Source organism: Schistocerca gregaria, chromosome 1 (genome assembly GCF_023897955.1).
Source record: "Schistocerca gregaria isolate iqSchGreg1 chromosome 1, iqSchGreg1.2, whole genome shotgun sequence".
NCBI classification, from domain to species: Eukaryota; Metazoa; Arthropoda; class Insecta; order Orthoptera; family Acrididae; genus Schistocerca; species Schistocerca gregaria.
The window spans coordinates 1,044,663,972-1,045,211,171 of record NC_064920.1 but is presented as its reverse complement, the minus strand read 5'-3'; the positions used below and the strand labels follow the sequence as shown (position 1 = coordinate 1,045,211,171).

At 41.8% G+C, this 547,200-nt stretch overlaps 3 protein-coding genes and 1 long non-coding RNA gene across 13 annotated transcripts; 2 read left to right on the top strand and 2 right to left on the bottom strand.

Moving 5' to 3' along the window:
- Nucleotides 1-27,737: 27,737 nt before the first annotated feature.
- On the top strand, nucleotides 27,738-136,204 carry LOC126280766 (uncharacterized). Of its 8 annotated transcripts, none has more exons than XM_049979795.1 (13): nucleotides 27,738-27,827; nucleotides 29,606-29,984; nucleotides 45,373-45,575; nucleotides 64,943-65,166; nucleotides 71,226-71,379; nucleotides 83,574-83,609; nucleotides 83,693-83,857; nucleotides 84,032-84,238; nucleotides 99,387-99,506; nucleotides 99,593-99,718; nucleotides 128,925-129,035; nucleotides 129,112-129,310; nucleotides 134,072-136,204. In XM_049979795.1, the coding sequence occupies exons 1-13, from the start codon at nucleotides 27,809-27,811 to the stop codon at nucleotides 135,501-135,503; spliced, it is 3,375 nt and encodes a 1,124-aa protein (XP_049835752.1). In that variant the 5' UTR covers nucleotides 27,738-27,808; the 3' UTR covers nucleotides 135,504-136,204. The 8 variants fall into 8 exon arrangements, with proteins under 8 accessions (XP_049835752.1, XP_049835751.1, XP_049835753.1 ...); XM_049979794.1 differs by having other exon boundaries at nucleotides 29,603-29,984; XM_049979796.1 differs by having other exon boundaries at nucleotides 27,744-27,827; nucleotides 29,603-29,984; nucleotides 129,130-129,310.
- A 12,985-nt stretch (nucleotides 136,205-149,189) lies between these two features.
- On the bottom strand, nucleotides 149,190-149,669 carry LOC126286497 (uncharacterized). The gene has a single exon (XM_049984884.1). The coding sequence runs from the start codon at nucleotides 149,667-149,669 to the stop codon at nucleotides 149,190-149,192; it is 480 nt and encodes a 159-aa protein (XP_049840841.1).
- A 24,327-nt stretch (nucleotides 149,670-173,996) lies between these two features.
- Nucleotides 173,997-175,093, top strand: LOC126280905 (uncharacterized). Its single transcript, XR_007551220.1, has 3 exons — nucleotides 173,997-174,472; nucleotides 174,625-174,735; nucleotides 174,909-175,093. It is a non-coding gene; the product is annotated as an uncharacterized LOC126280905 (long non-coding RNA).
- Nucleotides 175,094-215,311: 40,218 nt separating this feature from the next.
- On the bottom strand, nucleotides 215,312-541,833 carry LOC126280853 (uncharacterized). 3 transcript variants are annotated; one of them, XM_049979799.1, is made up of 5 exons: nucleotides 541,555-541,833; nucleotides 260,699-260,835; nucleotides 256,260-256,512; nucleotides 236,980-237,268; nucleotides 215,312-219,723 (listed from the first exon to the last, which is right to left on the bottom strand). In XM_049979799.1, exons 1-5 carry the CDS (start codon nucleotides 541,566-541,568, stop codon nucleotides 218,485-218,487), a joined length of 1,932 nt encoding a protein of 643 aa, XP_049835756.1. In that variant the 5' UTR covers nucleotides 541,569-541,833; the 3' UTR covers nucleotides 215,312-218,484. The 3 variants fall into 3 exon arrangements, with proteins under 3 accessions (XP_049835756.1, XP_049835755.1, XP_049835758.1); XM_049979798.1 differs by lacking the exon at nucleotides 541,555-541,833 and adding an exon at nucleotides 343,980-344,544 and having other exon boundaries at nucleotides 217,962-219,723; XM_049979801.1 differs by lacking the exon at nucleotides 541,555-541,833 and adding an exon at nucleotides 300,659-300,768 and having other exon boundaries at nucleotides 217,962-219,723.
- Nucleotides 541,834-547,200: the final 5,367 nt, after the last annotated feature.

Genomic DNA, 547,200 nt, shown 5'->3' with positions numbered 1-547,200 from the left:
CCTGCCCCGCCGCTGTCTGTGGACTAACAGAGACCGCCAATAGTTGCAGAGGGCCGTAATGTGTAATAGGCAGACGTCTATCCAGACCATCACACAGGAATTCCAAAAGTGCATCATGATCCACTGCAAGAGCTTGACAGTTAGGCGAGAGGTGAGGAAAATAGATTTCATGGTTGAGCGGCTGCTCACTACACCGGTAAATGCCAAATGACATCTTTCTTGGTGTAAGGACCATAAACAATGGATGACTGAACAGTGGAAAAACATTGTGTGGAGTGACGAATCACTGTACACAACGTGGCAATCTGATGGCAGGGTGTGGATATGGCAAATGCCTGGTAAACATCATCTGCCACGCTGTGTAGTGCCAACAGTAAAATTTGGAGTCAGTGGTGTTATGATGTAGTCATGTTTTTTATGGAGGGGGCTTGCACCCCTTGTTGTTTTGCATGGCAGTATCACAGCACAGGCCTACATGGATGTTTTACGCACCCTGTTCCGACTGTTGAAGAGCAGTTAGGGATGGCGATTGCATCTTTCGATACGATCGCGCACCTGTTCATAATGCATGGCCTGTGGTGGAGGGTTTACACAACAATAATATCCCTGTAATGGACTGGCCCGCACAGAGTTCTGACCTGAATCGCACACAATACCTTTGGGATGTTTTGGAACACTTCGTGCCAGGCTTCACTGACTGACACTGATGCCTCTCCTTAGTGCAGCACTCCTTGAAGAATGGGCTGCCATACCACAAGAAACCTTCCAGCACCTGATTGAACGCATGCCTGCGACAGTGGAAGCTGTCATCAAGGCTAAGGTGGGCCAACACCATATTGAATTCCAGTATTAACATTAGAGGGCGCCACGAACTTGTAAGTTATTTGCAGCCAGGTGTCCAGATACTTTTGATCACATAGTGTACTGGTATATCACCATGTAATCTTACCTCCCCACATATCATCATTAAATTTTTAGTCTCTTCATTAGTTTCAAAAGCTTCGAGAGGCATAAGATATTTTGTATATCTTCATTTTCTCATTGTTTGCTGCAGTTCATCTAGGAGTAGATTCTTGAGGCTGAAATTTTTAAAATTTTTGTGTTACAATTGGCATAATAACTGATGAAGATTTTCCTATCTTACTCTTGAATTTTATTTATTTACTTTTTTGACACTTTTTTTCAGTATCACATCATCTTTTTAATTTCCACTTCTATAACACCATAAATTACACTGTTATTGCCAATCATAGAAATACGTCCGATTCCATCAGAGGCATGCCCACTGCCATAACAATGTTCCAAAGAGTTAACAAACTTTCTTGACAAAATAAGAATCTTAAAAAAGTTATATCATTATTTTATAAATGACTCAGAAATAAATATAATAAAAATTGCCAGATTGTGCAAATGAATTTTAAGTCCCTCACATATTTCGCAATTTCAGATATTTCTAAGAAAAGAGTAATTTTAAATGGTCTATTGATCGTGACCGGGCCAAATATCTCATGAAATAAGTGTCAAATGAAAAAACTACAAAGAACAAAACTTGTCTATCTTGAAGGAGGAAACCAGATGGCGCTATGGTAGGCCCGCTAGATGGCGCTGCCAAAGGTCAAACGGATATCAACTGCATTTTTTAAAAATAAGAACCCCCATATTTTATTACATGTTTGTGTAGTACATAAAGAAATATGAATGTTTTAGTTGGACCACTTTGTTCGCTTTGTGATAGATGGCGCTGTAATAGTCACAAACATATGACACAATTTTAGACAAACAGTTGGTAACAGCTAGGTTTTTTAAATTAAAATACAGAATGAAGGTATGTTTGACCATTTTATTTCGGTTGTTCCAATGTGATAATGTACCTTTGTGAACTTATCATTTCTTATAATGTATGCTGTTACAGCGTGGTTGCCTGTAAATATCACATTAATGCAATAAATGTTCAAAATGATGTCCGTCAACCTCAATGCATTTGGCAATACATGTAATGACATTCCTCTCAACAGCAAGAAGTTTGCCTTCCGTAATGTTCGCACATGCATTGACAATGTGCTGATGCATGTTGTCAGACGTTGTCAGTGGATCATGGTAGCAAATATCCTTCAACTTTCCCCATAGAAAGGAATCCGGGGACGTCAGATCTGGTGAACATGTGGGCCATGGTATGGTGCTTCGATGACCAATCCACCTGACATGAAATATGCTATTCAATACAGCTTCAACCGCAGGCGAGCTATGTGCTTCCATCATGCTGGAAGTACATTGCCATTCTGTCATGCAGTGAAATATCTTGTAGTAACATCGGTAGAACATTAAGTAGGAAATCAGCATACATTGCACCATTTAGATTGCCATCAATAAAATGGGGGCCAATTATCCTTCCTCCCATTATGCCGCACCATACATTACCCTGCCAAGGTCGCTGATGTTCCATTTGTCACAGCCATCATGGCTTTCCGTTGCCCAATAGTGCATATTATGCCGGTTTACGTTACCACTTTTGGTGAATGACACTTCGTCACTAAATAGAATACTTGCAAAAAATCTGTCGTCATTCCTTAATTTCTCTTGTGCCCAGTGGCAGAACTGTATACGACATTCAGAGTCATTGCCATGCAATTCCTGGTGCATAGAAATATGGTATGAATGCAATCGATGTTGTAGCATTCTCAACCCCGACGTTTTTGAGATTCAGCGACGCTTTTGAGATTCTCGATTCTCGTGCAATTTGTCTGCTACTGATGTGTGGATTAGCCATGACAGCAGCTAAAACTCATACTTGGGCATCATCATTTGTTGCAGGTCATGGTTCACATTTCACATGTGACTGAACACTTTCTGTTTCCTTAACTAGCGTAACTATCCAGCGAATGGTCCGGACACTTGGATGATGTCATCCAGCATACCGAGCAGCATACATAGCACACGCTGTTGGGCATTTTGATCACAATAGCCATACATCAACACAATATCGACCTTTTCCGTAATTGGTAAATGGTCCATTTTAACACATTTTAAACATTCATATTTCTTTATGTACTACATGAATATGTAATAAGAAATGGGGGTTGCTATTTTTAAAAAATGCAGTTGACATCCGTCTGACCTATGGCAGTGTGATGTAGCTAGCCAGCCATAGTGCCATCTGGTTTCGCCCTTCAAGCTAGATGAATTTCGTTCTTTGTAGTTTTTTCGTTTGATGCTGGACCACCCTGTGTATAGAGGTAGTACACATTGATTGTAATAAATTAATTTCTTTTTATATATTTTAGCCTGAAATATAATGCATCGTAAACAAAATAATATAAAATGCTTTTAGTTAAACAGCTGAGATAATGTTCACCTATACAACATTCAAAAATATTCCTGGTATTGGTTGAAAAAAATATCCCCCCCCCCCTCACAAAATTTGGAAACAGTGTGTTTACAGTATTTTGTGATAGACTATAAGGTTTTTCCAAATGGTATACAAAATGATGCCAAAAGATAGATAATAGATGTATAGATGAATCTGATGCATTAAATATTGCAGAACACATAAGAAAAATATCTACTGTACAAATCATAATCTATACATACAATATCAGGACATGGCATTCAGATTTTCAGATCTGTGGAACGTAATGTCACAAGACAATTCATACAAGGTCAAAACTACAGCATTGCAACACTAAACTATAGAAATAAATACAAATACAAGGTAAATTACTAGAATTACTAATTGTAAATTTACATACATAATATTAAGTCTTCAAAAGAGAAGAGAGAAATTTCAGAGCCTAAGTGTACGATGAGTGAGCTGACTTGAAAAACCCACGACGACGGGTACAGACCAGAAGAATATACTCAATCATGAGTAGAAATATAGAACAAAATCAGCCACATAAACCAGTGTATTTAAGGATATCTTGACTCATGAAAGAACAAAACAATTAAAAAAATATTAGGGCCTAAGTTTATGATGTGGGAACAGACCCATGAATCCAAACCACACCAGGTACAAACCAGCAAAGATTGGTTTGACACAACAAAATGGAGGAGGAGGAGATTAGTGTTTAACGTCCCGTCGACAACGAGGTCATTAGAGACGGAGTGCAAGCTTGGGTGAGGGAAGGATGGGGAATGAAATCGGCCGTGCCCTTTCAAAGGAACCATCCCGGCATTTGCCTGAAGCAATTTAGGGAAATCACGGAAAACCTAAATCAGGATGGCCAGAGACGGGATTGAACCTTCGTCCTCCCGAATGCAAGGCCAGTGTGCTACACAACAAAATGAATAAAGCTGATAATCATATCAATAAGTCCACACGATGACGAGGGTTACCCAAAACAGAGTTAAGCACAAATCTGTCCATATCTCAAGCTCCAATCAGATACAATACTGCAATACTCAGGATAAACCATAGTTAGCTTTAAATAATGACATAATCGAGTAGCTCGAGGACCAATATCAGTGTATGAAAGCAGATGTGTATACATCTTGTTATATTTTTCACACTATTCGCTAATTGTCCATACAAACTAACCTACATAAGTAAAAGCCTAAGAGATTCATTTACACTTGATAAAAAAATACATACTGATTTGAAGTTACATAATGTATTGGAAGTTAATCCCCGTACTTGAAAAAACATGCATTTATGCAGAAAAACACTGTCTTTAGAAGTCTTGGCTAACAATTCACAAATATCAGTCACAGCGTTGATTTAGTTGACAGATGCTTGAGTACATTACCCGGCACCTACGATCTCTTGTAAGTTGACTGGTCCAGCAGGGTACAACCATACAGCAGTATGGGGAGTGGATCTGCCCACATCTTTCAGTTTCCTCCTTAAAGTTCTCATCACAAGCTTCAGTGAATACGTAATTTCTTGTCTAGCATTTACATCAAATCCTGAAACATTGTTATGTATTCTGAATATGCTTTTCAATACCTTCTTCAAATCACACAAGATATGCTCTTCCTATCCATTTTTCAAAGTCAGATGCGATTAAAAAGTGTTCACTTATGAAACATTAATAAACAGAGTTAAATGCAATGAAAAATAATGAGCTAACGAGGTCATGGTGTTAATAGGTCACATTGGCCACACAAATTACAATCTTTGGAACATTAACTTCTCTGATGAGCTGCCATGTTTATTTCAGTCTGCCTTTGTAGTTCATGCAGTGTTCACGTGTATCAGTCTTTATGGTAATAATAGAGGGAAACATTCCACGTGGGGAAAAATATATGTAAAAAACAAAGATGCTGTAACTTACCAAGCGAGAAAGCGCTGGTAGATAGACACAATAAAAAACACACAAGCACACACAGAAAATTTCAAGCTTTCACAACCCAAAGTTGCTTTATCAGGAAAGAGGGAAAGACGAAAGGATGTGGGTTTTAAGGATAAGGAGTCATTCCAATCCTGGGAGAGGATATATAAAGAAACTTCCACATGGGAAAAATATATTAGAAACAAAGATTCCAAGACTTACCAAGCGGGAAAGCGGGAAAGTAATTCTGTGTGTGTGTTTGTGTGTTTTGTTCATGTGCCTGTCTGCCGGCACTTTCCCGCTTGGTAAGTCTTGGAATCTTTAATATATATATATATATATATATATATATATATATATATATATATATATATATATATATTTCCAAGACTTACCAAGCGGGAAAGCGCCGGCAGACAGGCACAATGAACAAAACACACAAACACACACACAGAATTACTAGCTTTCGCAACCGATGGTTGCTTCTTCAGGAAGGAGAGGGAAGGACGAAAGGATGTGGGTTTTAAGGGAGAGGGTAAGGAGTCATTCCAATCCTGGGAGCGGAAAGACTTCCCTTAGGGGAAAAAAAAAGGACAGGTGTACACACACATATCCATCCGCACATACACAGACACAAGCAGACATATTTAAAGGCCTTTAAATATGTCTGCTTGTGTCTGTGTATGTGCGGATGGATATCTGTGTGTGTGTGTGTGTGTGTGTGTGTGTGTGTGTGTGTGTGTGTGTGTGTGTGTGTGTGTGCGTGTGTGCGTGTGTGCGTGTGTGCGTGTGTGCGTGTGTGTGTGTGTGTGTGGGTGTGGGTGTGTGTGTGTGTGTGTGTGTGTGTGTGTGTGTGTGTACACTTGTCCTTTTTTTTTCCCCTAAGGAAAGTCTTTCCGCTCCCGGCATTGGAATGACTCCTTACCCTCTCCCTTAAAACCCACATCCTTTCGTCTTTCCCTCTCCTTCCTGAAGAAGCAACCATCGGTTGCGAAAGCTAGTAATTCTGTGTGTGTGTTTGTGTGTTTTGTTCATTGTGCCTGTCTGCCGGCGCTTTCCCGCTTGGTAAGTCTTGGAATCTTTGTTTTTAATATATTTTTCCCATGTGGAAGTTTCTTTCTATATATATATATATGTTGTTGTTGTTGTTGTCTTCAGTCCTGAGACTGGTTTGATGCAGCTCTCCATGCTACTCTATCCTGTGCAAGCTGCTTCATCTCCCAGTACCTACTGCAACCTACATCCTTCTGAATCTGCTTAGTGTACTCATCTCTCGGTCTCCCTCTACGATTTTTACCCTCCACGCTGCCCTCCAATGCTAAATTTGTGATCCCTTGATGCCTCAAAACATGTCCTACCAACCGATCCCTTCTTCTAGTCAAGTTGTGCCACAAACTTCTCTTCTCCCCAATCCTATTCAACACCTCCTCATTAGTTACGTGATCTATCCACCTTATCTTCAGTATTCTTCTGTAGCACCACATTTCGAAAGCTTCTATTCTCTTCTTGTCCAAACTAGTTATCGTCCATGTTTCACTTCCATACATGGCTACACTCCAAACAAATACTTTCAGAAACGACTTCCTGATACATATATATATATATATATATATATATATATATATATATATATATATATATATATGTGTGTGTGTGTGTGTGTGTGTGTGTAAGGTAAGTCTTTCCGCTTCTGGGATTGGAATGACTCCTTACTCTCTCCCTTAAAACCCACATCCTTTCGTCTTTCCCTCACCGTCCCTCTTTCCTGATGAATCAACTTCTAGTTGCGAAAGCTTGAAATTTGTGTGTGTGTTTGTGTGTTTTTTTATTGTGTCTATCTATCAGCACTTTCTCGTTTGGTAAGTTACAGCATCTTTGTTTGTTATATAGAGCCTTTATGGTGAAATATATGTGTATATAGAAAACTTGAGAATGTATAATACGATACGTATCCAGAATCCCATACTGGTGACCCCGGACAAAAAGTTTTACGTCTTCCGCACCGGTCATATAGAATCAACAGGTTTCGCATCTGACATCATGGCTACATCACCGAACATTATTTACGAAGATTTGGAGGCCCAGCTCTTATGACCAGTCCAACACAACCCTCCGCCGTCAGTTATTTCGCAGATAATGGACAATGATCTACGATCTTCGACAAGGATAACATCTACTTTAGTAACTCCACAACGAACGAATGTTACGTAGTTACCTCAAACAATGGACTCAGGCTTTGTTTCGCCAGATTACCTACAACAACAAGTGAAAAGTGAAGTGGACAATCTACTAAATAGCGTGACGATCGATCACTCGTACGAAGTTCAAAGGGACTGAAATTTGCATACATGCTTTGATCCTCTACTCGCCACAACGTCGGTTACAGTAGTGCTGTGTGCAACGCCGCCATTTGTGCAAAACACACATGCTGTCATCTATTACCAAGCTACACAGCCCTGCCTTCCTCACAGATCACTAGCAGACATTTTTATGGATCCAGTTCACCAGAACAAACCACAGGATCAGCGGCCCAGTTTCGCGACCACATGGGTACGAGTGCACCCAACAGAGCCTCTTCACCCAGCAACATTGCTCGCTCCTTCCACAGTACCGTCTCCGACTGCCATGCCAGCCTTCCATGTCATTTCCGAATTGGACAATGTCAGTGCTATTACTGCAATTTCTGGTCCAGTTTATGGGCCCTTATTACGCGCGCCACTTGCCTGTTCGCTGCCACAGTACCGACCGTGCCTACCATGTCGTGTTTTTGGGTGTCTTCAAAGACAGTACAACCAGCCATTGTTCCAAACATCTACATCTACATCTACATCTACATTTACACTCCGCAAGCCACCCAACGGTGTGTGGTGGAGGGCACTTTACGTGCCACTGTCATTACCTCCCTTTTCTGTTCCAGTCACGTATGGTTCGCGGGAAGAACGACTGTCTGAAAGCCTCCTTGCACGCTCGAATCTCTCTAATTTTACATTCGTGATCTCCTTGGGAGGTATAACTAGGGGGAAGCAATATATTCGATACCCCATCCAGAAACGCACCCTCTTGAAACCTGGACAACAAGCTACACCGCGATGCAGAGGGCCTCTCCTGCAGAGTCTGCCACTTGAGTTTGCTAAACATCTCCATAACGCTATCATGGTTACCAAATAACCCTGTGACGAAACGCGCCGCTCTTCTTTGGATCTTCTCTATCTCCTCTGTCAAACTGATCTGGTACGGATCCCACACTGACGAGCAATACTCAAGTATAGATCGAACTAGTGTTTTGTAAGCCACCTCCTTTGTTGATGGACTACATTTTCTAAGGACTCTCCCAATGAATCTCAACCTGGCATCCGCCTTACCAACAATTAATTGTATATGATCATTCCACTTCAAATCATTCCGCACGCATACTCCCACATATTTTACAGAAGTAACTGCTACCAGTGTTTGTTCCGCTATCATATAATCATTCAATAAAGGATCCTACTTTCTATGTATTCGCAATGCATTACATTTGTCTGTGTTGAGGGTCAGTTGCCACTCCCTGCACCAAGTGCCTATCTGCTGCAGATCTTCCTGCATTTCGCTACAATTTTCTAATGCTGCAACTTCTCTGTATACTACAGCATCATCCGCGAAAAGCTGTATGGAACTTCTGACACTATCTACTAGGTCAGTTATATATACACTCCTGGAAATTGAAATAAGAACACCGTGAATTCATTGTCCCAGGAAGGGGAAACTTTATTGACACATTCCTGGGGTCAGATACATCACATGATCACATTGACAGAACCGCAGGCACATAGACACAGGCAACAGAGCATCCACAATGTCGGCACTATTACAGTGTATATCCACCTTTCGCAGCACTGCAGGCTGCTATTCTCCCATGGAGACGATCGTAGAGATGCTGGATGTAGTCCTGTGGAACGGCTTGCCATGTCATTTCCACCTGGCGCCTCAGTCGGAGCAGCGTTCGTGCTGGATGTGCAGACCGCGTGAGACGACGCTTCATCCAGTCCCAAACATGCTCAATGGGGGACAGATCCGGAGATCTTGCTGGCCAGGGTAGTTGACTTACACCTTCTAGAGCACGTTGGGTGGCACGGGATACATGCGGACGTGCATTGTCCTGTTGGAACAGCAAGTTCCCTTGCCGGTCTAGGAATGGTAGAACGATGGGTTCGATGACGGTTTGGATGTACCGTGCACTATTCAGTGTCCCCTCGACGATCACCAGAGGTGTACGGCCAGTGTAGGAGATCGCTCCCCACACCATGATGCCGGGTGTTGGCCCTGTGTGTCTCGGTCGTATGCAGTCCTGATTGTGGTGCTCACCTGCACGGCGCCAAACATGCATACGACCATCATTGGCACCAAGGCAGAAGCCACTCTCATTGCTGAAGACGACACGTCTCCATTCGTCCCTCCATTCACACCTGTCGCGACACAACTGGAGGCGGGCTGCACGATGTTGGGGCGTGAGCGGAAGACGGCCTAACGGTGTGCTGGACCGTAGCCCAGCTTCATGGAGACGGTTGCGAATGGTCCTCGCCGATACCCCAGGAGCAACAGTGTCCCTAATTTGCTGGGAAGTGGCGGTGCGGTCCCCTATGGCACTGCGTATGATCCTACGGTCTTGGCGTGCATCCGTGCGTCGCTGTGGTCCGGTCCCAGGTCGACGGGCACATGCACCTTCCGCCGACCACTGGCGACAACATCGATATACTGTGGAGACCTCACGCCCCACGTGTTGAGCAATTCAGCGGTACGTCCACCCGGCCTCCCGCATGCCCACTATACGGCCTCGCTCAAAGTCCGTCAACTGCACATACGGTTCACGTCCACGCTGTCACGGCATGCTACCAGTGTTAAAGACTGCGATGGAACTCCGTATGCCACGGCAAACTGGCTGACATTGACGGCGGCGGTGCACAAATGCTGCGCAGCTAGCGCCATTCGACGGCCAACACCGCGGTTCCTGGTGTGTCCGCTGTGCCGTGCGTGTGATCATTGCATGTACAGCCCTCTCGCAGTGTCCGGAGCAAGTATGGTGGGTCTGACACACCGGTGTCAATGTGTTCTTTTTTCCATTTCCAGGAGTGTATTTTGAAAAGCAATTGTCCCATAACACTCCCCTGTGGCACGCCAGAGGTTACTTTAACGTCTGTAGACGTCTCTCCATTGATAACAACATGCTGTGTTCTGTTTCCTAAAAACTCTTCAATCCAGCCACACAGCTGGTCTGATATTCCGTAGGCTCTTCCTTTGTTTATCAGGCGACAGTGCGGAACTGTATTGAACGCCTTCCGGAAGTCAAGGAAAATGGCATCTACCTGGGAGCCTGTATCTAATATTTTCTGAGTCTCATGAACAAATAAAGTGAGTTGGGTCTCACACGATCGCTGTTTCCGGAATCCATGTTGATTCCTACAGAGTAGATTCTGGGTTCCCAAAAACGACTCGAGCCAAAAACATGTTCTAAAATTCTACAACAGATCGACATCAGAGATATAGGTCTATAGTTTTGCGCATCTGCTCGACGACCCTTCTTGAAGACTGGGACTACCTGTGCTCTTTTCCAATCATTTGGAACCTTCCGTTCCTCTAGAGACTTGCGGTACATGGCTGTTAGAAGGGGGGCAATTTCTTTCGTGTACTCTGTGTAGAATCGAATTGGTATCCCCTCAGGTCCAGTGGACTTTCCTCTGTGGAGTGATTCCAGTTGCTTTTCTATTCCTTGGACACTTATTTCGATGTCAGCCATTTTTTCGTTTGTGTGAGGATTTAGAGAAGGAACTGCAGTGCGGTCTTCCTCTGTGAAACAGCTTTGGAAAAAGGAGTTTAGTATTTCAGCTTTATGCGTGTCATCCTCTGTTTCAATGCCATCATCATCCCGGAGTGTCTGGATATGCTGTTTCGAACCACTTACTGATTTAATGTAAGACCAGAACTTCCTAGGATTTTCTGTCAAGTCGGTTCATAGAATTTACTTTCGAATTCACTGAACACTTCACGCATAGCCCTCCTTACGCTAACTTTGACATCGTTTAGGTTCTGTTTGTCTGAGAGGTTTTGGCTGCGTTTAAACTTGGAGTGAAGCTATCTTTGCTTTCGCAGTAGTTTCCTAACTTTGTTGTTGAACCACGGTGGGTTTTTCCCGTCCCTCACAGTTTTACTCAGCACGTACCTGTCTAAAACGCATTTTACGATTGCCTTAAACTTTTTCCATAAACACTCAACATTGTCAGTGTCGGAACAGAAATTTTCGTTTTGATCTGTTAGGTAGTCTGAAATCTGCCTTCTATTACTCTTGCTAAACAGATAAACGTTCCTCCCTTTTTTTATATTCCTATTAACTTCAATATTCAGGGATGCTGCAACGGCCTTTAGATCACTGATTCCCTGTTCTGCTCTTACAGAGTGGAAAAGTTCGGGTATGTTTGTTATCAGCAGGTCCAAGATGTTATCTCCACGAGTCGGTTCTCTGTTTAATTGCTCGAGGTAATTTTCGGATAGTGCAGTCAGTATAACGTCACTCGATGCTCTGTTCTTACCACACGTGTGTGCTAGTTACATTTCCGCTCCAGTGATGCCAGAGCCCAGCATAAACTCCTGTGCAGCAGGACCGCAGGCCTTCCAAGACACGCCAAAGCCACCTTCGTCTCCACCTCCAGCAGGCCACCTACCCAAGCTGCCTCCCTTATATGAGGACAATCCAGTTTTGTGGTTTGCACCGGTGGAGCACCTCTTTGAGCTGCATCAAGTGACTGATGACAACTGCAAGTTCCTATGTTTGGTCACACACCTTCACGACCACTCGGATTTAATTTGTGATCTCCTACTTTTGCCTCCGCCACCACCGAAGTACAAGTTCGCCAAGAAAACTGACATGCCTGCTCGCCACAGGAATTGATAATTAAGATTCTGTACGAGGAGCACCTGGGGGACCGCACTCCATCAAAACTTTGGCGCCGCCTCAGGTTACTCATGAGTGAACACATGATGCCAGACATAACTCTGTGGGCAGTATGGTCTGCCAAGTTACCTACCGACCTATAGGTACACCTACTGCCACACTCTTTCAAGTCTATCAGTTCTCACATAGGCGTCGCAGACCACCTGTATGCGTTCCTGCACCAGAAACACCCAGCTCATCCCCCATTGCTGTGTGACACTGTACCTCCTGTTTACTGGCCGTCTGCAGGCAGGGGCAGGGCCCGTTCCGCCTCCACGCCTTCTATGCCTCCAGTCAGTACTTGTTTGGTCTCTCCTCTTTCCGAGTACTCAAGACTCACCCATGCTTCATACATCCCAGTTTACATCCAACAACAAGTCAACGAGGACAAGCCTCCCCCGGTATCACAGTCACCACCACCGCTACATCTGGCTCATCCGAACTGTTGGTACCACAAGAGTTTTGTTGCTGAGGCTAAGAAGTGCAGATTACCTTGCCAACACCCAAACACTGAACACAGGAACTAAGTGACGCCAAGTCCTACAGGGAACTTAACAGTCGCTAAGGCATTTGGAGGCAGGCATTCTACAGCCATCAGACAGCAATTGGTCTTCACCAAGTCACCTCGTCACCAAACACGACAGTTCTTTTCGAATGTTTGGTGATTGCAGACGTTTAAATGCTCGCACTGCACAGTCTTCAGTTTGATTGTCTGCAAACATGCTTATCACCAGATTCCCATAGTGACCGAAGACATTCCAAAGACTGTGATCATCACACCGCTCGGTTTGTTCCAGTACAACTTCATGCCATTCAGTTTAAAGAATACGGCACAAACATGGCAACGTTTCGTTGACACAATATTACGACAATTCGAGTTCTGCTTCACATACCTGCATGACATACTCATTTTCAGCAAATCGAATGAAGACCACGAAGATCATTTATCCCAGGTCCTCCAGACTTTGGCATCCAACAGTGTCGAGGTCAACAAAGAAAAATTCCAATTGTGTCAGTCTTCTGTGACATTTCTGGGTTACACTGTCTCCGCAGCCACCCCAGCTACCTACAAAGAAGTCAGACATTTGCTAGGTACTATAAATTACTAACCCGTCATCTACCTTCTTCCACCGCTGTGCAGGCCCCGCTGATGGACTCGCTCACAAGCAATAAAAACTTAGGGCATTAAACCAGTCCGTTGAGCTGAACCCATGCTAGAGGCTTTCAGGGCTCTTAAAACACCTTTAGCTTACGCATTTGTATTTGCCCACCCGACCAATCTGCCCATTTGTTCATCACTACGGACGCCAGCGATGCCGCGGTCGGGGCAGTATTACAACAGAGTAAAGGCAACACAGTTTCACCACTTCATTTCTTCTCCAAAAAACTGTCTACAGTACAGAAGAAATATTTCGCTTTTGATAGAGAGCTTCTGGCAGTGTACGACTGTCAAATATTTCCACACTGACATCGAGGGCCATCCTTTCTTCATTCTTACTGATCACAAACTGCTGGTGACGCCTTCTGCAACCCACCTGGATCCTACTGCCCCCACCCCCCTCCCCATCCCCCACCCCCTCCCGGCACTTCTGCCACTTTGACCTGGTCTCTCAATTTATTACAGACGTACGCTACATCAAAGGTACGGAGAACATCCCCACTGATTTCCTCTCGAGGATAAATGCCGTTTCAAGTATCGTCGATCAATCCTACCTTGGTACTCAACAGGCTTCGGATGAGGACACTCAAGGTTTGCTCATGGACCCCAAGTCTTTGCTCATGTTTACCAAGGCTAAGTTCCCTGGCATTTTGGACAAAGTTGGTGTGACTCTTCTAGAGGCATTTTGTGGCCTTTGCTCCTGCCCACACTGCACCGACAGGTTTTCAACGCCTTACATAGTCCCGCCCACCCCATCATCCAAGCCACCACTTGTCTCGTCACTGAGCTTTTTGTGTGGAAAGATGTGAAATGGAACTGTCAAACATGGGCACAGAGCTCCATTTCCTGTCAACAAAACAAAATAGGACGTCACACCTCTCCACCACTCAGCAAGTTTAACATCCCTAAGGGACATTTCAATCATGTACATATCAACCTTATCGATCCCCTGCCTCCGTCGGAGGGCCACAGGTATATCTTGTCCACAAGAGACCGAATATCTCGTTGGGTGGAAGCCGTCTACCCAACATCACAGCAGAAACTGCGGCCAAAGGATTCGTTTCTTCTTGGATCACAAGGTTCAGCTGTCTGTCCACCATCACAACCGACCAGGGTCGACAGTTCGAATCTGCACTTTTTACAAATTCTCTGTAATCTTTGTGGTATTAAAAAGAACCATACAAAAGCCTACCGCCCAAAAAACAGACGTTTAGTGGATCGATGGCACCGCACCCTTAAAACTGCACTCAGGTGCCACGACTGACTCTGGTCCGAGGCACTTCCTTGGGTGTTGCTAGGCCTATGTTCTACATTTAAACCAGATTTACATGGGACGATTTCTGAATTCGTTTTCGGCGAAAACCCGGTTTTACCTGGGGAACTAATTCTCCCCCAAGATCCCGGGGATTCCCTCTTCTTCCCAGACTTTATCGGAAGGATGTGTGCACACTTTACAAACACCCGGCTACACCCACCTGTCAGCCATTCCCCACCTGACACTTATGTGCTGACTGCACTCAGCTCTTGCTCACACGTCGTGCTCAGGGACGACTCTGTCAGAGAACCCTTACAACCCCCTTACCTCGGCCCCTTCGAAGTATTCCAGAGGGGCGACAAAACGTTCGCACTTTGGCTCACGCAGGCTGTCGTGGAGAGGGAAGAACTATACTGACATGAGGTCTGCAACATAACAAGGAATGAGAATTCAGAAAGCGGACATAATTAGTTTAATACTTAACTTTAATCTATTAATGATGAACGTCGCTCTTAACGGTACATGAGTCACAATATTATCTGTTCAGAATACATTCTTGAAGATAGTACTTATAGTACCTGAATATGGCTCCTTGCTAGGTCATAGCAAAGGACGTAGCTGAAGGCTGTGCTAAACTGTCGTCTCTGCAAATGAGAGCGTATGTAGACAGTGAACCATCGCTAGCAATGTTGGCTGTACAACTGGGGCGAGTGCTAGGGAGTCTCTCTAGACTAGACCTGCTGTGTGGCGGCCCTCGGTCTGCACTCACTGGTAGTGGCGACATGCGGGTCTGACGTATACTAATGGACTGTGGCCAATTTAAAGGCTACCACCTAGCAAGTGTGGTGTCTGGAGGTGATACCACATTCCTCCCCCGCAAATTGGTATACGGTTGTGGTATAAGGCCTCCGCCCGCCGTGGGGAGGACCCCATGTTGATGTATGCGACGAGGTGGGGAGCTTAACAACAGGCGAGGCTGTACACCCACACCGTGCCATTCGGAATGCAGGGAGCGAGGAAACGCCTGAAAACCTACTCCAGGGTGCACACCAACATGCGGTGTATGCGCCCGTAGAGAGACAGGAGGGGCTGAAGGGTTGACCTCCATCAGGCCGGGGCACCCGATGGCGAAGACAATATATTGTCCGGAGTGGGCAAGAGTGCTATGTCGGAGAACAATTGGTCGGCGGTGTGTGACACAGGGGGGGTGCCCGGCGGCTGTAGCGATGCGTCCACTGTGGGTGTTGCCGGTGGGAGAACAGGCGGCGGCACGTCGCCATGGGACAAAGTGGAAGGCAGCGTCACTAACACCTGGGGCTGAGGCGAGCCAGTAGATGGGTCCCCGGGGAGCTGACTGAAATTCTGCAGACATGAATTGTGGGCCTTTGTCGGAAACTATAGTCTGTGGAAGACCTTCAATGCAAAAGATAGAAGATAATGCTTGGATGGTGGCAGATGATGTCATGGAAGACAGCCGGACAACAAAAGGAAAATTACTGAATGAATCTATCACAACCAACCATCGAGCATTCCAGAATGGACCAGCAAAATCGTTGTGTAAGCGTTGCCAAGGGAAAGTGGCTTTTGGTCATGCAAAGAATTTCCGCGGTGGTGCTGATTGTTGTTCGGCACATATTTGTAATCGTGGCATCAATTCCAAACCAAGTACAGTGCTGACGAGCAAGTTGATTCGTTCTCACTATACCCCAATGTCCTTAGTGGAGAAGCTTTATGACAGAGGACTGTAACGAATGTGGGACCACGACCCTGGACTGATAATTATCAGAACGCAACAGCAAAAAAACCACATTGAACAAAAAGTCTCTCCTTGTGAGCAAAAAAATCGGCAAACCAACGGGTCTCTGATCCGTGACTTTGACAAGAGCCATTGCGTATCAACAAAACGCAGAACGGTAACAAGGACAGGGTCGGAAGTTGTGGCTATAGCTACACGACGAAAATCAATCGGAAACGATTCAAGCACATCATCAGTTTCTGAATCAATGAACATACAAGCAAGTTTGGAGGAATCGAATGCCGTGTCCTCATCAACAGGCAAACGGGACAACGCATCGGCGTTTCCATGCTTAGCAGTGGACTGTTACAAGATATCGTAGTGGTACTGCGAGAGGAAAATAGACCAGCAATTGAATTTCTGAACAGTACGTGGAGGTAAAGGCTTGTGCGGATGAAAAGCGATGTCAAAGGTTCGTGGTCTGTGATTATGGTAAAGTGATGACCCAACAAGAAGTCATGAAACTTATGTAACACCAAATACGAGAGCCAGTGCTTCTTTCTCGATCTCTGAATAATGTCTTTCCGCAGACGAGAGCAATTTGGACGCAAAGGCAATAGGGCGATCATGCGAGCCATCTTTGTGCACAAGCACAGCACCGATCCCAAAATGCGATGCATCCACCATCAACAAAAGGGGCTTCTGGGGATCGAATGGCATCTGTAAGTATGGGAAAGCAATACCAATTTCAACTGGCGAAAGACGCGTTCGCATTCCATTGTCCAGATTAGCGGAACACCTTTCCTTTACGGCCTAAGCGATGAAGCAGAGCTGAAATGGAAGAGGCATGCGGTGCATATCTATGATAATAGTTGATTTTTCCCAGCATACTCTGTAGCTGCTTCAAACTCTGCAACGAAGGCAAGTCTTGTATGGCACGGAGGTGCGTGGGACTGGGATGTATGCCTTGGGCATTGAGTACATGTCCCAGGTATGGCAAGTCACTAGCAAAAAACACACATTTGTCCTTCCATAAGCTAAGGCCATTTTGTCGCAAGACCTGAAATAATGTTCTGAGACTGGCTAAATGTGCTTCTTCTGTCTTTCCGGAGATCACAATATTGTCCAGATAGTTTGCTGCAGTAGGAACCATTGCACAAACAGTTTGTAGATATTGCTGAAACAATGCTGGGCTGCATGCACACCCAAATGGCAGTCATTTGAATTGATACAAACCAAGATGTGTGTTAACCACCAAAGCTCACTGAGATTCTTCGTCCACCAGTATTTGCAAGTATACATCTGCTAGGTCCAACTTCGAAAAATACGTGCCTGGGCACAGTTTGTCAAAAATATCTTCCGGGCGGAGTAAAGGAAAAGTTGCAATCACTAGTTGTGGATTCACTGTTGTCTTGAAGTCCACGCAAAGTCTCAATTTTCCTGAAGGTTTTGGCAAAATTACTAAGGGTGATGCCCAGAGAGAAGCCTGCACATGTTCAATTACACCTTGTGATTCCAAATTGTGTAATGTTTATGCGACCTCATCACGCATTGCGTGGAGAACATTGCGCTCGCTGAAAAATTTCGGTTGCGTGTTTACATTCAGTTCCAAATGTGCTTTATAGTTCTTAGCGCAACCGATGTCAGCAAATTCTTCACATAGACGAGAAACACTGTCTGAAGGCACAGTCTGATTTACTGATGGGACCTGATTTACTATAGACAAGTTAAACAACTGAAATTAATCGAAATCAAACAAGTTCACTGCAGAAAAAGAATGAATGATGTAAAATGACACAAGTTTTGTTAGTCCTTTGTATGTTGCAAGATGGCTGCACTGTCCTAACACAGGGATCTCTTGACCTGAATAGCTAGTTAACTTAACATTTGCGGCACGCAACAGAAGTGTGCCCAGCAGTTTGTAAGTGTCTTGATTGATCAGTAAAACTGCAGCTCTGGTATCGAGCTGGAATGGTATCACTTTGCCGTTAATGTCCAAGTCTACAAGAAGTTTATTGTCCTGCTGACGACAAGAGCAACTGTCTCGTGCAACATGAACTGACACTGGTACAAAATCACTCGCAACTTGACTGGAGTTCCGGCGATGTCAACGCTCACTATTTGCGGGATGAACACAGTCACTGTTAGAGAGAGTGGCACTGGGAGGAGTGGAATGGACGACATGAATTTCCATGGGCGAAGTTTCACGAGCCTGAGTATCCTTGGTTCGATTCCGATTCTGGCGTGAAGCAAAGGGCCTGGAATGGTTTTGAGTTTCTGATCCGAGCTTTTTCTGGCAAACACTCTGAACATGTCCTTTTTTACTACAGTAAAAGCAAATAGCTTGGCGTGACGGGCAATTCTCACACGAATGTTTAGTAGCACACCGCGGGCATGATTTGAGCACTGCATTTGCTTGCCGGTGCAGCAGACGTGGCTGAGACCATGGCGGCAGCGGTGCGGCTGGATGCAAGGGCTGTTTACTGCTCCGTGCAGCTCATCCAGCGGGCCGGTTAACCTGACACATGACTGATGAAGTTTCAAATGATTCCTGAACAAACTCAAGTGTGTCCTGCCGATCCAATATGTCCATCACTTGTTCCCTTATACGAACATCAAAAACGTATTGTGCAATTGCGTCACATACCATATTATCTGAATATGGGAGTCCACATTGTCACTCAAAAGCACAATCTCTAGTAAGGCCTTGCAAGGTTGCAACCCACTCCCGATTAGTCTGACCTGCCGTACTTTTTGTATGAAAGAAGGTATACCATTTTGCAACTACATTGACTGATTGTTTGAAATATGCATCTAATGCAGACAAATTTTCTTTGTAGGACAGAGTTACTATGTCACATCGGGGAAATAATTTGACTATCACATGGTAGGTTTGCACACCGACAGATGACAAAAGAAAAGGCTGCCGCTCATTACCTTGAATTCTGTAGGCGGCAAGATGGAATCCAAATTGGCGTGACCACTCTGTCCAGATTTCCAGTTCAGCACTAAAAGACCTGAAGGTCGGTGTAACTGCGTGTTGTGGCAACGTTAGCGGTGGAGCAGCAGCTGCTGCATCGTTTTGCATTGCCTGTTGACCCCGGACAAACTATCCAAGGGCATCCAGTAATGCGTGCGTCTGCTGATTCTGTAAGCGATAAAATTCGAACAGTACATCTGGAGATTGTAGCAAAGCCATTACACAACAAAATCAGGGTAGTCACAACGACATATGTCAGTATAGTTAAGAACACCATTTTTACTCCTCATCGCCAATTTTGTGTTAGCAGAAGAGCCAACACTGTGTTACGAGTGGAGGCCAAAATGCACACATTTGTGCTCACGTAGGGTGGCATGAAGAGGGAAGAACTACACTGATGTGAGGTCTGGAACATGACAAGGAATGAGAATTCAGAAAGCGGACATAATTAGTTTGATACTTAACTTTAATCCATTAATGATGAATGTTACTCTTGACGGTACATGAGTAACAATATTGTCTGTTCAGAATACATTCTTGAAGATAGTACTTATAGTACCTGAATATGGCGCCTTGCTAGGTCGTAGCAAATGACGTAGCTGAAGGTAATGCTAAACTGTCATCTCTGCAAATGAGAGCATATGTAGACAGTGAACCATCACTAGCAAAGTTGGCTGTACAACTGGGGTGAGTGCTAGGGAGTTTCTCTAGACTAGACCTGCTGTGTGGCGGCGCTCAGTCTGCAATCACTGATAGTGGCGACATGCAGGTCTGACATATACTAATGGACCATGGCCGATTTAAAGGCTACCACCTAGCAAGTGTGGTGTCTGGCAGTGACACCGCAGACATCATGATAAAAGATCACCCACAAACCGTTTCTCTACACAGGCTCAAGCCTGCCTTTGTAGACTCCGACACTCCTCTGCCGTCCCAGTCAGACTGCCTGAGAACATGTTCTTTTGACGAACCTGCTAACGAGTCCCTTCAACCTGCGGTTGGGTTTTCTCTATCCAATGATTCACCACCGCAGGTTGCGGGATCCTCAGACATGTCATCATCATCCCCATTCACAGGTTTTAAAGACATTTCTGGTACTAGAGATGCAAATGTCCCGTCCTTTGTTTTGCACTGCAACATACCACCTGACTGCATCGATGACGTGTCAATTATAATGTTAGATAATCGTGTGCTTGTACTGCTCACCGATAGCACAGACCTGACCCTCACCAATGAACTCAGTGTCAAGATAGTGCACAGCTTGTCCCTCCCACAAGAGTGTGACCTGTCATGTGTTCAAGCTTTCATTTCTTTGGACAGCTCAGTATGCATTCGGAGAAGGCACGCTCACACGCCACCTCCTCTCCCATACTGCTACTCTCGAGTTGGCCACAGCATCATCCCCCCCCCTCCCCCCTCCCCCCTGCTGGGGGGTAACGCAGATAGGCACAATCTGCCTATCTGCGACTAAGTGTTTCCACTGTATGGTGAGTAGCAACTTTCCTTTTCATAATATTGTTAATTTAATGTAAGGGCATCCAAAATCTGAATCATCATCTCTGTTATTACACACTTCATGTAAAAGATCACTTACAGTTTCATTAAATGCTACATCCACACTGTTTTTACAGGGTTTTATCAACTTTACTGGTGTCATGGCATTACTTTGGTTACTCATGTTGTCAGGTAAAGATTGGACACACTGAAAGGGGTTCCATTGCTCAACTAACATCACTTATTACAGATGGAACTTAAACTATATTACTATCAAAATTACACTTCCTGTTTAGAACTTCTTTCACTTCATTCTGCCAATTTGGATACCATTTTTGACTAACCATAGCTAAATTATTCCAGAATGCACATTTATCTATATTGTCATCAATCTGATCCCAACAAAGTACAAAAAGTTTTCACCTTTATTCTCTAGGCTTACTAATAACTCACCTTTACTGTTTGAATCATTACTCTGCATGAAATTAATGAAAAATTGCTTTGACTGGTGTGGTATTCCATGATGCTTACTTACATCATCACATACATCACTTACTTTATTTCTATTCACAAATAACTCTGAAAAGTCGTCATTCTTAAACTCCACAAATATGTGATACTCATCATTATCATCATCACCATCATACTATTCCAAAATTACTTCATCAACATCATTGACAACACAAGTCCCATTGCCATCAAAATCACACACCTCATCTACATTCATTTGCCGTAAGCTACCAGTCTCAGACTTACCAACCTCAGTTATTTCACAGCTCTCATTCACATCTACATAAAAAATACCAGCTAATACAGATCCAAAATAGTCATCACATGTTTTCCATACATCAATAACACTGTTTTCTGACCAAGAGAAAAAATCATTAGTACACACTACATCAAAATTCTTGTTACTCTCACATTATCCCAAAATTTTTGATCAAAACTAAATCAGAATCTGATATTCCTTCTGTTTAACTTCAGATACCTGTGCTACATTATCAATACTGTTATTATTGTCTAATTGTAGGTATAAATTGGGGGGGGGGGGTGTGGAGAGAGGGAGGTCCTGTACTTGTTGTGTTTCCTTGCCCCAAAACTGTGGATCTCAATTGAGGCGGACTGCTGTTTCCCGAGTAGTTACCTCTGTGCTTATTTCTCCTATTAAATTGCCCATGGTTATCCCCATTATTCCTATTCTGGTGATGTTCAAAATTTCTGTCTCTATTACCATTTTGACCCTGATAAAAGTTACCACTATCTCTGTTTCTGTACTTATTACCATTGCAATCTATATCATGGTACATGCTTCTTTCTACTAGTGTATCCAGCCTGTCAACATATCATAAAAAGTGTTCAACACAATTGTCAGGTCCGTATACTAAATCCCACTGCACTCTTTCTGGTAATCTCCTTTTGAGTGTATCAGTCAATGTCATTTCATCAAATAGTTTGTCAAGGTGTATTAATTTCTTAAGTTGATTCTTACAAAACTCTTTCAGAATACCATCCCTATTCCTATAATTAGAACCATTCAAAAATTCACTTTTAATTTTCCCCTGTTCAGCTTCGAACCAAAATTTATTTAAAAGCTTTTTGCGAAACTTTGATATGCCTCCCAGTACCTTGAATTTAGATTTACCCAAGACAGAGCTTCGTCTTCAAGACATCTTTTAACAAATTTAATTTTTTGATTGTCACTCATGTCTTACACAAAACTATCTCTACAGTGGTGCATCCACTGGATGTAAATTGTCTGATTGAAAACTTTTAATTGGAGTGTTGGACACCATGCAGTACCATTGTTAGAATACAGATTGTGAATTCAATTTTCCTGAACTTCTGAAAATTTTTGATCTAAAACATTTATATTAGTTTGCATACTAGTTTCAACATTAAAATTTTTTGAGCTAATCTACTGAAGTTTTGTTCCATTTTTTCCTCTATGGCCTTCTGTTGAACTCTGACATCCCAAACATTCTTCGTTTGTTGTGCAGAATGGGCAACTAACTCACTTTCCAAAACAATAAATTTATTTTCTAAGACATCAACTTTTCCATTCACACTTTTTAATCCCTATGACAACCCATTTTTTGCACTGAAATTTGCTATTGTTATCTGTCTTCATTTCCTCTAATTTTGCCAAAAGCAACTGCAAAATATCAGTTTTCACTGTTTCTTTGCTGTCTACACTTTCACTTGGTTGAAACACGTCTTGGCTGGGTCCTATAGCTTTCACTTCATCACTACTACCCTCATCTCTATTAGTTTTCCTTATCAATCACACATGTCCATAAAAAAAAGTATCACAAATAGTTTGTACATATCTTTTTTTTATGTCCCATGTCGTAGCCGTAAAGTCCTCTTTCAATTGATCTGGTCCACCATTGTCATTACGACTTTGTTGAGCAGTTCTCAGGTCTTATTTCTTCACGTGATCGAGACTTCATCTGTAAATAAACTTAAAATGACACAAATCACTGTCCTTCCTTTCCTTCCTTTTCTGCAACAGACAAAACTTGATTGTCAGTCAACTGATCCCAGATGACACCCACAATTGTAATCTTACCCTTTCACAAACCACCATTAAATTTCCAGTCTCTTCATTAGTTCCAAAAGCTTTGAGAGGCGTAGGATACACAAAATACTTTTTTTACCTGTCTTCATTTTCTTGTTGTTGGGTGCAGTTTGTCTAGGGGTAGATTCATGAGGCCGAATTTTTTTTAACTTTGTGGGTTCCAGTTCACATAATAACTGATAAGGATTTGCCTGTCTTACTCTTGAATTTTATCTTTTTGTCACATTTTTTCAATATCAGACTGTCTTTAAAATCTTGATTTCTATAACACCACAAATTACATTTTTATTGCAAATCATAAAAATGCGTCTGATTCTGATGTACTCACAATATTCAAAGGAAACAAACAAAACAGTTTACAAAATTTCTTGACAAAAGAAGAATGTTCACAAAGTTATATCATTATTTTATAAATGAGTCCAGAAATAAATTTAATAAATATCATCAGATTGTGTCAATTAATAATACAAATTTTAAGCCTGCCAGATATTTCGTAATTTCAAATATTTCTAAAACAAGAGTACTTTTAATTGTATATACAGAGATAGTACATATCAATTGTAATAAATTACTTTCTTTTCATATATTTATATATAAAAATTTATATATTTTATATAATGCTTCGGAAACAAAATCATATGAAATTCTCTTAGTTAAACAGCTGAGATAATATCCACCTGTACAAGATTCAAACAGAGGAGGGTCCCGTTACAACCACTTTCCAGCAATTATGATTGATGAAGTCTGGCACAGAGATGAAGTAGCACAGAACAGCGTGTCCATACCTATCTAAAAGCTCATTCAAACTCAATGCTCAGCTGGTGGAATTTACAATGGCTGCCAGAGTTGACATTCCCTGTGTACTAAGTTTTGCACCACATATACTGCCAAATCAACTACAAATTTAATCAAATTTTCTTCTTGCCAATTTGTTAATGCAAAATAAGGATTTCCTTTTATTTGGTGTCCTTCCTAGTGTTGCATTTTAATGGCTAGCAGTGTAGTGAGGGGCCCACATCTGTTCAGGAGCAGTTCAAGAACATTTTTGCACACAAGCAACTTAGCATTTGGCACACTTCCCTCTTTTTTCTTGTTCACTTTCATTCATGTTAGTTTTCACTACAAATTTTAATACACTTTGCACACAAACCTTGTACCTGGGCACCCCTCTCAGCTTGGCACCACACATGGCCTCCACTATTTGTGATACATCCTGTACAGAAATCTCACAATTGTGGTGCTCAGGTTCTCCTCTGAACTTGGTGCCCCAAATGGTTGGATGCATCACTGTGGCCTTAATCTGGCCTTGCATCTATGTCCTGAAAACCAGTTGGATTTAAAAATAAGTTGTCAACTCCTGTTAAACTAAGTCCTTCTGTTCCTGTTGGAAGATCAAACCAAAGCTGAACACAGAAAGGCTAAAATTCTGCCAGGATCAGACATAAAATGAAAATGATGAGAATTTGCTTTCACATGTACCTCTTACCCTTTCAGAAATTTTAAAACCAACAACTGTGTAGTAATTACCAAATTCAAACTTTTGCCATTATTATGTTTCTCTGATCACTGCAGCTTCACTTTACAACATTTTAAATGAAATGAAGTGTGACGAGGGCCTCCTGTCGGGTAGACCGCTCGCAAGTCTTTCGATCTGACGCCACTTTGTTGACTTGCGCGTCGAAGGGGATGAAATGATGATGATTAGGACAACACAACACCCAGTCCCTGAGCAGAGAAAATCTCTGACCCAGCCGGGAATCGAACCCGGGACCTAAGGACTGGCAGTCTGTGGCACTGACCACTCAGCTACTGGGGGCAAACAACATTTTAAATAGTAAATCATAATTATAATGAATTAGTGTTCTCTTAGTTAATTTGCTTCAAATAACTTCTAATGTTTTTATGTAATGATGAACTACTATTACATAAGTGAGTACAGATACTGGGTCTGAGCAATCACTAACCTTTTACTAAGCTAACAGCTTTAAGCATCATCATTTATTGCATTCATGGGATTTTAAGGCCTCCAGCAGAAAAGAAGAGGAAAAAATGCACTACAAAAATAAAAGAAAAAACTACACACTATGAAAAATTATAAATGAACACATTAGAAAAAGCACAATAAAAATGGAAGTCAATCAGTCACAACAGAGGAGATATCTACTGCAGTCCATTGTTCCCAGTCTCTTCTTTTATCTTCCACTGCTGTCAGCATCACTAATTCAAGGCTTAATACTATTCAATCCTGCCATCATGTCCTTGGACATCCCCTTGTCCTTTTCCAGCAGGCTGAGAATGGAGAACTCAGTCAGGGAGGAGTCCATCAGCTTGAAAGTTGCAGCCTCTTCTTCCCTAATATTCAATTAATGTTTGGCTTTTACAATCCTATGTGTGAATCAGCAACTTGTTCCATGTCTCCAATACACATAATTTTTTCTTCATTTCCATACTACATTTGCATACCAAACGCTCATTATTCATTTGTATCTGATAGAGATTGATTTACAAAGCTTCCATGTGATTATGTGCTGATTACATCAGTGGTTAGGGCGTAGTGCATGTTTTCTTGTTATATTTTCTTCTGCTCATAAGTGCATTTACTTTTTGGTCTTGGAAATTTCCTTTCATCACACCAGGCTCTAGCTCAGTAGTTGGCCCACTGGTTTGGGGGAGACCTTAGGTAATAGTGTTAATGAAGCTGCGAGGAAACAGTGATTACCTGAACACTAGGCCATCCCCTAACACTGGACTCACAGGTAACTGGAGGAGCCTCACCTTAATCTCTCTTGTACAGTGTCATTACAACTGGAGGCTAACTTTCAGTTTGTGGTCGGCATTGTGAATAGAGAAACGAGACACAGGTAGTCCAAGCTCTGAGGAATCCACACATTACGAACACCTTCCATTGTGTTTGTACACTTAAGACACTGTCCACAGAAGCCTAACATTTTGACATCTGGAATTCATTGCTTCTAAAAGTTGTAGAGACAATGCCATGTTTAAGCCTGTTGAAATTCTGAGAGTTTGCCAACAAATAAGCCTTCCCGAGATGAGATGTTTACTTTATGTCCACTCTCTGAATTCTCAATGTGGATTGGTGAATACATTTTAACTGCAATATAGCTTAATGCAATAAGCTGGAATTTTCTGCATTATTCATTCTTTAATGTTTCTAAATGTAGTGCAACATATAAAATTTCCATGTGAATCTTACAACCTTGTTTTGAGTACAAAGAAGAGTTCTTTTTCTGGTGCCAAAGCTTCTAATCTCCAGAAAAAACAATACTGAAACATTTGGCTTACTAATCAGTTCTTTATATATTGTTACATTATTTGAATTTAGGTTTTGAAAACCACAACAGGACACATTTTTTATCACACATAAAAAAGCTTTATTCAAACAGTACATAGTGACATTCATCTCCTAACAGTAACCACTGTATTACATAATTAGTAAATAGCCTACATAGTAATAGATTGTGAGCAATTAATGAGAATTTAAAAGAAGATCTGTCAGTTGCTTTGCTGTGTACATAAGATACTAATCTGCATTGTTTTTGTGTAAGTTTAAAATAATGTTCATCACTGATAAGTAATATAAACCTCTTATTAATGATAGTAGCTAATGTAATCTGCAGGCAAGTTATTACAGCTGCATCTTTGTGATGACTCATTTCATAGCCTTCAATTATAGTGGTACTTAAAGAACATAACATGTGAATAAATGATTCTGTTCTTTTACTTCATTTTAGTTGTTGTCATACTTTTTGATGTTCTGATTTATTAGTCCTATTTGTCCTTTCTTTGTAGAAAAGCAGTTTTGAACCACATCTCAATGAATGAGTAGATGTATAAGTTCGAGTACTGAGCCTAACGGGGTGAGAACACATTACTATGAGGCATATTATGGTTTGACTTAACAATAGCATAAAACAATCAGTGTTTATTTAATAAATATTAAGTGACACTGCTGCAGTGTGAACAAAGAGTGTGCAGGTAAATATGTTAAATCACACACACAAATAAATCTTTAATTTTTAAGTATTCCTCTTGTTTCAGCATTTTGCACATCAGCTGGAAATCTTTTATTTAATTCAAAGAGCTCTGGTGATTTGTTCAGGTGCTTAACTTCTCACGTGATTAATGTCATTACTCAGGCAAGAATACTTCTCACATATATTTTTGCATGCATCACAGCATTTCAAGGATTCACCAGTGTCAAAAAGCTGCAGGAAGCCCTATGACTGTGTTACATGATGAGTTATGTGTGGCAAATAGGATATTCTTAGCTGTGACCATAGGTGGGGGCAAGGAACTTCACAGGTTTCACAGCTGTTGTGGACTTGCAGGTGGCTGCACTCCATACTGAACTGGGTATGGAGTGCAGCATATCAGGTAAAATGATGTACAACAAATTATCAAATGGTAGTGCAAGTTATATGAATAATGCATCTGTACCTCTGTGACACCTTTGACGATACATAATTCAAATTGAGAAAAGTTTAGAACTCTGCATTTGTGAATAGAATGTGTTATTTCATAGGGAATTTTTGTGGATGTTTAGTGTGTCCACATAAATTATTACAGAAGTAACTATGCTGCCATATTAGTCTCACTGTTTGGTTTCCCTAATTATGTTTGGCAACCAGCTGTTTTTAATACAATTATGCAACACAATCGAGCATTTGTTTTCTTATTATAATTGTGTCTGTTACATTTGAAAATAAAATTGTGTCTAATATTTGAAGTAGCTTCTGGTAGCACTAATTTATTATGTAAATTGTAATGCTACATCACGTTAAACTGCATCTGCATTGAGAACCTATAGGGACTGCAATTGATATATGTAATATTTAGAAGTATAACAACAATATGAAAAGCATACATTACTATTCATTACATGAATCTTGTTTTCAGTTTGCCTGTCTGCCACGCAATGTGTGACCAGTGTGACCAGTAGCAGTTTATCCTTTTCATATTGTTGTTATTCAATCCCAGATTTTCCATTGTTTGATTTTGATATTAAAAAATATATAGCTATTTTTGTACTACATAATATACACATCAAAAGATGCTGCATTCAGAAGTCTGTTGCTATTAATTATATTAAGTAAGTTTATCCAGGGTTGTACAGTTCACTTATTTACTTTACTGAGGATGGTGAAGTCTTTGCAAAAATTACAATTTTTTTCTGTGGAGAAACTGCTATTGCTTACTATGAATATATATCCTGTAAGTATACATTCTTACACATAGTTATAAATATCTCAATTACTTGAAGAGTCACCAGCAGAGTGTTCACATGCATGTATTATAGGAAGGAAACTCATTAGTATCTCTCTTTCATTACCGCATTAATTTAGACAGCACTGAATGTTAACTTCAATGTTTCAAAAATCTTCTTAATTTTATTTTCTATAAATTGTTAATATAAAAGAGACCAGAGTTGTTGATAAACTCTGTAATTAACATTCTCTCATTGTGATTTCAGGGTTGCATTTGAAAATACGTCTTTTAGTGAAGCTCTTTTCAGTTTCATACTATTTTGGCAAAATAATTAGGCAATTCTTTTCAGCTGACTGTGTTGAAATCATGCTACTGTAAAACGAGTAGTGTTGGGACCTTAGGTAGTGGGAGAAAAAAAAAACCTCCAATTTCTAACACCTGGAATTAATTTGCATTTTTTAAAATTTATACATAGTTTGCATTTTGTATGCTCTTTATTATGTAAAGGCAGTATGTCTAGGGGTATCATGGTTGTAGTTGATAAAACCCTTCTGTTTCTGGAGCATTTTGGCAGAATACTGTGCATGAATAGTGGTCCATTGCCATCCAAAATTGGATGAATTTTGATAGCCATTTTTCAGTACAAGTAGTCTGTTAAGTTGTTTGTTTTCAATAAGTGAGAATACATGTATGTATGGGGCAATCAGAATTGTGATCCATTTTCCAAAATCAATTTCCTTGAATAGGATTTCTCTAAATTTCAAAATAAAAATGTTCGCCAATATGCTCAAAAATGTAATGTTGCAGGTAATCCTTCCCTCCCTTTATTTTACCCTTATTACTTATGCTATCAAAACTAGGTCTCTTTAATATTTGTAGATGTGTTAGCAATACAAGCCACTTTAAGACTGAAACTAACAAATTTCATAATTTTATAATTTCAGCAGGACTCACATTTCAGACGCTGCTGTCATTATTGTTGCTGCTTAGTGTGGACGGTACAGATGAAAGTGTCTCACCCACAGCTTCTTTCAGCACTATTCGTCAGGATGATATTTGTGCCAACTACAATGGACGCCGCCTATATCTTGAGTTGGGTGAACGAGGTATCTTGACAGCTCAGAATGTCTCTTCATCACTAGTGAATAATGGAAGGCCTTCCTACACCGGCAGTACTGCTGGAACTGTACCTGGATATCGGAACACTAGCTCACATGAACAGTGCCGGCTTGAACTGATCACTTGCCCATCATGTGTAGTCAGCATCACTTTTCGACAACTGGGCCTGCCCCACAGTTGTGGTGGAGCCAATCTTGTTATCGACAGGTACTCATACTTGAACAGCCAAAAATTATTTGTATTATACCTAGTTCACTCCTATAGTTAGAAAACAGAAATCAGCTGTGTACACACCTGTAGATAGTGTGCCTCCATGGCAACTGGGCCTGCTCCACAGTCTAGATCTACATCTACTCTGGGATTGAGATGTAAGTATTTGGCAGAAGGTACATAAAACTACTTCCAGACTATTTCTTGACTGTTCCACTTTTGAATAGCGTGTGAAAAAAAAAAGAATGCCTAATGCTCTCAATGTGAGCTCTGATTTCTCTTATTTTATTATAATTATCATTTCTCTGTATGTAGGTTAGAGTCAAAAAAATATAATGGCAATCAGAGTAGAAAGTTGGTGGCTGAAATTTTGTGGGAAAAAAAAGACTTCTGTTTTAATGATTGCCACCCTAACTCGCTTATCATATCCATGACACGTTTCTGCTCTATTTCACAATAACACAAAATAATCTTCCCTTCGAGAACTTCTTACATGTCCTCCATTAATACTCCAGAAAACTAAATAACAGCAATGTCTGTAAACAATCTAAGAAGCTACTTGGGCTGAAACTATGTTATTTGTAGTGTATGTAGTTTACTGTTATAGCTAGAAAACAAAAGTCAGCTGTGTAGATGCCAGCATGTAAAGTGCCCCCAATGCAAAACAGTAGAACCTACCTACTTAATAGATGAAGATTTAAGTTGGGCATAGAATGGCTCTGATGTTATTTGATGCCACAATTTTAATACTGCCATGTAAGCTGTTAGAAAGGGGAATGCGATACCTGAAGATGATCTTAAGTTTGAAACTGATTGTGGATAAAAAATTATTTGGCAGCAGTTCTTGGTGAATGAAATTCAACTTTCTTCAAAAACATGGATAACCTATTACAAAAGTGAAGCAAAACATCAGTTAATGCAGTGGTGCCACTAAACCTCACTAAAGCTGAAAAAATTTCCTGGATTTTAGGCCATCATGTAGAGTCACTGTTTTCCTGATTTGAAAAATTTCTTTTATTTACGTTTGCAGCTAGATGCTATTCCTGCCATTACAGTCATCAGCTGACATAAACAAGGGAATTTATGTGTGTCATATATCTGTGAACTGGATAAACTTTGTTCTGCCTTTTATCATTTTTAAACTGTTTGCGTGGAGACTAAAAACCACACACAGGCTGGCTGTTTGTTAGTCCGCTGGATGGATTCAATCCAAGCCAGACTCACCTCAGCATCTCAAAAGCTAGTGAGCTGCCCATTAAGCTAAATGAGCAAGTAAACCATTCTGCTTCCTCAAGTTGAAAAATGATGGGACGATAAGGACAATAACATGTTTGAGTTCATGGAATGTGTGTCAATAGTTATAGCTATCACGTACTACAAAATAATCACCAAGATCAATTACAATCTAAAATCAATGCCGAAGGAAACTGTCATCTGGGATAGTCTCCTCCAGATAACACACTGCTGACTATACCAAGTACAAGATTCAACACATCTGTTGGGACCTTTTTGACCTCCCACCCTACAGTCCCAGCCTTGCACAAGGTGACTGTAACCTCTCCTTGTCTTAGGAACAATTGCATTGTGAGCAGCAGTTTGAAGATGAAGAGAAACTGCTATTGTCAACTGGTTCATTTACCAGGCAGACAACTTCTATGCAGAGGGCTGAAGACACTAGTGAAACATTACAGAATTATGAAAAGGATAGTTGCTACTCACCATATAGTGGAGACACTGTGTTGCAGATAGGCTAAAAAAAGACTATCAGGAAATTAACTTTTGGTCAACAAGGCCTTCATCAGAGATAGAACATATACACACAGTGTGGCCTCAGCAGCCAGAGACTGTGGTCATATGAGCAACAGTTGTGTTTGCTTGTGTGTGTTGTGTATACTTATCTCCAATGAAGGCCTTGTTTCCTGAAAGCTCATTTTCTGACAGTCTTTTTGTTGTACCTATCTGCGACTCAGCACCTCTACTATATGGTGAGTAGCAACTATCCTTTTCTTAATACATTCCATCCTGGATTTTCCATTATTGAAATGCTACAAAAAGCACTGAGAAGTGATCATATGTAATGTTAAGAGGGTCTGTAGAAAACAAAGAAACTCCTCCCATGAGTTTAATCTGTTCCCTGTTCAAGTTCAGTGATACAGAATATCTCTTGAAACTGGCTTCGGCATCATTAGCTTGCCACATTTTTGTTTTTGGATCAGAGTTCAGTATTCTACTCTCCAATCCTCTGACAAGGCCTTTGAATTCTGTGCTGTATAATCTTAAACAAAGTCTTTGGAGGGGCATCCTGAAGTTTTGGTACCCATTTTGACACCTTTATGGTCTTGTAGATCTCGTCCACTGTCTTGACCAGCAGCTTCGCTTCTTCTTATAGATATCTTGGGCGCCATTTCCTTAAGCTAATCCACTGTTCCTATTCCCTCACAGCCAAAGATAAGAACACCTTTGTCCGGATAGACCCTCCTGAATTTGGGTTCTGGACTAGTGCCCTCCCCAATCTTTTCAAAGGATTGACATTGACCAGAAGGTGTCCCTGTTGAATAACAGCCATCCTGAAAACCACAATTGCAGTAGTATAGGTCTGTTTCCCTATTTCCTCCCTTGGCTTTTTCCGGATCCATTTATCCTGAGAAGTGGGACTATTAGACTTATCTCTTGTTCTCTTGTTCCTGTCTTACAAGATCTGGTTATCCACTTCACACTGAGATGTCTCAGTTTCACGACCTTATTGTTCCCTCCTTTTACATTTAGGAAGACATTCTTTACCTTCTTTTTCTTTTTGTTCCTTGAGAAGTTTCATCCTCTGAGCCCCAGACAAAAATTTGACCTTGACCTGATCCAACTTCTCAGTAATTAAATTACAGTGATTCAAAAGAAAAACATGTTCTAAGTGCTGCACATTACTCTTGAAAAAGAAAAAAAACTTGTGCACCCGAACGCATTTCACCTCAATTACTTGGCATCTTCAGTGGGTCTCATATTAGCATCTAATTCATCATTTCTAAGCCAAACAGCTTTCTCTCTGGTTCAAACTGGTTGAAAGTTTACACTTTCTCTTTTTGTCACTGTTTTCAATATACCGGTATAGCAATTTAACTACCATTTTTATGTAATTGTTTCCCCTCCTTGGACTGGTCTGTTGCCCAATGCAATGGTGGAAACAAGTTCCATCAATTCCACCCCCAATACGTGTTTCATATCTCATCAAGTCTCTCAGTTTTTGTTTATTTTCCACATTCTCCATTTTGGTTCCCTGAGAAATAGGGATCTATTCGGTTGATACTATGGAACCTTAGGCAGTGCAAGGGTAATTACTCAGTGTGGTTACCCACTATCCGTGAGGCTCTGTTAACAACACATCTTCCCACACCGCTTTGCGCAGATAACATCACAGCTTGGGATGGATATCTGGGAAATTAAGAAAGGACTATGGAACTGAATATGAGAGAGTTGGGACATTGTGGGATAGTTTTCATTTAGCCAATCTGCTGAGGCCTGTCCAGTATGAGAAACTCTGTCAGTAGCTGTGCTACAGCCAGCATAACCCACAGCTTCGTGCAGACAGAGGAATTTTTCTGCTTGCATGTAAGGACTTCAACAAGGCAGTGTCTCATGACGAGGATTGGCAGCCTTGATCACAGTTTGATCTATTTGAACAGATAAGTAGTTTGCACTCTACTACCATCATCAGATCTGTAAGGAGAAAATTAAAGTAAGGGTATCTCAGAACCAGTGAAATGTGAACATGATGAATCTATTAAATATACATGGAAAATATTTGGTGCGACGGTCGGTAAAGAATCAAACTGTCTGTGCATGCTTTACACCTACCTTCACTGTATAGAAGAGCCTGAAAACTATTTGTATGGTCAGCCAGAAAGTGATGAAGAACATACTGACCATAATTTCCAGTCTGTCTGTGCTTGATTTATACCTACTTTCACCATGTACAAGAAACTGAAAACTATTTCTGCAGTCAGCCAGAAAGTGATAAAGAACATACTGACCATAATTTCCAGTCTGCAAGTCCACATCACTCATTGTATGCACTGAAAGAAAATGTTCCTACTTGCTATTTACTCACCCGGATCAGGAATAAAGACTATAAATCAAAGTTTCAAGTTTTGACTGATTGAAATGAGATGTGTTCAAAAAGTAAGGTGACTTTATATATTCATCAATATTAATGTTGTACCCTTCAAAGTAATGCCCCTCAGATACAATACACATGTGCCAATGCTTCTTCCAATCCTCAAAGCACTCCTCATAAGCCCTTTTTGGTACAGCCTTGAGTACTTCCAGTGATGCAGTTTTTATTTCCTCAGTCATTGAAAATCTTTATACTTTCATTGGTCTCTTCAGTTTTTGGAACAGGAAAAAGTCACAGGTTGCCAAATCCGGTAAATATGGTGGCTGGGACATGGTGTGTTGTGTTGTTTTTGGTCAAAAAATCACTCACAAGCAACAATGAAGAAGCAGGTGCATTGATGTGATGCAAAAGCCATGAATTGCTTTTCCACAATTCTGGACTTTTTAGCGTGCTGCTTCTCACAAACAGCTCATACTGCCAAGGTAATACTCTATTGGTTGTAAGACCTTGAGACAAAAATTCATGATGCACTATGCCACGGTAATTGAAATGAAAACAGTGATCAAAACTTTGACATTTGATCTAACTTTGCATGCTTTTTATGGTGTTAGCTCTCCAGGATGCTTCTATTAGGATGACTGGGCTTTGGTTTCTACCATAAACCCATGTTTTGTTACCAGTTATGACCCTTTTGAGCAAACCAGGACAATCATTGACATGATTCAAGAGCTCCTGAGTAGTGCTCATGCGACGGTTCTTCTGATCAGAACTGAGAAGTTTTGGAACAAACTTCACTGACACCTGTCTTATGCCCAAAACATCCGAAAAAATTGTACAACATAAGGCGACCAATACACCAACATCCTCAGCAACTTCTCTTACAGTAATTTGATGATTTTCCAAAACATTTTTCTTTACAGCTTCGACAATATCATCTGTTGTTGATGTGCTGGGGCATCCAGAGTGAGATTCATCATTAGCATCTTCTCAGCCATGTTGGAAGAGCATGTATCACTTGTAAAGATTTTTATTTCGCATGTTTTAGAGCACTTGATTCCATTTTTCAAACAAAATTTGATGCAAATTCTTTGCTCCAATTTTTATAATAATCAAAAATCGCCAGACACACTAAAACACATCTAACCTTTCTATCTGTCAAAAACAAATGAAGTATGCTGTGCACTTGAAACTGAACATTTGTTCAGGACATGTGTACCAACATTAAAAAAATATATAATTCAATAATCGAAGGTACATTGCCCGCACAATTTGAAAAGTCATCTTACTTTCTGAACAGCCCTCGTATACTCAGTAAAAGCTCAAATGCACAAAATATAATAAAATTCCTAATGATAATAATAATAATAATAATAATAATGTCTCTATTGAAACAGTACTATTAACAGTTCAGAGGTGACCTCTAAGGGAAGTTACAGGTAAAATGGTCTATTGCCTTGACTTCTAACCACCGAAAGTTAATTGCTTGCCTTAAAAGCAGAAATTAATCTTGTCACTTGTCATGCAATTTTTTCAACATTACAGCAGCACACAAACAGCTATTGCCATGAAATCTAAGTGATCCAGAATGGTGTACAGACCTCATGAGCTCACTTCCTACTTTTACCGAAAATGCTTTTGGTAGGTGCCTAGCTCTGGTATCATCCAAAGCACAGCACATGCAGGTGTTTGACTGACATGGTCAAATTGATATCTTGGTGCAAAGTGTCTCTCTTCACTGCCTCTCTGGCCATATTTATATACGGGTGCAGCCAAAGGGAACATCTGCTGTCAACTTCGTTGGGTACAGGTAGCAGCACCTAAACAGTCCCTTTCTTGGGCACATATTAATTAATCACCATGTTATTCATTAGTTTACAATCTTCTTAGTTTGTATATAAATAGAGTTAAGTTTGCTTTAGTCAGTGAAAAAGTTTTATTGCAATTGCATTTAATTTTAGAATGGAACTGACAGTAGAACATGAGATCTAAACTGCCCTTTTATGATTCCTTGTAATGATTGTTATTTACAATAAAGTCTTTAAACTAGGCACAGCTGTATTATTTGATTAATGTAATCAAGTGCTGTAATTAGAACTTTATATTATTAATTCAAATAATACTTAATCACCATGAACAAGAACATTTCTGTTCCAAATTTAGTTTTTAGCAAATAAACTGAAAACTATTAGAGGTAGCTTATTGGTGTCACAGATACAAACTGAGGCTACAAACAAAATTTCATGTTTCTCAGTCCAATGTTTAGCATCTTCAATTTTTCGAAAAATGATTTTGACCAAAATATTGCTCTGTTCTAGTTGAGACTTGTAACTTTTGATTGTGACATACATTTGTACATTCTCAACAGTTTCTCACCTTCTAGCATCATTATTTAATGTCACTTATTTTTTTCTTAAAATAATATATTTAGCAAAACATGTTCATTTGGTCATTCTGAGACTTCACAATCTCAATATTAATATACTGAAAAAGTTTGGAAAAGCTGTTTTAAGTTTTAATTTACCTCTTAGATTATGGTGCCATCTTTTGTATGCTAAGCACAGGCACTTTATGATGACATGACACTAGCAGTAGTATGTACTATTAGCACACATCATCATAACACGCCTGTTCTTACCGTACAAAAGATATCTTACTTACTCTTTATCTACTTACTCTTTATTGGAGCTGTTTAGTTATTGGTAGACCCACAGGAAATAAAATTATTGACTTGTTTGTTCCATTGCTCAGAACAGACTAACCCTTTGGACGACTTAAAGTGGTGAAGTATGTGTGCAAACTCCCACTTCTTTAACGATACGACTTACTTGAGATTGTCAGCCGACTTTCCTTGCTGGTTAGCTTGCTGGTGCAACCTCCTTTTCTCTTCTTCTCCCAAGTATATTTGGTAGGAACAGGAATTTCTCAAAACTCTTTCTACTAATAAAAAAAAATAAGCAGACATACGCAGTTTCTTTTGCTTCACTTAACGATGTATATTCAAACATCAAAACTTTTACAAATCTCATTCTCCAGATAAATAAACACTGTCAAGTAAGTCTCTTCACTTATCCAAAGGTTAGAAACAAAGTTCAAATTCGCAAAAGAGAAAGTTGGCTTAAAACCCAAGTCCATTCTCATCCTGAATCTGAACACATGTCTTATCCTTTCCAAGTCTAAGACGAGCATTAATTAAGAATATTTCAACCGTTGTTCTTTTTTTTTCACTACAATAGTCAAAACTATAAAACAACATGGAATAACACAGAAGTTCCTTGAGTCTGCCGTGTTCTTTCATTAAACTTCCATGGCACCACCAGAAAACACCTGTTGGTGCTGTTCGACCACCATGTCTACAGTCTTCTTACTACACACTTTGGACCTGCACACACAGACAGGCAACGCACAGTAGATAGGCTCTCTCATGCTTAAAATACTGTGTGTTCGAGATGGTCGAAGGCCAAGTGGTTCTAGAATTTACACGGAAATTCTTGAAACACCACAATATGGTTTCTTGTCTCAGGATGAATATGCTAGAGAAGATAACAGCATTGTTTGAAAAATATCTTGAAGTCTTCAGAACAGTTTAGTATATAAGTATAATTAGAAATTACTTTCCATGTGCAAAGCAAAATGAGTTGGTAGTCACGGAAATGTGGAAAGCATAAACTTGAGTTGTGCTCCAGTTAAAATGTAATTTATCTAAATATCTGATACACAAAAAGAATATCACGCTCTGCAGTGTACTTCATAGATCTTTTGTGCTGCTACTACTAGTACAATCTGCACATTCTATGAACTCATAAACGTATGGTGTGGGATGAACCTGCAATTGGCATACAAGAGCTGGCATTTGGTAAACTCTAGGTTTGTGGATATTTGTTATGGTGATAACAGCATGAAACACAGCATTAGAAAACACAGTCAAACCTGTATTTTTTTTAACAATAATAGTAAGTAGCAAGACAGTAAGAATGAAAAATGGGAGGCGTAGTGTACAGATTCTGCAAGAAGGAAACATTTCCCCATACACCAAATGACATATCAGACTGTAAGCTGCTTCATTCACAGGTTGAAGGAGGGCAACTTGAGATACATAATGAGCAAAGAACTCTGGTGTTCACCTTAATCTTGATGACTGGTCACCATTCACCTTAAGGATGAGGTCAAAGGTTCTGAGTAGAACACATGAAATTGAGTTAGATGGATGGAAGTGAATTATATGGGTAGAAGACATTTTGTCTTGCAGAAATGATAAAAATTAAACAGGGCTTTATTTGCTGATTTGTAAAGAAGAGTAGATTAATCTTCTTTATCCATTAAGGGTAAGATCATTAAAGAGGGAGCATAAACTTAGGTTGGACATAAATGGGATCAAAAATTGACCACAGGTGTTTTTCTTCTTTGTGTGTGTGTGTGTGTGTGTGTGTGTGTGTGTGTGTGTAAGGAAAAGTTGGCCAGTGTCACCCCCCCCCCCTCCCCCTCCCCACCCAAAATGTAAATACAATGGCATTCATCTTAATAAATTCAGGGAAACAATTAAAAATCTAAATGTGGATGACCAGATGAGAATTTGAACCCTGCACCATCTGAATGGGAGTCAAGTTTTATTTATTTGTCTAGCTCAATCCTGATGAAACCTATTTAATTATCATTATTCTGATGGATTATGTCTGGTGTCTTAAGTTTAGTCAATGTCTGTGAGTAATTCATGTTTTGTATAATGTTACACTTGTTGTTGGTGGTGATGGTGGTGGTGGTGGTGGTGGTTGTGGTGATGGTGATACTGGTGGTGAAGGCATGCTAAAGTGCACTTACGGTGTTGTTGGCTCTTCCACTCATGCTGTTGTTGGCAATTCATTCCCATTGGTCAAAGCCAACTGGATGATAGTGGATGGTAGTCAATGAGAAACACTGAATCTAATGTCCTCTTTTTGTAGAAAATACAATTTTTCCTTTTTTTTTTTTTTTTTTTTTTTTTTTTTTTGAATATGGGGAGCACAAGATTGACGATTATTGATGCAGCTATAATCAACTATATGGTTGGTTACTGGTTTTTGTATTTACTTTCTTGTATAGTATGTTTCTCAGAATATCCAGGATTTCTTGGGATATTGTTTTGCATTCCAGTGTTATATTGTGGTTGTGAGTTGGCGAAGACAATAAATGTGACTGGAGGAAAATTAGCTGTGGCGATGGACTGATCTGTAGCATAGCTCAGGGTATAGCTTGGGGGCCTCTTGTCCAACCTGCGGTGTTACCCTCACAGCTTACAGGATCGCTGGCTTTTCTTAAGGGGTTTTTGAGATAAAAGTGCTTCAGTAGATCTTCAGTCCGATTCTCAATACAGACACAGGGGAATGGAGGATCAGACACAACCAAGTGTCTAAGGAACTATACCAACAGCCCAACATAGCAGGAACTGTTAAAGCCAAACAAATGCAGTGGGCCAGCCATGGGCCCTGATGGAAGATCACAGATGGCCTCAAAAGCTCCTGAATCTCACACCTACGGGAAAGAGACCCCCAGGGAGACCCAAGAAGCGTTGGACGAATGGCCTCCATGAAGATTTCAACCAAGCTTCAATAGATGTGGATGGATGGCGGATAGCAGCAATGGACAGAATATGAAGAAGTAGAAGAAGAGGTTGTAAGTTGATAAAGTTAACAAATGTATATGTAACAAAACTGGTTGCAGTGACATAGTGATCTGCAGCATGGCATGAGGTGTAGGTTAAATTGAAATGTTATAGTTTGGTTGTGAGTTGCCAAAGTCAATGAATGGGACTTGATGAAAGCTGGCTGTGGTGACACATGCTCTGTAGCACAGCTCAGTGACCATATCGAAAACTTTGTGGGGTACTTTCAGAACATCCCAGTTTCCAAGACCGAGCTTAGGCAGGAACATAAAGTCCAGTTCAAATTTTATGTAAAATTCTGCTTTATTTGACAGCATTCAGCATGATATATTCTGCTATGCCATCACATAGTTCCATACACTCGACTTCATGATGATATTTATTGAATGATAATTTTCCATTGGGTTACCATCTTGTATAATCATCCTATTTATGATTTGTCATGTTCACTTCCTATCATTCAACACACAAACAGTTACCAACAGCAGCACCCAACAAGAGGAGCACTTTTACCTGTACACAAGGTAAAAGAAGTGGTGAAACCCAATGCCAGCATGTAGCTTATCACTCTCAATTAGCTCCAAGGGTTTCCAACAAATATAATATCCCCATCCAATGGATGTATGACCATCAACAGCATCACATTGTGCAGAGGCGTGGAATTTAACTCAGGTTAACCCTTTGTATGACTTCCCTAAATCACTTAAGCAAATTCTAAGGTGGTTCCTTTGAAAGGATACAGCTTTAATGGCCTCATTGTCAATGGGATGTTAAACTCTAATCTTCCTTTCTTCAAACTAGGATACTGGTTCAAGATCTGCTGATCAGAAGCATTACACCATCACCTCTCCTCCCCTTTGAGGCCAAATGTTGGAAATCAAAAATTCTGCCAGTCAGAAGTAGACCCAGCTACCACTGTTGAGTACCACAACAATTATATGTTATGGAGGTGGATGAAAGAGGATAAAAAAAAGCACTTGATACTTAATCATACATAGTGCCTCGCCAAACAGTTGAAGCACTGAGTAATTAATAGGCACAAAAAAACACTGAAAACAATGTTAAGTTTTCAGAAAATGTTCTCATTCAATGCCAACAAATACAAAATACACATACACACGTGTGCCTACATTGTCCTGGTCATAGTTGTGCAACACAGTCCAGAAGCTTAGCAACATTTTCAGTCTTGTTTATGTGAATATTTTTGGTTGTTACTTTTCCTCCTCATATTCCACCAAGGAATTTCAATTGAAATTTCAAGCAGTATTCCTATATTGTGTGTCTATATTTTAAGCAGTTTATTTATAAGGAGAAACAAACATGTAAGAAGGAAAGAATTAAAGAGAGGCTAAGATGTACTGATGCTAAAGGAAGGGAAAAGTTGTACCTCAGCCAGAATCCTAAGAGAAACAATGACAACCATTGTGATGATGTTCACTACTGATATCAGTGTTTCAAATTCATTGTTCTAGGATGATATTAAATGGTGTAATGAAGAGTTGGAGAAGTGAAAATGAGAAAAAGTATGAAAGTAATTAGTTATCTGAAAGAAAAGCACTGTTCAGTTTAGAATGGTAAATGAATAAGTACGTACGTCCAGCAAAGGAGAATCCTGGATGGAATGTAACAATATTATGAGAAGGAAAGAAGCACTCACCATATAGCGGAGATGCTAAGCCGCAGATAGACACAACAAAAAGACTCTTATAATTAAAGCTTTCGGCCATTTAGGCTTTTGTCAGCAATAGAAACACACACACACACACACACACACACACACACACACACACACACATACATACATACGCACACACACATGACTGCAGTCTCAAGCAACTGAAACCACACTGTAACCAGCAGCAGCAGTGCATAATGGGAGTGACGACTGGGTGGAGGTAAGGAGGAGGCTGGGGCAGGGAGGAAGAGGTATAGTATGGTTGGGGTGGTGGGCAGTGAAGTGCTGCAGGTTAGACGGAGGGGAGGGTAGAGGTGGGGAGGGGATGGGGGAGTAGAGGAAAAGGAGAGAAACAAAAAGAATGGGTGTGATGGTGGAATGACAGCTGTGTAATGCTCATATGGGAACAGGGAAGGGGCTGGATAGGTGAGGACAGTGACTAATGAAAGTTGAGGCCAGGAGGGTTACAGAAACGTAGGATATATTGTAGGGAAAGTTCCCACCTGTGGACTTTAGTAAATCTGGTATTGGTGGGAAGGATCCATATGGCACAGGCTGTGAAGCAGTCATTGAAATGAAGGATATTATGTTTGGCAGCATGTTCAGCAACAGGATGGTCCACTTGTTTCTTGGCCATAGTTTGTCAGTGGCCATTCATGCAGACAACAGCTTGTTGGTCATCATGCCTACATAGAATGCAGCACAGTGGTTGCAGCTTAGCTTGTAGACCACATGACTGGCTTCACAGGTAGCCCTGCCTTTGATGGGATAGATGATGTTAGTGACTGGACTGGAGTAGGAGGTGGAGGGAGGATGTATGGGATGGGTCTTGCATCTATGTCTATTACAGGGGTATGAGCCATAAGGTAAGGGATTGGGTGCAGGGGTTGTATAATGATGGATGAGTATATTGTGTAGGTTCGGTGGATGGCGGAATACCACTGTGGGAGGGGAGGGAAGGATGGTGGGAAGGACATTTCTCATTTCATGGCACAACAAGAGGTAATTGAAACCTTGTACTGAGTTACAAGGGTAATACTCCTCTGTGCCCAGATGATGGGACTTTGGGAGGTGGTAGGCAGCTGGAAAGGTAAGGCACAGAAGATTTGTTTTTCTACAAGGTTGGGAGGATAATACGGTCAGTGATGGCTTCAGTGAGAGCCTCAGTATATTTTGAGAGGGACTGCTTGTCACTGCAGATGCGATAACTACGGGGGGTAGACTGTATGGGAGGGACTTCTTGGTATGGAACAGCTGGCAGCTGTCAAAGTGGAGATATTGCTGGTAGTTAGTGGATTTTATATGGACCGAGGTACTGATGTAGCCATCTTTGAGCTGGAGGTCAACATCTAGGAAGGTGGCTTGTTGGGTTGAGTAGGAGCGGGTGAAGCAAATGGGGGAGACATTGTTGAGGTTCTGGAGGAATTGGATAGGGTGTCCTCACCTTCTATTCAGATAGCAAAGATGTCACCTGTTGAGTTGAGTAGCCACCAATACCTACTCCAGTGGTCACTAACACCACCTGTCTTATCAACAGCTAGGCTACCTATGAGACCAGCTTTCTGTCCGCATGAATGACTACTGACAAGCTGTGACCAAGAAGCAAGTGGATCACCTTGTTGCTGAACATGCTGCCAAACATGACATCCATCATTTCAATGACTGCTTCACAGCCTGCAACATATGGATCATTCCCAACAACACCAGCTTTTCTGAACTACACAGATGGGAACTTTCCCTGCTATATCCTACATTCCCGTAACCTTTCTGGCCTCAACCTTCTTTAGTCACTGTTCTCACCCATGCAGCCCCTTCCCTGTTTCCATTCCAGCACTACACGACCATCATTCCACCACCACACCCAGTCTTTTTTGTTTCTCTCCTTTTCTGCTACTACCCCCCCCCCCCCCCCCCCTCTACCGCTCCCCTGCCCTCCGCTAACCTGCAGCACTTCACTGTCTGCCACCCCCACCGTACTATATCTCCCCCTCCCCACCCCAGCCTCCTCCTTACCCCCACCCACTCACCACTCTCACCATGCACTGGTGCTACTACTTGTAGTGTGGTTTCAGTTGCCTGAGGCTGCACTCATGTGTGTGAGTTGTGTTTGCGTGAGTCAAAAGCTTTAATTGTGAGAGTCTTTTTGTTGTGCCTATCTGCGACTCAGTGTCTCTGCTATATAGTGAGTAGCAACTTTCCTTCTCATAATAAGAAAGTAAATATATGACATAAAGAAGATGTAAAATGAACAATACACTGCCAGACACTGGCAATACCTCTACTGCAACACCTGGCGTGGTCTGACAAGGAACCAAAAAGAATATGAAATATCACACCAAAGGATTGTATTCTTCAGCATTAAAATGGCTTGGCATTATTATCATAAGGAAGGGAAAATTTTCAGGTTAACATGAAGGAAATTTCTGAAAACAACTACTATCTACAAAAGTTTCTGAGGAGGTTGCAATATTACCAAGAGTACTGTCAAATTACAGGGGACATTTCACACCATAATTTTTATTTATTGTAAGATGAATAGTTTTATATTTGTGGAAACAATATTTTATGGCTATACAAGTTGAGTATTTCCTTGGCTTATGCGGTAAAATGCTCCAGGGAAGTATGATAGGACTGCTGTTGTTCTTTATATACATAAATGATTATATCTAAAAACAAAGATGATGTAACTTAACAAACGAAAGCGTTCGCATGTTGATAGACACATAAACAAACACAAACACACACACAAAATTCAAGCTTTCACAACCAACGGTTGCTTCATCAGGAAAGAGGAAAGGAGAGGGAAAGACGAAAGGATGTGGGTTTTAAGGGAGAGGGTAAGAAGCCATTCGAATCCCGGTAGCGGAAAGACTTACCTTAAGGGGAAAAAGGACAGGTATACACTCGCACACACATACACACATATCCATCCGCAGGTAGTTTCACTTTGTATTCACCTTCTCCTTTTTACCGTAATCTACCATACAATTTTATCCCGCCTATATATAACGCTACATAAATGATTAGGCAGACAAGGTAAGCAGCAGTCTGCAGATGTTTACTGATGATGCCATGGTGTATGGTAAGATGTCAAAGTTGAGTGACTGTAGCAAGATACAAGACGAGTTAGAAAAAATTTCCAGTTGGTGTGATGAATGGCAGCTAGCCATGAATGTGGAAAAATGTGAGTTGATGTGGATGAGTAGGAAGAACGAACCTATAATATTCAGATACAGTATTTCTAGTGTTCAGCTTGACACAGTCAAGTTGTTTAAATTTCTGGGGGTAACATTGCAAAGTGATATGAGGTGTAATGAGCATGTGAAAACTGTGGTACGGAAGGCAAATAGTTGACTTCAGTTTATTGGGAGACTTTTAGGAAACATTGGTTCACCTGTAAAGGAAACCATATATAGCACACTGATGTGACCTATTCTGGAGTACTGCTTGTGTGCTTGGATTTGTACCAGGTCATATTGAAGGAAGACGTCAAAGCAATTCAGAGAAGGGATGCTAGATTTGTTACCAGTGGATTTGAACAAAACGTAAGTGTTATGGAATACTTTGGGAACTCAGATGGGAATCTCTGGAGGGAAGGCAGAATTCATTTCAGGAAACATATTGAGAAAATTTAGAGAACCAGCATTTGAAGCTGACTGCCAAACGATTCTGTTGCTGCCAACATATATTGTGCATAAGGACAACAAAGATAAGATATGAGAAATTAGGGCTCATACGGAGGCGTACAGGCAGTTGTTTTTAGATGTAGATGTAAACTTTGTCAGATTCTACTGATGTCTGTTCTAGTTCTGCTTTTTATTTAGAGCATTATTCTAAAATTTGTCATAAAAGTAAAGTTATGCTGCTGGTAAATTTAATCATTTAGTTATGATAATGTGTTCCAGAATATTACATCTGCCAGCTACAGTTTGAAAATTTTGATCTATAAATGTATGTGCCATTTTTCCAGTCCATGCCGGTGCGATTATGTGTGGGTGTCAGAGCCACCATATGAAGATGTGTCAGGTGTACCGTTCTGTGGAGTTCATCCCTCACTGCCAGCAGAAGGGCCCAATGCTGTTACTTACAAATCCCACACACGAACTTTAACACTTGTGTTACTGTACAGCGAAGTGCATACCAATGCATTTGTCTTGGAATATTCTGCAGAACGTAAGTTGAGACTGATTTTCAAAGAGCTTTCTTATTAGATGCTTCTATTCCACACAACTACTCTGTATAGATTTTTTTTATTTTCTTAAAATCATTACAAGCTAGTTTACTTAATGTGTTTTTGTTACATTTTTGTGATTTTCCCTTTCCATTTTCACAACAGTATGTGAAACATGACTCTGGCTACTGAACTGTTGTAGTTATATTTTCATTCTCATCCTGAACTTTTTTTCTTGCCAAGAAACATTTTAAGTTGCAAAAGGGATTTATATAGACTAATTTCTATACTGCTATGAAAATTATTGTGCTACAGACAATTTAATGATTTTAATTTAAACCAACAGTTTCTGTGAGATCTTTATTATCACATAATCTTTCTAATACAATCAAAAATTGTGACATAGGTGACTTGCCAGTTCTAACACTTTAGTTAGCTATAACAACCTAAAATAATCAATTCTTTCCTTCTCATCCCATCTGGTAAGTCTCCCCTGACCTGGGGTCTTGGGTGACTTTTCTGAACTGTACCCTTTTTTCCCTAAACATCTCCAGTCCTTTTCCTCCACTCCTCTTCCTTGCCCTTCAACTCTTCTGCCAGAAGAAGAAGCCACTGGCTCCAAAAGCTTGTAAAAGTTAAATCCTTTCATGGCCCCCTGCTGCCACTTGGTCAGTAGATTTTTTGTCTATTTATTTAAGTTACTTTGGTTACTTAGCTACACTGTCACAGACTAATAAAAATTAATCTAAAGTTATGATACAAATACTGTTACTTCTTCAGGCAGGTACTTTTTACATGGTTATCATTCAAAAAAGAAAAACAGTCTATGGTTATGATACGTATGGTGTTACTTCTTGATCCATATACTACTTTAAAAGGTGAACATTCAAGAAATCAGTCCCTACCACCCCTTTAGTGAGTGTCCCAGGTTACATGGTGGGCAATAGGTGGTAGGCTGTTGGAGATAAAAGACATTTTCATTAGGTTTTCATAAAATTCTGGCATAAATTATTTGGTAAGTAATTATTATTATATGCTTTAACTTGCTGCAATTCCACAGTATAAATTTTATAAAGTAAAGTTCCTCCTCTACCTTACAAATCACCATTACTGTTAAACTGGTTAGCAGTTACAAGATGTTACTACTAACAGATGCCCGAAAGTGGGCAGTAGGTAAAGAAAGTTGGCTACTAGTGATGTACAATGACAGGCAAAAAGACTGCTGGCCTAAATAACTTAAGAGTCCAAGAACAGAGCACTATGCATGCCCAATCTCAGTAGTGCCAGTGTTCACAACTTTAGAAATCTGCAGAGCTTCAGCTTGGTGTTTACATAATCAAATAGAGGCAATATAATAGTTAGGATACAGTATATCTTGAGATTCATTGCAGTTTAACTCATTTTATAATTTCTTTTGAATATCATTATTTGAGCACATAGAAACAGATGAAATAAGAACCCCACATTGGTAGCATTACTACTACAATGAGCATTTCACTTGTGTTTCAGTGGCTGAGTGGGTAGGCTGACAGCTTCCAAACATGCAGGATGAGCATTCAAATCTAACAGGAGTCAAAAATAGACACCCCCCCCCCCCCCCCCACACACACACACAAACACAACTCACACACACATGACTGCAGTCTCTGGTAACTGAGACCACACTGCCAATATTATTTATTTATTTATTTTTTAGACCTGTGCAAGTAATATTTATTTCTAGGTTCCACATTCTTTCAGCAGATTTCATTTTATAATAGTCTAATCTTTAAACAAACAGACCAATTGTCATAATAAAAATAATTAAAATTGATGTATTTATTTGTAATTACTTTGACTGCTGCCTGATGTCTCCATAGTTTTCAGCTAAGAGAAAGGTACTCATATGAGCTCATTGTCATACATCATAGGTCTGCTTCAAAATGACTGATGTGACTGTTCATGAATGAATAATTGCTCCCTTTGAAAATGGTATTAGTGCACCTGAAGCAGGATGTCATCATGGTGTTGATGTTTCCACAGCAAGGAGATGGATTAGTTGATTTAGAGATAATGGTGAAGCAGCACGATGTCCAACATCTGGAAGATCACAAGTCTCTATATGGAGACAACATAAGGAATTGGTCATGGCAGTCTATAATGCTCCTTTGTCACTTATCGGAGAAATCACATTTCTGAGGTTTGCCAAGAACTGTTCTCAGAAGATTAAAGGACCATGGAATCAGGTCCCATCATGCTCTTATCAAAGAACCATTGCCTGATGAACAAGCCATGTATAGATTAACAATTATGAGTTCCTTGGAAGATGTCAATTGGAAGAAAACCATTTTCTCCACTGAGTGTGCAATTGAGTCCACGATCAGTGGTCCTGGTCTTGTTTACTACACAGATGGGCAATGATATCAAGCATGCTTCATGGCCACCTTTGACAGAAGTGGACACATAAGTGTGAAATGATGAGGCTAGACGTCTTACATGGGTGCAGGAATTTTAGAACACATCCAAGGCCAATGATGAAGTCTTCTCAGGCTATTAACTGAGTCCAGGCATCATTCAGCAGCAGTGTTTCAATAATCCTACTGCCATCTTCAGGTGAAATGTGGGGTTCATATCCTGTTCAGTTCTTTGTAGCCACTGGACCACAGGCTCCTCTGCCTCATCTGCATTGGCAGGCCAATCACACGCCTCTGGAAGGGGTGCCGCAGCATGTGGTGAGGTGGAGTCACAGCCTGTGGTGGTGGGGGCTCCCTGTGTCTGATGGGTGCAGGAGTCTCATCCTGCTGAAGTCTGTCCATTCCATCTGTTGCCTTCACTGATTTTGCATCAGAGTGTTTTTGTCATATTTTTGGTATCACTGCATCCCGTGCAGTGCTAAGTTGTAAATCACTATCTCAGTTGACAAGGTTATCATGGACTCATGTCTCTACAGCCTCTTTAAAGATTTAATCCCAGAACCTGTTCATCCTGCACAGCAGCTTTGTTTGTTTAAAATCAAACCTATGGTTTTTCTTGAGCCCGTATTCTGCCATTCACCCGGCAGCACACATAGAACCCCACCACCCCCACCCTCACGCTGGCTGGGTGCCTCTGGAAGGGGTGTCATGGCCCTTTGTGGAGGGTGGGGGGTGGTTCCTATGTGGTGGCAGGTGTGGGCATACCTTCCTGGTGAGGCACGTCCATTCCGTCCGCTGTTCCACCAGTTTAATATCAGAATGTTCTTGTCATATTTTTGTTATCACTGCCACCCATGCGGTGCTAAGTTGGAAACTGCTATCTCAGTTGACATTGTTATCATGGACTTGTATCTCCACAGCCTCTTTAAAGATTGAATCCATGATAACCTTGTCAACTGAGATAGTGCTTTCCAACTTAGCACTGCATGGGTTGCAGCAATAACAAAAATATGACAAGAACATCCTGATGCAAAACTGGTAAAGGCAGTGGACAGAATGGACATGCGTCACCACAATGTGACACCCACACTTGTGACCACACAGAGAACCCCCACCACCATTGGCTGTGACTGCCCCATAATGTCCCATGACATCCCTTCCAGAAACGCATGATTGGCACTGCCTACACAGACAAGGCAGAAGAGCCTACGATTCATTGCCTATAAAGAACCAGACAGGACATGAATGCAACACATTGCTGAAGATGACAAGTAGGAACCTGTTGAAACATTGCCCCAGAATGACACCTTGACTTGGGTGATAACCTAAGAAGTATTCATCATTGAGATTTGCTAAGAAAGTCTAAATTCACAGATATCCAAGGCGAGCTCAATTCAGCATGCTATTGACATAATGAATAGGAAAATAGGAATGCGGGTAAGCTACTACAAACAGCATAGTGAACGCATTATTGTGGCCGAGATAAATACGAAGCCCACACCTACTACAGTAGTACAAGTTTATATGCCAACTAGCTCTGCAGATGACGAAGAAATTTAAGAAATGTATGATGAAATAAAAGAAATTATTCAGATAGTGAAGGGTGACGAAAATTTAATAGTCATGGGTGATTGGAATTCGGTAGTAAGAAAAGGGAGAGAAGGAAACGTAGTAGGTGAATATGGATTGGGGGAGAGAAATGAAAGAGGAAGCCGCCTGGTAGAATTTTGCACAGAGCACAACTTAATCATAGCTAACACTTGGTTTAAGAATCATGAAAGAAGGAAAATTAAAGAGACCTTTGGAGATAAGAGAGCCACTTGTAGGAACATCAAGAGCTCAGATGGAAACCCAGTTCTAAGCAAAGAAGGGAAAGCAGAAAGGTGGAAGGAGTATATAGAGGGTCTATACAAGGGTGATGTACTTGAGGACAATATTATGGAAATGGAGGAGGATGTTGGTGAGGATGAGATGGGAGATCCGATACTTCGTGAAGAGTTTGACAGAGCACTGAAAGACCTGAGTCGAAACAAGGCCCCCGGAGTAGACAACATTCCATTGGAACTACTGATGGCCTTGGGAGAGCCAGTCCTGATAAAACTCTACCATCTGGTGAGCAAGATGTATGAAACAGGCGAAATACCCTCAGACTTCAAGATGAACATAATAATTCCAATCCCAAAGAAAGCAGGTGTTGACAGATGTGAAAATTACCGAACAATCAGTTTAATAAGCCACAGCTGCAAAATACTAACACGAATTCTTTATAGATGAATGGAAAAACTAGTAGAAACCAACCTCGGGGAAGATCAGTTTGGATTCCATAGAATTACTGGAACACGTGAGGCAATACTGACCTTACGACTTATCTTAGAAGAAAGATTAAGGAAAGGCAAACCTACATTTCTAGCATTTGTAGACTTAGAGAAAGCTTTTGACAATGTTGACTGGAATATGCTCTTTCAAATTCTAAAGCTGGCAGGGGTAAAATACAGGGAGTGAAAGGCTATTTACAATTTGTACAGAAACCAGATGGCAGTTATAAGAGTCGAGGGGCATGAAAGGGAAGCAGTTGTTGGGAAGGGAGTAAGACAGGGTTGTAGCCTATCTCCAATGTTATTCAATCTGTACATTGAGCAAGCAGCAAAGGAAACAAAAGAAAAATTTGGAGTAGGTATTAAAATCCAGGGAGAAGAAATAAAAACTTTGTGGTTCGCCGATGACATTGTAATTCTGTCAGAGACAGCAAAGGACTTTGAAGAGCAGTTGAATGGAATGGACAGTGTCTTGAAAGGAGGGTATAAGATAAACACCAATAGAAGCAAAACGAGTATAATGGACTGTAGTCGAATTAAATCTGGTGATGCTGAGGGAATTACATTAGGATATGAGTCACTTAAAGTAGTAAAGGAGTTTTGCTCTTTGGGGAGCAAAATAACTGATGATGGTCAAAGTAGAGAGGATATAAAATGTGGACTGGCAATGGCAAGGAAAGCGTTTCTGAAGAAGAGAAATTTGTTAACATCGAGTATAGATTTAAGTGTCAGGAAGCCATTTCTGAAAGTATTTGTATGGAGTGTAGCCATGTATGGAAGTGAAACATGGACAATAAATAGTTTGGACAAGAAGAGAATAGAAGCTTTCAAAATGTGGTGCTACAGAAGAATGCTGAAGATTAGATCGGTAAATCACATAACTAACGAGGAGGTATTGAATAGGACTGGGGAGAAGAAAAGTTTGTGGCACAACTTGACGAGAAGAAGGGATCGGTTGGTAGGACATGTTCTGAGGCATCAAGGGATCACCAATTTAGTATTAGAGGGCAGCATGGAGGGTAAAAATCGTAGAGGGAGAGCAAGAGATGAATACACTAAGCAGATTCAGAAGGATGTAGGTTGCAGTAGGTAATGGGAGATGAAGAAGCTTGCACATAATAGAGTGGCATGGAGAGCTGCATCAAACCAGTCTCATGACTGAAGACCACAACAACAACAACAACATTGACATTTCCTTGAAAATGTGAACATCACTGGAGCTTGCCTTTGGTACGCCAAAGGATGTTTCACTTACCAACAAGATAAACATACATCACACACTAGCATTAGGATTCAGAGCTGGTGTCAAAAGAGGTAGAATATTATTCAGTGCCTCCTGTGACCTCCAAAGTAACTTGGTCTCAATCCCACATAGCACGTATGGGCTCAACTTAAGAAGACTCTGTGGGACAATTGGTCAGACCCTCCTCCGGAAACGGTGAATGCACTATTGCATTTTGGTTCATACTTCATGGGAGAGAATTGTCATGGATGGGGCTTTTTCCATAAACTTGTCAATTCTATGCCTCAAACAATCCAAGCTGTTCTTGAGGCCAATGACATGTGGATAAAATACTGAAGCTATATGTACCCTACTCTTCATTTTATTTCATTTCCTTTTTCTCTAAAGGTGTACATAATTATTAGGCCAACAATTTTAATTTTAATAGACTAGACTGCTATAAAATGGAATCTTTTGAAAGAATGTGGAACCTAGAAAAGCCTACAACTGCACTGTTTGTAGTACCTGCACAGGTCTAAATAAAGAAAAAATGACAGATGACTCCAGTTAGATTTTAACGCTCATCCTTTATGTTCATAAACTGTCAGCCTACCCACGCAGCCATTGAAACAGATGTGAAATGCTCTCCACAGTAATTCTACTGACATGGAGTTCTTATATTTCAACTGTTTCTACATGCCTGAATAACTATTTTTTAACAAAATGATATGATGAGTTAAATTGCAATGAATCTCAATGTATAATGTATCCTAAGTACTATATTGCTTCTCTTTGATGATGTAAACTTCAGGCTAAAGGTCCACATACTGCTAGAGTTGTGAACATTGGCACTTCTGAGCTTGGGCATGTGCAGTGCTCTGTTCTCAGACTCTAAATTTTTTGGGCTGCTTAATCTTTGTGCCTCTCATTGTACACTACAGTAGCAGTTACTTTTCAGATATTTTTCCAGATCTCCTTCAGTATTTTTTTGATGTTGGTATCACTTCCTCTTCCAGACTTTATTCTTAAATTTCATGCCCATATAATGTGGAGTTTAGCCTCATATTGATGCAAGAAGCAGTTGTCCTCAAAAACTTGTGGGTTCCTCTTTGTGAAAATAATAGCGTCATATGGAATGGGCATTAAATTAGGTTTTCAAATAAAGATTTGCAGTGTTGTTATAGTTTGACTTCCACAATGGCTCAGATGACATTTATGTAGTCTAAAAGCTTGGAGTAGTGTAGTTTTCTGAGACCCACATAAAATTTTAGTATACCTAATGAATGATACAAAGTATGCAAAATGCACAGTTTTTGTACAGTTGAATCGTTGATTATATAAGACGTGCATGACTTTAACGATACTGTTCAGTCGACTTAGTATGCTGACCACATGATTACTCCACAACATATTTTTATTTATTAGTACATCAAGGAATTTAACACAGTTTGCACTGTACACATTTTGTCTGTATAGTGTATTTCACACATACATTGCACAGACTGTTTTGTGGTGAAAGGAAAAATTTCTATTTTTTTTCTTTTTTTTTTTTACAAATTATTATTTTTGACCCATGTCTCTGCCTCCCTAAGTGTCTGTTAATTAAGCAGAGTAACTCCACATTGATTTTAAAGCATCATCTGCTTTGTGAATGGTATTAGACTGCACCTGATGTGGCTTATCATTGATATTGAGCCTTGTGGGACACCTAATTGAGTGTGTTTCCAGCTAAAGAGGAATTAATTGCCACTGTTATGAACAAGTACTCTTTGTTTTCTGGTAGCTAACTTTGAAGACACCCAACTCAGGGAATTCCCTTGAAAGCTATAGCTTATTAGCTTCCAGAGAAGCAGGTCATGATTTAAGCTATCATAAGCTTTGGTGAGATCTCAAAAGATTTCTGACACACATATTCTGCTATAAAGACATCTTCCAACTCTTGTGACCATTTCATTTATTGTGTGGCCTGTGCTGAAGCCTATTCCAAAACAATATCAATTGTGTAAAACAATGCTATGGGATAGCTTATAATTTTCTGTCTGATCGTATATATCACTTTCAAATATTTTTGAGAAAATTGGCAACATGAGACATATCTGTAGTTCCCCATTTCATATTGTTTGCCATTTTTATGAACAATCCAAAACTCATTGGGCTGGAATAAATCCCTCATCAAAAGATTGGTTGATTATGAGGGAGAGTGGATGTGCAATACTGTGGCATACTGCTTTTATTATTCCAGTCGTAGCCTCATCCCAACCCGTTGAGTTTAAATTTTTCAGGGACATTAGAGTTTTCACCAATTTTATTACAGTTTGCATAGTAGGCTTTATATATGGCACTAGGACCTGTAATAGCTCTACATTTATCATTAGTTTAGACAACTTAAAGAATTTAATTTTATTCACCAGGTTCTGTGGGACCTAGTGAACTAAGGTTCATGGAGTAGGTCACTACACAATTCACAGAAATCTTATAAGGAAGTTCAAAAACAAAAAGAATACTGTAAAAACTTTAAAAACTTGCACAAATACATATAAAAATATATTACAATGCAAGACTTCAGCTTATTGCAAGGAACACCTTTAAAGAATAAAAGAAGTTTGAGTTTAAGACTCAAATTTTTAATTCTGCTGAAAGCCTACTGAATATGAGGCCTGCAGAATAGTTCTCTCCTTACTGTTCAAATTCAAGAATCAGTAATTTTATGGGCTAAAAATATTCTTTCAGAAACTGACTAATTGTATGAGTCTGCATCTTCATGTTTCTTTTCAGGTTTGTAGTTTAGGAGTGATAACTATATTTTCTATTTTACCCATACAATATCAAGCATCACTTTAAAAAATTCCTCACTAAAATTGTTTTCCTTGTAAATCCAAACAATAGCTTTTCACAGAATGCTAAGCTGGTCACACAAATCATGGATCTGGACTACAATACAGTGGATAAATATGATGAACAGCTAAAGAACCAGATTGATAGAGAAAAAGTAAGACTTAAAAGTCACTAGAATTGAAGCCATAACTTCTAAGTGATCTATGGCAGGATGTCTACATTCATGATAACAATATTATAAGTGTATGGTCAATTTATCAAGCTATCAAAATAATAGGAGATCCTTCTAATAATTTTGATAGCTTGTTAAATTAACCATAAATACCGCGACTGCACCTGGGCTCTTCAGTAGTTGTGTACTCACCTGGTGATGGCCGGACGTCTCTGGGCCGAAATATCGTGGCAGAATGTCAACGGGATCCGGCTGCATACCCGGAAATTATTAGAAGAACAAATACTCCGGGAAAATTTCAGAAGTCACAATAGGAGATCCCTCTACCTGGATGCAGGATAACCCCATAATGTGTGCCAATATCAGAAGCAATGCTTGTAGGTAAACAAGAGATTCAAATGGACACAAAAGTCATAAGAACATGGGGAACATTCACAGTAGAAGTTACCAAGCCTGAAGAACAAGATGGAGTAAGATTCAATAGATACGATGTTTTTAATCAATTAATTAAAAATGGTGTAGTAACCAAGTATTACACAAAAGCAATCCAAATAACACAAATCTGGCTCTCTTCATAAACCTGTGAACAATGACGGAAATAAGCCTCTTGTGACTCCACACACAACAAGACAAAATAATCATAAAGAAGATGCAACATTAGCAATTTACAGAACAACTGATGTGAGCAGTACAAACTTAAAAAACATGGTGAGGGTGACCCAGTGCACTCCATGCTCATATAGGCACGAGTCACGGGTAGACGGCAGGGCAGAGACTGTGCCATGTGCACACTCGAGGGCCTCTAGTGACTGGCCATGCTGATACATTTGGCTGTTGATTTAAGTACACATGCATGGCAGCACTACACTCAGTGCACTCATACTCATACATACTAGTAGTAGGATACAGCACTGCAGTACACGTCCCCACTCATGCAAAGAGGGTGTCCAGGTGACAGAGGAGACATCAGCAGCCCAATGAGAGACACATCCATCAGATATGACAACCAGTGCCAATGGCGGGTGTGTGACAGTGTGCTGGGCGGGCACCAGAGGATAGTGCTGGAATACACAGAGATGTGGTCATGCCCAAGGACAGTGGTCCTGCTCGGCACTTGAAAACAGCACCAAGGAGCAGGGTGCCATTACCATCTCTGCATTATCGTCAGCAGGCAGTTCCCAGTGTGTAGGTGGTGGTGGTGGTTAGTGTTTAACATCCCGTCGACAACGAGGTCATTAGAGACGGAGCGAAAGCTCAGGTTGGGGAAGGAAATCGGCCGTGCCCTTTCAAAGGAACCATCCCGGCATTTGCCTGAAACGATTTAGGGAAATCACGGAAAACCTAAATCAGGATGGCTGGAGACGGGAGTGAACCATCATCCTCCCGAACGCAAGTCGAGTGTGCTAACCACTGCGCCACCTCGCTCGGTCCCAGTGTGTAGGAGATGACACTGTACACACCAGCAATGATGGCTGAGATGATGATGGAGAGGGGCTGGTGGAGTTGGCCCGACTGGAACAACAGGCTGCAGCAACAGACCCAAGGCTGGAGATGAACGAATGCCTAGCACCAGGAAGCTGGAACTCCTGGGTGCCACACATGGAGGAGGCAGCCAATGGGACAGGCACCTGCAAACTGGTAGCTTCTGGTGGTGAGCAAGGGTGCAACTGATAAACATGATGTGTTGATGTGTGTAATAAATCATCCTCCTCTAATATTATCTTTTTTTATAGAGATAAAAAATACCATGTAAGCTATTGGTTCTTGCATAGGTTAAAACTATCTCAGCTTTTCATTAAAAGATTTCATATGATTTTATACACGCTATATTATATTTCAGGCTAAAATGTATCAAAAGGAAACTAATGTGTTACAATCAATATTTACTAACAGTTAAGATTACTCTTCTATTAAGAATAAATGAAATGACAAAATTTCTGGCATACTTAAAATTAATATTATTAATTGTGCAATCAAATGCTATTTATTAAACTTGTTTCTGGATTTATTTCTGAAATAATGATATAATTTTGTAAAGATACATCTTTTGCTTTATAAACTCTTTGGAATAATGTGAATACTGCAGAATGTAAGGAGTGGGGGGCATACCTCTGATAGAAACACATGTATTTTGCTTAACTTGTCAACAACAATGTGATTATTGGTTTTTTGAACATGGAAATTGTAAAGTCAGTGTGATTTAGAAGAATGGGATAAAAAGATGTTCATAGCAATAGGTAACTCTTCAACAGTTATTTTGTCTTCAAAGACCTGTTCTTGTTGTTGTTGTGGTCTTCAGTCTGGTTTGATGCAGTTCTCCATGCTACTCTATCCTGTACAAGCTTCTTCATCTCCCAGTACCTACTGCAACCTACATCCTTCTGAATCTGCTTAGAGTATTCATCTCTTGGTCTCCCTCTACAATTCTTACTCTCCACACTGCCCTCCAATACTAAATTGGTGATCCCTTGATGCCTCAGAACATATCCTACCAACCGATCCCCTCTCCTAGTCAAGTTGTGCCACAAATTTCTCTTCTCTCCAATTCTATTCAATACCTCTTCATTAGTTATGTGATCTACCCATCTAATCTTCAGCATTCTTCTGTAGCACCACATTTTGAAGGCTTCTATTCTTTTCTTGTCTAAACTATTTATCATTCATGTTTCACCTCCATACATGGCTACACTCCATACAAATACACTCCTGGAAATTGAAATAAGAACACCGTGAATTCATTGTCCCAGGAAGGGGAAACTTTATTGACACATTCCTGGGGTCAGATACATCACATGATCACACTGACAGAACCACAGGCACAAACACACAGGCAACAGAGCATGCACAATGTCGGCACTAGTACAGTGTATATCCACCTTCCGCAGCAATGCAGGCTGCTATTCTCCCATGGAGACGATCGTAGAGATGCTGGATGTTGTCCTGTGGAACGGCTTGCCATGCCATTTCCACCTGGCGCCTCAGTTGGACCAGCGTTCGTGCTGGACGTGCAGACCGCGTGAGACGATGCTTCATCCAGTCCCAAACATGCTCACTGGGGGCAGATACGGAGATCTTGCTGGCCAGGGTAGTTGACTTACACCTTCTAGAGCACGTTGGGTGGCACGGGATACATGCGGACATGCATTGTCCTGTTGGAACAGCACGTTCCCTTGCCAGTCTAGGAATGGTAGAACGATGGGTTCGATGACGGTTTGGATGTACCGTGCACTATTCAGTGTCCCCTCGACGATCACCAGAGGTGTACGGCCAGTGTAGGAGATCGCTCCCCACACCATGATGCCGGGTGTTGGCCCTGTGTGCCTCGGTCGTATGCAGTCCTGATTGTGGCGCTCACCTGCACGGCGCCAAACACGCATACGACCATCATTGGCACCAAGGCAGAAGCGACTCTCATCGCTGAAGACGACACGTCTCCATTCGTCCCTCCATTCACGCCTGTCGCGACACCACTGGAGGCGGGCTGCACGATGTTGGGGCGTGAGCGGAAGACAGCCTAACGGTGTGCGGGACCGTAGCCCAGCTTCATGGAGACGGTTGCGAATGGTCCTCGCCGATACCCCAGGAGCAACAGTGTCCCTAATTTGCTGGGAAGTGGCGGTGCGGTCCCCTACGGAACTGCGTAGGATCCTACGGTCTTGGCGTGCATCCGTGTGTCGCTGCGGTCCGGTCCCAGGTCGACGGGCACGTGCACCTTCCGCCGACCACTGGCGACAACATCTATGTACTGTGGAGACCTCACGCCCCACGTGTTGAGCAATTCGGCGGTACGTCCACCCGGCCTCCTGCATGCCCACTATAGGCCCTTGCTCAAAGTCCGTCAACTGCACATAAGGTTCACGTCCACGCTGTTCCGGCATGCTACCAGTGTTAGAGACTGCGATGGAGCTCCGTATGCCACGGCAAACTGGCTGACACTGACGGCGGCGGTGCACAAATGCTGCGCAGCTAGCGCCATTCGACGGCCAACACCGCGGTTCCTGGTGTGTCCGCTGTGCCGTGCGTGTGATCATTGCTTGTACAGCCCTCTCGCAGTGTCCGGAGCAAGTATGGAGGGCCTGACACACCGGTGTCAATGTGTTCTTTTTTCCATTTCCAGGAGTGTACATTTAGAAAAGACTTCCTGACATTTAAATCTATACTCAATGTTAACAAATTTCTCTTATTCAGAAACACTTTCCTTGCCATTTCCAGTCTACATTTTATATCCTCTCTACTTTGACCATCATCAGTTATTTTGCTCCCCAAATAGCAAAGCTCATTTACTACTTTAAGTGTTTCATTTCCTAATCTAATTCCCTCAGCATCACCTGATTTAATTCAACTACACTCAATTATCCTCATTTTCCTTTTTTTGAAGTTCATCTTATATCCTCCTTTCACGACACCGTCCATTCCGTTCAACTGCTCTTCTAGGTCCTTTGCTGTCTCTGACAGAATTACATTGTCATCAGTGAACCTCAAAGTTTTTATTTCTTCAGCATGGATTTTAATTCCTACTTTGAATTTTTCTTTTGTTTCCTTTACTGCTTGTTCAATATACAGATTGAATAACATCGGGGGTAGGCTACAACCCTGTCTCACTCCCTTCCAAATCACTGTTTCCCTTTCATGCCCCTTGACTCTTACAACTGTCATCTGGTTTCTATACAAATTGTATATAGCCTTTTTCTCCCTGTATTTTACCCCTGCCACCTTCAGAATTTGAATGAGAATATTCCAGTCAACATTGTCAAAAGCTTTCTCTAAGTCTACAAATACTAGAAACATACGATTGCCTTTCCTTAATCTATCTTCCAAGATAAGTCGTAGGGTTGGTATTGCCTCACGTGTTCCAACATTTCTATGGAATCCAAACAGATCTACCATGAGGTTGGCTTCTATCAGTTTTCCCATTTGTCTGTAAAGAATTTGTGTTAGTATTTTGCAGCCGACTTATTAAACTGATAATTCAGTAATTTTCACATCTGTCAATATCTGCTTTTGTTGGGTTTGGAATTATTATATTCTTCTTGACGTCTGAGGGTACTTCACCTGTCTCATTAAGGACCCAAGAAATCGAAATTTTCAGCTGCAAGAAAGTACTCCTGGACAAGACTCTGAGCCATCGACAACAACAATAAGATAATTAAGATAAGTACAAAGTTCTTCATTTGTAATCTTACTCCTCTCATAATTCTCAAAAGTGTGCAAAGAATCAGAACTTTAATGGTGATGTGTGGGAGAGTAAGATTACATGAGCTACCAGTCTGTCAGTCATATGGACATCACAAAGACAGTGTCCCTGGTGGTGGACAACAGTGGCCAGTATCCACTTCAGCCAGGGACCAAACGCTCATGCCCACACTGATGATTCCATCATCAAGCTGCCAGATGAACCTGACTGCAGCATGTGGAGCACAGGCTTCAGAAGATAGAGGCTGCTGGCAATGAAGCAACTCAGCTGGGCTCTCTTCCCCCTTAGGCTTGAAGTGACAGGTGCTCAGAAAATAGAGAATGGAGCCATATGGCAAAGAATCCACAACAGACTTTTTCATTTGGGACTTGAATATACATGCTAGTCATTCCACCTCATCATATGATTGAGAGTGGAATGTCAGAGTCTTAAAATGATGAAGGCCATAACAGGAACCAAACAATTGATAGGTGTGAGAAAGAAACTCGAGCCCATTATCGGAAACTAAGGTACAAGAAAAAACCTTCAAAAGCATGGGAATTGTGATCTCAGATGATGTCGACAAGCACCAGAGAATGTAAAGAAACTGGGAAAATGCATCCACAAGAAGAGCCAATAGGAATTCAAGAAAGGACCCACAAAGTCTACATGAATTCATTCTCATGGTTGGTGTGGAATGGGCCAGGGGGACAGAGACACCCTGGGAGCTGCTTGTTGTCAGCACATTGCTCACAAGCTGTGACAAAACAAACAATTTTACCATCAATCCCCAGCCAAAAGACACGTCTCCTAGCTAACAGCTTAGTGCACGAATCTCCCCAATGGCCCTGATGGAGAAGGCATAGCAGCTCCATAATGTGGCAGAAATGATTACTTTGGGAGAGAGGACTTCCCTGGACAACAGCAAAACACTGTCAAAAACAGAGAGGTGATGCCGTAAGGAAAAATAGCTCACAGGGGGTCTGAAACTCAACCCAGCAGTTTATCTGGCCAGACCTGTTTAACAAACCAAACCACCTGGCAGAAAACTGAAGTGGCAGCAATGGCAGCTGCTATTCACAAGCTCATAATTGGAAAACCCTTAACTGTGGTCTGTATTTCCTTATCAAGATGAAAGCAAAGGAAGTCTTCTGATCAAAGTTGCGTTCAAGACTCACAGGAAGGTGGGACAAGGCGTCTACATTAGCATGTTCAGACATAAGTCAAAAATGGATTTTGTAATTGTAGCAAGACAAGAACAGCACCAGTATTGTAGGTGGTTTGTTGACTTGTCAGGCAGGGAACTGTGAGGGTTAAACAAGGAAGCCAAGGGTTTATGGTCAGTAATAAAGTGAAACTTAGGACCTTACAAAAAAACGTGAAATTCCTGAACAGCATACACTATGGCAAGAGCCTCTTTTTTCCACCTGAGAGTAACACTGCTGGACCGGAGTGAGACATGGCTATTCTGAGCCATCAGAATATTGATACACTAAGAATGTGCTAAGGCCATACTGTGAGATATCAGTCACTAAAAATAATTGGTGGTCTGGAGAGAACGTAGCTAAATGAGGGGCTGTGAGTAGTTTGAATTTCAACATTTGAAAAGCATGTTCATCATCTGGGCTCCAGCAAAAATGTACTTTCTAGGATAAATAGGCAGGCAGTGGGTGGGCCAGGAATTTATGGTAGTTGGCTATCTTCCCTAGGAAGGCTTGAAACTCCTTTGTGGGTGAGGATCGAGGCATAGATGTAACAGTAGAGATGTGGTCTAGCAGAGGGTGAACCCCATCCCATGAAACCTGAAACCCCAAATAGACAATAGAAGGTTGGAAAAAAACTGAGATTTCATTATGTTACACTATTAGCCTGCAGACTGTAAGACATAAAACAGGGTGCAAATTTCTCAAGTGATTGGCCAAGGACGAGCCTGTGACAGCAATATCATCCAGATAATTAATGCACCATGGAACATTTATAGTCAATTGCTCTAAGCCACAAGAAAAGGAAGGTGGAAATATTGACAGAGACTAAAAGGAGTATTAAAAACCAGAACTCACTTAGACTCCTTGTCCACAGGAATCTGCTGATATGCTTCAGACAAATCAATTTTAGAAAAGTACTGGCCACCCAATATTTTTTCCAACAGTTCCTCCTGGCATGGGAGAGGATATGTATCCATGAAAGACTTCTTGTTGATAGTAGTACTGAAGTCACCACAAAGGCAAAGTTTCCCGAACGATTTCTGAACTACAGCCAGCAGAGTCGACCATTCACTAGCCATAACCGGTTGCACCACCCCTAGAGATTGAAGTCTGTCCAATTCTGCTTTCACTTGATCTTTCAGGGTGATAGGGATAGGACACACATGACAAAAACAAAGCTGAGCCATGGATTTCAAAGAAATATGAGCAGAAAAATTCATAGCACACCCTATACCTTCCAAAAAATAGTCTGGAAACTCCTCACATAGTATTTCAAATTAAGAATACAGTTTGTGACCTGATCAGACACGATTTGAACTGTGTTGGTGATAGAAAACTCAAATGCCTAAAATGCATCCATCCCAAACAAGTTCCCAACACCATCCTCAGCAACCACCAAACATGTAATGGAACAAACCACTGACTTGTAAGAAGTAGGAAAATTGTCCCAACAGCACAATGTTCTTTTTTTATACTGGATCACCTTCTGTGTTACTGGTGTCAACAGTGGTGAGCCTAAACTCACATAGGTTTCATAGGTTTGAGAATTTAATAACATTACTGCAGCACTTATGTCGACCTGTAGCCAGAGCACTTGGTGAAAAACTCTTAACTCGATAAACAATTTGGGAGAATTCAGAAGCATTGTAGTCACACAATTTATGTCCATGTCCATATCCTGTGGAATCTTTGGTGAACAGCACACAGAGATGATCTGGCCTTTCTTCTGGCAAGCATTACAAGTAGCCCAGTGCTTAGTGTGCATCAAATACTTGTGCTGGACAAAGCAGAAAGGACAAGACGGAAACAGAGAATGCTGACACTGGCACTGTGGTAGTCACAGCTGCTTGGGCTAGCCCTCTTCTGTTTGGTGCTGTGCCTGCATGTTTACCGCCGCGACTGCTGCTTCCTTATGCAAGCTATCTGTCATCCTAGGGGGCAAATCTTGTGACAATACTGCCATATTGCCTATGCTTCAATTATTTGGTCACTGGCTGCCAAGAAACATCAAAAGATTGTGCTATTTGCAAAACTTCAGCCAATGGAAGGGTTTTTATAGAGTAAAGCCTTCTGTCATGCTTCCTTGTCTGGAGATAAACAGATAATTGCATTGCACATCATATAGTCTGCATAGGAGTCACTATGGGCATCAGCAATGAACTGCCACTTATGGCTAAGGCTGTGAAGTTTGGCTGCCTAGGTCCTGTATAACTGGTTTGGTTTCTTGTGGTATTGGTAGAATTCAGCTCGCATTGCTATGACATACCTTCATTTGGAGTGGTACTTGGACAATAAACTGCATATGTGATCAGAAGTAAGAGCTTTCAGTTCTTGTAAAACTGATACACCTTAGGAGGAATCCATGAGAGGAATAAGGTTTTGCACAAATTTGAGTCTGTCATACCCAAAGCCAAAGAAAAATGCTGTCTTTTTCATAAGCTTCCCAATCCTCATCTGAATAATCATGTGGAGGGAAAGTGGGTGGTTAGACTAGTGGAACTGTACCCTGTCAGTTAATGGAAATTTACAAAGTGGTCACTGCCGAAGTAAGCTGTTCAGTCAGGGCCAGCAGCAAGGTGTCCATAATGACTAAACCTGATAAAACCACATGTAAAGACTGCACATGCAGAAACTGTTCTGAACTCATTGCCAGTCATGTAGCAAACAAGTAATGCATGAAACTGATCCAAGTAACACAAATGTGGCTTTATTCAAAAGCCTCTGAACAATAATGGAAATAAGCTTCTTGTGACTCCATGTGTAATAAGACAAAATAATCATATGGAAGGTACAAACATAAGTGATACACAGAACAACTGATGTGAGTGGCACAAACTAAAAGAACATAGTGAGGTTGAGTCAGCACTGCTACAGGAGTATATAGGCACGAGTCACCAGTAGACGGCACTACAGAGATGGTAGCATGTGCATGCTTCCTACAGGCAGCCTCTAGTGACCATCCCATGCTGATACAGTTGTTAGTTGATTTAAGTACATATGTGTGGAGGCACTATACTCAGTGCACGTTGTTTGTTGATTTAAGCACATATGTGTGGAGGCACTATACTCAGCGCACTCACACACACTCGTAGCAGGCTGCAGCAAATGAGATTTAAAGGATATTCCTAGTTGTAACAGTTGATATTCAAAATTGTAATTGGCGGTGACAGTGATTGTTCCAGTTGACCCAGAATGAAGTAACTGGCTTGCCAAACAAAAAAAGATGACAATGAGTATGGACATTAAAAATGTGTAGCTTCTTTGTTATATGTGAACCCATTGCCATAATCATTCTTCAAAAAGACACAGCAATAACTGCACATTGGTCTGTACAAATTAATTTGCAATGTGAAAGTAAAATGATTCATTCCACATCATTACAATCTATTGTGCAAAATGATCTGTGGAACATGTAACTAACTAACTCATTTGTTCATTCATTCTTTCTTTCTTTCACTAGAATATATTTTCTAAATATTTTTGAAAGAACCTGGGAGAAGTGGCCAAAGGCAAGTTGAGATATGATCTTGTTGCAAACATGCCTGCTCAGAAGGTGAACCAACCAGCATTTTTTGAGGTATTCCTAATCAAGACTCTCTAGAGTGAATCAACACCTGGCATAGGTGACTTCTCTTGGGAAAAAAAAAAACCAGCAGCGAGCAGCAATTTATTTCCTAAAGTTTCTGTGATTGTCTATTAATCATTTCTGACCAAGATTCTATTGAAACATATCATAAATCTTTGCTAAGCGGTTTGAGAGGTTGTATCTGTATGTATGACTTGTCAAATTGGTCTTTAAGAAGGTATAAAGATAAAGTTTGAGCAAAAACAGCTAAATGCTCCATTTCAACTTCCACAAACACAGATTCATGTATGGCAGAATTGCCTGAGTATTTGAATTGTATTGTATTTCACAATGGGTAACAGCAGGCATGACCATTACTTGAGTTTTCTTAATTCTTGTATCCAGTAGACACATTACCACTATTATTGAAACAAAACAAATATTTCATCTTCTGGTTTTCTGAAATATGTACTTTGTCTTTTACTTCAGGTAACAAGAAAATAATGACAGGATCTCCAGGGGCTGGTGCCATACCACCATCTGCGGGAAATTTTACTCATGGAGGAGTCCTAAAATCTCCATTTTTCCCAGCACCTTACCCTCGGGACTTAGGTGCAGAATATGTTATTGCTTGCCAACCTGAACTCTCAGTCAGCTGCCGTGTGCGTGTGTTGTTTAGGGATTTCCAGCTGGCTCCAACGTCTGTGATGGAGGTTAGTAATCTAGCTCCAGACCTTCAAAACCTTTTCTATTTAATCTCAAAATATATTTTATATGGTACTCTTGTGGGAGAGAATGATGCATTATTGTACTGCTTACATCCAAAAATCTCTCTGAAATATGAAATAAATTATCGTCATGGACAAATAAATAATCCAATGTGAAATGAAGTATACAAATATATGATTTATTCTTTTTTAAATGTAAAGGAATAAATTAAATCACTATTCTGTGGAAGGAAGATAGTTGATTTCCACGTCTTGACTCCACTGGCCTAAAGCACTGAGTGACTTATCTGTCTAATACACGATTGACCCCATTTCCCACAACCATTTCTTCATTGCAAAATGCAAACTTTCACTGCTGGGAAGGTTAAAAAGTACCTAAATTCTTCTGGTTGTTGTGCTATGGTGTTCTTGGATCTGTCAGATACCACAGTGTTTAATACTGACTGCAGAGGTGAAGGCATGATGTTATGTGAGTGTGGTTGACCGTTGGTGGTTGTTGGCATTGCTATCCTTGGCCCATTGTGGAAGACTAGTGCATTTCTTAGAACTGAAGCCAGATACTGTTGTCCTTGTTGCCTTATTCTTTATGATTAAAGTTATTCATGCTTCACAATTTCCACTGCCTCTCTACACACTCTGTCACAATAACTGCTTCTGGGTGCCAAGAATTGCGTCTTTGCACATAAAATGTTATGTTTTCCTGGTTGCAAAGCATGTTCTGTTACAAGTAATTTATCCATTTCCCGTCTCTGACAATTTCCTTGTGCTCCTCTACTCTGTTTTTCAATCATTCTCTTTATGATACCCACACACAGCTGTCCACAACTGCATGGTATTTTGTGCACTCCTGCTTTCTTCAGAGGTCGATGGATATCCTTTGTTCAGCTTTAGATATTCAGATATTCACATATCTTCTTTGTGGGTTTATTTTTAATGGCAATGTTCCATTTCTCTAAGAGCTTCTCTATGCTGTAAGTGATGTCCTCAATGAACAGTAAGAAGACTTTAAATTTAGGAGATGCTTCAAGTCCACTGCTGCCTCTTTGTGACCACCATAGGGCCCATCTTATGTGGATAAATACTTATTCTTCGATCGAGTGAACTTGATGTATTCCTCTCCTCTCCAAACAACTCTGGTTTGCAGATGTTTCTAGCCTTATCTGCTAATGTCTCCACAAGCCCAAACTTCTGCTGTGGGTGGGGATTCAAGTTTTGGTGCAAAAATAGTATGTGTGTAGTTTTTAATATATGATGTCCCAGGTGATCCTCTTCCTTACTGTAAGCAAACACTTAGAAAAATACTGTCTATTAGCCATATCTTTTTTTAGAATTCAAAAAATACTACATTCACCTGTCTGCCTTAATGCCTTGCAGGATCTCATATGAAAAAAAAACACATTAGCTTGGTTTTCTGTAAACTACATTTTTGGCATCTGTGGTGGCATGAAGAAGCTCAGTCTGTCCGAGATACCTCATTATGATCGAGCTCAGAACATTTGTGGATCATTTCTGCTACCACTTTAGCACGACACGTACTTTCTTCCAACAACTAGGCAAGGTGTTCAAGGAATACATGTGACATCATGGCTGAAAGAGGGCCTTACTCAGTCACAAATTTGGTACAAAATCTGAGAGGGATTTTAATGGCCCCTGAAGATTTGTTAGATTTTTATAATTTCAGCTGTTTCTCAACACCACTGACGTTAGTATTGCTAATGCACAAAAGGAAACTACATATCACACTTTGTCCAAAAGGCAAACAAAGTACCAGTTATTTATAATTAAAGTGCAGTAGTCACGGAGGTCCAGTGTGTCTTGTCATTATCATATGATGGTGAAATTTGGTAGACATGCTGTTGCATTAAAGCGGAACCAATTAACACTGAAAAACAATTTAGTTCCATTTTGGCCACATTTTGGCGTTGCACACTGTTTGTATGACATCCACTCTGTCATTTGACAAGCCATAACATGAATGAACAGTATGGCTATCGAGAAAAGAGTGGATGCTATTATTGAAAGAGTTTTACATGATAGCAATTAGATAATGATAATGATAATAATAATAATAATAAATAGTATGGTTTGTTTGTCCAAAATAACTTTTACAGTTGCCAACATAGTCTGTTGATAAACATATGAACAATAATAAGAGACTAGAAATAAAGGTACATCACACACAACAACATTAAAAACCATTGATAGGGTGCAAACATTTATCAATTAATGGTTGCTTTAATTTTATCTTAAATATGTTTCCATTTAACAATTTTATTTTATCTGGCAGTCTGTTATAAAAATGCCTTCCCACAGAAAATGGACTAAGATCTGTTGCTCTTTTATAGCTAAATTTTATGTGGTAATCATCTCTTTTTTAGTATTATAATGATAGAGTGCTGCATTGAGAGAGCATCATCAACTGAAAGGTCTAAGGAGAGGCCTGATGTCAGCAAAAGATTTAAAGGGGATGGTAATGAAATTCGAAAATATGGTTAAGCTTGGTGTGACTCTTGGAAGAGGAAGGCAGCCTGTCCCAACGGAAGTTACTGACAATGTTGCTGTTGCTGTAACTGACCATGCAATAAATGCCCCAGGTAGGATTGTGCATCCCGTGGTCAACAGTTAGACAGTTTGGTGGTCTATTTTACACTGTGCCCATACAAGATCCAGGCCATGCAGCAACTGACACCTCGTGACCCGTAGCAATGTTCAGAATTTGATCTTCGATTTCTGGCATGGATCGAAGTTGATGACATGTAGCTGGGCAATATTCTATGGAATGAGGAGGCACATTTTACACTACAGGGCATAATGAATTCACAGAACAGCCAAATCTAAGGTACTGTTAAATCACATTTTGTGCCAAAGAGCCACTGCAATCACCATATGTGACTGTGATGTGGATTCGTAATCATCTTTATTCTTGGTCCATTCGTCTTTGAAGAGAACACACCTGAAGTGTCTGTCAGGTGTACTGTGATGTCTACATGTTATTGAAATCTCCATGTACATAATGTCTTTCCTGCTTTGGAAGAGTGCAACTGCCTGTAAACCACTGTTTTCAAGCAAGATGGGGCAACACCTCATGTTGCTCACCCAGTGAAAGATCTGCTTAATGCAACCTTCCATGAATGTGTTATATCCAGACGTTTCTCAGATACATTGCCTGCAAGATCACCTGATCCGAATCCATGTGACTTTTGACTCTGGGGATATCTAAAAGAATGCATTTACCAGGAACACATTCAGTCTCTACCTGTTCTGAAGGCAAGTACACAGGAACATGGTGTCCAGGTTCCACTGGACCTGTTGCAAGCAACTGTTGATCACATTGTTTTAGTGATGTAGCACCTCCTCAATACCTCTGGTGCTCATATTGAACAAATTGTGCAATTGGTGCTTAATAATAAAAATCAACATTATGCCTGTCTCACTTTTTTGTTCTTTTCTGCCCAGGTTCCATTTCAAATCCATCACACACAGAAGGATTTCTCTATGGCTCTCTTGCATTCACAGTGAAATATTTGCAACTGGTGAAGTGTGGCCAAAATTGGAACAAATTTTTCCCAGTGTACATCAGTTCTACATTAATGCATTAGACTATCTACCAAGATTCACTAACATACAATAATTACATCCCATCCTGGACCTCTGTGATTAGCTCCACTTTAATTATAATCACTCAGTATTTTATCTACAGAACATTTAAATTCAATTGCCAGGATACTGGGACAGGATGTGTATCCAAAGTAAATACAGAAGGTTTACTGTTGTAACATAATATGCAAGACAGTTAATACCTACATTTCACTGGACATACACCATTTAATTTTCAAAGTTGCAATGGCAGCGTTATAGTGTGATAGGTTGCAATACATAGACTTCAGATAAAGTATGTACCCCAGTTTTTTAAAAATATGTTGTTGCACTTCCTGCATCATCTGCTGAAAGACCAGCATTACTACATATATACAGAAGAGTGTGCAGATGTGTCTAATCAAAAGCATCCAGCTAGCACACTTACAAGAAAAACACACACTAAGTGCCACAGTGTGAATTACTCTCATGAAATGGCTTTTTAGTTCACTTATCGGTAAATAGCTAACATGCTGGTCTACCAAAATCTTTCCAGTTGCAAGGGTATCATTTACATAATCAGTTAATTTAGAATAAATTTCACATCCCTAAACAGGATCCAGTGTCCTAATAAACTTCAACAGAGAAACATTTAATCTAAATGGAACAACAGAATATTGATAACAGTTACTACCATATAAAAAAGCAGTACATCTCCTTGAGTCAGGAGCCAGGGGTATCTGAGGAAAATCTGAAATTAAATCTAAACTGGTCATATACATCACACATTGAGATTTATGTAAAAGTTCTTCTACATTTTCTGGATGACCATTCTCTGTTCTTAAAATAGTATTTAAATGTCTAGAGTTGAGTCTCCAAAAGCTAAATATTCAGAAAGTATGAATTTTAGTGCACCTGGAAGTCCTCATAAAGCATTCTTATATGTTCTGTGCTTATGTATATTTTTAAGCTACTTATTTTCACTGCACTATGATGACAAATCCTGAGATGATCCCTGGATGAATAAATAAATAAAATACACTGTTAGTTTGAGATAGAAACAAAGAATTACAATGCAAATTACCTCCTTATGATTACTTGAAAATCTTGAAGATATGTTTCCTATTAAATGAAGTAACAGAGTTCTACATCTGTCTGCTATAAACAATTTTGCTCATGGGTGAAAATGTAAATAATTTTCACCAGAAGCACTAGCTTAAGTTTCCAGATGCAATCTGTTACTCGTATAAGATTTTATATAATTTAATAAATTGTGAGTCATCATCAGAGGTTTTGAACTATCTTTATTAATGTTCTTGTTTGAGCAACCAATTTTTTGCATAATTGTCAGAAACTATTATATACAGGCTATCCCTCCAAAGAGTCACCAGTCACCAGGCACATTTTACATGGTGTTTTGGAAGATTTTTGTAATTATGTTTTTGTAATGTGTAGCCAGAATCAGCCCAAACAATACTGCTTATTACATATTTCATGTGATGTCCAGCATTGATGGATAGCATTTGTCTGATTCCCATTATGGACAATATTATTTTTAAAGTAGAATTTTATGTGTCCAGTCAATAGAGTAGTCTTGAATTAATCTAGTGTGATGCTTGTTTTATTGAGATATATTAATGGCACATTAAAACTTGAAGACTAACAAATAGTCCAGCAGCAATAAAAGTGCTAGAAGTTAGTGCGGGTCAGGGTCACCCTGTGTTGTATAATATTGTCACCTCCAGACTAGTGAAATCACATTTTGAAGACTTGCAACACAAGCTTGCTGGCCTTTTCTTTCCAAAACTGAGAAAAATCTCAGATGAAACAGTATATGTGGTTCTTATGTTTTCAGATATTTGGGCATGCATGTGTTTCAGTGTTCTAGAAAGATGTCAACGCTTCATTACTTATGTGATACCAATAAAGTACCCTAATAACCTGAACAGCATCCATGGACAATAAACTATTGCCCATGGAAACTTTGAATGCCATGAACTGGTTACTGTTTATGTCCTCAATAATAAATCAGTGTATCCATTTGATGATTCCTTATTACAAATGAATAAATCATATATATACTATTTCCTTTTTATTTTAAGTTGTTTAAAAGTACTGAATGCTTTTTGTGCAATTTTTATAAGTGATCTTTTCCTGTTTGACACACACCATTAAAAGATTTTACAATTATACTTTTTATAATGTCAGGCTAAGACTCCTATGATACACATGGTTCTGTGCTTAATTGTAAAGATTTTTATTGCATTTATTGCCATGTTTTCTGGATCTAAGGCGAAGCTACATCATTGCAACTGATGAATGATAGAGATTTTGCGCTCCACAGTCAATTTACTTTCAACATATTCTTACTCATTGTTCAAAGAAATATGTGAATGGAGTACTCAATTACATTTTTGTCAAATTGTGGTTTATCCTCCTGTATAAATTTACCTGTTCATAATTTCTAGTTTTATGACTGGAATGGACAAAGAATAGATGTGAGCAGTGGAGCTTTGTTCCGTCCACCTGTCATACTTAGTACTGGACCTTCCTTATTAATTCGATTCTACGCAAATGGGGGAACTAGTTTGGGATACAAAGCAGTTTATTCCTTTGTTACTGGTAAGATGATTTCAGATATCTTTATATATTTATGTAGACTAGACCAGTTATTACACATCTAAAATGTGATCTGAGGGTTGAAAATCTATGTGAATGGCATACAAATACAAAATTTTGATGCTATATGTTGTTGTTGTCGTCTTGTCTGGTCTGATACAGTTCTCCACATTAGTCCACCTAGCATAAGTCTCTTCATCCCTGCATATCTTCAACTTTACACCTTTGAATCAGTTTACTATATTAAAGCCTGTGTGTCCTCCTACAATTCTCCAACCCTCCCCTCCCCCTCCCTCTGCCCCCCCCCCCCCCCCCCCCAGGAACACACGCACGCCCCTACCAGCACACACACGCACGCTCGCACGCACGCATGCACGCACGCACACACACACACACACACACACACACACACACACACACACACACACACACACACACAGAGGTGGTCACGTATGCATGAGGTGTGAGGTGTTCTTGCTTTGTGTGTGTGTGTGTGTGTGTGTGTGTGTGTGTGTGTGTCCTTTTGTTCTTTACTGATGAAGGTTATATGTGAGTATCTTTTGATTGTGCCAGTCTGCAACTTGACATGACTTCTTTACAGTACGTAGCCATTTGTCTTTTCCTACACTGCTTACATTTAACCAGGTTGTACCATCTCTTAATTACTTATCTTACATACCCACATAATCTTCAGTATTTTCTCTACCTCCACATTCCAAATTTCAAAAGCATTTGTTCTCTTCTTTTTTCTTCTCCTGTCATCTGTGCTGTTTATTTTCCATGTTTCACTTCCATATAAGACTACATTCCAGATAAATACTTTTAGAGAAGACTTCTTAACACTATTTATATTCTGTGTTAACATATTTCCTTTTTTGAGAAAAGATTTATCTGCTATTTCCAGTCGCTTTTTTCATCATATTTACTTCTCTGATTGTCATGTGTTTTATTGCTGAACCAGTAAAACTTGTTAGTTACTTAGTAAAACTTGTTAGTTACTTTCAGCATCTCAGTTACTAATCTAAATCTCTCTTCACACTATCCACCCTGTTCCACTGATCTTCTAAGTCCTTTGGTGCTGTTTTCTTTCTCAAATTTCTCCTAGTCTCCATTAAAGCTTGCTCTATGTTACACAAAAGTAGGATAGGCTACAATTGTGTGTCACTCTCTTTTCAATTACTGCCTTCCTTTCACATCCTTCGGCTCTTATAATTGCAGCCTGGTTTCTCTACAAATTGTATATAAGCTTTTGCTTCCTGCATTTCAATCCTGATAACTTCAGATCTTCACAGAGAATACAGCATAATAAATGTCTCAGACAGAAGTTAACAACATAACTTATGTTACACCGATTGGTGTTTCACATACAGAAGAGACATGAAGTTGCAGACAGGTACAATTAAAAGAAACTTACATAAAGCTTTCAGCCACAGTGCTCTTCAGCAAAAGAGAAACACACACCATTGATACACACAAGCAAGCAAACCTCATGCACACATGACCACCAACTCCAGCATATTCAGGTCAGAATGCAACTATCATGTGGGATGCAAGCAGCAATCTGGTAATCTGAAGGGGGCAGCGAAGGGGAAGGGATAGTAGTGTACAGGTAGAGAGAGAGAGAGAGAGAGAGAGAGAGAGAGAGAGAGAGAGAGAGAGACGAATGCTGTCTGGTGCAGTGTGCAGTAAATATTCCAGAATTTGAATCAAGAACAGCCGCCAACATGAGTAATTTAGAAGTAAATATCCTCAGAGTAGTGAAGCAACTTAAATCACTTAATAAAAGCTAGTGTTCCTCTCCAGACTGTATACCAAGTAGGTTGCTAACAGAGTATACTGACGCAATAGCTCCACACTTAAAAATCATATATATCCACTTGCCGTGTGAAAGATCCATACCCAGAGGCTGGAAAGTCGCACAGGTCACACCAATATTCAAGAAAGGTAGTAGGAGTAATCTACTAAATTACAGGCCCATATCATTAATGTCGATATGCAGCAAGTGTTGAGTGCTATTGACAAGGGGTTTCAAATTGATTCTGTATTTCTAGATTTCCAGAGGGCTGTACCAAACTAACAGCTTGTAGTGAAATTGCGTGCTTATGAAATATCATCTCAGTTATGTGACTGGATTTGTGATTTCCTGTCAGTGAGATCAGAATTGATAGAAACTCATTGAGTAAAACAGAATTGATTTCTGTCATTCTCCAAGGTAGTGTTATAGGCCCTCTGCTGTTGCTTATCTATATAACTGATTTAGGAGACAATCAAGCAGCTGTCTTAGGTTGTTTGCAGATGACTCTGTCATTTATCATCAAGTAAAGTCATAAGAAGATCAGAATAAATTGTAAAATGATTTAGAAAAGATATCTGTTTGGTGTGAAAATTGGCAACCAACACTAAATGATGAAAAGTGTGAGGTCATCCACATGAGTCCTAAAAGGAATCTGTAAAACTTTGAATACACACTAAATTAGTCAGATCTAAAGGCCATAAATTCAACTAAAAACCTAGGAATTACAATTACAAACAACTTTAATTGAAAAGAACACACAGAAAATGTTGTTGTGAAGACAAGCCAAAGATTGTGTTTTAATAGAAAACTTAGAAAATCTAACAGAGCTACAGAGACTGCCTACACTATGCTTGTCCGTCCTCTTTTCAAATACTGCTGCAAGTCTGAAATCCTTACCAGATAGGACTAATGGAATACATTGAGAAAGTTCAAAGAACAGCAGCATGTTTTATATTATTGTGAAATAGGGGAGAGAGTATCACTGACATGATACAGGGTTTGGGATGGACCTCATTAAAACAAAGACATTTTTCATTGCGGTAGAATCTTCTCAAGAAATTTCAATCACCAACTTTTCTTCTCTGAGTGTGAAAATATTTTGTTGATGCTGACCTACTTAGGAAGAAATGATCATCATAATAATATAATGGAAATTAGAGCTTGCATGGAAAGATACAGATGTTTGTTTCCCCATGCGCTGTCCGAGTGTGAAGGTGGTTTGATGATCCACCTGCCAGCCACTTAAGTGTGACTTGCAGAGTAGCCACGTAGATGTAGATGTAGATGAATGCCAACAGCTGCAGCATCAGGAGGTTGTGGGACAGGGAGGTGGAGAAAAAAGGAGCAAGAAAGGAGATGAGCAGAGAAAGATGGGTTGGTGCATCGGCAGGGGGTGGCCAATAAACAGAGTGGGAGACAAGAATGGATAGGAGATGATAGGACAGAGGGAGTGGAAACTGCTGGGTGGAGGGTACGGGTAAAGTATGTTACCGTACGTTGAGGATGGGATAATTACACGAGTGGAGAATGCGCTGCAAGTATAACTCCTACCTGCGCAGTTCAGAAAAGCTGGTGGTGGAGGGAAGCATCCAGATGGCTCAGGTAGTGGAGAAGCCATTGAAATCAAGTGTGCTATGTTAAGCTGTGTTTGTGCCACAAGTGGTCTACTGTGTTTTGGCCACAGTTTGGTAGTGGCCATTCATAATTGTGGAGAGCTGATTGGTAATCATACCAATATAAAAAGCTGTGCAATGATTGCAGCAGAGCTGGTAAATGACATGGCTGCTTTCACAGGTGGCCCAACCCCTGATGGATAGGATAAACCTGTGACAGGACTGGAATAGGACGTGTTGGGTGTGTGTGGATTGGGCACGTGTTGCACCTGGGTCTTCCACAGGGATATGATTCTTGTGCCACTCATATCCCGTGGAAGACCCGGGTGCAATGCCTACCCAATCCACCAATGCAGAACTTCCTATTCCAGTCCTGTCACAGGTTTGTCCTACCCCATCATGGGCTAGGCCACCTGTGAAAACGGCCACATCATTTACGAGCTCTACTGCAGCCATCGCACAACTTTTTGTGTTAGTGTGACTACCAATCAGATGTCCACCAGGATGAACAGCCACTGCCAAACTGTGGCCAACAACAAAGTAGACCCCCCCCCCCCCCCCCCCCCTGTGGTTCAACATGCAGCTTAACATAACATACTTGATTTCAATGGCTGCTTCACTACCCAAGTCATTTGGATCCTTGCCTCCATACCACATTTTCTGAACTGTGCAGATGGGAGCTATCCTTACAATACATTCTCTGCTTCCCAATTATCCCATCCTCAACCTACAGTAACATACTGTCCCCACACCCTCCACCCAAAAGTTTCCAACCCCCTGTCCTATCATCTCCTCCCCAGTTTTATTTCCCAGCCTGTTTATTTGCTGCCCTCTGCCATTGAATCTGACTGTCTTTCCTTTCTACTCCTTTTCTTCCCACAACCTAATGATGGTGCACCTGTTGGCATTCTAGTCCCTACACACTCCACCAGACAGCATTTGAATCTCTCCCAATCCATACACTACTATCCCTTTTTCTTCCTTGGCCCATCCAGACTGCACCTTGCATCTCACATGATAGTTGCATTCTGGTCCAAGATGCTTGAGCTGGTGGTCATGTGTGTGTGACATGTTCTTGCTTGTGTGTGTGATTGTTTTTTGCTTCTCTTATGCTTATGAAGGCTATGGCTAAAAGCTTTATCTAAGCACATTTTAATTGTGCCTGCCTGCAACTTAATGTGTCTTCTTTACACTAAGTAGCAATCTGTCTTTTCATACATCATTCATATTCCTAACTGGAGTTTCCACAGTTTAACTTATATTAGAAATATGTTCAATCACAAAATGGAGCAATTTACTGTAGTTATAATTTTTATAACTGGAAAATACCTACACCAAAATGGATGGATAACAAAATGATGAAAACGGAAAATCAGTACCAAAATTTCATATCCTTGCTTCAGCAAATGCCTGGAGATGACTTTAGTGCCTGATATCTAACTATGAGTGAGTATCATACACATTATTTACAAAGTATATCCAGCAAACAAAAGTTAACTGCTATTTTCTGATCCAGGTGATCTGTGTGTGTTGGGAGAAAAACAACTGCCTTAAAATTGATCCAATGCTGCTACTCTTACACTATTCAGATGATGTTTTGATCTAATACCTCAAACAAATCATTTATGTAACTTTATGCAGAACTGAAAGATGCTTTCCTTCTCATCCCATATGGTCAGTCTTCCCTGACCTGCAGTTCTGGGTGACTTTTCTGAAATCTACCCTTTTCCTATATCTCCAGTCCTTTTCCTTCACCCTTCTTCCTTCCCTTTCAATCCTTCTGCTGAAGAAGGAGCCACTGGCTCTGAAAACTTTGCAGATTACAATGATCTTTTATGTGTGTGTTCTGCCACTGCTTGGTGAGTACATATTTTTATCTATTCAATTAAACAACATTCTAGAAAGAGTTTATCAAAGTTGTGGGATAACTCAAAAAGCAACAGGCTAGAATCATGTTACTTATGTTTGAGTGAAAACTGATTCAGGTTGCACTGATGATGTATGGCGTTTGATAGTATCCTTGATAGAAATGTCCACATACAGAATGACAAGTTGACTACTATCAGAGGGGTACTGAAGCTATTTACCAACAATTTCAAAAAATATTTATCACCTCATGTATACGTTATTTATTTGTGTATTAAATATATTATCCTTGTATTTCAATAAAGCATTCTTACAAATCATTCACATACACCATTTAAAGTGTCCAAATATGTTGTTTGTGTTGTGGATGACATGTGCTGTCCGTACGAGTGAGTATTGGAGGATTCACAGTCCAATGCTCTGCATGTATCCTAATGTAGACCACACATTACAAAATACCTTTAGCTTGTATGCATACATGAATTGCTTGTCTGAGATGTTTAAATTTAGATAAAACTCCTTGTGGGGATTAAATTTAAGTTCAAACTATCATCAAAAGGGTTATAAACTTAAAATTAAATCTAGTATTTCATGCTGCCAGTGTATTTGCATCAGGATGTTATTTTGCATCTTTAAGCAAACACAATGAACAGGTTTGATTCATTTATACTTTTGAATGTAAAGAAAACCGTCCCCAGAAGAAAAAAAACTACTAACAAATAAATACTGAACAAATTCTAACTTAACAAACAGTAGAATACATAGCCAAAAAGGTAATACAAATCTAATTTGGTAGTGTCATAGTGTCCAATGTCTTACACAAAATGTGAACGCAAGAAGCAATAAAAAAAAAATGCAATTCATCTAGAAAACAAGATGGAACAAGTTAGTGTCTTCAAGGATTAGGGGAATAATTATTGAGGAGATGATTTGATTTAATTATTTTGATAATGGGATGATTTGACTTAATTATTTTGATAATGGGAAGAACTTTCCATCCACCTCTGCCTTTGACAATATTCCTCACTTCTGATCAGGTCTTGCCAACTCTCCTTGCTTTCCCTTCTACCATCCATATCAGTGTACCTTTGAGCCTGCCTTTTTTCCTTATCCCTTCTGGATTGAATTCTAATGCATTTATTTTGATTGCTCAGTCTAGCCACATCAGTGTATGTCCCGTCATCTCCACTATCAGGTATATGATCTCCTGTACGTATCTGATTTGTTTTTATCAGTAGGTCCTCATTACTAATTTTTTCTGGCCAACAGATATATATGAAGTGCCATAGAAGCTGTATAATTGTGATACTATATTCTTGTCTACTTTCCAGCTTTTACTGGCATGTGGCATAGCCTCAACATTTATACAAATTTTTCTTTTGCCTGTGATAATTCTGTTTTGCCATATTGGATACATCTGCGTGAAGGCAACATGTGCCTTCTTTGTCCAGTTCTTCATGTCTCCTCCAGTCCAGCTCTGCCATCTTCCATACACCATCACCCAGGAACATGAATAATTTGACAGTTTCCATCTGCAACTACACCACCAATAGGCATATGTCTATGTTCCCAGAAGTTATTGTCATCTCTGTGTTTCACCTGTACTTATCTTAAGCCCAGCAATATTTGATTCTTTTTAAGAGAGTTTAACTTATCATTCATATCTGTCTGTCTTTGAGCTGATAAAACAAGGTCTAAATTCTCCATACATTCATGGATTCCTCTTTTACTGCCTGCTGTGACTTCTAATAAACTAGTCAAGCATCAGAAGGAAAAGTGTTGGTGGCAAAACACATCCCTGCCTGACTCCAGTTATTAATGAATGCCAGGTATATGGCTGCATAAAATTATTTACTTTGCTCTAAGATGATCCTTAGAGTATTAATAGATCAACAAAACTTACAATGTAGTCCTTAACTGTATTGCACTCGGTCCCACATATCTCAAAGTCTCATATACTCAAAATTTTATAACTTGAAGCATAATAACATGACACACACTTACTAAAATGATAATCTATTACATATTATTTATGTTAAACTGAACAAATGACTTTATACCATTTTCAGAAATACTTGCACGAAAATGATCCTGAATTAATTTTAAGTACATTTCCTTTACTGCTATGGTACAAATTACCATTGCTTTGTAAACATACAGTTTTCTTTTTCTTTTTTCACAACAATTATAATAAATTTCACATTTCATCATATTTTGGCTTACCTCTCTCTTTTACATCAATATTTGCTGAATGAAATTTATTTTTTCTCAGGATTTCATCATTATTGCACACAAAACAAAACAACATTTTTTCCCAAAATTTCTACTGACAAATCTTTTGCTTCCATCCTCTTATATGATGCTCCATCTACATCTATACTCTGATAACCACTGTGAGGTGCATGGCAGTGTGTACATCCCACTGACCAGTCATTAATGTATTTTCCTGTTGCCTTCATGTATGGAGTGTGGAAAGAATGATTGCTAAAATGCTTCTGTTCATGCAGAAAATTATTCTAATCTTATCCTCGGGATCTCCATATGAGAAATACATAGGGTATAGTAGTATATTCCTAGAGTCATCATTTAAAGCCAATTCTTGAAACTTTTAATAGATTTTTTTTCCCGTATAGTTTACGTCTGTCTTCAAGATCTGCCAGTTCAGTTTCATCATTATCTCTGTGACACTTTCCAGCATATCAAACAAACCTGTGACCATTCATGCTGCCCCTATCTGTATACGTTCAATATTCTCCATTGGTCCTATTTGGTACGGTTCCCACGCACTTGAGCAACATTCCAGAACTGACTAAGTGAGTGATATGTAAGCAATCTCCTTCATAAACTGTTTGCTCTTCCCCAGAATTCTACCAATAAACTGAAGTCTACTATCTGCTTCACTCACAACTGAGCCTATGTGATCATTCCATTTCATAGCCCTGCAGAGCGTTACACACAGTTATTTTTATGAGTTGTCCAGTTGCAACAGTGTCTCATTGGTATTGTAGTCATAGGATACTACATTTCTTTTTCTTTTTGTGAAGTGCACAATTTTACATTTCTGAACATTTAAAGCAAGCTGCCAATCTTTGCACCACTTTGAAATCTTACCAAGGTCTGACTGAATATTTGCTCAGCTTCTTTCAGATAGTACATCATTATAGACACCTGCATCATCTGCAAAAATCCTGATGTTACTATTAAATTGTCTGCAAGGTCATTAATATACAAAATGAACAGCAAGGGTCCCACACATTTCCTTGGGGCACACCTGCAGTTATTTCTATATATGACGATGACTCTCCATCCAAGATAACAGGCTATTTCCTCTGTTCCAGAAAGTCCTTAGTCCAGTCACGAATTTCACTTGATACCCCATATGATCATACTTTTTACAATAAGCATAAATGAGGTATTGAGTCAAATCCTTTTCGAAAATCAAGAAATACTGCGTCTACCTGATTGCCTTGAACCACAGCTTTCAGTATGTCATGTGAGAAAAGTGCGAGTTGGGTTTCACGAGATTGCTGTATACAGCATCCATGCTTGTTGGCATTGAGGAGGTCATCCTGTTCAAGATACCTCATTATGTTTGAGCTCAGAATATGTTCTAAGATTATACAACAAATCCATATCAGGCATATTGGATGGTAGTTTTGTGGATCACTTTTCTGCCCTTCTTGCAGACAGGTGTGACTCTGCTTTTCTCCAAGAACTGGACTCGGTTTTATTGAGGTATCTGTGATAGACTATAGTTAGAAGAGTGGATAACTCAGCCACTAATTCAGTATAGAATCTGACAGGCATTCCACTGGGCCCTGGAGCTTTGTTCAGTTTTAATGATTTTAGTTGTTTCTCAATGCCACTGATGCTAATACTTATTTCATTTATTTTGTCTGTGGTACAAGGATTAAACTGGGGCAACTATCCTGGGTTTTCCATTGTAAAGGAACACTTGAAAATGGAGTTAAGCATTCAGCTTTTGCTTTGCTGCCTTCAGTTTCAGTTCCTGTCTCATTTACTAAAGACTGGATACTAACTTTGGTGCCACTAACAGCCTTTTCAAAAGACCAGAATTTCTTTGGATTCTGTGAAAGATCATTTGACATTATTCTGCTATGGTAGTCACTGAAGGCATCACACAATGCCCTCTTGGCAGTCAAACACATTTCGTTACAGTGATTGTATACCATGGAGGTTCCCTCCCATTATGAACTGTTCTTCTGGATACATGTCTATCCAGTGCATGGTCAACTATTCTTTTAAACTTTAGCAATAGTTCCTGTACATGCTCGTGCCCTGTGCTGGAAGTTTGAAGATCCTCATTGAGTTATGACACCACTGATTTTTTTATCTAGTTTACTGAACATATGTATATTTCTGCTTGTTCTAGTTGTCATTTGTGCTTTGGTAGTCATTGTTGCCACAACCATGTCATGATCACTGATACCAGTTTCGATGTGGATATCCTCAAAGAGGTCAGATCTGCTCTTTGCCCTTGGATCCAATACATTTCTATCATGAGTGGGGTTCCTAACCATCTGTTATAGGTAGTTTTCAGAGAAGCCATTTAGTAATGTTTCAGAGGATGTCTTATCATGCCCACCTCTAACAAAACTGCAATTTACTGAATTAATCATTGTGCATTATCATACAAAGTTCTAACCTAAAAGCACACAGAAAATTTGATTAGTAGAATATTACATGTTTATGTACACTTGCAGATAGTAGAAGTTTATTAACTTCTCCTCCTCATACTATGAATACAATAATCAGAGAATGGAGTGATTCCAAAAAGCAAGAATGAAATCATGCAGTTCTGGGATACACTACATGCCAACTGGTGTGCTCAGTAAAGAGTAGTGTACCCCCTCCCAATCTGAGGATTCCCAATGAATCAGACACCTGCTCCACCATCAAGCCTTTGGAAAATGGATGAAATTTCACATGTACCTTTTAAAACATTTGCTATATTGGTGCAAAATACTACTCCTGTACATTCAACCCTGAGAAAACACAAATTTGCTGAGCATCACAGCTACATTAGTAACAACTTTTTGTGCATTTACATTAAATATTACTTTTTACAAACTGTTTACTTTATTGTCTATAAAAATTCTTTCCGTCCCCATCACACTACTTACTGCATTGTCTACTTCTAGTAACCTTAGTGTGGCTACTTTTGGCAACTGAATTACAGCATTCTTTGCTATAACAACTTTTGCCTTTTCAGCAAGCACATTTTTCATTACCACCTTATTTACATTAGCATTAACTTTCTCAACCGTCTCACTTACTAACTGTATGATGTCTGTTTCAACATTGCTTACTAATGGTACACAGTCTGCTCAACATCAGTTACACTATTTTGAATTAATGGCAGATTACCTTCATTACTATTTACAATGATATTCCCACCTTCATTCACAATCTGGCATTCATTCACAGTGTCACCTATTTTGCCAAGAACATCATTCATTACTTGAACACACTGCCTCAGCATCATCAAAGACGTCAACATTTGTAGCAACAACTTTTTGCATAACAAAACCACTCATACTAGTATCAGGGTTATTCATAGTTTCACCCAAATCCCTACACTGTTAGTCAGTCTCATTTGCTTCCACTTCAATTATTGGTAACTCATTTACATTACTGCTAATTGTCAAAATTCCCTATACCTTTTCCTTATTAAGCTCAGCAGCTTTTCTGGCCATTTCATTCACTATCAGCAAACATTCTTTTTACATTTCATTATCTACCTTAGTCACAACTAACTGCTCCTCATTTACATCACCACTAACCTCCAATGACACACATGCTCCTTTGAAATTACCTTCCTGCTCAATATCATTTATTTTACCAGCAGTTTCATTCATTATCTGCATTGTTCACACCTCATTTACATCATTGATAGTTATTAATGATTCATATTCTTTTTTACCATAAAATTCATTCACACTATCGTCCATTATATTAATAGATTCATTCCAAAACCACTCATATTCCACATAACACTCCTCCCACACATAATTTGCTTCATCCATGCCATCCTTCTTTCATATCTTCTTAGTCATGTGAAAAGATAAAAGGAATATGTACAGATGAAGAAGAGAAGGAGAAGTGAGTGCAAACTCTGAGTCATGGTGTATGGCAATTGTAGGAAACAAGTTGGAATTAATAAATCTGCACCATTTGGCTTTTGACAATATTTCTTATTCATGATTTATATTATAATGTTTAAATAATGACAAATTATAAGAAAAGGGAAAGAAGTTACCCACCTCAGAATCAAGCTTGTAGAATGACTCATGAATGCATTTAAGCTTGTGGGTGCAGTATGAGTCATTCAGAATCAAGTGTTCTTTTCTGCACTGCCATGGGAAAATAGAATACAAAACATGGAGAAAAATTTAGATTGAGGACAGAATCTTACTGTGTAGTTTGATTAATGTTAAAGTTGTTAACATAATCTTTCTTTGAAACAAAATATATAATTATACTTTTGAATTCATAGAAAGTATCTTCCCATACCCTCTCCCACCCAATACACTCATATAATGACTTACAGAACACAATCATAAATATGGATGTAAATTATGAAACTATGGCACTGCATAAAAAATTTTACACAATTGTAATTTGAGGCAATGTTACACATTTGGTGATTAATGCAACAGTACTCAGGTAAAAAGCAACAGGGTTTGCCTATATTCAGTTCTCAGATTGTCAGAAACCAATCTTTTCACTGTTTACTCCAAATTCTTGAATGCTAAGTTTAGATCAAATTTGTGCACTGTAACAACTTCATCAGTTATGTAGATGGTAGTTTTGAAAATAATACTAAGAGTAAAATAATATTAACATTTCTCTTCTAAGACACTGCTTAAAAATTCTTATAACAATAATTTTTGTTATTGCAGGTAACATTCCTGAGAAAGCAATTAAACCAGTTACAGGTAAAATTCAGTTTTTTGTAATATTAGAAAGTGTTCTCACAACAATAAAATGTAAAATACTGTAGTTGATAAATTATTTTCAGATTGTGGAGGTACGGTAGAAAACTTTGGTGGAGCTATAACTATGATGAACATGGTAACAAATGGAGTTAAAATGTATGACTGTGTGTGGCTGATAAGACCCCCAAAAAACTATCTACATCTCAAAACGCATCTGTATTTGAAAGTAGCAACATTTATGGACATGGGTGAGTGACTGCATATTACATCAGTTTTCAGTTTTTAACATTCCTCTTAATTTGTTTTAGATCAAATTATTGACAATTATAAATTTAGAAATTCCACATAGATTTCAAGTGTGTATTGTGTGATTATACTAACTTATTACATCAAGACCACTAAGAAATTTGTCTTATTGGTAGCCGGAAACACTGAACTTGAAATCCTACGTGGTGTTACATCTGAACAACCAGTACTAGAAACTCTGCGCCATCCAGTGACACAGTTGCAGCCACCACGCTACAGAGAGCATGTAGTTCCTGTTGATGTTGGTTTTTACGTGTCACTTCGTGGATCATTTGGTCCTACATCTCGCCTTGCTATTGTTTATGCAGCATTCAGTTACATGGGTAAGCTATAAGAAAAAGTCAATTAGTTTCTTTAAAAATATTAGTATTGTTATGTAAGTGCCTTATCCTTCTATCTCTGTCTATATAAATTAAAGTCTCCTGCTATGGTTTCTGTCTGTATGTTTGGGCTTATCTCAGGAACTACTTTTGGAATTTTTGTACGGTTTTCAGTAATAGAGAGAGATGGAATTATGTTTATAATTTCTAAATATTCATGCAAATTGGCTGAACTATGATGAATTAAAGTCCCTTGCCACTGTGGAAATGATGGCATAGCCACCTAATGGTGAATGATGGATCTCATTGGAAATATCAGTACAGTTTATAAATTAAAGTCCACATCGCAATTTCTTTCTGTACATGTGGGATAATCTCAGGTACTACTGCAGAGATTTCAATACAGCTTTCACTAATAGATAGACTGATTCACTAGGAAGGTTTCTGGGTACATGAAACAGGTTTAAGGCATCCCGACTGCAACTCCAAGCTGGAGCATGCTACTGCTGACTTCAACAGCAAGCTGCAATGCAGGATATATGAGATGTTACGCTGATAAGAACAGATTTTTTAGGACAAAGTTAGTGTTTCGTGGGTCTGAAGAGAAATCTGAGAAAAGCTCAAACAGAAGATGTAGCTCATCCAGGAAAGCTCATCCAGGAAAGCTGCTGAAGTTGGACCACCAGTAAGTCAGCGCAGTGGCTCACAGCTCCCATCATTGGTATGAGCTGTCACTCCAAATGCCAATTAAGTATGTAATAGATGACATTGTTGCCCCTTCAGAACTTTCCTGGTGTGTGCTGTTTAAATAATTTTAGTTATTTGAAAGGGTTGTTTCAGTTACTTAACACTTTTTTCTACATGCAATTAAGGAAAGGCAACCATTCACAAAGAGCTGACTGATTTGTGGCACATATAAACATACAAAAGAATACAGTATTCACAATTGCTTTCAAGCTCTTCCTCTTGCTACAGATTATTGAGAGCAGTTGCCTGAGTAGATCGAGGTGGGATGGGATAGAGAAGGATGCACAATGCAGGGAAGGGGGATCATGGGATAATGTGAGGCAGGTCTCTCAGTGGATGACTCAGCAGCTGCTCAACAAGACAAAAGGAGTTCAGAGGTAGGACATATAATAGATGGAGAGAGGGGGGAGAACAAGGTGGAGATGAATGGGAGGACAGGGAGAGAAAGTGGAAAGGAAGAAGGGTGAGGGTTGGGGGGGGGGGGGGGGGGAGATGAGAGAAAGAGAGAGAGAGAGAGAGAAAATGCCTGCATGGGAAAGGGGGGTGGGTTATTGTTAGGAGATGGCAGCAGTACACCATCTAAGTAGTAAAGAGTGAAGAGAGGAGGGAAAAGGTAAGGTGAGGTGGTGGGAAACAGATTAGTGAAGGTTTAGGCCAGGAGGATTGCCAGAGTACAGGATATGCCATAGAGACAAATTCAATCTGTGTAATGCATAGAAACTTTTGCTTAAAGGGATTATCTGAATGGTTTGTGTAATGAAGCAGCTGTTGAAGCCATTTGTGTTGTGGTGTACGGAAGTTTACAATTTGCCACAGTTTGGCAGTGGCCATTTATATGAGTAGACACTTTGTTACTTATCATCCCACATAGAATTCTGCACAGTAATATATAATGTGGCTGCTTTCAAGTGTGACCCTGCCTTTTACAGGATAGGAAACACCTGTGACTGGACTGCAGTAGGAGGTGGTGAGTTGGTGCATGGGATAGGTCTTGCTCCTGGATCGACCAAAAGGCAATGGTCCATGGGGTGCAGGATTGGGAGCAGGATTGGAACAGGTATGACAAGGTTATTTTGTAGGTTGAGTGGGTGGTGAAACACTACTTTGGGTGTTGTCAGAGGAAGAGATGGCATGGGAGATCTGTTTATGGATTAGCTGGATGTGATTCTGTTTGTCAGTAAAGGCCCTGGTAAGGTTGTTGGAACATTTTGACAGCTCCTGCTTTCCACTGCAGATTCAGGGTGGGTCCTCAAATTTGGGAAAAAAAAACAATGCCTGGGAATCCCAGGTGTGAGGGAAAGATGTTGTCAGGAATCGCATGATAAATTAATGGTGAGTGGAGAGGGTGGGGATAAGCAGCAGTTTAAACACTGTTTTTAAACATTGATAATTTATATGGAATAATATTCATATAATTAACACAGTTTGAAATTTTAAAAATTATGACTTATAAAACTCGTTGTTGTTGTTGTTGTCTTCAGTCCTGAGACTGGTTTGATGCAGCTCTCCATGCTACTCTATCCTGTGCAAGCTGCTTCATCTCCCAGTACCTACTGCAACCTACATTCTCAGAAATCTGCTTGGTGTATTCATCTCTTGGTCTCCCTCTACGATTTTTACCCTCCATGCCGCCCTCCAATGCTAAATTTGTGATCCCTTGATGCCTCAAAACATGTCCTACCAACCGATCCCTTCTTCTAGTCAAGTTGTGCCACAAACTTCTCTTCTCCCCAATCCTATTCAATACCTCCTCATTAGTTACGTGATCTATCCACCTTATCTTCAGTATTCTTCTGTAGCACCACATTTTGAAAGCTTCTATTCTCTTCTTGTCCAAACTAGTTATCGTCCATGTTTCACTTCCATACATGGCTACACTCCAAACAAATACTTTCAGAAAGGACTTCCTGATACATAAATCTATATTCGATGTTAACAAATTTCTCTTCTTCAGAAACGCTTTCCTTGCCATTGCCAGTCTACATTTTATATCCTCTCTACTTCGACCATCATCAGTTATTTTACTTCCTAAATAGCAAAACTCCTTTACTACTTTAAGTGTCTCATTTCCTAATCTAATTCCCTCAGCATCACCCGATTTAATTTGACTACATTCCATTATCCTCGTTTTGCTTTTGTTAATGTTCATCTTATATCCTCCTTTCAAGACACTGTCCATTCCGTTCAACTGCTCTTCCAAGTCCTTTGCTGTCTCTGACAGAATTACAATGTCATCGGCGAACCTCAAAGTTTTTACTTCGTCTCCATGAATTTTAATACCTACTCCAAATTTTTCTTTTGTTTCCTTTACTGCTTGCTCAATATACAGATTGAATAACATCGGGGAGAGGCTACAACCCTGTCTCACTCCTTTCCCAACCACTGCTTCCCTTTCATGCCCCTCGACTCTTATTACTGCCATCTGGTTTCTGTACAAATTATAAATAGCCTTTCACTCCCTGTATTTTACCCCTGCCACCTTTAGAATTTGAAAAAGAGTATTCCAGTCAACATTGTCAAAAGCTTTCTCTAAGTCTACAAATGCTAGAAACGTAGGTTTGCCTTTTCTTAATCTTTCTTCTAAGATAAGTCGTAAGGTCAGTATTGCCTCACGTGTTCCAACATTTCTACGGAATCCAAACTGATCTTCCCCGAGGCCTGCATCTACCAGTTTTTCCATTCGTCTGTAAAGAATTCGCGTTAGTATTTTGCAGCCGTGGCTTATTAAACTGATAGTTCGGTAATTTTCACATCTGTCAGCACCTGCTTTCTTTGGGATTGGAATTATTATATTCTTCTTGAAGTCTGAGGGTATTTCGCCTGTCTCATACATCTTGCTCACCAGCTGGTAGAGTTTTGTCATTACTGGCTCTCCCAAGGCCGTCAGTAGTTCTAATGGAATGTTGTCTACTCCGGGGGCCTTGTTTCGACTCAGGTCTTTCAGTGCTCTGTCAAACTCTTCACGCAGTATCGTATCTCCCATTTCGTCTTCATCTACATCCTCTTCTATTTCCATAATATTGTCCTCAAGTACATCGCCCTTGTATAAACCTTCTATATACTCATCCACCTTTCTGCCTTCCCTTCTTTGCTTAGAACTGGGCTGCCATCTGAGCTCTTGATATTCATACACGTGGTTCTCTTCTCTTCAAAGGTCTCTTTAATTTTCCTGTAGGCAGTATCTATCTTACCCCTAGTGAGATAAGCTTCTACATCCTTACATTTGTCCTCTAGCCATCCCTGTTTAGCCATTTTGCACTTCCTGTCGATCTCATTTTTGAGACGTTTGTATTCCTTTTTGCCTGCTTCATTTACTGCATTTTTATATTTTCTCCTTTCATCAATTAAATTCAATATTTCTTCTGTTACCCAAGGATTTCTAGCAGCCCTCGTCTTTGTACCTACTTTATCCTCTGCTGCCTTCACTACTACATCCCTCAGAGCTACCCATTCTTCTTCTACTGTATTTCTTTCCCCTATTCCTGTCAATTGTTCCCTTATGCTCTCTCTGAAACTCTGTACAACCTCTGGTTCTTTCAGTTTATCCAGGTCCCATCTCCTTAATTTCCCACATTTTTGCAGTTTCTTCAGTTTTAATCTACAGGTCATAACCAATAGATTGTGGTCAGAGTCCACATCTGCCCCTGGAAATGTCTTACAACTTAAAACCTGGTTCCTAAATCTCTGTCTTACCATTATATAATCTATCTGATACCTTTTAGTATCTCCAGGGTTCTTCCACGTATACAACCTTCTTTCGTGATTCTTAAACCAAGTGTTAGCTATGATTAAGTTGTGCTCTGTGCAAAATTCTACTAGGCGGCTTCCTCTTTCATTTCTTACCCCCAATCCATATTCACCTACTATGTTTCCTTCTCTCCCTTTTCCTACACTCGAATTCCAGTCACCCATTACTATTAAATTTTCGTCTCCCTTCACTATCTGAATAATTTCTTTTATTTCATCGTACATTTCTTCAATTTCTTCATCATCTGCAGAGCTAGTTGGCATATAAACTTGTACTACTGTAGTAGGTGTGGGCTTCGTATCTATCTTGGCCACAATAATGCGTTCACTATGCTGTTTGTAGTAGCTTACCCGCATTCCTATTTTCCTATTCATTATTAAACCTACTCCTGCATTACCCCTATTTGATTTTGTGTTTATAACCCTGTAGTCACCTGACCAGAAGTCTTGTTCCTCCTGCCACCGAACTTCACTAATTCCCACTATATCTAACTTTAACCTATCCATTTCCCTTTTTAAATTTTCTAACCTACCTGCCCGATTAAGGGATCTGACATTCCACGCTCCGATCCGTAGAACGCCAGTTTTCTTTCTCCTGATAACGACATCCTCCTGAGTAGTCCCCGCCCGGAGATCCGAATGGGGGACTATTTTACCTCCGGAATATTTTACCCAAGAGGATGCCATCATCATTTAATCATACAGTAAAGCTGCATGTCCTCGGGAAAAATTACGGCTGTAGTTTCCCCTTGCTTTCAGCCATTCGCAGTACCAGCACAGCAAAGCCGTTTTGGTTAATGTTGCAAGGCCAGATCAGTCAATCATCCAGACTGTTGCCCCTGCAACTACTGAAAAGGCTGCTGCCCCTCTTCAGGAACCACACGTTTGTCTGGCCTCTCAACAGATACCCCTCCGTTGTGGTTGCACCTACGGTACGGCCATCTGTATCGCTGAGGCACGCAAGCCTCCCCACCAACGGCAAGGTCCATGGTTCATGGGGGCAGGTTATAAAACTCAATAAAATTAAATTCCAGTGTTAGGTAAAAAAAGGATTTCCAAAGATGTCATGAAATTCCTGCTTTTTCCAGGTAAAATGTGATTGCCTGATAATTCCAGGTTTTCCAGAAGAATCACTACCTATGGCATCCACAAATAAAGAGGCTGTAAGGATGAGACTTTTTGACATGGAACAATTGACAATTGTCATAGTGGAGGTAATGTTGGGGTTGGCATCAATATGAACAGACATATTTATGAAGCCATGCGAATAGTAGAGATTGACTTCTAGGAAGATGGCTTGTTGGGTGGAGAAAGAACAGGTGAAGCAGATTTGGGAGTAGGTTTTGAGGTTATGGAGGAAAGATAGTGCTCCATGACCAGAAGGACATGGGCTTAGAGTATGTTGGTGTATAAGGATGTTAAATGTATATGTTGTGTGATTGGGGCCTCCTGTTGGGTAGACCATTTTCTGGGTGCAAGTCTTTTGATTTGACACCACTTCGGTGACTTGCATGTCGATTGGGATGAAATGATGATGATGAGGGCAACACAACACCATTCACTGAGCGGAGAAAATCTCCGACCCAGCTGGGAATCAAACCCGGGCCCTTAGGATTGACAATCTGTCATGCTGACCTCTCAGCTACTGGAGGTGGACATAAGGATGTTGCTTCCACAATTACCTTTCTTCTAACTTCCAACATAGCTCTCTATATAGTACCCACAATTTATTTCCATCATAAAACTTTAAGCATAAAGTTTCACCTTATTTTCAATCCTTTTAACAAGTTTTTGCTCATGTTTCCAGTCACTGCTTTTGTCTCCTGACCATCTGAATCTGTGCTCATTCTACCTCCACCAATTCAAAAAACTCTGCTTTGATCTAGCAAAACTTCGATCATACAATCTCTTTTTGAAATCTTGTCTGGTGCTTGATATCCAACTGAAGGGGCTTTCATTAAAATTGGCATCTCAGGCTGTCATCCACCCTACTGCAAGAACCTTCACATTTTCCAATACCATCAGTCCCTCACCCACAACAGTCTGTTCCTTCATAATCATCCAATCCAAGCTTAAACCATATTAGATAGTTTCTATTTGTTTCACATCTTTCCACTCTGTTACCACAAATTCCTGAATACTAGCACTGCAACAGAAACTCTCCCCATTCACCAGTTGCAACAGCATCCCTGGCACCATTTGAAAAAGCTGTCCCACCTACTCTTGTCCTATGCTCACATGCAGTTACCCAGAGCCAAAAAGAGTCTCCCACTCTGATTCAAGTCCTCTCCGATCATTGCCTCATGGCTCATAATTATGCCTTGCTGCCTTATTCCACCTTCCACATCCCCTCCATGAAATACACTGCCTACTGTCACTTAATATACATACTGTAACACTGTTGTCAACCTTTCTGGCAAAGCTATGACCCTTACAGGAGCGTCAGTTCTTTCTAAAGCCCTCAGCTTCAGCCCTAAACCTAAATCCAACCATGCTGGACTTGTAGAAGACCTTCTTTCCTTTATTCATTCTCTACAGTGAAAACATATCTTCACCACACCACCCATGGACAACTGTTGGTGAAAACCACACAGAACCTTGTTTGAAACAGTTCCAATCTCCCTCCAACTTTGATCCTCCTGCCCTTCTGCCCAGTCATCCCCTGGCAGTCTTTCAGAAATTTGTCACTTCTAACCTGGTCACACTGTACTTTCCTACATTCCTCCTCAGTGAGTCCAGTGTCACTCCTATGGAACATACAACAATCCATAACATGAAACCCAATCCTGAACTTATCACATTTCCTGCAGTCAAAAACTCCACAACAGTGGCTATGGGTCTTAGTAACTGTGTGGCTAAGGGTCTCTTGGCAACTTCCTGACACCACTACATACAAACCTTACAACCATGATCCCATCTCAGGAGTCCAGCAGGACCTTTAGTAGCTCCTCATGGACTTAAGTCTATCCCAAAACCTGACACCTGAATCCATCACCTTTCTCACACCAGCTACCCACCTGCGCCACACTCCTTCCTTTTATCTGCTTCCCAAACTCCACAAAGCCAACTCCACCTTGTCTCCTAATTGATCATTCCATCGTGACTGGGTACAATGCTCCCACAGAACAAAGCTCTGCTTCTATTGACCAGCACCTCCTAAATATAATCCAAAACATCCAATCTGACATTCGAGACACTGCTCACATCCTTCACTGCCTTCCCACAGTCCCTGTCCTGTTACCTCCAGACTCCTTGTTGGTCACTGGGGATCCCATATCCTTATATATGAACATTTCCCATGCCCATGGCCTTGCAGCCATGGAATAGTACCTTATACTATGTCCTTTGAAACTAAACCCACCACCTCATTCCTAATCCTCCTAATCGACCACACCCTAACCCACAATTACACTGTATCAACTATCTGAACATCAGTCAATCCAATGATTGATTACCCAAACTGTTACTCTCTTATGAGTGTTGCCCTTCCTGTACCAATGCTGTCCTGCTGAGAATAGTAATCCTTCGTGCTATATAATGATCACTTATGTCAACTTTGCAATGTAAGGAACACTTGCAATATAAAGTGCTTAGATGTCAACATGTTGTCCTTTCTTTGAGAGATAAATGTGACATTAATAAAATGTTACATGAAGGTGAATCTCTGATCAAGTAATCTAATGAGTACAAGCTTGGTAAGTTGCCAATTGTGGATACAAAAAAACAAAAGAAGTGTCACAAATTTTTAACCTAAGTTTATTTTACTGAAGGATCAACAAGTTATAAAACTATGAAGCTTTCCATGATCATCGATCTAGGAGATGTTGTTTACAGGTGGTTTACACAAAAAAGATCCAAAATTGTTAAGGCTTTCATAGCCACTTGTTGAAAAACTCCCAGTTGGCTTCTATCTTGGGTTCTTCGGCCTACGTTCGTCTGATGACTTTTCTGTCATTTTACCAACACAAGTGACTAGCATTGTCAAAGTTTCACCCTCCATTGCTGATGGTGGACTGGAGCCAAGGTCACTGCCACAGACTATTTGTAACTGGTGCACCAATGTCCAAGGGCTTCTCCACAGTCATTTCCAGTACGGTTCTCAGGCTACCTGCAATGGTCAATCACAGCAGTACAGGAAGCCAGAATCCATTTAGCTTGAGGCTTCCTTCTTTCTTGTTGAAGCTTTTCTCATGTTTGTGAATTTCTATAGCTTATCTGAACATGCAGGTGTGATAGTTCTTCTCTACAGCCAGAACTTACGTGTTGGCAAATTTCACTACATGGTCGGTCTCATGCAGTGCGCACTCTGCCACAGCCTATTTCTCCGTCTGGCCCAACCTGCAATGTCACTTATGTTCTGTTATCTGGGTGTTGATTGATTGTCCAGTCATACCAACATAAACCTTCTGGCATGTGCATGGTATACTGTATATTCCCGACATTGCAAGTGGGTCCCTTTTCTCCTTTACCAATCTGAGGCACTCTTTGATCTTACTTGTCAGTTTGTAAATAGTGTTTATGCTGTATTTGTGGACTATACAACTGTTTCTGTCTGTCACTCTGGGAATGTATGGTACAAAGGCCATACCCGACATTTCTTTTTCTGATTTCTCACTACACAAAGTGTTTAGCTCTGTAATACTTCTAATATGATTGGATTAGTACTGATTGCTCCTCAGAACACTTTATAAGTGTTGTATTTCATGTCTGAGGTGCTGTGACTCACATATTTGTTTTCCTCATGTTACAAGTGTATTAATCATGCCTCTTTTCTGGCTCAGGGGGTGATTTGATAGTTTGTGCAAGTGTTGGTCCACGAGTGTCGGGTTTTGATGCACGCTGTGCCCCAAGATTTCACCATCCCTTGTGACCAGGATTTGTAGAAATGGTAGTTTTTTGTCCTTTTTCACTTCCATGGTAAATTTTGCATTGGCATGGAGACTGTTTCCCACTGCCTCATCTTACCTTTTCCCTTCCCTCTTCTGTTCACAACACCATTCCTTCCCCACCCAGACTATGTAATGCATTCTCCTACCATTCAACCCCCCCCCCCCCCCAAATCCACCCAGATATGCACGCACATTCTCTCTCTCTCTCTCTCTCTCTCTCTCTCTCTCTCTCTCTCTCTCTCTCTCTCTCTCCCCCCTCCTGCCACCCTCACACTCCACCCTCTGAACTCCTTTTGTCTTCTTGTGCAGCCACTGAATGATCTGTTGAAATACCTGCCTCACAATACCCTTCTATCCTCTTCTTGCCTTGCACTTTTCTCCCTACCCCTCGTGATCTCCATCTACTCTAGGAACTGCTCTCAGTAATCAATAATCAACAGTCATTCTTGTCATAGACTTGGGTGTGTGCATTTTTGTGTCAGTTTGTGTGTCAATGTGTGTACTTTTGCTATAGAAATGGTAAGAGCTTGAAATCTCATATGAATATTGTGTTCTATTGTGTGTGTCTATGGCCACACATCAGTCAGCTCTAAGTAAGTATTTTTGTTTCCTGTTTTGTACCTAGCATTCCATTCAGGAATTCCATTATTATAATTATTTAATATTTTTCTCTAAATTTTACTCATAACTCTATCCAGTGACTGGTAAACAAGACTACTGCCACACCAGACAAGTAGTCTGGCCATAGATATTTATTGATACCCATGTGATGCTGGGGCAGGTCACTAGTAATAACTAAGGAGGAAATATTAGTATACAGGAGGAGACATCTCCTCTGATGAAGTAAACAGGTACAAATGTGAAGCTATAATGTTCCAGATTCTTTTGTTTGTCTTTTTACTGCTCATTATTTCTCTGTATGGTGAGTGATGGTTTTTTCTCATACTACTGGTTGCATTCAAACAATGATTTTCCATTAGCACTGTTTAAATAAATTCTAATCTCTGACATTCATCATGAGAGGGTGAAGCATTATATGAAAAGAACAGTTATTACCACAGATACAACAAAAATATATCAGAAATTTAGGTATCATATATTATGACAAAATTGTCATGGAAAGGAGAAAAAGATTCTTCCCATGGAATTACATTCAGTAGATGGGTATATGAAAAGTATCCATTGGACAGTAATCCATGCTACTAGACAGTAAATACACTTTTCCCAGGAAATGTGGAGACACAGAATAAAATGAAACATTTTGTTTTAAATGTTAACTGGAAATCCTAGGAAACACATATGTCCAATATGGAAAATTAAGTTTCTATTCAGCAAAATGAAATGAATTCAGAAATGGAATTTTTAATCAATGAAATGACAGAGCACCAGGTGTGACATCATGCTACAGTGAAATGGATTGAATCCGAGAATCACACATGGTCACTTAATAAAGCCACACATATCATAACACTCACAGAATATTTGTGACTTAGTAACATGAAGAAATGCTGAAAGTGATCATTGATGTACACTTAGTACACACATCAACTTTTTATTTTGTAGTTCATGACACAGAAAATAAAACTGGCAATGGGGTGTTTGTATATATTCATTTGCAATGTGTCTAGATCACCAAATCAAGAAAACAAATATTTGTCTAATGACAGAGTTGTCTGTTTCCTACTGTAGGTTTTTCACACCACTCCTCAGCAACATAAATATATCATGAAACGTTCCCTTGGTCAGATGCAGGCTTGAACCTGTCGTAGCACACCATCAATGAAATCATCGAGCTGGCCCTGGTCCAAATTGACCCCCCCCCCCCCCCTCTTCAAAGCTGATTCTGTGTAAGTCACCACAAAATACATGATCATTGCTGACATCCAAAAACTGCTCATTTAAATCAATCCCACACATGTTCAATGGGGTTCATGTCTGAGGATCTGATATGTCACTCCATTCTGGCAACCCTAGCATGCTGAAGGAACATGTTCATGAGACCAGCACAATGATCGCATGTGTTATCATCCATTAAGATGAAATCATCACAAAAATGTCAGTGATATGGTCCCACTATTCACTGCAGATCTTGTCCCTGTAATGAACTGCTGTGAGATTGCCTGTAACAACTACAATAGATGTACAGTGGTTCCATGTAATGCCACCCGAGAATATCACTTTGCCACCATCTTGTTGCACATGTGGGACACATTCTGATATTACTAGATTGTCTCCAAACAAATTGTCTGTGATCCATGTTTCATCCCTAAACAACACCCAATACCAATACTGGGGTGCCCACTTTTCATGATTTCTTGCTCATATGAAACAGAGTCCATGGTGTTGTGTTGTATGACTTGGGTGCTCACCATGATAATCAGGAATGGAGATCTCATCATGCAATCATCTCATAACAGTTTTATGTAATACATGACATCCCTTAGCCTCATTGAATGCCAGATTTAATTATGGATTACACAGCCCACACTTCCTTAGACTCAGAAATCATAGATATCAATCATCCTGTTCACTTGTTGGAGGTCGGAGGCCTGTGTGGTGTAAGATCTCAATGCTACCAATCAATTGTAACTGTTTCCATGTATACAATACATCACTCTGACTCTGTTCCACAAGTCAAGCACCTTCCCTAGTAGACAAGGCTTCTGCACATAACACAATGGTGGGCATACTCAATCACTGGTCGCAACTGTCCTTCATGCCATGATGAATGTTCGCTCTACCAGTCCACAGACATCTGTGATGCTTCTCTACTTGTGCTTTACTTTCTATTGCAGTGCTGCAGTCCGTTTGGGTGTGACGTTCTACCCACACTTAGTGCTCATGGTAACTGTGTGTATGTTTACAAATGATGTCAGGGGTGTCCTTCCAATCAGTACAGGAACAGTCACAATAGCAACACACCTATATGATATATCAGGATGTTGAAAAACTTTTGCTCGTATGTATCAATATTAATTCATCACATTAGGTAAATGAATTTCTTTAAATCGAGAAGTCCAGTTCAACAGTGAGATATCATTGTTATTAACACAGAATTTTAGGGGCAGCCAAATAACCAAATTAAAATAAATTACCTTCTATAGACAGATTCTACTTACCATAAAGAAATAGTTCTGGAAACAAGTTGAGTACCACTGTTGTCAATTATTTGCCCTTCTGAAAATCTATCTGTGTATCATAAAAGAGGTTATTTCCTTCAAAGTAACTTAATAGCTGATCTTTCATTATGGATTCCATCAGCTTAACTAGCATTGCTGTTATAGATATGAGCATTTAGCTTGACAATCCATGAAAATTACCTTTGTGGTAAATTGGTACTGTGCATGCTATTTTCAGGAAGTTTATAAATTCTCCAGCTTGGAAGCATTTACTTATTACTACTGTTAGTGGTTCAGCAACCTCAGTTTCACATATTACAGTTTTTGATGTCATACAGGACGTGCCATAAGTATCAGGGCTTCCTGAGTGTTTGTAGGTTTTCACTATTTTTCTTTGGTCTTTTGGATACACTCTTTCACATACACTCTCTTCCACATTATCATGCTGAATTTATTTCCAAATTTCACAGCAAGGAGGCTGCAAGGGGATGCTTCTAACATCTGTCCTATATCACATATCACATTTATGTGACTTGCCCTATTCTGTGATTATAAATGAAGAAATAGGAACAGTATAAATAGATGTGAGTACTATTCCATCAGAACCCAAGGATTTATCCTAGGAGGGATACTGTCTCACCAGTAATGAAGATTAATTCTGAAATAAAAGATCAACAATAAAGACTTTTTTCAACATATATTTCCATTTAACAACATCTTATATTTTTGTGAAGTAGCTGTGGCAGCACAAAAGACTAATCTAAAAAATACACAATCTATCCTACAGCAAAGGTGATTGATTTTATATTCACATAGCTACTATTGCCAACTGTTAACAGACACATGAATTGACTAGCATGGTATTTCGACTATCTTTCATTTTATATTTAGCACCACAGGCTGCTCATAATAACTGAAACTTTAAAATACAGTATGTTTTGAACTTCAGTTATGAAAGGAGCAATGTACAAAAATCAGGCTTTGTTTTAAATTGGGTAAAACTGCCACAAGCACTTTTGAAATGATACACACTGATTTTTTTTAAAGTGGTAGGCAAGGTTTTGTGACTGGAGAGAAACCTTTGAAGATAGTCCACATGTAGGAGCCTTGGTAACAGTTTGAGCCAAGGAAAATGTTCAAAAAGTGGCAGGAATTCTTTGAAATAATCATTGTGCATCTAAGAGGTTACTTGAGCTGGTCACGGGAAATCCTAAAACAACTTTGCATTGCATTCTAACCAAACATTTGGGCAAAGAGAAGACCTGTTGTCACTTTGTGCCCCGCTCACTCTGAGGATCCTATGAAACATGACATTTTAAATAAGAGTGACTTACAAGTGCCAAAATTTGGAAAGGAAACATCCAGAATCTTTGAGACTGCAAAAAGTGTGCATATGGAAAAGCTGTGCCTAGACACCACTCACTATTTACTTTGATTAAAAAAGAATTATCCATAATAAATTTGTTCCAGAAGGTCAAATTGGGGCTGTACATTACTACTGGGGTGTTTTAAATCGTTTATGGGTGAGGATTGTTTGGGTTTTATCTGAAAACCAGAATCAAGCAACAAGGTGTTTGTTGCACAATGCACCAGTGCACAAAAACAAGATCGTAGATGATTTCTTGGTTCAAAAATGTACCACAATACTTGAACACCCTCCTAATTTGCTTCTGTGCAGCTTCTGCTTAATCTGAAAACTGCTGTGGAAGTAAAGCATTTTGACGCAATTTCTGATATCTGGAAGGCTAAGACTGTGGCACAAAGTATCAGAACTGTTCCCAACAATTTTTCTAATGCTTCCAGTTGTGTATTAACTAACAGGGAGCCTATTTTGAACAGAAATTCATATGTAAACTAAAAATTAAAAAAGCAGTCACTTGTCCTCCAGGATGGACTATGTATTTAGAATATAAGGCAAATTTTAAATTACAGTGATTCAAACAATATGTGTTGTAGTGTGATTCACAAATGATGGTGGTTTATGCAGATCAAGGCATAGATGAGCATTGCATTGTTGCTGGAGCAAAGCAACTGTTGCAGAACACATATATTCGTGCTTTATGCTTGCAAAATAAAAATTCACTAAATAAATCACTACAGTCAAGTTTAATGCTCGCATTGGCTTTGAGAGAATGTGTGGCGTAGGTGTGCAAACAAGCCAAGTGGATTGTCATGGTTAATTTAAGGGGTGGCTAGACACCCTTTCTGTTACTACCTCATACCCTTGGGACAGAATATGTGTGCCCCAAGCATTTGCATGCAGCATTACCCATTAGAAAGTATGGGAACATTTTCTAAATGTTTGCAAATCATGTAAATGAGGTGGGACTTTGGTACCAGCCCAATATTCATCTAGTCAGATATGGGAAACCACTTACAAACACAAGCCCTCATCGCTAATCTGCTCTGCAGATTCGATCCCAGGCTGGTGCATCTGCTTGAATCCTGGAAGTGACATACTAACACATGTGGCGATCGAGGCAGATATTTTGGCAATGCATTCTGATCAAAAATATTAGTAAAAAGATTTTCACCTGCCTAAATGAAAATTAGCTGCCTTTATTTACTATAAAGATGTTACACTATGGCTTAGTTTCAGTTATAAATTACAAAAGTATATTTGAGTGTAATAATATTTTTTCTGCTCAGATTGTTTCAGTGGTTCTGATACACTTTGTCAGAATCACCGGTGTATACCTTCACAGTTATACTGTGATGGTTTTGACCACTGTGGTGACAACAGTGATGAACCTGCAACCTGTTATCAAGGTATTTAAGTAATGCTTGCAAATATAATACGCTTCATTTGTTTTCATAATTTTTAAAACTGAATTTCTCATTGTTAAACTTTCCAGATTGGAAGACAGAACCTCATCAGGATCGTCATTGGTATTCTCATACACCAAATTATTACTTTCCAAAAATTGAACGGTATCCCGACTTAAAAACAGCTACTCTTGTGTTTGTTGTCAGTAGTCTTGGTGAGTTTCTTTCAGTTTACTGTTTAGTCATACCCTCATTTCTCTATTAACTGAATAATAACTAAATTTCTCTTAAATAAATATTTTCAAATGTTATTGTAATTCTATCTTTATTTGTACAAATTTTCTGCCAAAATATCCAAATATTATGTACATTATCTTCTTGGTGGTTTGTGGATGTGACATATAGTCAATGTGAATCGCTTGTCAATCGCTGGGAGAGTAAACGACAGGCATGGCATCTTGGGAGCACAAAATGGCTCTCCTTCTGCTACCACCCCACACACACACTCCCTCCTTCCCATTTTTTTCCATTGTTATTATTATTATTATTATTTTAGCCTTGTTATGCCATGCTCTGCTATGGAATTTGACTGAACTTTTTCCCTGAAATACTTGTTTTCTTCTCTTCCCAAAATTTCTTCAGCTTCTCACTATAGTTTTTTTTATGTTCTTCTGTCCATGTTTCCTTAGATTTAACACTTAATTTAGCTTTAAAATTGTGCTTATCAGGTAAAGTTATGTAGCTCTGCCCTGCAGAATTTTGTTTGTAATGCTTATTTCCTGAAGATCGCTTTCAGTTTCAAGTATCCAAATGTATTCAAATGGCTCTGAGCACTATGGGACTTAACATCTGTGGTCATCAGTCCCCTAGAACTTAGAACTACTTAAACCTAACTAACCAAAGGACATCACACACATCCATGCCCGAGGCAGGATTCAAACCTGCGACCGTAGCAGTCGCGCGGTTCCGGTCTGAGCGCCTAGAACCGCTAGACCACTGCGGCCGGCAAGTATCTAATTGTTTTTAACATTCACTGAGGGGGCAGGTTAGAGTATCCTTTTGGTCAGTCTGTTATTATTCATTCTGAAAATGTGGTCATAAAATTACAGTATTCTTTTCCTGAGAATTTCCAAGATTTTTTCAAAATTATGATATAACTTCTGTCTCTTCCAGATTCACTCAACACAACCAGATTAAAAAATTTTCCTTAGTATGTTTCTTTCTTCTTTTCCCAAATCTTCTAGTTAATAATTACAGTCTGTGATGCATATAATGCTTCAGGTTTGACTACTTTTATGTAATGTTTTAATTTTGCATTATGAGATATTGATTTTTTATTGTACGAGGGGCTTTCAGTACGTAATGCAACACTTTTTTTTCTCGGCCAGTTTCAGTTGAAAAAATATGGAATTTGTTATGGGGCACCGTGGAATATTCCAGCATAAGTTCCTATAGTTTCATGAATTTCCGATAGGTGGCAGCACTGTATGTAGCCTTCAAAATTAGTATCTGTAACAGAGGTGCATTCCAAGTGAAGGAGCTGTTATTGAGTTTCTTGTGGTGGAAAACAAAGCACTCTGCACATGCCGGAAGCAGTACATGGATGATGGGGAGATTATTGATGCAGCAAGAAACTGGATCTGACATTGACCAGTAGAGTGATAGCATGTCGGTATACAAACTCACCCAGTAAGGTAGCATAAGGCCATTGCAGTGAATGGAGATTACATTTGAAAATATGGTTTTGTAGCCAATAGTGTGGGGAATAATATGTTGTATTTGAATCCTGAATAAAATGAACCTGCTTTCAGAAAAAGCTGTTACACTCCTTACTGAATGCCCTTTATGTCTGTTGATAATCCTATAAGCTCTTTGTGCTTTAATGATTCTGCCTTCATTTGCTTGATACTTGAGATATTTTGCCAGCAGCAGCAGTGGCAGAACAACTGAGGCAAAACTTGGAGAATATTCTGCATACATTTCCTGGTCAGATTATAATTTTAGGTGGAGATTTTGAATTACCAGACTGGGAGACTCAAGTGATTAGGACATTATAGTTAGAGACAGAGATTCATGTGAAATTGTTCTTAGTGCTTTATTCCAAAATTACCTTGAGCACTTAATCAGAGAACCAACTCATGAAGACCTGCTGATGATACACAGATCCTAAATTTTTTACTTAGTTAGCACAGAACAGGGAATCAGTGATCATAAGGCCATTATCACATCATTGAATATGGCTGTAAATAGGATTACAAAGGAAGGCAGGAAAATCCTTCTGCTTAGCAGGAGAGATAAGAAACAAATTTCAGATTACCTGAGTAGTCAATATGAAAATTTCATCTCCAGCACTAATGATGTTGAGTATCAATAGACAAAGTTCAAGAGCAGTGTACAATATGCTTCATACAGGAAAGTGCCAAGCAAAATTCTGACGGATGGAAAAGGCTTGACATGGTTCAATAGACATGTTAGAAAACTGCTACAAAAGCAAAGAGTGCTTCACTGCTAATTTATACATAGCCAAGGCCTTTTAGGCAAACAAAAATTAAACAAAGCCAAAATTAGCATAAAGAGAGCCATGTGTGAAGCGATCAACAAATTTGAAAGTAAAATTTTGTCTACTGACTTGTCCGAAAATCCTAAGTAGTTCTGGTCTCTTGTTAAATCAGTAAACTGATTGAATCCCTCACCAAAATACTAAATGACTTTTCTCAAAGCTGTTTCACAGAGGAAGATCACACTATAGTGTCTCTTTCAAATCATTGTATGAATGACAAAGAGGCTGACATCAAAATAAGTGACCATCGGACAGAAAAGCAACTGAAATTTTTCAACAAAGGGAAGGCCACTGGACATGACATGATCCCAATACACTTCCACATAGTGTATGCAAAAGAAATTTCCCATTTTCTAACATCAGTGTACTTGTAGGGCTTTGGAGGAGAGAAGTGTTCCTGATGATATGACAAAAAGAACAGGTCATTCCCATTTTCATGAAGTGTCATCGAATAGATGTACAAAACTATAGACCTATACCTGCGACATCAGTCAGGTGTACAATTTGGAACAGGTATTATGCTCACATTTCTGGAGGCCAAAAATCTCCTCTTCTGGAACCAACATTGATTCTGAAAACAACAATTGTGTGAAAACCAGCTCGTTCTGTTCACCCATGGGACCCAGGAAGCAGTAAATACAGGCACCCAGGCAGATGCTGTATTTCTTGACCTCCGGACGGCATTCAATACAGTTCCACACTGCTTGGTAAAGAACAGAATACAAGTGTATGGAAAATCAGATCAATTGTGCGATTGGATTGAAGAGTTTCTTGCAAACAGAACACAGTCTTAAATTCCTGGGATTACAACTTGATAATAAATTCAGTTGGGAGGAGCACACCACAGAACTGCAGAAACGCCTTAACAAATCTGTATTTGCAATTCGAGTGTTAGCAGACATAGGTGACATAAAAGTGAAAAAGCTTGCATACTTTGCCTACTTTCACTCCATAATGTCATATGGTATAATATTTTGGGGTAACTCTTCAAGTCAAACAAAAGTTTTCAGAGTCCAAAAGCGTGTAATACGTATTATTTGTGGAGTAAACTCACGGACATCTTGTAGAAACCTCTTCAAAGAACTGGATATACTAACTACAGCCTCTCAGTATATTTACTCCTTAATGAAATTTGTCCTAAATAATATATCTCTGTTTCCAACAAACAGCTCAGTTCATACGTACAATACCAGGAACAAAAATGACCTGGACAAGGATTTAAAAGCACTTACTTTAGTTCAAAAAGGGGTCCACTACTCAGGAACACTCATCTTCAATAATTTGCCAGCAAACATAAAAAATTTAGTTACAAATAGAGATCAGTTTAAAAGGAGCCTGAAAGACATACTAGTGGTCACCTCCTTCTACTCCATTGACGAATTTTTTAATAGTAACAAATGATATGTTGTATATATTTATACTATTAGTATTGTTATTTCAGCTTACAAATAAAAATAAAAAATGGTGACATGTTCCACGTCCACGAGGATCTCCTCAACACGGATCTATGGAACAAAAAACTAATCTAATCTAATCCAATATGCCATTCTGAATCAAAGAATACAAAGAAGGCTTCAGTTGTAATAGTAACTTCAGGCATGCCCCAGCAGAGATTTATAGAACCATTACTTTTCACAATACATATAAATGACCTAGAAGATATTGTTGGTAGTTCCATGAGGCTTTTTGTGGATGATGCTGCTGATACAAAGAAGCACTAGAAAATTGAAGCAAAATGTGGAAAGACCTGCAGAGGATCAAAAATAAATTTAATATATTTTAAAACACTGTCAGAAAGACATTTCATTATATGATTACACAATTGCAGAAGTCATTGAAAACAATTACTTACTTAAAATATTTATGAGTAAGCATATAGGTCAATTTGAAGTGGAATGACCACAAAAAAATAATTGCAAGAAAGGCAGATGGTAGACTGAGATTCACTGAAAGAATTCTTAGGAAATGTAGTCTCTATCGACAACAGAAGTAGCTTATGAAACATTCATTCGATCAATAACTGAATACTGTTTGTCTGTATGGGATCATTACCAGATAGAACCAATAAGAGGAAATGGTGAAGACCCAAAGAAGAGCAGCATGTTTGGTTACATATTCATTTAGTAAGCATAAAAGCATCAGAGAGATGATCATCCAACTCCAGTGGCAGACACTGTAGGAGAGGCATTCTGACTCATGTTGTTGTTTATTGTTAATGTTCTGAGAGAATATTTTCCTAGAAGATCAACAAATATATTGCTTCCTCCTGCATCTATTTCTCAAAAAGACCATAAAGCTAAAATTAGAGAGATCTGAGTCTAGACAGAGGCTTACCATAATCATTCTTCTCACAAACTATTTATGACTGGAACAGGAAGGGAGAAATGTCAGTGGTACATAAAGTACCCTCTGCCACACACCACAATGCGGCTTGCAGATTATTGATGTAGATACTGTGTAAACACGGGTTGTCCATTTTTTTATTTATTTTTTTTTCCGTAAGAAGTTTTTAGTCCACTTTTAGCTGCTACTCCATGGAAGTTTGCAATGCAGTTTATAGCTTCTTCTCCATTGTTTGAAAAGATTGCTGTATCAGCTGCTTAAGCCAAACATCATAAGTGAATTTTAGTTTCAAATAGTAAAATGTCATGTTACTAGGGCCTCCCGTCAGGTAGGCTGCTCGCCAGGTGCAAGTCTTTCGATTTGACGCCACTTGGGTGACTTGCGCACCCATGGGAATGAAATGATGATGATTACGACAACACAACACCCAGTCCCTGAGTGGGAAAAATCTATTCAGGTTTCCTTGTTTTCTATTCACTTTAAACTCTTCCATTGTACAAAACAGTTTAATCTATCTGTTGAATCATATGCCTAATTTGAAGTCTACAAAGCTGATCAACATTCATTTGCCTTACAAATTTGTAAGACAGTCACAAGACTTAGAATTTATTACATACAGGATCTACCTTTTCTAAAACCCTGCTTGATATTCACCAATTAAATGTTCGTTTGAGCCTCAAGTTTCTTAAGTACGATTTTCTAAAGAATTCTGTAAGTAACTGGTAGTAATGAAATCCCTCTGTATTTATTTATATCTGCTTTTTTGTTTAATGGGTGGATAATGGCATACTACCATTCTTTAGGGATGGTTTTCTCCAGCCAAATATCTATGAGAACCTTGTGAATTTTCTGTGTAATGCTTTTACTATGTATTTCCCACATTTCCGGTACTATCCCATCTTCCACAGGAGTTTTATTGATTATAAGTTCATATATTTTGTTGTCAACTTCTTTTAAGGGGTTCTGATTCTGTGTTTGGTTTAGATTTCTCAAATGTGAACTTGACATGAGAACTCATGATTTAAAAGATATTTAACACACACTGTATTGGGGAGAGGGGGGTGGGGTGGGGTGGAGACTTTGTGGTCACCATTTGGAAATATTGTAATCTAGTTGGTTATTTCATATTTTGAAATTTTGAAAAACAAGTATTTGTTGTTTTAAATGACTTCTTTTACCAAATTCCATAAGTGTTTGAAATTTTTCAGTTAAACATAACTCAAAAATTTAAGTCTCAGTAGTAAATGTCACTTTCTCCAATGAATGTCATATTCAATATTTTCAGTCTCAGGACCTTACCTATACATCAGTTTCTCTTTATGTTCTTTGTTATTGCTGTGAGTATGCCACAAGATATTTTCAGGCTATGGACCCTATTTACACATCAGTATCTCTTTTAGAAAATATAGTTTTAATATAAGTCAACAAATTCTTTTTTCATATTTTTTTTATCATGGGCATAAAGTAAGCACTCCCCCCCCCCCTCCCCCCTTGGTCATGCACATTTTGGAAAATGTATTGTTATCATTGTGGTTAAAGTAGTTTGCTATGAGTTTACAACTATCTTAATTTCCAGAGTCCCGTTTGGTCATCAACAAACAGGGACTGAGTTGACATTGCTTTTCTAAAAATTCTGTAGCAATTCCACATATTACTTTTCTTGAACTGTTGTTCAATTTCAGCTAATCTGGTTTTATCATAACAGCATTTTAGAGATCAAATGATGTGTGGAATCAGTTTCTAGAGTGCAGTGATTTCATACCATTTTTGTGGCACTGTATGGGACTTAGTATTATTATTATTCAAAATTGACTTCATGTACTTTCTCTCCTACTTTCCCATTTTATAGTTTGCAAATAATCAAAAGTATTGTGGTATCACTTAAACTTAGTAATAGTAATTGCTTTATGGGTAAACGAAAAAGCCACGGAATTGGTAGTAATTCAAGGAGATTGAAGATGACACATTAGCACTAAAATATTTTGAATGACACAGAAAAAATAACAGTCATTCTCCACCATGTACTGTCACACAGTGTATTGAGTAATGATATATCATCCTCCACAAATGAAGAACAAGGATTCTTCTTTTTTAAATTCTATTTTTCCATGTGCAGGAAGAAGTAATAGGAAGAATTGGATACAGCATTAATCTGAATCTGTACCTGAGTGATTCAAAAAATTTTCTCTTTGCAAGTGAGACAAGTATTGTCGTCAACAAAAATAATCATTTTTTGAAAACATAATTGGATAGATAAAAATATCTACTCACCAAGAAGGGACATGAGGAAACCCATATAAGAGTTAAAGAAATGTGTAAGATTTCAGAGTAAGTGGCTCCTCCTCCTGGCAGAAGGGTTGAAGGGGAAGGGAAGGGGATGAAGGAAAGGGACAATTCTATTTCCTAAATCTCATCAGTCCTTTTGCTTCACCTTCAACACTTCTGCCAGAAGAAGGAGCCACTGGCTCTGAAAGCTTGCACATTTCTATAACCTTCACTTGTGTTTCTTCTTTCTAATTCTTGATGATTAGATTCTTTTTTTATCCAAGTATATTACAAGTGTTATTGTGAAAGACACGGAGTGTACTGTAAATGATCTAGCTAATTGAATAGTCATTGACATTAGCAAGCAGCATTAAGAGAATAGAATAATGCTTAACCACAACAAAACACAATGAGCACAGTTTCCGATACAGGATTCTTGTGAAAGTCAAATTTTATTCTCCCAAAACAACCAAACAGTCGTGAAGCCAACCATTTTAAATTCTTAGGACTGAGGATGGGTGGAAAGTTTTCTTATAAGTATCTCATTCAAGATTTTATGCTCATACTGAATGCTACTACCTTTACAGTAAGGGTAATGTCCACCATCTCTGAATCTGAAATGCAAAAGCATTGTTGCTTTACTTCCTTTCACTCTATTATCTCCAATGATATCTCATTCTGGATCAGCTCTATGCACTCATCAAGATTAATCTTAGCCCAGAAAAGGGCAATCAGACAGGTATGTGGTATCAGTTCATGAAGTTAATTTTAGTTGTTGTTCAAGTGTCTCAGAATCTAACTGTGTAATATACTCCATCATAGGATTTCTTGTCAATAGTATTGACTCTTTCAGAAGAAACTGGAATATGCAGTCACTGAACACTAGATGGAAAAGCAATTTGCACTTGGATAACATTTTCCTTAGCGCTGTACAGAAAGGTATACACTATTCAGCAGCTTTAATTTTCATCAGTCTTCCAGCAAAACTGAAAAAAATGGTGATAAGCCTCAAGCTTTCAAATCTAGGTTGAAAGGTTTCCTATGGCATACTCGTATTCTGTAAAGTAGTTTTCCTCACAGTAGTTGAGAAATTTTCTCTGTATGTGTTGTATATTTGTATACTCTCTATTTGTATACTCTCTCATGATTTTTCATGTTTTGTTAATTCTTTTTTTAATTATAATCAGAATTTTGTAAACTAGGAGTATGTACTGAATCTTTCTGTGACCAGGTAGCCTGAACTGAATGGTTCTGTCGAACCTGATAAATTAAATAAATAACTCATCATATGAAAATTGAGAACTAAAATGTGAATACCTGCAATTTCTTGAGATTTCCTGGCACATCATTTTGCAGCTTCCTTTTTTTGCTTAATTACACCAACATCTAATTTTCACATTACTGCACTATTTGTCTTAGTGACAACAAACAAACAAAAATACTATATTTGACCTGTAGACACCAAATAAAATTCCATTTCAGTGCCCTTGTAAATTCTTATTCTGTGGCTCCTTTTTACAAAGAGGGCATAATTAGTCTGAATTGCACATGTTGTATTGTACTGAAACCATATTCTTGCCTTTCATTGGTCCTCTTTGTCCAATAAACACATCCCACAAGAGTAAGAAAATTCTTTCAGCTTGCTTCTGTCACCACCTTCTACCTCTTGGAGTGTTTTAATCTTTTCATTAATTGCCTTATAATTTTACCTTCTTGCTTTCCATTATGCAACTCTGTTCACTGTCCTTGCCAACCTGATTAATTGGATATTTCACAGCCATTTCAACAAAATTGTCATCCACTTTACTTTGGTTCTATCAACTTTTTTTAAGCTACTGTAAACCATAACATGATGAATATCTTGTCCTTCTAGCATCTACATCATTTCTTCTTTGAAATACTATGTGGGCTCAGTAGCCTTCATTCCTAAAATCATCTTAGTACATAAACCTGAGTTCTTGTCTTTCTACTGTAACATTACATGCTAATATCACTTCTGAAAACCTCTTTTTCTTCATTGGCAGTGCAGGTAGACTATAATTTCTTTTTATTATTTTATATCCTGATCGACTATCATTTACTAATACATCATTTGAGGGCAGATTATACTTACGGTTTTTCCTTAAATCTGTCTCTCTCTCTCTCTCTCTCTCTCTCTCTCTCTCTCTCTCTCTCTCTCTGTCTCTCTCTCTCTGCATCCCTCATTTTTATACAAATCATCTTTTGTTCTTTCTTTCTGTATGTCTCCTGATGTTTTGCTCTTTTCAGATCAGGTTAGGCCTCTGATCTAGCCAAATCTACCATCTAACCCCAGTGAATTATTGCCTCAGTGTCTTCCTTTGTTGTGTGGAGCCGGTCGGGGTGGCCGAGCGGTTCTAGGCGCTACAGTCTGGAACCGTGCGAGCACTACGGTCGCAGGTTCGAATCCTGCCTCGGGCATGGATGTGTGTGGTGTCCTTAGGTTAGTTAGGTTTAAGTAGTTCTAAGTTCTAGGGGACTGATGACCTCAGAAGTTAAGTCCCATAGTGCTCAGAGCCATTTGAACCATTTATCTATTTATTTATTTATTGAGCCCTTTGATCATATGTAGTACAGTGTACAGGATGATATTGGACTTATTACTAATTTCAAAATGATAGATATTTAAATAATCATTTTTCAACATGCTACCAATTTCAATAGTTGTAGTTCTTACAATGATACAATGTTACAAATTATAGTAGCTTTAGTTCTTAACAGTTATTCTGGTCCAAGTATTCCTTTACTGAGTAGAAATAGTGGTACTGTAGATATTCTCTGATAGATCTTTCAAAAGCACTAATATTTTGTAAGCATTTTATACTATTTGATAGTCTATTATAGAGTTTAATACCCAGATAGCATGTACCTTTCTGATACAAACTGGTACTGGCTGGGGGTACATGCAAGTTATATTTTATTATAGTATTATAATCATGTATATCTTTGTTTTTTAAAGTATTATCAGCATTACCAATCACATACTTTTTTACGTACATTAGTGTATCAACAATAAACATACATGGTAGAGGTAGTATATTCAGTGCTTTAAATATTGGTTTGCAGGACTGTCGAGCACCACTCCCTGTCATAATCCTAATGGCTCTTTTTTGTATTCTGAAAGTTCTTTGAGCTGCTGGGGAATTTCCCCAGTATATGAGTCAATACTTGAGATGGGCACTGAAGTACGCATAATAGGCACACAATAGTGCCTGTTCATTTATGCATCGTTTGAGAACCCTAAGAACATAACAGCCCGTGCTCAGCTTGGCATTAATTTGTTCTATGTGTTTGTCCCATTTTAAGTCTCTTTGTATCCAGATGCCAAGAAATTTTGTAGCCTCATCATATGCAATAGGGTGTTGATTGATTTTTATTTCTGGATTTATCAATGTGGTGTTTTGGTGGTTATGAAATTTAAGGCTACTGTTTTATTGTAGTTTATTATCAACAGTTTTTCTACTGTCCAATTACTTAGATGTTTTTAAACTGTGTTTACTTCTTCTTATATATCTTCATTTTTTGCTGCTTTTACCATATTGTTTTGTTGTCAGCAAACAGTATTACTTTGTTGGAATCAATATGTATATCCAAATCATTGATATATAACAAGAAAAGTAGGGGTCCCATTACCGACCCTTGTGGTACCCCATAAGTGATTGGGCTTTCTGATGATACATATTCTGTGATTATTCATGCTTTATCATCTATGTGTCTGATGGATACTTTTTGTTTACGGTCACTGAGAAATGAACGAATCCAATCATTTACCAACCCCCTAATTCCATAGTGCTCTAGCTTCTTCAATAGGGTTTTGTGGTTTACCATATCAAAGGCTTTGGTTAGGTCCAAAAATATATCTGATGTTTGTTGTTTTTCATCTATTGTTTTTGATACAGTAGATATGCATTCATAGATTGCTGTCTTGGTTGATTTCATGCTTCTAAAGCCATGTTGAGTATTAGATAGCACACTATTTTTGTTTATAAACTTTAACAACTTACTACACATAATTTTTTCTATTACTTTTGAGAAATAGGATGTTAATGTAATGGGACGATAGTTTATTACTTCATCTTTGTCACCAGCTTTGAAAATAGGGATGACTTTTGATGTTTTTAGTTGATCTGGAAAGATGCCTGACTCTAGGGAACAGTTGCATAAGTGAGTAAGGGGGTCAGTTATATCTTGGATACAGAGTATTAGGATTCTGTTCGGTATACCATCAATTCCTGCTGAGTATGTTGTCTTTAGTTCTTTGACAGCCTTCAATGTCTCCTCCCTGCTTACTTGGTACACAAACATTGAAAATTTATCACAGTTGCACTTGTTTACCACTTGATGCTGAGTTGAACTAAAAATTAGTTTTTATTAAATTTTCAGCTATCCCAGTGAAGTATTTGTTGAATATGTTTGCTGTTTCTGTAGGCTGTAAAATCTTTTTATTGTTGTGTATCAAGACAATGTTTCCTCAGTTCTCTTATTTTTGCCACTTTCTTTTTTAATGATGGCCCACATAGCTTTCACTTTATTTGTAGAATTATTTATGTAGTAATCATTGTACAATCTTCTTGTCTGTTTAATGACCTTTTGTAAGATTTTAGTGTATGTTTTGTAGTGAGTATGCATTTCCTCAGTGGCATTATTATCTTTGCAGATTCTGTGGAGCTCCCTTTTTTTCTGGCAAGAAGTTCTGATTCCCTTAGTAATCCAACCCTTTCCTCTTGTCTTCTCTTATATTTACCATTTTTTGAGGGAAGGCTGTATCAAAATGCTTTACCATTTTTTCTAGAAAAATATTGAATTTCGAATTCAGATTTTTCTTTTCATAGACATCTGACCAGTCTTCAGTATGCAATAGTGAGTTAAAGAGGTCAATGCTTTTCTGCCTGTACATCCTTCTCTTGACCTTTAGTAAGTTATTCTTAACAGGTCTTCCTTCCTTTGTGGTGGAAAGTATTTGAGCTTTGTGGTCACTGTATCCTATGTTAAACACTTTTACTGACCACTCCAATTTCTCTTTATCAATCAGGATTTGATCTAAACCTGTCTGACTGGTTGGTGTTATTCTCATTGCAACTTTAACTGTGGCTGTAAGGTTATGTGTTTTAATGAGATTGCCAAGGGCAGTTTTCTGTTTACATTTACTAAGAAAATCTATGTTAAAGTCACCACATACTACAACATCACACCTTGTTTTATGCAGCTTATTTAAGAAAATTTCCATTTTTTTCTAAAAATACCTCAAACTTTCCCGTTGGAGAGCAGTACACTGTAGCTATTATCAAACCTAATTTTGGAATTTTTATCACTGTCATCTCAAAGTCTTTTTCACAACTTAGGGAGGTGACATTATCTATTTTGGTAAACTCTATATTATCTTTTACATATATGGCTACACCTCCATAGTAACTACTAGGTCTACAATAGTACTCAGCCAGAGTGAAATTGTGTAGGCAGACAGATTTAATTAAGTTCTCGTCAAGCCAGTGGTCTGAAAGACACATTATGGAAATATCCTCTAGTTCATGCATTAATAAAATATTTAGTCCTTCTACTTTATTGCTTAGGGACTGAACATTTTGGTGAAAGATCTTTATTATAGAATTTGTGGGAAAATCTACAGTACCACCTACCTTCACTTTAAATGTTTCTTGTTTGTGCAATTTGTAGCTACTGCTTTTGGCAGTAAAAAATCATGCAGATGAGGAGGCTGCCTGATGTTTCTTCTAGTTGGGCGAGATGAGGCTTCCCTAGTGATCCATTTCTCCAAGGTACTCTGACCTGCAATCTTTTTGTGCTTCTTATCACTCTTGTTTACAAGACGGCAGATTTCTTCAGCCAAGAACTGTTTACTATAGAAATTCAAATGTAGGCCGTGACTGGTATGCATGTCTCTGTTTAATGTATGTTTTTATTGTGTGGAATCCACTGTTTAAATCTGCATTCTTTCTTCATTATAGCCACCCTTCCATACACTTCTCTTTGTGGACTGATGCCTAATTGGTTAAGGTACACAACTGGTCCAAAATGAGCTTTATATCTTCTAGCTTGCCCCTGTGTACAGTTATTTTTCTGGATTAGTATGTGGAAATTCTGTTAGTACTATTGACAGCAAATCCACTGCTCAGAGTAGAATGTCATGGTAAAAATACATTTAACAGAACTGTTGAAATGAATTGCAGTAGCTTTCAGACCACTTGTAAAAACTTTCAGCCCAGTAATTGGTGGCTTGTTTGCTACCTGATCAATGATGTTTCAGAAGTATTTTAATAAATTCTCCATTTTGAAGATTTTGTGCCTGCTCCCATTTATGAGAAGTTTAATGCTTCGCTTTGTGGGCTGCTAAGAGTATCTCTAATGTTTCTCCATTTATCTCATTGTTCTGAAGAACATCTTCAACTATTTTACAAACTACACAGAATGTAAATTTTCTAATTTTGAAAACTTTGAAATTTGCACATATTCAGATTGTGTTCATCCCTGCCCCATCTTGTTTATCTTTTATACCCATAACATACAACAAACATTTGCTTGGCTCTTAACTTCTTGCTCCAGAATAACAGCTTGATATCACATTTGATTATACACTTACGAAAAAAATTCAGCACTAAAGAATAATTAATGTACAGTAATGAAATTTTAAGTATACATTTATCTAGGTAACGCATTTAAGTGATGAACATTGAAAGATCACAGGTTTATGTAAACTTGAGGTAAGTCATTGCAAATGTGAAATACTGATACATTAATAACTGGTATAACCACCAGAATGTTGAATGCAAGCATGCAGACATACATCTGTTGTGTTGTACTGGTGTTGGATGTGAGTTTATGGGATTAAAGCTATTTGTGGATGACACTATAGAGTTGTCATCTGATGATGTCCAATATGTGCTTGATCGGAGAGAAATCTGGAGATTGAGCAGGCCAAGGTAACATGCCGAAACTCTGTTGAGCATGTTAGGCTACAGCAGCAGTATGTGTCTGAGTGATATCCTGTTGGGAAACACCCCTGGAATGCTGCTCATGAATGGCAGCACAACAGGTTGAATCATCAGATTGATGTAAAATTTTGCAGTCAGGATGCGGTGGGATAACCATGAGAGTACTCATGCCGCCATATGAAATCGCATCTCCGACCATAATTCCAAGTGTAGGTACAGTGTGTCTAACACACAGACAGTTTCTCAACTGGCCTCCTCCCAACCAACACACAAGACATCACTGGCACTAAGGCAGAACCAGCTTTCATCAAAAAACACAGCAGACCTCTACACTGCCCTCCCCATTGGATTCCAGTGAACTCACAGGTGGCAGTAGTTTGGGGTCAATGGAATGCATGCTACTTGCATCCAGCTAAGAGCTGTCCTTGAAGTATCTAATTTGTATCGGTTTGTTCTGTCACCATGGTGCCAACTGCTGCCCAGATTGCTGCTACAGATGCAGTATGATGCACAAGAGCTGTATGCCTATCTTCCCTCTCAGTTGTGCCACTTGGCTGGCCTGAGCCTGGTAGTTTTGCAACCGTACATTCTTGTGACCACCATTCTATTTTTTTTTTTCATTGTGCCTATCTACATCTACATCTACATCCATACTCTGCAGGCCACCTGACAGTGTGTGGTGGAGTGTGCCTTGAGTACCTCTATTGGTTCTCCCTTCTATTCCAGTCTCGTATTGTTCGTGGAAAGAAGGATTGTCGGTATGCCTCAGTGTGGGCTCTAATCTCTCTGATTTTATCCTCATGGTCTCTTCATCAGTTATACATAGGAGGGAGCAATATACGGCTTGACTCCTCGGTGAAAGTATGTTCTCGGAACTTCAACAAAAGCCCGTACCAAGCTACTGAGCGTCTTTCCTGCAGAGTCTTCCACTGGAGTTTATCAATCATCTCCGTAATGCTTTCGCGATTACTAAATGATCCTGTAATGAAGTGCACTGCTCTCCGTTGGATCTTCTCTACCTCTTCTATCAACCCTATCTGGTACGGATCCCATACTGCTGAGCAGTATTCAAGCAGTGGGTGAAAAAGTGTACTGTAACCTACTTCCTTTGTTTTCGGACTGCTTTTCCTTAGGATTCTTTCAATGAATCTCAGTCTGGCATCTGCTTTACCAACGATCAACTTTATATGATCATTCCATTTTAAATCACTCCTAATGCGTACTCCCAGATAATTTATGGAATTAACTGCTTCCAGTTGCTGACCTGCTATATTGTAGCTAAATGATAAGGGATCTTTCTTTCTATCTATTCACAGCACATTACACTTGTCTACATTGAGATTCAATTGCCATTTCCTACACCATGCGTCAGTTCGCCGCAGATCCTCCTGCATTTCAGTACAATTTTCCGTTGTTACAACCTCTCGATATACCACAGCATCATCCGCAAAAAGCCTCAGTGAACTTCCAATGTCATCCACAAGGTCATTTATGTGTATTGTGAATAGCAACAGTCCTATGACACTCCCCCGTGGCACACCTGAAATCACTCTTACTTCAGAAGACTTCTCTCCATTGAGAATGACATGCTGCGTTCTGTAATCTAGGAACTCTTCAATCCAATCACACAATTGGTCTGATAGTCCATATTCTCTTACTTTGTTCATTAAACAACTGTGGGGAACTGTATCGAATGCCTTGCAGAAGTCAAGAAACACGACATCTACCTGGGAACCTGTGTCTATGGCCCTCTGACTCTCGTGGACGAATAGCACGAGCTGCGTTTTTGAAACCCATGCTGATTCCTACAGAGTAGATTTCTAGTCTCCAGAAAAGTCATTATACTCAAACATAATACGTGTTCCAAAATTCTACAACTGATAGATGTTAGAGATATAGGTCTATAGTTTTGAACATCTGTTCGACGTCCCTTCTTCAAAATGGGGATGATCTGTGCCCTTCTCCAATCCTTTGGAATGCTACACTCTTCTAGAGACCTACGGTACACTGCTGCAAGAAGGGGGGCAAGTTCCTTCGTGTACTCTGTGTATAATCGAACTGGTATCCCATCAGATCCAGCGGCCTTTCCTCTTTTGAGCAATTTTTATTGTTCCTCTATCCCTCTGTCGTTTAGATTAGATTAGATTAGATTAGTTTTCGTTCCATAGATCTGTGTTGAGGAGATCCTCATGGATGTGGAACATGTCACCTTTTTTTCATTTTTTATTTTTATTTTTTTAAGCTGAAATAACAATACTAATAGTATAAATATATACAACACATCATTTGTTTCTATTAAAAAATTCGTCAATGGAGTAGAAGGAGTTGGCCACTAGTAAGTCTTTCAGGCTCCTGTTAAACTGATCTCTATTTGTAACTAAATTTTTTATGTTTGCTAGCAAATTATTGAAGATGAGTGTTCCTGAGTAGTGGACCCCTTTTTGAACTAAAGTAAGTGCTTTTAAGTCCTTGTGCAGATCATTTTTGTTCCCGGTATTGTATGTATGAACTGAGCTGTTTGTTGGAAAAAGAGATATATTATTTAGGACAAATTTCATTAAGGAGTAAATATACTGAGAGGTCATCTATTTCGATATCTACCATTTTGTCATCTGTGTGACAATCTAGAGAAGGAACTACAGTGCAGTCTTCCTCTGTGAAACAGCTTTGGAATAAGACATTCCTATGTTTGATGTACAATGGAAGTAGTACCTAAATATTTTCAGTTCATCTTGTATTTTTATGATGTTAGTGGCTTACACTCTCCTAGCTTTTTTGATAAACTTATCACCTTTATGACCTTCATTGCTGTAATGGATTCATGATCATTTACCTTTAATGACACTCTCAAAAAGAACTGGTCAGGAGATATAAAATACAGCTGTGATCTGTGGTGCATGCTTTGTGGTGTAAGTGTTAGCATTACTGGCTGGCATGTTCTGCAAGTTGCCTGTTCAAAGCCAAGCACCAGCAATTAATTATTATTTTCTATCATTTCTCGAAGGTTCTTGAAATATTTTATGTTTTTATAGTCTGGAATATTCCATGTCTGTATAAATCATGTGCAGTGGCAACCTTCCTGCCAATTCTTTCTGCAGTATTGCAGCAGGAACATTCAGCTTCTCATAGCTATATTACAAAACCTTGTTCAAACTCATTGAAGTGTTGATAATGGCATCTTTGTCACCTTAAAGGCATTCTTGACTAACATTAACCACCATGTCCAATCTCAAAGGTAACTAATGTTCACGACTGTTACAGCATGCATTTAAAGCAATCTTAATTTACATCCTCATAATGGTACTACTACCAACTTTTTTTTTATGTTGCGCAACTTCTTATGTGGTGTTGTGTGGTTTTTTTCCATCCACCATTGAAGATTTTGGCAGTTTCAATCCCCTATAGCTGATTGTGCTCTGGACACTAGCTCAATTCTACAGCTACAGCTATACAATGCAACCACTGAAGGGTGTGGCAGTGGATACTTCACATTGTATAGTTTTACTTTCAGGTCATTTCCTTTCCCTCTGCCATCATTTAGCTCTTACTGTCTGGGTACCAACAAGACATGGTTTACAACAAAATATTTAATTCTAAAAGTGATCTGGTCTCAACTATGTTGATTGTGTTTTGTTCTGATTAACACATTTTTTTGTCTGTACTAAGGAAATTAAGGAGACCAGCATTAGCCAAAACTGTGTTACCGGTGGTTGCTTTAACAAAAGGAAAATTCACTTGAGCAAACTGTAAGTTTACAAGAAGATGAAATTCCAAGTACTGCTCACAGATCAATACAAGAACAGAAAAAAAACTTGGTTATTATTCATTAACATCATGGTAATATCAAAAAAGAATTAACTGAAGGGCTGGTTCATATGTAGCAGTGCTGTTGAAGGCACAAAACTGACTTACTGAGTGATTTATGGTGAACTCGTATTTTTTAAAATGTTTTCTGTAAGTGAAATACTAGTACTCGTGAAACTCACATGAAACAAACAAAGTGGTTTTACTTTTAATTTGCAAACAAACATTTCACTGTATAATTTACTATTGCTGTACTTTGGTTGTTCATTTTGGATTTAGTATGCCTCTGTTCAGTGTCATACCAAAAGCTGTACTCACAACTGAGTAATGTTGAACAAATTCAGAAGCAGCATGATTCCAGTCCCAATCCCTACACCTGTTCAAATATTCTGCAAGATACTATGCGCAAATGAGCAAACTGTTCAAGTGCATTGCAGAGGGTACTTCCTGCCCTATTTCTGTAGGCCCTATTTCAGTAAAGAGCGGGAAAACTGACTGACTGTGCTCTCTAATATGTCTTATATTTTTCTCATTGTGCCTATGTCTGATGTACAATGGCAACAGGACCTAAATATTATCAGCAGATTTTTTTAATTTTTTATTTTTGATAAAATTCTCACTTAATGTACTGGATTCATGGCCATTTATCTTTAATGGCACTCTCAAAAAGATCTATTGTTGTTATGGTCTTCAGTCCTGAGACTGGTTTGATGCAGCTCTCCATGCTACTCTTTCCTGTGTTAGCTTCTATATCTCCCAGTATCTACTGCAGCCTACATCCTTCTGAATCTGCTTAGTGTATTCATCTCTTGATCTCCCTCTATGATTTTTACCCTACATGCTGCCCTCCAGTACTAAATCGGTGTTACCTTGATGCCTCAGAACATGTCCTACCAACCGACCCCCTCTTCTAGTCAAGTTGTGCCACAAACTCCTCTTCTCCCCACTCCTATTCAGTACCTCCTCATTAATTATGTGATATACCCATCTAATCTTCAGCATTCTTCTGTAGCATCACATTTCGAAAGCTTCTATTTTCATCTTGTCTAAACTATCTATCGTCCATGTTTCACTTCCATACATGGCTACACTCCATACAAATACTTTCAGAAACAAGTTCCTGACACTTAAATCAATACTCGATGTTAACAAATTTCTCTTCTTCAGGAATGCTTTCCTTGCCATTGCCAGTCTACATTTTATACCCTCTCTACTTCGACCATCATCAGTTATTTTGCTCCCCAAATAGCAAAACTCGTTCACTACTTTAAGTGTCTCATTTCCTAATCTAATTCCCTCAGCATCACCCGACTTAATTCAACTACATTCCATTATCCGCGTTTTGCTTTTGTTGATGTTCATCTTATATCCTCCTTTCAAGACACTGTCCATTCCATTCAACTGCTCTTCCAAGTCCTTTGCTGTCGCTGACAGAATTACAATGTCTTCAGCGAACCTCAAAGTCTTTATTTCTTCTCCATGTATTTTAATACCTACTCCGAATTTTTCTTTTGTACAAATGATAAATAGCCTTTCGATCCCTGTATTTTACCCCTGCCACCTTTAGGATCTGAAAGAGAGTATCCCATTCAACATTGTCAAAAGTTTTCTCTAAATCTACAAATGCTAGAAACGTAGGTTTGCCTTTCCTTAATCTTTCTTCTAATATAAGTCATAGGGTCAGTATTGCCTCACGTGTTCCAACATTTCTACGGAATCCAAACTGATCTTCCCCGTAGTCGTCTTCTACCAGTTTTTCCATTAGTTTGTAAAGAATTCGCATTAGTATTTTGTAGCTGTGACTTATTAAATTGATAATTAGGTAATTTTCACATCTGTCAACACCTGCTTTATTTGGGTTTGGAATTATTATATTCTTCTTGAAGTCTGAGGGAATTTCGCCTGTCTCATACATCTTGCTTACCAGATGGTAGAGTTTTGTCAGGAATGGCTCCCCCAAGGCCATCAGTAGTTCCAATGGAATGTTTTCTATTCCTGGGGCCTTGTTTCGACTCTGGTCTTTCAGTGCTCTGTCAAACTCTTCATGCAGTATCATATCTCCCATTTCATCTTCATCTACATCCTCTTCCATTTCCATTATATTGTCCTCAAGTAGATCACCCTTGTATAGACCTTCTATATACTCCTTCCACCAAGATCTGGTCAGGAGATATAAAATACAGCTGTGAGCTGTGGTGCAGGCATTGTGGGGTAAGGGTTCGCATTGTTGGCTGGCATGCTCTGCAAGTTATCTGTTCAAAGCCAAGCACCAGCAATTATTTGTTATTTAGCACCTATCATTCCTGGAAGGTTCTTGAAATATTTTATGTTTGTATATTCTGAAATATTCAATGTCTGCACAAATACTGGCATTCTGGAACATTCAAAGCTGGTATAAGTACCTGCACTCTCTGCCCAGGAAGTAAGTTCTGTTCTGGTTGTACATTGGTGTTAGTAGTAATAAAAATACTTTCATTTCTAAGCATTGTACTTCACTGATGATCCTGCTTTCATATTTGGACTTGAGTGTGGTTACCATATGATACTGTTTGGTGGAGATGTCATGTATTTCAAAACACCTATACCATTGTGGCTTAAATTAGGCAACATAAAGCAGTTGTCTTCACAGACAGGAACCAGTATACAAGCAATGCATCATTCATAAATCTGTATATTCAGGAGATAGATGCAGTCCAAAACAGCAGTACGTCAAATATACATCAGGCATCCATCTGTATTTTCCAGAGACATTGGTCAGGATCTGTTTCCTTGATATGCTGACCCCACTCGATGTATTCTTCTGTCATTATAACATACTTCACCATGTTGTCAGCTTCTGTCATGTTAGGATTCACAATGTGTGTGACAGTCAAGGAGAACTTTGGGATACTAGCTGTCATGAGCAGCCACAACTCATCTGTAAAGTTATGTGAGTGGGGACAGCCAAACCAGTCCAGGAGGGTAGAATGTGTCACTGATGAAGAATTGTGCTCCACTATCACTACAGACAATGCAGTGCAGGAAGTTACTAATGGACTGCCAATACGATCTGGCCTCATTGAGGAACAACGCCAGTGAATGATAGCCATTCTGGGTCAATTTTTGTATACTTTCAAATCTGGAATGGAGGGAAGACAGAACAAGCAGCCCATGGTAAAACATCATATCAAAACTGTGGATTATGCACCAACAAACCAGCACTCAAATAGCATGTCACTGGTTGAAGGATGGATAATCTGAGTTAAAGTGGAGAAGATGCTGCAGGATGAAATCAGGGAACCTTCAGAGAGTCCTTAGTCCTCTCCTGTGGTTCTTGTGAAGAAGATCAATGGCACATGGTGTTTCTGCATTGACTACTGATGACTGAACAAAGTCATGAAGAAAGATGTCTAACCATGGCTGCAAATTGGTGACATCCTAGAATGCCTGAAAGGAGCAAGTATTTCTCAGCTATGGACATTTAGTTGGGCTACTGGCAGATTGAAGTTGATGAGGCTCACTCAGAAGAGACTGCCGTCATAACTCCTGATGGGCTCAGAGTTCAAAGCTATGCTGTTTGGACTATTCAGAACTTCAGCCACCTTTCAATATATGATGGACAACTTGCATTGACACCTTAGATGGATGACATGTCTTTGCTATCTGGATGGTATTGCCATTTTTTTGAAGACATCTGAAGGACATCTAAGCTACCTGACAACCGTGTTCAGACTGCAGGTCTCCACATGAGTCAGAAAAACTGACTTTCCGTCACCCAAGAAATAAAAATCCTGGGGCATATAGTGAATTGTGATTGAGTCTCTCCGAATCCAGAGAAAATGAGAGCTGTCACAGATTTTCATACTGCTCAGCCCATTCATGATGTGAGAAGTTTCCCTGGAATGTCGTCGTACTATGGACTATTCATAAATTACTTCTGTACCAAAGCATGTCTCTTGCAAGGAATACTGCAGGTAGATGCCAAAGTTTCCTGAAAAACGCACAATAAAGATCTCTACTTGTCGTTAAGGAAGTACTTGCATCTTCTCCAGTTAAAATGCTGAGACAGAACTTCACACTGACACTGATGGTATTTGGATATGGGAAGTTCCAGTACCAATACAGGAAGATGTTGAAGTGGTGACAGCTTATGCTTCCAGAGTACTTCCCCAGGACCAAGACCAACTACTCTGCAACTGAGAAAGAGTACCTTGCAGTTGTCTGGGCTATCATTAAATTCCAGCAGTTAAAAAATCACCATTCTCTATACTAGCTTATGAGCCTGAAGAATCTGTTATGTTGACTGATAAGATAAGCATTGAGGCTTCAGAAGCACAATGATGTCACAGTGTTCTACAAAAGTGGACGCAAACACATGAATGCTGACTGACTTTCAAGGAATGATTTGCAGAACACAGTGACAGGGGTGAAATCCCAGTCATCAGTGCATTAAAAGACATTTCTGCTGAACAGAGGGAAGTTCCATTACTGCTGACAACCACTGAAACCTTGAAAACAAGAGGAGGAACCAACAAAAGGAGAATTCTAATTAATAAATGGTGCCTTTTATTAGAGGAACTATGAACTGATGGGGCGGAAATGGTCGCTCATTGTCCCAGAATACCTATGGGCAAGTATCCTGAATTGTTTCCATGACACTCCAACATTTAATCGTGTGGGATTTGTGAAGACTCCAGGTATCAGTGGCCAGCTTGTTATCAATTTGTTACACACCATGTAACCCACTGTAAGGAACGCCAATGTTGGAAGCACATGCCACAGTTACCTCTGAGGCATATGGTACCAATCCCACAGGTAGCAGAGCCATTCCACTAAACTGGAGACAGCTTCTTTGGGAGATTTCCAACATCAGCAAATGAAAATTGTGGGTGTACTATGCTGTCACCAAAGCTGTGCCAGCTGCTGAAGCTCCATATATTGAAAAGTTCCTTGTAGAAAACATTATTCCAAAGCACAGAGAACTCTGTGTGATGATCTCTGTTCATGGAAAAGCTTTCCATTTGAGACTGTTCCCAGAGGTAAATTCACATTGTGAAATCACTCACAGAGTGGAAAGTGCCTGTGATCCACAGATGAATGACCTCACAGAACACATTGCGAAGACGTTGGCAGATATGCTCTTGATGTATGTTGATGTCAAATGGAGAGATTGGGATACAGTACTGCCCATCGTGACATTTGCTTACAACATACTGATGCAAGACACTATAGGCTTTACACCGTTCTGTCTGCTCCATGGTCATAAGGCAGAATTAACAATGGATACTCTGTTCCCATTTCAACCAGGCCAATACTTAATGCTGGCTATGTGAAACATCTCATTGCCAGGATCAGGGAAGCAAGATAGCTGATGCACTTATGGACCCTGGTGGCCCAGCAAGGAGACTGGGAATGCTATAATGTAAAGTACCAGTCAGTGACATGCAGCCTGGGAAACTTGATATGGACTTTTATGTGACTATCAGAAAAGTTACTGAAGTGCTACTTTGGGCTACATAATATCCTTTGTCACCTGTTGGGCATCACTGGGATATACTGGGATGAGGTGGGGGTGCAGGGTGGGGTGAGGGATGGAGAGAGGTGGGAGACAAGGAGGTGATTGGAAGGGAAGCGTTTAACAGCTCATGGGAGAATGGGAAGCCGTCTGTGGGCTAGCTAGGGGTGCAGGTAGAGGGTGCAGATAGCAGACAGCTGGGCATGTGATTTCATAGACTAGTCTCACCCCACTGCAACCCACACCCCCATCTCACTCCAACGCACTCACCGTGGACCAGGAAAGAGCTGGCAGTCAACTGAGCACAATGCAGGGCTGTCTCAGGCATAAGCTAGCAAAGCTCTGTACCTATTGTTTCTGCATCTATTGACAATGCAGCGCTCCTGCCTTTAGGTGAGTCCTCTCTTTTATTCATAAATTATTCATATTTCTCAACCTGAACTTCCCATGCATTAACATAGGAAGTTGAAGATTTTGACCCTTCACCAAGAAGACAAAAGCTGAGAAGTATCATTCATTTCCATATGAAGCCCTACTGCAGTCCAGAGGTGCATATTGATGATCGGAGTTTCAAGGACACTAAAGATTCATTTGGCGATTGTGAAGCTTCAATAGGAGGGGCTATCTTCAATACTCAGTATAGCAAAGAAGATGTAACAAAACAAGCAGAAAAAAGGGATATTTCAGTTCCGCCGTACACAGGACCATTAACAGAATCTACAACCAGGGTACTGTAGTTGGCTTCAATGAGCATTTCTGAAACAGTGGATCACTTTTCTCCAGGAGAAGGCGCAACATCAAAACCTGGGGTGCATGCTGTGTGGTGTAGGTCTTGGCACTGCTGGCTGACATGCTGTGAGTCACCAGTTCACATCCTACCTCCAGAAATTATTTGTTATGTAGCATTATCATTTCTAGAAGGTTCTTGAAATAACTTTTGTTTATAATGTTTATATATTCTGTAATTTTCTGTATTTGTATAAACACCAGTATTTTCAAATATTTGATATCTGTGCAAATAACTGTACTCTCCAATATTACTCTCTCATATGTGCTGCTGGACTGGCCATTTGAGGCAGTTGTCTGAGAACACATTCATTATTATTTCACATGTCTGTTTACCAACATTACTAGTAATGTATGAGGGTGAGTCAAATGAAAACCTTAATTTTTAAAAAAAAAATATTATTAATTGTGCAGAAGTGGTACAAAACTGTACCACTTTTCAACATAATCTCCCCCATGTTCAATGCATGTCCTCCAGTGCTTACAAAGTGCATAAATTCCTTTAGAAAAAAAATCTTTTGGTAGTCCATGCAACCACTCATGCACCAAGTGGCATACCTCTTCATCAGGACGGAACTTCTTTCCTCCCAATGCGTCTTTGAGTGGTTCAAACATATGGAAATCACTTGGTGATGAGGAATGGCACCATTCCTTGCTCGCTCTCTTCATTTCCGTTTGGTGGACGTGAACCCAGGTTTTGTCCCTAGTAACGATTCTTGCAAGGAAGACATCACCTTCTCGTTCAAAGCACCGAAGAAGTTCTTCACAAGTATCAACACGTCATTCCCTCATTTCAGGAGTCAGCTGCCATGGCATCCATCTTGCAAACACTTTGTGAAACTGGAGCACATCATGCACAATGTGGTATGCTGACCCATGACTAATCTGTAATCACCTCGTTCAAAGCACTGAAGAAGTTCTTCACAAGCATCAACATGTCGTTCTCTCATTTCAGGAGTCAGCTGCCGTGGCACCCATCTTGCAAACACTTTGTGAAACTGGAGCACATCATGCATAATGTGGTATGCTGACCCATGACTAATATGTAAACGTGCTGTAATGTCATTCAGTGTCACTCGGTGGTTTTCCTTCACTATGGCTTCAATTGCTGCAATGTTCTGTGGAGTCACAACTCATTGTGCCTGACTTGGGCAAGGAGCATCTTCCACTGAAGTCACACCATTTGTGAACTTTCTACTCCATTCGTAGACTTACTGCTGTGACAAACATGCATCACGAACATGAACTTTCATTCATCGATGAATTTCAATAGGGTTCACTCCTTCCCTATGCAAAAATCAAATAACAGAATGTTGTTCTTTCCTGGTGTAAGTCACAAGTGGGGCAGCCAACTTTATACTGGTACTGTGACAATATCTGTGCATCTTCACTATGCTGCCACCTACACCTACACGCCATTCTGCACGCTGCTTGTAGCATGCTTACCAACTTCCAGGATAGCAGTGCGAAATTTCGATTAGTTATTACAAATTTAAGGTTTTCATTTGACTCACCCTCATATATGTAGCTTTCCAGTTGGTACTAGGCAAATTAAACTCATGGTCTACATGTACCATATGCTTGGTGTATTTTGGTGCTATTGATTTTAGGCATTTTTGAATGAATATGTGATCAATGCACCTAAATCTGGCATATGCCAGAAATATCAAATTCACTAGATGTGCTTGATGCCGTAAACACTCCACCTTAATGGGAATCTAATAATCATCTTAACATTAAATGATCTATGTGTTGATATTTCTTTGCTTTCTACTTCAGGCTATATCCAGCTATAAGTAGTCAGTGTTACGTGATTGTGATTGTTTTCTTAGAAAGAGGCAAGTTCTGGAACTTTATCACAAACATTGTGATAGTTAACAACTACTGTTTTAGTATTTTGAATATTCATATTTGATATCCAGAAAGATTTAATAACTGGTTTCTGAAGCGACATTTTTTGTCCATGAATTTGCTGTTTGCCATAAGCTAGTAGTAGTAGTAGTAGTAGTAGTAGTAGTAGTAGTAGTAATAGTAGTAATGTAATAACACTGTTCTGCTATACTATTTGCTAACAATAAGTAATTTCACTGTATTGTTCATAAATAAAAAGTAAGTCCTTGACTTATTTCTGCATCCCAGACAACCCTCACTGCAGGACTCATGGAATAAATTTAATGTACTGTAATAGTCAGAACAATGCTCCAAGGCAACAGCTTTGCTATGTTTCCACAAGTGAGGCTAGCTGTCATCACAATTTCTGCCAATCTGTGGAAATAACTGAGGATGTACTTAGATCCTGCATAGCTGTTGTCATTTGTGGCCCCCTGAGTAACAATCTTCTCCCATGATGGTGTTTCCCTCTTATAAGTCGTTATCCACTTCTTGTTCAAGCTGCCTACAACTAAAAGCCACATATTTTCCCTCTGTGGGTGCCTGGATTTTGACTGTAAAGGCTGCTTCTCAAGCAAAAGAGGCAATGTCTACAACCTTGTCTGATTGTCAGTAGGAGACATAGCTTCACACCCATTCATTCAATGTTTCGCATTTGTCTTTTGACCATTTGTCATATTAGAAGTTTCATACAAGGTAACTCCAGACTTTGGACAGCCCACCAACCACAATCAGTTGAGTGTATAGTACAAGATTTAGTGTGGATTATATCAGCAAAAGAGCATTCATATACTCCAAGCGATATTTTCAACAACAGGGGACTGGCCTTCCACCTTTTGACGCATAAGGTGAATAATGATGTAAATGCTTTGATGCCGTTGTAGTCATGCCACGAAATAAAAATGTTTTCATATTTTCTGACAGCACTTGCCACAGGTCTTCATGATATAACCACACGTTTCATGCACTGGCTGTATCTGCAACAGTAGTTAGCCATGAGTTCTTTCATTTAGTAGTGCCAGTGCATTTCTTTGTAAACGATATCCCATGTACAGCTAAATTACGCAATCCAGTCATATTAATGTGACTACTGCCTATGTTCAAAATCAGTGCACAATAACAGTTCCAGAGAGCAGGTGGCAGCACCAGCAGTACAAGGCATATATACTGATCAGCCAGAATATTATGAACACTGACCTGCTATTGATATAAACCTATCCAGGCAATAGCAGCATCACCTGGCAAGGAATGACTTTTAGTCAGACACATGCACAATGCACGTAGTTTCAGTGAGCAAGCTGTCCATGTGTAGAATGGAGAAGGTGCATGACCTATCTAGTTTGAACGAGGGCAGATTGTGATGGCCTGGAGGCTCAGCACAAGCATTTTAGAAACTGCACAACTTGGGTGTTCGAGGAGTGTTGTGGTGACTGTCATCAATACATGGCAAAACTGATGTGAAACCCTGTCCAGATTTTGTAAGGTTGGGTGGCCACCATTCATTACAGATGTCAGACAGACAGGTAAAACAGGACAGGGAGCAAATTGTGGCAGAACTAACATGAGACTTTAATGCTGGGCAGAGTACAAGTGTGTCTGAGCAAACAGTGAACCGAACACTCCTAACAATGGGCCACCGCAGCTAATACCAAGACATCGGCAACTAGGACTGAAATTGGCACATCATCATTGACAGAGCATTGCATGGTCTGATGAATCCTGATACCTTCTTCATCATGCCAACGAGAGATTGCACATCCTTAGTTTTCCAGGAGAACAGCTCCTTGACACCACTACTGCAGAAAGGAGACACATTAGCAGCAGTTCCATTATGTTCAAAGGAACATTCATGTGGGTGTTCATGTGTCCAGTGGAGCTCATGCAAAGCACCATGGTTGCAGACCATGTACACCCCTTCATGGTGACCATGTTTTCTGTCAGAAATGACATTTTCAGCAAGATAATGTGCCAATTTTTTTTTTACAAGACCAGGAGTGTGGTGAAGTGGTTTGAGGAACACAGTGTCAAGCTCCTATTGACATGCTGCCCCTCCCCCCTCCCAACTCACCAGATCTGAACCCAATTAAACACATGTGGGATGTGATTGAATGTGGCGTCAGAGCTCATTGCCCTTCTCCCCAGAATTTGTGGGCATTAGATGAGTTGCATGTGGAGATGTGGTACCAACTCCCTCCAGCACCTGCCAAGACTCATTGCTTCTGTGCCATGACAAGTCACCATGTTTGTTATCTTATCTTTGCTAAAGATGGACATACCGGCTATTAGGTAGGTAGTCATAATGTTCTGGCTGATCAGTGTAAAGTATGTGGCATCAACCAAAAGGACAATGCAACATGTCGGACAGATCACAGTTTCTGTGCATGGTTCAAACAGCACCAGAATGAGTTTTCGATTATAATAGTACACCTTGAAGCATCAGATGACTGAAAGTCATGGCCACCAAACTCCCTGGATTTAAAGCCAGTCTAGTATCTGTGGCACCACCACGATCAGGCTGTTCACACCATGGATCCTCAACTGTGACATCTAGCACAGTTGGCCAGTGGGGTTGATTTATACCATCTTGAGCATCTGTTGACTTTTGAAACAATTTATCTATACATTGTTAATGAGATGTGAAGCAATACTTGGTATGGCTAATAGCAATAAAATATGAGAGAGGAGGATGATGTTTCTTACTTGGTCTTGTATAACAGACATGAATTACTCTTAAATTTTTTGACTTTAAAAACTCAGATTCATCTTTGTATGTGTGGAGAAGAGAAACTGGCTTGTTATGCATGCAAAGTTACAGTTGCAATCATTCTTGCACATTAGATTTCTCTCAGCATCCCAATCATCACATCTGATGTATCTGATGTCACCATTCTGAAGTTTATAGCTTCATCTTGAGTATTCCATGAAATTCAAAATGACAATGGTTATCATTTAACTTTAAAAATATAAATGTTGTAACCTGCATTACTATTCTTCATATGTAATGAGTAATTCCATATTGAAGATTGTAAAAAACATGCAAAGGAAAAAGAAATTTAGAAGATGACTTCCAATATGTCATACACTTGAGGAAGATAAAGGCCTTGCACACAATAAGCAGAGAATATTAACCAGTTTTCATTCATCAGTCCTTTTTTTCCTCCTTCATCAAGGGTGGTAAAAGAACTTCATGTATATTTTTTGTCTCTACTCAATCCCCCCATAGCTGAAAATGAGGTAATTGCTTTCAGAAGCAATAAAGGAGGTGGCATTTTACATTGCTTAGGAATCTATTTTCTTTCTCTGTTTATTTTCAGGTTTAATTCTGTTAATTGCTGCTTTAATAATTTTACTATATCGAATGGGAGCAAGAGCACGTCAACAAAGAGAACTACAAAATCATTTGCAAACTATCAGTGAACTTCTCGGTATGTACACCCTTCATACATAAATGTTTATTCCTCAATTATTTTCTTTATGATCGTTCATTACCCAGCTTAGTAGATCATGAATTTAATGCAGATGGTGCACGTGTTGAGGAGATTGTGCCAGATGATCCACCAGTTTATGAAGCTCCTCCAGATTATGATGATGTTATAAAGGTCTTCCCAGAATTAACACGTAGTCAGCGCCATAAAAGGAAACGTGAGTCTCACCAGCAGGATTCCAGCCCTCACAGCAGATCAACAAGTGGTGAAGCATCGTAAGTATCAAATGTTCTCTCAAGATCAATCTCTGAAAAATAAGAATCATAGTTTCATAAAAAATTGCATAATTAGTGTTAAGTTAATTAACTGCTCACAGTTCTTCAAATGAGAGGAATTGTTGCCTTTAATAACATCATATGACCATGCATATACTATGAGGGTAATCCCAAAAGCAATGTATCCAAAGCCCTGGGCCACAGGGAAATTGCTTGCGTGGCTGTTGGACACGCTATTTTTCTGCTTGCTCCCTCCACTGTCTACAGAAACCACCGCACATCTGCTGGAGCTTTCAATCTTAGCTTGGCAGCCAGTTGTAATGGAGCTCCAATTAGCCACTGCCAACAGGTGTGTTTGCACAGTTATTCAGTTTTTGAGTGTGAAAGGTGTTAAACTAATCAACACTCATTGACAGTTGACAGAAGTGTATGGAGAGTTGTGTATGGATATCAAAAATGTTTGCAAGTGGTGCAGATAATTTTCAGGTGATTGTACTGAAATTCAGGATGAGGAAAAAGCTGGGAGATTGCCAGCTCTCAAAGAGACAATCACAAAAGTAGAGAAAATAATGCCTCAAGATCGGCAGATCACTCTCAATGAGCTCTGAAATGTTGCTGATGCTTCTCAAAGCACCATTCACTGGACTTTGACTGAAGTGTTGAAATTTTGGAAGGTGTGTGCAAGATGGGTCCCAAGAATGCTGACAGAAGACCACAAATGGCAATACTTTAAAACTTCCCACAAATGTCATCAAAGTTACGCAGATGAAGAGAAAAACCTTTTGGATCCACTACTCACAGGTGATAAAATATGGGCTTACCACTTCACACCTGAGACCTAACAACAATCTTGTGACTGGTTCTAGATGAAATACCTGGCATCTGTGAACACTCTCACAAACAACAGAGGAGAAACCAAAGACACCATAGAAAACCACACAAAATGGCACAAAACTGGTTTTCAAATTTTATATAAAGAAGGAAATCTACTGCAAAACTGCCACAGGATAATCTTGTCATAGTAATAACCCACAGCAAAACCATGCCTGCAAGGCCTTCTCTTAAGATACTTAGGAGACATTATTGAACCATCTGGTAACTCCCAAAACCAGCATGTTCAAATAGAATCACTACGCCAAACAATCCATATGCATCAAGGCACTATCCACACAGACAAGCTACTAGGAGCACCACATGCAGTGAATTTTACCAAAACGAAAATTCACTTAAGATCTGTGGTGTCAGTTCGTGAACTTCATCTATGCCGTTGTTCAGGTAATTTGGAATTCTTACTCAGCCAGGCCACTATATACACTTCATCATGAGAATCATTGTTGACAGTATGGTTGAATTAAAAATAAACTGTAACATTCATTCAATAATCACTTCATTTGCTCATGGATAAAACTTCCTTAAGCACTGCGCAGAAAAGAGTGCATTATTCAGCAGGCTTAATTTTCAATAGGCTTCCAGCAGAGCTGAAGAAAAGTGAGTGATAAATCTCAAGTCTTTAAAATAGGTTGAAAGTTTCCTTCTGACACACTCCTTGTAGTCTGTACGTTATTTGCTTGCAGTAGTTGAGAACTTCTATGTGTAAGATGTCTTTTTTTTTTTGAATACTCTCCCACAATTTTGAATGGTTTATTAATTATTTAGTTTCTTCTTTCTATAAATTTTCTAATCATAATTCTCTGAACTATGTACTGACTCACCCTATGACCAAGTAGTATTGGCTCACACGGTCCCACACAAACTGATAAATGGGACTATGCAAGTGAGATAGAACTGCTGACAAAGCCACCCTTCAGGAGGCAAAATTCTTAATACTAATGATAGACATATAAAGAGCAAGAAACTATCCTAATTTTTGGAACTATTAGTTCCTTCCTCAGGGAGACACAGTTGATAGTTTGGGGAAGGTTAAAAAGGAATGGCAAGTCAGTCAGACTCCAGATGAAAGGGACCGCACCTGTAATGGGGACAAGAGAAGGTGAAGGTGAAGTGGAAGGCAACAGATAAACTGAAACTAAATAAATACAGAAAATGAAAGGGAAAAATCTTCATAAGCATTTTCAAGCCAATAAATAAAGAAGGAATTTGGGTGAACAGACCAACATCAGAAATATGCAAATATACACATCAGAAATATGCAAATATACACAAAAATTGTGGACAAGTTAAGATTCTCAAAGTCATCCAGTCAGGCAGAGGAAACGCAAAGTGAACAAAGAAAGTTGAAATTGATCTCAGACAACTAGACACACGAACAGATGACATGAGTGATCAGGTAAAATTCAGGAATACCATCCACAGACACAAATGTGAACCATAACATAAGACAAAAGAAGACATCCTAAGTGGTCTGAAAACAAAAGGAAACAACACAGTGAACACATCAACAGAAATTCTGAATATGTAAAGAAATCATTATAAATGAATTCATGTTAATTTTCTTTAGCAGGGTATGGTCAATAGTAATAGTAATAGCAATACCAATAATAATAATAATAATAATAATAATAATGGTTTAAGAAAGAACCACTACAATTTTTTTTGGAAAAGGTGTAGGGGCACTAACAAATAATCAGAATGACTCCATCACATAACACTTAAAAATCTGCATCATCTTCAAAATATGTCCTGTAGGCTTAATACACTTATCCCAAGTTTTAGTCAATGATGAAGCACCCTATGTTTTGGTCATTGATGAAACAATTTTTAAGTGAAGCCACCTAACACCTTCAGAAATTTTCTCTCTCCTCTTCTATGCCCCCAAAACACTTGTCCTTTAGGTAGCTTTTCATTCTAAGCAACAGGAAAAAGTGTGTTTCTGGTTAATTGTGATTTATTGTGAGAAAATGAATGTGGATTTGTTGTATATATTGGGTCTCATGTAGTTTGCTTCCTTCTTTTATGGTGATTAAACAGTCTTCCATTGTCTTGACTATTATTTGGTTTCTGGTCAGAGTGATCATTTCCGCTACTGGTTTCCCTAATAGAAGAGTAAATAATCATCTTATTTGTACCATATTAGTTATATAAATTGAGATACAATGTATTATTGTAACTTTATGTATATAGACTGAAGCGGTTAGTGAAAATTTGTACCAGAGCTGGGAATTGAACCCGGGTCTCCTGCTTACTAAGCAGGTGTGTTAGCCACTAAGCCACCTCGACACAGTATAATCCCCCTTGACACAGAGGTTCACAAAACTGCACGGATTATCCTGGCATGCCTTTCTCATCAATCCAAATTCTCACTAACACCCCCATCTACTTTATATTCCCCCTTACACATGAATAGAACTGCTAAGGCTCTCCATGTCCTGGAATAGCACCTCAGCATCACATGTAAATGTGGGTTCCAGCTTGAAACCCAGGTGCAAGTACTTATACAAATGAAATGACGCAATTTCAGGGACTTTATTGGTCTCATATGGATATGATTTTATGTATATAGACTGAAGGATCAAGGAGGGAGGCATGCTGGGGTAATGCATGCAGTTGTGTGAACTATTTTGCTGAGGTGGGTTAGTGGCTAACATACCTGCCTAGTAAGCAGGAGACCCAGGTTCAATTCCTGACCTTGGTAGAAATTTTCACTCACCACTTCAGTCTATATAAATAAAATTATATCGGTATGAGACCAGTAAAGTGTCTGAAATTGTGTCATTTTGTTATTGTAATTGTTTCCATTAAGTATGGTTATGACATTAGTTGTACATGTCCATAATCCATAACAAATCTTTTATTTCTCTACAAAGAATAAATAAATGACAAAAAATAAAATCTCTGTAACTAAGTGTTATACTGACTAGATTGAACATTTGTCAAGTGATCCATAAGATATATATATATTTAGCCACTATGACACTTTTTGCCTTTCAGTTTTACGTTGTAACAAATCCACTATGATATGCAATAGGATAAAGAGACAGAGAAGGAAAGAAGTTTTATGTAATAAGTCTTTGTGAGACCAGACTTTCATGTAGTTTAAATTCATATCAAAGATAATACGTTTTACACTCCTACAAATCTGGCAGTACCTGAAAAAAGAGACATGTTCACCACACATATCACAGTGGCAAGAAGTATTTCCTTAGAAATGAAGGACAAGGTCATTAGAGATGGATAAATAATGAGGCAAATGGAAGGAAGAATGGAAGAGCACAATTCACTTACTGAGATAGTATTTTTTTATTTATTTATTAGTAAAATTAGTTATAGACACTTTGCACTAGCCAGGTTGAAACACTTGTCAGTGCATCCTCACATCTATCCTTCTTTAGTGGCAAACAAATAACATATGATCATTGCAGAGAGACATTATTCACAGGAGCAATATTGGGCATAAACTGTGGCATTTCATCCATACATTAATTCCTAGAAGTTGTTTTATCTCCTTCAGCTGATACTTTCATTTGCCAAAGGATTTTATACATCTCAAGTAACAAACTACAGCATCACACATTTCCTAAAATTTTATAGCAACCAAAATGAATTAAAAATCATATTACTTACAAATGTAACTGGGAAAGTGCTTAACTACAACACTGATTTAATATACATTATGTATTATGTGAATTAAGTTAGTTTTGTAACAGTTATCTGATGTTTAGGTCACACTGCTCCAGTCAAGACGAGCTATTTTCCATTGCTTATGTTGTTCTACTTTTATGAATTTTGATCATCAGTATATTTTAATAGATTAGAGACACAGATGTCCTGCATTAATTTCAGTTTTAATGCCTCGACTTTTAGGGCAGATGCAAGACCTGGCCGAGATCTTCATCCAGGAATAACGTACACCACTACCTCTGAAATATCACAGCAGAGATATATTACTGGCTCTGCACCTGGTCTACTGTTGGTCCCAAGTGACAGTCAGTTCCATTTAGTGACACCAGCAATAACAAGTCGTAGTTGCCAGACTACTCCAATACCTGATTCACCTCCACCATCTTATGTTGCTACAATCAGTGCAGAAAGAAGCAGATGTAATGAGGTACCAAATGGAAATTTATTACTGACCTCCTATAATGTTCCTCAGCTTCCACCTCCTATCACTCCTGAAATAACTGCAGGAGAAGGAACATCCTCTGGGGTTAATAAAAGACGAAAGAGGACAAGAGAATCCTGGATGCTATTTAAAGATGAAGGAAGTACCAGTGCTAACTCATCAGATATAGAATGTAATAGCCATCAGTATCGTAATGAATCTACAGATGGTAGCAGTACTCACAGTACGCCATATTTCCATCAGCAGTCACCTTCAAGCCTTGAGCTAGTACAGCAGTACTCACAGTCATCATCAGATGAATCTGATGACAATACATATCAGACTACCAACGGTGACTCATTACAGATTCCTAGATCCAACATTCTAACAATAAGGCAGCCTTTAACAGAGACTTCATCAAGTTCCCAAGGACACTCAACAGAAACAGGTTTAATAATACAAAAATTCCAACAGTATGGGCACCTGAGAACTAACAGTGCAGATCACAATTCAAATCCATATATCCAGCAAATATCAGCAACCAGTTCACTTCCAGGAAGAGAATTTGAGTCGTGCCAGTCACTGTCTGCTGTTGGTGGTCAGTGGGTTGCTCAAAACTTGCAGACAGGTGAGCAAAGATCTCTTCCACAGAGTCTCAGTGGTCATTATTTCTTCGACAAGATTGTTGTCACAGAAAGAGATCCTCACATTATACTACGTAATCAATATGATCAGCAATTCAAATCTCGAGCAAAGAGTAAGTCAGAACGTATTAATAGACAAGTATCCACACAGCACTACCTAAAACCTAAAGGAAAGGGACAGGAACGAGATCCTCATGCTGAAAAGAATCTCTGCTCCTGTGAAGGAGCATGTGGATGTTACATTGTAGATAGCATGTTGCAAAAAAGGACACACAACATGAATGGCCATGTACGGAGCTTGTCAGCAGAATTTCCTCGAATTGGAAATGAAGAAGCTACATTATCATCATCAACAACAGGAGCAGCAGCAGCAACAACATCAGAAGCAAATAAAGCAACACCAAATGGCTTAGAGGAAAAGAATATCAATGGAACAGAACTTCTGAGGGACTCTGATATGGTCACAAGCATTAGAAACTGCAGCTCACCAGAGGCCCAAGATTTCTTTTCAAACACTCTCATCATTGGTGGAAAACCTGACGTACTTTAGGTACGCAACAAATCATCTTTTAGAATCATGTTATGTTAATGCTCACAGTAACAAATTTGTTTGTTAATAGCGGATAACATATGGTTTTTAAAACATATTTGATGTCTTGCTTTTGTTGTTAACTATTACCTTCAAAGAGAATGTGACCACAGGTAGCCATGTGCTCTTGCTACACAAAAAATATTGTGGCTATAGTTCTTTGATGAATATATAAAATACATGGGCCTAATGTTTTCATGTGTCATACAATTAAATAAGAAACTATTGTCATTCTTAACTTAAAAGGATATATGTTCCTGTATGATTTTCCTGTATATTAACTGTGTCATTATTAGTGCACTTAAGAAATAAACTGATAGTTGTTGACAGTTCCTTTGAAATCAATTGCTGCAAGTGCTGAGACTATAGCATTTCATTTTAGTAAAGTAAGATGTGATTTTATTATTTCAATAATTACAGAGCTACTTAAAGATTAAAGATGATTCATGTATAGAAAAAAAATATCGTGATTTTAAACATTATCTCACAGTCTCATACAATAATAGCAAGCTGTAATGTACTACCATGCTTACTACTACTGCATTACTCTACAGCAGCCATTTCTTAATACTGTTTCTTTCTCTTGAAGTGACAGATACGATATTGTTATAAAAGTTAATTTTGGTGATACTTGAATAAAATTTATTCTGTCCTTTGCATTACACCTGAAGAAATTATTCTTAATTGTTAATATTAGTCAGCTGTCAAGGTTATTTTTTATGCATTTGTTTAAGAACGGCAAACCAGGTTGAGATCAAGTCAAGAAGAATTTTCTGCACAGTCAGCTTTTATTGATTACCTTCTCTTATTACTTGACAACAACTGATATTTTAAACTCTAATTTCTAGGGTACACTGCAACCGGATTTTTCAGAAATAAAAAAGTTAGGGAATAGCACTGACATGACACTACCTAGGAAAATTAAGTCTGACGTATTGAACAGTGATAGCATTCTATTTTTTTATTTAAACTGCTACGTCTTTCATAAAAAAGGTAAATAATGAAATAATATAGGATGTTGCAGTGATCTTTCTTGTTGGTAAAGAGAAGAAAACTGCAACATTTCAGTGGCTCAAAGTGATTGGAGTTTCTACGAACATGCATACAATGGAGAGTTTGTTTCTTATTATTGCAATTTTTATAAGCTATAATGTTCATTTCTGCACTTTTGTATTAAATTGCCTGTTTTGAAAACACATGTTATTTATTTTATATTTAATCACATAACAAACATTTCGTGCTGATTTCTTGTTAATTAATCCATGATAACTGCTTATAATTTACCACTATAAATTTCCTTCGACATTAGTTTCTTAGTCCCAAGCAAAATATTTAATGTTCTATCCTGGACTGATTAAACCATTTCTGTTGATGTCTTACTTTTTCTTGGTTGTTTTTAGAAATAGATGATAATCGTTTTTTAGCACTCAGAAAAGTTAACACACTTGAAAGAATAAAAATCAAACAATTATTTTTATAAGTATCAGGGCTGAGGTAGGCCTGAGTCAGAATTATACTTGAAATGGCTACTTAACAACTAATGGAAATCTGTGCCAGAGTGGGAATTGAATATTTATTTCCTGTTTTTTTGCAAGCTGTTGTCATAACCACGAGGCTACATGAGCATACCTCCAGGCCTGACTCAAATGTTTATTGTCACTGATGTTTCCACCTATGATTTACAAACAGTACAACCAGATATTGTCTCAGAGTGTATTTGAGAATAGAACTACAATATACTCACTACATTGAGAGGGCTGACAGCATTTCTGACAGGTTTTCTTTGATATCATTTATGTCATCTTCAAGTTTTCATCCCATTGATCTATTCATTTCATTTGAGTAAATCTAATACAACTTTTTTTCCTCATAATTAACATAGCTATCACCTGTGTCGATAATTTTTGTATAAAATATGTGTCTCATAATCAATATAGCTATCAACTGTGGCAATAATTTGTGTCTAAGTTACGTGAAATTACATCATGACTTGGACTATTTTGCTTCAATCCATTCATCTGCAGTTTATTTAGCAGACTGGGAGGAAAGATTATAAAAGAGAAACTTCAAAGAATGATGGATATTGAATGTGGAAGTTGGAAATTTGAGGTGTAAAACTGGAATAATATAAGATGAACTCACCTCCCAGCGAAGGTCCTGGATAGTTACTTTCATCATTCTAGTAGCCCATAGGAGTGAAAGTATTGCAATAGCTCTTGGTACCAAACTCTTGATTGTTCCTATTCAAGTAAGGGCACAAGAAATCTAGCCAGTAGCAATAAATTACAGGAATTCTATATATACTCCTAGAAAGCAGTTCACAGTACATGGCACCTTCCATATTTCAGGAAAAACAGATAACCTTCTGTGGATTGATGAATTTTTGGAAGGGAATTAGCATTTTTGTTAAGTGTCAATGATTACTTTCTTTTTTGATAATTATATAAAGGCAAAAAGTTTTGAACATGGAATAAGGAGGAGAAGGCAACATGCACAAATGAAGGGTCAGTAGACAAGGGCACCCATGCAATACTTTCTACGGTGGCACCTAGAGCAGGGGGTAAGGAGTATTTTTAATATTCTGGAAGCTTAATGGCGACTTGTAAACAGCTATTAAAAAGTTACAGTTCCACCCCTATTAAAATCCTGTATAATACTAACTTTTAAATCATTGTCTTGTAAGAAAAATACCCAAGTACACTATTTTTTTCCTTTCCCTAAGAGTTGGGTGGGGGGGGGGGGGAGAGGGCTGGAGGGGGGGGTGTGTGCAGTACCCCTTGCCTTCATGTATGGGTACCCTTGCCAGTGGAACAAAGTGCTAGCTGCCAAGAGCAGAGTTTTGGGTTACTGCATGTTATACATTTGGCTCTACTATTGTGGACTGTCTTCATCAAAAAGTCCCTGGAAACGTTTTGACAGCAAATACACTCCTGGAAATGGAAAAAAGAACACATTGACACCGGTGTGTCAGACCCACCATACTTGCTCCGGACACTGCGAGAGGGCTGTACAAGCAATGATCACAGGAATGTGTCAATAAAGTTTCCCCTTGCTGGGACAATGAATTCACCGTGTTCTTATTTCAATTTCCAGGAGTGTAGAAAGCTTCACAGTGTAGGCATGTCAGTTGGTAAATCACGTGGGTGCTTTCACACATGGCTCTACCTTTGATTGTGTACACCTTCTGGATTACAGGATTGGAATAGGTGGTGGTGGGAGGGTGCATGGGACAGGTTTTAAAATGGGGGCAGTTACAAAGGTATGAGCCAGAGGGTATGAAGGTGGTTTGCGGATTTCATAGGGATGAACTAAGAGGTTACGAAGGTTAGGTGGACGGCGGAAAGACACTCTTGGTGGAGTGGGGAGGATTTCGTGAAGGATGGATCTCATTTCAGGGCAGGATTTGAGGAAGTCGTATCCCTGCTGGAGAGCCACATTCAGAGTCTGATCCAGGCCTGGAAAGTATCCTGTCACAAGTGGGGCACTTTTGGGGTTCTTCTGTGGGAGGTTCTGGGTTTGAGGGAATGAGGAAGTGGCTCTGGTTATTTGTTCTGTACCAGGTCAGAAGGGTAGTTGTGGGATGCGAAAGCTGTTTTCAGGTTGTTGGTGTAATGGTTCAGGGATTCTGGCCTGGAGCAGATTCGTTTTCCACGAAGACCTAGACTGTAGGGAAGGGGCCGTTTGATGTGGAATTGGTGGCAGCTGTCATAATGGAGGTACTGTTGCTTGTTGGTGGGTTTGATGTGGACGGACGTGTGAAGCTGGCCATTGGACAGATGGAGGTCAATGTCAAGGAAAGTGGCATGGGATTTGGAGTAGGACCAGGTGAATCTGATGGAACCAAAGGAGTTGAGGTTGGAGAGGAAATTCTGGAGTTCTTCTTCACTGTGAGACCAGATCATGAAGATGTCATCAATAAATCTGTACCAAACTTTGGGTTGGCAGGCCTGGGTAACCAAGAAGGCTTCCTCTAAGTGACCCATGAATAGGTTGGCATACAAGGTGGCTATCCTGGTATCCATGGCTGTTCCCTTTAATTGTTGATATGTCTGGCCTTCAAAAGTGAAGTAGTTGTGGGTCACGATGAAGATGGCTAAGGTAACCATACGAGACTGGAACAGGAAAGAGAGGTAATGACAGTGGCACGTAAAGTGCCCTCCGCCACACACCATTGGGTGGCTTGTGGAGTATAAATGTAGATGTAGATGTAGGAAAGAGTTTTTAGGTAGGGTAGCAGGTGATCAGCGTGAAAGGATGTGCTCCATTGCAGCGAGTCCCTGGACGTGCAGAATATTTGTGTATAAGGAAGTGGCATCAATGGTTACAAGTATGGTTTCCGGGGGTAACAGATTGGGTATTGTCACAATCTTTGATTGTATAAGGCATGTTATGTGATAATAAAAATTGAATTGAATTAAATTGAAAAAAGTACACAAATAAATTATAGAATGGAAACCTGACAGCAGAACCAACTCAAAATTATTAGCCACTTACTAATAATTAGTCATTTACTAATGACTCACTTGCTACACTTACTCTGGTGGCGGACGAGTAATTTGTAACTCTCACAAAAAAAAAAAAATGTAATAAAAGATACTAAACTGCAATATTTTAAACTTATTTATGCAAAGAATAGTTTATTAAGCGCAAAATAAAGCAGAAAATTAATAAAAACAAAATGGCCACACAGGGCCGGTTACCCAAGTACACTATGGCAGGCAATGCTTAAATGTTAAGGCAAGAACAATGGTAACCCCCAAACCTATTTATTATAGAATGTTTCATTGTTACAACATAAAATGAACAAGTGAGTGTACAACCTTACAATCATTCACTGATATATATTACGAGGGTCAGTCAAAAAGTAATGCCTCCTATTTTTTTTTTCTACGTTTAATTGTCAGGAAATTTAAATGCAATTACATAGGTTGAAAACCACAACATTGAGGATCATTTTGTCATTTTTCAATGTAATCTCCGCCCATCTCTACAGTTTTGGTTCATCTTTGAACAAGGGCATGTATCCCAGCACGGTAAAAATCACAGCTCTGCTTCCTAAGCCATTGACGCACGGATGTTTTGACGGCCTCCTCATCTTCAAAATGAAACCCACGATGAGCTTCTTTTAGTGGCCCGAACAGATGGAAGTCTGATGGTGCCAGGTTCAGGGCTGTATGGAGGATGAGGCAAAACTTCCCATCCAATTTTGACAATCTCGTCAGAGGTGTGACGACTGGTGTGTGGTCTTGCATTGTCATGCAAAAGAAGAACATCTGCCATTGATTTTGTTGGGCGAACTCGCTGAAGACGTGCTTTAAGTTTTTTGAGGGTTGTGACGTATTGAACAGAATTTATTGTGCATCCCTGCTCCAAAAAATCAACCAGAATCACACCCTCTGTATCCCAGAAAACTGTTGCCATAACTTTCCCTGCCGATCGCACAGTTTTGAATTTTTTCTTCCTCGGCGAGCTTGTGTGACGCCACTCCATTGACTGCCTCTTTGATTCGGGTTCAAAAAAATGCACCCATGTTTCGTCCCTGGTCACAATTTTTTTCAGAAACTCATCTCCCTCCAAACGGAAGCGCTGCAAGTGTTGGGAGGCTATTGTTTTCCTTGCCTCTTTATTCTGATCGGTTAACATTCTTGGAACCCACCGTGCACAAACTTTTGAGTACCCCAATTGTTTAATAATCGTGATCACACTGCCTTTACTAAGAGAAATAATGCGACACACTTCATCTGCAGTCACCCGACGGTCACCACGAATGATGTCATCAACTTGCTGAATGTTGTGTGGAGTCACTGCACTCACCGGCCTGCCGCTCCGCTTTTCGTCAGTCAACGGTGTTTGCCCTTCAGCTTCCTTACAACGACGAACCCATCGTCTAACAGTGCTGACATCCACTGTCACAACACCATACACCTTATTCAGTCTTTCATGAATGCGTATGGGCGTTTCACCTTCTGCATTCAAGAATTCAATCACACAACGCTGTCTCAAACGAACATCGATGTCGGCCATCTTACAAACTTCTGCTGTGCTGCCACCTGTTGACACAGAAAGTTACTACTGCAGTGGATTGCAGAAGAAGGTTTGAGGAATGGCGCCAAATTCAAATTTTTCACTTAACTTAATTTTTTTAAGTAGAAAAAAAATGGGAGGCATTACTTTTTGACCGACCCTCGTACATTAAATTTGTATATATTTCGTTTACTCAGTCTTTCACGATGGCTAGCTTCAATAAAATCTTCTCGGTTTACAAGCTGTGTCATTTTGAATAAAACTCTTGAGCTTTTGACAGCTATTTCCACCACTGTCATCAGGGGTTGAATTCACTGACTGTCAGGACTGGCAAGGTGTTCTGCTTATATAGATTTAATGGCAGCATCTGGCACCTTCCAGAGGTGTCTGGAGTTGCACATGCATGGAAGGCAAGTTGCGCATAGCATTTCTTAGAAGATAATACATATCAGATGCTTGGTTGCAATGCGACGCAGACTATCATCAGAAAGACTGGGAAGTTAATAAGAGAGTTTAGTATGGCAGAATAACTGATGAAGAAATGAATGCCATGTGAGCCACCAGACCTTCCAGGGTTTGGATTGCTTAAGATCCACAAGGAAAATGTTCCTCTGAGGCATATACTTAGTGCAGTCAGTTCACACGTCTACATATTGGCAATACATCTGGCTATGTTATTAGTGTCCTAACTGGGACACTCCAAACATTACATTGTTAACTTGCAGTCATTCATTGAGCCTCTCAAGAAAATAAAGGTGTGCCAAAATGTCATAATGGTTAGTCTGGAGAGAGTGTTGTGTCACTGTTTACAAGAGTGCTGGCACAGGATACAACAGATCTTTTGGCCCACCAATTTCCACCTGAGATCATCAAGTTGGTCCGCCATGCCTTAATGACAATGTACTTTATGCACCATAATGAATATTACATGATGATGAAAGGCATAGCCATGGGATCCCCACTGAACTCTATGATGTTGTGACCATCTTGCTTCCTACAGTAAGTTGATGACACCTTCTTGATATAAACTCATGGTGACAATCCAGTGCAGCAGTTTGGTGGCCACATGAACGGTGTCCATCCCAACATTAAATTTACTGTTGAATCAGATAGGGGCAGCAAGTTTCTGCTTCTGGATGTTTCAGTTGAAAGGAAGGCAAGAGACTGGCTTGATCATACAGTGTACAAGAAATCTACATACACTGATCAGTACTTAAATGCCAACAGTTTTCACCACCCGGTACACAAGAAATGTGTTAGCAGAGTGTGCAAAGATTATTTCTGACGACAACCATATGGAGTCTGAATTTCAGCATTTGAAGTGTTTTTTCAGAGAAAATGGTCACAACAAGAGAGAAATTGCTAAGCTTTCAAATTCCACCAATGAAAGATGCCTCTTCAAGACCCTGGAGTGTGTGGTGTCCCCTGTGAATGTGGTGGTAGGCCTATTTACCTAGGGCAAACCAACCATTCACATTGTTGTTGAACATTGTGCATAGCATTCATGACACACAAAAAAAGGAGGACTTGACAAGTCAGCCATGGCTGAACATTGCCTAGAAAAAGGGCATAAAATGTAATTTGAACAGAATAAACAGCGATCATTTTAACACAGACCAAGGTTACACATTTAGTAGGACATGGTGGCGGACTTTGGACATTGAGCAGAAGCAAAGACGTAGGTTTGACACTTGGGACGTGGGAGCCGCAGTTTCGAGCATGGCGCTAACTGCTCGCACCATGTGACGTCACACGGTCCTGCAGTGGGATGGAGTCACTAGGAGCTGCCCAACTTGCCTTCCCTGTGTGAGGCTTTGCTCGGTCCTTTGGGGAAGTCAGTATTACAGACTCAGAACAATTTCCCCTATATCACATCTAAAATCCCCTTAATCGAGCCAAAATCACCAGAATAGTTTATCAAACTAATGACTATATTATCAAATTTCTATTTTTTAAAGGGGGTGGGGGGAGTGTTCAGAACAATGTAAATAATTTGTAACACTTTACAAAGAGCACTTGTAAACTACAATTCATTCAGAAAATGCCACAATCTGCCTAAGTGTTTAAATCATTACAAAAAGCCTACAGTTGCATGAAGTTCATGCAAGTAATTTTACAGTGTTTACGAGCTTCTCTCTATTGCATTTTAGATGAACTCCATCTAGAATAAACAAAATTCCACTTGCAAATTTTGAAGTTTCCAGTATTTAATGAAGGTAATATTTCCATGAGAATTATGGAATTTAACGCTTTTGAGTAGGACATCGCTCACTCTGACAAGATGGAATTATACCTATGATAATAGTCAAACTATATTAACATATATATGCAAATCCTCCCCCCCCTCCACCCCCCATGAACCATATGAACCATGGACCTTGCTGTTGGGGGGGAGGCTTGTGTGCCTCAGCGATTCAAATAGCCGTACCATAGGTGCAACCACAATGAAGGGGTATCTGTTGAGAGACCAGACAAACATGTGGTTCTTGAAGAGGGGCAGCAGCCTTTTCAGTAGTTGCAGGGGCAACAGTCTGGATGATTGACTGATCTGGCCTTGTAACACTAACCAAAATGGCCTTACTGTGCTGGTACTGCGAATGACTGAAAGCAAGGGGAAACTAAGTCATAATTTTTCCCAAGGGCATGCAGCTTTACTGGATGGTTAAATGATGGTGGCTTCCTCTTGGGTAAAATATTCCAGAGGTAAAATAGTCCCCCATTCAGATCTCCGGGTGGGGACTACTCAAGAGGACATTGTTATCAGGAGAAAGAAAACTGGTGTTCTACGGATCGGAGCACGGAATGTCAGATCCCTTAATCGGGCAGGTAGGTTAGAAAATTTAAAAGGGGAAATGGATATTCAGAAGGATGTAGGTTGCTGTAGGTACTGGGAGATGAAGAAGCTTGCACACTATAGAGTAGCATGTAGAGCTGCATCAAACCAGTCTCAGGACAGAAGACCACATCAACAACATGCAAATTCTATCTCACTGGTTCTCTGAGCAGCAAGGAACTGACTGGCAAACGTCACAAGAGAACTAACTGCACAGTAGCATTTTTTCTGACAGATCTGAGGTATTTTGAGTATCACTGGTCACTGTTCCAAGAGTGAACATCAAATTCGGATCTTTCATTATTCATTCAATTATGATCTTAATGATATTTTAAACTACCTGTACTTACAAAGCATTTTCTCTTTATGCAGTTTGCAAAGTAGTTACAGTCTCCAGAAGTCTCCCAAGTTCTACGAGAACTTCTTCCGGGTGTCCCACATAAAACCGGCATGCCCTATGTACCAGTTAATCATCTATAGTCAAATTGCTGGTGAAGTGGTAACACTGTCTCGAAAACTGGCCATACTGCATGTTACTCCAGAGTAGAGTGTAGCTGTGTGATCACGCATCAGTTGTGAGAATCTCATGTTGTTGAGCTGTTACAAAAATGGGGCAGTTTGTATTAGAACAGCAAATTGATATTATGGAGTGTTATGTAAAGACAGGTTCCATCAAGGAATGTAAAGAAATGTTTCAAGTGAAGTATCCTGTTAGGAAACTGCCCACAACCAGTAGGATTTGTTCAGAAAGTGCAGAGGAATAGGTAACTGACAGAGAGAGCCCCTCAAACTGTACACAGAATTCGCATGGATATCACAAGAAGTCCCCTCAAGTTAAGGAGGTTATCATAGCAGGTAGGTGTACCTCATACACCAAGTTATCGTTAATTAAAAGATATGAAATTAAAAGCCTATTGTGTGAGTGTGGTGCAAGAGTTGAAATTTGAGGACTAGGAAAAACAAGAGTACATTATTGTAACTGGCTGTTAACATCAATTGCTAACGGTTACTTGGTCTCCTGGCTTTACTTCAAATCAGATGACGCCTATGTAAACCACAGAATTGCAGATATTGGTTGCAGGACAACCCATATATTCTGCATGAAGAACGTCTCCACACAGACAAGATACATGCCTGGTGCCCGTTGTCCAGCATGTGCATTATTGGCCCCATATTTTTCAATTACACCTTAAACAGTGACAGATATCTATACACCTATGAATCTTTCTATGCCCCATTAATAGATGCAGAGAAGCTGTATGCAGTATCTCAATACGATGGAGCAATCACTCACACATCCAACCAAAGTCTGGCCCATGTCTTCAACTTATTCCCTGAAGACAGACTCCTAGGTGCCCAGATGTAACATTGTGCAATTTTTTTCTATGGGCATATTAAAAAGCAAAGCGTATGCTGACAATCCTCCTATCTTAAATGCAACACTATTAGAGAAATTAATACATCACGCCTGCAAAATTACGGCGTGTTGCTGGTAAAGTCATTACACAAAGTCAGCTATGCCTGGATACCTATAGCCACCGTACCCAGAATCTCTTATAAACAGGTAACTACATGTTTTTTAACGTTACTATTTTCCACTCTTTTTTAGTTAGTTCATTGTTACTTGAACCTCAGGCGTGAGGTGTATGGTTTTATGTTGTACACACTGTACTACTTCTTTGTATGATTAAGTTTGTTTGTGGTCGCACATAGATATGTTGAACTTCAAAATTTTGGAGGATGGTTCAAAACGGGCACAACATATGTTTTCCCTTTTTAAACAATATCTGATTGTCAGAAAAGCATAGCCTATACTAAATCTGTAGAGAGCCTATTCCTGAGCTGATTTTTTTATGCAAGAAAATACTGAAAATGCACCTTCAACTATGGCATTTGACGCGGGGAGTGTTAGTAACCAAAATGCAGAATTATCAATATTTCGCATCAGGACATTACCAGCTGCATCTGTGTCTTACAAAACCTATGTCGTGAAAACTACAACGTCTGAAACGTTTGCACACCATTTATTTGCAAGTTTGTTCCATTCTGAAACGATGTCATATATTTTATCAGTTATCTCTCTAGTTGTAAAGCTGGAGACAAGTGGAGGAATATCTAAGCTCTGCTGGGAAGTTGCAGCACAAGGAAAATATTTTCTGACAATTGATTTTAAAATTTTGTGCAATATTTTAGTAGAAACTTCTTGCATCTCTCATAGACATCAAAATGTTCTTCTGGCTGAAGAACTTGTGACTGTGATTTGTAACCCAATTACGAGTCTGAAGTATACATTAGGTGATTTTCAAACTGAAAATTTAAGAGTTCGTCATCCTTTAGGTGGGAACAACAAACTTTCTGAGTAGACATCTGAAGATCAGGAAGACATTGAGAGAGGACAAGTTGCTCTCGCACCTATTTTTCACATATGGAAAATTATTGAAGATTTTATTACAACCTGATAGGGCCGGCACAAACCCAAGTGCCGCCCCGTGCGAGCTGCTAAATTTTATTTAAACTAATCTGTAGGAAGTGTCAGCAATCACTCGCAATTTTTGTTTTTGCTTTTCAGATCTACATAGGTTTGAGCCACTGAGTGGCCAGTCTCAAAGCTTTTAATATGTGCTTACATCTAAACAGTCATGTTGCCAGTTACGTTCAGCATGGCGATATAGATGGAAACATAACTGTAAGCATTGAGAATAGCCACACTGTGCCCGAAATCTATGTAGATCTGGAAAATAAAAACAAAAATTGCGACTGATTGGTGACATTCTCTGCATATTTGTACAAAACAGTCGCTGGGCACCTAAGTTATCCTAAGGACAAACACACACTCCCATGCCCGAGGGAGGACTCGAACCTCCGTCAGGACCAACCGCACAGTCCATGACTGCAGCGCCTTAGACTGCTTTTTTTTTTAAAAAAAAATTGATCTCATTTTGCTCTGTATTGTTCGTTTTTTATTACAGAAGGTAGCTAAACCCTCTCATCGGACATGCTGAGCTACCGTTCCGGCGGCCGCTCGGTTAACCAATTAGCGACGGAATTAATTTTTTCGTGTTTTTTAAAAAAAATTGCATTATTATGTCTGTAAAGGGCATAAATTACACAACAGAGCTGTTTTGAGGAAAGTCATTACTGCCGTTAGCTAGATATTTAATGCTGCCATATGGCAACACTAGGTGCTTTCACTACCTAAATTTAAATGGATTACAACTTCAACGAAAATAAGTAGCTTATTGAAATTTCTTATTACATATGCAAGTTTTGTGCAAATTTATTAATCAGTCTTTGTCATACAATGGATACCTTATAACACAGTACAATTAATAATAAAAAATCAAACCTTGAACTCAGAATTATTTTACATCTATGAACACATTGTTCTCACAATAGATTTACAGTCCCTGTGTGCACACCTTTTCTTCTTCTTTCCTTCTATGTGCTGGATGAGGTGATCAGTCTTATCAAACCTAATTGAATCTGATATGCAGCTGTCGGAACATGCCCTTGATGCAGATGGTCTCCCAGCTCCTTTTGGTAAAGCTTGGTGTCTTTGCAAGTACACTGTTGCTACTTCTCTCTTGAAATCAAGCTGAGAAATGGTTTGGTTTCTTGCTTTATTATACAAAATCCTATTGTTTTGTATGGCAACATCTAACATCCATGTAAAGAGACACCAGTACAATTTCTTGCTTCTTATTGCCATGTGATAGCATGCTAGATTCTGTCAGTACCTCCCACATATGTATTATATTTGGCTAGCAGTTTTGGTCTGGGAATCATTATATTTCGCTTTTTTACTTGCAAGAATCTCTTGACTTGGCGAACTTCTTGTGCACCACATGGAGAAGAGACCATTGTGACAACTGAGTTGTCCAGCCACCCCACATACACAGACTTCATCTGTGTCTACATTCGGATCTGGGGGCTCAACAAACATATCATCTTCAATATCGTCATTATAAAGAATCTCCAGCGCCTCAGCAAGCGAGAAACCTCTTCTAAAACAAAAAAGAGAAAATTCGTCCTTTTACTGAGTGCAAGCGCCTAGCGTTGCCATATGGCAACACCGACGTTCAAACGGCCTAATTGAACGCAATTTATTTCCCAGCAAGCAGTAACGTCCAAAGAATACATATATATGAGTATTTAAAGCACAGCCATACTAAGAAAGCAAATTATATATCGTAAGTTACTGGGTAAAACATACTTATTCGAACTTATACTCCGTTTTTCTTCGTCATTCAGCAAACAACGAGTTCCAACACTGCTTACGCCGAAGAATTTAAATGTATTCTTAAAACTATTGCATTGTAGTGATCTTTACAGTCTTGCAGAACGGAATCCATTGCTGCCAACACTCTCGCTTCGTTGATGTCGTGGAATCAACGATTTTTAAAAAGTGTGACAAACGTTACCATATGGCAACGCACGGCGGTAATGGGTTAATCCCGCGCGGCATGAACTTACAGTTAACGTAAATAAACATTTTTCAGTGGTTGTGAACAAAAAATGTTTTCAACGGAAAACAAATTATATTTGCAATTTAACGATAATTTGGTTTAAACAATAATATTTACAATAACTATTTAATGTTGAACAAAATAAGAAACAACACAGTAAATAACCAAGACACTGATCATAATATAAAATTTAAAAAAAAAAACCTAGACAAATCGAACCTTCCTGTCTTTTGCTTGTGCAAACTCTTTCACATGCTCTGTGTAATTTAAGTCCTCTGCAAGATCGTGCTCAATCGATATTGTTGCAAGATCATTCAAACGAGTTTAGCTCGTCGTTGATCGGAGGTATGTCTTTATCAATTTCAGTTTTAAGAAACTTCTCTCTCCACTCGCAACTGCCACTGGGAGTGTTAGGAGAATTCTCAGAGCAATGTTATCATTAGGGCAAAAACTATGTCTTCCTATAAACTTCAGAGTCTCTTTTGGACCTATCCCAGGTTTCAGCAATGTTGAAAGCACTTTTAGTTCTTCCCTCAACTCCAGAGCATCAATGTCGCTTGACTCATTATCTTGCAAAATCGCTGCGAGGTTTCTACACTTTGTGTCCAGGCTGTCAGGAGGTGCATTCTTCAGCTCGCCGATGTCATAGAGAAAATCAAAATAATCACAAAGAGATTTCAGTTGATTGAATCTCTCATCCAAAGATGTGGTTACTGTATCTAAAACATAATAGTAGAATTCAGTCTTGTAACGTTTTTTTGGGTCATCTATTGTCTCATCCCTTCCTTCATAGGTAAAATGCATTGGCTTCTTACTTCGTCGGGAAACACTTATCCGTGTAACGTTAGGTCTTCTAGCTCTAATTCTGTAGCGAATTCTTTGGAATCCATCAAGAAAGACACAAACTTTTCTTCTGTTCTGAAGGTCTCAAAATATGCTTTCGTTTTTTCAAGCATTTCCATGGTCCCAGAAACATTTATGTCAATGGTCTGGTGGCTCTTACTGACTACACTGATGTGAAGCAGAATGTCGTACCAGATTCCCAGAGAATTGAGAAAGGTGTTATTTTTTATTTGATTCGAAGGTGACGTTGCTTCGTGAGCGGTCATTCCAGCGAATTCTTATGATATCTGAACCAGTGCATCATAAACGCCTCCAATTTGAAACCTCAGGGGAGTAAATGCATCGATGCGACTTTCGCACCTAGTATCGCTCAGTGGCTTCAGTGACAAGTTAGGCAGATACTTCTTCAAGACATCCCAACGTCGAACGGAGGACGAGAAAAACGAATACAAGCTTTCCACTGTCGAAAACATGGAAACAGCATATTTAGAAGAGATGGCGGCATCGTTTACAGCTACATGCTCGCTTGTTCATATCTCAAATTCTTTTCTGGAGATCAGACTTCTTTCCTTTCATGTTTGCTACATTGTTGTATCCTTGCCCTCTCATATTACACAATAGGATTTTTTTATCTTCCAAGAACTTGAGTACAACCATCGTCAAAGTGGAGCTTGAAGAATCGGGCACTGGAAGAAATCCCAGGAAATGCTCCCGAATTCGGACATTGTATACCCCGTGGAGTCTTGTCTTCTGGACGAAACGTACCACAACTGTCATCTGCTCAACTTTTGAAATATCTGGTGTGCAGTCCAGAATTATACTGCAATACTTTGCAGATTTCATCATTAATAAAATGATAGATTGTTGTTGGTTATAGATGATCCAATAAGATGAATTATTTCGTTCTGTGTTTCTTTTCCAAGATAATGATGACCCTTGTTCTCACCTTACTTAGTTTTGTACAGGTGCTCCATCATCACAGTGTCGAACTTTCAGAATTATTCAACGAGTTTCAAGAAGTTTCCGTTGTCAGGCTGAAAGAGTGTGTCTGTACTTCCTCTCAAAGGCAGACATTGCCGACCCAGGAAATGAATTATTGCTATTAAACGCTCAAGAACATTTTTCCCATGTTCGCTTTCAGTATTCATAAGCCCTTGATGATGGGCGTCAACAGTTAGTGACTTTTTCATTCCCTCGGAAAACACGATCCACTTTTTATATGAATTCAAATGCTCCGTAGACTTCCTGTGACTTTCGAGATACAAAGCAAGGTGCCGCCAGTCGCTTATACCGTTCTTTGCAATTTTTACTGTAGAAGACGAAAAAAGTTTGCAACAAAAGCAGAACACAGCTTCTTCTAAATTCTTCAAAGAATAGCTGCAGTGCACAGGGCTGAAACACCGGTGTCCGCGTTTTTAGGACATTCTTCAGCTTCCTTAATGCACTCGGGAGGACCTCGCATGTCCAAATTTGTTATGTGTCTTCCAGTTTAGGCTCGCCTTCAATCCCTTCTTCGGTGGTGAGTACCTCGGCTGATGTTCCTCCGGTATTTTCGGAATCTGGTCGCGTAATTTCAGTTCTGCCTGATGTTTCAATCCCAGAGCTTTTGTCGCAAAGCTGGTCTTGAGTCCAGACAAGGTCTGTTGAACATGTGGATGGCCCACCGTCAGCATTGCTACGGTATGCGGTGGTCGCAGTACTGTGTTCGTCAACTTTCTGGTCATGTCCTGAAGATAAAGATGTAGCTGCAGTAGCTCCACTAGTTTCTGTACTTTTAGAATCTATTTTTGCACCCTCGCCGCTTCTAGGGCGTTCTCTCTTTGGCTTGAAGTATCGTTGTAGTGCATCCTTTTGCTTCTTAACGTCATCTTCCTTCAACGCTCGTCTTTTCTTAAATTCACTGCCAGACAGTCTTTTTCTACTTTCGGACATGTTTCGATCCAGCCTATAAAGAACGATTACGTGAAACTAACTGTTGATGTCAGTGTACTAACTTTATTTACAACATACTTCGCAGACAGTTTCCCGATATTCCACTGTGCATAAACAGAAAATTATATTATTTTAGGATACACTGTTCAGGAGATGAAGTCATAAGAATTGAGCCGCATACAATTGAATTTCAGGACGAATTTCATTACAGACGCATGTGAAACGGTGTGAGAGTGGGGCGGAAGACAATGGAGAGATGAAGAATAAGGAGATGGAGTAACATAATAATGCAATAAATACACATCCGGGCATCGACTGGTACTAATGCCAGTCGAAATAAATTAACTCACTGCACTGTGGTTGTTCATTTGAAAGAACTGACATCCAACATCTTTTGTAATTTCCATGTCCCACTTCTTTCGTGACTGATTGTGGAATAAGGGGTAACAAATTAGTCATCGCCATATCACTTCAGTTTTCTTCGCTTTATTTTCATTCTAGTTACTGGGATGACGCATGCTTATTTGCCGACTTGCCAATTTTTTGAAGTAACAGATCATAAGAAAAATAAATTTTCCTATTCTGCAATCTTGAAGGAGAAAAATTCTAACTTTTTGAGTAACGTGCATGTGCAATACTAAATGTATGTTATATGAATAGCACGTACTTATTACATCCCAAGTTGCAAGAAATTCGGAGGCACCAATTATGAAATGCAATAAAAGTGCTTCTGCCGGCCGTGGTGGCCTCGCGGTTCTAGGCGCGCAGTCCGGAACCGTTCGACTGCTACGGTCGCAGGTTCGAATCCTGCCTCGGGCATGGATGTGTGTGATGTCCTTAGGTTAGTTAGGTTTAAGTAGTTCTAAGTTCTAGGGGACTGATGACCACAGCAGTTGAGTCCCATAGTGCTCAGAGCCATTTGAACCATTTGAAAAGTGCTTCTGACCAATCTTGACTCCCTTGGCAAACTAACGACACGGATTCTTTAGTTTCTGCTGTAGAAAACGCAACAATACCTATTACCTGCAAAGGCGAAGTGGTGACACGACAGTGCCAGGAACTAGGTCACATGACGCGGTACAGCGAGGATATGGTTAAACTAGCGCCCAAGAAGCAAGAAGCTCACAATAAGTATGTGGCCGATGATATGGATAAATGTATTATCAGGCAGCAATTTCTACGGCATTACGAACAATAGAAAGAAATACGAACTTTGCGAAAACTGCACAACTTTTGTCAAACAGAAATGAGCTTCAAAGCTAGCAAGGAAACCCTTAGAAGCAATGTTCTGTCTATGGATTTTCGTTTTATAAGGTGTCAAAATTAACGTTTTGTTTTGTGCGGACGAGAGGGCATTGTTGCTAAAAGACCATACTTTCTCAGGTTTTCATCAGAATCAAAGCGACCAGTAGCTTACTAAGATGAAACATGGATTCACACGGGTTATAAAGTAAATAAATGTTGGCAAAGTGATAGTGTGTGGGTAGTATTGTCAAACAAAAGTGCCGGTCAGAGTTTAACTGTTGTTCATGTAGGTGGAGACAGGTGTTTCATGACTCAAAAACCAAAACGTCAGATTATCACTCAGAAACGGATAGCAAAAATTTTCAAAAATACTTCGAAGCCCAACTTATGCCAGGCTTATTAGCAATGTCTTTATCCCTTGTAATTACTCGCTACCTATTTACCCATTCAGAATACTTCTAGTCATTGTAGGCGTTAGACATGTTTGACTGTAGTAGCGTTCAACCATTTTTTTTCCCATAATGCGGGAAGAATAAAACACTCGGTAACTGCCATTAAAGGGCTTAGCAAAATGCTTCAAGCTTAACATGTAACTGCAGTATCGTACATTACATTCGAATTTCCAAATTAGATTTCGTCTTCTGCAAAATTAGTTGTGAATAAACACATGGCGCGTAACAGGCTGGCAGCGCTCCATTCATAAGAATACTTGTGTGTACACCAGACTACTTCCCCCTCTGTTCCTCCGGCGTAAACACGATGGTGCTGCCACACTGGCGAGGAAGAAAGTAGTACTCCTCCTTCCCCTTGTTCAACAGGGGTGGCTGGCAGGTAGTCAAGGCACCATGCCACAGTTCCTGAAGCCGCTCCCTCCGCAGTTTGGTTTCAAATCCCCTCTTGGGCATGAATGTTGAGTTTGCCCTAAAAAAAGGGGGGGGGGGGGTGGAAGATTTGCCGCCCCTCAGAAAGTACTGCCCCGTTCGGCTGCACATTTCGCACATACCATGCACCAGCCCTGCAACCTGACACCCCTTGTGCAAGACTCCAGAAAGTTAATGGCCGGAGTAGACATTAGTGGAACCTGGTAGGGCGCTAAAGGCATTTTTATGATTCTTAGCTGACAGAAAAGGCTTGTTAGGAGTTGAAAGCAATTGGCGGCGAGCCCATCCCTTAATATATCTTGCCAGACAGGCCTACAGCCAGACAGGGCAGCCCCTCATCGAGTCAGAGCTCCAACAGAACAATGCCACAATACCTGCTGTGGCGCAAGCAGAACCCTAACAGGGGCGACAGTCTAAAGGAATGTGTCCATCCAGTGGAGTTGTAAACCAGGCACTGTGTGCAGAGCCATGCATAATAAAAATTCACATGTTTTTGTATTCACTAATAGTGCACATAGCCAGTGAACCACTTCCCTCGGCTGCTTCAGTTGTCCTAGAAAACTCTGGCATCTGAGAAATGCTTAGAGATACTATCTTTATTACAACTCATAGCTAGGATTAACAGGCTCCAAGGCACAGGCAATTTAGATAAAAGATCTCCGAGATTGTATCTGTTTGCTTGTTGCCATGAGAAGCAACACGACTACAGAGAAAATCATCTCTTCCCCCCTCTGGGAAAACTTCAAAAGGCCAGTAATTGGCAGTTTCCTTCTTTTTTTAGAGACACAGTTTTTTTTTAATTCTTGCCCTGGTTTCACATGAGTTTCTGCTGTCATGTGGATTTAGCACCTATAGAGCCTTGTGATTGGCTCAAGATGGGGTGAAGGCAGTGTTGTTTGTGCAGTTTGCGGGAAAACGAAAAATTTTTTCTGAAGAGATGTGAAGCACTGGAGTGAGGGACTTTGGTGTGGTAAGGAACTTCTAGTCGAAGCTCTGGCATGTGTGGGACCTGTCCTGAGACTCAATTCACTTTCGACTAGTTTAGACTGGGGGGCCTGTGGTGAAGTTCTTACTGTACCAACATGTGACTTCAAATGTATCAGACTACTCGTTTGCCAAGGACACACTTATTCTTTATTGCTTTACCAGTCTTGATGTTTGGTATCCTTGTACGCTCTGTCGCATAAGTGAGCCAACTTGGTCCTTGGTACGACCAGTGAACAGATGTGTCAGACACTGAAATCTACCATGATTAGGCTCTGGTAGAGAGTAAATTGCGATCGATCTGCCTGATTGCTAGACCATGAGATTTTTGCATTTCGTTGAAGGCCACGATCGATTCACAGGTGCCACCTCAAGATCTCACCTCCTCTGCTACACACATCTCGCCAGCTGCAAGTCGAAGTATACAGGGTAACATACTGCCACACTGGCATTGTCACAGCGTACAGATCTCCATCACCACTTGCTCTCACTTGCACCTATGTAGAGAAAATTCAGTAGATTTGATCAGTCAAAGTCTGCTCAGAGTCAGATCAATTCAGCTTTCGTTATCCACATTTTTAGGGCCAGAATACTAGGCTCACTGATCACCTAGTTAAACTGTCTTTGCCAACCAGGATCCACCTAGTGGAGCATTAAATCACCTGTTAGTTGTTTAGGGTATTCAATCTATAACTTGATTAGTATAATTTATGTCTTGTTTGGGAAAATAAATGTTCTTAGTACACTAAATTTTGCAGTAGTCTCAATCAGTTAAACAGTCCAAACTAGTTACCTTTCAACATCTTCAAAATTTCCTCACCGTCAGTACTGTTATTCTGAAAACACAAATTCATTCTGTACATGAATTTTAATTGATGAACAGGATTTGTACACTGGACATCCACTCTAAATTCTATCAGACTTTTACTTTAAAACCATTGCTTTGTATTTTGAATTTAGGACAATGTAAATGGTGTGATCATCAAAAGCAATTAACTGCATAATGCAATAATATGTAGTTATAATGCATTTCTTCAAAAGTGAAAAACTTGTTAAATTATTCAGTCATGTTGCATTTATTGTCACCTTTAGCAGGAGAAAATAACAGCTTCAATCCTTCCCATTGCTTCAAAACTGTGTCAGTAGCAAAATATCTAGCTACTCAACAGGAACCAGAATGTCCTCAAATTTTATAGGAGTGTAATTATCACTCATAGTTTTATGCAGCTGTTGTTTTTGGTCTAGTCTCTTAGGACTGTAAGAAAAAAATTGCGTGTTTTATTCCAGTTGGCATAGGAAGACTGCTACAGCTTTTCTGTGCAAAGGTGAAGAGAATGATAAAGACACTTAACAACAGTTAAGTCAGGAACTATCTCTTTCAGAAAAGCACATACCGAACTGTGGACTCCTACCATTATACTCACACTATCCACTCCAGTTCCTATCAAAAATTTCACTTTAAAACCATCGCTTTGAATTTTGAATTTAGGGCATTGTAAATGGTGTGAGCATCACTAGCATTTAACTACATAATGCAACTAAATGTAATTACGTTGCATTTCTTCAACAGAGAAAGGTACCGTACCTAAGTGAAACTCGCATTCGGGAGGATGACGGTTCAATCCCGTGTCCAGCCATCCTGATTTAGGTTTTCCATGAGTTCCTTAAATCGCTCCAGGCAAATGCTGGGATGTTTCCTTTGAAAGGGCATGGCGGACTTCCTTCCCCTTCCTTCCCTAATCCGATGACACCGATGACCTTGCTATCTGGTCTCTTTCCCCAAAACAACCCAACCCAGCCCTAAGTGAAATGCAATGCTGCTTTTGAGTATTTACATCTGTGCTTTTTTCAATAACAATTAAAGAATACAGAGAATTTCCTATTTCAAAGATTAAATCCTCTTGCACTCTACCAGCAATTACATTTTTAATTATCATGATACATTTTGTGTGATATATTTTTAGACTCTGCAAAGAAGCTTCATATCTTAACATTTGCAGTATTTCTCCCAGATAATTTACACTGTTCATAGAAGAGCGTTGGGCAACAGCAACAGGCAAGATTTAATATTGTCCTTTTAACATGTTTGTTGAACAGGCTTCATTTTCGGCTTGATTTTACTATTTTTCCATTTTACGTTTTTCTTCGTGCTTTTTCCTTGTTGCATGATACAGCAACCGTTTTTATAAGCCTTTTTTTTGGAAAAGGCTCTCCTTTCTTTACCTTTTTGGGTCCCAGGCCAATCAATCCGGAAAGCAATGAGGGTGTGGGGGGAGCACCAGTTACTAATTTGTAGTGGTAGTTACCTCTTTATAGCATTCTTTAAACATATAGATAACCGTAATTAGTATTTACCTTCACTAATAAACCCTTCCATTAAAGTACTTTCTGTAAGGCTGCGTAATCATGCATTTATTCCAAAAGTTAGTTGTGGAAAAAATATTAATTTTTCATATTCTACACTAAACTGTTTTTAAAAAACCAATAGTATGAGATATTGGGCAATGGCCTTGCCCCAGTGGATACACCTGTTCCGTGAGATCACCAGTCCGCCATGCGCTGTTGCCATTTTTCAGAGTGCATTCAGCCTCGTGATGCCAATTGAGGAGCTACTCGACCGAATAGTAGATCATCAAATCGACCGGGAGACCGGTGTGCTGACCACACGCCCCTCCTATCCACATCCTCCACTGAGCATGACACGGCGGTCGGATGGTCCCGATGGGCCACTTGTGGCCTGTAGACAGAGTGGTTAATAGTATGACATATTAAGAAGTCATAGAACATAGGCTACAGAACAAGCTATATAAACAATGTCACTGCCAGTGCTGGCCTTAAAACAAAAAACACTGTATGAACAGGCCACGAAGATCCAATGGTACTGCCCAGCCGTCGTGTCATCCTCATCTCATAGACATCACTGGATGCGGAAATGGAGGGGCGTCAGCACACTGCTCTGTCGTCATTTTTCGAGACCAGTGCCGCTACCTTTCAGTCAGGTAGCTCCTCAGTTGGTCTCACAAGGGCTGAGTCAGCATCGCCTGTAGAGGAGGGGGTGCTGGCTGAGTGCAACCCACTTGCTAACAGCACTCGGCAGACCCAGACGATGAACCATCCAAGTGCTAGCCAAGCCCGACAGGACTTAGCTTCGGTTATCTGACGGGAACGGGTGTTAGTATTGCGTCAAGGTCGGCCCTTAGGCACGTGCACACTTTGCAACAGCAGAGGGTCCCGCACAAAACATTAGCAGATAATTTTAAAACTGTCACCTGTAATTTTATTATTTCAGATAAATTGAAGAAATAAAGTAAGATGTTTCTGAAATTACTTTTTATATAATGTAATTTTTCTCAACCACGACGTCCTGTGGCTGCACGAAAAGCATTATTCAACATGGTGGCGTTGTTGTCAGAGTTCCTCCAAGCCATACTCCATAGGTAGTTGTCATCTACTGCAGTAGTAACCTGTGGGCGGCCTGACAGAGGCATGTCATCGACAGTTCCTGTCTCACTGTTATATCCTCCATGTCCGAACAACATCGCTTTGGTTCACTCTGAGACGCCTGGACACTTCCCTTGTTGAGAGCCCTTCCTGGCACAATGTAACAATGGGAACGTGATCAAACCACAACATTGGTCGTATAGGCGTGGTTATACTACAGACAACACGATCCGCGTACCTCCTTCCTGGTGGAATTACTGGAACTGATTGGCTGTCAGACTCCCTCCATCTAACAGGCGCTAATCTTGCACGGTTGTTTACATCTTTAGGAGGGTTTAGTGACATCTCTGAACAGTCAAAGGTACGGTATCTGTGATACAATATCCACAGTCAGGAGTTCTGGGAACCAGGGTAAGGCAAAACTTTTTTGATGTGTGTGGATTGAACCAAAATTCGGAGATAAGAGAATAGGCAAGAAGGTGAACCAATTTATTGTGAAAGTCAGGACGTAGTTTGCGGTGCTCAACCTTCAGAGGAGAAATAAGAAATCAATTTTTTTCTGCCCTGCTCTTGACACAATGTTAAAACGTTTGAGAGAAAATCTTGGCCAACTGCCTAAGTATTACGACTGTTTTCATCCGAAAGTTTAAAATACATATGGGATGAAGAACTGAAAATGCTATGTAAAATTTTTATGAAAGAGCTAAGTGTAAACATAAATAGTGTATATTCAAAAGACATTGTTGAATCAGACATATTGACAGGGGTTCAGAGAAATAGTGCCCGAAGATGTGAAAACTCCTGTGTTAATACTGAAATACTTGAATGACACTGGAAACATATTTCTCAATATTTATATTGCCTACAGACTGGCGCCTCCGCTGAAAGGAGCTTTTGAGTTTTAAAGCAATAGCTGTCTGTGGGTCTGTTCAACTGCTGACTCAACATTATTGTACAAATAAGAAACAATGTGGCATTGACATTGATTACCTGTATAGGGATTTTTTTTTCATTCACGCCTTTTAAGAGAAATAACGCAAATTCCTTAGTGCTGTGGCAGTTTCACTGCTATCGTGCAGTCAAAGAGCGCTCTCTCCCCTTGCTTCCTAATGGAATCTCAGTACTAGTTTGCCATTTGTCTATGGAACAAGTAGAACTCTGATGGCCTGCGAATACTACATTTAGTTGGAAACGGCAGAGCTATTGTAGCAGACACTGAAGAAGACAGCTGTCTGTAGTTAATTTGTGTGTGCAAATGCATCAGCAGAAACAGAAAATCTCATTTTATTGCTGCAAGAGAGGAAAGCAAATATAAAATTTCAAGGTAGAAAAGATGCCCTCTTTAGGAATTGGAACTTTCTCAAGTCTGTAATGTATAACACAGCACCATAAGAAAATCTCATTTTATGCGCTACAAGTCAAGAAAAAAAGTATAGAATTTCAAGGTCGAAGAGATGTCCTGTTCAGGAATCGTAACTATCTCAAGTCTGTGAGGTATAACACAGCACCGCAAGCAGTCATGGAGCTACGAATTCAGCACTCCTGTTGTAGTGGCTGAACAATAGTGCAACTAACTGAAGAGATGAGGATTAACTTGTTTAAGTCTTAGTTTATTAAGAGTCAATTCTACTGGCCTTGCTTAACCAAACCAAACAATGTAGTTTTCGAACGATGTTTTGTATAGTTTTAGTTACGCCAGTCGACATTAGAAAAATGAAAGCATGAATGTGATGAAATAAATCGACTAAAGTGCGCGTCATTTACGACGGCGGCCGAGTTTATGTTCGTTCTGCGCATCTGGCATCACTAAACACTGTCAGCCAATGAACAGAGAACGATGTTACCAGAGTTCGACTGCAGTGCAGAGCACGGATGAGTGTCTTCAGTTTCAGAAACGGTCAGTCATAAATAAAGTAATTGAACAAAAGCAATGTCTTGCTAACAGACTTTCTTTTAAAGAAAGTTTGGAAAAAGCATTCTTTATACCAATTGCTTCATATTCTATTAATTAATTTGGCTTCATATTCTATTAATTAATTAAACCAAACAAGCAATAAGCCTCCTAATTCAGGAGATAGCAAGGAAGGTGTTTGTATCATTCTCACTAACCGCTTTTTTGCAATAAAGAACTGCAGTAAATGTTTCTTTACTAATGAACTTCGACGAAACGTGAGTAATTCATAGTCATACCAACAGTATTTGTATTTTGCGTGCTCTTTTTAACTCCTTTGGAATATCCGTTGAATGCCAAGTAATGCCGGCACAGAAGCTCAGCGTGTTAGGTCAGTGGGTTAGCTGCCCTCTGCAATTAATAAAAGTTGCGTTAGCATAATGGTTAAAGTGTTTGGCTGATAAGCTAAAGGGTGTGAGTTCAAACCTTTTTCTGTGCTTAACGTTTTCTTTATTTTAAAACAATATCGAAGTGTCTTACTTCATGAATTTTATTCGTTTGAACGTAATTTTTTGAAATTTCTAGTGGCAACTAAAATCGACCATACAGAAAGTATACGCTATGGACTGTTACCTCTGCAAACTCTTCAAAATTTCGTGCAATGGTTTACTACATCTAATGCTGCACAATAACTGCATTGAACATCGAAACAAAATTAAGTCATTTATGGGGGGGGGGGGGGGTATCAGTCAAGAAGATGGGTAAAAATCAATTTATGGGCCAAATAGTTTTTGTGAAATCGAAACACCATGTGTCTGCACAGGCGAGCAGTGCAGTGATGACAAAATCGCGTAGAGCGCGGAATGCGGGGAGCACGTCTCTGTAGCAGTGAAAGGGTTAATGCGGCCGTAGTGGCTTTACTTCATAAACTGCGCGCTCCCCCCCTAAACGTAAGTTCGCGAACTATACTATGGCCCTGCTTCTCTTGGCGCGTACAACTGGCAACGCAGCAATCTCTCACGTCTGGGCGGGCATGCGCGAACCGCCAAGATAAAAGGATTGAACTATAACGTAGTCAAATGTGTTTTGTAAGCAAATAAGTGTTGTAGATAGCATAAAATCTAACAAGCCTTTCTTCAAAGTGTACAACCAGCTTCCCCACTCCACTCCAAAGAGGATACCCTGAATTTACCTTGGATACCTTGGATTTAATCACATGAGGATGACATTTTAACTCGCTGAATCAAAAAGGTAGCATCCATATTCCTATTAATAACATAAAAAGATCTACTTTTCCTTCATACATTTTCACCCATGTCAGTTTTTGTTAGTAATTGTGATATGCAGTCTATACAAAGTTGCACATGCGCACACAATAGCATCCCTCTCAGCTTGTGATAATTCCTACACAGAAATCTTAAGGGGCCCCCACACACGATCAAATAATTTGTCAAACACAATGAAACTTTCACTCTGCAGTGGTGTGTGTGCGCTGGCAGATTAAAACTGTGTGCTGGACTGAGACTTGAGCTCGGGATCTTGGCCTTTCGTGGGCAAGTGGTCTACCATCTGAGCTACCCAAGCACAACTCACGACCCCCCATCACATCTTTACTTCCGCCAGTACCTTGTCTCCTATGTTCCAAACTTCACAGAAGCTCTCCGGCGAACCTTACAGAACTAGCACTCCTGGAAAAAAAAAAGGATATTGCGGAGACGTCCCGAGTTTTTGAGTCTCGATCCAGCACACAGTTTTAATCTGCCAGGAAGTTTCAATTTCTCAAACCTCACTAAGTCTACCAAATAGTTGGCCGTGTACAGTGCTGTCTGATACGTTTCTCGAACATTCAGAGTGTTTGAGAGAAATTCTGACTGACGAAAAACATGACAAGGTGGTGGACTGTTTGTGTTGATGTTTCAGTGCATCTGTTTAGTGAAGAAAAAAAACAGAGTTTTGTTACAATGTATCTCGCTGTATCGCGAGCTTCTATGATCAAGGATAAAAACAAAATATTATTCGCTATTACCAAAATGGTAGGAGTCTCCTGTCTTTCCCATTCATGAATTATGCAGGAAGAGGTTAAGATGAAAATCAATATTCTGTGTACAAGGTCCAAATGGGAGTGCAATAAAATTTAAAAAAAATCCACGAACGAAGTTGGTTATACATTCCCATGTTGTGATATTTCAATGAGTTTACATTAGCTGCTGCTGCTGGTGGTGGTGGTTAGTGTTTAACGTCCCGTCGACAACGAGGTCATTAAAGACGGAGCGCAAGCTCGGGTTAGGGTAGGATTGGGAAGGAAATCGGGCGTGCCCTTTCAAAGGAACCATCCCGGCATTTGCCTGAAACGATTTAGGGAAATCACGGAAAACCTAAATCAGGATGACCGGAGACGGGATTGAACCGTCGTCCTTCCGAATGCGAGTCCAGTGTGCTAACCACTGCGCCACCTCGCTCGGTTTTACGTTAGAGGACTAAGTAGAAGATAATAAATTTTTGCATACTTGTGTCTTCTTTCTCAGTTACGGGCGACATAACTGTAAACAGATTATTTACAGTTTCACTGTCCATTGGGAGAATGTTGATATCATGAGGTTCCTAGTGTAAAATTTCCTTTAACAGGCTTTCATGCGTATATTTCTCTCTCATTTTAAACCACTCCCTGGACCAGCGTATTGTTGTTTTCTTCTTCTTCAAGCACTGTGCCAGAGTCATTGCTTAGAAACGCTTTACCTGCATTTGTAGCCGTTTCCACTAGTGTCAAAACAAATCCAAACAATACTGCTTCGAAAGTAAGGTTAAATTGACAAACTTGCTGTATCATGTTAGAGGTTGTTTGGCAGACCTGTGTATAGATAAGGGTGAACACGAAAAATGAATCTGATCATTTATGGGGCGCCTTTACAGTTGCTGCACCGCTGGTACCCAACTCGGCTTGCTGCCCCGAGTGGCGGCATATGTTGCTTGGGACTTTGGAACTGAAGCCGGTCTGGACAGAAATACTAATTGATTAGCTATAAACCCTTTCGGATAAAATACTTCTTTCAATTTATTTCCTGGAGCACGGCAAGTTTTAACTTTTGAAATTCGCCGAAAATAGCAATTTGATAACCTTTCCCCAGTCATGGAAAAGATTTTGCGGATGCTCATGTGGAAGGATGTTTCAGTTTTATGTTTTTGTGAACACTCGTTTCAAAATGAATGTTTTTAGCACTTAACAGTATGAGATTTTAGCCTGGCAACTTGTTTTTGTAAAACAGATCAAAATTTGGAGGAACTTATATATTTGTAAAGAAGAATTTAGATTATGCATATGCCAATATTTGCACAGAGTATATTGTAGAAAGAGGTTTTGAAGTCTCAGGTATTGAGATAATGGCAGAAAATTGTATTATTTTACGTGTGTGCAGATCACTTGATAGCAATATACGCTGATAAGCTAAAACATTATGACCACTGCCAATGTGACGTTGGATGTTACCTGGTGGCGTTGCGGGCGTATAACGTGGTAACAGAAATACGTAAGCACAGAAGACATGGACGGTGGGGGTCACCCTAGCGAAGATATGGGCTGCAAATGGGGAAATCCATACAGATAAGCGACTTTCAAAAAGGGCAGATTATTATTATGCAGGGGCTGTGAACGAATATCTCGAAAACAGAGAAGCTGGTCTAATGTTCACGTGCTACTGTCATGAGCATCTACGGAAGAGCTAGGAGGACAATGAAATTACCTCTGGGTGCTAAATGGTTGGACGTCCACGACTCTTCACAGAACGTGGGGTTCGGAAGATAGTCTGCTCTGTAAAGTAGGATAGATGGTCTGTGGCATCTCTGGCGAAGTGGTACAGAGCACACCGTTCATCGTACATGGTTGAACATGAAGGTCTGCAGCAGACCGCCCCTACGTCTTCACATGTTGAACCAACAACATCATCAGTCACGACTATAAGGGGCACAGGACTATCGGGATTCGACTGTCGATCAACGGAAATGTGTCAGCTCTTCGGTTGAATCACATTTCTGCTACGTTAGGTCGATGGTCGTCTCCACAATCGCCGTCATCGAGATGAACAGCGAAACGAAATGTGCAGCACATCACAGATGAAGGCTGGTGGGAGCAGTATTATGCTATGGGAGACATTCTCCTGCGCTTGCATGGGACCTCATTTGATGTCTTCCCTAAAGGCGATGTCATTTTTTAACAGTATAACTGTCCATGTTTTAGAGCCAGAACCATGCTACAGTGGTTTGAGGAGCGATATAGTGAACTCTCGTAGAGGTCTCAGTGACTAGGTGCACCTGATGTAAATCTTATGGAACCCATCTGGGTCACTATTGGGCATCATGGGTCAAATGACTCTAAGCACTATGGGACTTAACATCTGAGGCCATCAGCCTCCTAGAGTTAGAACTACGTAAACCTAATTAACCTAAGAACATCACACACATCCATGCCAGGCCGGCTTGGGCACCATCACCGCCTAGATACGCAAATCAGGGCCTGTTATTTACGCGAATTACACGACCTACGTGTGGACATTTAATACTGCATACCTCCAGAAACCTACCAACAAACTGTGAGATCCTCGATATGTAGTCTCAGTCGGGATGTTTTCGTTCCAAAGATAGACAAACAATATATTAAGCAGATGGCCATAATGTTTTGGGTCATCAGTCTTGAGCGCTTTTTTTCCTGCTTACTAACAAAAAATTTTTATAGAGTCAATAATATTTTAAGATGGGCTTAATTTTAATTGAAGTTAGTGACTTTGGCCATGAGCTAAGTAAAGTTGTCCATTTAGCTGAGTGGCAGAGGAGTAAGTAGCACCAGCAATGCAGGATTAGAGGAGGAATGTTTTACTGTTTATCTTCCAGTAATGACAACTCAGTCATGTGTGACACATACCATTTAGCTGCTATGCTATAAATTTTGACTGGGAGGTACAATGAGCATCTTCAAATGCAGTACTTGTATTGTAGAAAGTAACATTAAATTAAATAAGGTCATTGTAATACAATACAGTGATAAAAAGAAAACTGGCAGCCGGCTGGAGTGCCCGTGCGGTTCTAGGAGCTGCAGTCTGGATGCCTCAGAAAAGGCATATAGAGCAGCTTTGTACATTCGTACTGTCTTAGATGATCACATCGTAACCCATTTAGCCTGTAGCAAGAACAGACTTGCTCCTATTAAGAACGTGACATTGCCTCGACTCGAAGTTTTAGCGGCAGTAGTTGGGACCAGACTATTGTGTTACTTTTGCCGTGCAACAGACTTCAAAATTGCCCATGCGATATTGTGGACGGATTCTACAATAACACTAAGTTGGATTCGCTGTGATCCTAACAGATGGACGACCTTCGATTGTAATCGTGTAACTGGGATACAAACACATACGACTCCCATGCAATGGAAACACTGCTCAGGACCAGACAATTCTGCTGACCACCTCTCACGTGGACTCCTTGGCTACCAAATGAATCCTCTGGGTATTTGGTGGCATGGGCCGCCTTGGCTTACACGCCTTCCTGAATGCTGGCCAAACGATACTCCAACAATGGTACGACTTCCTCCCAAAGAAAAGAGGAAGAAAACCCAGAGCCAAGTCTTGTCGATATCTACGCCAACCAGCCTTCTGAACTTATTTAAATTCAAGTCATACTGGAAACTCAATTGTATCACAGCATGGACTCTCCGTTTCCTACACAACATTCGTCAGAAGAATAAATCTTCAGGAGAACTTACAGCCACCGAATTATCAGCTGCCAAAATGTATTGGACTCAAGTGGGCCACAGAGATTCCTACCCCAGCGAATTAAATGCACTTCGGAATAACTTACCACTGCCAAAAGAGTCAAAAATCGCACATACAATCCTTTCCTAGAAGATGGACTGATACGTCTAGGAGGCCGACTGCAGTGCACTAGCCTAAATAGGGAACAAAAACATCCTGTATTCCTTGACGGTTCCCACCACTTCACACAATTGGCTATTCGAGAGACACACATCTGCCTCCATCACTTTGGTGTTCGTTATTTATTTTATTTATTTATTTACGTCCTGAATCTTTGTGGTACATATATCATACCTTAGAAGTTGGACAAAATGACATTACATTAATATACTGTTACATTGAGTGTATACATTACATTTATAAATTGTTACATTTTTATATTTCTATATTGTTACATTACAGTTTTATATTGTTTCAACCAAAATTAACTTATTTTTCAAGGTACTGTGTTACTGAGTAAAAACAGTTTTCCAAGAGATATGATGTGACAGATTTTTTAAAGCTATGGATTTTGTTTATGGCCTTCAGGTTACTTGGCAGCTTATTAAACAAATGTGAACCTGAGTGATATACACCTTTCTTGCACAGTGTGGTATAACAATGATGCCTGTGTATGTCACTATTTGCCCGTGTATGGTGTTCATGTACAGATTTATTTTGAATAAATACATTTCCATTTTTTAGCATGCTTTTTTAGGAACATCACAACTTCTAGTATATAGATACATGGTAGGGGTAGAATCCCCATTTCTTTAAAGAATGGTTTGCATGATTTTTGGCTGTTAGCATTTTTCATTATCCTCACAATCTTTTTTTGTTTCCGGAATGTGGTTATGCAATGAGGAGAATTTCCCCAGAGTATGATGCCATGTCTTAATAGGGAGTGTATGCGAGCATAATACACCACTCTAACTGTTTCAGGACTTGTGTTGTTCCATATAATCCTCGTCGCATAAGTCATTTTGGATAGTTTAGAATTTAATGAAGTGATGTGGGAATTCCATTTAAGATTGTCTTGTAAGTAGATTCCAAGAAATTTTGTTTCAGTGACACTGTTAATTCTTTATTTTTCTATGGACATGTTTGGTTTTAATAGGTTTTTATTTTTTGTGTATGGAAGTGTAACACGACTGTTTTTTGAGGGTTTATCAGTAATTTATTCCTCATAAACCACTCTGTGACATTTTCATTTGTGACTTTAGCATTTAAACTCAGAGCCATTTCATTTTCACCTTCAATTAATATCCTTGTGTCATCTGCAAACAGCACTGGTTTGGAGTGTTGAACGTGTAGGGGGAAGTCATTTACGAAAATTAGGAAGAGAAAGGGACCTAAAATTGAGCCTTGTGGTACACCGTGGGTTAATGTGGAAGGTTTCGATTGATAAGCTTGGAATTCGTTGTTTCCCATGTGTTTTACCTCTGTTATCTGAGAGCGATTTTCTAGGTAGGATTTCAGCCACTCGTGTGGCACGCCTCTTACACCATATCACTCTAACTTTCTTAGGAGAATTTCATGGTCTATTAGATCAAATGCTTTTGTTAAATCCAGGAAAATCCCCGAAACATTTTTGTGATTATCCAATGAATTTAAAATATGACTTATGAGGCTAAAAGTGGCTGTTTCAGTACTGAAATCATATTTTTTTGTTAAAGAAATCAGTTAGTTGTAGCAGAACTAGTTTTTCAATGACTTTTGAAAAACCTGATAGGAGTGACACAGGCCTATAGTTGACCATCTGCTGCCGATCGCCCTTTTTGTAAAGGGGCACAACTTTTGCAGTTTTTAACTGTTTTAAGAAAATACCACTTGATAGTGAAGAATTGCATATATCTAGCAGTGGTGTGAGTATCTGTTCAGCTGATACTTTTATAATATAGTCTGGCACATCATCGACTACGGCTGCATATTTATTTTTTAATGTCTTTATGCTGTTTAACAGTTCTTCCCTACTTATTGGTTGGAGGAACATGGATGTATTTGTTACACTATTTGCAGAAGTATCCTGTAATATTTTGTTTGATGTTTTTCCCATTTGATCCTTCGTGGTTCGTGGTTAGCGATTAATTTTGGATCAGTGATCTTGCTGCCCGCCTGTGACAATACAATGTTTTTGTGTGTTTCCACCTTTCCAGTAAGTGTCTGTACCATATTCCACATTGTCTTAGCTTTGTTTGATGTGTCCATAATAAGTTTGTCATTTTCCCTTAATTTTGCTTCCCTTATTACACGACTCAGAGTTAACTTAAATTTTTGGAAGTAGTGAACAAATTCAGGGCTGCTTTCTCTTTTTGATAGCGCAAAAAGTTCTCTTTTTCTTCTACATGATACTTTGATCCCTGATGTAATCCAAGTTTTGGGTTTTCTGGGGCCTTTACAATTTTTTCTTTTTTTTTAAATGCAATTTCGAAACAATGTTTGTAAATTTCCATGAAATTATCCAGCTTTTCATCTGTGCTGTAACTGTTGTAGATTTTATTCCACGAGTGGGTACTTAGCATATGTTTGAAGTGCTCAATATTTTGCATGCTGAATTTTCTCTTGTAGATAACACTTCCATTCCTAGACAAATCAACACTTCCGCATACGGCAAGTAGCTGTGCATTGTGGTCACTGTAGCCGGTATTAAAGTTTTCTGAGGTGTGCATGTCAGTGTTTACAAAGATCTTATCAATAAGTGTAGCACTAGTTTTTGTTACGTGTGTAGGGGAGTTTATTTTAGTGCAAAGGTTATATTCTTGAATAATATTAAGGAATTTTTCTCTTTGGTGGCTCTGTGTTAAGAGGTCAATATTAAAATCGCCACACAGAACTATAGTTTTGCAAGTATTTTTAAGTTTCCCTAGTGCAAGGTCAAGTTTTTTTAAAGAAAATATTTACATTGCTGTTGGGTGATCTGTAAACACACATTATTATAGTTTTTCCTGATGTTATTTCAATAGCTGAGGCTTCAAAGTGTTTTTCGCTTCCTAACTGATTTACACAGTCTATTATCTTATAGTCTATGTTTTCTTTTACATAAATGCAGCTTCCTCCAAGCTTTGATATTGATCTGCAAAAGTAGTTTGCCAGAGTGAAAACGGTTATGTTTGAATACTGTAAATGGTCCTTCTCTAGCCAGTGCTCACAAAAACATAAAACTGATACCTCCTTCCACTCATTCCTAAGAAGCACATTTATTTCTTCAAGTTTGTTTGGTAGGGACTGTACATTTTGGTGAACGACTTTTAAAGTGTATGTATAAGTTTGTTCTGTAACACATTCCCCTGTGGCATCCTCACCTACTCTAAAAACCGTCTACCTGTCCCTTGGTGTGTGTTTCTTCCCAGCCATTTATCTAATGTGTTTTGGCCCATTTTTGTGTTATTCGTTCTTTCCTTGGGTTTCATACTTCCTTGTGAGTCAATTTGGACCCCTTTAACATGTTCTACTTTGTTTTTTGAGCTTTCATTGCCTGTTATGAGCCAATTATCGAACGTACTGGTACGTTTTCTAATGTAATGCTTCACAAAATTATATATTTTCTCTGCTAGGTATTGTTTACCAGCATAATTTAGATGAAGTCCGTGTCTGGTGTGCATGGATTTTCCAAGAGTGCTTACATCTATTACATTTGCATGCTCAAATATTCCACAAACATCCTTTATGTCAAAGTTCAACTTAATCACTAATTGATTCACACATGACCAGGAAGGTAGGTCATGCCTCTGTGGTTGGTTAATAACTAACACATTCGTGTGGATTGTCTGCTGCAGTACACATTTAAGAGCCATTTTTATTTCGTTGGCTTGATCCCTTGCAACATCGTTCGCACCTCCAAAAATTACCACGTGGTCTGATGGTCCAAAGTTTTTACAAGAGTTTTCAATTTGTTTTGGTACTTCCGAAAAACAAGCTCCTGGTTTCACGAAACCGATGACATTGTCGCTTGGTAAAAGGCTAGACACTTTTTTCTGCAATTTGACGACCGTGACTGTCGGCGAGTATAAGGACCTGTCGATCTTTTTTGCACAGTCTCAGCTGGTCGATATTGTTTTGTTCTGTGTTGTTTATCATAGCGGTACCCGAAATGGATGTTTCTGTATATTTTTTATTGTTTGAAACAGATGGGCATTCTTGGCTGATGCTATTTATTGACATACCGATATCTGGACAGTTTTCTCTACACAACACTGACTGTTCTTTACTGCTTGAACAAAGTGAACTTTTTTTAGTTATAATATTTGCGGTCTTAGCCTGGGAAATGTAGTTTTGTGCAAGACTTACGTTCAGGTTAGGTTTTGAACTCGTTTTCCGTATGTGGACTCTGTTCTTCTGATCGTTGTTTACGTTGCGGTTGGCAGGTTGCTTGAGGTTATGGTCTTCACATGCCCCATGGATGACTTCTTTCTCTCGCAGCTCTTGCAGTTGACTTCTTAAGGCGGAGACTAACTTTTGTAGTTCGTTGATTTCACTGTTTTTTACCGTTAACATGCGGCGATAATCGACACATTGGTCACAGGGATGAATAACTCGCATGTTTGCATGTGTGACTGTTTTGCTTTTCGATTTTGACCTGGTTACGATTTCGTTGGCATTTTTAACTATCAAATAACAACGGTGGCACATTCCAGGATTATCTAAACTAACTCTTACACATTCTTCACACGGAACATTTTCGTTATCGGCATAATTTACAGAGCGAAAATTTCGCGAACCTTTTATTTCCGCCATGTTTCGCGCTGTACTATCCAAACTGCGAACCGAATTTTGGAACCTTAGAGCTCATCAGTCCATCAAAAGAATCCTACACTCACGCCTCGCATGCAAGATCTTGAATCCATGAGGGCAATAGATCGAAGCACCACTGACACCTGAACGAGTTTCGCCTGCCAAACCATTTGCTGTAACCAGAATAGACTTTACTGGCCCACTATTCATGAAAGTGGGGAAGGAAACCCACAAGTCATATATTACTCTTTTCACATATGCTACCACACGAGCTGTACACCTCGAACTCTGTACAGACTTGTCAATGGACAAGTTTCTTATGGCACTTCAGCGATTCGCCAGAAGATTCGGACTACCCTACATTATGTATACAGATAACACAAAAACATTCCACACCACGAATATGGAACTTTCCCAACTTTTGAAGGCATTAATCAGCACAAAAACTTATCAGTTCCTCGCCCACCACGGTATTACTTGGAAATTCATTGTCTCTCAGGCAGCTTGGTGGGGAAGATGGTGGGAAAGAATGGTAGGCACTATAAAGCGTTGCCTACGGAAGTTATTGGGACTCGCAAAGGTCACTGGGGAACAACTGAACACTACCTTGATGAGTATTGAAGCCGCAGTGAACTCCAGGCCTATCACACCAGGAGATGACTCTGATGCACTCACACCTTCCCATTTTCTGACGGGAGAAAAACTTACGACTATTCCGACGGGACCAGAGCCTTCAGCGAACACGAATATAACAAAGTAATTCGGACTGAGACAGCAACTCTGTGACAGTTTTTGGAACCGTTGGATTAAAGAATACCTATTGGAGCTCCAGAACCACCATGAAGTTAAACGCCCATCGGGACGAGTCATCCCCTTTCGCCCTGGCGACATCATGTTGATCCAAGAGGACGCTCGTCCGCGACATGTGGAAGAAGGCCAGGGAAGAAAAGGTACTACCAGGAAGAGACGGCAGATTAAGGACGATAATACTCCGGACACCAGAAGGTCACATCATTAGTTGTCCAGTGCAGCTGGCCGTACCTTTAGAGGTCGACCAGGTTGGGGAGGATGTCACAGAGTGATGTACTTTGGGCAAGTGAGAGACTGTTTGTTTACTCTTAGGACAGTGTATCTTTGACATGTTGTATTGTATGTTCTGTGACTATCAAATAAAGTGTTGTTAGCCTGCTATTCGCTGCTGTACTGTGATTCACGAGACGGCATAATCTTTTGGGGAAACGCATCTGCTAGAAAAGTTGTTTTATATATCAGAAGAGAGTTGTAAGAGCCATAGAAAATGCTGCATCAAGCTCATGCAAGCCCTTATTCAAGAACCTACATATCCTTCCACTACCGTGTTTGTACATTTTACCTGTATGTATAACACAAGAAGAAAGCAGGACATACTTGTTCAACATGCACGGACAACACTAAAACAGAATGGACCACTACAAACTGGAAACAGACTATACAATAAGCTACCTACAAACATTAAAACAATAAAAGACACATCAAAATTTATAACTGCTCTCCAAAATATTTATTGCAAAAACGTTATTATAATATAGATGAATATCTTGAAAGATAAAAATTTATTGCCAAATACTAAAAAACATTGAATTACTTGGGTTAAATAAAATATATGGAAGCTGAACGTTCAGTTGTGATAATATTAAGTCTAAAACAATGTAAATATTCTTGTATGATTTAAAAACGTATTGTAAATAACAATGACTTGTCGAATATCATATAGTGTACCTTGTACAACAAATGATCAAAAGGACCAATAAAAGTGTAATGTTATTTAAGTAGTGTGTAAGTCTAGGGACCAATGACCTCAGCAGTTTTGGTCCCTTAGGAATTCACACACACATTTTGAGGTTCATATTGCTGCAGAGCAGTCAATACTGTTAAAGGTATTTTTTAATTTAAGTATATTGATAATATTTTTTTGCTTAGTCGTTGAGTGCAGATATTTATGTGAAATGGAAATTTATTGGTGGCCTTGCAGATTTAGAACTAATCTTGACGCTCATTAAAATCCTTTGTAAACGTAAGTGTTCGTTATTGGCGTCATCAGTGAGTAATGACAGTTCTGCACAGTAGTACAATGTTCGGTTACAAAATTAAATACCGTACTGCTAAAACGAACATATATTCACGGCGTCTGTGACCTAACAGAACGTTGACTAACTGAAAATAAAGACAAAGCTGAACTGTTGGGAAAAACTTTACTTTCTGTTGTATTGTAAACAACATAAAAATTTAGAACTAGTGCTCTTCGGAGTGCAATACGCCATGTATACTGCAGTGACGCCAGTTGCCAATGTAAATTGCGAAACATCGCCTTCGTAGTATAACTAGCTTATTAGCATATTTGATGTTCCTGAACGATTCCTACGAGATACACATTTCCATGTCCAACATCTGTGAGTCAGTTTTTTCTTCGTTAATGTCATTATACGCTCTTCGGCTAAAAGCTGCGCATCTCCCCTACGAATAATTTTACTTTTCGAATCTAGGAAATCACGTAAGAAGCCGTTTCCAACCCAGGTGTGTGGAAACAGCGTACGTGCGATGGTCGAGGTCGGGATCTACACGTGTAAGAAATTAATGGCTGAGGAAACCAGGCTTAACATGAACGGGACAGCGAAACACGGTTTCTGAAATTCGGCTTTCGTCTTTCAGGAGATGTTCGCATTTAAACGCAGCAAGTAACTAACCAAAGAGTTCAGTTAAATGATCCACAATCATGAACTTCAGTGCTTGACTCAACTGAAAGCCCTTGCCTTCTAAAATCGTTCGAAGAGCACAGAAAATGTAATTTATATCTTTATCATCCAGCTTTCTCTTCCACAAAAGCAGTTTCTTCCTAAAGGCTGAAATTTTGTCTGGCGGTTGCAAATCGTGAGTGCATACATCATTTTCACATAGAAGCCAACAAGAGTTACTGTGATAAGTTGGAGGAATGTGCTCAGCCTCTTATCAACGCACAAATCTTGAAAACATCTCGACTTAAGTGGTAGACTCTTAATGAAGTTTACCACTTCAGCTACTGAAGAACCTCATGAAGGGCAGGGCTCCTGCTTTCTGATGCCTCTGCTTCTTGGTGAATAAAAATGTGTCCAGATACCATGAGTAGCTTCTTTAGAGATCAAAACTTACAATCATTGTAAAAAGAGATCTGTGGATGAATAAAGCTACTACTGCTACTACTACAACTTGTAGTGTTCTTTGACAAAGGCACACTTGGCAGCTCACTCACTCATCGTAATACCATGTCCAGAGCAGGTGGTAAAATGATGTCTTCCTCTATACGAGGTTTCTTTTTCTTTGCTACATGGTAGGCAACTTTGCAAGATGAAAGAAGAGACTTTGTAGTAACCATACCATGTTTAGTGAAAGTTTTCGTGTTCTGTCATTTCTTTTAGATTGTGGGGAAAAGTGTTCTCGTAGTTTGTTTATCCGACTACCATGATTTGTTTCCTAACGTCGTTCCATTTTTTTGGGAAGCATGCTATCAATAGCTTACACATGTGAATCGAATGACTCACTGTGGTCGTTCTTCCTTTAGTACTAGTGATGGGCTAAACTGCGATTTCCCGATATCAGTGATTTCTGTAAATGATACTTTTCAGTATCTGCTATTCTTAACTGTGATTTGTCGCAGTTAAGAGTCGCCGTTAAGGAACGTAGGTCGCGTATCCCTCCGCCACTGCTATTTCTGCTACTTCCGCGATTTCTGTGACTTCTGCTACTTTTGCGATTTCTGTGACTTCTGCGATTTCTGTGACTTCTGCGATTTCTGCGACTTACCACCGTATGAAAAAGTTACATGTGCCCACACAGAAAATTGCTTCTCAACAAATCTGTCATTGGCAAGTAAGTTTTACGTTTGTTCTTCCGTTGGCTTTAATTATGTATTAAAGAAACAACTGTGAAAATATTAATAGTGTAATTAATATGTAAGTAGCCATACAGTAGCGTAATAGTTCGTGTTTAGAAAATGAATTCTAACATTGTTATGTTCACAGGTACCCGAACTACATTTCAGTCACTCAGTAAATTGATAACTCAAAATATGATTGTCAACAGATCTGGAGAAATTGCCACTGCGTCTTTAGACCGTTTTCGTCAGACTAGAGGTTAGTTTCTAAGTGTTTTGATGGACTTAATTACTTCAGTGAGATCGTTCTTGCAATTGTGAAATATATCCCATTGAGTGGCTTTCATTACAGCAAATATTAGCAATCTGTCAATTATATTGCTTGTAATTAGTGACAGCACAAATTGTTTAATAAACCTTGTGATTTTGCAGACACAGTTCTGAGTCTTGATTACTGGTTGCTGTACGTATCTATCCACATCAAGGCTATTGAGAGAGACTCATGAAGATTCAAGACAGCTCTTAGAGGGTTTGCAGTTTAAAAGTGACATAATTGTGAAATAAGTGTGCAGATGAGCGATTAAACTGTGTTTTATTGAAGTTGTTATGCGATTTTAAAGGAATAATAAATGTTAAATACAGTGATTGAATAATGAAACTCTCATTTTCCACATGTTTTAGCCGTCCTATACCCGTAATTTTCCGCCACATATTTACTGGTAAACACTAGTTGAATAGTGACATGTCGCCGCCGCCGCCCCCCCCCCCCCCCCCTTCTCCACAATCTTGGTATAGAATATGCATTTTGAGGCTGTTGATATGAAAGTGGGAAGTACAGATCTTCCAGTTAAATCAGGAATAGCTTAAGTGCAGTACTTGAAAGTAACACAGGAAAAGCTTACTTATGTAGGTGGTTGTAGTGTCGGCAAAAAGTCCGTGTGTGTGAAGTTGCCATGTAGAACACCAGGGGCAAAACTTTTATCCCGAGTCTTGAACTGTGCCGGAATAAAAGTGAGACATTCATATGACTCAATAATGCTGTCTTCATTTCATTACACTTATAGAGATGTCTGAGTTGTGCTGTGTTAACATTGCAAAGTCCTGTAGACCTGTGAAGTATTAACCAAATTGTCATATTGGAAGCAGAATCACAATTGTTACGTTACTTTATATTTTCAGGAGAAAAAGGCAATGTTGCTTCTTATTAACATAATACATTCAGAGTCACAGCTGTGTTTGACCAATCATAACTGACGCTGAATGTGCATGTCTTCATATAAAGTGAAGGGCTTATTTCAATTACCTCCAGTTTTCTGTCAATAATGTTTCTGAAATTAATGATCCAAACAAACATTAATAAAGGTTCATTTCTAGCAAGAAGCTATATGCTTGAATATTTCTGGTATCTCAACTGTAGATTTTTCAGCGCTCATTTAACTTTACGACTCCGTATCTCAAAATGAACAAAAATGGACTTGTACCACTAATGAAATAAGTCCTTCATACGCACACACAGCACACCGATCTCGTGAGGCACAAGGCTCTTATAACGAAGTACGTACGTCATTCAACAGATGGCACTAGGAAAAGAATGTTAACTGCGCTTTTTACTTGCTACTTGTGACTCTTAGTTGCGATTTGTCACGGAAATCGCAGTTTGACTCGACTGACCAAGCAAATTGTCAGAATTCCGAACAGGTCGACTGGCGAACGTGTGTTATGTACCACACGGCTGCGTGCAACCCATAGACCCTTACAGTACAGAAGTATACGTTTATTAAAATTCAAGTAACTGTTGTCGTACTTCCAGCATTTTCGTCTCTCCGTATCTTTAGAACTGCACGATACATTTGAAACACTGCATTTTGTACCTACATGAAAAATTTACGATGCTGACAGAGAAGCAGTAATCACAGAAGACAAACAACGATTAAAAATATCTGCACTTGGCAAAACTTACCTTTATATTGATTGTTACTGAAGAAAAACAAATGAATGACATAATACGATTCACCTGCCATGTACCACAGTGCTGTATTAACAATACTTATTTGCCAGCTAGCTAGACATACGACTGCTAGTGCACATGTCGTTCCTCAAGTCAGAAAGCAAATAAACAATTGTTATTTGTAACCTATAGGAACCATAAACCAATGACGTTAGCTTTTAGAAGCCCGAGAAGGTTGTTCTCGCAGGCAGTTTCGCCAGCTAGAGTTCATGTGATGTGCCTCAACTCTACTCAGATCATTCATGCCCAAAATTCTATTAAAGTAGTATTTGACAGCGATCATAACCTTACCCATCCCAGCGCAAAAGCCAGTGACAGAGGAATTCGTGTGGCCCAGCATTAAAAAAGACTGTCATCAGTGGTTGAGCATGTCTATCACATGTCAGCAGTGCAAAGTCGGCACACATATGCAGAAGCCAGAGTGAGAATTTCCTGAAGCAACAGGCCATTCCTTCCATGTACACATAGATCTTGTGTGCCCCATTCCACCATCAGAAGGATACTGATATAATATATTCACGGCTATTGATAGGTACATTCTTTGGGCAGAGGCGACACCAGAAATCTCCATGGAAACAACAGCAAGAACTTTTTAAATGATGCGAGTTTCACCTTTCGGCTGTTCAACTCGTGCCACTATTGATCAAGGGCATCAATCTGAGTCTACGTTGTTGCTCAAACTGTCTAATTTGTGTTGGTTCCAACACCACCATATGACCAGCCAGCAAGCCGCAAGGAACAGGATGGCAGAGCACTGGCATAGGACGTTAACACTGGGCCTCCACACAACTTTCAAACCAAATGTTGGAGCAACAACAGCAGAAATTGATTATGAGGAGACATTACTTCTGCCATTGGAGATTTACTTACTTATTTATTTATTTATTTATTGGCACAACAACTGTCAGTTTAACCAGAGCTGTCGTGTTTATTGCGACAAGTCAAGACAGAAATCTCTAAACTATGCCCTTCACTAGCACCCTGCTGTGGAGGCCAGAAAATTTTCATTCACAAGAATCTCAATGTGTTCACATGTGACGCTAAGAAGAGATGCAGTGGACCCATTATTACAACTGCCAAGTACTCAAACAGAATTAATATTCAGTCTAAATAATGTGCAATGTGTTATCATTAATGGTATCATTGGTCATTGGAAGGATCAAACCAGCACATTCTAGACGCCAGACATTCCTTCACAATGGCAGGAAACCTGGAACTTGTAATCTTACCCTCCCAGCAATCACTATTAAAATTCTCTGTCTCTGCACAAGTTTTGAAAGCTTCATGAGGCATAAGATATAGAAAAGAAAAACTTTTTACTTGTCTTCATTTCTCTTGTTTTTGGGTGGAAGGAAACATTCTTGAGTCTGAAATTTTGATTTTTGTGTTCCTGCTGAAGTGAATAATTGACGAAATGTTTTCTGTTATATCACACTGACTTCACAATCCTCATTTCCATTAAACCATCAATTACACTTTGTAGTGACAAAAAACAGAAGAACACATGTGTTTGCATCAGAGGCATGCCCACTACTACCGTACATTCTGCGGTACTAACAACATTCCAAAGAGTTTACTAAGCAAAAGAGTCTACAAACTTTCCTGACAAAAGAAGAATCTTTATTAATTTATATCATTATTTTGTAAATGGATCCAGAAATAAATTTAATAATTCACATTAGATTGTGCAATTGGTAATTTATTAATTTTAAATGTGCCAGATATTTTGTAATTTCAAATATTTCTAAAGAAGAATAATTTTAACAGTACATACAGAGCGTAACAAATTAATTTCTTTTTACACATTTTAGTCTGAAATATAATACACTGTAGACAAAATCAAATGAAATTCTTTTAGTTAAACAACTGAAATAATGTTCACCTATACAAGAATAAATAGTGTAAATGGTATCGATTATTCCTATAAAAAATGTAATGTTAGAGAAGGGTGTCCCATTACAGCCACCGCATTAGTGGCTTCAAACCAGTCCATTAGTTGACCTTCCACAAGAATCACCGGAGACACCAGGAGGAGGACCAACAATGTAGATAACTCCCATCTGCGCAGTTCAGAAAAGCTGGTGGTGGAGGGAAGATCCAGATGGCTCAGGTAGTGAAGCAGCCACTGAAACCAAGCGTGTTATGTTCAGCTGCACGTTGTGCCGCAGGGTGGTCTACTTTGCTCTTTGACACAGTTTGGCAGTGGCTGTTCATCTTGGTGGACTGCTGGTTGGTCGTCATACCAGTATAAAAAGCTGTGCAATGATTGCAGCAGAGCTGGTAAATGACATGGCTGCTTTCACAGGTGGCCTGGCCCAGGATGGAGTAGGATAAACCTGTGACAGGACTGGAATAGGAAGTGCTGGGTGAGTGGACTGGGTAGGTTTTACAGCTGGGTCTTCCACAGGCATATGATCCTTGTGGCAAGGGGTTGGAATTGGGAGTGGTATAGGGACGTTGTTGAGGTTGGTTGCCTTTAGTTGCTTGTGCTCTAGCTCCGGATTAAAATAAAAAATAAAATAATAATAATAATAATAATAATAATAATAATAATAATAATAATAATTTCTGACATGGTCTCCTTAAATTTGTTGTGATGTTGAAACGTGATTTGCAGAGAGAATATATTCTCACCTGTCCTAACTTGTTACAAAACCAAATACATATTGTACTACAAAATAGTTGGATGAGCTCAGAACCACAAGAACCAACATGGCCATTCCGTGCATCACAAAACCAGATATTTCTATAGCCACTAAGTCAATTTGAACAGAGAAAACTGGAGCAGTAAGATGTCATTTACTTATTCATTTGTACAACCAGCATCAAGCAATTGGAGAGATTTCATGTTAGGCGACTATCTTGGCCGTGAGGTTGTAATGATAACTTAATCCTTATACCTTGGCCTAATCATGCAATAGTGTTTTTGTCATTTGATCTCTTGCTCTTCATGGCTACACTTAATGTGTATACCGAGCGAGGTAGCGCAGTGGTTAGCACACTGGACTCGCATTCGGGAGGACGATGGTTCAATCCCGTCTCCGGTCATCCTGATTTAGGTTTTCCGTGATTTCCCTAAATCGTTTCAGGCAAATGCCGGGATGGTTCCTTTGAAAGGGCACGCCCGATTTCCTTCCCAATCCTTCCCTAACCCGAGCTTGCGCTCCGTCTCTAATGACCTCGTTGTCGACGGGACGTTAAACACTAACCACCACCACCACTTAATGTGTACAGTAGCTGTGTTTGCAAGACCACCTTAACTGTTGCAAATTCAATATCAGGCATGCTAGAAAGGACACAATATGATTACTGCACAAAGCCGGGAAGAAAAGCTTTAATTCTGTGATTCTTTGAACTTCTAACATTCCACACTGCAGCTCAATACCTCTGCCTTCTCTTATTGTCAGCTGGATGCTAATCTTTCTCCAGAAACCAGCAGAAATGGACCATTCTCGTAAATTCAGTTAATAACTTAGTGGCCTTGGAATAAAAGCACCTCTATCAGTTATATAACTGTAGATGATGATTCATTCTCTACCTTTGACTCCACTATATTTGAACCATTTATATGTATACAGAAATTATGTCAGTCAGCACAGAGATATATTGTTCCTTCTTTCTCTGGCTGCATTTAGCTGAAAACTACTGTGTTACAGAATTTGGATCATGGTAGTACATTGTTTCTTAAACATTGTAGGATCTTTGACATAGTCCTGTTAATCTTACGCAGGCAACTTAGTGGTTATTATGCCAAGGTAGAAAGCTCGACAAAGACTCTTTACTAGCTAGTACATTTGACATTTAATAACACAATTGGTTCTGTTTTTGGCTGGCCCTGAGCACTATGGGACTCAACATCTGAGGTCATCAGTCCCCTACAACTTAGAACTACTTAAACCTAACTAACCTAACGACATCACACACATCCATGCCCAAGGCAAGATTCGAACCTGCTACCGTGGTGGTCGCGCGGTTCCAGACTGAAGCGCTTAAACCACTCAGCCACACTGGCCGGCAGTTCTGTTTTTGATTAGGTTTATTTTACCAGCGGTAGCTGGAGAAACCAGTGTTAGCTGAAGAAAAAAGTAATAGGAAAGTGCCAAGTGCAGATTGGGCAGTAGAGGCTTACTGAATGAAGGGTATCAACAGCATGCTTAAGAAATTGATTGAAGCAGGGCAGACAAGTGTCTAAGACATGTATGTTGGGAGGTCACCAAAGCAGTTGCTGTGAGTGGATTTGGAAGAATTATAAGAAGGGTGAGACATTTCTGGATAAGACAGATAAGTTGGTATGTTACTTTTGAGTAGTTTTCAGTATGGTTGAGCTGGCACAATGAATCTGCTTGAGGTAGCTTCTAATAATAAAGGTAGCTGTGTGCCTGTTTTTGTATTCATATAGCATATCAGTGTGTGAACAGATGTATTTATAATCCAGAATGAGATTTTCACTCTGCAGTGGAGTGTGCGCTGATATGAAACTTCCTAGCAGATTAAAACTGTGTGCCTGACTGAGACTCGAACTCAGTACCTTTGCCTTTCGCGGGCAAGTGCTCTACCATCTGAGCTACCGAAGCACGACTCACGCCCAGTACTCACAGCTTTACTTCTGCCAGTATCTCATCTCCTACCTTCCAAACTTTACAGAAGCTCTCCTGCGAAGCTTGCAGAACTAGCACTCCTGAAAGAAAGGATATAGCGGAGTCATGGCTTAGCCACAGCCTGGGGGATGTTTCCAAAATGAGATTTTCACTCTGCAGCAGAGTGTGCACTGATATGAAACTTCCTGGCAGATTAAAACTGTGTGCCCGACCGAGACTCGAACTCGGGACCTTTACCTTTCGTGGGCAAGTGCTCTACCATAATGAATATTTATAATGAATGCCATGGCTGTTATGGACATAAAAATGAATCATAACTGTTAAAGTGCTACTATTATAGTTTCTCTTATGTTTAGCTTCCATCCTTAAGTTTGAATCTTGTCATCAGTGAGGTCAATATCTAGAAATGTTGGGTGGTACATAGAAAAGGAGTGATCAAACTTATCATTTGTGTTCACTCACCATTCCATGTATCCCATTAAGAGTAGGGGGGGGGGGGGGGGGGGGGCACTAACAAAAGAAAATCACATTGTAGCAACTTTATCTGTATATTGAATTAGCAGTAAACTTTCACCTTTACTGTTTAATAGTATATCTGCTTATGCAAGTTAAGTGTGACCTTGAGAAGTAGAAGGAAAGCTTCTCATTTGAAGTTGGGGGGGGGGGGGGGTCCTACTGCTTAACCAGTTATATTAAATAACTGATGTATACAAGTATCTTTTGTTGGTAGCTTAATATTTATTTGGTGATTGCATTAGTATTTGGTTACTTAGACGTGTAACAATACAGGTCTATTGATAATACCTACTATTTATCGTACAGCCTTACAATGAGTCAGAATGAGAAAAGGAGTTGAAGGCCCCTGGACTCCAAGAACTACCTAATGAAGTGACCTGTGTAAATATTGGAATAAGAGAATGCTATCACGGTTCTCACAACCATCTCTAGGTCTGTTTGCATGCTTTCTTCTCAAAGAAGGGATAATATATTGCACATGAAACATGTTCCTATCTCATGACACTGAGATTTCATTGTTGATTTCACTCTTCTCGTAATTTGCTGTGTTCCACTTGTGTGATTTACCTTTCAATAGTACCATTCCGTTCAAACCATTCCTCTTTTCACCAAAAGAAAGTTCGTAATTTTATATTGTGTCAATGTGAAGCTGTCTGCTGTTGCCTGACAAACACCGTGTTTCTGAACCGTTAAGGTGACCCTCAATTGCTTTAAAGACACTCCTTGACATTTTTCTAATTTTTTCGTGAACTATGACTGATCAAAATTATGATCCACCTTTGCTGTAATATTATCCCCATGTTCCTCATCACCCTCTTGCATCAGACCATATGTGTTTGGAAATCTATGCTGCCTGCTGTTAGACAGTTGTTATTCATCTTCAGCAAGTGCAGTCCAATAATTTGTCAATTGACTGCAAAGCCTTTAGTTTCATATTCAACAGTCTGGTGCTCCAGTGCATGAAACCTTCCCTTTTCAGGTCCTCTGAAAGTTGGGCATGTATATTGTCATTATACAGTCTAAATATGAAATTATGTACTCCAAAATCTATTATGTAATGTGGCTATCTGTATAGGAGAATTCTTGAATATGCAGAGTGTATGTGTTTATGTCTGGGATCTCCTCCCAAACCCCCTGATTGATTTCATACAAATTTGGCACAGAAACAGCAGGCCTCAAGAGTATCAGCAATGTGGGGTTTATAACCTCCTAGCTCCAATAGGAGCAGAGATACAGTCAAACCTGTGTTCTTAGCAGCCCCTGGCATATAGGCTGCCCTGCCTGACAGCCATGTTGTGTGGAGACAGTATGGGCCAGCCAAATCACCCTGCTTCACAGGGCACCCTACATGTCAAGGGCAAGGTTTTCTGGCCGCAACATGTAGGCTGCTTTGCCTGACAGGCATGTTGTGTTGGAATAGTATCAAACTGCTTCACATGGCAGCCTGTGCATCAAGAGCAAATAATGATTTTCAAGTTGCTGATGTGCAGTCTGCCCTGTAACAGACATGCTCTGGGAACAGTATGAGCCTTCTTTATTGAAGTTTATTGCAGGTGCTATATGTGTCATTGAGCATGGCTGAGGACAGATTGAGATGGATAGAGGAGGGAATGGACAGAGCACAGGGGAGGGGGAACTGGATAGATGAAGGAAGGAGTGGGACATGCATGAAGCAGGTGAAAGGAGAGGGGGGATGAAGATGGAAAGAGAGAAGGGGAGGAGGGAATTGACAAAGAGAAGACGAGGAGGAGACAGACACATAAAGATGAGAGTATAACATTACTGCCAGCAATTATGTGAAATTCACTTTATATTCTGTATGTGATATTCAAGACTATGAACTGTTACATAAAATTATTCTAAAAACTTTATCTTTCACAGTAACATTATAACAAATCTGAGGCCTGATACTCTTTTGTTTAATCTCAAATACTTTTGCCAAAATCAAAGATGATAATAAAACTGTTACCTTTCATTTACTTTTGAAATTACAAAATAGCTGTGACTCACAGTTAGCTTGGAAATAATTTCTTTGCTATTTTATTATCAGTGAAAAGAAGTTTACTTTCATAATAATTGCACTCAGAAAAATTAGCGGACTTCCAGAGAAGCAAATGACTGCAGGCTCTAATGATTGTAACATGCAAATACACCGATAAGCCAAAGAAACTGGTACACCTGCTTAATAGCGTGTAGAGCCCCCCATGAGTGTGCAGAAGTAGTGCCACAATAGGATGTTCCAGGCAATCAACTAATGTCTGAAGTAATGCTGGAGGGAACTGACAATATGAATCCTGCAGGGCTGTCCATAAATCCACAAAAGTACGAGGGGGTGGAGATATCTTTTGAACAATACATTGCAAGGCATCCCAAATATGCTCAATAATGTTTCATGTCTGGGGAGTTAGGTGACCAGCAGAAGTGTTTGAACTCAGAAGAGTGTTCCTAGAGCCACTCTGTAGTTATTCTGAACATGTGGGGTGTCACATTGTCCTGCTGGAATTGACCAAGTCCATCGCAGTGCACAATGGAAATGAATGGATCTGGATGATCACACAGGATGCTTACGTAAATGTCACCTGTCAGAGTCATATCTTGATGTATCAGGGCTCCCGTATCACTCAAACTGCACACACCCCACACCATTACAGAGCCTCCGCCAGCTTGAACAGCCCCTTGCTGACATGCAGGGTCCATGGATTTATGAGACTGTCTCCATACCTGTACATGTTAATCAGCTCAATACAATTTGAAACAAGACTTGTCCGACCACGCAACATGCTTCCAGTCATCGACAGTCCAGTGTTGGTGCTGACGGGCCCAGGCGAGGTGTGAAGCTTTGTGTGCGCAGTCATCAAGGATATATAAGTGGGCCTTCAGCTCTGAAAGCCCATATCAATTATGTTTCATTGAACAGTTTGCACACTGACACTCGTTGATGGCCCAACATTGAAACCTACAGTGATTTGTGAAAGGAATGCACTTCTGTCATGTTGAACGATTCCCTTCAGTCATCATTGGTTCCATTCCTGCAGAGTCTTTCGCCAGCTGTAGCGATGTCAGAGATTCGATGTCTTACCAGATTCCTGATATTCACAGTATACTCATGAAATGGTCATATGGGAAAATTCCCATTTCATCGTTGCCTTGGAGATGCTGTGTCCCATCACTCATTCGCCGGCGGTAACACTATGTTCAATCTCACTTAAATCATGATAACATGCCATTGTAGCAGCATAACTGGTCTAACAACTGCACTAGGCACTTGCTGTCTTATTTAGGCAATGCCATATGCTGCCTGTTTACACATCTCAGTATTTGGATACGCATGCCTATACCAGTTTCTTTGGTGCTTCAGTGTAGTAATTACACACAAAATGGCTTTTAAAATAATGACAAACAAAATGAAACACTTCCTTATTTAATTTCCTCATTTTTTATGAATGAAATCTATTTTTCTTTTAGTCTAAATGGAGCTGGTGTCCGGAATGCTCTTCCAGGTGTAGGAAGGCAAGGGTTATTTACCTAATATGAGTATCTTAAATAAAATGCATCTCAGTCAGTATGTACCCAGTATACAATTAATAAAATACAGCTGAAGCCTCACCAGATCAATCTCCTTCACAGTTGATGGCTTCACTTCATTGATGACTTACCACGAAAGTTTGTGCCATATTTCCCTGCATATGTGAAGCTCCAGCTATCTTGGAGAATGCCAGTAATTTTGATGTTTATACAAAAACTACAACTTTGATTATAAACTGATCCTGTATTTTGACAGATTTGGGGGGAAATCTTGCCTTATAGGAAGGTATATATGAATATATTGTTTAGGGCTACTTTTGATAGATGTTTTGCCATTATATATATATATATATATATATATATATATATATATATATATATATATATATATATATATTTTGTACTGTTACATCAGTATCTAGAGTAATGATCAAACCAAAATTGTAAATTTGTAATGAAAGTGCAAAAAGTGGCAGCAATAACATTCAAATCAACAATCGTGTCCCTAAGCATAGTGGGATGTTCACATGGTGGCAGCATCATGCTGACACACCAATACCAGCTTTGAAAATCACAGCTCCACAAAAATTGCACCATGAAAGACAGCATTTCATTATTCAGTTTCTGTGTAGGAAGAGTGTGAAACCTATTGAAATTCATCATAAAATTAATCTCCATGTTTATTTATTATAGTAGAAAGTGCACAAGTAGAGTGATTGAATTTCACAAACGGTACATGGCTCATGCTTCTCACTCGGGTCAGACACCTCTCTTTGTACACTCCTGGAAATGGAAAAAAGAACACATTGACATCGGTGTGTCAGACCCACCATACTTGTTCCGGACACTGCGAGAGGGCTGTACAAGCAATGATCACACGCATGACACAGCGGACACACCAGGAACTGCGGTGTTGGCCGTCGAATGGCGCTAGCTGCGCAGCATTTGTGCACCGCCGCCGTCAGTGTCAGTCAGTTTGCCGTGGCATACGGAGCTCCATCGCAGTCTTTAACACTGGTAGCATGCCGCGACAGCGTGGACGTGAACCGTATGTGCAGTTGACGGACTTTGAGCGAGGGCGTATAGTGGGCATGCGGGAGGCCGGGTGGACGTACCGCCGAATTGCTCAACACGTGGGGCGTGAGGTCTCCACAGTACATCGATGTTGTCGCCAGTGGTCGGCGGAAGGTGCACGTGCCTGTCGAACTGGGACCGGACCGCAGCGACGCACGGATGACCGCGAAGACCGTAGGATCCTACGCAGTGCCGTAGGAGACCGCACCGCCACTTCCCAGCCAATTAGGGACACTGTTGCTCCAGGGGTATCGGTGAGGACCATTCGCAACCGTCTCCATGAAGCTGGGCTATGATCCTGCACACCGTTAGGCTGTCTTCCACTCACGCCCCAACATCGTGCAGCCCGCCTCCAGTGGTGTCGCGACAGGCGTGAATGGAGGGACGAATGGAGATGTGTCGTCTTCAGCGATGAGAGTCGCTTCTACCTTGGTGCCAGTGATGGTCGCAGGCGTGTTTGGTGCCGTGCAGGTGAGCGCCACAATCAGGACTGCATACGACCGAGGCACACAGGGCCAACACCCGCCATCATGGTGTGGGGAGCGATCTCCTACACTGGCTGTACACCTCTGGTTATCGTCGAGGGGACACTGAATAGTGCACGGTACATCCAAACCGTCATCGAACCCATCGTTCCACCATTCCTAGACCGGCGAGGGAACTTGCTGTTCCAACAGGACAATGCACGTCCGCATGTATCCTGTGCCACCCAACGTGCTCTAGAAGGTGTAAGTCAACTACCCTGGCCAGCAAGATCTCCGGATCTGTCCCCCATTGAGCATGTTTGGGACTGGATGAAGCGTCGTCTCACGCGGTCTACACGTCCAGCACGAACGCTGGTCCAACTGAGGCGCCAGGTGGAAATGGCATGGCAAGCCGATCCAAAGGACTACATCCAGCATCTCTACGATTGTCTCCATGGGAGAATAGCAGCCTGCATTGCTGCGAAAGGTGGATATACACTGTACTAATGCCGACATTGTGCACGCTCTGTTGCCTGTGTCTATGTGCCTGTGGTTCTGTCAGTGTGATCATGTGATGTATCTGACCCCAGGAATGTGTCAATAAAGTTTCCCCCTCCTGGGACAATGAATTCATGGTGTTCTTATTTCAATTTCAGGAGTGTATTAAGAAAACACTACAGTTAAAATGTCTCAAGATAGGTGGCCCACCCAGCAACTCTGTTATTGAAATGATGTGATTTGTTTGTGTGTTTGAACAATGTATTCATCAAATTTAGCAAGGGAATAGTGCCAACCTTACAAACATCATCATTGGAGTCAATAGCCAAGAAGTACCGTCTTAGTTGCTGATATCCCCTCTGGGATGGGCCCTTTAAGACCTATGTTTATGTTAAATGTGCCAACCATCACTAATATCTCATTTTAACAGCTGTAATCCACTTCATGATAAAAAATTCTCTTTCTGTAGCCCTTTGTCCCACTGGGTGTAGCATCTGCTATCTGATGCATGAGTTAGTTGAATACACCAATATCTTGCCGATACTGATTTTTTTTCCACTCTCTCTTAGATCTCAGCATGGGATTTTAAGAAGCCATTGGGGTGAAAATGGTGCAGTTCCTGAAAGAACAAAGTGACTGCTGCTCCCATGTAACATATCAGAACATGCACTTTCTTTGTGTTATAGGATGTCTTCAATATAAATGAATGTTGTTTTGTATAATTAATGTTGTAAATTAATACAATATTAATATATGTTGACAATAAAAAATTTGAATAAGTGTGATGTATCCAGAATGAGATTTTCAATCTGGAGCAGAGTGTGCGCTGATATGAAACTTCCTGGCAGATTAAAACTGTGTGCCGGACTGAGACTCGAACTCGGGACCTTTGCCTTTCGCGGGCAAGTGCACTTGCAAGTAGAGCATTTGCCCGCGGAAGGCAAAGGTCCCGAGTTTGAGTCTTGGTCTGGCACACAGTTTTCATCTGCCAGGAAGTTTCAAGTCTGATCTAGTCCTTAATGTCCTGAGTGACCCTGCTCGACTATGTAAACATTTTCTTGTAGAGAGTAAGATAGTGTATGAAAATGTAATAATGTAACAGCTTCAACTCATACAACATTATTCTCTCTACAATATTAAACCACATCTCTCTGGCCTTAAAACTTGTTCCTGGGTAGTGACATGTAAATAAATAGCATAATTTGTTACTTTCTGGTTGCTGCAAATTTTTGACTGTTATTTTACACTTGCTATCTGAGACTCTCACTTTATACTTGTTTTTAGTTGTTATAGTAAGATTTGGCTCTGTGTTTTCAAAATCTCAGTGACTAGCATGATGCGATGTAACTAATCTGATTGATGATGATCACTGCTGCAGTTTCTCAGTAACACTGACGTATAACCATCTTATTTTCTGAAATATGTTGTCTTCATAACTAGTGTGTTAAATAAAAAACACAAAATAATTGATTTAAATTTGACTTATTTGCACTTTTATTATTGTCAACACACGTTTTGGTGATGATCACCGACACTCCTGTTTATATTTCACAAAGCCCAAAGATCATGTTAGTAAATAAACTCTGTGATCCTTATCAGTGGCAACATTTTTCATAATCAGTTCCATAACAAACTCAGCAGTCATGATTCTACATGTTAGGATTGCCATAGTTCGCAACATTACCAGCTACTACAAAATTATCAATTCACTGATAATGTTACTCTTGTGAAAGGATTTTAATTTTCACCATTATCACATGTAATGAAAATGTAGCAGACTGTTTTCACTTCCTGAAACTTTTCTATTCAAAGGAAGCAGCAGGAAAACCAATGGAAATTGAATTAAGATTCTATTATTAGTAAAGTAAACTGTAATTAATTCTAAGGAAAATGGTCATCAGCAAAGCTGTACAATGTTCTTTCACTGTTCATGAAGAAATTTAACAATTGGTGTGGACTTCACTTGATACTGAAATTCTGTTATGCAAGTACGACACGAGACATCACCACACTTTAGCCACTAATGTTCCACTGGTTTGGCATGAACAGGAAAGATAGAGAATTAAAGCGTTTTTGCAATAAGTAGCTCTTGGTAACACTTACTGTGTTTTAAAGTAGAACGCTAATGGTCATTACCAATAAATGAGTACGGTACTAATGGTGGAGTGCTACTACCTTGACCATGAGGATCTTTTATCAGTTTAATTATTGGGAAATACTGTCACTGAAATGGTATTCAAATCTTTACGCTATTTGTTCTGACTACTGTTTGTTTTAGCTGGGAGCATACACTTCCTTATACTCGATAGGGCACATGTAAGACATGAGATCCCTGACTCTGTTGTAGTTTGAATAGTGGTAGCCAGTTACGTATTATAATGCGCTAATGTTATGAAATTGGAAGTTACACTTCATTAGTATGGTAGTTGTAATTTAGAAAGCAAAGCTGACTCAACAATTAGTATTGGGGGAAAGGGGGGGGGGGCAGAAACTAATCTTATCAGTAGCTCAGATCAAAGCTGGACAATTCAGTCAAAACAGAACATGAGAAATGCAAAATAGTACACACATGAAAATACAGACACTGTTGCTTACAGATCTGTTTAGTAATTATTCCTTATGCTCCTGTTTCTGAGCTAGTGAATCGTTCTGAATGATTGCAGTTTTACACTAATAATTTAAATGCTGTTTTGACATTTAAGTAAGAATGACATTTACACAAAATACTTTAGAACATTTTTTTGCAAATGTACATTAGTGAAACTTTAACTGTCCCTCATGAAAAACATATGAAGTGCTTCAGAAACAAAACTCACTGAATGGTTGAGACATCTACTCCTCCGCAAATGTTATTAAATGTTGTTATAGAAATCGGTCATTTTTCTGATTCAAAGGAACAGGATACTCTGGAATACCACAGCTCTTAGAACTGGCCCCTTTATAGATAAATGACTAAAAATAATATGAGCACTAAACATAAAGTTCAAACAACACAAACTTATTACTGAATAAGAAACCACGTGACTGGCCCATGCAATTATACAGTACTCAACTGATTATTTAAGACAAGGCTGGTGGCTGGAGATGTGCTGTGACTAATCAAAAAGATAGCTAAAGTATCCATGGCTCTTGCTGTATAACAAGATCTGAAAATTATCTTTGTAGTGTTTGATCTTCATATTAAAGAGGTAACAGATGTATACTGTGAATTTTGTTGTTGTTGTTGTTGTTGTTGTTGTTGGGGAGCAAAATAACTGATGATGGTCGAAGTAGAGAGGATATAAAATGTAGACTGGCAATGGCAAGGAAAGCGTTTCTGAAGAAGAGAAATTTGTTAACATCGAGTATAGATTTCAGTATCAGGAAGTCATTTCTGAAAGTATTTGTATGGAGTGTAGCCATGTATGGAAGTGAAACATGGACGATAAATAGTTTGGACAAGAAGATAATAGAAGCTTTCGAAATGTGGTGCTACAGAAGAATGCTGAAGATTAGATGGGTAGATCACATAACTAATGAGGAAGTATTGAATAAGATTGCGGAGAAGAGGAGTTTGTGGCACAACTTGACCAGAATAAGGGATCGGTTGGTAGGACATGTTCTGAGGCATCAAAGGAGCACCAATTTAGTATTGGAGGGCAGCATGGAGGGTAAAAATCGTAGAGGGAGACCAAGAGATGACTACACTAAGCAGATTCAGAAGGATGTAGGTTGCAGTAAGTACTGGGAGATGAAGAAGCTTGCACAGGATAGAGTAGCATGGAGAGCTGCATCAAACCAGTCTCAGGACTGAAGACAACAACAACATGTTGTTGTTGTGGTCTTCCGTCCAAAGACTGGTTTCATGCAACTTTGTATGCTACTATATCCTGTGTAAGCCTCTTCATTTTCGAATAACTATTGTAATTTACGTCCTTCTGAATCTGCTTACTGTATTCATGTCGCTACAATTTTTAATGCCCACACTTCCCCCTGGTACTAACTTGGTGATCCCTTGATATCTCACAGTGTGTCCTACCAACTGATCCCTTTTTCTATTCAGGCTGTGCCCCAAATTTCTTTTCTTCCTGATTCTGTTCAGTACCTCCACATTAGTTATGTGATCTTTCCACCTAATCTTCAGCATTCTTCTGTAGCACTACATTTCAAAGGTTTCGCTTCTCTTGCTTAAAATGTTGCTTATCCATGTTTCACTTCCATGCATGGCTACACTCCATACAAATACTTCCAGAAAAAGACTTACTAACACTTAAATCTATAATCAATATTAACATGAATGTCAGTTACTGAGCCAAAATTCTTCTGCATCCAAGGCTATATTAAAAACTTTTGCTCCTTTTCTTGCGATGTTCAGTACACAAGACCACTTTGCATATTGCCACCAACTAACTCTTCCCATAAAGGAACTTTGCAGTTCGATGAGCAAATCCATCTTTTCTATTCCCAACAAACCAGTTTTGTAGCAGAGAGACTTCCCTCCACGTTTTACATGATTACAATTCTTAGTTCCTTATGCATGAACCAGTACTACAAATAAAGTTTTAATATTTATATTCTCTGACAGAACATGACTTTTAAAATTACACACATACATTAATTATTGTAACATAAATGGTAGATGTTATGTTCACGGACTTAGAGATCACATTAAACATAAGCAGACAAAAAAGTTAATAAGTATAGGAATATTGATATTAGTGCTAAAAGTTCACAATATGAAATAAGACTTCCACTTCCTAATGGTTTACTAAGTCAGTCACTATCATATTTTTACGCTGAGATGTTACCAGGCACGGACTTTTACTCACCGATGTTAGCATGGTGAATAAATACAGCTGGCTGACTTATCGTAAGAATATCAAGTGACAACTCAAGTGACTACATGTTGTTACTGAACCGAATACTGAACTCCAACTGATGGTACTAACATCAGGCAGTTCTATATATGGAGGAGCAAGTAATTAATTTGTGAAATTATTAATTACATTCTAGTATATAATCTTCAAACTTGGTGGTAATAACATTACAAAGAATCAAGTAATAATTTGCTTTATCTATACGATATACGTCTGGAAATTTGTTAAATCATACATACCTCCTGTGGGATTTAACAAGTTTCATGTAAATTTCACAGGCTCAGAAATTTTCTAATTGCCTTAATGTCTTAACTATCACATCATTTCTGCAACCAAAAGTGTTATCTTGTTCAGAATAAAACTGAGCAACAAAATCATGTCAGTTCTTGGACTTACATGAGCTTATAGGTTTAAATAACAAAAGTATTTTCTGGCTGGTAGAAAATTTAACAACAATTAACTTCTTGATCAGTGACTTTTCAGAAATAGTTAATTGTTTGCTGAAAAGACGGAAATAATTATTAGCTCATGATATTTTTATGATCACATGGCATGTGAAAATCATAAACTACGGAGTCCTCTCAAAAGGAGATGCTTCTTGAAAGACTAGCTATAAACTTAATATAAGCATAGTCAGATAAACTACTGGATAATAATTTTCAATGAAATATCACCAAAATAAGAATTTTGATAATTTAGGTAAATACATCATGGGTAATACCTGTACATCATGAAGAAAAAATAGTTATCCCAGGACTAGAATTTGACCAAACGGATTTATTCCACATTGCTACATTTCAGAGTTACTGGAGAAAGATATCCAATTTTAATTCTGTGGATAGGAGTGATAACCACATGAGAGGTATGACCACTGTTGGTTTTTAAACGGATATTGCAGTCTGAAATTTACTGAATGACCTTGAATGAAGAACAAGAGAAAAAAATGTTAGAAGCTTTTTATAAATTCTGAAAAGAATGTCAATATGTTTTGATGTGAAAACTGCCCCACTGTGACTTAAATGTATAGACACACTAAAACTTATTTGCATTTTTTTAAGTTGAAGTTTTGGAAAAGTTGTTCTTGTCATTTCTAGTTCTTTGCACAAAATATTCTTATTTTATATATTTATATTATTACTCAACTTCCCCTTACTCTGTTTTAAAAAGTCACTGTCTTTGTAGTCTTGAATCAATTTGGAATTTCCAGTGATTAGAAGCTATTCAGATGTAGAATATTAATATATTCTACATGTTTATGTACTATGTTTAAAGTGCTAAATGTTACTTATGAGACTGGATACTTCAGTTCAAAAACCTTAATTCATGAAAAGGAAGAATTTTGAAACATTCTGGCAGATTAAAACTGTGTGACAGACTGGGACTCCAAACTGGGCCTTTGTTTTTCGGGAAGTGCTCTGCTTTTTGAGCTATCCAAGCATGACTTGTGACCAATCCTCGCAGCTTTACTTCTGCCAGTATCTCATCTCTCACCTTTCAAAACTACTATGAGGGAGTGTCACGCGTCATGCATGGATAGTTCAGTTGGTAGAGCACATGTCTGTAAAAGGAAAGTCCCAGATTCGAGTCCACGGGCCAGCATATAGTTTTAATGTGCCAGGAAGTTCCAAGTCTGCACTCACTTTGCAGTAGAGTGAAAACACATTCTGGAAAAAGGAATATTTATAATAAATAAATAAATGTTAAAGGTACAGGAAATGAAGAAATGTTTGGAACTAAATATGGATAAATTACTATGTAACTAATGCAAGACAGTTCGGAGTAAAAAAGAGCAACTACCAACAGCTGTGGCTATTTAATGCATAGTGATACATCAGTAAGACTTTCAGGGAATGTAGAAGAAGGTTCAACTTTTTTCTTTACTCTCTTTAAAGGTGTTCTGCATAAGTCTCTTTGGTTTCTGTGTAACTCCCTTTGATCACAAGGACAACATCTAACCATTTCATTTTCCCTCATGCATAGTAATTGTTTATCCCTTTTTGATGACACTGTGAGGATTTTGTTTTATGTGTAATCCATATTTAAGTTAGTTCCTCACAGTAAGTAAAGCCTCCTGGCACAAGATGCTTTGATCCCAGATGTTAGCATCCTTCGTCTCATCTCCTACTTCAATTGTCCCTGACTCTTAGTAAGGAAAACTGGATTTGCAATTTGTGAGAATGTTTTTGGGAAATAATTAAATTTTTCCACCTACTGTGTGAACTTAGTAAACTTTCGCCCTATTTTTAACATCTTAAATTCTGCTTCAGTAAGGTATCTGAGGCAGCATTTCCAATTCTGTCAAATTTTGCTTTTCTCTTCTTAGTTGGGTCTGATTAATGAGAATGCTGTATTGCTGCTGTTTGACACTTATGGTCATAAAAATCACTTAACTACTAGCTGTGTAAACTGCTACACCGTGGAGGCTGCAGGCAACAAAAGTCAAACTGCAGTGAAGCGTACTACGTGCTTGGATATGCAGATGGTTAACATTTCATCAGAACCACAGAATGTAGGTAGTAGTAATACCATCTACATTCTATATATAAAGAAAGATGGTGCCATAGGTTTCTCATTCAGAAATCAACTTTGGATGTTAGTTTTTTGTGAGAATATCATGTTACACATTGCTTAAGGAGGAGAAATGTCTACCAGCCCATTGTGGGATCGTAACCTGTGGAGACTGCAGTGCATCGTCCTGCAATATTGGTGGCTGTGTTGGTTGGTTATCCAAAGACTGTCAAGCACATATGGAATTGGTAGGTTCAGGAGGGCCACACTCAAAACTATGCAGGATCTCAGTGGCCTCACTCAACAAGTGCCCAAGAGAACAGACATTTTGTTTGCTCAGCTGCCCTGTACTTTGTCAGGAAGTGGGCTCATTCACAGCAAGACAAGTACCCACACATACAGTGGAATGACAGTTGAAGCACCATGGATTCTCAGCAGATGACCATCATTGTAACTTCCTTTGTTGTGATAGCAGGTAGAGGCACACCGACTGTGGCAAGCCCAATGGCAACATAGGACACAGGCGTGGCACTATATCATCTTTCGAGATGAGTTCCAGTCCTATGAGGCTGACTGAAATAAAAATCTTAACAGTTCCATAAAATTTTGAAGAACTGTGCAATGCAGTTGGTAGGTGGCAGCTATGTTCCTTGACGTCCTTAAGGTGGCTGACAGGTGTCAGAGTGATGCTACAGCGTAGGAGAAAGGAGCAGCATCCACATCAAGATGACCACCCTGCTGTCAACAAGCACCACAATTGAGAAGCAATCTGGGGTGCATTTTTGTGTTGCAGTGTCAAACCACCAAAATTCATCACAGAATGACAATGGAGTACAGAGATCTGTGTTTGTCATCGCAGCAAGTGTTGGCCGTCGAATGGCGCTAGCTGCGCAGCATTTGTGCACCGCCGCCGTCAGTGTCAGCCAGTTTGCCATCGCATACGGAGCTCCATCGCAGTCTTTAACACTGGTAGCATGCCGCGACAGCGTGGACGTGAACCGTATGTGCAGTTGACGGACTTTGAGCGAGGGCGTATAGTGGGCATGCGGGAGGCCGGGTGGCCGTACCGCCGAATTGCTCAACACGTGGGGCGTGAGGTCTCCACAGTACATCGATGTTGTCGCCAGTGGTCGGCGGAAGGTGCACGTGCCCGTCGACCTGGGACCGGACCGCAGCAACACACAGATGCACGCCAAGACCGTAGAATCCTACGCAGTGCCATAGGGGACCGCACTGCCACTTCCCAGCAAATTAGGAACACTGTTGCTCCTGGGGTATCAGTGAGGACCATTCGCAACCACCTCCATGAAGCTGGGCTACGGTCCCGCACACCGTTAGGCCGTCTTCCGCTCACGCCCCAACATCGTGCAGCCCGCCTCCAGTGGTGTCGCGACAGGCGTGAATGGAGCGACGAATGGAGACGTGTCGTCTTCAGCGATGAGAGTCGCTTCTACCTTGGTGCCAGTGATGGTCGTATGCGTGTTTGGTGCCGTGCAGGTGAGCGCCACAATCAGGACTGCATACGACCGAGGCACACAGGGCCAACACCCGGCATCATGGTGTGGGGAGCAATCTCCTACACTGGCTGTACACCTCTGGTGAGCGTCGAGGGGACACTGAATAGTGCACGGTACATCTAAACTGTCATCGTACCCATCATTCTACCATTCCTAGACCGGCGAGGGAACTTGCTGTTCCAACAGGACAATGCACGTCCGCATGTATCCCGTGCCACCCAACGTGCTCTAGAAGGTGTAAGTCAACTACTCCGGCCAGCAAGATCTCCGGATCTGTCCCCCATTGAGCATGCTTGGGACTGGATGAAGCGTCGTCTCACGCGGTCTACACGTCCAGCGCGAACGCTGGTCCAACTGAGGCGCCAGGTGGAAATGGCATGGCAAGCCGTTCCACAGGACTACATCCAGCATCTCTACGATCGTCTCCATGGGAGAATAGCAGCCTGCATTGTTGCGAAAGGTGGATATACACTGTACTAGTGCCGACATTGTGCATGCTCTGTTGCCTGTGTCTGTGTGCCTGTGGTTCTGTCAGTGTGATCATGTGATGTATCTGACCCCAGGAATGTTTCAATAAAGTTTCCCCTTCCTGGGACAATGAATTCATGGTGTTCTTATTTCAATTTCCAGGAGTGTATATAAATGACATTAAAAGGCCCAACAGATTATCAAACATTATGTTATTTGCAGATGATACAAGCATAATTATAAGTGATGACAGCAAATCCTTATTCACAACAGCTGAAAAGGTTCTGGAGTGTATGCAACAGTGGTTTTATGCTAATAAGTTAACACTCAATTTAAATAAAACAAATTACATACAGTATGGTAAAGTAAATGAGAAGGATGATCACCATTTATCATTGAGTGACCATGAAATAGAGAAAGTCTGGTCTACAAAAGTTTTGGGCATGTACATTGATCAGCACTTGAGCTGGAAAGACCATGTCACATACATATCCAAAAAACTCAATTCAGCATGTTTTGCACTGAGATTAATTTCTAGAGTTTGCAGTGCAGAGTGTACAAGATTAGTGTAAATGACTTATTCCAATTCTATTATATTCTATGGAATAACATTCAGGGATGCAACTAAATGTTGCTTGAGAGAGGTTTTTAAATTACAGAAAAAGGCCATTAGAATTATTACACACAGCTCCCCCCACACACACTGCAAGCCCTTTTTATGCAGCTAAACATACTAACAGTACCATCTTTGTACATATTAAAAAGCATACTGCATACAATAACACACTTGAGTAGTGTACGTGTAAATTCAGATCTTTATGACTACAATACACATATCTGTAAGAAACTGCAAGTACTAAGAACGAGAAAAACAAACTCAAAAACATGTGAGCCACTATGGAATAAAGCTTAATAAAGCTTTATAATGCTCTGCCACTCTGCATCAGGGGAACAGAAGATGAAGGAAAATTTAAGTCAGCACTATAAAGGTTTACGATAAATAAATGTTTTTGTCGCATAGAGTAATATTTTGAATCCTTAAATCACTAACTGATAGTTGCACTGTCAACATCATGTTCTCATTGTCAGTTCTATGTCTCATTTATACTCTTTTTAACTCTAAAATTATGTGTAATATGTGTTTTCCAAAATGTACTATATATGTCTGCTTGTGTCTGTGTATGTGCGGATGGATGTGTGTGTGTCTGTGTATGTGCGGATGGGTGTGTGTGTGTCTGTGTATGTGCGGATGGGTGTGTGTGTGTCTGTGTATGTGCGGATGGGTGTGTGTGTCTGTGTATGTGCGGATGGGTGTGTGTGTGTGTGTGTCTGTGTATGTGCGGATGGGTGTGTGTGTGTGTCTGTGTATGTGCGGATGGGTGTGTGCGTGCGTGCGTGCGTGAGAGTGTACACCTGTCCTTTTTTTCCTTTTTTCCCCCTAAGGTAAGTCTTTCCACTCCCGGGACTGGAATGACTCCTTACCCTCTCCCTTAAAACCCACATCCTTTCGTCTTTCCTTCTCCTTCCCTCTTTCCTGAAGAAGCAACCGTCGGTTGCGAAAGCTAGAAATTCTGTGTGTGTGTGTGTGTGTGTGTGTGTGTGTGTGTGTGTGTGTGTGTGTGTGTTTGTGTGTGTGTTTTATTTATTGTGCCTATCTAAAAGAACAACACATTTAATTATAAGTTAATTTTGTGTGTTTTATATAAATTTGTAATATTTTGCTGTGCATATTCTGGATAGTATTATGACAATTCCTGTATCATGTAAATTATGAAAAGGATGATAATAAATTAAGTGATGGATGAGAACATTGTGTTAGTTGAGGAGATAGCTTGTAAAGGAGAACAAACACATAAATCTGGACAAAATGCCCTCAAGTTTGAAGATTACTATTGTTCAGTGCAGAATATTGTTCACAGTATGTACTGTACTTCAATAAGGTGTTTGCAAGATGGGTGCCACTTCAGTTGACTACCAAATTGCAAGACTATTGTATCGATGCCTGTGAAGAATTTCTTGCATCATTTTCACATGGAAGGTGATGCATTTCTCAGAATCTGGTAAAAATTGTTACAGTTTATGAGACTTGGATCCACTAACACCAACCAGAAATGAAAAGGTCAAGCGAGGAATGGCACTACAGCTCATCGCTGAAACCCGAAAAATTCTGCACTTAACTGTCTGCTGGAAAAATCATGCTCATTCTCTTTTGGGATGCAAATGAGTAATTATGGAGCATTACATGGATAGGGGAGTGATATTAAACAGTACTTGTTATTCAGACATGCTGAAAAACAAACTTCACTGTGCGATCAGGTGTAAACAATGAGGGCTTCGGACTTAAGGAGTGTTGCTAGAGCATGACAACATCTGACTGCACACAGCCCATAAGGCACTTGAGACTATTCAGGAAATTAAATATGAGTGCCTTGTACATTCTCCTTATTCACCAGATCTCTGTTTAGTTCAATCAAAGAAGCAATAGGAGGCAGGTGTTTCAGAAGGGAAAAGAAGTGATAACAGTGGTAAATCACTGGCTACACACACTACCAAAAGAATTCTTTCTTCATGGTTTCTATGTACTTCCAAAGCGGTGGAATTCATGCATTCAATGTTAGGGAGACCACGTCAAAAAATGATGCAAGTTTTTATTCATTGTTACAATTAAAATATTATAGTAATTTTAAGGTTTGAATCTGAATCACCCCTTTATATACAGAATTCAGTAGACTTATCCACTTGTGGAGGTTCAGAGGAAAGTGAATATTGGAAGACAACACTCATCATCAACACATGGCACAATGGTATGTGGTGCTGTTATGTACACAAGACTGCCACCTCTGGTTCACATACCTGGCAATCTGGACAGCAGTCATTTCATTTCTGCCATGTTAAAGCTGGTGGCTGTGCCCAATTGGTAAGATCTCTGTGACATTAGCGTTCAATAAGATTCCGCACGACAACATGTTGTCTGTACTGTCTTGATGTAATCTGATATAAAGGGAGTTCTCTATATCTCACTTACCCATTGAAAAGATCCGTTCACCTGTTTCACCTATTCATCAACTATTCATACTGCATTGTTATATGGGCTGAAAAATGAGGGTGGAAGTTCAACACTGACTACTATAAATGATGTAGCCAACAGTCGCACAGTTGCATTTCATGGTTCTTTACTTTCACTGTTCAAAACCCTCACAATATTACACAGTTAATATGGCCAGTTCACTAGTGGTTAACTTTTTATGAGCCTCATTAATAGTTTGCAGGCACACATCAGCATACTGCTACAGTAGTTTACTGTTAAATATCTATGAGCAGTGAAAATCTAACCACACAGTTCTTGCAGACTAATATGGTACATATTGAACAGACACAGTCATTGTTTTAACACATGGCCTATTTGTGTTATGCTTATTTCACAATTAAGTTGATGCATTGTTGTTGACCTAACCAACTCAGGTTCCTCGTCTGAAAATCGGCCATGGACTGACAACCCCGGGATCGGAAGTCAAGTCTTTATATATCCTCACAATAATAGTCACTGAAACTATACGTTGTTCAATGTTTAAGTTACAGAAATTGCAATTAAAAGATAACCCATTCAATTAACTGAATACATAGAAAAATTCCTTCTTTTTAACAGTTTCTTTTACTACGAGGGTTAGGCCAAATTGTTTGTTTAAATGATGAAATTAACAGATATAGTTATACAAACAATTGGTTTGAGAAAACTGGTAATTACTTTGAAATTAATTAAGGGCAGGCTTTACTAATATGTTTTCAAATAGAGTCAAATAGATACTTTAAGGAGCATAGCGATTCTTTTTCCAGATGTGATAATTATTGCAGAATTTATATTTGTTTGTAAGTCAACAATAGAATCTAACCCATGAAACAATTACTGATTTCACCTTATAAAAAAAGATATTAACTAGGAATAGTCCAAATAAATTAGGAAATTGATGACGCGCACAAAATTAGACCTGGTTCTATATACTTTAAAATGGAGGGCCAACCTATCTCTTTTATGAAAATGCAGATTACACGCACTTATGTTAATGGCAATTAGTCAAAATGAATTTACGGAGGCAGATGGCAAAACAACAAGGGAAGGAAAAAGATCCCAGCTTGCTTCAACACTGGTTTCTGAGATACTGGTATTTCACCACTTGCCAGCCATTATGATTGATGAAGTCTGGCGTAGAGGTATACTTTCAGCAGCATGTCTGTATCTGTCTACAAGTTCATTTCAATTCGATGCTCAGCTGGTGTGGATTTACTGTGGCACCCCTTGTGTACTACGTTTTGCACCTTGTATACTCCCAAATCAAACACAAAGTTAATTGTGTATTCTTCTTGCCAATTTGTTAATGCACAATAAGGAAAATTTCTTTATTTGTTGTCCTTTCTGCAGTTTAATGGCTAGCAGTGTAGTGAGGGGCCCGCATCTCTTCAGGAGCAGTTCGAGAACATTTTTGCACATGAGCAACTTATCAATTGGCACCCCCCTTTTTTCTTGTATACTTTCATTCATATAAGTTTTTGCTACAAATTGTTATACACTTTGTACACAAACCTTGCATCTCAACTTGGCACCACACATGGCCACCACTAATTGTGATACATCCTATACAGAAATCTCGCAATTGTGGTGCCTCAGGTTCCCTTCTGAACTTGGTGCCCCAAAAGGTGGGTTGTGTCACTTTAGTCTTAAACTGGACTTGCATCTATTTACTGAAAAACAGTTGGATTTAGAAATAAGTTGTCAACTCCTGTTGCTCTATGTCCTTCCGTCCCTGCTGGGAATGTTACTGTGATGATAAAACCAAAGTTGAACACTGAAAGGCTAAAATTCTGCCAGGATCAGAGACAAATTGAAAATGGTGAGAATTTGCTTTTAAATGTATCTCTGCTCCTTTCTGAATTTTCAGAATCAAGAACTGTATAGAAATTATCAAATTTGAGCTTTCGCCATTATCTTGTTTCTCCTATTACTGCAGGTCCACTTTTCAACATTTTAAATAGTAAATCGTGATTATAATGAACTACTGTTCCTTTAGTTTATTTGTTTCAAATAACTTCTAATGTTTTTACATAACAATGAACTTATGTTATGTAAGTGAGTGCAGATACTGGGTTTGAGCAATAACCAAGCTCGTACTAAGCTAACAGCTTTCATCATCATCATCATCGTCATCATCGTCATCGTCATCGTCATCGTCATCATCGTCATCATCGTCATCGTCATCATCGTCATCGTCATCATCGTCATCGTCATCATCAACATCGTCATCATCAACATCGTCATCATCAACATCGTCATCATCAACATCGTCATCATCAACATCGTCATCATCAACATCGTCATCATCAACATCGTCATCATCAACATCGTCATCATCAACAACAACTGCATTCATGGGATTTTAAGGCTTACAGCAGAAAACAACAGTATAAAATGCACTGCAAAAAAATAAAAACTGCACAGTATAAAAAACTTATATAGGAACATATTACAAAAAGCTCAATAAAAAGGGAAGTCAGTCAGTCACAACAGGGGAGATATCTACCGCAGATGGTAGTCCATCATTGCCTGAGAATGGAGAGCTCAGTCAGGGAATAATCCATCAGCTTGAAAGTTGCGGCCAAACCACTGTAGCCTCTTCTGCCCTAATATTCAACTAATGTGTAGCTTTTACAATCGACTGTGTGAATCAGTAACCTGTTCCAGCTCTCCCACACATACAGTTTTCTTCATTTCATTGCCACATACGCATACCAAACTCTCATGTTCATTTAAATCTGATCCAGTTTGATTTATGAAGCTTCCAAGTGATTATGTGCTGATTACATGAGTGGTTATGACACAGCACATGTTTTCTTGTTATATTTTCTTCTGCTCGTAAGTGGATTTACTTTTCGGTCTTGGAAATTTCCTTTCATCATACCAGATTCTGGGGCAGTAGTTGGTCCACTTGTTTGGGGGAGACCATATGTAATAGTGTCAATGAAGCTGAGAGGGGAAAAAGTGATTACCTGAGCACTAGGCCATCCCCTAACATCCATCACTCAGGTAACTGAAGGAGCCTCACATTAATCTCTGCTGTACAGTGTCAGTATAACTAGAGTCAACTTTTAGTGTGTGGTCGGCGTAGTGAATATAGAAATGGGACACAGGTAGTCTGAGCCCTGAGGAACCCACACATTATGAACACTTTCCATTGTGTTTGTACACTTAAGGCCCTGTCCACAGAAGCCTAACATTTTGACATCTGGAATTTGTTGTTTCTAAAAGTTGTAGAGACAATGCCATGTTAAAGCACAGTTGAAATTCTGAGATCTTGCCAACAAATAAACCTTCCTGGAAGGAGATGTTTACTTTCTGTCTGCTCTCCGAATTCTCTGATTTGTAGATGGAGTTGCTGCTCAGCCTTAGTCTGACTTCAGTGAGGTTTTAGTGTTCACATGATTTGGACCTTCAAGTTTCACATCTTACCCACTGGTCACAGAATACTTCCAATGTTAGGATTTTACAGTGATGTAGGCGATGACTTCACATTGTTCAGCCACAGCTTCACTCCACACACCAGCTACACTCAGCAGCCAGTGGCAGCATAGCCCTAGTAAGACCACGAAAATCAAAAAACGTGTGGTGCACATGGGAATTCAGTAGATGTGGTGGTGAAGTCTTTATCATTTCAGATCTGTAAGTTTCAACCTGTATTTCAAATGCACTTAGTGCCTCATGCATTCTCTCACTTACTCATGATGTTGGCCTTCTCATATCATGTGCAATTTAGTAACCAAAAGCTCTCATATCTGTGAATCGGTGTTTAAATCACCAGAAATTTTGTTCTCCGGTGACAACTTTTCTGTTTACCCTTTCCATTTCATAATTCTGTTGTGTGCTCACTCATTCCTACACTCTTGTTACCATGTTAAAATTATTTTCACAGTTTGATGATTGCATCGTGTGATCATTATATGACCGGGTATGCCACCAGCCAAAATTTTTTGCAGTACCACACTAGTGGCTACCCTGTAAACAGTCTTATCTTTTGTAAGAAATCATTGCAATTTGTGACTCTCCAACTAGATTCATGTTCACTTATACTTGCCACAACTCCTCTTTGTGTTAGTAAATATTATATTTATTGGTTCAATATCTTTAATTTTGTAGTCAATAGTTTCCATTTTTCTTAACAAATTGTGTCCCCGGGTACTTCTACCATAAACGTAAGGTGAGCATCTCTGACAACCTCTGGGCTTTATTATGTGTTTCCTTAATGGGTAACAGATGAACTTTATCAAGTAGCCTAATCACATCATGGGGGTAAACGATCATTTTTGGTTGATTTGGGGTGGTAGTCTGCAATTAAATTCACATTTACTTACCCAAGGAATACTGGTAGACCGGTGTTCATGCCAGTCCCTGCACAACCGTCATTAACTGTTGAAGCTGCCACTTCTTGAAAACTGGGAGGCTCGATGCCATCCGCTATAATTTTCAACCATGCCATTTCTTGTGAGATCAGAACGTAGGACAACTTTTCACATAATTAATGACCCACCATTGCCTTTTGTAAGAATGGAAATGCATGGGAAATATTTTGTAAAAATGATTATGGTATTCAGCTTCTTTGGTGTAAGAAAAAAAATACTCAGTTGAGTGATGACCACAGTACACAGCAATTATGTTCTATATTTTAAAATTTTGTAAAACTTTTTTTATTAACTGCAGTATAGCACATTTGCTAATGTGAATTTTCTGTCAGCTTGTGGGTTTTGTTCACAAAAATTTTCGGTATTCTAGCAGCAGGGCACGAGTGCTGTGTGTGCAGCATGTCATAGGCATAGGCAGGGCTCAGTCGTGTTTAGTAAATGAGAACTATGAGTCAGACTAGGCAACTAAGAAATATGGAGACAGTTATGGCATTGATTCACATGGAATCAGATAATGTGGTGAGTGGAGTGGAAATAGTTACTGACAGGGATCTATCTCAGGTAGGCGATAGCAATAATCAAGGAAAAACCCTACTGGATTCAGTGCTTGATCAGGCAGCAGGATTTCCAGCCACAATGGATAGCCAAGGGCATTATGTTTCACAGGGAGATACACAAGGTTTGGAACTCAAACTGTTGCACTTAACTGTAGCACCCATAACAGTGACAGGAGCTTCTTCTAGTTTGAGGCGATGTTCAGTCAGATCCTGCAGTTTGTGGCTAATAAATTGTTACAAATTAGGCAGTTATAGGCTGACACGTCAGAACAAATGAAGCAGGTCATAGCTGCTAGCAAAAAACAAACTAAGATGATAATGGAACAAGTCAGGCAAGAAGTCAACATGGCCACAGAGACGATCTGGCAACAAGTAGACCAGCAAGGCAAGGAATTAAAAACAAATTACAAAGAATTTCAGAACAAAAAACAAATACAACTGAACCAGCAAGTCTAGTCTACATAAAAAAATTAAAATATATTAAAAACAAAGATTCCAAGACTTACCAAGCGGGAAAGTGCCGGTAGACAGGCACAATAAATAAAACACACACAGAATTTCTGGCTTTCGCAACAGACGGTTGCTTCTTCAGGAAAGAGGGAAGGACGAAAGGATGTGGGAAAAACTAAAAAATGCTCATCAGTTACTGAAATTGTCGAACCAGGAGCAAATGCACCAACATTTGGAACAGAAATTTGTGGAAGTAAACAAGCATCAGGAAGCACAGGGAAATAATCTACAGGATGCAGTCAAATGCATTGATGAGGTGGAACAGGCAGTACGCTCCATACCAGATGCCACTGAACAGAAAGTCAGAGAGGTACTGCAGCAGAGAGACAGGCAGCCCAGTAAAACACCTCCTGAACTGATTGCTGAAACTGTAGAAGTTCACGAGCACTTTCAATTTAAGCAAATGCAAAAAATCATGAACAGAACATGCCAGCAGTGGGAGGAGTCAGTCTCTGGGGGACTAAATAATCAGCGTCTCCAGGAGCCACAGACATCAGGTGCCAAGGCAGGCACCTGTGCGGTCATGTGCAGGGTCTCTTCAGTATCTGAAGATACACTCAGCAGTGACCACAGCAAGTCACCACCCAGAATGTGAATTTAGTGCCCCCTTAAACTGCCGCCTTGGCAGATACCTCAGGGGTGGAATGTTTCCTCAAACACGACGGGGTGTCTGCATCTGGTTGAGGGATAGTATCAGCCACATGCAGCACCTGGAACCTGTCTGTCAGATTAACTGGGAAGACCCTACATTCGGCTCCCTGTGATGTCTTTCACCACCTGCCATGCCCCAAGGCGACCTCCCACTACTGCAGATGAGGGGTCAACCTAAATGTGAGCAGTGACTGGGCTGGCCACCATTGCAAACTGATCGGTGGACTCACAAGTAGTGCTGGATGTGCATTGGATCCCCAGGGCCAGTCCACAACAGTTATGCCCATCCACTGCAGCCTCAAGCTGTGTAACCAAAGCCAACACAGCCTCAAGCTGAGAGCAAAGTGTCACTGACTCTGTTCACATCCACACACAGCAATCACAGTCCCTATCCATATTAAAGACTTTGGTAAACTACACTACAAAGAAACAAACAATTATCGACATGAACTGCAAAACTCTGCTGTAGAGACGGACAAAAAAAGCCAGGACTGTGTCTAATAAATTAGATTAACATGCAGAGTTTCAAAAACTAAACTACCAAAACACACAGGTGTGATAAATAATTCGCTCCTAGTTAGGAACTCAAAAAACATCATAAAAAAGGTTTACCTTCTGAAAAAATGAAAACAGGAAACTGAATCTATTTAAACTAAGGGTCCAGGAAAAGAATGAGTTAAATCCATTTTTTCTTTGTTATAGATTTCACCAGATTGTGAAAGTATGGAACAGACCCAATATTTCCTACTGTAGTAAGTAGGAAAAAGCAACCTCAGTCATACTGAATCTGAGATTTGAAAAAATGCAGAACAGGGAAAGAGAGGGCTCAGTTCATCTGAAACAGAGAAAGAAAAGGCTTAGTCTATTAACTGCTGGTCTTCAAATAATGATATAGGTTACAGCCCTGATAAACAGCATTATCAACACATTGTTGTAATTATGTGGATTGTTGGCACATTAATCTGTTCTGTGCAGGCCTTTGTATAGTGCACTGAAGTGTCTGAAATTTTGCAATAATACGGATGTGGAACATGAGCTATTAAGTGATGCCTTTAGTGGAAGTACAGGTGGAGGTCGGCAACTAATGAAGACAAGAAAAAAGCATAACTGCTTATTTAAGGAACACAGCAAGATTAATTCAGATTAATTCAATGTCTCATGAGGTGAGAGAAAACTTCAGTTGTAGGCTACAATGCTTTGACAACGTGCCTGAAGAGACAAGACAAAGTATTTTAAAAGAAATCAACTTAATGGAATCTGTAGATTTGCAGAATGCTTAGCTATGTTGACTCAATACTGTACTTCCCATAAAGCATAGAAGTCCTAGGAAAGATGAATGTGAAGCAAGATTTAACAATGCATCCTACAAGTGAAGAGTGCAAGGACAAATAGTGGATGTGGGGACTAATTGTAGTTTGTAGTGAGGCATTAATGGCAATGCGCAGCATATCAACAAATAAGATTCAATAGTTATTGTCTAGTCTTTGAACCACTGGGAAAGCCCTTATTAATAAGAGAGGGGAACATGGGAACAGGCCCTGGAAATTAAGTGATGAAAAAGTTAATACCTGTAAGCAGCATATTGCCTCCTTTTGGAGTAGAAATAGTCATCATGGGTTAAAACATACAAGTAAAGTGTACCTATCTGAGGAACTAGGTATGAGTAAAATGTTCAATTTATTCAGAGGGGGTCACACAATGTTTAAGCAGTTTTATGAAACATATACACACATGTTCAATACTAACTTCAATATTTCCTTTGGATATCCCCACAAAGATTCATATAGTACCTGTGACAAATATACACTCAAAGTGAAATGCCTGGAACTGAAAAAACAAAGATGCACTGAAGTATTAGAAACAAAAGATACTGAGACTGAATTGAAGAATTTGGAAACTTTATACAACAATTACAAACTACAAGACAGCACATTTTATAATAAAAAGAAAAAAGCTAAGAAGGGAAGTTTAAAGACATGGAAAACGAAGCTAGATGTATGGATTTTTGGAAAGAGTTTGCGTCTGCCTAACATTACAAGTAACATTGTGTACTATGAATGGCAATTATCTATATTTGCTTTCAACACACACTGTTTATCAAATGCACATAGTTAATTTTTCATGTACCTTGAATGTGTTACCAGAAAAGCAAGTGACGAAGTCTACTCAATGATTCATACATTTTGTTAAAAATTATCTTTGCATGGTCATGAAATATCTGAACATATTTTGTAATTCATGTTCTAGCCAAAATAAGAACCACACACTTATTCAATTTTTTCTCAATTTAGTTACAGTAAAGAAAAGATTTGATGCTTTAAGAGTAATGTTTCCAATAAGAGGACATTATTATTTGGAATGCAATAAAAACATGGGAATTATAAACAAGATAGCTCGTATAGAAGTTCCCAAAGATGGACAGAGGTGTGCCCTTGTCAGCTTGGTCAAAGACTTCACTGTTTGATGTGGTTGAAGCTAATCTGGAACATTTTGCCAATAGAATGCATTCCTGAATCCCCTGTACAGGCTGAAGAGTCCCTTTTTCTACATGTCTGCTTAAAAAACTAGTCATACACAGAACCCACCCAAGGCTTGTAAAATTCAGGGTGACTTTAATGGATCATGGGAGGCTGCTGTTCTGAAATCAGCTCATCTAGCTGAAGGATCCAATGAACTAGAGTTTGATTTACCCAAGTTTTATTATATCGGTAAGACTGTAAGATACTCTCCAAACCTTGTTGATTTTTTTAACTGTGATACAGTTTCAAATTGTAAAACGTTCTATTTCATATTTTTATACCAACTACATATCTTTCATCAGAAACATCTGGATCTGCAGGTTTTGAAAAACTTTTGTGGGGCAGAAGAACAAGAATATTATGACAGTCTTCCCGTTGCCTAAAGTTCTTATAATTAGAACAGGTAATCTTGAACTGATTTTTGAATATTTTTGATTCTGACTTTAGTACTAACGGAATAAGCAGTGCTTATTCTACCTCGAATTCATGGACTCAGCTCCTCCTTGATATTGATCTGTTGCAGAATCTTACAACATACTCTGAGCTCAAACATAATGTGATATCTTGAAGAGAATGACCACCTCAATTATAACCAGCATATAAACATTAATCATGTGAAACCCAACTAGCACTTTTCTCAGATGACATACTGAAAACTTTGGATCAAAGCAGTTAGATAGATGCTGTATTTCGTGATTTCCAAAAACCATTTGGCTCAGTACCACATTTACGCTTATTGTCAGAAGTACAATCGTATGTGGTATCAAGTGAAATTTGTGACTGGGCTGAGGACTTTTTGGTAGCGAGGATGCATCATATCATCTTGGATGGAGAGTCATCATCAGATGTAGAAGTAACTTTGGGTGTGCTCCAGGGCAATGTGTTGGGACACTCGTTGTTCATGTTGTACATTAATGGACTTGCAAACAATATTAATAATAAAATCAGTCTTTTTGCAGTTGATGCTATTATCTACAACGAAGCAGTATCTGAGAGAATCTGCATAAATGGTCAGTCGGATATTGATAAGATTGCAATGTGATGCAAAGATTGGCAGCTTGCTTTAAATGTTTAGAAATGTAAAATTATGCACTTCACAAAACCAAAAAAATGTAGTGTCCTATGACTACAGTATCAGTGAGTCACAGCTGGAATTGGCCAACTCGTACAAATACATGGGTGTTACACTATATAGGTATATGAAATGGAATGATCATATAGGTTCAGCTATGACTAAAGCAGGTGGTAGACTTTGGTTTGTTGGCAAAAAGTGGGGATGTGTAATCATCTATCTACAAGGAGATTGCTTACAAATCACTCATGTGACCAGTTCTAGAATATTGCTCTAGTGGTGGGACTCATACCAGATAGTACTAACAGTGAATATTGAACATTTACAGAGAAAGGCAGCATAAATGGACACAGGTTTGTTTAATCTGTGGGAGTGTCTTACAGATGTACTGAAGGAACTGAACTGGCAGACTCCTGAAGACAGACGTAACCTATCCCGAGCAACTCTGTTCGTAAAGTTTCAAGAAATGGCTTTAAATGAATACGCTAGGAATGTACTACAACCCCCTATGTACCATTCTCAAAGGGATTGTGATGATAAGATTAGAACAATTACTGCACACATAGAGGCATTCAAACAATCATTCTTCTCACGCTGCATGTGTGAATGGAACAAGAAGAAACCGTAATGACTGGAACAATGGGACCTCTCCTCTGCCATGCCCCACAAAATGGTTTAAAGAGTAAAGATTTGAATGTAGAATAACACATTTAATAAGAAGTTCAGCTTGCCAGGGGACCTTTCCTGAACTTTTAAAAATAACTGTACGGGTGTATGAAAAGGGTACAGCCACTTACATAAATAATTATGGACAAATCCCATTGACTTCAACACTTGGCATGTTGCTTGAAAGAGTAATTGTAGACCAAATGGAACCCTCCTTCTGTAAATACAATCTATCATACAACTCAGAGCAAGGATTCTGAAACGGACGATTTACAACAACAGCAGTAGCAATTTTTTTTCCCATGAACTGCTGAACAGACTGGATAAAGGAAACAAAGTTATTGGTACTTTTCTAAATCATTTGATCCTGTGAATCATGCAGTGCTATTATGCAAATTATAAACTTATAGTATACAACGAGTAGCACTAAAATTCTTAAGTTCTTATCTCCGAGATAGAAGACAGTGTACTACACTAAGCTCTAATAATGAAAGTAAGACATTCATACAGTAAAGGCAGCATACAGAAATCTCATCTGTGGAGTCCCACAGGGAAGTATACTTGAGCCATTCTTGTTTCTTGTATATTTTAATGACACAACACAGCCACAAAACTTAGAACTAGTGAGCTATGCTGATACACCAACTATTAGCTGGGAACATACCAAGCAGCTAGCATTCCAAAACAACAAAGGAAACTTTGAAATGATCGCATAATATTTAACAATGAATAAACTTACATTGAATAAGGACAAAACCATAGTAATGAAGTTCTTGTTAAATTATAATAATGCTCATATTCAATAACTTTCTACAGCTGACACATCTGATAAACTGAAGTATTTTGATTGATGAACATCCCTTACGAAAAGAGCATATCAGCTACATCTGTGAAAAGGTTGCCAGTAATATTTTCTTACTTAAACATTTTGCGAATATAATATCTCCCTCCTCTCCTCTCCTCTCTCCCCCCCCCCCCCCCCCCCCCAGTCCTTAAACAAGTGTACTGTGATTTAACCCATTCTCATTTGCAATATGCGATTAATGTGGGGCAACCACAGTCTACATGGATAGGTTTTCCAGACTTCAAACAAAAGCAGTTAGGATAACAGTTAATATAAGGAGGCACTAGTCCTCTGGGGACTACTTCAAAAGTTATAGTTTGTGGCCAGCGACCACTTCTACAAATGTAACTAGTCCCTCAGCATTCCGAGATTGCAGCAGCTCATGTGCATGTACTCTGGCTTCATGTTTTCTTATCAAACTACAGTAGGAATGTACTCTGGATTCTGCTGGTGGCATATTGTGATGGACACCTGAAGTAAGATGCTGTAGGCAAACAATATCTCCTAATTGGCTCATTAATGTTGTTCCCTTTTTCCACACAGTGCTGAAGAATGGGTGTTGAATTATGTTTGTGGCATTGCCTGATATTTCTGTAATTACAAATCTGAGCATATCATCTGCTGAACCCAAAGTGTGCATGTAGATCATCTTTTGAGTGTGATGAATTTAATTCAAGAACAGTTTCATGTTCTCAACTGCATATATTCATCGTATGGCAATGATTCTGCGTCTGTGACGGTTAGCTGTGTATCTCACTGTAAAGTACTCTTGAAAGTTACATTTCAGTTGTCACTCCCATTTCGTGCTTCCCTGTTATATTGTCCTGCCAGGTAAAATGAAGCTCATATCAGGCCATACCACCTGCAGTTCCTGCAAATGATACCAAGTGATTGTTAGACAATGCCTGCCATTAATGAATACAGTATGCACTATCACCACTGCACGAGACATGCTGAGAACAGTATTATGTTTATGTATGAAAGTTTGTAAATACTGAGCCCCTGTCACATTAAGGCTGTACAATCAAAGTGAGTTTATATTCTTCATGGTGCACCTAATACTCAACTTGAAATAGTCACATAGAGCTCACAATCAAAGAACAAAATAAAGAAATGAACATACTGATAGGTTTGCATATAAAAACATTAGTCATTACCTAGAAAGTATTCACTTTCATGCACACAATGTTCAAACACATTTGGTTACATACAGTTGGAAGCTAACCGTCTTAGCTACCATTTTTGTCGTATGTAAAGTTAAGTTACTGCTCTGAAACATTCTTATACCAGATATGAATTTCATCAGTTACTGGTACTAAGTTAACAAAATATGTAAGAACAGTAGATCAGTTGCTATTATAATTCACTATGTTTGTTTGTAAATTTCTGTGCATTCTACCTACACTTGTTTTAAAAAACAGTGATGTATGCTCATCTTAGCTGCATCAATACATATCAATCTCAAAATTGTAGTACCTTTTCAGATTTTATTATGTAAATCTTAACATCAGCTGTCACTGAATTTCTCTCTCTTGTTCAACAAAGGTGATTTTTGTAAATAAAAACTTTTCTGCACAGTGCCAGCAAGTAAAATGTTTTCTTGATTGGATAATTCTTTGAAATAATGCCACAATTTCAGAGACCAATATACAGTGAGCTGACAAAAGTCATGTGATAATGATCTGCACATATACAGGTTGTTACAAAAAGATATGGCCAAACTTTCAGGAAACATTCCTCACACACAAATAATGAAAAGATGTTATGAGGACATGTGTCCGGAAACACTTAATTTCCATGTTAGAGCTCATTTTAGTTTCGTCAGTATGTACTGTACTTCCTCGATACACCACCATGATTTCATACAGTATACTCTACCTGTGCTGCTAGAACATGTGCCTTTACAAGTAAGACACAACATGTGGTTCATGCACGATGGAGCTCCTGTACATTTCAGTCTAAGTGTTCGTACGCTTCCCAACAACAGATTCGGTGACCGATGGATTGGTAGAGGCGGACCAATTCCATGGCCTCCATGCTCTCCTGACCTCAACCCTCTTGACTTTCATTTATGGGGCATTTGAAAGCTCTTGTCTATGCAACCTCGGTACCAAATGTAGAGACTCTTCGCTCTCGTATTGTGGATGGCTGTGACACAATACGCCATTCTCCAGGGTTGCATCAGCGCATCAGGGATTCCATGCGATAGAGGGTGGATGCGTGTATCCTTGCTAAAGGAGGACATTTTGAACATTTCCTGTAACACAGTGTTTGAAGTCACACTGGTACATTCTGTTGCTGTGTGTTTCCATTCCATGATTTATGTGTTTTGAAAAGAAGTAATAAAATGAGCTCTAACATGGAAAGTAAGCGTTTCCGGACACATGCCCACAAAACATACTTTCTTTGTGTGTGAGGAATGTTTCCTGAAAGTTTGGTCGTACCTTTTTGTAACACCCTGTATAGATGGTGGTAGTATCATGTAAACAAGGTATAGAAGGGCAGTGCTGTAATGATAGTTGAGGCTAGACAAATGGGACATTCCATTTCAGAAATCATTAGGGAATACACGTGGCATTTGGATCGAGTTAGCAGTGCTAACAGACAAGCAACACTGCATGAAATAACTGCAGAAATCAATGTGGGATGTATGATGAAATTATCCATTAGGACAGTGGAGAGTGAAGTGAAACTGGCCATTAATGTGCTATGGCAGTAGACAACTGAAGTGAGTGCCTTTACTAATAGCATGACATAGCCTGCAGCACCCCTCCTGGGCCATGACCATATCAGTTGGATCCTAGACCAAAGGAGAACCATGGCCTGGTCAGATGAGTCCGAATTTCAATTGGTAAGAGCTGATGGTAGGGTTCAAGTGTGCTGCAGACTCCACAAAGCCATGGTTAAAAGTTGTCAACAAGGCACTGTGCAAGCTGGTGGTGGCTCTATAATCGTGAGGGCCGTGTTTCCATGCAATGGACTGGGTCCTCTGGTCCAGATGACCCAATTACCGACTGGAAATGATTATGTTCAGCTACTTGTTCGTAAACAATGGAATTTTTATGCAAGACAATGCACCACGTTAGTGGGCCACAATTGTTCGTCACTTGTTTGAAGAACATTCTGGATAGTCTGAATGAATGATTTGGCACCCAGAACATCTGACATGAGTTGTATTGAACATTATGGAGCATAATCGAGAGATCAGTTCGTAAACTAAATCCTGGACTGGAAACAATTGCAGAATTATGGATTACTATAGGGAGAGCATGGCTCAAAATTTCCGCAGGGGCCTTCCAATTTTTGGTTGGTCTATGCCACACTGAGCTGCTATATTACACCAGGCAAAAGGAGGCCCAATATGACAGTAGCAAATGTTCCATGACTTTTGTTACCTCCGTGTAAGCTTTCCATAGGTCGTATACTTGTACATGCACTGAATCAAAATCTCTGAGAATATGTTGGTTAGGATTCAGCGAGAGGTTGGCAAAAGGCACGAATATCTGGACTGACCAAGAGTCAGATGAATGCATAGTGTGTTGGCTGACCTTCAGAAGAGCCAGAAAAATAGAAAATATATGTACAGAGTCAGAATTTCATAAAGGCCAAGGCCTCTCATGAGCTTTAGTGCCGAAGAAGAAGAAGAAATACACTAATCAAAATATGATAACTGTTTCTGCTTATACATGATGATGATGAATCACAGTTTCTAACTTTTTGCTAAATAACATTCTGTAATTCCTGTATGGAATAATGGTAATATTAGGAGGATAGATTGCTACTCACCATGTGGCAGAGATGTTGAATCACAGACTGACCCTGGCAGCCAGAGACAGCAGTCGCATGTGAGAGCTACATTTATGTGAATTTGTAAGTGTATGTGTCATTTCAGAAGGCCCTCTGGCCCAAGGCTAATGTGGTTTGTAGCCTTTTGTTGTGCCTGTCTGTGACTCAACAGCTATGCTATTTGGTGAGTAGCAATGTATCTTTTTCATAATATTGTCAATCCGCAGCTTCTAATTTTTGTGTCAGTCCCCCTCAAATTTTCTCAGGCGTCTCTAAAAATGTATCGTCAGCACAATATTATCACTGTCACATGTTGGGAAAACAGGTGTTGTTGAGCTTCATCATGCCATGAATAATTGTGATATGTGGGTGGTTTCCATTGTTTTAATCCTGCTGCTGATGTCCAACACCAATGTTCATTACTCACCTGTAGTACTTCCATACTTTTGCTCCGGGGCCGCAATACCATACTGCATCTACCACCAACTCAATTCAATATTATATTATATAAAGCCAAAAACATAACTACATGAATTATTAAGTAAATTCCATCCTATAGTATAAACTGTTATTACACGCTAAAGTCTTTCACTTTCAGGCAGTATTTTTTAAACAATCCAAAGATACAACATAAGTAAAACAAGCATAATTCATTTTACTACATTGTCAACTTTTACAATAGAACAAAAATACAGTATTTCTCCTCTATCTTTATATATTTACATAATTAACAACTCTAAAACACACAAAAGTTATGTTTATTGTTTTATTTTACTTCTGTGGTCATATACATTAGCAGTCTTTAGTTTTATCATTAGTCCAGCTTCAGGAACTAACTCAGGAATGTTACAATTACACATTCAAAGTATAACACACTGCAACTCTACTCTTGTGAGTGCAGTAATCCAGTAAGTGTTAAGTGTATTATGAAGTGACTTACATTCTCATTACTTCGTGTGTGAGTCAAATAAATAGGTTAAGTCTGATGCTAGACATATGAGAAACAAATCATAAATACTCAAAGAAACATGTTTCCACAGTACACAAAATTTCTACCTTTAATGAGTTATCAAAGTGTTTAATTTATGTAGCCAAGAATATCATGTTAAATGGGGAATTACAGAGTATGTTTTTTTTTTCATAAAGTTATCTAAAAATAATAAAACTGATCCAAATGTTTTGAAAATATGATACTGCTCCCAAATATATTTTTTTCCATTAGAACTGCAAAGCTTCTTGATAATATTTTACTGAGAGAATAATGCATCTATGGACAATATGGGAGGAGCATTGTAAGTGCACTTGCTTTAAAATCTATCTCAATTAGCTTACTTATGTTTCATCATATTATTATATCATCTGTTTTTCAACATACTGCATAACAGTATTGGACCAGAACAACTAAGATATAAACTATTTTAGTGACATTCATTGTTTATTGGCTATGGACGTTCATAAATTTTAGAAAAAGGTCAACAATATATCTTCATCAACCATTTTCAAGAGGAGTTGAATGTGGGAACCTTCTTGTTTTGTATCATCACTCAAGATCAACAGAACTTTGAATGAGCAGACCCTGCACAACTTCAAATAAGAAATTTCACTTATTATACAAAGCGTTCATAAAAATAACTTAGTTTATCATAATCTGCCCCCTAAACACTGATGCATGAATTAGCTTTATTTGGTGCAGCTTTTCCCCCTGACCTCTTTCAACAAGATCATGAGGCACATTTAGCAGATCTTTCAATGAAATAATAGTAATTTACATCACTATTACATGGTTCACAGCAGTGGGGGGAGGGGGGGGCCTGAGGGGTGGGGCAAGTGGTGGGAGTAAAGGGTGTGCAGGGTCTCAACTCTGACTTATCCGCAGGGTAAGTCAAATTTATCGAAGCCATATAAGGCCAGTATGATGTAGTCTCATAGTATTATATGTTAACCTTGGCATGTGCCAAGTACAGTGACTGAAATATTGATGCAATTATGTACCATACATTCTCAATGATATGATGAAAGAATGGCTTACCATGAGAAAGAACCACTGAGGTTTGGACATACCACCCCCACCCCCATTTAAATAGTATCGCAGAGGAAAAGCACCTGAAACATGATATGCATCTCAGCATAATTACCCTTTGTCTTTTTCTAACATTAAACATATCTGTCCCACATTGTTGCCCACATACTCTCCCCAGCCAACAGAATATCCTAGCGTGTTCTGATGAGACTCCCACTCCAAACACCTTCCTCCCATATGTCTCATCTGTGAAAGAAACATACTTTTAACAATTATCCATGCAACTGTCCATTGTTCTCTATTCCAGTCCTGTCACTAGCGTATCTCAATAGATAATCCCACTACTGGAAGCAGTTCTTTTACACAGCAACTGCAATGTTATTGCTGTACTACTTTCTGTGTAAAATGACTACCCTGTTGCTGCTCAGAAGAATGTGGAAAGCTGCTCTTCTGAACAATGACTTATTTCTACACCTGCTTCATCTCTAATACTATATGCATCCTCTTGCCTTCAATGAACTGCATCTTCTCTGAAGTGTTCAGGAAACTTTTATACCAGTGTATCTTTTAGTTGCACAACACTCCTGGTCTCAATCTCTGCTCATCCCTGTAGTCACTTTCCTCTATTCCCTGTCTGTCATTATTGTTGCCCTCCACCCTTTTGTATCTTTTATCCCAGTCCTAATCCTTCATCTACCCTGTCCTCCGGCCCCCCTCCTAAACATCCACATTAGCTCCAAATACCCCTTTGTCCCCTACATTAGAATCTTTTCTATTGTCTTTTACTCTGCCCTCCTTCAGGTAACTACCACCACCTCTCTTTTCAGCTGAGAGAATGCTCTTTAGCTTTTGCCTATTGAAATTGGTGTTTGTGTGTGTGTGTGTGTGTGTGTGTGTGTGTGTGTGTGTGTGTGTGTGTGTGTGTGTGTGAAAGGGGGGGAGGAGGGGGGGGAGGAGGGGGGAGGAGGGGGAGGAGGGGGGGAGGAGGGGGGCAGAGCAGGGAGGGTTGGAGGGGGGGGGGGAATTATTATCAGCAAAATAATCCTCGAGTACAATGGCTATCTTTCTTATCTTCATCATTTATATTACTTCCTATATTTCCCTTACAGTTTGTCTTTTGGCAGCTTACAGCTGCCATACTTGGAGATTCTTCACTGAAGCAGAGTAGGGTACATTTTTAGAACTGTGGTGTACTCCGTCTAAGATCTGTACATGTGTGATAATCATACATTGCAAAGTAACAAATGAATGAAGTTTTATAATGAAGAAAAATACAAAATATTCAGTGCTCAAGAAATTGACTGTTCTGAAAATTCAGCACTCCAGACCAGCTGGCATGCTGAAAGAAAAGGGGAAACACAACAGTAACATTTCTCATTAGGTAGTCTGCAACCAGTACAATGAGCATCATCTATTTGGCCTTGGAACACATTTAACACATTTGTACTGTACTCATGCACTTGCAGGAACTATGATTTCCTGAACTCTATGAACAATCATAGACATCACTTCAGTCACCAAAAAAAATAATTAACCATACAGAAAAGGTAAGTTCATATTAACAGGATGTAATACATAGTCCTTGAAAGTATGAGAAGTACTTTTAAACACAACATAAAAAATAATACCAACTAGATAACTGCTTTCATTGCAACTACTTCAGTCACAATCTTAAAAAGCAGCCACTGAACAGTTTCTATATAAAATTTAGCTTCACAGCCATGGTAAAAGAAAAAAAAAATCATAAAAATTCTTGTCTGCAAAATAATTTATCTTACTGCCATTACAACATGACATTTCATTGTTTCAGGAACATATAGATGCTACAGAATGGAACCACATTTGAGCTACCTGGTAACTCTCATTGACGCACAAGAAATAGTCATTTCTTGGAAATTTTGTGAATCACACTTTTTTATCTAGACAGTAACAGTAAAGCTTCAGATGAGCATCTGAAATGCACCTACTTTGATTGGCATAAATATTTAGCCTGCTTATTTGTCCTGTGAGACTGAAAGATGCTGGATCTTTGTGGAAGTGTCTGACAGTTGCTTCAAACAGTCCATCACCAGGTGTAGTCTGAAACACAACTACGTAGTCCACATGATCCATTTCTGCTTTAATATCGAGATCATTGCTTTTCCCTTCAACTACTCGTTTCAACTTCAAATCAGCACAAAGTTTCACTTTTCTCTCCTTGTTTGCAGCATCTAACATAGACTGCAGCTCAGAAAGTGCATATTTTGCACAAGCCTGCATGGTAGTATCTTTGGTAGACACCGTCCTGTACTCTGTGCATGCACACCAGTGAGGCTGAATACCTGCATCCTTACATTTCCTATCATAGGGAATTTCCCTGAAGAGACTGTTACACGTTGGGCATTCGAGACTTGCATTTTTGACACTCATTTCACTGTCTGTCCTTCCTGCCCTTTCAAGTACGTCTCTCAGAGTCGCATGAACATCAAAAGGTGACGTTAGTCTGTTGCTGTTTGTGACAATATTCTTATAGGCATCAGGGTAACTACTCCTAAACCAAGGAGGTATCCAGAAATACAGGAAGGGAAGTCTGTCCTCAAACCAACCAACAACTGTTTCTCGTATCTTCCCAAAGCGCATTCCGTGATCACTGAAAAAAAGTACAAGTGTATTGTTCAGAACACCACTGTCTGTCAGCTCTTGAAGGAGGTACATGATTTTAATGTCCATAGCACTAGGGGTGTTGAGGTTATCGTGACTAAAATTGTTCACCCAAAAGAGTGCAAAATATGAGGCATTCTGAAAAACAGTTGCGAAATCTACTGCATACCTAAGAATGTGTTCTGAAACAGAAAGAGACCCGGCACATGTAGCTGACTGATCAGTAGATTTAGATTTCAGTTTCTTGTTTGTGGCAAGGAAAAAGGGTCGAAGATAGTAGTCTGTAGGTTGATGCTTGAAGCCACCTTTCTGGTAGTTGAATGTGCTAATAAATACTTCATCTTCAGCGTAAGCAGTTATGTATCCTTGTTGATGAAAATCCTTCCAGATAAGAGGGATGTCATCCATTGGTGTTTCCTTTGTCTTGCAACATACTTTCTTGACCTTTTCATAGCTCAGCCCAGTCAGAAGAGCTATCAGATTTGGAAATGTGTTGTCTCCCACCTGGAAAAGAAAAACCTCTTAATTGCACCAAATTTTCAGTCTCAATTAATCAATTAATATGCAGGGATGATACGAATTCTTATAGGCATTCATTCTTTGTTGAATACCATCAGTCTCCTTCACATGTCTCAGATACTTTCCTTTCCATTCATGTAGGGAGCACAGTAACAGAGATAATTAGCATGCACAGAGACATTTAAGTGGACTGATAAGTTGGAGGCACCAGAATATGATTTCTGAAACTTAAGGAGGCTGCCATAGGATAAAATAATGATCTGCTTTCAAGCATCTGCTAACTCCAGTTTTTTAGCATTTCCATGGTGATCTCCCCTACATCAAACCAATGACAACCCCTGCCACCCTTCTATGTACTTGTTCAATGTTACCTACCTATAAGCCCTACAAGGTAGGTGTCCCCACATTTCTGCAATTTTCTAAGATGAGACAAACCTGTCAGTGAACCCAAGTTTGGATGGTATTTAAGGAATCATCTGCATGCACTTTTACAGTGTGGTTTCACCAGATGCACACATTTATTGTCCGAGTTGACACAATGAGTACGGATTAGAAATGTACGCATATTAAACAAGTACCTACAAATTTAAAGAAAAAATGGGTTCCTTAAGGCAATGATTATGTCAACTGGAATATGGGGTGCAGGATACACAAAGTGAAGAACAAGACAACTTCCTTATTATCTTAACTGATCTCTGAGGAAGAGACGGATGTGTGTTCACAGCACTGTGCATCGTTTTTGTGCCACCCATCTCACCCAGTGTTCCTGGACACGTCTTTGAAGATTCCATGCCATTCCCAGTCAACTATAATCCCTTCTGAGAATCCTAAAAATCAATCTTCTACCACTGCCCTTATTCAAGCAGTATTTTTCTACATCACTAGCTCTCACACTCTGTATCACAGCCTTCTATAGCTTTGCAACATTTGGTAAGTATTTTAGTATCAAAAAAACTACTTTATCTAATTAGGTAACATGGCACTGAGTGTAGATTGGCAGAATACTAGGTCTGAACAAAAGTACAAAAAGAACAAGGAAAAGTGTACAATGTGTAATAGTATCATGAGTACGTGTGGTTTTTTGTGCTATATCATCATAAAAGTAATAGAAAAGAGCAACGAAGCCAGAAGAAGATTTAAAGAAAACCTCACACATGGAGCGTCCACATCGTCATACGACAAATCAAGTGAAATAATACGTTTGGACCCTTTCATCTGCGAGAGACGTTCAGAAAAAGGTGTAATGTGTGCGGTATGTACAACTGTGTTCCATTATAAATGTGTAAATACAGATCCAAAACATATGATTTGGTTCTGCTCAAAATGTCTCACAGATGATTTAGTTCACAAACTTAATGGAGAAGACTGTTCGAACGAAATTATCTCAGTGTTATTGGAGGAGATAAAGGTTTTAAAACATGACTAACAAAGGCACGCAACAGAACGCAAGTAAATCATATGATAAATTTCATTCAGATACAAGAACTTGTAACAACACCAAAAGAAGTTATAGTGTTTAAAAATACTTCCAACCACAGAGAATGAAGTCAGCAAAACAATTCAAAAAATAAAAATTAAGTAGGCTTAGCTGAAGTACCAATGTGTGTACTGAAACAATGCATGGGGATTACACAAGGCCCCTTAACAAATATAACAAATGAATCCTTCACATCAGGGACATTTCTGGAGCAGTTAAAACAGGCAAGAGTTGCACTTTTACTTAAGAAAGGTAATGCAGAAGACACAGAAAATTACCAGCCCCTTTCTCTGCTGTCAGCAGTCTCAAAAATAATAGAAGAATTTATGAAAGACAGATTAATGAATTACCCAAATAAATACAATCTTTTAAGTGAATCACAGTTTGGTTTCTGAAGTGGCAAAAATACGGAGTCACCATAGTAGAATTCACGAAAGTTGTACTTTATGCTCTTGATAAAGACGGGTGTGTCACAGACATATTTTTGGATCTTTCTAAGGTGTCTGATACATTTGACCATAAGACTCTATTAAATAAATTAGAAGCTTAGGAATAAGAGGGGTACATAATGACTGGTTTCGATCATACCTAACAGATAGGGTAGAAAGCGTAGAGATAAGACATACTTCAAATAGATCTAAACATTTACTAAAACACTTATGGAACCAAAATACATTAATGTAGGGGTTCTGCAGGGTAGCATATTAGGACCAATACTATTCCTGATATACATCAATGACTTCCCCAGTAGTGTTAACCATGGTGAAAAATTACTGTTCGCTGATGACAGCAATATTATAGTCACTGAGAAAAGAAAAGCACTCCTTGCCAAGAAAGCAAATGAAACTCAAGGAAGTTTATGATTGGTCAATAAGTAATAAAGTGACATTGAACATAAAAAAATGCCATGAATTTCAGTGTGAAGAGAAAAAATGACAATGTTAAATTAAATGTAGATGGTGCCTCTAAAGACTGTAACAGAAGCAAAATTTCTAGGAATGAATATTGATTCTCAGTTTAAGTGGTGTGAACACACAAAGGTACTTGCAAACAAAATATCATCAGCATGTTATGCCCTTAGAATCCTATCGTCAGTGTGTAACATGCAGTGTCTTTTAGTTACATATTATTCATATGTACTCAATTCTTAGCTATGGAATTCTTTTTTGGGGAACAAATGCACAAAATATGAACACAATTTTCAAACTCCAGAAAGAGCCATAAGAATAATAAACCAAAAATACTAGTCGAACTCATTGTAAAGATCTGTTCAGAACATTGGGGATTTTAACTGTTCCATGTGAATACATTTACCAGTCAAACATCAAAAGTAACATTGGTTATTACTGCTCAAACAGCTCTGTCCATGACCATGCAGCAAGACAGCAAGAGATAGACTCAACTTACATTTACCAAGAAAAAATAAACATAAAACTCAAAACAGCATTTTCTACCAAGGAATAAATCTGTACAATAAATTGCCAAAAGAGATTAAAGAAATTGCCAAAATACACTTATTTAAAAAGTACCTCTTACGCAATACATTTTATACATTGAAGGATTACTCAGCTAAAACAGAGTAGGGCGTTTGATAAAGAATGTTATACAAATAAATAATAATTATTATTATAATTATAATTATAAAATATCCAACATTCCACATAACACATTTACTTTGTTTTTTTTTTTTCCTCCTTTTTTTTCCTTTCTAGACACACTTACCCCCACTATGCACAATACTAATACCTCTTCCTCTTTCTGACTCATTATGGAGGGATGCTGACTCAGTTTTTCAGGATAGCAAATGGATGCAAAGTTGCAGTACAGAAAATGGCCCAGAGATCACGTGTGTGTGTGTGTGTGTGTGTGTGTGTTGTGTGTGTGTGTGTGTGTGTGTGTGTGTGTGTGTGTGTAGTCTTATGAAACAATGTGTGTATAATCTGTGCAGTGACTAATAGTGAGAGATGAGGGAACAACATGGCATTACATTATTTAATAAGTTATTTGTATTGTATTTTATAGCAGGAGTAAATCTAATGACTGTCTTTAACCAGAAGTCTGTAAATATATGTGTATACAAATTACTTATTTCATATTGGTCTAAATTTGTAAATACTTTGACATTTCCCATATCCTGTAAAAAGATATCTACAGATAACTAACTAACTATGAGAGAGGTGGCAAAAATGGCGTCATATACATTTTATACGAAAGAGAGCTCAATTTATGGTATGAAAAATTCATCCCGTCATAAAAACAGCCAAAAACACAATATTGGAGTGGAAATGTGATACTGGTAACAGCAGAGAGTTACCAAATACACCAATTTCTTAAAAAAAAAAAAAAAAAAAACCAATAAGACGTCCAAAGTACACTAAGTGCTGATTCTGCAAGAGAAAATGCTACTTCAAACATTCAGATACCTAAACCAGCCATTTCTGCACCCCTGAAGACTCGCAAACTATAACAACATGTACCTATGTCACAGCAAAAAATCCGTGATCACTTGATGAAACTTTATATTCTAGCCAATAGCCATGGACGTGGAATCGGCTCACATGTTAATGAGACAGCAGTTGTGAAAGCCATGAACTTTGTCAAGCCAGGAGCGCCCCTCTCAGAAATAATGAATGCTATCCATTATAAAAAAAATTATGGAGTTATCTTCAGGAGACTTAATAGCTCTGTTTATCAGCTCAAATGATATATACAGAAAAAAAAAACATCCACAGCTTGCTCAAAATTAAGGGAACAACTGCTTCATATGTCACACACAAACACTCTGTGACCATTCCCCACCGCTATGATTTGGCACATTGGTCTTGTGTAAACAAGGAGATCAGAGATGCCAACGATCTTCTTTCTGATATATGCAAGCATTTAAAAAATGTTGTTGATGATGATGATGATATTAGCAACGTTGGGCTCCGGTTTCACACGTCCCATGGCCTTCACTGGAACAGTCTAGGGAAGGAAATTGTGACACAGAAATTATTGGAAAAAAAATCAAGAGGCACCTGCAAATATCTGCAACAGAAACACCAGTATCAGTAAAATCACCAAAGCCAGTTGTAGCAAGTACAACACAAATGACAGTAGCAGCAGTACCACCACCACCAACAGCAACAGAAGAAGAAGAAGAAGAAGAAGAAGAAGAAGAAGAAGAAACAGCAATAACAACTAAACCTACATCAACAGCAGAAGAAACATCAGTAGCTGAGGAAAAACCAACATCAGTTACAGCAGCCACACCTCCAGCAGAAACAGTGTCAGTAAAAAAAAGCAAACACAGTCACTGTACGAGAAACCATGTTACTGACAGCACCAACAGCAGTAGTCACTGAACTTCCAACAACAGTAACAGCTGATCAACACTGCCTGAGGAGCAGCCAAAGGCCAAGTACAGCTGCTACACTTTGTGATGATTTTTTTATAGCACCAAATGAAGAAAGGGAAGAGATTATGACAAATCATCCTGAAAAATTGCAGATAAGTGTCAAATATCAACAACAAACCAGCACTTCACTTCACTAGGTATTGACAAAATAACAAATACTTGCAGAACTTTCAAGATAATGAGTCAAAACATTCAGTGTCTCAGAAATAAAGTGTTAGAACAACGCTGTAGAGATCTCTTGTATTTGTCTATCAGAACACTGGTGCAGGGTCAGTGAATTAAGTCTTATATTTATAGGCAATTTGAATTAGCATCTCATTATTGGTGCAGTGTTTGTAAAAATGGTGGAGTATGCATATACACTAGGGCTGGGCTGCAGTATAAAGTTAGATCTGAAACATACCATCTAAATATCGAGGAATTTTTTTAATCCTATGCAATAGAGCTAAAATCTGAGAAGAAGCATAAAAAACTAGTTGTCATATCAATATACAGGTCACCACTAGGTAACAAAAACATATTTCTTAAAAATTTGGAAGCAGTGCTAATCATCTTTCATAACAATGAAGTGAACTTATTACTATGTGGGGATTTTAACATCAACCTGTTAATTGAAAATGAAGAAAAAAAAAAGAGAGCTTTTGAGTATCCTAAACATCTTTCACATGAAACCACTATTCACGGACCCCACTAGAATAATTAGTCATCTTCGTCCCTATTACATAGTATCTTTGCAAATATCAAAAATGATGTTACTGAGGCACAAAACACAAACTTAGATCTTTCAGACCACAACACACTAGTATCATGCATACATTCTTCTGTACCTGAGGTGGTTAAATACAAGAGGGAATATAAAAGGCACTTCCACCCAGAAAAGGCTAATATTTTTATTCAATCATTAGCAAAAGAAGCCTGGGAAGATGTATACTCAAAATCATCAACTGATGAATCATTCATTCAATGAATTTTATAATACTTTCATGTCCATATTTGAGATGCGTTTTCCAAAGAAACTGACAAGAATTAATGTCATGCCAAGAAACAGCAGACAGTGGATAACACCTGCTATCAGAGTATCCAGTCAAAAGACAGAACTTCTCAATCAACTGAGAAAAGACAACCAAGATAAACACTTTGCAGAATATGTTAAGACATATAAGAAAATTTATAAGAAGGTAATTGAAACAGCCAAGACAGTGCACAATGACTAAGTAATCATAGGGACAGCAAACAAGTCGAAAGCAATATGGAATATAGTAAAAAAGGAAAAACAAAAGTGTTAAAAAGCAAGATGACATTGCATTAAAAGATGAATCGTCCTGTGTTACTCAGAAATGGTACTCTAGTAAATTACATAAATGATCATTTCACAAACACTCCAGTCAATCTGAGTAAAACTTTTGCTGGAAATAGTAGTACCACAGTTCAAAGAGAGCAAAGTGATAATTCAATATTGCTATGTCTCACAAATAAATTAGAAGTTCTTAAGATAAAAAAAAAAACACAATGAGGAATTAAATGTCCTCTGGAAATGACGAGGTACTAGGTTCAGTCATAATTAAATGTGCTAGTGTCATAGCAGAACCACTCTCACATATCATAAACATATTATTAACAGAAGGAGCATTCCCACAAAGAATAAAAATTTCAAAAATAAAACCGTTGTATAAAAAGTGTAATATATATGAAGTGGGAAACTCTAGACCAAAAGCTTTGTTATCCACATTTTCAAAAATAATAGAAACTGTCCTGAAAAATATAATTACAAATTACCTCAAAAAATTCAGTCTCTTGTATGTAAACCAACATGGTTTTTGCAAAGGCATGAGTACAGAAACAGCAATTACCCAATTCATTGAAAACATTGTAACAGGAGTTGGCAGAAATAATAGTACAGTAGGAATAAACTTTGACTTTTTGAAGGCATTCGATACTGTTGATCATGATATCTTGCTAGGCAAACTAGAAGCTATAGGTATACATAAATGTGGCATTGCCAACATCTGCAACTAGAGTTTTGGAATACATACAAAACTGGCTTGAACTGAACAGGCTAACCTTAAATATTTCAAAAACTAATGATATACATTACTGGAAAACAAAGTCTCATCATGGTGTGAACCTCAAAATTCAAAATAAACAAATTGAAACAATAGCTGCCACAAAATTCTTAGATGGGCAAATTTATGAAAATTTAGACTGGAAAGCCCATATTGTCTACCTCACTAACAAGTTAAGCTCTGCTTGCCTTGCATTACACATAATTAGTACTGTGTCTAGTAGAAAGTGTAGCAGAACTGTCTACTTTGCTTACATCCATTCTGCTATCACCTATGGCCTAACCCTTTGGGGTCATAATAAAGCAAACATGAAAACCATCTTCACCTTATAAAAATGAGCTGTTAGAATGATTTCAAACAATACAAAGCTAACACCTCCCAAACAGTTATTTCAACACCTGAATGTTCTACCCTTACTATGCCTCTATATAAAAAAAGTGTTGTTAATATAAAAATGCACATTGATAATTATAAAACCAACTCAGATCTTCATTCCTACAACACAAGGATGTGCAATGACATCCTCATAAAAAAAGAGTAAACAAGGTTTTAACACAAAAACAAATCAACATTCAGGCTACTATTTCGTACAACAAATTTCCAACTCAGCTAAAAGAAATAAAAACATTGTCTGCATTCAAGAAAGCAATGTTTAAATTCTTAGTGACCAACTGCTATTATAGTATAAATGAATATCTGCAGTAACCTTGTAAGACAATCAAAAGTAACATCTTTACAGGAGAATGAGATTTTCACTCTGCAGCAGAGTATGTGCTGATATGAAACTTCCTGGCAGGAGACTCAAACTCGGGACCGGTCTACTAACGATATGTGGATACATGGGGAGAAACTAAACTTTTGCTGTCTGTTTCTGCTCATAACTTTACACAAGTGTGAAGAGATATTTTTTTCTTTTAAAGAAAAAATACTTAATTTAGAACAGTTGAAAGGCGGAAAAAATAAGAAATATCACACAACATCGACCAAAGAAATGATAAGAACATGAAGGAGCCCTGGAGAAATGAGAACAACAAAGAAAGACCAGGAAATGAAGTAGTTACACACTTCCTGTTGGTCAAAATTAATATTTATAAGGAATTTAATATTTCATATTTACAGAATGGTAACAGACGTAAAATTTTGTCTCAAGAAGAAGAACATTACCATTTGTTCACGGTGTAACTGAAAGGCTTCAGGCAGCACATTATGTGCCAAGTAGGTGACTGTGCACCACCTTTCCAGACATGGTCCATAGCCTACATATCAGGCAATGACCAGCTGCGACTGTGGTGAAATCTGCACACTATATCATCCCCATGGGAATCTTCTGTAATTGAAGATTTAGCAAGGACTGCCAGGCAGATTTTTAGTTTGAAAACTATTCACTTCAACATGTGTAGAATAAAAGATGTCTCCGATATTATAAATATTCCTGCCAATATTATCTCTGATAAAGAGACACATGGCAAACATTAGTAACATCAGCAGGTGCACCTTGGGAACAAGAACAAAACAAAGGCTCTATGGTCACAGTGAAGGGAGTTGAGCACTGGAGTACCCAAGTAAGTAAGAATTAACCATTCTTAGTAAAAGATAGGATTAACAACAACAAGCCTCAATGATTTTTAGCTAACTTACAGTAAACAGTAAAAATAGCAAAAACCTATGGCTGCTTTTCCATAACAGTAAAGAAACACCTGGCTGAGTGTATTGTTATGCCTCTCCTAAGGAGAAGAAGAAAGATCTAACAGCTCATGTCCGAATTAGATTGCAACAGGCTCATGGGCTATCCACAATGCACTTTATGATTCCATGTACCATTGCTACCAGACATCAAGATCCAGTGACTGTCCTGCAGGTATGTAACCAATGACCTCAGGAAGGCCATATTGTTCATTATGCAGGATCTTAACACGACCACACAATGAGCAACCTATTGTCATGGCTTCCCTTGAAGCTGCAACAGAGAGAGACTAGCCAATACTCGTGCACCCAATTGCAGCCCTTGTCATACGAATGGCAACAGTCTTTTGAGATGAATCTTTGTTGTCTCTACAGCATCATGATGGGTGTTTTTGTCTGGAGGCACCAATAAGAATAAACATTACCAAATAGCATTCATTACCTTCATACACATCCAGCACTGGGAGTGATGATGTGGGGATGCAACTGTGTACACAAGACAATTGCCTCTGGTTCACATTACTTTGAGTTTAAAAAGCATGTGTTTCATTTCTGACATATCAAGGCAGGTGCTACTGCCCTATCTTTTTAAGTCTCTGTTACATTATCTTTTTAATAAGACAATCAAAGACTTTATTGTCCCCTTGCTGTCCTGACCAATAGCAGTGGACAAAAATATGGAAATATCACAAACGCAACATTATCTAACACAATGCAGGTAACCCATCAGCATTCAAGACAGCTTCCAGTCTTCCCAGAAAAGATATACACATGTCCTGCATGATTTTCAAGGGACCCTTATACCATTCTTCCTGCAAAATGGTTGCAAGTTCATGTAACAATGATGGAGGTGAATAGTACCCATGCTCCCTGCTCTGGAAAAGCGACCACAATGGCTCATTGAGACATGGTGACTGTGGTAGCCAGGAGTGTGCAACAATTTGTCCTTGTGCTCACAAAAAACAGGTTGTGATGCAAGCTGTGTGAATAGGAGGCCTGTTGACAATGAACACAGCATCAGCATTGGGGCACAAAAATTCTACCACAATATGGACCTAAGCAGCCAAAAAATCACATATTCCTTAGCAGCAATGCAACCCTGAGAGTACACATAGGGCCATGTAATGCCATGATATGACTGCACAGATCATCACTGAAACACCACCACATTTTACTCTTGACAGCAAGCAGTTTGCATTGTACGTTTAGGACGGCGTAAGTCAGACATAAACTGGTCCACAACTTGAAAACAGTGTGAACCAAGAACCATATGTCAAATGACATTTTTCCACTGCCCCACAGTCCATGTTCATGGCTTCAGCACAACATTTTCCAGTTACAGGTATTTGCGTCACTGATGCATTGTTTTGGAGTTGCAATTCCTGCAGCTTGATATGGAGTGTGTGAATTGCCCTGACCTGCATGTTTTCCACCTCTCTCTCAACCAACGAAAACAACTCTTCACAGGTTGCTGAGAGACCTATATGCCACCAGCCTCTAGCCATGATTGATGAGCTTTGGCATGGAGTTGACATGGCACAAAACAATGCAACCATACCTGTCATCCAAATTCAGCTTTAGTTTATAGCCAGCACGGTTAGAGCCATTGTCAGGGTTGGAAAGTTGGCAACTTTGTGTACTACACTCCAATAAAATGTAGGCCTAGGGTGGCTTGCCATGAAAAGCAACAAACCAGGGCACATAATATCATAGTTGTACCAATGTGCTGTGAGGGTGTCACAGATTAAAACCAAAAGGGTCCTGCTGTGAAAAGAAATTGCACCCCAGAGCATCACTCCTGGTTGTTAGATTATATGGCAAGCGACAGTCAGGTTGGTATGCCACCACTGTCCAGGTCATCATCAGACACATCTTTGTGTATCATCAGGGCTTGCTTTGAATTGGGACTCGACACTGCAACCAATTCTACAGTAGTTAATGACATTCCAGGTAAAAGACGTGTCTGGAGATTTCTGGACAGCAGTGTGTTACCAACCTAACTATCATCTGACATGTGGCCTGATAACCAAGAGTAATGGTCTAGGATGCCAGTTCTCTTCATAGCTGGATCCATTTGGTCATCATCCAATACACCTTTACAGCAGAGTAATACATCGACAATATTCTATGCCCCATTTTGTTGCGCTTCATGGCAATCCATCCTGGGCTTACATTTCCGGAAGATAATGCCAGCCCGTACATGGCAAGAGATTTTACTGCTTATCTTAGCACTTGACAAATACTACCTTGGCCAGCAATGTCACAAGATCTCTCCCCAACTGAGAAAGTTTGGGGTATTACAGGCAAGGCCCTGTGTCCAACTCAGGATTTTGAAGATCTATCGTGCCAACTGGACAGAGTTTGGCACAATATCCCTCAGGACAGTCTGGCTGTGCTGGTACTGGGAACGGCTGAAAGCAAAGGGAAACTACGGCCATAATTTTTCCCGAGGGCATGCAGCTTTACTGTATGATTAAATGATGGTGGCGGCCTCTTGGTTAAAATATTCCGAAGGTAAAATAGTCCCCCATTCAGATTTCCGGGCGGGGACTACTCAACAGAATGTTGAAATCAGGAGAAAGAAAACTGGTGTTTTACGGATCGGAGCATGGAATGTCAGATCCCTTAATGGGCAGGTAGGTTAGAAAATTTAAAAAGGGAAATGGAGAGGTTAAAGTTAGATATAGTGGGAATTAGTGAAGTCTGGTGGCAGGAGAAACAAGACTTCTGGTCAGGTGACTACAGGGTTATAAACACAAAATCAAATAGGGGTAATGCAGGAGTAGGTTTAATAATGAATAGGAAAATAGGAATGTGGGTAAGCTACTACAAACAGCATAGTGAACGCATTATTGTGGCCAAGATACACTCCTGGAAATGGAAAAAAGAACACATTGACACCGGTGTGTCAGACCCACCGTACTTGCTCCGGACACTGCGAGAGGGCTGTACAAGCAATGATCACACGCACGGCACAGCGGACACACCAGGAACCGCGGTGTTGGCCGTCGAATGGCGCTAGCTGCACAGCATTTGTGCACTGCCGCCGTCAGTGTCAGCCAGTTTGCCGTGGCATACGGAGCTCCATCGCAGTCTTTAACACTGGTAGCATGCCGCGACAGCGTGGACGTGAACCGTATGTGCAGTTGACGGCCTTTGGGCAAGGGCGTATAGTGGGTATGCGGGAGGCCGGGTGGACGTACCGCCAAAGTGCTCAACACGTGGGGTGTGAGGTCTCCACAGTACATCGATGTTGTCACCAGTGGCCGGCGGAAGGTGCACGTGCCCGTCGACCTGAGACCGGACCGCAGCGACGCACGGATGCACGCCAAGACTATAGGATCCTACGCAGTGCCGTAGGGGACCACACCGCCACTTCCCAGCAAATTAGAAACACTGTTGCTCCTGGGGTATCAGCGAGGACCATTCTCAACTGTCTCCATGAAGCTGGGCTACGGTCCCACACACCATTAGGCTGTCTTCCGCTCACGCTCCAACATCGTGCAGCCCGCCTCCAGTGGTGTCGCGACAGGCGTGAATGGAGGGACGAATGGAGACCTGTAATCTTCAGCGATGAGAGTCGCTTCTGCCCTGGTGCCAATGATGGTCGTATGCGTGTTTGGCGCCGTGCAGGTGAGCGCCACAATCAGGACTGCATACGACCGAGGCACACACGATTAACACCCAGCATCATGGTGTGGAGAGCGATCTCCTACACTGGCCGTACACCTCTGGTGATCGTCGAGGGGACACTGGATAGTGCACGGTACATCCAAACCGTCATCGAACCCATCGTTCTACCATTCCTAGACCGGCAAAGGAACTTGCTGTTCCAACAGGAAAATGCATGTCCGCATGTATCCTGTGCCACCCAACATGCTCTAGAAGGTGTAAGTCAACTACCCTGGCCAGCAAGATCTCCGGATCTGTCCCTCCACTGAGAATGTTTGGGACTGGATGAAGCGTCGTCTCATGCGGTCTGCACGTCCAGCATGAACGCTGGTCCAACTTAGGTGCCAGGTGGAAATGGCATGGCAAGCCGATCCAAAAGACTACATCCAGCATCTCTACGCCCGTCTCCATGGGAGAATAGCAGCCTGCATTGCTGCGAAAGGTGGATATACTCTGTACTAGTGCCGACATTGTGCATGCTCTGTTGCCTGTGTCTATGTGCCTGTGGTTCTGTCAGTGTGATCATGTGATGTATCTGACCCCAGGAATGTGTCAATAAAGTTTCCCCTTCCTGGGACAATGAATTCACGGTGTTCTTATTTCAATTTCCAGGAGTGTAGATACGAAGCCCACACCTGCTACAGTAGTACAAGTTTATATGCCAACAAGCTCTGCAGATGACGAAGAAAGTGAAGAAATGTATGATGAGATAAAAGAAATTATTCAGGTAGTGAAGGGAGACGAAAATTTAATAGTCATGGGTGACTGGAATTCGGTAGTAGGAAAAGGGAGACAAGGAAACGTAATAGGTGAATATGGATTGGGGCTAAGAAATGAAAGAGGAAGCCACCTGGTAGAATTTTGCACAGAGCACAACTTAATCATAGGTAACACTTGGTTCAAGAATCATAAAAGAAGGCTGTATACAAGGAAGAAGCCTGGAGATACTGACAAGTTTCAGATAGATTATATAATGGTAAGACAGAGATTTAGGAACCAGGTTTTAAATTGTAAGACATTTCCAGGGGCAGATGTGGAATCTGACCACAATCTATTGGTTATGACCTGTAGGTTAAAACTGAAGAAACTGCAAAAAGGTGGGAATTTAAGGAGATGGGACCTGGACAAACTGAAAGAACCAGAGGTTGTACAGAGTTTCAGGGAGAGCATAAGAGAACAATTGACAGGAATTGGGGAAAGAAATACACTAGAAGAAGAGTGGGTGAGGGATGAAGTAGTGAAGGCAGCAGAGGATGAAGTAGGTAAAAAGATGAGGGCTAGTAGAAATCCTTGGGTAACAGAAGAAATATTGAATTTAATTGATAAAAAGAGAAAATATAAAAATGCCGTAAATGAAGCAGGCAAAAACGAATATAAACGTCTCAAAAATGAGATTGACAGGAAGTGCAAAATGGCTAAGCAGGGATGGCTAGAGGACAAATGTAAGGATGTAGAGGCTTATCTCACTACGGTAAGATAGATACTGCCTACAGGAAAATTAAAGAGACCTTTGGTTGAAAAGAGAACCACTTGTATGAACATCAAGAGCTCTGATGGAAACCCAGTTCTAAGCAAAGAAGGGAAAGCAGAAAGGTGGAAGGAGTATATAGAGGGTCTATACAACGGCGATGTACTTGAGGACAATATTATGGAAATGGAAGAGGATGTAGATGAAGATACAATGGGAGATACGATACTGCGTGAAGAGTTTGACAGAGCACTGAAAGACCTGAGTCAAAACAAGGCCCCCGGAGTAGACAACATTCCATTGGAACTACTGACGGCCTTGGGAGAGCCAGTCCTGACAAAACTCTACCATCTGGTGAGCAAGATGTATGAGACAGGCAAAATACCCTCAGACTTCCAGAAGAATATAATAATTCCAATCCCAAAGAAAGCAGGTGTTGATAGATGTGAAAATTACCGAACTATCAGTTTAATAAGTCACAGCTGCAAAATACTAATGCGAATTCTTTACAGACGAATGGAGAAACTAGTAGAAGCCGACCTCGGGGAAGATCAGTTTGGATTCCATAGAAATGTTGGAACACGCGAGGCAATACTGACCCTATGACTTATCTTAGAAAATAGATTAAGGAAGGGCAAACCTACTTTTCTAGCATTTGTAGACTTAGAGAAAGCTTTTGACAATGTTGACTGGAATACTCTCTTTCGAATTATAAACGTGGCAGGGGTAAAATACAGGGAGCGAAAGGCTATTTACAATTTGTACAGAAACCAGATGGCAGTTATGAGAGTCGAGGGACCAGAAAGGGAAGCAGTGGTTGGGAAGGGAGTGAGACAGGGTTGTAGCCTCTCCCCGATGTTATTCAATCTGTATATTGAGCAAGCAATAAAGGAAACAAAAGAAAAGTTCGGATTAGGTATTAAAATACATGGAGAAGAAATAAAAACTTGGAGGTTCGTCGATAACATTGTAATTCTGTCAGAAACAGCAATGGACTTGGAAGAGCAGTGAAACAGAATGGACAGTGTCTTGAAAGGAAAGTATAAGATGAACATTAACAAAAGCAAAACAAGGATAATTGAATGTAGTCGAATTAAGTTGGGTGATGATGAGGGAATTAGATTAGGAAACGAGACACTTAAAGTAGTAAAGGAGTTTTGCTATTTGGGGAGCAAATTAACTGATGATGGTCGAAGTAGAGAGGATATAAAATGTAGACTGGCAATGGCAAGGAAAGCGTGTCTGAAGAAGAGAAATTTGTTAACATCGAGTATAGATTTAAGTGTCAGGAAGTCATTTCTGAAAGTATTTGTAATGGAGTGTAGCTATGTATGGAAATTAAACATGGACGATAACTAGTTTGGACAAGAAGAGAATAGGAGCTTTCGAAATGTGGTGCTACAGAAGAATGCTGAAGATTAGATGGGTAGATCACATAACTTATGAGGAAGTATCGAATAGGATTGGGGAGAAGAGAAGTTTGTGGCACAACTCGACTAGAAGAAGGGATGGGTTGGTAGCACATGTTCTGAGGCCTCAAGGGATCACCAATTTAGTATTGGAGGGCAGCGTCGAGGGTGGAAATCTTAGAGGGAGACCAAGGGATGAATACACTAAGCAGATTCAGAAGGCTGTAGGTTGCAGTAGGTACTGGGAGATGATGAAGCTTGCACAGGATAGAGTAGCATGGAGAGCTGAATCAAACCAGTCTCAGGACTGAAGACAACAACAACAACAACAACAACAACAACATCCCTCTGGAGGAACGCAAATAACTTCCTATATCAACACCAAGCTGAATAATTGCTTTCGTAAGAGCCAACGTGTTACTGACTTACTCAATTTGAGAAACTACACTACTGGCCATTAAAATTGCTACACCATGAAGAAGACGTGCTACAGACGGGAAATTTGACCAACAGAAAGAAGATGCTATGATATGCCAATGATTAGCTTTTCAGAGCATTCACATAAGGTTGGCACTGGTTGCGACACCTACAACATGCTCACATGAGAAAGTTTCCAACCATTTTCTCATACACAAACGTTGTTGTGATGCCTCCGTGTAAGTAGGAGAAATGCATACCATCACATTCTTGACTTTGATAAAGGTCAGATTGTAGCCTATCGCAATTGCGGTTTATCGTATCGCGTCATTGCTGCTCGCTTTAGTAGAGGTCCAATGGCTCTTAGCAGAATATGGAAACAGTGGGTTCAGGAGGGTGATACGGAACGCCGTGCTCGATCCCAATGGCTTCGTATCACTAGCAGTTGAGATGACAGGCATCTTATCCGCATGGCTGTAACGGATCGTGCAGCCACGTCTCCATCCCTGAGTCAACAGATGGAGACGTTTGCAAGACAACAACCATCTGCACGAACAGTTCGACGACGTTTGCAGCAGCATGGGCTATCAGCTCAGAGACCATGGCTGCTGTTACCCTTGACACTGCATCACAGACAGGAGCGCCTGCGATGGTGTACTCAACGACGAACATGGGTGCACGAATGGCAAAACGTTATTTTTTCGGATGAATCCAGGTTGTGTTTATATCATCATGATGGTCGCATCCATGTTTGGCGACATCGTGGTGAAAGCACATTGGAAGCGTGTATTCGTTATGGGGTGCCATTGGTTACACTTTTCGGTCACCTCTTGTTCGCACTGACGGCACTTTGAAGAGTGGATGTTACATTTGAGATGTGTTATGACCCGTGGCTCTACCCTTCATTCGATCCCTGCGAAACCCTACATTTCAGCAGGGTAGTGCATGTTGCAGGTCCTGTACGGGCCTTTCTGGATACAGAAAATATTCGACTGCTGCCCTGGGCAGCATATTCTCCAGATATCTAACCAACTGAAAACGTCTGGTCAATGGTGGCCGAGTAACTGGCTCGTCACAATACGCCAGTCACTACTCATTATGAACTGTATCGTGCTGAAGCTGCATGGGCAGCTGTAGCTGTACACCCCATCCAAGCTCTATTTGACTTAATGCCAAGGTGTATTGAGGCCTTTATTATGGACAGAGGTGGTTGTTCTGGGTACTGATTTCTCAAGATCTATGCATCCTAAATGCGTGAAAATGTAATCACATATCAGTTCTAGTATAATATATTTGTCCAATGAATACTAATTGATCATCTTCATTTCTTCTTTGTGTAAGAATTTTAATGGCCAGTAGTGTATTTCTCTTCTCTTGAATAAATCATCCAATTGTTCTGAAATTGTAATCATTTGTCTGCACATGTATACCATATCTACTGATTTCTTTCCCGCTCAGATAATTGAGTAATTCCTTCATGGTCTCGCCCCCCCCCCCCCTTTTCTTTGTCTTGGAGTGTACATTCTGTATCCGAAGGCACCTAAAAATTCAATCCTGTAGCCATCAGTATAATAATAAAATTATGATAGTAATAATGTTGTCAGTGCCTAATGTGACGAACCCAATCATTATTGCAGCACCGGCAGTGAGCGCACCTTGTTGTAGCCTTTGTACTCGACCCAGCCGCGGCGCTGCAGCAGCTCGACCGTGTGCGGCATGGTGCGGAAGAGGCTGAGCCGCGACATGGAGTCTATGCCGAGCAGCAGGACGCTGATGCCCGGGGCTGCCTGCTCCTGCTGCGCGTCCACGCGCCTGCGCACAGCTTCCGTCTCGGCGACCACGACGTGCGCGTTCACCATCACCTTGCCGCACTTCACCAGCAGGAACTCCTCATCAGGCAGCAACCGTGCCTCCCCATTCTCGATGGGCTTGCACTCCGAGAGGCTGCACAGAAAGGCAATCGGTCTATCATCATCTCAGCATAAAACACTTTCTCATCAGAATAATCAACTATGTGGTGCCTGCCTTCTTGTGTGGGATCTGATTTTTAGCGAGGCAGCTAGGAATCAGCATGGGTTTCGAAAAAGACTGTCGTGTGAAACCCAGCTGGCGCTATTCGTCCACGAGACTCCGAGGGCCATAGACACAGGTTCACAGGTAGATGCCGTGTTTCTTGACTTCCGCAAGGCGTTCGATACAGTTCCCCACAGTCGTTTAATGAACAAAGTAAGAGCATATGGACTATCAGACCAATTGTGTGATTGGATTGAAGAGTTCCTAGATAACAGAACGCATCATGTCATTCTCAATGGAGAGAAGTCTTGAGAAGTAAGAGTGATTTCAGGTGTGCCGTAGGGAAGTGTCGTAGGACCGTTGCTATTCACAATATATATAAATGACTTTGTGGATGACATCGGAAGTTCACTGAGGCTTTTTGCAGATGATGCGGTGGTGTATCGAGAGGTTGCAACAATGGGAAATTGTACTGAAATGCACGAGGATCTGCAGCGAATTGACGCATGGTGCATGGAATGGCAATTGAATCTCAATGTAGACAAGTGTAATGTGCTGCGAATACATAAAAAGATAGATCCCTTATCATTTAGCTACAAAATAGCAGGTCAGCAACTGGAAGCAGTTAATGCCATAAATTATCTGGGAGTACGCATTAGGAGTGATTTAAAATGGAATGATCATATAAAGTTGATCGTTGGTAAAGCAGATGCCAGACTAAGATTCATTGGACGAATCCTAAGGAAATGAAATCCGAAAACAAATGAAGTACATTACAGTACGCTTGTTCCCCCACTGCTTGAATACTGCTCAGCAGTGTGGGATCCGTACCAGATAGGGTTGCTAGAAGAGATAGAGAAGATCCAACGGAGACCAACGCGCTTCGTTTCAGGATCATTTAGTAATCGCGAAAGCGTTACGGAGATGATAGATAAACTCCAGTGGAAGACTCTTCAGGAGAGACGCTCAGTAGCTCGGTACAGGCTTTTGTTGAAGTTTCGAGAACATACCTTCACCGAAGAGTCAAGCAGTATATTGCTCCCTCCTATGTGTATCTCGCGAAAACGCCATGAGGATAAAATCAGACACATTAGAGCCCACACAGAGGCATACCGACAATCCTTTCCACGAACAATACGGGACTGGAGTAGAAGGGAGAACCGATAGAGATACTCAAGGTACCCTCCGACACACACCGTCAGGTGGCTTGCGGAGTATGGATGTAGATATTTCTCCACAGAAATCCTTAAGAAGGGGCCATAATGCCATCATCATCATCATCCATCAACGTTCCCTCCTTGATGCCCTGCCGTCCCCACTCGAGTGGAATGTTTCCACTATGGAAGACTTACTGCGGCGAGACATCGAGTCCTGTAGCCCGCATCAAGCTGCGAAACGAAATTTGTAATACTTTTCTTTTTCTTCAGTTGAGGGTAAAAATACACATGGCAGGTGACTCACTATCTCCAACTGGGCCAACATCTGGCCGAAAGAAAAAAGGGGTACTGAAAACAGCTTGTTATTCTTACGTTTTGGCTCCAAAACAGTATCCTTTTGCATCACACCGTCTAATCTAAGATTCAAGATTCATGAGTGAGCTCTTTCTACCTACCACGTTGCGCTCACCAACAGGGAATGTTAAAAGGCAGTGCGGTATGGGAAATTCTGTATTGTATTCAGGAGATACTTCTTCCCAAGTCAGCTTTAGCCAGAACACTGATATTTATTTTTGGGTATTAGTATACTCTTGCCACAGCATGGGGTAACAGTACGCATAATTACTTTTGACGGAAGCTTTTATTACTCCTCAAATAATAAATGGGTGGCACAGAAACATTTACACAATGTTACCAAGATGTCAAACTAGGTGTTGCATGTGTATTTCATACAATATTGCTGCACGTTTTTTTAGAAAATATTTGTAGTTGTTGTCTTCAGTCCTGAGATTGGTTTGATTCAGCTCTCCGCGCTACTCTATCCTGTGCAATCTTCATCACCCAGTACTTACTGCAACATACATCCTTCTGAATCTGCTTAGTGTATTCATCTCTTGGTCTCCCTCTAAGATTTTTACCCTCCACGCTGCCCTCCAATGCAAAATTGGTGATCCCTTGATGCCTTAGAACATGTCCTACCAAACGGTCCCTTCTTCTAGTCAAATTGTGCCACTAACTCCTCTTCTCCCCTATTCTATTCTATACCTTCTCATTAGTTACGTGATGTACCCACATAATCTTCAGCATTCTTCATAGCACCACATTTAGAAAGCTTCTATTCTCTTCTTGTCCAAACTATTTATCGTCCATGTTTAATTTCCATACATGGCTACACTCCATTACAAATACTTTCAGAAACGACTTCCTGACACTTAAATCTATACTCGATGTTAACAAATTTCTCTTCTTCAGAAACGCTTTCCTTGCCAATGCCAGTCTGCATTTTATATCCCCTCTACTTCGACAGTCATCAGTTATTTTGCTCCCCAAATAGCAAAACTCGTTCACTACTTTGAGTGTCTCGTTTCCTAATGTAATTCCCTCATCATCACCCAACTTAATTCGACTACATTCAATTATCCTTGTTTTGCTTTTGTTAATGTTCATCTTATACTTTCCTTTCAAGACCCTGTCCATTCTGTTGAACTGCTCTTCCAAGTCCGTTGCTGTCACTGACAGAATTACAATGTTATCGGCGAACCTCAAAGTTTTTATTTCTTCTCCATGTATTTTAATACCTACTCCGAACTTTTCTTTTGTTTCCTTTATTGTTTGCTCAATGTACAGATTGAATAACATCGGGGATAGGCTACAACTCTGTCTCACTCCCTTCCCAACCACTGCTCGTATTTTTTGCCGTGGCCTTGATCTGCACGCTGTTAGCAGTTTATGGCAGTCCTCGTGGGAAAATTGCTGCAATTGGCCAAACGCCGCCACGTGCAGAATACTTAATTCTGACTGATAATCTGTGAGAAAAGCGATGAACTCCCTCCGAAAAGATGTTGAGATAATGACTGCAGATGCATGAGAATATAAAGCATAGCCACGATAAGAGGTTCAGCCAATTCAATTAGGAAACTCAATTTTACGCTACAAAACTGTCTTCTGCCATCTTAAAATTCAGTTCAGTGCCGCTACCGGATTGCTCACTGTAGGGGCCGCTGCCTTGAAAGATCGCCCGTAGACTGTTAACTCTGCTGTCAGAGAATTGATCGTGTCACCGTTGCATGTCACTGCCAAACCCTGGCGCTACACGTTACAAAGCCGCACGGGAGAAAGTTTGTTGGAAGATATTTGTCTCAGTATTCCAGCAGCGCACTCGTCCAAAAGCCAGTATCATTTGATGAAGATGAAAAATAAATCCACACATCTGGAGACTCCGAATCCGATGCGCTATGCCGACAAAAAGTACGTTTACACATGTCCATAATGACTGATGTTCCCACTAATTACCTCTCATGCCGTGGAAAAAAGGAATTGAAAATCTGGCTCCTCAATTTCAAATAATTCAAGGTGGTTTGAATACATTAATATCGAGCGCTGTCCAAATGAAGGGACTTCACTATTGGCATTTCGTGCCTTCATTTAATAACGACACTACAGGTGAGCTCCCGGTCGAAGTTAGTGTGGTATCACTTGCCCCATGACAAGCTCTTCATATTGTGTTCAGGACACTCTGTTCAATCACGTTATTAACACCACCAGCTTTATGTGAACGCTATCTTGATTTAAACGCTAAAGTGCGTCGTTTATCACGTGACAGGCGGAGTGATTTCTCGCTTCAGGTATTTCACATGAATAGCAAGCTGTCTGCAAACATTTAGACTACTGCTGTCGTGAGTAAAGCGATGTAGAGAAGCGGATTGTCTAGGCAATCAGCATTTCTGATGTGTCGTTTGTTATCATGTGAGTATGAGGGTGGGGATGGGAGCAATACAGAGTAAAATGCCTTCTAAAGGGGAAAATAATCCACGTCGAAGGCGTGTCTGGAGAAGTCACGGATAGCGGTGGGATACCACCTTGACTGTCGCCCACACTGACCGACAACCAATAGTGATGGTCTGTGGTGCAATTTCTTCATGACCCTCCTGCTAGTCATCGGCCGTACCGTTACAGCAGTGCCGTACGTCGACGATATTCTACGCTCCGTTTTGGTGGCCCTTGATGGCATGTCATCCTGAACTTCTTGTTGTTGTGGTCTTCAGTCCTGAGACTGGTTTGATGCAGCTCTCCATGCTACCCTATCCTGTACAAGCTGCTTCATCTCCCAGTACCTACCGCTACCTACATCCTATTGAATCTGCTTAGTGTATTCATCTCTTGGTCTCCCTCTACGATTTTTACCTTCCACGCTGCCCTCCAATACTAAATTGGTGATCCCTTGATGCCCCAGAACATGTCCTACCAACTCATCCCTTCTTCAGTCAAGTTGTGCCACAAAATTCTCTTTTCTGTTCAATATCTCCTTATCAGTTATGTGATCTACCCATCTAATCTTCAGCATTCTTCTGTAGCACCACGTTTCGAAAGCTTCTATTCTCTTCTTGTCAAAATTATTTATCGTCCACGTTTCACTTCCATACATGCCTGCACTCCATACAAATACTTTTAGAAACGACTTCCTGACAAATCTATACTCTATGTTCACAAATTTCTCTTCTTCAGAAACGCTTTCCTTTCCATTGCCAGTCTACATTTTATATCTTCTCTACTTCGACCATTATCAGTTACATTTCAGAAAGATAATGCCGCCCTCACACGGCGAGAGTTTGTACTGCTTGTCTTAGCACTTGACAAACCCTACCTTGGCCAGCGAGATCGCTGGATCTTACCCAAATTGAGAAACTTAGGGGCATTACGTGCAGGGCCCTCTAATCAACTCTGAATTTTGATGTTCTACGCGCCAGTTGGACAGAAATTGGCACCGTATCTCTCATGATGACATGTAACAACTATCAATCGGTGCCAAGCCCTATAACTGCTTGCATAAGGGCCAGTGCTGGACTAACGTGTTATTGACTTGATCAATTTGGGAAACTCTCTCTTGAATAAATAATCCAAATTTTCTGAAGTTGTAATCATTTGTTTGCCTTTGCATGTACATCACCTCTACGATTTCCGTCTCTTTCGGATAGTGCCTTGGTGGCGCGTCTTTTTTGTGTTAGAGTGTATAAGCCACTGATTTTGGGGCCTAAAGTAGAGGTTTGTCGTATAGTGGGACAAATAGATGAGATTGCTGGTGAAAAACACAGCAAGCCAAAAAACTATTTTAATACCATGAACAATTTCAGCCTATCATGCCTATCTTCGGATACTTTTTAAAAGCTTTATTTTAATCGTATTATCGGTAACGCAATGAAGCGTTGAAACAAGTAGCGACAAAATAAAATCATAAGGATGGCTGTAGGTGTGTGTTTATTTTTTGTCACGATAGTAAACGGCCTTCGTCCCAGAAACCTCTTGCGAAAAGGATGGACAAACAGAAAAAAGTAAATTTGTTGATTTTAATAATACTACTTTCATCCGCCAATAGTTTTAGCTTCTTCGCGTTTGGGAATAACAAATTTGTCTTATTACAGATACATTTAACGAACTGTATCAAGAAATATTTTGTTTCAGATCTGTCTCCAATATCTGACTTGGTCGGGACAAAAAACCGACAGCATTGCTTTAAAAGTGGCTGATTCCGGAGGAAATATAGAATATACTTAATACGTAAGAGAGATGCAAGCTCCATCAAATTTTTCAGTTTCTCATGCAAATACCGTGTACAGAATGAAACTCACTCTGGAATGGAGAATGCGCTGGTATGAAACTTTCTGGTAGATTAAAATTATGTGCTGGACCGAGACTCGAACTCGGGAGCTTTGCCTTTTGCATGCACGTGTTCTACTGACTGAGCTGCACATGCACCACTTCCGACCCGTTCTCACAGCTTCACTTCCGCCAGTAGTTCGTCTCCTACCTTGCCGGGGAAGGGTCCCGAGTTCGAGTTTGGGCCGGGCACACAGTTATAATCAGCCAGGAATTTTAAACTTACATGTAGGTAAACAAAGATCCTAATCCCAGCGGTTGGTTGGTTAATTTGGGGGGAGAGGACCAAACAGCAAGGTCATTGGTCCCATTGGATTAGGGAGGGATGTGGGAGTCGGCCTTGCCCTTTCGAAGGAACCATCCCGGCATTTACCTGAAGCGATTTGTGGAAATCGAGAAAGCTTAAATAAGGCTGGCTGGACGCGGGTTTGAACCGTCGTTCTCCCGAATGCGAGTCCAGTGTGCTAACCACAGCGCCACTTCGCTCGGCACAAATTTACGAAAGAGGAAATAAATGACCGCCGAGGACAAGAAGTATCTCCTACCCGCGAAAAGCCAGACTCAAAGGGAGAAGGCATTTGCAGAATTCAACATGCAGTGTGTGGAGAGAAATGAGAAGGGCACTGATTGTAGATTTATTGCTATCGAGCGTGGGTATGACTGAGGACATTCTGCCGCTCTATTTGTACCGCATAAAAATTAAAAATAAAAAGCTAAATAACTTTTATTTGTAATAAATATTTCATGGTACTAAGCAATTCTGTTGCGGATGTATAATTCGAAAATGAGAAGTTTGAGATTTGTCGGAAAAGCCACATTATTTGAGACTAGTGCCGTTGGGGACATAAGTTGCTTTTTAATATAACTTTATGCTGTTAAATTTATTACATTTTGTAAGTTTTTGAAAATCGTGTGAACCTTTTAACAAATACTGCTTATATCAAACTAGACTAGCGCCCGCTGCTTCGCTCTGGTGGATTGTATGATCTGCATAGTTTCTTATTGTATTTATTTAATCTAATCGCAAGAAACCGCAACATCATTTAACCTTTTCACACTAATTAAGGGCATAAAAGCAAGGTCTTTTCCCAACGTACACCTGACCAAAAAGCGATTCTGGTAACCGGAGGTGTCTGACGCCTTTATTAATTTTTATGCCTTTTGAGTTCTTGTGGTGATATTTCTACAGAAACTTTCATCCATAACACATATTTCTTTATGCGTCAAACATCTATTTAACATAAGGAAATATTTTCAAAAAATTTCATCCTCTATGGGATTGAATTTCCATAATCAATTTTTTTTTATTTCTGACCAAGAAGCCAAATACCAATTTTCATAGATGTAGCTCTAAAATGCTTTAGTAGTGGCTTATAACATGACTTATTTAAAAAATTCACCCATTTTTTTTCTCCTTAGTGATTAAACTTTCAGAAATGCTGAAGCACGTGTTTGTTTACTTGTGACCGAGAAACCAAATAATAATATTTGTAGTTCTAGCTTCAAATTGCTTTTATAGTGACATTTTCAAAAAGCCTTTCATTCCGTACTTCACCCCTTTAGGGGTGGACTTTCGAAAAATTCCTTCTTAAACGATTCCTACAGTATAAGAACAAAACCCTTCTCCAAATTTCAAGTTTCTATCCTTGGTGGAAAGCGTTTCTGAAGAAGAGAAATTTGTTAACATCGAGTATAGATATAAGTGTCAGGAAGTCGTTTCTGAAAGTATTTATATGGAGTGTAGCCATGTATGGAAGTGAAACATGGACAATAAATAGTTTGGACAAGAAGAGAATAGAAGCTTTCGAAATGTGGTGCTACAGAAGAATGTTTAAGATTAGGTGGGTAGATCACATAACTAATGAGGAGGTATTGAGTAGGATTCGGGAGAAGAAAAGTTTGTGGCACAACTTGACTACAAGAAGGGATCGGTTGGTAGAACATGTCCTGAGGCATCAAGGGATCACAAATTTAGCATTGGAGGGTAGCGTGGAGGGTAAAAATCGTAGAGGGAGACGAAGGGATGAATACACTAAGCAGATTCAGAAGGATGTAGGCTGCAGTAGGTACTGGGAAATGAAGGAGCTTGCACAGGATAGATTAGCATGGAGAGCCATATCAAACCAGTCTCAGGACTGAAGCCAACAACAACAACAACATCTTTGGTGGTTTGGGCTGGACGATGATGCATGTCAGTTAGGAAATTTCCTTTTACATACAGAGATTCTTCTTCTATTTGTTGCTGTGGGCCTATCGCAGGTAAGAGATTTGATGACTCTTAACCCGAAGTTATCACCTAAAAAATATGCCAGGGCTGCTTCCAAATGGTTCACTGTTTTTACTTTAAAGGGGAAATACGACAGCGTGTGAAGGGATGCAGTTACCGTTTGAGAACACTAGCTCTTGATAAGAATTGAGGAATTATATAATTTTCCGTAGTGTGCAAAAACATTATGAATAATTTTGGCATGAAAATTACTGCAAAAACGACAAATTTTCTTTCGGTTAACTTTATCCCGAAATTTATGGAATTGAGAAGAAAGTTGCATATCCTTAATCTTATTGCATAGTTTTCTGTTGCACTGATGGCTTTCTTGAAAGGCTTGCACGAGATTTGTATGTATCGCTTTCTATAAATTGTAGAACACGTACAAACTGACATATTTAATCTGGAATGAGGCCGGATTTTTGTGCCGTCATTTAGAAATTTTCTTTTAGTCAAAATGTTGTATCAACCTTCACTGTGGCAAAAACTCGTCTTCTTCCTACTACTGAGGAACCACAATTGAGCCTTGTATCGGGCTCGTATATGTAGAGGTTTGACCTCTAATTATCTGTATCTATGATTCTAATCGAGGAAGAAGTGCGATGCCGCCCCGTAGGTCGAATGTTGAAGTACTCAGAGTGCCAGGGGCCGCCTGGCTATTAAGGAACTTGCTGGTTTCAATTTCATCCCGTGCGCCGCCAGTGAATCAACGAGGTAAGCTTATTACATTTAGAAGTATGAGAAGAAAATCTTTGAACATCATTTTCTACGTTTTAAATTTTTCTCCCCCTTGGTCAACTCTTCAAAAGATTTTGCGAAGCATTTTACACTGGTGTCACTGAAAAATTCAGATGTGTGCCACCCCAAGATAGCCTACAAAGCCGTGACTTTGCCCTTCGTTTTATGACATTAATGGAAATGGGCGACATGTTGTCAGGGAATAGTCAGTTTTTCTTATTACAGAGGGCACCTAACCCTCTGAACCGTACACGCTGAGCCACCGTGCCGGCACCACTCAGCTACCGTGGGAGGGACACCGATAATGGCTAGAAAGAAGTTGTTCTAAATGTTTTTCAGAACATCACAGAGAAAAATCAGCTTTGGAGTTTTTCAAGAAATATTACGTAATAAATACTGCGTTTGATGTTTCAGATATATTCGTGGCGTGACCGGTCGTATCGTAGATTGATAATGGGAGGTTATGTGGCCGGAGGTTCGCAACCCGTTATGGTTTACAATTTTTTGTTCGGTTTGAATACTTCCATCATTTAAATTTGAAATTTATCAAATGTGTGTTAATTAACTCAAACTTAATTCTCATTTTTAAAGAAAAATGTACGTTTTCTAGTTTCTAATTACATGCTGCACACAGAGTTCTGGTTTCATTGTAAATAAGTATTCTTACTTTACATATTATAAACAGTTTAAGATTTTTAAGTTAAGAAAACATTACACAATGTTTTTGGAAAAAATTAAAAATCAAATACTCTTTGTCTGAATATGCCCATTGTTTTATAGGACAGATGTGGTCTTAGACGAGCCAGAGTGATAAAGTCGCAGAAAAGGGGAAACAGTTTTCACGGCGTGGAGCACACTGTACAAATGATGCATTTTTACAGTTGTCACTAAAACATTACACTCTGAACGCAACAGAATTTATCTGAGGCCAAGTTAATGGATTTGTCGCGAGAAAGAACACGACATTTTAGCTCCCAAACTTACTGGAACTAATACACTAAGCTTTGTGTGACGTCAATGCCGAACGACGGCGAAACCCAAAAAGCAGGTCGTTAAAGAGTAAAAGGAAATGTCTTTTTGGTGGCTTGGGATTCTGTTGCTGATCGCCTCGTTATCAACGTAGCAGTACTGAACTGTACCGCTTTCCTCAGAGTCCCATATGAAAGAAGTTCAGAAATTACCAGACGAGTGGCTGTAATATCTTAAGTGGCTTCAATATTTAAATACATGATGAAATCCCAGCGCTGTGCTCTTACGCCGCACGCAACTCGCGCAGGAAAACTAACCTCGTCAAAGTCAGGAATTTTCGTCACTCTCGCTTTTAATTACAGTATTGTGTTAGCTAAGATCGAGAGCATTTTATGTTTTCCATCAGCTCACCTAAGAAGCGTATCGCCTGAGTTTGACCATTAAATTACATTCAAGCTATATTGTTCGCCTCTCGTCTCTTCATACGTCTTTACTACGACTGTTAACATTACTGCAGGTTACTTGGACCCGGTGGCTGGCCAATATTTCCCCAGTTAAATGCGCCGGTAAAGCTGTTACCCAGTATTGTCGCTGGGCCGATGTACGCGTAACGCACATCATAAAATGTATCCTCATTATCGCACTTGACTGTATTCGAGGCAGTTTGCTTCTACTCCACGTGAACCGAAATCCAATGAGGTTCCAGCAAACACGGAAGAATACATAGTGTAATGTTTACATGTGGTTTATTCTTACTATGAACGCAGTATAGCTAGGGAGTCTGACGATATAACGTGACAGCTGAACAGAATTTTGCACGATATCCGTGAGAAGAACACTTAAGGACTTTTATCAACCAATGTGTTAGACCAACGCATTACTGACTTCAATTTGTGAAGCCCTCTCTCTTGAATAAATTACCCAGTTTTTCTGAAATTGTAATTTGTCTTTCTGTAAATGTACACCAAATCTACTCATTTGCGCCCCCCCCCCCCCCCCCCAATAAAAAAATTGAGATGTGAGACGCTCATTCTTTTATTGTTACTCCCCATGGCCACAAATTGTGCGCGATACATTGGTATTTTTTACTATTACTTTAAAGTTGGTAGTTTATACTAAAGCTTTTCTCGGTCTAGTCCTTTCAGTCCAGCTCTCCGCTATCCCACCTTTCAGCGATAACATTGCCGTATCTAAGTAGATTAAACAAAATTGCATTCGGCCATGCCCCCCTCTATCTTGCTACAGACTGTACGTGGCGGCTGTGGCTTTGGCCACGCCTTAGGGTGCAGCAGAATTTGCAGCCGAGGAGGTGGTGAGCGGGGGTTTCGCGTCGCCGTGAACTCTCAGTCGCCACACTAACTGCTATGAAAGTCGTTATCTGACAGTTAGAAACACACTAGCGCCCCAAGCGTAGAGAAAGCCAGCCGTAAGATTAACATTTGTTTTTAATTACTTTTCTACTTATTACATTCCAAGCATCAATAAATTATGTAGAGAAATGAATGATCATGAACTAATTGTAAAAAAAGAGCCTAAGTTCATTGACTCAGTGATATAATCTACAATATGTTCTTAAAGAAATACTTTCGAATTTTGTGTATACCGGCAGCTTATTCTGTACAAACGCTAGAAAACAGAACGACAGTATTTTATGCACGAGAAGCATCTTTTTCAGCTGCTTTCTGTTTCGCCTTCTTGCACTATGATAATTTCTAAATTCTGCTTTCTATAGTACGAGTACATATAACTTATTAAATGTTTACTGAATTACATGTAAAGCAAAACATACAGAATGCTTGATTAGATGTAATAACTGCCTGGTGGACCTAATCTTGAGAGTGTAAATAGACCCATCAATAAATTAGTAAATAATGAATAGACACACAGGTAACATATCGAGAGAAGATAATAGTAAGTTGGCGCATAAGTTCGTGGCGTATTTGTTTTGCATGTTGGTATTCCAGTCGCTATGGGTATATTTACCGATAGCCATTTTTTTATTTGTAGTTCACTGTTGCTGTTTGAGCTTTCGTGTTGCCATTTTGTCATTTGGAGATAGTGAGTGGATATTTGGGAGCTAGAAAATCGAGTGCCAAGTGGAGTAATGGGAACATTTCCGAAATATTCTCGTGTCTGAGTTCAACATAAGGTGGCAGCCAGAAACGTTTCCACCGTGTATGGCGATAGTGCCATCGCAAAGAACAGGGCAAGAAAATGGTTTCCTGATTTTAACAAGTGTTTTGACAGTAGTGACTCTCCACGTTTAGGAAGACCTTCGGGGATTGATGAGGATCGTTTAAAGGTATTAATCCACAACGATCCATGTCAGGGACTCACCCCTATAGAGTATGTGGTTAGCGACCACGGGTCCCGAGCCCAGTCTGGTATTGCTTCCACTTATATCAGCCTCCTCTCTTGTCTTTCCTATCTGACCATTCTCGATCTTCTTTTTCCTTTTTTGACCCCGCTGTTATTTGGTCTAGAGTCCTAGGGCGTCTTTCATTTTCCAACCTCTACCTCTCAGGCTCGACAGTGAACAGATAACGGCGTGGAAGACAGTAGACGGCAGTCTGTAACGTCTCAATTATGGAAGGGGCGGATGAACCAGTTTTTCACTAAAAAAGTAGTCTAAATGACCTAATGCGGAGATGGAGACCACCGCTACAGTGCATTTGGCAGATACCTAAAAAAAGAAAGTAGCGTGTGTTTTCCAGAGCAGCGGCTACGAAAAGGCATCTGTTCTCCAGGTCAGGAGCGGTCCAACTTAATGCTGGCAGCAGCATCTAAAATGCTTGGTGACAGGCTTTGTGACAAGCCGGCCGTAAAACCACTGTCACATCCTTATGGAAATGATATCCAAAGAATTCGGTACCACTGTTAAGCCCGAAAGCAACGCGCGAGACAAGTATGCAAGTGTTGCCGTCTCGAGTGCGGCGGCAGCGGGTAAGCAATTGAGCCCGCACGTTCTCTCTCGCACCAACATCGGGATTATGACTGGACGGTGCAGCTAACTAGCTAAGGCACTCGAAAAAAGACGTACCGATATTTTTCAGTTCAAGAAACGAGGTGTAGTGAACAATAGTAATATAACATTGGTAGTGTTTACAAACTGATACACAACAGAACAAACATAGGAACTAACCGGCGTCGGCACTATCATATCAGCGAAATTCGGTGTTTCTGTCTCAGACGCAGCGTTACGACGATCGCCTTATGAAAACTGTGTACATTGCAGACAGACGAAAAGTTCGCTTCTTCAGTGACTATTCCCCACAAACCGGCCCAAGAGCAGAAACCAAAGATCCCTTCTGGGCACTGCTTGACGACAAGACTGCTGAAATCCCAGCAGAAGATTACCTCGCGACTCTAGAATGACGATGTTAAGGATTCCCTACGCAAGATGAAAAAATTGTAAGACAAGTTACCTGCAGACAAAACATTACCCCGTTGGAATGATTACAAACAAGCCCACACAGAGCCGAAGAAAGTCACAGGTGTCACGAAAGCAGAGAAGTATTCAGATCTCGACACGCAACTGGACTCACGTGAAGGAGAAAGTGACATTTATCGACTAGTTAAATCAAAACATCGGAAAATGGGAGACATCCAACACTTTTACGACATCAACTATGAAACGGGTGAGCTGCTGGTCGACAAGAAGAAAGCAAGGGAATGCCGTCAGAATTACTTTGAGAGAATTTCTACCGAGAAATTTCTCCATTCACCAGTACCACCCATGTTAGCTGTTTAAGAACCAGTTGAGGAAATTAACATTGCTGAAGTTGAGGCTGCTCTGAAGGAGATGAGAGAGAATTCCACTGGCCACAATGACCTCCAAGTAGAGCTTTGGTGTTCTTAACAGTGGAATGCGGCACGGATATCTTCAACCAGATCATCAAAGAAGGTAGAATGCAACAGACTGACAATCTTGAAAAAGAAATGAAGTCCTGCTGATTGTTGTAATTACCGCCCGACCAGACTGCTAAGTCACGCGATGAAAATCATTCAGCGTATTCTCGACACAAGGAAAAGCGAAACAGCTCAAATCACTACGAACCAAGCCCGTTTTGTCAAAAATTATGGCACAACTGACGCAATCTATGCTGCGTGAATGCTGTTTGAAAGATCTCTCAATATTAGTAAGTGTAACCTACTGCGTATAACAAGGCGAAAATCCCATTAATGTACGAGTACAAAATAAATGCCCAGTGTTTAAAAGCGCTAACATCCGTCAAGTATCTGGATGTGATTATTCGAAATGCTCTCAAATGGAATAATCAGATTACACAAGTAACGGGCAAGGCGAACTCTAGACTGCCGTTTATTGGTAGAACCCTGAAGCGATGCAGTCCAACAAAGGAAATTGCTTACAATAAGTTAGTTCGTCTGCATGGGACCCTTACCAGTTGGGTCTGATTCAAGAGATTGAGAAGGTCCAAAGAAGAGCAGCAAGATTCGTGGCTGATACATTTAGCCATCGCGAGAGCGTTACAAGTCTCATAGGAAGTTTGGAGTGGCACACACTTGTAGATAGACGACGCGCTAAATGGAAGGGGCTACTCACTAAATTCCGAAATCCGATCTTCGCCAAGGATGTAGAGCATATATTATTACCACCAACTTTCAAATTGCGCAATGATCACCATTCAAAGGTAAAGGAAATTAGAGCTCGTTCTGAGGCGTTCAGACAGTCTTTTTTTCCCTCGTGCGATCCGCGAGTGGAACAGAGGAAAGGGGGTGGGTGCGGGGGTGGGAGGGGGGTGGTGGAATATGACTTTGGCGCGAATTGTGCCCTCCGCCACACACCGCTTGGTGGCTAGCGGAGGGTAGATGTAGATATCAAGAAAAGAACTAGCCACTGTACCTTGCTTTTGCAGAACTCGAAAAGGCTTTTGATCAGGTACCACATGATCTACTCTGGTTAGCGCTTCGAGACCACGGCATTCCGGAGTACCTTGTCAACTGCGTACGTCTTCTGTATGTAGAACCAAGGAGGTACGTCCAAGTGGGAGCAGGAGCGTCAAATGACTTTCGCATCACAGTAGGAGTCCACCAAGGCTCTGCCTTATCACCACTGCTGTTTATTCTTGTGATGGACACTGTTACATCAGACATGCACATGCAACTACCATAACACTCCTCACTGCTGATATGTTGGCTGTAGAGAACAAGTTTGATCTCCAGCACCTAACATAAAACTCGCGCGATATTGCCTGCGGCTAAACAAAAAGAAAGCTGAGTACATGCCATCACATCCGCGAGAAGTTGGACTGTCATTCTTTGACGGAGGAGATCTACCACGAATAGAAAAAAAAAATTAAGTATCTCGGTTCTACTACTATTTCTAACGATGGCCATCTTACAGAGGTCAACGCAAGGAGGCAGGCAGCCTGGATGAAGTGGCGAACGGCAACAGGTGTCACCTGCGATCGTCGGATTAAGGCTCGTCTGAAGGGAAAGATCTACTGGACTGTCATTCGTCCGGTTGCTCTCTACGGCACTGAGTGTTGACCAGCTACAAGAGACAGAACGACAATTGAGGGTCATGGATACTACAATGCTTAGATGGACAGGTGGCATCACTCGACTGGATCACGTCTCAAATGACACCATCAGGGAATGTTGCGTGGTGCCACCAATCCAGAAGAAAATGCGAGGAAGCTTTCTGTGATGGTTTGGAAATTTGCTGCGTGCAAAGGACGATACCATTGCAAAGGCAGCATACACAGTGGAAGTCATGGGAAAGAGACCCAAGGACGACATATATAAAACCGGGCCGACACTCCGCACAACGACCTGAAGGGGGGTAAATCATAATCCAGATATGACCCGTTATCGTACAAAACGGAGAGAGCGAATCCACTCAGCGGACCCTGCCACCAGGCGGGACAAACACTGAAGAAAAAGAATAAGATCCACGTCAATGTACTCGAGTACAGGCAAATGTTATGAACTCACTATCTCTCCACCATCGTGCGACATTTACATGCAATGTTGACGGCTGAAAAATCGGGTTTACGCATATGCGTGCTCTTAACCTAAAATGGCAACAATAAGCGGATGGCCATTTGTGCATCTCTGGTTGCTCGTCACCGAATGGTTTGTGAACGACACCGACGATTCGTATCTTGTATCGTTACTGGTGACGTGAAATGGTGTCTAACATAAGGAAAAGGAAGGAATGGCTGAGCCCAAACAAAGCAACAATCCCCGTACGAAGACGTGCGCTCATCCATAAATGATAGAGTTACGCATCTGGTGGATGGACAGCAACGGTCTGCGCCCCGCATTCTGCTAGAATGACAAGGAACACTATACAGGAAGGGAAGTCATTCCGCACCCACCTTATTCACCTAATCTTGTGTCCACAGATTTTCACCTTTTCCTCTCTCTTCCTCTCCGGAAGCAAATGCATAACGAACATGGCTCAACGAGTTCTTTGCCTGAAAGTCACGTGATTTCTGCAGTCGCGCAGTTACACCAGCGTTGGTAGACTTGTGAACAGTGAAGGAGAATATATTATTCATGACAAAAGTCTCTGTTATGTGTATCTGTTGTCTGTATTAAACACACGGAAAAATTCTACCAACTTATGTACCAACCAAGTAGAGACAGACATTTAAAACGCGTAGTGAATGTGCTGCGGCGCGGTTCCTTTCGTCCCTTTACGACGAACCCGCACCTACCTGTGAACATTGTTCCAGCAGATCATCAGTAGGGAAGCCGAGCGAAACCTACTGTACTTCGACGTGAACCAGGTTGCAGTTAAAGTCACTAATTACGTTTCGGGAGAAAGTTTTCACGCGAAATGAAAGGTTGTAAATTTTGTCCTTCATATATTGTGAAACTTAGGTGAACAAGTATCACTGCCAAGCCCGTGCTAGTCTTAACCCAGTCACTCACTAGCCCTTTCACTAACGTTAGCAAGCTTATGGTATTGCATATCCCGAAAACGTAATACAAAAATACGGATTGTTTTTCACTGAGAATGCTCGCTAAATATTAAGACTGTCGGTAGCTAATGCAGTCACAGTTTTTAGCCACCGACCTGCTCAATACGCCACGCGTAATTTATGTCTTTTCTCGTCACAAAATTCACTTAAAAATTCCGAAATTTCTACAGACCCATCGGAATAATTATGCCGTCACTTTACAACACTTTTGATGTGTGAAACACTACTAGATGCGGCAACTGATCATTTCCATCGGAAGTACTACTACATACGTCCGAACTGTTTCATGGCTAGGCTCCGACTCCGCTCTAGAATACTCTGTCTGTTCTACCAGCAGAGAAAGGCGCGCGAAGAATATTGCTTTACCATTGGTCAGTTTACTGAACAGCATATTGCAAAACAACATTCTCCCGCGTCAGTCCGCGCTTTTCGTCAATAACCAATCGCAAAATAGTAAACCTAACGACTGCACTTTTTACCGCCGTAATTATCTAATATGCTGAAGTTTTGCTTATGCACAATGTTATTTACCATTTACCATTGTTATTTATCCCCGATGTTACTCAATCTGTATACTGAGCAGGCAGTAAAGGAAACAAAAGAAAAATTCGGAGTAGGTATTAAAATCCATGGGGTAGAAATAAAAACTTTGAGGTTCGCCGATGACATCGTAATTCTGTCAGAGACAGCAAAGAATCTGGAAGAGCAATTGAACGGAATGGATAGTGTCTTGAAAGGAGGATATAAGATGACCATCAACAAAAGCAAAACGAGGATAATGGAATGTAGTCGAATTAAGTCGGGTGATGCTGAGCGAATTAGATTAGGAAGTGAGACACTTAAAGTAGTAAAGGAGTTTTGCTATTTGGGGAGCAAAATAACTGATGATGGTCGAAGTAGACTGGCAATGGAAAGGAAAGCGTTTCTGAAGAAGAGAAATTTGTTAACATCGAGTATAGATTTAAGTGTCAGGAAGTCGTTTCTGAAAGTATTTGTATGGAGTGTAGCCATCCATGTAGGAAAGTGAAACGTGGACGATAAATAGTTTGGACAAGAAGAGAATGGAAGCTTTCGAAATGTGGTGCTACAGAAGAATGCTGAAGATTAGATGGGTAGATCACATAACTAATGAGGAAGTATTGAATCGGATTGGGGAGAACAGAAGTTTGTGGCACAACTTGACCAGAAGAAGGGATCGGTTGGTAGGACATGTTCTGAGGCATCAAGGGATCAGTAATTTAGTATTGGAGGGCAGCGTGGAGGGTAAAAATCGTAGAGGGAGACCAAGAGATGACTACACTAAGCAGATTCAGAAGGACGTAGGTTGCAGTAGGTACTGGTAGATGAAGAAGCTTGCACAGGATAGAGTAGCATGGAGAGCTGCATCAAACCAGTTTCAGGACTGAAGACCACAACAACACAACATTTATCCCTGAATTAACTTTCCCTTTACCATGAACTTACTTTACAAATCTATTCTACAAAAATCCCCTTTGTCCATATTCATACTTCTTCGAAATGTTCCCACACTAAATCCTACTACATAACTCGTTAAACAATTATCTTCATATTAACCTTAAACCACACTCACGCATCATTCATACTGCTAAAACACATTTATGACACTTTTCATACACAAAAAGGCATTACAACGCTTTATGAAAATACTAGAACAGTTTATTAAAAACTTGCTATTACTTTAGTGCACTCTAGTGGGCACAATCAAAACTAACTCAGTTCCCTATCCAATATTGTCCTCTATCGGCTGATACATAAACTACGTGCGCGTCCAGTCTCGCGTCACCATCTGTCACTATCCAGCTCCGAGACACATCTCCCACTTAACCGCCTCCAAGGCAGGATTGCTATACGGCGCTACGCCTCAAATGGTCATAGTAAAGACGAAGAGGCGTTGTGGGTTTGTTTTTATAATGATGGTAGAGAAGACGGGGATGGTAGCAACAAAGATGGATCTATGGTGAGCCTGGCAGCGACGAAGGAGGAGGAGACGTGGTGGTGGTGGTGGTGGTGGTGGTGGTGGTGGTGGTGGTGGTGGTGGTGGTGGTGGTGGTGGTGGTGGCGGCGGATGTGACAATGATGAAAGTGGTTGTAGGGAAAGTGTCCCCGCATTAAGTATAAAAAAGCAAGCAATTTATTTACTGTGCGGCAGTGCAGTGGCGACTGACTTGTAGAGTTCATCGGGTGTCTTGACGATGTCGAGATCGGCGGGCCTGGTGATGTTGTGGTAGCAGCAGTGCGCCACTTTGTCCTCGAGCCGGAGCACGTGCGCGCCCGTGGACAGCCGCTCGACGTAGCTGGGCGGCGGCCGGCGCGAGCACACGATGGGCCCCACCGACTTGAGCAGCCCCTTAATGGACGGGTGGCGCGCCGGCATGTCCGGGATGCGGCAGCTGGGGCTCGACACCAGGTACTCGCCACCTGCCCACAGACAACGCGGTGCCGTGAAGCACACTGAGGAACATAGGTGCCAGCTCTATGCTGTCAGTAGTGGCCTTCCGTGCAATTTCAAAATTTATCTGCTCTGAAGAGAATACTAGAACAATGTTTAAGAGCACCTCTTAATTATTGAAACCTATATAGGGTGAAAAGTATTTAAACCGACAAACTTTGGGAGGTTGTAGGGGACATCTAAACAAATATTCCCCCCCCCCCTCCCCAAATGTCATTTTTTCCTATGAGGAGTATTTAAACAGGTAGAGGATGATTTCTCTGGCAGCAAATTATTTAAACCAACAAACACTTTTCCTTTTTTTATGACCAAGAGACGACACATTAACACAACCCAATTTCTATTACAGTATATTTTGAGAAATGTCTCCATTGACATGTAAACAAAGGTTACACCGTCAAATCATGTTCTGTCTGACACGGGCAAAAACCCCAGGAGTATCCTGAATAGTTCCTGCTGCTGCTACTATCCGGGCAACCAGATCCTCTTCTGATGCAACAGGAGTTGTGTAAATAAGATTGCGCATCTCACCCACACAAAAAAGTCCAGAGAGGAGATACCTGGGGATCGAGCAGGCCACGGTACAGGACCACCTTTGCCATTCCACGTTTCTGGGAACCGTCGGTCCAGGAATCTACGCACACGATGACTGAATGTGCCGGCGCCCCGTCATATTGGAACCATATGCGTTGTCTTGTAGGGAGCGGGACCTCTTCCAGCACTTCTGGCAATGTTCCGGCGAGAAAATTGTAATAGTGCCTGCCATTTAATGGCCTAGGTAGCAAATACGGCCCGATTAAACAGTCCCCAGCAACATCGACCCACACATTAACGAAGAACCGCACTTTATGAGCGCTAGTAACTGTGGCAAGTGGGTTATTCCCACTCCACACATGCGAATTATGCATGTTGAAGACTCCATCACGCCAGAACGTTGCTTCATCGGTAAATAACACAGAAGATGGAAATGTAGGATGCATTTCACACTGTTCCAGGTACCACTGCGAAATCTGTGCTCTTGGTGGACAATCAACTGGTTCCAGGTTGTGAACAAGTTTTAAGTGAAATGGACGTAACAATTGCTCTCTAAGAATTGTTCTTACATTTGTCTGATTCGTCCCCATGTTACGTGCAATTGCACGAGTGCTGATTGAAGGATCCAGCTCCACATGCTGCATGACAGCTTCCTCAAATTGCAGCGTTCTTACCGTGCGACGGCACCCCTGTCCAGGTAATCTGCTAAATGACCCGGTCTCACGCAGACGTTGGTACACAGCAGCAAAGGTCGTATGATGCGGGATACGGCGATTAGGATATTGTTGTTGATAAACCCGCTGTGCAGCTAGTCCGTTGTGGTGCGCTACGTAGTACGTAACACGGCCTCTACCGCTTTAAATCATTCTCATAGGAAAAAATGACATTATGGAAAAATATTTGTTTTGATGTGCCCTACAACCTCCCAGAGTTTTTCGGTTTAAATACTTTTCACCCTGTATAATACTAACTGCTGTCCATTTGGCCCATATTCAGTTCAACCATTAATGTAAACACAGACGATTGTGCGAACTGTTCCAATGAGTATGGAGCATCGAAGCATTACACATCTGAAGGCTGTGGTGAGTTTTAAAGCACCCTAACTAATTTGCACAAACACGGGTTTTCTACATAGCTGGCGCAATGTGTGTGTGTGGCTTTGCGCACACAGTTTCATTCGAAGAGCAGATCTTTTGATGATATACATGGGGAGCAGATCTCATGATATACAGGACGTGCAACAGGCTCGAAAAATATGGGAACTTCTGTAAATTTTTGTTTTACCCTCCATTTCCATGAGTTTTTCAAGTACTCTCTCAGTATAACTTCCCCAGTGACTAAGCGCTAACCCAGCCTGCCTCTCAGGACAAATCCAGTTCAGTCCAGTATGAATCCAAAATCACGCCACTTATACATTTGTGTATCTAACTTATTTAAGCGATTAGCATTGCTAGATCATGGGTTTATGTGTACGTGAAATAAATCATTGCAAATGTTAAATGCTGGTACATCAACAATCGGTGTAACCACCAGAACATTTAATGCAAGCATGCAAACGTGCATGCATTGTTTTGTACAGATGCTGAATGTCTGAGGGATGTAGTTCCATGTCTGTTGCACTTAGCTGGTCAATACAGCAACAGTTAACGTTTTGTAGACAGCGATGCAGTTGTCTGATGAGGCACTGTGTGTTAAATTGCAGACAGGTCCGGTGATCGAGCAGGTCAAGGCAAGACGTCGACACTCTGTAGAGCATGTTGGGTTACAATAGCATTACACGGACGAGCGGTATCCAGCTGGAAAACGCCCCCTGGATTGCTGCTCATGAATGCCAGCACAACAGGTCCAATCACTAGATTGACGTACAAATTTGCAGTCACGGTGCGTGGAATAACCACGAAAGTGCTCCAGCTGCCATACGAAATCGCATCCCAGATCATAACTTTATATGTAGGTCCAGCGTATCTAGCAGACGGGCTAGTTGGTTGGTTGCTTGCTTGTTGGCCGCGTCCTAACCAACACGCGGCCATCACTGGTACCGAGGCAGTAGCAGCTTTGATCAGAAAACACAAAATGATCTCTCACTTGACACCACTGAAGTCTCAAATGGCGGTGGTTTGGGGTCAGTGAAATGCACGCTACAGGGCGTCTGGCTCGGATTTGTTCTTGAAGTAACCGATCTGTTTCAATTCGTTGTGTCTCAGTGGTGCCAACTGCTGTTCAGCCTGCTGCTGTAGATGCAGTACGATGCGCCAGAGCCATACTAAATGGTCACCTCTATCGGTTGTGCCACGTGGCCGTACGGAGACCGGTCTTCTTGCGACCGTAATTTCTCGCGACCACCGCTGCCAGCAATGAAGTACAGTGGTTACATTGTTGCCAACTCTTTCTGCAATACCGCACAATGAACATCCAGCTTTCGTAGTCTTGTTACACGACCTAGTTTAGACTCTGTGAGTTTTTGTTAATGGCGTCTTTGTCGCCTTAACGGCATTCTTGACTAACCAACTCACCACGTCCAATCTCAAAGGTAACTAACGCTCACGACCGTTACAAGACGTACGAAGGTCACTCCAAAAGAAATACGCACTATTTTTTTAATCCAGCGCCTGTATATCCGCACGGTAAAATTCTGGACCAACCTGTTGGAGCCACTGTTTGGCTGCGTGCACAAGGGGGGAGTCATCTTCAAACCTTTTTCCACGAAGAGAGTCTTTCAGTTTCCCAAAGAGATGATAGTCACATGGAACCAGGTCAGGACTGCAAGGCGAGTGTTTCAGTGTTGTCCATCCCAGTTTTGTGATGCCTTTCATTGTTTTTTTGACTGACATGTGGCTGTGCATTGTTGTGCAACAGAAAAACATCCTGCTTTTGCCGATGTGGTCGAACACGACTCAGTCGAGCTTGAAGTTTCTTCAATGTCGTCACATATGCATCAGAATTTATGGTGGATCCACTTGGCATGATGTCCACAAGCAAGTCGTTCAGAATCGAAAACACCGTAGCCATATCTTTTCCAGCAGAAGGTGTGGTTTTGAATTTTTTTCGTTGGGTCGATTTGCATGATGCCACTCCATTGATTGCCTCTTCGTCTCTGATGAAAAATGATGGAGCCATGTTTCATCACCTGTCACAATTTTTCCAAGAAATTCATCTCCACCATTCTCGCACTGTTCGAAAAGTTCGCTGCATACCGTTTTTCTTGTTTCTTTGTGAGCCACTGTCAACATCCTGGGAACCCACCTGCCACAGGCTTTTATTAACGCCAACACTTTCAGTATTCTGCAAATACTTTCTTTCCCTATCCCAACGTAGCGTGACAATTCGTTCACTGTGATGCGTCCAGCAGTCACCAGTTTGTTACCTCTCTGCACATTGTCTGGAGTGTGTGCGGTACGAGGCCTGCCGCTGCGAGGACAATCCTCAATATTGCCGTGCCCGCTTTTATCACGTAACCTGCTTGCCCACAGACGAACTGCACTGCGATCGACAGCAGCATCTCCATACACTTTTTTCAAACGAAAAGGGCACGGAGGAAGGCTGAAAACTCATTGGTAAGAACACTCTGGGGCTGCTCGACTTGAGATGGTTTTACTTGCAATCGCCGCTGTTAATACTCACCGGATATTTTGCGCACCTGGAAGAAGTCTGGCGGCCCCGTCTGTCCCACAGAGGCGATGTGGTAGAGCACGGTGAGGGCACCCAGCGACACCACAACCAGAGTGGCGCGCACGCTCGGCCCCATGGCCCAGCTGCACCTGCAACAACCACCAGAACACTGTTTGAGCACCAGCTCACCCGTCAACAGACTCTGGCCACTGTGTCCGCTTTTACAACCCAAAACAGATACATTTTTAGAAAATGTTGCTCGTGAACTTACCGATGAAAATAAAGCTATTGGTGTTTCGAACTGACTAACCCTGCCAATTCTAGGGCGACCTACAGTTTAATGTCGATTCCAAACTACGGTACAACTCATTTTTTCATGAATGAGATTTTCACTCTGCAGCGGAGTGTGCTCTGATATTAAACTTCCTGGCGGATTAAAACTGTGTGCCGGACCGAGACTCGAGCTCGGGACCTTTGCCTTTCGCGGGCAAGTGCTCTACCATCTTTGTTTGGAAGGTAGGAGACGAGGTACTGGCAGAAGTGATCTGTGAGGACGGGGCGTGAGTAGCTCAGACGGTAGAGCATTGCCTGCGAAAGGCAAAGGTTCCGGGTTTGAGTCTCGGTCCGGCACACAGTTTTATTCTGTCAGGAAGCTTCATTTTTTCATATTAAAAAGCATTGCCAAAGATGAAAGTAAGTTGGCCTTGAGCACTATGGGACTTAACGTCTGAGGTGATCAGTCCCCAAGAACTTAGAACTACTTAAACCGAACTAACCTAAGGACACCACATACATCCATGCCCGAAGCAGGATTCGAACCTGCGACTGTAGCTGTCGCGCTGTTCCAGACTGACGCGCCTAGAACCGTTCGGTCACAATAACTGGCTGAAAGTAAGTGTTAGCGACAGATGGAAATAGTAAGAATGATCGAGGGTCGAACCCGAGGCCTTTGGATCTGTAGGCTTACCGTGACTAGAATTAGGCAGTGATTGACAGCTGAGCAATGAAGCTGAAGATATCTGTTCGCCGCGCCGCCACGCACAAGCCCAGTATGGCTACGGTAGCGGCAGCTTGTGAAGACATAGCCATTAGTCTGAACATCATCTGGTAACAGTCAGCTGAGGTAGGAGAGCGATTGACAACTGTGCACGGAACAAGAGGCGTGATCAGAATGCTGTTATGACTGGTTGTTGCTATGGTAGCAGTCCTGTAAACAACTTACTATAATCAGTTATTCTGATGCCGGAATAAATACTATTGTTTATTTGGGCCTCCATCCTTCAAGCCCAGTCTTACGCTCTATTTGCCGGGCTTCTAAGCCATAGTTACTTTTAATAAAAACGAACCGATAGTAACATTGACAATCTTCTTCTATTTGAGACATCCCTTGTTAGTGCTCTATGCCGTAATTATTGATATGGTATTAACGAAAATAATCTTCATGAGCTGCAGGCCTTCCATTGGTTTATATGCCATAATTGCTATAAAAAAAATAAAACCGTTTTGGAAGCATCGACTTCTAACAAAGTTTGTTGTTGCTCTTTGATCTACTGGCCTAACTTTGCTGATGTTTACATTTTCTTAACTTCTTGCAGTTCATTGTTTACTTAACGTTGTGAAAGTATGTCCGAATCTAGAAAATAAAATCATTTTATTCGGTTATGGAGTGTTAGTGAATTATTAATGTGTATCTAACGGAAAAAACCTATTAACTGGCGACCACAGGAATACAAAGGATGATAGAAACCACTTAAAACAACGACTTCGAATCATGACTTCGAATAGGTCCAAATGGAAAGACAACGTTTCATTGAGAATACCTGCAAAACCACGTTAGTAACTTCCAAACACAATTTCCAAAACGCAGTGACATTAAGTTATTCCCGCAAGCGACGAGACAGACTGACGGAACGAAATCGCAGAATGGCTTATCTCAAGATTACTGCAAACTACCATCTAGCAATGTCAATCATTTAAATGTGTTATTTAGACAAATGTATTCCTAAAATTTCATTTCTCTACATTAATTATTTTTTCGGTGTTGGGATTTTTTTTCCGTCAATGTATAAAATATGCCCCCTGGATCCTGCACAGTTCACACATTTGGCAAACGCCAACTATTAGTCGGCCACAATATTATTGCACATGGGAGTAGGGTGCTTCGGTCGGCTTATCGTGAGGTTTCATCGGGATACTTTACGAGGAGACGCTGAACCACTTGGTAGTGTAATCGTATGTACACAACCGTCTTGAAATATTCGCAATGTGATGCGTTTTCCTTAGTCACCACTGTACTTGTTTGCTTTAACATCACTGCATGTTTCTGTCAACAGCTACTGGAGGCCAAGTGCTTCGGGTAATACCAGCAACAAAAAAACAGCCACGTCGACGAAGTTCACGTAATGATGGGACAGGCGGGCACTCCCGTAGTGACGTAAACAAATAACGTCAGCTCGGTTGAGACCGCTGCTATACGACATGAGCAGCAACCGAATATTAATAAGCAGCCCCGAAGTCCAAAATGTCAAATGGACACACTTCCGAAGCAGTTACTGGCATTGACAGTAAACAAGTGGACTCATGCCACGGAAAATGAAGATAGTCACTTATTTCGGCGGCAGAACCAAACGGACGAGCAAATGGCACAAGGGGGACCGTTCCGTATGCTGGTACTACAGGCACTGTGGTTGTCTACACGCGAGGTGCACGTCTACATGCTCGTTCCCAAGCTACCTCAGCTGTCTGCAGTAGGCGTAGCAGGCTGTTCCACGGAAGTGCCGAATCATAAACGAAGGAGTCAACATTAGTTCTGCAAACATAGCCAACCCCATAACCTAAATTAATCAACACACCACCCTCAATATTGGCGGCCGGACGGGGTGGCTGAGCGTTTCTAGACCCTTCGGTCTGGAAGCGCACGACCGCTAATGTCGCAGGTTCGAGTCTTGCCTCGGGCATGGATGTGTGTGATGTCTTTAGGTTGGTTAGGTTTAAGTAGATCTAAGTTATAGGGGACTGATGACCTCCGCTGTTAAGTCCCATAGTGCTCTGAGCCAGCCAATATTGGCCCAGTTACCAGTGACTAATCGACCACAGCCACACATGTAGCAAATACCATTATGTTTGGTTAGTGCGTCGCGTCGTCTGTATGTGACGGACAGGCAAGTAAACGCCGTCTTACCTACTCAGATTATCATGTACTTGTACTACCACACAGACAGAACGAAATTGCAGCAGCACGTCTCTATCTTACTGCAGCTAACAACTCGCCAGTTGCAACATATCGTGAACGTGAAGTGACAGTCGGTCTGGGCTCCAGCCGAAAGTTCAAAAGGAAGTTCATGTTAGCAAATGCTATTGATCCAATACTGGGAGATTATTTTATTAACCATTAAAGACCGGGAACAAATCTTCGTACAGCACAGATCAAGTTGAGTAGAGCTGTGGTCACAGCTAAAACCGGCAAAACAATCAGTTCACCACATAATTTCGTTGTACCAGCAGCCAAACAGGAAGTTATCGGTCGCATAAGTGAAGTGCAGCGTATCATGGTGCACACAGCTAACCAGCCTGTTAACTGCCACGGAGATTAGCACCCGACCATTTATAGGCGGCAAAAGCAAAAGTTGAGAAAATATTACAAACGGGTACCATATGCGGGTCCGACAACAAGTGGCATCACCGTTACATATGCCAAAGAAGAAAGATGGCATCTGGAGGTCCTGTGGAGATTACTGTGATTCCAATGCATGTCCCATACACGACTGTGGTATTGTAGTCGTCTTCAGTCCTGAGACTGGTTTGATGTAGCTCTCCATGCTTCTCTATCCTGTGCAAGCTGCTTCATCTCCCAGTACCTACTGCAACCTACATGCTTCTGAATCTGCTTAGTGTAGTCATCTCTTGGTCTCCCTCTACGATTTGTACCAGCCATGCTGCCCTCCAATGCTAAATTTGTGATCCCTTGATACCTCAGAACATGTCCTACCAACCGGTCCTTTCTTCTTGTCAAGTTGTGCCACAAACTCCTCGTCTCCCCAATTCTATTTAACACCTCATTAGTTATGTGATCTACCCATCTAATCTTCAGCATTCTTCTTTAGCACCACATTTCGAAAGCTTTTATTCTCTTCTTGTCCAAACTATTTATCGTCCATGTTTCACTTCCGTACATGGCTACACTCCTATAAAATTCCTTTCAGAAACGAGTTCCTCTTTTGACAATGTTACTGGAATACTCTCTTTCAAAGTCTGAAATACAGGGAGCGAAAGGCTGTTTACAATTTGTACAGAAACCAGATGGCAGTTATAAGAGTCGAGGGGCACGAAACGGAAGCAGTGGTTGGGAAGGGAGTGAGGTTTGTAGCATCTCCCCGATGTTATTCAATCCGTATATTGAGCAAGCAGTAAAGGAAACAAAAGACAACTTTGGAGTAGGTATTAAAATCCAGGGAGAAGAAATAAAAACTTTGCTGTCTCTGACAGAATTACAATGTCATCAGCAAACCTCAAAGGACATGGAAGAGCAGTTGAACGGAATGGACAGTGTCTTGAAAGGAGGGTATAAGATGAACATCAACAAAAGCAGAACGAGGATAATCGAATGTAGTCTAATTAAATTGGGTGATGCTAAGGGAATTAGATTAGGAAATGAGACACAAAGTAGTAAAGGAGTTTTGCTATTTGGGGAGCAAAAAAACTGATGATGGTCGAAGTAGAGAGGATATAAAACGTAGACTGGCAATGGCAAGGAAAGCGTTTCTGAAGAAGCGAAATTTGTTAACATCGAGTATGGATTTAAGTGTCAGGAAGTCGTTTCTGAAAGTATTCGTCTTTACACAGTAGTATAAATTTCACGAGTGTATTAGCCAGTGGTACAATTTTTAGCGTGTCTGGCTGTAAAAAGGCTTATAACAAGATTCTGGTGGCATCCCCAAGACATTAGTGATAACACTGTATTGTATTGTATTGTTTTGTATTGAACTGGGGACCTGAAAACGACGGACAGGCTAGGTCCTCGGTGTAGCCCTCAGTGATTCACAACCCCGCAACAGGCTACAGCAGTCCACTCACCGCCCCGCCGCCCCACACAGAACCCAGGGTTATTAGAGAACAGCCAGTACCAAGCATTCCATATGTCTTGTCAGGTAGTAACACGTATTTGCTGCTGTCCTAGTTAAAGTAGCTACTTCTTCCCTATTCCACCGGCATATTTGGAGTTTTTCGCAACTTACAAGCCTATGTTCTACAGTGTGTTTAAGGTTACACTTAAGACAAGTAGAGGTAGGACATAAGCTATTTTGTGAAGCTGGATGTTAGTAAGGTTTTTATAGTGAATCCCTCTACACCACATTGAGTATACGTCTGAACTGATTAGCGGACTAAGTACATTATTTCATACTTTTTACCAGATTACATGTTGAGATCTCTTCCGATTTTACAGACGTGGTCTTGTTTGTAGTTCGTTGTGTATTATTCTAATCCTGATATTCTAAATATTGGATTATTCATGTAGCTGCTCTCTACATAAACGTGTCCGAAGTATTTAAGTTTCCTCCTATTGTGGCCTATGTTAACTGGAGTTCTTCTACATAACTGTTTTTGGTTTGTTGTGTACTTAGATAGTAACATCAGAAATCCAGGTCTCACTAAGGACATACCGCGAACAAAAATGGACATTCATTTCTCTCTGATGCGTACTTCTAATTTTAAACACCTTCTTTGAAGGTCCATGTTTTTGGCAGTGCCATATGAATGAAACACATATTCGCTGTAGCACAGACAGTTCTCTATGCATGTAGCTTTGCAATTTTGCTCTTTTTCTTGAAGTTTATGACTGTAGCATAACTTTATTTTTTCCCCATGTTTGTCTCAGTTCCGTTGATAACAGATTTTTGTCCGGGTTGATATTCATGCGTTGGGATTTTAGGGTATTGACTTTTGAATTTGAAGCAGATGCATAACAAGAGTTCTCTGATCTTTTCTATGCCCTTTTATTTGGTGACCGTAGTATCTATGTCACCAGTTTATAATGATACTGCCAGATTTTCGTCGTGGAATTTTATGCCGGGTGTCTCCTGACGTACGCAAACGAGCGTGCCATTGTGTGAGCGAAGTGCAAGCGAAGCTGATGGGTATTTACGGGCATAACACATATAACCAATGACAGAGGTCCTTTAAGTGCTAAGGTTTTAACTCAGTAGAGTTATCTGTGAAAGTGATGTGTTCTAATTTAACTATCGTTGTGCAGACGGGGTTGGTCATGAGCTCGCTACGCATCCCACTAACAGCCAAATACAAACAATCAGAGGAAACATTCATTGATTGAGTACACAGTTGCTGATCCCGAAACTAGCTTCTGCGTAGTCCAGGAGACTGGCTGCACTGTCGCTAACCACTTTCTGCCGTAGAGCTGCTAGAACAGATTTCGTGATGTTTTCGGCGTGGAAAAGAAACAGCGACAACAAACATGATATTGCCGTAAAGACTTCAAGGGCGCCATAATGAAAGCAAAACTCAGCGTTTAAAGAGCTTTGTGCTCGATGTTGCATTACTTTGCCCCACTACGCGCAATTAACCTGCACTGGCACGCGCTACCCACACAGTAGCAGCGTCGCTTCGTAGAAGTAGCAAGGAAGTACGTCACAGCCAAGGCTCCTTCGTGAGCGACATACCTGTTGCAAAATGGTCCCTAGAAATCAAATGGGGTCGCACCGCACTTACCCGTTACTGTGCGCCACAAATGAGGCTTAATGAACGAAATTGGATTATTGGAATGATGGTGGCAATAACACAAAGCGTGTAAATTTAAGCTATTTGAAGTTTTACCACTGCATTTACCGTGTCGCTATACATTAAGAAATAACTATTCAGTTATTCGACGGGATTGTGCTGTAACGACTCATATTTGTTTTGATATTAACAAAGACGAAAAAACACACACCTCTTTCGACTGTAATCGGTTTGGGAACTTTTGTATCGCGTTTGTTACGCTAGAATGATATCGCGCCCCTCCAAGAACATGTAACAGTTTCTCAATCTACTAAAGGAATCAACTTCTACAAAACTTATAGTGAAACACTATAAGCTTTCTTTAGTAAGTATTGTTGCCAGTAAGTCACAGTGTATTTTTCGTGCACATTGGGGCACTTAACATTTAGCTTACAGCGACAAACTAATAATTGCCATTTTTTCTTTTGTCACTTCTGGAACCGGGGCGCGATACAAGCCTACAACCCATGGAATAGAAGATACGAGGGCGTGCTGAAAAGTAATTTTCTATTCTGTTCTCGTGCCATGCAAATTACTCCGTCGACTTTCCCGCTTCGCTGACGCAAATTGCAACCCTTTGCCGCTAGAGGGCTGCGAACTGAAGCGTGCAACATGGCGGTGTGGATCCCAACTACAAGGTGTTAGGAAATTCCAGTTACAAACTTCTAGGACCTGTAGAGGGGACTAAGTGCGTAACATTTCGAATAAGAACCCATGTCCGAAAACGTACCGTTTCCGTTCTACAGCCGTTTGAGAACATGTTTGCTAGGTACGCATGCAATAGGGTGGTCATGGTGGGGGCTGGTTACGTCGGATCGGCTGATGTCATTTGACTTCTATCATACCTCTCTGACCTGGTTAGAGCCTCAAACACGTGTATGTCGGTGTCAGAGCAACGTTACTGAGTGCACCTTTGCAGAGTACATAGACATGATCTTTCCGAATGGTGAAGCTGACGGTAATAGAAGAGTTGCTCGTCGCCTTTTCCCACGACGTCGGACTCCATCGCACACCCTTTTCTCCACAGGGTTAGGCTACGCAACGACTTCGAGAAAGGGTACATTCATCGTCAACAAACATGAGGCCGCACACTCAACATGGAACACTGTACTGCATCACGTTGAAGAGCACCCGTCAACGAAAATAGGAGCAAGTTTTCTGGCTGTTAATGAATGGAATCCAAATTATTGTAGTACGGAAATGATACGTTTACGGACGTCGGCTCCAGTTGAAAATATTATTTATTCCCTCCCTCCCTTAAGTCCTAGAAGTTTGTAACGGGAATTTCCAAACATCCTGTATGTCCGCACGTGAGAAACAGCGTCCTGCAATCGAGTTTCTAAACGTAGAAAACATGCCTCCGATTGAAATCCGTAGAAGAATGAAATATGTGTACGGTGATGCCACATCATGCACGAGCGCTGCGACATCTGCAACCATCTTTTTTTTTGTACAATGTTAATGATGTTGAATTTTAAAAGCTGTAAGAGTTTACAGATAAAATCAGAGGCATTACTTTATTACTTTTCAGCAACTGTCTTAGACTCGTAAACTTTCACAACGGAAAATGCCGTGTGGCTAGGGACTCCCGTCGGGTAGACCGCCTGGTACAAGTATCTCGAGTTGACGCCACTTCGGCAACTTGCGTGTCGATGGGGATGAAATGATTATGATTAGGACAGCACAACACCCAGTCTCTGAGCAGAGAAAATCTCCAACCCAGCCGGGAATCGAGCCCGGGCCGTTACGTATGACATTCCGTCGCGCTGACCACTCAGCTACCAGGGGGCGGACAACTTTTACAATAATGGGCATTAATGAAACATACAGTGAGGCTGTCTTACGTTCCATGAAATGATCTCTGGACTCTAGTAGCGTATGTATTGTTGAAGACTGAATTTTGGTAAGACTTAATTAGTTGCCACAAATGTTTATTTTGCCTGCAAATGGTTTACAGTGGTTCTTTGTTTCTCAAGTATTTAAGCGATTATATGGCTCTAAGCACTATGGGACTTAACATCTGAGGCCATCAGTCCCTAGACTTAGAATGATTTAAACATAACTAACCTAAGGACATCACACACAGCCATGCCCGACGCAGGATTCGAACCTGCGACCGTAGCAGCACAGCGGTTCCGAAATGAAGCGCCTAGAACCGCTCGGCCTCAGCGCCCGGCAAGCGTTTATATAGTTATTTCAATACTTTTAAGATAAATTTCGCTCGTTATAGCCATTATAAGACTAAGCTCTTCAAATTCTGGTCACTTCAGATATATTTAGATTTAGTAGTAGTAGATGATGTAACATCACTGACAATGTTGCCGGTGAACAAAAAATATTTAGTCCAATGGCGAAAGCTACACTTGCTGTTTATGTAATCGGTACAAAGACAGGCTTGATGTAGATCTCCACATTTGTCTGTCATATGCAAGTCTCTTCATCTTTCCCTAACTACTACAACGAAAATGCACTTGATCCTAGAGATGGCTGTTATAGATGAAAAGGGGAAAAAATAACAAAACCGAAAACTGTTTGTTTCAACTCCACTTTAATCAGAATGTTAAAACCATGCAAAATAAGCGGTTCCTGAAAACCGATTTTCAGTTTTTTTTATTTCTGTTATTTCCTGTAACAAACTTAGAAATACACTCCCTACGTTTTAAGACACACACATTCAAAATACTAAAATAGGAAAATAAAAATAAAACTTGGTCCGTCTATCGCTCGTTGCTTTTCTCGGAAAGTGATAACTGGCTGAATACTAAAAAATGACCAGTATTCTACTGATTCTAATTTTCTGAAACTACTCAAAATTATATTGCAAACGATCATACAATTATTTCGATATTAGGAATAGTCTGTGCTAAAAGTGTGAAAAACTGAGGTTGAACTATTTTTCGTGTTAATTTGTCCGCTTTCAAGAGCTACAAGCAGATAAAGGCGTATTATGTATACACAGGCAACAGATGAGCTACTTTCACTTATTGTAAGCAATGAATTAATTGTTAAGTTACAAGCTTTCTTCTTACATTATACAGCAATGTTTGTTGTTGCTCATTTCGTTCTTAATATTTTAAAGGAAATGGAGCATTGCACTTTACATGTTCCAATTTCGTATAATACTTCCACACCAAGGATGGTGCTATTCTATAAAACAACTGAAGGCCGCCGGGCGCTGTGGCCGAGCGGTTCTAGGTGCTTCAGTCTGGAACCGCGCGATCCCTACGGTAACAGGTTCGAATCCAGCATCTGGCATGGATATGTGTGATGCCCTTAGTTTAGTTAGGTTTAAGTAGTTCTTCTAGGGGACTGATGACCTCAGATGTTAAGTCTCATAGTGCTCAGAGCTATTTGAAACATCTGAACTGACGTCAGACTACGACAGCGTGAAACTACCTTAAAGACCAAATGGGGACCAAGTCTCACGCTCCTGTACGAAGGTTTTTAGGTTTCTGGGTGCATGGAGTATTTTTAGCATTTTGGAAGGCGAATGGCGACTTTTATGTAGCCTTAAAGTAGTTCTAGTTCCGACCCTGTTAGAAAACGGCGACTTGTAAATCTTTTCTTGAAAGAAAAACGCTTAACTACACTAGATTTTCCCTTGACCCGCCTCAAGGGGATTGCGGGGCAAGGGGGGGGGGGGGGGGGGACGTCGCTGTCACTTCCTCCTCCTCCCCCCCCCCCCCCCAAATCCCTTCCCGCACTTGCGCCCTTGCACATTGGAACAAAGACGCCACGTGCTCGTTGCTAGTTTTTGTTGACATTGTTATTAAAATAGCACTGATCGCTTTTCCCATTCTCTACAGTAACGCAATATTTCAAAGCAATGGAAATTTTACAAATAAAAATTATTAATCTTTTAAAAAGAGGTTTACTTAAAAACTAAAATTTTAGCTCTGTTGCCCTGGTCAATTGATTTCGGCTTTTTACTCGTTTATTAGGAAGAAATAAAACCCCTGTTATAATCTTGAGACCAAATAAATACCGAAAAAATACCGGTTATTCAGAGCTAAAATACCTGTATCGATTTGAACCGGCGTTTTTTTTTTCCCCATCCCTTGATACCTCGCGATGTGTTCTCTCAACCTACCCCAGATTTGTGCCTAAATCCCTCCTCAGTTCGATTCAGTACCTGTCCATTAGTTATCCGATCTACATCTCTAACCTTCAACATTCTTATACGACACCATACTTCAAAAACTACTACTCTCCTTTTGCCAATACTGTTCATTGTTCTATGCTGCAAGTGTCGAAATATACGAGTGCGTTATTTTGCGAACCAGGTGAAGTTGCAAATATTTACATTTTTTTCTTATCTGGGAGTATTTAAGTTAGGATAAAAATATTTGGTAGCAGTATTATTTACCCTTTCCTGAGCTGAAGTCAGGTTTACTGAGGAATTATTAGCTTTTCATTCTGGTACTTTACGTGTGGACGTCATTATTTCACCTAAACTATAATAGATTAATCACAACAAATTTCTTGAGAATACATTCCTACTAACGCAATGGCATGATCACCTGCTCACTACGGCCCGCGGATGCCTAAAGTCAACGGCTAAAGCGAACTCCGCTCAACAGGAGAATCGATTTGCTAAGCTAACCACCCGTCAAAACCTTTTTTCTATCTGGAGTCACACTGACTTTTTCCTTTTACTCTTGGTGTCGGCTGTCGCACTGCCCCCTGAGCCTAAAGCAATTGTATACTGCTTAGTGCCAGGGACCACAGACACACACTATTCAGTTCACGTGACCTTTGACTTCATCAAGACGCACGAAAATTCTGGGATTCAACTGCTTATCTAAGGACAGCACGTGTAGAGACAAAGCGGATAAACTACGAAAGGACTGCACCATTAAATAATTCTAATTTTTCTTCATTTTCATCTCGTTAGTTTCCTTGTACCTTATGAGTTAATGACAGAAGTTCAAAGCACTGAGTAAAATTAAGTCATATTGGGTCCTAGAACGCCATCTTTTTAACTCCCGTTTAACTAATTTGATACAGAAACTGGAAATACCTACAAGCGGTATTATCGGTACTCATGTTCCAAAAACCCGCGAATAATAACGGGATTCTTCCAAAACTCATACCTCGGGTTCTATTGGTGATAGAAAAGAAGGATTAAGTGCACTTAACAGCCCTTGTGCTAGGGACAATTCGTAAAGTCAACTGAAAGACACTGAGTGTAACTACCCTTCAATATAGAGTTATATGAATATTACACATTTCCTCCGGCTTGGGCAAATTGGGCAAATCAGTAGGTTATTTTTGCATTTGATGTGGTCTATGGCTGGCCTTAAGAGGTTGATGGAGTCAGTATTAGCTAATGGAGTATTCCTTCGACGACCCTTCCAAAAATGTTTTTTTTTTTTAAATTTTGTACCAAAATAGATCCGACGATTCCCAGACGGGTGTGCACAGTAAACAGCTGAAATGTTTAAAATACATTCCTAAGATCTCGACATCGAAAAAAAATTGGCAATTTCCTAGATATCTTGATCCGTTTCCAAGATACAGGGGTTTGAACTGATCTTACTAGTACACACAAAATCCCGTGAGAGGAGAAAACTTAGTTTAGAAAGTGACGCAGCACAGATAAGTATGCTATAAAGTGTCTCCGTTATCGTCAGAAGGGTTTTGGGAACCCCACATTGTGCTACTGAAGCACAAGAAAAAATTTTTGTATACGTAAAATCGGGTCCGGTGTGTAAAATTAGTTATTTTATTTCCAACCGAATAAACTATCGAAAATGTACTGACCAATGAGGTTCTCTTCGTATGAGTGATATGACCTACTGTGGCAGGGAAAAGAAGGAATTCGGCGGAAAAATACTCCTGTCAGAGCACAAGAAAAAAGCAGACCTGCTCCTGTTTAAAAGACAGACTGAAAAGTAGGGTAGCAGCTGTCTCATTCCACCATTCTCAGCATCTTTAGAAATTTTCCAAAAAATCTTGGCACATGAACATGCCGCACGTTTTTATCCTGAGAGTGAATGAGGCAGTGGCAGTGGGAGTGGGAAAGATTTGGAAAAGTAAAATGAACATTGGACGAAAATAGAAGTAATAAATACTGTACGATAGTAGGTATTGGTTGCGGTATAGAAAGAGTGAAGGAAGCAATGGCAGTGAGAGAGAATAAGAAGGATGCAGTGCCATGAGAACATAGTTGACTGTCGCAAAAGAAAATGCGAGAACTGTGGCTATTAGATTTTAAATTTACAAGCAGAAACTCAAGAAACTATACTATTAAAGCACACAGATATAATACAATTCGCTCCAAGTTGGGAACTCTTAAATGTCACAAAAGCGGATTACTTATCTGTTGCTGCGTCTGTCGCGGTCGGCTACTGCTGCCTGACGAACGCCAACAAGCGGTCACACTAGTTTTCAAAACACGCTAGCAAACGACTATTATCGACTAGCGCTACGGAAATCTACTGTAGACCTTGACGAAAACGCACTAACTGGTCGTAGTAATACGCAGATATTCAAAAACCTAACTACCGAAGCACTCAGGTGAAACTAATTTGCCCATGATAAGGAACTTGTAAAATGTCACAAAATCGGTTTACTTTCTGACGCAAACGAAAACGCGAAAACTGTGGTTAAATTTACACGCAGAAACTAAAGAATCTTAACCATTAAAGCACACAGTAATAAAATTCGCTCCTGGTTAGGATCTCGTAAATATCACAAAAGCGGTTTACGCATCTGTTGCTGCATCTGTTGCGGTCGGCTATTGTTGCAACTCAACCCCCGCCCCCCCCCCCCCCCACCCCCTTTACTTGCAACATCGTCTCTGCACCCAGCCCCCGTACCTCCCCAAAAGAGTGAATACTAGACACGTACTCACCTTATTCCCTTCAGCAAGGTCTGTTTACTTCGGCAGCTACTGCTTACTATGATGGCTACTCACCGAAATTCTCTCGTTTCATCATTTCCCCTTCCGTACCTAGACTTCTATGCGATTTCAAGATAGGATCCTCCCTGCTGCTTGCAGGAAATTAGTCAGTCAGTCATCTGGGATTGGCATAAACATCGCACCTCCTATACGTCGATTAATGGTTTTCGAGTTTTTCCTCGGTTTCTATTTCCCTAAGTTCGACGTAACGTACGTACCCAGGGTCAATTTGAGCCATGTGCAGGAGTGTCCCCAACTCAATCTTGGTCCGGATATTACCGAACACTGGTTTATCTCAGGCATAGTGAAAGTAGCTGTATATCAAGCAAAACTTGTTTTCAGAACAAGCTTCCTTTTTCGTCGATCGACTGCTCGCAATCGCTGAGGTTTCAGTTAAATTGGCTCGCCTACCGGCCCTTTTACATGGGACATACAACAGATACTCTGACGCTCGTTTTAGTTTAAAAGGAGTCCACGGATTCGTTTTCAGAACAATATAACAATATGGACATGGAAATGAACATTCTAAGAATTTCATCGACGCGGGTGGAGATCAAGGCATTATTCTAAACATCGGCACATTTCTTGTGTACCAAAATCTAAAAAATTGCCGAGGATTTAGGATTTCTTGTGCCCCAAAAAACATAAAATTGTTTGTATTCGAAGGATTGGTCGACATCTGCTGAACATACATTAATTCAACCACACTCAATTTTCTGATACCAAAGGTATCTGTCTTATATTATTAAAATGATTGTGTACAAGTTAGGTTAATGTTTTCACGTCACTGAATCCGGTATTTATACATTAGGAAGCAAATCTGTATCAATCATGAAAAATGCTTTTGTTCATACAGCAATTCATTTTGGTAGACACTAAAAAAATTGAAATTAAGAAACGGAATTGAGAAGCTCGTACTGGATATCAACAAAACCTATCAATTAATTAACACTTCTTAAAGTGAAGCATCAAAAGAGAAAGTTGAAAAAAAAAATCTTATTTCACTTCAATATGGCATACAAAGCTTGGTTTGCTTGCAAAAATTTGAAGTTAGTTTGAGCATACAATCATTCTTTTATGAAATGTATTCGCAAATTGCGAATACGATTATACACCACCTATACGACGTACTAGTAGCATATGAAAATTAGTGCCGGGCGGGGACTCGAACCCGGATTTCCGCTTTAAGCGAGCTATCGCCTAAACTGCTTTGGTTATCCGTGCAGAACTCACGACCAGACCCAACTTCCAGATGTGCAAGTGTCTACGTCCCTTCTTCGTCACATACAAACCGCATAATTTCCGCACAGGGAGAGACGTTATTTTTTATTGTCAGGTTGCCTTGTTTGGCATGAAATACAATAGGGCAGTGTTTTTATTTTACAGTGTCAGAAAGAACTATAGAAGTACTGTAAAATACAGACATCGTGTTACTGAGAATTATTATTATTATTATTATTATTATTATTATTATTATTATGAATTTTTCAACTGCGAGTGTAATCCAGGCCTTACATTCGTCTAGTTCAACGAGTACAAACATTTTTCTACCAGCGGACTCCTAAGACGATCTAAGTTTCGTGAAAGACCGACTTAAATGTACGCACAGTAGACATGCATAAAATTTTATTCCAAGCAAAACCCTTAACAGTTACCACCTGAAGTCACCTAGTTAAAGCTTTAAAGTTGCGCAATGTGCAGGCTTAGTTGCAGTAATAAAAACAAGTTTTCATCGTAATTACTCAACTCTTCCTTGGAGTTCAGTGAGGAGGTTGCCCCTGCTTTCCATGGCACTGAGCTTTGAAACCAGGCATCATAGAAGGTAAATAAAATCTCAACTCACTTTCAGCACAAAGTCTGTGTCTGCATTTATTTTTTAAATAAGCATGTGAAGAAAACTACTTTTCGCACAAATATGTGAATAAAAAAGGGTAATAAAGCCGTTGTGGCTTTATACGGTAACACTGGGAACTCATTTAAAATCAACCAAAACCAGTTAATGAGAAAGATCTGTAACGTTTCTGTAACGGAAATTCAGACGAAATTTCGAGAAGCTGCTCTTTTTAATTTACGATTGCTGTGTATTCTTATGTTGTTGATTCCTCGAAGGGGCTGCGTTTATTATTATTATTATTATTATTATTATTATTATTATTATTATTCCTTTCCTTTCTCAGACGTTATGTCTGGTTAAAAATGGAAAGTGTCACGGAGATTGATCAAGCGTGACTTCCTTTTAACTGTGCGGTATATGTTACATTGCATTTGGGAACTTTCGGGTAATTGAACATGTGTCAATAATTACAGATTTCTGTAGCTGTATATATACGTTTGGATGTAGCGGTATTGCGTTGATGTACTGGTGGATATTGTGTGGTATGACTCCTGTAATTGATAGCATAATTGGTATAATGTCAACGTTATCCTGATGCCACATGACCTTGACTTCCACAGCCAGTTGGATGTATTTTTCAATTTGTTCTCCTGTATATTTGTTGTATTGGGTATGCATATTCCGATTAGTTGTGTTAATTTCTTCTTTTTATTGGTGAGTATGATGTCAGGTTTATTACGTGGTGTTGTTTTATCTGTTATAATGGTTCTGTTCCAGTATAATTTGTATTAATCATTCTCCAGTACATTTTATGGTGCATACTTGTGTGTGGGAATGTGTTTTATTAGTTTATGTTGTATGGCAAGTTGTTGATGTATTATTTTTGCTACATTGTTGTGTCTTCTGGGGTATTCTGTATTTGCTAGTATTGTAGATGCGCTTGTGATGTGGTCTACTGTTTCTATTTGTTGTTTGCAAAGTCTTCATTTATCTGTTGTGATATTGGGATCTTTAATAATATGCTTGCTGTAATATCTGGTCTTTATTGTTTTTATCCTGTATTGCGATCATGAATCCTTCCGTCTCACTGTATATATTGCCTTTTCTTAGCCATGTGTTGGATGCGTTTTCATCGATGTGTGGCTGTGTTAGATGATATGGGTGCTTGCCACGTAGTGTTTTCTTTTTCCAATTTACTTTCTTCGTATCTGTTGATGTTATGTGATCTAAAGGGTTGCAGATGTGGTTATGAAATTGCAGTGGTATAGCTGAAGTATTTATATGAGTGATTGCTAGTTTCTGCTTGTTCTATAAAGAATTTTCGTAAATTGTCTACCTGTCCATAATGTAGGTTTTTATGTCGATAAATCCCCTTCCTCCTTCCTTTCTGCTTAATGTGAATTTTTCTGTTGCTGAATGTATGTGATTTAATCTATATTTGTGGCACTGTGATCGTGTAAGTGTACTGAGTGCTTCTAGTTCTGTGTTACTCCATTTCACTACAAATAAATAGGTCAATATTGGTATAGCATAAGTATTTATAGCGTTTGTCTTGTTTCTTGCTGTCAATTCTGTTTTCATATTTTTGTTAGTCTTTGTGTATATTTTTCTTTTAGTACTTCTTTAATAGTTGTATTATCTATTCCTATTTTTTGTCTGTATTCTAGGTATTTATAGGCATCTGTTTTTTTCATCGCTTCTATGCAGTCGCTGTGGTTATCCAATATGTAATAATCTTGTTTAGTGTGTTTTCAATTGACTATGTTGTTTTTCTTACATTTGTCCGTTCCAAAAGCCATATTTATATCATTGCTGAATACTTCTGTTATCTTTAGTAATTGGTTGAGTTGTTGATTTGTTGCTGCCAGTAGTTTTAGATCATCCATGTATGTATGATTTTGTGTTGGTATGTTCCAGTAATATTGTATCCATAATTTGCATTATTTAGCATGTTGGATAGTGGGTTCAGAGCAAGGCAGAACCAGAAAGGACTTAATGAGTCTCCTTGCTATATTCCACACTTAATCTTTATTGGCGTCAATGTGATACTATTTGAATTTGTTTGGATATTAAGTGTGGTTTTCCAATTTTTCATTACTATGTTTAGCAACTGTATCAATTTAGGATCTACTTTGTATATTTCCAATATTTGTAGTCACCATGAGTGGGGTACACTATCAAAAGCTTTTTGGTAATCAATGTATGCGTGGTGTAGAGACCTTTGTTTAGTTTTAGCTTAACATGTCACCTCTGCATCTATTATCAGTTGCTCTTTACATCCTCGTGCTCCTTTGCAACAGCCTTTTTGTTCTTCATTTATAATTTTGTTCTGTGTTGTATGTGTCATCATTTTCTGTGTAATGACTGAAGTTAATATTTTGTATGTTGTTGGTAGGCATGTTATGGGGCGATATTTTGCTGGGTTTGCTGTGACTGCTTGGTCTTTAGGTTTCAGATAAGTTATTCGATGTGTACGTGTATCAGGGAATGTGTATGGGCCTGCAATGTAACTGTTAAATAATTTAGTTAGATGTGGATGCGGTGACGTGAACTACTTTAGCCAGAAATTTGCTATTTTATCTTTTCCAGGGGCTTTCCAATTGTGCGTAGAATTAATTGCTCGGGTGACTTCATGTTGCAAAATTATCACTTCAGGCATTTGTGGTATCATCTTTTATGTGTCTGTTTCTGCTTGTATCCACCATGCATGCCTGTTATGTTGTACCGGGTTTGACCATATGTTGCTCCAGAAGTGTTCCATTTCTGTTATGTATGGTAGAATGTCTATTTTAATGTGTGTTATCTATTGTCTGGTAAAATTTCTTTTGGTTTGTGTTGGAATGTTTGGTTTTGTTTCCTTCTATTTTCACTTTTTTGTATCTTCTGAGTCGTTTGGCCAATGCTTGCAATTTCTGCTTCTTTTCATCTGATTGCTCTATCGCTTCTTGTTGTGAGGTTTTACCTAACCTTTTTCGTTTTTGTCTGATATTTCATTTCTTATAAACTGTGTGAGCTGTCCGATGTCTTTTCTCAGTTTTTCTATTCTGATCTGTAGCCTGTGTTGCCCTGTGGGTTTTGTGGGTTTCTTCTGTGTGTTGGTTGGTTCTGATCTCTGCCTAGTGTGTGCTCCTATATAGTCTCTTCCATAGTTGTATTTTCATTCACTTTGTTGTGTATGATTGTTTTTATTGTTGTTTCGACTTGTGGGTTACTTGGTGGTCTATGCAAGAATGGTCTAATGTCTGTATTTGTGTCTTTGTATTCTATATATGTCAGCTGAAATTTGTCTTCTATATCTAACATGTGCGTCACTTCGTGTTCTATTTGTGCTTGTTCTGGTGGCTGTCTTAAGATTTAGTTTTCCTCTGATTATTTAATTGATGTGTGTTGTTTGCTCTGGGATGTTTGAGTCCATTACTGTGTTTTCTTCTTCTTCTTCTTCTTATTTCACATTAGTTTGTTCCAGTATTTGTTGTACTTGTTGTTTGATGTTTTCTAATTCTGATTGGGGAATCCTGTTGTTTTTTATTATTACACGGATCTGATCAGCTAGTCGTTCTGTTAAAAATTTTAATTCAGGGTATCTAGTAATAAATGTTGTGTATACTTGTGATCTGTATCAAGCTGTGTTGGTTCCCAAGTTTGTTGTTTGGTAGTAACAGAACACAAATGTGTTGGTTAACTTCATCTGACCATTACATCCTCTGTCTTTGTTTTCCTTTAGAGTGGTTGCAGGAAGCGTATCCTGCAAAACACCTCTATTTGGATTTAAATCATTTTCCGTGTGGCTAGCAGTTTCGTTACCATTGTGGACGGGCATAGGTTTCAAGCGTCGTCCCCGACCATGACAGCGCTTGTCCGAGGCTTCATTAGTTCTGTCCTGAACCAACTAATCACACTAAAAGGGGGGAGGTTAGCCCTATTTGTGGTTTGTTCTTTTCGTCACCTTTTACGACTGGCAGAACATACCGGAGGCCTATTCTTTTCCCGGGCCTCTACGGGGTTTATTATTATTATTATTATTATTATTATTATTATTATTATGCCGCAGAAACTAAGGGAGCAGTAATAGACCTAACCTAGAAACCTGCCACTATGGCCAACAGTTTTGGCGAACCCCTTTTAATATTTTGGGGGATCCCCTGTGGGTTCGCGAACCACAGGATAGGAAACGACGCTTTAGGAGATACTTAGCCTTGCTCATGGTGTTTCAGCAAAGCTCAACATTGTCTCCGGAGCAGATAGTGCGCCCCTGTGTCTGATTCAAGTGGAAGGCTTCAATCAGAGCCTGCGTAGGTCCTGTGATAAGCTAGACACTGTCTTTCTAGACTTTACCATAGCTTTGACAACTGTAGGTTCCCCCTAAACGGGTGAAGTGTGCACTATACACAAAAGGCTGTTGCCCAGGTAATTAGCTGACTGAGTGTGGGGTACACACATTTCCGCCCAGTACGTGTTAAAATAGCTGTGGGAAACCTGTAAGAACCAAAGAAATGCCTCCCCCCTCACAGGAGGAAGTATCAAAATCCTAGTGGTTAACTGACGAGGCATTCAAAACAAAGTACCAAAATCTGAAGCACTCATAAATGCGCTGAAGCTGACATAATAGGCGCAGGAAACTGCTAAAAACCCGAAAGTGACAGCAATGAGATTTTTTGAGAAAATTTGAGTGTTCAAAAATGGCTCTGAGCACTACGGGACTTAACATCTGTGGTCATCAGTCCCCTAGAACTTAGAACTACTCAAACCTGACTACCCTAAGGACATCACACACATCCATGCCCGTGGCAGGATTCGAACCTGCGACCGTAGCAGTCACGCGGTTCCAGACTGAAGTGCCTAGAACAGCACAGCCACACCGGCCGGCAAATCTGATTGTATATGGAAAGGATAGGCCAATGAGAGATGGAGGTTATGTACTCTTGCAGTAGACCAGACACAGTAGACCAGACACTGAAATCCGCCGATATATAAATATAGAAACCGAAGGTGGAGCGAAAGAGAAATATCCTACTATAATTACAATCAACCACCAGACCACCTGCTATAACCGTAAACTTCAGTTCGAAAGTATGCTAAGCTCCCCAATCATAATCTCATCATCAGGGGATACTTTAGTAAGCAACTGAGAAGAGTAAGGTTTCGTTAGAGGTGGGCGTGTCAAGAAATCCTACGGAATATTACGTAATTCCTTCTCTGAAAACTACCTAGATCAGATTTTTTCGGACACCTACTCATGATAAAAATATATTGGATCTAACAACAACAAACGAAATTTTTCTTTGATGATGTCCGCATTGTAACTGGTATCAGCGATCTTGAGGCACTTGTAGCAATAGTAAATCCTCACAAAGGGCACGTGAAAGTAGAGGATGTGATTTGTATCTTCAGTAAATTAGATAAAGAACCAGTAGTGTCCTCTCACTGAGGAATTTAAAATTTTTTATTCGGGACAAGAGTGTGTACAGGACTGTGGCTTAAGCATAAAAAAATAGTTGACCAAGCATTTGATAGATACATACCTAGAACAGTTCATAAGGGGTGGGATCCTCCATGGTATACAGTCACTGCAAAGGAACTGCAGAGGAAACATTGGCTACTGCATAATAGGTAATTCGATTTTCCTCTTATTACATGCGGTGAAAAGTTGCTATTCCTTCACACGCGAACTTCCCACGCAGCCTCTCTCGTCACCCGGGTGGTCCTGTGACAGGCGAGTTCTGCTGAGCTTGAAAGGGTTAAGCCGACGGGTGTGAGGGAGTCGAGTGGATGCTTTCCAGACGTCAACATTGTCATAAGAGCGGGAGCGACACACCCAGACGGGCCTGAAGGGGCGGCTGGGCTAGAGATTCCGTTACTTCGCAGAAACTTAGTGAAACCCCTTTCTGGCGGGCTACCAGCGAGGCGTGGGAAAGACTTGTGTTCCCAGGCAGTCTTGCCGGGCAAATTCCCGCGTTTTCTGCAAAATCGTAACTGTGATTGGCTTGCCCAGGGCATAGCTCCGTGACGTAGCAAAATCGGCGCAGAAATTGGCGCCAAGTATCTCCATTGGTGGAATGGTAGTGCTTCGGCAGTAGAGTGGAATTCTCCGCCGGTTTTCGAGTTGCTGATTGGAACGTGTAACCACGGCCACTGTCGTGGGGGCTGGAATGTTCTGTGTTCGGCTTGTACAGGTGCTCTTGAGAGAGTCGGCTCTCGCCTTTCGGTCGGAGTAGGTTACAAGACTGAGTTCTCGCTGCTCTGCACAGCCTGCCTTCCGTTGGCTGTCTAATATACTTTTATTTAATTGTAACTGTTTGACGAAGTTGCTGAAGTTTCGACTTCAATGTAACTTACCGAGTACAGTTGGCAATTGAGCGTTCTGCGTACAAGCGGCCTATGTTGTCGGACTTTAGTAGTTTTGGCTAAAGTTCACTGTACCGGAGTTACTGTGTGACTTCGCTTGTTAAAATCAATCACTGTACCGTCAGTAATTGTGGGCGAGCCTCCTTCGTCTCCCTCAGAGGCGTATTTGTATTGCCAGATCGTGTTCTTGCAGTTAAGAAGACAGTTTGGTAATGTATGTCCGCAGCACCGGCAGGTAGGGATTTTCCTAGGTGATAATCAGAGCTCAGCAGAGCGCGCCTGTTCGACTTTTTCTAACTTTGTTCTGTCCTGGGTGTTCATTGTCCGAGTTCTCACTACTGTAGCAGCAATGTTGGGTTGGCTGTGTGTTTCTCTTAAGATCTGAGTTGCAAGGAATTGGCTCCACATACCACTTCGTCATAAATGTGACAATCTAGTTTAGGGACAACTTCACCTTCACACCATTTATTTGAGTATCCAATTTGAGCCAATTTGATGTATTGTAAATGTTTCATGTGTGTTGTTTATTATTTTGATATTAGTCATAATAAATCATATTATTTTGGACAGAACTTTCATTCTGTTAATCGGTAGAGCAACCCTTTCATTTCTCACTACGTTAATGAAACTTGTATTATGAAATTAAATAATTGCAGGTGCCAAACTCTTTTCTACTTCACTTGCAAGGTCGATTACAGTCAGTCCACGTTTCTTTTTAATCCATGTGCATGCAACAGCAAAAGACGGAGTTAGAATAGGGGGGGGGGGGGGGGGGGGGGGGCTTAGAGCATCATTTATATATGAAGATTATAGAAGAATTTAGTGTTAAATACACTACTAGCCCCGGCGCCTCACAAGTTATAGAACAAAGCATAGGGCTATAGATACAGAGACGCTTAATGAAAAGCGTCTGGGTGTCGAGAGGGCAATGCGTGAAACCTTCAGTGAGTTGCTTGTAGAATATTATCGAAAGATTTTTCACAAAACGCGAAGAAACTCTAATGTAAAGGCTGTTAATGTCACCAAAGTTTGTGTCCACACACTCATGGGCGAGAGAGGAACTGAAATTGAGGGTAGCAATCTCTGTTTTCAAATTTTCCTTCACAAAGGAAAACTGAGTACTACCCCAATTTAATTCTCGTGCTATTGAAAAGATGAGTGAAATAGATAGGCGTATAAACCTCAGCGGCGTTGAGAAACAGCAGAAATCGTTAAAACGGAACGAAGTTCCACTTTCTGACTGAATAGCTACAGGTATTCTACTCGAGGAGAGGGGGGAGGGGGAGGGAGGGAGGGAGGGGGAGAGAGAGAGAGAGAGAGAGAGAGAGAGAGAGAGAGAGAGAGAGAGAGAGAGAGAGTAGGGGGGGGGGCCTTTTGCGCGTAAGTCCGCAGGCATCGAAGTACGTTTGTTTCGCCAGAGCGCTCACCACCGATGTTCTTTGGCGAAACTCTGCCTTCGCGTCCCTCGGGCTCATTATTCGCGACCGCATTCTTGCTCCTGCTCGCGGCGCTAGATACCTGTGCTTTATGAACATTCCTTCAGAGGCGGAACTCGCCAGCAGCTCTCCTTTGCCGGCAGCTCGGCAAATTCTCGACGTGTTTTGAGTTTCCAGAGATGGTAGGGCTACTGTTCAGAGAACAATGCTATTTTTTGGAACACGTCAGAAGCGAATTTTTATACACACGGAGGGGGGGAAAGAAGTGGAGAGAATAAAAAAAATCTTGCACGCAAGGTGCCGCTAACGCATAGGCGGTCCTCAAGGCTTAAATTTAACAGCGTTAATTTGAACTTGTTTCCAACTCGTCTGTGACGAATTTATGCATGTCAGAGACTAAAACCTGTTACATATATTAAATATGCAATGCACACATGTTTATCTAATTTTGATAGTAATAATACTATAGCAATTTCTATACAGCGTACTAACACTGACTTCTCGTTTCACGTTTCACCACTTTTCCCCCTCCCCCTCCCTTCAGATGGCTGCAGTTCTCTGATACCACCACCACCACCACCACCACCACCACCACCTCTCTCTTAAATTTGTTGGAGTATTCTTCTTTCTGTGGAGTTCCATGGATTGTTTCGATTTCATCAATTTCAACTCCTTCGACATCCATTATTTCGTTGGCTCTAGAATTCATTACATGTCCAAGCTCTGAGATCCCGTTACGTCTCCATTTCTATATCGAAAGCGAGGAGTTTCTTCTGTTCTCTCCACTAGCATGTCCATATTGCTTTACTTTCGACGCCCAATTCCTAAGCGCTTATTTCACCTAAATTTTAGTCGTTTAATCGCCTACAATTCGGAAGAAACATTTTTTCCATTTTTTAGCGCTCTAATACAGCTTGTCTAATACCCTCTTACAGTTTCTACATACGTTGAAAATATTAAGTTTCTTATATTTTTTCACTGAGTGGGACTGCCGTTTAAGCTCACAGTCCCTACGGTTGCGCTTCGTATGTATTTATAATCTAAATGTTTTTGTCCTTCTTATGGAGCCTTATCCACTCTCAAGTACTTGTCAGATATTTTGGCCTTGATCTCATAATATACACCGAGCGAGGTGGCGCAGTGGTTAGCACACTGGACTCGCATTCGGGAGGACGACGGTTCAATCCCGTCTCCGGCCATCCTGATTTAGGTTTTCCGTGATTTCCCTAAATCGCTTCAGGCAAATGCCGGGATGGTTCCTTTGAAAGGGCACGGCCGATTTCCTTCCCAATCCTTCCCTAACCCGAGCTTGCGCTCCGTCTCTAATGACCTCGTTGTCGACGGGACGTTAAACACTAACCACCACCACCACCACCACCACCATCATAATATACATGTGGATGATTTTTATTACCTTAATGTGAAAGTGCTTGGGCCGATGGCATTTGTAATTTTCGTAGCCTGTACAGTCGCTGCAACAAATATAAGGCAATTCATTACAGGCAACTCTTTTTTACATTCACACAAACCTTGTCAACAGCCTCCAACACCCTCAGCCACGTCTACCATTAAATAAGTGATGGTCTGACGATAAAACATGGGTGGAAACTAGTATCCATAGATGCTTTCGATAGCGAAACTGTCACTACAAGACTTACATGGAAGGAAATGGCTGCCCCAGACCCGTATCTCGTTTTAATGCCGAAAAAAATGACAAACAGCAAATCGAAACAGCTTTCTTGGTCTTTTCTCAAATAACTAAAAAAAAAACTGTTCAGAGTCTGAAGAAGATCTGAAGGACCTTCCCCTTCCCTGAGCACTCCTTGTTTGTTTCCTTTGTGCTTCAATGCACAATTCAAATAAACGAATGAAGAATCGATATCTTAAGTCACCTGTGGTCTAGGGGCGCCGGCACGGTAACTCAGCCTGTTCGGTCAGAGGGTTAGCTGCCCTCTGTAATAAAAAAAAACTGAGGTAATGGATCAACGACGAATTGAAACGAGTGTCTTGTGACGTCCGCCCCGAGCAGATACAACGAACGAAAACGATCAAAATGTGATTAAAAAAGGGCTAACATCTTTTATTCATAATCAAAGCGTCTTCGATCCCGGGCTCGAATCCCGCCGCTGCTTAAATCTGGATTAATAATCAGCGCTTGCGGCCGAAGACTTCCGGCGTAAGTAGTCACCCTTATTCTGCCAATGGCCTTGTCAAAGAGGGCGGAGGAGCGGACAGAGGTTCAGGGCACTCTCTTACTCTTGGGGTGGAAAAATGCCCCTAAAGGCGGAAGAATCAGCAATGATCAACGACATGAGGATGCAGAAGGCGAGGGAGATCACTGCAGGGAAGACACGTAACGTGTATCCACAGGACATGTGGCCTGTAATTGAAAAAGTGTCATGATGCTCTCTCCACTGGCAAAAGATTCGGAATAGTCCCCCATTCAGATCTCCGGGAGGGGACTGCCAAGGGGGAGGTTACCATGAGAAAAAGACTGAATAATCAGCGGAATGATAACGTTCTAAAAGTCGGGGGCGTGGAATGTCAAACTTGAAAGTGGTAGGGAAAATAGAAAATCAGAAAATGGAATTGCAAAGGCTCAATCTAGATACAGTAGGGGTCAGTGAAGTGAAAATAAAACAAGGATTTCTGATCAACTGAGTGTAGGGTAATATCAACAACAGCAGAAAATGGTATAACAGGAGTACGATTCATTATGAATAGGAAGCTAGGGCAGGGAGTGTGCGAACAGTTCAGTGACAGAGTTGTTGTTATCAAAATCGACGCAAACCAACACAGACAACGATAGTTCAGGTATACATGCCGACGTCGCAAGCTGAAGATGAAAAGAGAGAAAGTGTATGAGGATATTGAAAGGCTAATACAGTATGTAAAGGGGGATGAAAATCTAATAGTCATGGGGGATTGAAATGCAGCTGTAGAAGGAGTAGAAGAAAAGGTTAAAAGAGAATATGGGTTTGGGACAAGGAATGAGAAAGGAGAAAGACTAATTGAGTTCTGTAATAAGTTTCAAGTAGTAATAGCGAATACGCTGTTCAAGAATCACAAGATTAGGAGGTATACTTGGGAAAGGCCCGTTGATATGGGAAGATTTCAGCTAAATTATATCATGCTCAGACAGAGATTCCGAAATCAGATACTTGGTTTTAAGGCGTATCCAGGAGCAGATATAGACTCTGACCACAACTTAGTAGTGATGAAGAGTAGGCTGAAGTTCAAGACATTAGTCAGGAAGAATCAATACGCTAAGAAGTGGGATACGGAAGTACTAAGGAATGAATTAAGACGCTTGAAGTTCTCTAAGTTATAAATACAGCAATAAGAACTAGCTCACTAAGCAGTATAGTTGAAGAGCAATGGACATCTGTAAATAGGGACATCACAGAAGTTGGGAAGGAAAACATAGGTACGAAGAAGGTAACTGCGAAGAAACCATGAGTAGCCGAAGAAATACTTCAGTTGGTTGATGAAAGGAGGAAGTTCAAAAAAAAATGTTCCGGTAAACTCATGAATGCAGTAATACAAATCGCTGAGGAATGAAATAAATAGGAAATGCAGGAAGCTAAAACGAAATTGTTGCAGGCAAACTGTGAAGACATAGAGAAAGAAATGATTGCAGGAAGGAGAGACTAAGCATACAGTTAAGTCAAAACAACCTTCGGTGACATTAAAAGCAATGGTTGTAACATTAAGAGTGTAACGGGACTTCGACTGTTAAATGCAGATGAGAGAGAGCGGATAGGCGGAAAGAATACATTGAAAGTCTCTATTAGGGAGAAGATTTGGATGATGTGATAGAAGAAGAAACAGGAGTCGATTTAGAAGAGATAGGGGATCCAGTATTAGAATTTAAGAGATCTTTGGAGGACTTAAGGTCAAATAATGCAGAATGGAGAGATAAAATTCCATGAGAATTTCTAAAATCATTGGGGGAAGTGGCAACAAAACGACTATTCAGATTGTTGTGTAGAATGCATGAGTCTGGCGACATACCATCGGACTTTCGGAAAAGCATCATCCACACAATTCCGAAGATGGCGGGAGCTGATAAGTACGAGAATTATCGCACAATCATCTTAACAGCTCCTGCATCCAAGTTGCTTATGAAAGCCGGCCGCGGTGGTTTTGCGGTTCTAGGCGCGCAGTCTGGAACCGTGTGACTGCTACGGTCGCAGGTTCGAATCCTGCCTCGGGCATGGATGTGTGTGATGTCCTTAGGTTAGTTAAGTTTAAGTAGTTCTAAGTTTTAGTGGACTGATGACCACAGCAGTTGAGTCCCATAGTGCTCAGAGCCATTTTTTTTGCTTATGAAAATAATATACAGAAAAATGGGAAAGAGAATTCAGTATGCCCTAGATGACGATCCGTTTGGCTTTAGGAAAAGTAAAGGCAATTCTGACGTTGCGGTTGATTATGGAAGCAAGACTAAAGAAAAATCAAGACATTCATATGATTTGTCGACCTCGAAAAAGCGTTCGACAATGTAAAATGGTGCAAGCTGTTCAAGATTCTGAAAAAAGTAGGGGTAAGCTATAGGGAGAGACGGGTCATATACAATGTGTACAACAACCAAGAGGGAATAATAAGAGTGGACGATCAAGAACGAAGTGCTCGTATTACGAAGGGTGTAAGACAAGGCTGTAGCCTTTCGCCCCTACTCTTCAATCTGTACATCGAGGAAGCAATGATGGAAATAAAAGAAAGGTTCAGAAGTGGAAATAAATTCAAGGTAAAAGGATACCAATGATAAGATTCGCTGATAACATTGCTATTCTGAGTGAAAGTAAAGAAGGCTTACATGATCTTGTGAACGGGATGAACTGTCTAATGAGTATATAGTATGGATTGAGAGAAAATGGAAGGAAAGGAGTAGAAATGAGAACAGCGAGAAACTTATCAGGATTGATAGTCACGAAGTAGATGAAGTTAAGTGATTCTTCTACATAGGTAGTGAAATAACCAATGACGGACTGAGCAAGGAGGACGTCAAATGCAGAGTAGCTATGGGAAAAAAGGCATTCCTGGCCAAGAGAAGTCTACTAATATCAAACATCGGCCTTAATTTGAGGGGGAAATTTCTGAGAATATACGTCTGGAGTACAGCATAGTATGGTAGTGAGACATGGACTGTGGGAAAACGGGAACAGAAGAGAATCGAAGCGTTTGAGATGTGGTGATACACACGAATGTTGAAAATTAGGTGGACTGATAAGGTAAGGAACGAGGTGGTTCTTCGCAGCATCAGAGAGGAAAGGAATACGTGGGAAAGACATAAGGAGAAGAGACAGTTAAGACGTGAGGGAATGCCTTCCATGGTACTAGAGGGAGCTGTAGAGGGCAAAAACTGAAGAGGAAGACAGAAATTGGAATACATCCTCCAAGTAACTGAGGACGTAGGTTGGAAGTGCTGCTCTGAGATGAAGAGGTTGCCACAGGAGAGGAATTCGTGGTGGGCCGCATCAAACCTGTAGGAAGACTGATGACCCCCTTCCAAATAATAAATAAATACACTATTGGCCATTAAAATTGCTACACCACGAAGATTACGTGCTACAGATGCCAAATTTAACCAAAATGAAGAAGATGCTGTGATATGCAAATGATTAGCTTTTCAGAGCATTCACACAAGGTTGGCACCGGTGGCGACACCTACAACGTGCTGACATGAGGAAAGTTTCCAACCGATTTCTCATACACAAATAGCAGTTGACCGGCGTTGCCTGGTGAAACGCCGTTGTGGTGCCTCGTGTAAGGAGGAGAAACGCATACCATCACGTTTCCGACTTTGATAAAGGTCGGATTGCAGCCTATCGTGATTGCGGTTTATCGTATCGCGACATTGCAGCTCGCGTTGGTTGAGATCCAATGATTGTCAGCGGAATATGGAATCGGTGGGTTCAGTAGGGTAATACGGAACGCCGTGCTAGATCCCAACGGCCTCGTATCACTAGCAGTCGAGATGACAGGCATCTTATTCGCATGGCTGTAATGGATCGTGCAGCCACGCCTCGATCCCTGAGTCAACAGATTGGGACGTTTGCAAGACAACAACCATCTGGGTACTGTTTTCTCAGGATCTGTGCACCCAAATTGCGTGAAAATTTAATCACATGTCAGTTCTAGTACAATATATTTGTCCAATGAATACCCGTTTATCATCTGCATTTGTTCTTGGTGTAACAATTTTAATGGTCAGTGTAAATAAAATCAGGTGAACTGTTTGCATCCACAGCATGATCAGCACCACGAAAACTTCCAGATAGAAAAAAATCATGAGTTTAATGATTGACGTCTGCTTTACCGGTGGAAATCTAAGCAGTATTTATTGCACCAGTTACCCACCGTGGCACTATACCGAGGCGACAGACGGCACGTGATTCCCCGTAATATCGTGTGTGACCAACTTTTGCCCAGCGTAGTGCAGCAACTCGACGTGTCATGGAATCAACAAGTCGTCAGTAGTTCCCTGCAGAAATACTGAACCATGCTGCCTCTATAGACGTCCGTAATTGCGAAAGTGTTGCCGGTGCAAGATTTTGTGCGCGAACTGACTTCTCTATTATGTCGCGTAAATGTTCGATGAGATCCATGTCAGGCGATCTGGTTGGCCAAGTCGTTCGCTCGAACTGTCCAGTGACATGACACTGTCGTTTGGGAACACAAAGTCCGTGAATAGCTGCAAATGGTCTCGAAGAAGCTGAACAATAACCATTTCCAGTTAATGATCGGTTCTGTCGGACCGGAGGACCACGCCCATCCATGTAAAAACAGCCCACACTATTTTCGAGCCACCACCAGCTAGCACAGTGCCTTGTTGACAATTCAGGTCCATGGCTTAGTGGGGTCTGTGCCGCACTCTAAACCTACGATCAGCTCTTACAAATTAAAACTGGGAGTCATGTCAACAGGCCACTGACTTCCAGTCGTTTAGGATCCAACCATATTGTCATGAGCCCATGTGAGACGCTGCACGCGACGTCGTGCTATTAGCAAAGTCATTCTGTCGGTCATCTGGTGCCATAATCCATTAACGCCAAATTTCCCCGCACTGTCCCAACATATATGTTCCTCGTACGTCCCACATTGACTTCTGCGGTTATTTCATGTAGTGTTGCTTGTATATTAGCACCGACATTGCCCAGAATATTTTTAGAGCCGTTAATTAGGCAGACGCCGTCTGTTGAGAATGTTTTAAGTAAATGTTACAAATGACTCAGCCCATACATCCCCAGTAGCAGAAAGCTGGTTCAACTGTTATATTTCTTTAAAGGTTGCTGGCTGCACGCTTACTAATTATCAGCTGAAAACACTTTCTTGGCAGGATGGCATTAGAAGATAATTGTGACATATCATGGGAAATAATCAATAATGCTTATTAAGAGTATGTTACGAAATTGTGCTTGGCTTTAGTACGATGCGTGACACTTTGGATTTCGTTGTAATAGGTTTAGCATGTAAATGACTTATCTTGGCAGTCTATAATATCGCCATTGTAACCTAGTAATGATGCAGACACTCTTGGTTGTCCCACTACCACTCCGTAAATAGCGACTGGTAAGTTGGAATGTAGTTTTGCAGGAACTATACTGAGCTGGCTGCAGGCAGTGAGCTGGCTGCAGCCAGTGAGCTGAGCTGAACTGTAATAGCTAGTTTGGAATGATGAAATTTCCTGGAAGACGAAAACTGTGTGCCGGACAGACTCTGAAGAAGGATCTTTGCCTTTAATCGGTAACTGCTCTACGAACTGAGTTAACGAAGCCTGCCTCATAACCCACCCTCAAAGCTTTACATCCATCAGTTCTTGATCTATTTCCAGAACTTCACAGCAGCCCTTGTAGGACTATCATCCCTGGAAGAAAGGATACTGCGGAGACATGGCTTAGCCACAGGATGACTTTTGTAAAGTTTGGAATGCAGGACATGAGATACTGTCAGGGGTAAAGCGGCGAGGACAGATCGTGTGTCATGCTTAAGTAGCTCAGATGATAGCGCAATTGGGTATGGATCCCTTTATACACAACAGTTTTAATCTGCCAGGAAGTTTAATATCAGCGCGCACACACACACACACACACACACACACACACACACACACACACACACACACACACACACACACACGGATGCGTCAGGTATCCAGCGAAAGCTCTCCTTGCAACGGTGTCTGAGCTGCTGCAAGGATTCACGGATGAGCTGAATCAACTGATCTACCGAATAAATCTGATGGGCGCTAGTAATGCACTAAGTGAGTCAAAACAGATCAGAAAACGTGAACTGTCGCGCCTGTGAATCCACTCCAGTGCAGTTGTACAACTCTCCATCATAATTTGTAAACTATTACAGAAGCGAACTTTAAAACCTGTATCCGACTAAACAGGTGAACAACCGAGGGTATTCGCTTGCCGGGATCTATCTGTATAAACAACGATAAAAGTTTGGTATACAGGGTGGTCCACTGATCGTCACCGGGCCAAATATCTCACGAAATAAGCGTCAAACGAATATACTACAAAGAACGAAACTTGTCTAGCTTGAAGGGGTGAAACCAGATGGCGCTATGGTTGGCTCGCTAGATGGCGCTGCCATAGGTCAAACGGATATCAACTGCGTTTTTTCACATAGGAACCCCTTTTTTATTACATATTCGTGTAGTACGTAGTTGGACCGCTTTTTTCGCTTTGTGACAGATGGCGCTGTAATAGTCACAAACGTATAAGTACGTGGTATCACGTAACATTCCGCCAGTGCGGACGGTATTTGCTTCGTGATACATTACCCGTGTTAAAATAGACCGTTTACCAATTGCGGAAAAGGTCGATATCGTGTTGATGTATAGATATTGTGATCAAATTGCTCAACGGACATAATGTAACTATCCGGCGAACGGTCCGGACGCTTGGATGATGTCGTCCAGGATACCGAGTAGTATACATAGCACTCGCCCGTTGGGCATTTTGATCACAATAGCCATACATCAACACGATATCTACTTTTTCCGCAATTGGTAAACGGTCCATTTTAACAAGGGTAATGTATCACGAAGCAAATGCCGCCCGCACTGGCGGAATGTTACGTGATACCACGTACTTATACGTTTGTGACTATTACAGCGCCATGGTTCACAGGGCGAAAATAGTGGTCCAACTAAAACATATTTCTTTACGTACTACACGAATATGTAATAACAAATGGGGGTTCCTATTTAAAAAACGCAGTTAATATCCGTTTGATCTATGGCAGCGCCATCTAGCGGGCCAACCATAGCGCCATCTGGTTTCCCCCTTCAAGCTAGAAAAGTTTCGTTCTTTGTAGTATTTTCGTTTGACGCTTCTTTCGTGAGATATTTGGCCTGGTCACTATCAATGGACCGCCCTGTGTACTTAAAGTGTTTTAGGAACGTACTCTAAAGTACATTTTTTCTTGTACTGCGTCAAGCTTAAAATCAAGTAGGACTTACCAAAACGCCAGGGCGGCAGTTTTTTTTCCTACCCTTGACTGTGTTCGGAGGTCAGATCGATCCAGATCCTTGAGACAGACACTAGCAACTATCCCAGATGCCTGAACAACCACTCAAAGATGAGGTGGACCGCCGCACTAAATGTCAATGAAGAAAGATTTTTTTCGCGTGACCGGTTTCGGGCCCTACTTACAACACTACCACCTCGAAGTTACTGAAGCACTTTGAAGTTTAAGTAAAGCTGCCATCAACACGAAGGGTGTTTTGTGAGCAACAGTGCTGTTCTAGGCACGGTCCTATTAAGAGATGATACGTCTTTGCCTTCCTCTGACCTTGAACTGACTGAGCCAGCCAGGTACAGGGCTACCTACAGTTTAACACCAATTCCGAACATCTACCCAACTCCGCATTTTCTCCGACTAAAAAATTGGCAGAGGTGAAAGAAAAGGTGGCAGAAATCCAAGGGCTTGACGACGGTCAAACCCCGAACCTGCGCCTTCTACAGTGAAAGAAGAATTGAGCATAGTGTCTATATTGCCTATGCTGTTAGTGTGCTAGTTGTAGAAACATTACTAATAAACCGACAAAGACAACATTAACTCTGGATGTTACCGTATCCTTTTTCGTATTCGTAGGTGACAAAGGTCACGGGACAGCGACATGTGCGCATGCAGATGGTAATATCGCGTGCACAAGGTATAAAAGGTCACCGCATTGGTGGAGCTGTCATTTGTACTAACGCGATTCACGTGAAAACGTTTACGACGTGATTATAGTCGCACTACGGGAATTAACAGACTGTGAACGCGGGATGGTAGCTGAAGCTAGACGCATGGGGCATTCCATTTTGGATATCGTTGCGAAATTCAACATTCCGACATTCAGTGTTAAGACTTCCGAGAATCCCAAATTTCATGCGTTACTTTTCACCACGGACAATACATGGTTGACGGCCTTCGCTTAACGACCGAGAGAAGCGATGTTTGCATAGAGTTGTCGATGCTAATAAACAAGCAACACTGCCTGAAATAACAACAGAAGTCAATTTGGGACGTACGGCGAATGTGTCCATTAGGAGAGTGCGGCGAAATTTGGCGCTAATGGGCTTTGGGAACAGACGAGCGACGCGAGTGCCTTTGCTAACAGCACGACATCGCCTGCAGCGCCTCACTTGGGCTAGTGACTGTAAGTTTGGACCCTAAACGACTGGAAATCCGTGGCCTGTTCACGTGAGTCCTGATTTTAGTTTGTATGAGCTGATACTAGGTTTCGAGTGCGGCACAGACCCCACGAAGCCATGGACCTGGGTTGTCGACAAGGCACTGTGCAGGCTGATGGTGGCTCGAAAATGGTGTGGGCTGTGTTTACATGGAATGGACTAGGGTCCTCTGGTGCAACTGAAGTGATCATTAACTGGAAATTGTTATGTTCGGTTACCTGGAGATCTTTTGCAGCCATTCATGGGCTTCCTGTTCCCAACAAACAATGTGCTATGTTACCGAGCCGCAACGGTTGGCGAATGGTTTGAAAAACGTTCTGCAGAATCGAGGAATGATTTTGGCCACCCAGATCACCCGACGGGAATTCCATCGAACATGTGTGGGATTTAACCGAGACGTCAGTTCGTGCACGAAACTCTTCACCGGCAACATTTTCACAGTTATTGGCGGCTGCAGAGCCGACACGGCTGAATATTTCTGCAGGGGACTTTCAGTGACTTGTTGAGACTATCTGCAACTGCATTGAAGCACTATGCCTCGTCGACGTGCGTATCGTCAACGCCGCCGCCACCGCATGCCTGTCTACAAACATACTATTAGCCTGGCAAATTAACTTGTCGGAAATGGAACTGCACAAGCTATTATATTGAATGGAGCTATATTCTTTCGAGGATGCAGGGTTAACTTTACCTTGGACGTCGCTACGGGAAATTCTGGTAGCGGTTGGTTCATACTGGCCATTGTCCGTTGTGAAAATGCATCACTACCCGGACTGGGCTCTTTCTCCGATCGAGATGTCATAGCCTACAAGACCTGGCATTGTGGTATCGACCCGGAGTAGACCTAATTATGTTTATAGTAAAATGCCGTTTACATTGTATACTCGCTCCTATATATATATATATATATATATATATATATATAGATAGTGTGTGTGTGTGTGTGTGTGTGTGTGTGTGTGTGGATGAGAAGACTTGGGTACTTGCTGAAAATGTAACTGTCATTGGTGATATTAGTCTGTACTAAAATTATTAATAAATTGTGATCGTGGACCTCTGTAACCGGGGAGCTTACATCGCGAACTGGGGCTGCACTACACCGGACAGAAGGGTGTCCGACACGATATTACGAGGTACCCCATGACTTGTCACGTCTTTGTTGTTGGTTACAATGCTATTGTACTAGAAAAGCATCTCTTAAGCCGAAAAATATGTCGTACTAAAATGAACTTTCAGTGGAAAATGAGCTATGGAATAGTGCATAATACTCCAAGTCTTTATTTAGCATCACTGAGTCAACATGACTATTTTAAAAGCATGACAACCAAAGTCGCCTCTTGTGTTGCCCGTCCCAATAAAGACATTAAACGCCATATTTACAACACAGTAAAATCAGAATAGTAGTCCACCTGAATAACGTAGGTTATTGTTTAAATCGTCCATTCCTACTCACGAGAGCAAGGTGGGCTATTTTAAAATTTCGTTCTCATGAGCCCAATATCCAAGAAAGCTGGATGTGTGGCAGTGGGCACCAGGTTGCATATGTCTGCGAGACGAATTCCAGTTCCAGCATTCGTTCCTAATCTGTGTCTTCTTTGCACACAGACGTTCAATGAAATGTAATGACATAGTTGTATCGACTTCTGGAGAACGTGAAGTAGGGAGTTGTGTGCATAAGTTGACGGGAATCTCTATTAATTGACTTGTTACGGTCACTGTGTGAATTTATTATACTCCGTAAATTACAGTGTACGTCCTGACCAAAGCACATCAGAAGCTTACTTCTGCGCAGACAGGAGTTTACGGATCCTAGCCGCAACAGATCAGTGACGTCGGTCCTTTACACACGCCAATAAAATGTATGTTCTTTTATTGGAAATATAAAGACATTAAGACACACATTAGAAACCCTTCACTGAAAACCAACGATTATCCGCAAGGAAAATTTAATCTTTTCTGCTTGCATTCTGTGAACAGTGGCGATTTACTGGCAAGGACTTCTGGTGCAACAGTTCTTGGGAAGCATGTGACGTCTTGCGCAATACGCAGGGCAGTGGAAGTAAGTGACCTTCAGTCCGAAGCTTTATTGGTAGCTCTGGCGAAACAGCGACTTAAGTTTCTAATATAAAGAGACAGGTGGAGGGATACGATAATTTATGTGGACCTTTTAAATGTTTGCCAGCACTTTTTGAGCCCGAATACGTGTAATTCACGCGCCAGATGAGATATTTAAATTGCGTCTGTAAAGTTAAAGAAAGAAAGTTAAACACTTACGGTGTTTTTTGATTTCATTGGTCTTCCATTTCTTATCAATTATGAGCAGTGTAGTGAGGTTTAGTTTCTCGTTTATCATCAGTGAGATCCCCGTGAGCTGGAATAAGAGGGGGGCAAAGGAACATTCTGTATCATACAAATCCGAAACACTTCGCAAGAATTAATCGCATCACTGTTCGGTGTTTTGCAGTTACACAAAGGAATGAACCACATTTACTAATTCCGAATGTTTTAACGATGAGGTGAAAATTTGTGTTCCTGCCTGTGGTATTTATGCTTCTCAGTAACATTCATAGGGATAGAGTGAATGAAGAAATTTTATTTGTGAGAATAAGTGGTGGGATTTTCTCTAGGCACTACAATCTGGAACCGCAGAAACGCTGCGGTCGCAGTATAGAATTCTGCCTCGGGCATGGATGTGTGTGATGACCTTAGGTTAGTTAGGTTTAAGTAGTTATAAGTTCTAGGGGACTGATGACCATAGATGTTCAGTCCCATAGTGCTCAGAGTCATTTGAACCATTTTTGATCTGAAGTCAGCCCTCTATTATTACTTGTTTCTCAAAGATTCTCCACATCTCGTTCTATTTGCAAGCAGTTGCACCACTTCTTTCTCATATACAGGGGGTTCCGAAACTATTAGTTAAAATTAATACAGGAAGTTGAGAACAGAAAAAAAAATCGATAAGGGCCATATGGTATCTGAAGTCAACTTTTAATGTTAGGGGGCATTTTGTTAGTGGTGCTGACGTAAGCTGTTGAGTCGGTGTCGCTAACTGATGGTTGGTTGCACATTTAAGATGTACCTCTGAATGTCAGACAAAGAACGTACTTCCAGCACGATGCGGCCACCTTCTGTAATCGATGGATCGGCCGAGGTGGCTCCGTGGCCTGACCACCATGGTCACTTGACCGCGCTTGTTTGGAGTTCTTCCTCTGGGGGAATATGAAGTAGCTGGTGTGTCAAACAGTTGCGGAAACAGGAGGAGAGCTCGTCGCTAGAATTGCTGTCGCTCCTGGTATCATGGCGGACATGCCAGGAATCTTCGATGGGACAACAGTCGATAGTCCGGCGATATAATTAGTGCATACAGGCCAATGGTTGCCCATTCGAGCAGTTCCTGTGAATGCCATTATTGTAATTATCATGCTAAACTACAGTCTGTGTAAATCTTCCTTAGCATCAAAAACTGCCACTAGGGACCACATGTGCCATAACTAAACATATTGGTTTCTATGTTCTCTGCTTCCTGTATTAATCCGAAAGAATAGTTTTGGAACACACAGCACATCACCGTAAATGGAGACTATTTTCCTGTATGTAACAGTAAATAGCCGTTAGATGTATGCATTGGTCTATGGGGCCTTTATGCGTTGTCATTGCGCGATTACTGTCTCTCCCCTTATCAGCTGTGTAACAAACGACGGACAAAGGAAGCGAACACAGGGAAGTTTGTGTGTCTTCTACAAACATTGCCAGCATAATTTTTGAGCAGCCGAGAAAGAGCAAAATGCAGCACTAGCAATTATGCATTACTTTTGTTTCTGTTGGCGAAATTAGCGGTCATAATAGACCCTCTGCCTTCCCAGCGGGGGCCTTTGATCACCATTTGCTGCTAGCGTGAAGCAAAACTCTCGTCCAATATAGATGCTGCAGTGAGAAAGTACGAGGAAGCCTGCAGTCGGCTCCATGCAACAGGTTATAAAGCAATTCCTAGCATCTGAGGCTGCACAACACAAATCTGCTATTTACCAATCGAATTTAACGTGAGAATATGCTGTGTATATAAACAATTTGATTGTTTACATGGTGCCATTGTACAACGACCGATGAAGAGAAAAAAAATTACGGCGAAGAGAAGGGAAAATTATTTTTTTTTTTTGAAGCACGACATATTTACGTGAGAGAGGAAATAAACAAAACAAAGTGTTTACATTCCATTACGCAAGGTCACGTTTTTGCAGCAAACACGCTACGTATTTTACCACTAGAGAAATAACAGAGTTATTTCATATCCAGGTTATCGAGGTAACAAATTAAAGCAGCAAAGCGACGAATGCCCCGAACTTGACATCAGATTAACAAAAAATTCTGGTAGTGCGATCATTCGTAAGTGCCTTTCTGAAAATTATTTCGAATACAGTATGCGTTTATAATAATAATGGAAAGGTCAAAATACGAGCCAGAGACATTTCTCAGTTCCGTGGCAGGTACTTCACAGATTATCTTCACAAACTCAGACATGGTCGGAGGGATGTTTTAGCTGCCATGACTCGCAAAAATCCATTAGCTTTGGTTTTGTCCCAAGAATTTATTTTTACTTGCAGCTTGTGTTAAATATGACAGTGCTATTAAATTCCTGACCCATGCTATAGGTGGAATGAACCAGATAAGTGTACGAAATAAGCAGCATCTTTAGCATATGAAGAAATAACCAAAGCACTGAATGAATGGGTTGGATAAAGGATAACTATAGATACTTCTGACCTAATTGCAAGCTGTCTGATCTACCTGTACACCTATACGATTACTCTGCGATTCACTATTAAGTGCCTAACATAGGGTTCATCGAACCATATTTAAGCTACTTCCCTACCGTTCCACTCTCGTACGGTGAGCGGGAGAAACGAACTCTTAACTCTTTCCGTGTGGGCTCTGATTTCTTTTACTTTATTATGCTGATCATTCCTCCCTGTATAGGTGGTAACCAACAGAATATTTGCACACTGTCAGCAGAAAGTTAGCAGGAAGTTTTATGATAAGGTCCTGTCACAGCGCAGCGAAAACTGCCTTTGTTTCCATGACTGCCAACCCAGTTCGTGTACCATATCCGTGACAGACTTACCCCTATTTCGCGATAATATAAAAGGAGCTTCCCTTCTTAGAACTTTTTCTATGTCCTCCGTCAATCCTATCCAATTCGAATCCCACAGCACAGCAATACTCCAGAAGGGGGCACGCAAACGTACTGTAAGCAGTCTCTTTAGTAGACGTGTTGACCTTTCCCATAGCTCTGCAAATAAATAGCAGTGTTTGGTTTGCTATCGCCATAACATTAAGTATGGTTCAAATTGCTCTGAGCACTATGGGACTTAACATCTATGGTCATCAGTCCCCTAGAACTTAGAACTACTTAAACCTAACTAACCTAAGGACATCACACAACACCCAATCATCACGAGGCAGAGAAAATCCCTGACCCTGCCGGGAATCGAGCCCGGGAACCCGGGCGCGGGAAGCGAGATCTCTACCGCACGACCACGAGCTGTGGACCATTAAGTATGAGTTCGTTCCCGTTCAAGTATTCGCAACTGTAATTCCGAAGTATTTAGTTGTACAATGTATAATTTTAACTTTGCACAAACGAAACACGCGTCTGTTAAAAGAAAATTGAAAAAGGAAAAATAAAAAGTTTGTGACTGGCTTTTAGTAAAACGGCGCTTAATTAAAATTTCGTAGGAAAAAAGAAATATTGCATTGTTGTTAGACAGCGCACACAAATTTCCTACCTAAGATTAACTGGTTACATTGTGAACTTTGGTACCAGAAAAAGGCCGCTAAAGCAAAGTAAAATAAAGAAACCCCTTGAGACGATGTGGAGAAGCTATGCTGTTGGTAAACCATAGAATCAAAATATTTTCGCTTTACATCAGCGGAGAGCTGCTGAGTAATAAGTGACAGAAAGCTGCTTGCAGATAAGCGCCAACTCACATTTTACGGACGGCGTTCCGGCCCTCGAGTCACCGTGGGTGACCCTAACAGCGACGGACGAGTACTCAGGGCGGTTGCTGGGCCGGTACCGTCTCCAAGCGGCGACGCGACCACCCTCAATTTACGCCTTCCGTGACGCCAATAAGATAAACGTCTGCTCGTACGCGTGACTCGTCTGAGACGGCATAGCGCGCCGACTATACTGGAACTATGGCCGCGGCGACCTCTGTCGGTGCTCACCGCTTCCTGGAAGGCAACGGCTAATTTGATTCTCTTTGCACCTGATTCCGACAAATAGGTGCGCGCTCGACACACGACATGCTCTATGCTCTGTGGTGTTCACATAGCTGCCTGCGCAGTACTGGCTTCGCCGGTAGACCAACAAAAGAAAAGGAAGAGCGTTTTTTCACGGCGCCAAACTTGTTAGCCTGAACAGTGGATTTGCAAAAACGTTCCTTTCCCTATATTTATTCTCCTACAAAAAATCTCTTATGTTCAGCTGTGTTAAGTATTAGAGCTGGCTGAAATTAACTGAGTCACCATCCTCACTATACAAGTTCCTGCTTGTGAGACCAAACTAATTTTCTAAATACGAATTATACAGAGTGAGATTTTCACTTTGCAGCGGAGTGTGCGCTGATATGAAACTTCCTGGCAGGTTAAAACTATGTGCCGGACCGAGAATTTTATTCGCTTTCGTTAGTTGCATCTGCTCTGGGCGGACGTCCTAAGACATCTGTTTAAGTTCGTTGTTGATCAGTTAACTCAGTTTTTTTTTTTTTTTTTTATTACAGAGTGCTGCAAACCCTCTGACCGAACACACTGAGCTACCGTGCCGGCATCAACTGAGCTACCCAAGCACGACTCACTCCCCGTCGTCACAGCTACAATTCCGCCAGTACCTCGTCTCGTACCTTCCAAACTTTACAGAAGCTCTCCTGGCAGAAGTAAACCTGTGAGGACGGGGCGTGAGTCGTGCTTGGGTAGCCCAGTTGGTAGAGCACTTGCCCGCGAAAGGCAAAGGTCCCGAGTTCGATTCTCGGTCCGGCACACAGTTTTAATCTGCCAGGAAGTTTCACGAATTATACAGCCGTCTGACTTCTCATTTCTCGAAGATCGAGCATCGGTTCATAAAAATCTGCGAAGTGCAGAGATATCAATTCCGGAATGCTGGCAGCAATAAATGCAATTAAAGGAACTCTATGATGAACATGGCATGGAGTAAACTTGATCTCTTGGGTTCACATATTTATCTATTGCCGTACAACATTACGGCACGCACGGGAATAAAGCGACATCAACTAATACCTGAAAATAAAAAGGAAAAGAAATGCAAATGTAAATGTAAATTAAATGAGAAGCTCATTCCAGTAGTTCCTGACCATGAACTTTCATCTACACTGACGCAAAAGACTGAAGTTACAAGGGGAGGCCACAGCGTTCCGATCACGGGTTCGCTTCTAACTCTCGCAGTCCATTAGGACAACATAATGTGCAAGTACCAAGGCGTAATCCTTAAGCACTTTCGAACAAAATCGCTAGAGAACTGGTGCTTTACGGCCCTGCGTACGAGATGGCAGCGGTCATGTTGTCAGCGTTCAAGTTTCGTAATCAGTGGATCGCTGGCTCGAGCCTGCTTATGATTTGTTTTGATATATTTTGTTCAACACTGGTCATATTATTTCATACATATTACATCTGAAAGTTGAGTGATGAAAAGACGTAAGTATTTGAATTACTTTTATTGAATTTTCACTGTTATTTGGTCTTTTGCTAATTTTAATGACGACGAATATATTTCTAACTATCGGCTAATAAACGACCACACGCACAAAATTTTCCTGAAAATTAATGTCAATCGTGGTTTCCAAAATCCGTTATACCTTCAATCGGATGAGTTACCGAGGACTGTTTCCAGAATGAAATTTTCACTCTGCAGCGGAGTGTGTGCTGGATATGGAAACTTCCTGATACCTTACAACCATGTGTCGGACCGAGACTCAAACTCGCGACTTCGAGTCTCGGTCTGGCCACGGTTTTAATCTGCCAGGAAGTTTCGTTCCAAGAACTGTTTTGCACCTAGGCACAGGATTGGAAAGCTTAAGTCTAACATAGGTAAATAAAGGTACAAATAAATTTATTCTATTACAGAATGAGTTACAATATGCCCGAATTTGCCAGTAATGTACGCTTAATCGCCGGTTGTGCTTTCGACATTACAAGTTGCAGGGTGATGTTCTCCATATAGACACGAAAAACAAACATTATTACATCGAATGAATGTAATTTTTCCGCATGCACAAACAATCTGCGGAATTTGTAAGGGAAAAGAAAGCTCGTATTTTGAAAAATCTCTCTTCCATCCGACAATTTGGACGAAAACAACGCGTAGCCCAACATTTTCGTAAATGTCAATGCCGAAACTTGGTGCTGTACGCTTGAATGTATTTTAAAATAGTATCTTTACGAGAAGCGATTTCTCGTTCGTTGTCAATCAAATATGAACGAGTCCGAATGCGCTGGATAAAGTTTATAACTTGCCTGTAGAAAGAATAGTCGCATATTTTTTTACTGATAAAAATTAGTAAACAGCGAAATAACATTGGGAAATCAATATAAGTTCAGGCAAAAACACGTGTCTTTTCATCAATTTACTTTTAAAGTGTAATACGTACGAAACAATATGACTAGTATCGAAAAAAATTAAAAATGAGCGGGACTAAATCCGGCGATCCTCCGATTAGAGAAACGCTAAACACACTACGGTCACCAACTCGTTCCCAGCGTCGCAAGGCACCGGTACATAACTGGCGTTTAAAACTTCTCTTGCGATTCGTTCGAAATCGCCTAAGCAGTACGCCTTACTACTGGCACATTATGTCGTCCTAATGGGCTATTAAAAGTGGACAAAGTCTGAAGTAAATTCGTGATCCGAACGTTCTGCGCCCCCCCCCCCCCCCTATAAGTTTCAGTGACAACCTCGTACACCTAGCTGAAACAAGTCACATTAAAAGAAAACTATGGGTCCTCCAGTCTTCTACCGAACCCGACTCCCCCTTTCCGGCCGTAAATTTACACGAAGTTCCCTTCGGCGCTTTACCTCACAGTGTCTCTTCGCTTTTCCGTCTCCCCATTTAGAACTGGCGACCTTTTCTTTCTTACCGCTTACGCACTGAATCTCCCCTTTAATGCTCCGCTTGCCATTAACACTCGGGATGCACACCAACCAAACAGCGAATGCTAGTACTCTCCCCTCCCCCTCCCCTCCCCTCCCCTCCCCTCCCCACCCATGCTTCCTTCCCCAGCACTTTTTGCCTTTTTGATCTTTTGACTGGCTGTCTCTAATGTCCATTACAAACGACCTCTTTCCCACCCTTTAAGGGGGGGGGTAGGACGTCAAACGGGCCGACTTGGAGCAGGAGAGGCACCACAGGACATTTTATTTTCTACTGTTTATACTTTCACAAATAAATTCATAAAACTTTGTCAGCATGACCAGGAAGGATTCAGTATTCACACTCATAGGCAGTGGAAGTGCAAAAACATAACAAAATGATTTTTTTTTAAGATATGACATTTCATCATTTTTTCACTTACTGTTGGCTGCATTTGTTGCTATAGGTACATTTTTCTACACAAGTAATAAGTATTCTTTGATAAATTTTGCACAGAATACAAACCCTACTCACAAACAATACTCTAGAATTTTCGATATCCATGAAAAACTGTGGTAAAAATTGAGATAATTAACTACAATTTTTTTTTCTAGACATGAAGTTTAAAACAGCTCATTCATTTTTCATAAATAGATTCTAGAGTTTAAGACACCTGTAAGTGTGGTTTGTATGCTGTGCAAAATTCATCGAACAGTCTCTCTTACTTATGAAGAAGAGTGTACCTATGATGAAATTTCACAAGTAAAAAAAAAATATTTTGTTATGTTTTTGAACTTCCGCTGCTACGAGTGTGAATCCTGAATCCTTCCTGTTAATGCTGACAAAGTTTCATGAATTTACTTGTAAAAGTATAGACAGTGGAAATTAAAATGTCCTGTGGTGACTCTCCTGCTCCAAATCGGCCCATTTGAAGTCCTACCCCCTTAAAAACTAAACCAACACTTTTTAGCTAACGGCACAGTTTTTGTGTTAAAAAACAACTTAGTTGATACAGAGCTTGTGCAATACCTGGAGCAATTAGTCAAACATTAGCATGGACAGTTTAACTTTGCGGTGTCCATCGTTACGTCGGCTCTTCAGCCTGGCCTTTAGCCCACACGATGATAGGAACAGAATAGACATTTGCCACCCGATTAAAGCCCCTGTAAATGATCCATCATTAATGGTTAGGTTAAAAGAATTACAAAAATTATATTAGATATGGTTATTATTAGATCGTGTTTATCGTTCACTGTGAGTAGGGCGAGTATTTCGTTATGGAACATCAGATCATATTAAAGAGCATGTTGTTTACGGCTGTCACCGCTTCTCGGTTCTAACCACACATCCGTTTCCATTCAGCCAGCATCCTTACTGAATGTCTCTGGGCAAAATTGACTCATAGGCACGTCCTCTCCCTCTTCTTCCTCCTTGTGGAGACCAGTTCCAAATATCCTTTGGCCACATGTCTTCTAACGTCTCTAGATTGCTGAGCTGCAGAAACTGTTTTGCTTCTATAGCGTAAATTACCTTCTTGTTAGCCATCGTGGGCCATCCTCGAAATGCCACATTCTTGAAAAGTCCAGTTGCACTGCCAGTAGCCTGTCTCTTATTCAGCTCCGAATTCCTAATGTAGCAGCACTCCCATTAATTTACTTCTACACTATTTGTTTTGCCCCTTCTGTTATATTGGATTGCCTCTCCACAGGACAGAATTTATTAGTATTGCTGTTTCCTCTTGTCATATATTGCTATTTATTTCAGATGCGTCTCTACTATTGGATAAGAAAAATACTGAAAAGTATCTAAAAAGCCTCTCACGTTTTTTTTTATATTTTTACCGTTTCAGCGACTAGATCTTCCATGTTTCGCACTCCTACTAAGAAGTTCAGTTTGCAGCATGTTAATCATCAGTCTTACTCTTCATGTTATTCCTTTAGCGTTTGCAGGTTGTCAGCGTGTTGTGAAGATCAGCGTAGCGGGAGATTTGCGTAAAATAAGTTAATATTAAAGTTTATTATTCTGTTATTTTAAATTTATACTCAGTAATGTGAACAGTTATCGTTAAGTTACGAGAATGAGGTGAAAACAGTCTTCGTTTCAGTTTGCTTGAGAGCGGAAGCTACCGTCAGTATGAGAACAGAACAATTGAGTGCTCCGGCACGGAAATTTGTTAATTTAGGGGAAGCAGTTTAATATAGAAATGTCGGTACGTCATGTGGTGGTGGTGGTGGTGGTGATGGTGGTGGTGTCCGAGTTATGAGGATTTTTTGCCGATAGTGCTTCCTTTGATCAACCAATGCAGTCCGAGACAAGCTAAATAAATCGCGTAAGGCAGATGCTGATGAAAGAGGTAGCCGTCTTACTAACTGGGACCTGTTGTTCTGTAGGAAGAAGCAATTTTTTATTAGCTGTATAGAGCGGTTTGTTTAATCCGACCCTTAATGTGGCAGGATCTATCTGATGTCCCAGGAGGAACGGTCAATATTCGGCAATGTGACAGAAACAGTCATCCGAAGAAGCAAAAAAGTCTAGTGAGACAAGCGCTATAAAACATACATTTTAAGATCTACGATCACTTTTTCATCTTAGCTGCTGTGAAACACCAAGGACTTTGCAAGCTCACAGCAAAACTAGCATTATGCAAACTGATACGATAAGCAAAGAGCTGAAATTTGTCAGCCCGTCACTGAAGATAGCTGGGACACAATGTCAGCGGTGAGGCTAATGGTTATTCTCAACACAGCAGTAAATCGCTTTACGTGATGGGACGTCATGTTTCGACACAATCACATAAATACTCCTGTTTTAACAACAATACCTGAGTATCGCTATTAAACAGGGTTGCAAACACTGGAATATTAACCTTTTAGCAATTGAGCCAGTCTTGCTTCAGAATTCATGGAGGTGTATTCCGTCTACGCAACTAAATGGAAGGATGTTTCTTTTTTGCCATACGTATTTCGCTTCTGTTATTTATGAAGCATCTTCGGTGACTTGTAATACATGTCTCTTTTGACACGAGTCAGTAGGACTGACTACAATAAAGGCTTCTTATCACCCATGGGAGTGGCCTAGGCAGCATTGGAAGAGACTTCATATTTATTTTTCGAAATAGCAAGGGGCCAGATGTAATCAATATGTCCTCTATCATCACTCCTGCTCTCAAAATGGTTCAAATGGCTCTAAGCACTATGAGACTTGATACCTGAGGTCATCAGTCCCCTAGACTTAGAACTACTTAAACCTAACGAACCTGAGGACATCACACACATCCATGCCCGAGGCAAGATTCGAACTGGCGACCATAGCAGCAGCGCGGTCCCGGACTGAAGCGCCTAGAACCGCTCACTCCTGCTCTAGTGGATGTATCAATCCCTTTGCCTGCTCAGTTTGATCCACCAAAACTGACTGATTTAGTCAGACAATTGACCCCTATTAGTTGAGAGAAACTGTTAGTCCATTTTTAACATAAAATGATGCAGGAATTTTACCAGTGCACTTTAACATCCCGATTCAAATGGTGGAATTGATCGAGATGTTGGAAGTTTCAAGCATTCACTGAAAGTTAGAATGTTTGATGAAAAACCCGGCAGGCCACAGCTCGTCCGTGATTTGAGAAGGGTCTAATGATTCGATTAAGTCTAGTCAAATCAGTCGATGTCCAACCAAAGATCAGACCGAAATTACTACTTGCTAGAGAGTTGTTCAGTGCGACATTGTGTGCTTGAGTTACTGATGTATGGAAAAATCACGCAGTTTTGAAGAAAAAGATGAGATATTACCTATTCTGTTAAAGACTGCAATGGTTCTGCTCCTAGCGAATTTTTAGACGAACGCTTGTCTTCCATTTATAATGATAAGAATGCCACATCTGAAACCAAAGTACTGCTCACAATTGATGAAGTCGCTGATATCAGTTGTGATCCTGAAACCAGTAGCGTTCCTGAGACAGAATTGTTCCCAACCTCTTTTATAAACGAGCCACCTGCGACCACTTGGAATAATGAACCTTGTGCGCCACCAATCGTTCAACAAGTGGTCCACAACACTTCAATGCCAAATCCAATACAACGGTGCGCGCAAAATTCCGTGGTCGCTAGATGCACAGTCGGTTGGGGGAGTGTAGGGAGAATGGCAGTGGTGGGGGATCGCTCAGAGCACTTGAGGGGAAATGCCGCACGCTAGAGGGGAAGTGCCTTTCTAAACTGAAGCCGAAAATGCAGTGATTTATTTTTGCCCGTTTCGTTAACCAATTTTAACTTACAGAGAAGCGTTGTGAGTGGCGAATTTTGAGTGAAACTTACACGTATATCTGATTCTTATGTCAAAATTTGCTTCTTTTGCCAAAATACAGTGGAGTTAACACTGTCCTACCTCACTAACATTTTGTGCAGACGTAACTGCTAGAGAATTCTGAAACAGTGTTTTATTAAGTGTTTGAGAAAAAAAGTAAAGTCAGTAGCTTATGAAAAAGTACATCTTCGATACAAAAGAAATGTAATGTCTTCACTCAAGTTGTTCGAAAAACCACAGCATTTCCTATTTCATCAGCTATCGATGGCCTTTAAGAATTACATCCTTTCACTGAAAAAGTCTAACTATTGGAGTAACACGGCAGATAAGGAAGTTTTACATAATAACTATATGGTAAAATTTTCTCTTCTTTTTCATGCTATCATTTTCCAAAATCTCATTTCGCTATCTGAAATCGTTTATGAAATATGAGTAATGTTATGGCTATTTCACTCTGGCCTTATCGCTAGCGCGGCGCGATCGCAAATGAGTGTGCTACATCGGATCAATTTTCTCGATGTTGGTGACAGATACTTCCACCCAAGTCTAAAGAGAAATTGAATATGTCAGCTACATTTCATACGCAACAGAATGTTATGTAATATACATCAAACGCAAAATCATAGCTATCTCTGTTTTTCACTGCACACTTTTCAGAATTTAGAGCAGTGTCTTTACTAGTCACATGAATATCACGATAACTATTACCGTTAACGAAATGATCGGCGCATCACCATGAACTGACGTACAGAGGGGTCCAAAAAATATGCCCACTGTTTAAAAGTGCATAACTGCAAACTAATTGACGGAGTTGTGTCATCTTTGGTAGCGTAATACTTTGTAGTTCCGTCAATCGCCACACAAGCGTTGTATTGCGTTGTTTTGTTTTCTCAGGTGACAGTCGCCAGATAGTGTTTTGTTCTTAGTTGCACCTAGTTACTTAAGTAGACATGGCTGGCGCAAGGCTTACATTCGATAGAAGGAAGTCAGTTTTGAAGTGGTATTTTAAGTACGAAAACATAGTGAGGTTCAACGGCAATGACGAAATGATAATCAGAGCCGCGAACACGTTTAACGATTCGTCGCATTCGAGAGAAATTTGAAGCCGAAGGCTGTGTTAAAGATGTACACAAACAACGATCTGGGCGACCAGCTAACTGCCGTCGTGTGTTACAATTCACTCGTTCACCTCGGAAGTCTGTCACACAGTGTGCCCGTGAAACTGGAGTGAGTCGCTCAAGTGTTCGGCGAATTTTGAAGACAGCAAAGTGGAAGTGCTACATCCCACGATTGCTACACGAAATGAATGAGGACGACCCAGGTCGTGGAGTGGAGTACTGTGGGTGGTTTACTAATATGGTGCGCAACGATGAAGAGTTTGCAGCGATGATTGTGTGGTATGATGAAGCACAGTTCAAACTCAATGGTACAGTAAATCGCCACAATTGCATCTACTGGGCCGCCGAAAATCCGAACGTCCATGTAGACAAATCCGTGAATTTGCCAGGAGTAAATGTGTGGTGTGGGTTGTCTCACCGGGGCTTGATTGAGCCATTTTTTCTTTGACGGTACAGTTACCGGTGAGGTGTACCTTCAGAAGCTTCAGACATTCATTTTACCTGAATGAGATTTTCACTCTGCCTGAATGAGATTTTCACTCTGCAGCGGAGTGTGCGCTGATATGAAACTTCCTGGCAGATTAAAACTGTGTGCCTGGAAACATCCCCCAGGCTGTGGCTAAGCCATGTCTCCGCTATATCTTTTCTTTCAGGAGTGCTAGTTCTGCAAGGTTCGCAGAAGAGCTTCTGTGAAGTTTGGAAGGTAGGAGACGAGATACTGGCAGAAGTAAAGCTGTGAGTACCGGGTGTGAGTCGTGCTTCGGTAGCTCAGATGGTAGAGCACTTGCCCGCGAAAGGCAAAGGTCCCGAGTTCGAGTCTCGGTCGGGCACACAGTTTTAATCTGCCAGGAAGTTTCATTCATTTTACCTGCCATCCGAGACTTGTATGGAGACGGAAGAGTTTAGTTTCAAACAAGATAGTTCCCCCCAGGCCACTACCAAAATCGTGGCAGGGCGTATCTCGACGAAAATCTCCCAGGAAGATGGATAGGCCGTAGAGGTGCTGTGGAGTATCCACCACGGCCACCAGACCTAACTCGTCTGGACTTTTACCTGTGGGAAACCTAAAGGACGTCAGTTTATCGACAAAAGCCACGCACATTGGATGAACTTCGAGAATCCATCTTACATTCATGTGCAAATATCCAACTGAACACGTTGCAAACGGTAGTTCGTGCCGCAGTTTGGCGGCATCGTTTGTGTGTGGATGTTAATGGTGACCATTTCAAACACCTACAGCGATATTTGTAAGTTGGACTTTAAGCTACACTTTCACCAAAATTAGACACCTCCGTCAATTATTTTGCAAGTTATGGACTTTTAAACAGTGGGTACATTTTTTTGGACTCCTCTGTATAAAGCTCTAAGTAAAGCAAATCTTTTTACAGAGTAGTTTCTGTAAAATCGTTTGAGAAAGATTGAACGGTGCGCGCTTCGATTCTGTAATCGCTGAACGGCCGAAAGGTGGGAAACAGGTACCGGTCTCTCCTTCGGAACAAGTGAATGAACTCGCCCAGCTCTTAGGACGGTAGTCACTGCGCACCGGGCACCGTACCCTCCGCGAGCTATAACCATGGCTGCCCCGCGTAGATGCGGTCAAAGGCACATGAAAAAGAATCATTTGTCTATATGTACCAGGGTGGAAAAAACGCTATAAAGAGTGCACTTTTAGTATGTGACCAAAAACCGCTGTGAACAACAAGAACAGGCACAGGATGTCAGATGGTCACTATCTTCAACTGTTGCTCTGCAACAGCTTCGTCAACAAAGCACTTTCAACAATCAAAAGTAGCACAACGTACACCATATTACCGGAGAGGGCGTAGGGAGGAGGATAGAGGTTCGTCGGATACGTTCTAAGAACACTAGCCAACAATGAAAATTTATCTAGGATTAAATAAACGTTTGTTAACTACAGAGGGGTCCAAAAAAATGTATCCTCTGTTCAAAAGTCCATAACTTGCAAACTAATTGACGGAGCCGTCTCATTTTTGGTGAAAGTATAGCTTAAAGTCCAACTTAAAGATATCACTGTAGGTGTTCGAAATAGTCACCATTAACATCCATACACAAACGATGCCGCCGAACTGCAGCACGAACTACTGACTGCAATGCGTCCAGTTGGATCACAGAATCATCTCTGCAAACTCTTCATCGTTGCGCACCATGTTAGTAAACCACCCACAGTACTCCATTCGACGACCTGGGTCGTCCTCGTTCATTTCGTGTAGCAATCGTGGGATGTAGCACTTCCATTTTGCTGTCTTCAAAATTCGCCGAACACTTGAGCGACTCACTCCAGTTTCACGGGCACACTGTCTCACAGACTTCTGAGGTGAACGAGTGAATTGTAACACACGACGGCAGTTAGCTGGTCACCCAGATCGTTGTTTGTGTACATCTTTAACACAGCCTTCGGCTTCAAATTTCTCTCGAATGCGACGAATCGTTAAACGTGTCCGCGGCTCTGATACTCATTTCGTCATTGCCGTTGAACTTCATTAATGTTTTCGTATTTAAAATACCAATTCAAAACTGACTTCCCTTCATCGAATGTAAGCCTTGCGCCAACGAAGTTTACTCGAGTAACTACGTGTAACTACGAACAAAACACTGACTATCTGGCGACTGTCATCTGACAAAACAAAACAACGCAATACAACGCTTTGTGTGGCGACTGCCGGAACTACAAAGTTTTACGCTACCAAAGATGACACAACTCCGTCAATTAGTTTGCCAGTTATGGACTTTTTAAACAGTGGATACATTTTTTGACCCCTCTGTATAACGACCGTGAAACTTCCTGGCAGATTAAAACTAATTCGGGACCTTTTTGCCTTTCTTCCAGGGGTGCTAGTTCTGCAAGGTTCGCAGAAGAGCTTCTGTGAAGTTTGGATCGTAGGAGACGAGGTACTGGCAGAATGAACCTGTGAGGACAGTTCGTGAGTCGTGCTTGTATAGCTGAGATGGTAGAGCACTTGACCGCGAAAGGCAAAGGTCCAGAGTTCGAGTCTCGGTCCGGCACACAGTTTTAATCTGCCAGGAAGTTTCATATTAGCGCACACTCAGCTGCAGAGTGAAAACCTCATTCTGGATATATCGACCATACTGATAACCAAAACGACAACGAGAATCTCGAATTAGCTTTCGTTTTCAAGTTGAAGGTGGTGCATTTAATTATTATATTTTATTGACATTCATTGTCAATCTCTTCCCATACAGGCTTCGAAAACCTGCTGATGGCATACAGAGTGATGAATCAGACAACAATAGATGTGTATATTTTGTCCTGTTTTTGGCCTGGGCTAGTAGCAACAAAAGGAAAGCGGAAGAGGAAATGAGCAGCGGAGCTTATTTCACTGAAGTGTAATTTGAGACTGTCAAGCTGTGTTCTGTTCGTGTGGTGGAAAAACGTGTTACTGAAGTGGTAATTAGTACATGTGATCGTTGCAATCCCTGTGATTCAATAAGTCTCGCAAATGCGCGAAGAGTGCTGACAATTTTTGATACATTTGGAGAGGCTAACTGAGATCGCAAAGGATGCCAATATCGCCATATATTATTAGAAGGTGCACAGACTGTACTTTGGCTGTGAAATCGCGGACCAGAACAAGCCCTGGACTCCTGATTTGTGTTTCATATGTTGTGTCTCGAGTCTTCATTCGTGGCTGAATCGTGAAAGACCTTACATGGACTTTGTTATACCCTTGATCCGGCGAGAACTATCGAACCATGTGAATGAGTGCTACTTTTGTATGACGGCTCCATTAACACATGCAGTTCCCGGGGGGGAAAAATTGTTCTTTGACATAACCAAACATACCGTAGGAAATGCGACCAGTGCCTCACGATGACTGACTCCATGTTCCCGTCCCACGTAAGTGTGACGGTGCAGTAGTAGGTTCACTACCGTCCTCCTCACTATCACCTTCAAAACCCAGGTCTTCAAAATACACTGTTTTTGTGAGTAACGATTGGTGCACAGAGATTAACAAAATAACATAGTGTGAGCTCAATGATCTAGTGAGAGGTCTGGAATTACCGAAAGGTAAAGTGAACTATTAGCGTCAGGCTACGACAATGGAATTGTCTTGATAAAACGGTTAAGTGTGACTGCGTTCCTTAACCGCCATATGCCATTCCTTCTTTTTTCGAAAGTGAAAAGAACTAATTTGTAGTGACTTACAGGGACTTAAGGCAGCTGTGAGCACTGACTGTTAAAATGATCAGTGGAAGTTATTGATCGATTCCTTCAAAGTAAACTTCACGTGTGTGCTACTGCGTAAAGGCAACGTTTTACCATCGATTCCGATAGGGTATGCACCTCACATGAAAGACACGCATGACAGACAAACAGATGTTATTGCGAATGAAATATGAGAATTTCAAATGACAGATTTCCGGTTATCTGAAAGTTATAGGCATATTACTTGGGCTACAGCACAGCTACAATGAATTCTGTCGGTTCCTGTGCCTCTGGGATAGCCGCGCCAAAGCACTGCATCGTAAAAAGAAAAATTGGCCTAAGCGTTCATCACTTGCACCAGGATCCCACAATGTTATGCTCTAAGCTCTTGAAAAATCCAAGACAACAACTCTCCCTGTTCCTCACATAAAACTGGGCCTAATGAGTAACTTCGTTATGGACACGTTCAAAGAGCGAGAAATCAGAGAAATTTCCACGTCTTAATGAGATGAAAATACATGGAAGAAGCCTGGAGATACTGACAGGTTTCATGTAGATTATATAATGGTAAGACAGATTTAGGAACCAGGTTTTAAATTGCAAGACATTACCAGGGGCAGATGTGGACTCTGACCACAATCTATTGGTAATGAACTGTAGATTAAAATTGAAGAAACTACGAAAAGGTGGGAATTTAAGGAGACGGGACCTGGATAAACTGACTAAACCAGAGGTTGTACAGAGTTTCAGGGAGAGCATAAGGGAACAATTGACAAGAATGGGGGAAAGAAATACAGTAGAAGAAGAATGGGTAGCTTTGAGGGATGAAGTACTGAAGGCAGCAGACGATCAAGTAGGTAAAAAGACGAGGGCCAGTAGAAATCCTTGGGTAACAGAAGAAATAATGAATTTAATTGATGAAAGGAGAAAATATGAAAATGCAGTAAATGAAGCAGGCAAAAAGGAATACAAACGTCTTAAAAATGAGATCGACAGGAAGTGCAAAATGGCTTAGAAGGGATAGGAGGGATGGCTAGAGGACAAATGTAAGGATGCAGAGGCTTATCTCACTAGGGGTAAGATAGATACTGCCTACAGGAAAATTGAAGAGACCTTTGGAGATAAGAGAACCACTTGTGTGAATATCAAGAGCTCAGCTGGGAACCCAGTTCTAAGCAAAGAAGGGAAAGCAGAAAGGTGGAAGGAGTATATAGAGGGTTTATACAAGGGCGATGTACTTGAGGACAATATTATAGAAATGGAAGAGGATGTACATGAAGATGAAATGAGAGATATGATACTGCGTGAAGAGTTTGACAGAGCAATGAAAGACCTGAGTCGAAACAAGGCCCCAGGAGTAGATAGCATTCCATTAGAACTACTGACAGCCTTGGGAGAGCCAGTCCTGACAAAACTCTACCATCTGGTGAGAAAGATGTATGAAACAGGCGAAATACCCTCAGACTTCAGGAAGAATATAATAATTTCAATTCCAAAGAAAGCAGGTGTGGACAGATCAGTTTAATAAGTCACGGCTACAAGATAACGCGAATTCTTTACAGACGGATGGAAAAAATAGTAGAAGCCGACCTCAGGGAAGATCAGTTTGGATTCCGTAGAAATGTTGGAACACGAGAGGCAATATTGACCCTACGACTTACCTTAGAAGAAAGATTAAGGAAAGGCAAACCTAAGTTTCTAGCATTTGTAAACTTAGAGAAAGCTTTTGACAATGTTGACTGGAATACTCTCTTTCAAGTTCTAAAGGTGGCAGGGGTAAAATACAGGGAGCGAAAGGCTACTTACAATTTGTACAGAAACCTGATGGCAGTTATAAGAATCTAGGGGTATGGAAGGGAAGCAGTGGCTAGGAAGGGAGTGAGACAGGGTTGTAGCCTCTCCCCGATGTTATTCAATCTGTATATTGAGCAAGCAGTAAAGAAAACAAAAAAATTCGGAGTAGGTATTAAAATCCATGGAGAAGAAATAAAAACTTTGAGGTTCGCTGATGACATTGTAATTCTGTCAGAGACAGCAAAGAATCTGGAAGAGCACTTGAACGGAATGGACAATGTCTTGAAAGGAGGATGTAAGATGAACATCGACAAAAGCAAAACGAGAATAACGGAATGTAGTCGAATTAAGTTGGGTGATGCTGAAGGAATTAGACTAGGAAATGAGAGACTTAAAGTAGTAAATGAGTTTTCCTATTTGGGGAGCAAAATAACTGATGATGGTCGAAGTAGAGAGGATATGAAATGTAGACTGGCAATGGCAAGGAAAGCGTTTCTGAAGAAGAGAAATTTGTTAACATCGAGTATAGATTTAAGTGTCAGGAAGTCATCTCTGAAAGTATTTGTATGGAGTGTAGCCATGTATGGGAGTGAAACATAGACCGTAACTAGTTTGGACAAGAAGAGAATAGAAGCTTTTGAAATGTGGTGCTACAGAAGAATGCTGAAGATTAGATGGGTATATCACATAACTAATGAGGAGGTATTGAATAGAATTGGGGAGAAGAGGAGTTTGTGGCACAACTTGATTAGAAGAAGGGAACGGTTGGTAGGACATGTTCTGAGACATCGAGGGATAACAACTTTAGCATTGGAGGGCAGCGTGGAGGGTAAAAATCGTAGAGGGAGACCAAGGGATGAATACACTAAACAGATATAGAAGGGTGTAGGTTGCAGTAGGTACTGGGAGATGAAGAAGCTTGCACAGGATAGAGTAGCATGGAGAGCTGCATCAAACCAGTCTCAGAACTGAAGACAACAACAACAACAACAACAACAACAACAACAACAACAACAACGAGGTGAAAATAAAAGAGGGTTTTTTTGGGTCCCCAGATACTGTACAAAGATGTGCATTTCAGCATCACCATGACAATCCATGAGAAGTTAGCTTGCTATGCCTTTCTTCAAGGGTCCACGATCTTTCTACGAAATAAGAGGGCAGGAAACTGTAAGGATCTTGTGGCAAATCACCTGCAATGCTACGACAGACAGGGGTGCAACTTTTAACTTTGACATTTCCTATATTACCACTCGGAATTCCTTCCTGACAACTGTTGAGCACAGAACGCTTCCACCAGCAAATTTCGGACATGGAAATGAGATAGCACGGAAAGTGGAGTACATCAATGTTAGCCAATTACTGCTGGACCCTGATCAGGAAATTACCAGCAGGAAACTGCAATCGCCAGGTAAGCGGCTGCGCGCCGTCAGTGACCTTCCTCCGAGGGATAAAACCAAGGTAAATAAATTCGTAAGCCTATTTAGGCAATAACGTAAAGTTATGACAACTTCAGAACGAGAAGTAAACTTGGATTTTCATTAACATATTAGTTATCAGCAAACTCGTAAACGAAAAGATTAGCTGTTTTTTCAGTCGCGGAAACAAAGTAAAATTTTGTTGGCTAGTGGAATATTTAATCAGACACTGGAAAAACGAGACCGAGTGAGGTGGTGCAGTGGTTAGCACACTGGACTCGCTTTCGGAGGATGACGGTTCAAACCCGCGTCCGGTCTTCCTCATTTAGGTTTTCCGTCATTTCCCTAAATCGCTTCACGCAAATGACGGGATTCTTTTTCTTTTAGTGTTCAACCCTGAGATTGGTCGGCAGCAGAGCGCCATTCCTCTCTCCTGTCTGCCTTCCTCCATTTCCACATACTTGTTACGTCCAACATCATTCACGATCTGGTGCATATATGACATCCTTGGTCGCCCCCGCCGATTCCTTCCCTCAGCAACTCCTCTGCTATTGTTCCAATGATGTTGTGTTTTAGGATGTGCCCTACAAGTTTGTCTTTTTGTTTGGATGTGCCTCCACAGAGATCTGGTCCCCTGTATTCTTCTAAGCGCCTCTTCATTTGTTACTTTGTCTCACCAAGTATCATCATCATCATCATAATCCTTCTACAGTACATCTCCAGGGCCTCTACAAGTCTTGGGATCGTTCCGCCAATTTCCTTCGCTAATCCGATGGAACCGATGACCTCGCTATTTGATCCACTCCCCCAAATCAATCATTCAAAAAACGAGCGAAGAGCAAAACTTTTAGACGAATAGGTACAAAACATTGACGAAGACGATGGATGTAGCAGACACACAGAGTTGAGTAACGAGCAAGCACGCCTGCTCTCCACTTTATGATTGCGTCTAATTGCTTCTCTTGTTGCAGAATCTTTAAGAGACCACATAACCGGTTTCGAAAGACCTCAGTTAAAGCGTGAAGTTAATGTTCCGTATTACTTCTCCCGTGACTGTGTGGCAAGGCCAACTGCCTCGCCTGGATGTATTGCATAACGCTGCATCTACAATCCCGCCGACACGTGATAACCTGTTCTCCACCCGGAAAAAAAGCAACGAGAAAACCAGCAATAAACTGATAAGTCATCTTTCTTATTCAGTAGTCAGTGAAACCTTGCATTGGCTGTAAACATCATATCCTAAGAAGCTAGCAGCCAGGGCAGATAAGTGATTTCATGGAAGTTGTAGATTCCGCTTAACGGTAATGTTCACATCAATCAGTTAAAAAAAAATGGCTCTGAGTACTATGCGAATTCTAAGGTTATCAGTCCCTTAGAACTTAGAACTACTTAAACCTAACTAACCTAAGGATATCACACACATCCATACCCGACGCAGGATTCGAACCTGCGACCGTAGTAGCTCACTCATAGGAAGCCGATAGTGGTAACTCAAAACAGGGTTACATTGATGCTTAGTACGAAGTAGCAGAAAAGAACAGCTGAATAGTGCAAGAGAAAGTAGCTTTTTTCGAAGTACGCCTTATGTCCGAAATGCATGGGTGGGTAGCTGAACGGTAAGTGCCAGGCAACAAAACATAAAGGAACCGATAGCCACCTAGCTCGTAGGTGGTCTCCTCCTCTAAACTGGTCCTTTCATTGCTAGCAATGATTTGAATAGGTTCAAATGGCTCTGAGCACTATGGGACTCAACTGCTGTGGTCATCAGTCCCCTAGAACGTACAACTACTTCAACGTAACTAACCTAAGGACACCACACACATCCATGCCCGAGGCAGGATTCGAACCTGCGACCCTAGCAGTCGCACGGTTCCGGACTGCGCGCCTAGAACCGCGAGACCACCGCGGCCGGCTGATTTGAATAGGTGAGTAATACCAACACCGCGTTTAACATAAAATTTACGACCTGTCAAACTGTGATTAAGTGCGTCAAAATGTCTGAGAAAACAAAGCATACCATCTGCAACAGGGGCGCTGAGATATTGAAACCAACCTTCGGGATGGGGACAGCTTTACTTTATTACTTTCGTATTAAATAATCCGCAAATAAGCTTAATTCTCGGTGTGAGTAGATTAGCACGTAATGGATTGCGCAACCACAGCTATCAATTCGCCATTAGCTGCTATTCCCCTTGCAACTGAAAACGCCAGAGGACTGAATTTTAAAAACTTTCAACATTTTCGTCAATTTGCGATGTGTTTTTTTTCTCCTTTTAATAGTGCTCACCAATAAACCCACACGATTCTCTGAAGAGTCGACCTCCCACGTATGAAACGCTCTAAATGTCTGATTATTTAATGTGTTAAAGTTTTGAGGTTCAGCAGGTAAGCAAGAAGCAACTTTGAACATAATTTAAAACATTTTCTAAGTCTGCTGCAAGTCGCTAAGTGCTCTCACTATAAAAAATACTCTATGGTTATAATCCGGATAATACGCACGCCGTGACTTACGCTACCTTGTGTTAAACCTTCAACATACGATCATACCGCTTAACGAGCAGCTTACGACAGAATTTTTAATTTTTACATTCGCGCAGTAATTTATATAAAATACTGAAAATTAAAATTTCCATTGGCCTTGGAAGCCGTCAAGATAAGCAATCTGCAATGGAACCTGGCGCCATGAAATGGATTCACCATTTAGGAATATACGATGCGTGTTTTTTAAGTAAGTACCGTTTTGAATTAAAAAAAAGACGTGCTAAGTTATCTCAGTAATTTTATTTCTACATGAAAGCCTGTACCTTAATCTACACACTGACGCCATTACAGTTTGATTCTTCCTTGTTTACGTTGTGTATTGAGTGTTTAAGATGCCTGCGATAATCGTGAGCCCCGCCGACTATGAAGTACGGGCTGTTATACGATTTCTTAGTGCTAAAGGCCTAAAAGCGATGGATACTCATCACGAGATCTGTGCAGTTTACGGACAAAACATTATGAGTGACGGAATGGTAAGAAAGTGGGTGAGAGCATTTAAAGGTAGCCGCATAAATGTGCATGATGAACAACTGAGTGTGCGTCCTTCGGTCGTTAATGAAAGTTTGGTGCAGGAAGTGGACAATAAGGTGAGAGAAAACAGACGCTATACGATTTCCTCCTTGCGGGATGACTTTCCTAATGTTTCTCGTAGTGTTTTGTATGGCATTGTGACCGAGCACTTGAATTACCGAAAATTGTGCGCACGTTGGGTGCCGAAAATGTTGACGGATGTGTACAAAACCAAACGTTTAGACAGTGCATTGACTTGAGCGGTACCACAACGACGGTGGTGATTTCTTAAGCCAAACTGTTACGGGCGATGAAACATGGGTGGCCTACGTCACACCAGAATCTAAGCAACAGTCCATGGAAGTTCAGCAAGGGCATCGTTTTGCTGCAAGACAATGCCCGTCCGCATGTGGCGAATCAGACCAAAGATCTCATCACGTCTTTTCTATGGCAAACTCTAGATCATCCTCCGTACAGCCCCGATCTTACGCCCAGTGACTACCATCTGTTCCTGCAGTTGAAGAAACACGTGGGCGGTCAGCGTCTTCAAGACGATGACGAAGTCGAAACAGTGGTGATGCAGTCAGGCGGCAGGTTTCTATGAGGAGGGTATTAAAAAACTGATACAACGTTATGACTAGTGCCTCTATATTGACGGAAATTATGTAGAAAATTAGATTAAGATACAGGCTTTCATGTAAAAACAAAATTATTGAGATATCTTAGCACGTCTTTTTTAAATTTCAAAACGGTACTTACCTAAAAAAAAACACGTCTCGTATAATACACTTTCCAATCAGTAACATGACACCAGTCAAAAGCCTGAATAACCACATTTCGCACGGCGGATCGCTGCGACACCTGAAGGAAGAGTGTCACTGAGGTTCTGGAAGGTACCTACAGGGACCTGGAGACTTGCCATTTCCAGGCCCGTGGCCAACAGCGCTAGGTTTCTTGGTTGAGGATCCATGGTGCGAACGACCCGATCGAAGGGGACCCACAGATTCTCAATTTGGTTTCAATTAGGGAAGTTTGGTGGTCAGGGCAGTACTTTGAATTCACCCTGGTGGTCTTCGAACCGTCCACGTACACTGCTAGCTGTGACTCGTTGCGTTGTCCTGCTGGTAGATGCCATGGTACCTACTAAAAACAAATTGATTGTGGGGGTGGACACGGCTTCCAAGGATAGATTGATACTTGCGTTGAGCCAGTGCCTTCCACAATGACAAGATCACGCAGGGAATGCCATGAAAACGTTCCCCACACCATAGTGCTCCCTCCTCCGACCTGAACCCTTACGACGATTGCCGCAGGTTGTTTGCTGTAAGTTGTTTCACGCCTGATAGAGCATGAAACGTGATTCATCTGGAAAGGCCACCTGTCGCCACTTAGTGGGTGTTCAATTGCGTCGAGATGACTGGGTGTTTGTGTTATCATAATTTCATCATCATTCCTTAAAGTGGCGAGATTGGACTTAACAAAGGTTGGGAATTTGTACGGGCGCTGACTGCCGCGCATTTGAGCGCCCCACAAACCGATCATCATCATCATCATCATCATCATCCAATTGCGGTACTGAGATGCAGATTCCAGCCTTCGTCGCCGATGAACAGCAATCAGCACTGGTGCATGAACCAGGCTTCTGCTGTGGAGGCCCATACAGAGCAACGTTCTCTGAACAGTCGTTCAGGAGACATTGTTGGTAGCCCCTTGGTTCACCTGGGTGGTCAGTTGCTCAACAACTGCACTTCTACTCTGTAGCCGTCGTTCATCGCGGTTGCCGCAGCGCCGGTTTTGGACAGCGCCATTTTCCCATGCACGGTACACTTTCACTACGACGCCACATGAACAGTTTACAAACTTAGCCATTTCGGAATAGCTTCCATCCTTGGCCCGAGAGCCAATGATCATGCCCGTCTGGACGTCAGATGAATCGCTCCGTTTCCGCATTACGACAACGACTGCACTGTTTTCTGCGTCCCCCCAAACACGCATTATATACCTTCCACTGCTAGTGCTGCCATCTGCCGTCTATATGTGTGAGAGAGAGAGTTGAAGGTATTTAAACGCCGCCAGCTTCGTGTCAGAATAGTATGAACACACCTAGTACAATTTATAATATCTAATCAGAAGTATCCGTACACATATTAGTGGATATAAATGTTCTCATACAAGAGAAGAAGACATCCATCTGGATGAACCAATGAGAATTATTACTGATACCTTGGCTACTTAGTATCAGTAACATAACGCCACCTGAATTGGGACGCCAAGAAGCAAACGATCGAGAATGGAGAAAGCTGCATTACCCCGGAGACCTAATTCCTTCAGTCTTAAATGCTCCTCATCCAGACCGCTTGATATGACGCACCCCACTGTGGCACAATAGGAAAAACAACAAGTTTGACATTAAAGAAGAGTGGTGCAGAAGATGAAACGCTGCAACAATAGAACATCGAGATGTTTAAGATCCATCTGACAGTCTACCAGGATTTGATCTGAAAAGAAGTGTGTGGACACGAATGAATAGGATAAGGACCGCCAGGTGCAACGCTCTGAGGCGCAAGTGAGGACTCAGGGGACTCTCCAGCCTCTGATTGTGGAACGCAAGAACAAACCGTTCAGCATAGTGTCAGAGAGAGCCCCCTGCGAAAGTACCCAGGACCATTCAGTGATTTTATTAATGCTTCTCCCTCTGCTACCCCGCTACCAAGTGGCTTCATTCAACAGATGTTGAACTCTGACCAAATGTGTCAGTTTTAATTAAGTCTAATTTTATAGTTTAAATGTCCTCCTTTCAGTATTATTGAATTAATAACTTTAAGAAATTGAACATATTCGCCTGATGTCCAAATTCTTCAATGTGTAATTGTAAACTGTATGTATTTCTTAATATATGCTGTTGTCGCCACACCATAAATTAAATGTGAGGTTTGTACCCTTCGCCTTTACGACGGCTTGAACTATACTGTGGACACTTCCAGTGAGATATCTGAATGTCAGTAGGGGAAATTTAGCTCACTCTTCTTCAAGATCCGAAACCAAATAATGTCGATGTTGGTCCCTGGGGTCTGAGCGAACTATACATAGTAACTCATCCCAAAGGCGTTCCACTGGCTTCACGTCATGACTCTGGGCAGGACAGTTCACTTCAGGAATGTTATTGTCCACAAATTGTTACATCATCATAGATTCATAGTTGTAACAGATTGTACAAGCATGACAGTGCAAACAGTCATCGCCTCCGAACCGGTTCTCTACTGTTCGCAGTACACAATGCTGCAAAATATGTGCATAGTCTACCGTGTTTAGCTTTTGTAGGACAATAAGGGGTTCTAACCCTAGCCTCGAAAAACACTCCCGCGTACCTCAATACCACAGTTAATGGCTGGTAACTTTCTCCACGCATTCGCCAAACCCAGCCTCTTCCATCGGAATACCACCGTGCATAGCGTGATTCGCACTCCAAATCATTCGATCCGTCATCCAATGTCCAGTGAAATGACCACTTCGGGCGTCGCTGAGCGTAGACTACAGAGACCTGTCGCTTTTGTGGAGCTATTCAATCATTGTACCCCATTCTTTTTAAATCCCTACGCAATCTGGACTTTGTAACTCATGAGTGAGTCTTCCGTTAATTTCATGCGAATTTTTAGGATCTCCCTCAGCATTGCTGGACAATCAGTATCTGTCAGTACATGATGTCTGCCAGGTTGTGTTTAAGCTGTGGTTACTCCTTCCCGTTTCCACTTCACAATCACATCAACAACGATCGACTTTGGCGGCTTTAGAACGGTTGAAATGTCCCTGGTGCATTTGTTGGTCAGGTAACATCCAATGAATTGGAAGGCACTAAGCTCTCCGGGACCCCACACTGCTGTTACGGTTTCTGTGCCGCAACAGAATACTCCCTGCATCCTTCTATACTGGCGGATTCTCATCTTGTGAAACCTAGTGGTCAATTCCGTATTACTTACGAATGTCGCGATACTTTTCATCAGGTAACTCTATTCTCCCTCTGTCAACTACATCAAGGACGGTAGGTAGACATTCTTGTCAGCAGCCGACAGCAAGCGTACCTTCTATGAAGTTGTAGCGTAACTAAGGTTGGTGACTAAACAACAGTTTAAGAGTTTTGAGTTTTATTTTGCGAGAAATTCTGCTTCGTTTCCTGCTTCCCTCTCACTTCCACGAAACTAAGTATCACCATCCCCCATCCCTACCTCAATCCAAGCTCAGATGCTGGTACGCTCTCGCCATTAGCGAACTTTACACAAGTTGTCTCTAATGGCTACTGCAAGTTCAGGTGCAATCTGACTTGTGCTACACGTCTGAAAGGTCTCTGACAAGATGAATTTATGAAACACGATGTCTGAATTAATGTTTGCTGCATCCTCATTGTCAAATTTGTCTTACTGGAAGAAATATATTCCTTTATCTGAATACAGATATAACTTACATCTGAAGTGACAACATATACATCTGTGACAGTAATTTTTTTTTAATTTTTACTCCACAGAACGTACTCTAACTAGCTATCTAATACAAAAGTTTACATTGGGTGCTTAACTGTACGGAGAAAATACATGAATGCATAACTACACACGAGGAAGTCGAAAATGTCATACGTTGTTTCACTGTAAATTTTTAACAAATGGCATCAGAAGCAAATTGTATGGAGTATTTACATAGATTTTCTCCTACATTTTATAACAACAAATGTCTTTAGTAAAATTAAAAAGAAATGCTCAGATTCGAAAACTACGTACAAACTTCATTTTGTATACAGACAGCTCAACCATCCCGGAAATCGGGGATCTCGACGAGACTGTTGCCTGCTATCGACATTGATGCTGGCAATTCCAAGACTCTCGAGAATGTTTCAGTTTTACGTCTGAATTCTGATACAATTGCCAAGGAAATATTTTTTCGTGCGATGTAATGACAAATGAAAAATGTTTCCCTTGCTTGTGCTGTGAAACCATTCTTATTGCCAAATTTTGTGATTTTAGGTGAACGTTAAGTATCCTATAGACTGGTTGATTTGTGACGATACGCAGCAGTGCTCCGTACCGATACCTCAGACGAAAAAAATCAGAACCGCAAATTCTGAGATGTGGCGCGATGGAAAAGATGTTGACACACTTGCAGCTTGATTTCAGATGGACAAACAAGATACTATTAAAGCATTTCGTGATTATGTTTTTGACAATTTGAAGAACCTCGGTGGAAATTGTGAAAACCAAGCAAAGTATCCCACAAATTAGCTTCCGATGACAAGGCAGTTCCAGTGTCTTCTAGTAAATGTGAATCATCATTACTGATGTCCAATCACGGGAGTTGAGTGGTTAACGCGACAGAATGCTAATCCTATAGGCCTCGGTTAGATTCTCGGCTGGGTCGGAGATTTTCTCCGCTCAGGGACTGGGTGTTGTTGTCCTAATCATCATCATTTCATCCCCTTCGACGCGCAAGTCGCCGAAGTGGCGTCAAATCGAAAGACTTGCACCCGGCGAACGGTCTACCCGACGGGAGGCCCTAGACACACGACATTTATTTTATCATTACCGATGACAGAGACACTCTTAACGAGAAATGTTTCTTTTCTACCTGACGAGAACAGTTTCTTTTCTACCTTTGTAGAAGCTCAATGACACGCCACTTACTCTTTTGATCCTTCAAAGTACGTGGAATCTTGGCTGCTCACTCAGCTATGGACACAAACAGCAAGGAAGGAGAGGGAGAGGGAGAGGGAGAGAGAGAGAGAGAGAGAGAGAGAGAGAGAGAGAGAGAGAGAGAGAGAGAGAGAGAGAGAGAGAAGAGGTAAGTACAACGAAATCCTTTCAAATCTTTTTTGTATCAAATCATAAAATGGTAAATAATATTTAACTTAATAGAAGTTGTTCGTGCATATGAGATTGTTATTTTTTAGCGGTACAAATGTTGTACTCGCACTTTTAAAATGATCACAGATGCGTTAAAATAACGTTTTAAGAAGTCTAAGATTCAAAACACCCCCAGAAGGTCACAGTACCGGACCATCTATTTTTACAAATCAAGCACCGCCCATGGTTATTATAAGTGATTTATGAGTATCAAAATATATGCAATAAATGGCCGTATCTTTTGATTGCATTAACTTACATGCTTCACTTTTTTTTACATCGCCACGGTATACCATAAAGTCTTCAAAAATTCCGATGTTTCACATTCAAATTTGAGACACGTTTACATCAGATAATAACTCAGAATCAGATCTACATCCGGGTAACCGTAAAAGTTGATTCTGTGTAAATTTTGAGGAAAAGAACCGCATAAACCCCACCTTTCGTTTGTTGGGACTCAGTCCGAGTCTTCCGCTACAGATTTTTTCCCTGGCTCTGAAGCTCGTGTAAGTAGTTCATGTAAGGCAAACCCAATTTAATGAGAGTTCTTATAGATGCGAATTGCTTCTGAAACACGTCAACTTCCTCATTACAGCTGATGCCAGCATAGGAATGGATTCACATCAAATGGGATTGTCTGCCTCCTCCGTATATTGCGAACACATTCCGGTATACATCCAATACATAAAAGGTTCGTTATTTTGTTCCATTATCCGTGTTGAATATTTTTCATGACACTCTGGGAGTCAGACATGTTTAATATCGCAAGAAGGGGGTTGAAGATACAAGCTTGAGCGTTTCCAAAATTGCCTCTGTCACGGCCATAAAAACTGAATCGCTTTTAAGTAGTTTGAAGGCTTCAGTGACTTGGATCTGAGGGCATAGAAGAACACATCCAGTATACTCGGTGAATTTTGGATCTATCTGTATATACATACACACAACGGATCCGTGAAATTGTTCTTGTCGAAGTTAATCACCACGGTTTAAGACATTTATCCTTCCGGGGGCGAGACGATCCATTCCTGTTTCGTAGAACGAAATCCGACATCCGCGCATGTCTTCCTTCGGGTCGCCAAATATGTGAAACACGGCTGTACAGAGGACGTTGCAATGTTTCCCAGCCAAACCGCTGAAGTATAGCCTTCGTCCAATAGGCTGTAAGTGGATGGGCATTATCAAATGGTTCAAATGGCTCTGAGCACTATGGGACTCAACTGCTGTGGTCATTAGTCCCCTAGAACTTAGATCTACTTAAACCTAACTAACCTAAGGACATCACACACATCCATGCCCGAGGCAGGATTCGAACCTGCGACCGTAGCAGTCGCACGGTTCCGGACTGCGCGCCTAGAACCACGAGACCACCGCGACCGGCTGATGGGCATTATCGTGTAACAGGATGATTTCGTACGACAGCATTCCTGGGCATTTTGACTTTAGGGTGCGTCGCAGTTTCACCAAAGTTTCTTCATAGTGCAGCGCACTGATTGTGATTCCATGCTCGAGGAACTCTACGACCAGCGGACCCCTGCAATAGAAGAAGATCGTCATGATCTTGCCGTATCTTCTGTAAACAGCTTTTGATTTCTTTGGTGGGGGAGACGTGAGATGCTTCCACCGTTGGCTTTGCCGTTTGCTCTCAGGCTGTCGGAATCATCCTGTAGCACGATAACGCCTGCTCCAACACTTCAATCGGACGAACGCTACGCTTCAGCGAACTGGCTGGGATTCACTGCAACATCCTCCGTACAGACCTGATCATTCACGGTGCGAGTTTCCCATCTTTGGCGACCAAAAACGACACACGGGGACGTCGGTTTCACTTGGACGAGGAAGTGCAATTGTGGCTGCGGTTGTGCATCCGTCAGCGGCCGAGCGCGTTCTACGAAACAGGAAATGATGGTCTCGTCTCGTCCGCCCTGGTCTCGCAGTCGGGTAAATGTCTTAACGCGTGAAGTGTGAACGTTTGAGTAGAAGCATGCCATAGTACAGTTGTGGCGACTGTTTGGTTTTCATTTCACTGCCCTTCCTATCACTGAGCATCAACCATGCTGCAATTTATATTTATACTTCTGAGCTTGTCGTATTAAAGACTAGACTCTGGCAGAATAGTGTGTCAACATATTTAAATGAACACAAATGCGAAGAACATTTTACAGTGATGACTTGTTCTCGGGTTATCAGCCGAGTGGTGGCGTCGTCTTGTTGCAACGTTTCGATGAGTTTCGTACCCATCATCTTCTGGCAAACAATTGAAGACAAATTCTCAAAATGAGTTCGTGATCACATTGTGGCACTTTATTTTACAGGTCGATCTTGATGAAACAAAAACTTTTACGCTTCACTATTAAGGGTTTCTATTGGTGCATCTTCAGATCATAAAATATTCTGATGAAGATATCAATGTCAAATTATACATGTATATAAATAGTAAGTGCTCATGCATAAGGAAAGTGATTGAGAACAGTATCTTTTTGTTACCAGAAAAGAAAGTGAAAGGCCGATTAAAAACGATGTATCCGTCCATTCCTCTGCTTCGTTCGCAGATTAAATTACGCAAGACGGGGGAACCGATTAGGCCGATTGTTATCAATTGCCATGTCACAATTACAAACTGAACCGGGAATACAACAGAAGACTGAGAGCAGCATATACTTATAAAAAGACATTCAGTGTCAGGAATATTTATGAATTTTCGAATGATATTAAGGATAAACCAATGCTAGCTGGACCTACATTGGCTTCATTTGACAATGTTAGCCTGTATATCAACGTCCCAGTAAACGAAACGTTGAACATTATAAGGAAGAACTTGCTAAGATACAAGAAGATTAGTGAAGGGCAAATAGTAGAACTCATGGAAATTTTATAAGTTGTGACGTAATTTAATTATTTTAAGTTTAACGATAAGACTTTTTATCAGAAGGACGGACTCGGAATGAGCCACAGCTTGTCGGGTACTTTAGCTGGGAAATATGTAAATGGGCTAGAAAAGTTTTTTGATCAAAATCCTGACGTCTGCGAAAAAACTGTGTATTACAGACCTTATGTAGACTACATCATACTGCTGTACAACGGTGAAGAAAATGAAATACGCGAGGTAGCAGAAGTAATAGCTGGGATGCAGGAAAAAATTAAATTCTCAGCAGAACTGGAAGAGGAAGGAAGTATAAGTTTCTTGGATCTTAGGCTAGCTAAAAGACATGGAAGGCGTAAGATTAGCTTATTTAGGAAGACCATGGCTACTGATGCGATTAGAACTGTGAAATCATGTCGCCCTAAAAAGTATAAATGGGCATACTTCAGAGCTATGATCAACGGGATGCTGAAACTACCACTCACTCCTAACGACGAAATGGAAGAATTAAATGTGATTAGACAAGTAGCCAAGGCAACCGGGTATAAGGACCGAGATCTAACGAATCTCCATAATACACTAAAGTCAATAATACGTGATAAGGAGACAATGGAACCAGAGGACAAGAAGTTTGTTGCTATGTCATACAATGGTTTATTTTCCGACACAATTACACAGTCTTTCGGAAAAATGGAAGTGAAAATTAGATTTCAAACATAAGGTACAATTGATTCTAGGCTATGCCGCGAAGTTGGCAACAGCAACAAACAACAATCATTTAGAATCTGGTGTCTATAAAACGAACTGCCAGGACTGTGACAAGTTTTATATGGGACAGACGGGAAGGAACTTGAAGACTCGCTTTATAGAGTACACGTACAACCAAAATAGGAGCGCTTTCGGTACACATTTAGATAGAGAAAAACATTCGGCAGGAAACATACGGGATAATATGAAGGTGTTGCATAGGGCGCCCAAGGGGAAATTACTAAACCTACTCGAGGAAATGGAGACTTAGGTTCACAGAAAACGGCAACCAGAATTACTGCTGCAGAAACAGAATGAGTTTGGCCTGAAGGCGTATTTTTATGTATTCAGATACCTACTATACTCCATTCTTCATAAGAATAAACATGGGGTAAAAAAGCACAAACGCGATGATTCGTCAGAAGCCGTAGCACACGTACACTGGTGTTAAGCTCTTGGAAGTAGGTCCTACCTTTGTATAAGATATATTATTACTGTTACGTTAAATGAAACTTTAAGATATTCAAATGTATTAACTGCCATCAACGTTTTTCTTAAACACACTTTAGCTATGTAGTTTTTGTTTAAAAATCGCAGTCTCTGCATTGTTGTGCTCCGATTGTGGCGATGTTAATACGCAGTGTGAAAATGGCTGAGGCTGCTTCCCGTTCCGTAGTGAAACAGGTGTGTGGAACGCGCTTAAAAAGTGCGGAGAAAGATACTGTTTTTAATGTTTTTCATAAATTTACAGAAAAAATCGGCTCTTAAGGTTTCAGAGGGACTGTATTACAAATAGCCGCAACACAAAGGCACACTGGAAGCTGACATGTAGTTGCAACACAAAGACACACAAAGTATAGCAGAATCGCTATCACAGTGGGTAAATGATTTGCTGTAGGTCGAGTTTCTCTGGTTCAGGTGTCATATCAGTCTTTTTTTCCCCCCTTCGTTCGATTTGCAGTACCTACATCTCGTACCTGTGAAAGCCCTCATTTTTCATTGAATAATGCACATCAACTTATTTCTAATTACACATTGCATGCTGAATTACCGTTTTCATTTTAAATATTAATTCTTAATTATTGGTATTTTATGAATATCTGTTACTAAACGTTGCTTAAATTGAGAAAACAATTTAATTTTTAAGGCAAAAATTAAAAGGCAATTACTCTTTACTTGGACTATGTCCATTGTTTTATACCGCCGATGTAGATAAGCGTCATAGAAACATGAAAAACAATCATTTTCACAGGCTCGAGCACACTATACAAACGCTGCATTTTTACATTTGCCATTCTACCATTACAATATGAACCCAACAGAGCTAATCGGGAGCCGAGGTATTGGGGGTTTGGCCCGACAAATGCCAAGTAGGTTAAACTGCCAGACGTACTGGAAGTAACGCACGCAGCATTTTCACGTTTCACTGCCGAACGCTGGCGGGATATAGAACGGCACGTCATAAAAGACTGGGAGAAAATGCGGCGCGGCGTTGGCTTCCTGGATTCTATTGTTAGCCGTCTAGTTATCAACGCAGCAGACGACAGTGAACAGTGACGTGTATTTGGGAATCCTGGAGGAATTACAGGTAAACTTTGCAGAAAGTCAGTTATGTTACTTTCAGCAGGATGGTGTAACATGCCACACATCAGTTGCATCATTGTTTGGTGTGCATGAGGTGTTTACAGCAGAGGGAACAATCGGCAAAGGCTTGTTGCCTCCTCGGTCATGAGACTTGTCCACTCGCGACTTTTACTTCTGGGGACTGTTACAGGGAAGAGTATACGAAACGAATCCACATACAACTGGAGAACTCGAGAGCAGGATCCAGGATGTCATCAACAGCATCACAACAAAACTGACAGAGGTGTATATGAATCTCCTCAAGCCTGCTAACATGTGTACTGAAGTGGCGGAGAATACTTTCAGCACCTAGTGTTATTACATTATATTTCATTTTATGTTCTTGTGTTGATTTTACGGGCTGGTTTTACGTGCCGCACCCTGTACAATCGGAACGTTGTCACTTCAAGCAGTTTCTAAGACTGTGGTACCTGCCTGAAGGGAAGTAAACATATGTGCCTGTGCTCAGTCTTGCTGAAGAAAAACGCTACTGCAGAGGAAAGGACAGTTTGTTGTGGAGACGGTGTGAAGGCGGAGGCGTGGAGGCCAGCTGCGACCAGCCGGAGGTGGAGGTGGAGGTCCCTCGTTTCCAGATCGATAAGCGCCGCTGCCACCGCCACCGCGGCCGCGGCCCCAGAGCTGAGGCATACGTGCCGTCGGACTGCCACACACCACGTGCAGACCGCGAACATCCTGCACAGTGCTGCGCTGTTGTTACGCAACGGATACAATGAACGCTGCAGTTCGCTGAAAGGGAGTAGCGAATGAGCTTTCCCCTCATAAAAAGTGGACGCCCTTGGCATCCTGATTCGGACGCACAGTAACTACGACCGTCACAGTTCGCGCGGTGCATGTACCACAGACAGACTGCGGAGGAACCTTTCAGCGTTATGTACTCATCTGTACTTACTATGAAGCCACCTGCCGAGATTTTCTGTCTATTACGGCTAATCTAACGAGCTGATGTAGAGATTTTTAGCCGACCGACCGACCGACCGACCGACGAAGCACGTACTAGTCGTCCGATCGTGTATTCTTAGGGATACCCCTGCAAAGTTGGGGCAGGGGGGTTGAAGGAGTAGTTCTTTACTGTTTTTATAAACATTTTTTCGACTTCCATATACACTCCTGGAAATTGAAATAAGAACACCGTGAATTCATTGTCCAGGAAGGGGAAACTTTATTGACACATTCCTGGGGTCAGATACATCACATGATCACACTGACAGAACCACAGGCACAGACACAGGCAACAGAGCATGCACAATGTCGGCACTAGTACAGTGTATATCCACCTTTCGCAGCAATGTAGGCTGCTATTCTCCCATGGAGACGATCGTAGAGATGCTGGATGTAGTCCTGTGGAACGGCTTGCCATGCCATTTCCACCTGGCGCCTCAGTTGGACCAGCGTTCGTGCTGGACGTGCAGACCGCGTGAGACGACGCTTCATCCAGTCCCAAACATGCTCAATTGGGGACAGATCCGGAGATCTTGCTGGCCAGGGTAGTTGACTTACACCTTCTAGAGCACGTTGGGTGGCACGGGATACATGGGGACGTGCATTGTCCTGTTGGAACAGCAAGTTCCCTTGCCGGTCTAGGAATGGTAGAACGTTGGGTTTGATGACGGTTTGAATGTACCGTGCACTATTCAGTGTCCCCTCGACGATCACCAGAGGTGTACGGCCAGTGTAGGAGATCGCTCCCCACACCATGATGCCGAGTGTTGGCCCTGTGTGCCTCGGTCGTATGCAGTCCTCATTGTGGCGCTCACCTGCACGGCGCCAAACACGCATACGACCATCATTGGCACCAAGGCAGAAGCGACTCTCATCGCTGAAGACGACACGTCTCCATTCGTCCCTCCATTCACCCCCGTCGCGGCACCACTGGAGGCGGGCTGCACGATGTTGGGGCGTGAGCGGAAGACGGCCTAACGGTGTGCGGGACCGTAGCCCAGCTTCATGGAGATGGTTGCGAATGGTCGTCGCCGATACCCCAGGAGCAACAGTGTCCCTAATTTGCTGGGAAGTGGCGGTGCGGTCCCCTACGGCACTGCGTAGGATCCTACGGTCTTGGCGTGCATCCGTGCGTCGCTGCGACCCGGTCCCAGGTCGACGGGGACGTGCACCTTCCGCCGACCACTGGCGACAACATCGATGTACTGTGGAGACCTCACGCCCCACGTGTTGAGCAATTCGGCGGTACGTCCACCCGGCCTCCCGCATGCCCACTATACGCCCTCGCTCAAAGTCCGTCAACTGCACATACGGTTCACGTCCACGCTGTCGCGGCATGCTACCAGTGTTAAAGACTGCGATGGAGCTCCGTATGCCACAGCAAACTGGCTGACACTGACGGCGGCGGTGCACAAATGCTGCGCAGCTAGCGCCATTCGACGGCCAACACCGCGGTTTCTGGTGTGTCCGCTGTGCTGTGCGTGTGATCATTGCTTGTACAGCCCTCTCGCAGTGTCCGGAGCAAGTATGGTGGGTCTGACACACCGGTGTCAATGTGTTCTTTTTTCCATTTCCAGGAGTGTGTATGTGAAGTTAACGGCTGCCTCTGAGCTCAGATGAAGAAGTCCTAAGCAGAGAACGGGAGGGTGGAATGAGAGTACAGTGAGGTGAGGAAAGTCGTGGATAGTGATATGCAAATATACAGGTGGCTTACACGTGAAAAGGTTTCCGATTTGGTCATGGCCACACGACGGGAATTAACAGACTCAGAATGCGAAATCGTCGTCGGAGCTAGACGAGTGGGACGTTACATTTGGGAAATAGTCATGGAATTCATTATTCCGAGCTTCACAGTGTCAGGAGTGTGCCGAGAGTACAAAGATACAGGAATTACCTCTCGCCACTTACAACGCACTGGCCGACGGTCTTCACTTAACAACCAATGGCAGCGGCATTTGCGTAGAGCTGTCAGTGCTAACAGACAAACAACACTGCGTGAAGTAACCGCAAAAGTCAATGTGCGGCGTAGCACGGGCGTATCCGTCAGTGGAGTGCGGCAAAATCTGGCGTCAATGGGCTATGGCAGCAGAAGACCGCCGAGTGTGTCTTTGGTAACAACACGACATCGCCTGCTGCATCTCTCCTGGGCTCATGACCCTGTCGGTTGGACCCGAGACGTCAGAAAAGTCCCGATTGCAGTTGGTAAGAACTAATGGTGGGGTTCGAGTGTGGTGCAGACTCCACGAAGTCATGGACCTAGGTTGTCTACAAGGCACTGTGCAAGCTGATGGTGGTTCATTGATGGTGTGCGCTGTATTTACACGTAATGGACCGGGTACTCTGGTCCAATTGGACCGATTGGTTGGTTGGTTTGTGGGATTAAACGGACCAGACTACTATGGTCACCGGTCCCTTGTTCCATAAAAACTAAAACCACCCGAAGAGAATAAAAAACGAACAGGAAAAACAGCAGACGAAACAAGACATGAAATACTCTGACAGAGACCAGACAAAACAAAACACACAGTGTGACGGTGGTTGGCCGACCGTAGAGAAAAAGAGGAAAAGCCAACCATCAAGAACACTTTAAAAACACAGTTTAAAATCAGAGGCTAAAAGCCAGAATCAACACTTCAAAAAAACACAGATTAAAGGATAAAAAACCCCTGCCCGAATAAAACACAAAACCAAGTTCACCATGGCAGAGTCATCTGATAAAAGAGCAGAGAGCGTGTCAGGCATTGCAAAAGTCTCCCGGAGCACGGTTAAAAGGGCGCACTCCGACAGAATATGGACCACCGTCAAGGACGCCCCACAACGACAAAGAGGGGGATCCTCACGACACAGTAAATAACTGTGCGTGAGTCGGGTGTGGCCAATGCGGAGCCGACAAAGGACGACTGAGTCCCTGCGGTTGGCTCGCATGGATGACCGCCACACAGTCGTCGTGTCCTTGACGGCACGGAGTTTGTCAGGGGTAATTGGACCGATTATTGAGCGGATATGTTTATGTTCGGCTACTGTGAGACTATTTGCAGTCATTCATTCATAGGCTTCATGTTCCCAACAACGCTGGAAGGCATAAGGATGACAATGCGCCATGTCAGAGGGCCCCAATTGTTTGCGATTGATTTGAACAACATTCTGCACAGTTGGAGCGAATGATTTCGCCTGTCATATCGCTCGACATGACTCCCGACCAACATTTATGGGACACAACAGAAAGGTCAGTACGTGCATCAAATCCTGTCGAAACAATGCCCCGGAAGTAGACGATATTCCGTCAGAAGCATTGACAGCCTTGGAAGAGCCAGCCGCGAAACAACTCTCCCATCTGATGTGCAAGATGTGTGAGAAAGGCGAAATACCCTCAGACTTCAAGACAAATACAATAATCGCAACTCCAAAGAAAGCAGGTGCTGACAGCCGTGAATATTACCGAACTGTCAGTTTAGTAAGTGATGGCTGCAAAATACTGACACGGATTTCTTAGAGAAGAATAATCGGGAAACTAGCAGGAGCCGTCCTCGGGGAAGATCAGTTTGGATTTGGGAGAAATCTAGTAATAAGCCAGAAATACTGACCCTACCACTTATCTGAGAAGATAGGATAAGCAAAGGCAACCTATGTTTATGGCATACGTAGACTACGAGAAGGCTTCCGAAACTGTCGACTGGAGTACTCTCTTTGAAATTCTGAAGGTGGCAGGGATAAAATACAGGGAGAGGAAGGCTATTTACAGCTTGTACATAAACCAGACAGCAACTGCAAGAGTCGAGGGACGTGGAAGACAAGTAGTGGTTGAGAAGGGTGTGAGACGGTCTCTGATGTGGGTCAGGCAAATGCCCACTAGGCAGAACATTTATAAATGAGTATTTGCCCAAAGAAGTTTTAAAGGCACAAAATCCGGGCATTTATAAAATGGTTCAAATGGCTCTGAGCACTATGGGACCTAACATCTGAGGTCATCAATCCCCTAGAAGTTAGAACTACTTAAACCTAACTATCTTAAGGACATCAAACACATCCATGCCCGAGGCAGGATTCGAACCTGCGACCGTAGCGGTCGCGCGGTTCCAGACTGTAGCGCCTAGAACCGCTCGGCCACACCGGCCGGCGGGTATTTATAAGAAAGGTACTTTTAAAAGATGTTCCTGCTAGATCTACAATGTACAGTTTACCAATTAAAATGAAGGATGGGCCTATTCTCCCGATATTAACAGCTACCAAATGTTTACACTTAAACCTATGTACATCACATCGCTTTTTCATGTAACACACTTCATCATCCGTGTCAAGTCTCTGAATATTATTGACGAATGAGTATTGATAAAAATATTACTGAATGTATTAAACAGCTAGCGTGTGTTTCTTGATAGTAAATGTGTTCTTAAATATTAAACTGTTCTCAGTGAAAAAACAAAAACAAAAATTGCTTTATTGTCAGATGTAGCGACATTAAAGGCAGACTGTATTTTTATGTTGTGCTCCTTTCTTGATCTACTTTCGTATGTATGCACTGCTGTGACGATAAAATGAGAACACTAACATAAATAAACGATTTAATAACAAACAATCGATGTCCAAAAAGATGGAATCGTTCCATTCCAATACTAGTTGATTCCAAGAGAATCGTCGTTTCTTGGAATCATGGATTAGGAATCGGCGCTTGACAATTCCTAATTAAAATCGTCGTGGATGACCTTTTCTTTGTCTAATTCCAGTAATTCTGGGAAAATATTAGTGCTATTACTGCAAATAGTAGATGAAATTTTGAGTGACTGGCTGGTAATTCCAGGTAATTCATGCAATTCTGTGGGTTGTTTAGTTAATTGGAATTGGCAACACTAGTAGGACCGTCTGGTAGCCATTTAAGTCTCTACGGTTCAGTGAGAATCAACATAATATCGTCTTTGTGTTATTTAAGTGTTACAGACAATAGGCTATTGAGCAGTTGCAAAATGGTTAATAAAAAGAATTCGTTTGGAACTTTCCCAGTTTAAAAGATAAAGGGGTATCTTGTAACTACTGTTAAGAAATACAAACTGTCACATTCCAACAGAATTGAAAATCACATCAAGAAGTGTTTCAAGTGCCCTCAGAATTTGAAAAAAGTGCTTCAGTTAGGTACAAACCTATTTCAAAGGAAGAGACCTTACAAACACTTTTTGGCTGGAGTGGAAGATTTCAACAAGTCAAGACCAGGACCAAGCTCAGCATGATAATTTGAATCAAATTTATCTAGTGACTATCTTCCATAAACCTGTTTCTTCCTCAACTAGAAAGAAATCGACCTATGTTAACCTCATGGACACTGAAAGCACTGTAAGTACAAATATTTAAAATACACAAACATTAGGTAGACTATGGTAAGGCTTTAAAAAAATAGGGCCGTTTTGTTCTCATTAGACATACTATTATACATCCAAAGGTTTTTTTGAGTATAAAATTGAGGAAACGAATTTTCTTTAAATAGATAACAATTTTTAATTAGTGTTGTAGATTAACCACTATAAATTTTATGTGAGATCCTGGCAATTAATCTTGACCTAGATATTTTTACATTTTCAGACAGTTGTAATTTTTTTAATATTCGCTTTTTTGGGGATAGTGTAAAGGCAAGATTTTTAACAAGCTGCGCAATGTTTGGTTGTGTGCTTTTTAATGTGACACGTTTATTTAGTCATAGAACTTTTTCCCTCCAGGAGATGCTAAGTCAAAGCCTCGCCAGAGCCATATTCGCAGGCGGATCTCCCTTGTCCATGGTAGAACATCCACATTAGATAGGTTTCTTGAAAGAATCAGACCTTCCTTCCAGTTCCCTTCAAGGTATCGGCTATCCTCTACTTAATTAAATGCTCAATACACAGAAATGCAGCGTCATATAAATAAGCACCTTGGGGCGGCAAGAACTCTTCATCTGCAGTGTGATGGCTGGAGCAATCCAAAAAATGAATCCTTTATTAACTTCATAGCTCCGAAGCCTGGACTTTAACTACTTTTTGTTGAATTTGTAATGACTCAAAGCAACAGTCACAATGCCGATTACCTTCTAGCTATGCTCAGGTATTTTAGACTGTCAAGCAATCGCAACTTTAATGACAAAGGCAGTAAAGGTTCTCAAAACAGTAAAACACAACCACATTTAACAACCAATGTCCGAAGAAGTATCACCTGAAAAAAATTCAGATAGGATTTCACTTAAGTTACCAGGAGAGACAAGATGCGAGAGCCTTTTTTTCTTTGTCTTTAAAGTTTGCAGTCACACAAAGTTGTCTTACAAACCTTAGATGTAAACGAAAAGGCGCATTCATACCTCCAACCTAAAATAAATAAGAGAGTTTTGGATGATGATGTTTTCTGGGTGAGGGTTGAGGGTTGAGAAAATGAGTGTGTTCATGAACCCAACTTTAGAGTTAAATGAGTCTCAGATTCACAAAATAGCCACAATGTTTCAAAGTTGGAAGTAGTTATCATCGAGAAACTATCGGTCTCTCCACTGTTATCTGCAGAAGAAAGTCAATCTTACAAGCTAGGAAGTAATTATATGTCTCTTCTGTCCACCTTGCAGATAATCATCATGATCCAGAAGAACAAGAAACCTGAAGCCGATCGAGATGCTTGATGCAATAACCTTTGTTTGTGCCACACCAAAGAACACTGGACTAAATGTTATCCACGTTGGAGAGAACGTAGCTGCTGTAGAGACAAAAATGGAATTTGGTCCAGACAATCTGCGTGTGAATGAGTGGGTCCTCACTCTCAGGAAGATAAAAATCGTAGCGTAAATCCTTTTTGTGGTGGCGAGGATTATGAGAAACTTGTGAACTAACAGAAGTGGCTGTAATAATTTTGGGCGCAACTATTACATCTGTTGCTATAGTGTGTTTCTTCAGCAGTTTTGGACAGATCCATTGTAAAAAAAGAAACAACCGCACATAATAGAAAACTGCCACACTAATCTACCTTTTCTACAACTGGAAGTTCACGAATGGAGCAGTAACACGACCTAAGCATGTTGATCCCAAGGGAAAACTCATACTGAACAGACCAAGCAAATCAAAATGGAAAGGAAGCCAGCAGTTTGTGCTGAATCATATTGAGGAGAATGTGAGGCATAACCAGAAATTCATGGTAGTTCTTTTTCAACTTATGAAGATCAAGAAACTGACTGAGAACATTTTTAATATCTTGCAGTAGTATTGTGTAAGTAAAAATATTGTTTACTGGCTAGCTACTTAATAAAAACTTTATTTAATTTAAAAAATTACTTTTAAACTAGATTGTTGTTTAAACTTCCTGGCAGATTAAAACTGTGTGCCCGACCGAGACTCGAACTCGGGACCTTTGCCTTTCGCGGGCAAGTCCTCTACCATCTGAGCTTTCTTTCAGGAGTGCTAGTTCTGCAAGGTTCGCAGGAGAGCTTCTGTAAAGTTTGGAAGGTAGGAGACGAGATACTGGCAGAAGTAAAGCTGTGAGGGACGGGCGTGAGTCGCGCTTCGGTAGCTCAGATGGTAGAGCACTTGCCCGCGAAAGCAAAGGTCCCGAGTTCGAGTCTCGGTCGGGCACACAGTTTTAATCTGCCAGGAAGTTTCATATCAGCGCACACTCCGCTGCAGAGTGAAAATCTCATTCTAGATTGTTGTTTTCTTTATCACGTACTAACCCAAGAATTGAAATCATTAAAGCTGTAAAAAGTTGTTTAAGTCCCAAGCAGCTTTTTCAACTGATTTATCCAACTGCTAAAGAAGCAGTGTTTCAAAATACCTTTTATAATACAAAATATCAGCTGAAAATTTTGTTTTTATAAGCGCCGCTTGTCGATCTTTAAAATGCGTAAATGCCATGGCCTTTATCCTTAGCATTTGTCCGAACTTATAAATGCCCAGGCATTATACACTTCTAGACAGGGTTGCAGCCTATCTCCGATACTACTGAATCTGCACACTGAGCAAGCTCTAAAGGAAACCAGATAAAATTTGCAGTAGTAATTAAATTCCCGGGAGAAAAAACAGGTTTGCCAGTGCCATTGTCATTCTGTCACAGACAGCAAAGGAGATTAGGAAACGAGACACTGAAAACAATAGATGTGTTTTGCTATTTGGGCAGCAAAATAACTGATAGTCGAAACAGACAGGATATAATGTGTAGACAGGCAACGCCAAGACAAGCGTTGCTGAAAAAGAGAAATTTAACACTGAATTTAGGTTTAAGTGTCAGGAAGTCTTCTGAAAGTCGATGTGTGGACTTTAGCCATGTATGGAAACTTAGACAAGAAGAGAATGGAAGCTTTGGAAATGAGGTGCTACAAGAGAATGGTGAATATTGGATGGGTAGATAGTGTAACTAATGAGGTGGTACTGAATAGAGCTGCGGAGAAAAGAAATTTCTGGTACATCCTGAATAGAAGAAGGGATTGGTAAGACACATACTGAGACATCGAGGGATCACCACTTTAATACTGGAGGGAAGTGCCGGTGGTAAAAATTGTGCAGGGAGACCAAGAGAGAAATACAGTAAGCGGATTCAGAAGGATGTAAGCAGCAGCAGCACGCATTCGGAGATAAAGAGGCTTGTGCGCTATAGACTAACATGGAATGCTGCATCAAACCAGTCTTTCGGACTGACGACGACGATAGCTGCCAATCCAGCAGCTATCAGCACTGAAAGCTGACTGAAGCCGGAGATAAGCTCACGAAATTTTTACTAAGAACCTCACGGTGTTCCGAAAGGGTAGACTGAACATAGCAGTGGCGTGTTTGTTGCTGTTAGAAGTAGTCTATCTTATCGCGAAACTGAAGCAAGTAGTTCGTGTTGTTATGGGCAGAGGGCATTGTTGGAAACCGGAATAAAAGAATAATTGGATCCTTTTACCGACCTTCCAATTCAGATGATACAATTGCAGAAAGGTTCAAAGAAAACTTGAGTTTAATATCAAACACGTACCCGACCCTTCAATTATAGTTGGTGGCGACATTAATTTACTTGACCTCTTGCCAAAAATAATCCTAAGCTAATAACGAGCATCAAAACGGATAAAGGGATTAGTGAACACAGGGTTGTCGTAGCGAGACTGAATACTGTAACCCCTAAACCCCCCAAAAACAAATGGAAAATATGCCTATTCAAAAAAGCAGATAAAATACACTTAACGACTTCCTGAAAGACAATTTCCACTCCTTCCACATTAACAATGTAAGTGCAGACCAGATGTGGCTTGAATTCAAAGAAATAGTATCGGCAGCAATTGAGAGGTTTATACCAAACAAATTAACCTACGACGGAGCTGATCCCCCTTGGTACATAAAACGAGTGAGAACATTGTTGCAAAAACGAAAAAACGTGCCAATTTTAAACAGACCCAAAATTCCCAAGATTAGCAATCTTTTGGACTTCAATGCGAGATGTTGTCTCGTAACCTGTCAGAAAATCCAAAGATTCTGGTCGTATGTGAAGTACGTCAGTGGCAAGACACAATCAATGCTTTGTCTCCGCAATAGCAGTGAAGATACTATCGAAAACAGTGCTGTCAAAGCAGAGTTACTAAACACAGCCTTCCGAAACGCCTTCACAAAGGAAGACGAAGTGAATACTCCAGAATTCCAATGAAGAACAGCTGCCAACATGAGTGGCGTAGAATTAGATATCCTCGGAGTAGAGAAGCAACTTAAATCACTTAAACGCAAGTCTTCTGGTCCAGACTGTATACCAATTACGTTCCTTTCAGAGTAAGCTGATGCAATAACACCATACTTAACAATCATATACAAGCGTTCGCTCGACGAAAGATCCGCATCCAAATACTAGAAAGTTGTACATGACACACCAATATTCAAGAAAGGTAGTAGGAGTAATCCACTAAATCATAGGCCCATATCATTAACGTTGATCTGCAGCAGGATTTTGGAACATATACTGTGTTCGAATATTATGAATTACCTCGATGACAATTGTCTACTGACACAGTCAACACGCATTAAGAAAACATTGTTCTTGTGAAACAACTAGCTCTTTACTCGTACGAAGTGTCGAGTGCTATCGACAAGGAGTTTCAGATTGATTCCTGAAGGCTTTTGACACTGTACTGTGTAAGTGGCTTGTAGTAAAGTGCGTGCCCATGAAATATCGTCTCAGTCGCGTGACTGGATCCGTGATTTCCTGTCAAGAGGGGTCACAGTTCGTAGTAACGGAACTTCTATTTGGTTTGATGAATGGCATTTACTACAAATGTTGAAAAATTGTAAATGACTGCAAGTGAGTACGAAAACCAATCATGGAGTTTTTTAGTACTGTATTAGTGTAGTGCTGCATGATTGTCACGTCGATTAAATATCTAAATGTAACGTTGCCAAGCGATATGAAAGGAACAAGCATGTACACTAGCGTGCAAATTAATTGTTGCCAATTCGCATTTTACAGGACTTGAAAAGCTGGACAGATAAAATTGATTACAGTGAACCAACTTCCAACTGTTGGCAGACTACTGTTGACTTGAGCGACAACTGTCATAGGACCCCTCCAGTTCAGCTGAGTTGAGTGCCTTTGTAGCAAAAGCGTTTGGTATTTCTGTTTTGACATTTCACCTACAAGGAGGGCAAGGTTGGAATCCTGCCTCGGGCATGGATGTGTGTTATGTCCTTAGGTTAGTTAGGTTTAAGTAGTTCTAAGTTCTAGGGGACTGAGGACCTCAGATCTTAAGAAGTCCCATGATGGTCAGAGCCAACTGAACCATTTTTTGAAGAGGGCAAAAATAGTTTCTCTTCGTGAACAAACATCTATGACTATAGGAGTCATTGCCTTTGTTGTTTTTGTGGGGGAAAATTAGTTTTTCAAGACGTATTAGGACGTTTAGTGATACTGCCTCATTGTCTTCAAAGAGAAGAGGTAGATGTGGACGAAAACTAAATCCACCTCTAAAATTGATAAAACTACTTAAAAATAGTAGAGTTCGTCGTCACAAGACAAGGACCTTCAGGAAATTTATTGACTACTGGGCTTGAAATTGACTCTTCCGCCAACAATCAAGAAGCCTATGCCATACCGTTGAAGACACCAAAAGCCAATAAAGAAACAGTTGCTAACACCTGCCATGAAGGAAAAAAGAAAAAAAAAACAGTTGACAAGTATTTGAACTTCATTGACTGCAAACATGTAATTTTCAGCGGTAAGTCACATGTTATTGTTCAAGGTTACAGAGTAGAGATTATTAGGTGAAGTGCCTATGAGGCAGTGAGAGCTGAGCATCTTGTGGAGACTTGTTAAATACCCTCTTAGGGATTCGTTTACTCCAGGTGGCATGGAGCACTAATCCCAATTGATGGCATGATTATTTAAACCAAATACATGGAAATCCTTAGGTGCGGGATTGTGTCATAGTTACAGATGGTGGAGAAACATTTCAACATGATCTGGCCCCCGTCACACTTACGAAGCAGTCGAGACGTTCATGGAAGAAAACAACATTAATGTGCTCCGGTGGCCTTGTAATTCATCAGATTTAAATCCCATCGAGAATTTGTGGAGTATTGTGAAAAGGCGTGGACTGTTCGACAAAAGAACGCGTGTTAGTGAATATGGTAAAAGTTTGGTTTCATGAGGACAAACTAAGAAACCTTTGCTCTAACCTCGTCGAATCTGTTCCAAAACATGTTCAGAAACTCATTAAAGCAAAAGGAAAGCATACATTACTTATGTTCAGTAAGCTACTAACTGTATTGTACATGTCACAGATAATTTGCACATTACTTTAGGTTGGTTGAAGGGAAGGAGAGTGGTCAAAATCTGTTTACTGGCAGAATCTAGGGAAGTGTAACTCCTCTATAGACAAGAAACCGTACAGAACATTTGTGCGACCATTACTGAGAACTGCTGGAGTGTTTGGAATCCCTACACCTCGAGAACTTCAACGGGTATCTCCTTGAGCGAAGGCGGCGTTCTTTTCGCGAAATAATATTCAGAAAGTTTAGAGAATGGTATTTGCGACATACTGCTGAACGATTCCACTGACAGCAACGGAAATCCTCATGCAATGACCACGAAGATAAATCAGTTAAATAGATAGTCGTTTTTCCCCATTCCATGCAGCGTATGGTACCTTTCGAAATAATGTATCTAGATGCAACGATGGTTTGGCGTAACTTTAGTTCACTGGACGACAACACAACAAAGTCCCGCCATAGCGTTAAGTATCAAGATGAGGTTGTTATATTCAGTCCATATTGCACTTACCAAGTCAAGTGACGCCGATTCATTCGTAATTACGTACTGTTCATGTTGTCCTTCCCAGCCGCGGTCGTCGCACAATGCAAAAAAAACTTCGCACATAACACAGCGAAACTGTGCGTAAACGACGTAAAGTTATGAGCCACAATTTAAAGATAAACTGATAAACAGTACTGACTGAATAAACACCGTTCACATTTTAATAGTAGGGTGACAGGATCTTTGACTAGCAACGAACGTAAACAACTTCGTGTTTACTGTTAGAAAAGATTTCAAATAGTGATTTATAGCACCTGTTATAGTTCGTGCATTTTTTTGTGGTGTAGTTCAATTCACAAGAAACACTGCAGTTTAATTTGTTTTAGCGCACAGGATACGATTCCTGTGCGGTCGAGTTAAGAGGGGGCAGCTTCGTGGCATGGCGAGCTCCTCAAACGGTTACTGCGCGGCGCTTCAGTCAGTTGTCGACAACGATACTACGAACGTGCGCAGGAATGGACGCGCTAATTAAGCTTCCACGACTGAATCGTCTCAACAAACACCGGCTGCCATAGCAAAACAGCAGTCTTCTGTTTCTGGCGGAAATGCGATCCCACCAGAAAAAGCAGTCATCATACACTTTGCTCTCGCATTTCTAGACGCAATATTTGCAGTTTTGCAAGAACTGCTGAAAACTTAGATCGATTAGTGCAAGAGGGTGGTTTGTGTTTTAGAACGATAATAACGCCACCAAGTTTTATTTTTCTAATGTATTACCATTTATCAGTAATGTTCTGATCGTTAACAAACCAGCTGAATACAGACGTATGCTCAGGCATGTCAGACATACTCCATTCAGGTCCAGGGTTCGGGAATGCTCTCATATCAAATCATTTCGTCATACTGTTCAACACATACTCGAAGATTTAAGCAAAATACCATCCATGATAGAGATTCCTTATGTAGGAAATTTTTTCAGTGTGTATATTACCATGGATGACGTACGCCATCATTGCAAAGGTGTTGGTCGTATCAAGAAATATTGCTACTGAGTATTCCGAATGATTAAAACGAATGTACTGCTCTCGTACTTGATATGGCTAAACAAATGTCCGTACCATTCTTCAGCCTCCCACACAGTCTGCAAAAGAGAAACACACATTTGATTGGCATCGCTCGTGCTTGCCCTTTTCTCAAACAATATACTGCGAACTATGGATGAATGGCAACAGGCAGATAATATATTTCTAGATTTTCGGAAAACATCTGACACGTTGCCTCACTGCAGGCAGTTAACGAAGGTACGAGTATATGGAATAAGTTGACACATACGTGAGTGGCTCGAAGGCTTCATACGTAATACAAGCCGTTACGTTGTCTTCGACGGCGAGTGTCTATCGGAGACAAGTGTATCATCAGAAGTGCCTCAGAGAAAGTGACTGTACTGCTGCTGTTATCTATATACATAGATGATTTGGCTGATGGGGTGGGCAGCAATCTGCGGTTGTTTGCTGATGTTGCAAGACAAATGTGTACGTTTTACCCAAACTTCTTCACTCATGTCGCTTCTCTTTAAGTTACAAATGGTTAACAAGCCAGGCGAAAATAAATCACTGCTTGTTTTTTTGCATTTTCAGCGGAATTCTCTTTCAAGGCAGAGGTGACAGCAGATCGTTTTGAATGGCCACCATGCAAGTGAGGGCGTGGAGGGGCTCCTCTCTCTCTCTCTCTCTCTCTCTCTCTCTCTCTCTCTCTCTCTCTCTCTCTCTCTCTCTCTCTCTCTCTCACACACACACACACACACACACACACACACACACACACACACACACAGTGCCTGCCCACAACCACCAGCACTATTGCTCTCCTGATGTGTGCCCTGCCGATTGCGCATCTACCAGCTATGTTATATGCGCGCACTCTACCAGGATTCCGTGCTTGCCTACCATGCAGCAGGCCTGGGTTCCAGATTTTCTCCTCTTGTGGACTGGATGTTGTATCAGCATCATCATCATCATTGACACGGAAGTCATCCAATGTGGCGTCATCTGAAATGAGACGCATCCGCTGGCCGAACTTCCCCGGACAGGGCCTCCTGGCCATCAATGCCACATGATCATTTCACTCCTACCAGGATGATAAGCATAGATTTGCGTTGTACTGGACGGTGGCGGCTACTGGCGTTTAGGTGCAATTCTGACCACCATGTTGTCCTGTGCATTTCCATACGATGTGATTTACCTAAACGAAATGCCATCTTTTTATTCATTGCTTCAGGGTGTCATTTTCCTGTGTAAAGTGCGTTTCACAATTCTTATTACAGGACTCTCCATCGGGACGACGACGATTCAAACCGGCGTCCGGCCATCCTGCTTTCAGTTTTCAGTTATTTTCCTAAATTGCTTCAGGCAAATGTTCGGATGGTTCCTTTGAAAGGGCAGGGCTGATTTCCTTCCTTCCCCGTCCTTCCCTAATCCGATGTGACGGACCACCTCGCTGTTGCATACTCACTCACCAACCAACCAAACCAAACCAAACCAAACCAAACCATCAATGTACGTACGTACCTACCTATTACAGGCTTCAAGGAGTTGTAGAGGAAACTTTATCTATTAAATTTTGATAAGGAAGCAATGTCCGGAAATGCCCCTTTTAGACAACAAAGTAAGTTTGTAGATCGGATCCCTTTCAGATTTACAGTTTCATAGAACGCACACAAACTGAACAGATGGCGCTATCATCAATTGCTGTTTTGCCTCCAACCAAAGTTACGTCATCTTCGAACTTATTTTACTTCCAAATTGTGCATTTCTGGACATGGTTCCCTTATCAAAACTTGATCAAACAAGTCACCTCTAGACTCGCTATAAGCCTGTGACAGGAACTGTAGAACATATTGTACATTTTCATATTATTGAAGTACTGGCTGCCTTTTGTGAAATCTAATCATGAATTGTTCAACAAAAGAGTTATGCACGACCCTCACGACCTGCATCGTTTGAGTTTCATAGATCAGAAACCTGTTCCCGTGCACCGGAAAACTGTTTATCAGGAAATCGCGTCGTACAAAAACCACTTATGTAATCGAGGAAGCCGGCCGGAGTGGCCGAGTGGTTCTAGGCGCTTCAGTCTGAAACCGCGCAACTGCTACGGTCACAGGTCCGAATCCTGCCTAGGGCATGGATGTGTGTGATGTGCTTAGGTTAGTTAGGTTTTATTAGTTCTAAGTTCTAGGGGACTGATGACCTCAGATGTTAAGTCCCATATTGCTTAGAGCTATTTGAACCATTTTTTTTTTTTTTCAATCGAGGTACCGTATGTAACCTCAGTTCTGTTCAGCAGAGTTCGCTGTGCCTACATTCGTGAACACAGCTTGTGTGTGAAGTACCAGTCTGTTAACAAGCCCCTAAACGTCGTCTTAAGCTTAGGCTGTGTGCACAGTGTCACTTTACTATAAGAAGGGTTATCAGCACAAGGTGGTTAGTATCCTCCAAACTGGCGTAGCCATCACGTCATTCGAACAGTCAAGCGCTATGGTGAAGAAAAACATTGAAGATCTGCTAACAGTAATGACCTGCGGTCAACACCACCAGTTGCCCTGGCAGCTGAGGGGTCAGCGTGACAAAATGTCATACCTAACTGCCCGGGTTCGATTCCCGGCTCGGTCGGTGATTTTCTACGCTCAGGGACTGGGTGTTGTGTTATCATCATCATCATCATCATCATCATTTCATCCCCATCGACACGCAAGTCGCCGAAGTGGCGTCAGCTCGAAAGACTTGCACCAGGCGAATGGTCTGCCCGACGGGACGCCATAGCCAGATGGGATATAGCATACCTGATTAGGAAATTGTCACCGCTCGATAGACCGTCTACTTCAGAATGCAACCGTTTCTGCACTGTCAGTCATCGACAACATAATGCAACCGTTTCTCAGTTTTTCATCTAGGCAAACATGGGGATGACCTGCAATGAACCTGGCTCAATGACATCCCTCTTTGCCAAGGATGGTACTAGTAATCTAACACCTACTGACCGTCATAGAAGGATGGGGAGGCGGCAAGATTCCAGAGAACGTATCAAACGAAGTCCCACAGGTTCAGCACTCATGTTTTGAGCCCGCATCGTGCACGGATATTACACTCTTCTCGTGGCCTTCGACGGTAATGTGAAGTCGTGACAATATTCTTCAACATAACGTACACACTACAGTTAACATTTCGTCGATAGATTCGTCTTTCGGCACGATACTGCAAGACCAAACCGCGCCCACCTTGTGTACAGTTTCCTTCACGTGGCACGAATCAACCTATTGAATCAGCAACATACGTTGTCACACGAATCGGATGCATCACGCTGTCACTTGTCCTGTGTCAAGTAGGAACCCCCACCCTAATACATCAACAACGGCTATGTGTAAGAATGGGGACTAGCGTGCGTGCGCAACGTATGAACAAGTTGTGGGAGCGTCCCAGAGAGGATCTAAGCTTGTTACAAAGCACGAGGTAGAGCAAAACGCCGTTCAAAGTTACCCCTCAGCAAATTTTGACTTCAAGTATGTGCACCTTCCAACAATCCGGATTTATTGTGCTCATTGGTTTTAATTTAACAGTTACCATATTATTTTATTTTTGGTAAGGCTGCTTCTATCACTTACGCCTACAAACATTTGCAGTTATGCAGTTGGCGGAAAACTTTTTTTTGTTTTTAGGAGGGTTTTATAAAGCAACATTACACGCGAATACGACATAGATCAGCTCTGATTTCAATAGGATATTTCAAGAAATAACGACTTTTCTTTAGCGCAGAGCACAACAATACGGCTACTTATTAAGAGAGAAGTAAAGAAAGTAATTGATTACAAGACGGTTTTTCATTATATTTTACACTAGAACATTAAAGGGGAGAAAATGTTACATTGCTACTAAACGATCGTAAGGTGTACTACTTCACATTTTATTCAAAGGCAGTCATAATTTGTACGGTACGCATTAGTTAATTGCAATTATTAGATCTCCTATGGTATGTTTTATGTAAGTACTGTATGTCCTTTTTATGCACTACTAATATCCTAAATTTTATGTGGGTTCAGTAATCTAGGCGCCAACGGCCTTGACGCAGAGTAACAGGAGTCCCCGCCAGATCACGTGAAGTTAAGTAATGTCAGGCTTGGCTCGCATTTGGATGGTTGAACACACGACTCTGCCCAGTGCTGTTTACATCTGAGGCGCGCTCGGCCCTTGTAAGATCAATTGACGAGCTGCTTGTTTGAGAAGCAGCGGCTCCAGTCACGAAAACTGACAACAGCTAGGAGAGCGGCTTGCTGACCACATGCCCCCCCCCCAAACGCGCATCCAGTGATACCTTTCGGCTGAGGATGACACGGTGGTCGGTCAGTGCCGTTGGGCCTTCCGGGGCCTGTTTGGACGAAGTTTACCAATATAAGATTAAAGAGTAGCAAAAGGACTAAAGATTTGCAGAGTATCATAATTGATGGTACAAACGCATACAGTTGAAAGTACACACGATACTAGAAGCAAAAAAAGTCGCAATAAACTTGGACTCTAAAGCGCATACCTTAAGAGCTATGATAACCTGTTCAGCAGAAGAGATTTATTTTGTTTCACAATAGCGAATATGAACTGATCAGAGCTCTTACGGTATGCTTTGAGTCCATGATTACAGCGAGCAAATCGGCGGCTACTCCCGCCGGAGGTCCGAGCCCTCCCTCTGGCGGGCGGGTGTGCGCGTGTTTTTGTCCTTAGCGTAAAGTTAGTTTAAATAGTGTGTAAGTCTAGGGACCGATGACCTCAGCAGTTTGGTCCCATAGGAATTCACACACATTTGAACATCTGTTTACTGCAATTTTTTTGCTGCTAGTACCGTGTATGCGTTTACGCCATTAATTATTACATCCAGCGTGTTCGGAGATTACAGTTACAAACTTCTAGGATCTTTAGAGGGGGGAGGGGGCGAGAACACATTTTGAATAGGAGCTCATGTCGGGGAACATACCGATTCTGTTCTAAGACAGTTTCAGTTCAAATGGGTAACGTATCCACGTCTGTTGTGGGAAAGACAGAAGTCTCCAAGCTTCTCGTCCTGGTATGCAATACGGTAGACAGGATGACGTGTACTACATCTCCTATGGACTACTACTCGTGAAATCTTACGCAAAGTTTAATTTTCGAGACGCCTGTAAAGACAGAGGAAGATCTGCTGGGATCGGTTCTGGCCGCTGCTTTAGAAATTTAAGAGACGCTTGGTGAGATGCAGAGTGTGTACCAGAACATGCTTCGTGGGTACAATGTCTGTAACAGCTTTTGTGGTCGACTCATCGAGCCGCTGTTGTAATGGACCAGTACTCTTCGTTACGTAGAGCATGCTTTCTTTTTTTTGTGAATAATATAAACATGTAAGGTTTAAGTGTTAATACAAAGAAGTGTGGTTAGGTGATAAATTAATATTTGTAATTCAATTGCGTAAGCAGAAATGGATGTATTAAATATGTTAAATAAACCCGTCGTAGAATGGAAATGGTACGTTTCCGGACACGAGTTCCTATTCAAAAGATTATGTAGTCACTCCCCTGTACACGCCCTAGAAGTTTGTAATGGGAAATCCGAATACCCTGTACAAACAAGGTGTTTCAGTTGTCCCTAACTATGGGTCTTTGTTCAGGCTTAACGGACTCAAATATCAGACGCTCGCTACATGAGACTATTTGTCTAATATAAAAAATGAACAGGACTATTTTGTAGGAAATTTGAAGTAGTTAAATTCTGTTCTGGGTCACGTTTTTGTTAGAGGTTGTAGTTTTCGAATTAGTCAAGCAAAATTTGCAAAAGTGACCTTCAAACACGTTTTCTCTAATAACTGGAAAAGCATCGACACCAGCGATAACGTATAACAGTACACAATTTAACTACATTAAATTTCGTACAGAAAAGTTCTGTTCATTTTTTCTAACAGTTTGTAGGTAGCGAGCAAGAGTATAGAAATGTCACGTGGTTTCGAAGGCGTTGTGTGTTGCATAGAAACTATCGGTAGGTGCAGCTGAATAAACAAAAGACAGTGATATATTTGAGTGATTAATGTTGCAAGCTCACAGGTTAATGTAAACGCAAGATAGCGATTAAAAATGTGAAATGCTGGTACATTAATAACCGGTGTAACCGCCAAAATGTTGAATGCAGTCATGGAAACGTGCATGTATTGTGTAGTACAGATGGCGAACGTCGTTTGTGGTATGGATTTCCACGTCTGTTGCATACAGGGATGGTTAATGCGTCCAGAATGTAATTTTCACTCTGCAGCGGAGTATGCGCTGATGCGAAACTTCCTGGCAGATTAAAACTGTGTGCCGGACCGAGACTCGAAATCTGGACCACGGAAGGCAAAGGTCCAGAGTCTCTATCCGGCACACAGCTTTAATCTGCCAGGAAGTTTCATTGTAATATAACAGTGTTGGAAAGGCTATAAGGGAAAGAATACAAGCATGAAACGAGCTTACTTTGCAAATATGCAACTTTTCAAAAATAGCCTTATTACAAGAAAAACTAAACTGCTAATATGTAATTCCCTAGTCCGCCCGGTTATCACATACGGGTCAGAGGTATGGACGTTGACAGACACGATAAAAATGCACTAAGAACCATTGAGCGGAAAATACTACGCAAAATCTATGGACCAATAAAGGAGGAAGAAGGCTGGAGAATACGCTACAATTCCGAATTAAAAGAGTTAATACAAGGCAAGGACATAGTAAAATTTGTGAAATCATAACGAATACTATGGGTAGGACACAGAGAGAATGGCAGAGAATAGAATTCCAAAGAAAATGATGAAAGGTGTGACGCATTCAGTTAGGCTAAAAGGGAGACCTAGAAGATGGATCGACAAGGTAATAATGGATATCACCAGTGTGGGAGTGCGGGGGTGGAAAAGAGCAGCAAATAACCGAGAAGTGTGGAGGACGATTGTTGAAGCAGCCAAGGCTCACTAAGGGCCGTAGCGCTACTGAAGAAGTAGTTTCATGGTTAATGCTGTTTGTCGATGACGCTGGAGTCTTCGTCCCATGACGTCCCGTATGTGCTCGATTGGAGGTTGAGCTCGTGATGTAGCAGGTCAAATAAACATGTCGACACACTGTACAGCATGATGGGTCATAACAGCAGTTTGTGGGCGAGCTTTATCTTGTAGAAAAACACTCCCTCGCACGCTGTTCATGAATGGCATCACAATAGGTCGAATCACCAGAATGACGTACTAATGTTCAGTAATAGTACGTGGCATAACAGCGCGAGTGCTCCTGCTGTTATATGAAACTCCATCCCAGATCATGACTCCAGGTATAGGTCCAGACACGCAAACAGGTATGTTGCAGGCCCCCAGCTCGCCTCCTCCTAATCAAAACATGGCCATCACGAGCACAAAGGCAGAACCAACTTTCAGCAGAAAACGCAATAGACCTCCACCCTGGTCTCCAATGAGCTCTCGCTTTACACCACTGATGTCGCAGATGGCTGGCTTGTGGTCACTGGAACGCATGTCACAGGGCGTGTGGTTCGGAGATGCCCTTGAAGTAACCGATTTATAACAGTTCGTTATGTCACTGTGGTGCCAACTGTCACTCAGACTGCTGCTGCGGGTGCAGTACGATGTGCCAGAGCCGTCCACCGAACACGATGGTTTTCACCTCTGCAGTGCCACGCGGCCGTCCGGAGGCCGTTCTGCTCGCAACCGTAGATTCTCTTGCTCACCGTTGCCAGCGGTCATGTACTGTGGCTAAATTTCTGCCAAGTCTCTGAAGTATCGCGAAAGGAACAACCAGCTTCTCGAAGCCTTTTACTCGACCTCTTTCAATCCCAAAGACGTGTTTATAATGCCGTCTTGGTCGCCGCAAAGTCATTCTTGACTAAACACCAACTTACCACGTCCAGTCTCAAAGAAAGATAACGTTCGCAACCGTTACTGTGTGTGTATTTAAAGGAACATTATTTGCATTCTTATAGAGGCGTTACTGCCGCTGTTATCCGACTGGCTCGAAATTTGGACAGACATCATCTTTCGTACGTCGCAACACGCACACCAACTTTCGTTTGAGTTGCGTAACTCCTACTTGGTGTTGTGATTTTCTTTCCGTTACTGTATATAGGAAGAACATGTGAAACTAGAAATACTAAACGTGACTACGAATACCGGATAGCAGCAACTTTCAAACGTTTCACCATAATAGAGGGTGGCGCACGAAATGTGTTACCAATTGTTTCTTTCACAATTTACGACGCACATTAGATATCCCGCTCGGATCTCTACAGCAGTACCAGCAGAGCTTGGAAAAACAAATGAGTTACGAAATGACGTGTAATTCACGATACTGCCGCTAGGATACTAGTAAGCAGCAATGGCTGACAATGGAATACTGACGACACAGCAGCGATCGGCAGTTGTGTTACTTTTTCATGAAACGAAAAACTTTGTTGTGACTCAGAGGCGTTTTCGACAACAGTTAAACACACGATGGGTCCCTTGGAAGAAGACCATCCACAGGTTGTACGATAAATTTGTACAAGAAGGAACAGTATTGGAAGCGAAGCGACATCGGTCTATGCCTGTTTGTTCGCCGGAGAATATTAAAGCGGTACGAGTTGCCGTACCGAGAAGTCCCGGGAAATCGTGTAGAAAGGCAGCAGTGCAACTGGGAACATCCAGACGCTCCGTTCAACGCATTCCTAAAAGTGACCTCCATATGTACCCATACAAGATGACCTGTGCACAGAAGCTCACTGAAGAACACAAGCAGCGGAGACTACTCCTTGCTCAGTGGGCGGAGGATAGGGAAGAAACTCTCAACAACGTTTGGTTTTCAGACGAGGGGCATTTTGATTTAGACGGTGTCGTTAACAAACAAAATGTACGCTTTTGGGCCACTGAAAACCCACAAGTGCTTCATAAACGACAACATTATGCTCCGAGGATTACCGTGTGGGCAGCAATTTCCAGTCACGGACTTATTGGACAAAATTGGCCCCCCAATAGTCCAGACCTCAATCCATGTGACTTTTTTCTTTGGGGACACCTAAATGAAAAAAATTTCCCGAAACGTCCACGTGATTTAATGGAGATCAGAAGACTTACTCTTTAAGCTTGCCGTGGAATTACGGAAGACATGTGCCGTAAGGTAATCACTAACTTCAGTGCTCGTTTGAAGGAAGTTAGGAAACGAAATGGTGGACATATTGAGCATGTGCTGATTAGAACAAATCTCCATGGACGGCTCTTCACTGTAGTGTATGTTCCTTTCAGATTGTATTGACAATGTTTATACTCAAAAACAAAATGGTAACATTTCGTGCGCCACCCTGTATCATAGGTAGGCTAATTTGGGGAGGGGGACCAAACAGCGAGGTCATCGTTCCCATCGAATTCGGGAAGGATGGAGATAGAATTCGGCCGTGCCCTTTGAACATCCCGACATTTGCCTGAAGTGATTTAGGAAAATCACGGAAAACCTGCATCAGAATGGCCGGACGCGGGTTTGAAACGTCGTCCTCCCGACTGGGAGCCAGTGTGCTGACCACTGCGCTACATTGCCCCGTCACATCATCTTAACATACCAGCCAAGTAACTTATTCATCAGTAGTTTCTTTCAACCTCGTCCCTCAAGTGTTTTCAGTTAAACAGTTGGTCCAGTTCACTGAAGGTATCTATAGAAACAGTTCTCATGCATCTAATCATATTGGAAGAACTTTATTTTGGGTAATTTTGTAACTAAGTATTGTATGGAAAGTCTGTATTTCATCAACTTTTGACTTACAGCCATAACTTAATAGCATTTATGTTTCTTTTCTTGGTTTCCTCCCAAGTTCTTCCAATTGTTCCCCCGATAGCTTGATATTTATTAACCGTCTCCTCCTCAACGCCTTTGTCGTTATTAAAACAAATATCACATTCTATATAACTGAAGTGGGATATTTATTGTAAAATTTTCCTCTCTTATTATTGTTTCAATCTGACTGGATTCCTCCTTTTGAAAGCCATTGTCTGTCTTTTTTTGCAGATGTAGTATACTGCATTTTGGCTCCATCTATATACTGCTCTTTCTAAATTATCTTCTATTTCCTGTATAATTAGGTCGTTAGCATATAACAGAGTATTTAATGGTACGCTAGTTCTATTTTAATGCCCAAGATTATTTCGTCATTCCACTTCGTAACTAGGTCGTCAATATATAAATTAAATAAAGTGGCTGATAGACTGCACACTTGTCGGACACCTTGATTTATTAAAATTTCATCTGCAATTATAACTATTTGTGCATTTACAGACTTTTTATGGTGTTAATAATTTTTTTAGAAAAACGTTTTGTTTCCATTATTTAATAGAAAAGTGATCTGTTCACTTTATCAAAGGCTTTCTCAAAATCAATAAATGCCAAATATGACGTCAACAACTGCCGATATTTCGACCTGAGAACACCCTGCCATTTTCAAGGCAAAACTGCAGCAAGTAAGCGCCGTGCAAGCGATTGTCAACCCCCTCCTTCCCCCCCCCCCCCCCCCCCCCCCCCACACACACACACATTCTATAAACTCTTGCGCCATCACAAATGAAGGATGATGTCAGAAGTTATCGATAGTGAAATTAATAAACAACACTGGAGGTAGCACAAACTCTGTCCCTCTGTTTTTTGACCTCTCTCTATTTGTAAGGTTACTTGCTAATTTAATTTCAACAGCTTCCTTATGAACAGTATCCTGTTAGCTCGAAATGCGTGTTAGAATCTCTGTGTTGTTACTCGTTATTCCATAGGATGATCGATGTCGGGGAAGACATTGAACCTCTTGATTATTTTATCTTAAGACGTACGGAAACATGTGTGACGCACTCTGACAATAATAGAATTCTGATTGAGAGCAAAAAAGAAACAGAAATACGAACAGGATGTTAACTACTTTTCCTACGAATTATAAAGAAATCAATTCGACTGAGAGTTTTAAAAAAATTCTCTAACGTCCCCTAACAACTGTTCTGCAATTCTCCTGTACGTAACAGACACGTTACCTCCACTTGCCGCTGCAAATTCGTGATCAGCAGCATGCTACAATATTTCAAAAGCGATACTGCGATCCACGCAGAGTGCAATGCATGGATTAATTGCAACAATTACTGCCACATTTTTATACATAGATACTGAATGATCAGGAGGGGTTTGGTCAAGTAACCTTAACCGATGTAACGCAAAATGAAAGAACCCAATAATATCTGTTACATTTGCGATACATTCTTTGAACAATCACAAACTTAACACAATTATTCCACAATGTGTATACTCAATAAAAACAACAACGATACGAATATTACTCTCAATGTATGTACACACAAATGTCCAGGGCGCAAGCAACCAACTACCAAGCGAAAGGGCAAATTGCCAAAAATCCTCAGTTAATACCGGAGTGTCCTCCTGCTCTACTAGCGCGATCACGGCAGGCTGCGATCTCTCAAGTCGCGCGGAATCTCTCCTCCGCACGCTGCATGCGACCACATCAGATTCCCCTCAACAACTGTTCGCTCGCTACTACACGCGATATTAATATCTCAGACTCAGTTTGTGTATGCACACAGCAGTATCATAGACGTCCAACTTTCAACATCAAGAAAGGTTGCATGTGGTTCGCAGCTGTCAGTGTGTCCTCAATTACTACCACAGGTCCCATGCAAGCTCATGAGGTGGTCTCCAATAGCATAATACTGCTTCCGCCAGCTTACGTCCGTGGCATGCTGCACGTCTCTAGCCGCTGTTCACCTAGAAGACGGCTTTTGTGGAGACGACCATTGATCTAGTGCAGCAAAAAATGTGATTCATGTGAAGAGCGGACATGTTTCCATTGATAAACGGTCTAATCCCGATGGTCCCGCGCCCACTGCAATGGAAACTGTCGATGTCGTTGGATCAACATCTGAACACTTAAGGGTGATCTGCTGCGGGGCTCCATGTTCAACAATGTATGATGAAAGGTATACTCAGAAACACTTGTGCGTGCACCAGCGTTGTTCTCTTTCGGCAGAGTTACCACAGATCACCATCTATCCTACTTTACAGAGCAGACAAGCCTCGGAAGAGTCTTTTACGTCCAACCATTTAGCGCCTAGTTGTAGTTTCAATGTCCTACCTCTTTCCGATCAAATAGGGCATTCTGTCTACCGTAAGCCTACACATATGGACGTCTACTTAAGCGTCGAGCTGCCATCACCCATCACAAATTACCGGCGTCCTCAGAACGTTCGTGCGACAGCCTCATGTTTTTATCCGATGGAGAAAGCCTTATAAACGAGTTAGACGTTCAATGATTAGTACAGCGATAAGCAAGAAGAAACGTGACTACCCGTAACATGAAGAAGATAATAAGCTCTAAAAGTCCAGGGCGCTCCTTCCGTACGTCGGCAACGTAACGTCTAAAGTAGGCAGGATCCTAAGGAAGCAACTAGTTAAAGTTATCTTTCGATCACCGGCAAAGATTAGTGCCCTTCTCTGTTCGGTAAAGGACGATCTGGGGGTGTGGCAGGCCGGGATTTACAAAATTCCTCGCCAGAGGGGCAAAGCTTACATATGAAGGGCTTATATACACTTGAATATTTCTGGTATCTCAACTGCAGATTTTACAGCGCTCATTTAACTTTAGGTCTCTCTATCTCAGAATGAACAAAAATGGACTTTTAGCACTGTTGAAATAAGCCCTTCATATATTGGACGATATACACAGCACAAGAAAGATACTTTAAACACGAGCGCCGCAATCGCCTTTCGCAGCCTTTAAGTCACCCGTAGCTGAGCATTTTATTACCACAGGACGCTCGATGGATTATTCTGTCACAAAAATCTTGATCCCGGCGAGATCCTTTTGAGATTCAATAGCCAAAGAACCTGTGGAAATACATCTAGCAGAAAATCTTATAAATCGTAACGGCGGCTTTCAATCGCACAAGGCTTGGGACTCAGTGATCTCTTTAATATCTTAAGAGAGGAAAATTTTTATTCATAACGACATCTGACGTTCGGCGCGTTCCGACAGAGGGCGGACATGTAGTTCCACCTTCAGGCACGCGCCTGTGCCCCACAGATGGAACAGTGCTTGCAGGGGGCGCGGATTTCGATAGAGGACGCTCCTGTGAAGGCCGCCAATGCGCATGCGATTCCACGCCAATTTTTTTCTATAAAGCCGAAACCGTCGACTAGCAGTTCTTTTGCTTTCCCCTCCATCGCCTTTCCACTCCTCCTTGCGTCTGTCCTGCCCCCCCCCCCCCCCCCGTCTTTTCTGTGTCCTCTCCCTCGATCGGCCCCCTCTTCCCCCCCCCCCCCTTCTTCTGTCCAGGGCGCCCCCCTCCCCCCTCCCCCAACAACTATGGTGTTTACTCTGCAGTGCAGTGTTTACCTGAGTGTTCAGTGTTGTGCGTCCCCTTTACAAGTGTTGCGAACAAACTCCATACTGTCGCTAGTTGTGGTTTTTAACTCTTGCGAACAGAAACCAGACTGTCGCCATGTTTTTTAATTGTGCCTATCTAATTACTGTGTGGTTTAATCAGCATCACCAACCCTTTGTTTTTATATTTTCACTTCCGAAACTTTTCGCCATGTTACAGTTTTAAACGGTCACCGTTTTATCGCCTGTTTTTATTGTTTTGTTATATCCTCATTATGTTTTTAACTCTTCTGTAGGCTGCAGAGCGACATATTACGCTGCTGCCAGCCCCACCACACCTACCCCTTGCTGGGGTTAATCGAATTTAATTTTTAAAAAACTAGCAGTCTCTAGTGGCGAACATTTACCTGAAGACGGCTGGACGGTTGCCAGCCGAAATATTATGGGAAGAAGTCAGAATGATTCGGCTACAATCCCGAACCCTTAGAGTTTTTTCCCCCTTGTTTGCGTAGGCATACTGTCTTTCGTGTGTGTTGAGGCCAAAGTGATAAACAATGTTACGCTGTTGCAGCGAAACATGGACGCGATGGAAATTTCAGAACGGCAATAAAAGCTCATCATTGTGTGTGCAGCAACGACAGCATCAAAGGAAAATACATATTTGAAAAGTGCAAGAGATTCCGCAATACAAGGAGCATCTCTACCTGACGTCAGCTGCCAAGTGCCAGTTGACCCGGGACTATGCGCCATGAACCATAATTAAAGGCAGTCAACTTTTCTCCTTTTTTTCTCATTTGGTACAGACATTGCATTAAATGCTTCCGTGTGCCTTAGGAAAAGTTAATGCGACAGAGCAGAGAGAGAAAAAGTTCTGTTGGCACCGGAAACAGGGCAACTGTATTACGCGGTATTAATAGACGTGCAGGCTTTTACAAAACTGAACTGAGCTCCAAACAGCAAACACATACAAAATAAAAAATACGAAATCATGATGCGATGTGATGTGATTTTTTCCTTGTAGCATTGTTGTTGCAAAGAACAAAAGTGTCATCTGTGCGCCATTTGTTTCTTTTTGTGAGTGAATAAAATGTCGTGGGTGCTACTCGTTGAGTATCGGCGCAATCACTATGTGTGAACAATGTAGGCATCGTAATTTTAAACATAAATTTATAGAAATCTGAAGTTGGAAGCAGCAAGGTATGAGGAAAAGGAAAAGAGAAGCTCTCTACCTTAACAAGGTAACCATTAAGTAAAAGGTGACAGTTTCTCCAGATGACATAGATAGTATTCAGTTCGCTGCATTACATATGATGAGATAGGGTATGAGTGAAAATTTTTAAATAACTTCCGGGAATTCAGCCAGGTAAAACTTTCAGCGACCGCCAATAGTTCGGCGGGAGAACATCCCGCTGTTTTCAAGGTGTCCTCCCGCCGAAATATCGGCGGTCGCTGAAAGTGTTACCTGGCTCAATTCCCGGAAGTTATTTGAAAGTTGTATACGCCATGAGAAACTCATGTCGCAAATGAAAATTTGTTATGAGAAAAAGATTGAAAACGCTAGCAATATAAAGAAAACAAATTCCTCTACAGAAACATCAAATTTTATCAGATATGACTGCAGGTGGCGCCATAATTGAAAACAGACGTAAATAAAAATGTTTCTTAGATTATACCTTGAGCGAAACACAATTGTTAATGAAGACACGAAGATAAGGGTTTTAATAAAAATGTCGTGTGACTAGGGTGGACCATTCGCCGGGTGCAAGTCTTTCGATTTGACGCCACTTCGACGACGAGCGCGTCGACGGGAAAGAAATAATTATGATGATTAGGACAATCCCTGAGCGGAGAACATCTCCAACCCAGCCGGGAATCGAACCCGGGCCCTTAGGATTGACATTCTGTCGCGCTGACCACTCAGCTACCTGGGGGCGGACTAGGGTTTTAATGTCCCGTCGACATCAAAGTCATTAGTGACGGAGTACAAGATCGGACTGTGTCAAGGATAGGGACGGAAGTCGGTTGTGCCCTTTCAGTGGAACCATCCCAGCATTTGCCCGGACCGATTTAGGGTAATCACGGAGAAGGTAAGTTTGGATGGCCGGAAGCAGATTTGGACGCTTATCCTCCCGAATGTCAATCAAGTGTGGTAATCACTGCGCCACCACACTATATTACCGTAGTTGCTTTTAGTTCTATTTCTGAGGTTTGGAAGAAAATCAGAACTAATCTTTTTCTGTCGGAATTCTTTACGCTTTTAAGACCGTAATATAGTCACGTCAAGAGTTGTAGAAGTAACTGTCAGATGATTAAAAATTTACTAAAGCTTCTAGAAGAACATCGCACCAAGTGAATTCATTACTGGAACATTTCTTTCCTCTATTTCATCTGCAGTAACTATTTTTTGGCAAATAGAAAACAAGCGTAAGTGATGGAAGCGAAGAACTTCACTTTGCGAGAGATTCAAATAACTATCGTTCTGCAGGGTCAACAGCATATAATTTCCATCTGCTTTTTGAAAGATTATTTTTCCATGGGAATGAGGAGCAAATGTTAGTGAGATTCCAATCTGAATAAAATGGCACTTTACAGCATCAGGAAAACGCTAATAAATCCTTGATAAAGGTACCATGACAGGGTGTATACGACCCGGGACAACAGCGGGAAAAATCCGGGATTTTTTCGGAATTCCGGGAATTTTTTATTGTTTTCGTTTTCGGTTGAATTTTTGTAATTTTGGCTAGTTGCAGGGGCAACAGTCTGGATGATTGACTGATCTGGCCTTGTAACAATAACCAAAACGGCCTTGCTGTGCTGGTACTGCGAACAGCTGAAAGCAAGGGGAAACTACGGCCGTAATTTTTCCCGAGGGCATGCAGCTTTACTGTATGATTAAATGATGATGGCGTCCTCTTGGGTAAAATATTCCGGAGGTAAAATAGTCCCCCATTCGGATATCTGGGCGGGGACTACTCAAGAGGATGTCGTTATCAGGAGAAAGAAAACTGGCGTTCTACGGATCGGAGAGTGGAATGTCAGATCCCTTAATCAGGCAGGTAGGTTAGAAAATTTAAAAAGGGAAATGGATAGGTTAAAGTTACATATAGTGGGAATTAGTGAAGTTAGGTGGCAGGAGAAACAGGACTTCTGGTCAGGTGACTACAGGATTATAAACAAAATCAAATAGGGGTAATGCAGGAGTAAGTTTAATAATGAATAGGAAAATATGAATGTGGGTAAGCTACTACAAACAGCATAGTGAACGCATTATTGTGGCCAAGATAGATACGAAGCCCACACCTGCTACAGTTGTACAAGTTTATATGCCAACTAGCTCTGCAGATGACGAAGAAAGTGAAGAAATGTATGATGAGATAAAAGAAATTATTCAGGTAGTGAAGGGAGACGAAAATTTGATAGTCATAGGTGCCTGGAATTCGACAGTAGGAAAAAGGGAGAGAAGGAAACATAGTAGGTGAATATGGATTGGGGCTAAGAAATGAAAGAGGAAGCCGTCTGGTAGAATTTTGCACAGAGCATAACTTAATCATATCTAAAACTTGGTTGAAGAATCATAAAAGAAGGTTGTATACATGGCAGAACCCTGGAGATACTAAAAGGTATCAGACATACTATATAATGATAAGACAGAGACTTAGGAACCAGGTTTTAAACTGTAAGACAATTCCAGGGGCAGATGTGGAATCTGACCACAATCTATTGGTTATGACCTGTAGATTAAAACTGAAGAAACTGCAAAAAGGTGGGAATTTAAGGAGATGGGACCTGGATAAACTGACTAAACCAGAGGTTGTACAGAGTTTCAGGGACAGTATAAGGGAACAATTGACAGGAATGGGAAGAAAGAAATACAGTAGAAGAAGAATGGGTGGCTTTCAGGGATGAAGTAGTGAAGGCAGCAGAGGATCAAGTAGGTAAAAAGACGAGGGCTGGTAGAAATCCTTGGGTAACAGAAGAAATAATGAATTTAATTGATGAAAGGAGAAAATATAAAAATGCAGTAAATGAAGCAGGCAAAAAGGAATACAAACGTCTCAAAAATGAGATCGACAGGAAGTGCAAAATGGCTAAGCAGGGATGGCTGGAGGACAAATCTAAGGATGTAGCTTATCTCACTAGGGTAAGATAGATACTGCCTACAGGAAAATTAAAGAGACCTTTGGAGAAAAGAGAACCATTTGTATAAATATTAAGAGCTCAGATGGAAATCCAGTTCTAAGCAAAGAAGGGAAAGCAGAAAGGTGGAAGGAGTATATAGAGGGTCTATACAAGGGCGATGTACTTGAGAACATTAGTATGGAAATGGAAGAGGATGTACATGAAGATGAAATGGGAGATACGATACTGCGTGAAGATTTTGACAGAGCGCTGAAAAACCCGAGTCGAAACAAGGCCCCGGGAGTAGACAACATTCCATTAGAACTACTGACGGCCTTGGGAGAGCCAGTCCTGACAAAATTCTACCATCTGGTGAGCAAGATGTATGAGACAGGCGAAAGAACCTCAGACTTCAAGAAGAATACAATAATTCCAATTCCAAAGAAAGCAGGTGTTGACAGGTGTAAAAATTACCGAACTATCAGTTTAATAAGTCACAGCTGTAAAATACTAATGCGAATTATTTACAGACGAATGGAAAAACTGGTAGAAGCCGACCTCGGGGAAGAGCAGTTTGGATTCCGTAGAAATGTTTGAACACGTGACGCAACATTGACCTTACGACTTATCTTAGAAGAAAGATTAAGAAAAGGCAAACCTACGTTTCTAGACAGCCCGGACACTGCGAGAGGGCTGTACAAGCAATGATGACACGCACGGCGCAGCGGACACACCAGGAACCGCGGTGTTGGCCGTCGAATGGCGCTAGCTGCGCAGCATTTGTGCACCGCCACCGTCAGTGTCAGCCAGTTTGCCGTGGCATACGGAGCTCCATCGCAGTCTTTAACACTGGTAGCATGCTGCGACAGCGTGGACGTGAACCGTATGTGCAGTTGACGGACTTTGAGCGAGGGCGTATAGTGGGCATGCGGGAGGCCGGGTGGACGTACCGCCGAATTGCTCGACACGTGGGGCGTGAGGTCTCCTCAGTACATCGATGTTGTCGCCAGTGGTCGGCGGAAGGTGCACGTGCCCGTCGACCTGGGACCGGACCGCAGCGACGCACGGATGCACGCCAAGACCGTAGGATCCTACGCAGTGCCGTAGGGGACCGCACCGCCACTTCCCAGCAAATTAGGGACACTGTTGCTCCTGGGGTATCGGCGAGGACTATTCGCAACCATCTCCATGAAGCTGGGCTACGGTCCCGCACACCGTTAGGCCGTCTTCCGCTCACGCCCCAACATCGTGCAGCCCGCCTCCAGTGGTGTCGCGACAGGCGTGAATGGAGTGACGAATGGAGACGTGTCAGCGATGAGAGTCGCTTCTGCCTTGGTGCCAATGATGGTCGTATGCGTGTTTAGCGCCGTGCAGGTGAGCGCCACAATCAGGACTGCATACGACCGAGGCACACAGGGCCAACACCCGGCATCATGGTGTGGGGAGCGATCTCCTACACTGGCCGTACACCTCTGGTGATCGTCGAGGGGACACTGAATAGTGCACGGTACATCCAAACCGTCATCGAACCCATCGTTCTACCATTCCTAGACCGGCAAGGGAACTTGCTGTTCCAACAGGACAATGCACGTCCGCATGTATCCCGTGCCACCCAACGTGCTCTAGAAGGTGTAAGTCAACTACCCTGGCCAGCATGATCTCCGGATCTGTCCCCCATTGAGCATGTTTGGGACTGGATGAAGCTTCGTCTCACGCGGTCTGCACGTCCAGCACGAACGCTGGTCCAACTGAGGCGCCAGGTGGAAATGGCATGGCAAGCCGTTCCACAGGACTACATCCAGCATCTCTACGATCGTCTCCATGGGAGAATAGCAGCCTGCATTGCTGCAAAAGGTGGATATACACTGTACTAATGCCGACATTGTGCATGCTCTGTTGCCTGTGTCTATGTGCCTGTGGTTCTGTCAGTGTGATCATGTGATGTATCTGACCCCAGGAATGTGTCAATAAAGTTTCCGCTTCCTGGGACAATGAATTCACGGTGTTCTTATTTCAATTTCCAGGAGTGTATTTCTATGGAGTGTAGCCATGTATGGAAGTGAAACATGGACAATAAATAATTTGGACAAGAAGAGAATAGAAGGTTTCGAAATGTGGTGCTACAGGAGAACGTTGAAGATTAGGTGGGTAGGTCACGTAACTAATGAGGAGGTACTGAGTAGGATTGGGGAGAAGAGAAGTTTGTGACGCAACTTGACTAGAAGAAGGGATCGGTTGGTAGGACATGTACTGAGGCATCAAGGGATCACAAATTTAGCATTGGAGGGCAGCGTGGAGGGTAAAAATCGTAGAGGGAGACCAAGAGATGAATACACTAAGCAGATTCAGAAGGATGTAGGTTGTAGTAGGTACTGGGAGATGAAGATGCTTGCACAGGATAGAGTGGCATGGAGAGCTGAATCAAACCAGTCTCAGGACTGAAGACAACAACGACAACAACAACGACGACAACGAAAACTACTACTACTACTACTACTACTCTACTACTACTACTACTACTACTACTACTACAACGAAACATGAGATGGTACGGTACTGGTACTCTAAGAAAATTTACGTCCCTAAAACAACACTAAAAAGCTTAATATCAGGTTGGGACCTTCTTCATTGTGAATTTGGACATACGAATATGCACTTCAAGCCGAATTATGCATTTTAGTGTGGTTTACGGAATTCCGATGCTCCTGCAGTATGGATGCCCTGTTTGTTTTATGACTTAATGTAAGCTCTCTTTTATGCTTTGTACGTACAAACATACGGGCTTCCTACGTCATCGTAGCTGAGCACGCGCATTAACGCCTGTTTTCTGGCGCTAGCTGGCAACTGCTGAAATGAACTGTCGGGTCTCGAGAAAATATTACGAATGGTGATTTGAAAAGCGTTATTTTCAAAGTAAATTTCCTTTTACGTAAAACGAATTATGTTGCGTGTGAGAATGCGCGATGAATTTCTTAAATCAAAGAGCGCTTGACTCTCTTTTTAAAATTAACACTTTGGGGGTCAGCCACTTAGAAGAACTTCAAGCCCAGAAGACCAGATATTTATATCATTGTTTTAAAATTTTACCGGCACATTTTTGTGATGTATCTTAAAGCGTAAGACGCGCAAAAAAGACCAATATTACATGAGCTTATTAATCTTCGGGACCAATATTATACGTGAAAGCGTAGCTTTTCTTGTAGCTATACTTTTACATTAATTTAAACCATTAACTTTTCCTATTAGTACGTTCGCGCTACTTAACAGTGGTGTTTCCTATTGGCTGGCTTCATCACGTGTCTTGTGTTCTGAATATCTGCCGTCATCGGCTGGCGAGATCACGTGACATCATCTATGAATTGGTTAGAAGATGTCATCGCAATCTCTGTTTCAACGCTTCGCAAACTAACGAGCTATGTTTTGTGGAATTCGAATTTATACTTTAGTAACGCCGAAATATGGAGCGGACGTGTTGCTGCACATCAAAGATCTTTCCAAAACTTTTTTCATTTTTATTAATTTTTGTAAATGCTGGCTTTCGTTTTCTGAAGCGCCGGGAAGAATAAGTATAGTGTCAATTAAAACGGAAGAAGTAAATTTTTACCCTGGGTAAATGTATTTGTAACTGGGACGTCCGGGAAAAATCTGAATTTTTTTTCTTTGTCCACGTATACACCCTTCATAAAATAAGTGGTAAATACGTTCTGTGGACTAATGCTAAATAAAAGTGTAGCTGTCATTTAAGGAATGCAGCACATTACGAGTAACTAGTCTAGGAACATAGGGGTTCTGAATTTGATTTGAGGTATGCGTGAGTGAAAGTGGGCGCTTGTACACGGATCAGCCGGAACATTATGATCACCTTCCTAACAGCCGGTATGTCCATCTTTGGCACGGATAACATTGGCGACGCCATGGAAGCAATGACACCTTGGTAGGTTGCTTAGGGGAGGTGGCACCACATGTGCACACAAAATTCATCTAATTCCCGTAAATTACGGGGAAATGGGGGGGGGGGCGATGAACTCTGATGCCACGTTCAATAACATCCGAGAAGTGTTGGATCGACATCAGATCTGGTGGGCTGGGAGGCCAGCTCGTCAAATGGAACTCGTCACTGTGTTCCTCGAATCACTCCGTCACACTCCTGGCGTTGTGACATGGGGCATTATGTTGTTGAAAAATCTCACTGCCATCTGGATACGTGATCCGTCATGAAGGGCCTTACGTGGTGTGGAACCTATATAGATACGCCTTGGCCGTCATAGTGCTTTGCTTGAGCTCCACTGGACACGTGGGTACTCACGTGTATGTTCCACAGAACATAATGGAGCACCTGCCAGCTTGTCTGTCCTGTAAAAAGCCGTGCCTCTTGAACAAGACGTATTCGCGCCCTCCAATCGACATGATAAAGATATTGGGGCTCATCAGACAATGCGACGCTCTGCCACTGTGCGAACGTCCAGATCAGACGGCGACGTGTCCGTTGTAGTTGTAGATGTAGATGTAGATATCGTGGTGTTTACATTGGCACATGTATGGGTCCTCGGTTGCGGAGGCCCATCGTTAGTAGTGTTCGGTGCGCTGAGTGTTCAGACGCACTTTTACTCTGCCCAGCATTAAAGACCGATGTTATTTCCGCCACTGTTCCCCGCCTGTGTCGTTTTACCCTCATCTGTAGTGGGGAGGGGCCGCCCAACCCCAAAACGTCTGGACGTCGTTGCAGCTTGGTTCACCCCATTTTGAAGACACTCACCGCAGCCCTCTTCGAACACCCGACAAGTCGTGCAGTTTCTAAAATGCTCAAGCCGAGCCTCCAGGCCATCACAATCTGTCCTTAGCTAAACTCAGATAGATCGCGTGCCTTCCTCACTGTACACACGGACAGGACGCTCACTGACTCTACGAGGTACATTCAAGTTCTAATGTCTCCGATTTTTTTTCTAATTAACTACTCACCCGAAATCGATGAAACTGGCGTTACTTCTCGACGTAATCGCCCTGCAGACGTACACATTTTTCACAACGCTGACGCCATGATTCCATGGCAGCGACGAAGGCTTCTTTAGGAGTCTGTTTTGACCACTGGAAAATCGCTGAGCTAATAGCAGCACGGCTGGTGAATGTGTGGACACGGAGAGTGTCTTTCATTGTTGGAAAAAGCCAAAAGTCACTATGAGCCAGGTCAGGTGAGTAGGGAGCATAAGGAATCACTTCAAAGTTCTTATCACGAAGAAACTGTTGCGTAACGTTAGCTCTATGTGCGGGTGCGTTTTCTTGGTGAAACAGCACACGCGCAGCCCTTCCCGGACGTTTTTGTTGCAGTGCAGGAAGGAATTTGTTCTTCAAAACATTTGCGTAGGATGCACCTGTTACCGTAGCGCCCTTTGGAACGCAATGGGTAAGGATTACGCCCTCGCTGTCCCAGAATGGACACCATTTTTCAGCACTGGCGGTTACCCGAAATTTTTTTGGTGGCGGTGAATCTGTGTGCTTCCATTGAGCTGACTGGCGCTTTGTTTCTGGATTGAAAAATGGCATCCACATCTCATCCATTGTCACAACCGACAAAAGAAAGCCCCATTTATGCCGTCGCTGCGCGTCAATATTGCTCGGCAACATGCTACACGGGCAGCCATGTGGTCGTCCGTCAGCATTCGTGGCACCCATCTGGATGACACTTTTCGCATTTTCAGGTCGTCATGCAGGATTGTGTGCACAGAACCCACAGAAATGCCGACTCTGGAGGCGATCTGTTCAACAGTCATTCGGCGATCCCCCAAAACAATTCTCTCCACTTTCTCGATCATGTCGTCTGGCCGGCTTGTGCAAGGCCGAGGTTATTTCAGTTTGTTGTCACACGATGTTCTGCCTTCATTAAACTGTCGCACCCACGAACGCACTTTCGACACATCCATAACGCCATCACCACATGTCTCCTTCAACTGTCGATGAATTTCAATTGGTTTCACACCACGCAAATTCAGAAAACGAATGATTGCACGCTGTTCAAGTAAGGAAAACGTCGCCATTTTAAGTATTTAAAACAGTTCTCATTCTCGCCGCTGGCGGTAAAATTCCATCTGCCGTACGGTGCTGCCATCTCTGGGACGTATTGACAATGAACGCAGCCTCATTTTAAAACAATGCACATGTTTCTATCTTTTTCCAGTCCGGAGAAAAAAAATCGGAGGCCTTAGAACTTGAATGCTGCTTGTGTGTGTGTGTGTGTGTGTGTGTGTGTGTGTGTATGTAGTTATTCCTACATTTGACGCTACTATCGCATTGACGGGTTTGTGTCTATAGTAGATCGGTGGTCATAACGTTCTGGCCTTCAGTGTAGACTTAAATGACACTACACTGACGTGACAAAAGTCATGGGATAGGGGTATGAACGTATACAGATGGCTGTAGTTTCGCATATACAACGTATAAAAGGGTAATCCATTGGCGGAGCTGCCACCTGTACTCAAGACGATTCATGTTAAAAGGTGTCCGACTTGATTAAGGCCGGATGAAGGGAATTAACAGAATCTGAACGCGGAAAATGGTAGTTAGATCTACGTGCATGGGACATTCCATTTCGGAAATGGTTAGGGAATTCGATATTCAGGTATCTATAGCATCAAGAGTGGGCAGAGAATATCAAATTTCAGTAAGTACCTCTCACCTCTCTGCAGTCCTCTCTTACGAACCAAAAGCAGCTACATTAACTTATAATTGTCAGTACTAACAGGAAAACAAAACTGCCTGAAATAACGGCAGAAATCAGTGTGGGACGTACGACGAACTTATCTTTTAGGACAGTGCGGTGAAGTCTGGCGTTAACGTGCTATTACAGCAGAAAACCGACGCGAGTGCCTTTGTTAACAGCACGACATCGCCTTCAGCGCCTTTTCTGGGTTCGTGGCTCTATAGGTTGGACCCTAGACGACTGGAAAACCGTGGCCTAGTTAGACAGGCCCCAATTTCAGACAGAGAAAACTGATGGTAGGGTTCGAATGTGGCGCAGAACCGATGAAGCCGCAGACCCAAATTGTCAATAAGACACTGTCCAAGCTGGTGGTGGCTTCACGATGATGTTGGCTGTGTTCACATGGAATGTATTGAGTCCTCTGATCCAAGTGAACCCCCATTGACTGGACATGGTTATGTCTGGCTATTGAGAGATTATTTGAGCCATTCATTAAGATCACAATGCTTGGGTGAATAGCACCAACAACCGTCCAACAGTCCTGTCTGGCAATGTGTCATTACCCCTCCTCCAGAAACTGAAGCAATCGCTTCGCGGAAGAAGATTTGAAGATGATGATTTCCTTCTGAAGGATGGTAAACAGTGGCTCAAAAGCGCCGGTATTGACTTCTACCGTGCAACAGGGCAGAAATAAGTGGACGTGATGTACATGTACAGACTAAATGATTAAAATTTCAGAATAATTCGATGACTTATTCAAGAGAAAGAACTTCACAAGCTGAGGGCTGCTCCATTTGTGGTCCTTATGTAAGCATTAATTCTGCATGGCATTTATTGATACTGTTGCTCCAAGTCGTCCTGAGAGCCTCCAACTGGTGCGTTAGATCGTCGTAGTCCCGAAATTTTTTCAGGGTCGTGCCCATAATGCTCGAAGCATTTTCAATTGGAAAGAAATCTGGAGACTTTGCTGGGTAAGGTAGCGTTTGACATGCACGACACGAACAGTAAAAACTCTCGTCGTGTGAGGGCGGGTATTATCTTGCTGAAATGTCAGCCCATGATGGCTTGCTATCAAGAGCAACAAAACGGAGCGTAGAATATTGTCAATGTACCACTGTGCTTTAAGGGTGCCGTGGTCCCAGATCATCACTCTTGTTTGTCTGGCTGTATGGCAGGCGACGATCAGTTTGGAATTCCATCGCTGTCTGGGGCATCTCCAGTCACGTCTTCGCTTGTCATCAGAGCTCAGTTCGAAGCGGACCCCATCACCGAAGACAATTCCACTCCAGTCATTGAGATCCCAGGCGGAAGACATGCCTGGAGATATCCCGCACAGCAGTTGCACACCAACCTGACTGTCGCTCGCCACATGGCCAGAAAACCAGAAGTGATGGTCCGCGATGCATATTTAGTTTCTTACCAGGACCCCGACGACATTGTAATTCTGTCAGAGACAGCAAAGGACTTGGAAGAGCAGTTGAACGGAACGGATAGCGTCTTTAATGGAGGATATAAGATGAACATCAACAAAAGCAAAACGAGGATAATGGAATGTAGTCGAATTAAGTCGGGAGATGCTGAAGGTATTAGATTAAGAAATGAGACACTTAAAGTAGTATGAGTTTTCCTATTTGGGGTGCAAAATAACTGATGATGGTCGAAGTAGAGAAGATATAAAATGTAGACTGGCAATGGCAAGGAAAGCGTTCCTGAAGAAGAGAAACTTGGTAAAATCGAGTATAGATTTAAGTGTTAGGAAGTCGTTTCTGAAAGTATCTGTATGGAGCGTAGCCATGTATGGAAGTGAAACATGGACAGTAAATAATTTGGACAAGAAGAGAATAGAAGCTTTCGAAATGTGGTGCTACAGAAGAATGCTGAAGATTAGACGGGTAGATCACATAACTAATGAGGAGGTATTGAATTGAATTGGCCGGCCGATGTGGCCGTGCGGTTCTAGGCGCTTCAGTCTGGAACCGCGAGACCGCTACGGTCGCAGGTTCGAATCCTGCCTCGCGCATGGATGTGTGTGATGTCCTTAGGTTAGTTAGGTTTAAGTAGTTCTAAGTTCTAGGTGACTTGTGATCACGGATTTTGAGTCCCATAGTGCTCACAGCCATTTGAACCACTTTGAATAGAATTAGGGAGAAGAGGAGCTTGTGGCACAACTTGACGAGAAGAAGGAATCGATTGGCAGGACATGTTCTGAGGCATCAAGTGATCACCAATTTAGCACTGAAGGGCAGCGTGGGTGGGTTAAGATCGTAGAGGGAGACCAAGAGATGAATACACCAAGCAGATTCAGAAGGATGTAGGTTGCAGTAGGTACTGGGGGATGATGATGCTTGCACACAATAGAGTAGCATGGGCGAGCTGCATCAAACCAGTTCAAGAAATGGTTCAAATGGCTCTGAGCACTATGGGACTTCACATCTGAGGTCATCAGCCCCCTAGACCTAGTACTACTTAAATCTAACTAACCTAAGGACATCAACACATCTATGCCCGAGACAGGATTCGAACCTGCGACCGTAGCACCAGCGCGGTTCCGGACTGAAGCGCCTTGAACCGCTCGGCCACACTGGCCGGCAGGAACTCATTCAATTTTTCCGGAATCATTTGTTTTTTGTACATGTACGAGGGTCACTCCAAAAGAAATGTACATTTTTTAAATAAATCCATCTTTTATTCCACATGCTTGAAAGTTTTACGGTGTGTAGATACATCCTTTAGGAACAAGATTTTCATTTCTCCACATAATTTCCATCCCTCTCAAATGCCTTACGTTATCTAGGAACCAGCGCCTGTATACCCGCACGGTAAAATTCTGAACCAGCCTGTTGGATCCACTGTTTGGCAGCGTGCACAAGGGAGTCATCATCTTCAAACCTTGTTCCACGAAGAGGGTCTTTCAGTTTCCCAAAGAGAAGATACTCACATGCAGCCAGGTCAGGTCCGTAAGGCGGGTGTTTCAGTGTTGCCCATCCGAGTTTTGTGATCGCTTCCATGGTTTTGTGACTCACATGTGGCCATGCACTGTCGTGCAACACCAAAAAATCCTGCTTTTGCCGATGTGGTCGAACACGACTCAGAGGAGCTTGAAGTTTCTTCAGTGCGACTGTCAGCAGTCACCAATTCGTTAACTCTCTGCAAATTGTCTGGAGTGTGTGCAGTACGAGGCCTGCCGCTGCGAGGACAATCCTCAATACTGCCGCGCCCACTTTCATTACGTACCCTGGTTGCCCACCGACTAACTGTACTGCGATCGACAGCAGCATCTCCATACATCTTTTTCAACCTCTTGCGGATGGTTCTCAATGTCTCGTTTTCACAGTAAAGGAATTCTGTGACAGCACGTTGCTTCTGACGTACGTCTAGTGTAGCAGCCATCTTGAAGACATGATGTGACGGCGCCATTCACGGGAACAGGTTGAACTAAGTTTAAAAACAAGCGGGAAGGATGTACTTACACACTGTAAAGCTTTCACACATGCAGAATGAAAACTGTATTTTTACAGACATAGTGTGCATTTCTTTTTGAGTGCCCCTCGTAATTTGACCCCCGAACAAGAAAGGTTTGATTATGCCTCTGCAACGTTAGAGATGCTAGTTTGAACTCCCAAGCTTCTATAGATACGGAGTTACGCCTCCAAATCTCTGAAAAAGGTGGAAAATTCTGTATAAAAGTACCCCGTATTACGATATAGCCACATTCTCTTACCTCTAGGCGGTCTTGTATCGCTGCGACACAGAGCAACAGATACGGCGAGCTTTCCTCTCGCCGTCACTTTCTGCACTGCACGGAACAGCTGGTGGCGTCGATTGAGCCACCTCTGAACCACTTCTTTTGTCGGCAGCTGGGCAGTGCTCGGTTTGCCTCTGCGTCTAATTGTAAGTGGGCGGCCTTCGCGGTCGTCGCCGCACCGACACCGTTACGCCTGGGAGCGATAACTACTGGCGAAACGTCAATTACGGTCACGCTGCCTGCAGATACAGCTCCGGGCAGGGTCAACTGTCATAGCTATTAGGCTTCAGTGAAGCACAGCTGAATCTGTGGAACACCAAAAAGTATTTCGAGCGGTGCTTTGTGAACATTTTAGCTACATGTTCCATCATCTTTTGGGCGTGCACTCTGGACAGCGACTATTCTTCTTGTGATATTTCGGCTAGAAACCTCCCAGCCATCGTCAAGGCGAGTCGGAGACTGATTTCATAGCGTTTGCGCGTGCCTATTTATACGGAGAGTCACGTGATACAAAGCTGCTGAGGATTGAAAGCGTATCGTCAGAGATATCATAGTCGCCACTACTGCGCTAGCCGTAGATAAGATGTATATAGCAAAGATAAACATATAAGCGCAGAGTGCAAACAAAATAGTGCTGCTGCGAATCCACAGTGCTTGTAAATAAATAATTAATCTTTAAATGTGGTAACATCTGTCGGAAGTGAAGATGCAGAAATTCTTTCCGAACGAAGGTGTGAAATAAGCGGTTTCCAAGCATTGTCAAGATGAAATCCTTCGTCACGGTTTAGCAGGTTGTCGGCTAGTTGTATTTCTACAGCTTCCTTAACAACTCAGTCCCAGAAAGATGAAGCAGTAGTTAAAATCTTAACACCTTTATAATCCATGGCATGACCAGTAGAAATGCAATGTTAAGATTGCGCTTTCAATCCTCAGCAGCTTTGTATCACGTGACTCCCCGTATAAATAGGCAAGTGCAAACGCTATGAAATCAGTCTCCGACTCGCCTTGAAGATGGCTGGGAGGTTTCTAGCCGAAATATCGCAAGAAGAATTGTCGCTGTCCCGAGTGCACGGCCGAAAGATGATGGAACATTATGTCCGCCGGGAAAATATGAAGAATCACAATTTAGTTACACTCTGCGCGCAGTGTTATATGTCCTCTGAGTTCTTAGTCCCGAAGGTATTCTGGGCAGCTGTTGTGAATTTTTAAAGGTAGAAGACATGTACTGATCGATTTAAAGCTGTGAGTGCAGGTCATGAGTCTTGCTGGATGTACAGAAGTCGAAAAGGGAGTTCTCCACGGGGGGCAACGTTCCCAATTCGGTTTCCGATGTGTCACGCAGTTTTAAATCGTCAGGAAATTTCGAAACAGCGCATATGCTGGCGTAGAATTATTGACTCAGATTGAAAACCACTTTAGCGTTCGAAAAAATGATGGAATCTACCTTTTTTGGAATTCAGAAAAAAAAGCGTAACTGGGTTTCGTCACGACTTTCCACTTGAACGACAAGAATAATTGAATGTAGTTTTGCTCGAAGAGTGGTCCACGTTTTTCGATTCGACACCACTTCTGCTAAACCACGGACAGATTTAAAATTTTGACTGCTAGAATGTCAGTATCGCATCTGAGCAACTTAGATAGCCTCAGTGGCTCCGTGACTGCACATCAGTTCTTTTCGCCAAAGAAAAATGTAATGTAATTGGGATTCTAATCTGGGTCCTCCGCTTTTATAACCAGCGCAGGCAGCGGAATAGAGGCGCCTAGCTCCCATGTTGGCGTCCATCGAAATACCGCAATATGACACACGCGTCCGGGAAACGCTGTGCTATCCAGCACAGATTAAAATGCTACTGTCACGGAAACACGAGTACATTGCACCTAATCTGTATGATAGTTTTCTGACTACGAAAGGAAGCCAGCACCGATGTGTTACCCGGGCTGAGAGCATCGCGCAGAAGTCGAGAATTTCATGGACAATTTGGTGGGACTATTCGCAACACTAAGACCTGGAAGATAGTTATTAAGAAGTAGCTTGTGAATAGCACTGAAACACTTGTAACAGACGAACACATCAACTACAATTAGAGTTGCGCTCTATTCGGTAGTTTTGGTACAGCACATAATGATAGGATTGCCGGGATTATTGGTAACACTGGTACGGAAAGAAACAAAAGAAAGAGTGAGAGAAACTAGGAGCCAAAGACTTCTCTTTGCTTTTTGTTTGTTTGTTTGTTTTGCATATAATTAAAACTGCATATAGTTCAATGTTACGTCATTGCGTATTTTTTATCCTTACAAAAAATTAACTGCATTTCTTAAGTAATAAAAAGTAGTTGACTACGTAGCTTCTAGGCTTTTATGTAAACAATGCAGTTACTTTTGATGTAAGTACAGTTTACATGCACAAACACAAAAGATCTATCGAATTATTATTGTGATATGGCATTCAATAGAAAGTTCCCATCATCATAACCAAAGGTAAGAGTTTCCTGTTATTATTGGTAAGTGCAAAAGTTGTTTAGCAATAACAGAAACATGTTTTATATAAGCTCGACGACGTAATCGAAGCAAGGTTTGATACATACTTCGTATTTTATTACTTTACCTTTTTGGTGAGGAAATTTCATTTTCTAGCGCTGCATGATGAATCTGTATTTTTTTCCCTTTACTTTTACTACGACATCCCTCTGTTTCTCGTTACAAATAAACAATTTTCGAAAAATCGGAATTAAACAATATTTCAATTTTGCAATAAATACTGTTCATACTGCACTAACAGAGAGGAGAATAACTATGTAGAACAAAAATGTTGCGTAGTTTACTTGTTCCTTTACATACCCTTTCTCAGTCTCTATATGGTTCACCATTTTCAGTTTTTAGGGGAATCTAACAACAAATTAATTGCATATGTAAAGAAAGCGCTCGTTATGAGGTAACGCTCGATAGACATGCAACACACCCAAGGTACAAGCAATGTGGATATGATCTCAAATGACCAATGCTACTGGAAAAACTACTGTACTTGCTTACGTTACCCTCACCCGGAACGAACCCGCGTGGTGGATTAACGAGTGTTGGCCTGGTATACCGCCAACCTGAGTATTGTTTTTCACCTTTTTCCACGCACGGTTAGAAAAATTCTGGGCTCGTCCCCAATCTTCCTAAAAAAATATTATGCACAAACATAATACTGTAATAGTGCAATTACATAGGCTTCCGCGGAAAGATTCTGTTACCAAGAAAGTTTTCAGAGTCTACAAAAGACTCAGCAAAAGATTACTGTAACTGTGGCCGAAACATCCGAAACCTTTTTTAAAGTAATTGTTGTTCACCATATACAAATACTATAAACAAACATCAAAAAAGGTTTGCATCACCTTGGTTCACTAGAGTTCCGGAACCTGTACAGAAAAGTTTATTGCTCACGAAAACCACCACCGCCATACGATACCTTCAGAGGTGGTGGTCCAGATTGCTGTACACACTGGTGCCTATAATACCCAGAAGCATGTTCTCTTGCATTGATGCATGCTTGTATTCGTCGTTGCATACTATACACAAGTTCATCAAGGCACTGTTCGTCCACATTCTCCCACTCCTCAATGACGATTCGGCGTAGATCCCTCAGAGTGGTTGACTGGTCACGTCGTCCATAAACAGTTCTTTTCAATCTATCCCCGGCACTCTAGTTGAGCGATGTCGTTATCCTGAAGGAAGTCATTCACAGGAAATGCACTGGGGGGGGGGGGGGGGGGGGGGAGCGAATTGTCGTCCATGAAGACGAATGCCTCACCAATATGCTGCGGATATGGTTGCACTATCGGTCGGAAGATGGCATTAACGTATCGTACAGCCTTAAGGCGCCTTCCATGACCACCAGCGGCGTATGTCGGGCCCACATAATGCCACCCCAAACAGCAGGGAACCTCCACCTTGCTGGACAGTGTGTCTAAGGCGTTCAGCCTGACAGGGTTGCCTCCAAGCACGTCTCCGACGATTGCCTGGTTGAAGGCATATGCGACACTAATCGGTGACGAGAACGTGATGCCAATCCTGAGCCGTTCATTCGACATGTTGTTGAGCCCATCTGTAGCGCGCTGCATGGTGTCGTGGTTGCAAAGATGGACCTCACCATGGACGATGGAAGTGAAGTTGCACATCATGCATAGTTCGAGTCGTAACACAACGTTCTGTGGCTGCATGAAAAGCATTATTCAACATGGTGGCGTTGCTGTCAGGTTCCTCCGAGCCATAATCCGTAGGTAGCGGTCATCCACTGCAGTAGGAGCCCTTGGGTGGCCTGAGGGAGGCATGTCATCGACAGTTCCTGTCTCTCTGTGTATCTCCTCCGTGTCCGAACAACACCGCTTTGATTCACTCAGAGAGGCCAGGGCACTTCTCTTGTTGAGAGCCCTTCTTGGCACAAACAATGCGGACGCGATCGAACCGTTCTATTGACCGTGTAGGCATGGTTGAACTACAGACAACACGATCTGTGTACCTCCTTCCTGATGGAATGACGAACTGGTCGGCTGTCGGACCCCCTCCGTCTAATAGGCGTTACTCATGCATGGTTGTTTAGATCTTTGGGCGGGTTTAGTGACGTCTCTGAACAATCAAAGGGATTGTGTCTGATACAATATCCTCCGTCAACGTCCATCTGAAGGAGTTCTGGGAATCGGTGTGATGCATAACTTTTTTGTTGTGTGTACATACCTAAGAAACTTTGATTTAGCACAGAAGAAAGTTAACACAGTTTACAGACATCCCTGTCTTACCAGAATGAGATTTTCACTCTGCAGCGGAGTGTGCGCTGACAAACTTTCTGGCAGAATAAAACTGTGTGCCCGACCGAGACTCGAACTCGGGACCTTTGCCTTTCGCGGGCAAGTGCTCTACCAACTGAGCTACCGAAGCACGACTCACGCCCGGTACTCACAGCTTTACTTCTGCCAGCACCTCGTCTCCTACCTTCCAAACTATACAGAAGCTCGCAGGAGAGCTTCTGTATAGTTTCATATCAGCGCACACTCCGCTGCAGAGCGAAAACCTCATTCTTCTATAAAGTTGTCTTAAGATGGCGTCTAGTACGGTTGTGTGTAGTGATAAAGTGAACAAAAATCAGCCGGCACGGTAGCTCAGCGTGTTCGGTCACAGGGTTAGCAGCCCTCTGTAATAAAAAAACTGAGCTAATTGATCAACAACGAACTTAAAACGGATGTCTTACAACGTCCGCCCCGAGCAGAAGCAACGAACAAAAGCGAACAAAATGAGATAAAAAAAGTTGGTAGAGCACTTGCCCGCGAAAGGCAAAGGTCCCGAGTTCAAGTCTCGGTCGGGCACACAGTTTTAATCTGCCAGGAAGTTTCATCCTTGTCTTAGATAAACTAAAGGAAAGGGGGTAGGCATTACTTTATTTTTTTCATGTAACCTGGCAAGATTAGTGGCAGCAAGTCCTCTCTTACAGGCATTTTATGTGGATTGCCTGACAATAAAAGTAAAGCACCAAAAATGAAAGGTCGGGATTTTAATGTAACTTTGTACATGAACACACCATCGGCGGGAATGTAAATGATTTAAACGAGCAATTCTCTGTGACACGTAGAAGGGCGACCGAACTGCATTACAGTTTTTCGTTGTTGTCGTTGTTACCAGACTCTGTAGAGTATATAATGGGGGTGTGAACAGTGTCAGCTGTTGAGCGATCACTGAACGACAGGCAGGTGCCACTGTCCTGTGAGAGAGTTATCGGCACCTGACAGATTTGGAAAGAGACTATATGGCGCGCTGGTCGAATCGTGCAATATCTAGGTTTCTGGAGCATTCAGATGTGATGGTGGCCCGATGTTCGGTTGTATAGGAACGTGAGGGCGGGCACACCCCTCATCAAGATCCCTGTCGACGACGTCTGACCAACTGAAGGGAGGGTCGCCATACTGTGCGCCAAGCACATCGCAGCCCCTTCCCAGCTACACCTACCCTCTGAGAACAGCCAATGGACTACTTGCAACATTCTCTGTCATCCCGCATCAATAATCGGAGACTAGCAGCAACCGAACTAGGGTTTACCTCCCCATATGGGACCACGACACAAAAGGCTGTCTCTGGAGTAGTGGCGCGAATGCGAAGCATAGACTGCTGATGAATAGCATAGCATTGTGTTCACTGATGAATCGCAGTTCCGCACTGCTACAGATGACCATCGTCGACGAGTAGACATATTATGGTGATACGGGGAGGCGTCCCATCCCTGCCAAGTTTTGTAGAGAGGGCTTGGCGTCATGTTGTGCGGACTGGGTCACGGCTGGTAGGGTCTGACGGAACACTAATGCCTTAACGGCACATTACGGACATCCTGCGTCCTTTTGTGTTACCTCGCATGCGACAGAAGCTTGGTGCCATACGAAGTGTGTGAGAGAAGTACTGAGACATTTTTTATCTACCAATGCTTTTATTTCTGTATCAAACAACAATATATCCATGTCAAAGTACACTCATGCTCATAAATTAAGGATAATGCTGATACATGACTAAACAACTCTCAGGAGGGCGGTTTGCGGGTTTAAATCACCTCAGGGGATGCGGTGCATTTGACCTGCGGTAGTCGCACAGTGGCGCTGGTAGCAGTCCACATACGCAGAGGTGTGTTGGAGCATGTCAAGGTACAGTGCAAAGAGTAAGTGTGCAGACGTTTTCAGACGTGCTAATGGTGACCGTGTTGAAAATGGCTCGAAGAACCCAAGTGATGGCGTTATGAGGGGTAGAATACTAGGGCGACTGGAGGCTGGTCAAACACAGCAGGTCGTAGCACGGGCCCTCCGAGTGCTACAAAATGTGATCTACATTATGGCAACCATTCCAGCAGACAGGAAACGTGTCCAGGAGGTACAGTACGGGACGTCCACAGTGTACAACACAAGAGAGCCGGTATCTCACCATCAGTGCCCGCAGACTGCCACGAAGTACTGCAGGTAGCCTTGCTCGGCACCTTACTGCAGCCACTGGTACAGCTGTCTCCAGACACACAGTCTACAGACGACTGAACAGACGTGGTTTATTCGCCCGGAGACCTGCAACGTGCATTCCACTGACCCCTGGTCCCAGGAGAGCCCGTAAAGCCTGGTGTCAAGAACACAGTAAATGGTACATGGTCACTGGAAGTGTTCCCAGATTATGTTCACGGACGAGTCCAGGTATAGTCTGAACAGTGATTCTTGCCGGGTTTTCATCTGGAGTGAACCAGGAACCAGATACCAACCCTTTAATGTCTATGAAAGGGGCCGGTATGGAGGTTGTGGTTTGATGGTGTGGAATGGGATTATGACTGGTGCACGTACACTCCTGCATGCCTGACAGAGGAACTGTTACAGGTCAGGTGTACCGGAACGTCATATTGCACCAGTATGTCCGCCTTTTCAGGGGTGCAATGGGTCCCACCTTCCTCCCGTTGGTTGATACGCACGACCCCACCGAACAGCCATCGTGGAGGAGTACCTTGAAACAAAGGATATCAGGCGAATGGAGTGGCCTGCCGGTTCTTCAGACCTAAACCCCCATCCAGCACGTCTGGGATGCTCTTGGTCGACGTATCGCTGCATGTTTTCACATCCCTAGGCCACTGCAGGAGCTCCAACAGGAACTGGTGCAAGAATGGGAGGCTATACCCAGCTGCTGCTCCACCACCTGATCCAGAGTACGCCGACCCGTTGTGCAGCCTATGTACGTGTGCATGGTAATCATACCCCATATTGATGTCAGGGTACATGCGCAGCAAACAGTGGCGTTTTGTAGCCCATGTGTTTCGGGAAGGTTTTCTCAACTTACCACTAATACCGTGGACTTACAAATCTGTGTCGTGTGTGACCCTACGTGCCTATGTTATTAGCGCCAGTTTTTTGTAGTGCCACGTTGTGTGTAGTGCCACGTTGTGTGGCACCACAATCTGTAATTATCCTTATTTTATGAGCACGAGTGTAGTAGTTCCCTCCGTCAGCTATACTGCAGCGTGTCATCGTTCCCAGTCTTGATAGCACTGCTGAAAGGCTTCAGCTAGTAGGCCTGTAACATGCCGGTCACGTTTTCCAGAGCCCCAAAATGAAGTCCTTCTAAGACTTCAATTTCGGGAAAAGAAAACCGTCAAAAGGGACTCCGATTAGATGAACAGGGGGGCAGTGGAACGACAGGGAAGCCTTTTGAGGTGAAAAATTCCGTGATGGAAGCGGGCGTGTGAAATGGGGCGTTGTCATGATGCAGCATCCACTTCTCTGCAATGTCAGGTCTCACTCGATTCACCGAGGCTTTCGAGGTCATTTTTGTAAAACACTTGGTTGACAGTTTGTTTTGAAGAAACAAATTCTATATGCACGATACCCATAATGTCAAAAAAGCGAACGGTAGTGTTTCGATCTTTGCTCATTCGAGCTTTTTTCGGTCGAGGAGCTGTCTCATTGTGACACTCCTCACGATGCCAGTTTGTCTCCGGATCATACTCAGAAATGTAGGATTCATCACCTCTGATCAGACGACTCAGCCACTCGTAGTCAGCAGCAATCCCCTCGGGAAGATCAACGCATACGTTTCTTCGATTGTTCTGTTCCTCAGACGTGAGGTTTTTCGGAACCATTTTGGCACAAGTCCTTCGCCTGTGCAAAACTTCAGTCAAAATTAGATATATGGTGAAAATGTTTAACAGCTCACGTATCATCCTTATTGTAAAAGTCGGTCGGATCTCAAGGGTTTGTACTGATATTTACGAGATAAAAATTACTGACTTTTAAGCACCTGTTCTTTACTGACGATAATTGCACTCAATGCTGTAGTGAGGTCAAGAATAAAACACACATGTGCAAATAGATGAAAACTTCAATAAAATACCACTGTAATAATATTCAACCGCAACAACATAATAAAAATAAGGCAAATTCTTTAAAAATTTGCCAACAATAACCTTCACAGCACGTCTACTTGATCTTTGATAAATGTTTTTCTTATTAAAGTAGTTAAAACAACACATAAAAGTGATTCAAAATGTGTGAATTTTAATCGAATTGAGAATAAATTGTCAACAAGAAAAACTTACAAGCGCTAAAAAAGTAAATAAATTAAAAAAGCTACATTATAGACAAAACATTAAATCATAACTTTAGGTTGGTTAGTTTTTCGCTTAATCTGGCTGCCTAATGCTTGAAGCTCTTCTTTCTTTCCATGAACCTTTTTCTTTAATGCATTAGACCATAAGCAGTAATAAATGATCATTGTCTTTCCCGTAACCCCTTAAAGTTCATCAGCTGATTTGTGCGATGAAGAAATATCATAATCGAGGTTAATTTTTTTCTCCTTTAAACATTCCAATTACTCTTGCAATTTGCGCTTCCTTTCCGATAGTGTATTGGCCATCAACATTTGCTTCTTTTCCTGAAGACAAGCCGTTTATTTACGTCTTGCGTAAGATGCAGATGCCAACAAATCCTTATTAATTTGTACATTTTGCACATTCCCACAAAATTTAAGGTGGTCTTTAACTAGGCACATAATAACATAGAATCTTTCTTTCAAATTCTTTACTTCTAGAGCCATGCTGTTTGAGAATCCACTCTCTACTGTTGCCTGAGCATGCGAACAGATCAGAATCTTCTTATAAACTTTACAAATTTCTTTGAAACCTCTTTAATACATATTATTGCACAGGAAGTCATCACCCATGAAATTTTAATAGCAAATTCTCTACATTCCTGGATTATCTGCATGAAATCTTGAAACTAAAATGGGATGAATCAAAATTCTCCACCAACACATGGCTACTTTCAACCAGGCTATTCAGTATGAATTTCATCCTTTTCCTATGACCACCTTTATTTTCAAGAATAACTTTTGGATCAAGATAAGTTGAATTATGTACAAAGTAATATATAGAGAAGATTTTTCAAGAATACTTTTAACGTTTTGCATAGCAAGTGACTGGACTTAGTGTTTTAAGAATAGGCCATCTTTCTTGTAATCTCTTCCTCCTCAACCACACTAAACAAAATTTTGTCTTCATTGAGTGAAGATGGCTCCACTACGTAAGTAGCAAGCTTATCTGAGGAATTAATTTACTTGACATCCTCTCTCTTCGGTATATGAAAATGTGAACACAATTATTTACTAATTTTTTGATTTCATTTGCAAAAAAAGACAAGCATGGTCTTTCGGATTGATATAGAGAAAAATGCTTCATAGTCTGGGCCACAGCAACAAAAAATTGAAGTTTTATTTTTAGTAACTTGTCCTTCACTGCTGATGGAACAGCCTTATAGGAATTGGAAGCTGGCTTACCAATTTTCCCCTTTTCTAATTTAGCAACTAACAGAAACATCGTTCAAAATTTCCAGAATCCACAGAGCCTCAGGAAGATTTTCTAACCACCTATGATGGCAGAATTTCAAGCCTACTTTCTTTGAATTTGAAAGTTTAAAGTACGTTTTTCAACTTTTGCAGGAGAGTCATGAAATAAATAATACAAACCTCTTAAGAAAATAGCTACATCCCAACCAGAAGTCTGAGCACAATTTTCAAAATAATTATGTAGTGTGTTTAAGCCGCAGGTGCCTAATTCCAATAATTTCTTTCCCTGGTCTTGTTTCATATTCTTCTGCAGCATCTTACCGAATTTTTTATTTACTGCAGGTCCATCCATACACACTTGCAGACGTTTTTGGAGCTTCATACTTTTTACAGCAGCCATAAAGGAATTTTTAATATATACTGTTGTTGCACGGCTCATGAAAGAAGTAAAGTTCTTGTATGAACCTGATTTAGGCCTGTGTACCAAAACCTAACTAAAATATCCCTCTGCTTGCTCTGGGTGGAAATATAAAGTTTCATCATATAAAAATGTGTACCCATCTACAGAATCTAAGGATCTTTGTTTGAAATGTAGTGCAACACGAAAACAAATTACACAGGCATATTTTTTTCTCTCACGATGTTAAGTGTTTCGCTATGTCATTGTCAGGAACAGGACTTATACATCAGGATTAAATATTTGTACACGAGTTTAAAGAATAATGTGATTCACAGCATTTCCTTGCCCAAATTACTCGGCCCTTGAGACGTTCATTTGCTCACAAGTATGATGTTACTGTTGGCGAGGATGGAAAGCTTGAAGCTTCAGGTGTTTCTGAATTTGAATACAAGTCTTCACAAAGTGTTACTAATTTAATTACATCTTCTGATGTTCCATTTTCTTCTCTCTCACTCTCGCTACGTCTACAAAATATATTCAAACACGCAATTTCTCGAGCACTTTTAACTGTTTTCCAGGAACTGGCCACATATTTGCGTTTTGGAGGTGTTAGGAGCCTAGAAGTCGAAAAATGCGCCTCCAGCCGGACGATTAGACGCCTTTCTGTTGTCGCCAATGTTATATTATGTTCTTTAATGTTTTCCCCCTGTAGCGCGCCGATTTGGAGTTTGATCTACTGGCGACGTAGCTATCCAGTCACGCGTCGCAGCTCCGACCTCACTGGTTCTTGATAGTTATTGAGAAACAATCCAGTATATGCCACATTGAATTTGTAACATTTGGTCCGTAATTCAAACTTTTAAGACTAAATCAATCTTACTATGTGTGTGTGTGTGTGTGTGTGTGTGTGTGTGTGTGTGTGTGTGTGTGTGTAGCACGCCGGTAAGTGCAGCGCTACATTTACCTTTGTTACTTTTATTGTTATTATTCTGACTGAAAAATTCCTTATCTTTCAGGTAAATTTTCACAATTTCGAGCGATCGTGATTGCAAAACTAATCTTTGAGCATTTGTTTTATCGTTAATCGGTTGTGTTATTTGTACGTCGCCTTTCCGATAAATTGTAACACTCGCTTCCTCAGACTCTAAAAAATTATCCGAGTAGTTAGAGATGAAGTGTATTAACAACTCATTCACGATTTAACGTGTAACACGCGTAATTTAAGCACATCATGTCAAGCCATTCTAATCAAATTACATATAACATGAAATAACACTTACCTTTCATATGGGGTTTTAATGCCCCATCTCCCATCATCGCAGTATGAATGTCCATTACGCAAATCTTACACTTTCACAAGAAAGTCTTTCGATAGCACTAGTCATTGTTTATATTCATCTCTTCGCGCCCACACATTGCCAAACGCACACTTCACAGGCTTTTTAATCACAACTTTAAAAATACGCCTGTTCTGCAGTGTTTCCACCAAACGTGTGTTACGAGTATGGATGGCCGATACATCGCAGACTGATACTTTGCCACAGATATATTTTTGTCGCATGGGTACTGTTTAGTTAATGTTTCCGCGCTCCTCCCCATTGCTGCCAACGTATGATATCCCCCACTACCGGCACCGCAGCAACGAGTTTACACGTAGCAAACGGTGTCAGTTGCCAGCACTGCGCGTAATCTTACCCCCACTCTAACCTACCTGCCTGAGGCGAGGACAGTCAGCCCTACACGTCACACAGCTCAGCGCCACTCTTCTTTGGCAAAAATAAAGACTTATAAGGACCGTAAATTTAAAAAAAGAAGAAAATAAGCACTTCTAAAGACTTACTGCATGGTTAAAAAGCCACTTTCAATCACTTTTAAGAAAGGTGCGAACACTGGCTCTCACAAGAGCACCACTCACATTGCATGTTTTTGTCCGTTTTTGAAACTGAAAATCTCCCTGAGCGACGTTCATCTTCAACGTGTTCTCGGCCTTCCAAATATGATTTGTGCTAGCGAAAAACCTGGGCTCTTGATGAGGAATGTTCCACATAAGCCCGTTTCAACTTTTCTAGGGTCACGTGAACTGCAAACTCAAATGAGATGCCTCTGCCGCCGGAGGTTCGAGTGCTCCCTCGCTCATGGGTGTATGTGTCGTCCTTAGCGCAAATTACTTTAAATTAGTTTAAGTAGTGTGTAAGGCTAGGGACCGATGACCTCAACAGTCTGGCCCCTTAGGAACTCACACACATTTGAACATTTCAAATGAGATTACTACTATTTTATTCACATTCTGAGCTGTGGCTGCGCTTCTTACAACAGTGCTGCAGCAGAACACAATAAAAGAATTTAATCTTCTTCATGATCATTGTCACTGTTTATTTCCCATAATATTGGCCATTCTTGCATGTGCTCATAAAATTCCATATGCACTGGTGGAATACGTGTTTTCACTTCCAAATATCTTTTGACACAGATGGGCAACTCATTGCGAAGTACAGAATCATTAGCGAAGCTATAAAGAGCTGAAGTAACCGTGACGGCACCATCAATGAACACTTGTGTTTTCATCTGCCCAGGATAATGCGCAACATACTCTAAACTCTTCCACTCAGAAGAGGAAAAATAAATTTTGTTTTACTTAGGAAATTTTCCGAGATTTGATTCAGAGAGGCAGGACTTCATAAAATAGACGCTACACCATTTTTTAAAAGATACATCGTCAACAGTTTCGGCTGAGAATTTACGCCGGCCGCGGTGGAAGAGCGGTTCTTGGCGCTTCAGTCCGGAACTGCTACGGTCGCAGGCTCGAATCCTGCCTGGATGTGTGTGATGTCCTTAGGTTAGTTAGGTTTAAGTAGTTCTAAGTTTTAGAGCACTGATGACCTCAGATGTTAAGTCCCATAGTACTCAGAGCCATTTTTTTGAGAATGTACTTGATACCTTTTTTATCACTATGGCGTACTCTTAAAGTATACAGGTCCTGATGCCTCACCAACTTCTTTATCGTCTCATCTCTTCTATCATTTGGAAGAAAACTATGCCCTTGTCGGGAAGTGACATCTCACAACTGTAGAACAGAACTGAATCATTGTGTTATTCTCAGCAGTACTCCCAGTGGAGGACAGGTGAAGTTCATTCACATTTCTTCTGGAAATAATGGTACACAAATGAGCGAACTTCATTTCAACCTTTCCTGGCTTCGCCTTCACAGTACCTATGAAAGTGTGAATGCTTACTTTTTATGCTATGTTTATCAGGAACACTCATCTATAGTTTTCTTCAAATAAAAGATATACCCCGGGTCGTTATAATTAAACTTTCTCTATTTAACACGTTATAACACGGAAACTAATTACGGTACGAGTACCAAACTTGGTAGCATAAATGTCCAGAGTATGGGGTGCATAATATCCATACGTCACAGAGCAACCGTCCAGTACCAACTATTGCCACCTGTTGCCGTGATCAGTAATGGTGATCCATAGTCTTTTACACTCGACCAGTGTAAGAGTGTCCATGATTGAAGAATTTGTTTGCTAGCGCAGTCGAGCAGATGTAATTTCGATGGATTGCTCACGCGCTGCCTGCGATATGTAATCTGTAAGAGAGTCCTAGACCAAAGAGCAGTGTTGACTGCAGTAAGAACTGTGTGTTAGTAAGAGTAAGTTGTTACTAGCGAGCAGTCTGGTGTATCGTGTTGGCTGGGCCGGTCGTGTGCAGCGATGGCGGAGCCTGAGCGTTGTAGGATAAGGTAAAAGCAGCCTCGCGCATATTTAGTATTGTTACATCAAGTCGCATGTAAATGTTTTTAAAAAATCTGTTACTAATAACCTTTCTCATAAAAAGTAACTTTTGACATTCATCTCAATTTAAAGAATTCACTAATTTCTCCAATCCTTGGCCATCCCGATTATTGAAAAGAAAAATCAGTTCTTTCCTTTTATATAAGACAAATCTATCGGCCAGCATTGCACTCAGCTGCACCAGGAAAATTTCTTATAGGAGCAGATATATACGCGTTATCCGGCGATCTAATTAAGGTAAGATTTTTCAGTTTATTCAGAATGATGTATCAGAGCCATGACGCAGCATTGCTGACGTCCAAAATTTACCAGGTTAAATTGACTGTCAATTATTGAAAGGTTATAAGTGACCCACATTTTTTATTGAGAGATTAGTCACATTTTATTATTGATAAGTTACGCAATTTTCCTGTTGGTAGGTTCTACTGAATGTGAACGACATAATTATATATATATTTTTTACTGTTGAGAGGTTTAGGAATTTTTCTGTTTTGAGGTTACACTAAATGAGAATATTAATGAAAATATTTTATTTTGTGGAGAGGTTACACCAGTCACAGTGCGCTTGTTGACGTGTCAACATGAGCTTGGACAAAAGGAGGGGTCATTATACAGGGTGTTACAAAAAGGTACGGCCAAACTTTCAGGTAACATTCCTAACACACAAAGTAAGAAAATATGTTATGTGGACATGCGTCCGGAAACGCTTACTCTCCATGTTAGAGCTCATTTTACTACTTCTCTTCAAATCACATTAATCATGGAATGGAAACACAAGCGTACGAACACTTCGACTGAACTGTGCAGGAGCTCCATCGTCCATGAACCACATGTTGCGTCGTACTTGTAAAGGCACATGTTCTAGCAGCACAGGTAGAGTATCCCGTATGCAATCATGATAACGTGCTCCATTGAGCGTAGGTGGAAGAACATACTGACGAAACTAAAATGAGCTTTAACATCGAACCTGTAGATGAAGCTCTTATCAAAACAAGAGTAACGCCGCAGCTGCACTTCGAGAATATCACTGGCTGAAAGTGTCTTCTTCCTCCACCCGCTGTGCGGAGCTTGATGAAGTAGTTCGAATCAACTGGAGATCTGGGAATTGTCCTGCGAAGAGGCCGATGACCGGTTGTACCAAGGTCGTTGATCAAATTGCTGTTGCTATGGCAGACAGTGGTGCACGCAATTCCCTATCGTCGGGCAGTTCACTTGCTATGTCTTCACAGTTGAACATCCCGTGGTCCACTGTACGGAAGGTGCTTCGAACCATTCTCAAATGGTATCAGTACAAGATTCATGTCGTACAGCAGCTTGTTCCACAGGACGCACTACGATGTGTTGACTTCGCTCTCCGCTTTCTCCTAAGAACTGAAATTGACGAGGGCCGGCTCTGAACCATCCTATGGACAGCCGAAGCGCACTTTTCTGAGGTGAACACGCACAGTTGTCGAGTGTGGGGATCGTCATCTCCAGTCACTGTGCACGAAGTTCCTCTGTATGGTGAACGTGTCACCCTATGGTGTGGCTTGACGGCTATGTTCATCACTAGCCCATTCTTGTTTGAACAGGTTGGTGCTCGAGGACCAAAGACGTGCAGTGTGGCTGGCCAGCGTTTCTGCGATACGCTTCGCCAGCATGTCATACCACCCTACAAGAGAGACGCATTGAACTCTACAGTTTTCATGCACAATGGGATCCCACAGCACATCGCTTGTGAAGTTCACCTACTTTCCGAAACACATTTGGAAACAATCGAATTATCAGGCGATCGTTTCCAAATGCTTGGCTGGCACCATCTTCTGATCTCACTTCCTGTGATTTCTGGTTGTGAGCCTATCTGAGGGATAGGGTTTACCAGGAGAACATTCACTCATGTGCTGATCTGAAGCGTAGCATATTAAGAGAGGTAGCCAGCATACCTATGGACATGCTTCGTTCTGCTGTGCAGAATGCAATCTTGCGCTTTAAGACTCTTCTGAACACTGATGGACGCCATATTGAGCTTTTGTAGCAGTAATGGTACCGGTATGTGATAGATGATGTACCGTAGCAGGACATTAAAAGTGTTTCAACTGAATTGATTCTGCATTCTCTCTCTTCCCCATGCCCTTGACATTAATGCCACCAAGTCTGGTCCTCGATCGCAATTAGTTTCCGTGTTATAACGTGTTAAATAGGGAAGTTTAATTATTAGTTCCCTGTACTACATAGGAATATTTGGTAACGGTAAATTTTGCATGCAGTCAAACTTCAGGCAATAGACATTTTCCTTTTGACTGCGTTCAGAAACTATATTTTGCTGTAAAAAATTTGGGTCTCTCTCCAGTGAACCGCAGGATTGTTAAAGTTTCTCAAACTTAACAACGAAAAAGAAACACACATGAAACCAGCAACAGGCCACTAGTGTCTAACTTTCAATTGAAGACACTTCCATAGTCATTGCAAAAAGGGAACAAGCGAATGACTCATGACCTTAGTACATGGGGTGAAGATTACGAGATCCGATAGCGACGCCACTCAGTGGTTGGCTACTGCCCTACTTGTATCTATCAATCTAACTATTCTTTATCACCCAGCTCCAATATATAACTCACTTTTGTAAAGATTTGACTCGTGACCTTTCTGCAATGACCGATTCATTTAGAAATCACGCAGAAAAAACCCGTAATTTACTTTCGTTCATGAGACGCACAACATGAGAGGAATTAGAGGGAAGTACGTACATTCAGTAATTTTTGAGAACATTTCCCGTGGAGAACAGCGGTCTGGCAAAAGGAACTTTAAAAATGGACACAAACAGTCTAGACCGCAAAAAAGTTTATTTTGTACTAACCTGTTTCGGTCAGTTTTTGACCATCCTCACTCCCTCATACCATGGTGGTAGGCGGTGGCGGTAGATTGAGCAGGTGGTATAAATAGCAGCTGTCGATCATGGAGTTACAACACCCTGCCTCCCCCCCCCCCCCCCCCCCCCCCCCCCCGCCTCCGAATCACTGCCACCGCCTACCATTGGCTGGAGGATGGTCAAGTCAAAAACTGACCGAAACCGGTTACCACAAAATAAATGTCTTCGCGGTCGAGACTGAATCCACATTTACAGTACGCAGATTCAAACTACAAGCGCTTGTGTCAGGTATGGATGTGGGGCGAGGGGGGGGGGGGGGGGCAAGGGGTAGTAAATGTTGAAAAAGAGGAGCCTGAAGAAACACTAGCAATGAAGATACGAGAAAAGTAAATAGCGTGACAGTGAGAAACTGAATTGGGAGAAAATGGTAGCATTTGCTTTACTATATGACATAAGAAAACCGGACACACACGTTAATTTTTGGGGAAATGTTATGAAAGTGCTAGACGGTACACCATTAAAACGTAACTTGTGATAACGTAACTATGTAATACAAAGGGCTACAGTTATTGAACTTTAAGAAATAAAATAGCCATAACTTTTTAGCGTTTTGTGTTAGGAAGCTCAAACTGCACGGTCGGCCACGCGGCATGATGGGAATTAGTATGCCAATGCATGGTTTGGTTTAGCGACGAATCCCATTTTCATTTGGATGGGTTCGTCAATAAGCTAAATTGGCGCACTTGGGGGATTCAGGATGCTCATTTCGCGATAGAGAGGTCTCTTCACCCTCAACAGGTGAATGTGTACTGTACAATGTTCAGTCACGGAACAATCGGGGCGACACTCATTGATGGCAAGGTGACAACCGAACGATGAGTGAAGATTTTGGAAGATGATTTTATCCCCATTACTCAAAGTGACCATGATATCAACAAGATGTAGTTCATTTAAGACGCAGCTGGACTCCATCGATGCAGGAGTGTTCGATATCCTGGAGGAGCACTTTGGGGACCGCATTCTGGCTATGGAGTAGGTAACCAGAGCCCACTGGCATGTGCCTCGATTGGCCACCATATTCTCTGGATCTGAACACACGCGACTCATTGTACGGCTATATTAAAGACAAGATGTACAGCAATAGCCCTAAAATCGTCGCTGAGCTGAAAACGGCCATTCAGGCCATCGACAGCATCGATGCAGAATTTCGCCATTCGTCTGCGAAACATCATCGCCAATGATGACAGGCATATCGAACATGTCATAACCCAAAACCAAATATCTGTAGTGACGTTACATGTTGAGTGAAGAGTGTGAATGCCGTAGTTTCTAACTAATTTACATTTATTTCCCATATACTTCAATAATTGTCACCCTGTATGTAGGGAACATCGTTTACTTTGGCTGGAGATACATTCATCACTAACGACAGTTTACATTCAAAGTCAGAGTAATCATTTTAAAGAGGCTCGCCAGACTATACAGAGATTGGTCATTTTAAGGCACGTTCGTTACGTCAAGTTGGGGCTAAGAACAATGAAGTGGACACCAGGTGTGTCACTGATTCATCCTTAGTTACATTAACATGAAAATATTTCAAGTATGTTGAAATGTTCCCTGTTACAGACTGTAAACGCAAAAGGTTGTGTCCTTAACGGGCTTTACAATAAATGATCAACAAAAACGTTATGACCAGTGTCCAAAACTAAATTTAATTCCACCTGACGTTGTGGCCACTTGACACTGTGGTAAAAGTGTGTAAGAGGAGGCAAGACGAATGGAAATAATTCTGATCACGATATAAACGGCAGGCTCGAAAATACAGTGACATAAGCAAGTTTGACAAGCGGCAGATTTTTATGGTCAAGTTCAAAATGGTTGAAATGGCTCTGAGCACTATGGGACTTAACATCTGAGGTCATCAGTCCCCTAGAACTTTAATCTAACTACCGTAAGGACATCACACACATCTATGCCCGAGGCAGGATTCGAATCTGCGACCGTACCGGTCGCGCGGTTCCAGACTGGAGCGCCTAGAACCGCTCGGCCACACAGCCGGCTATGGTCAAGTGCCTGGGCACGAGCATCGCGTGCTACTAATGTCGTGAACGTCTAAGGAAAGTGTCAGAAGAACGCCGAAATAACCACGGAGCTTTTCAGTAAATAGAGTGGCCTCCCGGGCGCGCCAGATGTGTGAATCTCACCCTCCCTCTGGGTATCCAGACCCACTGAGGTGCTGGCCGCTCCAAGCAAACTCTTATCGCTCGACACAAGGTGAGTGAAATTTCAAGTCTTCCAGTTTGACTTAGTAAACTGTTTTACGTAAATGAAACAAAGCTAAATCTTTCCCTGCTGTTAGTTTCTCAGTTAAAAGTTTTATTTTCCATATAAACAATTTAAAACCTTTGTTTTGGGATTCGCACGCGTTTTCTCCTATGCAGTCTCTCTCATTCGACTTCGGGGAAATTACTAAAAAAAAAATCTTTTTCGGTATCCTAGTATCTGACGTTATAGTTTGATACGCAATGCTTTTATTTTCGTTTTTGCCCATAGTTATTGTAATTGTATTGTATGCCTACCACTACGGTGTACGAAATGTAGCTAACATACAGAAATTGTTTTTAACAGCGGAAATAGTGTCATACCTCTTTCCACTCTAGAGAGAATACGCGAGATATACCGGAGATCGTCCGCGAAGAGGTAGGCACCTACGCACCACGTAATTGCCGCCTGCTATTGCGGAGGTGTCTCGCGTTACCCTTCTTTCTATGCCACCGATACAAAACGAAGCTCGAAATGAAAGAAGTGCTTAATGAAGTGAGAAGATACTGGGAGTCACCAGCTCATGACGTGTGTTTTTCAATCTATGCTACCTGGTTCCAGGAAAGTACCTATTTATTTGATTCAGAACTTTACCTATAGTATTGAATTTATGTATAACCTATTTACTTTACATCCGCCGCCGACCTCACGGCGTAGGTTCGAGTCCTCGCTCGGGCATGGGTGTGTGCGTTTGTCCTTGGGATAATTTCGGTTAAGTAGTGTGTAAGCTTAGCGACTGATGACCTTAGCAGTTAAGTCCCGTAAGATTTCACACACATTTGAACATTTTTACAGCCGACCGTGCTGCGAACTGTGCGCTGTATAACACGGTCCCTGAACTGTTCTTTGTATAATTGCAGCACAAACACACATCATCCTGCTAGCTTATTGCTCTACATTTAAACAGTATAAATGAACAACAGTAAAAACCTTGTTTTACGGTAAAACAATGCAGCTGCGCGCGTAGGAGACAATGGTACTTCTACTTTTTAATACGTTCTTCTACAGGAAAGCGTAGAAAATAAAAAATAAATCTTTGTTTTACTGTTTAATAACTGAAGCGAATGTGTAATGCATATATTAATACAGCCTTTTCCAGAGTAGCTTACGAAGTTAAAATAAAACCGTCGGCTTACGATTTAATAATTAGAGTTTAGGTTCAGACCACAGTTTTAGTTCCTTTGGCACCTTTCTCGTTTTCTCTCATTGTTCCATGAAAGCGCGCACATCGCGTTACAATGTTTCCCCCTAAACCAGAAATTTTCTATTTTTACATTTTTCAAAACGAAACAAACCTTTGTTTTTCTTCTCTAACCGCACTACATTATTTATAAACAGTTTTCCATCTGAGCGCACTCCTCGATAACATGTATTTGAAAGCTGACTATGCCAGTAAACTGACATTGGAAATACGCAGAAGCAGTAACGCACTATGAGTATAACGTAACTGTGCATCAGTCATGTAGTCGAGTACTGTAAAACCTTCGGTCCTGTTTGCACGGAAAAAAAACTAGCTCCGCGTTCTGGCATCGGCAATTGTAAAATGGTCAGTTTATAATAAACTTTAAAGTAATATATTAGAGCAAACTAGATAGAAAGGTGAGATGAGTTAGTCAGTGCACAAGCGATGACAGAGAAAACAGCAGTGGTACTTGTGCTGCGCTAGGCGCGGTAGGAACCCAAAAGGTTGAGTGTGCAGGTACACGCCCTCTGGTCCTGCGCCACGGGAACCTCTACTTCTCTGCTCTGTAGATGCGAGTAGGTGACAAAATGTTGGACATCCGCGAGCCATCACATAACGTGGAGTTAGGTTTGGCCGCTCTGAAAAGCAGGATAGGCGGCGAAAAATGCAGGCACAAGTGTTTCGGACCACACCTTTCAGTGCACGTTGTTGAACGTGGAGCCCCGCAGCAGCAGACCGCTACGAGTTCCGCTGTTGACCCAACGACATCTTCAATTACGAATACAGTGGTCTCGAGATCATTGACGTTGGACCGTGGATCAAAGGAAATGTGTCGCCTCGTCATGAGAATCACGCTTCTTGTTACGTCAGGTCGATTCTCAGGTCAAAATACGCCGTCATCCAGGCCAACGATGCTCGAAACATGCACCGATACACGGACAAAGGCCAATGGGGACACTTATGTTATGGGGGATCTTCACTTCGGCGTTCATGTGACCTGTGGACCGCAAAGCTTCAAGAGTGTTTTCTTCCCCGACGGCGATGGCATCTTCCAGCAGGGTAACTGTCCGTTCAAAACTACGCTGACGAAGAAATAGTGTGTGACAAACGAAAGTTGCTACGCTGATACTGCATCTGAAGGATGATGCATATTCAAATTTTGAGCCAGTTGCCTAGGAGTACCTCTTGTCGCGTCACTATGGCGATGCAAATCAGGTTTGTTTCAAATACTCACTGTAACGGTCGTGAACGTTTTGCGCCTTTGAGGTTGGACGCGGTGAATTGATGTTAGTCAAGAATACCTAAAAGCGACAAAGTACCTCAGTGGCTTAGAATGAAGTCGTGTAATAGGGCTATGAGTAGACGGGTGTTGCTTCTGCGATACTGCCGACAGACTTGGCAGCAATGTTGTTGTTGTTGTAGTCTTCAGTCCTGAGACTGGTTTGATGAAGCTCTCCATGCTACTCTATCCTGTGCAAGCTTCTTCGTCTCCCAGTACTTACGACAACCTACATCCTTCTGACTCTGCTTAGTGTATTCATCTCTTGGTCTCCCTCTACGATTTTTACCCTCCACGCTGCCCTCCAATGCTAAATTTGTGATCCCTTGATGCCTCAAAACATGTCCTAGCAACCGATCCCTTCTTCTAGTCAAGTTGTGCCACAAACTTCTCTTCTCCCCAATCCTATTCAATACCTCCTCATTAGTTACGTGATCTATCCACCTTATCTTCAGTATTCTTCTGTAGCACCACATTTTGAAAGCTTCTGTTCTCTTCTTGTCCAAACTATTTATTGTCCATGTTTCACTTCCATACATGGCTACACTCCATACAAATACTTTCAGAAATTACTTCCTGACACTTAAATCTATACCCGATGTTAACAAATTTCTCTTCTTCAGAAACGCTTTCCTTGCCATTGCCAGTCTACATTTTATATCCTCTCTACTTCGACCATCATCAGTTATTTTACTCCCCAAATAGCAAAACTCTTTTACTACTGTGAGTGCCTCATTTCCTAATCTAATTCCCTCAGCATCCCCCGATTTAATTTGACTACATTCCGTTATCCTCGTTTTGCTTTTGATGATGTTCATCTTATATCCTCCTTTCAAGACACTATCCATTCCGTTCAACTGCTTTTCCAAGTCCTTTGCTGTCTCTGACAGAATTACAATGTCATCGGCGAACCTCAAAGTTTTTATTTCTTCTCCATGAATTTTAATACCTACTCCGAATTTTTGTTTTGTTTCCTTTACTGCTTGCTCAATATACAGACTGAATAACACCGGGGAGAGGCTACAACCCTGTCTTACTCCCTTCCCAACCACTGCTTCCCTTTCATGTCCCTCGAATCTTATAACTGCCATCTGGTTTCTGTACAAATTGTAAATAGCCTTTCGCTCCCTGTATTTTACCCCTGCCACCTTCAGAATTTGAAAGAGTATTCCAAACAACATTGTCAAAAGCTTTCTCTAAGTCTACAAATGCTAGAAACGTAGGTTTGTCTTTCCTTAATCTTTCTTCTACGATACGTCGTAGGGTCAGTATTGCCTCACGTGTTCCAAAATTTCTATGGAATCCAAACTGATCTTCCCCGAGGTCCGCTTCTACCAGTTTTTCCATTCGTCTGTAAAGAATTCGCGTTGGTATTTTGCAGCTATGACTTATTAGACTGATACTTTGGTAATTTTCACATCTGTCAACACCTGCTTTGTTTCGAATTGGAATTATTATATTCTTCTTGAAGTCTGAGGGTATTTCGCCTTTCTCATACATCTTGCTCACCAGATGGTAGAGTTTTGCCAGGACTGGCTCTCCCAAGGCCGTCAGTAGTTCTAAAGGAATGTTGTCTACTCCCGGGGCCTTGTTTCGACTCAGGTCTTTCAGTGCTCTGTCAAACTCTTCACGCAGTATCTGATCTCCAATTTTGTCTTCATCTACATCCTCTTCCGTTTCCATAATATTCTCCTCGAGTACATCGCCCTTGTATAAACCCTCTATATACTCCTTCCACCTTTCTGCCTTCCCTTCTTTGCTTAGAACTGGGTTTCCATCTGAGCTCTTGATATTCATATAAGTGGTTCTCTCCAAACGTTTCTTTAATTTTCCTATAGGCAGTATCTATCTTACCCCTCGTGAGATAAGCCTCTACATCCTTACATGTGCAATGTAGGCACTGTAAATGGCGGGCAGCGGTTGTCACGAGAATGTGCGTTCGCAATAAGACCAGGCTCCGGACGGTCACGTGACACTATCGAGAGGGAAGACCATCGTGTTCGGCGCACAGCTCTGGCGCTTCGTACTGCACCTGCAGCAACAACCTCAGCAGCTTTTGGCACAACAGTGACAACGACATGTTATGTATCTGTTACTTCAACGACAGCTCCGAGCAACAAGCACTCTAGCGTACAGTCCATTCACCCCATACCACCGTCATTTGCGACCTCAGTGGTGTGAAGCGAGAGCTCATTGGAGGAGACAGTGGATGCCTATTGTGTTTTTCGGATGAAAGCTGGTTGTGCCTCGGTGCAAGTGGTTAGGAGGCGGCCAGCTGAGGAACTGAAGCCAACCTGTCTGTGTGCTAGACACACTGGTCCCACCCCGTGAGTTATGATCTAGGGTGCGATTTCGTAAGACAGGAGACGCACACCCTGTGGTTATCCCAACTGCCGTCACTGCAGACTTGTAAGTCAATGTGGTGAGTCAACCTGTTGTACTGCTATGCACGAACGGCATTGCAGGGGATGTTTTCCAACAGAATAACGCTCGCCCACATACAGCTGTTTTAACCAAATATGCTCTACTGAGTGTGAATATGTTGCCTTGATCTACTCTATCATCAGATCTGTCTCCATTCGAGCACATATGGAACACAATCGGACGAAAACTCCAGTGTCATCCACAAAGAGCATTAACCTTCCCTGTATTAAACACTAATTTGTAACAGGCTGGAACTCTATCCCACAAAGTGACATCAGGCACTTGCACGTTGGCATGCCTGCATTCAACTTTTAGCCGTCACGATGGTTATTAATTTACCACATTTGTAAAGGCTTACGTCGCGCTAACAATAACCTGTGATCTTGCAATGTTAATCACTTAAATGTTACTTAGATGAACGTATTGCAGAAATTCCATTACTGTACACGAATTACTTTTTTGTCTTGCGATTTTTTTTCATGAGTGGTTTTACCAGTAACCCAAACCATCAGAGCAGCAGACAGCAGAGTAAAGAAAGAATGAGAGGCGCTCATAATATTCTGGCCCGTTTGTGTACGTGATGTGAACTTTTTTTTTTTGCAGTCACAGCGAAGGTGTAGCGTATCAGGTTTCTAAAAAGGTACTTTTCTATGCCAGAATGAGAGTGGAAACGGTCGCCTTTGTTTTCTTTGCTCATATCTTAGTCTTGCATAGTTAACACTGCTTTCAAGATTTGTAAGTTCGCGTTAATCAATGAAGCAAGGAAGCGTTTCGACGTTAATCAGAGACGAAAAACTCAGAACTCATACATACGAAGATTTTCGTGAAATATCAGGTTGTATGGAAACTGTTCTGTCAGTATGTTCCGTGTAATGTTGATCGAAAGACCTTTTATTTTCTCGTCGTCTTCTTACTACTCCCCCTTTCGGACTATTTAAGCTTGTTATAGTTTTCTTTTTCCTTCTGTACAATTTACTGTATTAAGAGTCAGTAAATCTTCATGTAGACAAAAACTTACAGAAAAGCCTTGTGAAGTCAAAATACGTCATAACGGCGGTAATACTTTCCATATGCAAAGAAATTCTTGGACGAGAAATTTTTCGCCTTGTTTAGTAAGATGTCAGTGTGAAATGGTCTTCTCACATGAAGTATCAAGCATCATTTTTCATCTATATGAAACCACTGCGAACTCTTGATTAATGAAGTTAAGGTTGTCACTTGTCACCTAAATGGGAACATTGTTGTCCTGAGAGAGAGAGAGAGAGAGAGAGAGAGAGAGAGAGAGTCAACCGTGTTCACAACTCATCTAGCACGTATGGTGCGATATCCATGATGGACTGTACTACATGCGCGTACATGCTCCATAAATTCCCAGCAGCGTAAACATATGGAAGAAACAGCACTTGGCTGCGAAACGTATTTCAACGAACGGTGCCACTCAAATACTACACCACAGTGTATCAAACAAGCACAACAAGTTACTACTGAAGTTCGTTGGCTGAGACACGAGTCAAGCAGAGCTCGCCTCAGACCCGATAATTTTGTCCCGTTTATCGACACCAGTTGCTTACTGTCTTTGTGTCTTCGGGGAACTTTTAATTACTCAGTAGCCCAGAGAGGAAAGAAGTAACCACAGTACGCAATATCTGCCAAGAATAAAAGGTGTCGAGGTGCAAGTAGTGTATTGAACCCGTTTGTCAACCTATAAAGTATGAATGAAATCTTTCGAATCGACTAATATTTCTAATATGCGTGGAAGTATCGAATACTTTATTCCCGCAAGTAAAGCGAAAATATGTTATGAAAGACGTAAAATTGTAATACTAAAAATATACGTGTACATGAAGGCGAGCTTCCTTTGAATGTCAGTTCCATTAGCTATTTCACATTGAGGCAACAGAAGTCATGCTATACTTCATATTATCACGTGTCGGACCTCGTTTTGCCCGGTATACTGGAGCAACTCTACGTGGCATGGACCCAACAAGTCGATGAAAGTCCCCTGTAGGAATGTTGAGCCATTCTGCCTTTATAGCCGTCCATAATTGCGAAAGAGTTGCCGGTGCAGGATTCTGCATCAACTGACTTCTCGGCTATGTCCCATAAATCTTCGATGTTCGTTGGAAGTGTCCAAAGTATTCTCCAAAACAGTCGCGAGCAGTTGTGGCCCAGCGACAAGGTGCATTGTCATGGGACACTAAGTCCTTGAATGGTTGCAAACAGTCCCCAAGTAGCCGAACATAACCATTTCTAGCTGGAGCAGAGGACGTCCATTCTATGTAAACATAACCCTATGGAGCCACCACGAGCTTGCGCAATGCCTGTTGACAACTTGGATCCATATGTTCGTGGGGTCTGTGCCACATTCGAACACTACCAGCAGCTCCTACCGACTGAAATCGGGACTCATGTGACCAGGCCACGGTTTCCCTGTCGTCTAGCAGCCAATCGATACGGTCGCGAGGGCAGGAGAGGCACTGCAGTCGATATCGTGCCGTTAGCAAAGGCACTCGTGTCCGACGTGTGTCGCCATATCCAACTAACGCTCTGTCCGAACGGATATATTCGCCTTACGCCCTACATTGTTTTCTGTGGTTATTTCATGTAGTGTCGCATCTCTCAATACTGACAACTCTACGCAAAGGTCGCTGCTGTCGGTCTTTAAGTGAAGGCCGTCGGCCACTGTGTTATCCGTGGTGAGAAGTAATGCATAAGATGGGGTATTTTCGGTACAGTCTTGACACTGTGTATCTCAGAATATTGAATTCCCTAACGACTTCCGAAATGGAATGTTCTATACGTCTAAAACCTTTCCACCTTATTCACCTGAGTACAAACGAACAGCTCCGCTAATGCACTGCTCTTTCGTATCTTGTGAACGCGATACTACCACAATCTGTATATGTGCATATCGCTATCCAATGACGCATCAGATCTGTGGTACATTTCAGTTGTCTCAACTGAAGAGTCCTTTGGCCCTAGCACGTAACAAAATTATTCTGTTCCATCTTATCGCTTGCGCAGGGATCATGAGAGATTAGTGCGTGTACTGAGGTATGCAGGGTGGTCCATTTACAGTGACCGGGCCAAATATCTCACGAAATAAGCATCAAACGAAAAACCTACAAAGAACGAAACTCGTCTAGCTTGAAGGGGAAAACCAGACGGCGCTGGCATAGGTCAAACGGAAAGGAACTGCGTTTTTTTTTAGATAGGAACCACCATTTTTATTACATATTCGTGTAGTAAGTAAAGAAATATGAATGTTTTAGTTGGAACACTTTTTTCGCTTTGTGGTAGTTGGCGCTGTAATAGTCACAAACTTTTAAGTACGTGGTATCACGTTACCATTCCGCCAGTGCGGACGGTATTTGCTTCGTGATACATTACCCTTGTTAAAATGGACCGTTTACCAATTGCGGAAAAGGTCGATATCGTGTTGATGTATGGCTATTGTGATCAACATGTCCAACGGGCGTGTGTGATGTATGCTGCTCGGTATCCTCGACGACATCATGCAAGTGTCCGGACCGTTCGCCGGATAGTTACGTTATTCAAGGAAACAGGAAGTGTTCAGCCACATGTGAAACGTCAACCACGACCTGCAACAAATGATGATGCCCAAGCAGGTGTTTTAGCTGCTGTCGCGGCTAACCCACACATCAGTAGCAGACAAATTGCGCGAGAATCGGGAATCTCGGAAACGTCGGTGTTGAGAATGCTACAACAACATCGATTGCACCCGTACCATATTTCTATGCGCCAGAATTACATGGCGACGACTCTGAACGTCGTGTACAGTTCTGCAACTGGGCACGAGAGAAATTACAGGCCGATGACAGATTTTTTGCACGCGTTCTGTTTAGCGACGAAGCGTCATTCACCACCAGCGGTAACGTAAACCGGCATAATATGCAATACTGGGCAACGGAAAATCCACGATGGCTGCGACAAGTGGAACACAAGCGACCTTGGCGGTTTAATGCATGGTGCGTCATTATGGGATGAAGGATAATTGGCCCCTATTTTATCGATGGCAATCTAAATGGTGCAATGTATGCTCATTTTCTACGTAATGTTCTACCGATGTTACTACAAGATGTTTCACTGCATAGCAGAATGGCGATGTACTTCCAACATGATGGACATAGCTCGCGTGCGGTTGAAGCGGTACTGAATAGCGTATTTTGTGACAGGTGAACTGGTCGTCGAAGCACCATACCATGGACTGCACGTTCACCGGATCTGACGTCCCCGGATTTCTTCTGTGGGGAGAGTTGAAGGATATTTGCTATCGTGAGCCACCGACAACGCCTGACAACATGTGTCAGCGCATTGTCAATGCATGTGCGAACATTACAGAAGGCGAACTACTCGCTGTTGAGAGGAATGTCGTTACACGTATTTCCAAATGCATTGAGGCTGTTCGTCTAAAATTGTGAGCCATATGTTTTTGATTATTACAGCGACATCTATCACAAAGCGAAAAAAGTGGTTCAACTAAAACATTCATATTTCTTTACGTACTACACGAATATGTAATAGAAAATGGGGGTTACTATTTTTTAAAAAACGCAGTTGATATTTGTTTGACCTGTGGCGGGCAAACCATAGCGCCATTTGGTTTCCCTCTTCAAGCTAGACGAATTTCGTTTTTTGTAGTTTTCTCGTTTGACGCTTATTTCTTGAGATATTTGGCCCGGTCACGATCAATGGACCACCCTGTATATCCATTTTTTCCTAGCTCAAACACACGAATATAATACTGAAAAAAATCACTAATCTGGTCGAATCCTCCACCATACAAAGTGGCTTGCGGAGTATAAACGTAGAAATAGGGTGAATAACAACATTGCCTAACGTACTCCTTAACAGCGGGGTACCAAGTCTTACATCAAGCCTGGTTCCGCTTTGGGGAAATCTGTGATAATTGCTGTAACTGATACATCACTGATTTGCTCTATTTACACTATCTGATCAAAAATATACTGACACCCCTACGAAATGCGGAACTAACTACTAGATGTCAGGAGAGATGGATAGCTCACTATGGAATGAGGCGGTGAGTGTTGTACTGTCAATAGCGAAGCACTAAGAGCAGAATGGGTCGATGAGAAGAGCTCAGTGACTTAGAAGGAGGGTTTTCCATAGGATGTTAGCTGAATAAGAAATCCTTCTGGGGCATTTGAACCCTTCAAAAGTTGCCAAAGTCGACTGCTGGTGCTTAAGTGAGAAGAGGAAACGCGAATGAAGAATCACAGGTAAACCAAGATTAGGCAGCTCTCGTGTACTGACAGACAGGGATCATGGAGCATTGTGGAAGGTGACCGAAGAAGAAGGAGGAGGAGGAGGAGGGGGGGGGGACAAGGAGGAGGAGGAGGAGGAGGAGGAGGAGGAGGAGGAGGAGGAGGAGGAGGAAGAAGGAAGAAGGAAGAAAAAAAGAAAAGAGAAAAGAGTCACATCCGCGGAAGAAATCACATCTGAGTTGAGAAGTGCAACTGCCAACACAAAGGCTGTGCATAGGACGTTAAAATGAATGGGGCACAGTGGTCGAGCAGCTGATCATCGGTTACACATTTCTGTAGTCAAGAGACGCTTGAAGTTGTGTGGAGAGCGATTCCACTGGACAATGCATGATTGGTAACAAATGATTTGGAGTCATGGATGACAGTATTTACATCTGGTGAATGCCTAGAAAAAGTTACCTGCCATCGTGTTGTGTGTCAACGATCCAGTACGGGATTGAACTGTTCTCTCGATTATGGCGTGGTTCCCGTATTGTGCTTTAAAAAAATAGAACAAACGTCAAATGCGGAAGGAAATGAGTACATTTTATAGCATTGTGTACTGCTTACAGTAGAGGAACGGTTCGTAGATGATCTTATCAATTTGATAATTCACTGTGCCAAAGCAGCATCTGTGAAGGAACTGTTTGAGGAGAATCACATTCCTGTAAAGGACTGGCCTGCCCAGCGTTCCGATATGAAGCCAATAGAATAACTTTTGGACGAGATAGAATGTTGACTTAATCCAGAGTCCCGAGTTCAACATGACTACCTTGTATAGTTCCGGCTCCTGAGGAAGAATGGACTGCCGTCCCTCCACAGACATTCAGACAGCTCACTGAAAGTATTCCCAACAAAGAATGGCGAAGGGTGGATACAACACATATTAATGTACAGTAACGGGTGTCCATGTATTTTTGATCAGATAATGTACGTCAATCGTGGCTAACACCTATGTTAACGATGTTGTTACATAGGTGACACCTATGTTAAGGTGGTAACAATAACTTACCTTCCTTTGTACAGGGTGGAATCACCTTAAACTTGAGCCCACATATATTGCGGAAATGTGAAGTGCTATTTATAAACGATTTTCACAGAATGGATTGGTATTCAGGGGCTCTTATTGTTAGACGATAAACAGATAGCAATAATACTTAGAAAGTGTGATTTTCTGTGCATACATACAGTACTTTAAACGCAACAATACCTACTGACAAACTCGAACTAGGGTAAAGTAGAGTGTCATTGGTGTTTGTTGCAGAAATCTAGTGCAAACCGTTCACAAGATATCGTGTTTCGAAAAGATTTCAGAATGACTATTGTCTGCATCATTCAACGTGCGTAGTTGCTGGGTACGATGTTATGTTTACTTACAGTGTGCTTGTGTGCATCGCAACGCGCTAGTCTGTGTGTGACAGTCCAAGCAGTAGATGGTGAGTGGACCATGGTATTTATCAACGAGGGTAGTGCCGATATGCTCACTGGGTATGGAGAGTGTAAGAAGACTGCAGTTCGTTTTCGAACGGTGTATGCGGAAGATATCCCAGTAGACATCAACCATCTCGGCAGCTATTTATCAACTTCAACTAGTTACGTGAAAGCGGTTGCGTAACATCGAGACAACAGATGGCCAAGTGACCACGGAAGACGGGGAAATTAAAGTTCTTGCTGCTGTTGTGGTTGATCGCACCTTAGTCCCGCGCAAACCGCACGACAAAGTGAGATGAGTCAGGCAAGACTCCTACGAATTCTCCATCGACATAGGTTCGATCCCTATCAGATCCTTCTATATAGAAATACATGAAAAATATTATGAAAATCGTGTTAAGCTCTATACATGGGCATTAACAAATTATACTCCAGATGTTTCAAGTATCTTGTTTAGTGATGAAGCCACCTTTACCAATAATGGCCTGTTAAACCGCCGAAACATGCGCTAATGGTCTGTTGACAATCCGCGTTGGTTTCGTCAGGTGGAAAGTCAGCGTCCATGGAGTGTAAATGTCTGGTGTGTCATAGTGAATCATCAGCTCATAAGCTCGTTTTTCACAGACGGAACACTGAACGCACTGAAGTATAGCAGCCACTAACGGACCATGTTCTGCGTATGCTATAGATGTTCATCTGCGGGCTATGATGAAAGTGAGATAACATGATGGTCGTCCAGACTACAGTGCACTGTCACGGAGAATAATAAAAGTGCAGTGTATTAGTATGCCATGCCTTAGCTTCCTTACCATAGCTCATCAATGTTTGACGGATGGTCGGCTTTGCGTTGGAGAGCCACCAAGGTAAGGTGGAGTCACAGGCGTCACGACATCCCAGCATCGTGCCCATGCTTCCTCGACCGTATGCCGACATGCTTAATGGCCTGAAAAAGGCCATGGGCATGTGCCATCAGCAAGCGGGCGGGTGGCGTAAATGCGGTCATGTGGCTTGGTGTGTTTGTGCTGTGTAAAATGTGTAACCCGGTTGGGTCCCGTGGAGCTTTGTCCAGGTGTCAATGGGTCGCAGGCGATCGATGACCATCGACAGGGCCGCACTAGGTGAATGCTGTGGGAGTAGGTCAGCGGGTCCTTGGGTCGAGTTGAAGTCGCCACCGAGCCCAAATCGTCGTGTGGGCCTGTAAAGAGCTATGTGACCACCTCGGCGAAAAATGTATGTCGATCATGACGGAGACTAGAACCAGACGGTTCGTATATGTTAATGATACGTGCGCCAAGTAGAATGAGGGTCCTACCCCGTGCAGTCGGGATCGTATAAGACATCCTCGGCAGGGAGCCCGTCCCGTAGTAGGATGGCGACGCCACTATCAGTGTCGTGAGAAGCGTAGACGGTGTACCCGGTGGGCACTTTGAAGTTAGCAACGAACACTTCTGTAGGAGTGCAATATCACCATCCGTAGAGTAGATGGTGTCTCGCAACATGGCCAGTTTGTGAGAGTGTTCAGATGGTGGCAAGATTCAAAAAAATGGTTCGAAAGGCTCTGATCACTATGGGACTTGACATCTGAGGTCATCAGTCCCCTAAAACTTAGTACTACTTCAACCTAACTAACCTAAGGACGTCACACACATCCATGCCCGAGACAGGATTAGAACCTGCGACGTAGCGGTCGCGCGGTTCCAGACTGAGGCGCCTAGAACCGCTCGGCAACAGCGGGCAGCGTGGCAAGATTCACTGTGGCGACACGATATTGCTGTGTACAGTCTCTTGCAGATGATGCAGAATGCGTTATGGAAAAAGAATTCTGCAGATGTAGGCCCAGAGGGTACATCGCAGTGGTCATGTTTACTGGCTGGGCACCGGCTGAGGCGCCTCCGCGGGAAGCTCTCCCTCGGACACGCTGTTGATCTGATCTTTTCAGCATCATCGACCCAGGATAGTGCCGCCGGATACCAGTGACAGTTGTTTACTGTCTGAGCGGTGAAAGCAGTCGTTGTGACAATAGCTGCGAGGGATCAGTCGTCCTCACGTACTGGCAACACTGAGTTCGTGTTCTGGACAGAGGATTCTTCACAGGAGAGGCATCAGGAGTAGTAGTGACTGGGCGCAATATGGAAGGCCACCATCAGGCACCCGGTCGTCATCTCGCGAGGTCATCTGAAGGAGAGCGTCACGGAGGGTGTACGTCGGCGTTTCTTGCGCTTCCCGGGCGACGGCTGTTTCCTAATGTGTTGTTCCTAATCAGAATGTGGCCGCCCATAATCCGACACCCGTCTGGGTGAAGACAGCAGTCGGCACGACATCTAGTTCCCGTTCGACGTCCATGGTTCGGACAGGGTCGTCCGCCACGGTCCTGAGAGTAAATGTTTCCGGTGTGAACACTGGGAGCAACGCCTTGCTTGTTTCGTCGGCCTGTTGTGGTGTGGTGGGTGGCATTGGCAAAGCTTCTGGCATATGGTGAAGTGACGAGGTAGGGCTCCGTGCTACCGTAGCGTAGGTGAAATATAAGGACGTGAACGTCGATGCCGGCGTTACTTCACCTTGCGGTGTCTGTATCAAGAGTGGGGGTAAACATTCGCACCGGACATGTCCCTCCTGGCCACATCCGGAGCACGTTAGTGGCGGTCATTGTACATGACGTACGCACACCTCCAATCATCAGGTACAATGGAACGTGTTTCATCAGTACAGTTTTGATCTGCCGGACGTCATTTAACACTGGGTAGGTCGTAAATGTTTTCCACTTCTCCGCGAGGTGACCCATTTGGCTGGAAAGCGGTTATGGTCACCTCCTGAGGCACCTCGAACGGGAGCTCAAACACACGTAAAGTTCGGAGTCCGAATCCCACGTGATCCATTGTTACTGCACCAGCAGAGTGTTTAAATTTTAGTCGGGCGGCGTGTCGTTGGACAGCTTCAGCACATAGCGCCTCCGTCGACACCTTTATGTGTACAACACTTCCTGTGAAGGAAAAATGTATTTCGATCACGTCAAGGGGTTTCAAACTCAGATCCTCTCGTATTAACTGTTCAACTTCAAAAGCTCTTGGGCGTGGATGTACGGCCTGCAACGTTACTTTGATCGTTTCACGGTGGTAGGAGTGCGCCGTGAGGTACAGTAGTAGTGGACTCTATGAACGCGAGTACCGCAGGCAGCATGTGAGTAAACAACGCCGAGAGCGGTGAGCTTGACCTGCACGCAGGGCAGTTCCGCACGCTACCACGGCTGAGAGCCGGCTCTAACGCCACTGTAGTGTGTTCGACGCCGTGGAACATATTGTGTTTCTACGACGCTTATTACTCTGGCTCGTGTGAGACCACATCTGTCTTATAGAACAGTGGGCATATTCAAACGAAGGGTATTTGATTTTTCTCCAAAAAAATTGTAAGTGTTTTCTTGACTTCAGAATCTGTAACAATCTTTTATAATATATCGTTAATTAAGAACGTGTATTTGCGATGGAAACCAGAATTGTGCGCGCGATATGTAATTATAAACGAGAAGACGTGCATTTTTCTTCAGAAAAGATGATGGTTAAGTATGAGTTAATTACCACATTGATATTTAAATGATTTGGGTATTCAAGCGGAACAACTGGTTTCGAACCAACGTTCACCAGTGCGTTAGATTACCAAACGACGACACTGCCAATTGCCCCAAGCTTACAATTGGAACTGCGTCTCTTACGTTTAGTACATTGTATTTCAACAAGCGTCGAAGCCAATTTTTTCTGTAATGTTGTGAAAAACAGTAACAAAGTTGTTCCTAGACATTAATGGCGTGCCGCACGCATGTTTCACTACGAAGCAGTGGCATCCATTTTCGCGGTACCTATGAACAGTGACGCAATCGCAGCACACGTAGCGCTTACACAGACTGTGACTGTACACGACTTTTAAAATAAAAATTACGTCGCTAAAGTATGATTAAGAATATCTTAAAGTTTCATGTACAGTGACATAGTAATAAAATATCTAATACATAAATTGGACCTACTTCCAAGAGCGGAACACCACCAGTACACGAGAGCTACGGCTGCTGACCAATCATCCATTTGTGTTTGTTTACATCAGATTTATTCTTGCGATGAACGGAGTACAGACACGTGAACTTTCCTACGGCCGAGTCTAGCTATCAGTACCAGCGACAATACTTCTTTGCCTTTAATCTCCTGAATTACCCGTATGTACATAACGAAAAGTGGATTTGGCTCCTCGCAACCAGCTGTCCATCAAAGAACAATCTCATTCAAATATTTGGTTCAGCCCTCACGGAATCCGCTCCCACTTTCTCCTATTGTCAGCCGTCAATCGATCGTTTTGATACCGACGGCTGGTAGCTTGTTTGATAATTCTATAGTTCTATAAGAAACATCAGACTGCCGTATTGGCATGTGTGTTATGTATGTGCATCTGATCACAAATTTTTTCCAATCTCCAGAATTATGTACAACGGCCGCCTCACGCCCCCTCTTGTCATAGCTCGATCTGTCCAGCAAGGTTGCCCCCTTTCCACGATTTTATATGGCTTTCGCTTTGAAACCCCTGCTCCAGGGACTGCGCCAACATTTGTAAGGTATGACGTTGCAAGGGCACCGTTTCTGTTGCGTGGCCTATGCCGACGACCTTGTTCTTTATCTGCGCAGTGAGGATGAAGTTCGAGCAGCCCTGACATGGGTGGTGACTTACGGCGCAGCATGGAGCAACTCCATGAACGTGTCCAAATCCAATGGCTTACCCACTGACGAGGGGCTACCAGAGAGAAGCGTCGCCGCCATGGTTCGGTGTCTTGGCATTGAATTGTGTGTGAAATCTTATGGGACTTAACTGCTAAGGTCATCAGTCCCTAAGTTTACAAACTACTTAACCTAAATTATCCTAAGGACACACACACACACACACACACACACACACACACACACACACACGCGCGCGCGCGCGCGCGCCCACGCGCCCGAGGGAGGACTCGGACCTCCGCCGGGACCAGCCGCACAGTCCATGACTGCGGCGCTCGCCGTAGACCGCTCGGCTCATCCCGCGCGGCTTGGAATTGAATTCACCGCCAATCTCCGTCAATCGGCGGCTATTAACGATAGGCGTTTGCTGCAGACTATAAGAGCTAGCCTTGCAGATCACCGGCTACGAGCCATCGATAATGCACGAAGCTTTGTGACACGTCACTGCTGAACGATGGGTAATTGCAGAACAGCGCGTCATAAAACAGGAGGAAGAACTATGGACTTTTGGTGGTTTGGGATTCTGTTGTTGATTGCCTCTTTACCAGCGTAGCAGTGGTGAAATTTACAGATTTCCTCCGAGTTCGATATAGAAGTTCAGAGATTACCAGACGACTGACTGGTTTCAGTATTTAACTACACGATGAAAACCCAGCAGTGCGCTTTTACGCCGCACATAGCTCATGCAGAAAAAGTAGCCTTTTTTTTAAACTAATGAATTTTCATCATTCTCGTTTTAACTACACTACTATGCTAGATAAAATCGAGAGCATGTTTTCCTTCAGAACACCTAAGAAGTGGATCGCCTAAGCTTTACTATTATTGCCTTCTGTCCAAGAAGTAAATGACAATCATGGCTATGCTGTTTTCTGTTCGTTTCTTTTTTAAATCTTTACTACAACTGTTCACATCACTGCACGTTAGTTGGATCAGATTGCTGACCAATGCTTTCCAAGTTACATGCGCGGTAAAGCTGTTGTCCCGTATTATCAAATGGTTCAAATGGCTCTGAGCACTATGGGACTCCACATCTTAGGTCACAAGTCCCCTAGAACTTAGAACTACTTAAACCTAACTAACATAAGGACATCACACGCACCCATGTCCGAGGCAGGATTCGAACCTGCGATCGTAGCAGCCCCGCGGTTCCGGACTGCAGCGCCAGAACCGCACGGCCACCGCGGCCGGCCCCCCATATTATCGCTGAGTCGTACGCGTAACGCACAGCATAAAACGTATCATTATCGTACTTCAGTGTACTCTAGACATATTGGGTTCTGCTTCACGTGAAACGAAATCCAATGAGGTTCCAACAAACGGGGAAGAATACATAGTGTAATGTTTACTTGAGGTTAATTTTAATGATGAACGGAGTATAGTAAGAAGTGTCAGACACCGTGCACGGTGAGGTTTTTTTTTGTTTTTTTGTAAGAAAAGACCGTGGAGGCCCGTGGGAATGTAACCAGGCTCTCCCTCTACTGTGTTGCGACACTAACGAACCAAGTCGATACGTGAAGGCCCCCGTAAACGAGCAAACTTCTTTGTCAAATGCGCCTTTGTCTAGCTAACCCGTACTCGTATAAATTAAGTTTGACAGTTTAACCTAACTGCAGCAGACGCTGGTTGTGTTCGTGAGTGTTCTGACAGTTGTGGTAATGGCCACAAATGTACACAAAGCAATCCTGGCACTGGCTTTGGCACCCTGTTTACAGAAAACCGAGAGAACAAGACACTGATCCAGGGAATGGCTTGAAAGGAGAAAGCAGCATACACATGGAAACCTTTTACGCAATGGAAATTTCATACTTAGAACTCTATGATTACATCAATTTTCTGCAGATGGACAGTGAAACATTTAATAACTTGTTTAGTGTTACTTAGCCCTCACATAGAGAAACAAGGCAGAAGTATGTGAAAATTTATTTTCTTCTGCTTGTTCCTCTAATGACAATTCTTCAAAATGCCGCAACGTAGGAACATGTAGCCCACATAGTCCGTGGATTTCCTGTGAAATATGGGTGGGAAAGACATGACACCAGGGCAATTTTGCTAACTGCCAATCAAAATTTATGTTTAAAACTTTATTAAAATACAGTTTAGTATAATAGTGTACTTTGTTTTTCAGAGTGGTTCAGATGGCTCTAAGCAAAAAGTGGTTCAAATGGCTCTGAGCACTATGGGACTTAACATCTGAGGTTATCAGTCCCAAAGACTCAGAACTACACAAACCTAAGTAACCTAAGGACATCAGACACATACATGCCCGAGGCAGGATTCGAACCTACGACCGTAGCAGCAGCGCGGTTCCGGACTGAACCGCCTAGAACCTCTCGGCCCTATTTTGTTTTTATCCTTTATCGTTATTTCCACAGTAATTGTTATAAAACTATTTTTCACTAAACGTGCAGCAATATATCGTCACAAACAACTTCCGCCATCTAGTCAAATTTTCCGGAAACACGTCAAACACGATCTATGCTTGATACACACAACACAATCAGCACCGTACACCATCAAATGTTTGACAAGTTTGATCGCGTACGGAGGACTGAAGAGCGGCCATTTTGACACCTGACTATAACATCAATTTCGAGACTATCAACAGCGAGAATCTAACTTTTTTAAATTAAAATCTATAGAAGTTGTCACAGGCAGGAGAATGATGTAACAGCGGCCAGAGAAGACTGTAGTGGCCAAACAGAAACCGAAAATACCACTGAGATAGATACCGCGAAATATTACAATAGCTAACTATTTCATTTCCTGTAGGGTTAATATGCATATTGCGCAAAATAAAACTTAGAATGCCCAACCACAAAGGAAAAGCAATAATGCGTTCAGCAGGTACGCCATACATTGGAAATACGGGTGTCACAAAAAAATTGCGAACCTTTACTGAACTCACAGGATGTCAATACAATTTTCTACATCCAAGAAATTTTAACAGAACCTAACACTGTAGAAGTTATGATCAAAATCGATTTTCAATGTCTTTAGCTATTTAATATGTCAGGAATGTTACATGTTCTACAAAGTGGCTGGGATTTCCACTCCTGGATTTAGGGACTCTTATGTGCTTGCACACACAATAGAACCACAGATCTACCCAACACATGAATTTGGAAAAGCTGAATAAAATGATATGTATACCTAAATTTTTTTAAAAGGAGTACCAGGAAATGGCTTTAATGAAAGAACCAGAAATAAAACATCATAAAAATATGGATACTAAATACTACAAGTAAAATGTGAATCTGATTCAGTGAATAACTATCATTGCAGTATTCTTGAAATAAAAACTTTTCAAAATATTATTTAGCAAAAGTAAAATGCAATATTCTTTATAATACTAAGATTGTAAGAGTCGTGGTCTCCTGACGTTCATTGCTTACATATTCTGCCCTCACAATCATATTCCGCACATCAAGACGCTTCATTCGAACCCAAACTCGATAATATAAAGTCAGTGTTTTATGAATTCATGTAAACGATATGCAAATAACAAGTAAACTGCACATGCGCACCGAGGTTGAAATACTCGAGGCTGGAGTACACACACACACACACACACACACACACACACACACACACATTCAAGACATGACAGTCACAAAAGCTTTTAGTTCGGGAGAGGCAAACCGCACGCCAGGCCAGGAGTCCGGTCCCTTCACAGGACGAGTCGACCTATCTGTGTCGGCCGGCGACCGCCCATAGAGTAGACAGCGTTTGCCCGAGCGAAAGGGAGAATGACCCCGTGCTCGGCTTTAAAGCAAATTCCACTACATTGTGTGGGACCACCCAGACTACGCATTCTTAATGAACATAGCACGCAGTTTCAGAGGTTTTCGTACGGAGACAGCAAACACAAAACGCCGATGCTACAGATTTTCGGATTGGTCGCCTTAAACGAAACGTCATTCTCCCGTTTTAGAAGAGCAATGCTGATTGGCAGACGATATTCCTGATGGTTCAAATGGCTCTGAGCACTATGGGACTTAACATCTGTGGTCATCAGTCACCTAGAACTTAGAACTACTTGAACATAACCAAAGGACATCACACACATCCATGACCGAGGCAGGATTCGAACCTGCGACCGTAGCAGTCGCGCGGTTCCGGACTGAGCGCCTTAACCGCGAGACCACCGCGGCCGGCGATATTCCTGACGATTTGAGCTGAAGGAGTAATGGAAGAGACCGAAAGATATACTCCTCGGGACTGGCGTGAAGAGGCCCCGTTCCGTTGTCGTTCTTGGAGCGAGAACACGTAACGAGAGCGTGTGTGCTCGTAGTTGTACTCAAAGAGTGAGGAAGAAGTCTCTCCTCAGTACTTCACTGGGAGAGCACCTCTGTCGAGAGCGAATCGGAGTGCGACTCTATATTGAGTCCTTGCGATTAAGTGTTGTTCACTGTGTTGGCCGCCCTACTTAATGTGCGGTTAAACGCCTGCAAGCGAATTTTTGAGTGGCATCGCGGTGGACTGGTTATCTGACCCGTGTACCACGCCAATAGTTAGACTAGGGGTGAATAGGAGTCCTTGACTTCATCAAGGCGTTGGGAGAGTTTGAATGGCGAAGGTCACTCCAGATAGAACGAGAGTTATCTTATTTGTCAGCAGCGAGCGGCGCAGGAAGCAGTCATCGCAGCTTACGGTATTGTGCGCTACAGCTATTGCGAGCCCCATATTTCCTCCACAACAGTACACTTCACTGCATTTCATACGCGACAACCTCGACTGTACCAACCAACATTCTAATGGATAATTATTCAAGTTGAGTAGGCGTGGCTCTCAGACATTCTGCCAAGTCAATAACAATTTTAAACTTGTTGTTGTTGTGGTCTTCAGTCCTGAGACTGGTTTGATGCAGCTCTCCATGCTACTCTATCCTGTGCAAGCTTCTTCATCTCCCAGTACCTACTGCAGGCTACATCCTTCCGAATCTGTTTAGTGTATTCATCTTTTGGTCTTCCTCTACGATTTTTACCCTACACGCTGCCCTCTAGTACTAAACTGGTGATCCCTCGATGTCGAAGAGTACGTCCTACCAACCGATCCTTTCTTCTAGTCAACTTGTGCCATAAACTCCTCTTCTCCCCAATTCCATTCAATACCTCTTCATTAGTTATGTGATCTACCCGTCTAATCTTCAGCATTCTTCTGTAGCACCACATTTCGAAAGCTTTTATTCTCTTCTTGTCCGAACTATTTATTGTCCATGTTTCAATACTCGATGTTAACCAACTTTTCTTCTTCAGAAACGATTTCCTTGCCATTGCCAGTCTACATTTTATATCCTCTCTACTTCGACCATCATCAGTTATTTTGCTCCCCAAATAGCAAAACTCCTTTACTACTCTAAGTGTCTCATTTCCTAATCTAATTCCCTCAGCATCACCCGACTTAATTCGACTACATTCCATTATCCTTGTTTTGCTTTTGTTGATGTTCATCTTATATCCTCCCTTCAAGACACTACCCATTCCGTTCAACTGCTCTTCCAAGTCCTTTGCTGTCTCTGACAGAATTACATTGTCATCGGCGAACCTCAAAGTCTTTATTTCTTCTCCATGAATTTTAATACCTACTCCGAATTTTTCTTTTGTTTCCTTTCCTGCTTGCTCAATATACAGATTGAATAAAATCGGGGAGAAGGTACAACTCTGTCCCACTCCCTTCCCAACCACTGCTCCCCTTTCATGTCCCTCGAATCTTGTAACTGCCATCTGGTTTCTGTACAAATTGTAAATAGCCTTTCGCTCCCTGTATTTTATCCCTGCCATCTTTAGTACAAGTACATTGTCCGAATGTTTTCAGTATTTTTTTACCTCTTATACTTTAAAGTTTATCCTTTTATTCCAACTACCACACAATCTCTCAAACTACCTGAGCGAAACCAGCTGTCCCAACTAGTTATTGGAAATAAAAACAGCAACCGCAGGTAAAACTGGAGTTCGAAACGGTGCTACATGAGTGTGAAACTAGCACGACAAAAGATACTCAAACTGTGTTCCTTGTAGCTTTCCGCCCGCATCTCATGGTCGTGTGGTAGCGTTCTCGCTTCCCGCGCTCGGGTAACCGGGTTCGATTCCCGGCGGGGTCAGGGATTTTCTCTGCCTCGTGATGGCTGGTTGTTGTGTGATGTCCTTAGGTTAGTTAGGTTTAAGTAGTTCTAAGTTCTAGGGGACTGATGACCACAGCAGTTGAGTCCCATAGTGCTCATAGCCATTTGAACCATTTTTTTTGTAGCTTTCCTTTCATTTACATTTGACATTATTCTGCATCAGGTTCAGCACAGTACCCATTTGACATTATTCTGCATCAGGTTCAGCACAGTACCGATTTTACATTATCTTAAAGTGTGTATGTTTCATGTCGGCCGCCACTATCCTATAGAGCTTAACGGAGGTTACGTTTCTGTAGGACCGAAGTTTTTTCCCTTCTTTAGAGTATGTGTAGGTCGAGCAGTTATTTCAGTGTCATTAACTGAAATTGTTTGGATAAATCGTTTGTTTTCGTTGTGGCGCAATTCTCTAAAAACTTGTTTTCTTCGCGGTTTCATTTCCACATTGAACGGACACTTGTACTGCTCGTGAGGGCAGTGGGGTATTTATTCTCACAATCGATATTACGGCATCCAGACTTCCCGCCGTTCTCAAGGCTAAGCAACGATTAGGAATGTTCTGGTGACCAGCGGAGATGGAACAGTGAATGCGCATGCCAAAGAAGTCAACATCAGACCACCAGACCACTAAAATCAAATGTCACTACTAGTTCTGCAATTGTTTTAACAGCGTTTAGTAAAAAACGACCCTGCGTCGTTTACCCTTGTTGTTGTTCTTCCCTTCTTCTTCTTCTTCTTCTTCTTCAGTCTAGAGACTGATTTCATTGAGCTCTCAATGCTACTCTATCCTATGCAAGGCTTTTCGTCTTATTGTTAAAGTAATTACTGCAAGCCACATCATTCTGAATCTGCTTAATGACTTCATTTCTCGCTCTCCCTCTACGACTTTTAATCAAAACCTTCCCTCCAGTACTAAACTGGTGATCCATTTATGCCTAAGAATGTGTCCTAGTAACCGATCCCTTGTTCTAGTCAAGATTAGGAAATGAGACACTTAAAGTAGTCGAGGAGTTTTGTTATAAACTGATGATGGCCGATGTAGTGAAGATATAAAATTTAGACTGGTAAGGGCAAGAAAAGCGTTTATGAAGAACAGGAACTTGTTAACATCGAGTATAGATTTGAGTGTCAGGAAGTTCTTTCTGAAAGTATTGGTGTGGAGTGTAGCCATGTATGTAAGTGAGATATGGACGAAAAAAAATGGTTCAAATGGCTCTGAGCACTATGGGACTCAACTTATGAGGTCATCAGTCCCCTAGAACTTAGAACTACTTAAACCTAACTAACCTAAGGAAATCACACACATCCATTCCCGAGGCAGGATTCGAACCTGCGACCGTAGCGGTCACGCGGAGATATGGACGATGAACAGTTTAGAAAAGAAGAGAATAGAAGCTTTTGAAATGGGGTGCTACAGAAGAGTGCTGAAGATTAGATGGGTAGATCACATAACTAATGGGGAGGGATTGAACAAAATTGGGGAGAAGAGAAATGTTGTAGGCGAGGCGAACAGGCTGATTTTAAAACATGGACAGAGTTTTCGCTGCCATTACGTGTTGCCGTGATTGTGTAGTATTCATTTGTTTTGTAGTGTGTTTGGCTGGGTGAGGCGCTTAAGTTTTAAGTGAATTTGGCGTTTGTTCAGGGCTGGGACAGAGAGAGAGAGAGAGAGAGAGAGAGAGAGAGAGAGAGAGAGAGAGAGGAGAGAGAGTTGGTCTAACTTGCTTAAAAGATGAACCACAGCCTCGCATAAAGAACTTGATGACAACAAAAACTCCATCCACCCACAAATACAGTTCACCATTGAAACATAAGGAAAAAAATCTTACATCTCACCACAGACAAGAGAAACAAACAAACATGAATTCACAATCTACAGAAACACCCACACTACCAGCACCATTATTCATAACCAATCCAATCATCCCATAACTCACAAAGAAGCCAGCTTCAGATATTTGTTACACAGACTGAACAAAATATTCTTGAACAAACTTTATTACACACAAGAACTGAACACAATAAAAGAAATTGCACAAGAGAATGGATATGATGCAAAGAGAGCAGACAAAATGAACCACAAAATACAAACACTACAACACTTTACCATGAAACATACACACAACGTATCAGCAGACAGTAAGCAACAAATGGCACATAATGACTTAACAACAACAGTCACACACAGGATGGGTAATATACTAAGGAAACAAGGACTTACATAGCATGCAGAGTCAATAACACAATACAAAGCAGACTTGGAAGAAATACCGCCAACACTGACAAATACAGCCAGTCCGATATATACCTACTTACATACAACTGCTATCTATATTATGTGCGTCAAACAAGCAGGAATTTAAGAACCAGTTATACAGAACATCTCAGTGCGCTGAAAAGCAATAGCTCACTCTCAACATCACCTGATAGCACCGAATCACCAGCCAACAAAATATTGAAATTGATTTACACGTTCTTAAAACTAGTAGCAGCTTATTCCAAAAATTAGCTATACAAGAAACTCTCACATCCAAAAACAGTAGCCCAAGGAAAGAAGGTACTAAATGAACTCACATCACTGTGCAATAAAATCGTACTTTCCACAGTTGGAGAACTATACAAATAACACCCACACCAAAACTACTCACGAGAAAACAAAACACACACACACACACACACACACACACACACACACACACACACACACACACACACACACCACAAACGCCAAATACACTTCAAACTTTCGCACCTCACACTGCCAAACACGCTACGAAACAAATTAATACTACACAACCACGACCAACACGTAGTGGTGGCGGAAACTGCCCATGTTTTGAAAATTCGGAGAAAGTGCGTTGTCAAGCAACCATAGATCACGATATCAGCCTATTCGCCTCGCCAACAACATATGAGAAAACAGTATCAAAGCCCTAAGTTACACACAAAAAACGTGATATGCTGTATACTCATTTCCATTAGTAAATGCATAATAAACAGGAAAAAAATTACGTTGTGCTCTTTGCAGACGACAACTTTTAGATTGTGTAGCAGACTAGCTACCAATATCCATCCATCCATCCAATAGCTTCATGTAAGGTATGTAATCTAATGCATACATTCACTCTTTTGCCCTACAAGCTATAACCAGAACTTTAGATATAATGTTAAAAACAACACACAGTGCATCTGATCGTTTATACGTATCTTAACTGTGAACAAATGATGTTTAATATTTTACAACAATTATTCATTCACAATTTTAAATATTTTGTATCAGAAGTTTCGCTAAATGTTAATATGTAACAACAATTTTACAGTAATAAAATAACCCACTGAAGATAGCACAAAAACTGCTGAAACATGTCTGAATAAAACAAAACTGCAAAGATGTCATGCGTAAGGCGGAATTCCTCGTCCTATTTTCATAGCAAGCAAGGGCGTATGAACTGCACCACCACAAGGTGATTACCCCTTATCATGTTTGATGTTCGCGTATTGTTTTGTTTTAGGACAGAATGGATGTCGCCAACAGCGGTCTTGGTACATTCAGCTCGCACTGTTCGCGCCTATTATGCAACGGGCAATATGTAACCGTCCTGATAGATGCGTGTTGCTTGATTTACGAAACAAGTTCAATATGGTTCCGCACTATCGTCTAGCGAACAAATACAAGCGCACGAAATACCAGACTGGCTTTGCGATTGGACTGAGGTCTACCCAGTAAAGAAGGTCGTTTCTAGAAAATTACAAATCGCATATAATCAGATGCGAAAATAACTTCAAATGGCTCTGAGCACTATGGGACTTAACTGCTGAGGTCATCAGTCCCCTAGAACTTCTTAAACCTAACTAACCTAAGGACATCACACACATCCATGCCCAAGGCAGGATTCGAACCTGCGACCGTAGCGCCTAGAACCGCCGGCTCGAAAATGACTTCACGCATAGCCAAATGGATTATTATAGGAACATAATTGATCAAGGTACATATCGTTGCCGTATAACGTTCGAAGCTCTGACATTTCTTATAGGAAAGTCCCAAATTATAATGTAATCAGCAGTAACAGGTCAAGAGATCCAGTAATTTATCAACCGCTGTAAACTACGAAAACAGGTAAATTACCTAGGTCCAAGGAGTATGTGTCCGGCCTGCTTTGAAGCGGAAGGAATGGCAGAAGATGCAGATGCCAAGCACTCATCAAAATTCTTAAGTAATCACAGCAAGCGGGTAGCGTACGAAAAACGTGGTCGATCACTTTCTTTCGATAGTTTCGCATTCGGGGCCTATAAGCTGGTACTTCAGTTTAATAGTGCCGCGACAGAGAGAGAGGGGGGGGAGGGGGGGGGGGAGATTCGAAGCGGAACGGTGCGTCAACTCACATATTCGTTAAGTGCTGTAGCGTCACTTTACAATGCTCATACGGGATGCTACGGGAGAGAGATTTTGTGCATCATGGCGAGGTTTAATTTTAAGATTTCGTGTTCGCACGTTCCATAAAGAGTTAGGCAGCGCTTAGCATCTTCCCACATATATCTTGTTTAACAGCAATGAGACGAAAATTAGACCTTACCACTAAGGCTTACCGCTAATCGTTCTTCGCAACAATCATCGCTAACCTACTTTCTCAGTGAAATGTGGAGCAGAAAGTATGAATACAAAGCAACAACTGTGAACTGAGGTATGGATTACAACCTTGAGAACATAGATGTATGGAAGGCTTTGTTTTAGCCTAGTACAGTACGGGCAAGGAACATGGACAATGAGGAAGACGGAAATGAAAGAATTAGAAGCCTTCTAAATGTGGTGCTACAGGAGACTGTTGTAAGCCCTGTATTAATGATAGGTTGAACACAGTTTACGACTTAAGTCGTTTCAGAAAACTGGAGCTAAAGGGCTACGAGCAAGTAAAAGTTACTGACGTAACGTGCAGCAGTTTTACTGAAACTAAAGATTAACTGACAAACGACAGAAATGGGAACTGCATCAAACCAGCCAAGCCGTAAAAACGAAATATTATCTTCCGACGATACGTTACTAGCGAATAGAAACATACGAGTGTGTTACAGTGCAGTACGAACAAGGCCGTGTGCGTCGTTACGTGTGCCTCTGCCTTCTTGAGCGAGTGTGCGCTCATGATTTCTTGATGTTCCTCTTAAGCCTATTAGGAGCAAGCGTCGGTGATACCCTTTAACGACACTGGAGCTTTCGCGTCCTGCTGTTGTGTGCATCTGAACCGCTGCTTCGTCACCGAACACGAAAAGAAACTCCTAGGGGCCGGCGTATTTCCATGCTAAAAAATGCATTGGCATTAATATTTCCCCCTCAGTGTGTTCCGTTTGAACAATGTCGAGTGTTATCAGCACTTCCCTCTACAATGATCAAATAACTTATAAGCTTTCAAATGTTTACCAATAGCAGAAACACGCTGTTTGTCAGTCAAAATATGACAATATTCATGACATATAAAATTCCTAAATTTTGTGTTCAGTTGCTCTTACTGAAGTTACATCACACCAAATTATTCGCCACATTGATTTATGTTTTAGCTATCACTTAATTTTGTTATAAAGTAAAACTGGTTCTTGGAAACCGCCCTCTGCAAAACAATACTTTTTTCCGGTCGCCCAGACGTATTCCGCACCTAAGTAAATCTTCTGTGGGAGTGTAAATTTACTCTATAGTGTTAGCTATACCTTAGTCTGACGACAGGTATCAATTTTAGTTCATGAACGTTACTGACATGTGTGTTTCAATATGACGATCTGTCTCTTTAAAGTCCGCCTGCTGCAGAGAAATTAAACACCATGGTTCAGAAAGGGATAAGACATCGCGATATATCTCGCACTAGCAGGCGCGATTATTTCAGTGACCACTCAAATTCTCTAATGGCCAACAATAGACATATAAGAGGTAGGCAATATTAGATTCACGAAGACTGTTCTATTCTTTAGATTGTCATGTATAACATAATATAAAAGCACTGGATATAACATTCTTTCATACACAGTGACCCACGTGGAGGAATATGACACTCTCTATGGATACCGTCATGATTTCGAAATGCACTGATAATATGAAATTCAAAGGTGATACATCAAGACTCCTGGGAAAGCCAAAGAGATAATAACCTTCAACATCGCAGCGCGTCAGCAATCGTTGGTTAATTTATTAAAAAACTAAAAACCCAACTCGATTGCGAAAAAAGCATTTATAAATGAAAAAGAAAAGCAAAACACAGTCAGTAGTGGTATTGACTTTGTACATATGTACTGTGTGTGTTTTCTTTTTCGTTTATAAATGCATAGCTATGGTGTTCTTTTGGTCATTGCCAATGGTCTTCTTAGGCATTTGTGGGTTTTATTGTTTTTCTGAAGAAGGTGTAGTTATCTACGCCGAAACCTGGGTTAACACTTAACAATAGGTGCTTTTTTCTCAATCAAGGCAGGTTATTAGTTTTTTAATACAATGAGATAATATTCCCTAGTCAACGAAAAGGTTTAGATTCAGTTCCAAGCGAACAACAAAAACAGGTAACACATTCGTAGTGATACTCATGAAACCTTATGAACATTTATGATTTACGGAACAGTACTGGCTATGAAGAATTCTAATTCGGTTTAAATTTTACTAATACGAGGGTCTGAACTTTAATAGTGGCAACTATTTATTGACAGCTCCTCCAAACTAAATAACTGCTTCAAAGTTTTACTGGCCTTCAAAGTAGTCACCAGCATTGTGTATAGCCCGCTGCCGGCGATGTGGAAGTCGTGGGATACTCTTAGCAGTGCCAGTTGTGTTGACAGTTCGAGCGGCGCGGTCTGTTGCCTGACGAATTTGTAGTAGTTCTGAAGCGAATGCCGTGAAGTGTTTCCTTCAGTTTAGGAATCAAGCGGAACTCACGATGGCTTAAGTGCAGTACGTGGTGTAGCATTTAGCAGCCCCAACAGTCAAACAAATCAGGAACAGCTTGCGCTGTACGTGTTTGAGCATTCTCCTGCAAAATGATGGTCGGGTCCTGCAGGAAGTGTCATTTTTGTCTCTAAGCTGGTCGTAGGTTGTGTTCCAAAAATGAACAGCATACTATTATAAATTATAAATATTCGGATTTTTTCCTTTACTTGTACTGGGAAATTCTACTTCTTGCAAAATTTCATGATTTTAGATCAACGAAAAGTACCCAGTAAGTTTTGATGAGCGAGTGTGCAGATATTATAATATGACAAATGGTCGTATCTTGAGTGCATTGACTTTGAAGCTTCCATTTTTTTTATTTTTTTTTACACCACCAAGGGATAGGTCTTAATATGTTAACTTGATAAATTTACCAGTTCCTAAAGAATGGAAAAAATCATTTTTAACAGTCTGCTAGACAGACAGACAAGGAAGTAACCTCAGTTTTTCCTTATTGAGAAACGGAAGACTAAATGTGTGCTCGCATTTTCGCTTAAAAGCTAAAGCGATACAAATGCAGGCAGCCGAGTCATGCAAATATCTGAGAATAGCAACGTGGAATATCGCAATACATTGCTTCTTCTATTCGCTGATACGATGCTGAGAAACTGCGGTCTTTCTAGATAACAAGCTGCTAACAAAACACACTGAAGTGGCAAAGAAACGTACAGGCACACGTATTCAAATACAGGAGTCTGTAGACAGAATACGGCGCTGTGGTCTGCAGCGCCTATAGAAGACAAGTGCCTAGCGTAGTTGTTAGATCGGTTACTGCTGCTACAATGGCAATTTATCAGTGAATTTAGACGTGGCGTTATAGTCGGCACATTAGCGTTGGGACACAGTATCTACTAAGTAGTGATGAAGTTGGGATTTTCCCGCACGACCATTTCATGGGTGTACCGTGAATATCAGGAATCCGGTAAAAACATCAAATCTCCGACAAGTCTGCCGCCGGAAAATGATCCTGCAGAACGGAGCTAACGACGAGTGAAGAGAATTCTTCAACGTCGCAAAAGTGCAACCCTTCCGCAAATTGCTGCAGATTTCAGCGCTGGACTATCAATAAGTGTCAGTGTGCGAATCGTTCAAAGCAACATCATCGATATGCGCTTTCGGAGCCGAAGGCCCACTCGTATACCGTTAATCACTGCACGAGACAGTATCTTTACACCTTGCCTGGGCCCGTCAACAGTGTCACTTGACTGTTTATGACTGGAAACATGTCTCGTTTCAAATTTTATCGAGAGGATGGACATGTACGGGTATGAAGACAACCTCACGAATCCATGGACCCTGTATGTCAGCAGGAGACTGTTCGAGCTGGTGGAGGCTCTGTAACGGTGAGGGGCGTTTGCAAATCGAGTGATATGGGGCATCTGATACGACTGACAGGTGACAAGTACGTAAGCATCCTGTCTGATCACCTCCATCCACGCATGTCCATTGTGCGTTCCGACGGAATTGGGCAATTCCAGTATGACAATGTGATACCCTACACGTCCAGAATTGGTACAGAGTGGCTCCAGGAACTCTCTTCGGAGTTTAAACAGTTCGACTTGCTACCAAACTCCCCAGACATGAACATTATTGAGCATATTTGAGGTGCCTTCCAACGTACTGATCAGTAGTTATCTTCACCCTCTCGTACTCTTACGGATTTATGGGCAGCACTGCAGGATTCATGGTGTCATTCCCTCCAGCACTACTTCAGACAGTAGTAGAATCCGTCACGTCGTGTTGCGGCACTTCTGCGTGCTAGCGGGGGCCCCACACTATATTAGGCTCGTGTTTCTTGGCTCTCAGTGTACAACCTAAACTGAAAAATCGTGGAGTGTGTGGGATTCGTACCAGGTCAGACAAAGATGGAACACAGTGACATGGCACATACTACAGAAGGGAAGGCAAAGGTATTGGTCATCAGTTTCATCACGTCGCGGGAAAGTAAAAGAAATCCCGATTAATATGAACTTGCACTAGCGGTAAAGAGAGCCTTTACCGTATTTTGCGGAAAATGTTGATTTACTTTGATACAGCTTCCAATAAAGACCGAGAAGATAGGCCGAAGGCGTTGTGCATCACAGAGGTTTGCTGTAGAAATTTCGAGATTGATCTTTCCCTGAAGTGTGACAACGTATTACTTCCTCCCACATACGTCACACGAAATGACCACGACGAGGAAATCCGGGAAAACAAGAGCTATACAGAGGCTTAACGTGAATCATTCTTCCCACGCGCTATTTGCGAGTGGAACAGGGAAGGAGGGATCATTTATTGGTTCTCTCCGCCACACATCGCCAGGTGGCTTGCGGAGCGTTGATGTAGATATTAACTACCGCCACAGAGGCGTCGAAGCTACACTATGTGATCAAAAGTATCCGGACAACCCCAAAAAATACTTTTTCCATATTAGGTACACTGTGCTGCCACCTACTGCCAAGTAGTCCATATCAGCGACCTCAGTAGTCATTAGACACCGCGAGAGAGCAGAATGGGGCGCTCCGTAGAGCTCAACGACTTCGAACGTGGTCAGGTGATGGGTGTCACTTGTGTCATACGTCTGTACGCGAGATTTCAACATTTCAAAACATCCCTAGGTCCACTATTTCCGATGTGATAGTGAAGTGGAAACGTGAAGGGACACGTACAGCACAAGAGCGTACAGGCCGACCTCGTCTGTTGACTGACAGAGACCGCCGACAGTTGAAGAGGATTGTATTGTGTAATAGGCAGATATCTATCCAGACCATCACACAGGAATTCCTTACTGCATCACGATCCACTGCAAGTACTCGATTTCATGATCGAGTGGCTGCTCATAAGCCACACATAATGCCCCTAAATGTCGAACGGCGCCTCGTATGGTGCAGAGAGCGTAAACATTGGAGCATTGAACAGTGGGAAAACGTTGTGTGAAGTGACAAATCACGGTACACAATGTGGCGATCCGATGGCAAGGTGTGGGTATGGCGAATGCCCGGTGAACGTAATCTGCCAGCGTGTGTAGTGCCACCAGTAAAATTCAGAGGCGATTGTGTTACGGTGTGGTCGTGTTTTTCATGGAAGGGGTGGGCACCCCTTGTTGTTTTGCGTGGCACTATCACAGCACAGGCCTACACTGATGATTCGGGGATGGTGATTGCATCTTTCACCACGATCGACATCTGTTCATAATGCACGGCCTGTGGTGGAGTGGTTACACATTAATAACATCCCTGAATCCAATATAAAACTTTTGGGATGCTTTGGAACGCAGACTTCGTGCCAGGCCTCACCGATCGACATAGATACCTCTTCTCAGTGCAGCACTCCGTGAAGAATGGGCTACCATTCCCCAAGAAACCTTCAAGAACCTGATTGGACGTATGCCTGCCAGAGTGGAAGCTATCATCAAGGCTAAGGGTGGGCCAACAGCATACTGAATTCCAGCATTACCGACGGAGAACGCCACGAACTTTTAGACCATTTCCAGCCAGGTGTTCGGGTACTTTTGATCACATAGTGTATCATTCTTCCTACCCTTCAGCTACGAATGAAACAAAGAACCCCTAATGGCCTAAAACTATTCTCCGTAACGTACTTCATGGTGAATCACAAAACTGAAGATTATGTTAACGACAAACACATGAGAAAATAGCTTTTGTAACTGTATTGGCATATTTCCTAAATGTACGCGTATCAACTTTGAGCCAAAACGTTTCGGTCATATTCATACGTTATCTATCTTGCCTCATTACCTGGAAAGCTACTGATGTTTCAGTCATGCTGTAAAGGAGCAGACTGTGAAACTATTCCGTGACCAAGGCGGCCCGACAGAAGGGCTCTGCATGCATAATTACCGCTAAAGAACGAGGTCAACCGCCGGCAGCGATAAAGTACCAAACAGCCGCGTCGCGTGTTTATCTCTTCATCTGCGTCAACCTCCTAACACCAACACGGCTGCTCGCGGGCAAAGCTTAGTAAGATTTACGAAATAGGAGGCTATTTAACGTAGGACAAGTTGAACGAAACGGATTTTCAGAACAAACATGACATAGCTTTCGTTCTAATAGAATCAGACGCTACCCACGTGGTGCTACGGTTGGTCTTGTCCCACGTTTGATTCTGGTGACGACGTCTAATTTTTCTGAAAAACATACATCAAACGAGTTACTCAGTGTCTTGCATCCCAATGAAAAGCTCCTTGCGTGAATGAGTATAGAAATAAGGTTGCAATGTGCAGAAGAGTTATGGAATCTTAAGACTTTCGCCAAACTTGGACCTACTCTTAACTGCAGTAAAATTTTAAGTAGGTTAACGCTAACTACACGGATGAAAGGATCTTAGGTATGAGAATAAGTACCCCACAATAAGCAATGATAAATTTTAAGTATTTTCTCCTTTACATAGGCCAGTAAATTTTGAGATACAATACAGTGCAAATAGGTGGGAATGTACGGGTGGGGGGTTCTCTATAGCTTTGCCTTTATGTCTGATGGCGTTACAGGTATAATTTTACAGCTAGCATATTCACTCAAATAGTTAATTCTGCCACTGTATGATCAGTATGTGCAACACTGACCATACTCTACGTATGTGTTATATATTAACTGGTTATGTCCCATATACCAAACAAACATCAAGTGGGAATGAATTCGCAAATTGCGATTATGGTTCCACATCTGCTATAGAATATTACAGGCAACTGAAAATGTGTACCGGACTGGGGACTCGAACCCTGATTTCCCACTTGTGCATGAGCTCAGATAGCCGGAGTGGTTAAGGCAACCGCTCGCGACGAGTGGAGAATCCGGTTCAAATGGTTAAAATGGCTCTCAGCACTATGGGACTTTAAATATGAGGTCATCAGTCCGCTAGTCTTAGAACTACTTAAACCTACCGACATCACACACATCCATGCCCGAGGCAGGATTCGGACCTGCTACCGTAGCAGGCGCGCGGTTCCAGACTGAAGAAGGGCTGGCGTGGGAATCCGGGTTCAAGTCCCGGTCCGGCACACATTTTCATTTATTTTGAAATATTCTACAGCTGAGGCAGAACCATAATCTCAGTCTGCGACTTCATTCTACATCTACATCTACATCTACATCTACATGACTACTCTGCAATTCACATTTAAGTGCCTGGCAGAGGGTTCATCGAACCACAATCATACTATCTCTCTACTATTCCACTCCCGAACAGCGAGCGGGAAAAACGAACACCTAAACCTTTCTGTTCGAGCTCTGATTTCTCTTATTTTATTTTGATGATCATTCCTACCTATGTAGGTTGGGCTCAACAAAATATTTTCGCATTCGGAAGAGAAAGTTGGTGACTGAAATTTCGTAAAAAGCTCTCGCCGCGACGAAAAACGTCTATGCTGTAATGACTTCCATCCCAACTCGTGTATCATATCTGCCACACTCTCTCCCCTATAACGCGATAATACAAAACGAGCTGCCCTTCTTTGCACCCTCTCGATGTCCTCCGTCAATCCCACCTGGTAAGGATCCCACACCGCGCAGCAATATTCTAACAGAGGACGAACGAGTGTAGTGTAAGCTGTCTCTTTAGTGGACTTGTTGCATCTTCTAAGTGTCCTGCCAATGAAACGCAACCTTTGGCTCGCCTTCCCGACAATATTATCTATGTGGTCCTTCCAACTGAAGTTGTTCGTAATTTTAACACCCACATTCCTCACTGAATGTAGCTGTTGCTCGTGAACGCAGTAACACAGTGGTCGCATACTGCACTGCAATACATCAAGAGGGATGTATTACCACCAGACTACGAATGTGGAGCGGGGAAATCCTTAGTATACTTTCTTCCAGGAGTGCTAGTCTCGCAAGGTTGCAGCAGAACGTCTGTGAAGTTTAGAAGATGAGGTACTGGTGCAAGTAAAGCAGTGAGGGTGGTTCATGCGTCGTACTTCGTTAGCTCATTCGGTGTAACACTTGCTGATAAAGGAAAAGTACCAGGGCAAAGTTTTATTTTTCTATGATGTTCAACATTCGATGTTTTCAGAACAGAAACTTCCGTTACTGTTAATTGGGAGGGGGGGGGGGGGGGATCAAAGGGAAAGTAGTCTGAACGTACATGAAGGTTATGTGATAGGAGCGCTGCTGTTGATGCTAGATATAATTATGTAGTAGCAGATAACGTCTCGCTCAATGAAACTGTTCGCCGACGGTGGTGTTATGTGACGAGTGGTGACATCGTTAGGAAATTGCTATGAACTGTTGAGTGACTTTCAGATCAGCCAATCGTGTAAATATTGCTGTTAACCCTGAACATTAACGTAGTGCTTTTTGGTACGTGAAAGATCCGATCACGTGGTCGAGGGCAACGTAATTAGTCTTGACCTGAACGTAGATATCCAGAAATACATCTCCTGACCAGTTTTACAGTGAAACGAGTGAAGGTACAACCATCGCTGATAGGTAAACTTTTTCCCTTTTCTCTGTCATTTCTTTTGCTTTTTAGACTAACTATTCGCACCTTTGATAGTGAAGCATGGGTGTGTTCGGTAACAATGTTAAAACGTTACTGTAATTTATTCCTTTTCCTCAAATGGGTATTTACGTGTTGTTATTCTCTGAATACGGTAAGACTTTATATTATTTTGTTTATTTTGTCTGTATTTCTAATATTAACCGTAAATCTTAGACACGGGTGCATGTTGACGCTGTTTGTGGTGCAATATGGCAAGACCCAGCTTGTTGCTTTAATCGAGATACAAAAAATTTAGGAAGGCAATGAATCAAACTTTATGACTGTCGACTCTGTTTACCGTCGCGGTGTGTAATGAAAGTTGAAGCGATCTTTATGAACAGAAGTATTGTACGCTTTGAGTATTACTAGACGGACTGTGTCTCAACCGGAACAGACAGTGCTTTCGTGAGGAGAGATAAGCTGATTACTCAAAGAAACTGCTACCCCTGCCTAATATAGTGTAGGGCCCCTGCAGACATGCAGAAGTGCCACGACACGACTTGGCATGGCCTTGATCAATGTCTGAAGTGTACTGCTAGAGGGAACTGACAGTATGAATCCTCCAGGGCTGTCCATAAATCGGAGGAGTACGAGGGATGGAGATATCTTCAGAATAACACGCTGCAAGGCATTCCAGATATACTCGATAATGTTCATGTCTGGCGAGTGCGCTGGCAAGGGGAAGTGTTTAAACTCAGAGCGTTCCTGGAGCAGCTCTGAAGCAATTCTGGACGTGTGGGGTGTCGCATTATCCTGCTGAAACTGCCCAAGTCCGTCGGAATGCACAATGGAGGTGAATGGTGCAGGTGATCAGACAGGATGTTAACGAACAAGTCATCTGACAGACGTATCTAGACCTAACAAGGGTGCCATAACACTAACTGCACACGCCCCACGCCATAACAGAACCTCTACCATCTTCTACAGTCCCCTGCTCTCATGCAGGGGCCATGTATTCATGAGGTTGTCCCCATACCAGTACACGTCCATCCACTCCGTACAATCTGAAACGAGACTCGTCCGATCAGGCAACATGTTTCCAGCCATGTCGGTCCTATGTCGCTGTTGACGGGCCCCACGCCAGGCGTAACTCATCAACGGTACGCGAGTGGACTTTCGGCTCCGAAAGCCCATATCTTTGATGTTTAGTTGAATGATTCGCACACCGGTACTTGTTGATGGTGCAGCACTGAATTCTGCAGCAATTTTCTAAACGGTTGCACATCTGTCACGTTGAACGATTCTCTTCAATCGTCGTTGGTCCCGTTCTTGAAGGATCTTTTTGCGGCCGCAGCGTCGTCGTAGGTTTACTATTTTACCAAAATCCTGATATTCACGGTATACACGTAAAATAGTCATACTGGAAAAACCCCCTCCATCGCTACCTCGGACATGCTGTGTCACATCGCTCGTGCGCCGACTATAACACCACGTTGAAAATCCCATCTTGATAACCTGCCATTGTAGCAGCAGAAACCGATGTAACAACTGCGCCAGACATTTGTCTTATAAAGGAGGTGCAGACAGCAGCGCCATATTCTGCCTGTTTACATATCTCTGTATTTGAATACGCATGCCTATAATAGTTTTAGTTACGGCTGCCCTGTCAGTGAAACTGCTTTTACATTTAACCGCATAGCGAGAGCCGACGCTCCATAAAAATATGTAATATGTTTGCCTTCTCAATGAACAGACGATTGTTTGAAGCCGTGACCGTCGCGGTGAACTTAATTACAACTGGTGATTGGGTGTAAAAACGGTTCCGCTGACTGAATTCGCGATCGCGGTAGCCACATACAAAATTGACGAAAAGATATATCGCGGTCTGAAATTATCACGAACCATCCATGAGGTGCTGAAACGGGAACTAGGTGTGTGTATAACGAGTGATAAACACACACATGCTTAATATGTGGATTGTCACTAACAGTTAAGTCTACTCAGTCAGGGGCCTGTTAACGCCACTGCGGATGACTTCACTAGCACACTTCACCGTGGCTATACGGCAAAGTTGCTGTAATAACTTCGCGATTGATTATATATATCAGAGCCGCCGCTCTCATCTCAACACACCGCCACGCTTTTCCAACAACGAACAGATTAACTGCATTGCTGTGCACTCTCCTAGTTAAAGACTAACAAAATTTAGCAGTTCAGATTATAAATCGATTGTTTCAATATAAAACCAATGCTTTACTTCCAATTTTTTAACTTCTTCCATGTAAAAAAAATTGCGGGACGTGAACTATTAACTTTCAAGGTAGCTTTGTTGACCAACTCCATTTTTATTTTACTTACACTCACTCTCTGTCAAATTAAAGCTGCTGCAGTTACATGTGTTATATGTGCCTTTTGGAAGGAAGTATTACAAATGCATGTACAGCGTTTAAACTGAGTTGGCATACCCTAACGTTTGATCCGGTCGCTAGCGCAAATCGCTTTGTCCGCCATTAGTTTCTGGGCATCGGCCAACAGAATTAAAGCTGCTTGTTCGCTGTTGGTCCAAGCTTCGCGGCAAGGGCAAACTGAATGTGAAAGCTCTCAAACCACGCAATTTATGTTCACATCGTACTTAGAGACATGTTACCACACTTCCACGGTTAACAACTTAGTTGTTGACGATTACAGGAAGAAGTAAAGGCGTTTCAGTGGCGCCTATGTAGACAATTTGCATATAGGCTGTAACCAGTAACGAGAACTGACAGGGATAAATGTATACAACGACAGAAACAACAATGTTCCAGTACACATGGGACCCCAACGAGCCTTTCGCGAGGTAACTGGCAATGTGCAGTCACAATACGCCACTGACGTCAGTATCAAGTACTGTACTGTTTAGTAGAAATGCATTAGAAACTTGAACTTTCCTTTTGGGACAACGGCCGTTTACTATTGCGACAAAATAGAATACCTACAGCCGTCCTTATGATTTTATTTTATTTTATTGCTATCAGTTTGAGCGCTTCAGTGCGCCATCTTCAGGCTTTTGTTGATGCCGCTCAACCTGGTTGCAACAGAAAAAATCATAAGGACGGCTGTAGGTGTTTTATTTTGTCACAATAATTGAACTCAAGTTTCACTCAAGACTTACCTTGATAATAAATACAATATTAAGTCAACACATTACATCTTACAATGTGTGTTCCACAAGTGGTTCTCAACCTACTTTGTTAGCGGAATATCTCCCTTCAGTGCGACACACAAATTTGTATTTTCCTTTTCAGCTACATACATAAAAAAATTCACCATGTCTATCAGTTTATGGCTACTTTCATAGAATACTTTCTGAACCTTAACTGCTTACTGGTGAGTTCCCTTCGCAGGTCACATACAACTTACACGGTGTCTGTGTTAAACACATCGATATGTGTCTGAATGATAGTGAGACTTACCTCTATAGTTTGGTCCTTTGAAGAGCAGCAAGATGATTTAACGTTACGAGGAAACCCACACAATCGCACGTCTGTTGGAAGGAAACCAACGGCCGCAGGTCTGCGTGAAATAGCTGTGGCCGCGCGATCGTGTGGGCTATGGTGGAAACGTTTGGCCATAGGCGTCCGCAAGAAGAGGCACCTACACTTACCGCTGCCCCGCCCAACCCCCTTCACAAGCCAAGGATCCGGGGGACTCTGTTTATATTCATTGCTCAACCCTCAGACATTGCGAGAAGTGAGTGAAAAGCTATGTTGTCTGGGATATAATAGGTTTTTTGTGCCAAATTTTATTTCTCGAGGTGCGACGTCTCTAAACTGCAAAAAAAAAGAAACAGCAATTTTTGAATTGGAAATTTTTTAAAGGATGCCCGTGGAAAGGGCTATTTCTGTCCTGATTTTACCCTAGAAAATGAAGGTGTTTGTAAAGCACTGTTAGACTAAAAAATTAACAAATTTACATTCTTTCCACTCAGTTTAACAGCACATTTTATTGAAGGTAGGACAATGCAACAGGTCTAGTTCTTTCTGCTTTCACTATAGCTGTTAAGGATCGAAGGGATTGATTACCTTGAATGGAACCTATTTCTTCATTTAATGTTTAGACTGAAATAAGATTAGTAAGTAAGTTTCTGATGGGCAACGGCCTTGCCGCAGTGGATACACCGGTTCCCGTGAGATCACCTAAGTTCAGCGCTGTCCGGCGTGGTCGGCACTTGGATGGGTGACCATCCAGGCCGCCATACGCAGTTGCCATTTTTCGGGGTGCACTCAACCTCGACCGAATAGTAGCGGCTACGGTCAAGAATACCATCATAACGACCGGGAGAGCAGTGTGCTGACCCCACGCCCCTCATATCTGCATACTCCATGAGGATGACACGGCGGTCGGATGGTCCCGGTAGGCCACTTGTGGCCTGAAGACGGAGTGCTTAAGTATCTGATACAGAAGATTATCTGTGTAGCACTGCTTCTGAAACAAAGTAACACATTCCCACGGCCACATGATTTAGATCAACGGTTGTCGGGTGTTGTGAAGAGGCGGTAGGGGTAGGAGGTTGATCCGAAGCAAATTTCGGGATGTTGACGGTCACTCGCCGCCCTCCCCGGACAATACACGCGAAACCGCGATGCAATGGTGTAGGAAGATCGAAAGTTATTAAAAGCTCATTTAAAGAAAAAAAATTCAAAATTACTTCCGAGCAAAATAAATGTGATTTTAAGTTTAACTTTCACCATTAGAGGTTTTTGGCAAGGAGTGCAATTTGGTCAGAAGGATTTAGTATCGTTGTCGAGTTAGGTACCAAGAACAGTAACAGATTGAATCGTAAACCGCGACCATTTATGGCTGATGACAACATGACATCAAATAACGAAAAAAATAATGTCATTATGACAAGATGAGCTCTCACGTAGAAACAATGTAAAATTTTTAAATATATTTGTTAGACAACCTTTAAAAATGTATTAACGATATTGGTTCTATTTTCAAACAGTAATTTTAAAAATTCAATGATAGAAAAAAAATCGCAACAGCAAGCAGGAGTTGAGCGAAATAAACGAAAGTTGGTAGGCATGTTTCTACATATGAAAGGTGATGTCTATTCAAATTTCGCGCCAAAGGCACAAGAGAATGCAAATCAGGTTTGCTTTAAATACAGGCTGTAACGATCGTGAGCGTTAGTTATCTTTGAGATTGGACGTGCTGAGTTGATGTCAGTGAAGAATGCTTTTAAGGTGACAAAGACACCATTATCAACACATCACTGAGTTTGGACGAGGTCTTGTAATAGTGTTACGAGAAAATGGATGTTCTCTCTGAGATACTACAGAAATACTTGGCAGGAATGTAACCAGTGTTCATGATTGCTGTCAGCGGTGTTCACGAGAATGTACGGTCGCAAGAAGAACGGACTACGGACGGCCCCGTGGCACTACCTAGAGGGGAAACCATCGTACTCTGCGTCTGACTGTCGCACCGATTTTTGAATTCAGTGGTGTCAGGCGAGACCTCATTGGAGGGCAGGATGAAGATCTATTGTTTTTTATGATGACAGCTGCTTCAGCCTCGATGCCAGTGACGGCAGTGCGATGGTTAGGAGGTGGTCCACTGAGAGCCAGCAACCAACCTGTCTGTGCCAGACACACTGGATCTACACCTGGAGTTATGGTCTGAGATGCGATTTCCCATGACAGCAGTGTCACTCTCGCGGTCATACCCCGCAATCCCACTGCAAATCTACATGATACGATCTGTTGTGCCAGCATTCACGAACAGCATTCCAGGGGGTGTTTTCCACCAGGATAACGCTCGCCTATGTACCGCTGTCGTAGTCTATCATGCTCCACAGTGTGTCGACATCTTGCCTTGACCTGCTCGGTCACCAGATCCGTCACCTATCGTTCACGTATAGGGCATCATCTGACGGCAACGCCACAGCCATCCACAACCAGCATAAGCCGTCCCTGTATTGACCGACTAACTGCAACAGGCATGGAACTCTATCCTACAAACTGACAGCTGGCAAAATGCATGCAAGCTTACATGATTGCATTGAATAGACTGGTGGTTACACCGGTTAGTAATGTACCAGCATAGCACATTATAGCAATTGGTTAACTCGTGCTTCCGTTGACCTGTGATCCTACTTAACTATGTTACCTACACAGACGTATTCCCGAAATTTCATTACAACAATTATTTTTTGGTGTTGGGATTTATTTTTTCCGTCTGTGCTTGTTTATTTACAGATCGAGATTTTCTGATTTCCTTTCTATTAATGAAGTGGTGGGGGCGTTGCAAAATTTTTTCTTCGAAAAGGGGGCTTTTGGCCGGTAAGGGCCGAGAACCTATGGTTTGGGTTTATTTTTTGAAGGTCGTAGAACTGCCTACGGAAAGTAACTACAGAGGGAGCAGACGCCAAGGTGGACAACAAATGATCGTCGCTTGTGTGGAAAATTATTTTCGAAGCGGCAGTGACAACGTGAAGGTAATTACTCTTAAATTTACGACAACCTTAGTTTCAAAAGGAGTCAACACTACTTGCTCTAACGTACGTTTGCGTATTGTGCATTAGGGCAAAAATTAAATTTGAGTTACATACGGGGGCCCACGAATAGAATAGATAAAAAGAGGGTGTCATGGTACACTACGCACTGTCCACCACATATCATGTGGTCGTTTGTGGACCGCAGATTTTCCCGTAAATGCGGGTAAAGTGCAACAGTAGTCAAGCTGATACCCTCGAACATTTTCAGAAAACAAAAAGGCATGACATCAGCTCCAAGATCAGCAGCGTTGGAGGGAGGGGTCATATGCTCCTTAACTTTAGTGAATCCATTATGCTAGAATCTTGCCCCCCTTTGAATTAAACGCTCTAAACACCTGCTTTTTTCCGTACAGAAGTAAGTTTCAGCTTTAAACACCAACTTCAAACTCTTCTTGTTACATCCACTTCCGTGGCCTGACTTCCGAACCACGGCTCACACTCAGGCCGTAATTTGTATTCATGGGACGCGCTCTTCAGCAATGGAATATTCCAGTTCCCCATCCACGTCACCTGGCACACCGTTCGTTCCACACGACCCACCTCTGTCAGTTTATCTTCGGCGTGGATTTAAACAGAAAATGAATAATGATTAGAAATTCACAGAAGAAGGAAAGAGGGACGTGGTGAAGTGACAACTGAATTGGTGGAGAGGGCGGAAAAATATAACATGAATAAGAGAAAAATCTAATGACAAGAAAGTCTAACTAGAAGAAAATAGCAGCGTTTCGACTGATTGCTAGATTTCATTTTTGAAGAAAAAATTGTGTGATGAGGAAAATTGGTGCAAGTTTTTTCTTAAATGCGTTATGGTACTGGTGTCTCGTGATTATAAAGGAGGTGCAGCTCTACACAAAAGTCAAGTGTGGGCTGTAATTACGGTATGGCGGCGAAACTTGGTAAATATGCAACTGTGTTAATGCGGAACGGATTTACGCCTGAAAAAAATTAGTTACAATTTTTGCCACCAGGCGTAAATATGGGGCTGTGAATACAAGAACTACGCATAGAAATGTTTCCATATGTCATCAGTTAGGAACGGGACTTGGATAGAAAATGTGAAACGCGTGAGAAAGGCATAATGCTGATTTTATTATTAACCGTCGCTTACATTCAGTATGAGGACCACAGACGTCGACGAGATGCTGTATAACCCCAGATTTGTGTATGGTGCCCAAAACTGGAACTGAATTTCTTCCATCGTAAACAGGTTCCCCATTAACGCATTAGAGTACCTAGTAAGTTTTTCTGCCATACGATACTTTCAACCCACACGGGACCTTTCGGAGTAGCTGCGCTTTAATTATAACCTTGTTACAGAGATGGACAGTCACAATAGAGCCGTTTCAGAATGTTTGTTTTACGGTTGGGCACAGCTATCATACTAGCAAATGAGATCTTGTATTGCGTATTTATCTGAAATCAGAGTTACAGAAGTATGTGCACATTGCGAAGCCCGTACAGTGTATGTCGTATCCTCGCTACCACACAAATGGCTGCCGTAAGCCGAATGAGGCACCAACAAGGTCTGATAGGCGGATGTAGGAGATGTAACACTCGCAGGCATTCTTAATTCTAACGATCTGGAGTTCTCGTTACTCGCGCTGTGGAGGATTATGTGGTAACGGTAAGGAAGAGTGGATGTGCCGAGTTACCATTTTACATTCTGTAGAAATGTGTTTCGAAATTTCTCAACGATGCCGAGACAAGAGGAAGTCTGGTGAACTTGGTCACTATTTTTACTGACCAGTCTACATGCTTATCCATTGCTCCACACAGATTCGTCGCCGTTTCTGATACGGTATTTATGCACCGACAAGAATAATAAAGATGGAGTGTTAGCGAGATACAAGACGTATTAACTTTTGATGAGATACTCCAGTTACTTTGGACATGTGGGCATTAAGCTATAGGCCATTATTTTGTTCCTATCTGAACTCTTCACGACAGATCGTCAGTATTAAATCTTCTATCTGGCGCTTTTTTATAATTAACTACGTAAAAATCAATATTATTGCGAGATACAAAGAACCGAGTCTACTTTTTTTTTACTTTCCAACTTGTGGTAGTTTAAAAGAAAGACGCCTTTTGCATGCTACAATGAAGTTTTCCATTTAATTTCTGCGCCTAGACGCATTTCCCATTATTTACTAGGCATCTTCAGAAGTTTGTTAGATCAGCGCCTAGATTGTTATTTCCAAGCCAAGCTGCTTTCTCTCATGTGGCAAGCTGGTTGAAAGCTTTTACTTTTTCTCGATGTCACCGTTTTCTGTGCCCAGAGTAAAATGGCATTTGCAGCGCTATATTTCGGAGACAGAATGACCATACCGAAAACTGCAAGCCTTCAACCGGTTAGCCACGTGAAAGAAAGCTGCTTCGCTTACAAATAATTAAATTGACGCTGCTCTGACACTCACTAAAGGTGCCCTGTAAATAAGGCGAAACGCGTCTGGGTGTACAAGTTGTAAAACCGAAAGTGCAGATAAAGTACATTCTGCACCATCCAAAATTTTTCGCCGTTTAACATCCGTTGATAAATTGTACTGTACTTCTGATTCTGAATCTGTATGCTGTATTACAGAAACTATATTTAATACGTAACCGATGTAATAGTGTATTTGTGACTGTGTGTAATTTATTGTAATTATAATGAAAATATTGTAAATTGCTGGGTAATAACCAAGTGAACTTTATTTAAATGTATCAATAGCTACGACGAAATGGCAATGGTTGTGCCGTTGTTTTTCTTTTCATATGCACACACACTGTCGCGTTGCGAGCAGAGGGGAAGCAGAGCAGCTTTAGTCATGAAAGAGTTGTGCGGAAGTGTTTGTTGGGCGGTCACGCAGACGCGGTGTGCAAGTGTAGGCCCACCTAATTGGTTAACCGGCAAGTATTGAGAGCACGTTAGGAGTCGACAGGTGGGGGAAGCTGCAGTTCTAACTATTCCCTGTCCCGTAATTATCCGTGGCTCTGGAGACGACTCGGGGTTCTCAACCAGCAGCAGCAACAGCGGCAGCTCAGCGTTGTCGTCGGCTACATTCTTCATCGTCCGCACAGCTACAACATCGTTAAGACCGTAAAGTGATATAGTATTACAGAGGCATTACCCAGTAACATCTCTTTCAGACTGCTCTAAGCTTTAGTGAAATACATTTTTTGTCACATTGTTGTAGAGTGAACTCTAGGTATTAGTCCCTCATTAAGTAAAAGACTCCATGGTAGGACAGGAGAGGTGACTGATGACACAGAGGTGACTCATTACACGAGCCTTCTTGCTGGTGCAAGAACGTACTACAAAAGGAGGGCTGATATCAAATTTTCCAGCCACTGCCGCTGCCAGCCTCTTTATTTACCCAGTGCCCGACTGATAAGATGGTACATTGTCGCGACCACAGAAGCAGTTCATAAATGAGAAGCAGAGTGCGCGATGTGAAAAGTCGCGCATCCAGCTGGTTGCTCTGAATGCGCGCTTTTGGCAAACTTAATGTGTTCGCTTCTACCTTGCGTGTACTTTCTACATCTAATTAAAAATTAATAACTTAGTTTGTGTTTTGTCCTTCCCATCCACCTGTGCCAACGTTATACTTTCCAGTTGTATCCCATCGTCCGATTATTAATGATTCTTTATATGATGTTAAGGGGCAACTTCCATGTTCAAAGTCAATAAAACTATTTGTTAGTGTTTTTTTCATTCATGGGTAGGAGATTACCCCTCCCATTATTATAGCTATGGGAGTCGCCTGGTACCCATATGTTTCATACTTAAATCAGCCACCCCTATTAATATTCATTTAAGTAAGACTTCTCTGTTGCGAGACCGTATCCTTGCTCTTAATTTGCATAATCATTTGGGGTGGTGCTGACCACTAGAATTTAGTTACGTGCATCCTACGCGTATGCTTCGACCAGAACGAACACCCCACTGTTCCAGAAGTACACTCCGACACACACACACACACACACACACACACACACACACACACACACACACAGACCATTAGGTGACATGCGGAGTATGATGTACAGAGTGACCGAAGAGTCCATTAACATTTGGAAATGTACAAATTCACGGAATGTTGTGGGTAGAGCGGTAGAGCTTGACAAACGTACCTAAAATGAGTTAGGGTTTTATTGAAACCAAAAATGCATGCAAAAACCGGCTAACAGATGGCGCTGGGCAGAGGGTTGCTGCTTTTCGAACTGTCAGCATGACGGATGCGATGTACGCCGGTACGTTACAGAATCGCATCCATCCCTAGCCTGGCAGATAAGCACCTGTTGGAAAGTACAACTTTTATGCAGAGTGGCTCTCCACCACATATGGTACAACTACACGTGTGAAAGACCTCTTGCACATATCCAACAATGTCGCATAACTGTCTGCATAAGAGCCAGAGGGGGCGGGGGGGGGGGGGGGGCGGCGACACACTGTAGACCTGCTCAATTTGTGAAGCTCTTTGTTTTGAATAAATCATCCCATTTTTCTGAAATTGTAATTTTGTTCGTCCCTACATGTATGTCACATATACCAATTTTCGTCCTATTCGGATAATTCCTTCGTGGTGTGTTTTTTGTTGTCTTGCATTGTTTCAAAAGTGCATACTTGTTAGATATGGCTGCATTTCCATAAGTATATAGACTATTATTCGCAGATATTTTATGATTGTTGGCTACAAATCGAATAAGTAAGAAACAGTGTAATCTGAGACACTGCTTAATTTCGATTCAAAATGATCAATAATGGCGGTTGAAGACTTCTGATATAAGGAGTAACCTTAATTTTGCCGACGTCACTGTCAAAGAAGGCAGATGAGCGGATAACGGTACACGGCTGTCTCTTGACCTTGAGATGTAAAATCGCCCCTGAAGGCGGGAAAACTCAGCTATGATCAGCAGCTCAAGCATGCGAAAGGCAAATAGAAACCATTGCCTTAAAGGCACACAATACGTATCCACAAGGCATGTGGTCTGTATGACGATTCCACGGTAGAGTCTGGCAGGGGAGCTGCAAGGGAGAAGTGGTCATGAGAAAGATTCAAAGGCAGCATAACGGTAACACTACGAAATGGGAGCCTGGAATACCGGAAGTTGGAATGTAATAGGGAGCTAGGAAATATCAAAAGCAACATGCGGAGGCTCAATCCAGATATAACTGCGATCAGCTGAAAATAGCATAACGGATGTAGGATTCTTTGTGAAATGGTATATAGAGCAAAGAGCGAGTAGCTGTGAACTCTGTATACTCTGATGAACATCTATAATAAAGGCAAACAAAAAAGTTAAACAATACAGAATTTCGACAAACTAAGCTTTAGATGGTAGAACAAATACTTCTCCTGACTGACAGTAGAAATAATTACAAAAACATTCTGGTAACTTCTGGAATACAGCAATAAAACTTAACTAGGAATTAAATAAAATGAAGTGCAGGCAACCTGCAGCCAAATGGCTGAAAGAAAAGTGACGAAATTAGAAAAGAAGTGGGCATCGCAAGGACAGATTCAGCACATAGAAAGAGAGTTCCGGTTCAATTAAAAGCAGCAACCGTAGGATGCAAACATAATTCTTTCCTCTTAAAAGCGGAATGATAATTGATATGGAAAGCATAGGAGATCCTTTATAAAAGTGTTAACAGTGCTTTGTGAGACTTGCGAACAAAGAAGGCACGTGGGATAACATTCCTCTAGAAACGCTTAAATCATTTGGAGACAGAACAGAACAATTCATTCACGATCTCGTCAAGAATGGTATGGAGAAGAACGAAAAAAAATTCTCCCTGGTAACGTCCATTTGGCCTTAGGAGTATTATGTTTGATAATGAAGGCGAGACAAAGTGAAACAATTTCTTTCAAAGGATTAATCTAAGCAGAAAAATCGTCCGACGACGTAAAGGAGTGCAAGATGTTTTTAATTCTCAGACACTACAACCAGGGTGAAGCGTTGAAATTAAACATGGCCTAAGGCGAGGATATATTCCATCCAACCTTAATATCGAAGGCGCATGCATGGAGATTACAATTCAGGGTGAAAGGGCATTATGTGTAAGATTCGCTGAGGGCATTGCTATCCTCATTGAAAGCGAGAAAGAATTACAGAACTTTTTGAATGGAATGGACTTTCTCTACAGTACAGAGTATGGACAAATCAAAAGACTAAAGTGATGAGCAGTAGCAGAACTTTTTGGGAGGTACGTCATGGGCATAGCAACGTATGGACACGAATCATGGACTGTGGGAAAGCCAGAAAACAATACAATGTAAATTTCACAAGATGCGACATAGTTGCAGAAAAGATCTGAGCATGGTCATTACTCACTGAAACCTGTCATCGTCAAAAGAATTGATATTGTGATAAAGACTGGAATAAAAAACATTTGACAACGAAAGTGCTTGAGAAGTGGGGTCTATCGAAGAAGGTTAAGGATAAGTTGTTCAGTGAGATAAGATAGGATGTTCGCCACGGGATCGGCAAGGAAAAGAGTAAGTGGAAATGACTGACTACAGGGTGATACATGGGGCTAGGGAAAAGAAGTTATAGTGATACAAGGAGGAGTTGTACTTGAAGTCAGAGAGTCGAATATACTGAACAAGTAGCCTAATCGAGGGCATTGGGTTTACATTGTCAATTTCTAACGCTCTATATATGCTTTAAAAAACCGACGCATCACAAAGTAATATCCAAAACACATACGCACACACAGGACTTGGTGTATCTCTGGCCCTTATGCAAGCACTTACTCAGCTTTGCATTGATTGGAAGATTTTTTTGGGTGTCCTAAGGGATATCGTGCGAAATTCGGTCCAATTGGCGTGTCAGATCGTCAAAATCCCGAGTTGGTTGGAGGGCTCTGCCCATAATGCTACAAAAATTCTCAGTTAGGGAGAGATCCGGCGACTTTGCTGACCAGGGTACAGTTTGGCAAGCAGGAGGAAAAGCAATAGAAACTCTCACCGTCTGTGGGCTGGAATTACCTAACTGGAATGTAAGCCCAAGATGGCTTGCAATCAGGGCAACATAACGGAATGTAGAATATTGTCGACGTACCGCTATGCCGTGAGAGTGGCGGGGATGATGCCCTGCTGCGGAATGAAATGGCAGCCACAGACGATCACTCCACGTTGTGGGGGTGTATAGCGAGCTACAGTCTGGTTGGGTCCGAGCGCCATCTAGGGCGTCTACTTCGAAGCGGGACTCATCACTGAAAGCGTCTCTACTACAGCCAATGCAATTCCAGAGAGATTATTGGAGGGCCCTGCCCATTACCAAAATTCTCAATTTCAACGATCTAAAGTGCCTGTTAGACAGAATTTGGTATGATATCCCTCAGGCGGCCATCCTAAACAAAAATCCATCAATCAGTGCCAAGACGAGTAACTGCTTGCATAAGGACCAGATGTGGACCAACGCATTTTTGACTTGCTCAATCTATGAAGTTCTCTCTCTTGAAAAAAAGTCATCTAGTTTTATTGAAATTGTTATTTGTTTGTAGAAGTACATCGCATTATCGATTTCCGTCCCATTCCAATAATTCATTCATGGTTCGCCTCTTTTTATTAGAGTGTATTAGTGTTGTCATACCTAGCACAGTGATTTGCCACTCTGCTCGAATCTGTCGAGGTCGGCAGGCGTGCTACTTTGCTTTCTTACTGGCTTTGTAATTGACCTTTAGTCGTTTCCTGCTGCGTAAGTGTCGCAATATAAGTAGAATTTATTTTCTTTTTTGTAACGAGTCATGGAGCTTCTGTTGTGCAGTTTATTTGCGCACTGTGTGTTAGTAACTTAGATACGGGGCAAGTCCCATACGTCAGCCTGCGATGGACTGCCCTCGCTTCCAGGGCGGTTACGTTATGGCGTGCTACGAGCCGGCTTATAGTCTCCTATTCGCCCTTTCGAGGCACGTTCAGTCAGCATTGGCAGGTGGTGTCTACAGCGGACACAGCCTGGAGGGAATGTTGGTGACAATCATCGTTAGTTTGCTATGGAGCGCAAGAAATCACATCGCTGCTTGCTATGACACTGTTTACCATTATGTTCGTATATCAATCATATATACCATATAAGAGCTGGTCGAATACACAGTTCAACTCCGCATCGTATTGAACGAATGTACCTATCTTCAGGTCATTTGTGATCTAAACGTTTACAGGTAGCTAGGAAACTTTCTTCACACCCTTCTCTCACTTCATAATCATCATGTGAAACGCCGTTTTTCTCGAAGACTATTGGATGAATCGCTAAAGAAAGTCTTCGTTAGGATTTTCTCAGTGGTGTGTACTATGCTCCTTAAGATGGTCAAAATTTGCTTCATATTTACTTCTCCATTAGATGGTTTTGGATCAACTCTCACAGTCTTGCTAGCTGTAGTAGCAGATACAGTTTTGTTCCTTTACGTCTTCTCCTGCAGACCTCTAGAACATCTGCTGTATTCATATTCTTAACGCTATTTCATTTCCGGAGTGTATGATTAGTGTGTCTATACAGACCCTTATTATCAAAATAGTTGTGCCAGGTAACCCTCGTTTTCTAGGACTTGCCATAATTTTATTCGGTGCCGTATCAGGCTAATTACGAGACATGCAAATTCTTATCTCTTCACTGTTCTAGTATTTGTCTAATGGTGTCGAAATTATCGGTGTATGATCTGCCTTTCCTAAATCCACTTAGCTGTTCTCCTGTCAGACAATCTAATACTTTTTGTTATTATTTTAGAATACTTTTGTATTCTGTATTGTGTATCCTGTGTAGTAGAGAAGAAAAAGAGGGGTCGTAGTGGAGTAGCCACATTAATAGATAGAAAGTGCAGTAAGACATTAAAGAGTTTCGCCTACATAAATGAAAGAATGGTAATAGCATGGAAACAGAAACAGTGTAAGAACATAAAGACAGACGGCGTTTTAAATGTCTCTAGCCAAAGAAATACTAATTTTACCACAGACACGGCAATTAAGAGAGGTGGGCGGATTCAAGTAAATAGACGATATAGACACGAGTGTGGTTTTATCACCAACTCTTAATTGATACATACACTGACGACATTTTAGAGAAATAGACATTGCTAGTATATCCATGAATTAAATAACCAACAGTTTCTCAAACACTATTTGCAGGCGATCAAATAATGACTCAGGTAAATGAGACAGCTACAGAAATCCCTGTACTATCATACCAAGTATCCCAACGACCTGAACTGCGTTTCACCCGATTTGCATGCAGCCCACATAACGTAGCTGTCTCGCTGGCCCTCAAACATCACTATACAGTCGTTCACTATACAAAATGGATACCACGAAAGATCACTTTAGAACACTGTTCTTTAAGGTAATCAATCCAGATGTAAATGAAAATCACCATGTTGCAAATACTAGGAAACGCATCATTAGAGATGAGACAGTCCTTAACGCTTGGAAATTCAGTTTTATTACACTAAGTGACCTTTCACAATCGCTGAAGTTGTCCGTCAGTTTTCCCATACTTGTGAAACGTCGTTCCTAATAAAAATGGTATGCCAGAATTTGGATGTTGAGCTAATCAGTTAAAAGAAACGCAATTAACAGCAGAAAGTGCTCTATGGAAACCTCACTAATTAATATCTTATCACCAGTAATTTCTCAGTACTCATGACTGAGCAATTATTTGTCAATATGTCTGAACTTTTGAAACTTTAAAATAATTTCTTTGTTCTGGATGGAAACCAGGCACCTATAGCCACTGTAACTAAGCAAAGCTTTCGTGCCTGACCGAGACTCCAAACATCAAAGATCGTCGCTGCCGGTGACTAAGCATAAAGAGTCGTGAACTATCAGAGTTTTCACCAGTATCAGTTAACAAATATGAACCCGAAAATATCTGTACTCTGCTGGAATCCTGCGGAGACCCTCATCTCCCTGTTCACTAACCACGAAAACCGTTTAATACAACTTCAAGCAATAAAGTCTGCATACGTTTAAAACGAAGTGCATGATGATGTGTTTTGTGATGGGAACTCGAACCCAGCACGTAATCAGATTGTTAACTAAGTAAAATCAGATGTTAGATACCCAAATTTTTGTCAGCAGTGAGATAATCGAATTTGCTATGAGAACACGATTTGTTTTGATTGACCGATAATCGAACCCGACATCTCCCGCCGTTGCTTCCTGTCCACGGATCATTTGCTCATCAGTAATGAGATGTGTACATTTTTTTACCAGAAATAACGACACCTGTTATTATTGTCCTTGACACACCTGAAGAAACATTAAAAATGAAAAAAATATATCACTAGTAACTTGAAACTTCCTGGCAGATTAAAACTGTGTGCCCGACCGAGACTCGAACTCGGGACCGTTGCCTTTCAACGGTCCCGAGTTCGAGTCTCGGTCGGGCACACAGTTTTAATCTGCCAGGAAGTTTCATATCAGCGCACACTCCGCTGCAGAGTGAAAATCTCATTCTGGATGTATCACTAGTAGTTCCGTGTCCATATGCTAGTGCTTGGAATGAAATTAAGCTTATTTTTGTGCTGAACCAGGATTCGAAACCACATTGCGCCTCTCGTGGAGACCCAGAGGAGTTTGAATTCTTCGGGAAAACAACGAAATGTGGATCTACATCGTTCCTGTGGATCACATATCACGAAAAAGGAGATCCGAATTAAAACCCCGTCAAGCACCAAATTTTTCAACGTCTCAAGTTCAAATGAAATGAGGCGTGTGATCTACAGTGACCATTGACATATTAAATAAAATAACGTTTCTAGCGTCTGGCGACAGAGTTAGTTTGCTGCGACTTCTGCCTCTGCTATTGCCAAACCTAAACCCGCTTTATCCCAGTTGGTAGTGGAGGGCTATAATGCCCATCATGCGGATTCTGAATTACGGTGCAACTTGACGCTCTTCACTTGGCATTACTAGACGTGAAGGAGTGCTCTTCGTGAGCGTTTAAAATACTTGAAAGAAGTGGAAACCGAACTCATACCAAGCAACTAAGGAACTAGGATCAATTAACGAGGCCACTGAAGGCCACATTTACTACATTCATGATTGTTTCGGGTATGATTTGCTACATTCACGATTACGACACAGTGTCTTTTAAATGATAAATGTAAATTTTGTAATTTTAAATCTCAGCCACTGAAACGAAAATTATGGGCTTTAAGAGGAAATGATCAAGTCAGATAAATGGCTGAGCTACAAAACAACGTTATAGAGCAAACATACAGTTTTTAATAGCTTGGCTGTGACGTAAGTTCTTATAATGAAAAGGACATTGGGGAAATGCGTTTGCAGATTTCAAGCTATAAGTAGTACCACTCAAGGAAATTTAAAAAATGAGCCTAAAAGGGGAACGAAAATGAAAGTTTCGTATTTCTTTTTGGCAGCGAAGCCTGGGTGCTGACTCAAAAGCAACTGAGTAAAATGCGATCGGCAGAAGTAAGTAGTGCTAAAGGTTCACAAGGGTGGACAGGATACAACGTGAAGACGTCAGGAAAGTAATACAGGGTGAGTACATAATAAGGTATTAAATAATAGCGTGAACTGGACGGACCATTTACAATGGAAAATATCAGACATCCCACGGCAGCGTTGCGTTACATGTAGAGGGGAAGAAGAGGTCCAGGGCGACACAGGACACGCTAGAGACAACGGCGAAGCCGGAACAGGCAAGAATGCCTAATCCATGACGTGAAGAACAAGTAACACATCACAAGGGCCGTTGTCTTGCAAATAAAAATTGGCTACAGTTTTTTGTTCTGCCATTACATCCATGTTCCTGTTTGCTTCTGTTGACCACTGCGCGAATGAGATCGTTGTAGTAGACTGGCTATTGCTAGACTCCAAGTTACAGGAAATGAAGTCTGTGTCACGAAGTATTCGCTGCAGGCGCACAAAATATGGACTGGATGCACTTCGGTGCCTCGTCTTCACATCTTCGCAGGATGAACATTTAAACATCTATGTTGATGTCGCGCACAGTGAGAGTCGCCAGAGGTTGTAGCGAGCACTACCCCTGGAACACCGACGACAAACTTCTTGCCTGTATTGGAGTTTTAAGTAGCTGTTGAAGACGTTACTGAATTACGTTGGGCTGCCTTTAGTGCTAATAAGAGATGTATTGCAGCGGTAGAGCACGGGAAGAAATATTCCTACACTCAGGTATGTATACGATCATGTGTGACGACTGACAAAAATTATACAGGGTGATTATAAACTAAGAGAGAGCCCCCATGAAAAATGAGTTGTCTTAGAACAACGAAACTGTGGAAATATTTGTATGGTAATGCGGAAGAGAAATAATGAATGAACCTCTGAAAGAAACAAATATTTCAGAATTCGAATCAAGAACAACTAACAACATGAGTAACATAGAAGCGGGTATTCTCAGTGTAGCGAAGCAGCTTAAATCAGTAAAGAGAACGCCTTAATTCCAAACCGTATACCTGTCAGGTTCCTTTCAGGGTATGCTGATGCAGTAACTCCATGGTAATCACATACAACGGTTCGCTCATAAAAGATCCGTACCCATCGACTGGAAAGTAGCACAAGTCACAGTAACACCCCCAGAAAGGAAACAGGAGTTATCCGCTAAATTACAGACCCATTTCACTAACATCCATTTGCAGTAGGATTTTGGAACGTACAGCTTGTTCAAACATTGTGAACCACATCGGAGAAAACGCTTTATTGACAAATAGCCAACATGGATACAGAAAATATAGTTCTGAAACAACTGGCTCGTTATTCTAATGAAGTAACGATTCCATAGTTTTAGCTTTCTAAAAAGGCTTTTGACACCATTGGTTGTTCGTTCATTCTTTTGGGGAGGGGGTGGGTGGTGGCAGGGACCGAACAGCGATTTCACTGGTCGCATGACCTACGATGACAAAGTAAGAGACGAACAATGACACCACCAACAGCACTGTCCACTCAATGGGAGAGGAAAGCAGGCAGACAAAGACGTAAAGGGAGCAAAGACCGCAACAAGGAGTGCTGGAAGAAAAGCGCGAGGCCATCAATCGTCTACATAACGTTCTATGATATTTCCTCTTATATGCGGCTGGTTCTACTTGTTTTAAGGTTTATATTCTGCTTTTCCTTCGGTTATGATGCATATCTACAACCACATGTACATGACTATTCTGCACCTCCCACCCATGTGCATGCAGAAGCTTCATAAATTAATTTTCTCACTATTTCTCTACCGGTACACTCTGCAACAGCGCGCGAAGGAGGCAAACATTGAAGTCTTCCTGTACGACCTCTGATTTTATTACAACGATTCTTCGTCCCTGTGTAGGCGGCCGCCAACGAAACGTTTTCGCAACCGGGGAAGAAAATTGGAGAATGAAATTTCGTGGGAAGATCTTGCCGTAACGAAGAGCGCCTTTGTTTTAATGATTGCAGTCCCAACTCGCGTATCACACCCGCGACACGCTTTTACCTATTTCTCTTTAATACAAAACGAGCTTCCCTTCTTTGGACATGTTCGATGCCATCCATCAATCCTATCTGGTAAGGAACCCTTATCTCACAGCGATGCTCTAGCGGAGGACGGACAAGCGTTGTGTAGGCAGTCTCTTAGCAGACCAGTTGCATCTTCTGTTCAGCCAATAAAAAGCCGTCTCTGGTTTGCGTTCTCCACAACACTATCTATGTGATCGTTCCAATTAAAGTTGTTCGTAACTCTTATCGCTTGATGCTTCGTTGGATCTACAGTCTTTGGATTTGTGTGACTTACCGTATACACGAAATTTAACGGATTCCCTTTGGTACTTTTTGGATGACTTCAACAGTGCCCACTTTCCTATTTTAATTAGTCTTGACATCTAGGTATTGTAGACGGTAGGCCGCCAGCGATTATACGATGGACACGACAGAGAGGCATCTTTCTGACTATCTGCCGTCGTTCCAGATTCACGACTTTTATACCAACGCTAAATTTGATTACGTCGGCGACTGATAAGGGACTTACACTCCGCCGTGGCAGCGAATCGCGCGTTATCCTGGTGGCGTGCTTAGTGTATCTAGTATCTAGTGAGTACGCGTCGTCTGGCGCGGAGAGAGAGAGCGGCCAAGTTCATCGGCCACATAGATCGTTGCCATTCATTACGTAAGTACTATGTTTACACAGAGAGGCAGGGCTTAGGATGCGACGTGAATACAGGAATACAAATGGAAACATTTCTGACACATCAGTGTAATTTATTAACAAAACTATTGCATCCTTGCGCCCTCACGTCTCGAATCACAAAAAAAAAGAAATCAAATTTCGCATCAATTCCACGACTCTAATAAAGATAGACAAGGTATCGTCTTCTGACAATTTGCACAAATGTCTAGTACGAACAAACATAGGTTTATCAATATAAAAATTTGCAGAGGTGTCGCTCCTTCATTAATCAGTAACGTCCTGTAGGCAATAACATCACAGGGTAGAAAATTCTCCAAACTCGTTGCCAATGACTGTAGAGCAGAATGAATGCAACCACTAGGTACGGTAAGCCCCGCTTGTGTCATAGCTTCTTGAATATTTGTCAGTGCGAAGTCCACTTTGCCAGCAAGAAAAACAGCATCAAAAATGAAGCTGGCACGCCGGCAGCGTTTATCTTCAATTGAGAAAGTCATAGGACTGTCTCACCTCAATGGATGGTAATATACAGTCAATCAGAGATTGAGCAACAATAGTAGATGCTTACAACTATTACTCACCAAAAATTTGTTTTTGTGTGTCATCAAGAACCAAAGTAACCAACTTCCAACGTCCTGGACGACGAGAACTCAGATTACTAGAGTTCTCGTCCGGGATAATAACTTCCGGTGACTTTTTCTAAACTGAAAAAACTGAGCCGCCGTCCAACATCAGTCCTTAATTCTCACTAAAATAACATCAAATCTATATATTTTTAACTTTATTTACCAAGAGGTTATTGACTTTGAAAAATGTAAACATCACAAATTTTCTAAATCATTGGTCTTGCGGAAGAAAACGAACTACGTTGACAATCTCCGAGACCAGCCACGTCCGGCAAAAAATCATTTGTCACAAAAAAATCTGAAATAATAACTGAACAGCCTACGAAGTAGATCTGGTGCTGATTACAGTGAGTTATAAATCACTTTTCGCACGGCACAGATATTTTGTCAATCTTTTTGCAAATAGTTTTGATATTCTGATGAGTTACTAGCGATAGATGACAGCATCATCTGCAAACAATGTGAGACTGCTTCTCATTGTCTCCTAAATGATTTATATACACTGAGGTGACAGAAGCCATGGGATAGCGAATACAGGGACCGATGACCAATCAGTTTGGTCCCTTTCCCCCCTTTTAAACCAACCAACCAATAGCGATGTACACACACAGCCCTACAGACGGCAGTGATATCAGGTACACAAGATATAAACGGGCAGTGCATTGGCAGAGCCGTCATTTCTACTCAAGGGGTCCATGTGAAAAGGTTTCTGGTGTGATTGTCACCGCACGACGCGAATTAACAGACTTTGAACGCGGAATGGTAGTTGGAGCTAGACGTACGGGACATTCTACTTCGGAAATCGTTAGGAAATTCAATGTTCCGAGATCCAGTGTCTAGAGGGTCCCGAGAATACCGAATTTCGAACATTACCTCTCACCAAGGCCAAAAGAATGGCCGACGCCCTTCACTTAACGATTGCGTGTTGTCACTACTAACAGACAAGCAAAACCCTGTGAAATAACCGTAGAAATCGATGTGGGACGTATGACGAACGTATTCCTTACAATAGCGCAGCAAAGTATGGCGGCGTTAATGGGCTATGGTAGCAGACGACGGACGTGAGAGTCTTTGCTAAGAGAACGGCATCGCCTCTCCTGGGCTCGTGACGCTATATGTTCGACCCTAGACGACTGGAAAACTGTGGCCTGGTCAGGTGAGGTGAGGTGAGTCCCGACTCCAGTCGGTAAGAGCTGATGATAGGGTTCGAGTGTAGCGCAGATCCTTCGAAGCCAAGAACCCAAGGTGTCAATGTGCAACATGCTAGCGGCTCGATGACAATGTGGGCTATGTTTACATGGAATGGACTGGGTCCTCTGGTCCAACTGAACCGATCATTGCCCGGAAATGGTTACGTTCGGCTACTTGGAGACCATTTGCAGCCATTCGTGGACTTCATGTTCGCAAATAACTATGGAATTGTTATGGACGACGATGTGCCATGTCAGAAGGCCGCAAATGTTTTTGGTTGGTTTCAAGAACATTCTGGACCATTCGAGCGAACTATTACGTCTCCCGTACCACCAGACGTGAATCCCATCGAACATTTATGGGACACAATCGAAACGTCAGTTTGTGCACAGAATCCTGCTCCGGCAACACATTTGCAGTTATGGACTGCTATAGAGGCAGCATGGCTCAATATTTCCGCAGGGCGCTTCCAACGACTTGTGAAGTCTATGCCACAGAGTTGGTTCACTATGTCGGGCAAAAAGAGGTCCGACACGATGTTGGAAGGTATCCCATGGCTGTTGTCACCTCAGTGTTTTGCTGAAGTCTGTGGGTCCATTTCAAATAGAACTAACAGGGGATACTCAACGAAAGAGACAGAAGACGGTACTAACGTTACTGATTTGCTTGCCAGTGGTTGAGTGTCATGGAGATGCCAACGAAGCTAACTTGGCAAATGCTTTAAGAGCAGGCAAATTACCCCGAGAAACCGTAGTTAAAGTGTGATGACTCTAGGAAAGTACTAGAGCCCCCTACGTATCCGTCCGGTAGCGATAGCGAGGGCAGTTGAGAATAATTACAGCGCTCGCTGAGGCGTTTAACCAACCACTCTCTCCGCACTCCACGTGTGAAAGGAGCCACAATAAACCATAGTAAGTGGTACAATGCGAAGTAACTCTTGCCATGCACTTCACATTTGTTTGCACAGTATGAATGTAGGTGTATAATTGTCATAAAGGAAATTTTTCATGTTTTTAAGTCACATATACAGTATGCACATTCTTAGCGCTAGGAGTGGGCGAATCAGGACTAACGACAAAATTTCAGTTTTTGTTCAAGGATGTTTTCTGAGCATTTTGTTACACGGGCTTGTCGCCTCAGGTGGCTAATTACAGAGTAATAACTTAATAGGCTTTGTTACGAGAATTATTTTTGTTTCTGTGACAATGCTTTCCACAGAACTGAAAAAGGCTGTAACATGCAACCACCAAGACGTAATAATACGAAAGGATCCGGTTATTCGTGGTCGCCTGTGTAGAAATTAAAATATTGCTCTTACGTGTTTCCCATTGTGGCGGCAAAAGCTGAGCATAGCGTCGTCCTGCCGCTTTTCCACTGCATTCAGTGAACCCTTAAAAGAGATGCATCTCTGCCGACCCATCATCACTAATCCTATCCATAGTGTTGTGTACCATCGACAATGCACAACTAACATTGTTGCATTAACCAACCTGAGACTGGGTCGAGCAGGACCAAGTGTGAAGTATGTCTTACCATTGTCAACAGCAAGTACCGTGAGTGAATAAATCAAGTTTGGAAACAAACAACACAGACGGAGCATAACGATGACTTTTTCACTGCTGTGCAGATATTTCCAATGCAAAACCAATAGAAGGGGGAAGCAATCAAACGACATGTAATTACTGTGTAACGAACCAGCAGATACCACGGGTCTCTTATACCAAAATACTCTGAAAATGTCCCTGGACGACCTCCTAACTTTTGTTGGTGTAATTCTTGTTCACCCTGTATACATGTAAAACGGTATTTAATTAGAATGACAACGCATGTTATGCACATTATATGCACCATATGCTGATCCACTGGTAAAGCTAACACTTTAAAGAATGCTTTGTCATGTGGAAGACAAACTATTTTTAAAATTGTCTTTGTAATTCGGTCTTAAAAATTTCCATTGTATTTTCTGAAGATCTGTTCCAAAGTAAAAGTGATTATTGGGTCCGACAGAAAATTATAATCACTTCCCATTATAAAAATTTAGACATTCGAGTTTTTAGTTCGAGCATCTCAGGTCCTCTTCATCAGCACACTTCGTAAAGGCGTCCATCCAAGTCCGGCTGGTCCGCGACCTGTCAGACTGTGGTTGGACACTGGAGACTGCTTAGTGGACCCTACCTGCCTGCACTGACGGGTTACGGCGGCCCCTCGGCTCTTCTATCTTGTCAGGCAAGTACTGGAGCTGGGATCAGGTACTGGTGGACGCTTCCTTGGCCTTCTCTGGGTGCAAATTTTACTGGGTGCAGTTTACAGGACACTGGCAGGAAGAGTAATGGACAGGAGGCGCGGAGAGATGGGAAGGGCGAGGGGATGGGGTGCCAGCACCGCCATAGACCCATCCCAGTGCCCACACCATAACCATGATTGCTACACTATGTGGACAATACCGAAGGAAGAAGTCACAAGAAAAGAGTAAACAAAACGGCACTAACAGCCAGACAAAACCTGCGGAATGGGGAGGGGGGAACCTAGCTGGCGAGGAGGAAAGGCGGAAGACCTCACAAACCAATGCAAACTATGAGGGACTCATTCTGGAAGGAAATTTGGCTACTTAAATCTGGGAGGACAAATCACTTTCATAACGAAAACAGAACGGACATAGACACGCAGGGTCGTCTGCTAACACCAGGGACAATAAAGATGTGAGTGGATGTTAGTGCAGAAGGCCAAAAGACGGTGACAATCAAGCAAAGTATGGAACACGTTGTGGAAGGACCCTGAAACTACGAAGAGGGAGACAGATCGTTACAGAGTAAAAAACTATAGGTCAACGTGGTGTGGCTGATACGAATATGGCAGAGGAATAATAGATTCCCACCGGAAGAGGTGGAATGAAGAACGCCATGGGTTGCTGACCCCTTTATCACAAAAGATTTTTTGGACATGGGAGTGGCCCTAAGAGCCAGCATATGACTAAGCGAAAAGGAATTTGATGTGAGGCCACAAATCCGCCCTCTGGAGGTTCATGGAGAACAGGGATTAGGTGGCTTCACTCACACCAAGAGAATCAGAAAGCTCATTAGTCAGGATACCCATGTGACTGGGAACCCAAAGGAAATCACGAAGCAGCATGGTCAAGATTGGTAGTGGATAGCAGTAATCAAGGGTTTGCTGGAAAAAACATTGGGTGATAGCCTGAAGGCCACTCATTGAGTTCGCACATGAAACAGAATTCAAGTGAGGGAGGACCATTTAGTAAAGCAGAGGAACTGACAGTTGGCTATCAGTTCTACAGTAAACACTCTATGCTAACAGAAGACGTGAAGGCATATCCCACGTGATCGGCAGACTTAAAACCTTTGCTGTAATAAACAGCATGCCGAAACTCCCGTACGAACTGGCACAACAAACAACAGCGCATCCATGGAACGATAGAGGTTTTCAGAGCCTAGAGGAGATCCATCCGAATCCAGGGCAGAGGAACTAACGAAGCGGGAGGGGGTGTTTGGGACAGAACAAGGGAACAGGACTTAGAGAGAAGATGGAAATCAAAGTGGAGTGAAGTGAGGCGGAGGCCAGCTGGTAATTTCATTCAAGGACAGGCAGTGGGTGGAAGACGTTACAGGGCCACGGTAAGTATGGAATACGAGGGATAAGCAGGGAAAGGGCATTTAGCAATAGCATTGGAAAACAAGAGCTGGGACCACCCAACAAAAAGAGGCAGATCACAGAATCTGAAGACTATTGATATGGCTAATGCAAAAGCATCAGTAGCCAAATGGATACCACGACGCTAGACTGGGTCCAAGTGGAGTAGTGTGGAACTGGCAGCTGAGCCATAAACTTTACAACCTTAGTGCAGACGGAACAGAACTAAGGCCTGATAAAGGCAGAGAAGGGCGAATGATCTGCGCACCAAGAGATATGGTCCAAAAAGTGAAAGACTGAGTTTATGGGAACAGCTAATCTTCCAGAGGAGGACATGGGGCAAAAAAGTAAACTTGTTAGCAAAAAGATGACCCAATAAATGGAACTGGGAGACGACTGTCATGCGTTAGGTGTTGAGCTAGAGCTCTGGATCAGGATGAACAGTAGCACAGCAACAGCAATGCACCACCCCAGAAATAACTGGGGAGAATCAATGGTCCAAATGACTAATCACTATGGGACTTAACATCTGAGATCGTCAGTCCCCTATACTTACACTACTAGCCATTGAAATTGCTACACCACGAAGATGACGTGCTACAGACGCGAAATTTAACAGACAGGAAGAACATGCTCTGATATGCAAATGATTAGCTTCTCAGAGCATTCACACAAGGATGGCGACACCGACAACGTGCTGACATGAGGAAAGTTCCCAACGTCGTTGACATGCCTCGTGTAAGGCGCAGAAATGCGTTCCATCACGTTTCCGACTTTGATAAAGGTCAGATTGTAGCTTACCGCGATTTGCGGTTTATCATATCGCGACATTGCTGCTCGCGTTGGTCGAGACCCAATGACTGTTAGCAGAATATGGAATCGGTGGGTTCAGGAGGGTAATACGGAACGCCGTGCTGCATCCCAACGGGCTCGTATCACTAGCAGTCGAAATGACAGGCATCTTATCCGCATGGCTGTAACGGATCGTGCAGCAACGTCTCGATCCCTGAATTAACAGAGGGGGCGTTCGCAAGACGACAACCATCTGTACGAACAGTTTGACGTCGTTTGCAGCAGCATGAACTATTAGCTCTGAGACCACGGCTGCGGTTCCCTTGACGCTGCATCACAGACAGGAGCGCCTGCGATGGTGTACTCAACTACGAACCTGGGTGTACACATGGCAAAACGTCATTTTTTCGGATGAATCCAGGTTCTGTTTACAGCATCATTATGGTTGCATCCGTGTTTGCCGACATTGCGGTGAACGCACATTCGAAGCCTGTGTTCGTTATCGCCATTCTGGCATCTCACCCGGTGTGATGGTATGGGGTGCCATTGGTTACACGTCTCCGTCACCTCTTGTTCGTATTGACGGTACTTTTAACAGTGGACGTTACATTTCAGATGTGTTACGACCCGTGGCTCTACCCTTAATTCTATCCCTGCGAAACCTACATTTCAGCAGGATAATGCACGACCGCATGTTGCAGGTCGTGTACGGGCGGGCCTTTCTGGATACAGAAAATGTTCGACTGATGCGCTGGCCAGCACATTCTCCAGATCTCTCACGAACTGAAAACGTCTGATCAATGGTGGCCGAGCAACTGGCTCGTCACAATACGCCAGTCACTACTCTTGATGAACTGTGGTATCGTGTTGAAGCTGAATGGGCAGCTGTACCTGTACACGCCATACAAGCTCTGGTTGATTAAATGGCCAGGCGTATCAAGGCCATTATTACGGCCAGTAGTAGTGCTGGGTATTGATTCCTCGGGATCTATGCCCCCAAACTGGGTGAAAATGTAATCACATATCAGTTCTAGTATATTATTTTTGTCCAATGAATACCCGTTTATCATCTGCATTTCTTCTTGGTGTTGCAATTTTAATGACCAGTAGTGTGGAACTACTTAAACCTAACTAACCTAAAGACACCACACACATCCATGTCCAAGGCAGGATTCGAACCTGCTGCCGTCGCAGCAGCGCGGTTCCGGACTGAAGCGCCTAGAACCGCTCGGCCACAACGGCCGGCTGGGGAGAATCGGACGCTATGAGAGCATCGACGCAAAAGCGCGCCAGATAGCTCCAGCTGTCGCTCCTCAAAGGCCACTGCGTGGGAGCTACCCAAGATACAGAAATTAAATGTCCTTCGCCGTGTTGCCAGGACGGATAAAAAGCAAAACGCAGTCGACAGCCCACGCGTCGTTCGCTAAAACGGACGGTAAGTCGGACGACAAACTCAAGCGGGAACGTAAACGGTTAAAAGATTGATATTCCATCAGGAAATGGCGGACAGTTAAAACCTGGGCGCAATGTACACAAACTGGTGGAGGAGTTACACTTAATTAGTGATGGCTAAAAAGGCAGTGCCCAGTACGCAACCTAGTCGTTAAATCGGGTAATCTGTCTTGAACCCTCGTGTGGTGAAGAAAGCAGTTCCTTCGAGACCAGGATGCCGAATGTTACGTGTGACTTTCTTTTAGCAGACTTTAACGTTTTAATGCTGGTATGAATGATTTTACAGTAGCAGATAGGCTGCAGCGAAAGATGATGATTAGTTGCAGCTTTCGAAGTCCTGTTGATCACGTTAATCCCAGAGGGATTGCTGTGCGAAGAAATTTAACTGAAGGTTATTCCAGTGTAAATAAACTGTGTGAACTAACGTGGATGTGTGTTTCTGTCTCATATCCATTGCTGTTGTCCCTCAATTGTTTTTTTGCATGAAATTGTGGACGACGTGACATGAAGCCAGCAGGAGGTTAAGTGGAGACATGGCGTTGTGTACTGGCAGTTAAGTGGTTAGAGCTTGAAACTTCCGAGCGCAGCTGGATTAAAACACGACACATATTAGACCTGACATTTTAACCTTATTTCCGTGTTAAAGTAAGGTCGGCCAACTATATCTACAGCTATTTCACTAACGTCGTAGTGCACAGAATTTATCTGGGTCCACCGATTAACAGTTCACTCTCCGACAATTGCGCAATGAACGTTAAGTTGCGGTATCGTGCGCCTTCTGACGTCTTGGATCGCGTGAGTAGTAGCCATGAGTGGTGGATTATGAAGTCACATAGCCAGATCACGTTTGCTTAACTTTAAACCACCTTGTTGCAACTGGCCTACTGGTGTGGTTTATGATTTGCAAGAGCAAAGTCACTGCACTTACCTGGAACTACACTGTCCAGTCACAGAAACGTGACCACCTGTCAAAAGCGTGAGTAGCTTTTGCAGGGCGGACAGCTGCGTGACGTGCAGGAAAAATGGTCAGTAATATTCTGAAAGGTACCAAAAAGGTTGTGGAGCCATGCCGTCTCCAGCTGTTGCTCCGCTCAGAATCCATGGCATCAATATCTATATCGAAATGGTCCCCATAGATTCTCGATTGGGTTTAAATCCGAGGAGTTTGATACCCTGTGGCGGGGGGGGGGGGGGTTCGGTCAACTCATCTTTATGCTCTTCGAACCACGCGAGCTGTGTGAAATTTGCGTTGTCCTGCTCGTAGACGCATTCTTGCTGAGGAAAAACAAGTTGCAGTAAGGGCGGACTTAGTCCCCACGAATAGATGCATACTTGTGTTCCCGGACTATAACGGGCCCTCCTCCGACGTAGACCCTTCCGACGATTGTTGCGCGTGTTTGCTTTTAGACGTTTCACGTCCTACACGCAAACGGGCATCTTTCCGATGAAGAATAGAAAATGATTCATCTGAGAAGGCCGACTGCCGCCACTCAGTTGATGTCCAGTTGAGATACTGGCGTGCAGATTCCAGCCTTTGTTGTCGATGAACAGTATTCGTCATGTGTGCATGAACTAGACACATTAGCTCTCCATACGCAGCAACGTTCGCTAAACGGTCGTTGAGGAGACACTTGTTAGCCCCTTGGTTTATCTGGGCGGTCACCTTGTAAGGTGGCTTCCGCACCTTACAAGAACTCATCCACATACTTTGCGTTGCTCTACAAACACAATTAGGTATCAAGTAATAGGTTGTACATCGTATATATGAACATATAAAGAAGTCTGTCATGTACGCCTAAAAAATACGAGGGCATTTCGAAAAGTAAATATACAATGTCTCGCAGTCGTTAAATAGAACATTTATTTACAAAACGTCGGTTACACCTTATTAACTGGATTATTTGTTATTTTTCGACATAATCACCCCCATTATCCAAATATTTGTTAAGTCAGTGCACAATCTTTTGTATCCCACAGTCATAGAAGGTATCCGCCTGTTGTTGGAACCACATTTCAGCTTCATCTTTGATCTCTTCATCGTTGTGGAATGATTTTCCACCAAGATGTGACTTCAGGTAACGGAAGACATGGAAGTCGGTGCGCGCAAGGTCCGGGCTGTATGGCGGATGGTCCAATACGTCCCATTTGAAGTGTTTGAGAAGTGCTTTGGTTACGAGCGCTGTGTGGGGCCGAGCGTTGTCATGGAGCAAGCGGACTCAATTTGTCAGCATTCCCCTGCGTTTGTATTGAATTGCCCTTCGAAGACGTTTCAAAGTCTGGCAATATGCAGCAGGATTAATTGTCGTTCCAGGAGGCATAAATTCCAACAGAAGGATGCCTTGTCTGTCCCAAAAACCAGAACCCACGATTTTCTTCGCTGAAATCGACGTTTTGCATTTCTTGGCTTTTTGTGAATTCGAATGGCGCCATTGCATTGATTGTTGCTTGGATTCAGGAGTATGGTGATAAACCCACGTCTCGTCACCTGTCACAATGTGATCAAGGAAATCATCACCTGCTTCAGCATTGCGTGCGAGGAAGTCGAGTGCAAAGCCCATCCTTTTCTTTGTCTGTTCTTCCGTTAACAGTTTTGGAACCCATCGCGCACACAATTTCCTGTACCCTGTAACTCGACAGTCACAACTTCATAGAGAGTTGTCATTGACACGTCCGGTATGATCTGAAGCAATTCTTTCAATGAGAGACTTGTGTTCGAATGAATTGCTTCCTCCGTTCTCCGTAAAAGGGCATCAGAGATCACAGATGGCCGACCTGTTCTTTGTTCATGAACATCGGTCCTACCTTCAAAGAAATGACGACACCATTTCGTTACATTTTGTCGATTCATAATGTTCCCATAAACAGAAACAATTTCTTTGTGAATATCCATTGGTCGCTGACCTTTTGCATGAAAAAACCTATGACGGAGCACACTTCGCATTTGGCGGGATTCAGAATTGGGGCAGCCATTTTAAATACGACCTACTCCAACCAGAAGCAACGTTCAACTGCCGAACGACCGCGAGGAGAAATCTAACGGTTCAAGGTTAACATCAGTGTTACGAACTTGCTCGCCAAAACTCTTCTGTTCCTCTGACGTAGGTGTATCTTCCCGAAGTACCCTCTTAATTGTCAAGGCTTATTGCATGAAAGGTGATGGAGCGTCTTTATTATCAGAACGGCGTAATGAATAATTGTCTATACTAGTAGAGGTTGGAACGCCAGTGGAGATGAAACTGCAGGCAGAACGCAGGCTCTGGGTGGAAGGCCCGCACAGGTGTTGGTCCTGCTTAAAAACAGGAAGTAGCTAGACGGACGTTGCGGCACCTGAGCTCTGGAGCACAAAAGGGTGACAGCCAGCCGCTATTGTAGCAGGACCGGAAGGATAACCAGGGGCTCTGCAAATCTTGAACGCACGTGAGAGGAACGAAGAAGCGGCACCTCGGGAACCACGCAGGCTCGGTTATTTCCAAGGACTTTTACTCAGAAGCGTACCATTGTATGAGTATAGGTTTTTCCTCGCAAATTTTCCGCGCTGGACGACAAAAGACTAAAATATGTTGCTCGGCAGTCTGAAGAATCTGTAGAGAGGGAGAACATTCCGTGGTTTCGGGAATGTGATTCGTTTTTGGAGTAACGAGGGTGAGGAGCCGAGCCTTGCTGGAAAGCCAGTGGTGGAGAGACGAGGTCTTCTGCTGTGAGCACCCGTGTGTGGCGGTCGCTAGGTATCAGCTTTGTTGGCACAGACGGGCTTGCTGTCTTTGCTCTCAGGAGAGTTTATAGTTAGAAAAGTTAGGCACTGCACTGTTGCAAACATATACGATTCTGGACCTCGCCTACCGGTTGGAAATCGTCGTTGAGTACGCAGCGTTCAGTACTACTTCTGCCTACACTTACGTTGAGACATTATCTTAACTCCGTCCTTGTGGCTGGGAGTTCGCGTTTCCCGTCTGTAGAACACAGAGAGCAGAAGAGAGTATTAGAGTATATTAGTCAGGGGACCGCCTTCTCCTGTCCTAGTGATTGAAAGAGTTTAGTTGTGGCTGTAGTTCTTCCATCGTCGCAGACGAATACGAGAAGCACCACTTCGACGCCCCGGACGCAGTACATACGGTGATATCGCAAATTGCTTCGGCTTATTAGGGCTATAAAAGCTAAACAGCTGTGATCACGTTAGTTTATTTCCAAAGAGGTTCCACACCACCGTAGCTCATCTTTGAAAGTAGTGTCTTCTAGTGTTTGGTACGCACGTGATGTCAGTCATTTCGCGTTATTGATATTAGATTGCGGAGTCATAAGGGGCTGAGTTGGGCAATTGATTAATAATTTAAGTTAGGAAATATATAAAATATAGAAAATTGTACTTAAAGGGATGATTTTAATCTATAATAAATATATATTGAATAACAACGTTAATCATTTTGTAGTATTAGTTGTTTAGATTGTAATTTATATACAGGGTGTTACAAAAATGTACTGCCAAACTTTCAGGAAACATTCCTCACACAAAAAGTAGGAAAATATGTTATGTGGACATGTGTCCGGAAACGCTTACTTTCCGTGTTAGAGCTCATTTTATTACTTCTCTTCAAATCACATTAAACGTGGAATGGAAACACACAGCAACAGAACGTATCAGCGTGACTTCAAACACTTTGTTACAGGAAATGTTCAAAATGTCCTACGTTAGCGAGGATACATGCATCCACCCTCCGTCGCATGGAATCCCTGATGCGCTGATGCAGCCCTGGAGAATGGCGTATTGTATCACAGCCGTCCACAATACGAGCATGAAGAGTCTCTACATTTGGTACCGGGGTTGCGTAGACAAGAGCTTTCAAATGCCCCCATAAATGAAAGTCAAGAGGGTTGAGGTCAGGAGAGCGTGGAGGCCATGGAATTGGTCCGCCTCTACCAATCAATCGGTCACCGAATCTGTTGTTGAGAAGCGTACGAACACTTCGACTGAAATGTGCACGAGCTCCGTCGCGCATGAACCACATGTGTCGTACTTGTAAAGGCACATGTTCTAGCAGCACAGGTAGAGTATCCCGTATGGAATCATGATAAAAAAATGGTTCAAATGGGTGAGCACTATGGGACTCAACATCTGTGGTCATCAGTCCCCTAGAACTTAGAGCTACTAAAACCTAACTAACCCAAGGACATCACACACATCCATGCACGAGGCAGGATTCCAACCTGCGACCGTAGCGGTCACGCGGTTCCCGACTGACGCGCCTAGAACCGCACGGCCACACCGGCCGGCCATGGGGCCCAATCAAGACATCAACAATGCCTGCCCAAACGTTCACAGAAAATCGGTGTTGATGGCGTGATTGCACAATTGCGTGCGGATTCTCGTCAGCCCACACATGTTGATTGTGAAAATTTACATTTTGATCACGTTGGAATGAAGCCTAATCCGTAAAGAGAACATGTGCACTGAAATGAGGACTGACACACTGTTGGATGAACCATTTGCAGAAGTGTACCCGTGGAGGCCAGTCAGCTGCTGATAGTGCCTGCACACGCTGTACATGGTACGGAAACAACTGGTTCTCCCGTAGTTTCTCCATACAGTGACGTGGTCAACGTTACCTTGTACAGCAGTAACTTCTCTGACGCTGTCATTAGGGTTATCGTCAACTGCAGGAAGAATTGCCTCATCCACTGCAGGTGTCCTCGTCGTTCTAGGTCTACCCCAGTCGCGAGTCATAGGCTGGAATGTTCCTTGCTCCGTAAGACGCCGATCAATTGCTTCGAACGTCTTCCTGTCAGGACACCTTCCTTCTGGAAATCTGTCTCGATACAAACGTACCGCGCCACGGCTATTGCCCAGTGCTAATCCATACATGAAATGGACATCTGCCAACTCCGCATTTGTAAACATTGCACTGACTGCAAAACCACGTTCGTGATGAACACTAACCTGTTGATGCTACGTACTATGTGCTTCATGCTAGTACTTAGAGCAATGAATCGTATGTCAACACAAGCACCTTAGTCAACATTACCTTCCTTCAAATGGGCCAACTGGCGGTGAATCGAGGAAGTGCAGTACATACTGACGAAACTAAAATGAGCTCTAACATGGAAATTAAGCGCTTCCGGACATGTGTCCACATCTTTTCGTTATTTGTGTGTGAGGAATGTTTCCTGAAAGTTTGGCCGTACCTTTTTGTAACACCCTGTTTAAAAAGAGATGAAGAGATCATAAGATCTGCTTCAGGGGTAGTCAGACAGGGCCAAATCATCATTTCAGTGTTTATTATTTTCCGTTGCGGACATTCATTTTACACCCGCCTGGAGTAGCATCTTTGAAGTTGCTTAACAGTTGCACCTCTATTCGGCCGTACAGGACTACGCAGCCGCCATTCACCTCTACCATCTATGGCCCGTGGTGCTCCACATTTGTCTCGGCGCTGGTTTTGGATAGCGCGATGTTGCCATGCACGGTATGCTTTAACCATAGCGTTACGCAAACGGTTTGCAAATCTACTCGTTTTGGAAATGCTTCCACCCGTGGATCTAAAGCCAATGATTATGCCCCTTTCGACATCAGATATATCGCTCAGTTTTCGAATTTACGACGACAGCACTGTTTTCCCCGTCCCCCGACATGCTTTATATACCCTGCACTGCTAGTACTGCCACCTGTCATCTGAGTGGTGACTGCCCGTTGATGTCGAATATAGGCAATGTTCACAATGTGACTGGACTGTATATTATTCTAACCTTTTTATACTGAAAGTAAGACGCCCATTTAGTGACCCAAGACCTAAGTTCCGTTGAGGGGTGAGAAATTTACAGTATGTCCGTATCGAAGAATCGAAAATTGTTTGCAATATTAAGATTCAAGCAATAATACACTACTGGCCATTAAAATTGCTACACCAAGAAGAAATGCAGATGTTAAACGGGTATTCATTGGACAAATGTGTTATACTAGAACTGACATGTGATTACATTTTCACGCAATTTCGGTGCATGGATCCTGAGAAATCAGTACCCAGAACAACCACCTGTAGCCGTAATAACGGACTTGATACGCCTGGCCATTGAGTCAAACAAACCTTTGATGGTGTGTAAAGGTACAGCTGCCCATGCAGCTTCATCACGATACCACAGTTTATCAAGAGTAGTGACTGGCGTACTGTGACGAGCCAGTTGCTCGGCCACCATTGACCAGACGTTTTCAGTTGGTGAGAGATCTGGAGAATGTGCTGGCCAGGGCAACAGTCTAAAATTTTCTGTATCCAGAAAGGCCCGTACAGTACCTGCAACATGCGGTCGTGCATTATCCTGCTGAAATGTAGGGCTTCACAGGGATCGAATGAAGGGTAGAGCCACAGGTCGTAACACATCTGAAATGTAACGTTCACTGTTCAAAGTGCCGTCAGTGCGAGCAAGAGGTGACAGACGTATAACCAATGGCACCCCATACATACCATCAAGCCGCGCGATGCGACAGTGTGGCGATGACGAATACACGCTTCCAATGTGCGTTCACCGCGATGTCGCCAAACATGGATGCGACCATCATGATGCTATAAACAGAAACTGGATTCATCCGAAAAAAATGGCTTTTGCCATTCGTGCACCCAGGTTCGTCGTTGAGTACACAATCGCAGGCGCTCCTGTCTGTGATGCAGCGTCAAGGGTAACCGCAGCCATGGTCTCCGAGCTGATAGTCCATGCTGCTGCAAACGTCGGCGAACTGTTCGTGCAGATGGATGATGCCTTGCAAACGTCCCCATCTGTTGACTCAGGGATCGAGACGTAGCTGCACGATCCGTTACAGCCATGAGGATGAGATGTCTGTCATCTCGATCGCTAATGATACTAGGCCGTTGGGATCTAGCACGGCGTTCTGTGTTACCCTCCTGAACGCACCGATTCCATATTCTGCTAACAGTCATTGTATCTTGACCAACGCGAGCAGCAATGTCGCGATACGATAAACCGCAATCACGGTAGGCTACAATCTGACCTATATCAAAGTCGGAAACGTGATTGTACGCATTTCTCCTCCTTACACGAGGCATGACAACAACGTTTTACAAGAAACGCCGGTCAACTGCTGTTTGTGTATGAGAAATCGGTTGGAAACTTTCCACATGTCAGCACGCTGTAGGTGTCGCCACCGGCGCCGACCTTGTGTGAATGCTCTGAAAAGCATTTCACAATATCTTCTTCCTGTCGGTTAAATTTCGCGTCTGTACCACGTCATCTTCGTGGTGTAGCAATTTTAATGGCCAGTAGTGTATTTCCACCTGTATTCACTAAATGATACCATTTGATGCTTCGCGAAAGGTCACCGAAGGAAGTTGGAATTTTCTAACAGACCAATCCTGTCAGCCGTACTTTGTCTCGAGCGCGAAATACTTTTTTACGAAGGAAACGCTCTTATCAAGTGAGCTATCCGGGCACGACCCATGAACATGTCTTGACAACTTCATATCCCATGCTACCTCTCCCTTCCTTTTCAAACTTCACGTATCCTCTACTGCATGTCTTTCTGCATTTCCAGTTCTTTCTTCTGTTCTAGTTAGATATTGATTTCAACAATTCTAGCTTTTCGTTACACGTTTACTTCAGTAAGCACGAAGTCATTACTCAGAAGATTATCTAAATACAGTTACAGACGCAACAAAATAGGAGTCGTGCAAGGAAGAGAATTTTGACAGCAGCCTAAACTTCCCGAGTGTTAAGTCCGAAAATGGGTCAAGCAGTGTACGTATTATGTGCTTCCATTCACGTCAGGCCATGATGGATGAAGCCAGAGAAACTGGAGGTCATGTGGACCTTCACCGACAGTCATTCTTCCCGCCCTCCTTTACTGAAAGGAACAAAACATGGAAGATCGATAGTACTGCCAGAAGTATCATCCACGACACTTTGCAAGACGGTTCAGGATGTATTATCTGCAGACGTCCAGTAACAGTTCACTGATCGACGTGTGGAAGTACATTCTCTATTGGTAACCATAAAAAGTCAATTTATCTCGTCCCACTTTCAAGAAATGTTGGACATTTAGTGAGATTTGCCATTTGATACCCACGGAAATTAAGTCTTTAGCGCAAGCATGAAGTCAGAAACCAAGTGTGGTAGGATAATTCATGTCAGAAGCTAAGAACCGATTCCCCCCTGTCAAGGTGAACACAGCCCTGCTTCCTGTCTGAATCCATTCGCATGCAGTACAACTATCGACGTCAGTAACCGCGAAATTGTCGAGTTCAGCGTCATGAATATGGTGCTAGGAATCTGAGGGCAGTGTTCTGAGCACCGCGGGAAACGAACAGCCTTACTGTGGCTGAAATCAGATCCGTAGCGAGCGCGGAGACTGTTTTACTAAACGGCCCATCTCTCCCCATCCCGCCCCGCATCTCGTGGCAGAGGTAGCATTTAAAAAAGAGGCTGTACTGTCACACATGAGAACTGGTTTCCTAGCCGTTGAGAGTTCTTCACGCATCTTGCTCGCTAGCGCAACTGCTTCATTTTCACTGAGGGTGCAATAAAAAACCATGGTGCCAATAATACTTCCCCATTTTTACAAGCGCATTATGGATGTGTTCCCGTATTGAGAAATACTCGTGATGTGAATTAGCTGCAGGGCTCAAGAGGCGACCGACTGGAACAGTTCCAGCAACGCGACTGGGATGATGAACTGGTTGTCAGCGTGTCAGCGGAGCATGCGGTAGCTGCGTCTTCTGACATTAGTGCATCTGATCGTGGGAACATCGTGGTTGCTTACGCTCCGACGTCGTGCTGCAACGCTGCGTACTGTGAGTGCCTCCATTTGCAGCAAAGAGCAGCTGTCAAACTTTTTGATTGCGCTCGCTGTCAAAATTAAAGAATCGTCAACAACAATGTCATTCAGAAGTAACCCTCTGCTAGAGGCAACGAAACCTACAGCGTCACACATGCTGTCTAATATAATTTCGTATAAAATGTGTAGCATAATAAGCGGAGGTATCACAGATTATTAACGTATAAATTCCAATTTTCGATGAGGCATACAAAGTCTCAAAAGGCTCTGGGCTGAAAATGGGAAATGGGGAAATAATAGGCCGACTGAAGGAAACAGTTTTAAGCAAATGCGTAGCTAACCGACAGTGTTCAAATTTGCCCAGTTGGTAGGTGAGGTAACGCCGTTTTGCATTATTACGAAGAGTGCTTGAAGCGACCCCATGCCACGATTTATAGGTCCTGCGGCCACTCTTCATAAGTTGAACGGAAAGAAAGTATTTTCTACGTCTTCATAGGGAGTAAGCTCAAGATCCCTCATGAAACTTCAACAAACATTGCCGGTATCGCGTGCATAGACTCGCACGTCTCAACAGAGACGACATGTTTATAAGGAGGATCTACCGGAAGTGAAAGTGTGTGACGTTACAGTGCTGCAGTTTGAGGTTATCAGCGCATTGGAGTATTTGACTACAGGTAGGTAGTTGCATTCAGATGCAAGCCTAAACTGTTATGATATAATCTGGGAAAGACAGTTGTCGCTTGCCGATGAACTGTGAGGGTCGAAGGGGGGGCGGGGGGTGGGGGGGGCACGTAGAGGTAAGATGATTGGGTACCGACAGTGCCCGAGCTATAAGCTGTAGGGAGTTAGCATGTGAAATTACTTCAAATAGTATTATTTTGCTGCATATGCATGTCAAGCTTGTAGAATCTCTTATATCGATCCCAGAAATATGAGCTAACGATTTTTCTCCTACCCTCTCCCCCCGGTTTTGAGATATTAATTGTTTATGTGATGTGACCAGCAGGAATCACTCCCTCACGTCTTCACCAGACTCCAAAACTGCGACACCCCCCCCCCCCCCCCCCCCACGCCCCTTTCCCTAGTCTTCCAAGCAAGGACTAGTTATAAATACGGAGAAAAATTTATGCTCATCCACTGAAAAACATCCCGCCTGTCAATAAGGCGTTATTCAGGTACGTGGTGGAGGTGTCGCCGTACTGACGTCCAGAGTGACCGAGCAGTTATAGACGCTTGAGTCTGGAACCGCGCGACCACTACGGTCGCAGATTCGAATCCTGCCTAGGGCATGGATGTGTGTGATGTCCTTAGGTTAGGTTTAAGTAGTTCTAAGTTCTAGGGCACTAACGACGTCAGATGTTAAGTCCCATAGTGCTCAGAGCCATTTTAACCATTTGTCGCCGTACTTGACATGTTTACATGAGACGAAATGGACCCCCTGATAAGTCTACTATCTTCTCTCACGGGTGAACGAAACAAGGACCAATTATCTCACGTACACCCACTTTGCAGCTACAGCTCTGTGTCGCCAGCCTGCACGTCTTTAGAGACAATGGACTCTTTCATCGCTAGAGAACTGTATCATTTGTGTGCGGTAAAAGATTAGAATGACTCCTCAATGAGTCATCACCATCATCAGAACGAAACAGAATGCTATGCGCTACTAGATAGATGTAGACACCAATTTAACAAAAACGAATGCTAAATAATACTGCTAACCGAGACAGAAAACGGAGGATCAAACTATAAATGTACTAGCTACTTCCTAGTGGTTCTCTAGTCAGCTGCTCCTAATTAAAATTATTTTCGATTTAATCTTTCAGGAAATAATCATCTTTAAGGTCACAAGGACTTGGAGGAGCAGTTGAACGAAATGGACAGTGTCTTTAAAGGAGGATATAAGATGAACATCAACAAAAGCAAAACGAGGATAATGGGATGTAGTCGAATTAAGTCGGGTGACGCTGAGGGAATTAGATTAGGAAATGACACTTAAAATAGTAAAGGAGTTTTGCTATTTGGGGAGCAAAATAACTGATGATGGTCGAAGTAGAGAGGATATAAAATGTAGACTGGCAATGGCACCGAGCGAGGTGGCGCAGTGGTTAGCACACTGGACTCGCATCCGGGAGGGAGGCGCTTCAATCCCGTCTCCGACCATCCTGATTTAGGTTTTCCGTGATGGTTCCTTTGAAAGGGCACGGCCGATTTCCTTCCCAATCCTTCCCTAACCCGAGCTTGCACTCCGTCTCTAATGACCTCGTTGTCGACGGGACGTTAAACACTAACCACCACTACCATCACCACTGGCAATGGCAAAGAAAGCGTTTCTGAAGAAGAGAAATTTGTTAACATCGAGTATAGATTTAAGAGTCAGGAAGTCGTTTCTGAAAGTATTTGTATGGAGTTTAGCCATGTACGGAAGTGAAACATGGACGATAATTAGCTTGGACAGGAAGAGAATAGAAACTTTCGAAATGTGGTGCTACAGAAGAATGCTGAGGATTAGATGGGTAGATCACATAACTAATGAGGAGGTATTGAATAGAATTGGGGAGAAGAGGATTTTGTGGCACAACTTGACGAGAAGGAACCGGTTGGTAGGACATGTTCTAAGGCATCAAGGGATCACAAATTTAGCATTGGAGGGTAGCGTGGAGGGTAAAAATCGTAGAGGGAGATCAAGAGATGAATACACTAAGCTGATTCAGAAGGATGTAGGTTGCAGTAGGTACTGGCAGAGTAGCTTGCACAGGATAGAGTAGCATGGAGAGCTGCATGAAACCAATCTCAGGACTGAAAACCACAACAACGGTAAGGGTTACATTTCGCCATGACAATGCTCGTCCGCACACGGTGAGTTTCTACTGCTTGTCTTCGTGCTTGGCAAACCGTACATTGGCCAGCAGTTGTCAGACATCTCCCCAATTGAGGAGATTTTGAGCTTTATGCTCAGGGTCCTCGAACCATCACGGCATTTTGACGATCTAAAGTGCCAACTGGACAGGCTTGAGCACGATATCCCTCAGGACATCCAACAACTTGTAAGAGGCCCGTTACTAAGTAATTTGTTGCTAGAGCACTCGAGCAGATGTAACTTCGGTAGGTTGCTCACTCGCTGCCTGCGATATGTAAGCTACAATAGAACCACAGACCAGACAGCATTGTCGACAGCAGTAGCAGTAGCAGATCGCTGTCGAGCGGTTGGGTCAAGTCGCTCGTAGGGGGCAGTTGTCGAGTTGTATGCACTTGTGTCCTCGAGTTCTACATCTACATCCATACTCCGCAAGCCACCTGACGGTGTGCGGCGGAGGGTACCCTGAGTACCTCTATCGGTTCTCCCTTCTATTCCAGTCTCGTATTGTACGGGGAAAGAAGGATTGTCGGTATGCTTCTGTGTGGGCTCTAATCTCTCTGATTTTATCCTCATGGTCTCTTCGCGAGATATACGTAGGAGGGAGCAATATACTGCTTGACTCTTCGGTGAAGGTATGTTCTCGAAACTTCAACAAAAGCCAGTACCGAGCTACTGAGCGTCTCTCCTGCAGAGTCTTCCACTGGAGACTATCTATCATCTCCGTAACGCTTTCGCGATTACTAAATGATCCTGTAACGAAGCGCGCTGCTCTCCGTTGGATCTTCTCTATCTCTTCTATCAACCCTATCTGGTGCAGATCCCACAGTGCTGAGCAGTATTCAAGCAGTGGGCGAACAAGCGTACTGTAACCTACTTCCTTTGTTGTCGGATTGCATTTCCTTAGGATTCTTCCAATGAATCTCAGTCTGGCATCTGCTTTACCGACGATCAACTTTATATGATCATTCCATTTTAAATCATTCCTAATGCGTACTCCCAGATAATTTATGGAATTAACTGCTTCCAGTTGTTGACCTGCTATTTTGTAGCTAAATGATAAGGGATCTATCTTTTTATGTATTCGTAGCACATTACACTTGTCTACATTGAGATTCAATTGCCATTCCCTGCACCATGCGTCAATTCGCTGCAGATCCTCCTGCATTTCAGTACAATTTCCCATTGTTGCAACCTCTCGATACACCACAGCATCATCTGCAAAAAGCCTCAGTGAACTTCAGATGTCATCCACCAGGTCATTTATGTATATTGTGAATAGCAGCGGTCCTATGACACTCCCCTGCGGCACACCTGAAATCACTCTTACTTCGGAAGATTTCTCTCTATTGAGAATGACATGCTGCTTTCTGTTATCTAGGAACTCCTCAATCCAATCACACAATTGGTCTGATAGTCCATATGCTGTTACTTTGTTCATTAAACGACTGTGGGGAACTGTGTCAAACGCCTTGCGGAAGTCAAGAAACACGGCATCCACCTGTGAACCCGTGTCTCAGGCCCTCTGAGTCTCGTGGACGAATAGCGCGAGCTGGGTTTCACACGACCGTCTTTTTCGAAACCCATGCTGATTCCTACAGAGTAGATTTCCAGAAAAGACATTATACTCGAACATAATACATGTTCCAAAATTCTACAACTGATCGACGTTAGAGATATAGGTCTATAGTTCTGCGCATATGTTCGACGCCCCTTCTTGAAAATGGGGATGACCTGTGCACTTTTTAAATCCTTTGGAACGCTTCGCTCTTCTAGAGACCTACGGTACACCGCTGCAAGAAGGGGGGCAAGTTCCTTCGCGTGCTCTGTGTAAAATCGAACTGGTATCCCGTAAGGACCAGCGGCCTTTCCTCTTTTGAGCGATTTTAATTGTTTCTCTATCCCTCTGTCGTCTATTTCGATATCTACCATTTTGTCAACTGTGCGACAATCTAGAGAAGGAAGCACAGTGCAGTCTTCCTCTGTGAAACAGCTTTGGAAGAAGACATTTAGTATTTCGGCCTTTAGTCTGTCATCCTCTGTTTCAGTACCATTTTGGTCACAGAGTGTCTGGACATTTTGTTTTGATCCACCTACCGCTTTGACATAGGACCAAAATTTCTTAGGATTTTCTGCCAAGTCAGTACATAGAACTTTACTTTCGAATTCATTGAAAGCCTCTCGCATAGCCCTCCTCACACTACATTTCGCTTCGCGTAATTTTTGTTTGTCTGCAAGGCTTTGGCTGTGTTTATGTTTGCTGTGAAGTTCCCTTTTGCTTCCGCAGCAGTTTTCTAACTCGGTTGTTGTACCACGGTGGCTCTTTTCCATCTCTTACGATCTTGCTTGGCACTTACTCATCTAACGCATATTGTACGATGGTTTTGAACTTTGTCCACTGATCCTCAACACTATCTGTACTTGAGACAAAACTCTTGTGTTGAGCCGTCAGGTACTCTGTAATCTGCTTTTTGTCACTTTTGCTAAACAGAAAAATCTTCCTACCTTTTTTAATATTTCTATTTACGGCTGAAATCATCGATGCAGTAACCACTTTATGATCGCTGATTCCCTGTTCTGCATTAACTGATTCAAATAGTTCGGGTCTGTTTGTCACCAGAAGGTCTAATATGTTATCGCCACGAGTCGGTTCTCTGTTTAACTGCTCGAGGTAGTTTGCAGATAAATCAATTACAAATATTTCACTGGATTCTTTGTCCCTGCCACCCGTTATGAACGTTTGAGTCTCCCAGTCTATATCCGGCAAATTAATATCTCCACCCAGAACTATAACATGGTGGAGAAATCTACTCGAAATATTTTCCAAATTATTCTTCAGGTGCTGAGCCACAACAGCTGCTGAGCCGGGGGGCCTATAGAGACATCCAATTACCATGTCTGAGCCTGCTTTAACCGTGACCTTCACCCAAATCATTTCACAATTCGAATCTCCGTGAATTTCCTTCGATACTATTGCACTTCTTATCGCTATAAACACGCCTCCCCCTTCACTGTCCAGCCTATCTCTGCGGTATACATTCCAATCAGAGTTTAGGATTTCATTACTGTTTACGTCTGGTTTCAGCCAACTTTCTGTTCCTAGTACTATATGGGCGTTGTGACCGTTTATTAATGAGAGCAGTTCTGGGACCTTTCTATAGACGCTCCTGCAGTTTACTATTAGCACATTAATATTGTTATTCCCTGTTGCATTGTGCCTACTCCTGCCTTGCCGCGTCTCAGGAGGCGTCTTGTCGGGCCTAGGGAGGGAATTCTCTAACCTAAAAAAAACCCATGTGCACTCCACACGTATCCGCTACCCTCGTAGCCGCTTCCGGCGTATAGTGCACGCCTGACCTATTCAGGGGGACCCTACATTTCTCCATTCGATAGCGGAGGTCGAGAAATTTTGCACCCCAGCTCTCCGCAGAATCGTCTGAGCCTCTGGTTTAAGCCTTCCACTCGGCTCCAAACCAGAGGACCGCGATCGGTTCTGGGAAAGATACTACAAATAGTTAGCTCTGAATTCACCCCGCGAGCGAGGCTTTCCGCCTTCACCTACTCCGCCAACCGCCTGTACGAACTGAGGATGACCTCTGAACCCAGACGGCAGGAGTCATTGGTGCCGACATAAGCAACAATTTGTAGTCGGGTGCACCCAGTGCTCTCTATCGCCGCCGGTAGGGCCTCCTCCACATCTCGGATGAGACCCCCCGGCAAGCAGACAGTGTGAACACTGGCCTTCTTCCCGACTTTCCGCTATTTCCCTAAGGGGCTCCATCACCCGCCTAACGTTGGAGCTCCCAACAACTAATAAACCTCTCCCCCCGTGTGCCTGCTCGGACCTTGCTGAAGGAGCAGCCACATGTCCACTCACAGGCAGAGCGGGTGATGCCACACGCCCAGCCTCCACATTGACCCTCTGCCTCACGCGCCGTGAACGCCGCTGAACCCGCCACTCCCCTTGGGGAGAGGGTGGCCCAATCGTGCCCAGTACCCGCGAAGATGTCTCGACAGCAGGGACAGTGGGTGAAGCGTGTAACACCTGGGGTGTACCTTGCGACGCACCAGACTCCCCACTGCCGCTACACTCCGAGGCAGCAGCTTGAAGACGGCTGACTGCGGCCATCAACACGCTCAGCTGTTCGCGAAGAGTGGCCAGCTCCTCCTGCGTCCGTACACAGCAGTCACACATCCTATCCATCCTAAGGAATCAATTTACTGAAGAGACTTAATCAACTTTTAACTAGACTGCTAATTCACTAAAGGCGGCTGATTATTGACTAAACTGTGATTGCTAACCACTTCTTATAGAAAACAATGAAAATAGCACTACCTGTCCCTGGACTGTATTCAAAACAAACACTAGCACTACTAGCACTATGGCTGACTAAAGGGACTCCCTCTGACTGTATTCAAAACAAACACGAAATCTATGGAATACTATTAACAGCACTCGACAATTAAAGCTTCCTAAAAGCAAAAACACACCGAAGAAGTAGTGACACACTTAAGAAAAATACAATTAATACTTAAATTAAGGTAGCTCGCTGCACAGCAGACGTGTAGCAGACGGCGGTTAGGGCGACACTGACACTACTGGCACTATGGCTGAATAAAGGATAATGCAGTCCAGTAGTGGTGTTCTGTAGCTCGTGAAGAGCAGTAGAGTTATGGAATTACCAGTGCCGGTCTTGGAGAACGATGGCGGTGCCTGCGCGATGTAGCATACAGTAAAAGGACAATATTATTGTTCTTAATTGGCGAGCGCAAACGTTAATTGCTACAACTGATTTTTGTATTATTGTTATATCAAAGTCCCCTCTAAATGTTTTCAAAAAATCTTTCAATTATCTTTCTTATGAAGATAACTTTTGACAGTGATTTATCTGAATTTAAAGTTTTTACTAATTTCTCCTATCCACAGTCATGCCGACTATCGTAAAGAAAATCAGTTTTTCATACATAACAAAATCTAGTGGCCAGCATTGCACTGGGATGTGCCAAAAAAATTTCTTACAGGAGCAGATATATACGCGTTATTCGGCGACACCATTAAGAATTTTCAGTTATTCAGAATGATTTTTCAGGGCCATGACGCAGCACTGCTGACGTCCAGATTTACCACTTTAGATTCACAGTCAATTATTGAAAGGTTACATTACGAGATTTCTTTTGAAAGCTGATATATGAGTCACATTTTTCAGGAAATTTACTTACTTTTTATTGAGAGGTTAGTCACATTATTGCGAGGTTACGGAATTTATCTGTTAGGGGGTTACAAACTCTACCAATAGCAAATCGAATAACTGCTTGCATCAGGGCTAGAGAGGAACCAACGCGTTATTCACTTGCTCAATTTGGGATGCTCTCTTTTTTCTTCCTCTCGAATAAATCATGCAATTTTTCTGAACAGTGCTCGTTTGTTTGTCTGTACACGCACACCGCGCCTACTGATTCCTGTCGCACTCGGACAATTTCTTCGTTTGTGTGTGTGTGTGTGTGTGTGTGTGTGTGTGTGTGTGTGTGTGTGTGTGTGTGTGTGTGTGTTCTTAGATTGTGCCAAGGACTTGTATAACCCATGCCACGGAGAAAAGCTGCTATATTGCGTCTCACAGTTGGACCGATACGCTATTAAGCAGCAAGTCATGATGTTCTGGTTCATCAGTGGATCTGTAGTTTCGAAATAAATGTTATGTAGTTATGTAGTCATTTCTAAAGGAATAATCCAACCTATAAATACTGTGATGGACTATCAAATCTACGTAAGCCATCTTTTTACAAACAGGGACAGGGATAAGTCATGCAGCGACTAAAATTTATATGACTTGCATAATGATTGAAAGTCTAACAAGTAATGAACTTTCTTAACGAACATGATAGTCCAAACGCAAATAGCTGCTAGCAAATATTTATTCACAACCGGTTCAGATGTCAAGATAAATTGTAGGTATCTTAAGGTAATTTAAAGCAGCTTATATGATATTAAAATTGAGGCGTCTAACAGCATAATAAAGATTCGTTAATAGTGAAAGTAGTGATATGCATCACATCATCTGTAATAAAAAATACCAAACGCTATCTTCATTCACATATTATAGTCACATTTCAATATTCCGTGCGGAGGCGCTAAAGATGCCTGTTGATGACCTCAAGATAGAAGTGTCTGCTCTTCCGACCTTCCAAAGTATATTCTAATATTTCACCACCACCACCACCACCACCACCACCACCACCACCACCACCACCACCACGTCATATGTACGGTTCCCACAATGCTGAATAAAAATGTTTAATAATCTGAGAAACACGGAAAACAAATAACTTAGGGTCTAAATAACTGTCAGGAACTCTTGTACGAAATACAAGGAGAGTCTCTCAACATTTGCAAATTGTATCTTCACTCATATTTTCCATTTCTCTCAACGGTCTGAACTTGTGTTTATGAGAACTATTCGAAAATATAGAGGCTTGTTTCATATTATTACGATGGCCCATCTAGTCCCAACTGCAGTAAGTAATATTTTCTTGTATTACTGGAAATGCACGTTTCAAGTCCACTGTGCACGGCCCGATTAAACGTCTAGAGCTTTATGATCGATACTCAGTCGATGATAGAATCTTTCACTTAATTTCGTATCCAATGTAGACTATGCAAAGCTTAACTGTGCTTGTTAGTTTCATAGTGAACTGCAGGTGCATCATGAATGTTTTGGTAGTTCAGAACGAAGCCATACCATATGTTTCATAATACATATTGTGTCAATGGACTAATTTTGGCGTCGATGGTTTTGAAACTCATTTAAAGAAATTATACCGCTTCCCCCTCCTAAGAGTTTTCAGACACATTTTCTCACATGTTTCGGCAGGTATTTACAATTCCATTTATGCAATGTGTTTGTGTGCAGCACGCACAAGCTAACATTACTCGTGACGTCTTTCATACGGCGCTCTCTGTCGACGGAAAACGTCGGTTTGTTTGGCGTTACAAACAAAATTATTTTTTAAACGGAATACACGTCGCTGGCGGCGCAGTGTACCTGTGTATCGGAGTTTGAAGGCGATTGATATTGACTTGGCTGGGCAGTTTAATAAACAGCAATTGATTGGAGGTCCAAATGTTTTTCGTGGACTCCATCTCAACTTTACATGTGATGTACAAGCAGTGTTTGGAGGTAGTACCTGGTTGACACTTGCTGTTGTATGGGGCAATCAAGCGGATTATGGTGGCCTTTAAGCATTTCCAGATGCTAACATTCTGGGTTGGAATACATGGAGTATTGCAGAGACTACAGGACTGTTGGCTAAACAGCCTTATGGTACTCTTGTTCCAAGCATGCCATGTGTTTTGACTACGAGAAGGAAAAAGAAGTTAAATGCTGATGAGTACCTCTTTATAGACGAAAGTCGGGAGTGGCAATTGTAAAATAAAGATCAACGGTGATTGTATGATTTATTATAGAGCAATCCCAATTACTGCCTTTTTCGGTGTGGGGTCGGTCACGTCTCAGAACTTATGCTTCCCAGCTGACTGCAAACGTTCCAGTAGTACGTTTTTGTCACTGGCAACGAGCCCCGACTCTCCGATCCATCAGAATATCTTTTTCTACTGCGTTCTGAAATGCACTATAATCCATTCTGACTGTTACTCTCCACCGTACGTCGGTTATGATCAGAATTTAATTTTGGTCATCTGCACGCTTCACACATCGAAACAGGAACGTAGAATCCCAAAAACAAGAGTAGCTGTGCGCCTTACTTTGTGTGCAGGGGTGGAAGATTGCAGCCCGAAAACGGTATTCATGTTATTGATATGTATTAACAGGGCCATTAAAGCAGGAAGAATAGCCAGCACACCAACAGCCACTGAGCAGCGCTGCTGCATGATGGTTGAAGTGTACGCGGGCCAGGGCGGTGCTGCCGCTGCGGGAGTACTGGTAATTCTTCGTGCTAATCATCATCATCATCATCATCATCATCATCATCATCATCATCATCATCATCATCATCATCATCATCATCATCATCATCATCATCATCTAAGACTGATTATGCCTTTCAGCGTTCAGTCTGGAGCATAGTCCCCCTTACAAAATTCCACCATGATCCCCTATTCAGTGCTAACATTCGTGCCTCTTCTGATGTTAAGCCTATTACTTCAAAATCATTCTTAACCGAATCCAGGTACCTTCTCCTTGGTCTAGTCCCACTACTCCTACCCTCTACTGATGAACCCTTGAGTCTCTTGGGTAACCTTGCTTCTCCCATGCGTGTAACATGACCCCACCATCTAAGCCTGATCGCCCTGACTGCTAAATCTAGAGAGTTCATTCTCAGTTTTTCTTTGAATTCCTCATTGTGGACACCCTCCTGCCATTGTTCCTATCTACTAGTACCTGCAATCATCCTAGCTACTTTCATATCCGTAATCTCAACCTTATTTATAAGGTAATCTGAATTCACCCTTCGCTCCCATACGACAAAGTTGGTCGAAAGATTGAACGGTGCACAGATAACTTAGTCTTGGTACTGACTTCCTTCTTTAAGAGAGTAGATCGTAGCTGAGCACTCACTGCTTTAGCTTTGCTACACCTCGCTTCCAGTTCTTTCACTATGTTGCCATCCTGTGAGAATATGCACCCTAAATACTTGAAACCGTCCACCTGTTCTAACTTTGTTCGTCCTACTTGGCACTCAATCCGTTTGTATCTCTTTCCCACTGGCATTACTTTCGTTTTCGAGATGCTAATCTTCATACCATAGTCCTTACATTTCTAATCTAGCTCTGAAATATTACTTTGCAAACTTCGTGTTACTGTCCCTGTTAAAAACTATAGGTGAACCTAGTAATCCAGAAAATTACTTTGGGAATATTGTATTTAATGGGCACGTAGAATTCCACTTTGTTTTGAGCAAGATGAGTAAGCGAATCCTTCCGTCAACTCTGAGCGTCGCGTGAAAGATGTGATCAACAGTATTAGTTTGGACTGACTCCAGCTACATAATGCAAAAACCAATTATATATGTGTATACCCTCCTAAGGGTGGTCAAGTGCATTTTCTCTAGTGCTTCGGCGAGACATTTGTAAATTCGTCCAAAACAAATACGGCTCCTCAAGCCTTAAATGTTCAGAATCTAATTGATATTACGATAAAGCTGGAAAGGCATCTAACAGCAGTAAGGAGACGTTACGAACCATAGAAGTTTATGCTTCTCTAAAATTACATGAAAAACATTGAATTATGCCGATAACACTGATTTTTAAGTATGTAACATATTCTCGCTTATTCTCCAACAATGAAGCGTGTAGCGTTGCTCTTGGGGGGGCAAAATGAAAATTGTTATTTAATAGTTTTTTCGGAAAAATGTCGAAAAAGTTAATATTTTGGTGGGCCACTTGGCAACAGAATCAGGGATTGATTACACTATTATAATAACATACGTTGAGCATCAAACACCTGAATAAGAGAAACATTTCTGTGCATTTTTATATTCGCGATGTAGTCATACCCGGAACAACACGAAGGGACCAGAAGATTTATAGACTTTAAAAAAACTGCAACACTAAACAATTAAAAAAGCTGTTTCAGAAATAATAGGAAAACGATAATGTTCCTTCTGCCTGATGCTGCCTTCGGCCCATCAGTGTGATAGTAATTTCTGGTGATGAACTAACACAAAATAATTATCAATTAAGTAAATGAGGAGATGGAAATCATCAAGGTTAATTTACTAAAATAAGCATACTTATCTTTAACACACTTTTTAAATGCTACGTACCTTCTCATATTAAATTACAATAAATGACCCTTGTGCTTAAATACTTTATACATAACAGTCAAAATGTCCTCTTGATGCTTTGTGTTCGTAATCAGTTATAAGAAACTACATTTTTTCTGATTGGGAAAACAACATTTAGCATATTCACTCAATATTTTCACATGAAATATAAAATAATGTTGCGGAACGCAGCAAGTCCGCGTCCGCCTTTCATGGAATACAAACAGTAAAAGGTGAGGCGCCAAAAGCCTCATTTGTCTTGAAACAACAGAATTATTTTTTTTATATATCATTAATCGATATATGTACATAGAGATTTACAGGCACCGCGCAAGAACGGCAAAGATAAAGAATAATATATTCTGTCGCTGCTATGCGATGGTTCATTTCTTTTACTTTACAAGTGTTCGATAACTTTAGACCATCAGGCGTGTACTATTGAGCGTATATTAATGTTTGTGAGGCGAAAATTACTAATAATACAAGCTCCGCCTTTCAATTGAAGGCGAAATTCTTATAACCATCACCACCTTTTTCGGTGTCGGGTCGGTCACGTTTCAGAACTGATGCTTCCCAGCTGACTGCAAACGTTCCACTAGCCCGTGTTTGTTGCTGGGAAGAACTTTGGTAACCAGCCCCGTTTCACCGATCCATCAGAATACAGCTTCCTACTGTGCTCTGAAATCCATTCTGACTACTGTTCTCCCCCGTACGTGTGATTTCTTCAGAATTTAATTGTGGACTTCCGCACACTTCAGACATCAGAACAGGAACGTACAACTGAAACTTTCTGACAGATTAAAACTGTGTGTCGGACCGAGACTCGAACTCGGGACCTTTGTCTTTCGCGGGCAAGTGCTGCAGGTAGAGCACCTGCCCGCGAAAGGTAAAGGTCCCGAGTTCGAGTCTCGGTCCAGCACACAGTTATAATCTGCCAGGAAGTTTCACATCAGCACACACTCCGCTGCAGAGTGAAACAATCATTCTGGAAACTTAGAATTACCGAAAGCACCGTAGCTGTGCGTCTTACTTTGTGTGCATAGTTGGATGATTGCAGTCCTGAAACGTCTTCTGCAATTCTGCTGATAACACTGGCTTGGTGGTGCATAACCATTCAATTCTGTTAGTTGGGGCGGCTTGTTTCATCCGGGAACTGCAATTTCCGCAGCTCTTTCCCAGAAGAACAGGTTTCCGATAAATAAATGTCGTGTGACTAGGGCTTCCCGTCGGGCAGACCGTTCGCCTGGTGCAAGTCTTTCGATCTGACGCCACTTCGGCGACATGCGCGTCGATGGGGATGAAATGATGATGATGATGATTAGGACAGCACAACACCCACTCCCTCAGCGGAGAAAATCTCCGACCCAGCCGGCAATCGAACCCGGGTCCGTAGGATTGACATTTTGTCGCGCTGACCACTCAGCTACCGGGGACGAACAGGTTTCCGATGACACACACTATACAAACACAGGCGAAGGTCTTTGCCGTACGAGTATTATGTGCATGCACCTGCTGTATTAGTCCACACTTACGTCACTGGTGTGGGAAGTCCAACACAACAAGCTGATGTAGAAGGCCATTCGACATTTAATCAGTCTCAGCACGATCTGCTATTTATGACCACTGACATATGAGCACTCATCCCAAACATGGCCGACTAGGGATTTCGCTTTTGCTCTCTCCCTTCGCACCCAACCCTCCAATCCCCATCCTCTACAGAAAGCGTTCCTAAACCGGAATAATATGATGGTAGAAGGATAATTCTACAATTTTAATATTCTAGATGTTTCTTGAGTGTAAGTTTATTAAATTTCATTACGGAGTGACAGCAAAACCTTAGGAAGTTTGGGAAAAAGAGAGAAATGGGAAGTAAAAAAAGAATTATTAAAAACAGCAACCAACTTCTACAATTTGGACGTACAGTGACAGCACTACCGTCTATTTTGTTTCGTATATACGCAAAAATGTATAAATTTGGATGCGACATGCTAGGATTAAATTTTGCCGCAAGTATACTTACAGCACTACATAATTAATTAGGAGACTTGATCCCTATACTACTCAGCGAGATTTTTTTTCTGTTTTGTTAGATACAGTATTAATGGAGTGTCAGAAATTTCAGTCTGAAAAGATCGCAGGCACAGTCAAAGGTATTATGTGCGCATGCTGCCACTCAATTTTGACGCTAATATTTGTTTGCAAGTTAGTCAACGTCCGTCTTTTTCTACGCACGCGCGCATTTTGTTGCCTAATTTCTTTAATTAGTTTGAAGGCAGATTCCATTTTTAAGTCATACTTGCTGCTGCCCAGCGCTGATACATTACAATTCTTAGATAGCAGTGACTCTGTTCGTACGTATTTTCAATATTTATTTCGTTAGCAATCTGAAGAGGTGGGCAAGACACAGTACATGGCTGTTAGCAATTGTGTTTCTACTCCTTTATGCGTATTTGTATCTGTATCTGTTTTCATTTCACGGTTTTTACAGGTTCATATTTGTTGAGGTCTATATGGTTCTGGCAGTTCAGACACCACGAGTAGCGTCTTTCAAAATGGTTCAAATGGCTCTGAGCAGTATGGGACTTAACATCTATGGTCATCAGTCCCCTAGAACTTAGAACTACTTAAATCTAACTAACCTAAGGACAATACACAACATCCAGTCATCACGAGGCAGAGAAAATCCCCGACCCCGCCGGGAATCGAACCCGGGAACCCGGGAGCGGGAAGCGAGATCGCTACCACACGACCACGAGCTGCGGACTAGTGTCTTTCATTCCCCCCATCATCAATCTATTCAACTGCAGCTTCCAGAAAACTTCTGCACTGCATTCATTGCCTCCGTCCAAATATCAGTGCTTAAGTGAGAACTGTACAATCTTTGAAAAAGTCGCTGGTGGTGTACTGCAGTTGTGTGCTTTCGAGACATGTTTGTAAAAATATCCCTTGGTCAACATTTTGCTTCTAATACTGAGATGACATCGATATTCAAAATCCTCGAGCTGGTATTTCGTAAATAACGAGGCTCACCTTACGTTTCTACTGCTAGCCGCCCGTAACAAACCAACACAGACCTTATTTATCGTATATTTCTGGATTTCCGCCCTAAATCTGCCATATCCCCAAGTTTCAGCGTTGTAGGTGGTTGCTTAGTAAGCTTATTACGATAGGGTCCTGATCCCATAAATAAATTGGTACATCAGACAAACCCACACATACAACGTTTTTCGGGTGACAGTAAACTACAGTTCTTGGAAATAGTTCTATGCTTTACCAGTTACAACTGAAGATCAGCTGAAAGAACCGCTTATTAGAATAGTAGTTTTTCGGAAATTAGCAGTCATAGCTGCTGCGAAATTTTGTATTTTACTGCGACGAAGACATTTTTAACTAGTAGAAGGAAAAAAATGGTGACCTAGCGCACGCTACGAAGCACGTGCTTCTTGAGCATTGGATCGATGGTTATAACGTCATATCTTGGCCTCGAAGTGCAAAGACCTCGCGGCACGAAGCACAACATGAACACGCGCAGAAGGCAATACACGAATGAACTCTTGTTGGAAATGCATGTGCCCGAACTACGATAGATTGCGATCATCCCAGACTAGATGGCTGTCCATACAAGTTGCTAAGGGTATCTATGTTGAACATTTGTTAAACTATCCGTATAGCTATGAATACTGCCACGAAACACTTGCAAATACAACTCCACTTACCACTCGAAAGCAGTTGAGTTTGAAGAAGGCGACTCCGATGGGACTATACTGAAGCATTTGTTTCTCCGCGAAGACCAACTAGACAAGCCCAAACCGTCCACTCTTTGTTAAATTTTAAGGCTCAGTTGGCGTACATAACTTAGATGTTGACATGATCTCTAAATATGATTTGTTCAATGACCATTCAAGATGATCCTTTGTTTAAATCTCTCCACCATGAACGGCTTTCCACGCCGGTCTTCAAGCAATTTTTCTATTATATTGTCTCGTTCAACTATATATCCGGACGTTCTTAAGAAGCCTCTATGTACAGATACAGTTCCAGGGAATCACATTGAAGGAAAGCACATGCGTTTTATTTGTAATAATTTTCATTGTATTTCTGATACGAACGTCTCGTTTATCCATTCTTCATTCTAATTTACAGTACAGCGTGTGGTTAAAATCATTGTTAACAAAGCTGTGAGGCCTACACTGTAAGTTTCTATATACACATACTTTCAGCATTACACATGAAAGACAGTTTTTTCTTCTTTTAGTAGTTAGTCTTCCGACTGGTCTGACTCGACACGCGACGAATTCCTCTCTTTTGCCAACCTCTTCATCTCACAGCACCTCTTACCACTAATGCCCTCTACAGAGAACGTATTATCGTTAAAATAACACTCCTAGAATCTAAGTTCTACAAAATATAATCCCGTACTACTTAGGTTTAGTACCTAATCTCATTATCAATTACAACTTAAACCATGATTCCCGAAGATTTTCAAGGTGTTTCACGAGTAATAACAGATACTTTGATCGCAGGATGGAACGAACTCGGCTACCGGGTGAGAAATGTCTTCAGATTTTAATATAAGGGCATTAAGCAGTATCAAAACTCGTGAAATGCATCAACTCTATATCTATACAGGGTGTTACAAAAATGTACTGCCAAACTTTCAGGAAACATTCCTCACACACACAGAAAGAAAATATGTCATGTGGACATGTGTCCGGAAACGCTTACTTTCCATGTTAGAGCTCATTTTATTACTTCTCTTCAAATCATATTGATCATGGAATGGAAACACACAGCAACAGAACGTACCAGCGTGACTTCAAACACTGTGTTACAGGAATGTTCAAAATGTTCTCCGTTAGCGAGGATACATCCATCCACCCTCCGTCGCATGGAATCCCTGATGCGCTGATGCAGCCCTGGAGAATGGCGTATTGTATCACAGCCGTCCACAATATGAGTACGAAGAGTCTCTACATTTGGTACCGGGGTTGCATAGACAAGAGCTTTCAAATGCCCCCATAAATGAAAGTCAAGAGGGTTGAGGTCAGGAGAGCGTGGAGGCCATGGTATTGGTCCGCCTCTACCAATCAATCTGTCACCGAATCTGTTGTTGAGAAGCGTACGAACACTTCGACTGAAATGTGCAGGAGATCCGTCGTGCGTGAACCACATGTGTCGTACTTGTAAAGGCACATGTTCTAGCAGCACATTTAGAGTATCCCGTATAAAAACATGGCAGTGAATCGAGGAAGTACAGTACATACTGACGAAACTAAAATGAGCTCTAACATGGAAATTAAGCGTTTCCGGACACATGTCCACATAACATCTTTTCTTTATTTGTGTGTGAGGAATGTTTCCTGAAAGTTTGGCCGTATCTTTTTGTAACACCCTTTCTACTCTAATGTCTCCAAAAGATGAAAAATAATAAAAAGTATGATAGTATGATATATCAAGCGAAATTGGTGACTGGTTTGATGATTTCTTGGTAGACAGGACGCAGCAAGTTGTCGTAGATGAGCAGTCCTCTATAGTTGTAGAACTAACTTCGGGTGAGCCAGGGAAGTGTGTTGAAACCCCTGCTGTTGATGATTTACGAGGACTGATCAACAAAGACATACTTATTTTCCCTGTAGCTTTCGTGATTGTTTCCTATCTGTAGCTTGTTGATAGTAATGCACTATTTTGTAGACAACCTCTGCATTTTGCATACCAAACAATGGAGGTGACACGAGAGCAGCAGTACGCGCAATTAGTATTTACGTAGCTCCAAGGATTTCAAACAAGGCCGACTTGTCCGTTCTAAGCAAGGTGTTTCGGCTTCTGCTGTGACTGAAGTCAACTTCAACACAGCTGCCGTGATTGTTCGCGAGGATCGGCGGATAACATAACGTAATTTCCGCGAAGTTATTTAGATTTTAGAAGTTCATGTGGCGATGTATTCACGATTATGCATGGTCATACCCCATATGACTCGATATGACTCGTGTTTGTGCTCGTTGGGTACTGCGTCTGTTGACACCCGAACAGAAGGCTGTGCGAATGGAAACAAAATGGTTCAAATGGCTCTGAGCACTATGAGACTTAACTTCTGAGGTCATCAAACCTAACTAACCTAAGGACATCACACACATCCATGCCCGAGGCAGGATTCGAACCTGCGACCGTAGCGGTCTCTCGGTTCCAGACTGTAGCGCTTAGAACCGAACGGCAACTCTGGCCAACGAATGGAGACAAGCCGTAAGGTATTTCGTCGCCCAAATTCATGGAAGTATTGTTTGACCACAAGTTACGAGAAACGTTCAGCCTTCGAAGAACGAAGGGCTGCACGTTCGAATAACTTCTTACCAATGTGACACTTCTTACCAATGTGACACTTCTTACCAATGTGACACTTCTTACCAATGTGACACTTCTTACCAATGTGACACTTCTTACCAATGTGACACTTCTTACCAATGTGACACTTCTTACCAATGTGACACTTCAGTAATGCTGATGCTTTTTGAACACGTATTCAACCTCTGTGAAGGGAGTTTGCCCTGGAACATGTCGAGGTCATTTGCAACACAGGACGCAGTAATATCACCAATGTGATTGGGAAAAATGACTATGCATATTCACAAATACCTATCTTTTGTAATCTTTATAGAAGAAATGCGGCTGCGACAATTGTTACAAAGTCGTAATGAGAATTCCAAGTTTTCACAACAGGATATTCTTGCAAGAATTCCCATTTATATTCCTGTAAGAAGTGTAACACAGTTCCTGAGTCTACCGAGACGACGGTTCAGTGATTAGGGCGGTGAATTTATTCCTCTTCAGTCTGAGTCTGAAGAGGGTCATACAGGGAAGAGATACTCTTCGCTGAATATGGTTGGAAGTGAAAGTTGGCCATTCATCAATTTGCGTGGGAAATTGTGTACACAAATTGTCTGCGTCTAGTGTCATTCGAAGCGAAAGTGTGGTGGCGTATGCAGCTTTTCACAGACGAACTGGAATGAATGCAGTTTCTGTATTACAAGCGAAAGTGACTGCTCACAGTCATGTTAACTCTTGGTGGTAACAATTGGTTTAAGTTACTAGGGTAATCTGAAACTGAACACAGCTTCTCTACAAATTTGTCATTATCAATCAAATGATGAAGCTGTGTCGCGAAACGTTTCGCCAGTCTCATTCATACAACTAAGTAAATTTTCTATTTGCTTACATAACATGCTAACAGATAATTATCACTTGTCCGAATAGTGGCTGCAACATGCAGCACATTCAGTAGTAGTGATTGCCAAATGTGTTGTGAAGACGTCTTACGTGGCTCTTACGGAGCACTGATAATGGAGCTATAAACTGACACCGATCTATTAAGAAATATCATAACCCAAAAATTAGTGGTCTTATTTATTTCTCATGTAGTGCCTGGTACCTGTTATTTTATAGTAGGTCGTACATTGTGCGATTTTACATATCATATAAATTCAGTTTTATTACTTATTTTTTGTTGAAAATTTTAAAAAAAGAATAAAATAAAAAAATAAAGTACAAATGCATTAGAGGTCATATTTTGTTGCCATTTCCAAATAAGCATTGGTTGGCGGATCAAGATCAATTCTTGGTGTTGTTACATCCGTCTTAACAATAGTCGTCAACCTTGATTGCATCCACGAGGCTTGGTTAAAATAGTTACTCGTCTAACACTAAAAATTAGTGCCCCATGCAATCCGCCCGCATTCGGAAAGATTCAGATATCCGACCAATGAACTCGAAAACTATTCTACTAACAGCTAACATTCTGGCTACTTCAAACTTCCACAGAAGAAACGTGGGCTAATGGTTCAAAACTACCTAGGCCAAAAGTCATCCAAAAACACTTTGCATGAACGCAAACAAATGCAGTTTATTGAATGCCACCAAGTATCTCTCTTTCAAAATATTAGATAACATTTTCGGGAAGCAGCGATCTTGTTATCTATATCAAATCAGTGAAAAACAGTTTAGATTGCGATGGTACTTCATTAAAATGACCGGTTTCGACCTATACTTAGGCCATTTTCAGATAGCATCATCAGCTGAAGTTGACGATGCGTACAATAGCTAACTGACCTCAGTCACTAAGCTGTCTGAAGACGGCTTTAGTATAGGCCGAAACCGGTCATTTTAGTAGCGTACCATTGCGATCTACATTTTTTTCACTTATTTTATCTCTCTTATCAGGAATTACATCCAGTTAGCCTAATAGTTCATTTCATACGGTACGTCTACCAACCATTCATTCGCGCTGCATCGCAAAACGTACGTACAGTGGTAAGAAATTGATGAGAATTCCAGAAACGCGAGAGAACGCACAAATTTCTATAAGCTTTCTGTACTACACTGAAGTGTTAAATAAACTGGTACACCTGTCTAATTTCGTATAGGGCCCCGGCGAGCAGGCACAAGTGTCGCAACACGACGTGGCATGGACTAGACGAATGTAGTAGCGCTGGAGGGAAGTGACACTGCAAATCCTGCAGGACTCTCCATGAACCCGTACGAGTATGAGGGTTTGGAGGCGTCTTCTGAACAGCACGTTGCAAGGTATCCTAGATATGAATAATAAATGAAAAGCACCAGATTGCTTTTGTTTTACAATATTACTTTTATTGTTAACCGGTTTTCGGCTTGCAAGAGGCTAAGGCCTTTTAAGCCGAAAACCCGTTAACGATAAAAGTAATATTGTGAAACGAAAGCAAACTGGTGCTTTTCATTTATTATAATGTTGTTCTACCAAGAACCGACGGAAGATTCTGTTAACATGCTCACTAATATTCATGTCTGGGGAGTTTGGTGGCCAACGGAAGCGTTAAAACGGTTTTCCTGGAGCCACTATGTAGCAATTCAGGATGTGTGGGATGTCGCACTGTCCTGCTGGACTTAACCAAGTCCGCCGGAATGCACAATGGACATGAAAGGATGCAGGAAGTATCAAGGATCCCGTATCATTCCAACTGCACACGCTCCACACCAATACAGAGCCTCCACCAGCTTAGAACAGTGCTCAGCTGACATGCAGGGTCCATGGATTCACGAGGTTGGCTCCATACCCCACACACGTCCATCCGTTTGACACAATTTGAACCGAGAATTGTCCAACTAGGCAACATGTTTCCAGTGATCAACAGTTCACTGTCGGTGTTGATGGGCTCAAGTGAGTCATCAGGGACACATGAGTGGGCCTTCAACTCTTGAAAGCCCAGATCGATAATGTTTCGTTGAATGGTTTGCACTTGTTGACGGCCCACTATTGAGATCTGCAGCAATCCGCGGAAGGGTTGCACTTTTATCACGTGATTCAGTCGTTATTGGTCCCGTTCTTGTAGCATCTTTCTCTGGCCGCAGAAATGTCGGAGATTTGATGTTTTGCGAGCTTCCTGATATTCACGGTACACTCGTGGTCGAATGGGAAACTGTTCACTTCATCGCTACCCCGGAGATGCTGAATCCGATCATTCGTCCGGTGACTATAACACCGCATTCACTTACTTAAATCTTGATAACCTACCATTGTAGCAGCAGTAACCGTTTCAACAACTGCTCGAGACACTTGTTGTCTTACATAGGCGTTGCCGACCGCAGCGTCGTATTCTGCCTGTTTACATACCATTGTATTTGAATACGCATGCCTATACCAGTTTCTTTGGCGCTTCAGTGTAGATTACTGAGGATCACTAACTCCTCACCTCGAGGACCATAAGATTACAAAAAAATAACACTTCCGCCATAGGAAGTCCCCAGTTTGCCTTCTACAGGTATCAGTATTTCCAGCTCACTCATCGATATCGCGAGCTCCGGAAAACTCACCGAACTGTTTGAACATGGAGGTTTTTGTGTCAGTCAGGCCTGAGGTGGTCACCGACCCGGCCGGACAGTCTTGCGCTTTATCTAGCCGCTTCCGGGATTCAGGGAGGCGAACTGGGCCAGCGGATCTGGTCACGACGACCAGTGCGCCGCCCAGCCTGGATGAGATTTTTAAGCGGTTTCGCACATCCGACTAGGTGAATACTGGGCTGGTACCCATATGCCCCGCAGTTAACACGATTTATAAACATTTTGAATAAGTATTTGTAGCGATTATACGTTTGTTTGAAGTTCTCTGATAATTTCTTCCTTTCTTAAGGCCTTTGTTCCGCTTGACCCAAGGTCGGCCGTGTTACTATGGATTTGGCAGTGTTAGTTCGAGAGGGTGGTCAGATGCCGTTCCTGCCACCACCCCGAACTCCCTGGGACGGAAGTAGTGTACTACAGCTGTTTGCGTCTAGTGTAAGCCATGGAATAGTGCGAAAGATTTCAGATGTCTATGAGTCGTGTAACTGAGGCGGAACGTGGGGACCAGCCCGGTATTCACCTAGCGGGATGTGGAAAACCGCCTAAAAGCCACATCCAGGTTGGCCGGCATACTGGTGCGCACACCCGAGTCCAGGAAGCAGCGCATTAGCGCTCTCGACAACCCTGTCTGGTCAAAAATTCACTGATAATATTTACTACCAATTACCACCTGAGGTAAATATATTGACGGAAAACAATCGCAGCAAGAAAAAATTAGAATGTAGAGTACTGAAATTTCGGGAATACCTTTGTGTAGGTAAGATACGTAAGTGATTAACACTGGCAGATCACAGATTAACGTAAGCGCGAGAAAAGCCACTGCAAATGTGAAATGCTGGTACACTAATAATCGTAGTAACCACAAGAATGGTTAAGACAAGCATGAAACGTGCATGTATCGCGTTTTACAGGTGCCAGATATCCGTTTATGGGCTGGTTCAAATGGCTCTGAGCACTATGGGACACAACATCTGTGGTCATCAGTAGCCTAGAACTTAGAACTACTTAAACCTAACTAACCTAAGGACATCACACACATCCATGCCCGAGGCAGGATTCGAACCTGCGACCGTAGTATTGGATGGAGTTCCACGCCTGTTGCACCTGGTTGGTCAATACAAGGATGGTTAATGTTGTTTGTGGATGACGTTGTAGCTGTTCGATGATGTCCTATATGTGCTCTGTTTGAGACATCTGGTGATCGAGCAGCCCAAGGCAACAAGTCAACACACTGTAGAGCATGCAGGGCTACAACAGCGGTATGTGGGCAAGCGTTATCCTGTTGGGAATCACCCTTCGCGGCTTTTCATGAATGGAAGCACAACAGGTTGAATATCAGACCGACGTACAAATTTGCAGCCAGGGTGTTCCTGCTGTCACACTAAATTGCACCCAACACCTAGTTGCAGGTCCTCAACGTCCTCCTCACCACTACACAGGTGTCACTGGTACCGAGGCAGTACCAGTCTTCATCAGTAAACACATCAGACCTCTAGCCTGCCCTCCAATGAGATCTCGCTAGACACCACTGAAGTCGCAAATGGAGGTGGTTTGGGTTCAGTGGAACGCACGCTACGGGACTCCTGGCTCGCAACTGTCCCTGAAGCAACCAATCTGTAATAGTTCGCTGTGACACTTTGGTGCCAATTGCTGCTCACATTGCTGCAGCAGATGCAACACGACGCGGCAGAGCCGTCAGCCGAACAAGATAGTCTTCGGTCGTATTGTGACAGTACACTCTTGTGACAACCGCTGCCAGCGATCATATACAGTGACTATATTCCTGCGTTGCCTTTCTGCATTATCGCAGAAGGAACATCCAGCTTCTTGTAGCCCTATTACATGACCTTGTTCAAACTCAGAGGGATATTGATAATGGTGTCTTTGTCACCTTAAAGGAGTTCTTGACTAATATCAACTATCCACGTCCAATCTCCAAGGAAACTAACGCTCTCGTGAGCGACGATATTTAAAGCAAACCTGATCTGCATCCTCATCTCTTATGCGAGTGGCGTGAAATTTTAATAGTCCTATTTCAGATGTAGAAACACACCTCCGAACTTTCGTTTATGTCACAACTCTTTTTGTCCTTGTGATTTTTTTTCCTCAGCGCAATTACTGCCTCTTGACAGTTTACACTTAGAGTTTTCATACTAAACTGGTAAACTATGCTTTTTTGTAGCTTTTTTTTTAAGAACAACCAGTAAGCAAATTTTCAATAAAAATCGAACTCCTCCAGATGTGCTAAGATTTTACATTTATTTGGCTACTAGTTTCGACGTTGCGTCAACGCCATCTTCAGGCCCGTACATTTTGATGAGATCATTTGTGCGTGGCTGAGTATTAGCAGTCCGCGGTGAGACCAATACGTGCTCCACATCGACCCATGTGAAGCACGTATTGGTCTCACCACTGACTTCTAATACTCAGCCACGCACAAATGAATTCATCAAAGTGTACGGGCCTGAAGATGGCGTTGACGCAACGTCGAAACTAGTCGCCAAATATAAAATCTTAAGCACAGCTGGAAGAGTTCCATTTTTAATGAAAATTCTACCACCTGTGTCCCACCATAATCCAATTTAAATAGGGATGTACGAAGATTCAATAAGTAAATAGTCCTTTAAGAATAATATTAGCTGGCTAAAAGGCCCTTCTCACTTAAGCCTAAGATTTCGTTTGTAGGTGTTTTCCTTTACCACGAGAAAGAATCCTGGAAGAAAATTGCAAAGAATGTATATGGGATGATGATCGATTTTAGCTGTACTAACTACGAAGTTCCTTGTTTGAACAGTTTCTGGTGAAAGCTTGTTTCCATTCAATTTATCGTTCGTAAATTGACTAGATGTGTCAGTCTTTCTTTCGTATCACTGTAGAGTTCGTTGTTTATGGTGCATCGTATTAGACTGTGGAAGTAAGTAACCACGGTCTTCTGCTGAATATTTTAACCATTTCACGGTCTGTGGTTTACTATGCGTAGGAGACGAAATAATCATTGCTCCAAAAATACAAATACCCTGCGATGACTAATATGTCTCTAGTTACTCAATACCAATCACGGCAGTACTTGGTAACAGCCATTTAAACATCGCAGTATCACTTCTGGTGCGCTAAACATTAATGATTTTACCGTCTTTTGTATTCTCCATACTTTGTGTTATGCCAAGCGAAGTTCATAATTCCATCTTGCAAGGCTCAGCATGGTATTAAACTAAGATCCCTAAGGACTGATTTTAAACTCGCACATTACAAAGCTGCTGTATTTGATCCCTCTCTGGCCGCTGCAACATATGGTAGCCACATTACTGGTAAGACAACTCTTTATTTAGTTTTCGTACAGTTAAGCACTCATTTTAAAATTTCTTTCTTTCCCATTCTCCTTAGGTACCGTCGCCTACTCGACACGTTCGCTGCCTCTGGTGCCTTAAAGCGATAGACTGCTACTTCCGGCGCAGCCACTGTCGCTTTAAAGCGTTCCGAGAGTCAAACGCTCGCTGCTAAACTGCCACCTGCGTGCAGCCTAGGCGATAAAATCCTGGACACGCACGCAGTTGACTGTTTCATCTTAATTTCTTTCTACACTTCGTGGTTACCTCGTCTGCAATTAATAAATAGCAGCACTACAAGTATCTCCTCGTCCACATCAGCCTGAAACGCAAAAGGTATGACAGTTATTTTGCAGAAGCAACGAAAAAAGCATGCCCAATTCAGAAGAACGCAAAATCCCCAAGACTGGCGAAGTTTCACGGAACCTCGAAATTCAATGCGGACGTCAATGCGAGATACTTTTAATAGTTTCCACAATGAAACATTGTCTCAAAATACTGTAGGAAACCCAAAGAGATTCTGGTCGTATGTAAAGTTCACCAGTGGCAAAAAACAGTCAATACCGTCACTGCGCGATAGCGATGGAAATGTTACCGATGATGAAGCCACTAAAGCGGAGTTACTAAATACAGTTTTCCGTAATTCCTTCACGAAAGAAGATGAAGTAAATATTCCAGAATTCGAAACCAGAACAGGTGTCAGCATGAGTGACATAAAAGTAGATATCTTAGGTGTTGCGAAACAACTCGAATCACTTAAAGGCAAATCTTCCAGTCCAGATGGTATACCAATCAGGTTCCTCTCAGAGTATGCAGACAATAGCGCCTTTCTTAGCAATCATATACAACCGCTCACTTGACGGAAGGTCTGTTCCTAAAGACTGGAAAGTAGCACAGGTCACAGCAATATTCAAGAAAGGGAATAGGAGTAACCCATTGAATTACTGACCTCAATTTGCAGTAGGATTTTGGAGCATATACTGTACTTTAACATTATGAATCACCTTGAAGAAAATGACTTATTGTTACATAACCAACATGGATTCAGAAAATATCGTTCTTGTGCAACACAGCTTGCATTTTACTCCCGTGAAGTAATGACTGCTGTCGACAAGGGATCTCAGATCGACTCAATATTCCCATATTTTTAAAAGGCTTTTGATACCGTTCCTCACAAGCGACTATTAATCAAATTGCGTGCATATGGAGTATCGTCCCAGTTGTGATACTGGATTCGTGATTTCCTCTCAGAGAGGTCAGTTCGTAGTAATTGACGGTAAATCGTCGAGTAGAACAGAAGTGATATCTGGTGTTGCGGAAGGTAGTGTCATAGGTCCTATGCTGTCCCTGATTTATGTAAATGATCTACGTGATAATCTGAGCAGCCCCCTTAGATTGTTTGCAGATGCCACTGTAATTTACCGTCTAGTGAAATCATCAGACGATCAAGTCCAATTACAAAATGATCTAGAGATAATTTCTGTATGGTGCCGAAAGTGGCAGTTGGCAACAAAGAAAAGTGCGAGGTCATCCACATGTGTACTAAAAGAAATCCGATAAATTTTGGGTATACGATAAATCGCACAAATCTAAGGGCTGTCAATTTGACTAAATACGTAGGAATTACAATGACGAGAAACTTAAATTGGGAAGATCACGGAGATAATATTGTGGGGAAGGCGAAGCAAAGACTGCGCTTTGTTGGCAGAATACTTAGAAGATGCGACAAACCCGCTAAAGAGATAGCCTACATTACACTTGTCCGTCCTCTGCTGGAATATTGCAACGCGGTATGGGATCCTTACCAGGTAGGATTGACGGAAGACATCGAAAAAGTACAAAGAAGGGCAGCCCGCTTCGTGTTATCGAGCAGTAGGGGTGAGAGTGTCACTGATAGGATACGCGACTTTGGGTGGCAGTCACTGATACAAAGGCGGTTTTCTTTGCGGCGAGATCTTTTCGAAATTTCAATCACCAACTTTCTCTTCCGAACGTGGAAATATTTTGTCGACACCCACCTATGTAGGGAGAAATGATCATCAAAATAAAATAAGAAATCAGAGCTCGAACGGAAAGATTTAGGTGTTCCTTTTTCCCTCGCGTCATTCGAGAGTGGAATGGTAGAGAAGTAGTATGAAAACGGTTCGATAACCCTCTGCCAGGCACGTAAGTGTGAATTGCAGAGTAACCATGTAGATGTAGATTTCTTAATACTGATGTTATGTCCGCTAACATTTCTTTGTGAAGCTACATTTTCAGTGAAAAAAGGTAGTTGTAGATGGACTACCGGTATTTTGTGTACATGTGTATGCGTGTTTCCATATGGGAATGAAAAACGGAGCATGGTGCAAGTATACAGGTAGTTATAATTGAACCCGCTATTTGAGAGGGTACCAACGAAAAACTTGTAATCGAAGGCCAACGAAACTTTGTAAGGAGCAATAATAAACCATTGAAAGAAACGTTTTAATGTCCGCGTGAGATGGCACCATTTCTTAATTGCATACCATTTTTCCGTTCCAGGTCACAAACGTTACCCATGGTGACTACCATATGCATCCACGACAGCCTGAAACATCACTAGAGATACCATTTCACAACTGTTCGCAGAACTTCCATGGAACGTTCAGCTGTCGTGATACATCTCGTGCTCTGCTTGGAAGTCGCACACCGCGTCCAGCGTTGTCCGCCATGGCAAGAGTAACTTCAACAATTTGTGGCGCAGTTGGCTGTCAGCCTCTGTCTTGCCCACACCCATGTTGTATAAATTACAATCATTGTATACTTGAGAATGATGCGTGGCTGCTTAGTAGTAAAGGCACTTCCTGAGTAAATGAAAGATGCGTGCCGCGCGGGATTAGCAGAGCGGTCTCAGGCGCTGCAGTCATGGACTATGCGGCTGGTCCGGACGGAGATTAAGAGTCCTCCCTCGGGCAAGGGTGTGTGTGTTTGTCCTTAGGATAATTTAGGTTAAGTAGTGTGTAAGCTTAGGGACTGATGACCTTAACAGTTAAGTCCCATAAGATTTCACACACACACACACGAACATTTTCAAAGAGGCGTGAGGCGGTAATCGCCTCTAATATATCGTCTCTGGTTCGAATAAGACTAAAGGGTCTACAGAACCGGTCCAGTAACCATGGTCTTTGAGCAGATGACTGAAATGTTTGGTCATATAACCGAATTCGTTGAAAACACACACTTCCTAGGTGGTGGTAGTAAAACTGTTACGTGGATCGAAAGAATAGCAGAAAAATGTTACTTTATCTGAGGGGTTACGGTCTCACCATGATCCGAACCATTTCAAGATATCCGCTTCTGAACCCCCTCCGGACATCGAAAATATCTGCCGATACAGCTAGCGACACCGCCGACTGCCTCCAAGAGCTAGCAACTTCTCTCTGTGCACACTTTCCACTCTCACCACTCACCGAGTCGTGGAGCTCCATAGCTTTCAACATTCCGAAACTTTACTCTCCGCGGATTGCCTGAATTACTTCTTGCTCCTCCCCTTCGCTCTCTAACTCTACCGTTCACAATAATGCTTGATTTTACCTTGTTATCTCACAGTCATTATTCTCTTTCGAAAACTTGTTCCAAAGGTGCAAATAAATTTAAATATAAATATCTTGGAACTAGCAAACATTTTAGGGGATCTTTGTCACAATCAGTGACCCCCTCTGATCAGAGCAGGCAGGACATATTACACTGGACAGCCAGAGAAACTGGCACACATGTCTAATATCGTGTAGGACCCCCGCGAGCACGCAGAAGTGTCCCAACATCACGTGGCATGGACTCTACTAGTGTCTGAAGCAGTGCTGGAGGGAACTGACACCATGAATCCTGCACAACTGTCCATAAATCCATAAGGGTATGATGGAATGGAGATCTTTTCTGAACAGCACATTGCAAGGCATCTCAGATATGCTCAACAATGTTCATATGTGGAGAGTTTGGCGACCAGCGGACGTGTTTAAATTCAGAAGAGTGTTCCTGGAATCACTCTCTCGCAATTCTAAACATGTGGGGTGTCACATTGTCCTGCTGGCATTGGCAAAGTACGTCGGGATGTACAATGGACATGAATGGATGCAGGTAACCGGACAGGATGCTTACGTACGTGTCAGAGTCGTATCTAGACGTATCAAGGGTCCAGTATCACTCCAACTGCATACGCCCCACCCCGTTACAGAGCCTCCCCATCTTGAACAGTCCCCTGCTGACATGCAGGGTCCATGGAGTCATGAGGTGCTCTCCATACTCATACACGTCCATCCGCTCGATACAATTTGGAATGAGACTCTTGCGACCAGGCAACATGTTTCCGGTCATCAACAGTCCAATGTCTGTGTTGACGGGCTAAAGCTTTGTGTCGTGCAGTCAAGCGTACACCAGTGGGTTATCGGCTCCGAAAGACCTTATCGATGATGTTTCGTTGAATGGTTCGCATGCCGAAACTTGACGGCCCAGCTTGAAATCTGTTGCAATAGGAAGAAGAGTTGCACTTCAATCACGTTGAACGATTCAATCGTTGTTAGTCCCGTTCGTGCAGGATCTTTTTCCGTCCGCAGCTATGTCGGAGATTTGATGTTTTACCGGATTCCTGATATTCACAGTACACCCGTGAAATAGTCGTACGGGAAAATCCCTACTTCATCGCTACCTCTGAGATGCTGTGTCCTATCGCTCGTGCTCCGACTGTAACACCGCGTTCAAACTCACTTATATCTTGATAACCCGCCATTGTAGCAGCAGTAACCGATCTAACACCTGCGCCAGACACTTTTTGTCTGAAGTAGGCATTGCCGACCGCAGCTCCGTCTTCTACCTGTTTACATATCTCTGTATTGGAATACGCATGCATCTACTAGTTTCGTTGGTGCTTCAATGTAAATACATAACGCACACTCTACGCTGCAACGGATCTGACGTTCTAGGAGCGTGGTCACTGACAATGTTCACTTCGATATGAGAGTAAGTTGTCTAACGTCTCATCTAAGTGACTTTTCCAGCGTGTGGTATGGGAAACCTTGACAGGACAAACATTACAGGAAGAAGAAAAAGAAGAAGATAAGTTTGTGGGGCGCTCAACTGCGTGGTTATCAGTGCCCGTACAAATTCCCAGTCCCTTGCTCAGTCCAAACTCGCCAATTTCATGAATGATGATGAAATGATGAGAACAACACAAACACCCAGTCATCTCCAGGCAGGTGAAAATTCCTGACCCCGTCGGGAATCGAACCCGGGACCCCGTGCTCGGGAAACGAGAACGCGGCCGCGAGACAACGAGCTGCGGATCTTTCCAAGAAGAGGTGCTGAACACCTATGGCGTGGTTCTGGATGTAATTTTACGACAACGTACTTGCAAATTTCGGACATCGTCAGGTATTCGCAGAACATTATGTGAGCTCGAAAATATACTAGCGTGTCCGAAAGTAAGGCTTAATAAACGAAACAAGCCAACTGGAAGAAAAAAGGTGGATATGACTGACAACTATCAACTGCTGTTTACACACCTTTGTTTTCTGTGAGAATAGAAAACAACAAACTGCTATATTTGGTTTCGAGGATTAGTCTTGAGACAGTCCGATCGCTTGTGGATAGTGATCGGTCTGGAGACGACATCGACATCATACTCAGAGACTGAACAAACTCTGATGAGAAAAGAAAGGGACAAAGTCGTCTGACGTGCACGCACCATTCCACACAGGCGACAAGCAACCTAAGTCTGTTTCACCTTGTCAGACTAACACTATGGTGAAGAAAGTATGCTGTACGTCTAGAATCACTCTGACTATAATAATGGAGCACGTTGAAAGGCTATTCTTCCCACTTCATCGGTGTGTTGTCCTTTGCCATTTGATTCAGTTCGTGTAGACAACCAGAGAGACTTAGAATTGCCTCATTTATATAAATGCGGCTGATGGATTTTGCATTTTATTTCTTTTCCACACTTTTTGCACACTCAAGAAACGGTGTCAGAAAAAAAATTGAAAACATTTCTGTGCGCAGGATTTAATGTGATTTGCCTGGTCATGGTTACTTTTGGTTTTAAGTCACCCTGAGTTAGGTCGTTAGAGACTGAAAAGTTTGTAAAAAAATCGCAGGATAGGTTGCGCTTAAAAATAACTGTTACGGAAAAAATTCGGCACATTGCGCTGTTTCCGAGTTAATTGGCACTGGAGTTAGCCAGTCAGGTCGTCGTGTGCTGGAATTCAAGCGGACGCCAGACAGGATTGTCACCGTTGCTCTCGTAGCGTAGATGATAGCGGGCGAGACTATTCAGCCTTTGGCTGGGATTCAGTCCTTACTAACATCGCATGTTGGAGTTTTGTATCGCTCTCTTGTTCGGTTTCAGAAAACCAAATGAATACGTTTCGCAACATCCTCTGGTGTGCCGATTGAATTTGCACGCGCAACGGCCTGATTGGATAACTTAAATGCTAATTATCTCTGAAACGGCGCATTCAACCGAATTTCTTTTTCCTAAACAATTGTTTCTCAGCACAGTCTAACCTACGACATTCTTACAATCTCTTCAAACGGTTTCGGACTCCTTTTCATGAGGTGTTCTGCACGATTAAAGATAACTACTTTTTATTCAGTTGTGTGGACTAAGCATATTTTTGAAGAACTATTCTGTAAACAACAGAAAGATAAGTCTATTAATTACTTCGAAACGATAATTATGACAGTACAATTTATTGTCTCATAAGGACTGATGTGGCATCGAAACACTATTAGGTCAACGTAATGCTGGTTAAATTTATGCTCATTTTTTTAAAGCTAGAGTGATGTAAAAGCCACAAATACAATATGTAATAAAACTGATATTAATGGCTGTCAATAAAACTCACGAAGGAGGAATGCTAAGTTACGTTCTGTATAGGTATGATTTTTTTAATGTATCTACCCACGTTTCGTCACACACACACACACACACACACACACACACACACACACACACACACACAGACAGACAGACAGACAGAGAGAGAGAGAGAGAGAGAGAGAGAGAGAGAGAGAGAGAGAGGGGGGGGGGGGGGAGGGGGGAAGGGAGGCTCAGTCACATACCGTGTGTGCGTTTGTTTGAACCTGTCTCTTTGAGGAATCACATACCGTGTGTGCGTTTGTTTGAACCTGTCTCTTGGAGGTCTTATTAAAACAATCTGTGGCAACGATCACACATAAATGTAATGGTAAGAATGCTGTGGGTTTAACTGTTTTAATAGAGGGCCTGCAGTTCTTCCACTGTGACGAGCCCAGGACACACGTCCAGTTAATGTTTATCGCTGTCTAGATGCGCTCTGGTATCTCAAAGCTTCTCTGTACATCACCACTGTTTCGTTTCGTCTGCTGAAGCTGGCGAGTAATTTGACGAACAGTCGATTCCGACACACCTTGCCAATGACTAACCTTCCACCAGTTGAAGTGTGAAGCCCGTGCCCTACACGTGGTGTGTGCGGATAAACTGCTAAGTCATCTTTGACTAGCATTATGGGACGAAAGGTGAAATTGTTGAAATGACTGTTCTGATCCACTTAGTCTTACTGGAACGTTTCGGATTAGAAGGCAGCATGTCGGAGGGAGACCGGCCAGCAGGAAGCATGCTTCCGTAAATGTTTACCTCTTTTGTGAATTCTGCAGCTGGCAAACACAATTTTATAATGTACTGGTAGTCGTTTTCCGAGTCTCAGTCATAACTGTTGCACGTGAGATGCAAAAGCAGGTTAAATAATGTTGCTTTGAATAAATAACAAACCTTCGTCAAATATCTTTTTGTTAATTTATATTGAGATTTTTGATTTTCGCGTTTAAGACTTGCACGAGGAAATGTCTTATTAATTCTGTCAAAGTATTGCTAATGTAAGCAAACATCTGTGATGTTTTATTTGGTTTTATATGCACGGATCATAAAGTATCATAAATTTAGTTAATAATTTTTTTTACACTTGACATATATCACAAGTGTCATTCCAGATAAATAATATAAAACTAAATTTTGTTACCCATTCGATTATTCTGCTGCACCATCTCCGTGTGTGTAGATAACCCCCCACCTTACACCATTTCATTGTCATATCTACGATAGCTATTATTAGTACGGTTTTACAGCCATGTTGGTATGTCTAATGCACACTAAAAAGCTTTCTTCGAAATAGTGTTACAACTAGGCCCTGATCCTAAAGTGTCTTATTATAACTGCTTCTATATATTCGTTTATCGTGAATGGCCAAGAACGAAAGTGAGGGAAGAGGATGAAGTGGAAAAAAAATCAACGAATGTAGGAACACATTGTTGACAATAAAATTTATTTGTTGGAAATATACACGCATATAATCTTTTTGTTGGTGTAGCAAAAGTGAATTACAGCACTTGTTTCTACCACTTCTGCAACACGGTAACGCAACCGACGGAAGAGTATTTTGCTACTGATTTTTAAAGGGTAACAACGAAGTTCGTGCTTTGTGTTTTTCCATGTTTCATGGATCACCAAACGATACGGCCGGGCGAAGGTCATCCAATGTAAACCTATTCACAGCGTCAAAACTTATTGTCGGTTGCAGACACCAGTAGAGTCTGCAATCGCAAGGGGACTACATCGGCAGACTGCGATATCGTTGCGTATCATCATATTATTGTTAAAAATGCTGTTTGATCTGCATTCTGTATCAGTTTGCTTTCTTTTTTAGGTGGATACATAGTAAATGTGTTTTTCCTGTGATGTGCTTTAAGTTATGAAACAAGATTGTTGTTAATTACAGCTGAAATATCTTTCAGTAGAACGGAACATTATATTTGCGTGTGTGGGTATTCTGCTGATGCAAACTCAAGAATAGATTGTACGTGCTTTTAGTTTGAGAGAAACACATACCTAATATTTGTAAATGATATATATAGTTTTTAATGATCCGGTAGAAGGAGGCTGAAACAGATGGCACAAAAATGCACCGGCGGTTCACAAACAGTCGTTCAAGAATAACTGTTAGTTTAAATTTTATGTACGCCATCCTTTTCTTCCAACGCTCCAGATCGATCCTAATGAAAATGATGGAAAGTAAGATTTTAAACAATTAATGTGAAGAAAGTCACTGAAGAATAATCAGCGGCTTCAGAATAATCATTACCAAAATTACTTCGTTGGTAATGTACATAAACTTCAAGAAGAAGAAGAAGAAGAAGAAGAAGAAATGGTTCAGATGCCTCTAGAGCACTGTGGGACTTAACGTCTGAGGTCAGCAGTCCCCTAGACATAGGACTATTTAGAGCTAACTAACCTAAGAACATCACAAACATCCATGACTGAGGCAGGATTCGAACCTGCGACCGTAGCAGCAGCGCGGTTCCGGACTGAAGAAGAATAAGAAAAAAAAACGCATTTAATCATCTGTGTGAAAAACTTCCAACTGTTATTTTAAACTGAGGATTACAATCCACGTTGAGGACAGGAAATCTTCTTCATTAACAATATAATTAAATCAGCGCTGAAATGTTGATTACGACACTCGCTCTACGAAACCGATCTCTACGAAACTAATTTGCAGTTTAATTATCCACTGTACATTATTTCGTGGAGAGCTGTAGATTGTTTTGCATGATACATTCTCTTTACTTCTCAGGACATATTTACAGTTCATTATGTGGATGTACTTCCCATAGCAATACTTTCAAAGGTTGTTATTCACATCATCACCATCACGACCCCTTGCTACAAGCACAATTCGTAGTAAGTAGCTGATTACACCGTAGCACTAGCTTGTACGTTTAGTCCAATCCTAATTTACAACAGTGTTAACCGACAAAGCGAACATAAACATGGTCGTAGCTTGAACTAACTTTCACAGATAACCAGATACAACCGCATTCCAGTTCAAAGCGGCGCGCGTTGCTCACAGTAAAACCAAGGGACTGACACCCGGAAGAAGCTTTCGTAGGCAGCGCACGACAGCTTGCTGTTAACATCAGTAGTTTTACTGACGGTGAGAAGGCGAAATTCGGGACAGTGATTAGCGACACAGTGACTGAAAGGGCAAGCAAATATTGAAGTTGAGTGGATGATGTATAAACTAATGAAGGAAGTAAGGACATGGCCGAGCAGAGTGAGATTCAAATATTTTCGCGAAAGAATAGAATGCAAGTGTGCAAAATAAGCACCCCAACTTAAAACATGAATACAAGTGTTAAGTCTAGAAAATTCGGTTTTCAAATATACCAGAATAAATGTCTTGTGGGAACAAGACGACACTTTCCAAACTGGTATAGTGGCCTACATAAAACTTTTACGAAAAAAATATGAAACGCCAGAATTGCAGAGGCCAGCGATTTATTCAAACGATACACGTTACACCCCCCTGATGAACCACGGACTTCGCCGCAATGTTGTGGCTAGAGTGTCTCAAAGCAACAGATGGCCGTTTCGTAGGTGAACCGAGTGCCATCTGTGGAGAGGCCGGACTAACATGTCGTTCCTGGAGAGGAACAGCAGCCTTCACTGTAGTAGCAGGGACAACATGGTTGACTTGGACTTATAATGCAAGCTAGCGTGGTCTTGTTATGTTCGAACTCCAAACGGATGAAAGGAAAACTGGTTCTGAGCACTATGAGACTGAGGTCATCAATCCCCTAGAACTTAGAACTACTTAAACCTAACTAACTTAAGGACATCACACACATCCATGCCAGAGGCAGGATTCGAACCTGCGACCGTAGCAGCAGCGCGGATGCGGACTGCAGCGCCTAGAACCGCTCGGCCACCGAGGCCGGCAAAGGAAAACTACAGCCGTTATATTATCCGACAATATGCATCTTTACTGTACTACTTAATGATGGCTTCGACCTGGATAGAATAATCTGGCGGTAATATAATTCCCCCCCCCCCCCCCCCTTTCACCATTAGGATCTCCTGGCGTGGACTGGCCAGGTTTTTGGACTGGAAACAACAGAAAATGTCACATTGACGATGTGCAAATAGCATTGCCAAAACTGCAGATCACTGTTTACTTACTATGCTTTATAGGGCATTAGCTATCTAGGTTCCACTTGCAGGACTCTAGAAACTCCCCCTTTGTTTCTCGGGCGTAAACACGATGTTGCTGTCACCCTTAGAAGCTTTTCAGTTCACTTTGCTGGCTAATGGTTCTGTTGAAGTTTATCCTGTGTAACCTATAATTCACCTTTGAGCCCTGTACAAATACTAAACGGTGGTGGTGGTGGACATCATCATCGTCGTCTAAGGTTTCGCTTGAAACAAGTCTCCACGCTGGTCTATCCTGTGCAAACATACTTCTGCGTACTAGCTACAACCCACATCCATTGCTACCTGTTTTCATGGTGTCAAGGCTGCCTCCTTTCAATTATTTGTCTCCCACACTTCCAGTATCAATTGATTGTTCCTTGACGCATCTGTATGTGTTCTACCTACCAACTTGCGTCTTAAATATTTTATCGCCAACTGAACCTAGTATCTCAGTTATTAGACCCAAACAACTTTCAACATTCTTTGTAGCACCTCATTTCAAATGATATTAAACAGCACCAAGAGCACAACGACAAGAAGTCTAATTTTACCCAAGCGGCTTTCTGGCCAAAATTCACAACTCGTTGTGAGAATGTATCAGGTGCGTGTAAGTGAATCAGCCGCCAACCACGTCGCGAGTGGGTCAGTGATTTCAACGATCAATAACAGATTGAGCCAAGTGCAGAGTTTTAAAATCCTGTTCATGCTGAAGATAAACGGGGAACAGTGACGTAGTATGTTAGCATGAGATGATGTCCTATTCACATAGCGCTCAATCCTACACTAAAGCGCCAAGGAAACTGATACAGGCACGCGTATTCAAATACAAACAGGTAAAATACGGCGCTGGGGTTGGCATAGCCTATAGAAGACAACAAAAGTCTAACGCAGTTGCTAGATCGAGTGCTACTGCTGCAATGACAGGTTATCAAGATTTAATTTAGTTTGAAGGTGGTGGTACAGTTTGAGCACCTACTACTCACTCTACATGTCAAATAAGGGCGAGATTAAAATTTGATGTGAACACACACTGCAGCGCCAAAGAAACTTGTATAGGCATGCGTATTGAAATACAGGGATATGTAAACAGCCAGAGCATGGTGCTGCGGTCGGCAATGCCTATAAAAGACAAACAAGTGTGTGGCGCAGTTGTTAGATCGGTTACCGCTGCTAACGTGGGAGTTTTTCAAGATTTTAGTGAATTTGAACATGGTGTTAGTCGGCGCACACAGCGTCTCCGAGGTAGCGATGAAGTGGGGATTTTCCCGTACGACCATTTCACGAGTGTATTGTGAATACCAGGAATCCGGTAAAACATTAAATATCCGACGTCGCTGCGGCCGGAAAAGGATTCTGCAAGAACGGGACCAACGACGACTGAAGAGAATCTTTCAACGTGACGGAAGTGCAACACTTCCGCAAACCGCTGTAGATTTCAGTGCTGGGCCATCAGCAAGTGTCAGCGTGCAAACCATTCAACGAAACACAATAGAAAAGGGCTTTCTCAGGCAAAGGCCCACTCGTGTACCCTTGATGACTGCACGACACAAAGCTTTACGCCTCCCCTGGGCCTGTCACCGACATTGTACTGTCGAGTGGAAACATGTTGGCTGGTCGGACGAGTCTCAAATTGTCTCGAGCAAATGGACGTGTATGGGTATGGAACCTCTGTAGTGATGTAGGGCGTGTGCAGTTGGAGTTATGACTCTTGGCAGGTGACGTACGTAAGCATCCTGTCTGATCAGCGGCATCCATTCATATCCACTGTGCATTCCGATGGACTTGGGCGATACACCGCACATCCATAATTGCTACAGAATGGCCCCAAGAACGCACTTCTGAATTTTAAAACTTCCGCTGGTCACCAAACTCCCCAGACATGAGCATTATCGAGCATATCTGGGATGCCTTGCAACATGATGTTCAAAAGAGATCTCCACCCCCTCCCTCCCCCCCCCCGTCCCCCCGCCGTAAACTCTTACGGTTTTATGGAAAGCCATGCAGGATTTATGGTGTCAGTTCCCTCCAACGCTATTTCAGACATTAGTTGAGTACATGCCAAGCCGTGCTGCGGCACTTCTGCATACTCGCTGGGGCCATACACGATATTAGGCAGGTGTACCAGTTTCTTTGGCTCTTCAGTGTATTACAGTAATGGATTTTGTGATTTTATGTCTTCTTAATCTTATTTTTGCTATTTACTTTGCTTTCGTAGAACGTTGCGAAGTTTGCAGCACGATATGATATTTTCCTACACGTGTCCTCCCAGAAGAGAGACTGAAAGGAGTATAATGTGGCATCAGAATAAGAATATTAATAAATGAAAATGAAACTAGTATACTATAAACAATGAATGTCTGTGATAGGCTCGGTAATATGGATATCTGGCCGTGCGCGACCGCAGAGCCAAAGATACTGTACTGCTTTGTTGGAGTAAGAGAGCGCTTGGCGCACAGTTGTAGGTAGATGTCTGTGAGGGAAAGACGATGGGGTAGGCAGTTTAGTGGTGTGCTGCCACCAAGAGTTAGGTTAATAAAGGTATGTCAGTATTGTTGAACTTGGAAACCGAAGTCTTCACGGAAATAAGGTAAAAGTGTTAAATAATTATGATTTCTGTTTTTGGCAACGCAGTTGGCTGATAATTTATAATTGTTAAGTAATTCGAGAATGTACGTAAATGATTTTGACAATGAGGCTAGTTAAATATTTCATTTTTGTAGTGCTTTTAAGATTTGTTTACACAGCTATGTGTAATGTCATGATTTGCATTTATGTTGAATTAATGAAGTTAGATAACACTTGCAGTTTAAATCTCATTGTTTGTGAATCAATTGTGAGTAATGTAACTTCAATTCCCAGATGTTTTTGAAGAGAAACTTTTAGTATAATTTTGCTAAAAAACTGAGTGTTAGTAATTCACCATAATCAGTACCGCCTCCCAGTTCAGGTCATATGTTTTTTAAATAATTTGAGTTTCCTTAAATGTTCTCGTTTATCAGCTAAATTAATTTTATGTGCATTTCAAGTATTGTGGCCAGCATTGCACACTGCTGAGCCTGTAGCTAGCACTCATATTAATTGTGAGAGACCAGAATATATCACGTTACTCCGTTGCTGCTCTAGAGGTAAGAATTCATTTATTATGTGCACAGGTACCAAAGTTATCAGTTTTTAAACAGGGACAGACGATTCAGTGCCTACGGGGCTGAACGTATTTTGCAGTGACTGTATTTCTTTATTAGTATTCCGAGTTGCATCGCCCAGTCGATTCGTAAAGTTTTGCTAACAATAAGAGTAAGCACATTACTAGGAGTTGCAACACGCAACACGACAATTCGAGTTCTGTACCCATTCCACAGATCAGACCTCATTCAACGTACTCGTAAAGTTTATTATTTCATATTTAAAAGAGCGTTACAAGACCATAGATCCAAAACTAGATTTTATGATACCTGGACAAAGAAAAAGCTTTTTTCATGTCGGCAAAATATCTGTTGAACGAGAAGATTAATTTTCTATGTCATTTAGCGCGATATAAAAGATACAGCAAAAAGCCGCAATTTATTGCCTTCTAAATATTGTTTGGCCTGTTTGCATGTTTTGTTGTGCAGTAAATAAATTTTAATGATCGGAAATATTTGGACGACACTTTTCCTGTTCTCTCACTTCACAGCAGGGCGGAGGATTTTCCGTAAGGCTTGTCAAAAATATCCGCAATGGGAAAAACAAACAAACAAACACTTGAATGTTAAACTGCACAATGTCCAACAGAAGGCTGTCTCAAACGACTAGTCGTTTGTTTCGATAGACGAGACAGTACTGAAATGAAACCCCAGAAGCGTTGCAATATACGAGTAGTCGATTGAGATCAAAGTTGTATTAGAAGCTTAAGGCAACTACTTTTCCCGAGTGGGCGCCAATTCAGACTTCATGGAACTGGATGGGGTGGATGAGAATGTCAAAACATTCCACAATACATTTCGAAAGAAGTATTCACACAGGTCAACGGAACGAGACGCCAAGCATACCGCGAAGAAAGTCTTGATGTTAAGTTGGCGTTATCTGCTAACGTCGGAAGTCAACTCATTCTCTTTTACAGCCGCGGAGTTTGTGCCTTTAAGTCTTCTTAGTCTACTTTGTTTTCGTGACGCATTGGATATGTTCAGTGACGATTTGGATATTTTATCCAGAAGTGTTGTCCTGCAAGGGGGTCCAGATATGTGGAAGCGTAAAGTTATTAATTTTTACAAGGCATAGCCGAAGAAAAACCTACTGTAAATAAATAACATTAAGTGAGGAAACAATTTTCACTAAATAACACTTAGTAGTAAAATGTCAGCAGTATTCGAGGATGAAAATAGTTGTTTTGTACGTTATTCGGTACTTAAGAAGAGAAACTAAGAACAGATAAGGTTGTAAATAGGCTGTTAGATTTTTTTATTGGTAACGCCACGTGGCGCTCTGTATGAAAATCACTGGCTGTGCTGTGTGAAGTCTGAGGCTGGTTGGCATTGTTGGAATATTCGCCGTTGTAGTGTTGGGCAGTTGGATGTGAACAGCGCGTAGCGTTGCGCAGTTGGAGGTGAACCGCCAGCAGTGGTTGATGTGGGGAGAGAGATGGAGTTTTGAGAGCGGACGATCTGGACTTGTGTCCGTCAGAGACAGTAAATTTGTAAGACTGGATGTCATGAACTGATATATACATATGACTTGAGCACTATTAAGGTAAATAAATAGTTTGTTCTCTATCAAAATCTTTCATTTGCTAACTATGCCTATTAGTAGTTAGTGCCTTCAGTAGTTTGAATCTTTTATTTATCTGGCAGTATTGGCGCTCTCTGTATTGCAGTAGTTCGAGTAACGAAGATTTTTGTGAGGTAAGAATTCATGAAAGGTATAGGTTATTGTTAGTCAGGGCCATTCTTTTTTAGGGATTTTTGAAAGATTGTGATGCGCTTAAAATAGTGTGTGTCAGTTTAGTGATGATCATAATAAGAGTGAAATGTCTGAGTACGTTCAGTTTTGCTCAGCTGTTTGAAAATCAAATAATGTAAGAGGTTTATCAGCACAGTTATTCATAAATTTTTCTAAAGGACGTTTCAAGGTAAACAGGCTATGTCTCGTCTCGTAAATATTGGCTGTGTTTGTATATTCCACATAGCAGTTTATCATACAAAGTTTATCAAGAACATCCGTTCTGAAGTTTGGTTTGGGCATAAATACACTTAATTGCTAGCTCCTTAATTCTGACACTACGTCCCGTCTCGTTTTAGCACAGGTTCTATCTCGAATCAGTACTGGGCTAACCGAAGTGACGCTGCGTTGCGCTGACGCTCCGTGTCGCATTTGACGATGTTGCTTGTTCTGTTCCGTACACGTCCATTCAGAGCAGTTGTAGTACCGCGGCAACCGCCCGCTGCATCTTTAAGCAACGAGTGAATGGTGGGAGGCGCGTGCTGGGGAATCAGGGAGCGGGGGTCGGTGAGTGGCTGCGGGTGCCTGCAGCGGCCACAGTACCTTGCGTGCGGTGCCGGCCGGCGGTGGGGGCGCTGTGGCCGTCCCGCGTGGTCGGCCCGCCGGCTGCCGTGTCCGAGTGGCTACTGGCTACTGGCGCTGGCGCGTCGCAGTCGTGGCGCGGTGGACCGAGCGTATCGACCGCGCCAGTCTGCGCGCAGCTGGCTGGGCGACCACATGCGGCGGCGGCTTCTGCTGCTGGCCGCCATTGCGCATGCGCGCCCGGCAGGCAGCGCGACGACTCTGCTCTGGCAGTCTGCTCGCGACGCGGTGGGTCAGTCGGCTGCGCCGTTTCGAGTTTCGGCTGTCAGCGCGCGCAGCTGTGCAGCCGTATGGCTCAGGTCTCCGTGGTAACGGACGACGCAGGTGTAGGGCGAACTCCGTTCAGTTGAAATTTTGCCGGAAAACGGGAGACCTAATACTGTAAAGCGGATACGAATGCTGTAGACTGCAAAGATTCGCAGAACCTTGCTGCCGTTTGTGGATGAGGGAGGGAGGTGGGGGCCGCAACTCGCTGTCGCCCTCATTTGCAATTAATGGAAATACACTACTGGCCATTAAAATTGCTACACCAAGAAGAAATGCAGATGACAAACGGGTATTCATCGGACAAATATATTATACTAGAACTGATATGTGATTACATTTTCACGCAATTTGGGTGCATAGATCCTGAGCAATTAGGACCCAGAACAACCACCTCTGGCCGTAATAACGGCCTTGATACGCCTTGGCATTGAGTCAAACAGAACTTGGATGGCGTGTACAGGTACAGCTGCTCATGCAGCTTCAACACGATACCACAGTTCATCAAGAGTAGTAACTGGCGTATTGTGACGAGCCAGCTGCTCGGCCACCGTTGACCAGACGTTTTCAACTGGTGAGAGATCTGGAGAATGTGCTGACCAGTCGAACATTTTCTGTATCCAGAAAGGCCCGTACAGGACCTGCAACATGCGGTTGTGCATTATCCTCCTGAAATGTAGGGTTTCGCAGGGATCGAATTAAGGGTAGAGCCACGGGTCGTAACATATCTGAAACGTAACGTCCACTGTTCAAAGTGCTTTCAATGCGACCAAGAGGTGACCGAGACCTGTAACCAATGGCAACCCATACCATCACGCCGGGTGATACGCCAGTAAGGCGATGACGAATACACGCTTCCAATGTGCGTTCACCACGATGTTGCCAAACACCAATGCGGCAATCATGACGCTGTAAGCAGAACCTGGATTCATCCGAAAAAAATGACGTTTTGCCATTCGTTCACCCAGGTTCGTAGTTGAGTACATCATCGCAAGCGCTCCTGTCTGTGATGCAGCGTCAAGGGTAACCGCAGCCCTGGTCTCCGAGCTGATAGTCCATGCTGCTGCAAACGTCGTCGAACTGTTCGTGCAGATGGTTGTTGTCTTGCAAACGCCCCCATATGTTGACTCCGGGATCGAGACGTGGCTGCACGATCCGTTACATCCATGCGGATAAGATGCCTGTCATCTCCACTGCTAGTGATACGAGGCCGTTGGGATCTAACACGGCTTTCCGTATTACCCTCCTGAACCCACCGATTCCATATTGTGCTGACATTCATTGGATCTCGACCAACGCGAGCAACAATGTCGCGATACGATAAAGCGCAATCACGATAGGCTGCAATCCGACCTTTATCAAAGCCGGAAACGTGATGGTACGCATTTCCCTTCCTTACACGAGGCATCACAACAACGTTTCACCAGGCAACGCCGGTCGACTGCTGTTAGTGTATGAGAAATCGATTGGAAACTTTTCGTCATGTCAGCACGTTGTAGGTGTCGCCACCGGCGCCAACCTTGTGTGAATGCCCTGAAAAGCTAATCATTTGCATATCACAGCATCTTCTTCCTGTCGGTTAAATTTCGCGTCTCTAGCACGTCAACTTCGTGGTGTAGCAATTTTAATGACCAGTGGTGTATTTGTTGGTGGACCCGGGTTGATTCTCCGCACAGCCACACTTATTTTAAATAACTGCCGCCAGATCGGCAAGACACGGTTGAAATTCTCACCTCCAACGCCAATCATTAAGAATCCTGTCACAACTTTCGCGAATCCAGAATGAATTATCACTCTACAGCGTGGTGTGTGCAGATCTGAAACTCACTGGCAGATTAAACATGTGTACCGGACTGAAGCTCGAACCTAGGACCTATTACCCCAACCCGCGAAGGCAAAGGTCTCACGTTCGAGTTCGTCTCCGGCACAAATTTTAAACCTGCCAGTTAACATTCACATCAGCGCAGACAACGCTATTGTGGATTCGCAGGAGTTGTGACAGGGTTCTTAATAACTGGCTTTGGAAGTAAGAATTTTAACTGTGTCTTGCCGGTCGAGTTTCAACTCTCCGGACTACTCGTACATCCGACCATTAAGCTGGAAGATGAACACCGCTGACAGCTACTTACACTCTTTACAACTGTGGTCTTCATGACTTCCTCTACCGAACCGGATGACACTTGAACGCCATTAGGTCGAAAGTCAGGCAGGTACTTGAACTACAAAATCTTAAACATGGCTGCGAAGCAGCAACTGTGTAAATGTGAAATCACCCACCAGTTGCAAGCTAGGTTTCGATATTTTTTGAGAGTATCTTCTTCACAAGTAGTGAGCCTTGTTACATCACATGATGGTATATTACATTAGATGACGCCGCTCGGCTTCATCTAATCTAATTTATCATTATGTGATGTAACAGGGCCAAATACTTCTGAAAAAGATTTCTACAAATATAGAAACCTAGGTCAATGGCTAACACACCTTTGTTTGCAATTGGTTGGCTGATTTTTCAAACTCTTCACCTGAATACCCTGAATACCAGTTGAAACATGCCGAGTTTACTTGCTTGATTCAAGCCTCGCCAAGTCCGTTTCACTCAGTGAACACTACCACCAGCTAGCTAATGACTATGGCTCTACAGTCTGAAATAAGATGCCTCTTCCAAGCACCCAAGAGGCAAAGCACCCAAGAGGCAAAGCACCCAAGAGGCAAAGCACCCAAGAGGCAAAGCACCCAAGAGGCAAAGCACCCAAGAGGCAAAGCACCCAAGAGGCAAAGCACCCAAGAGGCAAAGCACCCAAGAGGCAAAGCACCCAAGAGGCAAAGCACCCAAGAGGCAAAGCACCCAAGAGGCAAAGCACCCAAGAGGCAAAGCACCCAAGAGGCAAAGCACCCAAGAGGCAAAGCACCCAAGAGGCAAAGCACCCAAGAGGCAAAGCACCCAAGAGGCAAAGCACCCAAGAGGCAAAGCACCCAAGAGGCAAAGCACCCAAGAGGCAAAGCACCCAAGAGGCAAAGCACCCAAGAGGCAAAGCACCCAAGAGGCAAAGCACCCAAGAGGCAAAGCACCCAAGAGGCAAAGCACCCAAGAGGCAAAGCACCCAAGAGGCAAAGCACCCAAGAGGCAAAGCACCCAAGAGGCAACCCTCTATTAGAAATTCAGAAAAGCGCTGAACAGACTTACACACCCACACACAGGAACACACTATCGAATGCTCTGTAGGCTTTCTGCACTGGAAAAGTAGTCTCATTCATCAGAATGGATCACTAACTTCTGCAGTGGTAACCACTTCAAAAACAGAGTTCACCAAGAACGGCAACGGCTTGTCACCTCAGCCCGACGAGGACTGTCGACTGACTTCCCCATTTCCGTGAACTCAGGACCACTGTTGAAGTAACACTGATATTCCACAATGCGTGTTGAGAAACAATGGGCATCATGGAAAGTCGCAAGCCTGTAAGCCAGCCTTGCACGTCCCGACCACCTATTGGGAGGGCTTGGGAAAGATCACATCTACATAAATACGTTACAGTTCAACACTTTGGTGCCTGTCTTCTTCTAATCACCTTCAGACAAATTGACACCCTCTCTCTAAAAGCGCGTGGGAAAAATGACAAATCTTTCTGTACGAACCCTAATTTCTCTTATTTTATTATAATCATTTCTCCTTACATAGGTTGGCCACAGTCAAATACTTTCAAACTTAAAAGAAAAAGTTGATGACTGAAATTTCGTGAAAAGATTTCGCCGCACCGAAAAACATCTATTTTAATGATTGCCATCCAGACTCTCTTATCATAACCATGACTATTTAGCGATAATATAAAACGAGCTGGCCTTTGAACTTTTTCGATGTCCTCCGTCAATACTATCTGCACAGCACTACTCTACCAGAGCTGGCCACTGTGGCCGAGCTGTTGTAGGGGCTTCAGTCCGTAGCGGCGCTGCTGCTACGGCCGCAGGTTCGAATCCTGCCTCGGACATGGGTGTGTGTGATGTCCTTAGGTTAGTTAGGTTTAAGTAGTTCTACGTCTAGGGGACTAATGACCTCGTATGTTAAGTCCCATAGAACTTAGAGCCATTTGAACTCTACCGGAAGTCGAAGATGCGTAATGCACACAGACTCTTTAGTACACCTGTTCCATCTTCTAAGGGTTCTGTCAATAAAATGTAGTCTTCGGTTTACCTTCCTCGCATGTATCCACATGAATGTTCCAACTTAGAATGATCCTAATTATAATTCCTAGGTATGTAGTCGATTGGTTGGTTTAGAAGAGGGGGAAAGGGACCAATATACGAGGTCATTGATTCCTTGTTCCAGTGTGAGAATAAAACTGACGAGACGTTTAACACGAAACGGAAAGAAAGGAAAAACCAGAAGAACGAAGGAAAGGTAACGAACACTAAAAGGAACAAAAAGAGGACAAGAAAACAACTGAGTGACCCTAGAAACAGAAGAGAGTAAAACAAGAAAGCAGATTACAGCGGCTAGCCGACCATGAGAATAAAAAGGGAAAGCCAACCACTCTGCAACACATTAAAACTTCCACCCTAAAAGCACTAGGGTGGAAGAGAGAGAGGAATAAAGGACATGTCCTAAAACCTACATAGAAGTATAAAACCCACTGATAAAACGTAAAACTAAAGCTTATGCTGAGGCATCGTCGCCAACACCGAAGGTAGGGAGCTGGGAAGGTTGAAAGTCCACCGAAGAGCGGCTTAAAGTAGGCAGTCCAGCAAGAGGTGGATGACTCATTTGGAGTCACAGCTATACAGAGGTGGGTCCTCGCGACGGAGCAGGTAACCATGCCTTTGCTATGTATGGCCAAACCGAAGCCGCCAGATGACAACTGATTCCCCGTGACAGGACCGCATGGAAGACTTCCAATCGTCGTCTGCTTAATGACACGCAGCTTGTTGTGCGTACTGTTATGCCATTCCGTCTCCCAAAGCCTGAAAACCCTGCGGCGTAAGACAGAATGCAGGTCAGCTTCGGAGATGCCTGTCTCCAGAAGCGGTTTCCACGTCGCCTGTTTGGCCAGCCTGTCGGCAAGTTCGTTGCCTGGGGTCCACACAAACACCACTGAACGAAGGGACCGTTCTAGGGCATAGATGGACTCCTGGATGGACGCTGCCAGAGGATGGCGAGGGTAGCACTTGTCGATAGCTCGTAGACTGCTCAATGAGTCCGTACACAGGAGAAATGACGCGCCAGGGCATGAGCGGATGTGCTCAAGAGCACGAGATATGCCCGCCAGCTCTGCAGTGAAAACACTGCATCCATCTGGCAAGTCCTCAATGAACATACGCAAAGCCTACATTACCATCAGCCATCGAGCCGTCTGTGTAAACCACGTCAGAGCCCCGGAACACGTCAAGAATCGAGTGGAATTGACAACGGGGAGCGGCGGGGTTAACCGAGTCCTTAGGCTAGTGCAAAAGATCCAGACGACGCTGCGGCCGAGGCGTACACCATGGAGGCGTACGTGAACGGACAGCAAGTAGAGGTGGTAAAGGGAAGGACTCCAGTTCGGAGAGAATGGACCGCACGCGAACCTCAATCGTTAGCCCCGACCTGGGCCGCCGATGCGGGAGATGGACCGCCGAGGGCGGAAGAACGAGACGGTAATTCGGATGCTCAGGAGAACTACGAATGTGTGGAGCGTAACTGGCGAGCAGTTTTGCACGTCTGATCTGCAATGGAGGGACCCCATCCTCCACCAGTTCGCTGGTCATCGGACTCTCCCTAAAAGCTCCTGTTGCTAGTCGAACCCCACAGTGGTGCACAGGACGCTGCCGAACCATAAACCACACTCCCATAGTCAATTCGGGATTGGACAAGGGCTCTGTAGAGCTGCAACAGCGTAGAGCGATCTGCACCCCAATTGGTGTCGCTGAGGCAACGGAGGGCTTGAGTTGCTGCCAGCACTTCCGCTTAAGCTGACGAAGATGATGAAGCCACGTCAATCGAGCGTCGAAAACCAGTCCTAGGAACTGATATGTCTCCACTACAGTGAGTGGATCGTCATTAAGGTAAAGTTCTGGGTGCGGATGAACGGTACGACGCCGACAGAAAAGCACGACACACGACTTTGCGGCTGAAAACTGGAAGCCGTGGGCTAGAGCGTATGACTGCGCCTTGTGGACGGCTCCCTATATGCGCTGCTCAGCAACACCAGTACTGGAGCAGCAGTACGAAATGCAGAAGTCGCCTGCATATAGAGAAAGTGAGACAAAGGGCCCGATAGCTGCTGCTAGACCGTTAATGGCCACAAAAAAAAAAAAAAAAAAAAAACCTCAATACACAGCACTGCGGGACTCTATTCTCCTGGATATGGATGGAACTATGGGAGGCACCAACTTGGAAAGTACAGAGCGACATGAAGTTCTGGATAAAAATTGGGAGTGAGCCCCGGAGACCCCTCTCATACAATGTGGCAAGGGTATGATGTCGCCCGGTCGTGTCGTATGCTTTCCGTAAGTCAAAGAAGACGACAACCAGTTGTTGGCGTCTAGAAAAGGCTGTTCGGATGGCAGACTCGAGGGACACAAGATTATCAGTGGTTGAGCAACCCTGGCGGAAGCCGCTCCGACATGGCCAGTAGACCACGTGACTCCAGGACCCAACACAATCGCCGACACACCATAAGTTCCAGCAGCTTACAGAGAACGTTGGTGAGGCTGGTGGGTCGGTAGCTACCCACATCAAGCGGGTTTTTACCGGGTTTGACCACCGGAATGGTGGTGCTCTCCCGTCATTGCAACAGAAAGACGCCATCGCACCAGGTCCGGTTGGATATGACGAGGATATGTCGCTTCTGGTCAGATGAGAGATGGTCGATCACCTGGCTGTGTATCCGATCAGGCCCAGGAGCTGTGTCGCGGCAATGTGCTAGGCCACTGAGGAGCTCCCACTCTGTAAATAGGGCGTTTTAGAATTCACTGTGGCGTCTTGTGAATGAGAGGACTTTCCCTTCCAGCCGCCGTTTGAGAGTGCGAAAGGCTATCGGGTCTGGTACCCGAAAAGACGTTTGTTTGATCTTTGGCCAGACATGGCACCCAATGGCCGAGACGTATCTCTCCCAACACTCCGGCTTCCGTCGTTTGATAAGTTGGCGAACGCGGGCGCAGATCCGTTTAAAGGCTTTGAGGTGCTCCAGGGAAGGGTGCCGCTTATGCCACTGTAGAGCTCGCCGACGCTCCGTAATTGCTTGAGCGACCGCCAAGGGACTGCCTTACGCCGGGGGCACCCTAAAGAGCGAGGGATCGCGTTTTCTTCCGCAGAAACTATTGCGGCAGTCACCTGCTCTACAATGACATTGATGTTACCGTGTGGGGGAGATTCAACAGTGACAGCAGAGGTGAAAGTTTCCCAGTCCGCCTTGTTGAAAGCCCATAGGGGCAGGTTGTGGGCCTGACGCCAGGGCAGTGATAGGACGATGGGGAAGTGGTCACTACGACACAGGTCGTCATGTGCTCTCCAGTGGATAAATGGGAGCAGTCCTGGGCTGAAAATTGATGAATCAATGGCCAAGTAACTACCATGAGCCACTCAAATGTGCGCGTCCCCAGTATTTAAGAGGCAGAGGTCGAATTGAGACAGTAAAGTTTCGACATCTCTGCCTCGGCCAGTAAGCACGGTGCTACCCCACAAGGGCTTATGGGCGTTAAAATCTCCTAAGAGTAGGAAAGGTTTAGGGAGTTGATCAATCAGTGCAGCTAATACATTCAGGGATACTGCACCATCTGGAGGAAGATATACATTGCAGACAGTTATTTCCTGCGTCGTCCTTATTCTGACAGCTTGAAGGCGCACAGTGTCACTAAAGACTGCGCTTAGGACAAACTCCTCCAGAGACTGGGTTCTGGTCGCTATGGTTCCTGTAATATCCCTTATAGCTGCGGGGGGCAGGGTTGAGCATTGCCGGGGACCAGGTTTCCTGGAGGGCAATGCAGATAGCAGTTGTAAGGCTTAATAGTTGCTGTAGCTCAGCCAGGCGGTGAAAAAAAGCTGCCGCTATGTAGTCGAATTCACAGCTTCAGATCTGAGCTATTTATGGTGTAATCTGTTTTACTGATTTCTTTTGGTATTCATGTGCATGACTTCATACTTTTCCTTATCAAGACACAATTGCCATTTTCGCACCATTTAGATATCGTGTCTAACGACAAGTTATTTTGCAATTGATGTTGTTCTGGTAGCTTTAATACACAGTAAATGAAGCGTGATCTAATCTGAGGGGGCTGCACAGTGTCTCCTAAATTGTTAATGTAGATTAGGAACTGCAGATAATCTACAACATTTCCTTGGGGAATGCCGGATATCACTTGTGTTACTCGATGACTTTCCGTCGATTTTTACGTACCGTATCCTTTCTGAGAGGGAATGACGGACCCAGTAGCACAAATGAAGCGATACGCCACAGGCACTCAGTTCGATAATTCTCTTGTGAGGAACTGTGTCAAAAACCTCCTTCAAACCTACAAATATGGTATAGATTTGAGAACGCCTTCTATAAAGCACATTAATTCGTGCGCATAATAAGCTAGTTGTTTTCACATAAACAATGTTTTCAGAATCCGTGCTGACTGTGTCAGTAGACCGTTACCTTCTATGTAATTCATGATGTTTGGAAACAATAGCCGTTCCAATATGCTACTGCAAAATCGACTTTAGTGATACGGATCTGTAATTCAGCGGATTGCTCCTACTTCCTTTCTTGAATGTTGGTGTACCTTTGCCTTTATTAAGTGCTTGCAGCTAATTCGCTACACCGAGGATCTCTACTTTTTAGCTACATATATTGACCGGTGTTCTTGATTCGAATTTTGTAAAGGAATTTCTGAAAACTATTCTGTAACTTCGCTTTAGTGGCACTATCGTCGGTAATATCATGGTATAGCACAGTGAAGGTATTAACTGCGTCATTCCTTTGGTGTACTTTACATATGGCCAGAATCTCTCTTGAGCACGCACTAAGTGTGGTCAGGAAATGTGTTACAGTCCACGTAAGTATCTTACAGACCATGTAAGTACATGTTTAAATGCTGCAACTCACACTCAACTTTTATAACCTCAAAATTTGCAAAATCCAAGTGCGACTTCACCACTATCAGCGTTTCAATTAGAAAAACCGTCATGAATATGTATCTGCAGGCTATGACTCTGTGAAAATGCAAATGGGGAGAACGCTTAGGTACTGTTATTTTTCTTTGTTACTGTTATCGTTGGTAGTGGTGCTGTCTTTTCTGCTCTTGGCTTGTCTTACTCAACTTCTTGAAGCTTGTCGGTCTTGTCTGTGGGCTCTACAAACCGTATCGGGTTTGTTATCAGCAGCTTGTGAATATGCACTGTTTCTTGACTAATATTGTTCTCATGTGGTCCGCATACAAGCCCAACAACTTGGGGAACGAGAGGGATGTATCCTTCCTTCGCCTAGAACTGTTTTATTTCATTTGAAACAGTTGTTACAGTAGATAAGTACGTAGAAAACAGCCCATGTGCACGTTAAATTATGCACTGGTTACCTTGACAAAAAGAATACACAAATTGGTTAACTTAATTTATATTAATAGCCTCGTTCCATAAAACTTTTCGTGGCCTAATTAATAAAAGTTTTGCATATTACTGTAAAAATTGGTTTTCTTCTTTCGGAATGGATACTAAGTGAGGCCATGTTTCTAAATTCCGAAAGTTGTTTGGGGTCCTATAATTATTTAGGAATAATGATTCCCTACATTTTTCCACCTTCAGCTCCAGCGACACATGTACATCGCGTTTAAAATATTTTTTCTGCTAGGGACTATGATCAGTAAAAAGAAGAGCCTACGATTATTATGTCGAACAAATTCCAAGATAGTAAGACAGCTGATCACCACCTGAAAAAGATGCGTCGCCCCAGGAAAAAAGAGATGGTACAGCCTCAGCGATATCCTGCAATTCAGTTGCAGCTGAATAGACAGATGTAATGAGAGCTGTGGACCGGTTCGAACAACGGAGAGAAAGGTGTGCTACTGGCAGTAGGTCACGCGAGTTGTGGCCACGAATTTTTTTAAATTTTCTTTTAGACATTGCAACAGTACACAGTTTCATCCTGTGGAACTGTAATACTGGAGGAAATGTGACGAACTTTCTCTTCACCTTGCTCTCATACGGCAGTTTTCAACTGAGAAAAATATAGAAAAGCCGAATGGAAGCATTCATTGCAATAAAAGTCAAGAGGTTGTGGAGCTTCACGCTCCACATCACATCGAGGGAAATAAAAGATTACACCAACGAATAAACATATACATGTTAAACTTGAGACATAAATAAGAACAGGCACAAATAGTCCTCTGCACATATTGGCTAAAAGGCAACATCGCTAAATTCAAAACTCGTTTATCAATAAATAGGTGCTACCGAGCTCATCTACCCAAGAAAATAATTACAGAAAAAACCGCCAAAATACAAGGCAAACAATGACAAGACACACAATACACAACTGAAACAATTAAGCGATATCCCGTACATTAGGTGCCAAACACAATGAGCCTGTTGCCTCCAAACAGTTGAAACATTCAACGCTAGATCGCAGCACCATACAAATGTGGATCTTTCATACCCAGGTGAACTCCGCGAAATAAACTCTTATGTGGAACACTCAGGGTTAGTGTTGTACATAGCATTCTACAGTTCGCAACCATAGTTGGCTTCGAAATGTCTGTTCCTAGCTTCGTCAGTTAGAAACCAGCCTGGTGTCATTTAAAGACGCTTACGATTAATGCGACAACGCTTTGTAATTGTTTATCGCAATTTATGAAATTGCTGAGACGTTGGTCCGCTAACTAGAGGTTTTCAGGAGAGTTGGAAAGCAGTATTAAAATTAAATTACATAGATAGGTACAGACGTACATCGCGGTGTTTATTCGCACGGTCCAGATTTCAACGGATGTGACAGTTTCGTTGGGCCTGTAGTGCTTTCGTGTGAACCACGAGTAACTAGAAAGGATGAAGGTCGCAATTTGTAGCAACATTCATTCGTAATCACGTTCCGAGAGCACAGAATAAAAGGCATAAAGTTGTTCTCTCACTCACCTGAGATGTTTACACACGGAGCACCAATATCTTTTTAAACATTATCTTTGCCTTCAGTGGACATTAAGGGATCACGACATGGGGGACACTGAAATGCGACCTTGTGTTCCAAGAACTGTGTAATTCTATCATTCTCCCGGCCTTTGTGACTTCTCCATCATCATCTCATTCACCTAGGCTCCAGTGCGCATCCAGAGGTTAACACTACTAGAATACCAAATGGAGAGTGGAGATCATTACTAGCTTCTTTGGATGAGTTGAATATGTCAAGCTGATTTAGGATCTGCTTAACTATTTTTGTGGGAGCAACTCCTTTAACACTGTCAGAGTATCACACACTGAAAACAGCATGATTAACGAAGTGTTGTTTCATTGAACTTTCACCTATTTTTTGAGTGATTTTTGTGAGTCTGAGATGCGAACTCTCTTCCGGCATGCCACTAGCGCTTTAAACGAGTTCAAATATCTCTGCTACGTGAGGTAGCTGTAGCTACGGTGCTAAAAACTCCGACGTAAAGATATGTTTGAGCAAAGTGCTACGACAATGATAAGCTCATGAAAGTCTATCGACAGGGGATCTCAAGTTGATTCCGTATTTCTAGATTTCCGGAAAGCTTTTGACACCGTTCCTCATAAGCGACTTCTAATCAAGCTGCGGAGCTCTGGGGTATCGTCTCAGTTGTGCGACTGGATTCGTGATTTCCTGTCAGGAAGGTCGCAGTTCGTAGTAATAGACGGCAAATCATCGAGTAAAACTGAAGTGATATCAGGTGTTCCCCAGGGAAGCGTCCTGGGACCTCTGCTGTTCCTGATCTATATAAATGACCTGGGTGACAATCTGAGCAGTTCTCTTAGATTGTTCGCAGATGATGCTGTAATTTACCGTCTAGTAAGGTCATCCGAAGACCAGTATCAGTTGCAAAGCGATTTAGAAAAGATTGCTGTATGGTGTGTCAGGTGGCAGTTGACGCTAAATAACGAGAAGTGTGAGATGATCCACATGAGTTCCAAAAGAAATCCGTTGGAATTCGATTACTCGATAAATAGTACAATTCTCAAGGCTGTCAATTCAACTAAGTACCTGGGTGTTAAAATTACGAACAACTTCAGTTGGGAGGACCACATAGATAATATTGTCGGGAAGGCGAGCCAAAGGTTGCGTTTCATTGGCAGGACACTTAGAAGATGCAACAAGTCCACTAAAGAGACAGCTTACACTACACTCGTTCGTCCTCTGTTAGAATATTGCTGCACGGTGTGGGATCCTTACCAGGTGGGATTGACGGAGGACATCGAAAGGGTGCAAAAAAGGGCAGCTCGTTTTGTATTATCACGTTATAGGGGAGAGAGTGTGGCAGATATGATACACGAGTTGGGATGGAAGTCATTACTGCATAGAGGTTTTTCGTCGCGGCGAGACCTTTTTACGAAATTTCAGTCACCAACTTTCTCTTCCGAATGCGAAGATATTTTGTTGAGCCCAATCTACATAGGTAGGAATGATCATCAAAATAAAATAAGAGAAATCAGAGCTCGAACAGAAAGGTTTAGGTGTTCGTTTTTCCCGCTCGCTGTTCAGGAGTGGAATAGTAGAGAGATAGTATGATTGTGGTTCGATGAACCCTCTGCCAAGCACTTAAATGTGAATTGCAGAGTAGTGATGTAGATGTAGATGTCTACTCAAGTCTTTCTGAGCTGCCACTGTATAAGAACCTAAATCTTAAGAAAGGGATTGACCTCATTAACTCCTCAGAAATTGCAAATACTCGAAATGGTGAACAAGCTCCGATAAAAGGTTAACTGCTGCATTTCCCACATCGGGAAATGGGACGGTGAACAGTAATCTGTTCTCCGTATTCCACGTTTCACTAGTAGTGCATCCAGTCACTGTAATGTAGGTTATTTTACGTGCACCATTCCTCCACACATCGCTTCAGAAAGAGGTTCTTGTCGGTAACCTTTGTAATGCAGTCGGCATTGGAAATTACTCGATTCTTAACCGTAGTGAGATGGGGTAGTGGTGGTGGTGGTGGGTAGTGTTTAACGTCCCGTCGACAACGAGGTCATTAGAGACGGAGCGCAAGCTCGGGTTAGGGAAGGATTGGGAAGGAAATCGGCCGTGCCCTTTCAAAGGAACCATCCCGGCATTTGCCTGAAACGATTTAGGGAAATCACGGAAAACCTAAATCAGGATGGCCGGAGACGGGATTGAACCGTCGTCCTCCCGAATGCGAGTCCAGTGTGCTAACCACTGCGCCAGGTAAGGTAGTGTAGCCTCTACATCAACTTCACAACCCACTTCAGCTGCTATAGGTCAGTAAATGGGCTACCTTTTTGAAACAGGAGCCATGAACCATACTGAATGATCCAAGATCTTCGCAGTATATACGTGCAATTTAATCACAAATAGAGTGGTGGAGGGATTGGTATTGACGCCTATGTTGACTGAGTACGGTAGTGGGAGTCCAGACGAATTCTTGATGCAATAGTATACCAACAGCCGTATATATTGTAGAAATTTTTTATGAACTTCTTATGTGCCACCAGTTTCGGCATTACATTGCTGTTATCTTCAGGCCCCACACGTCATAGTCGTAAGATCGCTATACACGGAAGGAACCATGTAACTGTTTCCGTAAATGAAATCGTTATGCAACAGCTCTTGGTGGCCAGGCAATTTATGTGGTTCCTTGCGTGAATAGCGTTTTTACACTATGACGTGTGGGGCCTGACGATGGCATCAATGCAATGACGAAACTGGTAGCACATAAGAAGTTCATAAAATAAATTTCTACAATACATACTGCTGTTGGTATATTATTACGTCAAGAAGTACATGTCAGCCGTTGTCCCACGGTCCATAATGGATCAATGAAGATCTAGACAAATTTGTTGTAAGGCCGTAATTGGCGAAAACTTTGTTGGAGATGAGTGGGCGAGGTCTGACAGTGGAGCAGTCGCTCTCTGGCAGAGGGGCGGAAGAGAATTGGAGAGTTGGTTCCTGGCCGCTGCAGAAGTTGGTCGCATACTTTGCAGTCCTTGCTGCAGAGTAATTGCAGTATAAGTTTTACTTATCCGGCCACGCGAACAAACAGTTATTTTCGCGCTCAGGCTTCGATCGGTCTCCAAGGCTGAGCCCATCTCCTTGCAGCGGCTGACCACTAGGAGCCGTGCTGTCCTTGACATACACAACTGCTCCGGCCTGTAGGGTTTCCAGTTGATTTTTCAGCCGCCCAAAATAAGAACTGATATTTCTCAGCCGTAGCAACCACAGAACCTACTTGCCACCATATATGATATCTTGGTACTGCAGACGATTACCCACTTGTGTATCTATATTATACATTTCACCTACTCTCTTTGGTCCTTTTTCTCATAGTAGAAAAGTACACTAGATTCCACGCAGCGTCGTTTGTGCTAGGTTCATGCCAACACGTCTGTCACGTGAGGGATATTTGCATGTCTCGTTACGTTAATACATATAGATTAAAAAAAAGTTTTTCATCACCCACGTTCCCAGAACCCCTGAAGATAGACATTGACTGTGGATATTGTATCACATGCGCCGTCTCCTTGACAGTTCAGTGATGTCACTAAACCCGCCCAAAGATGTAAACAAACACGCATGAGCAACGCCTATTAGACGGTGGGGGGTTCCGACAGCCGATCAGTTCCAGTCATTCCACTAGGAAGGAGGTACACGGCTCGTGTTGTCTGTTGATCAAACCGTGCCTAGACGGTCAATATCATGGTTCGATCGCGTCCGCATTGTTGCTTTGTGTAAGTGTAAGCTTATTTGTCCGTCGCTGACATAGAAGACCGCAAACCTTCTTTCCTTCCCGTCTGGGCAAGCTGTGCAGTGATTAGAGCACATGTAAAGCTTACTGAGACAGGGTAAATGCTAGCTACAATGAAGTCGATAATTCGATATCCCTCACAACTGACCAAATTTCCAAAATAAAAAAATTCTTTGTCCACCCACACACTCCTGAGAATGGCACATTAACAATTTGCAATTACGCGTCCATATTACTGGAAGCTGCGTTGATAAATACTCGGCACCTCGCAAGGATAACTACCAGATCAAGAATATTAGGTAAGTTGTTGGAAGTGGTTAACCATTGGTGAAAATCTCGCTTCTGAGCACACAAAGAGCTCTAACCGCAGAACTCTGCACGGAACACGCGTTGGTGCAGTGATGCGATACACACCGTATATCTCCCTTCGAAGACGATGGCCAAGACGCCGTCTCCAAGTCCGTACCGCTCGATGGTTGAAGGCGAAGTCCACTCTACAATTCTCCCGTCTCCCACGCGAACGAAAACGCGGCTGAAGAATACTCAGTTTCGGCCAATGTCGAACGCTCTATCGTCGCCGAAGTCCCTCCAACGGCATTTCTGAGATCTACCCAATTATCGAGTAGGTCATAACACCCCTAGGCAAATTCCAGCCTTCGCCACGTGTTGCCCAGCACAGGTGGCCTGGATGGCGGACTACCCCCAAAAGCGCCGTATTGTCCCGCGTTTCCGGTGACCGCTACCTGCCGCCCACGGCGGCCCGGAGAGCTACGGCCAGCTGCAGACTTTTTATTCCACAATTCTAAACTGCCAACACATTTCACTAACACTAGTGGCTCAATCATGCAGACATGCAGGGATTACTGCTCGACAGTGCCTCATATTTATCATAATTCAATAGAGCCATGATCTGATGTCCTTGCCAGTCCCTTTATTATTAATACTAATGTTGGTAAGCTAACATGTAAGTGCACATATGCTGGCACCTTATACCAGGAAGCGCTCTCAACAAGGGAAGTGTCCAGGCGTCTAGGAGCGAACCAAACATATGTTGTTTGGACATGGACAGAAACTGTCGATGACATGCCTTACTCAGGCTGCCCAAGGGCTGCTACTGCAGTGGATGACCGCTACATGCGGATTATGGCTCGGAGGAACGCTGACAACAACGCTACCACGTTGAATAACGCTTTTCGTGCAGCCATAGGATTTCGAGTTACGACTCAAACTGTGCCCAGTAGGTTGGATCATGCGCAACTTCACTCCCGACGCCCATCTTTGCAACCATGACACCATGCAGCGCGGTATAGATGGGCTCAACATGCCGAATGGACCACTCAGGATACTGCTGAAAAACTGCGACTAAGTTGCAAGACCGTCCGACTTCAACGAAGATCTGATCCCAAATCCACTGCGCCCGCGCAACGCAAGAGCGAAGCCAACATTGCTCAGCTTCTTACTATCCTCAAAAACCGCGAATCTGCATTCAATGTTGATTCCAAAATTCCCCCACACTGTCTCAGGACATCATTCGCACCAATAGCGACCGTTCCCTACAATTACGAGCAGCGCTTTATGACATCAACTAGCTTCACTTTAAGTGGACTTATCATGCCTCTTCTATTCAGCTGAGGGCAATGACCGGCTACGAAAACAACATGCCTAGACCACCGGGCATCCGGCGCCAGACAGTCGCACCCAGCAGTCCACAAATATTCTCAGAATTCTAAGGACAAGGCAGACAGTCGTCGTCAGCAGTCTTCGTTCCAGACGCGCTGGAACGGTAAACACTAACTGCGGCGACACTCAAACGTCTCACACAGGTCGTCCCACCAGGCGCTTAAGCCCATTGATGTACGTCCCTCTCAGCATTCACAGTGTGCCATGTCCTCCGCTGCTCGCTTCGCACAGGCCACCCAGGGAAGTAACCCAACATGCATGGGAATCAAGTGTAAAGTATTGTGAGCTCTCAGTACAAATACTCTCATTACAGTAACCTTATTCGGCCTGTTACCACCGTGCAATGGCATAAAACTTTAATAAAATTGATGAAAATGAGAGGCGACATGCAAAAGAGGGCTTGGGATCTCTCAAACCGGTCAGGCTGAACGCCTTAGACACACTGTCCAGCGACTGCAGCAAGGTGGAGGTTCGCTGATGTTTTGGGGTGTTATGTGGGGCCGACGTACGCCGCTGGTGGTCATGGAAGGCGCAGTAATGGCTGTACGATACGTGAATGCCATCCTCCGACCAATCATATCAGCAGCATATTGGCGAGGCATTCGTCTTCATGGATGACAATTCGCGTCCCCATCGTGCACGTCTTGTGAATGACTTCCTTCAGGATAACGACATGGCTCCACTAGAGTGGCTAGCATGTTCTCCAGACATGCCTGGGATGAATTGAAACGGGCTGTTTATGGATGACGTGACCCACCAACCACTTGAGGGATCTACACCGAATCGCCATTGAGGAGTGGGACAATCTGGACGAACAGGGCCTTGAGGAACTTGTGGATAGTATACGGTCATGCATCAATGCAAGAGGACGTGTTATTGGGTATCAGAGGTACCGGTATGTACCGCAATGTGGACCGCCACCTCTGAAGGTCTCGCTATATGGTAATACAACATGTAATGTGTGGTTTTCGTGAGCAATAAAAAGGGCGGAAATAATGTTTATGGGGATCTCTATTCCAATGGCCCCGGAACTCTCTGAACCGAAGTGATGCAAAACTTTTTTGATGGGTAAATGAGTATTCTTCGTAGAAATTCATGGTAAATTTTGTGTTCCACTTAAGGAAAATAGCGTTTATCTGTTAAACAGTCCCACTCATCAGAATCCTCTCCCATCGTCATTTCTGGAGGGGAACTTTGATTAAATAATTTAATGAATAAATTATACGAGAGGCTAACTACCGCACGTAGGATTTATATCAGGACCATTATAAGACCGCGTTACGCACCTTGCGCACATTCAATATGAACCCATTTGGGTGTGCTTTGCTTAACATCGTAATTCTGCTTCGTAGCTTGCGTATCACTTAAAGGTCCCAAGAAAGGATTTATATGGCTGGTTCCCATCTGGTTCCCCTACATTCCATCATTCACTACCATATAATGCTCTGCTCCAAACAACATTCGCAGAAGTTTCTTCCTCTGGTTAGTGCCCACATTTGATACTAAGCCGACTTCTTTTGGCGAGATATCGCTCTTCGCCTGCGCTGATCTGCTTTTTATGTCGTCCTTGCTCTATCCCTTGTGAGTTACACTCCTGGAAATGGAAAAAAGAACACATTGACACCGGTGTGTCAGACCCACCATACTTGCTCCGCACACTGCGAGAGGGCTGTACAAGCAATGATCACACGCACGGCACAGCGGACACGCCAGGAACTGCGGTGTTGGCCGTCGAATGGCGCTAGTTGCGCAGCATTTGTGCACCGCCGCCAGCAGTGTCAGCCAGTTTGCCGTGGCATACGGAGCTCCATCGCAGTCTTTAACACTGGTAGCATGCCGCGACAGCGTGGACGTGAACCGTATGTGCAGTTGACGGACTTTGAGCGAGGGTGTATAGTGGGCATGCGGGAGGACGGGTGGACGTACCGCCGAATTGCTCAACACGTGGGGCGTGAGGTCTCCACAGTACATCGATGTTGTCGCCAGTGGTCGGCGGAAGGTGCACGTGCCCGTCGACCTGGGACCGGACCGCAGCGACGCACGAATGCACGCCAAGACCGTAGGATCCTTCGCAGTGCCGTAGGGGACCGCACCGCCACATCCCAGCAAATTAGAGACACTGTTGCTCCTGGGGTATCGGCGAGGACCATTCGCAACCGTCTCCATGAAGCTGGGCTACGGTCCCGCACACCGTTAGGCCGTCTTCCGCTCACGCCCCAACATCGTGCAGCCCGCCTCCAGTGGTGTCGCGACAGGCGTGAATTGAGGGACGAATGGAGACGTGTCGTCTTCAGCGATGAGAGTCGCTTCTGCCTTGGTGCCAATGATGGTCGTATGCGTGTTTGGCGCCGTGCAGGTGAGCACCACAATCAGGACTGCATACGACCGAGGCACACAGGGCCAGCACCCGGCAGCATGGTGTGGGGAGCGATCTCCTACACTGGCCGTACACCTCTGGTGATCGTCGAGGGGACACTGAATAGTGCACGGTACATCCAAACCGTCATCGAACCCATCGATCTACCATTCCTAGACCGGCAAGGGAACTTGCTGTTCCAACAGGACAATGCACGTCCGCATGTATCCCGTGCCACCCAACGTGCTCTAGAAGGTGTAAGTCAACTACCCTGGCCAGCAAGATCTCTGGATCCGTCCCCCATTGGGCATGTTTGGGACTGGATGAAGCGTCGTCTCACGCGGTCTGCACGTCCAGCACGAACGCTGGTCCAACTGAGGCGCCAGGTGGAAATGGCATGGCATGCCGTTCCACAGGACTACATCCAGCATCTCTACGATCGTCTCCATGGGAGAATAGCAGCCTGCATTGCTGCGAAAGGTGGATATACACTGTACTAGTGCCGACATTGTGCATGCTCTGTTGCCTGTGTCTATATGCCTGTGGTTCTGTCAGTGTGATCATGTGATGTATCTGACCCCAGGAATGTGTCAATAAAGTTTCCCCTTCCTGGGACAATGAATTCACGGTGTTCTTATTTCAATTTCCAGGAGTGTATTTTACTGCCTAGGTAGCTGAATTCCTTAACTTCATCTACATCGTGATCACCGATTCTAATAAGTGTCTCGCGATTCTAAATTCTGCTACTCATTACTTTACTCTTTCTTCGGTCTACTCTCACTCCATATTCTGTGCTCATCAGACTGCTTATTCCATTCAGTAGGTCTTGTAATTAACTATCAATGTAGACAACAGTGTCAACGAACCTTATTATTCATACATACTGAGGAGCAAAGAAACTGGTACACCTGCCTGATATTGTGTAGGGCCACCGCGAGCATGCAGAAGTGCCGCTACACGGTTGACATGGACTCGGCTAGTGTCTGAAGCAGTGCTGAAGGGAACTGACACCATGAATCCTGCAGGGCTGTCCACGAACCGTAAGAGTACGAGGGTGTGGAGGTGCATATCTCTTCTGAACAGCACGTTGCAAGCCATCCCAGATACGCTCAATAGTGTTCGGGTCTGGGGAATTTGGTGACCAGCCGAAGTGTTTGAACTCAGAAGAGTGTTCCTGGAACCATTATGTGGCAGTGGACTTGTGAGGTGTCGCATTGTCATGCTGGAACTGCTCGTTGGACCGCGCAAGGGACGTGAATGGATGCAGGATGTTTACGTACGTATCACCTGTCGGAGTCGTATCTACAAGCATGAGGGTGTCTGTATCGCTCCAACAGCACACGCCCCATACTATTATAGTGCCTCCACCACCTTGAACAGTCTCCTGCTGACATGCAGGGCCATGGATTCACAAGGTTGTCTCCATACCCTTGGACATCCATCCGCTCGATTAAATTTGAAAAGCCACTCGTCTGACCAGGCAACAAAAGCCCATATCGACGATGTTTCGCTGACTTGTTCAACACTGACATTTGTTGATGGCCCAGCATTGAAATTTGCGGAAGGGTTGCACTTCAGTCACGTTGAACCATTCACTTCAGTCGCCGTCGGTCCCGTTCTTGCAGCGATGTCTGAGATTTGATGTTTTACCGGATTCCTGATATTCACGGTGCACTCGTGAATTGGTCGCACGGGAAAATCGTCATTTCATTGCTACCTCGGTGATGCTGTGTCCGATCGCTCGTGCGGCGACTGTAACACCATGTTCAAATTCATTAAAATCTTGAAATCTCCCACGGTAGCAGCGGTAACCGATCTAACAACTGCGCATATAGGCACTGCAGACCGCAGCGCCATATTCTGCCTGTTTACATATCCCTGCATTTGAATACGCATGCCTGTACCAGTCTCTTTGGCGCTTCAGTGTACGTTCACCTCGAATTTTAATCTGACCTTTTTTATGTATAGATTGAGCAGTAGGGGAAAAGGACTACATGCCTATAGTTAAGTACAATACATAAAACACAAAAAATGACACCAGTTACTTCATTTAAAAACTGTTGAATAGGTATTCCTCAAAAAATTATTTGACTTTGTCGACGCTATAACAAATCATACATCGTAATCGATTAAGCAATAGAGCAGAATTTTCTTCTTATGACAGCAGTTGACCACGTGTGTGTTAAATTTTCAGAAATCAACCAGTGTGTCATCAGATTCGTACACAATGAAATCTTTACGATTTTGCGCAAACAGGGGACGCTTTCTATGCAATCCGCGATATACTAGGTTTTTATCAGAAGACGTATGGGGCACCTCCGATTTATTACGAGGAAGTACAGTCGGAAGATGTTTATCAGTAACGCTAAGTCGCACTCTTCCACCACACACCCTCTTCTGCGGAACGGGTCTTCCTGATATCGTTACAACGACCACTTATGAACTCACAATATGTCACTTTTCTTTGCAAACGTCAATTTTTCGCAGATGTGTCACTACGTAATCTGTTGCGGCGTTTCGGGGCAACTTTTTTGACATATGCGACAAAGAAATTTACGCAACAGAAAGTAAGACTCAGTTCTTAATAACCGCTACACACACACACACACACACACACACACACACACACACACACACACCCGTTAAGCACACAGCGAAACGTAACTAGTAAACCCACTACAGTAATAATATTGTCCAATCAGCAACGGACGCCATGCAACTGTTAGCACTCCTAAGGTTAACTATCTCAACCAATGGCTTTATGGGGAGACGTATGGAAGGGCTGGTCTGCAACGCGCATAGCAAACAGAGTGGAGAGGCCGAACTTTGCAACTCTCTTGGGCATATTTATTACGTATTACACAATATTTGACGCCTGAAGAATGATATTGATTGGAAACTTGATATCTCTAGTGCCAAGTGATCAATCACGCAAATTCAGATGCACTAACAAGGAACTAGTTGAGTGCGATGTCGCAAAAACGTCAATGTTTAAGGCATTCGATGCCCCACATGTTGTCTATCATGCAACCGCAATATTGGCTGCTAATGGCAACAGAAGTGGGACTAGAGGTAACAAATAGTGAGCACAGTTTGAGGTTACGGAGCGTTTACCCTCCACGCTGCCTTCCAAATCTAAATTGGTGATCCCTTGATGCCTCAAAACATGTCCTAACAAACGATCCCTTCTTCTGGTCAAGTTGTGCCACGAACTTCTCTTCCCCTCAATCCTATTCAATACTTCCTCATTAGTTACGTGATCTACCCATCTAATCTTCAGCATTCTTCTGTAGCACCACATTTCGAAAGCTTCTCTTCTCTTCTTGTCCGAACTATTTACCGTCCATGTTTCACTTCCATACATGGCTACACTCCATACAAATAGTTTCACAAACGACTTCCTGACACATCTATACTCGATGTTAACAAATTTCTCTTCTTCAGAAACACTTTCCTTGCCATTGCCAGTCTACATTTTATATCTTCTCTACTTCGACCATCATCAGTTATTTTGCACCCCAAATAGCAAAACTCCTTTACCACTTTAAGTGTCTCATTTCCTAATTCCCTCAGCATCAACCAACTTAATTCGACTACATTCCATTATCCTCGTTTTGCTTTTCTTGATGTTCCTCTTATATCCTCTTTTCAAGACACTGTCCATTCCGTTCAACTGCTCCTCCAAGTCCTTTGCTGTCTCTGACAGAATTACGATGTCATCGGTGAACCTCAAAGTTTTTATTTCTTCTCCATGGATTTTAATACCTAATCCGAACTTTTCTTTTGTTTCCTTTATTGCTTGCTCAATATACAGATTGAATAACATCGGGGATAGGCTACAACTCTGTCTCACTCCCTTCCCAACCACTGCTCCCCTTTCAGGTCCCTTGATTCTTGTAACTGCCATCTGGTGTCTGTACAAATTGTAAATAGCCTTTCGCTCCTTGAATTTTACCCCTACCACCTTCAGAATTTGGAAGAGAGTATTCTAGTCAACATTGTCAAAAGCTTTCTCTAAGTCTACAAATGCTAGAATCGATAAACAAAGCGAACATAGCATTAGATCTACAACAATTGCCGAAGTTGTCAGAAAGGAACCTATATGGAATGTCACTGAGTCAGATAGAAGGGGCAGATGAGGTATTAGCGGTTTTGCAAGATGAGTCAATGGAACGTGTGTTGTCGTAGACGCTCGACTGTCAGGCAATGTACATGAAGAGTACAATGACGACGATACGTACTAACAAGTGAAAGTGATACTGGAACAGGTGCCGAGGCATGTACTTAATTATTCCTGTCGTACAGGGAGCCAAAAAAATGGTTCAAATGGCTCTGAGCACTATGGAACAACATCTGACGTCATCAGTCCCCTAGAACTTAGAACTACTTAAACCTAACTAACCTAAGGACATCACACACATCCATGCCCGAGGCAGGATTCGAACCTGCGACTGCAGCAGCCTCGTGGTTCCGGACTGAAGTTCGTAAAGTCGCTCGGCCACCGCGGCCGGCTACAGGGAGCCACAAATCCCCTCTCCAGTTAAACGTAGTAAAGGACAATCGCAGTCCAAGGAGCGGGTACTAAACATAATTACGTAGATGGAAGATCATTAGCAGAAAAGTAGAAAAAACAAAACAAAAAAACAATTGTGAACAGATTTCGAATTAGTCCCTACCAGTATGAGCGTATTACTACGGATATTCAACGGGGAACAAGGTACATTTGTTACAAAAACTGGTGTTAGCCCGTTTCAGGGATGGCCGATACAATTTATAGGCTGTGCCTGATAGTGACCTAGGTTGTGCACTTCAAATTTCACGCTACATATATTACTGTCGGGCACTTTTATTACGTATTTCATCATGCATGACAGCCGGATCGAAAGCAACACGTGAAGAACGATGCTAATCAAATACTCACGTCTCACACAAAGAGAGAACAATGCCTATTTGCCACTCATCATCTCCGCTATATGGTGCGTAGCAACTATTATTTTCATAATGTTTGTCATTATCAGCCATAAATGTAATCGCTTCTCGGAGTGTTGTGCCGCTGCGCAATGGGTAGTGTATTAACGTTGTTTGCTACATGTCTTGGCTTCGTATCTCGTTAAACAGACCAATTTTTTGAAGTTCTGAATCTATTCAAAATATTTGGATTATTATTTTTATTCAGTTAAATAGTTTAAATTTAATTTTTTATTTTTAATTCTATCATCATACTGTTCTTACTTTTTACACAACATTCTTTTTTCGTCTGGAATCTGCTTATGTCATCCATAATCTGAGGCCACAGTACTGTTGGGCCTTCAATTGCCAGCGAGGAGTTCTCATCGGTTGGTACGCCGGCAGCTCGTGTAGCTCAGTGTGAGGTAAGTTTCAGGTAACCGGTGATAGCGAGAAATTACTTTTAGCGCTGAAATTGAGATTTTTCTGCCTTGACTTTGCTCATAACGGTTAAATTTGATCGTCATTTTAGTCCAGATTGTTGACCGCCGTCTTCTCGACATATTGCACATCACGAGGTTGTGGTTGGCTTAGGTCATGAGTTTAATTAAATTCAGGGCTACAGAACGTGTCGCCTACCGCAGTTCAGTGACTGGTCACTTGACATCAGCTGTCGACAGAGCTTATCGCATTTTCGACACACCTCGCAGTGGCTACTTCCAACATTGCACCACATTAGATATAAAAAGCCTTTATGAAGTGACCCACCCTCCCCCATGAACCATGGACCTTGGCGTTGGTGGGGAGGCTTGCGTGCCTCAGCAATACAGATAGCCTCATCATAGGTGTAACCACAACGGAGGGGTAGCTTTTGAGAGGCCAGACTAATGTGTGGTTCCTGAAGAGGGGCAGCAGCCTTTTCAGTAGTTGCAGGGGCAAGTCTGGGTGATTGACTGATCTGGCCTTGTAACACTAAACAAAACGGCCTTGCTGTGCTGGTACTGCGAACGGCTAAAAGCAAAGGGAAGCTACAGCCATAAACTTTCCCGAGGGCATGCAGCTTTACTGTACGGTTAAATGATGGCGTCCTCTTGGGTAAAATATTCCGGAGGTAAAATAAAGCCCCATTCGGATTTCCGACCGGGGACTACACAGGAGGACGTCGTTATCAGGAGAAAGAAAACTGGCGTTCTAGGGATCGGAGCGTGGAATGTCAGATCTCTTAACCGGGCAAGTAGGTTAGAAAATTTGAAAAGGGAAATGGATATGTTAAAGTTAAATATAGTGGGAATTAGGGAAGTTCGGTGGCAGGAGGAAAGAGACTTATGGTCAGGTGAATACAGGGTTATAAACACAAAATCGAATAGGGGTAATGGAGGAGTAGGTTTAATAATGAATAAGTAATGGGAGTGCGGGTAAGCTACTACAAACAGCATGGTGAACGCATTATTGTGGCCAAGAGACACACGAAGCCCACGCCTAACACAGTAGTACAAGTTTATATGCCAACTAGCTCCGCAGATGAAGAGAGCGATGAAATGTATGATGAGATAAATGAAATTATTCAGATAGTGAAGGGAGACGAAAATTTAATTGTCATGGATGACTGGAATTCCATAGTAGGAAAAGGACGAGAACGAAATGTAGTAGGTGAATATGGAATAGGTGTAAGAAATGAAAGAGGAAGCCGCCTGGTAGAATTTTTCACAGAGCATAACTTAAACATAGCCAACACTTGGTTTTGAGAATAACAGAAGAAGGTTGTATACATGGAAGAGGCCTGGAGATACTGGAAGGTTTCAGATATATTATACAATGGTAAGACAGATTTAGGAACCAGGTTTTAAATTGTAAGACATTTTCAGGGGCAGATGTGGACTCTGACCACAATCTATTGGTTATGAACTGTAGGTTAAAACTGAAAAATCTGCAAGAAGGTGGGAATTTAAGGAGATGGGACCTAGATAAACTGACAGAACCAGAGGTTGTAGGGAGTTTCAGGGAGAGAAGTAGGGAACGATTAACAGGAATGGGGGGAAAATCCTTGGGTAACAGAAGATATATTGAATTTAATTGCTGAAAGGTGAAAATATAAAAATGCAGGTAAAAACGAATACAAACGTCTCAGAACAGAGATCGTCAGGACGTGCTAAGCAGGAATGGCTAGAGGATAAATGCAAGAATGTAGAGGCATATCTCACTAGGGGTAAGATAGATACTACCTACAGGAAAACTAAGGAGACCTTTGGAGAAGAGAGAACCACTTGTTTGAATATAAAGAGCTCAGATGGAAACCCAGTTCTAAGAAAAGAGAAAGCAGAAAGGTGGAAGGCGGAAGGAGCATGTAGAGGGTCTGTACAAGGGCGATGTACTTCAGGACAATATTATGGGAATGGAAGAGGATGTAGATGAAATGGGAGATATGATACTGCGTGAAGAGTTTGACAGAGCACTGAAAGACCTAAGCCGAAAGAAGGCCCCGGGAGTAGACAACATTCCATTAGAACTACTTACGGCCTTGGGAGAGCCAGCCCTTACAAGACTATACCATCTGGTGAAATACCCTCAGACTTCAAGAAGAATATAATAATCCCAGTCTCAAAGAATCCATGTGTTGACAGATGTGAAAATTACCGAACTATCAGTCTAATAAGCCACGGCTCCAAAATACTAACACGAATGGGAAAACTGGTAGAAGCCGACCTCGGGGAAGATCAGTTTGGATTCCGTAGAAATGTTGGAATACTGACCCTACGACTTATCTTGGGAGCAAAATAACTGATGATGATCGAAGTAGAGAGGATGTAAAATGTAGACTGTCAATAGCAAGGAAAGAGTTTCTGAAGAAGAGAAATTTGTAAACATCGATTATAGATTTGGGTGTCAGGAAGTTTTTTCTGAAAGTATTTGTATCGAGTGTGGCCATGTATGCAAGTGAAACGTGGACGATAAATAGTTTGGACAAGAAGAGAATAGAAACTTTCGAAATGTGATGCTGCTGAAGATTATATGGGTAGATCATATAACTAATGAGGTGGTGTTGAAGAGAATTAGGGAGAAGGGAAAATTGTGGCACAACTTGACTAGAAGACGGGCTCGGTTGGTAGGACATGATTTGAGGCATCAATGTATCACCAATTTATTGTTGAAGGCAGCGTTGAGGGTAAAAATCGTAGAGTGAGACTAAGAGATGAATACACTAAGATTCAGAAGGATGTAGGTTGCAGTAGGTACTGGGAGGAGTTGAAGCTTGCACAGGATGGAGGAGCATGCAGAGCTGCATCAAACCAGTCTCTGGACTGAAGACCACAACAACAACAACATGAAGTGACTCGCTGTGTTTGTGTGTCGCCTATAACCGAGCAGTGACAGCCGATGTAGCAACGCTGTAGCGTAAAGTGACTGACGACTATCAAGTAATTCTGAACGGCCTATAGTGGAAACAGTCTAAAATGCGTACCTGAAGATCTATGAGTACTAATGCAGCTTCGATACTGCGGAACATTAAAGAGGAGCCGCTCGTAGGACTTTAAGTGTGCATTTTAAACCGCATGTGTACCAGACTTTTTCTTTGAATGATCGTGCCTGTCTTTTTACTATTGACCGTTCCCCCCTGCGTAGGTTTGACTATGGAGTGGCCTGGAGAAGAATATATACGTTGTTTATATAACAACGACTGGACTGAAGACACCGACATTTTATTCTCCCTGGTTTTCCACACTTTTAAACATGCTTTCTACTTATTTCCATCCTGCAAGCACCTACCTTACCTTACATCTTAAAAATAATTACCGTCCCACAGTGTAGAGCTCAATTACGCAATTCCGGAAAGTAACCACATTATAAGTAGCCTTTCCTAGGACAAGTCGTTCTTTTAAATTTTCGCTTCATTATCTTTTCATAATCTCATTCCCGTTTCGTAGTCACATGCGTCATGAATAATGTTCTGTATAAAATCTGTGAAGCTATCAACGTTTTTGTCAAGTGTATTTAAAAGTACTCCAGGCACAGCTTATGGCCGTGATAAGGGTAAGACGATGACAGTGTAGTAGCCACTGATGTTCGGTTAACAATGTACAGTATGTGACAAATTGTCTCGACTTCATTTGACGTCTCATTGCAGTGGTAATGATCCACAAAGAAAAATTCACAAAATATTCTCTAGTAATTATGACAGCAACTTATTTACCGATCGTATAGGCAATACGACATTCCACGTTGTATTACAATATGGTTATCTAAATTGCGAGGACTGTGAGTAAAGACGGGCACGAAATTTTCTCTCATCAAATAGCATTCTACATAAATAAGAAACACACCCTTGTATATTAGTTACATGAAAGAATTTAATATGATTGTCACTGAAGTAAGTCCAACCTTAAATCATATCAAAGTCGAATGTGGACTCAGCAGACGAAGAAAACTGGGGGTACGCACAAGGCTTTTGTCAGCGCTGTGGTGGATTGAACTGCTTTCCAAGTCGTTAATATCAGCGGATACGGATAAGGAACTTGCGGATGCGGTGCTGACATCACTATTTCTTGACTGCGCAATCCTGTAGCCACAGACTGGACCTGTGCTTATAATGGCGCATCTTCAGTAGTGTTCGATTTACGACCCCCGCCGCGCTGCCCACAAATCTTGGTTGTAGTGACAGACTGCTCTGTACCGTAGCCAAGTTCTACGGTAAGTTGAGTAGTAACAATTTGGTTTCAGAATAAAATTTTCTCTGCAGTGGAGACTGCGCTGATACGAAACTATCTCGCAGATTAAAACTGTGTGACGGACCTAGACCCGAACACGCGACCTTTTGCCTTTCGCGTACAAGTCCTGTATTGACTGGACTACGCAAGCACGACTCCTACCTTCGCAGGAGGACTTCTGTGAAGGCAGGAGATGAGGTACTGACTAAGTAGAACTGTGAGGGCGGGTCGTGAGTCCTGCTTGGGTAGATCAGTCGATAGAGCACGCCCGCGAGAGGCAAAAGGGTCCCGAGTTCACGTCTCGGTCCGGCAGACAGTTTTAATCCGCCAGGAAGCGTCAATAATTTGGTTGGGAGTTGGCCAAGGTAACGAATATGAAAGCTATGCTACAGGTCAATGTTTACTTCTGTGCCATTTTTAAACGAACTTGGCCACATGTAACGCACTTATAAAAACAAACTACAACGTAAGTTTTTGAGGTGTTGTAGTTTTGGTTTTCTTTTTCGTAGTTGTAGGTGTTGGTTTTTGTATCAGTAGTTATAGTTTACCTATATAAGTAAAGGAAAATGACCTTCCCAATTTTCGTATTTTTATATGTAGTTATAGGCGTTTTGGTACAGTCAGTTGTGTTCAAGGGAAATGTCTGCTTCCAATTTCCGTAGTTTTTGCTTTAGGCGTTGGTTTTTTGGTATAGTCAGCTGCCGTTTACCTATATGGGTCAAGGGAAGTGTCCGATTCGCGTAAATTTTGTAATTTTTTTGTCATCTTGTGTGTTTTGGGATCGTAGTTTCTTTTAGTGTTATATTTAGCTTTTTCCCTCCCTAAAACCTCCAATTTCCCGCGATTGTCCCGTTAGTTTGATTGTATTTTTGGAGGGAGATATTGTCTTATTTATAAATATTTTCGTGTTTATTGCCGTGTGTACGTAGTGATATTATAGGAGCCATATTGGAGACGCTTAGAATAGTCATTTCCACCATATTGATGAAGTCATGAGTCAAAGCAAACAGGTGGAATCGGACACTTCCGTATTCCCGTTCTTACGAAACAGTGATCGAAAGATTAGAATAAAAGTTTGTAAATAAATAAACTCTAGGATAGCATGGAAGCTTTTAAAATTCATTAATCAGGTGGTCTGTTTCGATCGTGGTACGGTCACCATGAGTCCATTAAAACTCCATGGCTGGAGAGAATGGTGAATTGCAACCCGCAATGTAGCACCGATAAACACTGCTCAACAGTGTTTTATTTAGAAACTTTTATTATTAGATTATTATTGTTGTATTCACCTCTGGTACGTTAAAAGTGGGGATGCTGTCAAGTTATTATATTTAAATTCCTCCCCCTTCCCATCAAATCCTAGAACCGAACCCAGGATTCACGACCCATTTAGTGTCACATAATATACAACAAACAATAGTACCAACAAACAACATTTTAGCTCTTTCAATTGTCGCAAATGAAAATCTCAGTGCACAATGAACTATGTAGCAGGACTGCCAGTTCCTCAAGCCGAAGCAGAGTTCAAGCTCGAAGTGTCGTGATGCATGTGGTTGCTATGGCCAGAGGACTCTTGGCATTGGCTGACTGCGCTCTTTACCTCCCGCATGAGCCGTACCCCACTACTTTCGTCGAATCTGTCAAACTCCAAAACAAATTTTCAGGCATTTCTGTTCAAGGAAATTAAGAGTAGACACAGTCAGGGAGGAATATCTCTAGTAAATAAATATCTACGAACGGCCGAAGGGCAATGGCAGGCCAACAATTTGTCTGTAGCCGTAGTAATGACTTCTATTTTGAGTCCTCAGCCTTCTGATTTATTTTCGTAGGCTACTGCGACCAGAGCCAGTTGACATAAGAGTTGTGGGTATGGTACCACGCAACATTGTAGAAACCGTTACTGGTTACTGATCACAACAGTTAGGGGGCCTTTTCATTATGTTATACGTAGTTTTTGGGCTAGTTATAATAATTGTGGCCAATTCTGAAATTGGCCAGAGGTCTTGGTTAGGCTGCGATAATCTGGTTGAGAGTTGACCAGGCCAACGAATGTGCATGCAAAATAAAGATTGTGATATCAGACTGATCTGTAGCTAAGCATATTTAACTCACCGTTGTCATACTTGATGCACATTCTAGTTGTAAAAGTTATGTAGTGGAGTCCCCCGGCACGACAGCCGAACGATTCCTGCTAAATCCCCGAGTTGATTTATCGCGAAATGCTAATCTGCTTATCGCTGTATTAAAATACACTTCTATTCAATCTGAATTTACTGCTATTGCGTCCGTAATGGGCTGCAGTTCAATCTACGAGTGTATTTCACTCATCTTGATGGAATTAAAGACAAGGTTTCCCACGTAATGGTAGCATATTTCACAGCAAACAATGCGAAAAAAGATGCGTTTTAGAGAGATTATTGAAACGATAAACTGGACAAGGACTCGAGCGCGGAACCTTGCAAGGGGAAAGATTCAAATTCCGATCAGGTACACATCTTCGATCTGTCGAAGTATCGAAACGCGCACACATTGCAGAATAATATTCAGTGACGTAAGCAACTACTTGAAAAACGAAAATATTAACAAGAAGGGAAAGACTATGTTCTGCAGAACTTCAAAGAAGTTTTTCCTCTTTTGCTCAGCCAGACATAAGAGCAATTTTGTGAAACTACGTTAGTAAGAGTTTGCAAGGTTATTGTTCTCGAGGAAGAGGCAGTAAATGTAAATGTTATGGCGAAGGCTGTCAACACTGCATGATTTCTGGTGTGCCATGTGATGTTTACATGAGAACGGTGGTGAAAGCTTTGGTGGTATTCTTGACGTTTAGCACATTTCTCACACTTTCATGCAAATTTGTATTGCAAGCGTCATTTCCTATATTTCTTCTAACGGCTTTCATATCTCTATAGGAACAGATTTATTTAGAAATGCTATATTTGCTTCATGATCCCATGGGCAAAAAAGCTTTGTAGAACATTTGTAGTTTAATAGCTGTTTGCAGCTTTCATTTGCTTTCGGCAGGAAATCTTGACATGCAAATGTTTCGTACTTTTTCTGTAATCATGAATAAACACTATATACGACGAAGTTTTCGTTTCCAAAACTTTCTCGCTTAAATTTCTTAGTACAGTGGGTATATAACGCTAGATACAATTAAAACACAACCTTCCCGTTTTCTTCCCAGAATTTTCAATTTTCATTTCAAAACTTCTACCATAAATCTTAATGTCAATCTTGGAAAAAAAAAAAGGGAGACTAATTATTACTGACGGTTATCACAGTGGCGCCGACAGTATGTACGTTAGGACTGCCCATAAAAAATGCGCATTTCCAATGGTAAACCGCTTTGCCGGGTAGCTAAAGATACAAGTGGAGCTAATTCTTGAGCATACACTATTTGAAACGTAATTCTAAACTTCGCAATTATTCGTTGTACTAACTTCTTCCTTCAGGTCGGACTGTGTTTCACCACTACACACACTAATGCATTTACGATATTGATACGTTAAGTAGCTTTTTCCACAGTCTTCAGTTTTCGTAAAGCTTATTAAAATATAAAATAAACCTATTAAAATAAATCGTTATGAAGTACGTCCGTGCATATGAAGTTTCTTTGTGAAGTAATCGATTTTCACATTTTACTGCTGAAGTCCCAGCTGTAAGATACATGTACATCATCGAAGCACTGGCGGAATATTAGAGTCATTATTGCTCAAACGATAGAACTCTACTTACCTTGAGCTGGCCATTGCGTAACTCCGCGATCGCTGGTGCGGTTCTTGTACACAACACCGATGAATTTTATAGTTCTCTTCTCTGCACTAAACTACGGACGTTTCGCGACCGCGGTGGAATGTGTGTCACTCGTGAAAAGTCGATCAGAAAGCTTAGACGACAGAAGCAGCGCGGGCACGAGCCGTAGTCCCCAAGCACCATTACCGAACTTGACCGCAGCCGTCCGCGCAGAGCTGCAGGCGCACTTTGCGGGTACTTGGCGCGCGTGTTTCCTTGAGGCGTCGCGTCACGCGAGGGGGAGATCGCTAGCCGCAAAGCAAGTGGCTAGCGCGCACGTGACGTCACAAGGGCTTTTTCCCCGCTTCGCGACCTGCAGGTAGGGATGGCCACAACAAATACGGCCAAGGCCGTACGCTATTTGTGCTGTACTCTGCGGACAACAATGGACTGACTGCAACATTCAAGCACACCAACAGCTATAAATGAAGCATTTCCCATGTCTGAGATTAATACCTCTGATAACAAAATCAAAACAATTTGAAATATTATTACAAGGGAGACAGGACAACCGGGAGTCGAAAACATTTTGAATAATCATTTTTTAAATGTTGTAAAGAAAATATGATCTAAATATTCATCGGAAGAAGCGAGGCAGTTAATGGAAGAGGCCTTACGCACGCCATTTGATACAACTGAAATTCCATCTACCTCTCCATCTGAAATTAGGAAGATAATAAACTCTGTCAAGAATAAAAACTCACACGGGATTGATGGCATTTCCAGCAGAATAATGAAAGCTTGTTCCCAAGAGATAAGTTGGATTCTTAGCCACATATGTAATAGCTCTGAAGCAGGGCATTTTACCAGACAGACTGAAGTATGCCATTGTTATACCACTGCATAAAAAAGGGGATACGTCTGATGTCAATAACCACCGCCCAATCTCTCTTCTGACTGCCTTATCCAAAATTCTTAAATAAGTAATGTATTGTAGAGTAGCTTCACACCTTTGTAAAAATAAAGTTTTAACAAAATGTCAGTTTGGTTTCCAGAAGGGTTTTTCAACGGAAAATGCTATATATACTTTCACTAATGAAATGTTAAATGCTCTGAGTAACCGGAAGTCAACCGTTGGGATTTTTTGTGATCTATCAAAGGCTTTTGATTGTGTAAATCATGGGATACTTCTAGATAAGCTCAAGTATTGTGGTATGAATGGGACAGTGCTCAAATGGTTTAGATCATACCTAACTGGAAGAGTGCAGAAAGTTGAAATAAACAGTTCACATAATATCCAAAAAACTGTTGATTTCTCAGACTGGGGAACAATCAAGAATGGGGTGCCGCAAGGTTCGGTCGTTGGTCCTCTCCTGTTCTTTATATTAATGACTTGCCATTCTATATTCACGAAGATGCTGAGCTGGTACTTTTTGCCGATGATACAAGTATAGCTATCACACCCGACAGACAAGAATTAACTGGTGAAATTGTAAACAATGTATTTCAGAAAATCATTAAGTGGTTCTCTGCAAATGGGCTCTCATTAAACTTTGACGAAACATAGTATATACAATTCCACACAGTAATTGGAATGACCCCATTAATCAATATAGACTTCGATCAGAAATCGGTAGCTAAGGTAGAATATTCAAAATTTCTAGGTGTATGCATTGATGAGGGGTTGAACTGAAAAAAAAAAAACAGTGAGGATCTGCTGAAACGTTTTAGTTCAGCTACTTATGCTATTAGGGTCATTGCAAATTTTGGTGACATACATCTGAGTAAATTAGCTTACCACGCCTATTTTCATTCTCTGCCTTCGTATGGCACCATATTCTGTGGTAACTCATCATTGAGTAAAAGAGTGTTCATTGCACAAATGCGTGTAATCAGAATAATTGCTCGAGCTCATCCAAGATCATCCTGCATACTTATTTAAAGATCTGGAAATCTTCACTGTAGCATCACAATACATATATTCACTTATGAATTTTGTTATTAACAATCCGAACGAATTCAAAAGGAATAGCAGTATACATGGCTACAGCACTATGAGAAAGGATGATCTTCACTGCTCAAGGTTAAACTTAACTTTGGCTCAGAAGGGGATAAGTTATGCTGCCACAAAAGTCTTTGGTCACTTACCTAATAGCATCAAAACTCTGACAGATAGCCATATAGCATTTAAAAGGAAATTAAAAGAATTTCTTAATGGCAACTCCTTCTACTCATTAGATGAATTTTTGGATATAGTAAGTGGGTAATTTACCAACACAAAAAAAGAGTGTCATGTAATATTTTGTCTAATGTAATATCTTGCATAGATACCGTTTATTAATCTGACACGTTCCACGTCATTACGAAGTGTCGTATTCATGATCTATGGAACAAGTACAAATCTAATCTAATCTTATTATCCCTTACAAACTGAGAATGCGGCTGAGTCTGAGTGAAAAAAATTCTGGCAAAAATGTAACGTAACAAGAAAAACATAACTCTGGCAACACTAGGGAGGGGTATTTTGTATTTTAAAATTTTGAAAAAAAATTTCTTCTTAGTAATATCTTATCCTGTATTCCGTAATTGTTGTAAGTTATTCAGTATAACATAATTCAAAAATTTAAGTCGTAGTAGTGCATGTGACTTTTAGCAACTGATGTCATATCCGTATTTTCAAGCTTAGGACTCTTCTTACGCTTAAAGTTTTGAACTTGGCTGCGTTGTGAGCGACCGTTTACAAAGTAAAATTAAAGCAATAACTGCCCTCAGCAGTCAGGGTTCACACTTTATTAGTAATTATAATACAAAGTAATATATCCCGTTACATTTTCAGCAAGTACACCAAGTCCTTTCATCGATACATGAATTTTTTTATCATTTCTAACTTCTCTACAGGAGCGTGTATACAATGTAAATGGCATGTTACTATAAACATAGCTAGGTCTACTTTGGGTCTTCGGATCAATACCACAATGCCACGTCTTGTAGGCGATGACATCTCGGCCGGCCCGGGGTGGCCTGTGGTTCTAGGCGCTACAGTGTGGAACCGAGCGACCGCTACGGTCGCAGGTTCGAATCCTGCCTCGGGCATGGATGTGTGTGGTGTCCTTAGGTTAGTTAGGTTTAATTAGTTCTAAGTTCCAGGCGACTGATGACCTCAGAAGTTAAGTCGCATAGTGCTCAGAGCCATTTGAATTAATTTTTTGATGACATCTCGATCGGCGAAATATTCCAATCCACGAAGGGAGGCGTTTTCACAGCGAACGATGGCTAGTGTAAACCAACCACTACCAGAATTTCCTAAAGCGACATCCAGAGTAAAATTAACCCTGCAGCCACGGAAGAATATAGGTCCATTTAATATAACTGCTTGTAATATAACTACTGGTATTGATCCGAAGACCCAAAGTAGACCGAGTAACATGCCATTTACATTGAATACACGCTCCTGTAAAAAAAGTTAGTGATAATGAAAAAACTCATGTATGGATGAAAGGACTTTGTGTACTTGCTGAAAAAGGCCCTTTGACCTAGGTTTCGGCAACTACTAAGAATGCCTTCATCAGAAGTAAAACACTCAAACTGGCATGTCAGTTATAAAACAAATATCAAGCGATAAAGCTTTGTTCGCAAAATTTTAAAATAAGAAACACAGAAGACAAGCCACTACTGACTACGGGCTGTGCCCACACATGTCGAGCTTCGGTAGCATCAGATGCGGATCCCACAGTGCAAATACTCCATAAGGGGGTGGACAAGCATACTACAAGCAGACTCTTTAGTGGACCTGTTACACTTTTAAGTTTCTTGGCAATAAATCGCGGTGTTTTGTTTGATTTCTCCATAAAATCACCTGCGTGATCGTTCCAACTTAAGTTGTTCGTAATTGTAATACCTAAATATTTAGATGAGCCTTTAGATTTGTGTGATTTATCGTGCAAGGCCGGTATTACACTATCATATTTCTTTGTCAAAGCTGTTATGTTAAAGAGAATTATCGCACAATCAGCTTAACAGCTCATGCATCCAAGTTGCTTATGAAAATCATATACAGAAGAATGGGAAAGAGAATTCAGTATGCCCTAGATGACGATCAGTTTGACTTTAGGAAAAGTAAAGGCACGAGAGAGGCAATTCTGACGTTACGGCTAATAATGGAAGCAAGGCTGAAGATAAAACAAGACACGTTCATAGGATTTGTCGATCTGGAAAAAGCGTTCGACAATATAAAATGGTGCAAGCTGTTCGAGATTCTGAAAAAGTAAGGGTAAGCTATAGGGAGAGACGGGTCATATACAATATGTACAACAACCAAGAGGGAATAATAAGAGTGGACGATCAAGAACGAAGTGCTCGTATTAAGAAGGGAGTAAGACAAGGCTGTAACATTTCGCCCCTACTCTTCAATCTGTACATCGAGGAAGCAATGATGAAAATAAAAGAAAGGTTCAGGAGTGGAATTAAAATACAAGGTGAAAGGATATCAATGATACGATTCGCTGATGAAATTGCTATCCTGAATGAAAGTGAAGAAGAATTGCGCGAGTTTCTGATTGGAATGAACAGTCTAATGAGTACACAGTATGGTTTGAGAGTAAATCGGAGAAAGACGAAGGTAATGAGAAGTAGTAGAAATGAGAACAGCGAGAAACTTAACATCAGGATTGATGGTCACGAAGTCAATGAAGATAAGGAATTTTGCTACCTAGGCAGTAAAATAGCCAATGACGGACGGAGCAAGGAGGACATCAAAAGCAGACTCGCTATGGCAAAACAGGCATTTCCGGCCAAGAGAAGTCTACTAATATCAAATACCAGCCTTAATTTGAGGAATAAATTTCTGAGGATGTAAGTCTGGAGTACCACGTTGTATGGTAGTGAAACTTGGACTGTGGGAAAACCGGAACAGAAGAGAATCGAAGCATTTGAGATGTGGTGCTATAGACTAATGTTGAAAATTAGGTTGACTGATAAGGTAAGGAATGAGGAGGTTCTACGCAGAATCGGAGAGGAAAGGAATATGTGGAAAACACTGATAAGGAGAAGGGACAGGTTGATAGGACATCTGCTAAGACATGAGGGAATGACTTTCATGGTACTAGAGGGAGCTGTAGAGGGCAAAAACTGTAGAGGAAGACAGAGATTGGAATACGTCAAGCAAATAATTGAGGACGTAGGTTGCAAGTGCTACTCTGAGATGAAGAGATTAGCACAGGGGAGGAATTCGTGGCGGGCCGCATAAAAACCAGTCAGTAGACTGATGACCCAAAAAAAAAAAAGGCGGATGTGGTAACAATTCATACCTTAGTTCGTGTAATTTTGCCATGGCGACGGCCGCGCATTATCTTGCTGGAAGGTGACTTTCTTCCTTGCTAAACCTGGCCTTTTTTCCCGTATCTTTTGTTGCAATTTGTCCAGGAGGTTAGCAGAGTAGTATCCAGTAATTGTTTGCCCAGTGGGGAGATAATCTACAAGCAGAATCCCCTTCGCATCCCAGAACACTGATGCCATGACCTTTCCCGCCGAAGGAATTATCTTTGCTTTCTTTGGTGGCGGAGAATCAGCATGTTTCAACTACCTTGACTGTTGTTTTGTCTGTGGGGTGTAGTAGTGCGCCAAATTTCATCTGTGGTCACAAACCGGCGC

Bases quoted from the DNA above. Each gene is read 5' to 3' on its own strand.
- LOC126280766 (XM_049979790.1), top strand. From the start codon at position 27,809: ATGGAGTGCAGCATATCAGGTAAAATGATGTACAACAAATTATCAAAT. The intron at 29,985-45,372 runs GTACTCATACTT...CCATTTTTCCAG, and splicing joins GCCAATCTTGTTATCGACAG to TCCATGCCGGTGCGATTATG. The intron at 83,610-83,692 runs GTAAAATTCAGT...AATTATTTTCAG, and splicing joins AGCAATTAAACCAGTTACAG to ATTGTGGAGGTACGGTAGAA.
- LOC126286497 (XM_049984884.1), bottom strand. From the start codon at position 149,669: ATGCATTTTACCTATGAAGGAAGGGATGAGACAATAGATGACCCAAAA.
- LOC126280853 (XM_049979798.1), bottom strand. From the start codon at position 344,002: ATGAATCGGCGTCACTTGACTTG. The intron at 237,269-256,259 runs GTCAGTCGCCAC...CTTTCTGTGCAG, and splicing joins ACACCCGATGAACTCTACAA to CCTCTCGGAGTGCAAGCCCA. The intron at 219,724-236,979 runs GTGCGCTCACTG...TTTCTTTTCCAG, and splicing joins AGTACAAAGGCTACAACAAG to GTGGGAGACAACACATTTCC.